The sequence below is a fragment of the Rhinatrema bivittatum genome, chromosome 10 (assembly GCF_901001135.1).
Source record: "Rhinatrema bivittatum chromosome 10, aRhiBiv1.1, whole genome shotgun sequence".
NCBI lineage: Eukaryota > Metazoa > Chordata > Amphibia > Gymnophiona > Rhinatrematidae > Rhinatrema > Rhinatrema bivittatum.
In genome coordinates, this window is record NC_042624.1 from 115,373,009 (window position 1) to 115,949,724 (window position 576,716).

A 576,716-nucleotide genomic window follows, 5' to 3' on the forward strand; every position below is an offset into this window, starting at 1 on the left:
CCTGGCAATGAGGCTTATGCAGGGCAAATATCCCAGACCAGAGGTGTCGTATAATAACAGACCGAGGCTTATATTACCTGCAGCTGAAGGCCAAGTCGAATGTTCTCTCCGCAGGCCACAAGGTTCAACCCAAGGGGGCACCCGTGATCCACTGGAACAACTGCTTGAAAGCGTCGATTTGCGTGCCTTGCACGAAAGCACAAGAACCAGAAGCTCGAACGCCAAACAGGCCTCGTGATTTCCTGGAGGGTGGTGGTTCACATTGGGGGTAACTTTCAAAGGCTTTGTACACAGGAAACCCCCAGCCTTATGTGCATGAACGGCTGTTGAAAAAGCGACCCGGGCTCAGTGCGTGTAAACGTGTGCGCATCACCTGGATTTGCAGGCGTAAGCATGTGCACTCAGGAGAGGTGCCGTGCGGGAGGAGTCAGCACTTACATGCAAGCTTTACGTTTTTTTATAAAGCGGGCACGAAAGCGTACGCCCTCCGAAGAGCGCACGCACGTGAAGGTGCGCACGGCACCGGCTAATTTCTTTCTTTCTTTTTTTTTTAAATAATTTCCGGACCCTTAATGATTCACTTCCATCAAATGCAGCAACACTGAGCATCTTCTATTAAACTGAAACAGACAATACCAACCAATCACTACAATGTTTTACTTCTTGTTAAACTTTTTATCTCTCCTCTAACTCTAATCCCAGTTAGAATAACCCCTGTTTTATTGTAACTTTTTCTTCTACGCACTTGTTATACTTTTGTAATGTATACTCTTACGTTTTAGCTATGTACGTTATAATGTATTGCTCACCCCTTGTTTTATGTAAACCGACATGATACGAACTGCCGTGAATGCCGGTATAGAAAAACACAAATAAATAAATAAATAAATAAATAATTTTTTTATTTATGCAATTTTCAAATGTATTATATACACATCTTATTTCGAGGTATAAGAGGTCCATTATAACATTTCAAAAGGAAAAAACAGAACATCTTAAATTAGATTACAACCAAAATATGGATCTCTTGACATTAAAGGAAATAATGGAGCCAAGATGTATATTCAGGAAATTTAGGATCTCAATGCAAATAAAACAACTTAACTATATAAGTATAAACCGTTACAGGAGACGCTTCCCCCTACTTGGGCTTCATCCCCTTCCATCTAATAAGCCCCTTAGTTGTTCAGGTTCATTAAAGATATATTTATCCTGTTGGTACTTTATAAGACATTTACAGGGGTATCTTAACTGCATCGTAGCCCCTCTATTTTCTACCTCCGATCTCATTAATAGAAATTTTTTCCTGCCCTCCAGAGTGGAGCGGACAATGTCCGGATAAATCCAAACGCTCTGTCCATGGTACTGTGAAGTTCTATTTCTAAAAAAACAAAACTTCATTACAAGATTTCTGTCTCGTACAAAGGCAAAGGTGGCTAATAGTTTGCAATGACATCTCAAGCAAATCAGTAACATTAAGTGACTGCTGTTCTTGAACTTCCTCAGAGTCTCTCAGTGGTAAATTCTTCCTTGAAACAAAGAAGGCTCTTGAGATTACAGGTGTTAATTCTTTAGGGATCTTCAGACAAAAAGTCAAATATTCTTTAAGCATTTCACCCGGTGCCATTCCTTTCATCAATGGAAAATTTACTATTCGTAAATTTAAGTAACGGAGATTGTTCTCTATATTTTCAATCTTTCTTTCAGTGTTAGTCTCAGATTTTATTAAGTTACACTGTATTTTTTCCTCCATTTTCAATATTTTCTCTTAATGTATATTAGTTACTTTTTCAGTATTCAATCGTCTCTTATTCAGATCTAAAGATGCTTGAGTTAGAGTAGTAGTAGCTGATTCAATGGACGTCAAGGCTTTCCACAACATATCCATAGTCACAACTGGGGGTTTAGGCAATGAAAACACATTTTTGGACTGCATTTTTACCGGGTTTTGAAGCGCTGAGTCTTCTCCGATACCCCTTGCCAGTTCGGCCATAGGGGGGTTCTGTGGAGGTGCTCCCTCTCTCCTTTCCACTTCCATCTTCGTCCGCCTGCCTTCCGCTATCTCCGTCGGGCTCACTGGGGGGGGCTGCTCACTCCTCTCCTGCTGCCGAGCAGAAGCTGTTTCTTCCTCCCCTCTTCCCGTCCGACCTTGCGGTGGCGACGGCGTCACGGGCGCCCCTGGGCTGAGCGAGATCCCGTCGGCCATAGCCGAGAGTTCCGAGCTCCTGGAACTCTTTCCTCGCGGCCCTCGCTTCTGGCGTTTTTCGGGGTAGATTCGTAGAAGCTCTCTGTCTTCGTTTGGAAACTTTCTTCCTTAGAGGTAATACTTTCTTTCAGTCGCGCCTTTCTCTTTGTCTGCGGCGTGTCGGTAAATCAATAATACTTCAAAGGTAATCTTGAAAAGAAACGAGCAGGCGATAAGAGAGCTCCTCGCTTGCGTCTCATGGAGCGGCCATCTTGGCTCCTGGAGCGGCCGGCACCAGCTAATTTCTTGAGTACTTTCAAAGCAAAACTGCCCAAGTAAAGTTGGCTTGGAACGTCCTTGGTAAAGACCGCTATGTGCAAAGTGGGATGCACACACAGGCCTCGTCTATGCGGGCTTTATTTCTTTGTAGCGCTCGGGAGTCCCGATACAGAGCTAAATTTCCTAAACCTGATTACGTTGTTATAGATTCGTGGGGCACTCTAATGGTTACCTAGAAAACTTCTAACTGCAGTCGTCCTTTTTTTATTTTTCACTCTGTTCATGCTCTCTTGGAATAGGCTTTATCTTTTCTCTATGGATGAATTCTTTTTTTTATATTTTACAGAATTCTATATTTTTTTAAAATAGATTTTATATTATAATTACACATCATGTTTTTAGGAATCGCTTTTCAGGTCACTTGAGTCAATCATCCTGAATTTTTCCTAAAAAAACCCCCAAAACCTCGCAATCAAATCCCAGACTTTAGGCTTTTATCCCACCTTTTTCTCTAGGGAACTCAAAGCAGCCTACAGCATTTCAGTACAATATACAGTCCCAAAACTACAGCAACAGAAATGAAAAAAAAAAAATATAAACAAATTAAAAAAAAAAAAAGAAAAACCATATAAAAACCAAACCACCCCAAAATGGAACACATTAATTTGGTTTGTGCTGTTTTTTTAACTTAGTTTTTGAGTAGTGCTGCCGATTTAAACTCAGCCGTCACAGGTCCTGTCCTGCCAGTGTCCGGTTTGGAGTGCAAGTTCAGCTCTCAACGCTTCTTTAATGTGCAAAGCAAGATGCCGGCGCGTCGCCTTAGAGCGGGGCTGTGCGCCGTTCGCTCTTAGTTCAACCAACATATGTGCGCCATGAGCCGGTTCTCAAAAAAAATATTTAGGCTCAGCAAGACAGAAAATCAGCTGTTTCCTGGTGTAAATAAATAAACGTTCAACAACGGACTCCGAAAACATGCGAGAAAGTAGTTCCTTCACCTTCTCCGACCTTAAATAAATGAAGTTCATGGAGCCGACTGGGCCTGGGCAAATAAACACTGGCTGCGGGTCATCCTTGCAGATACTGGGCAGGCCGGGCTCTGCTCAGATGTATGTTTGTGTGTCTTGTTATCTGTTTATAAGTGAATTTATAAATGTTTATATGCAGTTGTACATGTGCGAAGGCCGCAGATCAAGAGGGGAGAGCTTAACGAGTTGGTCACCGCTGGAACAAAACTGTAAGCGTGTTGCACTGCAACCTTTTTTTTGGCCTATAGTGTGAAAAGGTACCTGTGCTGTCGGCGGCTCTTCTGGTTTCTCACCGCCTCCTCAAGATCTGCCTGAATGGTGCTGGGGCCCCGATATTTGCACTACAGTTGGGAAGATCAGCTGGGTTTGCCTGGGCGCCGTCTCCTCTACTTCTCATTCTTCTGCTGACGGGAGAAGATTCTGATTTCAGCTGAGCACCAAGACAAGATCTGTAACCTATTCTTTCTGAGATGACTGCGTTACAAGCCCTGTGACTGGAACCATATTTTGACATCTCTTTCTCTCTCTCTCATGCTGTCCCCTTTTCCCATTCCAGTTCCTTCGCCCAACACGATAAAGACATTTATGCATAAAAGTACAGGTCGGTCCTCATTTACCTTTTGCGAAAAACTGGTTTCAAAGGGGAAACACCATCTGTGCATATTTTACCTGCTGTGCTCGTCCCGGTCAGGATTGCTAACTGTCAGTAAATTTACTGACAGTCAGTTAAGAAACCTAAAAAAAAAACCAAACAAAAAACAAAAACGAGATGCCTGTAAAAATAATCTCATGGCAGTAAAATTTCTTGCGCGATGAAGCCTATGTCTCCAGTGTTGTGGGCTCAGCGGCTTATGGTACTTGTGAAGCGGGGACTATGTCATGGTGCATGCATAAGGGGTTGACTCTCCATGCTGTAAGCCCAGCCATGTGTTGCCGCTTGCAGGGTCCAATCTCCTATGGCATCTCTGCGCCTTAATCAGTCAGATTAAAAAGATCTTGACGCTGTCCTTGGGTGCTCTTCTCTCTGCCAGGGACAGTCTCCTCTCATAGATACGGGATCTTCCAAGGGACTGCCTCCCACAGGAGCATACCCAGAATAAACCTGGCTAGACTTTTCTGTCGTTTACACAGTGGTGCCCGGGACACGCTAAAAAGGGCAGTAACAAAACAGCAATGGTAAAATATGTCTGTGAAACTGTTAGGTTGTCAGTGAAAATGTGACAGATTGTCAGCAATAAAACAGAACAATTTCCTGAGTTGGCAATCTTGCTTTCCTTCCTAACAGTTACAAACAATAGGGGTTGGGTTTTTTTTCCGGCTGCAGGCTTTTAAAATTTTCTCTTAAGCTGCTTTGTTGCTTGAGTTTAGCGACCTGCATGCTCACAGGTATCTCGCTGCCAGTGTCAGGATTTATCCCACTTCTCTCCGTGATGTCAGGGTGCTGTCTCCCCTGCAGTGTATCCTCCCTGCTAAGAATGGTCCACATGCACTTCTGTTTGCCATTATAACGTTTCATGGGAGACGGTTATTTTACTGCTCAAGAGAGGGACAGTGATAATTTAATGGCGCGTTTTCAGAGTGATGCCAGAGTCGGTGCACACTCAGATGTCAGGTGCACCCCAAAACTCTTGTGCCAGGAAATGAGAGTAATATGGGGCACACACACAGGGAAAACAGAAAATGACTCCCAAAGCATTCTTGCTGCATGGAAGTTGGAAATGCAACATGAGGGACTCGCCCCTCACAAAAAAAACAGATTGCAGGTAAATTAACAAGATACCCACCTCATATCCTACAAACAGAGGTCCATATTCATCATTATTTGGGTAAATTCAGACTTAGCTGGAGACATGGCAGGATTTCAGAATTCCACCGCCCTGACTGGTCCCTAAGATTAGCCCGATAACTGTTTATCCAGCTAATCGGGGGCAGAGTCAACTCTCCAGCTAAGTTATCTGGATAAATGCCAGTGAGCATCCTAAAGTTGGCCAGGTCAACTTATCTGGCTAACTCTAACATAGCCGAGCATTGCTGAGTATCCTGCCTGAGTTAACCGGATAAGCATAGCTGGCTCTCTTGGCTAACCAGCCAGTATCTGAATGTGAGCCTCAAAAACAAAAAACAAATATTGGTAGCACTTCCCCCTTTAAACGTGGTGTCTGCGGGCAGTTTTGCAGTAGAAAACGAGCTGGAAAATGTTTTCCAAGATCATGTGAGTGTGTAAGTCAAAAGCGACCCGTGGAGGAGTCATCCAAAAGTACATTTCGCGGTCGTCCCTTCTGCCTTAATACCTGGGAGGGGGGATTGCTAAGCAGTATTTACATTTCAGAGGCAGGAGAAGCGAGGGCCGTGTGACCGATTCGGTGAACTTTCAAACGCTATTAAGCAGCCCGGAAGCCGGAGTCGGGGGCGGCGGCAGAGCCTGCCTCGTTACCCTGCGGAAAGCGAATCGAGCATTGCTGAGCTTTCCGCCTTTGAACTCATCCCACTGCCCTTCTGGCAACCGCGGGGAAGGGCACTGCCAGCCTCCAGGGCAGCGACGGGGAAGATAAAAATGTAAACGTAAAAAATAAACTCTTCTCCTGTTACACGCGACCTCCGGAAAACGAAATGTTTGCACCCTGCAGGTTTCCCAAACTAAGTCGTGTTCCCATGGAAGGGTTTGGAGTGATGTTTGTAAGATGGGAAAAGTCACCGCGACTCCAGCGGGAATTAAGTTTTATACTCAACAAAAAGCAGAATTCAGCCGTGGCGGGAAGCTTCTGGTCAGCTGTCCGGCCCGAAGCCCCTGCTCAGGCTCTGGGAGGGTGCAGGGAAGGAAGTCTTTTGCAGGGTGAGTTGCTGGGAAACTGGCGCCCCCCGGTGGCTGTGAGGCTGCAGTGCGGGCACGCGGCCCTGGGACCAGCTTAGACTGCAGACAGGCAGCCCGTGACTCGCCTCACTGGCACCCGAGCGGGAGGGGCCAGGGCCCCTCACATGTGGCAAGGAAATATCCCCCACATGTACTGCCAGCTTTACCCCCACTCATCGCTGCTAATGCCCTGCCACAACTTCTCAGGCCCCCAAAGTGCAGCGGCGGGCAGGCCTGGCTAATAGCGTGGCCACTGACATCCCCAGCGCACAAGATAAGCCTCTTGGTAAATGCCGTAGCAAATATTACCATGCGTGTTACAGGGCTGGTCTTCCTCCTCCCCTAAGAAACTGAGAGGAACCTGAAGGGGGGAGATGGAGAGGGCTGGACAGATGGGGAAGAGGAGAGGGAAATGGGGGGAGGGGGCAGAGGAATTAAAGGGCAGGGAGGATGACGAAGACCCTGGCAGGGCAGGAGGAGATGGTGAGGGGGATGGAGAGGGTACCTGAGGGAGAGGAGGGGGGCATGGAGAAGAACGTGGAAGGAGCAGAAGGGAAGATGAGAGCAAGAGGGTGGGTAGGAGGAGCGTGATGACGAAGCTTCCCCCTTTTCTAGATGATCCCGTGGGAGTCACATAAAACATTGAGCCCCATTTCTTTTTCTGTGTATGGCCGGATTGCGCGTCCTGTTCTCGCTTAAGCAGGTCCAAGGATAATTTCTGAAAGGCATGCTGATTTGCGGCTTCATTTACTCCTTCAATAGGACTCTGCCGAGCAAAGCAGGAGACCTGACCATCCTGCCCGCCAGGGTCGCAGCGGCCCAGAAGCCTGGGGTTTCAACGGCAAGCAAGAAAGGACTCCTTCCGTAACCAACACTACGCAGCCTAAAAGCCCTTTTACAAAGCAGCAGCAGCAGCACCCATCACCTTAAATGGTCCACATTCATATTCTCAACGGCTTCTCGTGTTAAATGGACTGAGTACAACGCAGGAGGGCACAGAACGCTGCTATGCCCGCAGGTCCCAGTGTGAGATGTCCACCACCTCCTGGTCTTGGCTTATAGGAGGGGGGGGGGGGTGTCAATAAATGAGGTGAATTTAAGTTTTAGGCTATTGGCTCTCCCTGCTCCATGGTCCTCCTGCTTCCTCTGCTGAGCATTCATTTATAAAAGCCCCAGAGGGAAACCTCTGAAGTGGCTACAGTTACGGACTCTCCAGCTGTGAAGGAAAAGCCCTACAGTTTGCCGGACCTTCCAAGGACCGCCGCTAGGCTTGCTAACTGGCCAGTAGGGACGTGCGTTTGTTTGAAACAAAATAGGAAATATCAATGACATTTCCTATTTTTGTTTCATGTCGTTTTCAAGACAGGAGGAAAGAAAGAGTGTGATTTCACTGGTTTTTCTTTCTTTCCATTTAATAATAAAAAAAAAGGAAAAATCCAAGGCCTTGGCCTTGGCCGGCCCAAGGTCTGGATGCATCGGCGAGGGCTAGGCCGCCATGCAGTCCAGGTACTGAGACCTAGGCCTGATCTGAGGCCTAGGCCTCAGTGCTGGGTCCAGGCCTCAGGCTGGATGCTGGTGTCAGGCCTAGGCCTCGGTGCAGGTACCAGGCCTCAGGCTGGATGCTGGTGTCAGGCCTAGGCCTCGGTGCAGGTACCAGGCCTCAGGCTGGGTGCTGGTGTCAGGCCTAGGCCTCAGTGCTGGGTCCAGGCCTCAGGCTGGATGCTGGTGTCAGGCCTAGGCCTCAGTGCTGGGTCCAGGCCTCAGGCTGGATGCTGGTGTCAGGCCTAGGCCTCGGTGCAGGTACCAGGCCTCAGGCTGGGTGCTGGCCTCAGGCTGGATGCTGGTGTCAGGCCTAGGCCTCGGTGCAGGTACCAGGCCTCAGGCTGGGTGCTGGGTCCAGGCCTCAGGCTGGATGCTGGTGTCAGGCCTAGGCCTCAGTGCTGGGTCCAGGCCTCAGGCTGGATGCTGGTGTCAGGCCTAGGCCTCGGTGCAGGTACCAGGCCTCAGGCTGGGTGCTGGTGTCAGGCCTAGGCCTCAGTGCTGGGTCCAGGCCTCAGGCTGGATGCTGGTGTCAGGCCTAGGCCTCAGTGCTGGGTCCAGGCCTCAGGCTGGATGCTGGTGTCAGGCCTAGGCCTCGGTGCAGGTACCAGGCCTCAGGCTGGGTGCTGGCCTCAGTGCTGGGTCCAGGCCTCAGGCTGGGTGCTGGTGTCAGGCCTAGGCCTCGGTGCAGGTACCAGGCCTCAGGCTGGATGCTGGTGTCAGGCCTAGGCCTCGGTGCAGGTACCAGGCCTCAGGCTGGGTGCTGGTGTTGAGCCTCGGTGCCAGGATCAGGCTTTGGGCAGGGTCTCCAGCGTCAGGCCTAGGCCTCAAGGAGACCAGGCCAGGGCAGACCCCCATGGATAAGGTAAGTGGGGGCTGGAGAGGTTCCTAGCCCCAGCACTTTGGGGGTGGATGAGCTGGGGGCCTGTGGCGGCCCCGTTTCAGTGATTTGTTTCTGTTTTGGGGTATTTTTTTTTATGTTTATTTCATTTCAAACTATAAAAACAAAATAAACATTAAATGAAACAATATCCAGGTGGGGGGGGGGGGATAGGACCCCCCTAGAAACATTTTTTTCTCTACACATCCCTACTGGCAGATATTCTGACAGCAAAAGCCGGCTGCAGGCAGAAGCCCAAACCTGGTGCTAAACTGCTCTGTCACCACTTGCCTACAATCAGGACCACTGTAGGCAGATGGGAGGCAGGAAGTACCTGCCTATTCACCCGCCCCTTCTAGCCCTGTGGTGCTCTCTACTCCTCCAACCTTCTCCCCCCCCCAATGCGCTGCAGTGACAGGATAGGAGGGGAGGGGCTGCAGCAGCAGCACAGTCTCTGCTCTCTTTCCTGCTACCAGTGGACGAGAGGAGGAGGAGGAGGAGGAGGAGGAGGCTACTACCAGGCAAGGTGTGAATGGTTTGTGGAGGAAGGGAAAATGTGGTGGAGAGAAGTGTGAAGAGGCAGGGGTGGGGGCAGAGCCTGTGAAATTGAGGGGAACATTAAGAGGGGTTGAATACTGGGGAAGGGCATGAGATGAGAAGGGGGGAGTGGTTTTCTCCCCCCCCCTCCCCTTCTAACTGCAGCTGACAGAGCCGAGGAAGGGTCCCTGAATTACCCGCTGTAACTTCTCTCCACTCTCCCTGGCCAGTGGCTGCTTAAGGCCCAGGGAACCTCGCAGAGGTCAAAGTTACCAGCCCAGGGTCCCGTCAGCGGTGCAGACACAAAACTAGTCACATGTCACTAACCCCCACCCCCCCCCCCAAAAAAAGAAGCTGAAAACACAAAAGGCAAATGAGCCCGGGCCTTGGGGCCGCTGTTTATTTGTATTGCGTTTGTACTGCTGCCAGGACCTGACCTGCTCTTCCTGTGTCAGTGGCGGCTGCTGCTGTGCGGCTGAAAAGTCCAAGAAAATGCAACTTGCAGCCAAGAAAAGGCACAACTTAAAAAAAAAAAAAAGAAGAAGAAATGCAAATCCGCTGGAAATAGGTGAAGCTGGGGTGCACAGGAGTGCCGCAGGCTAGGGTTGCCGCCTGGCTTTGTGTCAGCTCATCATTTTTTTGGATTGGCGCTATTAAATGAATATTGTTGTAGAATGTGTTTGTGTTGCCTGTAATCGTTGGTTGTTTTTTTTTTTGTTTCTTTTTTGCGGTTTTGCTGTCTGATTCATTGAAATATGCCTTATCATTAGCCACAGGCTTGTCCAGTCCTGGCTTTACCCTGTGGCATGCATGGACTCAGGACTACAATTGTATGCGCGCCACAGGGTAACAAGCAGGACTGGGCTGGACTGGCGCTTAGTGGCAGCCTGACAGCACCTCTGACCCTGCAGATCCTGACTGGGTTTGGGTTGGGTTTTTTTTTTTTTTTTTGTGGGAGGCAAGGCCTGTGGCGCTACTAGGGACGGGCAGAGGGAGAGAAAGCAGGAGCCATGAGGGCATGGACAGTGGGAGCAGGAGAGGAGGGGGGAAGGACATAGTGACACCCTCCAGCCAGACCCCCATGTGCGTGTGTAAAGATTCCGGGCCCCCTCGGTTCAGGTCCGCTCGCCAGGCTGAAATGTGCCTTTAAGGCCCGGCACGATGCCGAGGGGATGGGAAAGGGGGCGGCGTGGAAGTCTTGTCCCAGGAAGAGCCGCCGGTGGGTCGGGGGAGGGAGGGCAGGAGCAGCGGCTGCGTCCCACACCCCCTCTCTCTCTCCCCCTCTCTCTCTCTCATGCCTGCCTTTGACAACTCCTACTGCGGGCTGGGCTCCCTGCCCCCTCCCCTCCCCTGCACTTGCTAAATGCCTGGGAGAGGCTCCGGAGCCGCGCACAGCTCGCTGCGGGGAGGGACCATGCGATCGGGCGCCGGGCTGCTCTGCTTTCTGGTCCACGTCTTGGTGCCCAGGGCGACGGACACGGGCCAGTGTGGCTCCCCGCGATCGGTGAGAGGCGCTTCCCCCCCCCCCACCACCCCTTCCTCTGCATCTCCCCCTCCCCCCGCAAGCGCGAGCTCTCTGAAGTTTCGGGAGCCGCCGCTCTGCCTCCCCCCCTTCCAGGCGTGCGTTATCCGGAGAAAAAGTTTCAGAGGAGGAGGAGGAGAGCACAAAGTTAAGAAAAGTGCTGTTCCTTCTTCTCTCTGCCTGCCAGAAGTACGGGAAAAAAAAAAAGAAAAGAAAAGCGGTTGCAGAATATTAGGGCAGATTTGCTCATCAGCCCCAAATATTCAGACTACAGCACTGCTTTTCTCTGCTCCGTCATTGCTTGATGGAGCTATGGATCAATGTATAGAATAGATGTCCCTCTTTCCATATTGCACATGTGGGCTGGGGTTTTTTTTGGGCTTTTTTATTTGTAACATGCTGTAAAAGAGTTGAGAACCGCAGAGACTTTTAACTAAAGCTCTTTCTGTCTGTGCAGCAGGCGGACATGAACTCCTTTCTGTGGACTATCAAGCGGGACCCCCCCTGCCTACCTGTTCGGGACCATCCACGTCCCCTACACCAGAGTCTGGGACTTCATCCCAGAGAACTCCAAGAGGGCCTTCCAGGACAGCGCCAGCGTCTACTTCGAGCTGGACCTGACGGACCCTTACACCATCTCCGCCCTGGCCAGCTGCCAGATGCTGCCCCAGGGCAGGAACCTGCAGGACGTGCTGCCCGGCGAGCTGTACCGCCGGCTGAAGAGGCACCTGGACTACGTGAGGGTCATGCTGCCCCACTGGATGACGCCGGACCAGAGGGGCAAGGGGCTGTACGCCGACTACCTCTTCAACGCCATCGCCGGCAACTGGGAGAGGAAGAGGCCCGTGTGGGTGATGCTGATGGTGAACTCCCTGACGGAGATGGACGTCAGGTCCAGGGGGGTGCCGGTGCTGGACCTCTACCTGGCTCGGGAGGCGGAGAGGATGCGGAAGAGGACCGGGGCGGTGGAGAAGGTGGAAGAGCAGTGCCACCCTCTCAATGGGCTCAACTTTTCCCAGGTAAGGGGGCTCGCGGGCTCCTGGGCAGATCAAGCAGATGCAGGCTTTAGAGTCTTTTGTGTAATTAACTATTTAATCGCTGAAGGCAGTGAGCGCCAGTGAAGGTGCCAAGGGTCGTGCCCCCTTCAGCCTCTTGACTATCGTGCTTCATCCTCCCTCCTCCCCTCTGGGTGTGATGACTCCACGGTCCCTCATGCCCCCCTCCCCAACCTCCCCATTCTTCCTTCTGACCTCAGGGCTCCCTCCTCCCTCTGATTCCCCTCGGGCTGCATGGATCCTGCCCCCTCCCCTAATTCTCCCCTCCACCTGAGCCCATGCTTCCTGCTCCCCTCCTCCCTCTCCTTCTGACCGCCTGGCTCCCGCTGTCCTCGTTTGGAGCTCATCGGCTCCCACTTTTCCCGTTTCCATAGTCGTGGCTCCTGATGTCCCTCCCCTGCGACCGCATGGCTCCCACGTCGGCCCAGCCTTTGCCTCTGACATCAAGGCTCCTGCTGTCCACCCCCCCCTATAGCTCGAGACTCCCCACACCAACCTCATGGCTTCTCTCCCCAATCCCGTAGCTCCCAATTTTCTTCCCCACCCAGACCATTTCCCCCAACCTAAGACCCTTATAACCGCTGCTCTCCCCTTCCCAGAATTATGTCATGAAGGGCGGTACTGGACCCCTGACATCAGCAGCGGGCAGTGAGCACTGGGCCTGTGGTGATGTACTCAGAGGCTCCGCCTCTTTTACATGGAAGTCCAGAGTGGGCGGGGCCTGTGAGCAGGAGCCTTGCACTCACTGCCTGCTGCTACCACCCGGAGTGCACTGTCATAGCACTTCAGGACCCGTGAGGTCAGCGGAGTGGGCCGGCAGTAAGGGGAATGGCAGACCATGGCGGAGGTTGAAGGATGGGAGATTCATAATGAGGGAAGGCAGTCCAAGTGGGATCCAAAACCTGCCAGTGCATTTTTTTTTTTTTGGGGGGGGTGGGGTTGAAAAGTATCTGTGGGGGTCTCTCCCTTCCATTTTATAAAAGTGGATGCCATGGCCTTCTACTGTTTTGGTGCTGTTTGCTTGCTCCTTCCCCAGGAGTAGTTTTGCTAACTGAATAGATTGGATGAGGAAGAGGAGGCGGCACTTAAGATAACTGGAATACTGTGTAATTTTGCTGTCACTATTTTTGTGTGCCTGAAAAGTGTTTCTCATTGCACATTAGGGAACTGTGCCACACTCTTGACGGTCACCTATATACCCCTTCTTAACCTTGATTGTTTGACATTACTAGTGCTTTGCAATTGTAAATGAAAACACCTGAATGGAATGACGATTAACCTGAAATTATCTGCTATAAAATCTGCTCCATATTTTCCTAATATGTTGCAAGCCTTTTTCTTTTTAAAGACTGGAAAATATAACCATGCACGTCTGCTTTCTCATATATATTCCTTCTAATTGTACTTAGATATTGTTTAAAGTGCACGTCTCAGCTTTCCTTCAACACCGCGATGACCGTGTAACCTCAGGTGGCTACACTGGCTCCCCGTCTGCTTCTGCCTGCAGTTCAAGCCGGTCTTGTTCACCTGCAAGTGCGTTCAGCCTGCAGCTCCTCATTGCCTATCTTCTCTTCTGCACCCTTCCTCGCAAATTCTGTTCATCGTCGGGTCATTCTTATCTGTGCCCCTGCTCCTCTATTCCAACTCGCGGGTCAACGTTTCCCATCTTCCTGCAGCGTATGCTCGGAATAAACTTCCTGAGTCCATGAGGCATGCTCTGGCCAAATTCACCTTTTTTTTGAGGCTACTTTTTAAATCTTAATCATTTCTCTCTATAAATACAAGTCCTGTAGAGTCTTATGTGTCATGTGTGTTTGTCTTGACTGTCTGTTATGTGTGTCCGTACAGCGCTGTGTACGTCTAGTAGTGCTTTATATGTAAGTAATAGTAGTAGTGTAGCTCAGGGTTTCCCAGATTTGTCCTGATGACCCCCTCCAGCCAGTCAGGATAGCCACAGTGAATTTGCATGTGCTGGGTTTCCAACATATGTAAACCTATCTCATGCATATTCCCGGTAGATATCCTGAAAATCTCGCTGGCCGTGGGGTCAGCAGCACAGGTTTGGCAAGATGTATGCTAGTGCTCGGTTGTGAGGGAGAAACGGAGGAAAAAAGGGAACGTGAAGTTAAGACGAAGGGGACGGATTTTTTTATTTTTTGTAAATTCGTATGCAGTTTTCCATTGGCTGATGAGAATGTATTTTCTTTGAACGGAGCTTACTCCCTGGCTTCAGGTAAAATCAGTACGTTGTAGCCACTGCAAATGCTGCAGCTTAGGAGGGTCCTAAACCTGCTCTGTTGCAGGGAAGGAAAGCCACAGTTTGTGCAGAATGCGGAGCCCAGCGGGGCTGGGCTGGGGCAATGGGAGAAGTAACTTTTAGTCATGAAGCGAAAGTCTGGGGATACGGGACTTTCCCCCGAGACACGAGCGCCCCTCCTCTGTTAGTGAAAGTCTGGGGATACGGGACTTTCCCCCGAGACACGAGCGCCCCTCCTGTGTTAGTGAAAGTCTGGGGATACGGGTCTTTCCCCGAGACCCGAGCGCCCCTCCTGTGTTAGTGAAAGTCTGGGGATACGGTTCTTTCCCCGAGCGCCCCTCCTCTGTTAGTGAAAGTCTGGGGATACGGGTCTTTCCCCCTGAGACCCGAGTGCCCCTCCTCTGTTAGTGAAAGTCTGGGGATACGGGTCTTTCCCCGAGTGCCCCTCCTGTGTTAGTGAAAGTCTGGGGATACGGGTCTTTCCCCCCGAGACCCGAGCGCCCCTTGTATATTAGTGAAAGTCTGGGTATACGGGTCTTTCCCCCGAGACCCGAGCACCCCTCCTGTGTTAGAGAGAGTCTGGGGATACGGGTCCATCCTCTTGTAATTTTGACTGCAGTGGGTTGTTTTTTTTTCCCCCGGAGGATTAGTGCCTGTTCGCCACCAGCCTTCTCCTTCTCCTCTTCTTCTATTTCTGGTTTGAATGCTTACTTTCCCTCTGCCCCAATCCCCCTGGTGGGGGATTATCCTTATTTTGGTATCCACAGGGCACGTTGCATGCTGACAGTGCAGCCGCAGCCTCTGTTCTGAGACGGTGGAGGCAGCTGAAAACGACGATGGACGGAGCTCTGGGTGCACGACAGACGAACGAACGCCAGAAAGCGTAACCGCGTGGGGGGGGGAGGGGTGTTTCGTCTCCTTCGGCTGGCCCGGGAGCACTGCAGAATCGAGGCCCTTTTCATAGCCGTGTTTGCAGACGCTTTGCTCCTTTTCTACACCTCCACGCTTTTTCGGGGGGGGGGGGGGGGTGCACAGCGCTTACCCCTTCTCTCCAAGTTATTGGATCATAAGACGTAACAGCAGATGCACTAAATGTGGACGAGGACCGAGACTGTCCTGATCCTGATGGGACTCTGTAGGGGACGGGGACGGGGGGGGGGGGGGGGGTGGTTTCACTGGAGACTTCTGTGTCGCCTGGAAGAACTTTTACATCAGAAATCTGCACAAAAAGGGAGGCTTCGCATGCAGTTACTGCAGCCACTTTCTAAAGAAACGGATGTGCTAGGAAGGAAAATGATTTTTAATTTATTTTTAATTTTTTTTTTTTAGGGATCTCTGGTGCTTTTGCGATCATTATATACGCAATAGAATGGGGTTTAGGTTTTACTGTATGTTTTCTTATTTAAAGAAACTTTATGACCACCTCACTGACCAAACTACGTTACCCATAGTGGTGTACAATTAAAGAAGCCAAAGCCAACAATATAAATAACCTAAAAAGGCAAACTAGAAAAGTCTCTGATTGTAGAGCCCTACGAGAAAATGATGCCTGCCAGCCTCGCTGCAACCGATGTCGTTTTGTCATCTCTTTGGGTACCGGTTTCAGGGCCGGCCGGTGTTATTTTTAAATAGTCACAGATGGGGCAGGAGCGAGTGGGGGATCGCTCGCTCCTGACCTATTCTCGACGATACCCCCATGGAAGAGGTAAGTGGGAAACTCGGAGGTTCCCAGTCCTGGCTGATTTTTAGGAGGCTGAGAAGGGGGGAGAGATGAAGGGGCCTGGTTACGTGTCCTAGGAGGTCTCGCTCTATTTTTTAAACAAACTAAAAATGCCTCAAAATTCTGTGGTATTTTTTGGAAAGGATATTTTTTGGTTCGTTCCATTCAGAACATTTGGAAAATGGCCTCTTCGTATTGAGTGTGCCATTCGTTTTAAACAAATGCACATTCCTACTGTATGGTGTGGACGTGCTGAACTATTGGAGCATATTCGTTATCCCTAGATAAGAGTCCTCAGCTGGACTGATTATGTCTCGTATGAATGTAACTTCTATCCAATCAAAACCCAAAGAAAAGAACAAGATAACGATCAAAATGTAATTCTACCACTCTTCCAATAGTCATACAGTTCCTTAATATTATGAAGCTGTGGGGTGGATTTTAAAAGCCCTGCTCGCATAAATCCGCCCGGATTAAGAATTTTAATTCTTAATCCGGATTTTATAAGATGCGCGGCTACGCGCGTATCTTATAAAATCCAGCGTACTTTTGTTTGCGCCTGCTGCGCAAACAAAAGTACGCGAACGCGCTTTTTTAAAAAATCTACCCCTATATGAATAATGTAAATTGTACTGAACTGTAATTTTTAAAAAAGGATTTTGTCATTTGCTGTCACTGACAAGAGACTTTTTTGAAAATAGTACCCATAGCAGTTATTGCAAATAAAATAAAATAAATATCTTTGCAAAGCACTGTTAGAGGCAAGAGAAAAGAAACGCGAGTTCAATATTTTGATGCTGCTGTTACAAGCATCTTCTCACTCCAGCTGTTTTCTGTTGCTCTTCTTGGCTGATTCCACTCTGTGCTTTTTTTTTTTTAACCCTCGGACCAGGAGGAATCCCTGAATTTTGGGGCTGCCGGGGCGCCTTCCCTGTCTGATTCATCTCGTCTCTGCTTTCCCTGTATAGTAAGAATACAATCTGAGCTGCTGACATTAAGAAGCATGTGCAGAGAATGTCCTGAACGCTGTAGAAACCTAACGGTGGTTCCTTGCCGGTAGGGAAGAAACAGTTTCAAAGCGTTGCTCCGCAGTGTTTAATTTTCTGTGCTGAAAACGTCCTGGCACCAGGCAAAGAAAGTGGAAGTGCACGTTTTTGTAACCCTGTCACTGCCCGGAGCTCTGACTGCTGCTGGCCACTCGCATTAAATTGACCTACGTGGTCTCCCTAGGCCAGGCTGTCTGCGTTTTCTGAGTGCAGCGTTTTGATCAGCTGCGCTGATAAGTGACAGCCGAAGTGATTAGTCCTACTTGAAGAGTCTTTAAATGATGTGATGAATGGGTGACAGCAGGCGGCTTTGGGTAGGGGCAGGATAGGGAGGTGGGACCAGATTTACTTTCACCCCCCCCCCCCGTTCTCTGTCCAGAAAAAGCTCAGTAAATCTGTCTGTAAGGGAATGCATGTGCGGGGCGGTGACTCCCTCTTAGGGGGGGGGGGATTTTCAGATGTACTTCTAGAGGTAAAACACTGTTTGACGTGTAGACGCGACCATTTATGATTCGGCCCACCTGATATACGAGTCAGCTTGTGCGGGCACCTCATATTCCTGGTAAGTTGTCCAGGGGTTGACTGGAAGTGTTCCTGCGATGCAGTTCTGCTGGAGTTTGGACTCGCATGCATGCTTCTTGATTTTTAAAATGTGTGGGCCTAAATTTTCTGGGGAAACTTGTGCAGGGTGGAATAATTTTCAACGTGGGCCTTCGATCTTAAGTCCGTTGTGAGTATCGGTGTAACTTGTGTACGTTTTTGCCATCTTTCTCATGAAAGCTGTTTGAAAATGTACCCTCTCATAGTATTGACAGTAAACTTCTTAACAGATGGCTGCAAAGGAACAGGGATGCACACAGGCAAAGCATTTTTTTGCTTGGTTCCTTGCTTGCAAGTTATAAAATAGCCTGGCCGCTTGCACGCGTGCCGGATTTTAAGTGGGCACGTGCCAAGTGCACACACAAATGCCGTTTCCACCACGTAAATAGGGAGGATTTTTATTCAATGCTATCTATACTTATATATAACTATCTGATCTTCATTTTCCTTCTCACTCCAAGTTATTGATTTCCTTGTTATATGTAACTGCTTTTTCTGCACTATTGTTCAAATTGTAAAGTTTTATTATTATTGCACCCCTGTTTCATGTGAACCAGCATGATGGGACTATCGTCCTGAATGTTGGTATATAAAAAAACTTAAATAAATAAAATAAATAAATAAAATAAATAAAAAGGGTGCGCGGAGACGCCATTTCCAGTTTTACCAATTCGTCCCCAGTTTGCCCAGTTAAGAGAGAGGTCTTTCAAGCCCCCCCCCCACCCAGTTTAATAACCTTCTCTCCCCCAGGTAGCACCGATGCTTAAAACGCCGCAGGTCTGCCTATTTACCTTTATTTTATAACTTGCGTGGCATCCATAGCGGAAGTAAAGTTACGCAGCAAGGGGGGACTGGGCTCGCGCTGAATTGCGCATCTCGTCTTCATGTCCCACCCCCTTTCTTAAACCTTCCGAGACGTGAATGCTGCGGCATTTACGCGCGTTGCCTGGTGGCGCTTAAAATCCGCTCTGCGCGCGCAAGCACGAGGCATTCGTGTTTCCCCCTAATTAATGTGCGTCGGGCTTTTACAATTCACCTTGAGCAATTTAATTTTATGCTCGTAAAAGATTTACGTGCCCAGACCAGCAATAGCAAACAGAATGGATGCAGGTCCCTACCTAAAGAAATCACGCTTCCGAGGGAAGGTGCAAAACATCGCCTGAGATGGCCCCGATATCTGTTTCATTAATTTCCTTTTTAGTTTTATCTTCAAACACGTTGCCACCAGCCCTCACCCTGGCTCCACCAAAAATGTCCAGTACTAGTACCCTGAAATGTAAACCTTAAAGTCCTCCCTTACCCCTAAGCCATCTTACCCCATCTACAGGGTGTCCAAATGGGCAGGAGTGATCCCTGGGCACCCCTGGAAAGAATTTAAAAATGGCGCTGGCTGACCTCTAGGTCGGCATCATTTGGTCGAAGCTGGTTTTAAGTACCGACCCGTTAGGGCGGTAGTGCCTGCGGATCGCTCCTGACTTATGGATCCTGTAGATGGGTAAAAAGGGTAGTGGAGAAATCTCGGGGGTTTCAGTTTATTGAATTTGGGTGGGGAGCTGACATTGGTCTTTTTTTTTTTTTTGTGGGGTGGAGAACAGAGGGTCAGTGACCCCTGTTTTATTTTATTTTATTTTTTTTGGATGTTTTCTTTTTTTTTTTTTACATTTGTTTTATTTATTTTGTTTCAAATAAAAATAAACAAAATAAACCAGAAACAAATTGAAAAATGACAAAACCTCGAAAATGAAAAACAGAATGAAATGAAAACCAACATAAAAGAACATATCCCTGTCAGCTACAGTGATAAAGTTTCTCATGAAAAAAGAAGTTTACTATAAGAATGGGCTAGGAAGGGCACTATTTATTTAACAAGGTCATGTGTGTTATATATGACACACAGGTATGAGCAGAGAAGGAAGTGATGCCTTATGAAAAAGGGGTAATATCAACTGGTTATCAAGCCAAAGGTCATCTCTAGACTACAGCACGCTTTCCATTCAGGGCTCTAAACTTAGTTTTTACCCAGTTTCTGCATCAAACCTATTAACGTCTTCCTTGGAAGACTGATTGCCATGCACTTGTTAAGGAACATCCTCCACCTACTCGCTTCTGACAGTTGACAGGAAATTCCGTGCTGCCTGCGGGGCGTGAACGACTCTCTGCACCCAAGGGCTGAAACTGATCCTGCTGCCAATTTGCATTTGTGCTAATGAGCCCCTTGGACCTGCTTTCTCTTCTGATCCTTACCCTGGGAAAATCGTCTGTGACAAGAGTTCTGTTTTCTCCTGGAAAGAGTTAATGCTTACATCTGGAAAGCAAAGCCAGTGCATCCCTGGGTCTTTTTCTCCTTTTCAGGGAAATAAGATTCCTGCCTGCAGTATAGAATTATCCCATTGTATACTGTAAAAAAGAGTTACTTTAGCTCAAGAATTCTTGCGGATTTCTACTGTGAAAACAAATTTTAAGTCTGTGCCATGGACAATTAAGGGAAAAGTTTGGTCCCGATACCCTTTGGAATGAGGAATTTGATATTCACCTAAGGAGAATAATAGAATGGAAATACAAACTGAGACTCATAAGGTATTAGGCTGTTGCCTTTTTTGTTTTATTTTTAAATATTTAACTTAAATTTTATTGAGCCAAAGCAAACTTTTTTTTTTTTTTTTTTTTTGCAAACTTGACCAAGGTATTGAGGGTCTGTTTAATTATGACGACTGTTTCTCATTCATTCAGTATGTACAAGTTATCTGCAAACAAGCCTAATAGGAAGACGGGTGCGTCTGAAGGAAATGGTTTCCTGCAGTTCTTTCGGTAGAGCGGGATTACTTTGCCCTGCAGGACCACCAGCTGTGGAAGGATAGACCCCATTCCAGTTGTTCTCCAGGATATATAGTTCAGTTTATTGTGCGCAGGAGTTTGCACTCTTTTTCATTGAATTTTGCATAGCTTGAGCTTTCAGATACTTAAAATCAAATATCCTCTCCTTGATCTTATGGGATAGCATTGTCCCGCATCTTTCTCCCAAGCTCCATTTAGGCCTGTCTCCTCATATTTACAGTCTAAAAATCTTTTGTGTGAAAGCAAAACCCACCAAATTCGTAGTATAAACATCAAAAGTGTCTGTTAATGAGAGTATGGGGTTGACTTAGTCTGTTCTTGATCTCGTTAGAAAGAATAAATGCTTGACTTGAAGGGAGAAAAAATACTTTTAATTCAACTCTACAATGAACCTATCATTATCCAGAGTTTTTTAAAAATACTTGTGAACTGTCTAATCCTCAATGTTCTTGGACCCTACCTCCCACAAGGAAGCCCGTGCGGGATGGGCTATCATGGTGCCTGTAAGCTTGAAATGACTGGGTCCCTGTGCTCACAGCCTTCTACTGATACCATTGCCACTGGAGCCCTGATGTGCCAGGAAGAAGAGGTGGGGAATAGAGGTGGTGAGGACGGCATCAGATGCCCATCGAGGCACATATACAAAGTAGATTGGAGATTTGGGCAGGATTGACAATCACTAGGTTGGCCCAGTAGAAGCTTTGATGCGCCCGGATTTTTGCAGGCCTAGGCACAGGGCTGGTACAGCTATATCGTACTGACTAGAAGATGAGAGCAAATTAACCAACAAGCAGTAGTGATGGGGATTTGGCACATTCTCAGGCGGCTGCAGTAACCAGCGTGGTAAAACAGGCACGTGTATTGAACGTCCGTTTTCCTAACACAGGCACAGCCATGTCTTCTGGGTAACCGATGCATTATGTAAATGAACTGCTGGATTAAAAAGGATGCGCTAGGGAAGAATTTGCATCCCTAGCACTCAAATGTATCGGGTGCCCAAGAGACGTGGCTGTACGCCCACAATTGCAGCAGGTGCTCAATACGAGCATCCGTTTTATCCCGCCTCAGTTGATTTTGCCCAATATAAATACCTGGAACGTGGATATTGTGCATGTATATTGTACGTCCAGAAGTTTTCTCTTTTTTTTAGAACAGGTCGTTACGTTAATCTTAAACACTGCACGCAGTAGATCTAAGTATCGCATCAATACTTAGGAGGAGCCACACAGAACAGTAGTTTTGCATTTCTCATGAGCCCTTGACTCGCAGAATGACTTAACACTAGCTCCAGGGCTGGAGTTAAATTTGCTGGGTGAAAACGTGGGCATTGGGCGCCTGGCAATTTACTGCATCACTGGTATTAGCTAATAGCCTCATCTTCATGAAATTTACATGTGATGAGCGCTATTGGCTATGCAGTCATTTGGGCAAGCGTTTTGGGCACACTAAACCCCTTATTGCATCGGGTGCTAGGCTAGCACGACCAAAATGCACGTCAATGTACGCTAGGCTGGGCGGACTTGATTGCATCGGCCCCTCTGAGATATAATCAGGTGGTGTGGCAAATTTCCTATTATGGGCTGGCTTGGCTCCAGTTCCTAGTCTAGGACAAAAATGAAAAAAGGAGCTAATCTCCTGCAGGCAATCGAGCTTGTACAACAGAGAGCTGGGAGATACAGTGGGTTGTAGTAAGGGCAAGAAAAGGCGATGACCAACATAAAGAGAGCATAAGTAATCGAGCATATCTGAATGACAGCTAAGGTAGAGCAGTAAAACTGGGCAGACAGAGACTCAACTAGTTCTTATCTGTTGCCCTGCCACATAACGCAGTATTGTAGATGGTATTGCTACCACTTATTATTGGATATAATAATCCTTTTACTTGCTTAATGGTGAAGAGGCAGAGGAAGACCCTGCTCTTTCCTGCTGACCTTGGGGTCAATTCCAGCTTCTAGTTTTATAGAGCAGTTTGGGTGCTGGGGATCAACAATGCTTCAGGCCTCCAGTGCAGGGCCTTGGCTTGGCGTGGGAGTTCAGGAAAGCCCACAGATCTTCCTGGCCATGGATGTCTCCTTTTAGCCAGGAGGACAGTAGGATGCCGGCGGATCCAGCTGGGGGCGCATTGGGCCACCCGTCACAGGGATGGTGTCAGCTTCTCAGCGGGCCTGGAGGCAGATCACGCTGGAGTGGTGGTAGCTCTGGCAGGCTGTGGGAGCCTGCCTTCTTCCTTCCTTGGTGAGGTTGATGATGTAGGCAAATGGATTTGGACCCAGCTGGAATCAGAAGGCAGGGTGATGTTTTATTTAGTGGAACCAAACATATGTACCTTAAAAACTGTACAGGTTCCTATTGAGGGGTTGGCCATGTACCTCACTAGACAATATATTCCGTTGTCAAGTCAGCTACTATCTCTAACGTCTAAGGTTTCTGCCTATAAGAGACTGGACACCATAGAAGCTAAAGAGGAAAACAATTCAGCAGGATGAGTGGATTTTTTTTTTGGGCAAGGATATTGTTTGTCTTATAACACTGAAAAGTCGTGGAAAATATGTAAACCTAAGAACTTACACTTATTTAATTTCCCTAAATCTGATACAGTTTGGCTGTTGAGCCATTTAAAAGGTATCTGTTGGAAATTTTTAAAGATTACACCTCCAGTTGTCGGGACTCTCTATCCGTCTCCACCCATGAAAGAGTGCGGAGCTGGAGTCAAGCTTGAAACATCCCAAATTTCACGAGGCACTTTACATCTGACAGCTTTCTTGGAAAGTTCAGGAGGAATTCAAGCCATCCTAGCGCCTTTAATTGTGAACGCTGTACTGGAGCCAGATATTGACTGGATTCTTCAGGGGAGCATTAATTGGGGAGAGTGTTTCCAGATGCTGAGAGAGCCACCCAAAAGAAACGGAAGAAATGATTGCTTTTGCGTCCTAGTGTGTTACATATTGAGGCTGTGTTCTTTTCTTACATTTCGGTGCAAGCCTGTTCTTAAGCATCATAATGTGAAATATGTATTTTTTTTTTCATTCTGCTCGATTAACCTTTTTCCTTAGTGATAAGCTGGGTCTTGAACCCTCTCCAGTGACTGCATTTGGAGGAACCTCGGTGTCGTTGGGTTAATTTATTGTCCCTCCTTATACAGAATTAGGTGACGTGTTAGCTAGAGCTCATTTCCTGAGGGTTTTTTTTTTCCTTGCTGGGGGCATTTTGGTTGAAGCTTGGTTTTTTAATTCTTTGCCTTCTTAAATGATTAACTTTTGTGTGATGTGCTTTTGTTCTTGGTTTTTTTTTAATGTTAATGTTTGCAAAGTTTATTTCGTGTGTGTGTGTGTATATATATTTATATATATATATCACTTTTCATTTTATATTTTTATCCCTTTGCTCAACAAGGTTATTCTTGGAATTATATTCAAATGTATAAATATATAAAACTTTTGTATGTAATCCTTTTCTTGGAAGGAGCTTTTTTCCTTCCCGACACACACAAAGAATTTATAAATTGGGGCTCTCTTCCTTTGCCAACTGTTCCCTCCTGCTGGCGACCCCGGCGGTGAGTCCTTTCCGTGGGGTGGGAGTCGGGGGAGAACCAGTGTTTTCCTTAGTCAGTCAGTCTGTAGCTTGTTGACCGAAATGGTGATGCGATAGTGCTTGGCTGGGACAGATGAAACAGGACCCAGGTCTGGGTGTTCCAATAAAAAAAAGTTTACTGAGTTCTTCAAAGGTAATCAGTGTCCATGTGAAATAAAGAACCTTACAGACGAGTGTCCTTTTCTCTCCGACTCAGATTCCTGGGTGGTTCAGTGCTCCAGACTCTGGGGAGACCCTTTGCTGTGAGGTTGAAACAGCCCTGTGTGCGTTCCAGGGATGAAGATCCCGTAGGAGGGCCTTCTGATTGCTTTAAATGAAAGGAGTGGTGAAAAAATTACCTCCTCTCAACAAAAGAGAATAACAAAATACAGTACTGCAAAAAGCTGTCCTTAAAAACCTGTTCTGGTGGTGCTACTGGCACCGCAGCCCTTCTCTGACTTAGAAGGTAACTGGCCGTGTCCTGGCATCTGGATAAGGGCAAAGTCCATCTCCAAAAAGCCAGGTTGCACTCTGGAGAAAGAAACAGTTCTCAAAAGTAGTAAATAAAGTCTCTCACTGTCAATAGAGGGGTAGCCATGGAGTACACAGAACATACTTATTGAGGGGGTAGGCCTCACTCTGGACCAAGCCTACGAGAGAGGTCCTCCTAAAAAAAAATCCAAACACAAATGCCAGCCCTACTATTGCTCTAGCCCCTACTTCCAGGCAAGGGCCACCCACTGAAGCTGCCTCTAGAGCAGGGGTAGGCAGTTCTGGTCCTTGAGTGCCACAAACCATTCTTTCGGAATATGGATTCCGAAAGAAAAAGAGCACCGAATCCTTATTAGCCACACTAACGGACACCATTATCTTCAATCTCGAAAAAGGCCATCCTTGTCTCCTCGCGCTGCTGGATCTTTCCTCAGCATTCGACACCGTGAACCACCCTAGCCTACTACAACGACTAACAGACATCGGCATCACTGGAGCAGCTCTCAACTGGTTTAAGTCCTTCCTAGAGAACAGAACATACAAAGTTAAGATAAACAACAAGGAATCTCACCCCATCCAAGTCAAGATGGGGGTACCACAAGGATCATCACTCTCCCCCACCCTCTTCAACATTTACCTTCTCCCACTCTGTCATCTACTTACTAACCTCAAGCTCACCCATTTCTTATACGCGGATGACATTCAAATTCTCATCCCTATCACGGAGACCATACAAAAAACCATGGCCTACTGGAAAAAATGCCTATCATCCATCAACGATCTTCTAACCAGCCTCAATCTAGTGCTAAACACCAAAAAAAACGGAAATTCTCATAATAGCACCGGAGCATTCTACCCCGCCAACATCCTGCAACTCTCCAGACACCTCAGGATATTCCACAGCACCTCAAGTCAGAGATCTGGGAGTACTACTAGACAACAGACTCAGCCTCAATAAATTCATAAATAACACTACAAAAGAATGCTTCTTTAAATTACATGTGCTAAAGAAACTAAAGCCCCTTCTACTCTACAGGGATTTCCGCACAGTACTCCAAGCCATCATCCTTACCAAATTAGACTACTGTAATTCACTCCTGCAAGGCCTTCCAGCATACACTACCAAACCACTCCAGATGGTTCTGAATGCTACTGCAAGGATCCTTACCAATGCCAAAAAAAGGGACCATATCACCCCAATCCTCCAGCATCTCCACTGGCTTCCCATCAAATATAGGATTCAGTTCAAGACTTGCACGATGATTCACAAGGCACTACATAACATCTCCCCCCTCAACTTAACTTTCCAGCTTCAACTACAATCTTCTAACAAACCAACCAGAAGGGCATACCAGAATAGAATGATCACCCAATCTGCTAAATCTACCCTGAGGAAACGTGCTCTATCCACAGCAGGCCCGTCTCTCTGGAACTCACTACCACCGGACCTCCGCCTTGAACCGTGCCATACTACTTTCAAAGTGAAACTCAAGACTTGGCTTTTTCATCAAGCTTTCCCAGAGAGCTAAAAGCAAGAAGAACAAACTTTCAGCCTTGTCTTACAGCATTATTGTAATGTTCATATTGTGTCAGTTATATGTTTCAAGTTGTTTTCTAAGTTGTTCTCTAAGTTGATCTTAGCTGTTTCATAATAGATTTTACCTTGATTATTATCCGTTCATTATATTCGATATGTTCCATGTAAACCGCCTCCCCGGTGATAGTTATTTCTGTTAAATGTGAACCGGAGTGATATGTATTGTATACAGGAACTTCCGGTATATAAAAACCAAAAATAAATAAATAAATAAACCACTCTTGTTTTCAGGATATCCCTAACGAATATGCATGAGAGAGATTTTCATGTCCTAGGCCTTCTTGACCCCCTTGCCCGGCCTGAGACTTCCAGGATTCTCCCATGGGGCCAGGCCTCTTGTTCTATTTTCTAGCCCTTTCTTGCCCTTTGGGGCTTCTCTTGCCTCGCTGCCTTTGGTCATTCTGTGTAGTCCTTGTCCTGGTTTGTCATAGTCTGTCTTCTTAGCCCCTGTTCCCTTCCTCCTGTACCACACTTTTGCCTGCATTCTGTTCCTGTGTGCTAGTTACACCCATACCTGCACTCACTTCCAGTATTCTAACTCCACGCTTGACCACACTCTGTTCCCGTGTTCCTGAAGTTCACTCTTACCTCTGTGCAACTTAGTCTGCTCCAGAGACAAAGCCCGGCCTGTTCCTCGCTCCAGAGACTCAGCCCGGCCTGTTCCTCGCTCCAGAGACTCAGCCCGGCCTTTTCCTCGCTCCAGAGAATCAGCCCAGCCTGTTCCTCGCTCCAGAGACTCAGCCCGGCCTTCACCTTATCTTTGAGTTCCTGCACGTCTGCTTTTGTTCCTGTTCCTGCCTCACCGGACCACCCACACTTGCTTCAGTCCTTCCATCTTGCGCCATTCCTGGAGGTGGTGTTCACCTTACCATGCTACCGCCCAGACCCATAACAACAACGAGCAAAAGATGATGTTAGCTCCCTAAAGTTAGTCAAGAATAAAATTGTATTAAATTAGTCCAATAATAAGGTATTACTTTTTATCTCTATTTTTTGTTTTTTTGTTTTTATTTGTTGATCTTTATTTCTGCTCATTCAAATGGATTACCAGAGGTAGGTCTTGCCAGGAAATCTAATCATTTTCTTTGACTGAAACTGTCTGATTCTTTGGCTGAGTGACCAGAGAATTAGATCAGGGTGCAAGCAAGATGTAATGTACTTGAATATCAGCAAAGCCTTTGGCACGGTTCCACATAGGTGACTTATAAGCAAACTGAGTGCCCCAGGCATGGACCCTACAGTGACTGACTGGGTTAGAAACTGCTTGAGTGGAAGGCAACACAGGGTAGTGCGAAAGGAAGTTTACTCCCAAGAAAGGGAAAATTCGCCTTTTTTACCAAAACCTGAATCAGGTTAGACTTCTTGGAAGGTGTGGAAGACTTGAAGAAGGATCTAGTGAATCTTGAGGAATGGTCTAGAGTCCACTAAGATTTAGTGATAGAAAATGCAGGGTTATACATTCAGGGTACAAAACCCAAGGGGAGTGTTACGGTGTGGGGGTGAACTCGTGCACACAACAGGAGCTGAATCTGGAGGTGATCGTATTATCTCAGGTAGGCAAGATAACGGCAGAATCACGAAGGATGATTGGGTGCATAGCGAGAGGATTAGCTAGCAGGAAAAAGGAGGTGACACTGGCTCTGAGTTAGTGCTGTGTACAGTTCCGGGGACCGGTCCTTTTCAAAGTCCAAAGGGCAGCTACTACAATGGTCAGCATTGTTCATCATAAAGTATATGGGGGCAGATTACAAGATCTAAACAAGTACACATTGGGGGGGATATGATAAAGATGTTTAAATACCTCCAAATAATAAATGCACAGGAGGCTCTGGAATGAGGGGGCACAGGATGAGGGGTGAAAGGGGGTGAAGGAAATATTTTTTTACAGAAAGGGTGGTGCATGCATGGGCCTCCCTGAGTTGGTGGTAGAGACAAGGTCAGCATCAGAATTTAAAAAAGCATGGGACAAGCACAGAAGATTTCTGAGGGAGAGGAAGGAGCTATAAAGCTGAATGAGAGATATGTGTGGGCAAATTAGATGGCCTGTACGGTGTTTAAGAACATAAGGAGTTTCCATACTGGGTCAGACTGAGGGTCCATCAAGCTCAGCATCCTTTTTCCAACAGTGGCCAATCCAGGTTACGTGCACCTGGCAAGTACCCAAGCATTAAATAGATCCCATGCTACTAATGCCAGTAATAGCAGTGGCTGTCCCTAAGTCAGCTTGATTAACAGCAGTTTATGGACTTCTCCTCCAGAATCGTATCCAAACCTTTTTGAAACCCAGCTATACTAATTGCCCTAACCACATCCTCCAGCAACGAATTCCAGAGTTAATTGTGCGTTCAGTGTGAAAGAATGTTCTCTGATTTGTTTTAAATGTGCTACCTGCTGAGTTCATGGAGTGCTTCCTAGTCCTTCTGTTATCTGAAAGAGTAAATAACCAATTCACATTTACCCATTCTAGTCCTTTCATGATTTTGTAGACCTCAGCCATCTCTTCTCCAAGCTGAACAGCCCTAATCTCTTTAACCTCTCCTCATAGGGGAACTGTTCCATCATCTTTATCATTTTGGTTACCCTTCTCTGTACCTTCTCCATCGCAACTGTATCTTTTTTGAGATACGGCGACCAGAATTGTACACAGTATTCAAGGTGCAGTCTCACCGTGGAGCGATACAGAGGCATTATGACATTTTCCGTTTTATTCACCATTCCCTTCCTAATAATTCCTAACATTCTGTTTGCTTTTTTAACTGCTGCAGCACACTGAACAGATGATTTTAAAGTATTATCCACTATGACGCCTAGATCCCTTTCCTGGGTGGTAGCTCCTAATATGGAACCTAACATCGTGTAACTACAGCAAGGGTTATTTTTCCCTATATGCATCACCTTGCACTTATCCACATTAAATTTCATCTGCCATTTGGATGCCCAATCTTCCAGTCTCGCAAGTTCTTCCTGCAATTTATCGCAATCCGCTTATGATAAAAAGGCATTTGGAAGAAAACTGGCAGGATGTATTATTAGCCTCATTACACCGTAGAGATGTAGTGCCTCCCTCAGGATACACGTGTATAGTGCTGCCAAGGGAAAGGGGACTGCACAAGAAGACTGAATCCCATCTGCCGTCATGTTTATGCCTTACCATAGCAACCACCCTACTTTTTCACTGTAGAAACGTTTTGTTCTGCTGGTAATTGGGAATGATTTGGCCACGACTGCTGAGAGATACTTGCACTGAGAAAAACGAACGGCCGAGTCACTCAGAAAGAGGCTGCAGACCAGGGAAGCCAGGGTTCAAATCTCGCTGATGCTGCTCGTGACCACCGGTACATCACTGTACCGTCCATTGCCTCGGGTGGGAACTTAGGATCTCATTTACTAAGCTATGGCATTTTCCCCCAGAGTAGAAGAATACTGTGGGGCTTCCAGGGCTGTTGCACTCTGTACCGCAGCTTTGGAAACCGTGCGGTATTTTCCCCAGAAGTAAAAATTCCAAGGGGGGAAAGTACTGCCTGGTAAAAGACCCGAAACCTGCACATTGCTGGCTCCTTTGCTCAGGACCATCCTGGCCTGTAAGACCCTCTCCGGGGGTTTTGTGATACCCCAGCAGCCTCTAGAGGTGACCCTCAGGAGAAAAAAATAATTTTTGTCGGGAGGCGATCGCCTCTACCAACCCCCCCCCCCAACGATCTCCCCCTCCCCCCAGGCATATGTGGTGGTCTAGGAGTGTCCCTCCTAGGCGCTGGGCTTGGTGCCCTCTCTGGCCTGCCGTGATGCTAGATATGCCCCATCCCGTGATAATCCCTATCACGCGATCATGCCAGCGTTATTCAGGATTAACTTAAAACACTGCGCATTATTACTGATTAGGTGTTTTACGTCTGCTGAGCAAGGCTTAGTAAATAGCTCCTTTAGATTGTAAAACCTCTAGGGATAAGGAAATACTTACAATACCTGAATGTAATCTGCTTTGAAGTGTTATGAAAGGCTGAATATAAAAAAAATAGTCTGCTTTGTTACCTTTGCGCTATATTTCTCTCATTCAGAGTTTGTGTCCTTTTTGGATTTTGCTTTCAAAGATACAGAGAAGGACAATGAAATGCTTTTGAGATGACATTTTATAATTTCCCATTGCAAAGTTAATTAGAGCTCATTCCTATAATTTTTTTTTTGTGGTCCAATGAAGTCTCTTCTTGCTGTTCCCATTCCGCTGTCTTTGGAGATCATTATGTGTATTTTCCCCCTTTTCTTACATATGTCCTTATGGATAGGCCACATACACTAGCCACTTTCTGTGGCCTCTCAGAAAAATGCAGCAGCCATTACTGCCGAGCAAGTTGCAAGGTTGAAGTAGACACTAACTCTACAGGCCTCTACACTGTGACATTTGGAGGTATGCAAAATAGAAAAAAAAAATCACATATAGGAATAAATCTTTAAAGCAATGGAAAAAATAGCTTCCCCAAATGATCAGATTATTTTTTTGCAGCATGGAAAAATGTCAAAATATCTTTGTGAAACATAACCAGTAATTTAGTCTTATTTTCCTTCCTACTGTTGACCTAATGTTTGGTCATAGCATAGTAAATGATGGCAGAAAACAACATAAGTGATCCATCTTGTCTTCCCAGCAAGTTTATTTTTATTGCTTTTATTTATTTTTTATATAGTTTTTTTTTCCCCTTAGGGAAGCAACTGCTGCTCTGCGCAGGTTATCTCGTTTACCTCGGGTTCCCAGTTTCCTTCATCTCCATCTTTTAGCCAGTAAGGATCCTCTATGCTTAACCCAGGCTATTTTGAATTCCATTACTGTTCTTCATCGCCCCTTCTAGAAGGCGTCCCATGCATCCAGCCCCCTTTCTGTAAAGAAATATTTCCTGATGTTGGTCCTTTCCCTTTAGAGTTTCATATCATGACCTCTAGTATTACAGCTTTCTTTCCCTTGGAAGAGGCTTGATACCTGTCAGATATTTGTACATGTGCATCACATCACCCCTGTTTCTCCTGTCCTCTAGGGTATACATATTTAGGTCCTTCAGTCTCATATCATACATCTTCTGGTACAGACAGCACACCTTTCTCTGGACCTGGTTATGCCTCTCTCTGCAGCCCCACATCCCTCTGACCTCAGCCACCATCTTATCACTTTGCTTCACCGCCCTTAGATCGTTAGACACTGTCACCCTGAGATCCCTTTCCCTGTCCATGCACATCAGTCTTTCACCCCCCGTCACATACAGCGTCTTTGGATTTCTGCATCTGAAAAGTATGATGGCTCCGCAGTTCCTGGCATTGAATCCCAGCTGCCAAACTTTGTCCAGGCCTGAAACTTTCTTAGATTGCTTCTCATTCTCTCTACTCCTTCAAGTGTGTCCACTCTGTTGTCTTCCAAAAAAAGTCAAACTTTTCCTTCTAACCCTTCCGCAATGTCTCTTACAAAGATATTAAACAGAACTGGCCACAGAACCGATCATTGAGGCCCTCCACTTATCGCTCTTCTCTCCCTAGAGTAGGTTCCATTTACTACCATTCGATGCCTTATATCAGTCAACCAATTTGTAATCCATGCCACTACTTTGATACCCACTCCCAGGCTTTTAAAGATAAGTATATTGCTAATCCCTAACCATTTGTCTCATCAAACCCTGAGACATGGCAGGTCGGATTACTTCATCGATAGAACTACAAGCAGTCCAAGGATGGTTTAATAAAAGAAAAATGGGTGGTCAATGTCAACCTTCTATACTTAAATTGGATCCACTGTAAGCCTTTAAGACCTGAAACCCATCAGAGTTTCAGACAGGCACACTTAGATATCGATGAAACATATGGCATTGTTGTAAATATTCTAGGTGTAAGAAAGTCATTCAAGTGTGCCTACATGACACTGGCATATAGAGTCAGAGAGTAGGAGTCATCAGTTATCAGATACTCCCCAATGGGAGGTGTCTTTAAGGAGGGTGCATTCAGCAGAACTCATAAACCTTTCTCTATCACCTGGTCCTAGGAGTGTGCTGAAGGGTGGGGTGCTTGGATCCAAGATGATCTTAAGATTGCGGAAGACTCAGAAGTGAAGAAGGTGAGAGAGGAGTTAGTTCCAAACTCCTTGCTTTTTCTGAAAGATAACCTTGAATATCTAGGAGACAGAAGATAGGCTTAAGAAGAAAGTCTGCTGAGTTGCTGCCTTACATTGGCGTCGGCAGGAGTTCATGTGTTTGTCTTCAATAGAAGTGTTTCTGCTTGAAAGAACTGTTCTACATCGAAAAATAGAGGTACCAATATGGTGAAGCCCAGGGAGGGGTCTTCCTAGTGCCTTTGCTAGAGAATAGCGTGTGCAGATTTCAGTGACTGTAACAATTAATTCTGTGTTTTGGTCTTTTGATTTCTGTATGGATTGCACCACAGTCAAGTGTACCATTTGCTAGATTATTCATTAGCATCAAGTGCTCCAGTGAAAAGGATTTATTTTGGAACAATACCAAAACTATGTGAACAATTTTTTTGTTATCTACCGGAAGGTGCAGAGAGAACATTCCAGAAGACTAGGATCTTGAAAAACTGTTACTTTTCCCCCATCAGGAAAGAACTCAGGGATATAATTTGGGGCCCTGATTCTTACTAACCGCTGAAATAGGGCTTACATAAGCAAATTAATACATCTTGTGCCTTTTCACATGGGGCTCCTTTAACTTATTTTTAGATTAGCCTCCAGGCATCCCATTCCTTGAATCAGATCAGTAAGCGTTAACCTGGTTGAAGGGAAAATAGTTGCAAGAGGTCACGAGTTTGCCGTCTTGCGTGGAGAAAGGAGCCCGAGTGTCTGGAATGCTCCCTAGATTCATGTACTTAAATTCTCTCTCTCTCACACACACACACGATTCACGTACTTACATTGTCTCTCTCACATACACACGATTCTCGTACTTAAATTCTCTCTCTCTCTCACATACACACGATTCACGTTCTTACATTCTCTCTCTCACACACGATTCACGTTCTTACATTCTCTCTCTCACATACACACGATTCTCGTACTTACATTCTCTCTCTCACATACACACGATTCACGTTCTTACATTCTCTCTCTCACATACACACAATTCTCGTACTTACATTCTCTCTCTCACATACACACGATTCACGTACTTACATTCTCTCTCTCACATACACACGATTCTCGTACTTATATTCTCTCTCTCACATACACACAATTCTCGTACTTAGTCTCTTTCTCTCACACACACACACACACACACACGTTTAAGTGGGCTTGCTTTCAGAGGTTATGCAATGCAAGTGTGGAGCCCAGCGCTAATTAAAAATCAAGCATTTGGCTCCTTATCCACCTGTAGGAAAGCAGCATTCCAGCGATTACATGTTCAGCTGAATACAGCAGAATGGATATCTGATGCGACCTTACTGGCATGCTGTCTCATTTTGACAAAGAATATTTTTTCAGAAGGTATTTCTGTGGTATTGGCTCTTCTGCTAGATCAACAACGGAGAAACTATCAGTTCAGGTTCCAGCATACTATGGTGCTGACCCTGCCAAGAATAAGAGCTGGGTTTAGGTGAGAGGGATTTTTATTAATTTTTGTCCTTAAATGTTTTGGAACGATTTACACAAGGCGTTTGTGAGCGTCTGTCCAGCTGGTACTTTACTAGAGCCATCTGCAAGAATTTGGGTGAGCTGTATGTACAAACCACTGGTTTGCTTTAGATATCTTGTCACCTTTATTTTCGCAATAGTCACGGGGATTTCTTTATCACCAACTAACTCTCTTTCCTGCCGCTCTTCCTAATGTCCTTTCTTAGCGACAGTGTGGATCTAGGGCAGGCATGAAGATGGATATGAAATGCTTGGAGAACAAAAATATCATCATTTTCCTGCTGGAGCACAGGTTTCTTCTGTTTTGTGAAACAATTTTTGAGTGCAGCAGGTTTCTTGCCTTTTATAGTACCATGGCTCGTACCCCTGCCTTAGGGGAACAGTTTTTAATGACTGCGAAAGTTTTTTTTTTTTTTTTGGCTGAAGTGGTCCTGACCCGGGTCATGGGTAATGGCTGGGGGGGGGGTCGGTCACGGCACGTGGCTGGGGGATGTGGCTGACCAGAGACCTTTCAGATGCTGAAAGGGCGGACGAGACCCTCTTTGCAATTTGGAGGATGCTAATCTGCGCGCCGTGGGGGCGGAGCCAGGATCTGACTACTTCCTCAGGTCCTCGCCCCCCCCCCCACTACACGAAAGCTGCTTTGCAGCCCAGTTTACTGTTTTTCTTTTAGCTGTATGAAACGGTCCTGCTTTTGTATTTCTCTAACCTGGACATTTGTGGGTTCGAGGAGCACCTTGGCATGCAAATATTCGTTGTCACAAGGCCTGCTGTTACTTAATTTTGCTTCTCAGGCTTCATGGAGGGAAGACTGCGATCAATATAATATCCTTTTAAGCAGAGGAATTTAATATGCAACTGGCAATGTTATCCTAATAATGCTGATATTTATGTAACGTTACAGATGTAGGAAGGTTTTCGCGTACAAGGGATGCTGGGTCAGCAAATAACTGTGAAAAAGGAGACTCGTTAAACAGAGCTCACTTACTGAAGGGCCTTTGTGTTCTTAGCCTGTATCCGATTTATAGCAGAGAAATAAAAACAGTGAACTTTATTCAATTGATGGATTTTAATTAGCGTGCATAGTTTCAGTATAGTATGTTATGTTACATTATACTTGCAGTATACACCACCTTCCTTAATCAAAAGTTCACCAGACGCTTGTGTTTGGAAATCATTCGTTTCTTTTTCAGCCTTCCTTCCGAGCTCTGGATCTGAAAGTCCTTATTTGTGTGACATTCTGCAGTGGAGAACAGTTTAATAGGATGCATAATATTATCCATCTTGATCGTAGGGCCCTGTCGAGGAAGCTGAGAGTTGATAGAGAAATAAGAAGGGCTTCTATTTTTTAGGTTTTAAGCAATAAACCACCAGGTTTGGAGTAGAGCTGATACGCTAGAAGAATCACACATTACCCAGCATGATAGCGTAGAGAGAGGCTGTCGGTCCTTTGAGTAAGCGCTAATAAAGTTAGTGACAAAATTCTTTTATTATTATTACAAGAAGCGCTCCCAATGTCATTTTTGGCAGTGCTGGGGGCGCGCCAGGGGTGCAGTTTCACCTTGCCCTGAACAAAGTTAGCCGAGTTAGTCTGGTCGAATAAATGCATGTCCTAAAGTTATCCGGATAACTTTGACCCAGATAATTTTCAAAACGCATCAGCTTACTCAGTATGGGTTTGATTGTAAATGACGGCAGAAAAAGTCAATCTTGGCCACCCAGTCTGCCTAGTTATGCTGTCCACAATGCCAAGGATGCATCCCAGCTGCCAGCCACAGAGTGTTACCGCCCTCAAGGTTCCTCCTCATCCAGGACTATCTTTTTTTTTTTTTTTTTTTAAATCTTCATTCTTGTATTCCATTATTTTGGATGGAACAGCATTCAAAATTCCACTTAGTTCCCCTCTAGCATCCATCTTTCTCATGCCTAAGGATCTGTAGTAATCTAAATAGCCAGCAATATCTAGCATGGCCGTTGCCCAAGCATCCAGCCTGCCAGACAAACCTAGCTATGTATCCACTGGGACTAGCAGTTATTACAGAACTTCCAGCCTGCTGTCTGCCTTGGGACTCCTTGTGGTGATGTTTCTCAGGTAACTGATCTCCTCCAGCACCGTTCCTGCAGAGAAGGAGCACCTGGAGGAAGCTCCTATACCAGGAGTCCCATGTAAAAGGCACAAATCTGTGAATTTAAGAAAAAATACATTCCAGCATATCAGGGCTGATATTTTGTTTTTCCAAAAGGTAAAAAAAAAAAAAAAAAAAAAAAGAAACATGGGGCAATTTTGTTGGATTTGAACTGGGTCTGAAAATTCATTTTATCTGTGGCTAAAAAAAGATCCATCTGTGGAAAAAGTCCTACGGAATTTGTCAGCAGATTGGTCCCAGACAGCGTCAAAGTGGGCGACTCCGGAAAGTGTTTGGAGGGTTCTGGTGAGAGGCAGGACGGACAGCGGAGCAGCAAGACGTTTGCTTTTGTTTTCTTTTGCAGTGTTATGTGTACATTTGGTTTCTTTAGTTTTTGGTAATATTTATGTACGGTAGAGCAATGGGTTGGTAGTGGGGATAGTAGAGGAAGGAGCAGCGGGAAGGAGAACAGATGACAATTTTGTCAGGCTAGCCCCACCGTCGCCAGTGCTTGCTGCTGCTGATGTTGAGGAAGTAGAAGTGGCTGCTGGGCGAAATGGACAGGCCCAGCCATTGGCTCTGATAAGAAGGAGGAAGTACCCTGTGCCCTCCACCAGTACTGGAAGGTATTGGGGAGTGGGGCTGTGTCAGGCTGCCAGTTCATAGCAGCAGATAGACCTCTATTGTAGTTTTGCTGCAGAGTGTATGAAGCTGCACCTCATCGCGGGAAGCAGAGCATTGCCTACATCGGATGGAAGATGGGCCAGGAGACCTGAAGTATTGCCAGTCCCAGCGGTGGCATCCCTGAGCCCTGCGCGCAGCAACTGGTAGAGGCAGAGCATGTAGCACTGCTGTCCCCTCCCCACCATGTGTTCAGCATCCTCCTGCACTGTACCTAGTGTTACAGCCAGGATGCTAACAAACGGCAACAAATCTAGGGGGAAGGCTGGGGTGCCTTGTAGTTTGTGTGGCGAGGGAGTCACGAGTGGGTACCTCACACTAACTATGTGGAAAGAACGTGCTTTTGCAACATATCCGCAGATGCCGCTCTGTTTAACAGTGACCGTCTGGTGGTGCCTCCTCCTGATCTCGGTGGTTCTGACCGAGTATCGGAGAGTGGCAGTAACTGGTGCAGCCAGTAACAGCATCAGGAAGGCATGGCTCATAGTGCAGCCTATTGTGTCTGCCAGTGCATACCACGCCACTTCTACACAACTGTAACCGTGAGTTGCACCACACATAAGAACATAAGAAGTGCCATGCTGGGTCAGACTAAGGGTCCATCTAGCCCAGAATCATTTCTTCAACAGTGGCCAATCTGGATTGCTAAGAAGTATTTGGGAAATGCCAAAAGGTTAGATCCATTTCATGTTGTCCACGCCCAGGGATAAGCGGTGGTTTCCCCATGTCTGCCTGGCTAGTAATTGTTTATGGAGTTTTCTTCCTGGAGCGTGTTCAAACCTCTTTTGAACTCCTGTTTTGCTGGATGCCTTGACCACATCCTCCGGCAACAAATTCCACAGTGTAATTGTGTGCTGGCTGAAAAAATACTTTTCTCCAGTTTCTTTTAAATCTAACACCCATTAATACCGGGACTAGGGGAACACTCCCTGAAAATTATCTGAAAGGGAAAATAACCATTCCCTGTTTTATCTGGCTACACCCTCTACTAGTACGTGTACAAGGGGGCGCCACTGGCTTCCTGGATGAACGCTCTCACCGAGCAGCGCATGTGCCATGCAACGTGTACATTACACGTGCGTGACATAGCAAAAGCACCAGACTAAGCAGGGCTCCAGCAGCACTACATGGATGTTCCATGTAGTGCCGCTGGACTTTTCAGCTTGGAGAAGAGACGGCTGAGGGGGGATATGATAGGACTTTTCAGCTTGGAGGGGGGATATGATAGAGGTGTTTAAAATCATGAGAGGTCTAGAACGAGGAGATGTGAATCGGTTATTTACTCTTTCGGATAATAGAAAGACTAGGGGGCACTCCATGAAGTTAGCATGGGGCACATTTAAAACTAATCGGAGAAAGTTCTTTTTTACTCAACGCACAATTAAACTCTGGAATTTGTTGCCAGAGGATGTGGTTAGTGCAGTTAGTATAGCTGTGTTTAAAAAAGGTTTGGATAAGTTCTTGGAGGAGAAGTCCATTAACTGCTATTAATGAATTATACTTAGAGGAACCATTCCATGTAACCATTGCCATTAGCAATGGTTACATGGAATAGATTTAGTGTTTGGGTACTTGCCAGGTTCTTATGGCCTGGATTGGCCACTGTTGGAAACAGGATGCTGGGCTTGATGGACCCTTGGTCTGGCCCAGTATGGCAGGTTCTTATGTTCCCATAAAAGTGCGGCTTCTATGCGCTAAGCTAAGCATACGCAGAGGCAGGCAGCCCGATAGTCTGAACAGGCCACTCTGCCACTAGAAGTACCCGCCAGCAGCTGCTTCTGTGCGCTCATGTTATTGCACGGGGGACACTCCATACCCCGAGCTGACCACAACTTCAGAGGGGAGGTCCCCAAACCCCTACCTCCACCCCCCCCTCCCAGTGGCGTCTTTATAGGGGAGCGACTGGCAGTCCAAATGCCGAAAGGCAGCTGGGGGTTCAATCAGCTGCTCCCCAGATTTCTAGGGGATTCAGTAGACCCTGCATTTCTCAGTTGTAAATATTTATTTTAAGGGCCTGTATCCCGTATCATAATTCTCCTGTGTTTGTCTTTTATATCACTTTTTGTATCTTTGCAAACATTATGTGCAAAACAGAGTTTTGGGTTACAAACTCTGGGAAATGTGTGGAAGGCAAGAATGATAGCAATTTGTAAAACGGGAAAATAAAAGGGGTAGAGTTCTGCCAAAGTTATCAAATTCAACTTGTCCTTGGAAAGATAAGCAAAGCAATATGAGCCCGACGTGAACAGATACCCTAAGGAAAGTGCAGACAAAGTAGCTTTCCTTCTCTAACCATCCACCAAAACTCCTGGCAGCGTACGACTTTACTCTTATGACTTAAAAATACACAGAGATTAAAAGAGGAACATATTCTACCCCGATCCTTTCCTAAATGTTCCTTGTTCTCTGTGTCGTGTATGTGCTAAGCACGCCACAGTACTGAAAGCTCTTTTTCAGTGAAAGGTTTCCTGTGGTGGATAGGGGGCAACTTTCACGTTCATCCGCCCTGAGACGAAGCCCACGGGTACGTTTTTTTACCCGCAGCCTTTGCCCTGATTTTTAAACAGCCACGGATGTTTGTGCGTCCTTTCTATCCATGGCAAATCCTGAAGTGAGAGCCCGTGCACATATTTTGCCTTTTGAAAATTGAAGAACGAGGAGTGAAAAGTAAGCTCAGATTTTGTCTTGGCGAGGCCAATTTGAAAATTGTCTTTTTTTTTTTTTTTTTTTTTGGAAAATGTAAACTTTTCGGCTCTAAACTGAGGACTTAAAGGAGTATTTTTCCTATGCACTTCTCCCCCAAATTCCTCTTCCTTTGCCTCCTCACTTCTTGATATAAATGAAAGTAATTTCAGCTTTCTGAACCAGGATGGGATTGCGGCACCGTGAGCGGTCTTAGGGTAGCCAGAAGAGAGATTCAGGCTGGACTCTGGCAGAAATCTTGTATAAACTTCTTTATTAGTGATAAGAAAACAAACAAAAGCAGCTCTGCTATTCCTCTCAATTCATCAACACAAATGTAGAAATGCAACTTAGGGTTCAGCAGTATTCTCTTTCTCTAGGCTTCCTCCTATTCCCTTTGGCCTCCTGTACCCTCCAGGCTCTGGCTAGTTATACATCTTCCCAGGCACCTCTGCTCAGATCAGGATTCCCTACTGCCTTAGGCTTAAGGTGGACTGGGCCAAATCCCTATAGCTGGGCCTTTAACGTATTCTGGGTTGTTTTATATATATATATATATATATATATATATATATATATATATATACTTCTTCACAAGAACTTCTAACATTGTAGTGCAACTGCTCATTTCTGTTCCTTGCTAATGTCCTGAGTGAATTTCCTTTGAAACTTCACTAGCTCTTTGCTTCTGTTATTTTTCCAGGTGTGTGTGTGGGGGGGGGAGGTGCTACCTGCCTCTCTCAAAATATTTAATCCATCATGAGCACAGTTTTCTTCCCGACCGAGTTAGGACCCTGGGAATGCCTAGATATAGAGCGGCTAAGTAACAGTGGTTGATCTGGCTAGTTAGGGCCTTACTTAGCTATCCAGATTCCTTGGAACAGCGCTGTCAATGAACTCCGCTTTGGCAAAGAGCGGTCTACGTGACCAGCACATGCAAGTAGCCAAGCAGTTTGTCAAAAGTATTCTCTCTATATCGGGGAATGATTTTTTTTTTTTTGTGAATTTTAAATCAGTGAACTGGCTTGCACGTACTTGGTAAACTACTAATTGTGATTACTGTGCCTTGTATCCATTCTTCTGGAATAAGTTGTTAGTAAAGAAGAGGGAATCGATGCTCTTACCATGTACCAAGTCCTAATTATATCTCAGCGTGCTTTTATGTATTTTCGAAATGACATGGTTTGTTTTCTGTTTGAATCTCCTTTATTTGTAGGAGGGCCCAGAGAGCGCCATGTTCAGGGGGCCCAAGCTGAGCCAGTTCTGGACCCCACTGCATGCAAGTAATGTAGTTTATATTTTCCTATTGATTTGCAGTAGCAAAGAAAAGGCTACGTTTCACTGCAAGCAGTGAGATCAAACCAGGACTGGACGTGAAGCCGTGTGGTCACCCTATGTATGGCAAAAAAATAAGGCTACGTCTGTGTGCAGAAATGCTATCTGAAATATCTGGATAAATCTGTTAAGATGGTCACAATTTTATGTTCTGTTTTTATGTCTTATTTATTTATTTTTATTTATTTTAAAACATTTCTGTACCGCTTTCTCCATGGATTGTACAATGCGGTTTACAAATAAAATAACAGACTTAATTCTTATAAAATAAATATTAATAAGCATTAGATAAAGGAAAATTAAAATAACATACATAATAAAACTAACTAAAACATTTCCCTACGAGGAAAGACTAAAGAGGTTAGGACTGTTCAGCCTGGAGAAGAGATGGCTGAGGGGGGATATGATAGAGGTCTTTAAGATCATGAGAGGCCTAGAACGGGTAGATGTGAATCGGTTATTTACTCTCTCGGATAATAGAAGGACTAGGGGGCACTCCATGAAGTTAGCATGTGGCACATTTAAAACTAATCAGAGAAAGTTCTTTTTCACTCAATGCACAATTAAACTCTGGAATTTGTTGCCAGAGGATGTGGTTAGTGCAGTTAGTATAGCTGGGTTTAAAAAAGGATTGGATAAGTTCTTGGAGGAGAAGTCCATTACCTGCTATTAATTAAGTTGACTTAGAAAATAGCCACTGTTATTAATTGCATCAGTAGCATGGGATCTTCTTAGTGTCTGGGTACTTGCCAGGTTCTTATGGCCTGGATTGGCCACTGTTGGAAACAGGATGCTGGGCTTGATGGACCCTTGGTCGGACCCAGTATGGCATGCTCTTATGTTCTTAACATACATCGCCTTCAGTGTTTTTGGAGAGTTGGTTTAAAAACAAAATTGATCAGTAAATAAAGAGCTACTCCCAATGTCTGCCAAGTTCCCGGTGGGTGTATTTTAGCATACACAAATTCTAGGATTTCATTTAATACAATTTATGTCAGATACATTGACTTTTTTAGCCACAATTAGAGGCTGCTCTAACGAGCTTGGAAGTAACCCTGCATGGGTTAACTAGCAAAGTCTGAACAGGAAGGTATGAAGTGTTCCCTTATTTTGGCTTAGTATTAAAATACTTGGAACTGTTCAAATCTGATTATTTTCATAAATCCAACTGAATAAAACAAATCTTTAAAAAGTAATTAAAAATAAAATCCGTCTGCTGTGAACTGACTTGAAACTGATCCCAGTTGCGTGGGTTTATTGTCATTAATGACTGAGCCAGACCTGGATTTGAACCAGGTGATAGGCGTGTGACCCTGCTTGCTTCTGATCCTCGAGGCTATCTCCATGTCTCTTCCAGCAGGGAGTCCTGAGCAGCCGCTCTGTTTAACCCTCCTAGCCGCACGGTGATAGCAAGGGCTCGGCTGCTTGAGAGAGGACGATTCCCATGGGATGGTCTCTGGGTCCTTCGTGATCAGCTGCGAAAAACTCACAGGGGCTTTATTATCTTAACTGAAATTGCCTGCAGGTTTCCCATGGCTGATAACAGTGACCCCCAGGGATTTCTGCAGTCATTTTAACCTGGGTTGCAGTCAGCACTTCAGTGAACTTTGTTTTCAAGCCTTTTCAGTCTGCTTCGGTTGAGCACAGCAACAAAAGGAAATGGCTTTAGGAGCCAATGTACTCAATCTATGTTAAGGCATATTTTAGCCTCTATGTGCAGTAAATCTGCGTTAATGTAAACGTACTCCCGTCCATGCCGAATTAGTCTTAATGCACGTGTATGTTAGAACAATTAACATTAACACGAAGTTATGTGTTAGAAACCATTTGGATTAAAATAGCCTGGTTTTGCAGATGACTTTTCATTGTAACACATTTTGGGGGGGGTGGTCAATATACTAAACCGTGATGAGATTGGTTAACCACAGGGTTGCCTGCTGCAAAGCTTCACGTTAAACTCCCATGTACTTGAGGGCATTAAACCTTGCCTTTTGCGGCAGATAATACCAGTGTGCTCCCATCGTGACATCAGCTGGACAAGAGGGGCAATGACTCCCGCCAGCCCCCATCTGTTACGGGCTGACTTTGGATGGGGTAGGCTAGGGAGGGGAATCTGACAGAGGGCCTGACTCTGCTGCAGGGATGGTGGGGTGGGGATGAGGGGGCTGCTGCCTCCCGAGTGTGTGGAGGGGAGAGGAGCGAAATTGTGGCTTTTGTTAGATCACGGAGGCTAACGCCAGAACTTGCATCGTCAGGGAGGTGTAGTTAAGTTTGCACATTACTGGGGGTTTAACACAAATCAAATTGCTTAACAGGATTTGTGTTCATTTTCATATTAATTAGCTGCTCTGCATGCATTTGAATATGATATAGCGCAATACATTTTTTTTCGCATCAGTCTGCATGGGGATGGTAACTTTCACACCAGCACCCGGGCACATGCACGTGAGCGCGTGCTGGCGCATCTCAAGATACACGGACGCATGTTATAAAATAGCTTGTCCACAAGCACGTGGGCACCGAAGTTTAAGTGGATGCACGCACGGGCACGTAAATCCCGCGTCTGCCGCATAAGTTGGGGAATTTTAAAAGGGGCACGTGTGCACGCCAATGCCGGTTTAACCAATTTGTCCCCCAGTTCACCCAGTTAATAGCCAGGTCCTCCAAACTCCCCTGCCTTGAGAGCCTGCACTCACACAGGTTAACCCCTCAGAAACGGCTCAGTCGTTTCATTTTTCTAACTTATACTTCGTCTCTAGCAGAAGTAAACTTACGTGCCGCCGGACCTGGGCGCAGGCCGCGGCACGTAAGCATTTACGCCCATGACCATGCCCCACCCTTTTTTTTGGGGGGGGTGGGGGGAACTTTTCAGATGATGCACGCAGCGGGTTTTATGCGCATATCTGGGTGCTTTTTAAAATAGGGTTAGCGCCCGACTTGTGTGCTTATCCCCCAGTTGATGCATGCGCTGGGCTTTTAAAATTCACCTTTAAATCTTTATTACATCCCAGACAAACAGAATAATGTGGATTTGTAGAGCATCTTAAACCCGTACAAGCATTACTCTGGTACCTGAACTTTATGAAAACTAATGGTGCAGAGAAAATTGACTTAAAATGTCAAGATTATCACCCAAATTCTGTTAGATAACCTGTAGTAAAGTAAAAAAAAAAAAATATATATATATATATGTACAATTGGCATAAATTATACATTTTACATCACAATACTGCCGATATATATATATATATATATAGAGAGAGAGAGAGAGAGAGATGTTTTTTAGATTTAAGTATTTTTGGGGGAGGAAAACAGTTCCCGCATAGACTTGACCATTTTTCGAAACCGGCATTAACTTGAAGAGGATTTCACTGAGTATAAGAGAACGTATGTTTTGCTTCATCTGCCTTGGTTGTTGGGTCGTCTTACCAAAGCCAAACAATTCCTGCGTGGGCTCTGGGCGGAGTCCGTATGGCAGAGTATAAGGGACTCTTTCTTTTTTTAATTGTTTGTTTGTGTAGGCCAGAGCTCTCCGTCCCAGAGTCAAAGGAATTCCCTTCATCCTTGCTCAGAGAGCCCCTGATAATGGCTGTTGACGGGATGGGCCATTTCTAATCTGCGAGAGGATTACTTCTGCTGCTGCTGCCACTGATGTCCTTGCAGGCAAACGGGCGAGGGCTGATGAAAAATGGTCCTCCCTTCTCAACGGCTCCGCAGCACACGGGAGCAGTGGCAGCTCTGATCATTTTTATGTCTTTTCTCATGATGGGCCAACTTTCAGCCAAGGCGCTTGGGTTAATAAAAAAAAAATAAAACTAAGAGGCAGAAAAGCCAGAAGTTAGTCTATTTGACAGGAATCTTTCTTTGCCCTGTGCTCTCTCTACCCATCTCTGGGTGCTGAGGGTTAGGTGACCGCAGTCCCATGATGGTGCCTGTGACCATTTTTTTTGGCAGGATACTGCAGTGACTTTCCATTGCTTTCTGCAGTCCATAGCCCCCAGTTGTCTCCGGTGGCCCCTCATCCAGGTAATAATCGGACCTAAAATTGCTTACTGAGATGTAACCAGTTCAGCCCCAGTGAGTCATAGGGAAACAAGGTCTCTGCACCAAAACGCCTCAGAAGGCCTCTTGGGCTATAGCACAACTCTCCCCCTACTCCCCACCATTGTGCTTTCAGGAGACAGCCTTCCCCGTCCTCAAAACATAAAACCAAAAAAATTGTCAAAATTCCATACCCTCAGTCTACTTCCAGCTTGGTCTGGGTTTCTGGATCCGGGCAATCCACTTCCATGTCCTCCTCCCCCTCTATGGGGCTGGTTGGCATGTTAATCTCACCAACGTCCCGGTGTGCTCCCTCTTCCACCATCAGGGGCTCACCTGTGTGCGTCCTATCACCCAGGGTCATGCCCTCTCTCCCCATACCCATTGGTTCCTGGGAGACTCTTAAGAGCCTGGGAAATGTAGTTTCCTGCTGTCTCTCCTGGGCCTCTGCTGTCTGGGTTTGCTTCTGGCTCTCCCTTTAGCAATCCAGTTCATGTTTTCTCTACCAGGCTAGCTGGTGTCTCATCACAAGATGCTTTATTTAAAGCATTACGGTAATTCATTTTTCAAATTTTTTTTTACAAAAAAAAAAAAGTACTGCTTGCTTTTACTTTTATTACACATTTACATTTACTGAATCTCAACCACAATCTTAGTAAACATTTTCAAGTGGATCAGCCATGGTATATTCATCCTTATGTATAACAATATCAAACAAATGTGTTTGACAGTATAGCATGCCCATACCATCATCTCCATTGCATTACCAAGAGGTCTGCATTAAATAAAGGTCATCCCTGCGTAGAAAATCTCCCCACCTGAAGCCAAGAGGGCGGGACTTCTAGGAAAGGCAGATTGCAAGCCACTTGAAATGGAATTGTGCCATAATGGCCATGGCGACCATGATGTAGATAATGTACAGTTTTCACGGGTCCCAGGTGACGAATAATCCCGTATAATAGCTTGGTTAGAACGTACTGTCAAAATTGCAAATCCTTGCACCCAAGTTATTTAGACTTGCAATGTTGGCATTAAAAAAGCGTTCCCAAGGAATCCAGTCTTCATGAGAAGCATACAACAGTCATTTCCGGATGAAAAGATTTATCCAGAAACAAGACAGTAATGACCAGAAAAGCAGATTTAATATAATAATCTCATAACATATTTTAAAACTATAAGCTTTGATTCTCTTCCATCCTTCATACATCGTCTTTTACGTGACTTCCTCATTAGTTCACGTTGCTGTGCATGCCTGGCCGCCTTTTTCTCTACAATGTTGTAGAAACCGTTAGCTTTCATGTCAGTTAATCACCAGACAAGGTTTAACAAAATGAACAAAACTAAAACTGCTTACTTTTAAAATCCTTTGTCATTGGGTTTCTAATGTATAGTCAAAATGTACTTAACAGAATCTGAAGTCCCAAAACCAGTTCCTTAAGGATCATTGCATATTATGAGCATCGTCTCTTCCCCCAGTTATTTATTTATAAACAAGTCGCTCAAGGTGGTTTAATTATGTAGCATACATACAGTAATTAAAATACAGTGATCACAAAGAATCAAAGGCAAAACTGGACCAAGGAATCCCAGCACAGAGTTTGTATGTATGTAAGGAATATAAAATGGTAAAGGGAGAAATGCATTTTTATTTTTTAAAGCTTTAAGGGTCGAGAGTGGAATAGAACGGGTGGGTTAAATGTGAAATGGTTGTTACTTTTTTCAAAAAATGCAGACTGGGGCCATTCCATGAAATTACTAAGTAGTACGTTAAAAACTAGAGAAAATCTTTGTTCACGTTTCATTTGATGCACAATTTAAGGCAGTTGGTGTAGCTTGGTTTAGAATAGGTTTGGTCCAGTTCTTAGAGGAAAGGTCTGTAAACGTTTAGTAACCAGATCGACTCAGGAAAAGCCTGGGTGTTAGCAGCATGGAATCGAGATCCTGTTTCAAGCTTACGAATGTGGTTAAAGCTGTATTGGTTGCAAGCATTGTCACCAAGGCTTATAAAAACCTGCAAAGGACGTAAAAACTGTATCCGTTTTGAGCACAGTCACTGAAGACTTGTAAAAACAGGTACGTTTTTTGTTTTTTTTTTAATGCCTTCTTGAATGATTTAGTGCATAGAATTGTTTGGAGCGGTTCAGACAGTGCACTCCTCAGGCAAGATCCCATCATCCACATGTCCTTTTCCTTAATCGTGCTGCGGTGCACAGATTTAACCAAGGGAATTTGAGGCGGGCCGGCTGATCTACGCGCGGCACTACACTGAAGAAGGCTATGGAATTGTTCTGGAGAAGCCTATGTATTAAGGATAACACTTTGTGGTGAATGCGCCACTGGACTGGTAACCACCTCAGGGAGAATCAAGCAGGCGTACCATGGTTATGCATCGCTGTACCACTTAGCAGCCGAGCGGAGGCATTCTGCACAGTCTGCATTGCACGGATGAAATTAGCTGGTAAGACTGAGGTTGACTCATTCCTCCCTCCCCTTCGTTCATGCCCCTCCCCCTACAAACTCTGCATTCTCCTGGTTCCCTCCTTCCACAAACCACTCACTCACCCCAGTTCGTTCCCTCCCTCCCATAAACCCCTTATTTACCTGGTTTCCCCCCCCCCCCCCCAAACCATCCACTCACCCTAGTTCAATCTCTCCCCACCCCTAACTCACATGTACTGTCATTATAGTACTTATAATTAAAGAAGTGCCAGCTCTGGGCCTCGTCCATGTAATATTCTGTTTATGCAACTGCTTTCTTTTATTGCCGGCTCTCTAATGTACCAGCATATTTTTTTTCAACCTAACATTTTCTCTGTAATTCCAGCTGAAAGAAAATATCGCAGGGCTACAACTGTTTTTTGCACCTCCACCTCTCGTATGGAATTTTCTGTAAATGGCAGAATGCGTTTACATTGATGTAAATGCAGGCAAATATTCTCTTTCTTCATCCAAAAGCATTAGTAGTAAAGGCTGATCCAGATATCTTTGTGCAGCTGAGGGCCACCTAGGAATGATTTTCAGTCTGGTCCTCGAGCATCCCCTAGACTGTTGGGTGCAAAGGATCCGAGATTGAGATGTCATAAAAAAAAAAAAAATCTAAACAGCCAGTCAGGTTTTCAGGGTATCCACAGTGAGTATGCATGAGATTAGATTTGTGTGCATTACCTCTATTGATTGCAAATATATCTCATGCATATTCATTTCTGCAGCTGCATCCATCCCATATCCCCCTTCCTGGGAACTCCCTGGATTCAAGGGAATTTGCATCAGTTGAGGGGAGGTCTCCGGAGAAACACTAAAAAGCTCTGCTCCAGCCATCCCCCTTCCTCAGTAAGCCTGCGGGGACCAGGAGGAGAGGTGTTGTGAAAGGGTAGCAGGCGTGTGAGCCCTTTGCGCTGCGGGGTAGTTGACGCAAGCTTGAGTCGAACCCGCGTGGCCTGTGCTAGCAGCTGGTGAACGAACGCGCCCTGTAGCGGGAGAGTCCGGAGATTCACCTCTAGCAGCTGCCTCCCCTTGCAGGTTGAGCCCTTGGGTTGTGGCAGCTGGCAGGACTTAGGTGGGTCCCTAAGAGGGTGAAAAGGAGTCGGGGCAGGCAGCAGACTAACGGAGTCAGAGACAGGTCAAGGTCGGGGCAGGCAGCTAGCAAGAGTGGTCAGGCCCAGGCAAGGGGTCAGATGCAGGTGGCAGGCAATCATGATCGAATTCAAGCAAGAGGTCAAGATCTGGGGAGTCGAGGCAAGGCTGGAGGACAAGGCTAGATTCAGGAGTGCAGGAGAACAGGAGCAAGGAATACACACAAGTAAACATGTACTGCAAGGCAGAAGGACCCATTGCTGAGACACCGGTAAGTCATCTGAGGAGCTGGATGACGACATCTAAGGGCGCCGCAGGGGCCTTTCCCGCTGTGGACCCTTTAAGAGAGGGAGTTGCGCACGCCTTAGGCAGTTCTGGGACAGGAGCAGCATGACAGCGCGTGGGGTTGCGCTCGGCAGCACCGAGGAGATGGCGGCATCCCCGTTGTGAGACAGCATCCTAGGCTGTGTCAGGATGAGTATAGCGGCTCGTGGGGCCATCCTGCGAGCCCCGTTCCTAAGAGGTGTAAGCCTGGGAGGGAGGGAGACAGACAGACAGACAGACAGTCTGTCTGACTCACTCACTCACTCACTGCAACAAGCCCAACTCGCTTGTCTGCCTCTGACTACTGGGCTTTCAGGGATTCTCATCACCGCTGTACCGGCTTCTGCTGTCTGTGCCGCTATCCTTGATTCCATGCCATTCTCGGCGAGTGCTAAACTGTTCATCATTCAAGAACTGTTTTGGTATTAAGAACTGACTTTTCTTCCCTCTCATCCACCATTCTCTGTGACAAACAACTTTTTTTTTTTTTTTCTCTTTGCTGTGTCTCTGCTTTTCACTCGGATTTCTTAACCGGACTGTGCTTAGCAGAGCTGGTTTTAAGTTTGCAGTTGACGACTCTGGGGTGTTGGTTTTTCACAGACAGGATGCTGCACAGCTGCCGGCCTGGAGAGCTTGCGGTTCTTGCTTTGAGCGTCAGGATGTCGGGTGGCTTGCTGACGGACGTGCACAGAGGGTGTTTGGGAAGGTGGGATGTGCATCTGGGGCTCCAGGTTTCATAGCTGCAACCTGGCAGCCCCTGTAACCTGTAAATGGTTTGATTTTTCTGTGTGCAGACGGCGATGAACTACGTGCCTGGTACTGCTACTTGCACGTATGGAAATCAAATGTTTCCCTGAGCTGATATTTCCAATATGGGCCTACTGAAGAAAGCAATTCAAAGCTGAACTTTGAGGCCATGATAGTAGGCAAGCTCACGCAGGACGGGTGACATCCAAGCATATTTCTGAGCAATTGATTTCAGACGTTAAAATAAACACACATGCCCCGAGCTAGGCATCAGTTTCCTCCATTAGGATGTCATAAGAATTAAACTTTCAATAGCTTAAAAGAAGCAGAAATTTAATGAGTGGAAAAAATAAGCGCGCTAGATCTGCTTGAATGGCTGCAGGTGGCAGATGTTGAATCCAGCTGTTCTTCTGTTTATGCACACCCAAGATTTATGGATCTTCTGCATGGTCAGCGCCGTCCCTCCCCGGCCTTCTCTAATTTGCAGTGGGTTGTGTGTCATCCTTGCGCTGTGCGAGCGTAAACAAACCGTGCAGAATGTTTACAGTTCCCATCTTGTATTCATAGAGAGCTAATGTGCATGTCATGCGTGCTGCCGGGGGGGGGGGGGGGACGTGGGTCCCAGGCTCGTGTGCTGTGCCAAGTCTTGGGGACCTTTGGGTAATGTATCTACAGTGCACCCTAATGGGTAATGCAATTCCGATGAACATTTCTGCTCTTCCCAGTGCATTCTGCTCATTTAATGAAAAACGCCAACTGGTAAATGAAATGCTGTTGTTTTTTAAAATTTATCTAGATTTAACTCTCGCCTTTTCACAAGTTACATTCAGGTACAGGAGATATTTCAATGCCATAATCTATGTTTATGAGAAAATAGCTTTGTACCTGAGGTAGTGGATCGTGAAGTGACTTGCCCAAGGAGCACCAGCCGGATTTGATCCCTGACTTCATGGATTCGTAAGCTGCTGCTCTAACCACTAGGCTACTCTTCCACTCCTAATGCTAAGCACCAATCGGTGAAACAAAATATTTCGACAAATGCTGAACAGATCTGTTTGGTATTCTTTTCAAATAAGTGTGGATACATGATGGGATCAATCTTCAGATGGATTCTCTGCAGGCAGATGAGTATTTATCTATGGGGAGAGGTATGTACACTGCTATCAACATGCATACTTTTCCCCATGGGGAAAAGAGGCGACACTGACGCACACCTAAAACCAAGCACAGGCTTTTATATATATAACTTATTTCTGCACGTAAGTGGACACGTGGAATTTTATTGCAGTGTTTTATAAACTGCAGCGGATACTGCGTAGTTCTGCTCCGAAACTACTCGCAAATACTTGTAATGCAATGAAAACATTTGCACTCTTTACCTATTTTATAAACATTCCAGCAAAAAAACATAACACGAATGCCTAAACCCCCTGATTTATAGGCGACGGCATTTATATTTTAAAGCATGTGTGTACACTGTTCAGAAAACACTTGCGTGCATACTTGAAATCACCAATTTGCCAATATCCTCCGCAAGGTTCACACAGTCCGTCTCCAGTTCACCGAGACTCTCTAGCACCTTATCCTGACCTTCCACCCAAGAATTGCAGAGAAGCAAGTCCACGTTCTCCTGTGCGAGTCAGTCAGCAGGTGTAAAATTGTACGAATAAGTTTGATAATTTATACGCGTAAATCTCTTGTAAAATAGCAACTTCTGTGCATAACTCCGGAACCCGTCGTAGACCAACCCATTTTGTGCCAATAAATGTACATATGAAATGACAGTATATCTGTACTTTTCAGGTTTACAAAATAGCAAATATGTGCTTGCATGCTACTTAAGCGCATATTTACTGTTTTGCCCGTGCGGAACTCATTAGAAAATGCGCTCATTAGTGACTAAAAGTAGGCGGCCATTTTATAACGTATGCACCTATACACTCGCGCGTTATAAAGTAGCCTGATCATGCGCACGTGTGCGCGCAGTTTTTAAGTGGACGCGCGCATATGCATGCAAATGCCGCTTCTGCCGCATAAGTGGGAGGATCTTAAAAGCCACAAGCGCTGACGCCATTGTCAGTTTTCCCGGTTCACCCAGTTAAGGGATAGGACTTCCAGATCCCCCTAGTTTAATGGCCTCCCTGACCCTTGAAACCCCGCCGGTCTCTCTATTTGTCTTTAATTTATCAAAATGCGCATCATTCCTAGCAGAAGCAAAGTTTACGCGGCAGGGGGCCCCGGTGCGCGCCGGCGCCGGAAAGTATTTAGGCGCTGATTTGAAGTTGGAATCCGGGAACGCCAATGGCCCCGCCCCTGTTTTGGAACTTTCCGTTTGTGCTTGCAGCGGGAGATGAGCGCATACTCAGGAGGCTTTCAATATCCGCTCGGTGAGCGCTGGCCTGACACATTCGCCCATCCCCCGACTGATGCGCGCGTCAAGCTTTCAGCATTCACCTTAAAGCGCGTGAGTCTGCTTTAACAATTATCCCAGCAAAACCCCGCAGACGGAATTGCGCCTGCTGTTTCAGGCATGTAGTTTTGCCAAAAGAACTTATGCGCCGTGAGGATAACTTTCAAACCTATTCTCGCTACTGGATTTGCGCTCCTAAATGGATGTGGGGAGATTTATCCAAGTGTTTTATAAACTGAAGGGGTTTTCTTTCCCCACAGTTTGTAAAATAACAGTGTATTTCAGCTTTGAAAGTACACGCATATTTGCCGTGCATTGAAAGCGCGTACTTTCTATACCTATCTCATAAACTTACACGCGGAAATAATAGAATATGTATAAGTAAAGCCCTGACTTATAGGCAGAAGTGAGTGTATTTTAAAATATGGATGCGTAATAGAAATCACCAGTTTGCCGATACCTCCACATTTCATCCAGTCTGAGTCCAGTTCACCAAGACCCTGTTAGTACTGCACACTGAACTCCCTCCAATTCACCTGGCTACCCCCCAACTAACAGAGTCTGATGACAATTGCGCTGGTTTATTAGCAGGTGTAAAATTGCATGAATAAGCATGTAAATCTTTTATAAACTAATAATGTCCCTGCGTTACCTCTTGGCCCCAAACTGGAATGCCTGTAGACTGCTCCCTTTTTTGCACAGGTAAATGTGAATGCAAAACCAAAAATATGCGCAGTCTTTTGATGTTTATAAAATAGTAAGTACATGAAAACATGCATATATTCTGATTTTCTCTGTGTAACCCCTTTGAAAATTTACTTTTTTTTTTAATTGAAAAATATACTTTTAAGCCCAAATCTTGCACAGCCCTCACCTCCTGAAGTGCCTCTCCTCTATGCACATGTGCATAAGTCAGGCAGTTTTCTAAAATTATCCTCTTAAGAACCAATGCAATAAAACTAGTGCAAAACAAATTTTAGCATGGTTCTACAAGAAATGTGAAAGGACATTAAAAAGCCATGTAAGGAGCGATGCAACAGTCTTAACATGCTTTCAGTAAAAGCCTGAAATAGCATGCTCACGCTATGATTGTGTGCAGCAATTCTACAACCACCCATAAAGTAGCATCATCACGTTAACTAGTGTGAACACATTATTTAGCAAGATCTCGCTAATTACTGGGTCTCTGGAGGTTCTTTCTCTCTTGGCTCTGCATCCTGGCTTCAGAGCAGTTTATGGAGCTCATAGCAGTTATGGAGCTCATAGCTGAGACAAGATACCAGGCTGGAAACTTGAAGCGAAGAAGCATCACCATCCCGGCAAGGCTCTGAAAATGTCACAGGATCAGTGGGGAAGATACCCAGGCGCTTGGAGGTTCCTCAGGAGGACCCGGAGAATCCTGGCAGCAGGATGCTGCATTATGAATGCTACAGTAAAACCATGCCCACGTCTGGCACCTACTGCTCTTTACATAACCCCAAAACAATCCAGCAGGCAGAGTGTGTTTGAATAAAGACTGCACAAGGCAGGTGCAGGCAGCGAAAATCATATTTGACCGAGAATAACTGCTGAAATCTGCTGTCTTAGAGTGACCCCCCCTGTAGCATCAGTCATATTAAATCTTGGTACCAAACATCAAGCAAGCCATCTTGGACAAGTATGCAAAAATCCAGCACTTCCAACACAAGATTGCAGCTGGAAACATTTGCCGCATTCAGCTCATGGTACAGGAGCAATATCTAGCCACGACTCTGGGCTTCTCCAGAGTCTTCTCCAGGACACAGTATGGGGGGGAGCTGATGAATTACTTGCATTACAAAACCGATGGACTTATCAGGTTACTTTATTCACAGGTCCAAACAGCTTACAGAGACTGACCCCCTCCCTCCCCAAGAACTGCAAATCTCACTGGACTGGTGCCGGGTGACTTCACAACGCTCACAGGGAGCCAGACTCCTCCAGCCCTCCTGGCAACAGTAGCATGATGGAGCCCATACCTCTAGCACCCAGGATGACCAATCCATTCCCACTGTCAGTGCCCAGCCAAGGAAGTCTGCTCAGAGAGAGACCGTTATCTAATTCTTTATTGAATTTATTTCCATTTTTTGTATACCTCTTATCGACTTTTTTCTAAACAGTTAACAATTTGAAACATTCACAGTCACTCATATAAAATACAAACAAAATTAAATAAAAACATCCTCAAAAAATATAATTAAAAGCCTGATTAAGAGAAAAATGACAAATACAATAAACAGAACAAACTTTCTTATCATCTGATAATAAACCATCCTCTGGCAAGAGGATCCAAAGGTCTAATGGTGCTCCGATGATCCATAGTATGTTGATTGCTTGCTGTAAAAGGTTCGCTTTCACCAAACTTACAAAATTTTATTTTCATGCACAAAATATGTGCGGATGTTTTTAAAAGCGATAGGAAACGTATGCGCGTTCAATTCGTTGGTCTACTTCTTTCAGTGCATTGCATGTATTCACGCATAAGCCTAAAGACATACATAGAGATATGCGTATTTTATAAAACACTAGCATAGATCTGCTCGCGGCCATATATTTGCATATATGCTGCCGAGCGCATTTGTTTGAAAGTTATCTTTCTTGGCTATAATGTGACCATTATAGCCAAGATTTTATATAATGGCTATCATGTGACCATTATATAATCTTGGCTATAATGGTCACATTATAGCCAAGATTTTATTACCAATGTAGACATACTGAACCAATTTTGAATAGCCCGTGCAGTTTGTGATGCACTCGGGTGCTGATATCCCACGTATGTTGCTAAAAGTGCTCTCCTGCTTTGCACCTGCTCATTGTGTGGGTGGCTGCCCCATACGTTTGGAAATGGAATGCATGGGAGCCATCTGACTCCCCTGACCCTTTATAAGGCTGCTAAAAGTGCGTGCCTTGTGGAAGCCATCGCCCACTTTTAGTAAAGCAGAGAGAGGGCAATCTCAGCAAAGCCAGCTTACCTGTGTGTGTGTGTGTGTGTGTGTGTGTGTGTGCAGATACTCCCCAGCTGAGCTCAGCGGCTATGTTTGAATCAGTATATTGCAGCATCTGGCTTGACTCAAACTCCACTGCAATAAGAATATTATTTCTGTCCCCCTTCAAGCATGTGTTTTGGGTCAGTGTTTTTTATGTCACCGTTAACAGGTTTACCTGCTGGAAAATAATTAAGCAAAATATTGAGGAATTCAAAGCATGCGAGCATCCAGATAGCAGTGGGAAACATTCTGACGGGCAGATATCCATCAACGGAGAGACACTTGTCCAGATGTTTTGCATTAACCCTTTTGGGAAAGCCTGCTCACTAAAAACATTTGGATTAAAACAAAATCATGTCTCTCCGTATGGGCCTTCCCATCCTCCTTTGTAAAAAGATTGAAGCCAGCACACGGCAGGAGGTAGATTCTCTGCATCTTTGAAGAGTTACAGCCTAAGGAGGAGCTATCTGCGCTCACAGCTGCAGGAAAATGGTGGCTCGTAATGGGCATACTGGAATAGTCTGCTTCCATTCCTCCTAAATGGGAGAAAGCTAGATATATTTTTACTTCCTTGCTTTGCTATTTGTCACAAGCATTTTTATGGTAGAAATGGCAAAAGGTTTCCGTGAAATGTGGTTTTACCCCAGAGTGGAGATAGGGCAGCGTTCGTACAAAACTGGTAGAATTAGCACAAGTTAGAAGCTTGTGAGCGATGACACTAGCCTTCGGGTGTTTGACCTCTATTGTGCCCATTGGCTTTTATTTCATAAATATTCGTACTGTAATCATATGAAATCTTGCAGGCTTGTTGCAGAATCCGTGGGTGACGCCTTGGGGAAAAATAATTCAAAAGCAGCAAAGTTTCTGTAGATGTCTGAAAAGCGACCATTTTGTCGCAGAAATCATCGGAAACGGCAAAACCTCCACCCTTTTGTGTGTGGGGTGAACATTTACGTGCACCTCCAACAGCAAACCTCTTCCAGTGCCGTGCACTCTCCATTTCTGCCTCTCTTCACTGTGATTTAAGGAAAGTGTTGTAGGGAGCAGCTTTCCCATCACACTGGCACTAGTGTCGGCAGGGTCACGATCGGCCAGCTTTCAGGGCCGCTACAGAGCGTCCCTAACATTAACACAAGAAAGGACAGCAAGTAATCCCGAAAGCCAGCCTGTTAAAATATTCATTATCCTAAAAGAGGATCCCTTCTGTGTCTGCATAGGTTTTTCTTTCAGCAGATTTTATGCGTACAGGCAGCAAAGTACAGTTTTTCTGCTTCTGGTTCCTGGACAGGATGAGAAGCGATGCACGTGGCTTCTGATTGATATCCATGCATTTTGCAAGCCCTGCATGTTAATATACATTGTAATTCATAAGCGGCAGATTTTTGGCTCCTTCTTTTTAGGATGCATTGTCACCGTATTTATCCTAGTAATTATTTTTCTAGCATAAATTTTCAGTAATTCACACAACCCGGTCCAAAAATTTCTAAGCAGGACATGCCTAACAGTTTTTCCTTGTAGACAGCAGCCCCGCTGTCTCGTACTGCTGGGCTGAAATGTTGTTTTCACAAGCCTGATGTGGTCTTCCTACATTTTTAATTTGAAAGTGTGGCTTTGTATAGCATGGGGAGGACAGTTTTCATTAGGTTGCCATATAGGTGAATTTTCAAAGGAGTTATGCATTTAAAAGTGACATACCATTATAGCAATTTTATGAAGCTGTTTACCCTTGTTAAGTGCACTTAACGTGGGTAAAACCTATTGACAATTCAATGGCATATGTCGTTGCAATTTTCAAAAACCCACTTACATGAGTAAAGTGCATTTACACATGCAAAACCCAGCTTTAAGCATGCAAATGCTTTTGAAAATCAGGCCCTGGGACGGTAACTTTTAAATAGACGCTCGGGCATACATGCGCGTGAGTTTGTCGTCCCGGGCCCAGAGATGCAGCCATTTTGTAACAAACGTGCATATACGCCCGCTTGTTTTAATATAGCTTGAACGCACGCATATGTGCATAACTCTTTTGAAAATTCATCTGTTAATATCTATTTGCTGGCTAACATGCATGGTGTTACAGAATTACCTACATATTTCTTAGTTTTGTCAGTTCCTTAGGGAGATGTAAAGCAGTGGAGGTAGCCGTGGCTTGGGACAAGTATCTGAGGACAGAGGAGTCTGGCCTTGGCTGTTCTTGTAAAAAAAACCCCTTTTATTTATTGCAAAGCAAAATAAGCGAAAAGGCCTGCTTACCTCAGCAGCGCCTGGAACAAAAATTTAGTAGTTGCTGCACATTAGTAGTTTTAGAGGTGATTTTTAAAAGTCCAATGCGAGCATTAAGCAAGGGATGCGCGAAGAAGTCAGGTTCATGCACGCCGAGCGGATTTTAAAAGCCGCCGAGGTACGCGCGTATCTCCCGGAGCGTGCATATGTCAAAAGCTTTCAAAAAAAGCGTGTGGGCATGGTCTGGGCGCGAATCACAGACATGCGCGTAAATACTGACGCGACCTGGCGTGCACTAGGGCTCCCTGCCGTGTGTCGTTACTTCCGCTGTCAATGCTGTGCAAGTTCACATTTAAAGAAAACTAGGCAGATCTGCAGGGTTTTAAGGGTCGGGTCTAACTGGGGGGGGGGAATGAAGGCTACCAAATCGGGGAGGGGGGGTGTGTGTGTTGGAGGGTGAACTGGGGACAAACTGGTAAAACTGGGAATGGTGTTGGCGCGCGCCACTTTTAAAATCCTCCAGTTTACGCCGTAGAAGTGGGGTTTGCGCGCAGATGTGCATTGCTCATTTAAGAGTAGACTTTAAAAGGGCCGTGCATGCGCCGCTGAACGCGCGTACCTCGCCGTGCACAAAAATATGTTCTGTTTTATAACCTACGTGCGTAGGTTATAAAATACGCTTCACGCACGCATGTCTGCAACTGAACGCACATAACTTTGGCAGGCCACTTTGCCAGTGAACATCGAGAGAGAGAGTCTCTTTATAGGGCTCAGTCTAATTCAGGGTGCGTTTTTGGGGAGACGGTGGCGTTACGGACACATTCAGAGGTATCCATTGTAAAACTGACATCATTAAAGAATTTTTAACCTTCTAAGTGATGAAAAGGAGTTGATTGGTACATTGCAGCCAGCAGAGACTGCGGCGTACAAATCAACTCCTCTTTTTTGAATTTTCATCACTTATAAAGTCCAAAATTCTTTACAGATGTCAATTTCACAATTGCAACACCACCTCCCGAAAACTCACCCCGAATCAAAGTGCCCCCTGTCTGGCTAGAACGTAGCTGGATAAGTTCCCAAATATTCATTTAGCCTGATAACGTCAGTGTTACTTGGCTAAATGCTTCTGAACATGGACCTCGTTGTGTCCACACTAATCCCAAAGTTCATGTTTGCTTCTTGTGGGTCTGTTTGCTCCTGACAAAATGCAGCAGAGGAGAACATAAGGGAGACAAAAAGAAAAGGTCAAAAGACAAAATAATAAAAGCAAGAAACGTGGGATATTAATTTTCTGAGGAATCTGGCTAGAGCTTGTGCTGATTCAGACATCTTTCACCAAGTCCTCCATTTCCTTCACGTCTTGGTCTCCAGCCTTCGTAACCAGCCAAGCAACGGTTGCCAGACATGTGATGAAAAATTAACTGCTTTTGGATCTAGAGTCCTAAGACTGCATGGCAGAGCTGAATCTGTGATTCCCAGTCTAATTCTCCTCTTAGATGCCAAACTAAAGATGAATAAATTTGCTGTATTATTCTAATGAGCTGTAGGAACATACTCATCTAAATTAAGTATCTACATTTGTTCTAAAATGACCAATTTGATTTCAGATGTAGCGAAATGGCATTCTTTTGTCACACTGCGCCATGAAATATTCATTATTGCACTTGGATTTCACTATCCTCATCTTAGACTTTGTTGGATTTTCTAATTCAGATCTTAAAATGGCACAAGTTTCCCTGAAATCTGTCATTAATCATGAAGCCGTACAATGTTTGAATCACAGTGCGCAATGCTGTAGCATTCTCTTTTTTTAAATTTTTCATCCTGCACTAGACTGGACTACTGTAACTCCCTCCTACTCTGCCTCCACCATTAAACCCCTCCAGATTCTGCAAAACTCCATGGCCAGGGTCATAACTAATACCCGCAAAATGGACCATATCACCCCTATCTTAAAGGACCTGCACTGGCTGCCCATCTCCTTCCGCTCACAATACAAAACTCTCTTACCGTCCTTCACTGTTCACTATACAAACACAATCACACCTGGCTAGATGAAATACCACGCTTCCGCTCCACTGACCGCCCCCCAAGAAGTGCCCTAGCAGGCACCCTACACACACCGTCCCTCACCAGAGAAAAAGGGCCTTCTCTATCGCTGGTACCTCCCTCTGGAATTCCCTCCCCACTCCCCTCCCGTCTAGAGCCATCCCTGCACAAATTTAAGAAAGGAGTCAAAACATGGCTCTTCAAGCAGGCCTACCCTGATACAAACCAAACATAGACTGTCCGCCTTTGAAATGTATTTCCATGTTGGTGTTCTCTCCACCCCTCAGTGCTTCCATTCCCAGATCCTTCTCCTCTCCCCTCATCTGCACCCATATCTGCATCCTCTCCTTACATAGTTATGCAATTTTTGCTAGCAGCCTGGATGGTTATGATCTCTACAGATGTATATAGCGATACATAAGATGTACATAGTTCTTTTTTGCTTTCACTACTTTCTGGTACGCACCCTTTGTACCCAGTTCACTATTTGATTTCTACCTCCTTCCTTCGCTCCCTCCTTATCCCTTCCCCTCCCCGTTTTTCTCCCTCTCCAGCCTGCCAACCCTCTTGCCACGTTTTATTGAATTTTCCTCCTTTCAGTTCATTGTAAACCGGCATGATGTGCCTTACGAATGTCGGTAAAGAAAAGCTTATAAAAAAATAAAATAAATAAATAAAAGTAACCTTTATTGTAGACGTGCTTATACCTCTGAAGACTTGGTTGGACTTGGCAAGTCTTGGGGGGGGGGGTCAGGAGGGTGGGGGGTTTAGTTAATTATATTTAAAGGGTTGGAATGGGGACAAAAAAAACATTGGTTGTAGTTAGTTTTTTTATTTTGTTTTTTTTTAATATTCGCTCCATAAGACGCACAGACATTTCCCCCCCACTTTTGGGGGAAAAAAAGTGCATCTTATGGAGCGAAAAATATGGTAAGTGTGTATATAGGTGTGCAGAGATCTACTATAGTGTCTTGCAGATTATAAAATACACATATGTTTCAGTACACGCGAATATCAGCAATGCATTGAAAGTGCATACTTTTTATACCCATTTTATAAACATAACGAACATATGTTTTACGGACGAAAACCCTGATGCATTTGCAAAAGTAGGCATACTTTATAATATGCGTGCACACTTGAAATCACCAGTATACCGATTCCTCCACCAGTTCACCCCATTGTCTCCAGTTGATTGAGACCTTCCTAGTACTTCATCCTGAGCTCCCCCAGTTTACCCAGACCTCCCACCCAATAATAGAAGACAACAGACGAGCCTGCTATGAGTTGCACTAGATAATTAGCAGGTGTAAAACTGTGTGAATAAGTTGCCTAATGTATTCACATAAATCTTATATAAAATAGCAGCTTACATATGTGCCTATTGGCCCCACCCTGGAATGCTTCTAGATCACCCCTTTATTGCACAGATAATTGTGCACATGAAACCAAAAATACGCATGTACTTTTGATGTATATACATTAGTATGTTCATGAGTACAAGCTACTTATGTACGTATATGCTAATTTTACGCACTCAGCTGCGTTGAAAATTAACTTATGTATGTTTAAATAGAGCAGCAGGAGCCATTATTTGATTTGAGATCACTAGACTAGAAATCATGTTTCCATTTGACTCTTGCTTGCGACTGCAATTGCTTCCTATCCTGGTGGGCCTTTCATCATCAGGATGCCTTGGCATTTGAGAATCTGCATAAATCAGTGCTTCATGCTGAGTCTTGCCCCTCACTCACTATAAACCTGCCGAGGGCCACAACGGACTGAGCATCTTTCTTTTACCACACATGCTCTTAATCCACATATTTTCTACTGGAGGGGATCTAAAAGTGTTAATTTAGAATTTTAACAGAGCAGTTTGGGGTTACAAAAATTTTAAGTTGGCTTAAAAAATCTATGTGTAAGCAAAGTTTTAATTGAGTTCTGCTGCCTGTGATGGGCCTCTGCCAGTCATTCAGGCTGGACTGAGCTCAGTCATGTAATAATCTCTTCATCAAGAACCAAGAGTTAGGCCAACACTGCGAGAACATATACTTTTATCAATTTAAAGGGAAGCTCGAAAACCGCTGCTAAAACATAGAAGTCTGCTTGTTAAATATTTTAGGAATATGAGTATATAGCTGTTTTTGATTTATATTAACATTCTAATATTTAACATTGGGCAATCTAATATGGTTGGATTTAGTTTTCTTATGTCCCATATAGCCATATGATTTCTTTCTTAAACTGTTATATACTCCACTCTTTTGATGGAACTTCCTTAAAAAGTAAAGGTGAGGTTAATGAATTGATTCACACTTCTGCTTAAGGAAATTATAATCTAATAACTGTGCATTATATAATTTCTGCACTCTTTGTGGGTAGGCAAAGTGCTGAATTTTCACATGATCAGGGTCATAGGAAGAGTTGAGCTTAAGTGTGGGCAAAGCTTGTGGAGAAGTTGAAGGAATCCATTCAAGCTCCTTTCCCTCTGGGAAAAATTAAGCCTGGCCCACAGCAAAGAAGTCATCTTCTGCCACAATGAAGAGACGGAAGACAGAGGTCCAAGAACAGAACAGTAGGAACTGGAGTGAAACAGCTAGAACAGTGTGGGGAAAAAAAGACAAGACCGAATAAGAACCTAACTAACTTCTTGGGAAAGTGCACGGTGTTCTTCGGTTATCTGCTGTCTATAGTAGACCCTTCTGCTACTGCCGTACCCTTTATCTCTTCATCGTGATGGAGGATGGACAACATCATAGACTAATGGTATTTTTCTTTCCTGAGATAAAGAAAACACATGGGGGAATGGGGACGTTTTGGAGGTTGAACTGAGGGAATGGAAGTTGGGAAAAGAAATGGAGCCAGAGGCAGGTGATATGGAGATGACGTGGTGTGGAAGTAAGGAGTCCGAGACAGAACAGGTTGTTGGAACTGAAGCAGGATGGGTGGATGGATGATGGGGGAAGGCCTGGGATCAGCATTCAGGCTGTGGACGTTTCATGAAGCAGAGATGAAGAGGGGACCAAGAGCTTATATGGGAATGAGGAGTGATGAGAAAGGAAGACAAAATTACAGAGTTAAAGGGAAAAGGTGAGAAAGAAAGAATGAGTCTGACCAAAGAGGAGAAAATGGAGATAAAGTAGAATGTTAGGAGTGTGGAAAGAGAGATTTAATTTGAGTGGGGAAATGATGTGAATGGTTAAGGGTGGGAATATGGAAGAAGAGGCAGGAAGTTGGAGAAGGTATTAGGAATGTACAGGCCAAAGATTTTTGTTTCACTTGGTTTTGGTTTGTTTTGGTGGGGGTTTGTTGTCTTTTTTTGTTAATGTTTTCTTTTTCTCCATGATCGGACTTTTGTGCACATTGTTCCTTAATTGAACACACAAAAAAAAGCACTTTATGCATGCATATGGAAAGTTGGGCTCACAAATTGGCAACTTGTGTGCACAACTTTCCATCTGCACTTACAAAGTGCTTTTTTTTGTATGCAGCTGTGAACTGCATGCACAAAATAAAAAATGAATGCAAATGAAAATTTTCATTCTTTTCAGACACACTGCTGATTCAGTTTGTTTCGTATAGAATAAAGCAAAAATGTTCTGAAAAATACTCCTTTATTAACAGCAATTCAAATAAATTTTAGATGAGTGCTTATTGCTATAATTGAGTATAATGTTGGGGCATGTTATAAATGTGTTTGTTTTCTGAGAGTAGTGACTTAATAAACCAAATTACTAGTCAGTCATCATAACAATTGAATCGAAAAATGTACTTGTTGCATTTCTCCAAGTAGACAGTCTTTTCAAAATAATGATCTGATAGTTCTTTATTCCCTTGATTCAGTACTGTAGCACTGAAGCCATGCCATATCCTTTTCTCTGGAATATTATTAACTTTAACACAAAAACATCTATTTCAGATGAACTTACCCAAATCACGGTGAACCCGGAAGATGTAGTAGGCCAGATTGACAAAATGAAGAGTAGCAAATGATCCAGACCAGATACTATACACCTAGGGGTTCTAAAAGAACTAAAAAATTATATTTCAGATGTATTACTAATAATTTGTAACCTATCATTAAAATTATCCATCGCACCTGAAGACTGAAAGGTGACCAATATAATCCCAATATTTAAAAAGGTCTCCAAGGGTTATCCGGCAAAGTATAGACCGGTAAGTCTGAGTTCAACGCTGGGAAAAATCATGGAAACTATTCTAAAGAACAAAATCGTAGAGCATATAGATAGACATGGCTTAATGGGAGTCAGCCAGCATGGATTTACCCAAGGGAAGTCTTGCCTCACAAATCTCCTACATTTTTTGAAGGGGTGAATAAGCATAGGGATAAAGGTGAACCGGTAGATGTGGTATATTTGGATTTTCAGAAGGCGTTTGACAAAGTCTCTCTTGAGAAGCTTCTAAGAAAACTAAAAAGTCATGGGATAGGAGGCGATGTCCTTTTGTGGTTTGCAACCTGGTTAAAAGACAGGAAACGGAGAGTAGGAATAAATGGTCTGTTTTCACAGTGGAGTGCTTGAACCGGTGCTTTTGACTATATTTATAAATTATCTGGAATGTGGTATGACGAGGGAGGTGATCAAATTTGCAGATGGCACAAAATAATTCCAGTACTTAAATCACAAGTGGATTGTGATAAATTGCAAGAGAACCTTGTGAAGTTTGGGCGCCCAAATAGCTGATGAAATTTAACATGGACAACTGCAAGTTGTTGCATATAGGGAAAAATAATCCTTGCTGTAGTTACACAATGTTAGGTTCCATATTAGGAGCTACCACCCAAGAAAGAGATCTAGGCGTCATAGTGGAAAACACACTGAAATCGTCGGTTCAGTGTGATGCGGCAGTCAAAAAAGCAAACAGAATGTTGGGAATTATTAGGGAAGGGATGGTTAATAAAACGGAAAATGTCATAATGCCTCAGTATCGCTCCATGGTGAGACCGCACCTTGAATACTGTGTACTATTCTGGTCGCCGCATCTCAAAAAAGATATAGTTGCGATGGAGAAGGTACAGAGAAGGGCAACTAAAATGATAAAGGGGATGGAACAGCTCCCCTATGAGGAAAGGCTAAAGTGGTTAGAGCTGTTCAGCTTGGAGAAGAGACGGCTGAGGGGGGATATAATGGAGGTCTACAAAATTATAAAAAGACTAGAACAGGTAAATGTGAATTGGTTATTTACTCTTTCAGATAATAGGACTAGGAGGCACTCCATGAAGTTAGTAAGTAGCAGATTTAAAACAAACTGGAGAAAATTATTTTTTACTCAATGCACAATTAAGCTCTGGAATTCGTTGCCAGAGGATGTGCTTAAGGCAGTTAGATTAGCTGGTTTTACAAAAGGTTTGGACAAGTTTCTGGAAAAGTCCATAAATTGCAATTAGTCAAGTTGTCTTAGGGAATAGCCACTGCTATTATTGGCATTAGTAGCTATTACTGGCATAACTGTTTGGGATCCTGCCATGTACTTGTGACTTGGGTTGGCCACTGTTGGAAACAGGATGCTGGGCTTGATGGACCCTCGATCTGACCCAGTAGGCAACTTCTTATGTTCTTATTTCCAGTTGATACATATACTTCTTTGGAGTGAGTTTCAAAGGGGTTCAATGTGGAAAACTAGCATATATATGTGTAAGTAGCATGTATTTGTGTTATGCTATTTTATAAACATTAAAAGTTCATTTGTATTTTTTATTTCATGTGCACAATTTACCGGCACAAAAAAAATCAGTGGTCTAAAGGCATTCCAGAGCAGGTTCAAGAAGTACATGTGATAGTTGCTCTTTTATAAGAGATGTATGCGTATAAATTATCAAATTTATTAGTACAATATTACACCTGCTAATTAATTAGTGCAAGTGAAATCTGACTTGTTTGTCTGTAATTTTTGGATGGGTGGTCTGATTGAACTTCTGAGAGTTCGGGGTTCAGTGCTTGAGGCTATGGGTGAACTGGTGGAGGTTTGTGATTTCAAATGTATATGCAAGTATTTTCAAAACGGTATACATGCATGTTTATAAAATGCCAGCCTGCACATATGAATCGAGATTATTACATGTGCATTTTACATTTTTTTCACTATTAAATTCTACATGCGTATATTTATAAAATAGGTAGCGAAAGCAAGTGCTTTCTTGCAATGGAAATATTTGCACGTACTGAAACATTTGCGTGTCCTTTCAGAGTAGACTTACGCGGTATTTTTCTAAACCAGGCAGCTCCGGCCACACGGTTTGTAAAGTTCTGGGGTGAAACTCAGCTTGGGCACTTTTAAGTGTGCAAATCCACAACCGCTACCTCAACTTAGAATGCTGCTGCTTTTCAGAGGTGTCTACAGTTGAATAAAATAAATGTAATAATTATGATTTACAGTGTCTCTTAACTTATCTCATTCCATGTGAAAATACAAAAAAAAATAAATTTTTTTCTCGTGGTATGAAGGCAGAAGACCCTTTTATCGCCTGAGTAATCCACACCTTTTCCGCAGCATTTCAGAGAGTGCTTTTCCTTTCCAGTTGCTTGACAACTGTTTGGAAGATAATGCCAATTGCCTTTTGTTGCACATGACAGACTACAGGCAGAAAGGCTTGTTCAAAGAGCAGCCACTATGTCGCTATTAATGGTTTCCTGTATTCCCATGAAAACCCCCTGCAGATATTGCTTTTTTGGCTTGGCCGGTTTTTTTTTTTTTTTTTGGTATACCAGATCAGTTGGACGTAGACTTCGCTGGGGTTACCATGCTATGAATTTTCATGTGCAGCTAGCCAGGATTTCCTCCTTGTTTTTAATCCTCTCCTTGCTAGCCCAGGCCATTTTGAAGGTTTTGGGGCCTGCACGGCACCACCGCCTCGTCACTGGGCTTGGTACCCTTATACATTTTTGACAGGAGGGTAGGGTAAGTAGTAGCAACCCTATTAGATTTTCCACTTCCTCCGTTATTTTAATGTTCCTGTTTTAATAAGCATGAAATCTTGACGCTGAAATATAATTGCAATAACTGCCCTTCCCTTTCAAAACATTTATGCAGAACTGTTATAGAGGAGGCGTTTGTAACCAACCGTCCTAATGGATGAAAAAATGCGATGTCTGAAAAAAAAATCTGTCAGCTTTCTTCTTAGGCCTGCTATCAGCCTCCGTTTTTATGTGTCACTTAATTGTTTCATATTTTATATATTTTAAGTGATAATATTTATCTAGAATTAGATGTAAATAGAAGTATAGTAGGGCCTAATACATACTCCTAAATTGGCCAGTTTAGAATGTATACATACGTAAAGCACCCTGGCAACCCAGCTCTGTGTATAAATTAGGATAATAACTGAAATGCTATGTGCAGTCGGATTGCGATAGCTCTGCACTGATGGCTGATTACTCCAGCAGTCTCAAATTAGTGCATTAACCTGATGGCTGGAGCATAATTCTTAAAACCTTTGGTTCTGTGGATCCTAGGGAAAAACCTGGCATTCACAGTACTTTTATTCCACAGATACCGAATAGGAAAATTCCATTTTGACTAAGGCCCAATGAGTTTTTCCAGTAAGCCCTGATATTGGATGAAACCTCTGAATCTCTTCCCATGTCAGGGCTTAATTTTTTTTTTTTTTTTTAAATATGCAAAATGCACAATTTCCTTTTTGGTCTGAAATGTGCCAGTTACCACAGGTATGAGTTAATTATCCTCTTAATCATGAAAAACTGGGACTGACCTTCACATTTTATTTGTGGTTGGCAAATTACCGCTAGTTTCATGCAAATTCAATTGCTCACCAATTTGTAGAGCATTAAAATTATCAACAGACCGCAGCTGTCAAAAACCAGTTGCCAAAATATGTCAAACATTTACTAATCTTACTCTCTTCAGCTGAAATGGTTTAAATGTTGTGTCCCTCATGGAAAATTAGTCTTAAATCCTCAGGGGCTCACACAAAGTCAAGCCAATATTTTTAGACAAGATAATTGGAAATGTCAGCTCCCATATTGAGGAATGTGGAAGGACTTCTGAAACGTTGGAGTAGCTGTTAAGCTATAAACTTTGTACTATGTGTACGTAAAAACGTATTAAATATACAATGCACTGAAAGCATGTTCTTTTCCTACCTGTATTTAAAACATACACACGTATATTGTATATGGAAAAAACTTGTGATTTTCTTGTGTAAAACCCTGTGCGGAAGTCGGTGTATTTTAAAACATGCGGGCATAATCGATATCACCAGTTTGCCGAAACCTCCACCAGTTCACCCGGTCCTTCTCCGGGTCATCAAGACCCACCGAGTTCTTCACTCTGAATTCTCCCCAGTTCACCCAGACCTCCCTCCCAACCAATAGCAGACAATGGATGAGTCTATCGGTTGCTCAGGATAATTAGTGGGTGCAAAATTACATGAACAGGTTAACAAATGTACGCACGTAAGTCTTTTTCATAACAGCAATTCCCATGCATACTTCTTAACCCTGCTCTGGAACACCCCTAGACTGTGCCTTTATGTGCGCGAGACCAAAAATTTGTGCGCAGTTATGTTTACAAAATAGCATTACGTAGCTGCAAGGTACTTAGGCACATACATGCCAATTTTACGTGCGCGACTCCTTTGAAAATTCACCCCTTGATCTATAGAAGTATTTGTAGTGATACATATATCTGTAAATGTAAAGATATGTAATGTGGATAAGTGCATGAAATTTAATGTGGATAAGTGCAAGGTGATGCATATAGGGAAAAATAACCTATGCTATAGTTATACAATGTTGGGTTCCATATTAGGTGCTACAACCCAAGAAAGAGATCTAGGCGTCATAGTGGATAACACATTGAAATCGTTGGTTCAGTGTGCTGTGGCAGTCAAAAAAGCAAACAGAATGTTGGGAATTATTAGGGAATGGTGAATAAAACGGAAAATATCATAATGCCTCCGTATCGCTCCATGGTGAGACCGCACCTTGAATACTGTGTACAATTCTGGTCGCCGCATCTCAAAAAAGATATAATTGCGACGGAGAAGGTACAGAGAAGGGCTACCAAAATGATAAGGGGAATGGAACAGCTCCCCTATGAGGAAAGACTAAAGAGGTTAGGACTTTTCAGCTTGGAGAAGAGACGGCTAAGGGGGGGATATGATAGAGATGTTTAAAATTATGAGAGGTCTAGAACGGGTAGATGTGAATCGGCTATTTACTCTTTCGGATAATAGAAAGACTAGGGAGCAGTCCATGAAGTTAGCATGGGGCACATTTAAAACTAATCGGAGAAAGTTCTTTTTCACTCAACGCACAATTAAACTCTGGAATTTGTTGCCAGAGAATGTGGTTAGTGCAGTTAGTAAAGCTGTGTTTAAAAAAGGATTGGATAAGTTCTTGGAGGAGAAGTCCATTACCTGCTATTAAGTTCACTTAGAGAATAGCCACTGCCATTAGCAATGGTTACATGGAATAGACTTAGTGTTTGGGTACTTGCCAGGTTCTTATGGCCTGGATTGGCCACTGTTGGAAACAGGATGCTGGGCTTAATGGACCCTTGGTCTGACCCAGTATGGCATGTTCTTATGTACATTGATGGAGAAAATTGAGGACTTACTTCCTCCTGATGTTAAATGGTCCCACTATCCTAAATACACCAGTGCCATCACATAATTCTCTTTGTCTTTTTCTAATGACTAGTGGTCCAAACTTTCTACGCTTTCAAGTGTCAGGAAAGGTGGAATATATGTAAAAATAAAAAATTGACTGTTTAAAGGATAAAACAATCCCAGAAAAGACTTTAAAAACAACATTCACAAAATAGTGCTGAAAGAGTGAAAAAAAAAGAAAAAGCAGTACAGGATGTTTTTCCTACAAGTCACCTTTTCAAAACCTTTTTCTCTTAAGATCAAACTGAAATCTCAGACCCGGAACACAACCAGGCAGGCTTGGACAAATCAGCACAAGCTTCTGGTATGAAAGAACCATCTGGCACTGGACATCTAATGCGACCAGCAACGAGTGATTGTCCTGTGGAAATGTCACAGGTTGCTACTCAAAACTGCTTGAGGCTCCACAGGAATCAGTGGGTGTGATCCTGGGATGTTTTAGTTTCCCATAAGTGGCTGAATGCTTTACGTTTTTGTTTCTCTTCTCACAACATGTCTGAGAGAGAATATAACGGCACCTGCACTACCCTGCATTTCATAGTAACATAATATAGTAATGATGGCAGAAAAGGAGCAAATGGTTCATCCAGCCTTGCTGCTCCGTGCAGGATACCCCCAAGCTTGATAATAACGGTAGTAATATTTACAATCAAACCAAGCAACTGTCAATGCATAACAAATTACTGCTAGCAATATTTTTATTTTAATTTATTTATTTTTATTTAGGCATTTTATATACCATCGTTCCAAAAGAAGATCACAGCGGTTTACAAAATCAGTATTCATATACTTGGTCAACATGCACATTCAGGATCAACATTCAGTTTTAGGTCAACACAACAGCAAATACTTACTTAGGTCATATTCATGGGGGTTTCTGGTGAATCAGCAAATACTTTGAGTGGAGCTCTCTGCCCTTTATAACGGGTCGAACCCGTTCCGTCAGATCAATGGGCAGGGGGTTTTACTCCAGGAATTTCCTGATCCCCAAGAAAACAAGAGGCCTCCATCCTATCCTGGACTGAGGGCTTTGAACAGGTTCCTTGAAAGGTAAAAGTTAAAAATGGTTTCAGCGGGTGCCCTAATCCCTCCCCTAAGGAGAGGGGACTGGCTTTGCTCCCTCGACCTAAAGGACTCCTGCGCCTACATTGCCATCTCTCACAGCCATCGGAAGTACGTCTGATTCGTGGTGGGAGACGACCATTTTCTGTATTGCGTGCTACCCTTCGGCCTAGTGTCCGCACCCCGCATCTTCCCGAAGTGCCTAGTGGTGGGGGCTGCTTCTCTTCAGAGGCGGCGGGTGCAGGTTTTCCCCTACCTGGACGAATGGCTAATGAAAAGCGCCATGGTACGGGGGAAGCTCTGCAGTCGCTTCAGTCCTCCATTAGGGTCTTGGAGGGCCTGGGGGTTTTCTAATCAATCACCTGAAGTCCCACCTGGTCTCGTGTGCATATCTCGGCAGCTCTTAAAATCCGCTCGGTGTGCTCAAGCCCGACATAGTCGCGCGTCCCGTAATTGACGTGTGCGCCAGGCTTTTAAAAAATCACCTTTACGGTCAAGCAGTGCCTAGAGGGGCCCAAAACAGCAACAACAGATCCTGCTATTCCCTTCTGACAACCAAGGTTTTCTCCTTCGTCTAGAATCCAGCGTTTGCTTTGTTTTTTCTCCTACTTCCCTTGCCAGTAAGGGAGGCTGCATCCTTGCAGGGCTGTGTATTCAGCAAGGGCTGGGGAGAGGCTGGTTTTCATTACCCACTTATTTCTTTCTGCAGAGGCACTGACATGTAACTGGCTGTCGCACAGAGCACCGTGCCAGGGCCTCGGAAGCCTTGTGCAGTACTCTGAAAGCGTTCAGTGAGTAAGATATCATCATGTGCACCCTGCCCTGTAAAAGTCAGAGGGGGGGTCCATATTCAGTGGACAAGTTATCCGGCTAAAGCTAGGCAGGTAACTCGTCCCACATGTTCGGGGGGGAGAATCGCCCCCACTGAATGTACTTGCCAAAAGTTATCCGGCTACACGTAGCCATCTTAACTAAAAAATAAAACCTCACCAACTATGTTTGAATATTGCTGGGTTAGATTGTGTAGTTACCTGGCCCTGTGTGGCCGTGTAACCTGCTGCTTAACTGGATATCTTCAAGAATATCTGGTTAAGCAGCGCTGTCGGAATAAACAGAAGAAACAAAACGGTCTGCGTCCCAAATCTTTTCCTTCCCAAACCTGATTGATTAAAGGCTCCCCCCGAACGTCACCTACATTACTGTAAACACTGAGGTCTGAAGGTTGGAGCCCCTCATCCTACCCCCTAATACCCCCAGAAAATCCCTGTTTGCAGTGAGGATCCCTGGTGGCTCTGACTCTGCTTCTGACAGAGGCAGCACCGGAAGCGTAAGCTGCGCTTCTGGCGCTAGAAGTGTCCGTGAAGATATCCAGTTAAGTAGCGAATTATCGGGCCACACAAGGCCGGAATAGCTGTAGACCTGCTCTGAAGCAGGCGTAAAGTTATTCTGCTAATTGAGCTGGATTGCACTGAAAATCAGACACGTCAGTTGGAGAACTTAATTTCTCCCCGGAACGCCTCTTTTTTTTTTTTTTTTTTTTTAATTCGGCTAGATCTTAGCTGAACTGTGACTTATCCAGCTAAAATCTAGCCGCTTAAGTGGCTCAGTATTCAAAACCTTGTCATTTAGACGGTTAACTTGTGAGTTGTCCATCTAATTGGCTTTAAATATTGACCTCCAGATGCCTGTCTTAAATGACTTTTCATAAATCGGAAGTTTTCTTTCATGAAAGTATCATTGAGTGTCCCTGTTGGGCTGTGCAGGTATAGAGAAATGATTGGAAGAATATAATCCAATTCAATATATACACATGCACTAGATGTTAAGTTGCTATTAGAGCATAATTTACACAACCAAAGAAATATAAATATGTTTGAACCCTCTCGGTGGGGAGAGATCTTTTGTTCTTCGGCATTGAGAAAATACCACTTCAAAAGTCTTCAGCAAAATCCCCAAACAGCGAGCAAATGCCTCGAACTGTGAAGTCTTATAAAAACATAAATAAGAAGTAAGTAAGAAAAGCCATGCAAATGGGCAAGGTTTTCTGCCGTTGTCGGGCAGTGGAATCGTTTGACATGGAAGAGTCTGCCTGTTTTTATTTAGTTTAAATTTTGTGAAACACGGGGAAGGCCACAGGGCACTTCCACTCTCTCTACAATGATATCCATAGGTTAAGAAAAAAACAAGACATTTTGCTTTCTTCGGAAAAACCCAAACCTGTTAAAAAGTCAAATTATATGCGTGAGGAGGAATTATTTTTTCAAAGGAGTCGGCGCGCGCGCCCCTTTTTAAAATCCCCCGACGCATGCGGTAGAAGCAGCATGTGCATGCACTCGCCTGTGCCCTCGTAAAATTTGGCGCTATTTTATAACAGGCACGCATATACGCCTACAAGTTATGAAATAGCCACGTCCCTGGATGCAGGCCAGTGAACGCTTGCACAGGTGCAACCCTCGCGCTGGTTTGAAAATTACCGTCCCGCGTGATTCGTCAATTACTTTATTGAAGGGGTTCACTCAAGGTGGTTTACAACAAGTTAGGCTGACTGTGGTTTACAACAAGTTAGGCTGACTGTGTTAGACTCACCAGGGAGGTGGTCCCTACAGTACTACACAATGTGGCACAGCAAATAAGATTGGGGGTCTGGTGGAAGAAAAGATTGGGGGTCTGGTGGAAGAAATGAAAAAGATATTATGGATGTGCACAGTTTGAAGTTTTGTTTTTTTTTGTTTTCATTTTGTTAATTTGTTTTTCTGGGGATTTGTTGTGGCTTTTTTGTTTTCAGGAAATAGTTTGCACTATTAGTAAATAGTCCACACTATTAGCAAATAGTGTACATTATATGGGCCTGATTTTCAAAAGCATTAAGACATTTAAAAATGGGTTTTGCTTGTGAAAATGCACTTTACCCGTGTAAGTGGGCTATTGAATTGTCCATAGGTTTTACCTATGTAAGTGTACTTTACACATGCAAATGGGTTTTGAAAATTGCTACAATAGTAGTTACATTTACATGTGCAAATCCTTTTGAAAATGACCTTTGCTAATAGCGCATATTATTGCTCAAAAATGAAAAATACAGAAAATATTTCATGTTTAAAAAATTTCACTTGAAATGAAACAAAAACACTCATTTGCCCCATTTTACACTTTCAATTCAAATGAATACGATTCCTATAACATATCAAGTTATATTCATATCAAGTATAGAGATCCAAACGAATAAAACACATTGCATATTCATACAAGTTACAGAAGTCTAAACAGATAAAACATGTATCATAAGCTTATATAGATAGATAAATACTTAGCTGTATAAATCTTGAGGGGGACATTCATGCATCTGTAACTGTGTACATTCAGGTCCTTATTCAGCCGCTGGCAGGCTAGGAGAGTTAGCTGGGTACATTTAGGATAACTGCTGGGATATCTGGCAGATACATTTATCTGGCTAACTTTGGGGCTTCTCTTCAGCTCTCCTAAAGTGATCTGTCGATTTTAGCTAGATAATGTTGAAAATCGGGGTAATCTAGCTAACTTGGCACCTGATTCACTACGTTTTTTTTTCCCTTTAGACACAGGATGGAAGAAAAGCTTTCGTAAATCAGGCCCTTAGCCAGATAACGGCACTCCACCCCGGTCCGTACATGCAATAGCCAGATACGTTTATAGCTGGATCACAATGTAAGCAGCCGTGTCGGGGGCAGTCAGACTGCAGAGATTTTTAAGTCCTGGCAATTGTCCAACTAAGTGCATTTCTATATACAAAATGGTGGCGCCCAGACTGGTGCCATTTAGAGTGGAAGAAATTAGAAATGGAGCTGGCCGCGCTCTGCTAGAGCCATTTTTTTTTTTTTTTTGCTTTTTAAAGATCTTTATTAAAGTTTAACCAAATCCCACATAGGGTGTTTGAATAACAGAAAAACACGTCTTGGTACTGAAATAACACTTCTTATCTTTTCCCCCTTCCCACCTCCCCTTACTAGATACACAAGTAAATGTTATAGACGTCTCTAGGTAACTTATCCTGCACCAGGTGGAGAGGTGGAGCCATTTTTAATTGCAACACTTGGGGGGATGCAGGAGCAACTGCGGATCGCTACTGCCCTGTGAAGAACATCAGCCGGGTAAGATTCGGGGGTGGGGAAGCTGAGAGGATGGACCGGGAGTTGTTTTTTTTTGTTGGGAATCCCGGCCGCAGACGGCCACAGCCGGGTCTCCCCTTACCGTCGGGCTTGCCTCCTGCACCGCGGCCTGCTCCGTCCCGGCTCGGGAGGGAGAGGCCGCCGGCATCTTCAGGCGGCTCCGCCCGGGATTTAAAAGGGGCCGCGGCGGGAAACTTCGGCCTGGCCCCAAATCCCACGTCATCACCTGAGGCCTATAGATAGGCTGCCCCAGACCTCCTTGCCTTGCCTTAGCAACAGGTCGCCTCCTGGAGAATCTAGTTGCTTGTTCCTGACTCCGTTCCTGCCTTCCTGCCTGTTCCTGACTCCGTTCCTGCCTTCCTGCTTGTTCCAGTATCCCGCTTGTTCCTGACTCTGTTCCAGTATCCCGCTTGTTCCTGACTCCGTTCCTGCCTTCCTGCTTGTTCCAGTATCCCGCTTGTTCCTGACTCTGTTCCAGTATCCCACTTGTTCCTGACTCTGTTCCAGTATCCCGCTTGTTCCTGACTCCATTCCTGCCTTCCTGTCTGTTCCTGACTCCGTTCTGCCTTCCTGCTTGTTCCAGTATCCCGCTTGTTCCTGACTCCGTTCCAGTATCCCGCTTGTTTCTGACTCTGTTCCTGCCTTCCTGCTTGTTCCAGTATCCCGCTTGTTCCTGACTCTGTTCCAGTATCCCGCTTGTTCCTGACTCCGTTCCTGCCTTCCTGCCTGTTCCTGACTCCGTTCTGCCTTCCTGCTTGTTCCAGTATCCCGCTTGTTCCTGACTCCGTTCCAGTATCCCGCTTGTTTCTGACTCCGTTCCTGCCTTCCTGCTTGTTCCAGTATCCCGCTTGTTCCTGACTCTGTTCCAGTATCCCGCTTGTTCCTGACTCCGTTCCTGCCTTCCTGCCTGTTCCTGACTCCGTTCTGCCTTCCTGCTTGTTCCAGTATCCCGCTTGTTCCTGACTCCGTTCCAGTATCCCGCTTGTTTCTGACTCCGTTCCTGCCTTCCTGCCCGCTCCAGCTCCTTTCCTGCTCCTGAGTTCCAGTTCCCACTTGCTTGCTTCTTCGGTTTGACTTCGGCTTGGTTCCTGGTTTTGTCTGGCTGCTGTCCGTCCTGGCCCTTGGCTTGCTCTCTGGCTTTGTCTGTCTTCAGCCGGCCCTGACCTCTGGCCCGCCTCCTCGCCTTGCACCTCTGCTGCCTGCCTGCCTCGACTCCCTGGACGTCTCCGACTTCTCACGTCTGCAGCCTGCCTCGACTCGAACTGTTCTCTGAACTCCTCTTTGCCAGGAGACCTTCTGAGTCCTGCCGGCCCCGACACCCAAGGGCTCAACCTGCGGGGAACGAGGGCTGGTACTGGTGTGAAGGTCCTGTCTGGTCTCCAGGTCCTGATCCGCCTCCTGGCTACGAGTACCGCTGCAGGCCTTCCTTCAGTGGGTCCACCATACACTCGCCGGCCCACGGGTCCTCGTTCACAACATTTTCTCCTCACTAGCACACTTAAAAAAACCCCCAAAAAACCCAAAAGGAATGAAAATGAATGAAAGTTCATTTGTTTTTATTTCGGTTTTTGAAAATGAATTAAAACAAAAAGAGAAATGTCATTAATATTTGTTCCAAATGAATGGACATCCCCCGCTAGGAGATCAAGAGTTTCACAACGCACAGACTTTTAGCCATACTGAGGGGAGGGAAAATTTCAGACAGCTGTTTGACATGGCTAAATCACTTTGAAAATGGTTTTCCCCCATGATTAAAGAGAGAAATCTCAGTTTGTTCTGAGAAAGTATTTATTGGTATGCATTGATCCAATATGAACAGAAGGATGTAGAAGAGAGAGAATCGTTGGACGACAGCCACAACGTGAAGAAAAGTTCAAAGGCAGGGAAGGCTTTTCCAAGTCATGGATATTAACATCTGGACTTTTGAGCATAGCAGTAGCGCTGGTCATGCTTCCTGCTTGGTAGAGTCAGGGAGGCATTCTTTGGATTGAAAAAAAATAAAATGGCTCTGGATCATTTGGTTATTCTGTATGGAGCTTGCATTTCTTGCTGGAATCTTCGGTGTTTTAAATAGGGACCTTCTTGGAATGATTTAGTGAAATGAGTTATGTTATATTCCTGTCTGAAAGAAGGAATGTGCAGCAAGACAGAAATGCACCACGGCTCACATTTCTCGCACATGGCAAGATCTCCAAGTGAGTAAAAACAACAAGAGTCATGAGATCTGCAGTCTGCTTTCTATGCTTATGAGGGTCCCATAAATCGATTATAGGGTAACATGTAAAAGGATCTGGCAAATTTCCTATGACCCAGCTCAAATCCAGGTTTGAATGTTCAGACTTTTGTTTCCGATTTACCTGCCTTTATCAGAGTAGGTGATAAATAGAGAATGATTGCAAAGCTAGAGGAGGAATGCAGAATTATTTTTTTTTCAGGGAGTTAAGGGTGAACAGACAAAGTTGTAAGTGCAACCTTTTCAGGAGACGAACTTAATACATCTCTGATGAGCTTTCGAGAGTATTTAGTCCGATAAAAAGGCATCGCCTACAGCTTGCTTGTTCACCCTTAATTCCATGTATCCAAGTGCACTAACAAAGCAACCACAATTCTTTTTTTTTTTTTTCAGGGATAAATTCATACAGAATATCCCAAGGTATATGATAACTAACTTTAACTTTAAAGAAAAAGGCCCTATATATATCTTGAAAGGCCGGCCAATCCAAGACCTCGTTATTTATTTGCAAAACGTTTTTGTCCGACATATTATCAATTTCTGTTCATGGCGGATAACAATAAAAAGATTATAATATAAAAAAAAAATATCACCGTACCGTACAATACACATTAATCATAAAATGCATCATTAAAAAAAGTCCTAAACACTTACAGTTTGGCATCTGACAGAAAGCAGGAGGGGAGAGCATTCCATACCGAGAAGATCAGTCTTCCAGTTGTCACCAACATGAAGTTGTCTACCGGACTTTGGCCCTGGACTTTCTTTTATGGGCAATAAAACCCTAATTCTCACAATGTGAAGTAAAACTGTATTCACTTTCGGGTGAAAGTATTTATGCCGCCTCTCTTCCCCTTTCCGCCCAGGGCTACAGGGAGTTTGAAATGGACGAACATATTTCCTTCTGTCGTATCTCTCTCCCCCCCCCCCGACCTCCTCCTTCCTCGTCCCTCTCGTTTCTCGGAGCAGCAGACAATGATTGTGAGCCCCATCAATTCCTGTTGCAGTGGGAGCCCTAGGCTGTGATTCATCTCTGGCCTTCCTTTCACTCTTACATAACTTGCAATCTTCTTACGCCTACCCCATGTCGCCTTGAACTTTGTAACTGTTTTTGCCTTTACCACCCTAACTGGGAGGTTGTTTCATGCATCCACCACCAATTCTGTGAAGAAATATTTTTTTTGTGTTACTCCTGAGTCCTCCCCCCTTTTAGCCTTCTGACAAGACTTGCCGTTACAGAAATTCTTTTCCATGGAAACATGTTTGCTATCCCTACGCTGTTTCTACCTTTGAGGTATTTGAATATCTCTGTGGTATTTCCCTTTACTCACTTCTCTTTTATTCCTTAAATCTCGTCTGAAAGGGCTTTTGGTGCAGAGAATGCATCCTTTTTGGAGTTCCGTGCTGGACTGCCTCCCCCCTGTCTGCAGGCTTTCAGAGAGATGGCCTGCAGCATTAGACCCAATATTCCACCAATTACCAGAACCAGAGGTATTTCTAGGGGTGTGCAGACCAAAAAATGTCATTTTGGTTCATTTCGGCGTGGGATGTTTATTTTTCAGTTCTTTTAACTGTTTATTTAATTTGCCGAAGCAAAAGAAACATTAAACCCCAAACAAAGTCAATCAGATCCTCCTAGCACTCCCACTGCTGCAACTGTGGTCTTCTGGGGCCTCCCTGGACCCCCTTACTCCTCACACTCCTATCAATAAGCTGGGGCCAGGCCCAGCTGCGGCCTCCCAGCCGTCCCCAGACCCTCCTCGCCCTCTGCAAATGAGCCACGGCCAGAGACCTCCCCAGCCCCCGCTTACCTCCTTCTCTGGGGGGGTCTTCCCTGAAGAAAGGGGCAGGAACAATCTCCAGTTTAAATTGGCCTTGGCTGGCCCTGAGACCTGCGCCAAGTTGACGTCAACAGAATGGCACCGTTTTCTTGTTCAGCCATACAAGTACAAGAAAATGGTGCTGGCCAGTCCTGAGACTGGCGCCATTTTATTAACATCAGACATACGGCCATACGATGTGCAAACAACGCGCAAACCACAACATACAAGCATACGGCCGCACAAAAAAATGGGGTCGGTTGCTCCAGGGGCCGGTGCCATTTTGTTGATGTGAACCTGGTGCCAGTTCTAAAGGGATATCAGATAGGCAGGAGTGCCTGGGGATCGCTCCGGCCCGTTTCTTCATGGAACTCCTGCTCCGCCGGCCGGGCTTTAAAATGGTTCCAATCTCAGAGCCGGATGAGGCCTAGCTTTTTATGGCCGTAAAATAAGTAGACCCCAGCTAGCTCTGAAACTGGCGCCATTATTATTATTAAAGGAAATCCGACGGGGCAGGAGCTCCTGAGACCTGCTCCCATCCCTTTCTCCCTCTGAAACTCCGTTATGGGGTAAGGAGGTACTTGCGAGGGCTGGGGGAGCTGCAGGGGGTGAAATTTCATCTTTTTTTTTTTTTTTAATTTAATATTAGTTTTCCTTTGGCAAACAAGCTAAACTGAAATAAACATTAAATATGACATGAATCCCAAAAAAATGAATACCCTGAAATGGAAAAGATGACACAAGATGAAAGAATCCTGCCTGCATATTTCCAGCAATAACTTATTCACTGCACTGTGAGGTGAAACAGCCGATTCCCCCTTCAGAACTCGGCACTGATTGGTTCTTTCCCTGTCTATGAGTTCTGAAGTGGGATTTATCCCCATCACTGAAACTGGATGGGTGGGCAACCAAGCGCTTTGCAGGCTACAATTGATTTTAGTGAGAGAGAGAGATTGGGAACCTGCCAGTTACATCTATTCCTTTCCAAATGATTCTTAATGTTCTGTTTGCCTTTTTGACAGCTGCTGCACGCTGTGGGCCAGAGGAGGGAGATTAGATGCCGCATGCTACAATTTTTTTTTTAAACTTGGGTGGATGGGAGGGGGATTGGGCGCTCCTCGCTACATTAAAACGTGTATATCTTTAGAGGTAAATTTTGAGAGGCGCGCGGGTGTTTGCCGGCGAGCGCACATGTACGATTCGCACGTACATGTGCGCACAATTTCAAATTGACGCGTGCAAATACCGCCTTGCTCATGTAAGTGAGGGGGGTCTTAATGGACGCGCGCTGATGCAATTACCTGTTTTCCCAGTTTGGCCCCAGTTCTCCCCAGTAAAGGAGAGGACTTCCTAACTCCCCCTTGCTAACTTGCCCCCCTTTTACCCTGTTAGGCCCGAGCCTTAAAACCCCGCTGACTAGCCTAGTTTTCATTATTTTGCGACTTACACGCTGCCCATAGCAGAAGTAAAGTTATGCGGTAGGGGACCCTGGTGTGTGCTTGTGCACAAAAGACTTGCCCGCAGACTTCATGTGCAGTTCTGGCCACACCCCGCCCCTTTTGGCAAAAAATATATTTTTTTTGCACATATCGGGAGATACAGCCATACCCGCGCTAGTTTTAAAATCCGCACAGTGCATGCCGCGCCAAGTCATGCACATATCTCCTGGCTTTCGCGCATGTAGGGCTTTTAAAATCGACCAGTTAGTGCGTGGCAAAGTTACTCAGATAAGTTTATCTGAGTTTCTTTCGCATTTATTTTATTTATTTATTTATGTTTTTTATATACCGGTCTTCTTACATTATATGCAAATCAAATTTATATCAGATAGGAATTCTCTGCTTAGACTTTTCTTTCGTTTACGGCTATTTTATGGTCAGAAAATTTGGGTATACCAAGACATTACTAAAATAAATCAAGAACATAGAAAAAAATTTCGTTCCGTGAGATTGGGCAAACTCTCAATGTTTCATTTTATATTTTACATTGAAATTTTTGCTCCTTTGTTTCTTGGTCTCTTTCTCTTGATATTTGGAGGTTTGTAAATTGATTCATGTACCTTTTTGATCTTCTTTATGTAATGTTTTGATGCATATCCCCTTTTTTTCTGGTACAGGTTATTCATGTGTTTATTGTAAAATTCATTTAAATAAAAAAAAATGTCTTAATCGCTCACACACAAGCCCTGAGCAATTTACAAAATATCCAGCATTTTAAGTATGCCTCCTGCAAGCTTTGAAATTTCTGACTTGCTCCTAATTTTTTTCTAACAGATGCTCTTATTTTTTGTCTCCTTTTTTTTTTAATAGTTAAATGCTAATGCAGTAATTTTCCTTAGTATTCACCCTCTTTAGTATTCACCCTCCAGTAATTATGTTAGATTGTGTTAGATTGTGATAAATTGTGATAAATTGCAGGAAGACCTTGTGAGACTGGAAAATTGGGCATCCAAATGGCAGATGAAATTTAATGTGGATAAGTGCAAGGTGATGCATATAGGGAAAAATAACCCTTGCTATAGTTACACAATGTTAGGTTTCATATTAGGTGCTACAACCCAAGAAAGAGATCTAGGTGTCATAGTGGATAACACATTGAAATCGTCAGTTCAGTGTGCTGCGGCAGTCAAAAAAGCAAACAGAATATTGGGAATTATTAGAAAGGGAATGGTGAATAAAATAGAAAATGTCCTAATGCCTCTGTATCGCTCCATGGTGAGACCACACCTTTAATACTGTGTAGAATTCTGGTCGCCACATCTCAAAAAAGATATAATTGCGATGGAGAAGGTACAGAGGAGGGCTACCAAAATGATAAGGGGAATGGAACAGCTCACCTATGAGGAAAGACTAAAGAGGTTAGGACTTTTTAGCTTGGAGAAGAGACGACTGAGGGGGGATATGATAGAGGTGTTTAAAATCATGAAAGGTCTAGAACGAGTAGATGTGAATCGGTTATTTACTGTTTCGGATAATAGAAAGACTAGGGGGCACTCCATGAAGTTAGCATGTGGCACATTTAAAACTAATCGGAGAAAGTTCTTTTTTACTCAATGCACAATTAAACTCTGGAATTTGTTGCCAGAGGATGTGGTTAGTGCAGTTAATATAGCTGTGTTTAAAAAAGGATTGGATAAGTTCTTGGAGGAGAAGTCCATTACCTGGTATTAAGTTCACCTAGAGAATAGCCACTGCCATTAGCAATGGTAACATGGAATAGACTTAGTTTTTGGGTACTTGCCAGGTTCTTATGGCCTGGATTGGCCACTGTTGGAAACAGGATACTGGGCTTTATGGACCCTTGGTCTGACCCAGTATGGCATGTTCTTATGTTCTTAATTATGTTATGATCACCTGCCCTCTCTGAGCAGCTCCCTGAGCTAAGTGGATCCACCACATATCTCTCTTGCAGCAGGTCCTGTGTTTCACTAAGAACTAGATCTAATATCCAGTTCCGTGACCAATTGTTGCACAATTGATGGTATCTCAGAACTTTGTCCCTTGCATATTCTGTTGTGACATTTACCAATCAGTACTTGGATAATTGAACTCTTCCATTACTATTTTGTTTTCCATTTTACCAGCAGGTCTAATCTTTGCTAGCATTTTACAGTCTGTTTCCTTGTCTTGGTTAGATGGGAGGTGACATATCCCCAGTACTATACTATTTCAGTTTACTCTTGCAAGTTCTATCCATGAGGATTCTAGAATGCAGTCCATTTCCTGCAAAACGTATATTCTGTTTAACTCTATGCCACCCATAACATATACCCCTCTACCAATTTTATCTGCCTGTCATGTTGGAAGCCAATAGTAACAGGTGGGAGAGAGAAAAAGGGAAAAAAAATGGATAAAGTGCGTAGCTTGCTGGGCAGACTTGATGAGCCATTTGGTCTTCTTCTGCCGTCATTTCTATGTTTCTATGTTGATATAATTTTGTACCCTGGTATATCAGTGAAATTGTGAGCAGAATGTTTTATATCCCGTCTATACTATACGGTCCTCATTAAAAAGGAGCCGTTAGTATTAGGGTTTTGTAGCCCAAATGTTTTTGTCTTTGTTCTTTTTTTTTTTGAGGAGGAGTTTATTTTTATTTTATTTGTTTTGATGTTCATTTTGATTCATTTCATTCACCGTACCAAAATAAACATAAAACAAAAAAAACCATGAATATTAATGGCTCCTACTGCGATTAATATTCAAGGCCTTAAGATGAAACTGCCCAGGTTACCTGAACGATTGGCTTAACCTCCTATACCCAGTCCAGGCCACTAAGATCCTCCCAGGGAATTTCCCTTAAAAAAACTATCACTCAAACAAGTCAATCCGTCCAACATCTATCAGCAAGCCTTCAAAGAGTCAGTTCCTACCTTTTGCAATTCACTCCTAGAGTAAATAGTTTTGAATTTGGCATATCTCCGTTTCAGCAAGTGGGTGAAACTCTGCCTTTTCTGCCAAGCATCCAAGGAGTGATGTAATTGATGAGACAAGCCACATATGCTCTGCCATGCCCAGCCCAACTTCAGTCCCTGTTCCCTGTTCCCAATCCTAAATCCCTTCCTGAACTATGCTAATGCTTTGAATGCAGGATACAAGTCGTCAATGAGGTTCATATTCAGTACATTTGTCCAGCTAAGTTTGGCACTTGTCTGACCACCCCTGACATGCTATGGGGCACTCATCTTCCTTTTCTCACATTTTTTTCACAGTATTTAGAGGTGAATTTTCAAAAAGATTTATGCATATAAAACCTGGTTTTATGTTCATGAATGGGCTTTTAAAAATTGCCCGAGGGGGTTGTACATGCATAAAAGCAATTTCATGCAGATTTTTTCAAGCACGAGAAAGAGGTGTTCTGGAAGGGCAGGGAACCCATTTATTTTCTTATCTTCTGGACCATGGGTACATGTGCAACCTACTTCCAGCCTTTAGGTGTCACTGTTTAGCAATGGCTGGGACTCCCTCCCCAAGGGCTGTAGACTCTTTCTCTCCAGCAGCCCCAACCCTTGTTGGCCTGAAGAGTGAAATCTGGGCCTGGGAATCAAACCTGTTGCTTCCTCATGACAATGAGCCTCCAGGTCAGCCCCACCGCATTTTTTGAAGCCACTATTTACTGCATTTGTGGTGAAGAGGAAATCCATAATATGCCCTTCTGAATATTGCAACCCATCATTCTGGCTTCCAAAAAGTGAAAGCAGTAGGAAGCAGATTTGCTTCACATCACTGACTGAGAAAAATATATGTGGAAATGATCTGAGATTGGACACTTCTATAGTGCAAGACAAATGAAGATATTGAGTCAGGCAGACAAGAACAACTTGATATCTTATTTCTCTTCTCTTTCTAATCAGAACTCCTAAACTTGTCCAATTTAGAGTCTGGAAACAACTTTATTTATGTTTCTTTATTAGGATTCCTGACCCTCCTTTTTGAAAGAAATTCGCCCAAGGCCAGGTGCAACAACTTAAATAAGCGGATAAAAGCGTAACAGCACAACTTGAAATAAGCTAAAAGCAGGATTGACAAAGATGAAGGTCCATGGAGTCCTGGATCTTACGTATAGTGCATGGGATAAATAAACACTTGCTTGGACATTGTTATATTCATGGACACAGGGTGCAGTAGCTAGACGGTCAACGTTAACACCCATTAAAGGCCCAGCCAAAAAGCCAGGCTTACACCTGCTTCCTAGTGACAGGTACGTCATTCTGGCCAAGCAGTATCCTGCAAGTTCGCAAATGCTTTCCATATATCTCTGAATGCGGTCTTCTGTTTCCGAACACCATGAGTTAGGCCAAATTGTGGAAGAAGTTTTGCCCAGCTGTGAGTAATTTCACTGAGATTCTGTAGGTTGCCTGCAAATATTAACATCACAACGGCTCATCCGTTCTAAATTCTGTTTTTCACCTTTTTATCTCTTGGGTAAAAGTTGATGAAGACCAAACCTCACTAATCACTGGTTAGCAGCACTTAAGTCTGAATTGCTCCTAGAAGTCACAGAAATACTTTATAATTTGCAACATATGATTAAAGAATTCCGACGAGATTTTATCTGTATGGAGCCCAACCAGTGTGCTTTAAGCAGGGGAACACTGACTACTTAGCTCTTAATTCATGCACGTTTCTTCCACCTCAGCAGGGGTATTTTCTTTGCTTTTCCCCGCCACAGTGAAGACCAAGCATGTCTGTATCTCAGTAGATGTTTCGGATATTTTAAGCACCCTTCAGGCTGTTTTGACTGTACGAGTTTTAGAAGTGTACACTTCACGGAGTACAGCGTTGGCTGTAGTTGCTTAAAAATGAAAAAAAGACTAGAAAAGCATGGAGGAATGGTGGTTTCTTTTAGACTTGTTTGCATAGGACCACCAAGAGATTAACTGGAACAGTGTCGCCTTTTATTGCTATCTTTCATGTAATCATTTTCGAGCATCTCATCCTACTGTTTGCTCCAAGACCACCCTAGAGCTTGAACTTCAGACAAAATCTGTGCTAGTACAGGCACCGGGTCGCACATTTATCACAAGAACAGAATGCACAGATACCTTACCTGAAGTTTATAGGAGCATAACTCAGGCAGCAACCTTCAATATAACGGTGCCACGCACTAATGTGGATATCGAATGCATGCGTGTAATCTGCTTCTAATAGAATTAGACAGCGGAGTATTGCTCCTCGGCTATGATCTCTCTTAGAACTAACAGTCAATCACCAAATAGCTCCGACTAAAGGGGCAATTTGGCAGGAAATGTACTTCATAGGCTATCAGCCAAATCCATTCCGGACATGTTTTCCCTTGGGAAATGTACTGCAAATGTATCAAGCAGGATCGTTTATGTACGTAGTTGTATTATTAGAGTTTGATGGTGTTCTTGACATTTGCTTAAATATAAAGCAGAAGGGCTGCTTTCCATCTCACAAGAAGTTATGTGCCTCGACTAAAACTGTCCTTAATATAAACATTTTTAGAGATGCAGGGAGGAGGCTTAGCAGTTTCATGTAGCATGCAATGAGCATCAGTATTTCAAATTAAACAGTTGTACAGGGCTGCGGGTTCGGAAGACCTTCAGATCGTTTGGTGTGAATACTTTGCACCGCCAATTATTAGGGAGCGGTTTATCTTTCAGTTCAGAATATTTGTCAGTGGTCTGGAGCTGGGCCATCCAGCAACAGACTAGACTCTGGTAATCTCTTTCAGATGCGTTGTGGTATCTGTGCATTTGCATTTTGGGCCAGTTAACAATGACTGTGGTCCCTAGAGTCAGAGTAAGCATGGTCCTACTTCAGGAGAATGCTGGGCTGCTCATCTATGTCGCCCTCTGGCTGGTAGGGATGTTACGAACCCTGCCAGACCCAGTCTGCGCATACTAACATGGTAACATTTACTCGGCTGTCTACCCCTCGGATTCTATAAAAAGTGAAATTTTCCTGCCTTTGGAATTGCTTATGCTATTAATCAGTTTTTGGTTAAAGAAAATTGTCCTGATTTTCCAAGCTGAGCTGCTGTGTGTTTAGCTTGATTAATTGAATTAGCATAGAAAGTAGCCCAAAAGAGCAGTTTGTCAGCATGAGCACTTAATGCAGTGATACAGAGGAAACATTAAGAGCACCCAAGTTCACCTCTCCATCTGTATGACTGATGGATAAAGAACCCTGTAGCTTGCAGGTATTTACCCTTTAGGAGGACTACACGTTCTCCCTATAACTTCAAATCGTCACTCTTGTTCTTGAATTCCCTGTTCCATGGACAATTTCCCCTTCACATTTATTTATTTATTTAACAGTGAAGCTTGTCAGATAGTGAATGTTTCTATCATGTCTTCCCCATCCCTTCTTTCCTTCAGCGTATACATTTTCAGCACTGTATGTCTTTTTGCGGGGCCTATGCCATAAAACTCACACTAAAGATAAAATTTACCATATGAGTCAGTAAAACTTTAACATGCATGGGGAAAGCACCACTTAACATTTATACAAAATGCTTTACTGTGTGCACATAGGGACGTATGAGTGCACGTTAATGCCTTGCCACTGGCCCGCACCCAGGGATGTGTCGATTTTCTAACTTGCAGACTCGTATGAGCGCATGTTATAACATTGCCTGAACGCACGCTCATGAGTGCCCTCTTTATATGGTTTTTTTCTTGTAGGGCTTGTATCATTCTCATATCCTTTTCTGGACCACTTCATTGCTCTTAGCGTCCTTAAGATGATTTGATCTCCAATGCCAAGCCCAGTACTCAAGCTGGGAATCTCACTGTTGCCTGCTTTTTTCCCGTTGATGACTGTTAGCCTTCCCAGTTGTTTATCACCTTGACTGGCTTTGCATAGTTTCCAGTTCTTGTCCTAATTGATATGTGCCTAATGGATTGTTGCATCCCAGATTCATGACTTTTTTTTTACTTTTCAGAATCGAAACTCATTTTGCATGTTATGTTCCTTAATTTGCATGTGCAGATTCACCATTTTTTTTTGTTTGTTTTTTTGCTGTGGAGCAAAAAACTGAACTCCAAGCTGCAAGCCCCCAGGTGGCGTAGCATCATCGGAGTATAATTTGGACAGTTCACTAGTAGAATCTAGTGGATGACAGAAGAACTGGAACTTTCCTTTAAGGGGCCAGAATCGAAGATTACTTGTCACAACCAATGGCTAAGGACAATGTTAATACTTGTGAAGGTTTAATACTATTCCTTCTGCTAAAGTGGAAAAGTTGAAAATACTCCAATAGGAGGAATAACCCGTGTTTGATTCACTTTCCAAAGAGCCACTAATTTCCCAGCAAGGCAGATCTTTAAATAGTATTTATGTGAAGTCTTGGGCTTCTCTCATGAAGACTCCATTAACATTTTTTTACCTCCCAGTCGCCAAACTCTACACCAAGGAACATGCAATGGTAGGGGGAGAGGCAACAAATAATTAGTCTGGAGCAGCCCTTACAGTCATCTAAGTTGGAAGGAGTCAGCAAGGCTTCCCTCCTGGTGACGCTTCTTCTAGAGTCGGATAAGGAACTGGTTCTGAGAACTTTTTTTTCTACCATAAACGTAAGGTTTTCCCCGCTTGTATTTATTGGATATTTCCAGATGCCATACCAGGCAAGTCAAGTTTAACCCTATGGCAAAGGGAGTCCTTGCTTCGAAGGAAGTTCTCTTTTCAAGTCTCTTGTCAGTTCCTGGTCTCGTTGCAGGAAACCCAATATATTTTTGTTACCTGGCCACCTAAAGGCTTCCCTGGAAAGTAAGTGTGTTCTGGATTTTGTAGCTTCCATTTAAACATTTCTTTAATCAAGATAAGGGGATAGTGAATTACCTATTGTACCTTATTGTAAACCGATGTGATATCTCTTTTTGAAATGAACATCGGTATATAAAAATCGTAAATAAATAAATAAGGAAAGGTGGGAATTTCGTTTCATTTTGTTCTAGGACATACATAGTGTTACTGGTAGCTGGGATGCCTGTTGTTTCTGTGTTATTACGTTCATATGTTATTACTAGAGATTGGATCCTTGCTATGACTGCAGATTTGTGCTTTAATGTATTGTTCTAGGACATACATAGTGTTACTGGTAGCTGGGATGCCTGTTGTTTCTGTGTTATTATGTTCATATGTTATTACTAGAGATTGGATCCTTGCTATGACTGCAGATTTGTGCTTTAATGTATTGTTCTAGGACATACATAGTGTTACTGGTAGCTGGGATGCCTGTTGTTTCTGTGTTATTACGTTCATATGTTATTACTAGAGATTGGATCCTTGCTCTGATTGCAGATTTGTGCTTTAATGTATTATTTTGTTATTTTATAAAATAAATATTTATGGGATAGGGAACTTGTGATATTATCAAGCACTTTTTTCTCATATAAGAAATTGATTTTCATGTAAGCATTTTTTTTTTCTAAATCATATTAATTGAATGTTAGAAAAATGTATCAGTCATAAAGAACAGTTTTGGTATTACAGTATTACAGACGATGTAAAAATGTTACTTCCTATTACGGACTGTTGCAACCGTCCCTTCCAGACGGCTTCACTCTGCCTACCTTTCTTTCTTTGCATCTCCTCTCGCTATGGATGGACGCCTGGCTGCCGCGGCGTCTGTCTGCCGGCATCCCCGGACTGGCTTGGGCGCTGCCTCCCGCCATGCTCCGCTGGTACCTTAGGGCATGCGCGCCGCGCGGCTCTCACTCTTATTTCCTACTTGGCGCGAACCTGAGGGGCGTCCCCCTGTGATGACGTCACGCTGCCCGGATATTTAAAGCCTACAATGTTTGCTTGCCTTTGAGTTAGCAAGGGCTGATCTTACGAATGGGATTCGCTCTCCTACCCAGCTACTCTGCCTCTCCAATCTTCCATTGGACTCTTAATGCTAACGGGATACCCGCTCCTCGGGGGCCTCACTTGCTTTTCAGGTCGCTATCAGGAAACCGGTACTCGCTCCTCGAGGGCCCATGTTCCCTGACTCGCTGCCTGCTCCTACCTTCTCTTCTGCCTGGAAGGATTCGCTATCTTCAACACCAGTGAGTACTGCCATCTTCACCTCAGAGCTGTTCCCTGGAACCAGGTACTCGCTCCTCGAGGGCCTGCCTCCGATCCAGCCCTAGTGCCATCTCTTACGTGGAACTGCTGTGTGAGTACATCACCTTCAAGCCTCTCAGCTCTCAGGGATCAGGTACTCGCTCCTCGAGGGCCTGCCTCCGTTCCAGCCCTAGTGCCATCTCCTATGTGGAACCGCTGTGTGAGTACATCACCTTCAAGCCTCTCAGCTCTCAGGAAACCGGTACTCGCTCCTCGAGGGCCCATGTTCCCTGACTCGCTGCCTGCTCCTACCTTCTCTTCTGCCTGGAAGGATTCGCTATCTTCAACACCAGTGAGTACTGCCATCTTCACCTCAGAGCTGTTCCCTGGAACCAGGTACTCGCTCCTCGAGGGCCTGCCTCCGATCCAGCCCTAGTGCCATCTCTTACGTGGAACTGCTGTGTGAGTACATCACCTTCAAGCCTCTCAGCTCTCAGGGATCAGGTACTCGCTCCTCGAGGGCCTGCCTCCGTTCCAGCCCTAGTGCCATCTCCTATGTGGAACCGCTGTGTGAGTACATCACCTTCAAGCCTCTCAGCTCTCAGGGATCAGGTACTCGCTCCTCGAGGGTCTGCCTCCGTTCCAGCCCTAGTGCCATCTCCTATGTGGAACCGCTGTGTGAGTACATCACCTTCAAGCCTCTCAGCTCTCAGGGATCAGGTACTCGCTCCTCAAGGGCCTGCCTCCGTTCCAGCCCTAGTGCCATCTCCTACGTGGAACCACTGTGTGAGTACATCACCTTCAAGCCTCTGGTTCTCAGGGATCAGGTACTCGCTCCTCGGGGGCCTGCTCTCCCTATCCTGGGGTTCTCCATACTGGGGCTTGTGCATATCCCACTGTACTCATTATTCTCAGTTCTTTCCACTACAGCACTGCTACCGGAGGAGTCGCTGTTCCAGCGCCTGAGGGATACTAGCCCAGCCGGGCTACTTCTGCTGCTCACCACTGCCACCGCTGGTGGCTTCACATTGTCTAATAAAAGATCAATCTCTCTGTTTGTGTGTCCTCAGCTGAGCCTGACCTGTGGCCCCTCACGGGACTTCCTCCTGTGGGTGTGGTCCGCTGCCACACTGTCCAAGGATCCACCCAAACCTCACTAATTATAACACGAACTCCATTGAAAATACACTTAAACTATGGGAAATCTATTTCACATCGATACAACATCTTCTAACACACATGAGTCTATCCCTAAATCAAACAAAAACAGAAATACTACTAATTTGCAACAAATTGAAGAAAGAACTAACTTGGAAATTAAAACTTTACAGTCGAAAATACCATAGTAAATGAGGTAAGAGATTTAGGAGTAATTCTGGATAGTGGAGTAAACTGGAAGAAATTTAATACTTTAATAAAAGACGGATTTTATAAGCTTCACATATTAAAGAAATTGAAACCCCTTCTACACGCTAATGATTTTAGAATTGTTTTACAAGCAATCATTTTCTCAAAAATAGACTACTGCAACGCTTTGCTACTGGGCCTTCCAGGATCTGCCACCCACCCACTTCAACTACTTCAGAACGCTGCTGCCCGTAATACCAGAAAATATGAGCATATAACTCCGATCTACACTGGCTGCCAATTACTTTTAGAACTCAGTTTAAAACCTTAGTTTTAATCCACAAGATGATATTCAATGAAAAACTCGAATGGTTCAATGCATCGCTACACGTTCATGCTCCACAATGAAATCTGCGTTCTGCAGGCAAGGGATTATTAAAAATACCGTCTCCTAAACTGGCCCATTTAAACTCAGTAAGAGTGAGAGCTCTATCCCTAGCAGGACTGGGGTTATGGAATACACTACCACCCGACTTGAGGCTAGAAGCAAACTCGCAGACATTCAAAAAGAAATTGAAAACATGGCTATTCCAGCAAGCATTTATGTGATGACAATATATATTTTGTTCTGATGATGAAACTATCTTAGTTTAGTTTTATTTGTTTTAAAAATGTTTTTTTATTATGATCTTATGATTTTCTGTTTTCTTTTAGATATTTTATTTACAATGCTTGTTTATTTAATTTTATCACCTTCATTTTATGTATATTTAATCTGTTATTATTTGTATACATGATATAAACCTATATGAAGCTACCACGAATATCGGTATCTAAAAATAAATAAACAGTGACGTCTCGTTTAAGCAATTTTGCCATATCTCTATAATGCAGTATGCAAAGAGTTGCTATGGGATTCCTTAGTTGTTATTCATCTTAACTTTACTTATTGTTTTTGCTAAATATAAGTTCTTAAGATATACATTTCCCTAAATTTTAACGTTTTATTTTTTTTAGGTAGAATCCAAAGCAAGGGAAATACAGGATAGAAGAAAGATTTTAGGTCATTATTTCTTTGATATTTTGATCCTTCATTTCTATCTGTGTGACTATATGTGCCAGCAAGATTTAAGAAAAGTGGTAATAATCATTCCCCATATGGTTCTTTCACAATTACACTGTGAAATATTTAGTATAAATTAAACAGCACAGGTTTTATAGGAAAGAGCAGTTCCTGGATGACATTGTTTATTTTGAGGTTTAATCCTTCTGTTTTGGCAATGGCCGTTAGATTATCATTTACTTCGTGAGGTCGGGCGCAGGGTATTAAAGCTTCCTTCTCTCCCAACCCCATACTATACGGTTCTCGATCTCAGCCAAAAGGCCAAGAAGGGATCATAATTAGCTCAGAGTGCAGAACCTATCTTAAACTGTTCAAGCGTTGGATTGAAGTTGAAACTCCTGAGCCTCTAGTGTTGGGAGTAAGATTTGGGTTGCACACTGTTCCATCACACTAACCTTTCACTAATCATGACTTTCAAACTGCAAATTGTTCTGACTTCTGTTTCCTGACAGGGTATCGGATTTCCCCGTACAGTTGTCATCCTAGCAATGTTTGAACTCCCTTTCACTTCCTTTATTTAATGTTTCTTTACTATGATGTTCCTTCTTGGTAGGTTTGAATGTGTCAAGTCTCGTTAACCTCTTTTGCTTTTGAGGTTGTGTTAAGGTACTTTATCCTATTCAGAGTGGTTAACTACCGTCTAGAAGCTAGCCTGCATCCCAAATTATTATGCAAAAGTCAAATAGATAAAAGAGAATAAAGTAAAAACTGTTTTAAAATATTCTAACACAAGTCAAAAGTAGACACACTTAGGTCGATATTCAAAAAAACATTTAGACGGATAACTAAAAAGTTATCCGTCTAAGTGGCTAGCCATGAATAATCGGCACACTATGCGCCTAAATTCTAGTGTGCCTAGAATTTAGGCACACAAGTCAGAGGCGTTCTGGGGGTGGGTGGGAGGCGTTTCAGGGCAGGCCAGGGTTAATCAATGCGGGTCCTAATGTTAGCTGGTTTGACATAACCGGCTAACTTTAAGGTAGCCGGGGATATTCAGCGGTGCAGCTGTGTCACTGAATGTCCCTTTTAAGTTAGCCAGATAGCTATATCAGGCTAGCTTAACTAGTCACTCTGTGGATGAATATCGACTCCATTGTATCTATTTTACTAGAGGAAGAGCATGTCAAAGAAAGATGATTACGTTCTTTAACTGGATGACCAAAGAATTAAATCAAGCAAAAAGAAGGATGTGGTATACTTGGATTTCAATAAGCTTTTTGATACCGCTACACATAGTCAAATCATAAATAAGCTCATAGCCTAACACGGTAGACTTGCTTAGATGGTTGAGCGGTGTTTTTCATTCTGTCATTTTCCTGTCAGCATTATGGTGGATGCAGACAGTGAGAAGCCCATTTAAAAATCCTTTTGAGGTAAGCGTTATAAAACAATTTCTGTTGATGATGCCATTTTGGCAGTTGTATATGGGATTTTCTGTTTTAGCCTTCAAAATAATTTAGTAGTTGAAATTTGAGTTAATATTTCTTTAATCTTTAGGTGTTTCTGCTGTTCACTGCTTGGAGAAAAGGTCTAGTTTTGCCTCTTTTTAAGGACAGCCATTTATGTCGAGCAATGGAAGTAAGAACCGTTATAATATTTGTGATACTTTGGATTCGGTCAATAAAATATTTGTGTGTAGGCAGTTGTTGTGTTTAGCTGTGCCTGTTCTGATAGTAGGAATATTTGAAGATATCATTTGTATGCCCATGATGATGTATGTTCTCATTGTTTTAACTATAGGAAAATGTAACAAATAGATTGAACAATTATATCTATGTTGTTTGGAATTCTTTGATATATAAATGCTCCATATGTTAGATTAGGCAGTTGTCTCTAACAATATTTAATATTTGAAAGATCTTTTGATTCTCAGTGACAATTCATTGGATTGGATTACTGCAGTAAGTTTTGTTGTAGTTTATTAGTAGGCATTAGTTGAATAAATTTAAACTATAGTTATAGTTTTCTTTTTATAGAAAATTGAAATCTCCAAAAATCACCCTTGAGCCTGGAAAAGATGTATGGAATCTCTTGAGAAATTTAACAGTTGCCAGCGCTCCTCTCTTAACAGCAAACATCTTTGAACCATTTGTTGTTTTTGGGGCATGCCATCGTTGTAAAGATGTGTACACATTTGCTGTAATCTGTTGAAGGATTCTCAGTCATCTGTCATCTTCAGAAATCCCCCCTGAAACAGGGGCCTCTGTTGGGGTTATAAATATATGGTTACTTATCACATGTGTTTATGTAGTGTAGAAAAAGGGTATTTGAAAAACTTTATTTATTTTTTCAAATTCTTTTTATGCACTTAAAAATATCTCAAAAACGAAGGTAATACTTAAACCAATGTTGATAATTCCACTATAACAAGTGGGAAGCATTATTTCTCCATGTCCTGTCTCCGTCTTTGTGTCACTGCAATACTCTAAACTTATGTGGCCCTGTTTCAGATACAAAATTCTTTCTCAGGAAACTGTGATGAATAAACACAAACTTCCAAAACATTCTTTCAAGACTGGATCTCACCTACATGGTGTCACCTTCTTTAATGCCTCAATAAAACATTTCAATGGCGTCCGTTTTAATCTACCCATGTGACTTGGAATGAACCAATGGAAATTGATTCTGCAAACCAGTTTTCAAAATGAAGTCTAATAGAAAGATCTTAATGAATGTCCAATGGGAGGAGACTCATACTAATGAGGACCAATCAAGATCTTCATTCATTCCCACTGGGGATACAGTATTCAATGTAAAAATCCAAAACAACTCACGATAATTCTCCCCCCCCCCCCCATATTGACAACTGGGCTGGTTCAATCACTGTCCACCGGAATTGATCGAAAGTGTGGGAAAAGTCGGTGCAATGTTATACCATTGGTGCGCCCACTTTACTCGTGTGCCTTGCACTGACTTTTCCCACACTTTCAATCATCTCCAGTGGACAGTGATTGAACAAGCCTAGTTGTCAACTGTGTTGCCTCAGGTACAAAATTAGATTGTAAGCCCTGTGGGGATAGGGAAATATCTACAGTACCTGAATATCTACAGTACCTGAATATAATCCACAGTACCTGAATATAATCCACTTTGAAGTGCCAAAAAAAGTGCAAGCTGGATGAAATCTGAAACGCTGAGAAGCAACATGTGCTACTAGTTGTAGCTGGACCTGTTGCTGAGGCATCTGAACGGCCCTTAAATAGGACCAAGTGGTCACGTCATCTAAGGGCGTTGCGGGGGGGTTGCCCGCCATGGACCCTTTAACTCTGAGAGCATCAGCATGTAGAGGAGGCCAGTGGTATCCTGCCATGCCGACGAGAATGGCGGAATGCCTCCTCGCTCATGAAGAAAGCCCAGCTGCGTCGGGGTGAGTCGCGCTCCTCATGGGAGACCCCAATGAGCTGCGAAACGCAACACTCAGTTCATTACCTTGGTTGCCACAGGTGACTGCCAGAGCACCTTCACTGCTGTTGCTCCCAGCTCTCAGGGTAAATCGCATCCAGTGTTCAATGCACACGCTTTCCATCTTACTCAGCCTGGGGCTAAGACAGAGGTTGGAAGGACTGAAAGCAGGCTCAGGAGGGAGAAGATGAGGAGGTGTCGTGTGAAGTGTGTGTGTGGTGCACAAAGCGAGGCCCAGTTATTCATGCCCTGAATGCTGCTGATTAATTAGGTTTTGAATTGTAGATTTGATTACCACACTCCAGGGCTCATGCTGTAGCTAGGAAGACACGGCATACATGATTACACATGGTCTCAGTAAGGATCTCCTATACATTTATGAAATACCACTAATGTCTCTTGTTTCTGTGAGGTGCTGGCCTGGATCTCAGCATGAGGCAACGGTGACTTTTCTGTGGCACACCCGATCAAGTCTGAAGGCACATTGGTTAGGAAACACTGGTCTAAATCATGTCCAAAGATGTATACAGCATCACCACTGTTAGTTTCTACTTACTTTATTTCAAAAACAGAATTATTAAGAAATGTGCTGGGACAGCTGCCATAAGTAGTCGTAGATTTGTGGGCTGGGCTGTTAATGCCTGCTTCTGTGTGGCTCTTCCTATCTGTAGCTCATCACTTCAGATTCTATTCTGGGCCACTTCTTGGCAGCTAATTAGGTAACGGCACATTATCTCTTTATCTCTGCTTTGTGTGTGTGTGTGTGTGTGTGTGTGTATAATGGCACCTCTGTTCCCTGTGACCATAAACATGTCCCAAATCATTCCCAGTAGCTGCTGTGTTTAGAATATATTTATTTGTGGTATGCTGGTCTAGCTGAGTACCAACATCCTTGCATTAGGTAAGATACGAGTACAGAAAGAGAATCTACTCAGTAATTGCTTCCTGCTAAGCTTTTGTTCTTCTCTCACCATCATGAGTAGTTTGCTTCTTTTCCTCCAGTCCCACATCTCTTTGTCAGAGTCTGTCTTGTGTGGTCTTCTAAGATGGTGGCTATATAGCCTAATTAGCTGCATAGGTTTCATCAAACCTCCCATGAACCAAGATATCATTATGACTGAATATTATACTATACACAACCTTAAGATCCCTGAGGAATCGATTTTAAGCACCAAAAGTCCTTTTGGTTGAGACTGGAGGACTTCTGTCCTCTTAGGTTTTGCCTCCTTAAATCTTTCTCTCGTCTCTCCTCTCTTTCTGTTGGTTCCTCAATAGATATTCCTTCCATTCTCCTGTAAGCTTGGGTGCCTTGATGACACCTGATATACTGGCTGGAATAGCTGACACTACTTGCCTTCTCCAAATGGAAATGGAAACAAATTTCAGACACCATGTCCAGGTCTCATTTTAAACTGGAATTTTGACCAGGAGTTGTCTATTCTTTGAGGTAATCCCAGAGGAATGAGGATTTACTCCCTTACAAGTGGGGAATTTCTCTTTTCCAGATGTCACAACAGGACTAAAAAGCTACAATAGATTGCCAAGTGTACAAGCACAGGGTCAACCTGTGTTTCGTAATCTTCATCAGGGGCTGTTCTTAAGGAGTGTCTTGAGTCAGTAAATTTTCCTCAGTATATCAGCGTGTATAAGAGCTTTAACATGCCACAGCCTCGCTGATATACTGAGGAAAATTTACTGACTCAAGACACGCCTTAAGAACAGCCCCTGATGAAGATTACGAAACACAGTCTGTGTAGGGCGGCAAACAGAGCGGAGAAAATTTAACGCTCCAGTATTACCATAAGGATAAGTGTCTTTTCTCACATCCTATGCTTCTTAAAAATTAATATGTGGCTTCACGGACATAAAACGAGTGTTTAACCCCGTGATTGAAATTTCCGAGCAAGTCTGATGTTACACTTCGCAACGTTAAAATTGCATTATCTATAAGTGAACATTCACACAAAACGTTTGCTTACGTTTGTGTTTCATTGCTCGTTTATGAGGGTTATCACTTGAAACATACAAAAGTCTTAGTGGCATTCACTAATATATGTGGTTTTTTTGTTTTCATTCATATATATTTCCCACATCTACAGCCAGTTCATTTATGTTACAAAATAAAAATGATGACATACACCAAATCCAACCAGTTAGAAGAGGCTAAGTGGAAGAGCTGTGAACCACAGTGTAATTAAAGGAGGGAGACACATATGATTCCCCCCTCCACCAAGTTCAGGATCCTCTTCAAAGTCCTCACAATTATCCATAAAGCTAAACACAACCTCACATCCATCGACACCACCATTCAATTCACACCTCACACCTCATCCAGACCCATCAGAAGCGCCTATAAAGACACCCTGTTTGCCCCACAAGCAAAATCAGCCCTAAGAAAGAGGGCCCTCTCGACAGCAGGACCTCATCAATGGAACTCATTACCACCAGACCTCAGACAAGAACAGTGTCCATCTTCCTTCAAAAAAAGACTTAAAACATGGCTATTCAGCCTAGCCTTCCCGGACTCCTAATGCCATTCTTCCCATACTCCAGATTCCAAACTCTATAATCTCCTATTTCTTGCAACCTCTGACTGTTTAATTCCCCCTCTCTTTCTACCGTAATTGGTCACCCATTATTTCCCACCCACTTCTCCAAAGCTTCCCACCGATACATTTTCACGAGAAGTTAATTGATATGATAGGAGATGTACTGCTTACTATATATTAAGTTAAAATTTCATTTCATATTTTTTATGCATTCTTTATTTGGTATTTGGTATTTATTGGTATTTGTTATTTGTTTCTTGTTATATGTAACGCTCCAAAGCGAATTTGGTTGTTATTATGTAAACCGGTGTGATCTGTATTCGTACAGGAACCTTGGTATAGAAAAATTATAAATAAATAAATAAATTATAGTCTAACCTGGCCCCTCCCCTCCCCGCTTGGCCTGCTGCAAGGTTTGAATCCTACTATTGCAAGCAAGGCAACTTAATCCTTCTTCTGCCATCTCCATCCCAGGCAGATCCACGTCAGAGACTGGTCCAGGGAGCCATGTTTTTCAAGGAAGCCCTGGACCCAGCGCCCTCTCCCTTTATCGCAGCGAGATCCATCCAACATAATTTGTTTGAGATTTTTCTCTTCTGCAGAAGTGCAATTCACCTTTATCAAGGGTTATTTCGTTTACAAGACTTACCTTTCCTTAAACGTAACTTTCAAAGTAGTCAGGCTAAAGATTATAAAATTCCAACCTTCCCACCCCCACCCACACACACCACTTTCTCCGATCAAAAGCAGATGCTCCTTAAAAACATTTCAGCCGAGACAAGACGTCTGGGGACAGCGTCTCAACAGGAGAAGAAAATTTATCAGTAAAACATGAAAGTCTGCAGTCAATAATAAACAGATGTTTAAAAATATGGGTGTTGGGGCCTTGCTTCATTTATCTTCCCCAAGAAATCATATTTTTCTTGTGCTCAGAATATAGCAAATAATCTTTCCATGCCAGGATACTCTGATGAAAATTCAAACATCTCACGTAAATCATCATCAGTGTTAGGGAATTTTAAATCATCTCAAAAATTGGGATGCCAACAGAAAATACATTGAGATTGCCTTGGAAACTTTTAAAAAATGAATCTGTGATATGCTCAGCATGAAACTCAGTACTTTGCAGCTTTTTCATTAGCATGTTTTTAAATTTTACTTTTTTGTCTTTTTTTTTTTTTTTTTAAATCAGTACAAAGATTGCCTAACTGGTTCCTTTGAACTAGATTAAAATTCATCAGACATATATGCAGTTATATTGAAAACATCATTATTCTATCTTTGTAAAAATTTTGGGGACAATATTTAAAAGATTTACCTAGCTGTGATCAGGTTTTAGGCAGGTAAATCTACCTGTTTAATATGTGGCCCCTATAACTGGCACTGTGGGTTAATTTGGAAAGAGGGAATGGAACATCTTATCTGTATTGGCGAAATATACAAATCTCTGAAACAGAGGAGATGGATAGAGATTTAATTGCTATGAAAGAGGAGGTGCTATTGTTAGGGGATTTCAGTCTGCCAGCTGTAGTGTCTTTTAGAAGCAGGGACATCCTGGATGCTCTGCAGGGAGAATTGTTCTGTCAACTGGTAAGAAAAGCCGCACGGGAGGAGGGCAATACTAGACCTAGTGATTACCTGATGTTGTAGTAGATGATCATCTGGGATCCACTGATCACCGGATAGTGTCGTTTAGTATTAGAGCACAAGAGATGAAGGCTCATTCAAAGGCAAGGGTCGGAGACTTCAAGAAAACTAATTTTGTTAAACTGGGGGAGCACCTCAAGGAGTCGTTAGCTGGAAGGGGAAATCTAGGGGAAGTAGAAGAGCAGTGGGTGAAACTAAAAGGAGATATAAGGGCAACTAACCTTTTTGTTAGGAAAGTAAATAAAGATGAAAAAGAGGCCACTATTGTTTACTGAAGAAGTAGCTAGAAAGGTAAGGGATCCTACAAGAGATCACAGAAAGTGGAAGACAAGTGATAATATCTGGAAAAGCTAAGAGAAGTTGGGAAAGTTGTCAGGAATGCAAACATTCAAATGGAAGAAAAAATAGCAAATGCAGCAAAGTGGGGAGCGATGGTTTTTTTTAGATATGTTAGTGATAGGAGGAAGTGCAAAAGTGTCATTGTGAAATTCAAAGATGAAGGGGAGGAATATGTAGAGGCTGATGAGGAAAAAGCAAAATTCCTTAGCAAATATTTCTGTTCGATGTTCACTGTGAAAGGGCCTGGAGCAGGACCACATAAACCAAAAAGCAAGTAAGATTAGAAGTGAGGTAAACCTCAATTGATTTTCAGAACAGTGTTTTTCTGAGAAGTTAACGAAACTTACAGTAGACAAGGCAATGGGGCCAGATGGGATACATCTGAGAGTACTATGGGAACTTAGAGATGCCCTGGTAGCTCTGCTGTTTGACCTTTTCAATGCTTCTTTAGAGTCTAGAGTAGTTCCAGAGGACTGGAGACAGGCGGAAGTGATTCCTATTCATAAAAGTGGAAGTAAGGAGGAGGCTGGGGACATATTGACCGGTTTATCTGACCTCTGTGGTGTTCAGATTTTGAAATCGCTGCTAAAACAGAGGATAGTGCAGTTTCTGGGATCCAATGGATTGCAAGATCCGAGGCAGAATGGTTTACTAGTGGTAGATCTTGCCAGACAAATCTGATCAATCTCTTTTATTGGAAGATCAGAGAGTTGGATCAAGGGAGAGTGATAGAAATAGTGTACTTGGATTTCAGTAAGGCCTTTGACACAGGCCTTTTGCACAGGAGACTTTTAAATATTTTCAGGCCAATGCAATACCGTATGCTGCGGCCAGCACACACGATTGGACGCACATTTTGGACGTGCATCCGTAACCCCTGATGCAATACGGGGATTAGCGTACCCAAAACACATGTCCAATCAAGCGCTTGGCTAATAGCACTCATCAAATGTGAATTCCATATAGATGAGGCTATTAGCTAATCCCCATGATTCAAAAAATTTCCCATGCGGCCATCGTGCCCATTGTAACATGGCAAATTTTACACCAGCCTGGGGCTGGCGTAAAGGGTATGCTGCACTCGAGGGCTCACTGGAAAAGAAAAATCCCTGCTTTCTGTGCTTCCACCACTTAGTATCATCGCAATACTAAGTAGGAAGAACCACAGAAAGCAGATTGAGGTAAAAAAACAAAAAGCCTTGGAAAAAAAATTCAGGGTACTCAATATAGACAGACAAGGTATCCGGTTCAGGCCATGTATCTTGTGCCGGTAGCAGGGGAAAATGAATGCTTGTATTGAGTGTCCGTTTTCCCAGCCTGCACTGACTGCCACCACTCTTGTGCGCCCAATGATGAGGCGGCGTTAGGGACGCACAGTTTTCCCTAGTGCCTCTTTTTTAGTGTGACCCCTCATTTAAATAATGCATTGCGCGCCCAGAAGAGGTGGCTGGGTGTGCGTTAGCAGAGCAGGCGTTCAATCATGAGCACCTGTTTTACGCATGTCAATACTGTATTGGCCTGATTGTGCATCCTTAGTATGGATCGAAGAGTGACTGATTGGGTTAGAAACTGGCTGAGTGGGTGGCAACAAAGGATAGTGGTAAATGGAGGTTTTTCTGAGGAGAGAGGCGTTACCAGCAGTGTGCCTCAGGGGATCGGTCCTTAGACCCATTCTTTTCAGCATTTTCATGAGCGACATAAAGGAAGGATTGTTGGATCATTGTCTTTTTGCCGATGATACCAAAGTCTGCAACAGAGTAGACAGCCAAGAAGGTGTGAAAAACATGAGGAGGGATCTAGCGAAGCTTGAAGAATGGTATAAAGTCCGGCAGCTAAGATTTAATGCTAAAAAATGCAGAGTAATGCATTTGAGATAGTGTTTGAGGTGAAATTCTTCTAAGCACAAAAGAAAAGTGGGATCTGGGGGTGATTTATAGCTGATGATCATAAGGTGGATACAGCGATGGCAAAACCCAGAAAGATGTTTGGCTGCATAAGGAGAGGAATGGTCAGCAGAAAAAGTGAGGTATAGTTCCCTACTGAGATCTCATTTGGAATAGTCTGTACAGTGTGTACAGTTCTGGAGACCGCGCCGCTCTTGGAGTGGGTCCAGAGGGTGGCTGCTAAAATGATCAGTGGTCTTCATTCTAAAGTATATGGGGATAGATTCAAATATCTGAACATGTACATCCTAGAGGAAAGGCAAGATAGGGGAGACATGATAGAGACATTTAAATATCTCAAAGATTTCCATGCGTATGAGGCTAACCTCTATTAATGGAAAGTAAACTATAGAATTAAGGGTTATGGGATGAGGGTAAAAGGGGGTAGACGCAGGAATAATCTTATGAAATATTTCTTTATAGAGAAGGTAGAGGATGCATGGAACAGCCTCCCAGTGAAAGTGCTGGAGGCAAAAACGGTGTCTGAATTCAAGAAAGCCTGAGATAAATGCAGGGAATCTCTGATGGAATGATGGGAATTGTAAGGCTAGATAAGTTGGACTTTTTCTGCCATCATGTTGCTATTAAAATGGCAAAGTATGTAAATTTATCCTGAAAAAAAGAGGTTGGTTTGTAAGTTTCCTGAGATAGTCTTTCAAAATGTGTTGGTTAATGTGATATTTAGCACTAATCAGCTAAATTAGTGCAATATTTAGTACCAACCCACAAAATTTAGCTGGGTAACCCCAGATGCACAAACGGCAGGGCTAAATCTACCTGCTTAGATTTTGAATGGGTAGATTTAAGTCAGATATTCAACCAAACAACTAGCCAGGTACATTTAAGGTCAATGAGTAGATTAACCCAGTTATCGGGATTTGAATATCTACCCCCAAATTATCTTCTCTGTATAATAAAGAGGAAAGCTGTCCCAAATTGTCCCTAATTGAGCTCGTCCCCTTCCTCCCTGTGCTTTCCAGGGAGGGGGTGGAGCTCTCTCTCTCTCTCTCTCGCTCTCTCTCTCTCTCTCTCTCTCTATATATATATATATATATCTATATATCTATATATAACAATTTAAATTGCTAATATATGCAAATTTATTAAATTTGCCACAGAAAACCGGGGGCTTGGCTCTCTACTTCCACACTGTACACCCAAGCTCAGTGCGCACGCTCTCCTACCACACATCTCCCTACACTTCACAGTATTTCCCCCTCTTTGGATGGACTTTTACTCCCAATGTTTATATTTCACAAGAGGGTAGACTCAGGATCACCATCAGGAACCATTTCTTCATGTAAAAGGTGGTGGATGCATGGAATCCCCTTCTCCTCCCCTCTGAAGAAGTAGTGAAGACATGAACAGCGCTGGAATTCAAAAATGTGTGGGATAAACATGGAGGATTCCTATTGGCTAAAGGATGGAAATGAAGACCTTTGTTAACCTGTACGGAACAGCAGTCACCAACCTAAAAAAGCAAGCAGGAAAGAAAAAATAACATAAACTTGCGGGGCAGACTGGATGGACCAATTGGGTCTTTTTTTTTTCTGCTGTCATCTACTATGTTAAAGTCGTTTCAAGTGAGGATCCCTGACTTAGTTCCGAACTGAATGGAGCTTGGTTTTTCCATATCAAGTCATTCCTCATTCTCTGGTAAGAGGGAGGAGGTCGGAGCCTGGGGAAATGTAAAGGGGGATATTAAAAGGTCGGTGTATGCCAAGCAGACTTCAATAACCGCCCGAGTAGGCGCGTATCTCCCGCTGCGCACACAAATGAAAAGTTCCAAATAAGGGGCGGGGCATGGGCGTTCCTAGACTTTAACTTCAAATTAGCGCGTAAATACTTGCACGAACAAGTGCGCGCCGGGGTCCCCTGCTGTGTAACTTTACTTCTGCTATGGAGGGCGGGTCGGGAAGAAAATAAAGATAAATAGATGGATTGTCACGGTCTTAAGGGTCAGGGCTGACAGGGGAGAAGGGAGGCCTTTAAACTGGGAGGAGGGGGGGGTTGGAAGTCCTATCCCTTACCTGGGGGAACTGGGAAAACTGGTACCGGCATCAGCGTGTATGTCTATTAAAATCCCCACCTCCCCATTTGCACTCAGTCACGCGCTCACTTGAAATTGCACGCACATGTGCACACAGTCAAGCTATTTATAACATACACGCATATACACGTGTATGTGATAAAATGGCCACGTCATTGGGCGTTGGTCGATGAACATGCGCACCTGTTTAAAAGTTACCGTCTCAAGGGTTTTATGCATTTGCGAATGAACCCTGTGGCTCTCATGGAGATCCTTGTAATTCAGCAACTTCTCTTAATATTTCCCAGTGCAGTGGAAACCTGATTGGCACTGGGAAGTGGGCTACATACTGACCAGATGGGTTCTTCTAAGCAGAGGATGTTGCTAAAACTCCAACTAGTGTCTCCCATTGTCCATCGAGCAGCAGGATAGAGATATATTCCCAAGGAACTCCAAAGTCAGGAGTAACGGGAGCCCAGTAACCTCGTGAACAGGACCCGCTGAGCTAGCTGTGCAACGAGAAAGCTAGAAGTTATCTGAGGTTTTTCTAGAAATTAAACATGGAGCCTCCCCAGGACTTCTGCCAGAATTGAGGCACCAATCCCGTGGTCAGGAAATAAGATGTGGGCAAGCTGGATCTATGATAGCGACTGCCCCTTTATAGACTGCTTTAGAACTCGGACAACTAAGGAGCTCTCTTGTCCCTGCTCTTAATAAGTGGGATAAATTCAAAAGCACTAACTGACTCTAGGTCTTCCTGAATTCCTAATTTGCTTACCTGTAGCAGGTGTTCTCCATGGACAGCAGAATATTGAGCCACACAAGTGGGTGCCATTATCTGATGGTGCCGACATGGAGCGTTTTCTCCCGAGCTTCTGGAAAAATCTAGATCTTCCTATGCAGCTACCGCAGTGCGGGGCCGCCTCAGTCTTATATAGTTGCAAGCTTATAATTTATACTACATTTCATATTTATCTAAAAATTACAGAATGTTGATTGTTGGGCTATACAAGTTTTATTATTGCACCTGAGTCTGACATGGTAGAAGTAGAATTCCTTAATAGATTTTGTAGAAAATGTTTTACTACTATTTAAGAATTGCCAGCAGGATTGGCAAACAGGTCAGATTAGGAGTTTGAGGTACTAAACTGCAATTTTTTTTCTTTGCAAAATGGGGTTCCACACAAAAAATAGTGCCGGATGCCCCAAAACATGCAAAAATGCTAAAATGTAGGTGTTTTGCGCTATTTCTCACACAAAGCCCCCTTTTGCAAAAAAAAAAAAAAATTAAAAAAAATTCATCAATAATGATGCTGTGATGAAAACTTATGCAAAGCAGTTTATCATCTTGTGATTTTGTGAAAGGGGCCTTGCATGGCTGTTTATTTGGGGGAAAGCTGTCTTTCCTGCTGGGCCGGGGGAGTGGGACTTGGCAGAACATGTGACGCACCCCAACCCTCCAGGTGTTCTCAAACCTCAGAGGTCCCCAACTGCCTCACGGGCCAATGAGGTTAAAAAATAAGGGCCAAAGGGAAGCCCTGCCCCCATGCTCCCCAGAGTGCATCAAAATGTCCATTAGGAGCACCCCCTCTTGCCCTCCACCACCTCAAATGAAGGGGTGCTTTCTTGACTTTATTGGAAGATCTAATGCCAACAAGACTAGATCAGGTATCAGGTATGGCTTTGTAGCTTTTGGCTCTCCCTTCCCTCCCTACCTCCTGCTTCTGCATGGCCTCTGGTTAGCTGCTCAGATGTCCCTCTCCAGTGCTTCCTTCAGTCTTCTGTGATCCCCCACTGCACTGTAACCCAATCTGTCGTCTTTCGGTTGTCATTGTTGACACCCATTGCGAGCATTATTTGCTCATGCTGATCAGCATGTAGGGTAAAAGCTGAAAAGTGGCAAAGATCGAGCACGAGCATGCGTTTCCTCCTGGAAGGATTGATATGTGCCGGATTACGAGAGCCGCATGGAGCACTACCGGTACACAGCTCCGTGAGCCAGTTTAAATAGCACTTCCAAGAAATGGACGAGTCAAATCATTCAGCTGCCATTGTCAAAAGAAGATTGTGCTCAGCATTTCCATCAGATTGGAATATAACGATATTTAACTTTACTTGGCTTTGGATTCAGATAATTCATTCTGCCTAGCAGGAAATAGTAACGACTCTAGCAGCAGGGTCGCTGCTGTGTCAGAACTTTTAACAACTCGTGTAAGAACAGGTGTCTTTTTATATTAATATTTATTACCATTTCATGGAAAAACAGCCCTACATTAGTTTTAAACCAAGAAGTACCATGGCAGTTGTTAGATGAAGAACTCAATATGGTTACGGTCAATCAAAAGGCTGGGATCAACACGCACATTAAAGTTGGTGAGTATTCAGAATTTGCAGGAGTCCATCTGCACTTTTCAAATGCTAATCTTTGCTTTTGCATTGAATAGTTTCTCTGTGAACGTTGAGCCTCTGCTGTGCATGCTGACCCCACAGAGGGTCTCAGACTCTGAACCTGCAAACCTCTGCCTCTACTACTGAGCTAGCCTGGCAGGCGTTAATTTTGGCCAGCACAGGAAAGTGTACAGAAAAGCAGAAAAAAATGCTTTTCTGTACAGCCTCCGACTTAATATCATAGTGATATAAAGTCGGAGCCCCAAAGATAAAGAAAAAAAAAAAAAATCGGCACGCGGCCTGGAAAACAGACGCTCAATTTTGCCGGCGTCCGTTTTCCGAACCAGTGGCTGTCAGCGGGTTCGACAACAGACGCCAATAAAATTAAGCGTCGGCTGCGAAACCCGCTGACAGCCACCGCTTCTGTCAAAAAGGAGGTGCCCCCTTTATACCGCGGGCCCTAATTTACATACCTTGGCTTCCTGAATCGCGCACGTCTGGAATGTGGGCGCTCGCTGGCTCTCCTGCGAGGTTTTCTGTATCGGCCCGTATGTTTCTTCTTTCAAACAATGGTCAGATACCCTCCAGGATGATGTGACTTTCCTTGGAAAGAAAGGAGTGCATTTTTGTAAAGAGGCCTTTTCCAGTAAAGCTTAATAACCTTGGTTTTGAAATATTGCTTAATGAGTTCAGTCATGGTTGGAAACCATCTTGGATTGAAAAGCGACATTGTCTCTTAGGGGCTTTTATGGCTCTTCCTACAAACATTTAAATAAATATCAAAATCTGGAACATTATTAAAAGGCAGAAGATAATAGGCTTCCCTCTATTAAACATTCAGCACATGCAAGTCATTTATGAGATCACTAACTCTTGATCTACAGGTACCATTCTTATGATGGAAACATCTGGCTCTTCTATTTCAATTAGTAAATAATCCAGCTGAGCAGTTTCAGAAAGAAATATAGATTTAAAGCATGTTCAGCAGATAAAATTAGAGGGATTGGAAGTGACAGATCCAAGAACAATTTGTACAGTCACACCCTAAAGAATGCATAGAACGATGGAACATCTTTATTGAAGGGTTAGAGGCCTGCAAAATACATTGAATAAACAATTTGGTATGTTGGTAATTGATGAAAAATGACTTAATTTACTTTTTGTCAAAAAAAATCCCAGCTTAAGTGTCTCATTCTGCAGCAGGCATAGTTAATTTTTCAAATCTTGGAATGAAGAAAAGAAACCAAAGAGAACAGCCTAGGGATGTGAATATTTATCTTTCGCGGATTTGCCTCAGGTAAAAAGGAAAATGGCACTGTATCCTGTGAATTAAGTACTGTACATTGTCTGTAGAAGATCTTCAGTGGAGGAACCACTGTGCTTATCCCATGCTTTCCTGAATTCTGAAACTAATTTTTTATGCCTCTCCCTGCCGGTCCTGGGCCAATGGCTGCCATTAGTCAAAATGGCGCCGGCCATCTTTTTGCCCTTGCCATGTGACAGGGGCTGTCCAATGGCACCAGTAGCCCCTGTCACATGGCAAGTGCAGAAGGGTGGCCGGTGCCATTTTGAGTAATGGCAGTCACCTGCCCAGGAATGGGAGATCGTTCCTGCCCCCCCCCCCCCCCCCCGGTTAGACTACTATGAATTTTGGGTGAGTCCTGGGGTCTCCTTCTTTTAATAAATAGGAAGAGTTGGGGGGGGGGGGGGTTCTGGGGTGGTGGTTGTTAGGGGTTTTTTTTGTTTTTTTTTATGATGAAACGGGAATGAAAAAAAACAAAGATTCTGGGATGGACTCGAAATGACCCACCCCCGGAACAAAAATGAAGCAAAAATGTATTTATTTCACAGTACCACCCCTAGAGGTAGGTCCCTGCCCGAGAGGGCTTACAATCTTAGTAGAATAGTAAATGTAACATACTATTGTAGCAATCTTCCAAAACTACTTAACGTGGGTAAGTGCAATTGCGTATGAAAAATCCAATTTAAGTGTGTAAATGCTTTTGAAAATCAGGCGCTGAGTTGGTATCTGAGATGACAGAGGGTTAAATAACTTTCCCAAGGTCACAAGGAGCATCAGTGAGAGAAGCGGGATTTGTATCCTGGCTTCCCTGGTTCTCTGCCTGCTGTTCTAATACGAGGCAGCTCTTCCTCCTCGGCGAGTAAATGGATGGCGGTGAGCAAAGAGGATCCTTATTTGGTAGAAAGTGAGCAAAAAGTTGGAAGTGTGGTCCATTATTTTCCAATACGAAAGAAAATTGGGCAGATCAGATGGACTTTTCAGCCTTCATCTTCCATCACATGTTTCACGACCCATTCTGAAAAAAGGGATAAACCTTTATGATCTGGGAACTCTGACACTTGGCCCCACTTAGCCCTCTCCTCGATCCAGTGAAAATGGGTACAGTGAGGCCCAGTTATTCCGGCCAGGGTTCTGACGCTTTAACAATGGCACTGTTGGCCTGGAGGGTGGCGCCAAAGTGATGTCGCTTCAGCTCCTTCCTCCAGTGTGGCTATAAAACAAAATAGTGCTGGCCGCACTGGAGAAAGGCAACAAAGTGACATCACTTCTGTTGCGTCCGTTGGTCGCAGACGGCTGCGACCGCTCTGCCTTACCTCTTTTTCTCCTCTTTCACTCTCCTTGGGCAAGATGGCTGCCTCCGGTGCCGAGGGTCTCGGCGTTTCCAAACTAGCATGGGCGTCCCAGTCCTCCATGCTAACTCCCGTGGCCTCCTAGGGCGCGAGCGCGCACATCTCTTACGCTCAAATACACGTCATGGCGGGAACCTCGGGGGAGGCCCAATCGCATGACGTCATTACCTCCGGGTATAACAAGCCTCCGCTTCCGCTACCACCTTGAGTTAGCAGAGACTTCGGTTTAGCTACTCTGACCACTCTAAGCTGCACATTTAGACGCCGCTTTCACTCCAAGGGCCTCGCTCCTGTAGAAGCTCTAGACACCCGCTCCTTGGGGGTCTCTCGCTTCCAACTACCCTTCGGGCTCCTCGCTAACTAAGACAGCCGCTCCTCGGGGGTCTTTCTCTCTCTCTCTACATTTCAGGATATCGGAATATCTGGTGCTTGCTCCTCGAGGGCCTATCCTCCTTTATATCCTGCACCACGGACCTTCGTCCCACCATTCTACCATCAGGAAGATGCCTTCATTCCTGTGAGTACCTCTACAGTCCGGTGCTCCAGCTCCACCATCAGCCGCGGCATCTCCCGCATTGCGGGCTCCCGCCTATGGTGAACTTCTAGGTGAGACTGTACTTCTGAGCCTGTTGAACGTACTGGCACCTTCCTGCTTTTACCATCTATCTACACAGTACAATAAAGCCTCTATCCATACTGTGTCTGCTATCTGAGTTCAGCCTATCGCATTGGTTCCCCGTGGGGCCCCTCCCCATGGGCGGAGTCATCTCCATTGCGACCAAGGGTCCACAATGCCCCAAACACAACAACTTCAGCTTGGTCCTCCAGGCGGATGGTGCCATTTTTAAAGTTCCAGGATCCAGGAAGGGGCGTCAGGGCCTTGTTCTTGCCCAGTTTCACGGTGTTTGGGAAGGGGGTAATTAGAGGCCAGGAAGGAGCTTCCTAGGCCTGGCAAACACAAAGGAAGAAGGCATTGGCCTTGGCAACAGGTCCTGGCCCAGGGCTAGGTCTCTGTGCTGGGAAGGCCAATCCAGGGCCGCTGGAGGCCCATGATGTTTTTTGTTTTTTTTAAATGCCACAAATATGAAAATACCCCGCCACAAATGTTGGTATTTTCATGGGCAAGTCTCTGTTTGTTACATTTGGAATGAACAAGAAATGGCCTCATTCATTGCATTTTTGGCATTTGATAAAAACGAATGCACATCCCTAGTATGAAAAAGAGTGAGTCCTTGCCTTAGCTCCAGAGATTGAAATGCAGTTTTTCTAGAAGGGGAAGTCCAGACAACCAGGGGAAACTAACAGCCAAACATCTCCTCTTGTTTTGTAGATTTCCTTAGTTCCCAAACTGAGCATGAAATAGATGTGACTGTCACATACCTGCATGAATGGTGTTACATTTGCTTTTGCTGTAATACAGTCTTGGTTGGAGGCTGGAACTTGAGGGCCTGCAGCATATGTACAGATTTCAAGGGCAATTTACAAAACCTTTTACCCAGCTGAGCTTCTCTGCCTGAAAATTACTTTTCTCTGCCCAGTTTAAAGTATGCTGGTTTACAAATAAAACAAAAAAAGGCATTCCCGGGATGTGAAAATGGGACAGTGCAAAGTAATGGGATTTTCAAAAGTACGCTTGCTGTTTTATGCCCTCCTCTTCCCCACCCCCATAGTAAAATTGACATCACTAAAGAATTATAGCCCTTATAAGTGATGAAGAGTCTAACAAGAGGAGCTTATTTGTACATTGCAGTGCTGGCTGCATTCTACAGATCTACTCCTTTCCATCACTTATAAGGTTAAAAATTCTTTAATGATGTCAATTTTACAATGAATACCTCTGAATGTGTCTGTAACAACAACCCCTGAAAACCAACTCCGATTCAAAGTGCCCCTCTAGAGTGGTACCTGTGGTATATCGAGAGTGTCAGACTGACTCTATACAGAGGCTCTCGCGCTCTCTCTCTCTTCTCCTGTGTCTCATGAGGAGCAGTAGCAAAGTTACACAGGCAACAAGCACACATTGCCTTTGCAAACTTTGTGGCTACGTGTGTCAGTCTTGGACCTGCCCCTTTTTTACTGGCTTCTTAAAATTTGCATTGCTTACGTGCGTATGTGGCTGTTTTTCCGCAAGCAATGCTCTAAGTATTTATTTATTTATTTATTTATTTAAGTATTTTTATATACCGCGGCTCGTTGGCAAACATCACCTCGGTTTACAATGAACATTAAGTGAGCAACAGGCTTTACAATCCAACATATTTAAGAATGGATACAATAGCTGATAACATTCAAATTATAGTATAATAAAAAACCAAACTAGAATTAGCTAGGGCGTATAGTACTGGGGATCAACTTAAAGGAACATTATTAACAGTACAGATAAAAATTACTCTGAGTTGTTAAATCAGGAGTGCATTGTGAGAAATTGCAGGAGGACCTTGCAAGACTGGAAGATTGGGCACCCAAATGGCAGATGAAATTTAATGTGGAAAAGTGCAAGGTGTTGCATATAGGAAAAAATAACCAATGCTATAGTTACACGATGTTAGGTTCCATATTAGGAGCTACCACCCAGGAAAAAGATCTAGGCATCATAGTGGATAATAGTTTAAAATTGTTGGCTCAGTGTGCTGCAGCAGTCAAAAAAGCAATCAGAATGTTAGGAATTATTAGGAAAGGAATGGTTAATAAAACGGAAAATGTCATAATGCCTCTATCGCTCCATGGTGAGACCACACCTTGAATACTGTGTACAATTCTGGTCGCCACATCTCAAAAAAGATATAATTGCGATGGAGAAGGTACAGAGAAGGGCAACTAAAATGATAGAGAGGATTGAACAGCTCCCCTATGAGGAAAGGCTGAAGAGGTTAGGGCTGTTCAGCTTGGAGAAGAGACGGCTGAAGGGGGAATATGATAGAGGTCTTTAAGATCATGAGAGGTCTTGAAGAAGTAGATATGAATAGGTTATTTACACGTTTGGATAATAGAAGGACTAGGAGACATTCCATGAAGTTAGCAAATAGCACATTTAAGACTAATCAGAGAAAATTCTTTTTCACTCAACGCACAATAAAGCTCTGGAATTTGTTGCCAGAGGATGTGGTTAGTGCAGTTAGTGTAGCTGGGTTCAGAAATGGTTTGGATAAGTTCTTCAAGTTTACTTAGGGAATAGCCACTGCTATTAATTGTATCAGTAGCATGGGATCTTCTTAGTGTTTGGGTAATTGCCAGGTTCTTGTGACCTGGTTTTGGCCTCTGTTGGAAACAGGATGCTGGGCTTGATGGACCCTCGGTCTGACCCAGCATGGCAATTTCTTATGTTCTTAGATGAAATTTAACATGGACAAGTGCAATGTGATGCACTTAGGGAAAAGTAACTCACACTGTAGTTATGATATTAGGTTCCATATGAGGAGTCATCACCCAGGAAAAAGATCTGGGCGTCATTGTGGAGAATGCTTTGAAGTCCTCAGCTCAGGGTTTGGCGGAGTCAAAAAAGCAAACAGAATGGAAAACAAAACGGAGAATATCATAATACCGCTGTATCACTCCATGGTGCAACTATTTCTAGAGTACAGTAACTTATCGGTTGCCACATCTCAAAAAAGATATAGTGCAATGAAGAAAAAGGTTCAGAGAAGGGCAACTAAAATGATAAAGGGGATGGAACAGCTCCCCTATGAGAAACGGCTAAAGAGGTTGGATCTGTTCAGCTTGGAGAAGAGACGGCTAAGGGGGGATATGATAGAGGTCTGTATAATCATGAATGGAATGAAACTCGGTTGTTTAATCTTTGATAAAATAAAAAGACTAGGGGACATTCCATGAAGTTAAGTAACCCATTTAAAACAAATCATAGCCAAAATATTTTTTTTAATTTTACTCAACACACAATTAAGGTCTGGAATTCATTGCCAGGGGATGTGATAAAGGCAACTTTACCTACTCAGACCAGTGCAAGATTGATTTAGTAATTGAACGGTTAACCACAGTGATTTTGAGGGTTCCTTTGGTAAGTCTGTTAACCACTAGGACCACAATGGTTTTCAGGCCAATAAATCTTTCTGATGATAAGAAATAGTTCATAGTGGGTCAAATGTTAGAACATACTTTCCATCTAGTTGTGTTTTCAGGATAAACATAAAGATTATTCATGAGGCCAACTTACTATTGATGGGCTTCTGATGTGTACACATTTAGCTCATGCATATTTATTTAGGATATCCCAAAATCTCGACCAGTTACAGAGACCCCAGGAAAGGTTTGGGAAGCCTTGTGTGTTAGATGATCCTTGTCTTTAAAAAGTCCTCTGTGTCATGGCACTCAATGTTTTCATTAATTCCTCCTCCACACACTCAATAAAATCTTTCTTTGTAGCAAGTTTATGACTAACACATTTATTAACTGAAAAATGTTCCTGATAAGCAAAATTAGTTTAAGGTTTCCCAGAAGGCTTTGACTTATATGCACACAAGCCTCTTTGCTGAGAAATTCACAGGCATGCAAAAAATTAGGTTAAGGAAGGCAGAGCCAAAGCCAACTATTTTTCCCCTCTACTCCTTGCCCCCTCCTCGCCCCTGAGTCAACCTAGTTATCTGTTTTGTGATATGAGATAAAATGTTGTGGGTTCCAAATCTGCAGAACCTTTGCAGGCTCCCTGCGTGAGAGATAGGCAGTCTCCTGTCCTCGTGGAGACTAATGCACTCAGGTTTTCAAGATACCTCTAAGAGATTTGCATGCACACTGCTTCAAATGTACTCTAATCTATATCATGCATAGTTATTAGGGGGCGGATTTTCAAAGAGTTGCGCGCGTAACCCCGAAAACCCGCTCCTGCGCGCGCAAGCCCCGGGACGCGCATATGTTCCGGGGCTCGAAAAAAGGGGCGGGCGTGGGCGGGGCATGGGCTTGGCCAGAGGGTTCCGAAGGCCCTCTCAGCTGGGAGATCGCGCGCCGGCACTTGGATGGCGCGCGCAACCTACGCCTGCCTGGTGGCGGGCGCAACTTATTTAACAAAGGTAAGGGGGGGGTTTTAGATTGGGCTGGGGGGCGGGTTAGGTAGGGGAAGGGAGGGGGGCGGAAGGAAAGTTCCCTCCGAGGCCGCTCCGATTTTGGCCTCTGAGGGAACGGGGGAAGCCATCGGGGCACCCCTTGCGCGCGCCGACCCCGGATATTATAACATGCGCGCGCATGTTATAAAATGGGGCATAGATTCGAAACTCTGGCCCTAGGGGGTATCCTGAAAACCGGGGGGGGGGGGGGGGGTTATCCATGAGGACAGGAGGTTCTTTACCTGGCACAGCTGCTCTGTGTTTTTATTGTGATCCGCTTAGCATGGCACAATGACAGTATAGGCAGAATATAAGGGGTAGATATTCGGTGACTTAGCCAGATAACTCTTTATCTGTCTTGAATTTATTTATCTGAATATGTTGAAGCGTTCCTGGGGCAGGCGGGAGGCATTCCGGGGAGGAGTTAGCCGGTGAATCTAACTGCCTAACTCTGGCCGTGCTATAGAGAAGTCTAAAGTTAGCTGGATATTCCTGTCCAGCTAATTTTTAAAGTGTATTCGGATAGGTGTATCCAGCTAACCTAACTAGCCTCTCAGCCGCTGAATATGGACCCCTAACTGTTTTGAATAAATAAATAAAAGCTATTCAGCATTTTTGTGTGTTTGTGCACACATTTCTCAGGGGACTTTTCTTTTGAAAAAGACATAGAAAATTCATTTTGGGGAGGGGGCAACAGATATGCCTGGGTTGGCCAACTCCTGTACTCAATATCTACAAACAAGTCTTGTTGTCAGGATTTGCACATGAATATGCATGAGAGAGATTTGCATGCGTCGTCTCCACTGCATGCGGATCTATCTCATGCATGTTCATTACGAGGATCCTGAAATTCAGGCCTGTTTGAGATTCTTGAGGAGCTGACTACCCCCGAGATATACTCTATCAGTAATGTGCAAGCAGACCAATCTGTAGGCTTTTGTATCCTTTTTTGCTCTAGTCTTGGCGTGATCCCTGTCTGTCGCCTTTAGGAACGTAGACTTAGTTTGTCTCCGGTGAAATCTATCTCTTCTGCCTAAGTACACAAGGACAGGAAACAGTCACTAATAATTCATTTCTATTGTCTTTCTGCACTTTGTTTCTAGACCACATGACAAATTAAGATTTCTACAACATGTTTTTGTCCTGAAATGATGAGTGCACTTTTCTGTATATCATTTCAGAAGCAGATAGCATGTGCGTTGCATATGTCAAGGTTCTTATGGCTCATCGTCTGCCCAGTCATTTTCTTTAGTTTTTGTTTGATGAAAAGGTAATAAGCCAATAAATTTTGTATCTGCAGAACTCACTTTTCATTCCGTTTGTCATTCTATGTGATAGTATTGCGCCCACAGCTGTTGCCAGATGCTGTGCTAAGAGATGACATGCTTTCACCAGCCAATCCGTAGCAAGTTTTTGCAGGCTCTATCTGTCAGAGCTAGCAGCTGTAAAGTAGTTTAAAATAAATAATTTTTAAAATACAGTCAAAGAAACATATTTTTGCTTGTATTTGTTTTTAAGAATAATTCCATTCTGTAAAAATTATAGTTGCAGTGTAGATATTTCTTCTTGTTTTTCTGAGATGTCCTACTTTTCATAGATATTTATTCCATATTAAGATTCCACCACTCTGGATATCACTTTGTAAGATGCTAGAGAGAATGGAAATGAGGATAATGATGGGATTGAAGAAGAAGATTAGAAAACGGCAATGAAAGATGGAGCAGGAGGAAGGATGAGGAGACGTGATGGTTCATGATGGCATGAGTTAGGAGGAAGGATAAGATGCTGTGATGAGATTGATGGTGTATGATGAGATGAGCCAGGAGGAGGCAGGATGAAGTGTGATGAGACGATGGAGGATAAGATGAGACAAGTGGAAGGATGGAGAGGTGTAACAAAATATATAATGGTGTACGCTAACATGACTCCAATGCACTGATTCCTGCTTCATGATGGTGGTGAGCACCCCTGATGCAGCTTCGGGTGACCGGTCAAAACTTTGATTTTCTCTTTCTTCTTCACATCATAAAAGATAAGTTCTTCATTTGTTTGAAAAGTTTGGAAGAATTAAATTTTATTTGCATAAAAATTAACAAACTATGTTTGCCAGAGACTTATGATGAGTGTTTCCCTGCAGTATCTCTGCGGTTGAGGTGTAATTTTTGAGGTCTCTGACAACACTAACAAAAATTTGTATTCATTCTTGATCCTTAATACTGGGTTGTTTTTGTGAATATAATAACATGAGCAGGATAAAGAATAAGGAGGTGTGATGAAATATTAAGAAGTCAGGAAGTAGGAGGGAACGATAAGATGATGTGATGGTGTATGATGAGATGAGACAGGAAGAAGGATAAGGAGATGTGATGAGACATGGGATGAGGCAAGAAGAAGGATGAGGAGGTATGATGAGACGTGTGATGGTATATGCTGAGATGAGGAAGGATGAGGAGGTGTGATGAGATGTGTGATGGTATATGATGAGATGAGGCAGGAGGAAGAATGACAAGGTGTGGTGAGACGTGTATGATGAGATGAGGCAGGAGGAAGGATGAGGAGGTGTGATGAGATGTAATGATGTATGTGATGAGTAGGGATGTGCACATGAAAAATGTCATTTTATTTTATTTTATTTTTTGTTTTTGTTGATTTTTTAAATTTAGTTTCTTATTTGTTCCATTTTGTTTCATTTATTCAAAATGAAATAAATTTATTCAAAATGAAATAAAATTGAAAACAAACAAAAAAAACCCAAAATGAAATAGAAGTCCCAGTCTTCCCCTCCCACTAACGTGCGCATGTTATAAAATCCGGGCTCGGTGCATACAACGGGGTGCACACGCCGAGCCCAAGGGGAGCTCCGATGGCTTTCCCCGTTCCCTCCAAGGCCGCTCCGAAATCGGAGCGGCCTTGGAGGGAACTTTTCTTTCAGTCCCCCCCACCTTCCCCTCCCTTCCCCTATCTAACCCATCCCCCAGCCCTACCTAAATCCATCCCCCCTACCTTATTTTATTTTTTACGCCTACCTCTTGCAGGCGTATCTTGTGCGCGCTGGCCAGCTGCCGGCGCGCAAACCTACGGCACGGCCGCTGTGCCGGAGGACTCAGGCCCGCCCTTTTTTCAAAGCCCTGGGACATACTCACGTCCCGGGGCTTGTGCACGCCGCCGAGCCTATGCAAAATAGGCTTGGCGCGCACATGGGTAGGTTTTCAGGGGTTACGGGCGTATATTACGTGGGTAACCCTTTGAAAATCTACCCCTAAATGAATATCTGGGCACATGTCTGGCTAAATTCTAGCCACCTGACTTAAGTGGCTAAAATTTAACCAGCTATGTTAGGGGCATTCTTACGGCATAATTGGGAGGAGTTGTTAGTGGCTAAATCCAGTATGAAGAGTTAGCCAGATGATTTAGCCGGCTAAGTCTGGTCAGTCCGGAGAGCTGTCCTAAAGTTAGGCAGCTATACTTAGCCTCCTAACTTTAAGAAAGCCACCTATATTTAATAGTGCAGTTTCACTATTGAACATACCTCTAAAGTTAGCAGGATATGTTTATCCAGATAATTTTGCTAGCCGGACTGTATCTGAATATGGACCTTTAAATTAATATGTAACCCTATTCTGTCTTGCTGATAAGCTCTTTTGGTTATTGGTCTGGACTGGCATTAAGTTTTAATGGTGTCATAATTGTCACAGGCCAGTGTCTAAGTGCTGCAGGATGCCCTGACAGTTGTATGGAAGACGCTGCTCAGAGCCAGCCACCGGCAGTAAAACAGCAGCATTCCAGACAGTGTTTACGTCACTCTGGTAGTTTTCAGTATCTTTCCTGAAAACCTAGGATTTCCCCAATAAGATAGTTTTCTCAACAGCTATAGGCCAGCCCAATTTCCTAGGACCATATAGAATCTACTTCCCAACTGTACCTTTTTTGCAGATTCAAAAAAAGTCCATAACCCACAGGCTGAGTGCATCTGAGCCTGACTAAGTCCTTTCTCTTGGCTCCCAATCTGGCTTTGCTCCTCCTCGCCCTCCCCAAAGGCTGTGTGTTCTGCTTAAGAGTCCTGCTCTTTCCTTGCAGTAGCTCTGTAATTAGCCTCAGCTGTGTCTCCCAATTAGAAACACATCTTTCTATGGATGCTACATTGATCCTAATTAATTTTCTGCCAAGGATCTCAAAGCTGCGCTTTCCAGCAGTCCCTGTGCTTTCTCTTCGTTCTGTCTTTACAGTTCCCTAGTGCCAGCACTCGTTTACTTGTTCTTTCTGCCTTGAAGCCATGTTCCCCCCTTCAGAGCTACCTCTTGGGTGAAGCTCCTGCTTCATCACTTAGGGGTAGATTTTCAAAACTTACGTGCAATTTTATAGCATGATCGCACTGGGGCGCATGTTAAAAAATGCCAGGTCGACACACGCAAAAAAGGGGGGGGGGTGTCAATTTTAGCAAATACGCATGGCGACACATTGGGGCCTTCCCCAATTAAGGAGTGGACTGGGAGGGAACTTCCCAACCCCCTAGCCTAACCTCCCTTCCCCAACCCCTATCCTGCCCTCTCCCTATTCCTATTCTAACTACTCCAAATTTTCTTATTTTACCTTTGGCTCCTGCCTTGGAGCAGGAGCAAGTTGCGTGCACCGGCACCCTGCTGGCACACGATCGCCCGGCACAGCAGGAAATGGCCGCTGTGCCGGGTGCCTCTAGCCCCGCCCCTCCCCCCCCCCGGACTGCCCCTTTTTCAAGCCCTGGGACTTACACGCGCCCCAGGGTTTATGCGCATGGCCGGGCCATTTGAAAAATGGCCCGGCCACGCGCGTAAACCCCGGGATTTACGCGTGGCGGGGTTTGAAAATCTACTCCTTTATGTGGCGGTAGGTCTAACTTTGTTTTGGTGTTATTGTTATTTTGATTTTATTATAAGATTGTTTTGCTTAATGTGCATCACCTTAAGCTTCTGTTAGGTAAGAACATAAGAACATGCCATACTGGGTCAGACCAAGGGTCCATCAAGCCCAGCATCCTGTTTCCAAAAGAGGCCAAACCAGGCCACAAGAACCTGGCAAGTACCCAAACACTAAGTCTATCCCATGCTACTGTTGCTACCGTAGTAATAGCAGTGGCTATTTTCTAAGTCAACTTAATTAATAGCAGGTAATGGACTTCTCCTCCAAGAACTTATCCAATCCTTTTTTAAACACAGCTACACTAACTGCACTAACCACATCCTCTGGCAACAAATTCCAGAGTTTAATTGTGCGTTGAGTGAAAAAGAATTTTCTCCGATTAGTCTTAAATGTGCCCCATGCTAACTTCATGGAGTGCCCCCTAGTCTTTCTATTATCTGAAAGAGTAAATAACCGATTCACATCTACCCGTTCTAGACCTCTCATAATTTTAAACATCTCTATCATATCCCCCTCATCCGTCTCTTCTCCATGCTGAACAGACCTAACCTCTTCAGCCTTTCCTCATAGGGGACCTATTCCATTCCCTTTATCATTTTGGTTGCCCTTCTCTGTACCTTCTCTATCACAACTATAACTTTTTTGAGATGCGGCGACCAGAATTGTACACAATATTCGAGGTGCGGTCTCACCATGGAGCGATACAGAGGCATTATGACATTAGGTAATTAGAATTTAATTAATGTATGTTCAGCAAAACAGTTTTGCAATAATAGCAATCTTGCAATAATAACACCAAAACATAGTTATAACTGCCACCACATTATGAGACTGTTAAAACTTAATACCATTCCAGTCCAATAACCAAAACTGCAGAACAGCAGGGCAGAATAGGGATGCATATTAATTTAAAACAAATGAATGTGTATTCTAAACCAAATGAGGCCATTTTTGTTTGGTTAAATGCAAAATGAAGCAAAAATGTTCCCAACCCCCACCCAAAAAAATTGTTGCATTTTTCATTTTGGCAAATAGTGTATTCTAGGACAGTATTCTAGGACAGAAGGCAGAATACTGAACCCTGAAAATGCATTCTAAACTTCTGTCCCAAATATCACTGAGTGAGCTTGAAGAAGTTTGCAAAACTTAATATAACTTCTCTCTGGGCCTAGATCCTTGAAGATGGAGTTCTATAAGAATGAAACAGGGCATTTAAATGCCTCTTCTGTAGTTCAGCCCCATCTGAACTCTCTGGGAGAAGGAAGCCACAGGCAAAAATATTTCACTGACTTAAGACAACGAGTCTGGGGCATTCAGGTTGCGTTGAGTTGAGTCTTGAACACGTGCGTTGCTTTTGGTGAATCACAGTCCAGTGGTTCTGAGCCGTAAACTGCACCTTTTCTCATTCTGGCATGCTCTGGTCTTTCCTTCTGAAAAGGAGGAAGACAATCCAAAGCTAAGAACCTTTACAGGGACACACAGGTAAAGCCGGAAATGGTGACACCTCTGAGCTTTGGGCTTGCTTCAGAATTTCTCTGTAAACATTCCCTCTTACTGGTCTCATGGAGGACCCATTTTGAAGGCATTTTGACGGGTAAAGATGTCGTACTGCACAGAGCAATGGCCTTTTGCAAAGCTGCGCGCCTGATTTGTGGGTAAATGTATGTGCATATACTACCTGTTCGTGCATGCGTTTGTCTGGACTGCCAGAGGTGTTCCTGGGTGTGGAGCTGGGGAGGGCTTTGCACGGACATTCTCTGATTTGAAAAGTATGTGCGCCTGTCTTCCTGAAAATGTTTACAGTCACACCGTATCGGCTGTTATCGTGTGTGGACAGATTTGGTGGGGTAACTTTCAGAGCGGACTTAATGCGTTTTTTGCCGCCTAATTTAGGCAGCCTGTTTTTTAAATTACCCCCCATAATGTCCGTCCCCGTTCTTAGCATGGATTATTAGACTGAGCTCATGGGGGTGAAATATATGCTAGGAGAACAGACTTCGGGACATAGGCCAAGTTATGTTCACTAATTTTGAACGTTCCTTCTTAAGGGAGCCTGTGTTAACGGGGGGAGAGGGGGGTGCAGGGAGAAGCATTCCCTACTCCCACCCTACTAAAGATTAAATGACCCCCCCCCCTTTCATGCTAAGGATGTGGTTGGCTAAAGGCTGCTCAGGTAGCTGTTTAAACACAGATGCTGCCTGTGTCAAGGAGTTTGCGTGCCTGAAAAGCAGAGTCAAATATTGATCTTCTCTTAGGCTAAGAGAGTAAGGCTTGAGCGGGAGAAGGGAATGAGATGTGGGACAGAATGGAGACCAGCAGGGAGGAATCCCGGAGGCTGAAAGAGCTCTTATTTACCCATCAGAGCAGAGGCTTGATGTGCGGCTAATCCCCTCTGGCTGAGGTGGTCACAGAGGTTTAGCTTTAACAGATTTCTAATTAAAAGCGTTTACCCAGCACTAATTATACAGGACTTTCCTCTGGCATGGATGGAGCTCCTTTTGAGAAAAGCTGGTTTCCTTTACCCAGGGGGCTGGCAGAAAGGTGACTCTTCTGCCTGTCCCCTTGTTTTAGTGATACAGCATCGCCCTCCTGCAACCAGGGTCCGGTTTACTTTCTGTGGTGCGTCAGTCCCACTTCACATCGGGGAGAATATGAACGGGTCTTGCTAAAAATAAAGTACTTTTTTTTTTTTTTTTTTTTTTAAATCAAGTGCCACCCTTTATTCTAGCGAGAGAAAGAAAGATGTGCTAATTCCTGAATCCTGGGTCAGACTTAACTTTATCACTGGTTTAAAAGTATTTTTGATTATAAGCAGCCCAAATTTATAGTGTTCTTATATACTCCCTGAGATTATATCTGTCAGCGTCATACGTTTACTCCCTGAAACTTGTCCAGAAACCGTCCCTACCAGCACAGCCAAGGTGCTTTTATTTTTCAAATTAAGATTATGGGGTATAATTTTCGAAAGGATTTACATGGTTAAAACTGGGGTTTACACTTGCAAATGTACTTTACACGTGCAAGTGGGCCTTTGAAAATTGCTCCAATATATGCCATTGAATTGCCCAAAGGATATTAGCGTGCGTAAATGGGCTTTTGAAAATTGCCTCCATTGTATGCTACTGAACTGAAAAAAAAAAAAATGCACTTGAGAAAAGGAGTGCTAGTTTCCCAGGAAGTCGTGTACAGTTCATATTTCTCATGGAGCTATTTATGGGCTACAAGTACATACCAACACAGTCCCCATGGAAAGAGCCCCATTATGAGACCAATAGACGGCTAAATATTCATGCCCATGAAAAAAAAAATGTTTTTCCTTGGATAGTATAGTTAGGTTTCCATTGGAATAAAGTTTGGCACGGATCAGGAATGGAAGTTACTACTTTTAACAGAAGGCATGATGGAATTGGATTCAGACAGACAGACAATGCTGGGTCTGTAGCCTTTTATGGTCCGGGATACTGATATGCAGAAATTAGGGATAATACACAGGACTGCTTCTACGGCCAAGTCCAAAAGCAAGGCATGCTCAAGCAGCAGCATTGCATGACTTATCAGGAAGGCTGCTCACCCTGTAAAAACGATGCTAGCAATAATTTTGTAATGGGTTTGTCAGTTGCTTGGTTTTAGGTTGGAAATTTTGCTGCCCTTAGCATAAGGCTTGGGGATATCCTGCACAGAGCAGCAGTTACCACCATAAGAAGCTTCCTGGGCAGACTGGATGGAGCATTTGGCCGTTTTCTGACGTAACTACTATGTTAATGTTCACCTGTGGTTGAAAGTAACCGAGCAAAGTACTGCTGTATTAGTCTGCCTTTGGATAGGGTTAACAGAAGGCTACAGATCATTAAGACAATTGCAGCCAGTCCTGGCTTTGAATACCCTTCCCATTGCTTCTGTGGACTTGACACATTGTGTTTTTAGGAACCTCGGAGTTTTACAACGAGGAAAAGGATTCCTTTCTACAATGACCTGGCTGGAAACCTGTTACTGGGAAGAGAAAACGTCTCCTGGGGAAAGTGATATTTGATGGAAAATGTGACCCATACTCAGAAATGGAACAATTATCCAGGGCTAAAAACACTTGGGAAGCACTTAAATTTAGTGTGATCTCTCCTTTATAGGAGTGTTTTGACAACTGGAGAATCATTTTATGCCAAGGATAGAGAAGAGAGAAGAGTCAATCTGACCCCACAGAGAGAGAGAGGTTTGAAGAGTTGAGTTTCTCAAGTCATCCAGGTCCTCCTCAGTCCAAAGAATTCCTTTGCCAATCCGGCCTTTGGTTAACAAGAGTGGATCCCCGGTTGGTATCATGCCCAGGGGGAGGAGGAGCTGAGTCACCACACCAGTGCTCACAAATAGCTAACAGCTATGATGGTGCCCACAGGGCACAACGGAAAGAAGAGGAGAAAATTGTAGATTTCAGGACCAGGCAGTAGATCCCAGGTATTGTGGAGAGGAAACCAAATTGGGATAGGAGGACCTCCATCTTTCGGTTTATTCAGAGCAGCTTCACATTCCTTCTAAGAATAATGAAGGGGCTGTGAGGGAGTGTTCACAAAACTTCCTCAGACTTCCTTAAAGGACCTGGCACAGCTGTCTCTCCCGGTCCTCTTTAAGACTGAGACCCACCGGGAATCCTGGGTGAAGGGAGGAGCCCTTCCCCAAATTTTAAGATCTCAGGGCCTAGAAGGGTTGAGCGGGCCCCACCTCATGAGAAGACTTGTTACACTTAAAGTTTCAGAGTGACATAAGTTAAAGACCTGCTTTGTTTAGGATTGGGCCTTGCCTAAAGTCAAGGTGAGCTGCCTACGTTGTTTGTTTTGCACTGAGCTGTGTTAAATGTGAGAAATTTAAACTCCACGGCCTGCTGCCTGTTTTATTTGTTTTGCTGTGTACTTTTTTTTTCAGTTTCACAGTAAATAAACTGAACTTAAGGAACAGCCAGAGTCTGCCTCCTTTTTCCTCTGGCAGTTCCCAAGCTGCTACCACTCGAGTTACCACACAAGGACCTTGAGAGAGAGAGATTAAGGAATTGCAGATTCACAGGAATATTTGAAATTCCTTTATGCATAATATCTGAGAGACTTTTGTCAAATGTCATAGTTTTCATGTTTGAACTATTTCTTCAGTAAAGTTTTAGGTTTAACACCACTACAGCTTCTTTATTGGCACTCAGAAAAAGGGACCACACTTAACGTCCAGGGCATGGAAGTTTATTCTTATCCCCTATGGAGAATTCACCATTCAGGACAAAAAAGAGATTGAGCAGTGCTGATAGAGATTATTTTATTTATTTATTTATACAATAATTTGTGTACCATTGCACAGTAATTCCATCGCCACGGTTCACATAGCATAAATAATATAAAAATTAATACTAAATATTAAAACTAAATTCAAAACATTAAAATGCTACAATTAATATTAAAACCATTATAAATCTTAAAATTATTTCTAAAATTCAAAAGCTAACATTCTACAAAAAAAAAATATTGGACCATATTGAATGTGAGCCCTGTTACTCTTTGAAATTCCCTTGAGTTGTGGATATGCCTAGGAGGAGGACATCTTATCTATATTTGCTTAATTAAAGATGACACAACCGATTAACATAGCTCTTTGTCCCCATACACAAGGCATTTCTCCTCTGGAGTGTTTACTCAGTAATGGAAAAGCTTTTGGCACAGTCACTAGAGCTTGAAGTTTCCCACCCTGAATTTGTGCAGTACTTTGTAATCAGTTTTGCGATTCCTTGATGATCAGTGTGATACACTTGTTTTAGGCTGGCGCTCCATCTGTTCTGAAATTTGCAGGCGTAAACCCTGCTAATGCCAAATTATATTTCAGGCAAATCTCCAGTTCTAGCTGTGATACTCTTAGGTTATTGAACGGTATAGAGAAAACTACCGTGCATCCTATTTGAATTAGAAATCCTGCCTCTGCCCTTCATGGAGGCAACTTCAAAGGTTTCCTTCGAGATGACTTATTTCCGTAGAAATACAATTTTCACTATTAAGCAGGGCACGTCTCATTTTAGTAACATTCTTGTAATGGGTTTCCTCTGGAGAAGTCCAGGTTTTTGTTACCTGGATGAGCAGGATCTCCCAGTGGTGTGGTATCTTGGCAGGGGGGCAGAGGTGCAGTGGGGTGAGTTGACCTTTGTACTTTTATATCCTCATGAGTTTGGTTTTAATATTGGATTTGAGGTTAAGTACTAAACTGGAGGTCAAAATTTTATGACATTTAAATTCTATTAAAGTCTGGTTTGTGTTTTACTGCTCTGGAATGAATCGAAAAAATGGAAATGGTTCCTTTGCCCTTCTCTCCCCTCCCCTTTTATAAGAGTTATTCCACTTTATTTCTTCCTGATACGTTCCTGGAGCTCTGAGAAGCTTCCAGTGCCCAGAAGAGATGAGTTACCCCCAGTCAGATTTATAAAATCATAGTAAAATGAGACGAACCCAAGGAAAGCACTGATCTAGTTATTTGTTTATATTGTTTACTTACAGACGTAAATGTTCTCGATTTCTAAAGTGTTCAGGAAAGCAGAATATTTTTAACAGGTGGGTGAGTGCCCCTCTGGTTCATTTTTTCAGATTTATTATAGCAAAATATACTTCTTCAGTCAATATTGGGTTCCTGAGATTTTTTTCTTCTGTTTTTTTTTTTTATTTCTTCATAGCCTTTTCTAACAACTACCCAGGAAGTTTTTCTTCTTTTATAACCCCCGCCTCATCTAGTGAAGCCACTACAGTGAAGGTCTCCTTCCAAAACCTAGCATGCATAGATCCAGAGAGGATAACATTAAAAGAAATGCATGCGGAGGTGTATATGCATTTATGTGGCCATGCATAGTTCTGCGACACTATTTTATAGCACGTGCGTATCACGTACGTGCAGATTATAAAATGTTTACCCCACAGAATTTGCGTGTAGGAGGGCCAGCACGTGATTACATGCAGTGCATTGAAACCACATATTTCAATGCATTGAATTGCATATACTTTAGCCACCTATTTTTAAAATATACACACATACATTTTACATGCAAAAGTAAAGTACAACTTACTCGCGAGTCGGAATTTACATGCATAAATCGGTGTATTTTAAAACATGACTGACTTCACTGGTTTAATTAATTAGTCCACCAGTTGGCCCAGTCCTTCCCCAGGTCTTCGAGACCCTTCAGCCTGAACTCCCCGCAGTTCCCCTGATCTCCCACCCAGTCAGTATTAATTAATAAGCACCTTTATTGTTACCTATGCCAGGTAAGCAGCAGGTGTAACAATACAAGGGCAAGCTGGGAAATGCATGCACTTAAGGTTCTTTGTTAAAAGACACTTTCACACAGAACTGTTGTTCCCGCCCAGGAACAGCCCTAGACCTCCTCAATATACGCACGTTTTGGATGTTTATAAAATATGGAATACACGAGCGGAGGCTACTTACGTGCATATTTGCTCATTTTTACGCATGCAATGTTTTGAAAATTCACCTATAAGTCTGACAAGTAGATGTCGCTATTGTGCTATGAGTGAGACGTCTCTCCTCCCTTGACGGGGCCTGCGGTGCCACCTCCACGGTATATCCAGTAAGGGTGTGCAGAGACAAACGTTTTGTTTTGGTTTGTTGGTTCATTTCATAGGTCACCTTCATTTATTTGATTCGATTCAAATGAAAAAAAAAATTCATTTATTTGTTCCATTTGTTTGGGTTCTTTTGTTGTTGATTTTCATTGAAGTCAATGGGAGAAGCAATCCCTCGGCCAACCTCAGGATTACTTCCCACGTTGATGTCAATGGAAAATGAAAAACGTGCTGGGTCTAAGCCTGGCCAGTTTTTTGTTTACCATTAAGTCAAAGGGCAGAAGTGATGCCCGGTCACTCCTGCCTAGGTCCCGATGCTTTAAAAATGGCCCTGTCTACTTGGAGGATGTGCTAAAGTGACATCCCTTTGGCGCCTTTCACTGGAACATTTGACACCATTTTGATGTAAGGCCCTACATTTCTATGGTGGTTCAACAAAATGGTGCCGTCCACACCAGAGGAAGGTGAAGTCACTCTGCATCTTCCTCCAGTTGGACGACACCATTTTTAAAGTGCCAGGAGCGACTGGGTGTTGCTTCTGCATTTTTACAAGGAAGATGTGAAATGGCGGTATGAGGGGGCTGGGGAGGGAGCTCCCTGTTCCCAGCAGTTTTAGAGAGGGGAAGAGCCCCAGTCTTGGCCTCGGCCTTGGCACCAGTCCCAGCCTGGGCTTTGGCCTTGCCACTGGGCCTAGGCAGGTTTTTGGATGAGAAGCCCTAGCCAGTGCTGCCAGAGGCTCATTTTTTAAAAAATATGCCACAAATGCGGAGGACCAAACGTTTTCGGGTATTTTCATAAAAGGCTATTTGGGGTTTATTCCATTCAGAATGGCCTCATTTGTTGCATATTTGTCTTTAATGCACATCCCTAATATACAACTCCAGCCAGCCCAGGGAGCAGAAGCTGAGCTTCAAACTGATCTTTTGTCTTCTGCCTGGCAAAACACAGGTCTTGCCACCGAACTACGGGGCCATCCCACAGTCTTTTCTTTAGCAATTTCCTTGCGTATCATCTTAAGGGAGAGGTTGTATTATTAGGGGGGAGAGTCTCACCCCCCATCAAATACGGTGTCCCCTCTTTATAACTAGCCAAGGATAAAATAGTGCTGACATGCTTCCTGGCCCTTTGTTAGGATATTCAGTGGTGCAATGACCGGAGTTAGCTGGCTAAGTCTGTTTATTAGAGTTAGCAGCGTAGCTTATCTGGTTAATGTAACTTGGTCCTGAAATCCCCTTGGAACACCTCCAAGTTATCCAACTAAATTTTATCCGACTGACTACTTAGCTGGAAAACTCAGAGGCGGCCAACCAGTGGGGATTTTAAAATCTCACCAATTTATCTAGCAATGTCCAAACTTATCCGAACAAATGGTGGTGAACATCATCTTCTCCGTGTGAATCTCCTCTAAACAACCACCACCACTGACTGAACTCTTAGGTGATAGTTAAAAAAAATATCATGCACTCTTCCTCTTACCTCTCCAGCAAACAAATTCTATTGTGACATCCTCTCTGTATAGGCAATTACTGCTAGCAAGTACTCCGTCCAGCAGGCATTATTGTTTAATTGTTCTGACGCCAAGCCCAGGTCTTAAAACGAGGGACCATTTCATTAATATCTACATACTGGGTTGTTTTTTTCAGTATTTAAGATGGATCTAGTGAGTGGTATATTGTGTATTTCAAAATGATTGTGCTGTGTTTAAATCACAAGGGCGCACTATATTCTTTTTTTTCCCATTGCAAGAGTTTGTAAATAAATATAAGTATAGGCTTGAAAGCAGACCAGAGAACTCATTTCTCTAAAAGTTGCGAATGTCCGTTCGTGCACTCCTTACTGTGTTGTTTCATTTACTTCCAGTCGGTGTTTAAGTGGGACAGGTTTTTAAATCATTATCCACTTGAACAATATGATATTATGTGCGCTGGCTAGGATGAAAATAAATTATTTTTGGAGACCTTAGACAGCAAAAGGTGAAGCCAAGTGCCTCTAGCATTCAAATGAGAGAAGTTATCCCTTAGCAACCAGATTGCCAAGAAATGTGTTATTGTAAAGACTCTTTCTTCTAGGAAATATAGGTTTTGGCAGTATTTCTGTAAAGGAAATTTATTTGAGCAATAATGCCCACCTGAGGAGGCATTCCCTGGCGCTTGAAGAATTCAACCTACACACAGTGAGGCTGATGGCTTTTAACCCTGCCAGGCTCTGCTGCAAACGGCATTAATGCTTTCAGAAAGCCAAGCTGTTCTTTATTTTTTATTTGGATTTATTACCCACCTCCTTTGAATTTTATGCAGCCAAGACGAAAGAAAAAGACATAAGTCAGCCATTGAAGAATTACACAAACTGTATGGGGGGTAGGAGAGCTGATGTTGGACTTTGACCGACTGAAACGTAGAGCCATGATGCTGAAAGTGCTGCTCTGAGAACTGCCGTGTAGACTTCATCTTTTTTTAAAATCGTTGTTACGTTGCCACCTTTCTTGATATTTCAAAGCAGATTACATTCAGGTTCTGCAGATAGTGCCCTCTCCACGGAGGGCTTGCAGTCTAAAAGAATTCTTAGCTAAAGGTTTTCTCCCATTTTTTTTTTTGTCTCAGGGAAAGACGTTTAGTTCATGGGGCCCAAAGTTTGCACCTAAGGTTTCAGTGGGAACTGACGCCGGCTTCCTTGGTTTGGAGCCTGCTGCTCTAACCTGTAGGCTACTCCTCCAGTCTGCAGTGCTGGCCTGAGCAAAGACCCGGCTAAGGTTTTACCAGGCCAAGAGGCTTTTTTTGTTTTTAAGTTTTCTTTCTTTCTATCATCAGGGTAAGGATGCATGGAACTTGCAAATGAAAGTCTGCAAGAAATTTAATGGGAAATCCACAAGTTCGCCTGTGTGGCCCGAGGAAAATAATTATCAGCATAAACCAGAAAATCCTATGAAATTCTTTGGAACTCGGTGAAATTCTGCTGAGTTAAGTTATCCGCACTGAACGACTTTCTGGATCTGCAGACTATAAGATATTTTAAATAAATGAATGGATTCTGTACTGCAAACACTGGAATTAAGCAGACTTCCTTTGAAGATATATTAAAAGCACTGTTACATATTCCTGTGCATTTTACATAAACGTTTTTTTTTTCTGTGAAACAGTAAATTTGTAAAAAATAAAAAATACCTGGGAGGCGCAAAGGACAATGTTCATCCATTTTGCATTTGACACTGAAAGCAATGTGCAGAACTTTTGCAGTGAGAGTCACTAATAACTCTTTGCAAATTTGGTTGGCATTCATCAGCTTTTCTCTTCATTAGAACACAATCCATATTTTAGAATAAATTTCTATTGTGTTCACAAAACACAATAGAAATTTCTTCACGGGATCGGCGGTGAACTGGGCCTGCGCAGCCGGCGCTGAAAGCCCGTCGGGGTAAGGCCTCTTTTGTTCCGCCTTCCCCAATCGAGCTCCCACGCCGGCCACCAGCTTTCTCCGACCCCGGCCTGACTTACCTCGAGACCGTAAACGCACGCCACGATCCGGCCTGCCTCCTCCTCGATCCGGCCTGCTGCGTCGATCCTCGATCCTGCCTCCTCCGCCTGCCGGGCCGCGAGCCCCCACCCCCACCAGACCCGCCGCACCGAGGACTGCCCCGCCGGGCGCAGGGGTGACGTCATCGAGCCGGGACCTGCAGGAGTTAAAAGGCCCTGCACTACCCGCCGTCGCGCGCCAAAGGAGCGCGACAAAGGGGCCCGCCCCTTTGTGCGCCCCTTAGTGTCGCACCTTAGTGCCGCGCCTAATCCCTACCCCTCCTCAACCACCGGCATCCCCCACATATCATTGTCCCGAAGCAGCTCTGCCCTTTTCTGCTTCACGGCTGCAGCCTCTTTCTCCTCCTTCCTCCTCGCTGCCCACAGTCTTGTACAGCCTGGGGTGAATGAGACAGGGCGAGAGGGAGTCACGCAGCCGGTAAGAGAATTGAAGAGGGAGATCGGGAGAAACCAGGAAATACGCTCCTGCAAGCCTATGTTCCTCTCAGCAATAAACTGATCTACTTGCAACAGGACACTGACACTCGCCACTCGTGCGAACCTTCGCCCTCCAAGACAAAGTAAGAAAAACGTCCACCGGACTGGTCCAACCCAGCTGTCTGAGACTCTACAAACCTACATACTCAACTCCGAAGCACCCACCCTCCTCACATCACCTCTAGCACACAACCTAATATCTGGTCAACGCATCCAGAATGCAGCCAGAACGAAACTGGAACTCATAACTCGTGCTCCATAGCCTCCAACGCCTACCATCCTGGACAATAATACTCTGTGAAACATAACCCTGACTACCGTTGACTACATTGCCTCTCCCCTCCTACCATGCGGTGATACACTGCGACTACCTTCTTTCACATACTCCCTTATACCTCTCCGCACCCCCACCCCCACCCTTAGCCCACACTTAGCCCAAGCAAAACCCCCACCCCGCAGCAATCTTCTGCAACTATACAGAATCTACGCAGAATCCCTTTGCTACTATACAGAAACCCTCAATACTCGGCAAAATGTGTCCACACCTCATTCCCACCATTAAACACTTCCACGCCCCCTACAAATCGATCAAAGATACATTCACAACTCAACAACACCGTTCACTTATACCCATTATGGCCTCCCCCCTCACCCAACTCCTGGGTATGTTGTCCTTCTCCATTCTTCTACTTAATGCACAATCAATTCTAAAAAAAACCACAATACTACACGACATCCTCACCGACGAATCCCCTGACATATGTGCTATCACGGAATCCTGGCTAAAGGAAACTGACGCCGCCTTAGTTAACCAACTCCCTACAGATATATATAGTGTATTCACCATCCCTCGACTCAAAAAGAAAGGAGGTGGACTACTCCTGGCTGCCAAAAAGAAATTCAACCTTACGATCCAAGCTATACCACCCCCTCCCAAACTGGAGATCAGCATTTTTAAATCCAAGTCCCTCCAACTCTGCTTAATATATGCCCCACCTGGCCTTCTGGAAAAAAATCCTTCCACTCTCATAGAACATATTTCTAAACACATAAACAATACCAAGCCTGCAATCATTCTAGGAGACCTGAATCTCCATGTAGATAGCGACCCCCTTTCCCCTTCCTGTGAATCTATCCTAACAGCTATGAATGCGCTTGGTTTCAAGCAAATCGTATCCGACCCTACACACAAGGCTGGGCACACACTCGACCTTATCTTTACCAACACCTTAATCCAAGCTGACCTTCCCAGTTGCACACCTATCCCCTGGTCAGACCATTTCCGTATCGATACCCGATGCACAATCATAGGCACCCCCCCGCCTTCGCTACCCAAAAAAACTATATCATATCGCAAACAAGGCAAGACCGAAGACATCATAGAGGCCCTTTCAAAAGAACTCCCCAACCTAAACCTCACAGACGCTAACACAGCTACCTCTTCATGGTTCCAAATCACCACCAACATAGCAAATAGATTATGCCCCCTCCAAACCAAAGAAATCAATGTAGATAAAAATAATAAAAAAACCATGGTATACTAACGAGCTTAAAACCATGAAAACAGACCTTCGTAAAATCGAGACAACCTGGCGGAGGAATCAACTCCCGGCCACCCTATTACAGTTTCGCGCTCTTCTAAACACCTACCGAAAAGCCACGGAGAAAGCAAAGAAAGATTTCTATGCCGCACGAATTCATCAGTACCAATTTAACCCACAAGCCCTCTTCCAATACGTAGCCAGCTTGATCACATCAACAGACAGAAATAACCCTGACAATGATGACAAGTCAAAATGTGAGAAATTAGCAACATTCTTCCTCACCAAAGTGGAGACCATTATGGCACGCTTTACATCCCAACCCGGCCTTCCCAACGCAGCAACACACAAAAACACTTCAATTGATCACCCTAACCATATCTCCCAATCACAACCACCTACACAAACCTCATACGCCCCCCTCTCAAAATTCGAATGCACCTCCACACTGGAACTTGAAACCACCCTCAAAAAAATCAAACCCGCCTTTCATCCCTCAGATAATCTGCCCACCAAAACACTACTCGCAAATCCATCTTCAATAGCCAAACACATTGCTAACATTCTGAATACATCTATCACATCTGGCCAGGTCCCAACTGAACTTAAGCATGCCATCATAAAACCTATACTCAAAAAGCCAAACTTAGATCCCACAGAGCCAGCCAACTATCGCCCAGTGTCAAACCTCCCATTCCTATCCAAAATACTTGAAAAAATCATTAACAGGCAACTCACAGACTATATTGAAGACCACAATATTCTCTCCCCATCCCAGTTTGGTTTCCGTAAACACCACAGCACAGAAACCTTACTCATCTCCCTTTCAGAAAACATACTTAGAGCTCTTGACAAAGGACAATCACACATACTAGCACTGCTAGATATATCAGCAGCCTTTGACACAGTCAATCACAACACACTTATCAAACGCCTCAAGGAAATTGGCATCTCTGGAACTGCCCTACTCTGGTTTCAATCTTACCTACACGACAGGAGCTATAGTGTAAAAATTGGTCGTAACGAATCCAAACCTGTTAGGCTTTCACAAGGAGTACCCCAAGGCTCGTCCCTCTCGTCAACCCTTTTTAACATCTACCTCCTCCCCCTCTGCCGACTTCTTTCCAAACTGGGTTTCCAGCACTTCATCTATGCTGATGATGTGCAGATTCTCATACCAATTACTGATTCCATCACAAACGCAATGAAGATCTGGAATTCCGCCCTATCGGAAATAAACAATTTACTCACAGATAACTTTCTAGCACTCAACACCAACAAAACAGAGATACTCATCCTTTATCCCCCTAATAACCCCCCCCCTCAACCTCTCTCCCCCCTCGCTTTCCCCCTGCCCTTCCACACAACTGGTCCGCAGCTTAGGCATATGGATAGACAACAATTTTAACCTAAAAAAATTCATCTCTGCTACAATTAAGAGCGGATTTTTCAAACTTCACACCCTGAAAAGAATCAAACCCCTATTACATGCGTCCGATTTCCGAACAGTACTACAGGCCATGATCCTATCCAAGATTGACTACTGTAACGCTATCCTCCTAGGCTTACCAAAAAATACCCTCCAACCACTTCAACTCCTACAAAACGCTGCTGCCCGCATTCTCACCAACACGCACCGTCACGAACACATCACCCCTGTCCTCCAATCCCTACATTGGCTCCCTGTAGCCTCAAGGATAATATATAAAGCCCTCACACTCATACATAAAGCCATTCACAACCAAAACATGCAATGGTTCACTGAACATCTCCAACTCCGCAACCCAACCAGACCAACTAGACAGCAACACAAGGCCAAACTCCCAACACCGTCCCCCAAACTCATGAAACACGCCTCTATTAGAGAACGCTCTTTCATCATGGCAGGAACCTCCCACTGGAATAATATGCCCCCCCCCCCAACCTACGCCTGGAACCATGCCACAAAAAATTCAAACAGAATCTTAAAACATGGCTCTTCAAACGAGCATACCCCGACTAATTGACCACCATCCACATCTACAACTCTACCCCCCTACCTGATCCAAACTTACTAATACACTTCCCGCATCTACCCACCTTCTCTTCTCCCTCCTCCTCCCACTTCCATATTCCCTTCTGCTCACACTACCTCTCCGCCACCCCCCTCCTCCCCTAACCTTTACTATTTCCCATGTTAACATTCCATATTCCCTTCAGCTCACCCTACCTCTCCGCCACCCCCCCCTCCTCCCCAAACCTTTACTGTTGCCCATGTTATCAGTCAACTTTGACTGCCTCCTCCCTTGTATATAGTTAATTTTCAGTCTCTTGTATATAGTTTACAAGCAGATAATAATCTATTGTAAAGCCTGCTACTATATCATTTTATATTGTGAACCGTTATTTATATTCATTGTAAAGCTATTTGCTATGTTATGTTACACTGTGAACCGAGGTGATGTTTTGCTACGTGCCCCGGTATATAAAAATTCTTTAAATAAAATAAAAATAAATAAATAATAAAACAAAATTTAGGGCAAACTCACACATTGTAATATGGTATCTGCCTTTAGACTACAATCTGCTTTTTTTCTTTACTGTTAATTACACTGTCTTCTGGAAATTGGATCTGTTCCTTCTCTCTCTCTGTCATGCTGATTTATCAAGACTTCAAAAAAAAAAAAAATTAAAGCTAGAAAAATTAATTTCAGCTTCTTATTCTGGGTGGTCTTTAATACTAGCCTGGTAATGCACTGTTGATTGCAGCCATTACTATGAAAGTCATCTCTAATTAAAATCAGTCTTTACATATTAATTCTATATTAAGAAGTCATGCTTTTCCAAAGTCTCAGTGGAAGTGTTCACTCTTTGCCAATATTATAATACATAAAAGCAGTTTTCAAAAGCATGCACATAAACTGGAATCTCAAAAGCTACATCCGACATTTAGAGACATTGAAATTGATTAACGTATATAGAGCCACCATAATAGGCCTTCAGACATTCTTAATGGCATCAACAGACCCAAATGGAGCTGAAGTAGGAAAAGTGAGCAAGCATCATCAGTCTCCATGCTTGGGTTTCAGAAGGTGGTGGTGGTGGGGGTAGTGTTACAGAAACATTCTGAGGTGTTCATAGTAATATTGACATCACTAAACATTTGTAGTCATTATAATGGATGAAAAGTGTAACAAGAGGAGTTGATTTGTACAATACAATATCGCATGGGATGCCCTCATTTCCATTAACTCTGCCCAGTCTCCTCCCACTGGAATACTCAGTGTGGAATTTGCATACTCATTTGCGTTGCGTTATTTATCGCGTGTGTTAGGCGTGATAACGCCTTAATGTGCACGTTAAGGCCCTATCATGAAATGATAAATGACCCTGAAGGAGAGATAACTGGCAGAAGCACAGACACTGCTGAAAGTTCAGAAACCCCATGCAGATCAAAATTATGACAGAGCAGTGGCTAAGGGGAGGTGAATCTCAGCCTAAAGATGGGGCACTGATAATTACAATACAGGATAGTGGACTATGGACAAAATGGGTCACAGCCAGCATGGAAAAAAAAAATAGTAAAACAGACAAAAAGCAGATTCTGCAAAACAACTGGAAGCAGTTATGCATCTCATCGTTGGATGACACATGTTGATGTTAGAAGGCCTGTGGACAGAAAGGCTCAACAATTCATTAGAAACCGGGTAAACGCCATAACATCACTAGTGTCACAACCCGACAGAATTGAAGAGAGCGAAGAAGTTGTGATCACCTGGGACATTCCTGTTCCAACCAACAGGAAGATCGATGCTAGAAAAGCAGACCTTGTGGTAAAGTAGAAAAACCTAAGCATGGCATTGGTAACAGAGGTGTCAGTACCCAGTGACTGGTCTGTGAATCATGGGCGAAAGCAAAGATCCTTAAGTTCCAAGGGATGCCATCAGAAACCAAGAAGATGTAGCAGAAAGGTACAGAAATAGTCCCTATTATATTGGGCACCACGGGCCTGATTAAGAAGAATTTCATGGCGCACCTTGATATGTTGCCCATATATATTTATTACCTCCTGTGAACCTCAGAAGAAAGCCCAATGCAAATATTAAGAAGGGCATGAGCAGTAAATTTAAAAGACTGAGATAATTCTCAGTAGTCCCTGGCTTAGGAACGAAGTGCATGCCTGTCAAGGTGTGTATATATATATATATATATATATATATATATATATATATATATATATATATATATATATATATAATAAGCCCATCTAGAGACACTGCCTCAGAGAAGAGGTGTAGGCCAATTCCTGAGGGCAGGGAAGACTATACAAATGGGGATGTGCTGCCATTTCAAAACAACATGAAAATAATGGAATTTGTTATATGAATAACAACAAATAAAGAAAATGAAACAAAACATAAGAAAATGTATTTTATGACGGTCATTTCAGTGTGTGCTAAAACATTTCAACATGTGTTGCTCACAAAATATACATAGTAACATAGCACACAGTAATGACAACAGAAAAGGACCAAATGGTCCATCCAGGGGTGTGACCAAGAGGGACGTGACCAAGATGGCAGCAGCAGCAGGACACGTGTGAGATCGTGGTGGTTGCTTTTCTGAAGAATTTTCCAAAAAAAGGTATTGTTATGCCAGCTAAAAGGAAGGGGAAAGTGAGGGTATACCCCTCTGAGACTTTGCCCTTTCTTACGGAACCTGAAATTTATGTATTTATTTAACTTTTTTTATATACCGATATTCATTAAAAACATCACATCGGTTAACATTAAACAAGAAATGTAGCACAACGGCTTTACAGTGTAACTGATTATGAACTGGGGGAGGGAGAAACAATAAAAGGGAGCTACTTAGGGGAAGACTAAGAGGGGGATGCAAACTTAATTAGGAAAGGAAGGAGATACTCTACAATACAATATTCTTCATTATATTATGTGCATAAATATTCATGCTCTTTAAGTACACCCAATTCATGTCCATACCTGGAAAAACCCCGGCGTCCCAGGATCCCGATGTGCCATGCGGTGGGGGAGAACTGCCTGACCTGACAGAGAGAAGGCGGGGAAAGCTTCGAGGAAGGAATAGGAAGTGATCTCACTTCTGTCCTTAGAGCCGAAGCAGGAGGAAGACCAACGGGGGACAAGCCATGAGATATGGAGCTCCTGGCAGAACAGCAATCTGGGAGTACCTGCTGCGAGTTTAATGGCGAATGGAGGAGAACCATCGCACGTGAGTCGTTCTACCGGAGAGAGTACCGAAGAACCCGGAGCCCAAATCGCAGCAGGTATAAGCCAGCTTGTGGCCCTCCTTACCCGCCCATCTGTAGTGACCTTAGACAACTTATGGGACATTATGGCTGGGTTAGCTCTTGAAATGAGGACATTAAGTGTGAAATTTGATCAAACAACTTTGAAACAACAGCAAGAGTTAGATGGGACTCAACGGGAGGTGCAAAAGATAACAGATAGACTTTTTGAATTGGAAACAAAGGACAAGAAGCCTCAGGAATTCAAAGCGACTGTTGTAAAAGACAAAGGGGACGCTTCCCAGGCGTCTAGAAATACTAGAAAATAACGCCAAAAATATGAACATAAGAATTTTACATTTTCCAAGAGTAATAGGGGAGATTCCCTTTCTTACTCTCAAAAGGTTTTTCATGGAAGGACTGGGTTTTGCAAATGAGGAGCTTCCGGTTATTACTACTTGTTATTTTTTGCCTAGATCCAGAAATGTTAATAGAGAGACCAATGAGTTGTTACAAAATAATTTAACAAGTTTTCTTGAGGACTCAGACATGGCTGTGCTGGGTAAGGGTACGCTCTTGGTCTCTCTAGTTTCCACTTATGAAGTAAATAAAGTAATGAAAATATATTTTAGGAAACTCCCAGTAAAAGTTTTGGATATTTCTATAATGATTTTTCCCGATCTGGCCTTGACTACCCAATTAAGACGAAAGAAATTTCTCACTTTTCGCCAAGAAGTGATGGATTTGGGTTTTACATTCTTGTTGCATTTCCCATACAAGTGCATGGAGGAAAAAAAGAGATGAATGCTATATCTTTTTCTCTCCAGATCAGTTAAAAATATTCATAGATTCAAAAAACCCCAGCACATCAACCCCTGTGTTGTGCTATTAAGAGATACCAGGTATAGCTATGCCAGACCATTTTGTTTCTTCGAAAGGGAAATATTAGGTTAAAACTCCCTTAATTCTGCCTCAAAAAGAATTAGAATAATTGTTGGTTATATATGGTAACTCCTAGTAATAAAGGTGAAGAAGAAGAATTTCTTTTGAAATGTAATGTTTGTGTTATTTTAGATTTTGTTTTTTCTGATTTAAAAAGTTTTCATGGAATTACCTGATGTTTCTGCTACGAACATTTTCTTTGATTTGTAAAATTTAAAAGTTGATAAATAAAGAATTAAAAAACAAATGGTCCATCCAGCCTGCCCATCAAGCTTCCTATCTGCTGCTCCGTGCAGGTTTACGCTGAGCCTTCCTGAAAATTCAGACAGTGCTGACGAGTTTTTCTTATGGACTTGGCCTTAGACGCAGTCACTTATGGCCGCGTATCAGTACCACAGACCGGAAAAGTCGGGGCCCATGTTGGTTGTCATCTAAATCCAATTCCTCTTCCACTCCCCCACCATCACCAATGTTGTAATTGTGTCAAAAGCGTTAAGGGTAGTAATCCCATGCCTTCTGTTAAGGGTGGTAACTGCTGTTCCCTCCATGCAGGTTACCCCCGTGCTCATCAGTTCCCTCAAACCATAAAAGTCAGGGCCCCCCCGTTGGTTGTTGTCTGAATCAAACTCCCTTTTTCCCTCTGCTGTTGCATCAAGGCTTATTGGTTAAGGGCAGTAACCGTCGCACCAGCAAGTTACCCCCATGCACTCTTTTCTTCATTTCCATTCTCTAGTCTTTAGGGATCCACAGTTTTTATCCCATGCCCCTTTGAATTCTTTGTTTTCATCTTCACCGCATCCTTCGGAAGGGCATTCCAGGCCTCCAGCACCCTCTCCGTGAATGTTGGTCCTGAGTCGTCCCCTCTGGAGTTTCATTATATATGCACATATTGCAAGTGCCAAAGTGACACACATGATGTACTGTAAATGTCATAAAACTGAAATGAAATGACGCAGCAACATAAAAGTGTTTTTTCCATTTACACCTTTATATATGAATAGTGAAATTGCTCCATACTGCCTTGCTGATGGGTGGAATTGCACAGGAATGGAAGTTTTCCAAGGGTCTTCAGCAGATAAAATGCTTTACCTACAGAAATGATCCTTTTGTCATGGGGCTTCTCCCCAGTGGGAGCCAGGAAGGAGGCCAGAAGGGTAGCAGCTGAGTCAATGGAGACAGCCCACTACCTGGGACATCTGGGTGAGGTCTTCACTTGAGGGTTCAGGCTGCAGTCAGGGCTTGATGACACAAGGAAATGCCTAAAAGATGACTCGAGCATCTTCAGGAGGCCTTGGCATGACTGGAAATCCGGCATGGCAAAGGAATCCAACTTGGATCAGGAATCTTGGTCAGTTGATCAACGTTCGTATAGAAGACAACCTCAGGAGACTATTGGACTAGCAAGGCGAAGGCTGTTTATATCCACCCTCAATCTTGGCACACACCCAGTGCTGGTCCAGTCGGGAACGTCCAGGGGCATAGCCTGCCCCATCAAGTTAGCTGGATAATTGGTACTGTGGTGTTCAGAAAACTTACATATAATTACATGCATGCAAACTGTATGCACATACTTTTTAAAGCACATAGAGGAGTTTGGGTGGATTTGGGATTTATGCATTTATATTTTAGAACATATAAGATTCAAGTAGGGCTGGAGTCCAGCTGTGGAAAGTCCATACAAATTTCAGTCCTAATTTTCAAATGAACCAGATCAGGCATGCCTTAGTGCAACATAGGCGCACACATGTACACTTACTACAAAGCAGCTGCCCACACAAACATTTGCTCACATACTTTCTTAAACTGAAAATACAGGTGTAAATGATTTCCCCACTCCAACTCCTACCCCCTGGGAACACCTCTTTGCAGTTGTTTAGTTTATTGCTTTCCTGACTGGCCACAAATCCGATACAAAAGATCAATGCAGCTTGCAATAATTAAAAAGCTAATGAGGTAATTTCCAAAGGAGTTACTATCGTAGCAATTTTCAAAAGCTTACTTACTCAAGTAAAGTGCATTTACATGTGTAAAACCCAATTTTAGGCTTGTAAATGCTTTTGAAAATCAGGCCCTAAGTATGTTATACATCAAATTTAAAATAAACCAATATGAGAGTGGAAAACAATTTAGATCACTCAATTTCTTGGCATATCTAAAAACATTCTAAAACCCCCCAAAAAAAGTGTTTTTAATTTAAATAACTACCCCCCCCCCAAACCAGAAAAAAACCCAAAGCAAAACGAAAACAAAAGTAAATCAATATCATCTACCCCCAAAAACCATCCGCTTCCGGGCCTCCCTTGATCCTCCCCTACCCTCTGCCCAGCTCTTGTTGAAAATCTATTTGGGGACAGGCACTCTTGCAAATAGCACTGGCAGAACCAGACCCTGTGCCTTTGTAGATTTTTGCCATACAAAATGGCATTGGCCTGGGTTAAGTCTGCATGGACATTGTGCACACCAAGTTTATTGAGGATTTTCAACGCAGACTCATTCACCTAAGTTCTCTTTGACAGCTCTCAGATAAGTGGTCAGGTACGCACAGAGCTTCAATCACTTAAGTGATACCTGTATAAGCCTCTGCTCAGTTCACGTAACAGGACGAGCAATGCATACTTTTATGCAAACAGAGTCCTGGCATTTATAACAGCCTTTTATGCACATAAAGCCAAGTTTTATGCATGCATATGGCTTTGACGGTTATCTCCGAGAAAAGACACATACTTTTAAATTCCAAAAACATGTCGGAGTATTAGAAGTGCCGTGCGCCAGAACAAAAGAAAATGCAGAAGAATAAGATCAAAGGAAGATGCAAAAATAAAGTCTAGAATTAGGCAATGGCATTCTGCAGCATCTTGTGCATTAATGGAGGACTCTAAAGATGCTGGAGAGCTCTGTAGTCATGCTTTGTTATGTATTGTGGAATCTAAAAGCCCTTGCAAAACTATGTGCTCCTTATGTTTGTTGCTCAGACTGTTAAGTTTTTACTCATGCTTACAAACCAGGGTCTGTTCAAAGGTAACACTTAGCTCCAAAAGGTGCAGCTTAAAAGCCCAGCGCGCATCAATGAGGGGATGCGCACACACGTCGGGCCTGTGCACACCGAACAACCGAATTTTAAAAGCCGCCCAGATGCACGCATACCTTCCGCAGTGCACACATCTCACTCGATTTGAAAAAGGGGCATGGTTTGGGTGGGATGTGGGTGTTTCAGGGCATGACCAAGCGACATGCACATAAACCTTCACGGAAGTCCACTGCCGCATAGGTTTACTTCTGCTATGGAGGAGGTGTAAGTGTTTTTTTTTTTTGTTTTTTTTTTTAAAAACGCTATTTCGGAGGGGTTTAAAGGGTCTGGAGTAACTGGGTGGAAGGCAGGCTATTAAAATGGAGAGGTCCATTTTCAGCCGCTGAATGTACCCGGCCATCTTAAAGTTAGCCGGTTATGTGTAACCAGCAAACTTTAGGACAGCCCTATGGCCTGACCAGAGTTAGCCGCATGGGTTACTGCCCGCCCATGGAGCGCCCCTAACTTATGCGGCTAAATTCTAGCTACTTAAGTCATTATGCGGCTAGAATTTAGCCGCATGTGGCTTTCAACATAGCCAGGTAGCCATTTAGACGGATAACTTTTCAGTTGTCCATCTAAATACCTTTTGAATAAGGACCTTGGGGAGTTTGGTGGACAAACTGGTGAAGCTGGTCATGGCTTGAATGCACGCCCATTTTTAAAATACCCTGATTTACACAGTAGAATTTGCATTTATGTGGCAGGGCGCGCGCAGGCTATATTTGAGCGCACTTGTGCGCGCACCCTATTCTATAACATGCATGTATACGTGTGCGCGAGTTATAAAATGGTTGTATATCTGGGCGCGCACCGACGCACATGCATCAACGTGTGCCTGCGCATCGCCTTGAAAGTTACCGTCTAAACGCCTAAAATTCTCTCGGGGAAACTAACGCGCTTTTTTTTTCCTCTTCATTTATCAGCAAATTATAGATTGTATATTTTATTTACTTGAAATGACCGTCTCTCTCTGTTTTTTTTTTACCGGTTCTAGATGATAAATCAGGGCAAACCTAAACAAAACAGGTGCTGTCAGCTCGTTTTATGTGGTCAGACGTAGCAGGTAATTGCTTGCAGCCTTCGGGGCAGATCTGTAGCATTAGCCCATGAATCTGGTATGTGCGGATGAAAAAATCCAGGGCAGCGTTTGACGTAATTCAAAAGAGAAGCTGTAACATAAATTCAGCGTAGCGTGGAATTATCATTCTCCCTGTTCCAGTTTTAAGTTGTTCTGATAATGTTTTGAGGAATTCTCTGATCAAGTTTTACAGGCAGAATGCAAGCACAGAATTCTTCTCTGGACTTGTAAATGTTTTCTCCTCTGATTCTTTTCCCCTCATTATTTCTGCTACTTCCTCACCCCCCCCACCCTAGAGAGCGTGCCCGGGTGACTCTCCCGCCCAAGGACTTGGAAGACTGGGCCCAGTCTACGACCAGGGGGGTGGGGGGGGGATGGCGGCCATTTCTTCCCTCCCTTCCCAGGCCTGGGGTCTTTCACCTTCGCCCCATGATCTTGCCGGCCCAGCAAGAGAGCAGATATGAACACAGTTCCTGCTGCCCCATGTGAGCCATGGGGCCAGCCATGTTGGGAGCTAAATTGGTCAGAGAATGGGTCACTGGGATTTCTTTACAAGCAGCAGTTTAACAAATGTCATTTGTGAGTTTTCCCCCTTTCTACTAAGTTGTTGCTGCTTATCATAGAAACATAGAAATGACGGCAGAAGAAGACCAAACGGCCCATCCAGTCTGCCCAGCAAGCCTTCGCACTCTTTTTTTTTTTTTTTTTTCTCCTCTCTCATACTTATCTGTTAATTTTGGCCCTTAGTAACCTTTTGGTTCTGTATCCCTTCCACCCCCGTCATAATGCAGAGAGCAGTGTTGGAACTGCATCTAAGTGGATATCTAGCTTAATTTCCCTGCTCTTATTATATCTTAAGCTTATTTAACTAAGTCATACTATTTGGCATTTTGCTTTGTATCTCTATTCTCTTAATATCTCCTTTTTCGCCATTGTTCCCCCTCCCTTTATTTCCTTGGTTGAATCATTATTTAATCATTATTATTACTTGGTTAAACTCTTCATTTGTAATGCACTGTTGCTAACCTCCTGTTTGTTTTAGCACTGCTGCAAATTTCTGTTATCTGTAAACCGATGTAAGCTTACTAAACAAATGTCGGTATATAAAAATTGCAAATAAATAAATACATAAATAAATAATTAGTTAGGGATAGTAACTGCCGCAGTAAGCAAGTTACACCCATGCTTATTTACCCAGTCTATGTAATTCAGTCCTTGTTGGTTGTTGTCTGTATATAGATCCACTTTTCTTCATTCTCCCCTGCCGTTGTAGCAGAGAGCTAACTTGCATTGAAAGTGAAGTATCAGACTTTCTCCCCTGTCGTTGAAGCAGAGAGCTGTGCTGGATAGGCATTGAAAGTGAAGTATTAGGCTTATTTGGTTAGGAGTAGTAACTGCCGTAACCAGCAAGCTACTCCCCGCATTTTTTGTGAATGGAAATCCTTTTTTTTTTTCTCCACATTACCTCTTGCCGTTGAAGCTTAGAGCAATGCTGGAGTCACATTAACTGTGTGTATGTTTATTGAATAAGGGTATTATCTCCAGGTAGTAGCCGTCATTGGTATTATCTCCAGGTAGTAGCCGTCATTCCCGCGAGCCACCCACTCTTCATACACATCCTCTAGATTTTATAGATCCTCAGTGTTTATCCTACGCCCCTTTGAAGTCCTTCACAACTTTTGTTTCTCTATATCCCATGAAAAATGTTACCCTGGCTATATGAAGCAAAGGCTGTGGAATAATTTGGAAATATTTAGGCATGCTTTCCCTTCGTATAATAGGCAATTCATTTTTTAAAATCTGTTTCAAGTGGTACAGCAATTTATCATTCATCTTAAGTTGAATAGGAAATGGAATAATTTATAGTCCCAATACTGTAGCTCTCTCAGCCAGCAGTAGGGCTGATAAATGGAGCTTACGTCTTCCCCCTGTGGTATGCCTTTGGCACCATCAGATGGATTAGTGGGTCCTCTGTTGAAATACCACCTTTGAAGTAAGTTGTAAATGCCACCCATCCCTGAATGAGCAGTTGACCACATATTTAGCTACGTAAGCGCATTAAGTTATTACATGTTTGGAATATTCAGTGAACCGTAGTATGTAGTACGTGGGATAACGAGAAATGAGACCTTTTTGATGAGTATAATGAAAGAAAAATGCCCTGCTAAAAATTCTAAGTGGTTTATTTCCCCAACCAGACAATAGGGGCCCACCTGACGAGATGATTGGATGTTTGTACTTGTGTTGTTTAGTTTTCATTGTTATCCCTAATCTCTTGCTGGTCAGATATCTTGCTCAGATGTCTTTGCTTTACAGTTTGGTTCCATAAACCGGTGCTACTTTTAAGCAGGGTTTGGCCTGCTCCATGTCCCAACTCTTCCCAGAGGGCAGTCCTTCTGTTAGGATGCACTGTATTGTGCAGAGGATATTTAGAGAATAGTTTCATAACTGCTCATTTAGAATTGAAGGTGGCAAGTGGCATTGCCCAAAGTACATGTGGACTTCTCCCACATTTTCAAAGCAGACATACACGTCTAAGTTGCCTTTAAGCATTAGCAGGCCCGTGCATACCTTAATGTGACATCGGCTAGAGATCAGGTGTAAATATCTATAGAAATATTTACACACATGCTCTGCTCCTGGGAATGACTCTTTGCAGGTACGTATTGAAGTACGCATGAAATTGCTTCTTCAAGTACTTTTATGCATACAAACCCCAGGTCAGTTTCCACAAAGCCCATTTACCCATGTAAAAACTTCTGAAAATCTGGCCCATATAATAAGAGGAAAGTTGCCCTGCATTTGAGTCGCCAGTATGTAAATATTGCTTCGCCCACCTGAGGGAGTGAAGCTCTGTTTGCATGGGGGTGGAGCTCTATTTGGAGGGGCTCTGGGTGATTGCAGACATCAGGAGAGAGGCAGGAGCAGCAGAGCCACATCAGATAGGGATGAATGAAAACATTTATTTATTTTTATTTATTTATTTAAGGTTTTTATATACCGGCAATCATGAGCACATATCTTGCTGGTTTACATGGAACGGGAGTGCATTAAATACAACAACTAGAACTGTGGTGATCGAAGGAGCAGTTACAAATAACAAGGGTAGCAGAACTTGGATAAGAAGGAAGAGATAGGAAAGAATAAACGGTTAAACGGTATACAAATAAATTAAATGCTATGTAAAAATGGCATGATTAATGGCTGAATATTTGAAGTCCTTGGTTTGTATCTATAACGTGATATTAGATTGTGTCTGGGAAAGCTTGCTTGAATAACCAAGTCTTAAGTCCTTTCCTAAAAGTTAAGAGGCAGGGTTCCAGTCTGAGATCTGTGGGAATGGAATTCCACAGAGAAGGGCCAGCAGTGGAGGTGGCACGATCTCTTAGAGTGATGTGTTTGGTCATTTTCGCAGGGGGAACTTTGAGGGCGCCTCGGTAGACATTTCTGGTAGGTCTTGTCGAGTTGTATGCTTGGAGGGGGATTTGTAGATCGAGGGAGATGCGTTGATGAATAGTTTTGAAGATGACACAAATGGCTTTGTACATGATACGGAAGTGTACGGGTAGCCAATGTAACTCTTTCAGAATGGGGGATATGTGGTCTCTCTTTCTTGCGCCTGTTAGTAATCGAGCTGCTGAGTTTTGAACCATCTGTAGTGGTTTGGAGTAGGAAGAGGGCAGACCTAGCAATAGGGAATTGCAGTAGTCTAATTTTGCAAAAATGACTGCTTGGATGATCGTTCTGAAGTCTTGGGCATGGAAAAGACGTCTTATCCTCTTCAGAACCTGGAGTTTATAGAAGCAGTCTTTGGTTGTTTTGTTGATATGGGCCTTGAAGTTTAGCCGGTTGTCTATTATCACTCCTAAGTCTCGAACTTGTGTGGTAGGTAGGTTGGTGGGAAGAGTAGTGTTGGAGATGTTGGTTTCCGGAGAAATGAGAAGGATTTCTGTCTTAGAAGAGTTTAAGATGAGGTGTAGGTTGTTTAGTAGTTGTTTGATTTTTAGGTGGCATGATTCCCAGTAGTCAAGAGTTTCAGAGTATGTATCTTTGATGGGGATGATGATTTGGATATCGTCTGCATAAAGGAAGTACTTTAGATTGAGGTTGGTGAGAAGTTGGCAGAGAGGAAGAAGATAGATATTAAATAGGGTCGGAGATAATGAAGAACCTTGAGGGACTCCTATGACAGAGTCAAATCTAGAGGATTCCTTCTTTTGGATTTTAACTTTGTAACCTCTGTTATTGAGAAACGTTTTGAACCAGGATAAACATGCGGCGGCAGCAGCAGGGACGGTGGGTTCCCTGGGCTCCACCAGCGTCAGAAAGTGGCCAAGGTATGAGGGGAGGGGGAAGCAGGAATGGAGAGGCGATGGGCAGAGGGGCCAGTCTCAGAAAGGCTGGTGAGTAGTTCAGTTGGGTAGGTGGGAGGGCAGGGGCAAGGTAATGAGTACCAGAGTGGGAGGGGGGAGGGCTGAGGGATAAGAGACACAAGGAGGGGAGGGGTAAGGGGAGGCAGGAGTGCAGGCACAACTCCCTCCCCTGGCAAGCACACATCTTACACACATACCACCACCACTACTCCCCCAACATGAACACATCTCACACACACCACCAGCACCACCAACCCCCACACTCATACATCTCACACATGCACCCAAGGAAATCACTCCATACAACAAGACAAGTGTGATCAGACCTCCTCCATTATTTTTGTTCAATTCATACTCTTCCCTAGCTACAAGATGTCCTCCCTTCAATACTCACACACAACTACTCTAACCAAGAGGCCTCTCCAGCCAGGGCTGGCAGTGTAGTCATGGGTTAAACCCTAAAACTGTGAAACATGGAGGCCCGTGTGCCGATTCCACAGTGGTGAGGCGGGGTCTGGGTGGGGGCGTGGCCAAGAGATGTGTGCATAATAATTACATCCACTGCCGCGTAACTTTACTGCTGCTATGGAGGAGGTGGAAGTTGTAAAAAAAAAAAACCAAAACCACAAACAAACAGCCATTTTGGAGGGGTTTAAAGGGTCTGGGGAAAGTGGAGGGAGCACCCGGGGGTTTGGAGGACCTAGCTCCACAATGGGCAAACTGGTGAAACTGGTCATGGCATTGATTTGCACCAGTTTTTAAGTACCCTGACTTACATGGTAGTAACGGGATTTACGTGCCTAGGAGCACGCCACTTTAAAATTAGGTGCACGTGTGCACGCGCTCAGGCTGTTTTATAACACGTGCATACGTGTTTGCACTTTATAAAATCGCTGTGTCCCTGGGCATGCGCCGACACACATGCACCAATGTTCGCCCGTGCGTTGCTTTGAAAGTCGCCACCCCTAAGTGCACTTATGCTTGTAAAACCTATGGCCAATATTACAGCAATTTTCAAAAGCCCGCTTACACACGTACAGTACATTTACACATTTAAAACCCAGTTTTAAGCGTGTAAAGCCTTTTGAAAATTACCCCTGCAGGGATAACTTTAAAACAGCTACGTGAGCAGCATATTTGTATGTATATGGCCGCACACAGATCTACGCAGGTATTTTGAAAATTATCCACACCCTTTGCAAATAGCACTCACTATTCAGAAAACAAGCAATGAGCAAAGCTGCCCAGCGAAATGAAATTTGAGTCAAAACCTCCCCCCAAGGAAACAAAACGAAATGATATTTTTGAGCCTGCACATTACTTTTTCCCTAAAAATAAATTTTGCAGACATTAGGGAGTGTAATCGTGTGTGGGCAGGCTTAGTGGGATAAACGGTGTAAGGCATGCATTTCTTTCATGCAGAATGCACGGTGGCTGTTAAAAAAAAAAAAAAATTTCCATCCCCGTGTATTGATGACACCCAGATAATGGGAAGACCCTATTAGCCTGCCAAAGATTGAACGCCTCTGTCCATTTACATTTATGGTAATCCGCCTTGAGAAAAAGTTTGGGAAAAGGTGCCAGTACCAAATGTCCACGAATAAATATATAAATTAGCAAGAAGAAAGCCAGCAAAAGAACTGCACAGCACTGATATCCTTGGACAGTTAACGCCTGTTTAAAAATCCAAGCTCTCAGGAGCTACAGGTCACTTCCCATGGTGGTTTTTCTGCCAGGTCACCAAACTGGAACCTTTTTGTCGCTGACCTGGAACCATTTTAACTTGCTTCCTGTTCCCTGTTGCAGCTGGAATGGAAGACAGGATTTTTAAATTACCACTGGTTCCTTCCTCAGGCAATTCCTTCTTCCGTTAAGTTAAGTTTCAATACCGATTTCCTTAGGGGCTGTCCAACCCAAGGTGGTTTGCAGCACACACAAATAATACAATAAATAGCAATTCATCATAAATATAATACATCAAGAATACAAATACATCAAGAATACAAATATTCATTAATAACTGGGGTCATAGCGTGTACCTACCTCATTTTCACTGAGGCAGGATAGGGGCTACTAACTCAACCATTCAAACAGCAATAAATAAATAAATAAATAACCCCCTATTAATCCCCACAAACCACTCTGCATCCCCAAATAATTAACAAAAATCCCCAGTCCCTAAGTGATTCCCAAAGGAGCATCCCAAAGGGGGTGACCTTTGGGAGCAACCTGCCCAGGATTGACCACCCCCGCAGTGATTCACGACTTTCCATTCATTACTATTCAGGTACAACAGTCGCCTTTAATTATTGTCATTTATATATTCTGCTAATCCAAGTAAGATTTCAGAGGAGCACAGCAGTCTTAAGTTCGTACCTAAGTTAGCAGGGGATAACAGGAGCAATTTTAAAAAGTCTGCGGAATCCGTGTACGTTTCCTGGCAGACTACGCACCAGTTCTCAAAGGAGAAGTAAGCTCATCCCATCCTAGCGAAGAAGTGCCTGCAGAGATTTGCGCCTCTGCAGTTTGAGGAAAATGCCGAACGTTGTACAGGGTTGTATTTCCCGTCCTATTCCCACCCCTGGGAACACCACCATGAATACGGGTAAAAGTATCCACGCTATCTGGCAGGTACGGACCCACAACCAGGATGTGGAATTTTTATTTATTTTTTTAAATAAAATCACTTTTCCCAGGGTAAGTAGATTTTTGCCAGGATAAATAGCCATTTAGCCGCATAAACGGTTTTAAAAAAGTTCCCTCAATGTGACTTGTCCAAGGTCACGAGGGAGTGCCGGGGGGGGGGGGAGCAGGATCTGAACGCTGGTTTTCCTGGTTCTCGGCCCATGGCTCTGTCTTCCAGGCCACTCCTCCTCCCGCTTCCTTTGTGAAACATTAATCCAAACTGCCTGTTTAATAAAGGCTGTTCCTGCCGGTCAGCCGACCCATTAAATGATGAGAGGAATGCACTGCATGCCAAGAGAAGACCACAGATCTGACCCGGGCAGCCTACTGACATGATGTGCACTAAATCTGTTGATGGTGTCTCATGTCCACCTTTCGTTATATGGCAGGCCTGCAGATTAGAAATAAAATGATTCAAAGGAAGCATTTAAAAATGATATTTAATGGGCTGAAAATAAAGCTGGACATCATGCCATATCACTGAGGACATTTCTGATCAAAAAAACCTCTCTCTCTGTCCTATCTGTACAGCAGGCCAGAGGATGCTCTGGGCAAGCCAGCAGTGGATCAAAATCTTCTGATGACCTGGCGTCAGGTTGACAGGTCCCTTCTGTTAGCAGACATCGCTTGAATAAATATCGGTGGTGGTGCTTTATTTCCTTTGTCACAGCCACATGCTTCGTCCTGGGATGTACGATAAACGCCTCCAGCACAGACTCCTTTCATAAACCTCTGACTGGCCCAGAATAATAATAATAAATAATACCCCTGGGGCAGCTGCGGGTTCACTGCAGAACTGATATCTCGTCGACTTTTAATATCGCAGTTTAGTCAAACTTTTTTTTTTTTTTTAGAGAATATAAGGTAATTTGTTCAAATAAAAATATCGCAAAAACTGCGAAACATTATTATTATTATTATTACCCTGGCCGCCAGGGGATGCTGTGTGTGCCGCAGGGTGCAAAGCCGCGGTGGCAGTGGAATGGAGGAAGTAGCCGGACCATTGACTTCTGAGATCGCCACGTGGGGGGGGGGGGGGGGGGAGCAGGCGGGCTGGGCTCTGTTTTCAGACGCTTCTTCTCTGGAAAAAGCCGCACGCTTGGAAGGAGGCGGAGGGACAGGCAGGGCCGCATAGTGGCATGCGGTTAAGATCTTCTTAGGGATTCATGGCGCATTTTTTTACCGTATTCTTTTTTTTTTTTTTTTTGCCAACTCCCCAGTTCCCGATCGCTTTACAATTTGTCTGTGTATGGCAGCCGAGGACGTCATCGTGCCGGCCCATGGAAAACCGGTAAAACACTTTGAACTGGGCTGCACGGGCCCCGGCAGAGGCGGGGGTCCGCGATGTTGATGGCGGCGTCGTCGGGGGCTCAAATGGTTTGAAGACTTTTTTATGGGCCCGGGCTAGCCCTAAGGAAGGCCAGGGCATCATCGGCTCGGGCGGGGCCGCTTCAAAGTACCCGATCCGCCTGCACGAGCAGGAACACCGCAAAAAAAAAAAAAAAGATGCACGCGCTTCCGGCCGTTGCCTTGAGGCGCCACAGATGAGAGCAGCGAGCCACTCTGCACCTGCACTTATTAAAGCCTTTCACGTGGCAGCTTCCCGCAGTGGTAGTGTTAAGACTGAAAATGTGGCAGAGGCATCACCATGGGGAGGAAGGGGTCGAGTTTGTAGGGGGTGAAGAGACGAAAACAGAGATGGTGAGAGGGGAAGGGGAAGAGAGAGAAAGTGGGATAAGTGTTTTGGCCTGGTGGAGTGGAAAGGGAGGGAGAGAGACAGCTGGGGAAGGGGAGAGAGAGAGAGAGAGATGGGGCGCAAGAGAGCTGAGGGCATAACCTAGAAGGAAGAGCAGTGTTTGTACCGGAGGGAGAGGTCTGGGACAGGACAGGGAGCCATCCTAGGGTGTGGAGAAATAGATAGGTAGGTAAAGGGGCAGAGCAGCGAACGAGAGAGATCCAGGGGAAAGAGCCTGTGGAGGGGAGGGAGGGCAAGGCACTGGTAGTGGGGAGAGGTCTGTCGGGGGGAGGAATACTCTTTCAGTATTCCTGGAGGAATTCTGCATACAATTTCAAATTCTGCATCATTTACTATTAACTTTTTTTTCTGCATTATGTTTTTAACTAATTATGACTCAAAGGCCGTTATTATATTGTGTTATTTTTCTTATAAGGAGCGCAAAACTTTAAAATATTCTGCACAGGAAAATTATTTTGTTGCACAGACATCCCTCAAGAGTAAGCCCCAGCGGTAAGAGTACAAGCCAAGCGCGCACACTGCTGCCGCAGCACAGCACAGGCACAGCACAGGCGCAGCACGGGCCACTGGTGGGGGGGGTGAGGGGGATGTGTGTGATGAGGAGAGAAGCCTAATGGCAGAGGGTGAAGTGGAGACAGCGGGCAGAAGGGAAGAGATGTAGGGGGAGGGGGGGGCTGTGGGGCACCGTGTTGAGGGGGAAAGTGAAACGGGGTCGGGCAAGGGACATTGGCACTGGATGCAGGTTGGGTGGCAGAGAAAAGGGGGTGGGGAGCAAGGGGGGAGTAAAAGAAACGATGGGCTGGTAGGCAGGAGGAGAGAGGGAGAAACTGCTGGACACAGTGTAGGGGGCAGAAAGGACTGAACGGAGGCCGTGCCCAGTGCGGGATGGGGACAGGAAGGGAAGAAAGGGGGTAGGGGTGGCAAGCAGAAGGGAAGTATGGGGGAGGGGGTGGGAAGAGACGGGGAAAGCACTGGGCACAGAGTGAGTGAGAAAATGGTTCAGGAGAAAGCGGGAGTGGCAGGAAGGGAGGAAAAACTGCGGGAAGGAGGGGGCGGGCAGGGAGACAGAGGATAGAGGGAGGGGAGAAGGGGTGGCGGGCAGGGAGGCAGAGGATAGTGGGAGGGGAGAAGGGGTGGCGGGCAGGGAGGCAGAGGATAGTGGGAGGGGAGAAGGGGTGGCGGGCAGGGAGGCAGAGGATAGTGGGAGGGGAGAAGGGGGGACGGGCAGGGAGGCAGAGGATAGTGAGAGGAGAGAAGGGGTGGCGGGCAGGGAGGCAGAGGATAGTGGGAGGGGAGAAGGGGTGGCGGGCAGGGAGGCAGAGGATAGTGGGAGGAGAGAAGGGGTGGGGGGCAGGGAGGCAGAGGATAGTGGGAGGAGAGAAGGGGTGGCGGGCAGGGAGGCAGAGGGTAGTGGGAGGAGAGAAGGGGTGGGGGGCAGGGAGGCAGAGGATAGTGGGAGGAGAGAAGGGGTGGGGGGCAGGGAGGCAGAGGATAGTGGGAGGGGAGAAGGGGTGGGGGGCAGGGAGGCAGAGGATAGTGGGAGGAGAGAAGGGGTGGGGGGCAGGGAGGCAGAGGATAGTGGGAGGAGAGAAGGGGTGGGGGGCAGGGAGGCAGAGGATAGTGGGAGGGGAGAAGGGGTGGCGGGCAGGGAGGCAGAGGATAGTGGGAGGGGAGAAGGGGGGACGGGCAGGGAGGCAGAGGATAGTGAGAGGAGAGAAGGGGTGGCGGGCAGGGAGGCAGAAGATAGTGGGAGGGGAGAAGGGGTGGGGGGGCAGGGAGGCAGAGGATAGTGGGAGGGGAGAAGGGGTGGCGGGCAGGGAGGCAGAGGATAGTGGGAGGAGAGAAGGGGTGGGGGGCAGGGAGGCAGAGGATAGTGGGAGGAGAGAAGGGGTGGGGGGCAGGGAGGCAGAGGATAGTGGGAGGAGAGAAGGGGTGGGGGGGCAGGGAGGCAGAGGATAGTGGGAGGAGAGAAGGGGTGGGGGGCAGGGAGGCAGAGGATAGTGGGAGGGGAGAAGGGGTGGCGGGCAGGGAGGCAGAGGGTAGTGGGAGGAGAGAAGGGGTGGGGGGTAGGGAGGCAGAAGATAGTGGGAGGAGAGAAGGGGTGGCGGGCAGGGAGGCAGAGGATAGTGGGAGGGGAGAAGGGGTGGCGGGCAGGGAGGCAGAGGATAGTGGGAGGAGAGAAAGGGTGGCGGGCAGGGAGGCAGAGGATAGTGGGAGGGGAGAAGGGGTGGCGGGCAGGGAGGCAGAGGATAGTGGGAGGGGAGAAGGGGTGGGGGGGCAGGGAGGCAGAGGATAGTGGGAGGAGAGAAGGGGTGGGGGGGCAGGGAGGCAGAGGATAGTGGGAGGGGAGAAGGGGTGGGGGGCAGGGAGGCAGAGGATAGTGGGAGGGGAGAAGGGGTGGCGGGCAGGGAGGCAGAGGATAGTGGGAGGAGAGAAGGGGTGGCGGGCAGGGAGGCAGAGGATAGTGGGAGGGGAGAAGGGGTGGCGGGCAGGGAGGCAGAGGATAGTGGGAGGAGAGAAGGGGTGGCGGGCAGGGAGGCAGAGGATAGTGGGAGGGGAGAAGGGGTGGCGGGCAGGGAGGCAGAGGATAGTGGGAGGGGAGAAGGGGTGGGGGGCAGGGAGGCAGAGGATAGTGGGAGGAGAGAAAGGGTGGCGGGCAGGGAGGCAGAGGATAGTGGGAGGAGAGAAGGGGTGGGGGGCAGGGAGGCAGAGGATAGTGGGAGGGGAGAAGGGGTGGCGGGCAGGGAGGCAGAGGATAGTGGGAGGGGAGAAGGGGTGGCGGGCAGGGAGGCAGAGGATAGTGGGAGGGGAGAAAGGGTGGCGGGCAGGGAGGCAGAGGATATTGGGAGGGGAGAAGGGGTGGCGGGCAGGGAGGCAGAGGATAGTGGGAGGGGAGAAGGGGTGGCGGGCAGGGAGGCAGAGGATAGTGGGAGGGGAGAAGGGTGGCGGGCAGGGAGGCAGAGGATAGTGGGAGGGGAGAAGGGGTGGCGGGCAGGGAGGCAGAGGATGGTGAGAGGAGAGAAGGGGGGGCGGGCAGGGAGGCAGAGGATAGTGGGAGGGGAGAAGGGGGGGGCGGGCAGGGAGGCAGAGGATAGTGGGAGGAGAGAAGGGGGGGGCGGGCAGGGAGGCAGAGGATAGTAGGAGGGCAGAAGAGGGGGTCGGGCAACTTGGGCGTGGGATGCAGAGGGAAGGGGAAGCTGCTGAGCACACCTCTGCGAAAGGTGCATCCTGGTGCTTGGCAGAGGGGAGGTGGGGAGAGACGGGTGCACGAGTGGGTGCATCTGGGGCTGCCGCGTCTCCATTGGTTTTTGAGGTGGGGGGTGGCCGGAGGTTGTGAATTCCCTGCTGTGAATGTCACCACCTAACACTAGCAGGCTGGAGGGCAGAGGATTTCCAGATATTGACAAATGGAAGGGGGGGGAAGGGGGAGAGTGCACGGGTTGGGCTGGCGGTGCTGGTGAAATATTCTCTGTTGAATTATCTCTCAGCAAGCTACAGCTAGCTACGTTATACATCTTTTGTGGTTTGTAAATGCTCTGTCTTTCTCTGCTGTTACATCTGACATATTGTATGCTTTTCAGCTCAGTAAAAGAGATGCGTATTTGGTACCTAATGCTAGTATTATTGCAAATTGAACAGGAAGACACTGATCTTATTCAGGATGAAATTATAGGAAACGTATTTAGTAGCATCTGGTCGGGTTCTTTGATTTTAAGTGCCTCTCTATTTTTGATGAGACGGGCCCCGATTAAGTGACGTGGAAGCTTGGCAGAAACATGAATTTTTCTAAAAAGACATTAGATAGCCCTGTCCATTTTAATCATGGCAGAGAAGGCAAGTTGGCTTTTACCAAATTAGTTTTAACTTCAGGCATTTCTGTATTGCGAAATACGTTTTACCCAGTGAAAAGTTCAGTCTGTTAGCTCCCCAGCTGTTAAAGCGCACCAAGCTTAGGATGAGTGCAGCTCATTTCCACATGTTTTTGTAGTCTGGGTCAAAGGCCGATTCCTCGTCCTAGGCGCGTGCGTTTCATCTCGCTCGCTGGTAGATTGCTTTTTCTTGCTTTTCAGGTTAGAATAGGATGGCGAGGCATCGCTTGGCGATGATGGCACTGCTAAGTTTTTTTTTGTGGCTTCTTCACTGTTCCCAGGGTGTTAAATGATGCTGCTGTTCGTGGGAGCTTGCTAGTTTTCCTTTTAACGATGATAGTGGTTGCCCTATAGATCATGAATTTGTTCAGATCCAGACTAGAATTAAAAGCGTTCAGCATATCGAGGGCATCTTAACCCGTTCTAGAATCAGAAACCTTCAGATGGAAGGGCAGGCAGCAGCAGCAGGGCCTTCTGGTTTCCCCAAGCAGTGCCAGAAGTTTTATCTTGTCTTAACTCCAATCTTGTCTTTTCACCACCAGGGCAGGCTTATGGTTTGTCTGGACAAAATTCACCCTTCTCTTCCCCATCAGCTCCTTCTTTCCCTCCTCAGTCCCAGGGCCCAATCATTCTCACGATTTGGAAGAGACCCTCTTGGTAGTCAGAAATAATCCTCAGACTAGGCTTCTGCGGGGGCTGCTTGCACATACGCGGTACACTTGCAAGAAGCACGCAGGCGTGTTTTCTCAGCAGTGGGACCCGCTGTGGGCGATTCTTTGCCTCTAGTAATAAGAGAAATTAAGATTATAAAACAATTTAGGAAGAATATCTCATGCAGGCCTTTAATGCTGAGCCAAAGTAATCCAACAAATTTCACTTTTCTAGTTAATCTCTAATAGCAAATAATAAGAGCCCTTGTTGTACTTTTGTTTTTGTCACGTGATAAACTGTATTTTATTTGTTTTATGATGATTTTGTTCTTAATAATAGTTGTTGTTTGATTATCGTAATCCACCTGGAGCAATACTTTATAGAATTTGGCTGAATGTAATCATTTTTAATAAATAAATAAGTTAATTTTCGGAGTGCACACATACTTTTGCTGCCACATGAAAACTATATGGGTACAAAGAGGCAGTTTTGAAGGTGCTCTGGAAGATTGCAGAGGAGGGTTCTTGAGGAGCCGGCAGGAGTTTTTGCATTTTGGATAGGCGGGTTATGAGCCATTAAGCAAGCCTGACAAATGTACACCTGTTGGGGTTTAATTTCATGAGGGGCATTTGGTGCAGCCGGAGTGGTGTTTGTGTGCTGGGGGTCTTCTAAGTTGGGGTATCTTTTCCCTTTAAGCACTCATGAAGGAGAGGCATTTGAAAGCATGGGCAGGCACATTAGCAAACCACGCCCAGTGGTGTAGTAATATCACTCTTCAGCAGGACACTATTAACAACTAGGCTAATAAGAGCAAGCGGATGATGAGTCAATGAAGAATTGTGACACCAAGGGTTCAATTTCCAAAGTGCTGCTCAGTGGCAAAAATAACTGGCTAGAATTAGTTGTTTGTTTTTAGCCAAATTTTCAACTGAACCTAACCAGCTTGGTTTTTGGCTGAAAATTCGCCTATATCTAGCCAGGCAAAAGTTGACCGACTAGAGTTAGGATTGCTATCTGGGTGACTGGGGTTGCCTGGCTGAACATAGTTGATCAGTGTTGAAAGTCTCAAGCCTGTCCTGGGAACGCCACAAAAGCTGCCTCTTTTTTTGCCCAGCTCCACCTTTTCTGACTTGATCTGTCTAGACTGCCAGCTGGGAATTGGCTCTGCATATGCCTGAAAGTCCTTGCTGTACAATGCCCATTCCATGGCTGTTACAGTGATATAAGCTGATGTCCTCTCTCTCCATGTCACGGAGAACCTCTGATACAAGTGACATCCCATACGCAACCTCATTAGAATGTAAAAAAGTTATCGAAAAAGTGAATCCTTGATTTCTGGTTCACCCGGAAAAGTGTTGAAGCAGCCTAGTTTGGGTCCTGTCAGGAAAAAAGTGATGCAGTTAGCCTGTGGTAGTATATATATATACAAAAGATTTAGTGTACATAAATAAATAAGCACTTTAAATCTTAAAGGGGATGCTCTAAGAGTTCGCCCCTTCCAGGGCATCCTGTTTTCCAGTGATTGAAGTTTGTTACAGTAACTGGTATTATTAGGAAAGCAAAGTCGTTTATACTTATAAACAACTCTCTGACATTGATTAACTGTGGAGAGCTCTTCCTAGACCCTACAGCAGCTTCTGAGAGCAGAAAATGCAGGCTCACACTTAGGTTACTGAATGTCGGGAGCCTGACTTTAGGCCATGGAAAGATACAAAAGCTAGAATGACCCGAACGGAAAATCAATCATGCGTTGTCCTAAATGGTGGACAAATCTCATTCTGAATGTTTTAAGAAAGGTTGGGTGGAGAACTCTTAGAGAGATAAAAGGAGACATTTTTTTATTCCAAGAGATTTGTGTGTGCGAGTATATCTTTAAAGACAAATTAGTCTGCCTCTTGACCTCACAAGTTCTCTGTTGAAAGCTCTCCCAGATGTCAATCAGTTTTCAGACAAAGTGACCTTGCCCTGTACACTAAATATCCCAAAATGTCTTATATATGTCCTTTTATGGCCCGTATAAAAGAAGCAGTTTGGTCAAACGTGGGATTTGATTCTCATTCCAAGTAGATTTTTGGAGTCATGAATCCTTCGAGGTAAAGCATATGCCTAACTACATTATATGTGTGCATTAATTAAATCCGTTCCCCCCCTGCAGTGTGGCGCACAGGCTCAGAGCAGTGCATGAGGGAGTGCAAGTAACGCAGTCACACTAGATCCCAATGGCATTTAAGGTCAGATTGGCAATCCTTGTCCTAGCACCCGCGCTGATCTGCCGTCTTGGAGCTAACGATGGTAGTTTCTGTACACAGCATGCCCTTCATCCAAGCATGATATCGGTGCGCTTTTGGGGAAAGGGGAAATTGGATTCAGACGGCAGCCAATGAGAGGGCCCTGACTTTTACGGTTTGGGGAACAAATTAAGATGGGGGTAACTTGCTGAGGTGGCTTTTGCTACTCTTAATAGCGGTGGAGCCCTGATCTGCCCTGGAGGTGGTCTCAGATGGTTTCCAAGGCTCCAGGTAGGCCCAAAAATATCCTCCAACCTTTGCCTCTAACTTCCCCCAGAGCCCTGTGCTACAAAACCTCCTGCCATGGCAGGGCTGCCACTGAATGGATCCTCCCCCTGATTATCTTTCTCTAACTGCAGTAACAGGTCTGTGTCCAAGGCTTAATGGTAACCCGGAAAGGTGCTCGAGTTAGTTAGAATCATTGGAAAAGAGAACACATTTTTTTCAAAAAATTGTTTTATATTGCATTTAAAACTGACATGCAGTCTTTTACAACTTTCTTCCAGAAATAAAATGAATGTGTACTTGTCAAGGAGTGTTCTTTAAAAATACTCTCAATAATTGCATGTCCAAGAAATGAAGTACTTATCTTGGTAACCAAAATTTCCGACGTCTAAAGGATTCCATAACCCGACACTGCAGCGTTTTGAATAATATCTTCTTTAACGGTTATTTAGTTGTTATCATGTTGTTTAACCACAGGATTCCCCCAGCTGTGTATAAACCTGATAAAACCCCAAACTTTAGAAAAATTCTTGCTGTTTAAATATGGACTGCCCTGTATTGAGAAATGCACATCACTAGCGAACTGAAAACCACAGTGACATAAATGCACCTGATTCAAACACCGTGGTGAAAGCTATCAAACTGAACATTTCAGCATGATACTGCTGTGTTGCTGACAAACGAATAAGCTTACTCGTATTTCCTAGGTAGGCAATTCAGCACAATCAGATTGTGCTGAATTGCATATCCCATTCTATGCTGGGATATGCTTAGAGCTCCACTTCAGTGCATATGCGGCTGTCAAGCTGCCAGTGAGGCTGACGGCCACCATTTTTAAAGGCCTAAAAGCCGCAGGACTTCTGGTTCTCAGTCAATATGCCGCTATAGAGCAAATAAAAGAGGCGTTCATATTAAAGCACATTTGAAAGGTCAGAGTATATACCAGTCAATTTTATCATTCAATCCTGATGGAGCAACTGTTTTTAAATAAAAAATGGCATTACAATAGGTTGACACGCTGGATAGATTAATTTGTTTTGGTACACTGGACAGACTTGACAAATTGGGATTTTTTAATTTTTAAATTGTAAATGAATTCAGTAAATAATCACCTTGTCTAGTTACAAGAAATATTTAATTGCTGAAAGTGAGTAGCTCTCATTTTTAAATAAAGTTGCACAGTGTCATCTCCTGACCGTGGCATTCATTTTTCCAGATTCTTCTCAAGCTTGCTCAGTTTGGCGTGATCACAGGATTTAGCTTCCCCTTGGTAATTTGCTGATGTTCGTGAATTAACACTAGGTCTATGCGCAGGTCAGACATTATTGCATGCTCGCGTGGATGTCTTGCAGGACATGCACATCTTGTTTGATTATTTATTTAAAGATATTTCTATTCTGCTTAGCATGTAGCTTGCTAAGCAAAGTGCAATGCATATTTTGAACATATTAACATTCTAAAATTACACATTAAAATCCAGAACATATTACACAGGGTTTGGTGAGAGAAGTAATAGTGATCATAATATGATCAAATTTGAATTAATGACTGGAAGGGGGAAGGTAAGCAAATCCATGGCTCTCGTGCTAAACTTTCAAAAGGGAAACTTTGATAAAATGAGAAAAATTGGAAAAAACTGAAAGGAGCAGCTACAAAGGTAAAAAGTGTGCAAGAGGCGTGATCGTTGTTAAAAAAAAAATACTATTCTAGAAGTGCAGTCCAGATGTATTCCACACATTAATAAAGATGGAAAGAAGGCAAAACGATCACCGGCGTGGTTAAAAGGGGAGGTGAAAGAAGCTATTTTAGCCAAAAGATCTTCATTCAAAAATTGGAAGAAGGGTAAGAACATAAGAACCTGCCATACTGGGTCAGACCAAGGATCCATCAAGCCCAGCATCCTGTTTCCAACAGTGGCCAATCCAGACCATAAGAACCTGGCAAGTACCCAAAAACTAAGTCTATTCCATGTTACTGTTGCTAGTAATAGCAGTGGCTATTTTCTAAGTCAACTTAATTAATAGCAGGTAATGGACTTCTCCTCCAAGAATGTATCCAATCCTTTTATAAACACAGCTATACTAACTGCACTAACCACATCCTCTGGCAACAAATTCCAACAGAAGAAAATAGGATAATGCATAAGCGTTGGCAAGTTAAATGTAAGACATTGATAAGACAGGCTAAGAGAGAATTTGAAAAGAAGTTGACCATAGAGGCAAAAACTCACAGTATAAAAACTTTTAAAAATATATCCGAAGTAGAAAGGCCTGTGAGGGAGTCAGTTGGACCATTAGATGATCGAGGGGTTAAAGGGGCACTTAGAGAAGATAAGGCCATCGCGGAAAGATTAAATGATTTCTTTGCTTCAGTGTTTACTGAAGAGTATGTTGGAGAGATACCTATATCGGAGAAGGTTTTCATGGGTGATGATTCAGATGGACTGAACCAAATCACGGTGAACCTAGAAGATGTGGTAGGCCTGATTGACAAACTGGAGAGTAGTAAATTACCTGGACTGGATGGTATACACCCCAGGGTTCTGAAGGAACTAAAAAATGAAATTTCAGACCTATTAGTAAAAATTTGTCACCTATCATTAAAATCATTCATTGTACCTGAAGACTGGAGGGTGGCTAATGTAACCCCAATATTTAAAAAGGGCTCCATAGGTGATCCAGGAAACTACAGACCGGTTAGACTGACTTCAGTGCCAGAAAAAATAGTGGAAAGTGTTCCAAATATCAAAATCACAGAACATATAGAAAGACATGGTTTAATGGAACAAAGTCAGCATGGCTTTACCCAAGGCAAGTCTTGCCTCACAAATCTGCTTCACTTTTTTGAAGGAATTACTAAACATGTAGATAAAGGTGAACCGGTATATGTAGTATATTTGTATTTTCAGAAGGTGTTTGACAAAGTTCCTCATGAGAGGCTTCTAGTAAAAGTAAAAAGTCATGGTATAGATGGCGATGTCCTTTCGTGGCTTACAAACTGGCTGAAAGACAGGAAACAGAGAGTAGGATCAAATGGACAATTTTCTCAGTGGAAGGGAGTGGACAGTGGAGTGCCTCAGGGATCTGTATTGGGACCTTTACTTTTCAATATATTTATAAATGATCTGGAAAGAAATACGACAAGTGAGGTAATCAAAGTTGCAGATGATACAAAATTGTTCAGAGTAGTTAAATCACAAGCAGATTGTGATAAATTGCAGGAAGACCTTGTGAGACTGGAAAATTGGTCATCGAAATGGCAGATGAAATTTAATGTGCACAAGTGCAAGGTGATGCATATAGGGAAAAATAACCCATGCTATAATTACACAATGTTAGGTTCTATATTAGGTGCTACCACTCAAGAAAGAGATCTGGGCGTCATAGTGGATAACACATTGAAATTGTCGGTTCAGTGTGCTGTGGCGTTCAAAAAAGCAAACATTATGTGGGGAATTATTGGAAGGGGATGGTGAATAAAACAGAAAATGTCATAATGCCTCTGTATCGCTCCATGGGGAGACCGCACCTTGAATATTGTGTACAATTCTGGTCGCTGCATCTCAAAAAAGATATAGTTGCGATGGAGAAAGTACAGAGAAGGGCAACCAAAATGATAAAGGGAATGGAACAGCTCCCCTGTGAGGAAAGACTAAAGAGGTTAGGACTTTTCAGCTAGGAGAAGAGACGGCGGAGGGGGGATATGATAGAGATGTTTAAAATCATGAGAGGTCTAGAACGGGTAGATGTGAATCGGTTATTTACTCTTTCAGATAATAGAAAGACTAGGGGGCACTCCATGAAGTTAGCATGGGGCACATTTAAAACTAATCAGAGAAAGTTCTTTTTCACTCAATGCACAATTAAACTCTGGAATTTGTTGCCAGAGGATGTGGTTAGGAGGATGTGGTTAGTGCAGTTAGTGTAGCTGTGTTTAAAAAAGGATTGGATAAGTTCTTGGAGGAGAAGTCCATTACCTGCTATTAATTAAGTTGACTTAGAAAATAGCCACTGCTATTACTAGCAACGGTAACATGGAATAGACTTAGTTTTTGGGTACTTGCCAGGTTCTTATGGCCTGGATTGGCCACTGTTGGAAACAGGATGCTGGGCTTGATGGACCCTTGGTCTGACCCAGTATGGCAGGTTCTTATGTTCTTATAATATAAATCAAGGCCCTCCTTTTTTGCTCGTTATTTTTATTGTGCGTGCATAGGTCCTAACATGCCCGCTGCAGTCTATTGCAAATGCCTTTATCTATTTGTTCTTGGCAATTACCGTATCTGCTCATCAAGAAGATTCAGTGAGTTTTAAGCTCTTCTTTTTGTCATCTTTCATGCAGGCATTTTGCAGAGAAGGTTATCTTCTGAATTTTTCCTGGCTTTTGTCCATTCTTTCATTGGAATCAAAAGATTGATTTACCAGAGTTGTATCCTCATTCTAAATCATCTCTGGAGAAAGATTTATAATTCCTGCATGGCAAGAGATGTTCAAAATGTTATTTGGACAGATAGAGTTATTTTAGAAAAGCAAAAGGGCTATTTGTTTTGTATGGCGCCAGTGAGGAGAAAAAAAAAAAAAAAGCTAAACGAAGTCAAAGCTTCTTTTAGTAAATGGATAAAGAACTTTGAGGTTCATGAAACATTTGCCGTTGCAGGCTGCTGCATTTTTGAGGACTCCATAGACAAGAGCAGTGGCAAAGCTGCAAGTGAAGAGGGTTGCTGTATCTGTTGTAGAAATCTGTAAAGCTGCCGCATCCTTCTGAAACACTGCAGCGTGAATTAGAGGGGACTGGTGGAAGGCGGGTTCTGCAAGCTGCACCCTGACCTCTCCCAATAGTGCAGCATGGCGGAGATGTTGCGGGAGAAGAATATTCCTTATTTGCCTATCCCTTTTGGTTTAATTTCGACCTGGTCTGGACTTCACCCTTCCTTTCCTATGATTCATCAAATGGTTTTCTGCACATTACATTGCCTTGCAATTTTCAGATAACCAGCTTAGCAGCAGTGTTTTTGTACCCACTGTCTTTTAACTATTTCTCAAAGGGAATCTATGCCAGCTTTACACCTGTAATGTCTGAGGGCAGAAAATGCCCTGGAGAACAACATGCGTGCCCGTGAAAATAAAATTTTACACGTGCTATTTCCAAAGCCCGTCCCTCTCAGCCCCCAGGAATGCCGCTCCTTAATCCACTGAAAGTCCACATGCTGTGGAAACCCATGTGTACGTTTAGCCAGATGAGAAGGGCAATTATCAGAGAGGCCAGTTTACTCGGATAAATCAGCATTTACCTGGATAAATGGATTTGAAAATCATCCTGAATATTTTTGAGGTTGGCTGATGTATCTGGGTTTGTTTTTCTTGTACTCTTGATGAATTACCAGTCTGGAGAACAGGAATTTTGAAATGTTGCAAGATTCTGAGGGGTCTTGTTGTCCATTGTAACAGCAGGCGATACTAACCCTGAGAGTCTAGACTAGCTGGAAACTAAGAAAAGGAATTGATAAGTGAGAAAAAAATTATTTTTGCTTAGATTTCAGACCATCATGGGCAGTTTTTATTGCAATAAACCTCTACTAAATTTTCTTTTTTAGCATGAGCTTTTATAAGAATGTAATATGCATGCTAAAATATCACATAATGTGTGATGCAATTATCCTAGAGTTCAGAGATACAATTACATTATGTAAATAAATGCAGATATATTTTTGAAGTCCTGACTAAATGTTGTGAATAGCTGAGTGTACACACATCCTTCTCCTTATTTGTTCTCTCCTTGAAAATTTGTAAGTGCCTGAGGGATTCCCTACATTTACAGTTCCCTTGAGTCTTTTTAGACTGTGTGATTCCCTTTTATGGACCAAGAAAAGCACATTGTAGTATATGGATTTTAGCGACATCACTGGCCCCTTCTGCAGATGATAAGCTCTGAGAGGTTTCAAAAACTCATCTACTGCATCTTTTTGTTGATCCTTTGGAAGGCATCAAAACTTGCAAAAAACGTCAGTTTCAATATGGCTGCTAGAACTCTACACCACGGGTCACTTGAACAATTCAGAATATGAAGGAAAGTTCAAGATTACTGTTTGTCATGGTGAAAACAAATCGTACAACCTTCCGTAGGAAAGCAAGCTATGAAGTAGTTCATAGTGCGTTGACTTCTCTCTTGCTTGATGATTCTCGTAGTTTTTCTTTCTGTACTATTTGTGCGCTTCGGCGGGATGCCTGGCAGCCCTTTACCTTTCAAGCATGACTAATTCTTCTTTAGAACACCACTGCAAAACCCATTAGTTCAAAATGTCAAGCAGCAACTAAGCCCTGGCCTGCAAGGCGCCTTAAGCTATGCTTAGCGATGCTGCTTTTTGAAGTATGCAATAGTATGCGATGCTAGTAGGGGTCAAGTGGAAACTGTGCTTTTGAAGATTCCCGGATGGTATCTCGTGATCTTCTGCGAGTATATTCCTAATGAACACACATTCTTTCTGATCACAGTCCAGGTTTACTTCAGAAGTCACTATGCTTAGGAGACAGATGGAGGGAAATGACTTTCAGGACTTGAATTGCTTGCCTGGTGCTCACAGTAGGAAGACTTCTTTACTCTCGCTCACTGAAAACAAAGTCGGATTTATTTCAGGATGAGGAAGCTTGCACTTAGTAAAATATTTGTTGAAAGCAATGCTGGTCCCCCTCTCGCAGTTGGTTAATTGACATTTTAATTAATTTGAATAGTTAGGGTCAATAATAATAGCAAACATCATACATTTTTGTTCTGGAATTGATAAAAAAAAACAAGGCATCAAAGTTTAGAGCCTTTTGTGTTCTGGGTATGGAATGATATGCTTACCATACATTCATGAAGGCTTAAATTGAACTCTCTTAAGGGGTAATTTTGCAACTGCCCTTATGGGTATAGAGTTTGCAGGTACATTTTACTTTCAGACTTTACATCAGTTTGGAAAGTGAGCCTGTACTTTCTCTTGGAAAATTATCCCATTAAAGCTACCAGCACACACATTATATACACCTGCTAATGCGTGTGCAGAATTTATTCAGGGAAAATTCAGTATATTACAGAGCCCTGTATTCAGCAGTGTGGCGATCAGCGGATACCCAGATAACATTATCCAGATATCCAGCATCATTTATCCAGGTAAAAGTGCTGCTAAATATATACCTGGATTAAAGTTAACTGGATAGTGTTATCTGCATAACGTTAGGCTTGCCCTTCACCCTGACTAGACTTGTCTGGTTATCTTTAATTGAAGAGCACTGAATATCTGTGCTGTATGGCTAAGGTATTCATACCCCTGCTACTAGAATGTTTTGCACCCTGCCTCCTCTTATACAGATAAGTTTTGCTGGGACAAAATTTGAGCCAGAGGAAATTTCCAAAAACAGCAAAGTTGGGTAACTCCTGAAGTTCCTTGGATAAATCATTTTGAATATCATAAGAAATTCCCATGATGGGTCAGACCAAGGGTCCATCAAGCCCAGCATCCTGTTTTCAACAGTGACCAATCCAGGCTGCAACTACCTAGAAGATCCCATGCTACTGATGCAATTAATAGCAGTGGCTATTCTCTAAGTCAACTTAATAGCAGGTAATTGACTTCTCTTCCTGGAACTTATCCAATCCTTTTTTAAACCCAGCTACACTAACTGCACTAACCACATCCTCTCGCAACAAATTCCAGAGCTTAATTGTGCGTTGAATGAAAAAGAACTTTCTACGATTAGTTTTAAATGTGCCACATGCTAACTTCATGGAGTGCCCCCTAGTCCTTCTGTTATCCAAAAGTGTAAATAACCGATTCACATTTACCTGTTCTAGACCTCTCATGATTTTAAACACCTCTATCATATCCCCCCTCAGCCGTCTCTTCTCCAAGCTGAACAGTCCTAACCTCTTTAGTCTTTCCTCATAGGGGAGCTATTCCATCCCCTTTATCATTTTGGTCGCCCTTCTCTGTACCTTCTCCATCGCAACTATATCTTTTTTGAGATGCGACAACCAGAATTGTACACAGTATTCAAGGTGCGGTCTCACCATGGAGCGATACAGAGGCACTATGACATTTTCCATTTTATTAACCATTCCCTTCCTAATAATTCCTAACATTCTGTTTGCTTTTTTGACTGCTGCAGCACACTGAGCCGACAATTTCAATGTGTTATCCACTATGATGCCTAGGTCTTTTTCCTGGGTGGTAGCTCCTAATATGGAACCTAACATCATGTAACTATAGCATGGGTTATTTTTCTCTATATGCATCACCTTGCACTTGTCCACATTAAATTTCATCTGCCATTTGGATGCCCAATTTTCCAGTCCCATAAGGTTTTCCTGCAATTTATCACAATCTGCTTGTGATTTAACTACTCTGAACAATTTGTATCATCTGCAAATTTGATTACCCCACTCGTCTTATTTCTTTCCAGATCATTTATAAATATATTAAAAAGTAAGGGTCCCAATACAGATCCCTGAGGCACTCCACTGCCCACTCCCTTCCACTGAGAAAATTGTCCATTTAATCCTACTCTCTGTTTCCTGTCTTTTAGCCAGTTTGCAATCCATGAAAGGACATCGCCACCTATCCCATGACGTTTTACTTTTCCTAGAAGCCTCTCATGAGGAACTTTGTCAAACGCCTTTTGAAAATCCAAATACACTGCATCTACCGGTTCACCTTTATCCACATGTTTATTAACTCCTTCAAAAAAGTGCAAAAGTGTGCGCGTTATTCAAATACTTGTACCAACCCCACCCACAGAATGCCTCTTCCTACAGTGGGGAAAGGTAGGGACATGCAGTCCCTATTAGTTGTATTCTGGCCCACATATCGGGCAGATGGATATCCAAAAGCCCATTCTTGCGGGCAAAGCACCATGGCATGGCTTTGAAAACTGCTGGAAGACCTAAAATCAAATCCTCTTTCAAGGAAAATATTCCTGTTACAAAGCATCAGCAGTCGTTATGACCGGATTAACTAAAACCTTTTCTGCATTTCATTCTGTGGCTGGCGTTACCTTGCGTGGACGACAGTAGTCAATTATTCTAATGCATTTTTTGGGGAACGTTTCTTTTCCCATTGACTTTGTCTTAAAAGTAGATTATAGATCACCTGCAAAGACAGACAGGGAGGAGAATTATCAAAGGCATTGCCGCAGGTGAAACCCACAGCAATGGCCTTTTACTGATATGGAGGTGACCTTGTGCCTGTAGGTCATCTTTGCCCATGAGTTCATTTGGACCGAGCAGAGGTGTCCCATGGGCTGCACATTGGGGAGGGGCTTCCACCTTACATGCAAACTTTTGGGTTTTAAAAAGGAGGCACACGATGTTTCCCCCCAAATTTTTGTGTATATTTTAGCAGGTGGAACTCGGCTGGGGTAGATTTGGTGGCTAATTTTCAGTGTGGACTTGGCTGCGAAGTCTGCTGTGAAAGCTGACACAGTTTTGTGCACGCGTTTGCCGGCTAGCTTATGCACAATGTTACAAATTATCTCCTTATTAAATGCTCGTGAAAAAGTTAGTGACTGCTGCTAGCATCGCATACTATTGCATACTTCAAAAAGCAGCATCGCTAAGCATAGCTTAAGGCGCCTTGCAGGCCAGGGCTTAGTTGCTGCTTGACATTTTGAACTAATGGGTTTTGCAGTGGTGTTCTAAAGAAGAATTAGTCATGCTTGAAGGGTAAAGGGCTGCCAGGCATCCCATGGAAGCGCATATATAGTACAAAAAACCCCCCAAAACTCCCAGAATCATTTCCGTTTCACCTTGGGATCCTATTATGAATCAGCCACTAATGGCCTCTCTTATACCGCGTTTTAACTTACATCTCGGGAAACCCATCCATAAAATGGGACACGTTGGAAGCATGTATAACAGCTTCATAAATGGAATTCAGCTTTTTTTGTGTTGACTGGACATTGTTATGAAACAAGAAAGATCATCATTCTGTGGCTCGGAAAGCAGCCGCATGCTGGAGTAACGTTGGAAATCATGTGACCTTCAAAACTAGCATATGAGTGTCTCGTATGATGAGCTATGACAGTTTAGTAGCATTTCTGTCTTTAAGGGTTGCTTTGCTCCCTTACCAATAGTTCTGGCCTTGACCAGCTACAGGGGCCAACCCTAAGATTTTTCCCAACCCAGGGTGCTGGGATTGGTCAAGCTCCCCCTGCATAAACTGGGCGGAGCTTGTTTAAGGTGTGGTTAGACGTCTTTCTTTTTGGAACCGAGGCGTTTTGTGGTTCCCCTAATTCAGGCCCCATAGCCTGTAGCAGAGGGTTAGGACTTTGCCTTGCTTCCCAGTTGCCTTCACAGACCTGGAGGAGGGATGGTCCAGTTTGAGAAGAGAAGAAGAGAGGATTTTTTTGTCTTTTAAGAGAGTTGGCTGTTTTCTTGCTCCCAGCTCAGGAGGGCAAACACCCCGGGCTGAGGGGTTGGGAACTACATTTGCCCTCCATCCAGTTAATAGTGGAGACTCTGGTTGCCCAAAGGTGAGAACTGTTTTTCTAGAAGATTTTTCTTTACCATGGGTTTTTTTCCACCACTGCTTCCTTACCTACGTTGAGGAAGAGACTTTTCTATCTTTCCCATCACTGGGAAGGGCTAGGGACTCAGAGAGTTTGTGGCACTTGGGGGTTTTCATACTTTTTTGTATTCTTGTGATTTCTGCGATTTTGGCTTGGAACCTGTTTTTTAAGGTACAGTAAACGTTTATGTTGAGTATCACTCGAAGCTCCTCGCCGGGCTCTTTTCTGAATTCGGGAACAGCCCTCTGAGATCCACGGCAGTGAGTATCACTGGGTGAAGATTTGAGTGGGAGTTTGGGGACTGCTGTGGCGTGGATTCCCACCCATGCACCTAGGGCCTCGGAGGTTTGGTCCTCCTCCTCCTAGCTGGGCGAACCCTGGCACCCCAGCGGCCAACTCTGCACGACTGGGGAGAAAGTGAGAGGTCTGGGACAGTGAGATTGGCCCTGGAGACTGTGTGGCCCCCTAACATTCTGGCTCTGTACCAAAGAAGGGGTTAGATTTGAAAAACTTAATGCGAGTAATTTCCAAACAGCCAAAGTCTGTGCTGAAGTCTGCAGGTAGTTTAACTGCGGGCTTTATTCAGAATTTTCAAAGCGGATTTGTGCGCATAACTCCCTATTAGAAATACAAACATGCATGAAATCGTATTTGACGCGTGCATTAGACGCAAACACCCCGAACTGATTTTCAAACGGGAAGTTTAAAAAATGCGCAGAAGCCCTGTTTTCTGCACATAAATCCTTTTGAAAATTACCCTCAATTTGTTTTCCGTAACTAATAAGTGTCCTGAAGCTTCTTGGCTTTAGAGTCAGGCTCAGACAGCCCCTTTTCTCACAGATCTGGTTTGCCTTAACTTGGCATTCATTTCTGTGATTAAACAACTGAGCACGTTCACTCTGAAGCTCTTTGCATGATGACTTCGTGACCGGGAATTTATCCCATCCCCCTTCCCACAAAACAACCAAATTTTATTCTGACTTCCTTGGATTGGTGCAGAGTCCATTACTGGAGCATTAGCTCAGGGCAGGGTCTTCGCAGTGGGGCCAGTTCAGTCCTCCTGAACGGATTCCAGTCCCCCCCCTTCTTCCGTCACTAAAACAAGTATTTCAGCAGCCTCTCGAGGGGGGGGCGGGAGGGCGGCATCCTCCTTCAGTGCTGTGAGGTATCTTCATTTCCAAAACGGGACCAGGGCAATGAAGGGCTAAAGACTGAATGCAGCCACCTTACCATATCAGGGTGAAAGCCGGAAATGTGCACTCTGCAGGGAGCAAGCTGGGGGTGGTGGTGGGGATTGGTGAATCAGATCAAATATACTTATCACGGATGATGAGGTCTGGCATCAGTGAAAAGAATTCACATAATCACGACTCTTGAAACGTTGTGGGATAAGGGTTTTTGTCCTGTAAACTACAGAAAAATAAATGTGGAAAGCAAAATGCTACATGCGATTGCTACTTTACACTTAACGTAATCCCAGGCACCTTGAAAAGAAGCGGGCATGAATTAATGAAGTCCAAAGTTACGCTCCTTCAAGTAACAGCTTACAATGCCCGTCTTCAGGATGCCTCCCCCTTCCCTCCCCATTTATACTTGGGGAATACTTTTGCCACTGCTGCTTATTGCAATAGAGTTATTCTGATAGTAAAAGATATGATGGCATTCAAGTATAGGGAAAGAGAGTGACTGCCTGCCAGTGAGGGGGGGATTGGAGGATTGAGAGAGAGGGGCCTATGCACTGAAACTCCTGCTAACGGATTTTATTTATTTAATGTATTTATTTGTAATATTTAGGTACTGTTGTCTGAAACAATCACAGCGGTTTACAATGAATAAATAAAAAACATGGGCAAACAATAACATAAAATTCAATTAATGCACAGGCAAAATAGTAAAAAAGCAAACAATAAAATAGTAAAATAATAAAAATGCAATCATAAATATAATTAAAATAAAATGAAGTAAAGAGTAAAAGCATAAAAGAAAAAGAAACATGTCTCATTCAGTGATCCAGATTCAAGAAACATCGTGCAAGCCAAAATAAGAGACAAAACTGCCTTGGTTAAGCATTATTTTCATAAGCTCGTTTGAAAAGCCAGGTCTTCAGTCCTTTTTAAAAACAGGAAAGTCACTTTGCATCCTTAATGCCACGGGCATAGATTTCCACAATTTGGGACCGGCTGTAAAGTATTTTGTGTGGCAGCTAAAGTGGCACTTGATGAACGGACGCAGTACATGATTTAGTGTGCCTGCTAAAAGGTAGACATTTGGTATGGAAGAAATTAAAAATGGTGCCAGCCTTGATCTGGCATCATTTGCTATAGGTTCTGTAGCTAGGGCAGGTAGGACCCAGGCCCTGTTGTAGCAGATGCTAGAGTCTGTGGGTGTGCCAGTGGAATCATGAGCCAGATTGTGAGTGGGTGCACATGTACGCACGTATGCCGGCTCACGACCAGAGACGTGGGCATTTTATAACATATGTGCATCTATGCGACTAGAGATGTGGCCATTTTATAACATACGTGCATCTATGCGACTAGAGATGTGGCCATTATATAACATACGTGCATCTATGCGACTAGAGATGTGGCCATTTTATAACATATGTGCATCTATGCGACTAGAGATGTGGCCATTATATAACATACGTGCATCTATGCGACTAGAGATGTGGCCATTTTATAACATATGTGCATATATGCGACCAGAGATGTGGCCATTTTATAACATATGTGCATCTATGCGACTAGAGATGTGGCCATTTTATAACATACGTGCATCTATGCGACTAGAGATGTGGCCATTATATAACATACGTGCATCTATGCGACTAGAGATGTGGCCATTATATAACATAGCGCATATATGCGACTAGAGATGTGGCCATTTTATAACATACGTGCATCTATGCGACCAGAGATGTGGCCATTATATAACATAGCGCATATATGTGACTAGAGATGTGGCCATTTTATAACATACGTGCATCTATGCGACTAGAGATGTGGCCATTTTATAACATACGTGCATCTATGCGACTAGAGATGTGGCCATTATATAACATAGCGCATATATGTGACTAGAGATGTGGCCATTTTATAACATACGTGCATCTATGCGACTAGAGATGTGGCCATTATATAACATAGCGCATATATGTGACTAGAGATGTGGCCATTTTATAACATACGTGCATCTATGCGACTAGAGATGTGGCCATTATATAACATAGCGCATATATGTGACTAGAGATGTGGCCATTTTATTTATTTATTTATTTATTTTAAGTTTTTTTATACCGATTTTCCTGCATAAAATGCATATCAAACCGGTTTACAATGAAACAGAATGAGCAGGAAGTAAAATTCCTTAGTCTAATACATTTAAACATCAATAATGAAATAATTTTAAACAAAGCAAAAAGCTAAATAACATTAATAAAAGTTAAATTATTAACATAAACATAATTATATTAGAAGGAGCACAAAGGTTAGCATGAAGGGGAGCACACCCGGCACGCGACGCCTGGTGTAATTGTGCCGTTAATCGGGTCGCCGCTGGCTGGTCGTCATGACGTGGGGGGGGGGGGGGGGGCAAGTCTTCACATCGCTGATTTTCTCTTTTAACATCTCAGTTCATTTTTACTATTTTTTTGTGTCTTTTTCTCACAAGATGTAGTTTTCTTTAAGTGCCCGATGGTAGTGGGCTGCCCCTCTGTAACAGCGCCTGGTGGAATCGTGCCGTTAATCGGGTCGCCGCTGGCTGGTCGTCATGACGTCGGGGGGGGGGCGAGTCTTCACATCGCTGATTTTCTCTTTTAACATCTCAGTTCATTTTTACTATTTTTTTGTGTCTTTTTCTCACAAGATGTAGTTTTCTTTAAGTGCCCGATGGTAGTGGGCTGCCCCTCTGTAACAGCGCCTGGTGGAATCGTGCCGTTAACATATGTGCATCTATGCGACTAGAGATGTGGCCATTTTATAACATACATTCATATATGCCACCAGAGATGTGGCCATTATATAACATAGCGCATATATGCGACTAGAGATGTGGCCATTTTATAACATACGTGCATCTATGCGACTAGAGATGTGGCCATTATATAACATAGCGCATATATGTGACTAGAGATGTGGCCATTTTATAACATAGCGCATATATGCGCACATCTTATAAAATTGGCTGTATGTGCGTACTTGTGCGCACAATTTTAAATGGCCACACGCATGTGTGTGCAAATGCCGCATGTATCATGTAAGTAGGGGAATTTTATAAGGGACGTGCACCGACGCCATACATAGTTTTCCCAGTTCGCCCAGTTTAGGGCTAGGACTTCCAGCTCCCCCTAATTTATTATCCTCCTTTTCTCTCTGTTAGCCTTAACCCCTCTGACCAGCCTAGGTTTTTTGTTTTTGTTTTTGTACTTGCACGCCTTCCATAGCAGTAGTACAGTTATGCGGCAGGGGATCCAGGCGCGTGCCTGTGCTCATTTAAGTATTTACATGCACGTCTCTTGGCCTTCCCCCGACACACCCACGCTCCACCCCTCCCCTCCCCTTTTTCTGCCATTTTGACTTGTGCGCATAGCAGGAGATATGCGTGTACATGGGCGCCTTTTAAAATCCGCGCGGCACGTGCCGGCCCAACGTGCGTGCTTTGGCACGCATAGGGCTTTTAAAATTTGCCTGTAAGTGGATATCCTCTGTCGCTTTTAGAGGAGGAGAGTGAGATATCTCAAGCTGCTAGGCAGCGAGGCTATCCCCTGGTAGAGGCTGTAGCAGACTTCCTGGGCCTACGTGAGGGAGAGGAAAGGGCAGAGGTTAGTTTCTGTGTCATTCTAGATAGAGCAGCTTGTTCTAGAACCCCACCCCCAGTGATGCTTGACCTTCCTGAATTCCCGACTGTCATTGGGTGCAGGCATTGTAACAGGACCCCCATAACTCTGGGCTCTGCGTCTATGATGATCCCCCTTGGCACCGCAGACCAGCTAAAAGTTGAGGACCCCCAGAATACAGGGGAAATGTGCAGTTTGGTAGAAATCAGTCCTAATTTGTTGTTGGTAGGCTAATAATGTTGGTGGGAGGGTTAGGGTTGGGATAGAGGGGGGAGCAAGGGAGGGTCACGCCAAATTTATATTTTTCAGAAATGAGGAGGGGGGGAGGGGGAGGCTAGTGCCGGCCAGGCATACCTTCATTTGTAAGTCTCACTTGGAGGGGTTTAGGGGGCTCCACACACTGCTTTGCTTCAGCACGGGGTTATTTTATCTGCCAGCTAAGAAGCAATAAATATTTTGGAAGAGAGTTTCCTGGTATTCGTTTATGTTAGTTCTGGCTGTGAGTGTGTGATGGATGGGTTTCCATTTACATGCCGGCGGTTGCATAAAGTGGTCGCTTTTGCCACTAGAATGCCTACAGCCTCTCCAGTCACACTGGACTGGATTTTAATGAGGCAAATACAAGAGCATTTTAGCCTGATGTATGAAGGCTTGTGGGAGTTCAGAAGCCAGGATCCTCTGCTCAAGGGAGAACGCAGATAACTTCTGAAGACGCCTGTATTCACCTTTCTCGGTGGAGAATTTATTTTTTTTTTAGATCGGTTTGCTGACGTATGATCTGGAAAAGATTTCGTTCGCTTGTAGAAATTAGATTACGATGAATTGCCTGCCACCGCAATTATTTCCATGGATAGCAAACACTATTTTTTTTTTTTTTTTTAAAGAGTGGAAATATTTCCATGTGCGCTCATTAAAGCCGTGCATTTTTTCCTTCAGACCTGTATAAATAGGCCGCTTGTTAAGCATATAGTAGAGAGAATGCTAAAATAAGCCCACAGACAGGAGGATTTTATATAATGTAACAAAAATAATTTAAAACACACATTTATTAAGAAAGACACATCTTAATGTAACCCCACTAAATACATATACAATCACACATTTAAAAACATCAAACATGAATATCATATAGGCAGAGAATATTTATAAATGTAATATAATCATAAACAATATGAATCTTCACATATGTTATATTAAAGTGCTTCTAAATGCAGATTCTCGTAGTTTTCAACTTCGCAGCTCTCCTCCATTAATCACTGCCGTAATGAAATTCACTTGAGTACTACCCGACACTACTCCCGATACTACTCCCGACGAAGATCTCCGTTTCACCTGACAAGCAGGCTTCCTCAGGGGAAACTTCTAATATCCCTGCAACAATCAAACAAAATCATTTACCTCATCCCACATATAACCAATACCTACATATCACTATAACTATAAATCCTTACCATATGCGTCCAACCAAGGGACACACAAAAATTCTTATCCAAGTAACGAATTTCTCCGAAAATCTTTGATACACTTCAATTTCATCAGAGCCTTATATCAGTTCTTCAATTTGGTCACGAAACTGTAAACCACAAACATTATTTTCAATCATCAAAGTTTAAAGAAATGAAAGACAGCATACTACCTGAACAAACGCTACCATCACGTACCTTCAAAAGACGGAAGTGACATCATCACTTCCTTTCTGCAAGGATCTCCATTCTACACAACTAGTGAGATGCCTACTCTATATATAGTCCTCAACCACCTAAACTACCAATTAAAGAACGCTCATCAACAATAATCCGATGCTACAGATACTAGAGGAAACCACACAATCAACCAATCAAAGTAAATCTGTTCCAAACCCCTCTGAATGGGTAACTAACAAATTACAACAAGAAATATACTTCCAACCAATTATTTAATGAAAGCCCCCCATTCAATTGGACCGTTGAGTCCATGTGGACTCACAGTGTCCCAGTTGAAAATGTAACGTTGTTCAACCCGTCTTAGAATTGCTGATAAATCACCCCCAAACTGAAGTTTAATCTTTTTAATAATAAAGAATTTTAATTCTTCTATCGAGTGACTTTTGTCAATCCAGTGTTTAACTAATGGGGCATTCTCAACACATGACCTGATCCTACTCCTGTGTTCCCCAATGCGTAATTTAATAGCTCTAGCAGTTTGCCCGATATAAATAAGCTGACATGGACAAATGATTACATAAATCACGCCATTAGAAGTGCAGGTGAACCTTTCAGGAATCACATAAGGCTGACTCAAATTCGAATGGTAAAACACTTTCAAAGGTAACACATGCTCACAAACGGAACATGATCCACAAACAAATTGACCCCGTTCAGAATCTACTCCACTATCCTGACTCCCACTGAGCTTTAAATTATCCCATAAGTTCTTCCGTTTTTTCAAAGAGAAAATGGGTTCATCAACAAAAATGTTCAATGGAGATAATACATGCCAATATTTTTTAACAATGTCTTTAATTTGAAAAGCCTTCGTTGAATAAGGAATGGTGCACACCATTCGAGAAAGAGGCTCCTTCTGCGAATTAATCAACAAGTTATCCCTGTTCGAAAACAAGGCACGTTTATATGCCTTTTTTAAAACAGAATTTGAGTAACCACGGTTCTTAAATCTGGTATTCAATTTTTCAGATTGTATCTTAAATTCATCGGTGGAGGTACATAAATGCCTGTATCTAAGGAACTGTCCCACTGGTATGTTATTCTTCAACTGCAGCGAATGAAAGCTACGAGAATGCAAGAGCGTGTTTTTATCCGTTGGTTTCCTATATACAGTGGTCATGATCTGAGAATTATGAAAAAATACCTTCATATCTAAAAAAGAAACAACATGTTTATCCATAGTTAATGAAAATTTCAAATTTGGATCACCACAATTAATAACTTGGAAAAAAATTTTCAGATCACATTAAGATGTGTCTTTCTTAATAAATGTGTGTTTTAAATTATTTTTGTTACATTATATAAGGTTCTCCTTATTTATGGGTAATTGCGTGTATTGGGGAACCAATATTTGATTATTTTCCCTCAGTTATTGTACACAGACAGGTGGAGGCAGGCAAAGTTCTATGCATGGGTGATCCCTGCTGAAATGTTTTATGCTGCATTACGAGGTGGTGCTGCTGCTGTGAACCTTTCCAAGGGATGGAAAATTTCCCGAAGAACTCGGAAGCAGGGGATTCAGCGGTTACTTTAGGATGGGTATTTTTCTAACCAGTCTCATCTAGCCAGCTTTAGCCAGGGAGCAACGAATGTCAGCGCTCATCGGCTAAAATGTAACCGTGTCCCGAGTGCCCCCGCCATCTCTTTATCCTGCAAAATTTGTTCAGGTGATGAGTTACCAGGCAAAATGTGGCCGGCCAGAGGGGGCAAATATTGAGATCTCAAGGTTTGTCTGGATAACTCAGTTACCTTCTCGGACCTTTTGAATATCAGCCTCCCTGCAGTCGCTCTGTTTCAGCAGTCTTTATTTTATTTTATTTATTTATGCAATTTTTATATACCGTTACCCGGAACGCAAGGTTCCATCTTTACGGTTTACAATCATTTAAGAACAGAAAAATACAATAAAAATCAATTAAAAAATAAAATAGTGAAATTATTAGAAAAACATAAAATTAGCATTAATATAGATAAGAATATAAAAGAAAAAGCTATTAAAAAAAAACAAAAAAAAAACTGCGGACTTAAATATCAATCTGGGTGTTAGTTCCATAAGCTTGTAAAAAGCACCATGTTTTTAAGTCTTTCTTAAACTTCTTTAGATTAGCCTGCAGTCTTAGTTCTAATGGCAAACTGTTCCAGAGCTTCGGACCCGCAACAGAAATGGCCCTTTCTCTCACTTCACTCAAATGTGCCGATCTGACAGTAGGTATCGTTAATAGTCCTTCACTTGTGCTGGGCTGTGGTGTAGTTGTGATTTCATTAACTAATGAAAACTATCGTCCAAAAAGGAAATACCAACTCAACTATTATTTAAGCAAGAGTGCCACTCACCAGAAATGTGTCAAATATTAGTCAAATTTTTAGTTAGATTTTTAAGTTAAATTCTTTTGCCGCATCATCAAGCCTGACAGGGTGCCCACCTAGCATTCAAAAGGAGGCCGCCCGGTCTTCTAATCATCTGCGGTCACAGTAGTTATTAACTACCGTGACCATATATTCAAAAATGTTTTAAGTAAAAAAGAAAAAAAGACTGTGACCGCAGATGATTAGAAGACCGAGCGGCCTCCTTTTGAATGCTAGGTGGGTACCCTGTCAGGCTTGATGATGCGGCAAAAGAATTTAACTTAAAAATGTAACTAAAAATTTGACTAATATTTGACACATTTCTGGTGAGTGGCACTCTTGGTTAAATAATAGTTGAGTTGGTATTTCCTTTTTGGATGATAGTTTTCACAAGTGGAAATTAAGATAAGCCCTGTTTGTGTGTGTGTATTAACTAATGAAAACCTGGGACATTGAGGCCTATTAAATACGGGCCCTTTTGTAATCTGACACAAATAACCAGTAAATAGTACAAAGCAGCTCTGGATGAACCTGATTAAATTAGATAACATTAATTGCATTTTTTATTTTGTAAATAAATGCACTTATTTCCCATGAAAATACATTTATATTTTTCATAAACAGGAATTTTGTTTTTCCTCAGGAATAAGCATTTTTTTTCCTTGACTCAGGTAGAAAGTATTAAGTAGTAAGATACGTACATCAACATGAAAGTTTTTCAATGAATACAATCAAAATATAGCTTTATGGTGGTGTTGTGCTCTTTCTGTACAAACCTTCTGCAGTCTTTACTATGACATTGCGATTTGCAGTCTGCTAGTCTGGCACAGACCGCACAATGTCCCCATCTTCCCTTGGTGGATCCTGGAATTTTGTAGCCCAGTGCAACCGATGTATTTCTGACCAGCTTAATCCGGTTATCAGGTTTTTTTTTTTAAGTCTTTGTTTGATCAGTCCATCCATCACCTGCTTTGCCCAGCTGAGTAAGGAACAAATGCTATCTTTCCTGAAAGTAATCTGCTATAACGAGATGTTTTCCCTTCCAAACAAAGCCAGCAATTGCGCCAACGTCAATCAGATTGAAAACCATTGCCATTAGCCACCTTTTTTTACCTTTTCAAGTAGTCGTATGTATCAGTCAAGGGCAGGCAGCTGCGATCCTTGAGTGCCTTAAACTGGTCCTGATTTGAAGATAGCCACACTCTGAATATTCATGAGACACATTTATATGCATCATTTCCTTTTGCATGCAAATGTATCTCATGAGTATTCATTGTGATTATTCTGAAAATCCAGCGGACTTGCTGCTCTCAAACTGGAATTGCCTATCCCTCTGCTTTGTGATCCAGATTGTCCATCCCACCTTTGGTTCTGCTGTGGTCCATAATAAGTGGCTTTCTTTTATTATTTTTTCAAATCGAATTTTGTTATCTTCAAATCCAGTGTGTACAAAACAAAACTATTGCAAGATAACATAGTAATATAATAATACAATCTTGAATATTCAAGTTTTGTACTGATAGTGCTCCAATATATTTATGATGATTTAAGTTTGTCCCTCCCTATCCCAATGACGTATGTATGTATGTACTCAAAGAAAAAAAATAAATGGACTCTTAGACTTCAGATTAAAGCACCGTTCTTAAGTTTGTAACTTGTACTCTACGGTAAAATTACTTTACTGGCCTTTTCTTCTTTCCAGCTTGTTGCAAGCTTCCAAGTTCCCGCCCCCTGTTGATTGTAACTTTGACTTATTCCTGCTTTGGTTATCTTTCGTTTACGTAAATTTGTTACTCTAGTTTTTTCCCTCTGTTAAACTGTAAACCGATCCGATATGGTAATCTACTATGAAGGTCGGTATATAAAATTGTTAAATAAATAAAATAAATAAATAAATAAATAAATGTACTAGGCTCAAAGCTTTTTCAGCATTGGTAAACAAAGGGCCTGATTTTAAAAGGCATTTACACACTTAGAACTGGGTTTTACTCCACTAAATGCACATTACCCATGTAAGTGGACTTTTGAAAATTGTTACAATATATGCCATTGGATTGTTCAAAGGATTTTCTCTCGTAATGCCACTTTACGCGAGTAAATGGCTTTTGAACATGGCTATGATAGTACGTCACGTTTACGAGCATAACTCCTTTGAAAATTCACCTGAATGGTTTTGACAAAACAAAATTAATAAAAAAAAAAATATAAATATATATCTATGAAGAGATATAATATCTAAGTTCTCCTTACAATCACAAAACATCAGTCCTTAAGCGACTATAGCCACTCATTTTAAATCTTTGCTTGAGTGGCCTCCCATTTCAGGTACGCTCGCCATTCCATCTCACATTTGTGTATTGAGTGTCTCTTTATGGCAGTTAACTTATTTAAATAATAAATTCGGTCCAGTCTCTGTACCAGGGCAGCTAGAGGTGGAACTGAGAGGAGAGGATTACCTTGCTGGTGGCTGAAAGGAATCAGTAAGTTTTGCTTGGAATTTTTTTTTTTTTTTTTTACATATTGGGGCGAAGTAAACTATTGGGGTATATTCCGTGCCGCTCCCCAGGTGGGGTTCCTGGACTCCGGGGCCTGTAACTCATCCTGAGCATATAAAAGATAAATTCCAGTCCTCACATAATTCAACTCCTAAGTCTCTCTCCCAGGCTCTATGAGTGTTAGAACATAAACCTTCCAAGTACAATTTACCCATTAAAAGATGTTCATTAATCTTTATCAAATTTAGGAAGCAGCAGATTTGCATATAAGCAAATGATTCTTCATTAGGCAAATTCTATTTATCCACCGGAGATTTGAAGCTTAATAAATTCCCTGTTTGCCAAATATGTTCTAATCGCATCATCCCTTTATCTTCCCAACACCTGAAAGAGTTGACTGATATACTCAGTAGAAATGTTTTACTATGAAATATATCGTTAGTATAAAAGTATGCTCTATGTCCTACTAATTGTGCACGCCACTTCATCCATATATTTAAAGTATTTTCTATACTAGGAGAGCTAGTACCTTAATTGGCCTCCATGTTCTTTTAGATTATCAAGGCTTCCCTCTCAGGGGCATTGGTCTCACCCAGTGTTTTTCTAATTTTACCCATTGTTTCTTCTCGCCATTCTTATGCCAATCCACGATAGCACAAAGCCGGCCTAGTACCAGTGATATTTGGCACTCCTAGACCCCCTCTAAGTTTTGGTTGGTACATCACACTTTTATTAATCCTCGGAGGTCTCCGTATTCAGATGTAGTCAAATATTCGTCTTTGCCATAGTTTAAGCATGGTGTTTGGCATTTTTACTGGCAAATAGATATCCCAGTCTGGGTAAAATCTTTATTTTGACTATTTCTATCCTTCCCAACCAGGGAAACTCATAACCCTCCCATTTTTCCAAGCCTTGAAACATATTTGTTATTAAAGGTGGATAATTGAGAGTACATAGACTTTCCAGGTGCTTGCCCAGGTAAACCCCTAGGTATTTTATCTTCTGTGATGCTCCTTTAAAGGGGTATTTCTGTCTTAGGGCACTCTCTGACTCCTGTGGCATAGAGACATTTAGGATTTCTGATTTGTCCCAGTTGATTTTGAAACCGGATACTTTACTGAAATTGTCCATCCTCCATCATGCTCTCCAAGGATTCTTTGGGGTTTGTCATAGTAAATAATATATCATCCGCAAATAGAGTTTATAGGAGTCAGGTCCCACTATAAGTCCAGAAATTCTGATATTTTCCCTTATTCTGATGGCAAAGAGTAACGGTGAGCGTAGATGCCCTTGTGATGTACCTTGCCCAGCAGTAAATGTATTTGAGTATCCCCTGTTCACTTTAATACGCGCTGATGGAAAGGATTACAATGTGTGTAGCCATTGCAGGAAGAACTTCCCAAAGTTCATTTTTTCCATGGTTTTGAATAAAAAGAGCCAATGGACCATATCAAATGCCTTTTCAGCATCTACTGTGAGAAACAGTGTAAGGATGTCTTCTTTTATCACCCACAGACCAAAAAACGGGGAAACCAATATAGCTTAAATAGTAAGGGCTTACTCTAAATTTTTAAAATAAGTGGAAATTCAAATTTTTTGAATTCAGATGTCAGCAAGCCAGACGGCATGTTCAACTGGAATTGAACCTCCTGGTCTTTTCCGTCATCCACCTTGTGTCATTTGTATCTTGTGCTCAAATCAATCAACAGACTTGGGGAAAAGTAAATCAAAATGTTTCAAAATCCTGATGATGAAATTCTAAACGAAGCCCGAAATGGCCAATGTTTTGCTTTAAAAAAGCTTCATCAGGGGTCTTATTAATCAGCAATATCATACTGCGCAACTCATTAGTCGAACCAAACTGATCTCGGCGTTTTACTGAAGCTTATTGTTGACTTTATTTTTAAACCATACTTTATTTTGTTATTAAGTTTTACTGTATGATTATCTGTAGTGTGAATGTTAACGATGTAATCTGTACTGGACTATAATTTTTAGGAAGCTTGAGGAATATAAATTTGTTTAAATAAATAAAATATTTATTTTCTGCTGGATTACATTCAGGTACTGTAGGGCATTTCTCTATCCCCAGAGGGCTCTGTTTGTACCTGCGGCAAAGGAGGATGAAGTGACTTGCCCAAGGTCACAAGGGTGACCTTGGCTTCCATGGGTCACAGCTCACGGTGCTAACCACTAGGCTACTCCTCCACACCATAAGTAAATATACAAATGGGGACTTGCATTTTCATCTTTTTTTTTTCTCCTGGGAGTTTATCCATATTTATTACAACAAAAACTAAAATTATATTTACGTGGAAAACTGAGTCATTGTATACCCTGATCTCTCCTATTTTTTTATTCCCAAGAAAAAATAAAATAAAAATGAAAATGAAGGTCCCTAGTCATAATGATACTGATTAGGTTTTTTTTCAACGAGAGGGTGGTACAGAGATTGTTAGCTTTCTGAAAGCTGACTTTCTACAGAACATCCTTGTTGGCATAATCATTCATTAGAACAGTGGAGCTTCCTGCAAAATTAAGGGATCGAAAGAAAATAGAACTTTCATTGGTGGTTACGACCTGCGAGGTGAATGTCAAAAGATAAGCATGTAAAATAGTGTGCGCGCGACTATACGCTACTTAAAAAACCGCAACGTACGTGTGTATACAGGGGAGCGTGTATCATTTGCACGCGGGTTATAAAATGCAGTAGTAAATTCATGTGCATCCATATATACGCGTTTACGGTTGCATGCGAGCCGTTTTGAAAATTATCCTCCCTGCATCACGTTCCTGTTAGGCTTTTGTAATAATGTCCCAGCCAGGTATTAAATTCAGTATTTTAGACTCTCGTCATTACAGTGGCCCGTGAAGGGGGCTCTTGTTTTAAGTTGGCTTGTTCTTTCTCCTAATCCAACCCGGTGCCGTCATTCTCCTTGTAATTGAGTTTGACAGCCGTGATGATAAATTACAGGATTTTGTGGCTTGTGCCAGATGTAAGCACCATTGCTTTACGAGTAGCTGAAGACCCACTGGTTCGTCAGTGCCTTTCGTTTATCTTATTTATTACAGAATTTCTGAAGCACCTCCGAACTTAAGGGATCTAAAGGATAGATCCAGTGTTTATATATTTAAAAAAAATAAAATAAAAGTTGTGGACTGTGTGTACTGTACACTGCTTCAGAAACCCTCTAACACTAACAAGCACCCTGTGTCAGTTACAGATTTCACTGTTAAATCATTCTTTTTCAGATAATTTTATGTCGTTCTCTGGACAGGTAACCGCATTAAGCAAAGAAGTCATGGAATGCCTCAAACTCATTGCATCCAATTGGTCGATATTGACTGCGATGTCACAAATTGTACCTTGCAGGGTGCATGAACCAATCATATCCCATTTCATATGGTGCTGCTCTAAGCATGCCAGTTCCCAGATGTTTAGGGAGCTGCTTACATATTTGTAACAACACGGTAATAACATTTTTAATTAATAGCAAGTGAGTATGACCAATTCCTGTGTATTCCTCTGGAAAAGCACTCTGGGGGCATGAGAAGATATGAGTATAATTCTTTGACACTTGGTTTGTTGCTAATCATCATGTTTCAAGAGAGTTTTAAAACTAGCATAATGTTTTGTGTAAACATTTGGCTGGCTGCGGTAGCCATGCTGCGGCCGAACTCTCTCACCCCAGGGCACCGTCATCCCCACCAATGCTGCTTCCTCTTCATGGGGACCAGCCTCCTTAAATCCACACAGACACATACGCGCACTCCATATTAGTAGGCCCTGCTGCGGGAAACCGGGCCGTGGTGCCCAGAGACGACTTCACCAGCCCTGGTCATTTAAATCCCAGTGGTGCTTCCAGCTGGTGCCTCAGCAACAGGTCATCCTGCCTTGCCCCAGTACCTGCCCTGATTTTCCTTGCCCCTGTCCTTGTCCTCTCTTCTCCTTGCCCTTGGACTGATCTCTTTGCCTGACCTCTCTGCCTGGATCCTGATTCTGTTTTGAATTCTACCTGCCTCAACCCATAGCCTGGGTATGGATACAGCCACCTGTCTCGACCCCCCCCCCCCCCCCCCACTAGCCTGGATACAGTCGCTGCCGGCCCGGACTCTGCCGTGGACATTTGCTCGAGTCCTGCCGGCCTTAGAAGCCAAGGGCTCAACCTGTGGGGAAAGAGACTGGTGTAGGTGAAGCCTTTGCTCGGTCCCAACCAGCAACGTATTCGCCTGCTTTCGGTGTGGACCCAGCCTGTACTCACGAGCCGGCTGATATCAACCATTCCACAATCTGAGGACTCTCACACCCTAGTCCTTCTGTTTTCTGAGAGAGTAAATAATGGATTTACATTAACCTGTTCAAGTCCCTCTCAGTTGTCTCTTCTCCAAGTGGAACAGCCCTAATCTCGTTAGCCTTTCTCACAGGGCAGTCATTCCATGCCCGTTATCATTTTGATCAGGGATGGGCACTTCCGGTCCTCGAGGGCCACAAACCAGTCTGGTTTTCAGGATATCCCTAATGAATATGCATGAGAGAGATTTGCATGCACTCTGCCTCAGTTGTAGGCAAATCTATGTCATGCATATTCATTAGGATATCCTGAAACCTCGACAGGTTTGTGGCCCTCGAGGACTGGAATTGCCGACCCCAGATTTTGATCGTCCTTCTCTGCAGTCGGCCAGAAAACTGTTGTTTCAGTGGCTAGATGGTAGGGAGAAGATTTAAAATGGGGGACTAGCCAAATATGAAGGTTTAGCTGGGGCAAGGTCCAGTTGAGTTGAAAGACCAAGGAATGGTAGTCTATTGTTCCTTTTTGAGACCAGGGGAGAAACTGTGTAGGCTTCCAGAACTCAAATAGTTCTGCGGCATCGTTCACCTCTAAGTTCCGATCAGGTCTGGAACTCTGTCCTTCTCTACCAGAGGCCATGCTTACGTCTCCCCCTCATGGCTCATTGTCCCGCTCTCAGCCTGGCCTCAGTTCCTGTGCTGCTGCTGCTGCTGCCGCCTGGCTCCGCTGTAATAGTACGAGAAGCTGCGGTCTTGGTAGGGACTTGTGATGCATTTCAAGGAAATGGCAGCACATAAACAATTGGTTCGGGGTGTGGCAGTCATTTCAAAACGACAGGAAAACACAGACGACTCCCTTTGCTTCATTGTTTGTTTTCAAATGAATAAAGCAAAGCTTTTTCATTTTGTGTTATTTTTGTGTTTCAGTGCCCCACTAAACCCATTTATATGGGTCTTTCTGTCTGAGTTGCTGCAATGTCCATTACACCTGAAATTTCCATCAGTTTTCGAAGGGAGCTTACCTGTGTACATTTACCTTGAAACTTTCCCCAGAAAATCTATCCGCACACCTAATAATTTGTAGGGTTTCTTGGGGGGTGGGTTAAGGAGAAAAATATGTACACGGTTTAGAAAATTCAAAGATATGCATGGAAGTGCAAGCCCTCGCCAATCCCACCCTCAGGAATGCCCTCCCACCACTACAGATAAACTTAGGTGCACACAAGCTCCATGTGCATGAGCTTTTCCGCAGGTAGAAATGGCATTTATAATTACCCTCCCTGGGTGCAATAAACCTCTTAACAAGAGTTGAATGGTCTTAGTGCCTGTTTTAAGATCGACCATAATAAGTGCAAAGCCTGTACTCTTTTTTTGGCTTAAACTCATCTCAGTGCAGATTTACACCTGCTGATTTGTGTATCCCAAAGTAGGCGCATAAGTGCAAACTCCTCTCCAACCCCACCCCGGGGTTGCCTCTTCACATTGCGAGTAACGTTACGCACATCGTGATACTGCGCACATAGCCTTACCCACACACAGGACGGGCAATTAACTAAAGCCCTTATCTGCAGATAAAGTGAGCGCCGCTTCACCCAAGGAAATGGCTTTGAAACGTGCCGGCTTAATGGCTTTAGTGCACTCTAAAACTTGAAAAGAACATAAAATAAAAATAAAATTTAACTCCCCCCCCCCCCCCCCAAAAAAAAGAGAAAAAAAAAAGGAAAACAAAATGTCATGAAAGCAAAGGTTTTCACTGTGCACATCCCTACGATTTCTTGCCCCACGTGTGCGTATCTATCCTCAGGGAGGAATGGTCTGGTATTCTCTAGGCATTGAAAGCACGCACTGTTCCTTAGAAGAAGAACGAGGCCAGGACTAGTGACACGTGAGGCAGACTGACCACTTTGCAGCTGCTTATAATCTCCAGCTGTGGGTTTGGATATTTGCCTGTCACAGCTGGTCACAGGAGCTCCTGATGACCGCATGCCACATGGAAGAGAAATTGGAATGGCGGGCAGGCTTTCGTCTCAGAAGATATTCTGCCTGCTTATGCCTTTTCCAAACCGGGCTGCTAGCACCGTGCTGTACTTTCGAAAGTAATTATAAAACTGCATCGGTGAACTCCAGGCCCTCAGTAAAGGCTGACGACATCATTGAGTGCATGGAATCAAACAAGGAGAAATAATATGAGTTGGTCAGCTGTGCTGCGGTCACATGTTCCGTCTAGCTGCAATATGATAAACCAGTCAGAGCTGGACGATCCACATGCATTGATCAAATACATTTTTGTCAGTGTTATAGATAAAGCAAACTGGGATGGTGACGGGGATGTGATGTTTTATTTTGGGCCTTGTTCCAGTGTGGAGTAACGCTTAGCCTTGACCTCTCTTTATGTTGATTTATGCTGTCAATAGTTGGAGCACCTGGTTCTACCTCCTATTATAAGTAGATGTATCGGCCGCATTAATGATATGAGATAATGTGTATTATTAATTGGAATATTAGATCTTCTGTTTAGTAATGGGAAAGATCGGAAGGGGTTGTGATGCCTTATTCTGAGCTTTGTATCAGAGAGGGGTTGGATTTTTCTTCGGTTAAATGTATGTTGTGTATAGTCAGCTGGAACACCTGATGTCTCTTCTGCAACCTGATGGTATTGCCGTTAATATTGGAGACAAAGCTTATTGCCTAAGGATGGGATAGGCTGATATGGGTGCTGATACTTTACTGTGTGTTGGGCCCCAGTAATGGGTCAGTAAAGAGGAGAGATATTGTATGGAACATCACGTGATCTGCATTGAATGCGATTTTCCTAGGACGCTGTGGAATATAAGATATACATTTATTTAATAGTAAAAGGGTGCAAGTGATGCCTGGGACGAAACGTGGTCCCCAGGTACAGAGAACCACTCCCTAGTTATTTATTTATTTTAACCATTCATTATACTTGAAGACAGAGCCTCAACTCTCTACTGAAGCAGGATCCTTGGCTAAGATTTCAGTTTGTATAAATTGACATTATCACGTTGGTATTAGTTTGTCAGGGCTTAACTACCTTGTTGCTGCATATTTCACTGATGAAGTGATGTATACAGTGTGAGGTATGAATGAGTAGTCAGAACACAGAGCACTTTGATGCGGGAAAACCCTGCAGTGCCACTGACTTTCTATGTGACATTAGGCTGAATCTTCCTATCGCACTGTGCTTCAGTCTGATCTTCTAGCAAGGGGGTAACACTTATAATATAATACGATTGTTCTTCTGAGCTTGTCAGGTATTGTCTAAGTACCGAAAGTAAGCTGCCAGACCATTCACCCCCATGTAGTTCCAAAGTATTACAGCTGGAAAGTGCTCGAACTTCCTGAGAGAATAAAACAGAATATCTGCACCCAGTGTAATAGCATTTGGAATATAACTTGAGGTCCATTGTAGCAGTTAGGCAAGGAATTGTCTTTCAGTAGGGTTCATGAACCTACATTAGATAGGCGTTGAAGACATGCAAAGGAACACATAGTCTAGGGTGAAATCCATTTTTGACAGCCATCTGAATGTAACATCCTCGACAGCAGGGAATGTGAACCAGGCCGGATTCCTCTAAAACGTGTCATGATGTAACTTTATCTTCCAAGCTCATCTATCACCAAAAAAGGCTTCTGCTGTTGGCTGTCCTTAATGTGAACTGTGATTGATTACTTACCCTTCTTTTCACAGGATTTGAACATATATTTGTATAGATCTATATGTACATGTATTCTCAGAGTTGTTAACCTTAGAATTTCTGCCATTACATGGTCTTTCAGTGTCAGTGCTAATTGGAATTTTGACTTGTTCCATACCCTCTAGCTGATGCTAACTGAAGAAAGATGAGTCTGAGGAAGCAATGACACGAGTCGACATCTTTATTAGGTTTGAACAGAATTCAGGAGATTTAGGTCCTTATTCATAAAGCACTATTTGCTCTTCCAAGCTTATGGAAAAAAAATCTTTATTGAATAAAGCTGTTAGAGCTCAGTGTATTAAAGGGTTTTCCCCATATTGTATCTATGTGGTAAGCAGCAAATTAATTCGGGGAAAGCTGCATCTATAGCTTTCCCCAGATATTCAGCAGGACTTGTGCGCGCAAGTCTCCCACTGAATATATTCGGATAAAGTTACACATCTCACTTTATCCAGGCAAAATAAGGACTATGATTTTTCTGACGAGACTTGTGCACATAAGTTTAGCCCTGTGTGAGGGAGTATATAAGAAACTCCCTCAGTATACAGTAGAGGATGTGCCCCAGCTCTCTGTAATAGGCCTCCTTAAGTCCCAACCCAACAAGGGATTCTTGGCTAGGGTGGATCACTGCAAGCAGGGATAGGAAGCCAAGGCCTGAGGGATGAGGAGGATCCAGAGAGAGAGAGAGACTGAAGCCTTGAGATAATGAACTGTGAGTTAACCATTGTTTTGTTGAACGGCACAAACCAGCCAAGTTGTTTTGTTTATTATTGTTCAGCAATAAAGATGCTTATAAAGGTTTTTGCCAGAGTCCAGCCTGGCTAGTCCTGACCACTTAGCATCACATGTAATGTCAGAAGTGGGATCCCTTCCCTAAGCAGAGAGCACAGGCCCCCACAGCTGCAGCAGAGGAAAAACAAAACCTACAGAGGTTTTTTTCTTTTCTCTCTTCTCCTAAGACCTCCCAGTTCCACTCACCCTACTAAAGCTACAACAGGCCAAGGGGTCAAGTAACGCATCAGGACCGGACAGGCCGGCGGGGTTTTATTTATTTTTTTCCCTTCTCCTTTCCCCGGAGAGATACCCAGTTTGGAGGTGGCTCAGAAAGCAGGGAAGATGGAACAAGTGATCCAGGTCCTTCCTATAGGGCGGCAGCAGGAATTGCAGAATGTCCTAGAAACGCAAACTCACCAGCAACAGGCACTGCGAGAACAACTTGTACATCAAAACACAGTGCCACCTCAGGAAGCCCAGGCCGTGCAGACCCAGGCAAATCCGTTACCTCACATCCTATTTAAAATGGAGGCAGGCGAGGATCCGGAGGTGGTCCTGAAAACATTTGAGAAGACCTCCCGCTTGTCAGCTTGGCACAAATCCAGTTAGACTACGTACTTGGCTAACTTGCTCACAAGCAGGAGTCAAGTGGCTTTTGAAGCACCCAACCTGGATGGGAGGGCTACGTATGTGGAAGTCAAGGCTGCTATCCCAGAGAGAGATGGGTACATCTTAGAAACATACTGGCAGCAGTTCCAGCGGGGGTTCCTGCAGCCTGAGGGGAGCCTCCCCCCCAAACCTGTTTCATCACCTGAAGGATGCCAGCTGCAAGTGGTTACAACCGGAGACAAAGACTGGCCTTGAAGTAGCCCGACAGGTTCTTCTGGAACAATTCTTAGACAAGATTTATTGGCCCATGCGGAACTGGGTCTGCCAACACACAGGGCTCATGTTGGAAAGTGCTCTAGACGTGGCAGACACCTTCCACCAGGCACGATTAATCCTAATGTGATATGGAGGCCAGAAAGACAACATGCACAAACGTTCTGGTGAGACACAGAGTGTGGAGGTCCCCAGCAGCATCCCTCAGAGGCAGATAGCTCGTCTTGTATATCTAGAACCCAGGCCACAGTCTCTTCCACGTACTTGAACTGTGGTCGGAGAAGTCATTTGTCAAGGGACTGACAATTTAAGAGACCTGGCATTATGGACGTCAACTTAGTGACCCAGCCAATGCTGGAATGTAAAGTGTCTGGGGATAATGGAACAACTCCAATGCAGGAAAAATCATCACCCCAGAAGAGAAAAAGGACCTCAAGGCGTTCAACCCAACCCAGGAATGAAACTGCGGGCAGTTTTTCCTTCTGTGCCCTCTGTGCAGAGAATGGCCATCAGGAGGACCGCTGTTCATTTTGAAAGACCAAAAATAAAGAGCCTTGAGGGAAGCAATTAAAGAGAGAGGCCCACCCAACTGGCATGCTCTTTTTGTAAGGCAGTAGCCACACCAATGAAGAGTGCCTGTGGTCAGAAGACATGGAATGGGATCACAAGCTGGAGGAACAGCACATGTAACAGCAAGGCACAGTGGTGGTCAAAAAAGCAAACAATGTTAGGAATTATTAGGAAGGGAATGGCAAATAAAACGTAAAATGTCATAATGCCTCTGTATCGCTCCATGGTGAGACCATACCTTGAATACTGTGTGCAGTTCTGGTCGCCACATCTCAAAAAAGATATAATTGCGATGGAGAAGGTACAGAGAAGGGCATCCAAAATGATAAAGGGGATAGAACAGCTCCCCTATGAGGAAAGACTAAAGAGGTTAGGGTTGTTCAGTTTGGAGAAGAGATGACTGAGGGGGGGATATGATAGATATTAATTGCATCAGTAGCATGGGATCTTCTTGGTGTTTGGGTAATTGCCAGGTTCTTGTGGCCTGGTTTGGCCTCTCTTGTAAACAGGATGCTGGGCTTGATGGACCTTTGGTCTGACCCAGCCTGGCAATTTCTTATGTTCTTATGTTCTTAAGTCTACAAAATCATGAAATGACTTGAATAGGTAAGTGTGAAATGTTTATTTACCCTTTCACATAATGCAAGGATTATGGGACATTCCATGAAGTTAGCAAGTAACACAGTTAAAACAAATCAGAGAAAATTCTTTTATACTCAACGCACATTTACAGTCTGGAATTCATTGCCAGAGGATGTAATTAAGGCAGCTAGTGTAACTGAGTTTAAAAAAGGTTTGGATAAGTTCCTGGAGGAGAAGTCCTTAAATTTCTATTAATCAATAGGGAATAGCCACTGCTTGCTTTGGTATTAGTAGCATGGGATCTATTTAATGTTTGGGTACTTGCCAGGTAATTGGGACTTGGATTGGCCACTGTTGGACACAGGATACTGGGCTTGATGGACCCTTGGTCTGACCCAGTATAGCATATCTTAAGTTCTTATATTCTTTTGAGAACTTGCTCCAAAAAGAGCACATCAATCACAAGAGAAAAGCGTGCATGGGGATAAACAGGAATAACTAACTTGTCAGGTCCTGCTGATGGCCTCTGCAGGTCAAGCCATTATGGAAGCAGGAGTCCTTCCCGAGCTCTCGTACCCGGGTGTTCCAGGACACGATTGTCCCCAGTTTGCGGTCCTGTGGGGCCAGCTTACAAGGAGTAAGAGGAGAAATTGGGAATTAGCCCAGGTATGGCTTGATACCTGGCCTGACAAGGCCGAGCTGAGGTGGAGGGGAGTATATAAGAAACTCCCTCAGAACTCCTTAAAGGACTGGCAACAGTTATCTGTACCAGTCCTCCTTAAATCCCAACCCAGCAAGGGATCCTGAGGTAGGGTGGATCACTGCAAACAGGGATAAGAGGCCAGGGCCCAGGGATGAGGAGGCCCCAGAGAGAGAGAAGGAAGTCTCCAGATAACAAAGTGTAAGTTACACTTGTTTTGTTGGCCTGCACAGACCAGCCAATAAAGAAGCCTGGGGTCAGTTCCCTGGCTAGGTCTGACCACTGGGCATCACACCCGCCTCCGTAGCTCCTCCAGATAACTTGTGTGTGCAAAGAGAACTGAGCAGGGGTATAATTTCAAAAATGTGGATTTTGTAAGTTGAAAGGAAGCTTTGAACATCAACCTTTGTGTGGAAGAAAGCTTTGTACATGCGACCCACTGTGTTTCTCACAGATTAATATCCTAAATTGGCTGAAGGGCTGCCTGGTTTCTCAGTAAGAAAAAGCACCCAAAACCGAAACGTCCAAAGTCTAATTAGGGCATTCTTCAAGAGCAGAATCGGGGGAGGTGGGGGTGTCTGAGTGATATCTTTTTTTTTTTTAATGAATTTTTACATTTTGGTTGTCTTGGGTTCTATCCTGCTAAGTCTACTTTGACACTCGGACTGTATGGAGCCTGGAGCCCTGCCCAGTGAAAACACCCAACAGTAGATTAAATCAACCTAGCAGTCAGTTTCCGCCTCGTCCTCGGGGTGCATTTAAATTTCAGAATATTGCTCGGTGCAGAGCGAACCATGCAAGCCTCCCGGTACTGGAACTGAAGGTGATGTTTTCGCCTCGTTTATTAAACTTTCGTACACCGCCTGCAAAGCGCGTAAGCCGTTGAGATTTGTTGCCCTGCAGACCTGTTCTCCTTGCTCCCTCTGATTTCACGTTGCTACCGTTCCCAGTTCCTGCAGGCTGCAGTTGATTATATTTAATAACCTTAAGGAGCAGGTTGGTTGCCACAGTTTTGCTTTTCAGACGGTGACACGGGACGACCAAAAGTGGCCAAAGGCCATTTCAAGGCAGGGGTGCCCGAGCGGGGGAGCCCTGCCACGTTAAGAACGGTTAACTCTGTTTCTGGTGCTTTTCCTTCGGGATGCTGCTTTAATTTTGAGAAATCTCACTCACTCGGTAGGTTTGAAATGTGCCAGGCACAGCCCTCCTCTCTCTCTGATGGGCGCAAGCCACCGCTCCACTTTCTTTAATCCGTCGTCGCCCCATTTCTGAGGGTAACTGGAATGCGGTCCCAGATCCTCCTCTGCTACTGATTCATGAGCAGGGTGGCCGTCGCACACACTCAGGTCTTTCTTGCCTGTGCTTTCATCCGCCCTTGCCCACGGTGCTCGGGGCTCATTTCACCCCTTTTAGAAGCATCTTGATTGGACATGTGACAAGGTGGCCATGTGAAATCCAAGGAACCCAACCGGGGCCAGGGCCACCATCCAGGCCCAGTAATGTAGCTGTGGAGCAAAGCACCAGACTCGATTGCTTGATTGGGTCCTTTGTGAGAATGTTCCCGCTGTAGAAACGAGACTCCAGAACAGATTAGTGGAGTCGTTTGGGCAGAGATAAGCTGAGGGCCGCCCTAATGATCACTGAATTAGGTGGGAGCGAGGATTGCATTCAGCCACAGGTATTTTTTTCTGTCCTGCTTCCAGAGGAAGAACTGAGATTCTCCTTTTCTTTCTGGGGTACGACAGAGGAGAAGGGTAGATGGAGAGGGGGGGAAGGGGGGAGAGGAGCCAGCAACGTCCTCAAGTTTATTTGCAACTAAACAACCTGTGCCCAAGGGCTTGAAAGAAGTGAGGCGCTAGAGAGAGAAACCTGAAAGTGTTTTTATTAATATTAAACACCGTAGTGCTGCTTTTGCGTACAATTTTGCATCTGATAAATATATCGATAGAGGGACATAATTAATGATTAACATAGGTCAAACAGGTAGAATAGATAAGGGAGTGCCCTCTCTAAGGATCTTAGTGGTATGAATCCGAGACATGCATGGGATTGATTTATTTATTTACAAATGTATTAACCACTTAGCAGCCTTTCTAAGCAGGATGTCCATACCTGGGAACTTTTGAGTTGTGGTTGCCCTCGATTGCATTTGAACAGCGGGAGATGGTGAGGAGTGGAGGAAGCCATGTTGTGTATTAGCGTTCTCTGTTCCACCCCTTCCCAGCTAAAACATGCACTCTCTCTCTGTCCACCACTCTTCCCCCCCCCTCCAGGCATGGACTCCGGCATCCTTCCTCCCTTCCTGACCCCATCACTCTTTGCTCACGCTTCCCTATAAGTCACAGCTCCTTGACTTGTGCACCCTCCCTCTCCCCTCCGCTACCTCCCAGGTTCTGGAATCACGGCTGCAGACTCGGTTGGGTTTCTTGCAGCCTCTCTCCAGTTTCTCCCCTCATGCTGCCCGCAGTGTATGTGTGCCCCAGGCTTAGCCCTTCTCTTCCTGTTCCCCGCAGGCTTACTGAGGAAGGGGGATGGTTGGAGCAGAGTGTTTGTGTTTCTCGGGAGACCTCCCCTCAACTGATGCAAATTCCCTGAAATCCAGAGAGTTCCCAGGTAGGGGGGATATGGGACGGAGGCAGCAGCAGAAATGGTGTGGTGGGAGAGGATGGAGGGTGTTAGGGAGGATTAATGGAGGGCCCTTCAGGAAGGCTGAAAGGGAAAGGGAGACAAGGCTTAGCATTTTGCAAGGGGAAGTGAGCTCCATAAGGGCACCAGCAAAGGGTAAGGTGAGGAGACAAAGTAAATTGAGAGAATAAGAGGCCTGTGAGCTGGGGAATGAGGACCGAAATGAAAAAATAAATGGGCAGGGAGTGAAAAACCTTGAGAAAGAGGAGGAGCAGCTTGAATTTAACACGTAAGCAGACGAGGAAGCAGTGAAGGAACTCACGGAGTGTGTGTTTGTGGGGTAGGGATAGAATTAAATAACAGTCAGTGAGACTTTTTTTTTTTTTTTAACTGGTTGGACATTCAGATTATTTGTGTAAAAAAGATTGGTCCCTGGTCTAAATTTGAATTTTTGTAGCTTGTGTTATGTTACATTGGACTTACCAAAAGATCTTGTACATGAACTTTTGAGACCATGAGGGTGACATTCTAAACATGAGGCTCAACACCTTTTTGTTGATCCTATAGAGGGCAATTTTGAAAGCTATGTACACAGGCGAATTGGCTGTCTAAAAACTGCCCTCCTTCAGTTTGGTTACAAGTACGCAGAGTCTTCCATAGCATGCACACTTGAGCTGGACTAGGAGACATGTGGTTAGGTCAGTGAAAGAAGACAACATGCTTGGCTTGAATGTTAAATCCATACACGTTATCTTCCATTGACATTTCAGTGACATAGAAAGCAGGTGCAAAGTCATTGGGGTGCGTTGTACCCATGGACAGTTTTCAAAGGGAAAGTACATCCATACTTCCCCTGTGGAAATGAGCTGCAAGGGCTTTACACTCGGGTAGGGAATTGCCCCCTTAGAAGATATCACAACCTACAAAGCTTCCGGTTTTCTCTAGGACCAAGACAGCTCTACGTTGTCTGAATATTAGGCCATGTTTGGTTTATTTTCAATGGATTATATGTAATCTTTTTCTATTTCAATTTAAAAATAAAAGCGTTGAAGGTCTTCAATTAATGCTTTCTGTAAAGAGTTGTGATCACTAGTTAGGGCTGTCCCAAGAACGTTTTGTACACCAGGGTTGAGAGAGCCTGTAGACCCATATCAAATGGCATTGTCAATATGTGTCTGGAAATTTGGAAGAGAAGGTGTTGCTCGAGCTGCCTTGCCATGCTATTTGATTTTGTCAGATGGTTCTAGGAACCCTTAAGTCAAATGAGTCAGTCTGCAATGCTGGTGCACCTACTACTTATTGCATAAGGCAGCTTAGAACTTGCTCCATTTCTGGTTCCCCTCTGGAATTCTTCTCTGAAGGAGCTAAGATTCTGCATTACTTTCTCCACTGCTTTCCAAACTAATATTTTTAGGATCCAGTGAAAACCATGCTTCAAAACAATTCTGGAGTTGCACGTTTAACATTTATGACGCACATTGGTCGTGTTCTGATTTGTCATTGCACCCTTCTCCAAAATGTGCCCTGCAAGCTAGGCAGTATAGCAAGTGCTTAAAAATATTAAGGAGGACAAGGGATGAAGCGGAAGGGAGAAGAGAGGCACGGGAGGTGGCTGAGGAAGAGAAGAGGTGGGAGGTTATGTGCCGTATGCAGAGGCAGATTGCCAGCAGCAACACTAAAAGCAGGACCTTTTGATATTTTATACAGAGAAAAGCACAGGCATTGGGGAAACAAATCCTCCACCCAACCGAACTCTAGACAAAATGAAAATAGAAAAGAATATTGATTTTTTTCCGAAACACGAATGACATGAAAAGTTGTACAATGATGCCATCATGCAATTTGGGGCAGATGCTGTTGTTTCCTCTATACCATAAATACTCTGTGCCAAGGGACAGAAAAGTTCCCTGTGCTCTCATCACCATAAGAGTCAAAAAGGGTTTGGATAATTAAACGAGAAGCTGGGCCAGTCCTCTGACGCTCGAGTAACAGGTAGCACTAAGAGCACAATCAAAGATGCATAATAGGTTGGATATGTCGGTGAGATAAGGAAAACGTCGGTTCAATCTGTTAAGGCATTATTTTGGCTTTATATCATTTATGTAGTGTTTCATGATCCCAGTCATTTGCGTTATGATAGCATGTGCTATAGTTTTGCAACACGTGTACAGTTTTTACAAACCACGCGCTTTACCTACGTTTTGCGACTAGCGCACACCGAAATGCTTTACTGCATGCCAAAATGTTAGCCCATTCTAAAATGACATAAATGATATTTCACTTGATTTTTGTGCTGCTTCGGACGGGAAATGGCACAAAGCGATAGAATGAATTCTGTTGAGGCCTTCGTGTTAGGTTAAAACGACAGCAAATCCCTATGGCTTTGTTTGTCTTGCTGCTTGCGTGTGCATCTACCTGTTTTTGTAACTTTACCTCCACTTTAAATCAGTGCTTGCATTTTATTTTATCTTTTCCATGCAAGAGGAAATGTCAGATCTTACTCTACAAGACATTAAGAAATTAGTTCCTAGGAATTCTTTCATGTTTCCTTCTCAGTGATGAAAGGTTAAACATATGTCATGGCGGGCAGATTGAGAAGTGAATTATTGTGTCTGGCTTGACATAATGAGAGGTGGCGCTTTTCTGCTATATTCCTGAGTCATTAAGCAATGACGTTTTCCAAGGAGCTCTTAAAGCAACAGTACTATCTTGAGATCTTTAAAATATCAACCTGTCTGTTGCTTGTTTTTATTTTTTTTTGCTTGCCTTTCGGATATTATTCATAGTCTTCTTTCTTTCTCTCTCAATACCCTCTGCCGCCACTGTCACCACCAATTTATTTTACTTTTCCTGCCCTCTGGAATAAAGAGTGCACACCTTTCTATTGCGGTCATGACTCGTGCTGCTAAAGCTCTCAAGATTCCAGGCTCCAGTCTTTTTCATGCTGTAATCATGTTTTTTGTTTTGTTTTTTTTATCAATGTGATGCTTGCATGTGATGCTGAATGAAAGGGTCGGTATTCTGTCATTAGTTCAGGTGATGTTTTCTTTTAGGCCTGATTCTGTGATCTTTGCAGCGCTCTTGCCATTCTTCCAAGGATATTAGCTTCTGTCTGCGCCCCCGAGAATAGTGGGAACAGGCCATCTGCAGTACAGGGGCTGTATGTAGAACTGATATTGTCTCAGCAGTGAAGCTTAGAATAACGCAGGTGCTTTTAGCAGTAAATGAGCTGCTTTGGTATGAGAATAACCGACTTTTTGAAAAGGTAGCTATTGGCCAGCCCTGCACAAAATGTTACCCTTATTTTCCTTTTTTTTTTTTACCCAGAGTCAAAATCTCAAGTTTGTCTGTCCCAAGAAAACATGTTACAGAAGTATGTTTAAAAGAGAGACCTGGGTGCAGCACGTCCATGAATTAAAATTAATCGGTTGTTTAGACAAAGGGCTAGTGGCCTGGCTTTCTTTCTCTTATCCTCCTTCCTCTCTTCTAAAATACACAACTCATCCCTGCAGCCTTTGTCTCATTACATAGAACTCATCTCACATTCAGCACTACAAATTCTGCTGGCAAATTAGAGGACCACGTGTGTGACTTCACTTTCCCTAGAAGAAAATAAATCTCTGAGTGAACTTTCCTCATGAAATAGGTATTAGAAATTTGAGATGAGCGGCAGGAAGCTTTAGCAACCAAAGAAACCTGTCTACAACAAAGGTACTCTGTATTGCAGGGGTCTGACTACAAATGCCTTGTGTTATGTAGCACTGTGATCTTTAATCATGCGCTGTGGTACCATTTCCAAAGCCTTCAATTAATTCCTCAAGTAATAAATCTGAACCAGGCTCAGTAGCTTAATGGTTTCTTGGTGAGAAGGATCAAGATAGAGTACTGACAGGTGATGGAATTATACCGTAGAAGCAGCAGCAGGTAATGAGATGTGGACTCGTTGGAACGGAGTGAAACATTGCAAAGTGCTGTATCTGGAGGCACTTTCAGCCAGTTTCCCTGTCTTACAGAACAAATACACAGCTAGGAAGCTGATAGCATTATCAAAAGATGGCTGAAACCTGGCTCTGTACAGTGGTTTTGCAGAAGGGCAGTCTAATTGGCTGAGCCTGAACGCCTTTGTGATGTCATAGTGATTATGTAAGGCCCAGATAAAACGTAAACTAACTCAAAAATTCAGAGAACCCGATGTATCCACCTTTATATTGAGTCACAAAAATGGTATGGACAAGTGGAAAAAATATTACAGAAAAGTAACAAAATCTTTTTGAAACATATGTATATTCAGGTTTTTTTTACTGGTTCTTTTTTTCTGTTTTGTTTTTTATTCCTTCTCGGGCATTCATGTATGTGGTTGGGTTATAATTGTCCTTTACTTTGAAGCTATTATTAATAAAATCATAGCTTGATGTTACCCAGGTAGAGAGTCCATCAAGCTAGGTGGAGAGAACATTATACAAATCTCATCTTGGAGTGAGTTTCCTCACTCCGAGGGTCATCAAATGTTCACAAGAGACCACTGTTCTGTTCGTACATCTAACATTGAATGTCAAAGGGGCCCCTAACCCCCTACACTGATACCTAACCCTCATCTCGAGTTACTAGGTGGGCCTACCATAGGGATACAAATACCTATCTAGGGAGATGACATTATGGCCTCTCTCTCTCCCTCTCCCCCCCCCCCCCAAGGCTAGTTGGATGTTCTGGGAGCCTCAGTTCATCTAAATAGGCCTTGCAGGAGACATCACACAAGGTGATAAAACCTTACTGCACAGTTAGGGCAGCTAACACAATTCAAAAATGTGTTGTTAAAATCAGCATTAAGTCTGTGCAATAGCTCTTCACAGCCAGGCAGACCCAGCCCACTCTTACTTATTTGCATCACACCATACAATATGGTGCTTTCGCATGCATTAACGGGGCTTAGTGCATTTTGATAAATGACTCCAATAAAAGTCCTATACTTTTTATTTATTTTGTAAAGTGTGAATATGCCAAAGATAAAGAAAAGAGACTCAGGAAAGAAGTACCCAAAAACCGGGCCTTGATTCATTAAAGTCTTCTCCCATGCATGCAGAATCGGACTCTAAGAAACAGAGCCAAAGAATAGGAAAGGTGAAATTCTGAAGAATCTCCCTAGTGCGTCTATTTTGAGGAATGTCAAGGAAGTAAAATACGTGCTCGGCAATAGAGAAATCTGATAGGCTGATTCTGATCACGGGGCCATGCCATCACGGTACATGGGAAGAGTAGACAACTTTCTTGATTGCTTTTTTTTCCCCCCCCTGATGGTGTAAAACACCATTGGAACAATCCTGGCCTGCCCAAAATTTCTATTCCAATATTTCTAAACCACCTTTCTCCAGGAGACTCAAAGTGAAACAATACAAGACCAGCAAGTACAATACAAAATTTTGTTTGTAATCCTGGTTGACCCTTGGTGACAGCTCACATTCACATTTTGAGCTCTTGAGGCAGGCCTGGCGACTGTAACAACAGCCTCTCAATCTGCAGAATTCCTAAGCTGTGTAATATCTGGAGGTACATGGCTTGGAGTATTTTTTTTTTCTCATGCTGCAGTGATATTTTGGGCCAGCTTGTGGGATATTGGCCCCGTCCCATGGAAATTTATTCTCCTGTTGACATTCACAAAATAGAGGGCCATGTAGCTAGCTTTCTACAAGACTCAGCCCTGATGGTGGTATGTATGTCATAAATATTAGTATTGTTCTAGTTAAGTTATTCTCTTTGTTTATTTTATTTTTGTTTTTGCACTCTACACCTTCTCTTAATTTTTTGAACCTCAAACTCAATCAGAACATGTCCCAACTGGGTTGCCGATAGCCTTCGGTTGGGTTGGGAATTTCCCTGTTCTCCTCTCTTCCCCTAGCCCTCCTAACCATCCCCACTGCAGACTGCATTTCCCTCTGTAACCTGACGCAGGTGCATTCTTGAACCAGTGACTTGGATTCCCTCCTTCCAGGGAGCTGTGAATTTACTTAAATCCCAAGAACTTTGTGGCGGGTCCCCATTTTCATCCACTCTGCCTGTGTGCCATGTGCTGCTCGTGCGCTCTATGAAGCCCTCAATACAAAGGCCTGAGCATTATCCACATATGCAGTATTCCTTCATAAATGCCCAGATCTGACATTTCTTATTTCTGAGCCACAGCGTGCAGGAGTTATTGATTCTGCTGATAGTTGATTTAACTCAACTAAAAGAAAATGTCCTGAAATACGTTCTTATTAAATTGAGATGTTGACAATTAATTGGAATTCCCTGTATATTTGTCTTGCATAGATTGTATGCGATACTGAGATGGGGCTGCCTCTTGTGCGTTTTTGTACAGCGCTGCGTATGTAGAATAACCTTATAGAAGTGATAAGTCGTGGTAGTAAGTAATAATCTGTGTGTGCATGGTCCATCACCTGCTGGAGCCAGAAAAAGGCCGTTGCAGTGCACCTACTCAGAGCACGCATGGACTTGGGCACGGGAGCTCCAGGAGCCTTAACCCCTTTAACATTACAACCACAAGGGAGGGGGCCGAAAAAGCCAAATATCTTGTATGTGTGCAGGTTTACATTGGGTTACATCTTGAATAACCACCAAAACAGGGCGCAGAACTGTATCCTAACTGATACTCCAAACCTTTTTATTAATCATGGCGGACGCAAAATAGTTAATGATCAGTTCTGCACCAGAAAGAAATCAGTGATTTTTTTTGTTGGGGTGGGGGGGGAGGTTGGGTCAGTACCAAGCCATGGCTTGTTATCTGCTCCTATGTTTCAGAGCAATATGTCTGGGGTTTGGAAACATTTAGAACCAGAGGTAGAAAGGCTTTTTTTTGAGGAATTTTACAGAGGCACAGTTTTTGGGAATGGAAATTCCACTGGATGCAGTCACGGTTTTATTTTTTACTAGTTATGTCCCTGTCACAAAAACTAAATTTGAGTTTGGGTTGCCCTCTCACAGGAATCCACTTTAACAGCTATTTCCTACAACTGATCTTATCAAATGGCAGCCATCATTGACCTTCCCACCCAACCACTTGAGCCGAGACAGTTTCATGAATGCCACGTCTTCCCAAAACGTGCACGCCCTTGTCAAGAGCACCTCCCAAGTACAGTCAGCTTCTGGGATCCATAACCTGAACCCTGCAGCTTTGTAACTGGATCTGACTCTGCGCAGGGGTTTCCAGAAACATTGGAATTCAGGTTTGAAGAGAAGAGATCGAAGGTGAGGGAAGAGAACCAGCAAGGGATTATGAGTTAGGTGAGGGAGGTGGTGGTGCTGATGTCCACAGGGGGTAACTTCAGAATAAAATAGCGTCTTTGAGTAATCCTAGCATGCTATGGCTATTGATTATTTTGTCACACTTATAGAAGTTTCTGTCCCTTTGATGTTCAACCTTCCTTCAGGCTCGGGGTGAATTGCTGCACTCACAATCAATACCTGACAGTTATAGCCGTAACCATAGGAAGTATGGACATCTTGAGAATTCTTGGATTGTACTGTGCCATACTCATCTTCTAAATTAACAACTTTACGCTGTCTACATATCATATTTGGTCTCTTTAAGTCACAATACGTTTCTGCCAGTATTTTCTTTAGCGTGACTTGTAAGCTGCGTCCTGTATCAGCAAGTTCATAGGTACTGCGCCAACACTAGAGAGTTCTTAAAGAGAGATATGGTCAGAGAAGAGGTTGGTGTTTGCCTCCGGTTGAAAGGCACTGATGCGAGGGAAGTTTAAGCAGGCTACACTGTGAAAAATAGAGTTAAAAAAGAGTGTCATCCACCTAAATAAGGGAAAATTGGCAACTTGTGGCTAAGAAAGCAAGATAACAGTTGTCAAAAATAAAAAGTATTTCTAGTACTTTTTTATAGGCAGCCAGCAGGAGCTGATAACAGTGATTGACTTTGTATTCCCCTGAGGCAGTGTGCCATGACCAAACGGAGGAACAAGAGTCTAAGCTGAGAATGAAATCCAGTTGGTGTTACAGATCAATAACTCCTGGACCATAGCACAGCCAAGCTTTCACTTGACCTCATCCTGAAAGTGTTTTACTTCCCAGAAACATATAAGCACTTCCAAACTTCAGAGGGTGGCAGTAACTGACTTCTCAAATGCATTCTTTTCCCTTTCAAAGTTCTTATTAAAGACGCACACTAGTAATTCCAGCAGTTTAACAAATGAACTGCAACTTCTGTGTGCTACACTAATCTGCGCAGAAAATCTTCGGATCCGTGGATAATAATAATAACAGCTGACTGAGAGATAATTACTTGGTGCTTAATGTAGCTAAAACTTTGCTGTTGTAGCAAGGCAGGACAACTCTTTCTGAGTCTGGTACCACCTTGTCTTTTAAGGGAGTTCAATTACAAATTGGCACTGAGGCATGAAATCTTGCGTACCCCACAGCTATTTCAGAACGCGGCAGCACGAATTCCGTCAGGCATTAGCAAAAGAGAGCATATTTCTCCAGTACTTTTGGAGCTTCACTGGTGTTACCTATCAAATGGAGGTCTCAGTTTAAAATGCTTGTGAAATGTTTGTGATTATTTTTAAACTGTTACATATGATAACCCCTATGCACTGGTAAAGAAATTATAGAAATATTCACCAGCGTGAACCTTAAGATCTCAGGATGCCAACTTATTGGTTATACCATCTGTGCGTGAGTGTAAATTGCAAAGCTTGTATGCAGGGACTGTTTCCTGTGTAGCTCTACTATCATGGAATGGTTTACCAGCTGAAAGACGTAAAATTAGATATATTAAATTGTTTAGAAAGGAGGTTAAGAGATTTTATTTTCATGCTGCTTTTAAACCATAATGGATATTTTAAATGTATTTATATTTTACCTGTGTTTTATTTGTATTGCTGTATTTGTTGCTGTTAGCTATTAATGCCATTGTGCATGGTTTTCATGTAATCTTCACCAAACTGTGTACGGACGTAGCAGAATATAAGAAATGCCAAATAAAGAAATCAGTGAGAAATAGGCACGTATGGCGTGACTGTCACGTAGAAGTCAAATTTAATTGCTTTTCAGAGCGACTGCTGCCATGATTCCATATTAAAAATAATAATAATAAATCAGGGTTACGGGACTGATGCCTTCTTAAGAGACATTAATCCCAACGTGACACCCACTGGGTCCCGAAAGTCCCAGGGTAGAAACTGCATGTGTCATAAGGCCTTTGTGTAAGAGAACTGATTGGCTCTCTAACGAGGAAAGGCTTAACAGGTTAGGAGAAAAGATGACAGAGGTCTATAAAATCACGAGTGAGGTGGAATGAGTAAACAAGGAATGATTATTTACCCTTCCAATAGTATTAGAAGTAGGGGATATGCCATGAAGCTAATAAGTTACACTTTTTAAAACAAAACAGTGAAAGTATTTTTTCATGCAGCGCACAATTAAACTGTGGAATTTGTTGCCAGAGGATGAGATGAAAGCAGTTAGCGTAGCAAGGTTAGAAAGGGTCTAGACAAGTTCCTGGAAGAAAAGTCCGGAAACCACTATTAGCCATGAGAACTTGGGAAAGTTACTGCTTTTTGTTATTTATAAGCAAGAAAGATTGGACCTGTATTTATTGGGACCCTGCCGGGTTCTTGTGACCTAGGTTGGCCACTGTTGGAGGCAGGATGTTGGACTTGATGGAGCTTTGGTTTAACCCAGTTTGGCATCTCTTAAGTTCTTAAATATAGCAACATGGCCCAAGTAATTTTCATGAGTCTGCCACTGTGGGGGATTGTGACCCTCTCCAAAAATAGTGTATGGACCCTAATCAGGCTCTAGATCCCTATTTGCATATATTCTCAAGTCAGAAACACCTGGTGCTTAGTTTAGCTATAATCTGTAGTTTGTTAGGTTCTGTAACAAATCTGAACATTTTAGCAGTCTGTACATTTCAGTGGCACTTGGATGGTAAACTGGCTTAAGAGCATCCTTCTGAAGCGGTGAAATGCAGAGTTTCTCGCTTACAAATGAATGCCCGGCACTTTGCAGTTCTCTCCTTCAGCTACCCCCCTCTCGTATGAATGAGCTTTCCCCCTTTAGAAGCGCTGTTTGAGCCGGAGATGAAGATGCATAGGCTCCCCTCCCACCTAAAGCTTGACTAAATCCGCAGCAATGTGCAGACGCTTGTGGTCTTTAACCACCCGAGAGCCCATTCATGTATTCATTGCTAAGCCCTGCCTCGGAGTGCTTTATGACTTTTTGGGGAAATATCTTTTGACAACGGTTGTGTAAGAAAGATGTCCGGGTTGTACACATTACCCGGATTGTGAAAGTTTCTGATGTATTACAAGTTGAATAGTATGTGGTAGTTTAGTTCTGAGAAGTGACTTGCTGTTTTTCATCTGTGAAGTTAATCAAATGCCAAGTTATTTCATTAAAAAAAAAAAGAAAAAAAGAAATAGTACAATTTTTTTTTATGCAGAGAGCAAAAAAAATGCCTACTGGAACTTCTGGAAAGAATCAGAGGGACTGGACGAAAGGAAAGTATTTGGAACAACAAAAAAAAAAAAAAGTCAGCTGAAAAGTCTCCATATTGTATTTGATCAGTAGCCAGAATGTAGGCTTTTGAAATATGCCAAAGTTACAGACGGGCCAGCTGGCTGGGACTTTGGTTTTGTTAGCAAGCAAACACGTCCCTCCTTTGAAAACAGGCCGGGAGCTTTAGATCTGGCACTATAGATTTGCATCATGGAATCTGATGTCATGGAGCAGGTGGAACTGTAGAGCTTTGTAAGAGATATTCCCAGGCCGATAATGATGGGGAGGAAGGCGGCGGGATTTCTGTTACTGAGCCTGAAGCTGCCAGATCCAGGTTGATGCAAGCGGATCAGAATGCCGCAGCCAGAGTGGAGTTGTGTAAATACTCAAAACATAACAGGATGTCTCCAGTGTCAAGATCTCTGCATTGTCTTCCAAGTCAGGCTTGAATACAGTTGATATTTTGGGGCCTCTTTGCCTCAAAGGTAAATTGACATGGTTGACTCTAAAATGCCAATTATGTTCTTCCCAAGTGACATTTGCAGGGTACAATTAAGAAATAAAGCTTTCCCTATAGTTGGGCCTCTCTTTGGAATAAGCTTCCATTGGAAATTCAGTTAGAACAGAATTATTTTACCCTCCAGAAAAGGGTTAAGGTGTGGTCTTTTCCCTGATAAAGGGTTAAGCAGTTGGTTGATGAAAAGAGGCGCGATGTATAGAAATCTGTTACTTATGGTATGCTATTCTTCTCCGGGTCATTTTCTGGTAATTTCTCAGGTATGAGTTTTTATTTTACTGTATTTTATTTCTAATTCTTCATGTGTTTGATATTTAATTGCATTTGTGATTTTGTTTGTTTGAATTATGTATGATGTAGTTTTCAAATTGATTATGTACATCAATTTGGGTGACCTCATTGAGGTCAAGATTGCGGGATGAGTACATTTTGAAGTGTAAAGCATGGTTATAGTTGTACAGATCAGGTGGGACATATTGGGGATGGGAAAAGGAAGTGAATGAATTACCTTATCAAAAAAGATCCAGCAATAAACTCAAACACTTCAGAGCAGGTGGCCACTGAAACATACTGGAGTAAATGGAACTTTTAGAATGGAGTAAGTGGAGGAAAAATACATTTTTGTTAAATAAGAGGTAGTCCTGTTCGTAAAAGGAAAGAGCTGGTAAGTCTACATAAGTCTTAAAGTAGAGAACTGAGACATAGTAGATGTGCTTACATCTTCAGTCATTATCTTGCTTTTGTTTTAACCTTTAGACTGCAATTTTAAAGAAAACTATTGTAGATTTGGAGTTTTCTTAGTTGATGGTCATTTTGGAAAAACAATGGCTTTGAACTCTTTCTGTTTACCTGATCAGTGCTTTTGCATTACATAAATTACATAGAACATGAAAGAAAAAAAATGAACACTTGGTCCTCCCCTGTTGTCTGTCTGCACTTGTTTACTGGACAACCATAGATTACATTACATTACATTTTAAATGTATATGTCGCCTTCCTCTATAAAAAGGAACCAGGGCGGCTAACGGCACATCATCAGAATACATCACGGTGCAAAACCCCAAAAGTGCTGCAACAATGTTAAACTCTTTTTTTCAGCTACGCTGAAGGCTATCAGGGTTTACAGAGATGGCTTCTCTTCAAAAGGGGTTCTAGAGGCTAATTTGTTCAGTATAACGGTGCTGTTTTTAATAAAGCCAGTGTCCACCCCACATACAGGGAGTATAACTTTAAAAGAACTTTGCACACCGCCGAATGTGCCTGTAAGTGGCCATGCAGAGATCTGTTACAGTATTTTATAACCTGTGGGTGTCAGTTTTTAAAATTCACGTGTATCTGCTTCCCATCATATGCATGTACTGTATGTTGATTGCACGCCAACACCTGCAGTGCATAGAAAGCACAGACTTTTTCTACTTATTTTATAAACATATGCTTGCATATTTTACATGCAAAAAAAAAAAATAGGACTCGCTTGTGTGAAACCCTGATTTATATGTGGAAGTCGGTGTATTTTAAGATATGTGCTCTTAATTGAAATCACCAGTTTGCCAACACTGCCATCCGTTCACCCGTTCCTTCTCCAGGTCATCAAAACCCTGCCCGTTCTTCACCCTGAACTGCCTCTAGTTCACCCAGTCCTCCCATCCAACCAATACCAGACAATAGACGAGTCTGATATCAGTTGCGCTAGATCAGTGGTTCTCAACCCTGTCCTGGGGACCCCACAGCCGGTCGGGTTTTCATGATATCCACAATGAATATGCATGAGAGAAAATTTGCATGTTATGGAGGCAGTGCATGCAAATTTTCTCTCATGCATATTCATTGTGGATATCATGAAAACCCGACTGGCTGTGGGGTCCCCAGAACAGGGTTGAGAACCACTGCGCTAGATAATTAGCAAGTGTAAAATTGCACACAAATAGGTTGCTTAATGTAATTGCATAAATCTCTTATAAAATAACAACTTATATACGTACCTCTTGGCCCCCCCAGGTACACCACTAGAGTTCCCCTTATTTGCTAAGTTAAATGTGTGCGTGAAACTGAAAATACACACGTATTTTTGATGTTTATAAAACAGCATGTATGCGAGTACAAGCTATTTACATGCATATATGCTGAATTTATTTAGCAGTATGGTATGGTGTTATAACATTGACAAATGTAAGTGATGTTTAATTCTTTGAGACTCAAATGTTAATTCACTGTGTAACCCAGATGTTACGTTTCACTATCCCAGAACTGATCTTAATCTCATAACCAATTTGCACAACATTTCAGGAATAACAGAAATGCTCAGGAATCAAACCCAACCCCAGACCCACTAGAAACTCCCCATGATTCCATGAGAGTCTTCTCCTCAAAAGGCAATCCCGTCAACTTGAACGAGCATGGAGAGAACACAAAACAGACACTAACTTCCATATCTGCAAAGAGCACTCCAAAAAAAATATAAAGTAGCCATTCAACAAGCTAAAAAAGACCTAATCTCAAAGCACCTAGAATTATCTGTGACGTATGGAAGCTTTCCAAGCCAGAATCCCAAACACCCATTAGCATCACAGAGGAGCACCCAGCAGAAGACGTTACTCCTCCTTTGATACTTCTCCCTCTTCCTCACTTAACTTCCTCCATGGTTGAATCACCACAACTTCCCCGGACAGTGTCCTGCTGTTGGACTTTGGGACCATTACTCCTCAAGAAGTGGAGAAGATCCTCCATCACAAGCCCATTAGACCCAATTTCCACCAGATTCATCTGCAACCTAAAACAGGACCTTGCCCTATAGCTAACCATTATAATAAATGCCATCTTATCTTAAGGATCCTTAACAAGGTCATTTTAAAAATGTATAAGTCCCTTGTGAAACCTCTTTTGGAATACTGTGTAAAGTTCTGGAGACCGCAGCTTGAAAAGGATATAAACTGGATGGAGTCGACCCAAAAGGCAGGTATTAAAATGGTCAGTGGTTGTCATTGTAAAGCATATGGGGACAGACTTAAAGATCTAAGCATGTGTACCATTGAGGAAAGGTGGGATAGGGGAGATATGAAAGAGATGTTAAATATCTCCAAGTTTTCCATGCACAGGAGGGGAGCGTCTTTCAAAATAAAGGAAGCACTAGAAAAAGGAATCATGGGATGAGAGTGAAAGGGGGGTAGACTCAGGAGTAATCTGAGGAAATATTTCTTTACAGAGAAGATAAGGGATATATGAAACAGCCTCCCTGTGGAGGTGGAGGTGGGAGACAAGGGCAATATATGAATTCAGGAAAGCCTGGGATATACACATAAGGCCTCATATTGAAAGATGCCTATTCAAGTAACTTAGCCGGATATGAGTTATCTGCCTATGTTTCAAGGCTATGCCGCTGAATATCCGCGGTCAAGCCGCTACTTAGCCAGCTTGTTGACAGGTATAACTTACCCGCATAACTCACAGTAGCGATATTCAGTAGACTGAGATGGATAAGTTATCAGGCTAAGTAGCACCGCCTAGATCCGCCTACTATCATGCTGGCTAAGAAATAGCAAGATAAGTCCTAGTTATCTGGCTATCGAGCGCTGAATGCGCTTTCAACATCAGGCCCATAGGATCTCTGAGGGGGTGGTAGGGATTGTAAAACGGAATAGTTGTTTGGATGAGCAGACTAGGTAGACTATATGGTCTTTTTCTGCCATCACATTTCTATGTTTCTAATACAGTATGCTGTGAAATATGAAGTCAGTTAACAACCCTGTTTGTGAGCATGCAGTAAGGCACAATGTGTGGTTATTTTGAAAGCCCAATTGACAGAGCAGGCCGGTGCCATTTTGTACAGCAAAAATGGCACTGGCCTTGGTCTACCAGCGCCATTTTTAATAGGCACATTGGCGGGGCAGGAACAACTGGGAATGATCCTGCCCATGAAGATATTTTCAAGGAGCATGTAGATGATAGGTGCAGGGAAGGAGATGAGGTTGGGGGACACAGGAGTGGGGGAATGTTTTGGCTATTTTCCTGACGTTTTTTAAATTTTGTTTTGCTTTGTTTTTTTACATTTAATTTTTTTCATTTTAAATTTCACTTTAAAGAAATTAAATAAAATGAAAAAAGAAACAAAACAACAAACCACAGTTTTTTGAAAAGTCATGTGTATCCCTACCACCTGGTATGCGGATAAACCTTTGTGTCTATGTCATTGTCACCCGGACTGAAAACATTTGTGCAAATGTTTTACCAGATATAACGTCTGCGGGTAGATTTTGATGGGATAATTTCCAAAGCAAACTTATGCTCATTCATCTTGCTTTGAAAATTGGTATCGTTTATATATGTGTCTGCTGTTTTATGCACGATATTTCAAAATTATCCCCTTAGTGTACTAATGAAAATCACTGGGCAAATCTCTACTGCCCTCATATAATATTTAAAATAAAAATGCAATTAAGGACGAACTACTTATCTAGCCCATGCCTCAGTCCATGCACTAAGATCAATATTAAAAATAGTTCTGAGGTTGTCTAACCATTCTTCCGTTTTACCATTATCTGTACCTCATTAATAGAAGGTGAAGGTAATCACGATTGCGTCTTGTTTAAAAAAAAAAAAAAAAAGAATGAGAAAAAGCTCAAGGAAAACTCATTTTGTAGCACTGGTTATGCTAAACACTAGTCAGTGCCTACTGCATTTGTACACCTGAAGGTTCCATGTTAAAATGGGTCCACGTAGTGCTTCAGAGCAGCTTTAAAAGTCAATCATAAAAAGTCCGAAAACCCCATGTATCAAGGAAATGTCCTTAGGTAATCTTCTCTAAGTATTGTTTATGCTGAAGGCTGCAGCTCAGCGCCCTTAGATACTGCCAGTGACCTTCTCTGTGAGGTGTCCGGGACTGGAGGGGTCAGTAGGTCACTCTCAGAGCTAACTTTGTGTGTAATAATGGGGGAAATGATATTGTCTTAAGAGCTGCAGTGGGCTGGAAAAGATAAACCCATGACTAAGATGTCTTTGGCCTGATCCCGGAGGAAACGGGTAGCAGAATCAGAGGAGCACACCAAGAACTGGAACTGGTTTGTTTTTTTTAATGGAAGGTTTAATCCTGTTTTGGAAATGATCATAACATTTTGGTGTCCCCAGCGATGTCGGGGAGGCAGCACCACCACCACCAATCCTCCATACCTTTCAGGTTTTTGGTGTCGGGCAAAGGACCAGAAAGAGACCAACCTCCGCTCATAGTTGAAGACCCACTCTTGATCTTAGCCAAAAAGGACAATTTTAAGTTGTGTAGCAGGAGGGTAACTTTAGTAACTCTTTTTGATGTGTGCCTGCTCTTTAAATTGCCATGTGCTGGATTGGTGTTGTACTGTACGCCAATGCTGCCGCAACTTTAATTCTATAAAGTTAGCAAAAAAAAAAAGGCTGAATCTATTCCCCTTCCCACCCAGCCTGGCTCAAATAACCTTTCCACAGCATGAGGAAAAGATGATGTGAGTTGAATATCTCCAGACATTTTCTCATTATCCTGTTTGAGAATTTTGAGGAACTGAGGGCATTGTGAACCCTTGTTAGGAACTGAGATATGGATGCAACAGTATTTCTAATCCAGTTTGCATTAAAGACGCACACTAGTAATTCCAGCAGTTTAACAAATGAACTGCAACTTCTCTGTGCTACACTAATCTAGCATTAGCTGTCTTGGTTGGAGTGAAAAATATTGTTTGTCAGCAATTTGCGAAAACCATTAATTTTGCTTTTGAAGGAACCTTGACAGAGAGATCTGTTTAACAAGTTTTAGTCTCCTGGGAATGCCCAAAGAATGTTTGAGGTGGGAGCTTGTAACATAACTCAAATAACTTAACGACACTGCCAAGCCCCTTGTAAAAACTTTTAAGAGCAAACATGCTTGGAATATTTGGACCATGGCTACTGATAGCTCCTTAGTGTGGGGTGGTTAAAGTTAAATTTAGAATGAGAGGTGAACATTGCCCAGTAGGCACGATTTGCATTTTCACGTCTGCGGGTGATAAGGCTGCCTTTGATGTAGAGTTTTTGAAACTTAAAGCCTCTTATTCTGTGAAACTTGGCGATATGAAAAAAATAAGTATCCAGATGATCAGCCAGCAATATGGTTTTCATGATTTTTCACAGAATTATACCCGGGTGTGTAAACATTTTGTAATTTTTTTTTTAAATGTAGGTGTAAGAGCTGCAAACAACCCATCATATCTGAAATACAACTAAACATAATAGTAGTTAACAGACATGCATGTAAGCATCATAAACACCGATCTGAACATTTCCTCTTAAGATCACACCAAGGTATTTGAAATTTTAGCAACAAACATATATAGAAATTCATAACGCACGCACATCTTTTATTACTCACGTCCCTCATATTCACTCCCACTTCACACATCCCTGCGGTTCCCAGCGCGCACACATGGACATGCTGATTTTATAATGTGTGCGCCAGTGCGTGCATGTGCGGGTGGCACGCGCAGGTGGGGCCGAATTTTCCGTAAATATACGCGGTGACACAATCAGGCCTGCCCCAGTTCCCTCCCAGTCAGCTCCAAATAAGGAGTGGGCTAGGAGGGAACTTCCCTACCCCCCTGCCTAATCTTCCTTTTCCCCTCTCCTCCCCGACCCCTAACCCCTACCTATCTAGCCGAAAGTTTTTTAGTTTTCTACTTACTGCTCCTCTGGAGCAGAAGCAAGTTACGTGCTCCGGCCGGCCAACGGCGCGTGCGTCCCCGGGACAGCAGCTAATGGCCGCTGTCCTGGCCAGCCTCCATCCTGCCCTGCACCGCCCCCCTGGAGAGGCCCGGCACTTGTGCGCGTGGCGAGGTTTATGTGCCTGGTCGAGCCCGTTTTAAAATGCCTGTGGCGCGTGCAAGGACACGTAAACCACGTATTTTACACGTGCGGGCCTTGGAAAATCCACCCTTAATTAGCACTTCTAGATCAGATTCGCTAATTCACTGAATGAATATACATTTTCTGGTATAGTAGGATTATACTGACTGTTGTACTCCTCGTTGTAAGTCCAGTTTGCATGTCATTTCCTCCTCACATACTAGACCAGTGGTTCTTTTATCCATCAGGGCACACCTGAGAGATGATGCTCACATGCGTGACACACTGAACATATGACCATCATGGGACTAAATATAAACATATCCTCTGCATCTACAGGAGCCCCCCCTGCTTCCTAACAATGGGTGCAGAGCAGAACTAAGATATTTCCCTGTACAGCTCACCATACAAAAAGATATTGTGACTCTGGTGTCATCCTTAATAACAGCATCACAAACTCCCTCTACTACCAGGTGCATTGTAAAATACTACAAACAAACCCCACTCTGTACATCTATCAAACCTGCCACACCTCAGCAGCACTAACTCCAAGAAATGAAACAGAGCTAGCCCTACCCATGAAAAGGCAGCAACTCACCAGCAGTGCAATATCATATTGAGAAAATACAACAAATAAGGCTGATACAAACCTCTAATAAAGTACCTCATCTCAGTCACACACACACAGAGCACAGACAGACCTGCCTTCACCAAAGATAGAATAAGCGACCACAAATTACAAATGTGGAAACAAAACCTAGAATGGAAACCCCAAGACCACCTTCTGCATGCAGTGCAACACTGGAGGACTAGAAACAGAAATATATTTCTTCCTACACTAAGCAAAGTTCAGAGAGAGAAGGAAGGCATATTCTCAAAACTGACATAGTATGGCTCTTGCACCCCGTCACTCCCCTCCATGCCCCATCACCCCTCACTTCTCCCAACTAAAAAGTCATCCCTTCACATGCTCATATCCCTGTCCAACATTCCCGACACCCCCCTACCCCACATCTTCTTCCCCGAGCTCCCTCTCTCCCCTGCTCGGGTCTCTCTTCCCTGCCCTACCCAGCATATAATGGCAAAACAAACAGGCTGGAACAGGGGTGCAAAGCAGGGTGCACACGGACAGGATAGGCCACCGGGAGGCCCAAATAGGACAAAGGTCAGGCAGGGGACAGGCTAGATAAGCCCTGAGAGGCCAAAACAGGACACGGGCAAGACAAGCACCACAGAGACAAACTAGGCCACTAGGAGGCCCAGACAGGACAGGAAGAAGGCAAGAAATACAAGATAAGGTAAGCTAGGCCTTCGGGAGACCTAGGCAGGACAAGAATAAGGCAAGGAGTGCACATAGGCAAAGCTCATCAGGAACCTTTGGCAAGGCAATGTAATAGCAAGGAGCCAGGGCAACTCGATGATGAGGCCCTGAGCTAATAATGAGAGGGTTTTTTTTTAATAGGGCTGGCCTTTCTGCATCATGCAGCCTTCAAAGCCGAGGTTAGAGCGGGATCGAGTGCGGCCCACTGAGGGCCAGCAGCCATAGCATTACAGTGCCTTTCCTGCCCCTTTAAAGTTTATTGTCAGAAGAAAACTGTGTCTTTGATCCCATTCAGTCTTGCATTTAATACATACGTCTGACTCTGACCTTTTCATTTTTACATATTTCACTTGATCTACATAAGCACAATGTAAGAACTTAAATTTCATTTCCTCAAGCTTAACCTGTGTGGGCCCATTAGAGTCACTAATGAAAAACAATAGTTTGACGTGTAAAAAGAGAGGTCGTTTGATCTAACTCGGTGAGCCGAAAAATGCCTTATCCTTTGTAATGCCTCCAATTTGTTGTTATATTTACACTAGCTGAAAAGGCCTGTCAGAAACGCCAGGCTGAGATGCCTCCCTGCCCCGCCCTGCCGACTAGCGATGTGCTTGAAACAAAACAAGAAATATCCACAAAAGTTCCTGTTTTGTGTTTGTGTTTCGTTTCATTTCATTTTCTAAAAAAAAAAAAAAAAAGCACTAGAAGCTCGCTTTTGCCTCCCCTCCCCACTGAAAAATTCTGCATCACCAAAGATTAAAACAAATCTCGCGAGCCTCATCTCCATCCCCTCTACCCCTGCCTCTTACCCCATTCGAGAGACCCGGTGAACCTTAGTCGCTCCTGCCCCACTGGTGCCGTAATTCCAAAACGGCACTGGCTGACCCGGGACCAACACCATTTTGGAGTCCGGCCATATTTCAGAACCGTGCCAGCCTCAGGTTACCCGGGTCCATTTTGGAAGTTGGAACTGGTAGAACCAGGAGCGACCTGAATCCTCTTGCTCCTGAAGAAAAGGGACGTTTAAACTGATACATAATCTTGCAAGGGCAAGCCAGGATATATTTGCTTTCTTTTTAAGTTTCTATTAAAATAAAGCTCAGTTGTGGAATCTTGGACTGGGATCCTCACTTGCAGTTGGACCCAGTGATCTGACAATAGGTTAATACAAATTAGATATAAAAGTATATTATAGTACAAAAGCAGCAGAGGTTGGTTACACTATTTTAGTTGAATACATAAACCTAATTATTAAATGCACCAGATCTCCTATAAAGTCTTTTTGGAGTATTTCATTTGACCTCATTCTTGCTTTCAAAATTAAGAGGGTATTTTCAGACAAATCTGCGTATATATTGTGCACACAGACTATATCAAGTATTTTCAAAATGAAGTAATGTGCACAAGTTCATTTTCAAATTACTCAGGTAATTGACCATGTGCACGCACATATTCACATATATAAATTTGCACCTCTCCTTCATAGGGCATATCTTATGCATGTTCACTAATGTGTACGTTTTGAAATTAATAAAAAGTATGTGGCCACTGTAATTGTTTTCAGTATCACAAATGTCAATTCATTTTTCTTTCACTGTCTGGTATAAACAAACAACATAGCACATGTTTGAACTATAGTATGGCTGGGCTGACATTTTTCATTTTGTTTTATTTAGCATGGGCTGAAATTTTTACTGCGTGCAAAAAACAATGTGCATTAAATGGTTGTAGTGCACACTAAAATGAAATGACACGAACTAAAACAAAAGAAAACACCAAAACGAAATGAAAACGAAAAGCTTTTTTTTGCCTGCACACACATAAATTATGTTCCCTTCACTTCTTTGAGCGCCAATCACCAACATTATTTTTCAAAATCTAAATTGCTGTTTAAAATATACTGCTGCAAAAGTTTGCAAGTGACTTTTGTTACATCAAAAATAATAATATACAGTATCACATATGTTACTGAATTCAATATTTTAAGCTTTCCAGTTTAACAGTGTTGCTCATTTCTTATTCATAAGAAACAGCACATTGAAAATGAAAGTAAAGAACAAAATTGACGCACTCAGTGGTATTATAACCCAAGATTTACAATATATTTAATTAACAGGTTTAAAATTGTTTGTCTGAGATATACTCTAAAGAGGAGAAATAGTTTTTCATTTCTTTTAAATACTTTCTTTGCCATACTTTTTCATGAATTTTTGTATTTGCTCTCTTGTTTGCAACCTAGCATGATGGACTCTCTACCTGGGTAACATCAAGCTAGGTTGAGAGAACAATCTCATCTTTGTGCGAGTTTCCTCACTCCGAAGTACATCAAATCTTCACAAGTGTCCTGTTCTGTTCGTACATCTCACTCTGCATGTAAAAGTGGCCCCCTAACCCCTACACTAATACCTAAACCTCACCTTGACTTACTAGGTAGACCTATAATAGCATAAATAGCTCTTACTATGGTGCCACCCCCCAGAGTCTGTCTCCCTCTCTCCCCCACCCCACATCTCAGGCCCTTCCCCAGCCTAAAAATGCCCAAAACGGAATTTGCAAAAAAATGAGATTGCATAGCTTAACAGAATTGAAAAAGGTGCAGTTGTTTTCAGCGTTAAAACTGTGCAATATCGTGCGTTATGGCTTAGCGAAGCCAGCCCACGTTTGCGGAAATCCCACCCTGACTCCTCCGCAGACCCTCCCCTTTTACAAATTTGTATCATACCATGCATTATGGTGCTTATCGCATGCGAAAATGTCATAACACAAGTTGATAAATGATAGATGCTGTCCTGGGGAAGCGTGGGCCGGCAGCTAGCCGGCGTGCAGAGTTTATTTCTAGTCCAGAGGCGCAGTAAGTATCAAAACAAAAAAAATTGGGGATAGATAGGGTAGGTTTAGGGGTCAGGGAGGAGAGGGGAAGAAGGAGGAAAGATAGGGTTAGGGTTAGAGAAGTTCCCTCCCAGTCTGCTCCTTGAGTGGAGCAACTGGGAGGGAACTGGGACAAAGGCCTATCACATCAGCTCGCATAATTCAAAAATCTCCCTGCCCTGCGAGCGTGAATGGGGCACCCGCCCGCACATGTGCACGCTGATTATAAAATCAGGCATGCATGTGCGCATGGATATCGTATTTTATAACGTGCACCCGGCGGCGCAAGCATGTTATAAAATTGGAGCATTCACGTGTGCATGCCGGGAACCACATGAGCACGGGTTTGGAAATGGACCCCGTGACCTTTTGAAAATTCGCCCCATTGTACTTTCTAATTTGTGCTGATATTTTTCACAGCAAAGGCTATGTGCGCATACTTTTGAATTTTTAGTAGCTCCAAACCCTGCACCAAGAAAGGCTTTACACGTGGACTTTTTTACCTGCATATTGGGCGGGCAGTTTACTTAAAGACCATTTCTGAGGGTAAAGAACTGTTTTACCTGCATGGAAACGGATTTTAAAATCACCCTCTAAGACTTTTACTGAAGAGTCATTTAATATCAGCAATCTCTTTCCGTTATATTTGATAAATGTGTCTGATTTGTTAGATGCAGATATTTGTACTCATTAGCATACTTTTACATGTGGGCAATGACCAGTTTTAGACGTGCATTCCTCTCTTACCACTGTGCCCTCTCCATACGCAGTGGCTCTCTTATAACTCTGAGAATCTAATCTACACTCTCTGTTTTCCTGATCTTCGACTCTGTCAAGTAATGTTATATTTTCCTTGTAACCTTGTGTCTTCAGTCGGCTCCTCTTCAGCAGTTATTCTGGTTTCCATTCAGTATAAGTTTCCGAACTCTCGTGTTTCCCATCCATGGACATCGGGACACTACTGAGGTGCTCTTCTAGTGCAACTACTGACACATATTTTTAAATTTCATTTGCCATTTCTTTGGTAATTACTGCATTAATTTTTCTGCTTCCACCACTAACTTTTCCGTCAGGGTATTTGTTTTTTTCTGTTAAATTCCAATGGGGCTTTCAGGCATCTCTAAATTTTTTGTCATTAAATGGTCCATTTGACTTCATAGATCAGTTCAGATGTAATATTTTTAGCAGTTTTAGTTCTAATTTATTTATTGAACAATTGTATCTGTAAATTTTCTTAATACAATCCAAAAATCAGTAACACAATAGACCACTTAGCATATCTCAGTCTCTAAATGACTTCTCACACATAAGGCATAACCAGAAGTCTAAAACCACATTTTCTTACATGGAGTCATGACCTTGTTTAGCCAATGAATGATCTCAGTGTACTACTGCCAATTGATGGTCAAGTTTCATTATCCTCAGTAAATGATACAGGGGACATATTCAGCAGCATTTAGCAGGATAACTTGTGCGTTATCTCTGGCTGAATGACAGCTTTTGAATATTTTTACCACTTATCCAGCTGAAGCTAGATAATTTAGGGGCATTCCAGGGGTATTCCAGGATAGAGTTAAGTTAGCCAGAAAGTTATTTGGCTAACTCCAGTATTCACAGTTAACCAGATGACTACCAGGAGTCATTCATCAACATGTGTTATGGCATTAACGCACATGATAATGCGTTAACGCATGCGATAATAACAGTAGCGCATGGTGCAAATGCAAATTTTGGGAAGGGGGTGGGATTAGAGAGGAGTGTTAAAAAGTATTGCCCAAATTTTAAAATCCCGGTGCGCATAAAAATGGGGGGAAATGCGCGTGGCCGGGCCATTTTAAAAATGTGCTCGGCGCGCACAAGGCCCAGCCACGCACATATCCCCCGATTTTTATGCGCACCGGGCTTTTAAAATTTGGGCAATACTTTTTAATACACATATGTTCATTCTCTCACACACAGACACTTCCTCTCTTCCATGCTGTCATACACAGAAGCTTTCTCATGCTCTCTCACACACACACATGCTCACACACACAAGATCTCTCGCACTCATGCTCGTATTCTGACTCACGTGTTCACACACACATGAACATTCATCCAATCCCTCTTGTTCACCTTTCTTCTCACGTAATTCTCTTTTCTTCATTCTCAGCCGCTTTGCTTTCCTTTTCCCTCCTCTCACATTCACTTACCTCCTCCCCCTTCTCCCTCTCCCCCTTCTCATTCACCCCATTTACATTCCATTCCCTCTCCCCTCCCTGCCATTCTCTCTCATTCACACCTCCACCTTCCCTTCCCTTCCCTTCCCTTCCACTCCACCCACCGGGTCTCTTCTTTTGTTTTGTTCTGTCCGCCTGGTGTACCCGTGGGCACGTCATACCGCTGTCTTTCTGCCTACGAGGTGTGGAATCTTCGCTTGCGCGTCTTAATTTCAGCTGCTGCCACTGTCTTCTTCTTGTGGGGCCTGGGCTTGGCCTTGCCCTCTCGATTACATCATAAACCCATTCCACCGCTGCCGCTGTCTTCCTGCTTGCGGGGCTGGGAGCTCCGAGTGCTCTTCTTCTAAATTTGCATTTCCTTCCTGCTCGCGGGGCTGGGGATCCCTGCTGGTATATCGCTGTTTTCATCTTGCTCGCAGGGTTGGGAGCCCTGCCAGCACATCAGAAATGGCCCGCCGCCTCCCTAGGTGTGCCCGCCCCGTGCAAATGCATGGTATGCACACCGATTGTGTCAGGCCTGTTCACTGGTGCGGTTGTGCCACTTAATATCCCACCAGAGTTAGATAAATTTGTCTTCCTAACTTTGCAAGCCAGCCAGTGGCTGAATATTACCCCTACAGTTTATATTCTATTGAGTAGGCATATTTTCCCTTGCTAGTCTAGTATGACAACCTGCTTTAAAGTATATTGTACATTGATTATAACTTTGATCTGATTGTATACATATATCGTAAATTAATTAGTTCCTTCTTTTGTCCTCAGGTGCTGTTTGCTTTAAATCAAACTTTGCTGCAACATGAAAGTCTTAGAGCAGGAAGCTTTCAAGCGCCTTATACCACTGAAGACCTCATCAAGCACTATAACTGCGGAGACCTGAACGCTGTGATATTCAATCATGACAGCTCACAGGTATTTTACAAACATTTTACCAAAAGGCATGGTTCTAACGTAGTTTTAACCCTGTTTACCAAGGCTCATGCTATACATATTGATAGTATCGGAGGTGTGATCTGTTCTAAGTTTAACTATGCATGTCGTATCCTGAGGTTAAATCAGATTTTTAACATTCTATGAGTGCATTGATTTTGTTAGGTAATCTGTTAGCACTTCTAAAACAAGTTTTCATATTTGTAAAATATGTATTTGGTGGGATTCGTGTCTGCTTTTTGACAGGAGTCCAGCATGAATGGTTCACTTCTTTAGGACAGTGTCTCCAAATGAATTTGTTTTCCATATACCATGACAAGAATGACTTTCACTCTAAAGGCAGCGTATGTTGGCTACTATCTCAGTCTCTCACATCTACTGCTAGTGCTCTTCTTGATACTTGCATTATGCCAAAGTGAACTTCCTTCTGAAGCTCATAAAGTGTACTGTATACAGGCAACTTATCAAGGGACACTTGGAAGTTCTTTTTAATCAGGCCAGTGGCTCCCTAGACAATTGGGATTATTTCTGTAGCTTACTGCCATAATAAGAATGCTACAATGATCAGATTCTACAAATATCATGCCCTAGGTACCTTTTTCCTTGCATATATTCAATATACCTCCAATGTATCCAATAAATCCACAGCTCTCTACCTCCAAACATCAAAGGATTTACAAATAAGGGGACCTTTTCCCTTCCTGATTGGTTACAATGTTGCTTTTAAGGAAGATGAGAATCAGACATTGGCTTGGTGCAAAGACTCAGTTAATTTTCTTACAAAATCTTTCTAGAAGGTACTTCAGAGGAGCAAACAGCAAGGTTTTTCTTCTGAGTAGTTTATGCAAAGAGCAGCAGGAAACGTGAAGCACACCTTAGATTTGTCCTCCTCTAAATGAATTCTAGCAAACGTCATATGCTGGCAATGCTGGTTAGTGAAGATCTCCATTCATGTTTCAGATGGATGCCGCATGGATGGCATAGGTTCAAAGTTATTTCACGTTGACCCCATCGATATGCCACAGCTTACTCTAAACCAAAAGGCTTTCTTCTAAATATGAAAGTGAAATTCAGTTTCCTTGAATGGTCAGCCTATGGAGGTTCTGGAGTGTCTACCAACTGGGAACAGTTGTGAATGCTAAAGGTGTTTTTTAATATCATGTAAACACTTGGGATGTGCATTCGTTTAAAACAATTATGCCTTTTGAACAAAATTAAGCCATTTGTGGTCCATTTTGTTAAATCTCAAACAAATTGAAAATGCCTCTAAAAATAGCACGTGCAATTTTAAAAAAACAAACACTCCTTCCACTTCTGAAACTAGATTTGGCCAAAAAATGGGCTGAAAAACCAATTTAACAAATATACTGCAGATATTTTGCTTGCACATCTTTATTAAGCTCAAGAAATGTGAGCAAGCTCATCAACTCATTTCACCAACTAGCCATCAGATTGCAATCTGTAAGTGAAAATGAATGACCATCCTCTCCATCAGTGGTGCTCAACCTAGGACGCACTTTGCCAGTGGGATTTTTGGGATATCGACAATGAATATGTATGAGATTATAGCTGCATACAATAGAGTCAGGGCATAGACATCTGTCTCGTACATATCCACGGTGGATATCCTGAAGATCAAATAGGCTAAGTATGACCCAAAGATTGGGTTGCGAACTTCTGCTCTGCATCGCAAATTAATATTTATCCATCCGATGAACGGGTTCCTTTTTAATTGTTTTGATTTTGTCAGTATGCTCTCTTGCTGTTTGGGAGGTATAATCTTTGGCACATCTTGTCAGTCCTATGCAAGGAGGTTCTTGCAATCACAACATGATTCATCTCCCTTTTATCCATTTGGTGTTTTCTTGGTTCTGGCCTCCACGAGTTATCCCATTTTGCCTGGGGAGAAACACAAGATTACCTTTGTTTTCTTTTCCTTCCTTTGGCACACGGGCATGGTTTACTGCCTGATTGAAGAGTCTGGAAAGGAATGTAAATCAACAAAGGCTAATTGGGCACATTTATGGGGTCTTTGCACCTAATTCCTCTCATCATAACGGAAGACATCATAATATTATTAGTTTATATTTGAAAAGGAAGTGAAACACATGGAAGGATAAGTCAGTTCATGAATATACTATAATCCAATTAGTATAGTAGAAAGCTCTTAGTATTTATATCACTTAGCCAACATCAATAAGAAATTAAAATGTAACTGATTTCCTTTAATGTTCCTTAAAGAAGATGTTCAACTTATTGGATGAACTTATTTTATAAACACTGGAAATAATCCTGCGGAATTTCCCTTAATGCACGAGTAAAACTTCCAATATTCTCCGCATGACTTGGGCAAGAAATCCTAAATCCTTAAATACCATATAAATACAAGTACAGCCTACAAAAAAAAATGTATCTGTGGCAGAAAAATGTACAAGATCCATCGTCCTAGGCGAAAATATATTTTTAGACAGAAAAATGTATTTTGATCATATTGAAAACCATTTTTAAACTGTTCAAAAACTGCAACATTTTCTTCACATCATACAAGTTGGAGTTCATACCCTACTTGGCTATTTGCTGTAACAAATCAGAATGCATTTAAAATCCCTATTTTATTGTGAGCCAAAATGTGTCATGACTTGTTTTTGTTCTTCTTCCCTGCATTAAGATTACAGGATTTTGTTCACTAATGAGTTGTCATGCAAGCTATGCGTTTGTGTAATAGCCAAAAATGAGTGGTTATTATGGTCTCCATGTTGTGTTCATTTTCTGAAATAATTGTACAGGCGTAAAACCTATCTTGTAGGAATTATTTTACAATTGACATGTATCTGTAGCCTATTTTGGGGAAGGGAGGGAGAGAATCTCATTCAGATAAACATTCTTTCACTTAATATTGATCATGACGGGCACCACATTAATGGCTTGTAGAAGTCTCCTGAGAGAGGGCAGAATACATGTAATGGCGTCAGGGTTGAGCGCGCCCCACTCTGATCTGCTGACACGTTTTTATTGCAAAGTCGAAGACGTTTTCATGGAATGAAGATGACTTTGAAGGATTTTTTCTGGGGTAAGTGACATTTGCAAGTTAAGGGGGTCATTTACTATGCTGTGATATTGTACAAGGGAGGGGATGAATACTGCGGGAAAACACTACGGGGGAGGGGGCGCGTTCCTGTGGATTTTTTTTCTTTCCAAACAATTCCACAAGAAATAATACTGTGGAGGAAAAAGGGAAAATACGATTGATGGGTGGCCCTTTAAGCCCTGAGGCAACCCCCATCCCATGTGCCAGATCCCTCCTGGGGATGTGGGTGGCGAGGCAGGCCAGCAGGATAAAAAGGCAAAAAAAAAATGTAATTTATTGTTGTTTGGCAATGCCCTGCCCCCTTTTCCCAAACCCTTCCCCTTTCAAACACAGTCAACCCACCCTCAAGCGAACCCTCCTGATCCATAGCCCCTAACTCCCCAGTAGCTATCCCACCCCAGACCCCCTCTTTTACATACAGCAGACTCTCTAGAGGTCCAGTGGACCCCCCACCCTCCTCCTGAAATGGTCAGTGGTCTTCGTTCTAAAGCGTATGGGGATAGACTTAAAGATCTAAAGACGTACACCCTAGAGGAAAGACTAGGTAGGGAAGATAAGGTAGAGAAATTAAAATATCTCAAAGGTTTCCATGCACAGGAGATGAGCCTTTTGCAACAGAAAGGAGACTCTAGAAAGAGGGTTCATGCAATGAGGTTGAAAAGAGGTAGATTCAAGAGTAATCCTAGGAAATATTTCCTTACAGAGAGGGTCATGGATGGGCCTCCCAGTGGAGGTGGTGAAGGCAAAAATAGTATCTGAATTCAGGAAAGCCTGGGATAAATAAATACTGGAGATCTCTAAGGAAGTGATGGGAATTATAATGCTAAATTAATGGACAGAAGGGCAGACTGGCTGGACCATACGTTTTTTTTTTTTTTCTGCCATCATGTTTCTATGTTTTTACACAAAGCAGGCTCCCTGGTGGTCTAGTGGACCCCTGGACCCCCCTTACCTTAAAAAGTCACCCTGGTAATCCAGTTGGGGCCTGGAGCACCTCCTAGGTTCTGGGTATGGGATCCCACTGGTCCCCCAGTGTGACTTTTTAAGGTAAAGGGGGTAAAGGGGTTCCAGGGGATGGGGACGTTGTTACTGGGGGCGTGAGGTGTATGCCTGAGGTGAGAGGTTTAGGAAGGAGGTCGCTTCTGCACAACCAATTCTTTTTTTTTCCCCTTGCTGGGCTGCCTCAACAGAAAGCAGGGCAGTTACTATTGCACCATAAATCTTAATAACTTTGAGAAACCATGGCTGGGATATAGTTATTCTGGGCTGCAACATATTCAGGATGGACAGCGTAAGAAGACAAAGAAGACTGGCACTATAAATAAAAGTAATAATATTAAGAACATAAGAAGTTGCTTCACTGGGTCAGACCAAGGGTCCATCAAGCTCAGCATCCTGTTTCCAACAGTGGCCATTTCAGGATTCAAGTACCTGGCAAGTACCCAAACATTAACTAGACTAACGCCGGTAATAAGCAGTGGCTATTCCCTAAGTCAACAGAACTGCAGGATTTATGAGGTACGGAGGAGGCACTGTGGGTTAATCTGGAGAAAAAAGGGAGTGGAACAGCCATCTATACTGGTATGATATACAGAGTTCCTTTGCAGGCAGAAGAAGAAAATAGAAATGTACTGGAGAATATTCACAAAGTTACTATGAAAGGTGAGCTGGTTTCAGTCTGCCAGATTGATTGGGACCTCCCAGCTGCCGTGTCTTCTAGAAGCAGAGAGAACCTGGATTCTCGGTCGGGAGAACTGTTCCTTCAACTGGAAACAACCTACATAGACGGGGGTAATAGTGGACTCAGTGTTTGCAAAAAGGGACGGTGTTTCTGATGTTATTTATTTATTTATTTATTTAGGGTTTTTATATACCGACATTCTCGATATACATATCGAATCAAGTCGGTTTCCATAGAACAAAACAGTCGCTGGTAAGGCGTTACATTAAACAATAAACAGAGTATTGAACAAAAAACGTACGGCGTTACATTAAACAATAAACAGAGAATTGAACAATAGAACGTAAATCAATAAATATTAAATATTAAATATAAAATAGACTACAAAATTTGTCAAATAACATGAATACATGATACGGTTAACTGCAAATAATTGGTAGGTAAGGTTGAAATGTACTGGTTGGGGTATACAGGTGACTGTGAGCACTGTTGAGGGTATAACTATGGGAAGAGCATGAGCTAGTGAGCTAATGCATCAGGAAAAGGTCTTTCATGTTGTAGTGGATCAGTTTGGTTCAGTGTTGGAGCACGGGCAGCGATGATTTATTCAAAGGCAAGGGTTCTAGACTTCAGGAAAGCCAAGTGTTAAAGGGAAGGAATAGCTCAGGGAGTCGTTATCTGGATTGGAAAATCTAGGGAAAATAGAAGAGCGGCGAGTGTGCGTTCAGCGGGACATTTATCCTGCTGAATATAGGGGACAAGTTACCCAGGCTCGTCCGCTCGCCAGCTTACTGAATATTGCTTACGCAGTCATTGAAAAAGTGAATGTTCGTCTTTTTAAATGAGTTCCAGGCAGCGACCTTACCTGCAGGATCTCAGCAACAGCCCTGGGTCCCTCGTTGTCAGGGTTGTTCTTTATTGTGCGGCGGCGGTAAAATGATGATTAGGGGTAGGGGAGGAGTGTGGGCGGCAGCAGCACAGGGGGAAATAACACCGCCTTTTCCCGTGGCGCTACGGGGGCCATAGTGTGCGGGGCGGCCGGCTGCCCACTATCATCCCTCCGCCCCTTTTCTAGCTGGGGCTCATCGTTCTGCTGTATTTATAGCAGAACGAGGACCTTAGGCCTGTGATAGCACCAAGCCCGGCATCAGAAGGTGGTACCGGATTCCGGCAAACCTTTTTAATACGACCCATAGATTTACAAGCCAGGGGAATGATTTCTTCACCGAGTATTAAAAATATACAGAGCGGCATCAGAACATTTCATAGATCAGTAACTTGAGCCGGAAGCTTGTGGGACCAAACGTCACAGCGACCCACCCAGGTGCTGAATGCCAATAAATTACTGAGCTGGATCCTTGTTTATGTCGGTATAGAAAAGTGTTAAATAAATAAATAAATAAATAAATAAATAAATAAACCAACCTTATGATGGAATCAAAAGCCCCCAGCAAGGTATCCACAAGCAATAAAACAAATCTCTGTAAAACCTCTTTAACTGAACATTTGCAAGAGTTGCTGGGTGTCCTAGGTGTCACGATTGCGCGACAAGGTGCCATAATTGTTAACTTTGCAAGGCAGCAGGGTCTTGAAATAACGTGCCATGGCATAAAACAAACCATTCTTTGTTGCAGCCCTTTTGCAATTATGTTTGCATTTCAAGTGGTCCGTGGTGGCCCAAAAAAATCTATTTTCCAAGAGAGCTGTTGCTGATTTGAGTTTGGTGCCAAAATGCTCACAGTGTTACGAGGGTGCTCTCTGACTCCCGGTGAGCACGGGCCTCTGGAAAGCCGCGTACAGTAAAGCATTCCCCCTGTGTGAAATGCATAGGATTTCTTGGCACCAGATGCATTAGGGGGTTTCTCTGATTTAAAGCTTATGTAGAAAACACTTAGCCCTCAGTGTATTGGGTTTTGTTTTTAATAGGGGTTGGTTGAAACACTGCAAAGCTCAGAAGACATTTGAGACTAAACGATGGCGGCCAGCAACTTGAAAGGGACGTAAATATCAAACTACATTAGTGGCTTTTGGATGGCGGGGGACATATCTGCTAGTCCACGTGATAAAGCTGTCAAGATTGTTTTTGAAAGATTCTGCTCCACTTTAGGCACAGACGTGTAACCCTGTATAGTGCCGCTGCAATTCAGCAAGCACCTGATATGTAGACAAGTCTGATATGAAGATTAAGGTGAACAGTGCGATATACAGACGAAACAAGGACCTTAGCTTTTTATCTTATACAAACGGGGAATGGATGAATATCACCCTGGAAATAGGTTATCTGTTACTGCACCGCACTCTAGTAAAATGGGGGTGGATTTTCAAAAATCCGTTCTGAGGGGAAGATAACCAGATAATTTTACCCAGTTATCTATAACTGGAAATTCAGCCAAGACTGACTGGCTAGTTTGCAGGCCAAATATAGCAGGTCAGAATTGGCTTAAGTGCATTTAGTAGGGATGGTCCAAGAAAACAAAGAGGTAGGCGATCTATGCCCCGCGGGCAGCTCACAGTGCATGGGCTTTTGCACACCTGCAGATAAGTGATGGAAATGGGTCGAGAGAGGTGAATCCGTGCAGAGATTCCTTTTTCAAATCTCTGCATGCACTTTCCTTTCATGCAGACCCACAAAGCGCCCGTGTTGTGCACCCCAGCAAGATCTTCTAAGGCGAATTCTGCAAAGAGATTTCCTGTAAAAATAAATCTGCTGTCTCGCAGCTACAATCTTTGCATGGAAGCTCATTATTGCTCTGTTATAATAATAATAATAATAATAATAATAAAAAATAAGCAGATCCCATGGTTGTTAGTTTGCAGTCCTATGGCTACGTTGTAGTCACGGGACCGCAAGCTTATTTTTTTCAAACTTGTTATTTATACAGTTTTAAATACAGGCTTGAGGAAAAAAATGTTTATGAACACCAGGCAAATTGGCATCCACAAATTGGACGGAAAGTCAAGTCTGAACCCTAAAACAGAAACATTGTGGTACTTTACCAAACCAGAAACTAAAGGGGAGGCTAATTAACTGGAAATGAGGGAAGAGAGAGGGTTTTACATCAGGACTTTTCCTCTGCTCAGCCCTTGCTGAACTGCTTTGTCGTTTAAGACAACTTCAGAGACCTTGGAATACTCAACTAAAGATTTGCATGGAAACCTCAGTAAGAAACGCCTCCCAGCTGTAAACCTCCAAGCCTCATCAGGAGAAACTGCCTCCTTGGGGTGTCTGGCTCTCAGGGGAGCAGGAGTGACCGCATTTTCCACAGGGCCTTGTGAAAGATTTCCCTCTGTCGCCTCCTCCTTTGAAGGGCAGAAGGTGTAACAGGCCTTGGAAACAGTAGGGAACTGCTGACTAGGAGGAGAAGTAATTATCATACCAGGACAGCTTTTAATCTGGCTCTCTAAGTTATCCAACTTGTTCCCAATCTATGTATTATCCTTAACCATAGCAGCCTGTGCCCCCATTCTGATTTTCCAATTTGCTCTCCAGATTTTCTAATACATTTCTAGTATTGGTTTGCTGGAATTCCAAGGCCTCTAGCTATTTCCTCAGTTCAGTAATAGACTTACCCAGTCCTAAAATCACATTCCAGATTTCTTCAAGTGTTTGTTTTTTTTTATGTGCACTTCAAATAACACAAGAATTTCCTGTAAAGTAAATGTGAGATGTACAGGCAATTAAAAAAAAGTAAATAAAGATAAATGAGAAAAAAGGTTAGCTATACATTCTCATCTTAAAAAAAGAAAAGAGGAGGAGGATCAAGAAGAAAAAGGCGTGAATAAACCATGAAAAGTATAAATAAGAATTGAAGAGAGGACAAACACCAGCACATAATACAAAATAATCGACCCTGAAAATGAGTGATTCTAGGCATGCAAAATTAAGAACGTCAGAAGTTGAGATGGTTAAAAAAAACCCATAGTTTAACATTCAAATATCTAACAAGACATTTGCAAGGATATTGCAAGATAAATTGAGCCCTCCTTGATAATACCTTGGAACGCATGGAAAGAAATCTTTTCCTGGGGAGTTAACTCTAGTAACATCAGGATAGATCCATAATTTCTGTCCATAGAATGAAAGCATCCTATTATGAAAGAAAAACCTTAGAACATTATTTCTATTGGACAAAAAGGCAAAAGATACCAACAAAGTTCCTCTTTTTGAAATCTCTGTCTCATGGGAAGATTCAGGTATATCCGTAAGATTGAAAGAGTAATCTTGTGGTGGGTTTCCGATAGGTTCTTCTTCTGGCTGAGGCAAATAATATACCTTTGTTATTATTGGCATTGCAGGAGCTGGAATTTTAAGAACATGAGAAATATAACCTTTGAACAGATCTAAAGGAGGAATCAAATTGATAACAGGAAAATTTAAAATCCTCAGATTATGAAGAATTTTCAGTATTTTCCAGTTTCTTAGAATAAATCTGTTCAGATTAAACCAGGGCTTGTTGAACTTTCTCAACTGAAGCAAGCCGAATGTCCACAGCCTCCAATTTACTCCCATAAGAAGAAATCAGATTTGCGTTTGTCGAAATACGATGATTCGTGTCCAAAGTAACTTTAGTTAAAGAGGAAATTGAGGTTTCGAGAGAAATCAAAATGTTCCATACTACCTCCAATCTGATTTCAGGGAGTTTAACAAGCCCTGATTTCAAGATCAGGACGTTCGAAGCTGCATCTCCTCCACTCAAAATAGTACGTTCACCCAACTCACATGGTAGGGCCGATATCAGGGAAACCGGCTGCCTCAACTCCCCCAATACAGGGCTCTCCACTCCGGTGGTAACCGGAGTCACCTTCACGGTCAATGGAATTAGGTTCCCAACTGCCTCAGCTGCCTCTCGCTCTAATTTCAGATCAACCCGACCCACTTCCATGGAGACTGAAGAAAGGTCCAAAGTCGCAAGTAGGCCACAGAGAGGGGGAGATGGCATATTTAGGCGCTCCTGGGCTTAGAGAGATTTCTTTGGTCAGCGGGGATGGCATTCACTCCACATCAGTCCCCACAACGACCAATGCTCCTAGATTCAAAGTTGGTGCTGCTGGGAAAAAATCCCTCAATCCGGGGCTGATATAAATCAGACTAGGGAGAATTTGGAGCGTTTTCCCTCAGCTTTGCCTTTCGCTTCATATGAGGCATTTTGAAAAAAGGTAAATCCAGAAAATAGGCAATTCGGAGAGGAGAGTTCTCACAGTGTTCCTCACTCCAAGTGTTACCTCAGTAGGTCTTTCCAGTTCAAAAGTGGCAAGCTGACTCTCTTGAACTGTGGGGCTACTCGAGGACACAGACACTTCCTATGCTGCAACCAGCACCTCTTGATGCATGTCCATGGTTGTGCATTCCCCCCAGAGACAGATTCCTGCAGTCTCTTCCTACAAACTTTCTCACTGTAGGGGGTCATCTTGAAGTCATCTCTCAGCGACAGCATCAAAGCCTCAGTACTTCTCCATGCTCTAGCCAGATTAGCCAGGGGTTTCCTCTGCTTTGGGGTCAGAAAGGCCAGTGATAATCCACTGGAGTCCATCAGACATGCACGTACATCAGATGCGACACTGTTGAAGGACCAGGCATGCTTTGCGTTTATCCATAGAGGAAATAGATTTTAATCACTCAAACAGCGAAGGAAATTAGTGCTAGCGAAGAACTCTGTCAGACACGACTTCTCCAATGCCGCCGTCTTGCCTCCTCCCGGAATGGCTTCTTCTTGACCTGCATGCTCATTTTCAAAGCCTGCTTTGAGAACAAGGCCCGTACGTTTGTGTCTGCTATGAAGCAGGCGCAAATATACCCATGGAAAGTACCTGTGAGGTTCTGAAAATGCAAGTCCTATGCGTATTTTCTCTCCCCCCCCCCCCCCCCCAACCTAACCCCACTCTTTCTATACCACAGATAAAAGTCCCCTGCAGTGGGACCAGCATGGGTACTTTCGTCTACAGTAAGGTGGGGGGGGGGGGGGGGAAACATATTCAAAACCACATATTCAAAACCATATTCAAAACCATATTAAAACTAATCGGAGAAAGTTCTTTTTTACTCAACGCACAATTAAACTCTGGAATTTGTTGCCAGAGGATGTGGTTAGTGCAGTTAGTATAGCTGTGTTTAAAAAAGGATTGGATACGTTCTTGGAGGAGAAGTCCATTTCCTGCTATTAAGTTTACTGAGAGAATAGCCACTGCCATTAGCAATGGTAACATGGAATAGACTTAGTTTTTGGGTACTTGCCAGGTTCTTATGGCCTGGATTGGCCACTGTTGGAAACAGGATGCTGGGCTTGATGGACCCTTGGTCTGACCCAGTATGGCTTTTTCTTATGTTCTTATGTTCTTACTGCTTTATCCATGGAAATGGCTTTGAATATTGCCCTCATATTTTTTATTCTAGCTGTAACACTTTGCTCCTGAGATTGGGAGTGTTCTGCTCTTGTTAGCTCTAGGTCCTGTAATTTTGAGTGCATATGTACAGTAACTTTTGGGTCAGGCCCCTAATTCTCACCTTCTCTCCCCAAGGTCCATAATCTAAACTTGGATTTTTCTGGATATAAATTATAGCGTTTCTTCTCTGGGCCAGCTGAATCCAAGTGACAGGCAACTAGGGGCCACAAAATCACCCTCCGCTGCTGCCCCCTTTGGCAGTGCACCTTTCATTGCTCACTCTTGCCTCCATGCCGCGGTGCTCCTCTTGGTCCTCAGTGCTGCTCTCCCTTATGCCTCACATCCTTGCTGGGCAGCCATGGGTCAGGCTGTGTGGCTGTGGCATGTTCATAAGCTATACAGTGTCACATCCCCCCCTTCTAAGCGCTCTTCCAAAGTAAGGGGATGAAGGAAGGACACATTGCCATAGAGACGGTGAGCACATGGCAGTTCATAGTCCCTGCATTCAGGCACCTTCAAGGCCGCCCGGTGCACACTTGAGGAACTGAGGGGCGTTAGCAGTGGTAGAGGCCCAGCAGAAAGCATCGGCAATGGTGGAAGTGGTGTTGACGCCATCACCGGAAGGAAAGGATGCATCAGCAGCAGTGGTACTAGAGGGTGGAAGACCAAAGTTTGATCCATCCATGGCAGTCAGAAAACTTGCACCAACCCTGGTTTCGGAGGATAATTTTTAATAATGGCTCTGTCCTTCACTCCTTTATGGTACTTTTTGGAGCTGAGGTCCGTATGGCCGTAATTCACAAATCTTTAACTCTCCATGTTAGAAAGAGATTGTAAAATTAATTTGTAGCGGAACTGTTTTTGACTCTCAAGCCATAGCAAAATGATGTTAATGCCCCAAAGCAAATTTTGTACTGATACAAACCCTAAAAATAGTATAAATAATGCTATTATGAAAGTATGAGTCCATCTGATCGCGACCTCAGGACATTCCAGTAAAAAAAAGATTCTCAGGGACATAGCGAATGCTGTGAAATGAAATACATTTCAGAAATGCCTCATTATGCGTGATCTATAATGTGTACTGGAACAGCCCCGTGTTGTGGGTTAAGGCAGAGTTGGATTAATAGAGTCAGCAGTGTCGGTGAAGCTCGTATTTCTGTCCTTCTCCTTCTGTTCAGTTGTATCAGTTTCTCATTTTGATGAATTATCATTAGTCATATTCACTCTAAATGTAGCAAATAGGTGAAAGAATACTTTGGGTTGTGTATGCCTTACGTTTCATATTGATTTTCCACATTCTTAAATCTTTATTTCAGCCTCTAATAAGCCATAACAGAATACATTCTGTGCAATGCCAATACATCATGTAGGTAGACGGGGAAACACATCTCTTGATTCTCTTGCCACTGTTTTAGTTGAGAGATTTATTGCCAGAAAGTCAAAGTAAAGCTTAACTGAATGTTTTATGGAAGCAGGACCTGAGCTGCAAATGTTTTGCATTGGTTTTGTAAAAGAAAATGGTATCCTCATTTGGGCTAATAATTGATTTAGGTCAAGGTGGTCATTCACACCAAGATATTAAACAGGTCTCTTAGCAATAATATTTTATTACAGCATGGCTGAAAACTTGGAATTGGTGACTTATTTTTGCCTTTATCACGTGTTGGAATGTGGCCCTATGTAAAAGGTCATCATTCAAAAAGGAGATGATGGACTGGTTCATGGGATAGTGGTGGGGATATTTGCTGGCCAGATTTCATGAGAAGGGAAAGCAATCAGAACCTCATTAAGTGAAGTTGTTTTTCCCAGTAGGCACAGAGCAGAGAAGGATGATTTTCAGCAGTGAAGCTCCTAAGGGCCCACAGATGCAGATATTTCCAGCTGCGTGAAAGTTGCCCTCAAATTTTCAAGTCGCGTCGCTCTGAAAATCTGCCCCTCTCAGTAGGGGTGCTCTGTGCGGACGGATTTTAGTAACCTGCACGCTTTTCACGCAGAACTGTTTCTGCCTCCTGTGCGTAGGGGGGAGCACGTGCCAACCACCGCGCCTTCTCGTGCCGGGAAACCCTGGTGCTCTGGAAGTGGTGGTTGGGGGAGCAGCCTTCTTCCGGTGGCCCGGCTGTTCCTGCCTGTTTCCGTCCGCTGGGACCGGCCTGTGTGGGGCACCTCACTGTGCGTTTCTTCCTTGGTGCGCTTGTACTCGGTGACGAGAAAGCCTTGTGGCGGGAACAGCTGAAATCTCTCCATGCTCTTGTCGTTATCCCTCCCTGGAGGGGAAGCTGATGAACATTAGTGGTTTGCCACGGCACATAAGGAAGGCAATTTTCTGAAGACGTTTACCCGGGTTATTACTACTTTTCTTGTGTAAAACGGCTGTCTGGAAATTGCCCAGACCCTTACCCAGCTAAAAGTATGTGTGGGGGGGATCAACCACGCCTGTGTTTTTACCTGGGGGGAAAATGTAGGCATTCCTGGAGGGGGACCATTTAGGTTGGGGGAGGGAAACTGCCTGCGTAGTTCCAAGGGAAAAGGATACCGGCAGAAGAAGGGAGGAGGGTGCAAGTCTCTGCGGATTCTTTTCCCGGAGCGACTTTCAAAGGGAAGCTGCTGCTGAAAACTGGCGCCAAAACCCGAAGTGCACTTGGACTTTGCGACTGCGTGGGCAGATTTGAAAATCGGGCCCCCTGACAAGATAAATAGTGCTCTGATGAGAGCAATTCTAGGTAAAGCCAAAGACGCTTATCGCTCTTAGCTGTCAAAGAGAATAAAAATAAGTAACAGTCTGTTGGATTTCTTCCTTCGGGAAAATCAAAGCCTTTCTGTAGCAAGCTACCAATGATGTCCCAGGACGCAATGAGAGATGAAGATTTGCACTCTAGCATTTCTTTTGGCTTATAAAATGCTCTTACGTGATTCCTGTGACTGGAATGTGAAGGTTATATTACTTGTACAGCGATCGGGGCAGGATCAGGCTTCTGTCAGCCATAGCAAGGTGAAGCGACATAAGTGAATGCGGTGAATCCGTTTTAACTCATCTATTTCCATGTTCTCTCTCCCTCAGATCTAGGCATTTGACTATTTCTTTACCCAGCAATACATTTCCTATTACTTAGTAACTTAGAATTATGGGGCCTATGTACTCAGACTCACACAAATATTTATTTGTAGCTTGCGTTCACTAAAATATTACATAATGTGTGATGCACTAAATTATTTAGCTTAGCCGGGCCCGAGGCCGACCCCCCCTATATACCACTGCCAGGGAGCTCTCATCCCGGCCCCCATTTAACCCAGATCCAGCTTGTAAAAGGAGAAGAGCAATGCCCAGGTCCCAGTGCTTTAAAAACGGTGCTGTCTACCTGAAGGATGTACCCAAAGTAATACCCTTTGGCGCCGTCGGCACCATTTGGATGCATGGCAGTCCATCAGAATGGTGCTGGCTGTACCCAGGAAGGTGCCGAAGTGACGTCACTTCAGCAGTGTCCTCCAGGCAGATGGTGCCATTTTCAAAGCACTGGAAGTTGGGCAGGAGCAATTGGGTATCACTTCCTCTCTTTTACAAGCCGGATCTGGGAAACAGGATAAGTGGGGGCTAGGAAAGGAGCTCCAGACCCAGGAATAATTTTGGCCCAGGAAGACCCAGCTAGGGCCGTTCGAGGCCTGTTTTTTTTTTTTTTGTTTGTTTGTTTTGTTTACTTTTTCTTGTTTATTGTGTTTTTCAATTTGTCAGAAGAACAAAACTGAAATAAAATTAAACAAACTGAATAAAAATGAATAAAAAAACAAAAAACCCAAAACCCCTAAACATAAAAGTGAACTGAACCAAAATTGTTGGTGATGCACATTCCTACTCTGTGCTGTCTCCACCAGACCACTAAATAGTGTAGAGAGCCTACACACGTTAGTGTAGATGTAGCAAGCTAAACACATGCAGAATGGCATAGTCTGGGAGGGTGAAGCTCTTATGAAAAAGAGCACCGGAGTCGTACAGAAATTATTTATTGAGCTAAAAGAAGCTCTTCTCATCCATGCTGCCGATGCGAGGCGAGACTCAGAATGCCTGCAGTAGGGCTGTTTGGGCAGATGAACCACTTTCCCGAGCGTGCCGTGATTTGGTAGGAATTTGTGGGATGGTCCATTATTAGACCGCAAAATCACTGCGACTTGTATACTGTGAGATGTGTGCGAGTGTTTGAAAACCCACTTGTCATGTCTTAATCCTTTCGTTTGAAAAGATATTTTGTTGTGTCAACAAACGTGGATGTTTGTAGGAAGCTGTAAAGTGTGCGTGTGTGGGAAGATGGTAGAGTTCAGGAGCTTCTGCGTAAACGTTTGCAGTATCATCCCTTGCGCCTGCCTGTGGTCTTTCAGCCCTTTAAATAGAGTCCATGCCAAAAATGAACACCTGGTCCGAGGCAGGTAACTTTAAACCTACTTGGCTGTATTCTGAATCCAGCTAGTTACTTGCAAAAAATAAAATAAATAAATAAATAGCCCCTCTCAAGGTAAGCAAACCTGAACCTGTACCCCACAAAATGCCGTAATTTTAACGGCTGTTGGAGCTTAGCACCAGTTTCTCCCAAACCCCCAAGTCACATCCTAACGTAGCCTGGGGCCCCTCATCTGACCGCAGCATTGCTGCCAGCGCATCAGCAGGCACAGATGGGGCTGGGCTTCGACTCTGCTGCCTCCTGCCTTGCCCTTGAGAGTTTGAGGGGTTCTGAGGGGGGGGGGGGGCAGACCCAGAGCCAAACCTCTGATTTTAATATTTTGTGGAGGGGGTGGGGCCTGGGCCACTATGGACTATATCATCTTTTAATTATTTTGGGGAGGTAATGTATTGGGCCTGCTTAACCGAGAGGATTTTTTTCTTTATGGACTTAACCAACTATATTCAAAATATAGCTAGTTGCGTTGAAAGTTACCTGTCTCACGCACCTGGATGACCTATTTATTCATTTAGAAAATATTTTATCAACCGCCGATCCAGTGGTCATGGTTGGTTCACAATAAAAACATTCATAATTTTCCATTAATACAAAACAAAGACAAAGCAATATTTTCAAATGCAGCTAAACAAATACACTAGGAAATAAATCACATCACAATAATAGCAAAAGCAGATAAGTAAATGTATAAACGAAGCTCAAATGACATTTCCTAAATTAAATTAAATAAAAATAAAATGCAATAAAATCAGTACAATCATAATTAAAAATAACATAGGATAAATTAAATTAAAATAACATAACATAAGTTGAAATAAGATAAAATGAAAATAAGATACCTCAAGTTATCTGTTTGCCCCAAGAGTGTTAGCCTTATACACGCTGGCCATCATGACCAGTCTATCTTGCTAAAATTAGCTGGTCAGCACTGATATTCATTTCTACCTGGTTATGTTAAAGCCCCCCTCCCCTCCCCCCCCATGATGCCTCTTTTTTTATCCAGATTAGCCAGATAATAACTAATCCAACTAAAACTTATCCACTCAACGGGGATGATTTAATCCCTAGGTTTGTCTGGGCATTAGAATGAACATATTAATATCTTTAGGAACCAGTTTAACATGAATCTCCCAAATAACCTGACTAGAGATCATTGAAGGGTGGGAAGAGAGGTGTGTGTGTGTGATGGGGAGGACAAGGATAGGGGGAAGTGTTTGCGTGTATGTGACAGAGAAGGGATTGATGCCAAGTGTGTGTCCTATTGGAGGGGATGCAAGGAAGAGCAGGACCAGAGTACGGTAAGGACGCCTCCCTCCTCTCCTCCCCACCCATTGCAATTCAGATCCTCCCTCCCTTGATCTGGGACTCTAGCCCCCAGATCCTGGAACCTCCCTTCCTTCCTTCCTACCTCTCCCTGCTCCCCAGATCCTGGAACCCACTCCCCAACCCTTCCTACTCCCGCCTCCCAGATTCCTAATCTTTCTCGTCTCCCATCCTCTTCATCCCTAACCCTCTTTTCTTCTTACACTCCCCACTCCAGTTCTGATCCTCCTCCTTTCCTCTTTCCACCCCTGAGGTCTCTTCCTTCTACTGATACTTGACATCACTTTTCTTCACCCAACAAAAATAAAATCAATGATACTAATTATTCTAATAAATATACTGTAAAACTAAATTATTTTTATAATGTAAAGGATGGAAATGCTTGCCAGTTTGCTTCAGAATGTTTACATTTTTGCCACAGGAAACTAGGGGACTGTGCCTTAGACCCTCCAACCCCAGGGGTGGGGAGAGGGGCACCAGAACCCTAAATGCATCTCTGCCCCCCCCCAATAGTAACTACCTCCACCATGCACACACAGTTGATAAATGCCCCCCCCCCCCCCCTCCGCCTGTGCAGGGCGGGAAAGGCGTCCAGCAACCACACGACTATATTATTCAAGAAATGTCTTACAAATGAAATACAAACTTATTTCAGGAACGGTTGAACAATGGAAGCCGTGTGCTTTACTGGCTTCTCTAGCGCTGTAACATAACGTAAATATGTCTGGAAAATACAGCCGATCTCCTTCAGAATGGATTCTTAATTTTGATGACTAATAGATTTAGTGTAATCCTAATTCTGCAGACTTTCTGAGCCGTACATATGGTTGAATATCGAGATATTCTAGCCATAGGTAGTTTTTTCTCAAGCTGCAGAAAGAGATGTTGAAGCAAACAGAAAGACATTTGATTCAGTCACATGGAGATTTCCTCTTTTCCTGCTATTTTTTTTTGCATATCTTCAAATCCCACAGAGTAGATGCCTTTACAAGGAGAAAGCAGTTTTTCCTCATTCAGTGTCTGAGTCATTTTGCTCTGTAGGTTTTGCTATATAAAAATGTTATCAGGGGATCGAGCACTTTATTATGTCACTGAAAATCTAATGTTCTCAATTATTCTAATTGCACCATTGATTTGCCTCTGTGCTGATCTTAAAATAAATATAGTACTGTACCTGGAATGCTTCCAATTACAGCCAAGGAAAAAAAACATTTTAGGAATGCCGAGGCTAAAATAAATAACAATTTAACCCTGAAACTTTTGAAAAGAGTGTTGAATGATAAGCAGCTCTTGATTTGTTCAAGGAATGGAAACTTTATTGAGAGGAAAAGAAAATAAATCTTTGGAACCAGCAGAATTCAGGAAAAGTGCCACTTGCGAAGTTCTTATCACTCAGGACAAAAAGCAGTGCAAAGAGGCTGGAGCTGGAGCACCTCCATTTACCAGAGCTTTTACAGAGAGCTAGGACCATCTCTTGGGAAGTCTCAGAGCTATCGATGGTTTCTGAGAAAATACCCCTAAGGTTAAACTTTGGTTTCTGGCTCTGTGGTATGGCCGAGGCTGGATTAAAAGGGAAGGGGGAGGGTTGGGGGGAGAAAGTCACAGGACAATGAAAGGCTAGCTCACCTATTTTTTCCTTATAAAGTATTTTATATTCCTGGGAGGGACAGGGGCGGAGGTCCACTCTTTAAAATGTTTCCAGGGTCTCCTATCACTTTGATCTGGCCTTACTGTCCATCCCCTCAATCAAAACAGCCAAACTAACCCAAGTAAGGGAAAGAGCGCTCTCCTTAGCAGGTCCTATGCTATGGAACTCCATGCCCGCCGAGATCCGCTTACAAAGAGACATCAAAACCTTCAGAAAACATTTAAAAACATGGTTATTCAAACAGGCATACAACAAAGAGAAAGGAGAGTAGAACACTGGGGAAAAAGAAAAGCGATTGGCAGCACACCCTAAACACACTACCCAAATCAACACGGGTACATATTCTATTTTAATCATTAATCTCAAATATCTAGAATAAGATGACATAGTTTCTCTTTTATTCCCGCTCAAAATAAACAGACATAACATAACACATCCAATTATGAGTTTTTATTACTACTTTGTTACCGTAAAGTCTTGGCACATGTATAATGATAGAATTCATAATCTTTTCTAATATTAATATTTGTGCCTTATTGTAAACCGTTACGATGGTACCTAACTTAGTGACGGTATAGAAAAGTTTTAAATAAATAAATAAAAATAAATAAATATAGCAAGGGGAAATCAGATCAGCGCTTTTATTTTCTGCTCTACTAATGTTCAACTGGGTGTGCTGCTTGCACGGGAAATATAGGGGTAGATTTTCCACTTTGCACACGCATGTGCCGATTGAAAAATCCATAGGCCGCTTGCACATGCATGCCGGATTTTATATACCACGCGCGTATGTGCGGGCAGTGCGTGCAAGGCAAGGGGACTTCTGCAATTTCCGCGCGACGATGCATTCCAGCCTTCCCCAGTTCCCTAACCCCCCCCCTACCTAACCTCCCTTCCCCTTCCCGTCTCCTCCCCAGCCCCTAAGCCCTACCTTTTTATTTTTCTTCCGTTGTTGCACAACTTACCTCGGGTCCCGAGCTGAAGTAAGTTGCGCGTGCCTGCAGCCGGGTCTTCGGGACAGCAAACAATGGCGCTGTTCCGGCCTGCCCCCGCCCCTCCCAGAACATGCCCCGCCCACCCCTTCGAAGAGGCCTGGCACTTAATCGCGTACCGGTGTTTACGCGCGTGGCCGGGCCTCTTCGAAAATTCTTCCGGCGCGAGCGAGGCCCGGCCACGCGCGTGTACGCCGAGATTTATGCGCACAGGCGGTTTAAAGTCTACTCAATAATTTTCAAATAATAGGAGCAAAGAAAAGTAAGTCTTGAGCCATCAGCTGGTGTTAGTTTAGTGATCTTAATTTGTGATCCTTCTGCTTGGCTCCACTTATTATGGGGCCTCAGTGTGGCAGCCAAGCAATGTCTGTGGCTCTGATCAAGATCTAGGGGTCTGATGCCATGATGTGAAGAAAAGAGAGCTTAAGAGAGGAGGAAATACTTCTTTTTTTTTTTACTGAAAGGGCGGAGTATGCCTGGAATAATTCACCAGCAGAGGAGATAGTAAAAGTGTCAGGACTGAAGCATGCTGAATTATTAGCTTTTAGCTCTCATTGTAGTATGTTACTATCTCTGCCTCAGTGAGAGACAGTGAAATGTTAAGCTGATCTAAAAGTTAATCAATCATACTACTGCCATAAGACTAAAACATTATCTTGTGGCACTTTCTGACTTTAATTCCTGGAAAATCAGGAAACCAGCGGTGAGATCTACAGGAGTGTGGTTTGGTGAATTGAATCAATCATCAGTACTCGTTGCATATTTGTGGATTGGCTCACTTGGGCTTCTAAAGGCATGTCTGCCTTTAAAATATTATGTAATAGGGGGAAAGCAGGCCAGGACAACCAACAACTTGGATAGGACAAATCAGCAAAGAAGAGCCTAGAAACAATAAACAAATAGTTGCAAATAAGAAGAGAAACAGAAGGGGTGTTCTTGGGTTGGAACTCTGAAAAGGGGAGGGATGGGCCGTAGCTCAACCCAGGTGGCAGCCACTACCAGAGATGTGGAAAAGGAGCGAGCCAGACAGATGAGGGTGGAGGAGGAGGCGGAAATGGTGGAGAGTTGCAGCTGCTAAAATCAGGCACAATACCTAGAGCAAAGCACTCTATAATCAAAAATAGGTGCTACTCAACCACCAAACAATTCCCTACAATATCAAAGGAGAAAGAGTGGATTCAGTCAGAAGAATAATCACAAAAAGTCGTTGCCTTATGCCCACAATGGGTACACTTTATAATGAGAAGATAACCGCATATTAATGTCAACTTATCGCTGATCCTTGATTGACATGAAGCATTCCATTCCATTATGAGAGGTTAATTCAAGATTTGTAATTCCCTGAAGAAGCCCTTTTGTGAGGGCGAAACGAGGCTCTCGTTGTGAATGAAGGGTAATGTATGTATGTTGTTGTTTTTAGATACAAGTAAGCATTGTGGTCGCATAGTAGAGGTGATGTAACAAGTTTGTTAAAACTATTTGAACAATAAAATGTGGGCATAACATTTTGCCGAGTTCCTCTGAGTTGATTTAGTAGTACAATGGGCTTTAGGCAGAAACAGTTTACTGCGTTTGAATCAATCATTTTCCGTTTTCTCATTAACTTAATCAAAATAATCTCTTAGTCTTCCAATCAAAATAGTAATAGTTGTTAGTACTCCTCTCAATACTGCCCAAACCACCCAAGTGGTTGTGTACTTTACAAAGCTGTCCCCATGTTGTTAGAACCATCTATTTGGCCATGCAGTAGAGACAATCAACAGCGTTGGTGTTTCACACCCATATGCCTGCCTCAGGGGTCTTATGTGAAAAATTGTGTCTGTAAAAAGATGTTGATAAACTATATAACTTATAACCTTGCTATAAAATCAACTTCTTACCTGGACCATAGGTCTCAAGAAAACATCAACAAGGCGACTTCAGCAAATATAACATCATAGTATCATAACTCCTCACTCTTAATGGTCATTTAAATCCTGATGCACCCAATCACATACCGAATAATCTCTTGGCCAATCACCTCGGAGAAAAACTGACCAATCCAATTTTTACTTAACCCTCCCAGATTCACAGATTGTAACATTAAGATCAATGTTGTTCTTTCAGAACAAAATGTGCCGGTGAGTGCACGTTATAAAATTGCTGCGTCCAAGTGCGCGCGTGTGCTTCTTTTAAAACCTACCCCTTCGTTTGCTTTTTGTGTGCACTAAAATAATCTCCCTAAAGGGAAACAGAAACCCTGAAACAAAATGAACCCCCCCCATCAGCAGCTCCAGGAAAACAAAATGAAACACAGAAGCCTGCACTCCCCTAACGTGCAGTCCATATCCTACAGCAGCTGGAAGTCTACAGCTTCTGCATTACCATTGCATTCATAGTTTTTATGGCGTTTCTGCTTGCAATGAAATGTTTCAAGTCGTAGCTTCTGTCCTGTGTTGACCTCCTACTTTCATACAAGTTGTTCAGCAAAAAAGAAAAAAAAAATTGTTTCATACCATAAGCTCTGATCCCTCCTTTATCGCTGTGTTTCTCCTTTTGATCAGGAACTGGATTTTTAAGGCAGCAGAAAAGCTGCAGTTTTGTCAGCTGAATAACCTGACTTTTTATAAAAACATAGAAAATAATTTGATGAAAAAGAAATATGTTTATGTGTATATTTATATATACGTAGAGAGAGATAATATATATACTGTATATATATAGATTATATATATAACTTTTCCATATGTCTATCCAAAAGAATAATGATTTCCAAATCTGACTGAAAATTTAGAGTTTTGGAAACAACGAATGGCTTCAAAGTGAAACCCAACACTTTATTTGCATATGCTGGGAATTTGTCATCCTTTAATTAATAAGTTGATCAAAGCAATACTTTTTGCTATACATATCTAATGCATATTGCCTTTGAAACGTGCCCCAGTGCATGCACTGATTGTTTTGATCGGCACTGGAAGTCCCTCTTTAATCAAAGCTCTCATTCTGGCAGAGAGGAGGAACTATTTGGCAGAGAGGAACTGTCATTGCTCTGAAAGTGCTTTGACAGTGCGCCTTTAATCGGGGCGGAAAACTCAATAGAAAACACACTTGAGGTTCGTGACTTCTCATAGATTTGCTGAAATGTTTTATTATCACAGGATAACCATGGGGGAGTTTGGTTTTCTGCCTCCCTGCAGTGTTTGCAAGCCCTGCAAGCCTGTGGTGCAGGGATATTTCCTCCCCACATATTTTGCAAGGGCAAAATAACATGGGATAAACAACAGGCGTGGATTTCATAATTACATCCCCATGCACAATTCACCTGGCCTGCCTTAACCCCACCCTTGGTGGGGAGGCGGTAATAAGGAGGTAATAAGGGGTATTTTCAGCAGGTAATTTGAAGTTTACTCATGAAAACAAAAGCCCTTCAGTAATTGCCCCCCATTCATTCCAGGTGTTCACAATACATCAGGCTTTGTGGTATTTCGTACAGTACAAAACTTCTTTATGTAGCTTGGTGGCTCTCAGGGGCCTGAGACTGGCTCGAGCTTTCTTTTCTGTAAGAGGGAAACGCATGTTTTAAGGCCCCACGGAGTGGGACGTCACAGTCCAAATCTCCAGCATGTAAAAACCGATCCTCAGTCATTCTTGAACTTTCCAAGGCTTTTCTTTACTTCAAATTAAAGGGAGGGTCACAAATTGCAAACAGAAACCACAGTCTCTATGTATTCCATCCAGTGCAAGAGGCTGAAAATCTTCCATTCAAGTCATTTCTTACAGATGATTAAAAGTTAGCCATCATCAAAATTGTTTGCAGCCTCAGCCCTGAAGGTCTATGCAGACTCAGCAGAAATGTACAGGATTCCTCTACATGCACTGAGCAGTAGCCACCATTTTCTAACCCAAGATGTCAGTCCAACAGGAGGGTTACCCAAGGATCCGTACAACACTCCTGAGTAGGTTCCTTCATCCCAGATATGTACAACTGCTGGATTACCAGAATTTAGAGATGAAGCATCCCAAAAGTCCCATATCCTGGTGATCTTTCCCAGTTCAGACACCACGGATGTTGCGGCTGCACTTATCAAGCTGTCTAGTGAGACGTGCTTTTACAGCTCTTCACTGTCTCTGTTGTCTCCAGCAAACGTCCTGATTCCTCCACTCTCCCCTTCTTAGAGACAACTCACTGGAGATCAGCTTCTGCAGCTTCTTCTCCAGAGGACCTGCCAGCACCCCTTCCTCTATTCCAACCTAGAAGCAGCTTAGGCATCCATGGAAAGCTCCTTGCATACCCTGAATGGCTCCTACCAAAAATACACACTGTTACAGGAGAACCTGGAACTAGACCAGGGGAAGGCAACTCTGGTCCTGTAATGCCAAAGAGAGGCCCGGCTTTCAGGTCATCCACATGCATGAATATGCATGAGGCTTGTTGGCATAGAGTGGTGGCAGTGCATGCAAATACATCTTCATGCGTATTCATCTGAATATCCTAAAAACCAGACCTGTGTAGCACTCCAGGACCGGCATTGCCTACCTCTGAATCAAGTTCCTACCATCTCTCAATTACAGCATGGGCTTAAGGAATATTTTGGGTAGGAGACCCACAGGGACCTTACATTTAGTTGAAACTTTGGCCTCACAGCTCACTAAAAACTGGGAAATTTATTGAAGCAAAGCTAGCATAATGCTCTTACTGAATAAGTGAAAAACAAGATGGTTACTGTAAACACACGGAGCAGCTATCCAGGAAATTACATTAGATGTTCTGGGCTCTCTTTCAAAAGTGGGCAGGCCAAATGCTCTTCTGGCAGTTGATTCTGAGCACACTTGTTTCAAGCATTTGCACTCACATGTTGCTCAATGTTGTGCATGCTGGCTAATTTTGTACACAGCCAGCTCGAATTCCTTATCTGGCCAAGGGAAGTGTGCAAGTCGGGCAGCTTGCAAGGCAGCAGTTGGGTAGAGTCCGCGGTCTCTTTAATCTCATTGGCACTATTTTTTTTACAGGTTTGCACTGTAATTCCTGACAGGTTTGATAAAATTGAGTCTACCGATAGAAGTACAGGGAGGACAACTGGTTAAAAAAAATTCAAAATCAATGAATAGATTAAAAGAATTAGGTAAAGTTTTCTGTATTATTTACGAAGTCCAGTTTAATTTGTGGCGGGAGTACAGTAATAGAGCGAAAGGTTTTGGCTTTACTCTAAAGGTGCTGTTTCCAGGGAAGGAGCAATACAAACACAATGGGGTTACGCGCGTATGTCCCGGGGCTTGAAAAAATGGGTAGGGAGTGGGCGGGGCCGGAGCCTCCAGGCACAGCGACAATTTGCCGCTATGCCCGGGATCGCGGGCGGCTGTCTCGTGCAACCTATGCCTGCCTGGAGACAGGCGCAACTTAAAAATTAAAGGTAAGGGGGGGTTTTAGGTAGGTCTGGGGGGCGGGTTAGGTAGGGGAAAGGAGGGGAAGGTGGAGGGGGGTGGAAGGAAAGTTCCCTCCGAGGCCGCTCCAAGAAGGCTGCGCGGCTCGGCGCACGCAAATTGCACAGTTGTGCACCCCCTTGCGCGTGACGACCCTGGATTTTATAACATGCGCGCGGCTGCGCGCACATGTTATAAAATCTGGCATAGAATTGTGCGCGCCGGGTTACACGCACAAATCCAAGCTCGCGCGTAGTTTTTAAAATCTGGCCCATTGTATTTTCAGGCTTAACAAACAGCTACAGTAAGTTTGTAAGAGAGAGAAAAAAATGAAGGTTGGAAATATTGGACTTGAAAGCATTTTGTTAGAGAACTATTAAACAAAGACAATTCTGATTAAAGAATGTACCTGTGAAATTGTCATAGTGCAATGGCGTTAAAACAAACAATACCTACCCTAAATCTCTGGGTATGGGAAGGCTGATGTTCAGCACTACATAGTTGGATAAGTAGGGACTTATCTGGCTAAGTGGCAGATGCTGAATATCCATCTACATTCATTGGTTGCCATCTAGCTGGACAAGTACTTATCCGGATACGTAGCTCGCCGGATATCTTGTGGGCATTCAGTGGGCCTTTCGAGGTGGTGCTACTTATCTGGTTAACTTATCCAGCTAAGTGGCGATTTGTACAGGGGTATTCAGCAGCATAGCTGTCCTGCTGAATGTCCCATGCAAGTTAGCCAGAAAAGTCTTATGCGGCTAGCTTACCCAAAAGTTTGAACATGGAGGCCTTACTGTTTTTCATTGGCAAGCTCATCTAGGTCAGTGGAAAGGGGTGCCTGTTGTATACATGTGTGTGTGTTTATAAATATATATATATATGTTTATGCAGCTAACTTTAGGGAAAGGTCAACGGCATGACCAGAGTTAGCCGCAAAAGACAAGTGGTTAACTCTGCTCCTCCCCAAAATACATCCTGCCCACGCCTGGAATGCCCCAGATTTATGCTTCTAAATTCTAGCCTTATAACTAGTTAGCCAGCTAAAATTTAGGCACATAAGTCTTTTAATAGGCCAAGTTTGCCATTTAGGCGGATAACTGAAAATGTCGACATCCTCATGTATTAAAGTGAAACTCAACACTAAATTCCTTCTTAAAAACTTAAACAAAAAACCTTATTCAACAGCATATGCAAATAGCATCACTTTAAGGTATATTTAATGCAAACAGGTGATTTTTATAAGGAGTTATGCATGTAAATGTAACATAGCAATATTCAAAAGCTATGTACCTGTACTGTCAATTCCATGGCACATATCAAGGGTAGGCCACTCCAGCCCTCAAGTGCCACAAACAGACCACAATGAATGTACATGAGAGATATTTGCACGCACTGCCTCCATGCACATCTATCTCATGCATATTCATCGTGGATATCCTGGAAAACCAGACCTATTTGTGGCACTCGAGGACTGAAGTTGCCTCCCCCTAGCAGATATTGTACCAATTTTCAGAAGCCCACATACACAGGTAAAGTGTATGGAAAACTCAGTTTTAAGTGGATCAATATATTTAATATATACATCACTGTTATGTGTAGTAGCAATTTAGAAATGAATCAAAGTAGCAGTAGCAATACTTTAGGTTCTCCAAGACTACAGGTTGCTTTATTTAATAAACATTTTAAAAATCGGACAGCTGTTACTACTGGGGACCGATCAAGCCCGGGCCCCTTCCACCCCACCCTCTTATATGGTTCGATTTTCCCCCCCCCCCTCCCCTCCCCTGGTGAGGATACTCGGCGGTCTGACGATCGGGCCCTCCAGGGCGTGGACGGGTGCTATGGAATGGGAGCGGCTCCCCTTCCCTTCCCCCGTGCACATGGGTTGCGTGGCTTCTTCTGGGTTCCATGCCCAGCATGCCACGCGGCTGTGTAATGCAGCCAGTTGCAGCTAGGGATATGATTGGTCGGTTGCTTGGGAAGGAGGGGGGGGGGCCCCAGCCCATCCTTCTCCCCGTTGGATCGTCGTCTCCCTTGCCAGCTACATTGTCTTTCCCTCCCATCCATCCTGTTCAGTTCCTTGCTAGTTCACGTTAGCGTTAGGCACGTGATGCTAGATGTTAGGGCAGATTTAAGTGCAGTTGATCAAGTTGCGTAACTCTGTCGCAGTGGGTGTCTGAGCCTCCGGGGGGGGGGGGGGGGGGGGTAGAATGGGAAGGAGGCAGGTCCTGATGGCCAGTACGTGATCAGCTTAGCTGCCTTCAGCGTAGTGAGCCTGGGCGGTTCCCGGCTGGTGCAATCCACAGCAGGCTTTGGAAAGGTGCTGCCTGGGACAGGAATAGGCTAGTGCTTGCAAAGGCCCGGAGAACGTGCTGCAGAAGTGACCAGGTCAGAGCACGTTGCCTCGACAGCCCTGGAAACCTCACCTGGATCAAGGGCAGGTAAATGGCTCTCCTGTGCAGGCTGGGGGGAGGAGCTTAGAATGCAGGGGCTGAACGCATGGTACTTGTTATCTCTGTTCATAAAGCTGTGGCCACTTTGTATTCCAAATTGTTGTAATGATCTGTGCGTATTCTGTTAGTGACTCTGCTGAATCGCTGGTAGCATTGGGGTGGCTGGGTCCGTGATGCCCCGGTTAATAAATACTGTGTGTGTATATATGTATAATAAAAATAATATACAATCAGCAACAACTAGACCTTCAGATCCCACTCTAAACTATACTCATCCTCAAGACCCATCAGAGAAGCGTATAAAAGTACCCTGCAAGTCCCCCCAACAAAATCCACGCGTCTTATCAACCACCAAAGAACGAGCATTCTCTACAGCGGGTCCGGCCATTTGGAATAACCTGCCCACAGACCTCAGGCTGGAACCCTGCCCTCTAACCTTTCGAAAAAAAACTTAAGACTTGGCTTTTCCTCCAAGCCTTCCCTTAACTTTCAAAACCATCAATACTGTACCAGACCGGACTCCGCCTACCTGACTAGGCGCCCTGCTTGGTTTAGGCGTTATGTTTATGATTTTGTTTTTGGTTCTTTATATAGTTATGCTGGCCTTTCTTTCCGGCTACCTTAGCCCCCCCCCCCCCCCCCCCCCACCCAAGTTCTGCCTCCTCATTATATGTAACTTTGCCTCTTTGTTAAATGGTTTATTAAGCTATACCCCATGTTCCATGTAAACCGATTTGATATGAATTGATTCATGAATGTCGGTATAGAAAAGTGCTAAATAAATAAATAAATAAATATGCCTGTGTGTATGGAGATATCTATAACCTATATTGTTCTCTCTCTATATATTCATAAATACTATGAGAGTAACTCTCAAACCAGCACATGGGTACACGTTTGCGCGTGTGCATCGCCCGCACCGAGGGACACAACTGTTTTATAACTTGTGCGCGTATATGCGCGCGTGTTATAAAATGGCCTGGCCGCATGCACGTGTGCCGAATTTTAAGTGGGCCTGCAAATCCCACTTCTGCTGCATAAATCGGGGGATTTTAAAAGGGGCGTGCGCCCACACCATTCCCAGTTTACGAGTTCGTCCACCATTTCGCCCAGTTAACGGCTCGAATCCTCCAAACCCCCCTGGTTTGCTATCCCAGGTACCCCAGACCCTTGGCTTGATCCTTTTATTTTGTAAATTGCACCTCATTAATAGAAGACGACCTTGGTGCATGCCGGGGCGTGTAAGTATTCATGCGTGCATCTCTTGGCCATGCCCCACCTCTTTTTGGGAACTTTTGAGATGTGCGCGCTGGGCCCCTAATTAATGCGCACACTGGGCTTTTAAAATTCACCTTTATTAGTATAAATATTAATAGTGTGTGTGTATATGTGTGTATATATATATATATATAATATGTCAAAAACAAACAAGCAACATCATATACAAATCCAAAGATGGTCATAGTCATTTGTGTATTAGTATTTGAATAAAGAATTTTTTTGTATATAATGATGTTTTTCTGTTCCTTGGCTTTGTTTGTTTTTGACATTTCTGTAATTTACGGGAACTAGTGTTGATACTATTCTCTGTATATATATGTATATAGTCAAAAATATATATACACACACATAAATACTGCATCCTGTTATATAAATAATGTACATATCTATATTTCTCTGTGAGTATATCTATATGTACATATACAGACAGTATATGTCTATAAATACTATATTTATATACACTGTATATCTATATATCAAGCTTTCTATATATAATGTATCTATATATTTTTTAATCTATATATAAATATTGTATAACTACATATACTGTATATCTATATCTGTATATTTTTATATCTGTATACCTCTATTCAAATATTGCATCTATATATAAATATTGTATATATGTATAGCTCTCTACATATATACATATACACACTGTGTGTGTGTGTCTCTCTCTCTCTCTCTCTCTCTCTATATATATATATATATATATATATATATATATATATATATATTTATGTATATCTTTTCAGCGAGAGAGAGGTTAGACAGGAATAGAATGCCTCTGTAAATCTAGAGAACGGGATATATTGTGTGCATCCTGTAAACACGTCGGCGGGTTCATGAATATCTCAAAAGGAACTCTTGGGAGCAAACCTAAAATAGAAAAATAAAAAGATTAAGACCAGACTGTGGTTAACTGTTTGCTAATTGCCTAGGCCTGTTTTTCCAGTTCTTGATCCCTTGTGTGCTGGTTAGGAAGGGCAGGCAGCCACAGAAGTCACTGAGTAGCTGCTCCCAGCAGACAGGCATGGTATATGTCACAGGCCCGGGAGAGGAACTGAAAACCAAGGAGAAATTAAGATGATTAATGCCACAGGCGTTAGGGCTGGGAGTGGGGTAAGACAACTTCTGTGCGCTGCAGTCGATACATGAATCATTAATCTTTTCTCTTCTAAGTGATGGGGCAGTCGTCTTAAGTGTGCAGGTCATGAAACCTAACAAATTGCAGTATCCTTAAAGGCAAAGTATTGTGTTTCAAATTATGGCTTTTAAACATGGCCCTGTCTTTTCTTCTTTTGGAAATACAAAAAGGGCTTATGAAACCTAATCCCTGCCTCTAATTTAGAATTTGTCTTTAGGCTATCTCTCTCGCTCTCTGTACAGAATCCGACTCCAGTTTTATACGCAGTAGTTAAGGGTGAGCATCATATGTGTTCTTACAAGATTTAAGTAGGATAACTGGAGGTCCTTTTGCAGTGGATGTTAGCCAGACACATGATCCGTGTAATATTTTCCATTGATCAGGCATGGAATATCCCCTTTAAATGGCTTCAGCTTTTTAAAAGTAGACCTGGTGGGTTTCTTGACCACTTAGGAGACAGAGAAAAGAACTTGGATACAACAAACTGTAAACGTGAATTATCTTCGGCCGTTTCTTTGCCATTGTGCTGTGATTATTATACCCAGGGCTCCTATTATTCCATGGCCAGGGGAAGGGCCGCACAATCTGCCCCTTCCCCCGGAAGTTCCTGGGAGCCCGCCCCGATCTGGGGAAGATCAGCTCTACTGCCCCCATGGCTGGCGGCATTTTCAGCTGCCACGCGGCTAGGAAGCAACGTCTTGGCTCTTGTCCTCCTCCAACCCTTCCGTCTATGGCGAGGAGAGAGGAGGAGGAGGCGAAGGCAGCCCCGTCAGACTGCGTCCTCCTCCTCCTCCTCCTCTGCTGGGTGAGACCAATGCTGCTTTCAACCATCGGCCCCTGCCCAGTTGTGATTGACACCTGCAATCAGTCCTAGCCCAACGTGCCGCCATGCAAGCCCCGCCTCTGTGCAGCCTGAGCAGCGTTGCGCTGGAAGAAGGGGGGGGGGGGGGGAGGCTGGCTCTGGGGAGGGAGGTTGTATGAAATGGGGTGGGGGAGATTATGTAAAACAAGAGGGGGAAATAAGGGGGGGGGGTAATGTGAAACAGGAGATGGGGAATAAGGGGGAAAGTTATGTGAAATGGGAGGGGGATGTGTGAAACGGCAGAGGCTAGGCAGATAATTGTGATAGAGAGTTTGGAGGGGTTAAGGGAGCAGGGCTGGGAGATGGGGTGTGTGATGGGAGGGATCACGGGTTGGAATGTGAGGAGGAGCAGAGCTGGGGCAAAGGGGAGAAATACTGCCCTCTCCTCTCTAGAGATCTCAGGGTGGGAGAGGAAGGGAAGGAAATCCCAAGATCCATTGGGTGAAGTGTCCCCCGTCCCCCCTCCCCGATCTGAGGAACTCCTTCCCCTCCTGTTCTCTTCCCTCCTCCCCCATCCCAGATCTTCCCTACCCACCTTCCCTCCCTGATTCCCCCATCCTCTCCTCCTTCTGTGCCTCTCTCCTCCTCCATCCTGTATTGCTCTACCCCTCCCGCCTAACATTCTTTCCTCACTTCCCTCCTCTGAGACCCCTTTCCCCTCTTTTGAGATCTCTCTTCCTAGCCTTAGATCCTGTCCCCTGTTTCCTCCCCTGTCCTAATTGCTAAGAACCCTTTCCCTCTGATAAAGAGCAAAATAAAGGATAAGTGTCTGCATATAACTTGTCCATGCAGACTTTAGCCAACGTTTTCAGAGGAAACTTATGCGCCTAAGTTTGCTTTTAAATTGCTTGGGTAATTCAATGTCCCTTGGTGGCTGCCTTTTGGAGGAGTTTGCAGCGGCTGATATCCCGAATTCTGAGGCTAAATATATTGCTTACACCGGAACTGTGCCTTTTGGGAATCTGGAAGGGGTCGGTTGCTGCCAACCTCCAGACGAATATTGGCAGATCACTTAATGCAAGCTGGGAGGTTTACTATAGCCTTGTTGTGGAAGACTGCTCCTACTTTGGCAGTGTGGAAGCATCAGATGCATGAAATTGCTGTGACTGAACAGCTGACGTACGGTACAAGCTGAAGCACAAGGAGGTGTTGTACGATGAAATATGGAAAGATTACTGGGAGTATCGGGATGCGGCAGTTTTGTAGCCATATTAAGGGGGTAATATCCTTTAGTGTTGTTTTATGTTAATGTGAAGGATGATCGTTCTTTATTGGTGGGGGAGAGGAGTTTGTATTGTCCCAATAGATATCTTTCCTCTTAATGTAACTTTTGGGGTTATGGGTTGTTTGTGCGTATACTCCATTGCTTGTATGCTGTTGAATTGTTTTGTCTTTTATGTCCTTGAGCCTGTGAATACTGTGTTGATTCTTTAAATAGAACAATTAAAACAAATTGTTGGGTAATTGACCCAATGCATGCACAAAGTTATTAGTGCATAGTTTGTGTGGGTTAACCTACGTACATATGAATGGATTTCCAAAAGGGTCCCACATGTAAAACCAGCATATACATGTGTAAGTTATCAAAGCCTGGTGCGTGCAAAAACCAGGGGATACGTGCGTAGCCGAGCTGTGCATGCGCCGAGCGCATTTTAAAACCAGCCAGGCCACGCACGTATCTCCTGATACGCGCCAAAGTGCTGGGCTTCTTAAAAGGGGCAGGGGCTGGCTGGGACATTGGCCATTAAGTCATTAGATCCTTAATTGGAGCGGACTGGGAGGGAGCTGGTGTAGTCCCAATCGCGTCGCCGCATGTTATTTTTGAAAATCCCCCTCCTTGCACGCCCAAAATGCCTCCCACCCGCACATGTGCGCGCCACTATTAAAATAGGGCGCACGTGTGCGTGCGGGAATCGTATTTTATAACATGCGTTATAACATGCCAGAAACCACGTGCGGGCCCTTGAAAATCTACCCCATACTGTATATGTATTTTATAAATATTAAGAGAATCCGTATATTTTTGGTTTCGCATGATTACTACTGTTTTGAAAGAAATATACGTCTATACATTACCAAACTTCTTCGTACACATTTACACATGCTTCTTGACTCACTCGAGTGAAATCTGATTTGATTGTTGTCTGTACTTTGTGGGCGAGGTCTGTGGGATGTGCTGGAGGGGTCAAGGTGTTGTGGAGAAGGACTGAGTAAACTGTTGGCGGCATCAACAAATCTGTGATTCCAAGTGTGCATGCAAGTAAGTATTTTCAAAACTGTATGAGGATAACTTTCAAATATCTGCACCTGGCAGCACATATGTGTGTATGCAGCCATGCACATATTTGCTATAGTATTTATGCACATACAGTATCATATGTGCACGTTTTCTAAAATACGCATAATTCTACCGTGCCGCATACGCACATACACAGGCTTCCGTGCAAACCATATATTATATCAGTGGATTGAATGCGAGTATTTTACCTACCTATTTTAAGTATATCAATGCGTATATTTTACATGTGAAAATAAACTAGGACTTATTTGCATAAGTCCTGATTTACATGTGCAAGTTGGCCAATTTTAAAAACATGCACACATTGAGAAAATGTACAAGTTTACTAATTAGTCCACCAGTTCGCCCAGTCCTTCTCTAGGTCATCAAAACCTTCCTAGTTCTTCAGTCCACCCAGACCTCCCACCCTGTCGGTACTGTAAAATAAACATGTTTAATATCACTTTCAGCCGATAATTATGCGAGTAAGTTGGAAAATGTACGCATATAAGTATCTTTCAAAATAGCAACTTACGTGTGTAACTGTTAGGCATGCTCCAGAATGCCCTTAGACCACTTCTTTTTTACACACATATATGTGCATGCAAAAGTGAACATATACACATTTTTTACTTTTATAAAATATGGAATACGTGCGCATAGGGGACTTACGTGTGTCTGTACTATATTTTATGTGCCAAGTTAAATAAATAAGTTATTACTGGACCATCATACTAAGCACTCCCGGTCAACCAAACTGCATTGCTTTTTAAGTAATCATCGGTCCCAATTGTTCAGTTCTTTTGGATTTTTTTTGCAAATAAAATGTATAAAGAAATTATCTTGCAATAGGTGTTTCTTTCATTATAATCCCAAGAATCCCAACACACGCTGTATTTTGAAGGTTGAGTCTGCATCAGGGGATTGTCATGTTCAAACGCTTTACTAGAAAGAATAAAAATCACCTAAGAATAGAATACTAACGTATAGCACATCACATAAGAACTGCACACACTGATATTTGCTTTTACATCTCTTTGAGGGGTTCGCATCTGACCCTGGAAGTTCTACCTTACTTCTTATGACCCAAAGCTTATATTATGGCCCAACTGCTGTTTTTGTAAAACCTGATGTCATTAGCATCTAGACCAATTTAGAAGGGTAAGTGTTCCAACCAGAAAAAAAGAAATTAATGACATTATCAGTCTCTATATAGATGTAGTTTAAATAAGCAAATTCCATTCAGCATTTAATCCATATGGAGTAATAAAATTCACTGTGTAAATCCAATATTGTTCCCTAAAATGTAATCTAATGTCCATGTTTTGTGGTCGCTTTGAAGGATAGATTTGTTCAATTATCAGCCATCATAGATCTGTAAAATCATGAGATCGATCAACGCAATGGGGGACTATAGGTGCCTGTAATTTCATTGTAGATATACAACTTCTATGTTCAATCAGGCAAGTTTTTATCATCCTAGTGTGTCTGATATATAAAAAACACAAGGGCATTGGATGGCATATGCTACATTTTTTGGGATCTTGGATTTTGCCAGGCTAATAAAGTGGTCATGGCTTTGCACATAGAGCATCCTCCGCAAGTTTTATATCCGCTGGGTTGTCTGCTTCCCATCTCTTCTAGTCCTGGTAATACAGATTTAACCAAAATATCTTTCAAACTTTTTCCTTTTGTATAGGCTGCCATTGGATGGTCTCGGATTAAAGCATGAAGTCCCAGTACATGACAACGTTTGTGCAATATTGAAAATAGTGCTTGAGAATTTTCGGAATAACACATCGTACATAGCAGTCAATTATCAGGAATTATTTTATCTAAAAGCAACCGTTGTCTTTCTGTATTTAGTATCCATTTGTATGGTGGCTTGATGAGACACAGAGGGCAGCCACGTTGTAAAAGCCCCTGATATAATTCTTGAGCCTGTGTACAATATTCCCTCTTGTCAGAACATATTCTCCGTAGGCGCAGAAACTGCCCAATTGGTAAGCTTGAACGCAGCCTATACGGATGAAAGCTATCAAAACGCAATAAATTATTGCGATCTGGTTGGAACACTTACCCTTGTAAATTGGACTTGATACTAATGACATCAGGTTTTACAAAAACAGCAGTTGGGCCATAATATAAGCTTTGGGTCATAAAAAGTAAGGTAGAACTTCCAGAGTCAGATTCGAACCCATCAAAGAGATGTAAAAGCAAATATCAGTGTGTGCAGTTCTTATGTGATGTGCTATACGCAAGTATTCAATTTTTATGTGATTTTTATTCTTTCTAGTAAAGCGTTTGACATGACAATCCCCTTCGAAACATGGTGTGTGTCAGGATTCTTGGGATTATAATGAAAGAAACACCTACTGCAAGATAAGTTGTTTATACATTTTATTTGCAAAAAAATTGAACAATTGGGGCCAATGATTATTTAAAAAACAATGAAATTTGGTTGACTGGGAGTGCTTAATGTGATGGTACAGTAATAACGTATTTATTGTTACATTTATTGGAGTTTATTTACTTGGACATTTTCTGTGAAAGAGTATGTATAAGTGACCAGTTTGTTACCTATATTTTATGTGCACCACGTTTTGAAAATTTACCTTAAAGAAAATGTCAGAATTCAAGAAAGTATGGGACAAGCACAGTGGATCTCGGAGGAAGAGAGGATTATAAAGCTGAGGAAGAAGTGTGGATGGACAGACTAGATGCTCTTAATTTTTATAAGGTCCATATTCAAATGCTACTTAGCAGGATAAGTCAGACATACCCAGCTAAGTAAAGGCTACTGATTACTCAGTGGCCACCATAAGTCACTTATCTGGCTTACTAGTTAGCCAGATAGTCAGTGGACAAGCAGTGGGTGTAACTGGGCCTTGCTACTTATGCAGCTAACTTATCCAGATAGGTAGCGATATTCAGACTTATCCGATTAAGTTAACCAGCCTTGCTCCATAGCAGGTCTCAATTTATCCGGATAAGACTAGATGTGCTGCTGAATATCCCGTATAAGTTGGCCAGATACATTTTAAGCAGCTAACTTAGTTAATCGGCTATGCCTGAATATTGCCTCCTCTGTTTCTATGCTTAATGCAACTGCATTAACAGAACAGGTATTCCAGCCTTAACAATCATTAATACAGTAAAAAGTAAATGAGATGCTAATTTGCAGGAGAATGAGCTAATTTAAATAATAGGCAGACCACATGAATGCTGGTATTAATGCAATGCTGTAACTATTCCTCTGGAGGTGTGTTAAAGATTTTGAGTTAAATGTATGTGGTAACTATGATGTATGTTGTTGCAGCACAGTCAGTGCTTTACATCTTATAGTGAAACACACATAAACATGATGCAATAATATGCATTAAAAACATATATTGCTGTGTGTAGGAAATAGGCACCTTAGGATTATATTATCCTGTCTACATTAAATGTTATCTGCCATTTTCATGCCCTGTTCCCTTGTCCTGTAAGCTGGTCCTACAATTCCTCACAGTTTGCTTATGTTTTAACTACTTTGAATAATTATGTGTTATCTGCAAATTGAATCAGTTCATTCCTTGCTGTTTTTTTTCCAGAACATTAATGAATATTTTAACCCACACTGATCCCAGTACAGATCCCCGGGTTATTTCACAATTCCACTCTCTCTGCTGGGAATCTGACCAGTTAATCCTACCCTTTGTTTGCTATCTTTTAACTAATTACCAGTCCACAATAGGATTATCTCGCAACATTTAATTTCCTCAGGTTTCTCTCATGTGGGATGTTATCCAGTGCTTTCTGAAAATCCTGATACACATCATCCAGCTTGCTCCTATTCACATGCTTACTGTATTTACTCTTTCAAAGAATTCTTATAAATTCTTTCCTTTGCTAAATCCATGCTGGCTCTTCTCATGTTTATCCATATGTCCAGTAATTCTGCTTTTAACAACAGTTTCCACCTTATATCTGGAACTTACATGAGGCTCACTGATCTAAAGTTTCCTGGGTCACCTCTGGAACCCTTTAAAATTTTGACATTGCATTGGCTACCCGTTGGTTATCAAGTAAAGAGACTGATTTTAATGATAGGTTGCATATTACTAGTAGCAGTTCTGCAGTTTCATACTTGTGTTCCATCAGAATTCTTGGATTAATACCATCAGGTCATGGTGACTTGTTTCTATGTAGTTTGTCAGTTTGTTCAAGCTTCTCTTTCAAATTCACAGTGATTTGTTTCAGTTCCTCTAAAACATCACCCTACGAAGCGTACTTTGTAACAATGAATCTGCAAGCTAATTTTCAAAGGGAATCTCTCTGTGGAGTTTTTCTTTGTAAATTTGGGACCAGCAGGTAATAAAGGTACTTTTTAACCGATGTACTTTGCACCTGCTTTACAGGCAAATACAGACCTTCATGAATGCACGCATATACAATTTTCAAGACGTGTATTGCACCTTGTCTCACTGAAGAACTTGCCAGCAGAGCTGAAATGTAGCATTTTTATTTTCCTTCCAGCTTCCAAATTTCATCAACACAACACTTCCTCCACACGAGCAGGTGACGGCTCAGGAGATAGACAGCTACTTTAGGCAGGAGCTGATATACAAGAGGAACGAGAGGATGGCGGGGCGAGTGATGGCCCTGTTGAAGGAGAACAAAGGCAAAAGCTTCTTCTTTGCTTTTGGAGCAGGTACGGCAATGGGTAAACTCTTTATTTAAGTAAAAACGGAAGCCATACAATGTTTTGGGTTGTTTTTTTTCCCCAAATCCATTTACTACTGCTTAGGGCCACATAAAGTAAACGTTTTCTCCAGTTTTATGTCTGTGGGGAAAATGCTTTGTACATAGGCCCCTTAGGCCCAGCTTCATGCTAAATCCCCGTCTCATTCTGTCACACAGATAGATGTGCGCTCACACATACACTTTGCTTTGCCCTTCACCCCCTCAATTGTTCTTTTCCTGGGCCCGTTTCTATCTGCCTGCTACACCTCATCAGCTATTGAAGTTATTCCTTTCGTTTGAAATGAAAGTTTCATACACTTAAAACTGACCACTGATAATTTATACCAAACTCTTAGCAGATAGATAAAGCCTGGTCACTCCATCTATTGTTTCCTCCAATCAGGTAGGTTTTGTAAAGGTTAGAGCCGCTTGCTCCCATATAGTGAAACTTACTTTAGCTATGTCCATTTGCAAATCTAACAATTTTCAGGCTATAGCGATAGGCTTTGATTCAGAAAGAGCCTTTGATAGGGTCTCCTGGCCTTATATGTTTTCAATTCTGAAAAGGTATGGGATAGTGGGAGATTTTTCAAGATATATTGCACTACTGTATCGTTCCCCCATATCCAATATCATAGCTAACAGTCATGTTGGAAAATCTTTGTATCTCCAGAGGAATGAGGCAGGGATGTCCTCTCTCTCCCTATTATATATTCTTTCAATAGATTAAATTTATGGTTTTTAAATTTTCTACATTGCTCTAAGATCTCCCTCTTGGAATAGTTTAGGAAGTTTTATCTAGAATTCCTTAAAGTTTCCAAAGCGGTAACAGTCGATGTCACTAAGATATATTACCTTCTGCTTCACTGTCAACTCCTGATGTTAATAATGTTTCTTTGGATATCTCTGGTTTTCATCAAGACTCAGATTTACCTGTTCAAGATAGGGCAACTCTATTAGTTGTCTATGCTCGAGAACATGATAAGCAACGGATGTTACGTCTATTTTTCGTTAAAGGGAGTCTCTCTTGGGCAAAAGTGCTCACTTTTTCCAGATGTGGTTAAAGAGACTCAGGCTCGGAGAAACCTTTTTTTGATTAAAAAGCAGAGAGAGTACTGGCTTTGGGTGCCACCTTCCAGTTGATGTTCCCCTGTAGATGTGTTATTCCCCTTCAGGGTGCTAATTATATGTTTTTTTGACCCAATCCAACTAGAACGTTTTTTGCAAAATAAACTGCTGAAGCTGGGTTAAATGCTATTGTTCAGAAGCTTTTGTTTAAAGGCTATGTTTATTCCTTGTGACTATTTAATTTTGAATCTCTCCTTCATATGGTCTAAATTTACAGTACGCATTGACTACTTTATTTCTTTGTACTACTATTTTTTTATTTTGCTTGTTGCAATATTGTATATCTTTCTTATTCAAGCTTGTCTTGAATTTAATTATTTGAAAATAATAAACAGAAAGCTGAAAAAAAGAGAGAGACCTGGAAAGGAGGTGTCGGGGTCAATGGTGCTTGAACTGGCAGTGCTAGAGGGGAAAGACAGAAAATCTATACAGGAGTTGCAGAAATGAGAAAAGGCCAGAGGATACTTACCCTCCAGTAGTCAGAGGAAGACTCATCTTCAGAGGTCTCCATTGGTACAGCAGGGGATTCACCATGATCAGGCACAGATACTACCCTCTACTGTCTCAAAGAACCCTGGGATGCTTCCTCTGGAATCTCTGATGACGGGCCCTGTTCTTCCACCACTGCTGATCCTTCTGAGTCTCTTCCTTGTTGTGGACTTTCCTTGATGGAGATGCTGATCTCGTTCCTTTTAGCTGGTGATTGCTGGTCTCATTTCTAGTCCACCTGTCTTCTCTGTCCGGCACACCAACTCACCAGCACATGCCTAGTTCCTGGATCACCTCCCCTCCAAGTAGATTCAACTCTCTCCCTGCATGTGGCCATCCACAGCCTGACCACATCTATATTAACTCGTGAGAGCCCAAAATGAAAAGTAGGAAAGCACTGATGAGATGAAGTACTGGAAAGAGAATGTAGACATAAAATTAGCAGGAACTGGCTAGCAGGGTTGAGGTTGGCATCTTCAGTGAGGAGAGTTCACAGCAAGGAAGAATTCCTACAGGATCAGTAGTGGTGATGAAACAAGGCCAGGTGATCAGAGGTTCAAGAAGAAGTATCCTGGGGCTCTGTTGTGCCAGCAAAATTGGTCTCTTGTCACTCTCCTTAAGTACTTTCACCAATCTGAACATCTCAGTGTTGCATCATAGGGAACTTTTGAAGGAGCATCTACTTCTAGGGCTGCCTGAAAGCAAATATTTCCCAGCTTTTCCTGGCTTCTGTAGATCCTCTGTAATTTCCCTGTCTTTCACCTTTAGAGTTGCCAGTTCAAGAACTGTGAGCCCTGACAGGAGGTTACACTTTGCTTCTCACAAGTTATTGAGCAATTGAACATCTGCTGGTGTCTGCAAGGCAATCAGTGCAAGGAACATAGCCCAGAGCTATCATCAAATACTTAAGCAACAAACAGAAAACAGCCAAGTTTTGTCCTTTTCTGTTCATGGTTAGCATGCTGCTATGAATACTTATGGGCATAGTGTTCTGGGAAAAGCAAGTTATATTTATTTTCACAAGAGAATTCCTTGCCTTTTATGTTGGATGTTAATAATAATCACACATTTTGTCTAAGATCTGCCTCAGCTGGCAGTTACTTACATGCATCCTGGTTGCACAGCATATTCCTTGTCAATGATTTACTCGAGGCATAAACTGACAAAAACATTTCCTCTTTCATCTTGGTTCAGCCTGTCCTGCAGACAAAAGATCTTCCTGTTACCCTTGAGAAGGAGAGTAGTTGCCCGGACTCCCCTATTAATATTAATTATACCATTAATACAAGATAAATTTACACAAAGCACTTTGTGTAAACCTCAGAAGAGCAAGTTGGGAATGCACGCCCAAGACAAGGGGAATAGAAATAGTACTTGTCATGTTTGATGGAGAGCTTTGACTTAAGTGGAAGGCACTTAATCCAGAACAAGGACAAGTCACTGTGAAGAAATGCATGTATAATATTTCTTAAGCCAGCAGCATTGAGTTAAATTGTTAAGTGTCAAAGAAAACGCTTTACACAAAGGTCAATGGTTTAGTTTCCTTATCTTAAACTAAAGGAACTGGTGGAAGAGAGGCTCAGAAAAAATATTAAGAAATACTTCTTTACTGAGAGGATAGTAGACACCTGGAATAATCTACCTGTGGGCCTGCAAGCTCATTTTCGATGGGAAAGTTCATTCTAAGTTTCTCGGGGAACGTGGGTTTACAAGTAACCCCAGATTTTGCAGGTGCCAACTCCCCACTAGGAAGAATGCATGGAGAGGTAAATATATGCAGCCCTCTTCCAGTGATTATCCTGAAAGGTAGGGATCACATTGGGTCCCAGGGCTAAATCCTCTCTCTGTCCTACAGTCCCAGGGTGTGGAGGGGAGGAGGATTTGGATTCTTCTGATGGGAGGGGGGGGGGAAGAATCTTTCTCCAAGACCCATGGTGTTGGGGTGACTTCTAGGGAGGTCCTTTCTCAATGTATGATCAAAGGATTTGAGTGCCAACAAAATCTTCTGGACTTTCAGTATGGGTGCCAAACAAAACTTTACTGCAATAGTTCTTCAAGCAAGTTGTGGCCCTTTGTAAACCAAATCTGGGCACAGACAATTGTTATCACAGTTCTCCAGCTTTCCTTTTCTGTGCAAGTGTCCCTTAGCAGATGGGCCAGGGAAGGACTCGTCTTCCCAGGCATGGAAAAGGAAGACTTTCCAGATGGACAGAAACCTTCTTCCAAAATACTGGCAGACATCAGAGCCTCCACACTGCACGGCTTCCCATTGCACCTCTTCTCGCCATGATGACGACTCCAGTTGGGGGTCTCCCAATGAGTCAAAAGAGCGTTACTTGCAGTACTTTTTCTCCAAATGACTCACGGGATCTTCTGAATGAAAGATCCGGGTAGCAAGGAACAATCAGCTCTACCAGTTCTCCCCACTCTAGGGCAGGCAAGACAGCAGTAAAAATCTTCCCAGATCAAAAAAAACCCCCAAAATCTTTAGACAAATGTCCAGAATTGGAACTTTCATGCGGCAGGTCACCACTGGCCATCAACCACAGATTGGGAGCTGGAGCAGTCCACCCCAAGAGAGGGACATCCCCATAATCTCTTCCCAGGCCAAGAACCAAGGGTCTCTGAAACTCTCCAAATCATCAGAAATCCCAGGAACAGAACACTGGAGATAACCCAACGAGATATTGCTTGTGCAGAAGAGATTTGGTGGATAATTTTCAAAGTGGAGTTGGTGCTTTAAAAGTGGTGTAAATTATGCACATTTTTGCTATTTTCTGATGTGGGCTGTTGAGAATTGGCCTCTATGAACTTATGGGTAAGCAATACTTGGGATACTGTGCTCTAACACTCGCACTAAATTTTTTTTATACACACACCAAAATGAAACCTCTTTAGCGGGCATGTACATGCTAAGCCAAAAATGTTAGCGTATACATGCTACATGTATTTATTTTTTTTAAAGATTTTTAATCCGTTCAATCCTACATTCACGGCAATAAAACCAAACAATTTAAGTGTACATATCTCAAAATTTTCCTTACTAACCAGCCCAAAGTAAAAGGGCCATTTGGGCTGGAGGGGATGAAATTACCCAGAGTAACTGATAAAGGCATCCCTTCCTGTAAACAAGCCCTCCACCCATCAAAGCTGTTCCCGCTTCCCCTCCTTTCATCAGAGGCAGTGCAACATCAAAGATGGACTCCCTATTCAAGGCATCTCCCTTCAAGATCAGACTCCAACCCCTCATCATCATGGAGCCAACGCCCTTCAAAATGATCCTCCTGACCCAGAGAGTCCCATGAGGTCATGAGAGCCTTCTGCCAGCTCTGATGCACTCTTCCAAATGATGCCACCTAAGCACATTGTTTTCCTAACGCACCCTCTCCCTCCCCTTGGGAGCACCTTCTATCAGTGCAGTTACAAGTGCATAGGCTGTGGAAGCCAGCATTTACTTTTAGGTGGGCAGAGGAGGGGAATTTTCAGCCAACTCAATGTAACTGGGTAAATGGCTTTGAAAATTGTCTCTTATGGCTTTGATATTAAAAATTGACTGGCTGTACAAAACAGCTTCATTTAATCGAAGACATTTTTGTGTAACGCCCTTGCGGGGTGGATTCCCGAAATGCAGGGCCATTCAGCAGTCCCCAGGGCCACTCTCTCTCCTGGATCTCCTTTCTCTCTCTGGTACAGTCCAGACCTCTGCAGTAGGGCCATTGGGGTGCTGGGGTCAAGCCTCCAGAACCCAGGGCTTATGGGGTGGGACCCCTAGAACAGTCTCTCATACTCCACAATCACTATCTCAGATGCACTCACTCCTTGTTGTCTCAACTGGTGCGTTCTTGAACTTGAAAGGAGTAGGCTGGACACTTGAAGTGGTGTTCAAACAACATTTTACTTTAACTTAGGGGATTCTTGATCAGATTTAAAAAGTCTCAAAACAAGATGCTTGAAAACTCGGAATGCAATATAGAAAGAAAAACTCCAAATGCCTTAGTCCAGATTCTGAATCAGCGTCCCTTCCTGGTGACAGGAATATTGGATAAAAGCCCTTTGGGTGGATAGGAATTGGTGGTAAAAATTTCCTTTCAACAAAAATAGGAAAAAAACCAACTCTTCCCAATCAGTTCTTTCTTCTGTCCACCCCGCTTAGACTGAGTACAGGACAAAGCAGCCCTCTATCCTATTTTCCTTAGGCAGGGATGACCTCCCTTCTGAGCTGGGAGCAGGTCAAGAAACAAAAAATATCTCTCTCAAAAGGTCAAAACTCCTCTCTCAAGCGTAGGTTCCTTCTTGGTCCGAGAGGGCATTAGTAAGAACACAGGCTATGTAGGGCCCACTGAAAAAAACATGTGTGATTGAATTTGGGAGACAGCTTGTGTGTTTGATTGCATATAAGAGAGAGTGTGTGTGTGATTGCATTTGGGGGTGACAGAGAAAGAGCATGTGTTTGTGATTGCAGGTGGGGGAGTGCGAGACAGATCGCATGTTTGTATATATGTGTGTGTGAGATTGCATGTGGAAGCGAGAGAGCATGTGCTTAATTTCATGTTGGAGAGAGAGCATGTGTGTGCATGATTGCATGTGTGTGATTGCATATGAGAGCAAGCATGTATGTATGATTACATGTAAGAAAGAGAGAGCCCTTGTATATGTGATTGCATGTGAGAGAGAGCACATTTGTGTGTGATTGTGATCACATGAGATTATTTATGAATGTTTTATTGTAAACTGCATAGCAAAGTTGTTAGGCGGTATAGAGATTTTTTAAATAAATAAATAAATAAATGTGACAGGGCGTGTGTGAGAAAGAAAGCATGTGTGTGATTGCATGTGAGAGAGAGCCTGTATGTGCAGACATATCAGAAAGAGCATGTGTGTGTGATTGCAAGTGAAAGAGGGGAGAGTGTGTGTGTGTGATTGCAAGTGAGAGAGGGGAGAGTGTGTGTGTGTGTGATTGCATATAGGAGAAAGAGAGAGCATGTGTGATTGTGTGGGGACAAGACAGAGCGAGAGCATTTCAGTATATATGAGAGAGAGAAAGAGGAGAACGTTTGGGTGCACTCTCCCCCACCCCAACTCATTTATTACAATTTCAGGCTGATTGGAAATCAAAAGTTCCCAGATATGCACAGCAGGGTTTTTTTTTATCCTTAGAAGTTTAAATGTATTTGAGGTATGTGCTGTTTTGAAATATTGTATTGGTGTTTGGAAAATCTTTAAAAATTTGTATGAGTTTTTAATTATTGGATATTATTCTATTCGACAGCTGTTTTGAAATATTTATTCTTTTATTGATATGGTTTTACTATTATGTTTTATTTACTATTAGGATGTTTTATATTTCTTAATTTTGTTGTTTGATGATTTTATGAGGCATGGTAATGTTTCTGTTTTTCAATTGCTGCCCTGCATACTGAGTTTGGCTTGTGGCAGTTTCCAGTTCAGTTTTTGTTTGGTCTCTTTAGTCTGTATTTGGTGAGGTTCTGCATGCGTTGTGCTAGCTGGCGTGTAGTTTCTGTGTAGGGATCTATAGCAGCCTGGCCTGTTCTGTTTTCCTCATAGGGGTAGGAAGGGGGGGGGGAGTTTTTCTCCTTTTTATAATTTTGTTTCTAAGTGAGGAAAAACTTATCAGTTTTGATCATATTTTTACAAAACTCTTGAATATTTTAACTGAAAATGAATGCCAGAATTAATGTTGAAAAGTTATGTGAAAGGAATCTGGCAGATCAGGTGCTGACAGGCTTATGGCACACAAGGACCAGAGATACCTACCCTCGATTTAAATCTTGGCACACCGCTTCAAAAAGGTTATCTAACCCCTACCTTAGAGCTTTCTCCTCCCATTCTGGACCTTTTAGTTCTTTTTTGAGTCTGGGCTTTCATTCCCTTTCCCTGTAAAACGTCTCTCACCTGAATCCCCATTCTGTTTATGTAAAGTGGAATGGGCCAGGTAGCTGATGTGTGTCCTTTAAGGTGATCTGGGGATCTACTCTTTATACTCCTTCACATGGAGATAGACTGAGAGATGGAGAAAAGAATTCAAGAAGTGGGATCCAGGGCTCTGGTTAAAGAAAACTTTCCCGTATGGGTCCAGTGATATAGGCCCTTGGTCCATAAGGATTTAAGATTTTCAAGTTTCTTCTAACAGCAACAAGTAGTCCCTTGGGCAGGGCTTCCCAAACTTGTCCTAATGAACCCCCTCCTCCCCTGAGACCCCCGGTTGGGGGTTTCAGGACTCCCACAGTGAAACGCCATGAAATAAAATTGCATGCATTAGAGACTCGGTGAGGTCCATATTCAGTGAATACCAAGTTACCCGGATAAACGTAAGAATCTGGGAACCTTCAGCCAAGGTACTGAGCGGGCAACAAGTCCCGCTGAGTATGCATGGTTAGGTTTAAAGTTACTTGGTGAGCTGCCCCCCACCACAACCAGACTAACCCGGCTGAACCCAGCTAGGTAGCGCTAGGTTTCAGCCCCATCCATAGACCATCTGTGCATCACTTTTGTTTTATCCCGGTAAAGTTTTACATGGGTAGTGACTTACCCGACTAATGCATCTCTGCTGCAAAGGGCAGGAAATTCAAACCCTTGGGTTTATCCGGCGAAGCCGACAAAGCCACTGAATTCTGACCACAGTACCTGCAGATTTATCTTATTTATTTTTTATTTTATTTATTTATCTGCTTTTATATACCGACATTCGATTGAGATATTGCATCGGTTTACATATAACTGAACAAATAAGGCAAGATCTGCTTATTTTACATTGTAACATGGTAACTTGTGTAAAAGAAAAGAGAGAAACGTTTATAACATTATAACATTGCAACTTGTGAAGATAAGTTATAGATTACGATCTAAATAGAGTCTTGGAGTGGTTAACTTGTGTGGAGACTTTGGTGGAAAGCTTTTAAAACGTGGCTGGGGGGGGAGTGGGGGTGGGAAAGAGCGATGAAATGTGAGGGGGCTGAAGGGTGAGTTTCGGGTAGAGGTGACAGCAGTTAGGGTTTCATTTTCAAGGCAGAGACGAGCCCGAGGTTATCCGTTATGAATGCTCACCACGGATATCCTGAGGTCTGCACTGGCAGTGCAGTCACCAGCACAAGTTTGGGAAGCCCCCAGTTCATGCACGTTTGCGGATCTCTCTTCCTTCCCACCATCCTTTTTTCCCTTAGGTTAAAAGCTAGCTACGGTTTTTTTGGGTTTGTTTTTTTTTCAGGACAGGCTAATCCAATCCCGATTCAACCCCAGTGCACACTATGGAAAATCCCCGGAGGCCCCTTGGCCTGGCTTTGTGCACGTCTGTCTGTACCTATTTAAAAGCTTTAAAGAAAAATTTGTAATCACTAAAGAAACAGGATGCAATTAGCTTACTTCCTTACACACAGATAAAACAGGTCACCAGCTGTAACCCAAAATGTGAGAGCTCTGAGTGACGCAGCAAGAAATCACACCTTATAAGTGATCTTAATATATTGATAAACAGGCTTTAGACAAATCCGTGCTCGGTGTATCAGACTGTTCATGAATAATAATGACTTCATATCAATATGCATCGAATTCCAAGAACTTGCCGTATACCTAATTCATGTAACTAGTACCTGTGCATAAGCTGACGTTTTGCTTACGTTAGCTTTTTGGAATAAACAACTCTAAATATCTCCATCCATGGTTACGCTTGGTGACTAAAGATTATATAACTGAATAATTCCCAGCATGCTGAGGCTACGTCATTTACAGTACTTCTGCCTTCAGCGAGGCCTAAAAGCGCAGTCTCAGTCCTTACGTCAAGCGTGGACTCCTGAAATTTACCACCACACCTACAGGATAGTGCGGGAAGCACCGACACGGGCCAGGGGAAGGAGGGCTAAGCATACGCTGTGACAACGAGAGCTAGGAGAGTCCTTCCAGGCCCGCAGATCCAAGGGGGGCTTGGCGTCCAGTGGCTTCTGCCCATTCATTCCATGAAATCAGGACTTGCCTCTGCCTGCAAAAATACTGTAGCATTGCCTGTGCAGTCTTGTGTTACTACAGCACATGACGGATCGTTGTTTCAAAGGCCAAAGTGGATTTTGCAAGCGAAAGGTGGATGGCTCCTTGCCCCTTATACATAAATGACCCTGTCGGGCCCAGTGCCCCTCAGCCCCAAAGCAGGATCGACACCCTCCCCCCCCCACCACAACCTCTACCTGGTTTCATACAAAAATTGGACCCCCAGTACTTTACCCCCCCCCCCCCCCCCCACCCCGCACTCCCTACCCCGCACTCCCCGCTCCACACCCCTCGTTTCCAGAATCGAGCTCTACCGGGAGCGAGGGCCTCTCACCCCACTCCCGGTGCAGGGTTCATTGCCCGCTAGCCATGTAAATGTATTTTGAAATTGCGTAATGTTAGCTGCGTGCACTTTGAGCCTTTTCAGCTGAGGTTTTTCTGCATTCTCACAAATCACCGGTGGCTACGTTATTCAGGTTGTCACATTAGGAGATATTTGATGCGGTTTCTTTTCATTTTCTTTTTTCATAGTTTGTGGCTCTGTCGCTTGCATTTTATGTTGGTTCCTCCTTTATCTTTGTATTGCGAGGCCTACTTAGTCTGTAGGTTTTCTTTTTTTTTTTTTTCCCTTTTTCTGTTGTTTATAAATCTTTTTGGATGATGGTACACCTCAATGGATGCAACAAGTCTTCTCTTCTGGTGTGAAAAATTTGAAAATATATTAAAAATAAAGTACGTAAAAAACGGATAGAATTCCTGACTGGAAAATCCAGGAAGGATAAAGTTGGGGAAAAGTTCTGTTTAAGCCCCTGAGGGGCTTTGTTTTTGGACTCTTTATTTATGCCTGCAGTACTTGAGAAACAAGGGTCCCAAGAGTTGGGGGAAGAAGGTAGGTGATGCCTTCCCTGACAAGCCGGAAAAAAGTATTCTGCCCCACTGTTTCCATTAAGGCCCGCTTACATGGCGACAGATTCTCTCGATATTTTATGTGTCCGATGGTTGGGCTTACATTACAATTGAAGGGTCACTTTGGGGGAGTGGTGGTGGAGGGGGGACTGAGTTCCAGATCAGTAGGTTTCAGGTTCCAGCGTAGTGGTCGTGTTAGCAAAAAATGGCGCAGCTGCCGGTGGCACCAACCTCTGTGTCATATTGCGACGACCGCGTTCGCGTTGGCTCCTTTTCAATCTCTTTACTTCATGTAAGACAACATCAGCTCCAGACCTCCAGTATGTTAATACACATGCTCGCAAACTGGTCTTTGGGTGACCTGATTGCTGGTCAGGTTACCCAGAGAGAATAATAAACGAGATCAAGTTAGGCGTGTTTTTCCTCCTCGTAAGAGCTTATTTATCGAAATACTCCACTGCTGCCTCCTTTGGATATTTTTTCTTTTCATACACGGCGGAACCAAAGCACGGCTGAAATGGGATGATCTGGGAAGTCCACTAACAGCAGTCAATTCGGTGAGACACACCAGGATCCGTAGATTCTGGACACACGACCCAGACTTAAGAATTTTATACAAGTATGTCCAGAAAACCTGCTGCATGTGAAGCCATTTAGTCTAATTCCGTAATAGTTAACAAAAAGAAATCCTGTTAACATAATTTAAAAGAAAAGCAGGAAAGTTATTCTTTATAAGAAAAATAAGAATTTCCATAACATTGTGTGCAAGTGTAATGTAATTTGCTAGAGGACTTTGCCAGTACAACCATCTCAAATATCCTGCGAGGAAGTCAAAAACTGTTAACCATCCTGTACACAATGGTGCATGCTGACTACTTGATTAGATGTGGACCTATGTAACCTGAGATAATGAGGTTAACTTTAATACTCATCATAAGTATAGTCTCATCCAATCATAAAGCAGGGTTTGTTTTACATAATACCTTGTGACATTTTACGAAACACCATATGCCCTGAAGTTGTGCAGATTAACCTTGGAGTAGTGTAGCCCCTATTCCACCGGCTAGTCCGTCTTGGTGATTCGCTTGGGAATGTCGGGGCTGTGTTTTGACCATTCTTTTCCCGATGGGTCACTTACCTAAGGTTGTTAGGAGGACTTCTGACACCTTTCAATAAAAATAACCACACTGTACATAGTCAGTTCTTTAAAAAAAAAAAAAAAAGAAAATCCTTTAATGGTTATCATGGTGCAGGGAAATTATCTTGCAATGAATAAACTTGGATCTGGTAGCATCCATTCAGGAACTAAAGTCCGGCAATCCCAGGACATTCACAGATATATATAGTGGTCACTGGTGAAACCACAGGTATCCTCTGTACTTTGGGATCCTCTCCTCTAGACCTCCCACACAAACTGCAATTCAGGGCTGGGTCCTCTCTAGGTTCCCTTTCGAGCAATGCTTGTTTCTTGGGTGCAGACCTCTGTAGTCCAGCAGTCCTACACTGGAAACCTCTCTTTCGCTAAAAAGGAACAACTCCTGCAGACTTCTTTCAGACAGGTTTCAGTACTGCCAGTCCTTCTTTTGATGCCAGTAAGAAATCCACTTCTTAGAATTCAGACACTAAGGACATCTCTCACTCGGATGTAGAGCATGGGTGTGAACTCTGCTCTTCCATTGGATTAAGATCCTCCTTGAATCCCCACGAAAATCTCCCAGGTGCTTGAGTCTTGGACTCAAGGACTTGGGAGGAGATGGAGGAAAAAGAACACGAGCCAAAGCAGACTGATGATCTTTGTGAAAAGATGTTTCCCAGTGGGGAGTGTCGGGGAACAGCGTGCACCCAGCGTCCCTGAAGCTTCTGACTCATATTGTAAGGGGCACTTTGGTGAGAACACTTGCAGTAGGTATGCTGAGACCTGAAGTTTGATTAGCTCATGCTCTCTAACAATGGGCTGCAACTTGGCTCTTCCTCGTATGGCGCTCGGGGTCAGCATCATTTTGGCTGGAGTTCCCTTGTTGCAAACTAGGACTATAAACATAAATTTAAATAAGCAAAAGGTTTTCATTTGAACATATTACAACAATACTAACCCTTCCATTTGTTTCAACCTCACCCTTCTGAGCCAGAAGACATTTATTCCCTTGGGTGTTGAGTTTATTCTGAACTTCTTTATTATGTAATAAGTGATAAGTGGTATGGTTTGCCGCTCACTGGATGGCCCCATGTGCAGCTGCACTTACCCTCAGGCTGGGGCGGGCCTTGCCACAGCAGGACATCGCTGAACTGCACATGCGGCAGAACGTTGCCAGGACTGCTGCACCCCCCCCCCCCCCAGACCTTCCTCTAGTTGCGCACGTGCCTGAAGTCAACTTCTTGAAAGGGCTCGTTGCGGGAAAAGCCAGCTGCGCCCTTGGGTGATGACACGATTCTTAGCCCTATAAAAGGGCTCTCTCGACATTCTTTCGTTACCTCAGCAAAAATTGCCTTGTCTTCAGCCTCAGCCACAGTCTTCAGCCTGCCTTCATCCAAGCCTGTCTTCGGCCCGTCTTTAGCCTTGTTTCATTTTCAGCCTAGTTTGCCCTTCAGCTCTGTCCATAGTTACAGATTTCTGGACTTTCTCTTAGTCTGGCCTGTGCAAAAGACTCGTTCGCCCACTGTTGGCGCAGAACTTAGGGCTCTGCCCCCAAGGCTGCATCAGTTGTGTATGACAAAAATGTCATGTAAAAATATCAATAAAAACCGAAAATAATACAGTCCAAAAATCCCGACCTTTAAATAGAGATAGGACAAATAAATATTGTAAAAGCACAATGATTGATAGAAACATACAAATGACGGCAGAGAAGGACCAAATGGGGCATCCAGCCCGCCCAGCAAGCTTAAGGTAGTAACTGCCACTCTGTGCAGGTTATTCCATGACTTCGCCAGATAACCTTAGGACTGCTGGAGAGAACTTTGATAGAGTCGGATGCATTTAGTGGCAGAATCGCAAAAAGCAGGATAAATGTAGCCAGCTAGTGACTGAGAATGGACCTCACAGTTGTAGTTTTAGACCACGGGTGGAGACAGGTTTATTGTAATCACTGAGTAATGGTGGATTGAGACATTTCATGCATTATTCAATTCCTAGGCAAGAAGAGGTCATGAAAAGCAAGGAATGAGTTGATAATAACCAGGCGAGATATGTACTGCAGTCCTTACACCTTCTCAAAGTACTGGCACAAGCTCCTGCAGTAAGAGACGCCTCTTTCCACTTAATTACTTTCAGAGATGGTTCATAAATTAGGAAGAAAAAGCGCATGTGTCTATGGCTTGATTTGTCTGTTTGAGATCTAGTGAGACTTTCTAATTTATGAGCAGGTTAAAAGAGGAACAGAATGAGAATCTTCTGAAAATGACCGCAATTTAAAAAAAACAATTGTATTGTAAGAGATGCTGAAGGGATTTGGACACAGGAAAGTGTGTTTGATTGTGAGAGGTCCATATTGACTAATCTGGCGAGCAGCAAGTTAACTGGTTAAAGCTGACCTGATAACAGTAGTCGGTATATTCAGCGGGACAAGTCTACTGCGGAATATACTTGTTTAATGTTACCTGGATGAAGTTATGCAGATAACGTTGCCACTCACCGGCTTACCGACATACTGTAACAAAACAAGTGGAGGTAGAGGATCAAGTGACCCCCATGCTTGCTCACTAGCATTGAGATACATGGTAGCATGGGCCGCACTGCTCCCCCGTCCCGCCCACCAAGACTCGTATCAGGGAAAAAAAGTCACACCGCCTGGCGACCCAGCTCCCCCTTCCGCAATCATCTACTGAAATCTGAATGGGGACTGGAGCATTCTCTGCCAACTGTCGGTGGAACAAGACCCAGGTAGACCCAGTCTCGAGAGAAAAGCATGAACCACTGATCTCAAGACCTATCCAAGAGCAAGCGTGAGAGCAGAAGAAAACCGGACTGTTACACTCCAGATTTAACTCAGTTTACCTAATCACTACAGACCGATCTGCTACGGCGGAAAGCAACTCATGAGTTCTGAAGCAAACTTTATACACATTTCTAATTACACCGACCATCCAAACCAAGTAATGAGAACGCAGCAGTAAGTGAAGTAAAAACCTTTTCCATCAACAAACCAACAGTACTAATCATTTGTCTGTGTTGATTCCCAAAGCAGCTTATGTGCATCTAATTACATATCTGAGTTAGGCGGAGTAATATTATAGAGCTGGGGCCTTTTTGTTTTGTTTTGTTTTACATGATTATAACACAAAATAGAAGATTTCTGAAGGTACACAATACTGAAACCATCCTTGTAGTTTCTTCCCCCTACATTTTAATTGTATCATATACAGAATGCCAAGTGACTCATTTTCTGGAGGGCAACATTTCACCCCATTTATCTGGGTGAAAGTTGCTCGCCCTTTACTCCGTTCTTGAAGGTCCTGAACTGCAAACCCAGGTATATTTTTCTGGCTTGAATTCTACTGAAGGAGAATATTTATTTTATTCATTGCTTTTGTTATTTTTGAAAAAGGGATATTTGGCATTGCTTGTTTCTTCTGGGGGTATTATTACTGCCTAGGTTTGGAAAGGATTAGTAGAAGGGGAAGGGTTGCTTTGCTGTAGTTTTTTGTTTTGGGTTTTTTTCCTTCTCCCTTTAGATTTAATAGATCAAAGCTTTTGTATGAAGCCTTGGCAGTTGAGAGGAGCTCGTTTTCCATGTTAATTTTATCAGGGCCTGAGCCAAACTCAGAAAGATATGCCATTCTTGGAGAAAGGGAACTACAAACAGAGGTAATTCAATTGCTGATACCTTATTTTGAAGGGGTTTATTTTTCCTTCATTGTTTTAGTTTTGTTGATTTTCATAAAAGGGATATTTTCCATTGTTGTTTTTTTTACGTCTGTCATCTTAAAAGTGATAGGGAGGGGGACGGACATTACACGATGGAGAAACTAATGGAGATTGTACTAAAGGGAAGGACAGTGACATATTTAAATCCTAGTGGGACAGGAAATCTGATCCGTTTCTTTGATTTTGTGACCAGAGAATTAGTTCATGAGTTGTACACTGGACGTGATATACTTATATCCATTTCTTTTGACACTGTCCCACGTAGGAGGTTCGTCAATAAACTGAGCAGGCTGGGAGTGGGCCTCAAGGTGGTGGACTGGATTCGAATCTGGTTGAGTGACAGACGAAACCGAGGGGAGTGGTAAATGGAATTTACTCTGAGGTGAGAAGGGGGTGATGATTACTGGCCCACTTCAGGGGTTTGTACTGGGCTCAGTTCCGTTCACGTGCACAAAGATTTGCAACATAGTCGATGTCCCTAAGAAAGCAGACAGGATGAGAAAGAGATCTAAGAAAATAAGAGAGCGGCCAAATGCTTGGCTGTTAGGATTCTAATCAAAAAAAAAGTGCATGGATCATGCAACGCCATCCATAGCGGAAGTAAAGTACATGGCAGGGAACTCCGGCGCGTGGTTCCCTGCCATGCATAAATTTGCACACATATCTCAAGGTGAAAGCCAGTGACGCCCATGCCCCAGCATTTTTCAGAACTTTTCCTTTGTGCGTGCAGCGGGAGATACATACGTACACGGTCGGCTTATAAAATGCAGTTGGCCTGCGCTGGCCCAACTTGCCCGCATAGATCCAGGTTTTGGCGCCTGCGCCAAGCTTTTTAAAATTCACGTAAAAGGGAGCACTGCCAATTGGCCGGAGTGTTCCTGTCTGCTGGTGTCAAGTTAAAGAAACAGTGTGAGAAGGCGGTGCTCAGATCCAGAGGGGGATGCTAAGTTGCACTGCATAACCAATGGAAAAATGAAGATGATATTGATAATGCCTCTGTATTAGGTTGTTTGTGAGACCGTGCCTAGAATATTGTGTCCAGTTCACGAGGCCGCCTTCTCAAAGGATATAGTCAGGCTGGAAGCAGTCCAGAGAGATGCTAACAAAATGGCGCAGGTTCTGCACCAAAAGCCCGATGTGGCCTAAGGACATTAATAGGTGCACCTAGAATGAGAGGAGAGACAGTGTATAAGATAGAAACATTCAGTGATATAAATAATTCAGCAGGTGCACGCCTTTTTTCAGAGGAAAGAACACAGTGTTGAGATCCAAGGGGTTAGAGTCGGGAGCAATATATCAGAAAAAATACTGCTTCACGAGAAAGGTGGTGGATGCATGGGGTGTCCTCCCCGAAGAGGTGGTGAAGACCAGAAGGAAACCTGTAATAGGCCCAGGGTGATCTTCAGCTGCAAAGATGCGCAGGATCCAGAAATCAGCAGAGGTATTTGGAACTAAGAAGATATGTGCAATACTGGATTAGACCCTAGATGGGCCTTACAAGCCTTATCTGCCATTTGTAATCCTGTTTTTCTTCTATTTTTATTCTGCACAGTAGTTATCAAAAATAGATGCAAAAAAGTGACAAAAAGCCAGGACTGAACGTAACTGAATCATTTGGTAGCACTGCATCACAATGAAAAGATGCACTCAAACTTTGTGCTTGTCAAACATACAAAAGTTATTTAACATTTAGACTGTGAGGGGAAAGATATTTATCCTAGTATATATGTCTAGCAATAATGTTTAAATTATCTTGTCATATGGGAAGGCACTTGCTTTTTAAATATTGTGGCTGTAGTGCACCACTTTCCTTAGAGTTTCTGGTTTATTTTCCACAAAGTGAGACAATGATCCTAAAGACATTGGCTGGTCCCTCTGTGGGACCTCTCTGGTACTGCTGTTTTATCTATAGGATCATCTATCTATGACGGAACAATGCAAACTTCGGAAAATCCTTTTCTCTCAGCAAACCAACAAATTCTGTTTATTTACCATCAGCATGCATTTACTTATGTAGTTACAAAGTCTTTTTTAATAATTTTACAAAGCAAGCTAAGAGAATATATGATCTCAAGAAAGCAGGCAATGAAATTTAAGAAACCAAATTGCACAAATAAAACCCCAATTAATAACAGATCCAAGAAATTAGAGAAGTACAAACGTTATTCAAATCGAGAAAAAAAAAATAGGCAACCTTGGAAGTTAAACATAAATGGAAAAACCAAAAATATTCAGCAGAGGAATAAATCTGTATTAATCTATTGAAAAGACCAGAAAAAGAAACGGAGAAATGTAGTAGAAATGTGCTTTTCATTTGTTGATTGCTTTCATGCAATATTCAAAACAAAATGACAGGAAAAAACAATGTATTTTTGTTTTGATTCATTTTGCCAGCTTAGAACTCACTCTAATGTACATTTGCAGGTAAATTTTAAAAGGAGTGTGCGTGCGTGCGCCCATAAACGCGCGTGTTGGGCGCGCGAGCAAAGATAACGCTTAATTTTATATCATGCGTGCAAGTACACACACATTATTTAAAGTATCCCAGCCTTTTCGCGCGTACTCGCACAAGAGACCGTATGTGGAGAGGGGGGAAAGAGAGACAGACACTCTGATACTCCCTATATCTCCCACTGTAAGAGGGGCACTTTCAACTCAGGGTGGGTTTTTGGGGTGCAGTGTTACAAGGGTCTACAGACCCTTGCGCCCTAGGCAGACCACTCTGCCACCCCAAAACCCTCCCTGAGTTGAAAGAGCCCCTCTTACAGTGGAAGAGACATAGAGTGTCAGATTGTGTGTGTGTGTGTCTGTCTGTCTGTCTCTCTCTCACTCTCTCCCACGTAAGTGTGTATGGGGCCGTTTTTGTGCGAGCATCACTTTTAAAATCTACCTGTTAGAGTTGAACTTTAAATGTCTGGTGTACGCCAGAATCAGGAGATCCGTGCACAAGTCGGGCTCTCGCACACCCGTGGAATTTCACAAGCCGCCCAGATGCGTGTGTATCTCCCGCAGCCCACACAAAAGGAGCAGTGCGTGGTTAGGGGGGAGGGGGACATGGGCGTTTTGGGACGTGGCCAAGAGATGTGTGCGTAAATATTTGCATGCCCTGCCAAGTAAGTTTGCTTCTGCTCTGGAGGAGATGTAAATGTAAAAAAGAAAAAGAGAGAGCCATTTCTCAGTTATTAAAGGGTCCGGGGTGAGTGGGGCAGTATAGACAATCAAACCAGGCGGGTTTGGAAGGATCTAGCTGTTAAATGGACGAACTGGTGGATGGACTGGTAAACTGGCAATGGCGTGGACACGCGCCCCTTCTACAATTTTCCGACTTACACAATAGAAGTGGGAGTTACACACATAGGCATGCACCCACTTAAAATTGGGCGCACGTGTGCACATGGTCAGGCTATTTTATAACATGCGTGCATACATGTGTGCAAGTTATAAAATGACCGCATCCCTGGACGCAGGTTGGTGCACACATGCCAATGTGCGCCCATGCGCCGGTATGAAAGTTACCGTCTCTAAGTGCACTAAGTCAGTTTAGTGCACAGTAAGGGATAATTTTCAAAATGTACATGCATAAAACTGGGTTTTACAAGTTTAAGTGCCTTTGCTCCTATAAGTGGGCTTTTGAAAATTGCTGCAATATATGCCATTGAATTTTCCATAGGTTTTACCTATGTTCGGTTCACTTTACATGCCTAAATGAATTTTGAAAATTGCTATGATAGTAGGTTCCATTTACATAAAATTATCACAAAAAAGGGGATCAGTACGAAAAACTCAGAAAACGTTGCTCTTTTTTTCGTTCCATTTACATACATAACATCTTTGAAAATCATCCCCTAAATTGTTTTCCCACACGTTAAAAGGGATGTGGTTTAGGCATGGTGTGGGCATTCTGGAGAAGAGCCAAGAGACGTGTGCGTACACCTGGACGCACGCCCAGATCTAGCGCCACGAAACTTTACTTCTGCAATTGAGGAGGTGTAAGTCTAAATAAAGTTGTTTCCAGGCATCTCTGAACTATTTGAGGGGCCTGGGTTTACTGGAAGGGGATGAGCTAATTCACCAAGGAGTTTAAGGGGATTTAGCTGTATACATGGCATAGACGCGTACCTGTTATAAAATCCCTCCCCGCTTACTCGGCATAAACCCAACTTTATGCGGCTGTGCCACACCCATTTGTAAAATTCAGCACCAGGGCTATTTTATAACATACGCGCACACAAGCACGCGTGTTATACAATGGCTGCGTATCTGGGCATGTGCCGACGCACACACATATATATATATGTGCCTGCCCGCCCATTTGAAAGTCAGCGTCTATACATTTTAGTGCATGCTAAACCCATTTAACAAACTAAGAAAAAAACAAAAGCAAACGAAATGAAACGAAGTTCTTTCCCTGCACAGAATATGACCGCTCTTCTTTACAACTAGGGATCCTTTGAGCTCAATGCCAGACAGTTCAGTTTGTCATACCTAGAGGCTGCGCCCATGCCGGTGGTGTTTGCTGGGTCCTGACATGACAGCTTGATTGCTGACCATGTACTTTCTCTTGATACAAAGCTCAGCAGAGGTTCCAAATGTAGCTGCCTCATCAGATATTACATTTACCTCATTTCTGTTTACATTTCCTTTCTGTGTATTCTGAATCATATTCTTCATGATCGTTGTTCCTTCTTGCTTTCTTTGGCATCTTCTTGCTCTCTCTATCCAGGCAGAGAGAGATATTTGACTTGACCCCTTCACCCAGTCCATCGAGTGGATTTTACTTCCCAAAGCGTGACCTGAATATTCTCAGCCAGGTCTCGGTTTTTAGGGTACGCGAAATGTGCCAAGCAGCCCAGTTCTTAGACCAAACGTTTTCATGAATAGTCACATCGGTTGAACTGTCAACCACTGACTTTAGAAATCGTTGCACTAAGGCTAAACTGGGTTCATGTTCATAATTGCCATTTTCACGAGCTTGAAACAGTTGACAAACAGAATATTTTAACAGTCAAAGATAGTTTAAATAGCCAAACCCCCAAAACTTTATTTTTCTAAGTGTATTTAAACATCGTAAAATAGTAGTACAGCGAAGGAAAATCAGGCCGCTAAAAAGAAAATTAACATTTGGGCTTTTAACAGGACACATAAAATCAGTGTTTAAGAAAAAACCAGTTCGGCTGTATTTCATTTTTATGTGCAAGTAATTTTAAGGCAGCGCTTATGATAACAAAAAGATAAATTTATGTCCACAGTTAATTTGAAAGATACTTTCCCTAGGATGTTTTGCTTTTTTTATGTCTCTCTTTGCCTTTATTAGCTCAGTTGTAGTCGTTCTTTGAGAACTTGTATTTATCACCTCTGCAGTTCAGACAAAATATTCTTGCAGGATGTTTACTAAGGCTCATATGTTGGTCCTCTTTAGACGTTCTGTAAGCGTAAAAAGGTGATTAGCAGTTCTTAACAGATAAATACTTACTGTGAGTTTAGCAATGGCCTGCTGTCTCAGTAAAATACATTCAAGCACCCTTTGTAAAATATTTTAATGCACTTTACAATTTAGAATAAAGTCTTTTCTAGCAGTGCAGCCTTTATTGCCCTTAAAAGGGGAGATCCAGCAGAAAAGGTGGTGGTCTTATTATTTTTTCATGCTTTGTGCAGCATCGGAAATGGGTCTCTGTTTTTTTTTTTTCTGGCTTTTTCTCACTTGTTTATTATATTTTGATCTGTATTCATCTCCTTCTGAAATTAGATTTGATTTAAGTTCAGGGAGACCTGTGGTGGCCCTGTTCACTCTTGATAGTGGACCTACTTGGCTGAGGTCACACCGGCTTCAGTAGTGTGCGGGTTACCAACCAAACCCTTTCATCATAAGATTGTTATGATCCCGACCTATCCCAGTGCATTCTGCAAACTGCGTTGGGGGTGAGAAAGAAATCAAGCCCGTAATATAATGATGGCATGAGGGTTGGTTGGCAACACTGATAGGGGAACCTTGCACAATATTTGAGGGGGGGGGGGGTTTCAAGCTATTTCCTTTCTCATCAGGTATGTTCCTGTCACCCATGCCTTCAGCCTTTTCCATACTGATGGTTGTACCAAAACAATTACCGTAGTAGTTTTGAGGTCTCTCTTCAGGTGTGCATCCTCCAGTTCCAAACCCTGTAACAGTTTGGGGCTGATGAAACTTGAGCTGGTAACTGTTCTGTCGTCTTCTACGTGAATGAGGAGAGACAGAAGTAAGAATAACATTGGTTTATGGCGGGGTATGTAAAGAGAGAGTACGGCAGTTCCTGCAACGTAGCCAAATCGAAAGGTTAAGTGTGTATATACAGCAAGAGAAATACGAGCGGCTGAATCTGACAAAGCGCACAGCATAGAAGCTCCCTTGTCAATTTCGTAGTTCTTTAGGGTAAAGGCCCATATAAAAAAAAAAAGGCATTTAGGCGTCACTTCGCTGACTTTCCTTTCCTTCGAGGACCGCACAGTTTCTGGGCCACAAATGGAATATGTGCATTATTTCTGGCCCTGCCTCACGTCCCCTGTGCTTTTCCCCAGACAGAGGCCGGACAACTCTCTGCAGCAAGGCCCCCCCCCCCCCTGCAGGAAAGGAGCGGAAAATTGCCCGGATGGCATCCCATGAGAAAATCATTTTTATTCTCTTTCTTCTTCAATTAATGCTAAGGCATAATTTTAGGTGGGAATCAGGGAGGACATCCTAAGGAAACATAATCAGTCATGAAATCTCCTGAAAGTACAACTCCGATATGGTTTTCGGGGCATGACACACGCACACCGATCAGAAAATGATATGGATAGAGAGATTTTGTCAAACAAGGCAGTTGCTAAATCCTCCCTTGTAAGAATGTGGACTTGAGATTTATTCAGTATTGCTTTAATTACTGGAGCATATGAATCATGATGAACGGCTATTGCCAACCTGTGGGCTTTTTCTGATAAGGGTTTGCAAAATGTCGCTAGTAAGTATTGAAATATAGAATGTGATGGCAAATGAGGAAGAAAGCCCATCAGTTTTAGTTTTGGTGCAACTCATAGACCTCTGTGAAAAAGGTTTTATCCTTGTGCTTTACTCTAGCTTTGAGGTATTGGAATGTCTCTATCATATCCTCCCCTGTCTCTTCTTTCCTAGAATATATACATATTTAGGTCCTTGAGTCTCATCTTTTATGAGTTTGGTGTAACCCTGTGCCATTTTGCTGGCATTCTTTGGACCATCTCTATGCGCTCTGATTGTAATCCACCTTTGGGTAGATATTCCAAAAAATCCATTTAAGTGAGTTAGCCAGATAAGACTTAATAGGTAGCTCACATGGGATGTTCAATGGCACATCTATGCCATTGAATATACCCAAATAAGTTGTTAGCCGGATAAGTCTTATCCGCTTTAGACCTGCTATTGAGCAGGTCTAACTTATCCAGCTAATGTAACTGGATATGACTGAATATCAAACTTATCCGGCTAAATTAGCCCACCAATCATCTGGCTAACTACTTAGCAGGATAGGTACTTACCTGGTTAAGTGGTGGCCGCTGAACAGGACCAGATATTCAGCCACCACCACTTAGCCAGATAAGTCCTTACTTATCTAGCTAAGTAGCACTGAATATCCACGTCCTTGTGACTAATGAAAAAAAAGGCAGAATATCAAATGATAATTAATACATAAATATATCCTTTCAGAAGTACAGCTTCCAGAACCGGAAGCAGGATTCTAAGGAGGAAACCTTTTTCAAGTAAATATTAATGTCGGCCATATTTGTTAAATTACTTATGAATGCTATTAGTTGGCAAATTTGTTTAGTTAAAATTAATAAAAGTATTTAGGGAAAAGGCAGGGTTGACAATGATGCTCTAAAGGGGTGCCAACTCTTTTGCAAACCTTAATGTCATTTGCAGAAGGTCAGATGTTTCCCACTAACTGTGCCTCAATATCCCTCACGACGGTACTGAACAGAACTGGGTCCTGGACTGAAGAATTTTGAGGTAGACGTCTAATGACCTTTCTTGCCTCAGAGTGAATTCCATCGGTCTTTGGTCTGTTACTGATCCACCCCCAGATTGCTCAGTCTATTTGTGAGCTTCCTATATGGGACAGCAGGAATGTAAATTAATATGATTGTGTAGCTTTGCTAAGTTTCCGAGATTTCTTATTAGCCGAAAATAGCGTGGATCAGAAGCTGCTACCGTTTGTGTTCATTAAAAATATGCAAAGGGTCCGGCCTTGGCGAACCAACATTTAACGTTTCATCAGATGCCTTTAAAACCTAAATCTGTGTGTCCAGTACATTTTGCTATGCGGTGTAGAGAAAGTCACCTTCAAACTGAAATGTAGGCAAGGGACACAGAGCACCAGGGGAGATTGAGGCTCAGATTTAAGGATCAAGAAGAAAAAAAAGGTTTTATTTAAAAAAAAAAAAAAAAAGCCTAGAAGTCCATGAAATGGTGCATCTCTTGTTCTGGTCTTTAATTTTCTGCAATTTCCAGAAGACAAAAAATAGCCGCAGGGAGAAAGAGAAAAAAAAGAAAAGAAACCCTGCAAACAAAAATTTCTGCAGAAAAGCTCTGCCGGACTTTGCACCCCATCCCTTAAATTCAGCCCCTCTGGGAAGCAGCAGAGCAGGGACTTCTGAGCAAGTTCCTTACACAACCTTTCGTAGCAGAGACGGAAGGCTAAAAAGATAAGACTGGCTTCTAGGTTGTTTGGGGGGGGGGGGGGCGGTGTTATTGTCAGTCCTTAGGTCTGACCATGTCACAGCCCTTAAAGCCTTTACGCTAGACTATTCAAACCCAATTTAGGGAGCATGGCTGAACCTCAATCATGGGGACCGGCACGATTTGCAAACTCCCCACATGTTTTGGCAGACCGTAATTAGTGGTTTATTTGATTACAGTGGAGGAGACTCAGGGTATAAACAGTGGTACATTTCTGCATTAATGATCTTTTCTCTTTCTTGGTTTGACTTGGACCAAATACGAGAGTGCTCTTACTTTCTGTGAATTTACAGTAGAAACCAACTGAGGAAGTGTTATTGTTTGTAAGGTCTTGGGTGGACCCTTGGACACTGTGGCTGCTGACCACGCCCACAGGGGAAGTCCTGTGAGGGGCCACAGGTCAGGCTCAGCTTAGGACACTCCACATAGATCTTTTATTAACAGTATTGAGGAGCCACCAGAGGTGGCAGTAGTGAGCAGAGATGAAGCCCGGCTGGGCTTGTAGTCCCTCAGGGCTCTGGCACAGCGATCCCACAATGGCTGTGCTGTAGTGAAGAGAAACTGAGATAGTGAGTACAAAGAAGTATATGCAGGGTTCTGGTTGAGTACTCACACAGCGGTTTCTCTCGGTAGGAATCACAGGAGCTGGAGTAGAGGCAGGCCCTCGAGGAGCGAGTACCTGGTTCCAGGGAACAGCTCTGAGAGAGAAGTAGATAGTAACTCACTGATGGTGTAGGCAGCGGTATCTTCCAGGCAGAAGTGAAGTCCAGGCAGCGAGTCCGGGAATATGGGCCCTCGAGGAGCGAGTACCGGTTCCAGACAGCAACCTGAAAGAGAAGAGAGAGGCCCCCGAGGAGCGGGTACCCCAAATAGAGTAAGTCCAATAATGGAGAGGCAGAGTAGCTAGGTACGGAGAGCGAATCCCATCCGTAAGGAGTTCACCAGTATGAATACCTGTTGCTAACTCGATTAGCTAGCAATAGTGTAGGCCTTTTGTATCCGGGATGCGTGACGTCATCACAGGGGGACGCCCCTGAGGTTCGCGCCAAAGAAAGTATTTGAAGCAGGGCTGCACGGCGCGTGCGCCTTAAGGCAGCTGGACAGCATGGCAGGAGGCAGCGCCCAAGCCAAACTTGGGACCCCGGAGAGGACAGCAGGCAGACGCCGCGGCAGCCAACGTCCGTCAACCGCAGGAGGAGTCGCCAGAGAGGTAAGGAGGGCAGAGTGGAGACGTCGGGCAGCGACAGTCGTAACAGGAAGGAGACTGGACCAGGAATTTTGTCAGTGAATAATTAATAAATCTCTATTTAATTTCGAAGGCCATGTATTAAGAATCTTGGTGTGCTGAATGAAAATATTTGTTAAGGAAGCATAGGGAAATCTTAGTTTTAAAAGTTTGCCAGTTGCTGACCTCCCTTGTGCCATTTTCTGTCTTTCTACCAGTAATTGTGGTTTCTTATCAAGTAGATGTGAATCTGTATTAAACTGTAAAGCAGTAACTTTCAAAGGGACGTGCGTGCGCGCATTTGCCAGCGCGCACAATGGATGGGCTGATTTTATAACATGTGCGTGTTTATGCGCGTATTTTATAAAATCAGCTACCTGCGTGTACATGTGCGCACGATTTTATATTGACCCGCGCATGAATGCCATCTCGAGCGCACATGGAATTTTAGTGGATGCACGTGGCGACGCATTAGGCCTATTACCCAGTTCCCTCCCAGTTCGCCCCAGTAAAAGAGAGGATTTCCTAACCCCCCCTATCTGACTTACCTCCCTTTTACCCTACTAACACTGACCTTTAAAATTCCACTGACTACCTAATTTTTTTTTTTTTTATTTACCTACCTACATGCAGTCCATAGCAGAAGCAAGTTACGCGTTTGTGGGATCCCGGCGCAGCCAGTGCGCGCGTAGCTGCATGGTGCAGTCACAGCTCGCCCATGCCCTGCCCAGACCACGCTCACATACGCTCCTTTTTCGCCAAACCTTTTTTATCCGCGTACCGGGAGATATGCGCGTGGCCGCAGGCCTTTTAAAATCCGCTCGGCCAGCGCACGTCCGAGTCACACGCTTATCTCCCTGTTTTGCCGAGCGCAGGCCTTTTAAAATCTACCTCAGCGTGAAGAGGCATGGCCCATCGGAAGGCAAGGACCGTGGGCAATTATGTGGTCCATAACCGGTTATTAAACAGTTGATACGCAGTTCCCTGGCTTCTGCTTGGTCAGAAGTCTCCACGGTTTGTCTGCAGCTCGCAGTGCAGTAATGGTAATCAGACCATGGCCACGACTGTTGCATTTTCCGAGCAGCAATTTGCCTTCCATTCTGTGCGACTCCTAACCACTCCCTGCCTGCTCCTCTCCTCCTCCCTCTCTTCTTCCTGTCTTCCTTCCGTAATTGCTGCACTTCTGAAATGCGTCTTCAGCCAAAGCAGAATGGATTCCACAGCTGTCAATTTCTCCTTTTGCTTGCGAGATAGACCCCCCTGCTACTACCGCTTTCCTTTCCCAGGAGCGCCCACATGCGCCGAGATGAGCCGCCATTTTCTTCCATGAAGTGCTCAGGTTTGGTTTAATTACTTTTTGTGGTCATCCAAGGAACTGAAGTCAGCATGACCTCACGAAAAGTTATTCCTTCCCGTTCCCTCAAAAAGGCGATTAGAACAAATTCCAAGATCAGAACGTATGAATTAGAATCTCAATAGCATTTAATACCCAGTACTTATATCTTTATCCTTGTGAAACTCGTACAATTTAACTGTAAAAATGTTTACTGAAGTGGCTTAAATTCTCTGTTGGCAGTATATTCCCCTTTCATAATGGTAATAAGTGGTAAGCCACAAAGAAATAAATAACAATTCACTCTAAGTGCTGTCTCTTCTGAAAAAATGGCCTCTCCCTTTTGCCTTTAAATTTAAAAGAAAGTCATTGTTAGGGGGGAAAAAAAAAGCGACTAAATATTTTGAAGTTGACACACCCATGGTTTAGTTATAAGTCACCAGAAATCTTCTTACACATGGAAGACTTGGCCCCGCTGCGTTACAAGCTTGATTGCTGTCATAGGGGTCCCAAACAGTGTGACGGACAGAGCAGACACGCCAAAGATTTTATTACTTTTAAATCACCCCCTGTTATGCGTTTCTTGGGCCCCCATCCACCTTCTTTGTAGCAGGAAAAGGAGGAGGGGGGGCACGTGTCATCACAGGGCCACGTTGCATTAGAAAATCTTTGTCGAGAGGTTAACAAACAAGAGAATATGTATCGGATGTGCCTGTGAACTTGTTCACCAAAAGGAGAGGTCTTCTCATTCCTACTGGAGGAAAACCAAATCTGTCCTGCCAGATCTCGGCTGATTTTGTAGATTGCAGGCGCAGAAAGGAAACGCTTGGTACAGGTTCAGTCTCTGATTTGTCTTGTTGGCTCTTTAAATTGAAGAAGAACAAGTCAACATGAATTTGATGGTGTTGGAAGATTTTCCTTTCTTCTTTTTCATGTTGACCTAAAACAGAAACGATATGAGGCAGTTTTGAAAGGGAATTCTTTGCAGGGAAAACCGGCGGCTCAGGGAAAACCGGCGTCTACTCACGGAAAAGGTCCTCCTTGAAAATCTCCCCCACCCCCTCTATGCACCCTGTCAACAGTGCGCCCCTAGATAAAAGGGGGTGGCTCTGGTGGCCAGGTTAGAGCTAGAAATGACTTTTACCTCCCGGCACTGGTCCAGCATGGGACTTTCAAAGGGAAAGCCTGCAGGGGGAGTTTCCCTTTGAAAAACAGCAAGCACCGTGGGGAATCTGAAAATTGGCCTCTATACTTGGAAACCTGCTGGATGTTCTGTGGTCAGTTGTCCACATTGTCACTGAAATTCTAGGTCTCACTTGAATATTGCCCCCCTCAGCCCCCATCTTTTCTACCAAAAGATTAATGACAAAAAAATTCCAAATATGAGACCTCTTGAAATCGTGTCGCCAGACAATAGATAATGCAGTACTTTGTGGCCCGGACAAGGGATAAACGTTAATGGCAGGAAGTGCTGTACTATTTTGAACAGACGCAGCTGACATTTTCTGGGCTTTAGTTGGAGCTGCGGCACAAAATGTCCTTAAAAAATGTTGTAGGAGTGAGGAAAGAACAGCACATTGTGGGAATGAATGTAATATAAGCAATTAAATAATGCTTCAGAAAGCAGTCTTAATAGTAAAAAAAAAAAAAGTTCTACTCTTTGTACACTGCAAAGCTTTCCAGAAGTCCATACACCAAGTAGTTATGGCTTAGCACGATGAAAAATGTTATTATTAAGTCATTTTTTGCATCTTATGCAACTGCCCCACATTTCCCCTGGACCTCCAGCAAACGTTAAGTCATCAAGAAAGTCAGAAATAAGTTCCCATCAACTCGTTCTGATTGGTCCCTGGTGTCTGTGATGTCACAGATGTACTTGAGTTGATTTAAAAGTTTTAAAAAAGAATTGCATAGGGTAGAGCTCTAGTAGCTGTATTGATCCTACAGAAATCTGGAGTCTTTCTCTCTATATTCTTTAGTTTTAAAAGCTTTCTTCATGCAGCCCTACAATTGCCTTGACTCTAATCATGTTGGAGATTCAGCTCAGTATGTAAAAGTTATGGTTTCTTTGAAAGCAGCAGTAGTGTCTTAATATTTGTTATAGGTCCCCTTTCTGTTTTTATTCAAATATGTCATGTCTTCCGATTTTATTTTTTATTACATAAAAGGAGTGTACCTTTAACTATGTCAGCATCCTTGCTTTTAAGGCTCTTCCCTTCTCTTTATGCAACATTTAAACTTCAGAAGAATCAGGGTGCAGCAAACAGATATTTATTGTACCCACACACCAGCACTCCTCGTTACGTAGGTTTATAACGCTGGGAATGACTATTTATTTATTTATTTTATTTAAAGTCTCTTCTATACCGATAGCCGTTCGCACATCGTATCGGTTTACATAAAACAAATAACTTTTGGGCAGAGCCCTTACAAGTAACAGACGAATATAATTAACATGAAGTATGGATAATACTGATAAGCATAACAAAAAAAAAAAATTAATAAATGCAACTATAATAAATAACAATGTACAGGATCCAGCGTTCATAAAGCATTCTTAGTCAAAATTCGGAGGAGGAGGTAACAGGAATGAAGTGTTGATATGTTACTCGATTGCTGTTAGGGAATTTTTATATGGGGGGGAGGTGACATGGGGTAAGCTTGCTGGAACAACCAGGTTTTAAGTTTTTTTTTTAACTTGGGAGTGGAGGTCTCCATGTGTATATCATGAGGCAAGGAGTTCCATATGGTGGGGCCAGCAAGGGAAAAAGCTCTGCTTATGGTGGAGGAGAGTTTGATAGATTTGATGGATTGGGTACGTAGGGTTCCTTGTAGGGCTGGGCGGGTAGGTCTATTAGAGGTGCGAGGGAGGAGAGGGGGGTTGATCCAGTTGAGGTTTGAATTTAACAGACTTTTATGGATGAGGGAGAGTGCTTTGTACAGTATTCGTGAGTGTATTGGGAGCCAATGTAGTTCGATAAGTGTGGGAGTAATGTGGTCTCTTTTTTTAGAGTTTGACAGTATACGAGCCGCGGCGTTTTGTAATAGTTGTAGCGGTTTGGTGTGTGTTGCGGGGATGCCAAGGAGGAGGGCATTACAGTAGTCTATTTTAGACAGGATAATAGACTGAAGTACTGTATGGAAATCAGAATAGTGTAGCAGAGGTCTGAGTTTTTTTTATCGTTTGTAGCTTAAAATAGCAGTCCTTTATGATACAGTTAATAAATGGTTTAAAAGTGAGATGATTATCAATGAGGACACCCAAGTTGCGAATGTGTGCGGAGAAAGAAGTAGATGCGTGTGCGAGTGGGATAGCTGGAAGCGGCTGCTTATTAGAAATGATTAATAGTTCAGTTTTGTTGGGATTTAGAGCCAGGTGCATGTCTGTGAGGAGTTGGTTAATGGAGGAAAGGCAGTTTGGAGGGAGTCAGAGAAGGGGAAGATGATTTGCACATCATCTGCATAAATGAAATGCTTGATGTGAAGGTTGGTGAGAAGAGTGGTAAGGGGAAGCATGTATATATTAAAGAGGGTAGAGGAGAGGGAAGAGCCTTGGGGCACACCCTGAGGGAGACTGATAGGTTCAGATTCATTGTTATCAACTAAGACAGTAAAATAGCGATTTTGGAGATAAGATTGTATCCAGGCGAGAGCATTACCAGAGATCCCAATACTTCTGAGGATGTTGAGGAGGACAGAGTGATTGACAGTGTCAAACGCAGCGGAGATGTCTAGCATAGCAATCAGATAAGAGGTTCCGGAGTCGGTTCCTCTGATGAGTGTGTCGGAGAGAGAGAGTAGTAGGGTTTCAGTGCTTAAATGCTTCCTGAAACCATGTTGGGTTGACGGGAGAATGTTGTGTTGTTCAAGGTGAAGGGAAAGGCGAGAGTTAACTAGTTTTTCAAGAACTTTAGCTAGGAGGGGTAGGTTAGAAACAGGTCTGTAATTAGACAAAGTGGCAGGGTCAAGATTGGGTTTTTTGAGTAGCGGTTTCACTACTGCTTGTTTGAGAGAGTTAGGGACTGTGCCATGCTCTAAGGAGCAGTTGAAAATGTTGGATAGCGGTTTGGCGATAACTTTGGGTATAGATAGTAGAAGTTTGGAGGGGATAGTTTCAGAGGGATGTGAGGAGGGTTTCATTTTTCTTAGGATGTTCTCTACTTCCAGGGAGGAAGAAGAGTCAAAAGAGGAGAGAGTAGCTGAAGCGCTGAAAATAGGAAGAATAATATTGTTGTTATTGTGAGAAAAGTGTGCCGTGATGGAGGTAACTTTATCTCTGAAGAAATGTGCTAACTCATTGCTTCGATTCTTGGAGGTGTTTGCTAGTTGTTGCGTGTGAGAGGGAGTGGTAAGGTCAGCAACCATAGAGAAAAGGGCCTTGGGGTTATGTTGCAGACCGTGTATTTTTCTGGCATAGTATTCACGTTTAGTCTGGAGGATGGAGTTTCTGAATTCATGCATGCGTTGGTAATAGTGTAGAGACTATGTAGAGACTATGTAGAGAGAGCTAATAAAAATTGCTTGTATGTACACTTCTATACTAGTGAATCATTTAAACATGTTTTCATGCCACTTCTGCTTCTTTCTAATCATATTAGTACCGAAATCGGTGCTAGTCTTGGTATGAGAGGCATTTCCATCCTATTACAAAAGTGTCTACCCGAGGTGTGAGTAAACTCGTGTGCCTATGTCCTGTTTGCATGTAAGTTTACCTGGATGGAATGGAGCGGAGCGTTCCTGGGGCTGAATGTGAATCTACTTTTTGGATGTTGAAAAGAATGTATGTTAAGTTTTTTAGGGGAAATTGGTGTAGCCATTTCAGCAGGTGTAACTCCTGCAGATAGATTTGATGGGACTTAGGTGCATAAATCCACTTGGTAAATTGGTGTAACTTAAGCACTTATTTGCCAGCTAACATATGTGCAGTGTTACAAAATGATTCCCTTCCAGGGTGATTTTCAAAGGCATTTGCCAAATGACTGGCTATAACCATGCCCACCCAATATGCAGAGAAACTGATGTAGGCATTTCCTGTATGCATGTAAGTTTGCCCAGACTGAGCAGAGGTGTTCTTGGGTGCAGGGTTGTGGGAGAATTTGACCTTACACATATATTTTTGCATTTTCAAAAATGCATTCTTAAAATTTCCAAAACATTTCTTGTGCACGTAATAAGAATGTAAATCCATGTGGGGAATTTTGTTGGGGGAATTTTCTAAGTGGATTTACCTGCATAACTTTGCTTGGAAAATTGGTGTAACCTATGCACAATTTTAATTTCAGATTTCTGCAGTCTGACATATAATTACCCCCAGGTGATGTTATAGTAGGCAGTTTAACAGGCAAGTGTACTCTTCATTGTAAGCACCTTCCCTTGAGACATAGTGGAAAGGCAATTTATCTAAAACACTTGGAGTCATCCTCGTATCAAAAATGGAATTCCGATCTTTAGAAACAATACATGCAGCAAAGCAAGCTTACAAAGGGAATTATGGACCAGGTCAAGCTTATCATTCACCCTTTCATGGTAGATAAAATGAATATTATTTGTAACTAATATATCTACAGTTCAGTGATTGTAATAATGTTATATCTAATGCGTGTAGTGTGCTTTTGACAAATGTACCATAGCAATGCAATATTGATATTCTCATCTATAGCTGATGGCTTGGCCCCTTCTCCATTTCTTCAATGTAAAATATTGTGCATGTGTGAAAGCTTGTGTATATGATCAGTGCAAAGCTTATTTGAATTTTCTTAATAAAATAATCCAGCAGGGTTCTGAAGTGCTCACCTCTGATGCTCCAAAGTTAACACGCGCCTTTGAGTGATCAGAACAAAGCCTGTCAAGCCGAACATTACGACATGGCATTGCTTTCTCCCTGAAACGGTTGACTCACATTCCTGCGTTCTTTTGGTCTGCACAAGAAAAGATCTACTGTTACCTTGCTTTCTGCTCCTTAAGCTGTGGGGCTCACATGTCAAATTTAAGTCCTCAAAGTGTTTTTGTTTTTCTTAATGTCTGTCAGTCATGCCATTTGCCTGGCCTGAAGTTTGCTGTCTTTGCAGTTGGTCAAAGCATGAGCTACGGCAAACAGTGGAGAGTCTGACAGGAGCCTTTATTAATGCAGCGCCAAGATTTGATCTGGCACCTAACCAGAACACAAAGAGGCTTTTTACAGCCTTCAGTATTCCGTTTAATGATTTACAATTAATCTGTATTCATTACCATTTATCTTAAATGGCCAACAATATCAAGAGCAGCGAGAGGGCTTTTAATGTCAAATTGTATCAATCTACAAATATTTTTTAAACTTTTTCTCTGAAAATTGCTTTTTAGTTTACTTCTAATCCAAACCTTTTAAGGAAATAGACTATGGGAAGCAAAGATTTAAAGGAGTAATCAATGTTAAAACCTACAGAAGAGGTTGATGTACTGTCATTTTTATATGAAACAAACCTTGAACATCCAAGAAAGCATGGAAAGATTTAAACTGCAACATAATCTATAATTTGTTTTCTTGAATTTATTGTCCAAATAGGATTCAATGTATCCAAAACATTTTTGACTCCTGAAGAGCAATTGCCATAATATTTGGGAATTATTCATCAATAAATGATCTACAAATGATATTCCTTGTGTACAGGAGGAAAGCTGCCATGGTCAAGGTCAAGTGGACATTTCAAGAGTTTCCATCACTGGGGTACCTAATGATTTTTAAAGCCTTTATACAGGCTTATAGACACGATAGCTGTATTCCTTACAGCATCGTATGAAGGTACACTCAGATTTCTAATCTAATTTGACATCCATATAACAGGTCTTTTTTTGTTTGGATTGGTTACATGTTATACAGATCAGGGTTTGCATAACTAGCGTATGGTCAAGGTTTTACCATTTTTTTTCAATGCTGGCTAAAGTTTTCATTCAAAAGCCACCTTTAATAGGCCAGTGAAGCTTTTCCCAGTGGGGATGGTGAACTGGAAACCTATTTACTAAACCTCATGAAAACTGGACATTAATGCCCAGTTGTAGTTGTTCCTGAGGTAATCACTAAACGGTGGCATTTGAGTTACGCAGTTTAGTAAATTATGCGATAGGTTGTGCCCATGTCTGGGAGTGCATGGACATTATTATTATAAACATTGGGCGGTAGCATAACCCTAATTTACTAACCCCCTCGCATCACCAAATACCCTTCATAAAAATATATCCTTCCCCCTAACATCACCCCCAACAAATGTACATTTGTAAACCTCTTTCCCTGGTTCACAACCCCAACTCCCACCCAAAATGTTGTTAATCACCGCCTCCCCCTACCTGCAGGAGCTTCCCAGGTGGTAATGGGGCAGAACTCCCTGTCATGCCAGCACCGTGGTACAAGCTGGCGCAGGCTGACCTGAGGCTCCCTTTATCCCGCTCCACAGTTGCTGCAACTGCGAAGAAGTGATTAATAAAGTGTGAACCAATATCTATTTCTTATGGAAAAAAAATAAAAGAAAACATTTTTGCACTCGGCCAAAATGCTGGGAATGAAAGACATGTTAAGTATTGGCCGCGAGCCAATCCCACCGAACGCAGAATTGAAGTGGAAATCTCTGGTAGCATGTGTAATTAATTTTAGTGTGCTCGCTCGAGTGTGCTAGCACATGGATATGGCAACCTTTACAATGCGAGTTGCCAAGATGAAAATTTTCCTCTTAATTCACAACAGCCCAAAATGGAATTTATGTTGTGTCAATGTAAGCGTTTACGCAAAAACAAAACCAAACAACCCAGTGGTGATTATCAATACACAAAAACTAGTTAACCACGGGAACAAACAAGGAGACAAGAAGATAGTAATGAGACCCTCGCAGAATAGAGGTGGTCTGTTCCAAAAACACTTTTGACTTTATGTTGGAACGTAAAGCGTTTAACCAGTGCTCATGTAATTTAATCATAGGTCTCCCCATATCATCTGCCATGTAGAAACATTTTTTTAAACAAACTTTTTTAAGCCATGCATTTAAAATATAAAGATGGAGCTCAGTTCAACACTTATCTTACATCAAAAAACTGTAGGTGTAGTCCAAGTGAGGCGGTGAGAGTTGACTTTCATAAGAACACAAAAGGTTCAGTGCCTGACACACCGTATGTTTCGTCTCTTCTTCAGGGGTGATTGCATTAATATAGCAGAAACTCTCAACTTTTATGCTTTCATATGATCCGTAATAAATGTTGTTGCAGATGCGTCAAAAGCATCAAGGCTTATTAGTTAAGAGTAGTAATCCCATGACTTCTGTTAAGGGTAGTAACTTCTGCTCTGTGTAGCTTGCCCCCATGCTTATCAGTTCCCCCAAACCATAAAGTCTTGGCCCTCCTTGTCTGAATCCATCTCCCCATTTCCCCCTGCAGAGAGCAAGTTGCATCAAAAGCATCAATACTTATTGGTTGAGGATAGTAATCACTATACCAGCAAGTTATTCCTATCCATCCTCTACCCTTTAGGGATGTACAATGTTTATCCCATGCCCCTTTGAATTAGTCAGCGATTTCTAAGACCTTATATATCCGGTACTGATGACGTCATCTCAGGGGAATGCCCCTGAGGTTAGCGCCCTTGCTGGTACATCAGTTGGGGCCGCGCGCGCCCTTAAGCCCTTGTGAAATATGGCGGATTGCAGAGTCAAGCCGCTCCGGAGACACCAGAGGAAGACGGCAGAAAGACGCCGCGGCAGCCAACCTTCCACTTGAGCAAGAGGGAGTCGCCAAGGCGGTGAGGAGGGCGGAGTGGAGATGTCGGGCAGCGACGGTCACAACAGCTTTTCATTTCATGGGTGGTACCTGCCATCAGTCACAATAAAAGTGAGGCTGAGGAATGAAGCACTGAAGAGTTCTGCCGTTTAACAGAGGAATATTGAACTTTCCACAACTTGCGAATTGTGTAAATGCCTCTCCTGATAAGTGGAAGCCAAAAGTCATCCCAGATCTGTTAAAATTAAAAAAAAAAAATAATAATAATAATCACAGTAGTAAGTAAATGAAATGTTAAGCTATGGTGCCAATGACCCTATGAGAATAGTAAGTGAGCTACCCTTCCAGAGCAGGACAGCGGCGCATTGATGGAGAGGCTCAGCTTGGTTGCCGCTTATTTTGTGCTTCACCTGGATATAAATGGAGAACTTCTTTGTTCTGTACCATCAGCTTTGTATCTTTCACCAACATTAATTTCAGGTTGTTTGTTTCTTTCTTACTGCTACTTATGGAGGTCTTTGCATGCAAAAGCACTTTTTTCTTTTCTTATTTTAAAGAGCTTTTGATAGTACCGTTACAACAAGATCTGATGACATGCATGTGGGTTGGTTTAAATCTATGATTATAAGGCAGTACAGCTTGTGCCTAGCTCGCTGATGAAATCATCCATTCCTTTATGGGGGAAAAGGAACATTTGTTTCTCTTCAGCTTAGCATCATTAGAAAATGAAACTGACCACCTGGAAGAAAGCAGTTAAACTGAAGGAGCATTGGAAAAGAGCCAGTGCCAGAAGGTTGCTTTCAACCCCCCCCCCCCCCCCCAGTCCCCTTTCAGATCTTCCGATTGACTATTGCTATGTAGCATGCCTAGAAGGAGCAGGCTGGTTAGGTTCCTGGCTTCACTATGATTTTGACCTTGAGTATTTTTCCTTTCCTAACTAACTCTCTCCCCCCCACCACCACCCCTTCACCCTGGGACAGGACAACCCATCTCCTCCCTCTCCATGAAGCCTCAGTTTGTCAAAATCAGCCATGGGTGTAAACCTTGTGTGCAGCTCTTACGGTGTAATGCAGTGCAATAAGTCAACTCTCATGGGAACTGGTGCCTGTGTCTGATGAATACATGGTCAGTGGACTATCTGTCCCTTTAATGTACGCTTGGCCAATTCTGGTCCTCAAGAACCACAAACAGGCCAGCTTTTAAGGATATCCACCATGAACATGCATGAGATAGATTTGCTTGCATTGCCACTATTGTATGCATATTTATCATGGATATCCTGAAACCTGGTTTGTTTGTGGCCCTCAAGGTATTATTTGTTGTGTGTGATTTGTTTTTAAACATCATGGGATTAGAATTTTATTCTGCATTATTTTGATAATTGGATGGGGGGAGGGGTGATGATGGGCATTGAAATTGATTACTAATGTGAAGTGCTTAGAGATTTTATATTTGGAGATATATCAAGTTGAATGAATGAATAAATAAATAAGAAAATAGATTAGAAATAATGATCAGTTGGCCTATTGAGTTTGCCCAGTTGTCTTTCTTTCGGATTCTCTATCACTTTTGGTGGACAGTTCTGCATTTCTTAGGGAGTTTAACAGGGAATTCAGATTTAAAAGTGCATGCATGCATGCAATGGGGTAAATATCCCTTCTAGCTTTAGCCGCGCAAATGTAAACCTAACCGGCAAGCTTTGGAATACGAACTGAGGCTTCATGGAGAGGGAGGAGATGGATTGTCCTGTCCCAGGTTGGGAGAGTTTTGTTAGTTCTGGGCTTTGGAGACCAAGATGGGTGTTTCTTCCTGGATTTGGGAGGTAGGAACTGGAGGTTTGGCAGATCAAGAAGGATATTGATTGCTGGTCTGGAGATACAGGGATAGCCAGCTAGTTTTAATTTAACTGTCCCTGAATTTCAGGGCTAACCAGTTAACTTCTTCACCTGACCTGACTCCACCCCTGGGACTGGCCATATTTTGAGGGGCTAAATACAGGTGCATAGTCAGACTAGGAGGCTGCTTGACAAATGAATTAGTTAATACTTTGATTTAGCTATCTAGCACCATAGTTAGGCAGCTACAAGACATCTGTTTTAAATATTTACCCCATTATGTTCAACAAAAGAAGAAAATAGGATAAAGCATAAACATTGGCAAGTTAAATGTAAGACATTGATAAGACAGGCTAAGAGAGAATTTGAAAAGAAGTTGGCTGTAGAGGCAAAAACTCACAGTAAAAACTTTTTAAAATATATCCGAAGCAGAAAGCCTGTGAGGGAGTCAGTTGGACCGTTAGATGATCGAGGGGTTAAAGGGGCACTTAGAGAAGATAAGGCCATCGCGGAAAGATTAAATGATTTCTTTGCTTCGGTGTTTACTGAAGAGGATGTTGGGGAGGTACCCATAATGGAGAAGGTTTTCATGGGTAATGATTCAGATGGACTGAATCAAATCACGGTGAACCTAGAAGATGTGGTAGGCCTGATTGACAAACTGAAGAGTAGTAAATCACCTGGACCGGATGGTATACACCCCAGAGTTCTGAAGGAACTAAAAAATGAAATTTCAGACCTATTAGTAAAAATTTGTAACTTATCATTAAAATCATCCATTGTACCTGAAGACTGGAGGATAGCAAATGTAACCCCAATATTTAAAAAGGGCTCCAGGGGCGATCCGGGAAACTACAGACCGGTTAGCCTGACTTCAGTGCCAGGAAAAATAGTGGAAAGTGTTCTAAACATCAAAATCACAGAACATATAGAAAGACATGGTTTAATGGAACAAAGTCAGCATGGCTTTACCCAGGGCAAGTCTTGCCTCACAAATCTGCTTCACTTTTTTGAAGGAGTTAATAAACATGTGGATAAAGGTGAACCGGTAGATATAGAATACTTGGATTTTCAGAAGGCGTTTGACAAAGTTCCTCATGAGAGGCTTCTAGGAAAAGTAAAAAGTCATGGGATAGGTGGCGATGTCCTTTCGTGGATTGCAAACTGGCTAAAAGACAGGAAACAGAGAGTAGGATTAAATGGACAATTTTCTCAGTGGAAGGGAGTGGACAGTGGAGTGCCTCAGGGATCTGTATTGGGACCCTTACTGTTCAATATATTTATAAATGATCTGGAAAGAAATACGACGAGTGAGATAATCAAATTTGCAGATGACACAAAATTGTGCAGAGTAGTTAAATCACAAGCAGATTGTGATAAATTGCAGGAAGACCTTGTGAGACTGGAAAATTGGGCATCCAAATGGCAGATGAAATTTAATGTGGATAAGTGCAAGGTGATGCATATAGGGAAAAATAACCCATGCTATAATTACACGATGTTGGGTTCCATATTAGGTGCTACAACCCAAGAAAGAGATCTAGGTGTCATAGTGGATAACACATTGAAATCGTCGGTTCAGTGTGCTGCGGCAGTCAAAAAAGCAAACAGAATGTTGGGAATTATTAGAAAAGGAATGATGAATAAAACGGAAAATGTCATAATGCCTCTGTATCGCTCCATGGTGAGACCGCACCTTGAATACTGTGTACAATTCTGGTCGCCGCATCTCAAAAAAGATATAATTGCGATGGAGAAGGTACAGAGAAGGGCTACCAAAATGATAAGGGGAATGGAACAACTCCCCTATGAGGAAAGACTAAAGAGGTTAGGACTTTTCAGCTTGGAGAAGAGACGACTGAGGGGGGGATATGATAGAGGTGTTTAAAATCATGAGAGGTCTAGAACGGGTAGATGTGAATCTGTTATTTACTCTTTCGGATAGTAGAAGGACTAGGGGACACTCCATGAAGTTAGCATGGGGCACATTTAAAACTAATCGGAGAAAGTTCTTTTTTACTCAACGCACAATTAAACTCTGGAATTTGTTGCCAGAGAATGTGGTTCGTGCAGTTGGTATAGCTGTGTTTAAAAAAGGATTGGATAAGTTCTTGGAGGAGAAGTCCATTACCTGCTATTAAGTTCACTTAGAGAATAGCCACTGCCATTAGCAATGGTTACATGGAATAGACTTAGTTTTTGGGTACTTGCCAGGTTCTTATGGCCTGGATTGGCCACTGTTGGAAACAGGATGCTGGGCTTGATGGACCCTTGGTCTGACCCAGTATGGCATTTTCTTATGTTCTTATGTTCTTAAAAGAGAAACTGTGGAAGGTTAGAAAGATGGAGATGAAATAATTAGTGGTTATCATTAACCTTTACATAGCACCAGCCTTTTAAAACATTCAAATGACAATGTGCAAATATTTGTGGCAAGCCACAGCAGGGTGCAAAGTTCACCACTAAAGAGAATGGCAAATTTGGCATATATTCACAAATTGCCACAAATATTCTGCTGAGTTGTGTTCCATGTGATGCGTGTTGCAGAGGTATGAGTGTAGATGGTGCCACATATGCATAGTTGAAGCCTTGCAGACATACAAAAAAGTTTTGGAGGAATATAAAAGCGAAGAAAGCCTGTATGGCCTGTTCCATCTAGCCTAAAATGTACTTCAACTTTGATTAACCCCTGATGATTACATGATCAGATAAAATTGGCAAACTTGTGGATCCATTTTCTAATGTCTCTTGCAGGCTTTCTGTGTTACCAGAATCCATCAAGGTGATGGTCGACATTCGAAACAATTTCTTAAATAGAGGTGCCAAAAGCTATTGTATCTATGAATCCAGCCTTTTGTTTGTTAAATTCTTGTAGTGTAGGAATATTAAAGGTAATTAAATCAACTATTGCCCCATTTCTGACAAACTTATTAAATTTATCATTACAAGAAGGTCATGTTCCTTTGTGGTTGAAATGTGCATCTGTTAGGCCCTTGTTTAAAAAAGCACCACCTGGATCCATCTGATTTGATGAATTACAGGTTGATCTCTGCACTGTCTTTTGTTTCCAAAATTTTAAAAGGTATGAAACACAGTAACATAGAAATGACGGCAGAAAAAGACCAATCGGCCCATCCAGTCTGCCCAGCAAGCTCCCACACTTATTTTCCCAGACTTATCTGTTTCACCGACCACAAGTTCAGGGCCCTTGTTGGTAACTTTTTGATTCATATTTCTTGCCACCCCCTGCCATTGATGCAGAGAGTAATGTTGGAGTTGCATCAAAGGTAAATCATATGGCTTAATGGTTAAGGGTAGTAACCACCGCATCAAGCAAGTTACCCCGATGCTTGTTTACCCAGCCTGCGCAGACCAATGCCTTGTTGGATGTTGTCTGGTAACTAAATAATTTACTACCTTCCTGGAGGAGCCCCAGGTGTTAGACTGGACCCAGTTTGGGTTTAGAAAAGAGGTAAGCACCAAAATGTTATTGTCTCTAGTTGATGCATTGAGGAAAGGTATGGATGCAGTGAAAAGATGTGATCTGGTTTCCCTTGATAGATCCATGGCTTTCAATACCGTCAACCATCAAATCTTCATGTTTCAACTTAAGAGAATGTGGAAGAGCAGGAGCTGTTTTGCTTGGTTTGATTCCTCCTTATCTGGTCACCACCAACAGACATGGATGGGAAAAAAATGCTCTGTTGGGTATTATCTTGTTACCAGTGTTCTACAGGGGTCAGCACTTTCTGCCACCCAGATTGGCTGGGAAAAAGTTTGGCTAACCTTCCCCAGCAAATCGAAGGAAAATCAGAACATACCATTCAACCTGAACCAGGTTAAGTTTCACTTCGTTTGTTTGACCTATTTATATTCCATTCATCACTGTACTGCAGACCATTGATTGGCAGAGCTAGGAATTCAACACTGTTTAACTTCTTCACTGTAGCCTGCGTATGTAAAAGTGCGGCGAAATACGATACAGCTGAGTGTGGCGGCACAGTCACGGCGGTACTGTATACTGTGTATGCTACTGGAGCTGTTCCAGCAGGTTGGCACTGTGCCGGGATCAGACTGTATATGCAGTGTCCAAACTCTCACATCTGCTGAGATAGAACATGAGAATCCACAGTGGATGCATGCTTTTCTACCCTTCCAAAAAAAAAAAAAATCATTAATGTAAATAAATTATCTGTTCACATGGGTTTTCGCAAGTGAATGGAAACACTTGTATAAGCAGCACTAACATAGTCAATAAAAGGAGCTTTATTGCCAGGCTTGACACGGAGGCATTTTAATGGCCGATTCCCTTTTCTGTTGATAAGGGGTTAATGAATAGACTGCCAAGGTGTTGAGACGCTGGAGCTTCTGATACTCTGAACCTCAAAAGTCTTATGTCTTAATTTACTGATTTACTGTGTTGTCGTATCAAAGCAGGAGTCTGCACACATTGGGCAGTCTTCATCATCTGCCTTACTGGCCCGGGTAATTCAAGGGTAGAATTACTATTGGCTTCTTACAGATACATTTATTGTATCAGGCATCCACTGTCCAGTGTAGTTAAGCATTCTGTTACCATTCCCTGTAAAAGCAAGTGTGGATAGTTGTGACCCCCTCATATTTGCTTTCAAAGCTACGTCCATTGGTGAAACAGTGCTTTGCCCACAGAAATGGGCTTTTAAAAAATTGCCCGCCCGTACGTAGGCAAAAGCACCTACATAAGTTCTCTGTTCATAGACTTTTACCCGCAGTGTGAAGAGGCGTTCTTCTGGGTGGGGTGGTAATTGCATGCATACAATTGCATTTCCAAAAGTATGCTTATAATTTTTCTCAGAAAAACTCCCTGTATGCATTAGCAGTTGGGTATTTTTTTCAGCTTGTCTTTTCCTTGATAGCATGAGATGAGTTATATCAAGTTATATTCAGGTACAGTACATATTTTCCCATCCCCAGAGGACTCTACAGTCTTTGTACCTGAGCTCAGAAGCAGCAATGGAGCCCTGCCTTCCCTGGATCTCAGCCTGCTGGAATTACCACCAGGTTACTCCTGCATCTCTTGGATGATTTTCAAAGGGAAGATGCACACGTACCCTTCCCTTTGAAAATTAGTGTAAAGCCTGCCAGTAAAAGTGCCCATGGACATTGCACAAATGTGGGCAGTTTTTAAACTACCTCCTTCGAGGCCAAAGCAGACCATTCCCTTAGTATTCCCAGTTCTATAAACAAATAGCGTAAAAAATTGGCTTGTTAAACTAGCTGATGAATAAATATAGCCTTTTATTGCTGGTTTCCAGTATTCATTGTTAATCAGCAATGCAGTACAATCTTCTCAGGCTATCGCCTTCTTGAGTTGCCTTGCCTGATTGGCATTTAATTAGGCTCCTTTAGAAAGCAATAGACACTACAGTACTGGGTACAATTTATGGAAAGTGTTTTCCTCTCAGTGCTTGTCAACATCTGAATTAAGGAGGCGAGTATTGATTAAGAAACAACGTTCATGTAACAGTGGCTTTCTCAATGCAATGGTCAACGCAGACAAGATCCAGGAATTGCAAGAGACTGCGTTCCGAACATGTCCTACATTGTAGCAAATCCCTGTCCTTATTAACGTTCAGATGTACGTGATTTGAGTAACTTCTGTATTGTCAATGTCAATGATGCGAGTTTGTTGTGAAGAGCTAATTGGTTTCTGAGTATCTCTGTATTGATAAAGCCCTTAGCTGTGTTTTTTCCTCTGACAAGAACAAAGGGTTATTAAAATGTTTCCATTTGTGCCTTTCAAGATGAAGCCAAGTAAAAATCTGAATAGAAGAAATACCTCAAGTGGTTCTTCTTTAATGACGAGTGCTCTTAGTTCATGATGCTGAAATGCAAGTCAAGCAATATCCGGTGTGCCTATGGCATTGGGCAGCACCTAGTTTCGCCTTATTCTTATAAATGTTATTGTGTTCAAAGACTTCCCTATGTACAGTAGAGCCGTGGCAGGCATGTGCAAAGTTAGAACAGCACCATCTGGTGGTAAGGCGGCAAGAATGTCAACTAGGTGAACTGAGCTGCTACCAGTTGGTAGTAGATACTTTCTGACCAGAAGGTTGTTGATTCTGTTCCTGGCCGGGCCCCATTCTTACACAAAACTACAGCAGGGCTCAAATATAGTAAAGTCAGTGTGTTATCTCTTTGCGCTCTCAAATTGTGAGGGCCTCAGCAACAAGGCAGTGTGAATATTTTGAATGGAATGCTGCCATATTCCCATCCAAACTATATTTTTAAAAAAAATATCAAACAGGAAAGCAAAGTTTGATGCTGAAATTCACCAGGAAAGAAGGATTTGTTCTACCTTGTCCAGTGCAAATCTGCTTGGTCTACCTCAACATGTGGTCCTTTTGTACCATCTCTGAATTTTTTAAAAATGTTTTATTTGTGTTAATGCTTTCTTTGCTCTATTAACATCCCTGTAATTGGTCTGCAATTTTTGGCAAGCTTTAAATTTTTTTTTTTCAAACAGGACTTTAAATATTCAACACCGGTACTCGTCAAGCCCTGAATACTTATGTGAGTGTACTTGCATGATGGCTAATGATCTGATTACTGGAGGGCTTGTTTTTTAGTTTGCTTGTTTTTTAATTGTCAAAGCTGCAGTACTGAATTTTGCAATACAGCATCTCTCATACAATGACATAATAAGAATGCAGTTTTTGCTTTGAAACTTGCCATAGGTACATAGTCTGTGCGGTCACTTGCACCTGCTTCTCCTGGGGGGTAGAACTTTGCTGGAAGAGTACATACAATAATGAGAGAATGCTATCTACCATTCAGGCCGTTATAGTACAGTGCGCTCCGATGGAGCGTACTGTTAACCCGCCATTGGACGCGCGTTTTCGACGCGCTAGCATTACCCATTATTCAGTAAGGGGCCGAAAACGCACGTCCAACCCGCCGAACCTAATAGCGCCCACAACATGCAAATGCATGTTGATGGCCCTATTAGGTATTCCCGCGCGATTCAGAAAACTAAATGTGCAGCCAAGCCGCACATTTTGCTTTCAGAAATTAGCGCCTACCCAAAGGTAGGCGCTAATTTCTTCGGGCACCAGGAAAGTGCACAGAAAAGTAGTAAAAACTGCTTTTCTGTGCACCCTCCGACTTAATATCATGGCGATATTAAGTCGGAGGTCCCGAAAGTTTCGAAAAGTAAAAAAAAAAAAAAAATTTGAAGTCGGCCCGCGGCTGTCGGGTCGAAAACCGGACGCTCAATTTTGCCGGTGTCCTGTTTCCGAGCCCGTGGCTGTCAGCGGGCTCGAGAACCAACGCTGGCAAAATTGAGCATCGGCTGTCAAACCCGCTGACAGCCGCCGCTCTGGTCCAAAAGGAGGCGCTAGGGACGTCCTAGTGTCCCCTAGCGCCTCCTTTTGCCTGTTTTTACCGCCGGGCCTCATTTGAATAGAGAATCGCGCGCACAGGACAGTGGCCTGTGCGTGCGCTGTTCGCCCACTCTCCCGCGGACTTTGCTGTATCGGCTCGAGAGTTAGATTCCTCCCTTGACCCACCTCCCTGAGAACTCCTCATCTGTCTGCAGCTACCTGTGAGCATGTTGTGGCAGAACCCGCAGTTAGCCACATGGAGGGAGGGCAAGACATATTTACTGACATTCGCTTTGAAAATTGTTCTCAGGTATATACACAAAAATATATATATCTATTAGAGAGAGAGAGAGAGAACTTGCATGGGATAGTTCCTGAGTCACAAGTCACAGGATGACGAGTTTCATGTTCAACAGACTTAACAAGGAGTCATTTCAACTAATTTGCTATTGTTTTAATTTAGTTAAACATCTGAATTTCTTTTTCCCTCCCCGCCTCTCTCTCTCTCTCTCTCTTTCATATTACTTTCTGAAACATGACAAAGAGACCATGTCCTAAACATAGTTTTGCAATTACCCTACCAAAGCTGAGGTTGGTAAGAATTCCTCTGCTCTGTGCACTCTTAACGCCATGCATGCAATTGGTTTCTTTGACTATGTACGTGTGTGGCAGATTTAGACGGGACTGTGGGTGGCGTGACAAATGCTTCTTTTGTGACGTTTGGAGTTTTAAGCCACAAGCATGTTTGTGACCACAAGGTTGGTAAATATAGCTCTCATTGTAATGAAGAAATATCAACTGCATGGTTGGCTCTTGATTAGATTAACACTATTGCTTTTAATTCTGGTAGTCTGTTGTTAAAACCTTTGTGAAAGTGCTTGAGGGTCCTTTTTTTTTCTATTTCTGCATTGTTTGAGTGATTCATGTTTCCTTTAAGTTGTTTGTAAAAATATTTCAGGCATGTATTGCACAATTGCTAACTTCAAAATGGTGTTCAAAATCTTTGTTTTCATGCAGTTTATAGAGAATTTCCCCAATTATATTTGAAAGTTAATATTGTTAATTAGAATTTTTATGTCAGCATGCAATAGAATGTTATTACACCATAAGACGGTAACTTTTAAACAGTCTCGCAGGCACACGTGTATGTGCGTATGCCAGCTCATACCAGCGGATGCAGCCATTTTATAGCGTACGCACGTATATGCTCGTATGTTATAAAATCAGCTGTACGCACGTACATGTGTGTGCAATTTTGTATGAATGCGCACTTGTGTGCACAAATGCTGGCTCTGCCATGTAAGTGAGGGGATTTTATTAGATATGTGTGCCGATGCAATTACCAGTTTCCCAAGCCCATGCCCAGTATACCCAGGTAACCCCCCTAATTAACCTTCCTTTTACCCCATTAGGCCCTTCAAACCCCGCTGACTAGCCTTGATTTTCATTCTAAAACTTACACGACGTCCATAGCAGAAGTAAAGTTGTGCACTAGGGGACCCCCAGCATGCGTGGAAATACTTCCACTCATATTCCAAGTGACTTTCCAGGAGCACCCATGTCCTGCCCACGCTCTGCCCCCTTTTACTTTTGGATTTCTGCCTGGATCGGGAGATACCTGCACACTCAGACGCTTCTTAAAATCCGTGCAGCGCTCGCCAGCCCGAGACACGCATATCTCCCGGGCTTTGCCGTGCATAGGGCTTTTAAAATTCACCTTTAACCTTGCAAGCAGCCTCCTCCTGGTTGCATGCATGTCATTCCTGGGTGCTTAAATTATGGATGCAGCTAAAGGATATATTGCATGTTAATGGAGTCATTAAGATTTGTATGATAATTGGATTAATCCAAACCATGCCACTGTAATCTCTCCCACTCTCAGATCCTGGACTGGAAGAAAAGGGGAATCTTATCTCAGCTCATTTACTAAAATATTATGATGAGATTTCTATAGATAAGTGAATGGGTTTATTTAACACATCACTGGATTCTTGTGATCTATACAGAATGAAAAAAATACTAGAGATGGGTATGAATTGCTGTTCTTTTAAAATAATATGAAAACAGCAACAATATTATTTATATCATTTTATGTCATTTCCTATCCAAAATCAAAAAAATAACATCCATTTTAAAAACACAGCGCACGCTAAAACAAATTCGCAAAACAAAAGAACACACACCGGGAAAGAAAATGATAGAAACATCCAAATCTGAAACCAAACTGCATAATAACAAAAAAAAATAAAATTCTTTTTTCATGCACATCATTAGAGTTGGGACAAATCTCGCTTTATTTTTAATCAGAACGTCCTTTGAACCACATTCCACAAACCGTGATTGATGATCCAGAAATCAGGGGGGTACAATTGTTCATGAGGCAGTCCCTTACTCATAGTTTCTGTGATGAAAATCATCCCAACTGCTATGCTGGCTGCTGGCTGACATTTAACAGGTACCTGCTGTCATAGAAGAGAATTCACATTATTTACAGTCCTAAGAAATTATCTAAAAAAAAAAAAAGCAGTTCTCCTTTATCTAACCATGGTTTGAAATGTTTCTAGTTTTAGGATTCATGTTTGAAGACTTGAGTGAGAGGCCAGATCTGATGTTTAAAATCGCAGTTATTCACAGAAAGAATGATGTGCCTGGGATAATAGATTGTATCCGAAGGCCTCAGTGGTTCAGTCACTTAGTGAGATAGGAGGATGCTCGTGTCTGAGAATAATCGGGCGGATGTTGCTACTGACAAGGCATTGTTGCTTATTTAAATTAGGAATTGGAGAATAGGGTTCACTGAGCCAATCAGATCACCTACTTAACTGAAAACCCCATACGCTCTTCCTTTCTGTGCAGGGCATTTAAGCAATTCTAAGAAGTGCCATTCTGGGTCAGGCCAGATGTCCATCAAGCTCAGCGTCCTTGTCGCCGACAGTGGCCCAGTCTGGGTCATTAGGAAGATCCCAGAGCCCATCCACTTCCTTGTTGCTCACTCCCAGGAATAAGCGTTGGGTTCCCCCTTTGTTCACCTGGCTAGTAATTGTTTATGGACTTTTCCAAACCCATTTTCCACCCAGCTACGCTACATGCCTTGACCACATCCTCCAGAAACAAAATGTCACCGCTTGATTGCAGAGTGAGTGAAAAAAGGAAATGCTTTCTCCAATTTGTTTTAAATCTGCCCCTGCTGGTTCTATGGAATGACCCTAGTCCTAGTGCTGTTGAAAAGGGTTAATAACCATCCCCTATTTACCTGTACAAAACTCTGTCATAAACCTTCTCATTCATCTCTTCTTGACGAGAGCTGTAATGGATTTCACAGAGCTTAGGGTAAAAAACAGAGGTTTTTTACCTGGTGGCTGAAGGATGGAAATGAAGGTATAAGAGGTAACCTGCACAGAGCGGCAGTTACTACACTTAACAGAAGAACAAATTAATTAATTAAAAGTATGCTGCAGGTATTTTAATACTTTCTCTTCCTATTCCTAGCCTCTTCTCCTGTTTTTCCCCTTTTCCTCTTCTTATTCTTCCATTCCTCGCTCTCTTCCTTTCCTCGCTCTTCCATTCCTCTTACCTTTCCTCAAACATTATCTTCCTGGATTTCTCCCCCCCCCCCCCAACCATTCCAGGGTTCTCTCCTCCTGCCATCCTTTATCTTCCTCCTCTCCTCCCCTCATCTCTCTCCCTTTTTGCTCTCTTCTTACCTTCTCATCTTTACTCTTTGCCCCCACATACTCTTGATTGCCCCTCTCACACTCACTCTTGCCCCCTCCTTCTCTTGCTCTCTCCTCTCACTGCCCTCACACAGTCAGTCACTCTCATTTCGTCTTTACCCACTGGGCCAGCGTAGTTACTGTGAGGACTGAAGGAGCACGAGGGAAGGGCCCCGAAGCCTTTCCTTAGTACAGCCCTTGCTCCCCTCCTCTCACTGCTGAGTGGCTCCTTATGCTACCCAGAGCCAATCAGAAGGGAGAGATGGGGAAGATTCTCACCGCTGGCTTCCTGCCTGCCTCCCCTGTGTCCTAGTGCTTGCCACATCTTTACCCTCTGCTACAGAAAAAGCTGGGGAGGATGTTTAAGATCCGGAGATCCTGGGTGCTCTCCCAGAGGACCTGGAGTTGGGTCTCTAAACCCTGAGTCTCCAGGTCAAATCTGGAGATTTTCCAGTTATGGAGCTACCTTTTTAGAGGACCAAAAACAGTATTTTTCAGAGATGAGCCTTTCATAGGGCCCTTCAGATGTGGTCTCAACACTAGATCTGCTACAACCGCATCTTTGAAGACTCCTTACGTGGGTCAGGGATGGATTTAGTTAGCCTCCAGCCCTAGGTACTGATTCAGTGCCAGTGCCATGCCACCACTCTACCCTTGACGTACCTCCTGGCGCCCCCAGACCTCAGCTCCAGTGGCAAATCCTCAAAGCGCAGTGAGTGTAACGACTAAACCTGTACTCATAAGGCCTGCTCCCTGCATGGAAGCCAAGAGGGGGCGGGGCCCGTACTCACTGCACTTTTGAGGATTACTGCTAGAGCCGAGGTCCAGGGCGAGGAGGGGGTTAGTGATGGCGGGTGGCAGTAGCGGGAAGGACACCGTCCAAGGACCGGTGCAGGGCGGCTGGAAATTTTGCTGGGCCCCAAATTTTGCTACCCCAGGCAGAGGCCTGGTAGGCCCGTGCCTAAATCTAAAAGAGGCCTCAATTTGCAGAGAACATGTGGTATCAGCGTTTTATGTTCTGCTCTCCTATTATGGAATAAAAATGAAGATATCTTTCCCATGAGACACAAAGCTGGCACAACCTTCATGCATTTCGTTTTCACGTGCATCTCTGTGATCACTGAAATCACGCCTCTTGGCGCTTTGAGAGTCTGTTTACATGTTTAACCTCATCAAATGCAACTAAACCCCCATGAAAGATTCCACTGGGAAATCCCAGAATACCCATATAAATGATTTTTTTTTTTTTGAGTGATCTCAGCCCAAGGAGCTTGGGATTTACTGGATTAGTTGCTGAATGTTTGGGTATTTTGTGAATGTTTGCTCACTGAAGTATAAATAAAGCTGTGATTGTATCTTTTTTTTTTTTTTTTTTTTTTTTTTTTTTACTATTCAGTGAATTTCCAGTGTTTATAATAAAATATTTCAGTTCTAAAGTATGCAATCCTTTTGGGACCATTACAATTATATTTCATTATGAGCTTCTGTTGAAAGCAGAAATTGAGTTCCTTAGCTCAAACAAAATTCAAATTAAATAGAAGCTAAATCCCTAAGGAAATATATAAACTGGAGAGAAATATCTTGAAAGACTCTAAATGTGGACTTTCCAGACTATTTTTTTTTTATCTTACTCCAATCAGAGGATCAAGTTTCTTATTGTGAGCTACAAAAACTTTCTTTTTAGAGTGTATTCAAAATGCTTATTGCCAAACAAGCAGCCTGTAGGGGTAGTCAAGGGGCCTAACATTTCAAGCTGCTGCTAACATTAAAGCAATGGGTTGCTTTTATCAGAGAAGGCTTGGCAATTGTTTCCCCCTAAGGTAATAATTATACAATAGGTTGAAAGCCGGCAGGAAAAAGACAATTGCGCGAGGTAATCTGGTTAAGGGGGCTATTATAAGAATAAAAAAAAAAAAGTCCTTACAGTATATTTTAATTTCATAACTAGAAAAAGAAGGATAATAAAAGTCTTTGGTGAAACATTTGTTGGCCAGAGCAAGCAACTCTGACTTTAACCGCACTGTAAAACAGCCCACGGTCAATATCACTAACAAGTGTAACGTTATCTTTTCAAAGACCAAACTGTGCCTGTTGAGGACTGGATTTGCTGCCCCTGCTGTCACTTCCGTGCCTGCTTTTTAAGGTAACTTGAAGAATTTAATGGCAGGGGTCAGCGTGCTCTCATTTCATCGTTGTTTAATCCCCTCCTCGGCTAAACGTGGTTGAAACCTTGGCAGAAGCTGGGACACCGTTCATTCACCATAAGCTTTTCACTTCTGCCACGAGTATTAAAATAAACGTGGAAGGGAAATTTGGTTTAAATGACTTACTTTACTAGATATAGTCTATCAAAATGGGGATGGAAATGTTCATTTTTTGTTATAAAATGCCTTGGCCGCGCGTGCTGGGGGGGGGGGGGGGGGTGTGTGTGAATTTTTGCAAAGTCCGCATGGCGACACAATTGGGCCTTCCCCAGTTCCCTCCCAGTCCGTTCCAATTAAGAGAGAAGAAGAAGAGCCAGCTGCCCTACAAAATTGCACCACATCCTGAATCCCTCCAAAAGTTCTGCCGCACCACTGCACGATCACCATCCAGCCCAGCTCCCTCTCTTCCAGGCCTGCCGGCACCACAAGCATTTTTCAAAATTCATGAGCTGACTGCAAATAACCATACGGTCGTACATGAAAATGGTGTTGGTTGGCCCTGACACCGGCACCATTCAAAAGGCAGCACTGTCAAGGTCACCGATTCCATCTTTGAAAAGATTCTGGTAGGGCAGGAGTGAGGGGTCAACACTCTTGCCCCTTGCTTGGCTATGGAATCCCACAGAAAAGGGTAAGTTAGGGCTGGGACGGTCTCTTGCCCCTGAATGATTACTTAGGGATGAGTGTGGGGGTTGGAGGGGACCAGGAAAGGGGGCCATGGTCCTAACTAGTGGCAAGTGTAGGAAGACATTTTCAAAAGTACACATGTAACTTTATCCTGAAAATATATCCGCGCAAAACTGAGGTGCAAGTTTGTGTGGGTACTTTTTCTTAAGCAATTTTCAAAGGGAACCTTTTTTTTTTTCCTTTCAAAATAGGTGCAGAGTCGGCAGATTAAAAGTACCTTCTGACTTTGCACTTCTGTGAGCAGTCTAAAATTCCCCTCTAAGTTAATGATATGCACTCTTTGTAAATACTAAAAGGCCTGTGCTAAAGGGGACATGTGCCTGCTTTGCATATCATAATCCCCTGTGCCAACTGGTACAATGCGCAGGTTCCAGTTAGGACATGGAATCGCTTCCCCTCCTCCCGATACAAAAAAAAAAGTCCTGCTGAGGGCACACTGAACCCCTCTTTCGCACAACAAATAGAGAGACCTTTCGCTAAGCTGCAATTCCCCTCTCATGCCTTCCAGAGCAAAGAGTGGGACTCCACCCCACCGTAACCCCCAACCCAAAAAACTGGATTCTGGATAAGCCTCCGCCCACCTCACCTCACTGTCTGTCTTCACTGACAAGGGAATGCAATGCGCTTCCGCCGATCACAGAATGGCGATGCTTAGTGCAGGCCGTGGCGCTGTTAATAATAGCCCACTATATGCATATTCCATGAGAGAGAGCCTTGGTGAAGCGGCTCTTAGATGCTCTTTATCTGCCATCCTATTCCGTGGTCAATGCAGCTCCTTTGGAATCTGCTGTCAACAGGATCCAGGACTTGCATCAAACCCATGCCATCCATTCTGCCCTTCTTAAACAAACTGTCTTAATGACAAATAGTTAGCTCCTGGTCTCTTGGTTAGAAAGAGAGAGCACCATACTTAATCACCAAGACCTGGATATTACTGCTATTGAGCCAGGAAAAGGTTTGATGAAATTCCCTGATTCCGATAGACGTATGCATTTTCCAATATCGGACATGTTGGTGAGGGAGGGGGGGTGGGGGGAGCATTAATTCAGCTAAGTTAGTGTAGAAACTTCTCTTTGCAAGGCAATTCTTAATTCCTGCAAACTCTCAAAAGGGGACGTAATACATTTTTACTGCTCTGCTTTGCAGACTTTTGCTTCTCTGAGGTAAATGGGGCATGGATAAAGCCACAAGCTGGAGGGAAAATGTGTGTTGTTAACCAGAAATTGAAGCATTGGACTCTAGGGCAGCAAGGTGGTTGGAAATCTTTCTTGTGGTTCCAAGCTGTTGATACCATCCCTTGATCCCCAGGCTGCTATAATTGAGCTCTAATGGTTGTTTATCGCCTTGGGAGAAATTAAAATAATAGCGTGTTTAGGTTACGGCATGCTAATTATCCCCAAAGGAGAAAGTATCCTGGTGTTTAAATCTCTCGGTGTGGGAATTATCTGCTCCACAGTCAAACAGAACCCATTTCTAGCTGTGACTACAGCTAGCGACTTCCATTACTTGAGGTATTTACTGCCTGACAGTTTTCGAGGCTGTAAACGCTGCAGCCTCTCATGGCAATATTAAGATTGTTTTTGATAGAGGAATCGTATTAGTTATGGAGGTACCCAATACCAGACTGAAAAGCAGTTCAGGGTCATGGACCAAGTATCACATGACTACAGTCTGATTTCAGTAATTAAACGCAGTTAGGTTTGGGTTTTTTTGGGGGCTATGTAATTTATAAAATTTGCATACCAACGTTGTCGCACAGTTGAATGGTCATTCATTTTAGAGACGATATCATAGCTAGGGGACCTTTCTCTGACAGACTCATAAAGTATATGTGATCCCACCTATTTTGTTTTTTTATCAGCAAATATGAATTGTATTTTACATTTTGTACATGAAAACAGGAGTCACTTATAAGGCTGCATTATATTGAGAAGTCAATGACTGGAACTGATTTAATGTTGAATGATAACAAATTCAACTTATCTAGGGGGCAGTTTTCCAAAACTATGTGGAATTTTGCAAATTCCCTCAGGAACTTTTCCCCCAAGGGCTGTGCAGCAGTGCTAGGGAAAAAGAGATGTGCACCTGATACTTTCCCCTTGAGAAATACCCTGCATTGGTTTGAAAATGCGCACTGCTGCCTTTCCCCGCGCAGCACCCTAACCCTGCCTCTGACACCACCTGTGTTTCCCACAGCTTAAAGGGCATGCATGCACCTTTCCCCACATACAGAGTGGGACATTTTCAGAGAGCCTGTTTACCCGAGTAAATGGTTTTTGAAAATTGTGCACATAATCCTATCAGCCAAACCGGATTCCAGCTGGCATTATAATCGCATGTCTCGGAAACCTGTAAGCAGCCATCTTTGCGGTAGAAGGTCTGCCTCGCAGTTTCGTCATTTGAGCTGTACGACAGCTACCAAAAGAGAGCAATGTCCTTGTTCTTGCTTCCCAGTTAGACTTCGTTAAATCATGCCACAGAGAGGGAATGGGATGCTCTGTAAGGTCACAGAGTCGGTGGATCCCTGTGGAAGGATGGTGGTTAATGGGCTACATGATCATTTAAAAGATCCTTCTGCCCTTGTCATTTTTTTTCTCATGTTGCAAAAGGTGATATTGGGCAGCTCTTCATGGCGGCACACAACATGTTGCAGCCATTTGAATATTGCAGAATCAAGGACACTGTTAAATGAACTTAAATTGCCAAAGACATTTTTTGTTTTTACTTTTTATTGACAGTCTTTCAGATTTAACTTCTCCAGGTCTATAAAGTGACAATAAAAGCACCATTATTACATTAGCAGCTAATAAATTATGAACATAAACTGCACTTTTCTTAAGTTAAATTGCACAGATATTGTTGCAGTAGATCGTTTTGAGCTTCATGCCAGTCTTTTCCGAATTTAATCATGTTTTCACTGACTTTAGGTCAGCTGGGCAGGAAAAGCTCTGTTATCAGGCAATTTCCCATCTGGGACTCTCTGTTAACTGGCATCGGGGGCGTTGGAGGTTTTATTCATCCACACCAGCTAAGTCCTCATTCACCTGCACCGGCTAACACGGATGTGCAAACCTTCTAAGTTCATTTCAATTTGTTTTCATTTAAGGTGGGGTTACATTGTTTGTCTATTATTTTAACTATCTGCATTTGTGAAATATGTTTATGTACATATTATTTAAATTGCCCTGAGCACCAAGTGATTCATACATTTTAATAAAAGTTAAAGTTAGATTTTTTGTTTCTTTTGAATGCTTCTTTTGGCTCGGTTGATTTGATGAATTGAAGTAAACACTCAAAATCCCCAGCCATGCAAGAAAATGGTACCTACTGACCCTGAGACTGGTGCCACTTTTGATGTCATTAGGCATCGGTCTCGGGGCTGAACACCATTTTTGAAGGGTCGCGGTGGGGCAGAAGCGAGCGGACATTGTTCCTGCCCATTTTCCCTACCAAGACCATCACAGAAGGATCAAGTGGGGGCTGGGGAGGTCCCCAACCCCGGCTGATTTCTCCGGGGCTGGAAAGAGGTCAGGGATGCCCCAGCTGGGCTTCATGCTTTGATATCTTCTTGTCAGTATCTTGACGCTTGGGTTTTCATCATGTGTTCTCAAATAATGGGGGTCCTTGGCAAAGGAAACCATTTATATTGTCCCAGTCATAATGGGCAAGGCTATGAAGAACACGATAATGCCTAGAAAGAATAATCGTATGCATACTGAAATTCCTTTAGGTATTCCACCAAATAAGGAATTAGATGATTCCGAGACCCTTGCCATTGTAAATGTGAGGCTTTTTATGACTCAAATTTATGACTTTCCATAGAATGAGTCAATTGATATTGATGTATCATGGAGAAGCAGCTTTCTGCATGTGATATACCTCCTTGGGCTATTATTATTTTGCACAATTAAGAGAGATCATTAGAGGAGGAGAAAGAATAGCCTAATTTGTTGCTTTTCTATTATTGCAGAACAAGTAGAAATGACTCAGTGAATGTCCGTACTAATATTTGGGGACTTTAATGTATAGATGATTCTTTGTCGAGTGTGGCACTCCATTTTTGTAACTTGTTGATGGATCTTGGCTTTTCACAAATGATATCTAGCCCCATGCACTCAGCAAGCCGTTTACTTCATTTGATCTTTATTTCGACAGTGGTACCTTGTGACCTGCAGTGCAAAGATTTAAATATTTTACCAGCTAATGGTCTGATAATTTCCTGATTTCCTTTAAAATAGAATGTTTTTTGACATACTGAGGAGAAGAGATCTTTTAGGAAATGAGAGCTAAAATTAAACTAAATTCTTAGGCTATGATAGAAGCGGTAGGAGATTTAGTAAAGAGATTAAAAGGTCTCTCTGTTGATCAGATTGTTCACATCTGGAATTATAAATTATCTTCTGCCTTTCACAATATCACTCCTCTGAAGATCATCCACTAACCTTGGCCAAAAATATTACCCTGAATTTCTAAAGAACTTCGTGATATGAAAACAGCGTAGAAAGCAAGATTTTATTTGAAGAAGGCCACAGGGCCAAAATGATAACTTCATCGAATCAGTTATCGAGCAAAAATGATAATTACAAAAAAAGAATATGCGCGCAAGTACCCGCTACTCATGTATTCCGTGTTTTTACAAAAGTCCAAAATATGCACATATTTTCACTTTTCCATGCACATATATTGTATGCATGTAAAAAAGGGGCAATGTAGGGTTATTCCTGGGCGGGGCTAACAGTTACGCGAGTAAATTAGTATTTTCAAAGAAGCGCACCTGCATTTTCCAACTTGTATGTTTTCACGCCTGCCAGTTATCTGCTGTAAGTGATATTAAACGTGTTTAATTTCACTCTTGCATGTATAGAACACGTGTAAGTCCTGACTTATGCAGATCTTGCTATATGCGGGTATATTTTTAAAGTAGGCAAGTAAAGTATGCATTTCAATACATTGAAATATGTGGTTTCAATGAATTCGCGCGGTGACCCACATATGCACGCATATTGTGGGGTAACCGTGTATTTTATAATGCATGCATGTGTGATGCACACAAGTTATAAAATACTATGGTAATATTGCATGCAGCCACATACACATGTATATGCTGCAACATGCAGTTGTTTGAAAATTATCCTCTTAGGTCTTCTGTTTCTAATATGGTCTAATATGGTGGGCTGGAATGCCCCTTATGCTCTGGCCCCAATAATATAAGCAAAATGGTGCCAGCCGGCCTTGGTCCAAAAATCAGCTGTACGTGCATAAATGCATCCACAATTTTATATGGGTGCGTGCATGTGCGCGTGAATGCCGGTTCTACTATATAAGGGGTGGGATTGTATTAGGTATGCGCGCCGATGCAATTACCAGTTTCCCCAGTCCATTCCCAGTTCGCCCAGGAAAAGGCTAGAACTTCCTAGCCCCCCTTAGTTAATATGCCTCCGTTTTAGCCATAGCCCTTAAAACCCCGCTAACCAGGCTCTTTTTTTGTTTCATTACTTACACGCCATCCACAGCAGAAGTAACGTTACACGAGAGGGGACCCCGGCGCGCGCTTCATGTTGCAGACCCGGACTGCCTATGTCCCACCCCCTTTTTTTGCCTTTCCAATCTGTGTGCGTACCAGGAGGTACACGCCCTACTCCGCCGCTTCTTAAGATCCACGCCGTGCACCCCGTCTGAGATACTCGTGCATCTTCTGGGTTTGGCACGCGTAGGGCTTTTAGAATTCACCTGTAAGAATTCATCCCAGCAGGAACTGGTAAGAGCCTCTGCTCTTGTTGCTGGACTGACCAAGCAATTTTGGAAATGAAAGGTTGGGGGCGGGTGGGGGCGGGATTTGCCAACAACTGTTTTTGTAAGGTAGGTGATGGGAGGAGATCAGGCCTCTCAGCCCTGCTAATTTATTTTGGATCTTGGATAGGGGTAGGAGGGAGAGGGATTGGGCCATTGGGCCCACACAACATTTGTTGTAGGCCTGGAAGTTGGGGTGGCCTCTTGGCTGGCTAGAGTTTTTAATCTTTTGGCAACATTCGGTAAACCGGCGGGCGATCAATTTAACAGGTTAAACTTTACCTGGGTAACTTTCAAGACTGCTTGCATCCGCCCATGTATGTGTGTGTAGATGGGCTCGCGCAAAATTGCTGCTGTATTTTATAATCGGTGCAGAAAAGTTATAAAATCCGAGTACATATGTGCACAGAAATGCTCACGTATGTCTAAGCCATGTGCTGTGCAAGTTTGGACTTATCAGGCTATGTAAGCCTGCTGTGCTTAGCTGGATACATCGGAATATAGCCAGATAAGTGCCGCTATTTATCTGAATAAGTTCAAATTTGGCTAAGTAGCGGGAAAGGCCCTACTTAGCCGAACGAGTTGGAAATTAGCTACATAAGTGTGCACAACTCAAATACTCGTATATTTGTACTTCCAGTTTTACAAAAATATATGTGTAGATTTTTATTGCATTAATTAGATGCTTTTTACTCCCCGTAAGTTGGCTTTTACATGCATAAGGCAGGGGATTTTATAACATGCACATGGCAATGACATTTCCTTTTTACCATTTAGTCTACCAGCTCACTCAGTCCATCTGCAGCTCGTGAAGACCCTCCTGGCAATTCAGCCTGAAGTCCCCCCATTTCTTCACCCAGAGTCATTTTGTTCGCTTTTAAAACGTTTACGATCACTTAAACCAGATATTGAGCAGGCGTAGATATATGCAAGTAAAAGACGCACTCGCCTCACTTTGGAAGGTTTTAAAATAACAACTTATGTGCATAAATGTTGGCCCCGCCCTGGGATGCCCTTGGGACACCCCTTTCTTACACTTGCAAAGTTACTTGCAGACCCTGATTTACGTGCATAAGTTGTAGTTTTGAATATCGCATGTAGTCGCGTATGTGCTATTTTCTGCACGCAACGGCTCATTTTTACACGCGCAACATTTGAAAATTCACCAGTATATGAGTATATTCAGCAGGAGACTTGTCCTGCCGAATACACCAGCTAAAGTTACCCCATTCAAGTTAACTTGCCACTCACTGGATTCCTCAGAATGGACCTGTAGGAGTTTTTATTTATTAATTTTACTCGTTTTCATTCATTCACATCTCCTGTTGGTTTTGTGAACTTAATTTTTCTCACGCACTCCATGCCTATGTGAAATTCCTGCCAAACAACCTGAAGAACCGCTGATTTCAGCAGCAATGTCTCAGGCCCCAGTGTCTGGCATGAAGGCCACCAGAAAACAATGACATTCAGCCCAGTTCTGAAACCGAACGTTATCCTGATTTGCTGAGAGAAATGACCGCTAAATGGAGACACTGCCTGCGTTCAAGGTAAGTCAAGAAATCCAAATGTTTACAAAGGTGCACGGGAACCAGGTTTCTTTTGCAAAGCTGCCCGAAGGCTCTCGGAAAAATTAATCTGTCACTGTGACAGAGGAAACCTTTGTAGACTCAACTTCCTTCATCTGTGACTCAAGATCCAGGTAACCGCCCAAAAATCAACAGTAGCACCATTGCACTTTGTCCTTGTACAATGAGCAAGATTAATGATGGCTTCCTTATCTTGGGCTTAACAGCCTGAAGTATAAAAAGATTTCTTTCGACCCAACAAGGGGTGTGATGCTAACATTACACAGATACATTGCTATTTCATTTCTTTGCCCTCACTCCATATGTTCCTCTCCCCAACAACCCAGGCTTGTATGTAGGATTTCTCTGAGGATATTTTCTTCTCCTCTGTGTTCTCCAGTAGCAGTTAGCATACTGGTTGGAGTCTTAGCAGGCCAAGATACTTTTGAGATCCTCAAAGGCGGCTTCTTCATATTGGAAGAAGGGACCTGTGCGGTCTCACAGAATCATGTTCTAGAAAATCTTTTTGTTGGCTCTAGAAAAGGCATCGCAGTCTGCTAAGATTCCCTGTACTCTCCAGAACCAAAATGGTCGCTGGAACACTACAGTACTTCAAAGTGCCTGTGATCTTCTGGGCGGGTCTGGAAAAACGAGGCTGTGACACCCCCCCCTCACACACACACACACACCAGAAAAAAAAGTTAGTTATCACCTCACTATAATGTTAACACCTACAGAAAAATGGTGCCACTGTATCTTTAAGCACATGGACGTTTGCTCTTAACCATGCACTCAAGGAGCACCGCCAGATCACTTACTGCAGAAGAAAAACTAAATGGATTGCTAGTGGCATGGAGAATTGCTCTCTGTGGTTTTTATCATATTTTCCTGTAATCTTGCCCATAAAATATAGGCCCGTGATGGTTTAGTACTCAACATTCTGAACTCCTAGAGAGGAAAACAATTGTAACATTATATAATGCTTTCAAACTTAGTCAACAGAGCCACTATTACGCTACACCACAATAGGGATATGTTTTTTAGGAAGTTGCCAAGGATACGTTGAAAGGAAAACAAGTTAAAACTGTCACTGGTGATGGTTGCATTTACCAGCAGTTAAAATTCTGGTGAAAAAAAAGGTGGTTGTTCTGAATATATTAAAAAAAAAAAAAAAAAAAAAAACCCACACTGGAAGGTTTTAAACAACCTCCTTTTGTATTTTTTCACGAAGAGGGTGGTGGATGCCTGGAATGCCCTCCCGGGAAGGGTGGTGATGACAAGGACAGTGGCAGGCTTCAGGAAAGCATGGGATAAACACAGAGGATCCCTGGTGGCAAGAGAACAGGAATGAGGGAGCTGCGCAGCCTTCTCTGAGTGATGTTTGCAGCCCGGGGCAGCGGTGATGTGGTCGCATTGTGCTTCCTGCATGCTCCGGCAGTTGCAACTCTAAAGGGGATACGGTGGGATTGGGGATGAGGTCCATGTGGGAATTTGATCTACTTTGGGTGAATGTGCATGAAATCGCTGCCAGGCAGACTGGATGGGCCTTTTTAATCTTTATCTGCTGTTATTTACTAAGAGGTTCATATTCAGACATAGCTCAGCTAGTGAAGCCGCATTATAGCCAGCTCTCTTAATTAGTTAGCCGGCTAACTATAGCTGCCTAACTTTAGGGTAGCTCTTTGGCCCGACCAGAGTTAGTCGTCTAAATCATTTGGCTAACTCTGAATATTGAGGTTAGCTGGCTAACTCAGCTCCTCCCAGTTACGCCCCTGCAACCACCCCTAAGTTAGCCGTCTAAAGATAACCGGCCAGAATTTAGCCAGAGACATGCCCAAATAACTTCCGAGTTAGCCGGCTAAATGCTTTTGAATATGGACCTCTTAGTTACTCTGCATTGCACTGCTTCCTTTGTCATAGTCGCATCTCCCCACACCCCCATCATGTGTGCTCTTTGGATGACTAATGGGTGTTGGCTAGACAGGTCAAATCTTCATTTTCCACCTCTCTTCCAAGCAATTTGCGGTTTGTGGCTCTGTTTTCTTGAGGGGCACGGTTCTAAAGTTACGTTCGTCTGCTAGCGTTCTAAACACTAAATTCAGCACTTAGCATGCATTAAGAAGACCAGTAAGTAACTGCTGCTTGACGGATTCAGTGGTACAAATGGCTTTAGTTATAATACACAGTGATCTATTTAAGTCTATGGGTACTGTTAATGCTGGGTTCCCCTCCCCACCTTACCTAAAGGGAAGCCTGTGGTAATGTCTTGGTGGCCTGGTCCTTGTGTGAAAGCCTCTGCGGCAAAGTGAAAGCTGCAGAGATGACAGGTGGGCTGATGGCCTAGAACTTCCCCCTGTACAGGCTGCCAGGGCCGTAAAACTCCGCTTCCCTCAGAGGGACATGGAGCTGTACCATCTGAAGAGGCTGACGAGAGGACGCCGCAGCCCAGGTCTGCAGCAGCAGTTTGCCACCCTTATAACTCTGCTGCCCTCTGCGCAGGGCCTCGTAGGCCTCTGTGGAAGCATAGGCCTAATAGTGTGGATAACACTACTTACACCAAGCCCCCTTTAAAACAGTCAAAGCAAATCGGACGTTCTTGTGGGACGCAAGACTTTCATTTACAAGATCATCATGCTGCTTCTCTGAACGAAATATTCACTCCTGGTTTTCAGGCATTTTGATATTGCATAATTACAGGTTATAATTTCGCGCCACATTCTGCATCTTTCACTATCAATTACATTTCTCATTAACAGGATTAGACTCCCTGGTTTGTGGTCACTATTCTGAATAAATGCATCAATAGTGCCAGCGGGCTCTAGGTGGTAATTTATAGCAACCAGTTAAGTTTTATTTAATGGCGTTCAAGCTCCAACTCAACATGTAATTTTCTGAAACATTTAAGACAGATAAAGTGTTCCTAGCAGCCAAAGGAAAGCTCAAAGGTAACATTATCCAACTAACAAACAGATGGAGGATTTACATTTTTTTTTTTTTTTGGCAGCTGAAAGTTGGGATTTTAGCCAGAACATGTCAGTGGGATTTTGAGCGACGATTATTTTCCTAGGGAGGTCCAAAAGAGGCAAGAAAAGCAAAACAGGTTCTGCATCGGGAAGATACATATTGTCATGCATCGATAGGCCACATAACATTTGGGCAATTTTGTCTAAGGGCAGCTATTTTAGGGCTTCATTCTCTCTGTATTCTGTTCAGCTAGGATCTTCTCCCATTTCGTGCCTTGGAGAGAGATCCATAGTGCATTGCAAACGGTCATCAGCTTTCCCAGTGATTCCCAAGTATTTACCAAACCTCCTTTACGGTTGCCAAAATTCACCACTGCCGAGAGCATGAAATGGAGTGATGGGCAACAGGTTTGGATCAAATGTGATCCAGGGGGTCGTGATAGGGTTAAAAAGGAACAAGCCAAAAATTGATTCAGGATAAATATGAGTCATTCATCTCCTAAGTGCATTGTCCATTTTAATCCTATTTGCTGATTCGGGCTTGTATTGGAAATATGCAAATACCCACTTTACCTCCAAAGAATTCAAATGCTTGCATCCTCACCAAACCCAAGCAACTGTAAGCAAATCCAGATGCCCTCAGTCATCAGAAAGAAAGTTAGGGGTCAGGGTCAGACTGAGTCAAAATGAACCCGGACTGGCTGAGGCCGCATGTGCCAGATATTTGCAGGCTTGAAGTTGGATTCAAACGCCATCGGAGGAAGTCTGATCATTTACAAGCATTTTTGTGCAGCTCGATCATATGGAGAGAAACTAAAGCCAAGCGGGAATAAAGATCCTTACCTGTGGCACTGCCTGAAGAATAAAGGAGAGCCCTTACCTCTCTATCAATGTACTAGCGTTGGAGCAAAAATGGCCACAAAGCTTTTCACCCTCAAGGGAGAAAAAAATAGTAGAAAAAATCCTGTTCACATGAGTTTTATTCCAGGTACAATTTAATGGAAGGTTTTTTTTCATGCAGAGGTAATAAAAGATAAATATTTTGGTTTTGTTGCTTTACAGTGCATTATTTCTATTTGCAAATTTTGTAAAACGAGAAAAAGCTACAAAAATGGACAACTTTGCTGGTTTTTCTTTTTTTTGTTTTTTGTTCAAAATCTTTTTCTGTTATAATCTACGAGGAACATTTTTGCATGCATGTGAATATTTCCCAGCATTAACAAAAATATTGGTGACCTGAACAATTCAGCTTGTAGTCCGATCCATATTCCCAAGGAGAAACTTTGGAGTTTGCCAATTTTTCAAGGCATAGTAAAAGGCATGTACTTATATTTAGCAGAAAGAAAAATATCTTTGAATCTGAAGATTTTGCCATCCAGTCCCACTTCAGGCTTGCTATAACAAACACACCCCCTTCATGTATGAGAGCTGTGTCTCTGTGTTTTTGCAGTGCAAATAGTTTCTGAGTGGTCTCCAGCTCTGTCCTGCCAGGTTATTGATATTCAAAGATTTTAATCTACATGTTGGTGTCCAGTTGAGCGAGGGATTTTTCGATGTTATGTACACTATTAATTGTCAGTCCAGTCACCAACGCGCAGGGCAAGTCACACATTAAACTTGCTCATGTGTCATGAGGATTGAACTACTTTCATTACTGATTTGTTAGTTTTAGACATTTTGTGGTCTGACCATTTTTTAATTTTTTAAAAATACAATTGCAGCTCCTGACTGGGAGGGTATGTCTCTAGTTGAGATGACTGAAACATGGCATTCAGCTCTTGCTAAAACATATGATACAGATGTTCCTCGAAGAGAGGTTTCCTGTAATTTTCAATCCAAGAGGACAGATTGGATCTCATGTTTTATGTTAGAAAAGAGAAAGTCTTTAATGAGCGCTGAAAGGCGGTGGAGAAGGATATGGGATAATTCATCCAAAGAGCAGTATAAAGCTCTTTTGACATAGATCATTCTATTTACAAGTCAAGAATGAGTATTATATGCAAAGGTTAGAAAACTCAGTTAACCGACCCTTGGAGTTATTTGCATTGGTTAAAGAGTTTATTTTCTAAAGTAAATAAAAGGGATTATACTTACCTTGGTTGTGAAATTTTAGCCAGTTTTTTTTTTTTTTTAACATCATGAAGGTTCAAAGCCTTCTTAATATGGCTAGTGCTATTCACAGTGATGATTCTGATGGAGATCAAGAACTGGTAAAGTCGTCTAGATTTAGGTCTGGATCCGCTCAAAAATTATATATGGTGATTAGCAAGTTAAATTCAAATCTTTCCCATTGGATTCTTGTCCATTCTATGTTAAAAACATGAAAGACTGTTCATTTGATGTAATCAGAATATTGGTTAACAAATCATTAGATGAGAGCAATGTACCAGACTATCTTAGAAAGGCCACTGTTAGGCCAGTAAGGAAAGATGCTATTATCTCTTCCGAAGACCCTTCTAACTTCTGTCTTATTTCCAATCTGTACACCTTGGCAAAGATTTTTGCAAAGTGTAAGATATTGCAATTAGAAGAGTTCCTTGTTGACAATGATGTGTTAGATGAACAACTGTTCGGTTTTCGTAAAGCACATAGCATGGAACTCCTGATGCTTTCTCTCCTAGGTTCACTGTATTGCTGTTCGGACCATGGTAAGGCAGCCATTTTGGTTCAACTTGATGTGTCAGCTGCGTTCGACACTGTCCGGCATAACCTGTTGATCTTACAGTTGTGTAAAATTGATTTGGGAGGAAAAGTATTGGCATAGTTTATATTGTTGTTCTAGGACAGAAGGCAGCAGGTGTTACTGGAAAGTTCTTGTTCATCTTGGCATACTATTAAGTCTGGAGTTCCTCAAGAGTTGGCTTTGTCTTCAGTTTTATTTAACATATATTTAGCACCAATGGGTATCATTCTTAAAAACATGGGGTTGATATATTATATCTATGCCAATAGGTACAATTGTTCCTCCCTTGCAATGATTATGGTGAGCTCCTTAAAATTTCTCTCCAGTGTTGCATGGCTTGCCATACATGGCCTTTCCCTAACTTTTCAGAAAACAAATCTATTATGGGTTGGCAAGTGAGCTTCTGACCAGGGCTGCACTTCTTTTGCAATAGATAATGTCACTTTGCCATTGGTACATAAGGCAAGAAACCTTGGAGTGATCAATGCTTCTGGCATAGCAATGAAATCTAATGCCCAGAATGTTGTGAAAGTGGCATTTTATAAGTTGAAGTTGCTAAGGCCCTTAAAACGATTGCTTCCTGTTACGTTGTTTAGAACAATCCTTCAGTCACTCATTCTGGGCCATATGGATTATTGTTAACAGTTTGTGGGTGGGCCTTCCAAATAGTTTAACCCATGTGTTACAACTGATTCAACACTCTGCGGCCAGATGGTTAAGTGGGGTAGCAGTGCCACTTAATCAGCATAATACCCCATGTTGTTAGAATTACATTGGCAACCTGTTCAATGGAGAGACCAATTTAAATTGTTAAACTTTTGCGTGCTGAATACGCTTGCTTTGTGGCTCAGAAGCTAAATTCCTACACGCTCCTTACACATTTGCTTGCATTACTGGCTGCTAAGGACTATACGCACCAGCTGACCAGAACGTGAGCATTTTCCCATGCTGCTCCACCACCTTGGAACTTATTGCTAGTTGAGATCAAAAGTGAGCCTGATTTAAAACAGTTTAGGAAGAATATTAAACATTTTATTTTCAAGAGGTTTTATCTGAGTTAGGCTACATATTTTAAAACAATTTTTGTATGATCTTTGCAATGTTTTTATGTATGTTTTATGAATGTTTATCATGAATTTATGTATCATTTATGCATGTTTTGTATCGTAATCCTCACTGGACAATAATTACTGGAAGAGGCGGAATATAAGATGTTATAATAAATAAATATGTGTGTGTGAGAGAGAGAGGATGAAGATTGTGCACCCCATCCCCACTAATCCATGACAGTCTCAGGGTGACTGGAAATCAAAAATTCCCAAGTAAGGAGATCAGGGAATTTTTGGTTTATTGGTTTTAATTGGTTATTGATTTTAATTGTTAGCTGGTGTTTGATAATCTGCTGTTTTGAAATATTTTATTTGGTAAATATTTAAAACATTTTTGGCCAGATTTTAATACCTGCGTGCGGGCGTACATTTGTGCGCGCAACCTGTCGCGTACAGATGTACACCCGATTTTATAACATGTGCATGCAGCCATGCGCATGTTATAAAATCCGGGGTCGGCGCGTGCAAGGGGGTGCACAATAGTGCACCTTGCGCGTGCCGAGCCCTTGGGAAGCCCTGCGGCTTTCCCCATTCCCTCCAAGACCACTCCAAAATCGGAGCTGCCTCGGAGGGAACTTTCCTTCCGCCCCCCCAGCCCTACCTAAAACCCTCCCAACCTTTATTTTATAAGTTGTGCCTGCCGGCCAATTGCCAGCACACAATCCCCCAGCACAGCGGCAAAGGCCGCTGTGCCGGAAGCCTCAACTCCACCCGTGACCCGCCCCCGCCCCATCCCCTGCCCGCCCATTCAGTAAAGCCCCAGGACTTACACGCGTCCCGGAGCTTTGCACGTGCCGCTGGGCCTTTTGAAAATAGGCCCGGCGGCAAGCACGTGTAAATCTGCCCCTGTATATGAGTTTTTAATTATTGGATGTTATTCTGTTCATTAGCTATTTTGAAATATTTATGCTTTTTATTAAAACACAGTAGTTTTACTATTATGATTGATGCTTTATATTTCTTGATTTAATTGTTTGTTTATGAGAAAGGGTGAAATTTCTGTTTTTTCATTGTTGCACTGCATACAGATTCTGGCTTGTTGCGATTTCCAGTTCAGATTTTGACTGATGTGTCTGTTTATACTTTATGGTCTCTGTAGATTGAATTTAATGAGGGTCTGTCGTGTTCTGCAGGTGTGACTGTGGTGAAGCGTAACCCGCTTTCCAGGTTATTGGGCTGGTTGAGGAAACAGGATCACTATAGGGGAAAATAGTTACAAAATCAGACCTATGTCACTGTGCACTCTGCTGGCTCTTTTGGGGTTGGCAGAAACAAAATACAGTTTCAAGGTCATCTATTGAAATACTTGATAACTGCTTTACACACCACATAATCTTTCACCACTAAATAGAGGCACTTGATGACTGCACAGACTCTGGTTTCTCTCTTGGTATGTGCAGTCAGCAAGTACTTCTAACTAGTGATGAAAGATTGTGTGGTATGTAAAGTAACTACTAATTTACGCATGTTAAGTTGGAATATATTAAAACATGAGCACATAATTGAAATTACCAGTTTTCTGATTCCTCCACAAGTTCACCCAGCCCTTCTCAAGGTCCTCAGTACCTTCCCGGTTCTTCAGGCTGAACTCCCCCCAGTTCCCTCAGACCTCCCACCTAGCCAGTAGTACACAATAAATATGTCTGATATCACTTACACCAGATATTAGCAGGGGTTGAGTTGCCCCACCCTGGAATGCCCTAGACCACCCCCTTTTTTTTGCACATATATACCATATGTATGCAAAATGTAAAGTACACGCACATTTTCGATGTTTATAAAATAGTATTTATGCAAGTACAAGCTACTTACACAAGTACATGCACATTTAACTCTTTGAAAATGCACTCATTAGAATCTGTTTTAGTACAACATTACTGAATGAATAGAAGAAATATACCTTATATATATATATAGGCAAATTAACTCAACCCAAAAAGGTTAAGGATTAATTTATAAACTCAAAAGTCTTAGTGTTAAAGCAACTGCAAATGTTTCAATGTCCCAAAAATAGAATATCTGCAGTTGAAGTGAAAGCCGCACTTTTCTTTCCCTTTCTTTTGACAACCCCCAGTTTTAATTTAGTTTATCTGATGTAACAGTTGATATCCATATTCCTTAAGACAATTAACACACAGGCGTTTGTGGGGGAAATCCACCACTCTTCGTTTTTCAGGGTTGGAGGAAATGAACACTGGAAACTTGATTCCAAACGTCTATTCAGATCAAGGCTGCTCATCCCTGCTTTCCTTCAAGGGCACAAGCTCTCCAAGCCACTGCTGAAAACTCTGGCTCTCTCTTCATGCTTGGATAACACCCGCGCTAAGAAAAAGGGGTGTGTTTATGGAAAGTTTAGAATTACCACACCATACAATAACATATCGCTTTGCATCAGTAGTATCAGTAAACCTTACACACCCTGCAATAATTCCTATCTCATGGAGAGAGAGAGAGAGACTATCTTTAAGGCCCTCATAGTAATCAAGTATTTATATCTCTATAGGAGGGGCATCTAATTACTTGAAGTGAGGTGCTGGTGGTGATATAGGATTTAGAGGCCAGTTTTTCATGTAGAGTGAGACGTACGAACAGCATAGTACACCTTGGTGAAGATTTGATATCATTTGGAGTGAGGAAAGTCTCATAAAGATGACATTTCTACTATGTTTTCTCACCCTAGCTTGATGGACTCTATTACAGAGTACCATCAAGCTAGGCCGAGATAACATAGTACAAAATTTCTTCTTTGTGCCCTGCTGTCAAAAAAAAGTAGCTGCAAACAGTCCATGGACACGTTTTTGGACAGTTCATGGCTTTTTTTTATTATTATTTTTACAGTTGGACTCTCTAAATCTATGGTGGGAGCATCAGGACCCATGTTAGGGTTTTGATGCTCTCGTGGTGGATTTAACGTTTTTCTGAAAGATGTAAATTAAATAACATGGCTGGCAAATTTCTAAGTCAGCTGTGTTATTTTGTTTACATAGGATTACCTATACATAAGCTGCTTTGCATGGGTACACAAAATTCATGCATGCAAATGCCATGCAAAGCGGCTCATTGGAATAGGGAAGGGAATCAGCCCAAATGTATTCAAAATATCATGCGATATTTCTATATCATGCAATATCTGCTGTTTAATGCGCATTATAGCCCTAACATGGCTTGATAAATCTCCCTGTAAGGGGCTGATGCAATAAAGTGTGCTCAGCCTAGCGTACAGGTCAACATGCGGTTGGATGCACGTTTTGGACGTGCTATGCTAATTCCCGATGCAATAAGGGGATTAGTGCGTCCAAACTCACACATAGCTAACAGCATTTATCACATGTAAATGCCTTCTAGATGGGAATATTAGCTATTTCCCCGAGTGCAGATGCCCAGCACACACTCGTCAATGAGGCAAACGTAACACTAGCCCCGGAGTTGGTGTTAAGTCAAACAGCGAGTCAATTGCTCGGGAGAAAGTGAAAAAATATTGTCCAGTGTGGTTCCTCCTACTCGGTATCATCGATATACCTAATTCTACTGCTTGCGGTGTAAGAATAAAGTTGGGTAGAGCGCCATTGATACGAGATGCGCATTCACTGGGCTTGAATGATAAAAGTTCAGAGTTTTCTGAACCAGAGGGGAGAATAAAACCAGTCACGTAAGGGGTTCTTCAGGAAATAAATGTAGAGCATTTTAAAATAAATTCGGGCAGTGACCAGGGCTCCGGATGCTCCGCAGAGGCTTGAACGGACGCACGCCCGATGCATTGAGTGCTAGGGACGCACAATTGTTCCCTACCGCATCCCTGTTAACGTGGCCACTAATTTAGAGACTGCATCAGTTGCCCAGGGGCTGTGGATGCGCGTGCGTTGAAAAAACGATCACCCACTTTGGACGCGCATTTTTAAGCGCATGATATTGCATTGGACCCTAAGGTTGTTACTGTTTGAGTCCGACAGTTTGTGTGTTATGGCATGGTGCATTCCTTGTAGATTCCGAAGACATTTTTTGCAGGGTTTTGAATGTTCCTGATGGTGGAGTGAGTTTTTCTTGCTGTAACTGAAGTGACACTCGGAATTTGAATGTTATTTTTCTATGGAAAGTGGTAAGGGGAAATATCATTGTTCTGCTCTGCACCTTTTGATGCTGGGAAGGAGAAGGGAGAGGGAGCTGAGACCAGAGAGAGAGAGAGACTGCTGGGGATATTATAACCCTGCCAAAAAAAATCAGTTCCGGACTACACCACGGTTGGTAACTAAACATTATTCTTATAGGGGTTAAAACAGAATGCCAAGATTTACTTTAACAACTCATTTCCCTTGCTGCATGGTGTGGTGGTCTAATTTCTTACATATGCCAGTCTGCTTCTTCCAACTGGCTTGCGGCACTCAAGGAGCGGAGTTGCCTACTCCAGATTTAAATCTTGGCACACCACTTCAGAAAAGTTGCCGTCCCCTGCTGTGTGCCTCGGAGTGTTTATGCCACTCTTCTTACTGCCTTACTCTTCGTTCTACGCCTTGGGATTTTGATACCTTACCCCTTACTCTACACCATGAGGTTCTGATGCCACACTGCATGCTGCCCTGAACTCTACTCTCTCTGCCTTGGGATGTTGATGCCACTTGTTTTCCTGCTTTAACCCTCATGTTATAGTTGACCACTGTGCTTTCTTCTTTATTCCTCTCAATTTCAGGGGATGTTTTCCCTGTGTATTTATTTTTTTCTAACAAAAGTACCTGCTGAGTGTGTATGAGCCCACACTATTGGGTGTGTATTGCACTGCTAAACCCCCTAAGCTTCCTCCATACCCCTCATTCTAAACCTTGGGATGTTCATGCAACTGCTGATACTGCCTTGGCTCTCTTTTGCTATCTTGGGGTGCATTTGCCACAGTTTTTAGTGCCCCTTTCCCTTCTTTTGGTGCTGCTCTCCCCCTCTCATTGTGCATTTAGGCGTTCGTGACTCTGGGGTTACTCTGCCTCTCTCGCGGTGTCTTGGATTGTTTGTTCCCCTGTTTCTGCCGCTTTGACCTTCTGTCGGTACCTGAGGGTGTTCCTGCCATTTTCGGTGCTGCCTTCTCCCCCTCCTGTGGTGCCTTGAGGTGTTCATGCCATGGTTTGTTGCCACTCCTCTCACGCCACCTTTCTGTGTTGATATTTCTGTTTGCACTTCTTGGCCTCTTTCAGTGACTCAGGCCCTTCATGGCGCTCTAGGTGTCACTTTACCCCGTTCTTGGGGTCTTGGCGTGCTCTTTCCTCTGCTGCATGATGTCTGTCTGCAAGTTTCAATAAAATTTGGATAGAAAACCCACATTTAGAGCCAAAATAGAATGCATTCTTCCCCCACTGATTTTACTGGAAAGCAAATGACCAAATGACACAAAAAAAAGAATAATTTTTTTTTATCCCAAACAGAACAAAGTGAATCAGTGAGCCAAGCAAAGGAGCCAACCTGTAGCTATTGAATTTTGTCATAGAAGGACTCTGATACACCTGGCAATCAGTTTTGGCCACCCCAACATTTTGATAGTTATAAAAACAAAAAATGTTGACTACCAACTTTTAAACTGTTTAGCAGGGAACAGTTTTTCAGACCTGAATTTTCAAAATGACTTGTTAGTTTTTCTTTCCCATCTGTCTCCATAACTGTGTAAAAAAACATTCCTGCAGACAGAAGGGGGGAAGGCATTTTTTTGAACCTATTTATACAGAAATAACAGTGCTTAAAACCTTGCACCCTGTTTCCTATGCGTGCAGTAGCAGGTGTTAGGGAAAGATATCTGAGCTTCAGAGAAAGGGAAACCAGCAGTCACCAGACACGTTTCATGACTCCTCAGTAATTAGAAGCAGATTCCAAATTTGGTGTGATTCAGAGCTCTAAGTGCAGCATCTGGACACTGCCCCTATTGTTCCGTGCATCAGGAAGGAGAAGACTCTTTGATGCTGTGTGCCAGTCCGATCTTATGCATCCCCGGGTCCGGTCTCTTGTGGGCAGACATCAGTCATACACAGATAGGAAAACTTGCTCCCTTTTCTTGGAAGGTTTAGGCTGTTCTGCTCGCCGCTGGTTTCAGAACTCTGCGGTTGGGGGAGTTGGCCTTGAGCTCTTGGCAGCGTCCCCTCATGCCTAATTCCTGGAGTGCTGCAACTACTCCTTATTGCTTTCTCTTGGTATTTCCCGTCAAGTAGGTTTGTGAAAAGAGCTTGAATGCCAAGTTGCGAAGAGTGAAACCTGCCTTCCTTGGAGTCCATGGACATTAGTCCTAAATGATGTAATTGTTGATGAAAGGCAGGACTGGGAAGCAGACATAGCGACGGATATTTGGTATTTTTTGACTTCCAAAAAGCTACAACTTTCAAATGAACTGCTTCATGGTGATGTGATATTCTGCCTTTCCTTATGTCTATTTTCTAGTAAATATTAAAAATAATAATCAGATTCATCTGATGAGACCGTTACAGTTTTCTTTTAATTGCCCTATCTGTAGAATTAAAACATTGGAATACAAAGGATTTTGTGTTATCAGGAAGAGTTTAAAATAACTGGGAATAATAGTTATCTTATTGTACATAGTATGTAATGTATCATATCATAGCACTATATAGCGAATAGCTTTGCAGAATAGTGACCAGTTGCATTTCAGCATGCTAATGAAAAGGAGGAGGTGTGGCCTAGTGGTTAGAGCAATGGGCTGGAAAGCAGGGTTCAAATTCATTTCCCCCGGACTGACTCTCTTTTTGACCTTAAGCAAGTCCCAGAGTCATCTCTTGCCTCTGTTACCCACTTTGATTATAAACTCTTTAAGGCATGGACTTACTGGATCTGTATCCTAACAATGGTATAAGCCATCTTGAGAATCCTTTTGGAAAAATGTGCTGAAAAATCAGTCATTCCATTTCCGTGTAGGTCTTGTATGGGCTCACTCAGGACCCCGTTTGCCCAGGCTTGATCCTAAGGGAATGTAGGGGCCAGGGCAAAGCAGCTTGCCTGGACTCCACCTCCCCTTCCCCTTCCCTCCATTCCTACTTCTTTTTCTTCCCCCTCTCCTCTGACTTTGCATTTTGCTGTCTCTTTTAATGTTTGTATTGTGTATGTGCAGAAACATTTAACAAAAATGAATATTTTAAAACGTTGTTTGATGTAAAGACTTTTAAATATGTGCAGTGGCAGTGAATAGGATAGATTATTGCAAGATCTTATATCAGGACTTGCCTAAGAAAGAGACTGATTTCAGATTCCTCAAAATGACGGCTGGGAAAGAAATGGTGTGACCATTATTGGCTAAGCTACATTGGCTTCTGATTGAAAGCAGAGTGGTTTTTAAAGCCTTATGCCTGGTCTTAAAAACCTATCATTGAGGTGAGCTAATGTATCTAGCAGATTTACTACTAAATTATTCTCCCTCGAGACGGTTACAATCTTCTCAGCAGGTGCTGCTGGTTTTGCCAGGGTCGGCATTAGTAAAATTAACAGTGACCAGGCAGAGAGCCCTCAGCTATTTTTCTTCATATTTGTGGAAATTATTGCCATTGGAACTCCGCATGGAACTCAGTTATTTGTCCTATTGTAAGACATTTAAAAACGTGGCTTTTTTGTGCAGGTGTTTGGGGGATGAAGACTATGATCGTAGAAAGTACGTTTACCCTCTGCGCACAATCAAGCTGTGGTATTTATTGCCAGAGAGACGTGATCAAGGTGATGAGCATAGCGGGGTTTAAAAGAGATTTGGACATTTTCCTGGAGGAAAAGTCCATAACACATTACTAGCCTGGTAGACTAAAGAAAGTTACTGCAATCCCTGGGGGTGAGTAGCAGAAACCTCCACTGGCTACCAATCACCTATCGCTCTCAATACAAAACACTTACTATCATACATAACACGCTATATAAAAATAACTCCCCCTGGATCGAAGATATGCCACACTTCCACCAGGCCAACCGTCCTACCAGAAACTCCCTTGCGGGCACCCTCCACACCCCTTCACTCAAAATTGCTCACCTCACAAACACCAGAGCGAGAGCCTTCTCCATCGCCGGCCCCACCCTTTGGAACTCCCTCCCCACCGAGCTCCGACTAGAACCTTCACTTAATCAATTCAAAAAAGGAATCAAGACCTGGTTATTTAAACAGGCCTATCCCAACGCCTCTCAACCCTAGCATTTGACTTCTCCTCAACACTCATTATTTCCCTCTCCCTAGTACAGTGTCCCCCCGCCCCCCCTACACACCCTCCCTCCCTCACCACCCCATCCATTTTATGGCTTCCTGATATTCAGTCACCACCTCTCCTTCCCATCGCCACCACCTGCCCCCTTGTACAGTTCCTACCCCACCCCGCCTCCCCTATGCGCTTCATCCCCCACCCGCGCTACCCCCCACTCTGTCGCCTCTTGTATATAATTAATTTATGTCCAACCTGGTTAACCACATGTAATCTCATTTAATAACTGTGGCGCCCGTTGGCTCTACAGTAAAGTTGTCACCTTTTAACTTCCTATCCTTCCTCCATCTATCATTGTAATTTCCTTTCTCAGTTGTCTGTAAACCGACATGATGTTTTTTTTTACGAATGCCGGTATATAAAAGTTATAAATAATAATAATAATAATAAAATTAGATCTACTTTATGAGGTCTGCCAGGTGCGTGCGACTTGGATTGGCCATTGTTGGAGACAGCATGCTGGGCTCGATGGATCTTGGTCTGACCCAGCATGGCAATTCTCCTGTTCTTAAGCTGCAGTCTCCATAGGATTTGCTTTGCTTTGAGGTAGGTGATATAACCGTCCTTTATTTACCCATTATACACCGCTCATGATTTGATAAACTTCTGTCATGTTCCCTCTCAGCCGTCTCTTTTCCATGCTGAAAAGCCGAAGCCTGCAAAGCCTCTCATCATAGGAAAGATGTTCCATCCTCTTTATTATTTATGTTGCCTTCCGCTGCACCTTTTCTAGTTTCACTAGGTCTTTCTTCAGGTGGGATGACAGAAATGCACACAATGCTCAAGGTGCGGTCACACCATGGCTTGATACAGAAGCAATAGGATATTTTCCATTTTATTCTCCATTCCTTTTCGAATCATTCCTTAAATTCTATTTGTTTTATTGACCACCACCACACACTGAGCCTAGGATTTCAACACATTGTCCACAAGGACTCCAAGGCTCTTTTCCTGGGTAGTGACTCCCAATACAGAACCCAGTATTTTTACCTATAGTTGGGATTAATTTATCTAGGTGCATCACTTTTCACTTTTCCACATTAATCTGCCATTCATAAGAACATAAGAACTTGCCATGCTGGTTCAGACCAAGAGTCCATCAAGCCCAGCATCCTGTTTCCAACAGTGGTCAATCCAGGTCATCGTTCTTAAGCACAGCTTCTTGTGTGAGTCCTACTGGTAAGAGCAGGCAGGATTAAGTGGACAGTTATCCGGTGTTCCTAGAGAACTGGCGCCTCTCCTGACTCTGAACTGAGAAGCTGAGCAGGTACTGAGATCACAGTTCCTTGCCTTGTTGAGAGAATGTAAGACTTTGTTAAATAAAATCCTTTACCAAGAAACATTGCATTGAAAATGTGTGTAAAATCAGCATAGTAAGGCCATCCTTTCCCCAAAAATCAGAGCTAATGAGCTTCAAATTACAGAAATAGGATGTGCAGGGGGAAAAAATTAATTTTCATTATTCAGTTTGTTTTCGGGAGTTTTTTCCCCACAAATTTTGGTTTGTGAATTGTTTGATTTGTTTCATTCATGTGAAAAAAATGAATCAGACACTTAAAAAAAACCAAAAAAAAACCAAACCCCAAAACAAGCAAAAAATGAAACCAAAGACTTCCTCTCACAGTCTGAAAAATGGGGATCTGCCGGGAAGGACTAGGCTGAAGCTTCAAACTTGCATAAGCCGAGGCCGCAGTAGGCTGCTGCTGCCTTGATCTAGGCCAGATCCCAGACCCAGGCTCGACTCTGTGACCTGATCCAGAGGCCAGGTCTCGATGCCTGTGCCTCGAGCTCGAGCCCAGGCCTGACCCGGAGGCTGGGTCCTGTGCTGGAGCCTTGACCCGGACCCAACCCCGAAGCTGCGACACAACTAGGAGACAAGGTCCTGATGCTGGGGCCTAGGCCAGGTCCCCGGCCCAAGGCCGGGGCCTTGGCCCAGGATGAGGCCAGGGCCTAGGGCCCAGCATCAGGTCTCTGCCTCCGAGTCGGGTCATGGCATCAGGCCTGAGCTCTGGCTTGGGGGCCAGCCGAGGCCCCAGCTTCAGAACCCTGCCTCTGGGTCGGGTTGCAGCATTGAACCTGGGTTTGGGCCCTGGGCTAGGCCGAGGTCCTAGCGTCATGACCCAACCTTCATATTATAGCCAATGGATCGGGTAAGATTTTCTTTTTCATGGGTCTCGGTCAAGGCCCGGCATCAGCCCGTGCCTCCGCTGAGACCTCAGTGTCGCACTCGGGCCTAGCTCGAGGCATCTGCGTCACACTCGGGCGTAGGCTGCAGCACCTGCTTTGGGCCTCAGCCTATGCCCTAGGTGAGGCCTTGGCTTCAGGCCTAGGTCTGGGCCTGATGCATTAGTTTAAGATGAAATGAACGAATAAGGTTTGTTTCATTCAGGTGGTACTGGTTTGATTTGGGGTTCCCCTGAATGAAACAAATTAGCCTTATTCGTCGCAATTTGCACTTTTGTTTTAAATGAATGCACATCCCTACTGCACGTTCGCCCAGGTGTACATGTGCTTTTACTGATTCATCTTTCAGGTCATCTTTGGTTTTGCAAACAATACTATCTTAGTTTTGGAACGGGTTCAGGTTTTTTTTAAATACTCCTCTCTTTATTTGAAAAATCAAGTAAATGAATGCTGAGGCTAGTGCCACTATATATTTTCCTTCTAACTGTTAGCTATATGCTTGAAGAATGTCTAGACAGAATAATCATATTATATTCAGACATTTTTTTTTTCATTTCTCCCACAAATGCTGGAGGTATAAACCTATAAAATCGGATTTTGATGGTCCCACTTAGAGATAGATGAACATGTTGAGATGAAGTGGGAATCCCAGCAAACCTAAGATAGATGAGGGAGGGGGTGGGATTCTATCAAAATAGCACAGGCTACCATTTCCAAGTTATCGTGGATCCATTCCTATCTTAATATTTGACATTTTATTATATCTTATTTTAATGTGAATAATCACATATTCTGCCTTATAGTCAAAGTATTTAATAGTACCCCTGAAAGGTTCAAATCAGTGAATATTTACACATCCTTGAAGTAATCCAAATAAGTTATAGTCAGATTTAAACGGATTCAAAGCTGACTCTGGTTGAATGAATTTGAGACAAATAATACTGAAAGATCTAAATCTGGTTTTGGCTCAGGTTAGCAAAGAGGGTTCATTTGTTCCTGACCTTGTCATGCGCTGTGGCCAAGAATGAAATGTAATGTAGCCGTCGGTGCATAAGGATAGGCAAGCCTCCACGTCTGCACGTGGACTGGCCCTGTGCCCAGGACAGCAAATGTATGGGGGCGGCAGAATTAAAGGGTCATGAAATGTTACGGCAGCATCCTAAAGCCCGCCCTGTTTGGTGATTCCCTTATGCGACCCCACTGAGGGGAAGGGGAGTTTCACAACTCCAGCAGTGTGAACGGGGCCAGGGAGGTTTATGGTGGTATCAACCTGCCTGTCCCCTCTGCAGCTCTCACATTACAGCAATAAATGTGATGCAGGGACGAAGCCACCTGTCCTGGGCCATGTTTGAACTTCTTAGGAAGGAGGGAGGCAGCAGCGCCAACAGTGCCGAGGGGTGGCAAAATCCTGAATAGAGACCTGTAATTTATGGAACCATAAGCAGTGGAGAATTTTTACATTCCATTGTGAAATATTCAAGGTTTATGTTTTACTATATAATTAAGTGTATTAAAATACAAATCAGAATAATTTTCATGCTGGGGATTACTACCTTTGTAACAGTGTTTTCTCCAGTTATTTACAGAGAAGACTGGAAGCATCCAAAGAGTTTTGCCTTGTGCCTCTGAGTTTTGCACTAATTCCATCTGTTTCTGTGCAATTGATGGGTCATTGATGAAGGTCTCTTAAATTCGCCACTTGTCCAATGTTCTTGTTTGTCTGTAGGGATTTGCATGTAAAACATTTTTGTTTGGTTCATTTATTTGTTTCATTTAACTTAATGATATGTTTCATTTGGTTTGGGGCCAAAAAATATATTTCTTTTTTATTTAAAGTCAATGGGGAAGGCAATGCATAGTATTTTTCACTCTGAGATAGAGCTTAGAAATTCCATACTTGGCCATCTCAGCATTGTATCTCAGACAGTGGCCAATCCAGGACACAAATAGCCAGCAGGATCCCAAAGAATAGATGCAATCCTTCTTGCTCATAACCAAGGATAAGCAGTGGATTTCTAATGGATGATAATGATTTATGGACTTTTCCTCCAGGAACAGTTTTATTATTTGAAAAGGTAAATAACTATTCCATGTTCACTCATTCCAACCAACTCAAGATTTATAGACATCTGTCATATTTTCTCTCAGCCGTCTTTTATCCAGGCTAAAGAGCCCTAACCTGTTGAGCCTTTCCTCATAAGGGAGCCATTCTATCCCCTTTATTTTGATCACCCTTCTCTGTACCTTTTATATTTCTGCTATATCTATACAGACAATATTCATGGTGCAATCACATCATGGATAGATATAGAGGCATTATTATATCTATTCTCTGTTTTATTTTCCATTCCTCTCTGTCTCAAATCCAGCAAAGAAATGATTAAATGCAAAATGGTAACTGTTCAAACTTGCATGTTGCTTTCCGTTTCATGTTAAAAAAAGTAAATGAAGAATTCACTGTCAATCCATGCAGGTGCCAGATGGGCTAGGCTAGTTGAAAAAAAACACTTGCCTTTGGTCCTGTTCCTTCCTTGTCGTTTTCCAACCTGGCTCCATTCTGTTTCGCTTTAGTGGCGTGTCTTAAATAGAAAAGAATCCCTGCTTTTTTTTGCTTACCATTTGAATAGTATCCGAAAACGTATGCAAATGAAAATTTTCATTATTTTCCGGGACACTGTCCATTCATTTCATTTTAAATGAAACAAAACCGAAATGCCCTATTTCATTTCAGATTATTCATTTGTTTCAAACAAATAAACATCCCTACTCATCTATCTAGTGATAGGACATCATTAATTCTACACAGAATGTTACTTAAGCCTTTGTCTCCAACTGAAATTTGCTGTGATGGAAACTTATTACGGTACCAGACAAGGTCCTTTCATTTCCCAGGCTCAGTATTGCTCTTGTCTGTTGGCTCAGCGTTTTCATGAAATGTTTTTTAATGTTCTTGAGCTAATTGGCTCCAATGAAAAATGTTTTGTTTCCTGAACAAACTTGGCTGTGAGAAAAAGTTTGCAGGCTGGAAGAAATCTATACAACAGACAGAAAAATTGGGTGGCCAAGATGCATTAAAAGAAAGTTTAATATTTGGATTTTATTTTCAAATTCTTTTTTTCTTTTTATGTATCTTTTCATTTTAATGATATTAACCTTGGGAACGGAGTCAATCTCATTTGCATTTTTCTCTTTATGGTCGCAGTCAAGCCCATCCAAGGTAGTTAGGCGGTTACTACCCCAAACCAAATGTGCCTGATACTTCACTTTCGATGCATATCCAGCATGGCTCTCTGCTTCAACGGCATGGGAGAAAGACTGATACATCACGCATATCCAGCATAGCTCCCTGCTTCAACGGCAGGGGAGAAGAAAAACAACCGATAAGGGCTGTATAACATAGTCTGGGTAAAACAAATAAGCATGGGTGTAGCTTGCTTATTGCGGCGGCTACTACCCCTAACTAATCAAACTAGATATTTCACTTGGATGCAGCTCCATCACTGCTCTCTACATTAAAGTTGTCACCTTTTAACTTCCTATCCTTCCTCCATCTATCATTGTAATTTCCTTTCTCAGTTGTCTGTAAACCGACATGATGTTTTTTTTTTACGAATGCCGGTATATAAAAGTTATAAATAAATAAATAAAATAAATAAATAAAGGTGGGGGTGGAAGGGAAATAGAACAAAGAGCCAAGAGAAACAGATAAGTATGAGAGAGAAAATGTGTGAAGCTTGCTGGGCAGACTGGATGGGCCGTTTGGTCTTCTTCTGCCGTCATTTCTATGTTTCTATGTTTCTAAGAGACTTTATATTCCAGTTACTCACATGTTCCTTTTTTTGTCAGGATCAGTTTTACAGTAGAGATAAATTATCGGCATGTTTTAAGCAAAGTCCTTTTGAACTCTGGAAGCAGGGAAAGTGTGGTTTCCTTGCCTAGTGCTTAGGCCTGGATGTCAGCCCTCTGTCAGTTCCAGTCTTCAGTTTAAGATTGATTCCCTCCCAAGACAGCTCGTTTTCCTGTTGTGGGGGTCCTCCTCTCTTGGCAGCACCTCCACAGTTCTGTACCTCTTATCCCCAAACTGGGAATTCAGTATTAGAATTTCCAATCTTCTGGCTCTAAATCAAGAACTCTTACAATTAATCTGTGCTCCAAGGTGAGAAACGGCTTCATAATTTGTTTTTGTTTTTCATGACAGTTTGATCCAGTCCCAGTGAGAGAAGCAGATTTGGGGGGCTAGGGAGAGGGGGATAGCAAATGCTTTGGCCTCCAGCACCACACTGGGGAGAAGGGCAAAGCTTAGTAATGTCACTAAAGCAGAAATTCAAGGCACCTTGCACTACCTGGGCCTAGTCCTTAGCTTCAACTCTGGGTCTCAGTGTGTTTCAGCCCAGCCCTGGGAGTACACTAGGATACATCTTTTGTTTATTCTTGCTAGTTATTAATTATCCTCAATGCCCGCACCTCCTTCCTATTATGTCTTACTTTACCCAACTGCAATAGGTTGCTAATAATTTTGGCAACAACTTGTCTCCTACTTTATGAGTTAGAATTATGAGGTCAACTTTCAAAGAGTCTGACCACCTAACTTTGGGCGTTAAGATGCTAGATCTGCCCCTTTAAAAACTGGCCAGGGCTGAGTGGCTAAATCGGAGAAGGGAGGAGTTTGAGGGTCTTAGCCACCAAGTGCTGATTTTCTCTGGGGTTAGATGGGAGGTAGTTTTGGGGGCTTAACCAGCTAGTGCTGATTTTCAGTGCTAGGTAACTAAGTTTAGTTGTCTAGTCATGGTGCAAAAATGGTAACCTGGCTGTTCCTGAAAATTCACCTAACCCTAGCCATCTAGCCAGGTAGGTCAGGTGCACAGACGTCACTGAAAATTGGCCCCAAAATGAACAGTGAATTGTTTGGACTACTTCATGCTCTGTATGTACCAGGTGTCTGGCTAATGTTGTACAGTGCAAGTTCAAATGTCCATTGTGGGTGCTGTTGTGCTTGGGGTTTCCTTTGCATGGAGGCAGGTGTCTGTTTGGTTTTGAACAGTTTGGACTCAGCAGCCTAGTGTGATTAGTGTGTGAAGCTCAGTTCTCTTTCCTGAGAGATTGACTAGAGAGAGAGAAAGAGAGCGAGAGAGTAAACTCCAAGTTGTCTTTTGACTTTCTTCTGTTTGGACTTATCCCACCTACCGTGGCCAACACCCACCCACCCCATTTCCTGCTTTTTCTTATATAGAATCTTTAGTAAGGCAGGAAATTCCTTTCTTATTATTCCTTATTATCCCCAATAATTCCAATTATTTAGTCACTTCTTTTGGAGCCCTTTCCCTTTTCATTTTCCTATAGCTCCACTTCTCTTACTCTTACTCTTCATGATACATGCCTTTTTCTGTCTTCTTCCCCAATATAATTATCTCCAAAGTTTGAACCCACTGACCCCTTACTCAACCTTACACATTGTTGGATATTGAGGAATGTTATGTACGAATTAATAAATAATTAAAAATAGAGTGATACTTCTCCATTCATTTTACCTTCTTTATTTCCTCAGCTCTTGAATTTCAAACCCTTTCCCTTCTCATCCAACATTATCACTCTCTATCTCAGATTACTTCATCTTACCTCCACTCCTCTCCTCTGGATTTTTCTCCTCCTCCTCCTCCTCTCAGCAGGACCTATCACACTCGGTCTTTTCTCGGTTATAATGATTGGCTGGCTAAGTGTTTCTGTGTGTATCAAACAAAACTTCATTTTTACATTTAATGGAAACCACCTAGCCTGCAACCTAAAACGAAACATTAGATACAAAGTACACACAACACGGTTTACCTCTGTAGGTGCCAATTATTGTACATTTTGTTGTTCTAGAATTTTAATAAATATTAACCCCAATCCTGGCCCTTCCAAGCCACCTTATGCCACTATATGTACCTGTCACCCCTTCCAACCTTACCCATATTCCTGCTCTGCCTTTCTCATGTTCATTATGGAACGCCTGCTTGGTTTCTAATAAACTCGCTTACGTTAATGAACTATCTATTGATTGTTCTCTGCATCTTCTTGCTCCTCTGTTCCTTCCGATAGCTGTCAACTATGTTAACGCCATGCACAGTCAAGGTATGGAATTGGCAATGGATGTGGTCAAGGCTACTAACAAAGTGGGGCTCAAAAGAGGATTAGACAAGTTACTGAAGGAAAAATCTGTAAATAGTTATTAGCCAGATAGACTTGGGAAAGTCCAGGGCTTATCCCTCGAAGTGAGATCCAAGAAATGGATCAGCCATTGGAAGTATACCAGGTACTTGTGACCTAGACTGGCAACTATCAGAGATAGGATGCTGGATCTTTGTCTGTCCCAGCATGGCACTTCTTATAAGAACCCTTCCTCTTTTTCCACTGATTTTGTCTCCTGGCTTTCCTTCCTCCTTAACCCGTCATCCCCTTCTCTTATTTGATAGCCTCCTCATTGGACCTTCAGGGGGAGAGAGAGAGAGAGATTCTTTATAAGACCTTCATAGTAATCAACTATTTATTTCACTATAGGGGGACAGCTAATAACTCGAGGTGAGGTTTTGGTGGTGGATTTAGCTTTTGGGGCCAGTTTTACATGCACAGTAAGAAGTACGAACAGCACAGTACACCTCAGTGAAGATTTGACATAATTTGTTGTGAGGAAAGTCTCACAAAGATGAGATTTCTACAGTGTTCTCTCGCCCTAGCTTGATAGTACCCTGGTATAGAGCCCATCAAGCTAGGGCGAGAGAACACTGTAGAAATCTCATCTCTTGGCCCTGTTCCGGAATGCCTATACCCCGCCCAGACCCTTTCTGAATCTCCGTAAGATGTGTGTGCAGCCCAAGATACACGCACATCTCAGAGCTTTTAAAATTCGCTGGGCTCACATAAGCCCAACTTATGTTCACGTCCCCCAGTTGATGCATGTGCCAGGTTTTTAAATCTACTTCAATATGAGCACACTACCAAAACCCTTATCCATTCTCTCATCATCTTCTGCTTGGATTTCTGCAATTTGCTCCTCACATGTCTGCCCCGAATCATCTTTCTGCGCTATTCAGAATTCAATTATTTTATTTTATTTATATATTTTGAACTTTTTTATACCAACCTTCTTATACCGACCTTCAATTATGTAGCTTTTTTTCCTCCAGTCTGATTACAGCCATGTTTCCCCTCTTCTCTGGGCTATGCATTGGCTCCCTGTCTGCTTCTGCATTCAGTTCAAATTACTGCTTCTCACCTACAGTTGCATGCTACCTCTCCTCTCTTATCTCTCACTTCATCCCTTCTTGTGACCTCCATCGGGTAAGCTGCTTCTCTCTGTACCTTTCTCCACTGCTACCTCCAGGTTCCATGCTTTCTGTCTTGTGGCACTCTATGCCTGGAACAGCCTCCTGAGTTAGTGTGCCTTGATCCATCTCTAGCTATATTCAAATCCTGGTTAAAAGTCCTTCTCTTTTAGATTGCTTTTAAATCCAAAATCCGTGACTCTTCCTGATATGGACCCTCTCATGAAAAATGTTTTACTGTATTACATATAAAGAGAAGAGTAAAATTACTTGCAATGTGCAATTAATGAAGAGAAGAGGTATGGGGATGGCTTGCAGGAATGACGTCTACTATCTGGTGATTAATACCCTTATTCAATAAACATTCACACGGTTAATGAGACTCCAACATTGCTCTGTGCTTCAATGGCAAGAGGAAATGTGGAAAAGAGGATTTGCATTCAGGCAACAACCAACATTGCTCTATGCTTCAACGGCAAGAGGAAATGTGGAAAAGAGGATTTCATTCAGGCAACAACCAACAAGGTAGCAGAGTCTGGGTAAACAAATAAGCATGGGAGTAGCTTGCTTATTGCGGCGGTTACTACCCTTAACAAATTAAGCCTGATAATTCACTTTGAATGCATATCCAGTGCAGCTCACTGCTTCAACGGCAGGGGGAATGAAGAAATAGGATTTATATCCAGCCAACATCTAACAAGGCATTGATCCGAGCAGTATGAGTATACAAACATCGGGGTAACTTGCTCAATACACGGTTACTACCCTCAAATATTAAGCCTTATACTTCACTTTGATACAGCTCCAACACTGCTCTCTGCATCAATGGCGGGGGTCGAAGGAAATTAAAATAAAAAAGCTCCCAATAAGGCCCTGAACTCAGCAGTTGGAATAATAGATAAGTATGAGAAAATAAGTATGAAAGCTTGCTGGGCAGACTGGATGGGCCTATTGGTCTTATTCTGCCGTCATTTCTATGTTTCTATGTTTATATTAACTTTTTAATACCAAAAATACATATAAATGCATATTACAAATATATTTAATGAAGCATGTTTCACATACATAATATACATTAAACACTTTTTAATCAACTCGCTGGATTAGTATAACCTATACCCTTATGAAAAAGAAAAGAAAAAAACCTGAAGTGAAAAAATGACTGAACAAAAAATTGCCAGTCCCAATTGTCCAGATACTATACAAGAACAAGAACTGCCAATATGGCTGAAATATTGAAATGTCAACTGTCATTGTAGCACTTTGCCTTTTAATTATGATTATTATTGTTATCATTATTTGTATAACTCATAGCAAATGTATGCAGTGCTGTACAGAGACATCTGCAGCAAATTTTCAAAATGTTTATGCATGTAAAATTGGAAGCTACATGCATAAGTATCATGTACACATTCCAGTAGTATTTTCCAAGAGTCTGTAGTATGTGAGTTCTAGCAATATCATAAATAAATGCAAAAGAAAACCAGGATGGTTCCAGATGCATTCCGGGGCAGGGTTCGGACGTTTAATCACAAGTTATTATTTTGCAATTGGTGTATGTGCATTCACTACCGACTGTGACCGTATGCTTTTACAGTTGTAGGTCCCAGAAGTGATTTTTCACTTGTCTTTTGTCTACAGTTTTTGGGATGGGAAGGCTGGGTTAAGCGGTGGGGCTTGAGGGTGCTGGTGGGTCTGCGTGAACCGAACTGGTGATAGCAAGTATGCACACAAATAAGTATTCTTATAAGCATGTTTCCTCATTTAATTCAGGGTAATTAACACAGGCATGTTACAGTCAGTTATTACACGTGTATGTGTGTGTGTGTGTGTGGTATTATAAAATAGGCAAAGTATGTGTTTTTCTGCATTACAAATATACGCACATACTTTCAGGGCAGAAGGAGGAGGTATGTTATAAATCGTGAGGCTCCCACCACACAATCCTGCTGTAACTTTAGACCCACTGACTTAGGCGCATACGTGCTGATGTCACAGACTGTTGGAAATTACTTTCATAATGGGACAGCCCCTGCTCCTTAATCCAGTCAAGATTGAAAGACTTGGAGTTAAGGCAGCATAGCCATGACGGGGAAGACGTGGAGTTAAACTGAGGATTTTGATTAGCATCAGATATGATGTGGAGGGTGGTGCACCTCCAAGGGAAGGCCAAAAGCCTAGTCAGAGGACAACGGAGGATGACTGGGGGAGGTTTAATTGAGGACAGGGATCACTTTCATTGGGCAAAGCCGTGAGAAATCAGGTTGTTGCTTCACAAGGCAATCTATCTAAGAAGCAGAACCTGGGATGGGTGGGTGAGGGGAAGAGTTGGAGGGCCAGTATAAATCTCCTGTGGCCATAACTGACCCTTGACATACACAGGGAACTGTTTGCTTCTTAACCTTGAAATAATGATAGGAACCCCCCACTTCTATAGAGGTAACTTCAGTGGTATCAGTGATGAACGGGTATAGATCAGATTTCATTAGTAGATGGAAAAAGACTTGTCAGTGCTAACTCTTACTGTTGACCTGTTGCAGTAACTTCAGAAATGCAGCGTGCATTACTGAAAGCACTAATGAATAGTTCATATTTCATGGGCCGCGAGCTTTCCTCAGGAAAGGCAACCCAATCCTTATGTAAAATGCCTTGGACAAAAAGCTAGCTTCCAGTGGCATTCACACTTTCTCAGCCAAGGGCAGGGGGCCGGGAGTGAACTGGTACCAGGACAGTTTTAGTTGCGAACGCCATTCTGGCTACAGTGAGTATAAACTTTTGAGCAGGAGAGTCGGCAGCCGTTAATCAGGACTGCAGTGCTAGTCCATGAAAGGTTTAATCTCAGGCATCATCCAGTACATGGAGCCCGCCAGATACAATTTTAAAGTAATACATAGTCCTTATCTGAGTGGATCCCATATAACTGAAAATGTTTTACTAATAAAAAGTAGTTTCATTATGAACATTTGGGTGAGCTACCCTTTTATTCTTTTCCAATTAATCTGGTTAAATCGCATATTTATCAGGGTAAATAGCTTTGGAAATAGTCCTTCTCATGTGCAGCTTTAGCATCCAGTTGGACTTGCAGGTCGCAAGCGAAAAGCTTCTTATAAATATTGATACTGTCTGTGTGAGTGTGTGTGGGTGGGTGGGTGGGGGGGGGGGGGTTCTGTACGTGTGAAGTGAAATACATAAACCAAAGCACTGGGGGGGAGGGCCCTGCTCCCTTTAGACAAAGGGAAGACGTCGGGCAGCAGTGGGCAATGGGGAACATACGTATTCCCGTTATAAAGCACCAGCACCATCGCCCTATCAGATCACTCAACTCACGAGTGTGCCCTCGATGATTTGGGGATGACAGGGGCACGGCGGGCATGCATGGGGGAGAGTAAGGGAGTAGGGAATAGTTTGCCTGGTCTTCAAAATTTCAAACCCCACAGGTCCTGAAATACCTGCAAAGCAAAATGCTTGACTCGCCTCGCTCTCAGCTCAGGGTCCCTCACCCAAACCTGTCTGTGAAAGCTGCTAGGGAGAACTCCCATGAGGCAAGTTAGAAGTTAAAGAAAGCAAAATGAAAGAGAGAAAATGGTGCATATCCCTGCAATGTACCAGACTGGAGTGCAAACAATGCTAGCACATATCACAGGACCCCGCAATCACCCATATGGGTGATGTACGCAAGCCCCTCCTCTAATGTAGCGTATAGTGTCCGGTGCAGAGAAAGTGAAGACGAGTGCTATATTTGGTGAGATAGGTCAGCTATTGAATACCAGAGTCAGTTGACCCAGGCACAAGAACAAGCAAACACCACAAGGAAGACCAGGCCGACATCTCCATGAGGAGCAGTTTTCAGAACCAGACCCCAGTGATCTTATGAAATATAAAACAATCCAGGAATGCAAGACTTTTCCAGTCAGAATGATAAGATACTTTGGAGCTGACAAAAAAAAAACTCAGTAAAGTCCTGGGTTTTCTTTCACATTACGAGCCATAAAATGATACTCCCTGTCACATTCTGACCACCCATCAAGCCCCCTATGCCCCTCCCCCCTTGCTTTCTCCGTCACCCCCTACTATTGGAATGTCTTATGATTCTCTTATCACAGCTGCACTACTTTGCATTTCCTTTTGCTCATTTCAGTTCTGACCTGAAGAAGAGAGAATTAGCTCTCAAAAGCTTCTTGAGAAACCTGATACACGAGTGCAATAAAACGTGATCGCCTGATAGATATTTTCGGGGATGCTTCTTCTCCTAAACGGGTTCATTTGCATGAGGCTTGAGAGGGGGCCCTTTTGGTAGATGGACCCACTTTCTGGAAATCTCTTCCAGCTAACCTCCGATCAGTAGAATGCCATAAGGTATTTAGAAAACATCTGAAAACCATGTTTTGGCCAGCAGGCCTTTGAAGTAGTTGGTTTGCACGGCAGTAGTCTGGTGTTTTTTCTGATCAGTGTGCAATGTATGACATGCTCTTATGTGCTGCGTTCATTTTATATGTGAGGGTCTTTCTGTAATTCGTCACGAAGTGCGGAGTGAGCAAGAAATAAATCATTATTATTATTATTTATTAACTTTTATTTCTGTGGAAAGACAGCAAAGGCATTTTCCCAAGTCTTCTTCATATATGGCGACGGACATACCCCCTCGCCCAATCCATCAACATCCTCCAGAACCCGGGTCTCAAAGATTTAGTTTTGTACTCTCTGCTAGAACAAGGTGATGACCTTGGAGGGGGGGGAGACAGAGGGAGGAATACTTTCAGTTCCTATATTCACTCTTTTCTGTGTGGTTAAAACAGTTTGCGGTCCTGCAAAACTTGTAAAACTGTAGCTAGTGGTTCATATAATTCCCTTGAGAACAGTTCAATCCATTTTTAACCCTGACCGGCTAATGATAGCTCTTAACATTAAATACACATAAATATTCATTAGGAGTTCTGGGTGGCTGAGGTTTGAAATAGCTTTTGTATGCCAAAGCTTGGAACATCTTGAGCTTCTCGCTGTGCCAAACGCAAGGTCCTATTAAACTACCACTAAAACTACAACCGGGCCCTTTGTATTCATTCCAGCTTCATTAGGAAAAAGTGAACGCATAATCTTATTATTTAGAAAACGTAGATATGGTCTGGGATGCAGGTATCTGAATAGTTGTATTTGAGGTGAAATAATCATCAAAAGGAACAGGAGAAAAATCGAAATTAAAAAGAGAGACAAACAATAGGAAACTAAAGGGGGCCAGGTTCCCTTTTTACCTTGCTGGAAAAAAAAAAACTCAGCATTGCCACAATTTAAAAATTGAATTCCCCCCAAGTCCTTCCCATGCTCCTCCACCTCCTACAGTGAAGTCTCCGGTGTCCCGTCACTTCTGCCCTGCCAGGTCCTGATGTGTAAAGGGCACTGCCGGCCGGCCCCGAGGCTGCTGCCGTTTTGTTCCATGGCCCACACAGCTGTACAGAAAGATAGCAGCATCAGCCTCAGGGCCAGCCGGCAACGTCTTCATGCTGAGATCCAGCAGGGCAGGAGCAGCTTGGTATTGCTCCCGGCCCATTTGGTAGATGAAATTCAATGTGCGCCAGTGCAAAGCGATGCACATGGGGAAAAATAATCCCAGCTACAGGTGCTCGGTGCCAGGTTCCATAGTGGGAGTCAGCATCCAGGAAAAGGAGGAAATCCTCAGCTGATTGTTCAGGGTTTTTTGTTTTTCTATACCGGCACATCGGCAAGGCCTTCACAACGATTTACAATTAATTAACAAGGAAATACAATAAAATCAAGAGACAGCTAAAATAATTTAAAAAGATAAAGCACGGAAAAATAAATAAATTAGCTGTCGGGCTAAAATTCTAAATCTAAAATACACCTAACGCATTACAATTCCTAATAACAGATAAGATAAAATAAAATAGATAATGTTTTATGCTAAAAATAAGGATGTCTAAAACATATCTAAAAGAAAAGTTAAGCCTGCAAGTGCATCTTACTCATGTTCCATATAGGCACATTTAAACAGCCATGTTTTTAACTCTGCTTTAAATTTCTTCTTGTCTGCCTGTAATCGCAGTTGTGTTGGTTGCATATTCCATACTTTTGTTCCTGCTATTGATATGACTCAGTCTCTTACTTGGCTGAGTCTGGCTGATTTTATAGTTGGAACTGTCAAAAGACCTTTACTCGCTGATCTTAAATTTTTCTGTGGAATATGTAAACGTATATTTGTGTTTAACCACTCTGTTCTTTCACCATAGATCATGTTATGAATTATGCAAACTATTTTAATTTCTATCCGATGGTGTATTGGAAGCCAATGTAAAGAGATCAGAGTTGGGGTGATATGGTCACATTTTTTTTGGCCTGTCAAAATTCTGGCGGCTGAGTTTTGAAATACCTGTAAGGGTCTGGTTATAGATACTGGTAAACTTAAAAGCAAAGAATTACAGTAGTCAATATTATTAAAAATGAAAGCTTGTAGAACGGATCTAAATTCATGTTTTTCCAAAAAGGGTTTCAGCTTTCTTAACGTTAATAATTTAAAATAACCGTCTTTTCATTTGGTGGAAATGTTTCTTTAAGGTGAGCTCAGTATCTAAAATAACTCCAAGATCTCTTGCAAAAAAGGATGGCGTGATCTTGATATTAATCTCAAGAACCAAGGCAGGCATATCTTTATAGCTACATTTTTGTTCAAATAAAATTATTTCCATTTTTTCCAAATTTAAAATTAATTTCAGATGTTGTAGTAATTGTCTAATAGCAGTTAAATAAACTTTAATAACTTCAAATGTTTGTTCTACTGTGTTTTCAATTGGCACCAGAAATTGAATATAATCTGCATATATAAAAAAATTTAACCTAAGTCCATTAAGGAGATGACATATTGGTAGAACGTAAATATTAAAAAGGGTAGCAGAAAGAGTCAACCCTTGCGGCACTCCTGTTTTAAAAAGAATTTTATCTGAAATAGAATTCTTAATTTTCACTTGAAATGAACGATTATTTAGGAAAGAAGTAAACCATTTTAAAATTGTGTGGTGGTCATGGTAAAAGAAGCAAACAGAATATTAGGGATTATTCAGAAAGGAAGAGAGATTGAAATTGTGAATATCATAATGCTTTTATGCAGATCTCTGGGCAACAAAAATGCTAATGGGGACAGAACCGCTCCCTAATAGACGGGCCGATACAGTAAAGTCCGCGGGAGAGCGGGCGAACGCCCAGGCCACTCTCCTGTGCGTGAGATTCTGTATTTAAATGAGGCCCGGCGGTAAAAACAGGCAAAAGGAGGCGCTAAAGACACTAGCGACGCTGACAGCCATGGGCTCGGAAACCGGACGCCGGCAAAATTGAGCGTCCAGTTTTCGACCCAACAGCCGCCGGCCGACTTCAAATTTTTTTTTTCTTTTTTTCTTTACTTTTAGAAAGTTTCGGGACCTCCGACTTAATATCGCTATGATATTAAGTCGGAGGGTGCACAGAAAAGCAGTTTTTTCTGCTTTGCTGTACACTTTCCCGGCGCCGGCAGGAAATAACCTAATAACCTGACAGGATATCAGACTCAGTGGACCTTTGGTCTGACCTGGTATGACGCATGTTATTTTCTTACCCTTTACTGAATGACATTTTCTCTTCTCCGGCGATGTTGTGCTGCTTCCAAAGTGTTCTCTTTTGATATCCTATTATGGAAAGATATTCACCAGCAGCATAATTTTGACAATAGGTTTTTTGTTTTTTGGGGGTTTTTTTAATCAAAGCTCTTGGTAAATGCATCTTGATCATGCAGGTGTATTATGGGAGGATGTCTAATTAAAACAGATTTGCTTAGTCAGAATCAACTAGAATCAACAAATGCTGGTTTTAAAAGGGAATATTTTTATGGCAGATTTTGACTCCTATAATCAATGCTGTGTAAGATTCAATTTAGAAGAAGAAAGTCAGGATGTTGTAGCCAGGGGTTGTTCTAAAGAGGGCCTAACTTTATGAAATGTACTATAAAATGCAGAACTAAATCGTAGCAGTTTCGGTTGAACTAATTGCTGCTCCTCTGGGCACAACTCAAATTCCAGTTGTTAGTGTCTCAACAAACATTGTTAAAACAATTCTCCTATGCTGCCTCTTTTGGTCATTTAAGCTTAGAAAATAAAATTGCAGCCTTAATGAGTGCATGGGCTGGCTCTCCAGAATAACATACACATCGTATGATTTGCACATGTAAAGGAATAATTAGACATTTTCTTAAGGATATGAGTAACTGCTGCATCTCAGACGCCGGCAGTCCCAGTCATTAAATAACTCACTGTGCAGACTGTTTTGATAAAATAATTCACAGTGCATAAAACAAATGGAAAGTGCATTACCATAAATAATATTGACGTGCTAAGTTTCGTTTATGTATTTCATGGATTGATGGGCTGTGCTAGATAGGAAAGGCCTTATAACGTATACAGGTCCCATAAAAATGAAAAAAAAAATTAGGAATTTTAGAAGCTGGGCTTTTTTGATTCTCTAGGATAATTTCTTCTGCACTCTAAGCTTGTAAATTTGTTGGAGAATATATTCAGCCTGGAATCAGTGCGAATCTATGCGGGTGTTGATACATTTTTGTACAGGTGTTGTGTTTTAATCTCCCCCCCTATCCCCATGCATTGCTGGTACCCCCTAGTGCTCTTACAAAGTTTGACCGCCCCGTCCCACAAACACCAAGACTTTCAAAGATTTTGATCATTCTTGCTGACTTCAGTGGTGTTTACTAGTGTATAAGGTGAAGCCTTGACCACAAAGCTCAAAATGCAGCCAGCCGTGCAGTCATCGGCCAGTCCCTTATATCGACCCCTACCCAATCTCCTGTCCCCACTAGTAAATCACTGACACATTCATGCGAGAGATAGAAATGTCCTTTATATTAAGATGTATGGCCACAGCAAATTTTAAAAGCAAACAAGAATGCATCTTTTTTTTCTTACAGAAGCCTTTAATGAGCATTGGTCATAAAATAGGCCCGGCGCGCGTAAGGCCTGTTACGCGCATAAATCCTCCGAAAATCTGGCCCACGGGGAGCCCGGCGCACGCTGGTTTGCATAAATACTTATGCAGAAACCAATGAATGAAACATGCAGAAACCAATGCAGAAATACTTCTGCATTGGTTTCATTCAGATTTCCTGGAATGCCCCCTCCCCATCCAGACCCCGCCTCGCCCCGTTTATGAAAAAAAAACGTTTTGGTCACAAAGCCTGTTAAAATCTGCGTGGCACACGCTGGGCCGATACACACACACACGTATCTCCTGGCTTTGGCACGCCTAGCGCTTTTAAAATTCGCCCGTATTTGCAAATAGCATGCGCTATTTGAGTTGAATTCTAAAAGCCTGGCGCACACCAAAATCGGGAGATACGCGCACAAGTTGAACTTGCACGCAAAAGCGGACGACAGCAGCCGCAACTTCTTTAGCCTTATAAAGCTTTTGATATCAAACCGGGGATTTTCGTGAAGGAACACCTTAATTCCCTGAGTGACCCCTGAAGAAGGAGGATCCATTCCAAAACATTGCAGTGCCGGGTTGAGAAAAGGGTCTTGAAAATAGCTGTGATTGCTGATACACTCAGAAACTTTTCCCAGAGGCATTTGCATAGGCACAGATACTCAGATAAGTGCTGTGTTTTTTCATATAAGATTTGAAGTTAGCAGTGGACTTTGAGTTTTTAATTGCAAAAGAAAATGTTTTAAAAAAATACATACCTGTCTATAAGGCAGTACAATTTATATTGCATGACCGATGACTATAATTTGAACATATACGAGGGGACTTCAAAACACGGTCAATATGTTTTAGTCCTGTGCTATATGAAGGTCGTTACCCTATGATAAATGAATTCCTGCTGGATCACCTATTGTACTGATTAAGTGGATTCTCACACTTTGGGGTTTCTTATTTATTTTGGTATTTTTACAAGTAAAACAGAGGCACCTAGATTGCCTTTCTTCTCTTTTATGGTAAATGAGCAACCAAGCAATGCCAGTGAAATTAGAGACTGACCAGAGGCAAAGTAGGAAGCAGCAGGGAAAAAGGCATGGAGCAGGACCTGTCAAGGTCAAGCGTTTGTTTTCACCAGTAGATGTGAATCGGTTATTTACGCTTTTGGATAATAGAAGGACCAGGGGGCACTCCATGAAGTTAGCATGGGACACATTTAAAACTAATCGGAGAAAGTTCTTTTTTACCCAACGCACAATTGAACTCTGGAATTTGTTGCCAGAGGATGTGCTTAGTGCAGTTAGTATAGCTGTGTTTAAAAAAGGATTGGATAAGTTCTTGGAGGAGAAGTCCATTACCTGCTATTAATTAAGTTGACTTAGAGAATAGCCACTGCCATTAGCAATGGTTACATGGAATAGACTTAGTTTTTGGGTACTTGCCAGGTTCTTATGGCCTGGATTGGCCACTGTTGGAAACAGGATGCTGGGCTTGATGGACCCTTGGTCTGACCCAGTATGGCATGTTCTTATGTTCTTAGCCTATAGCTGGCACATCTATCAAGTGATGCTGATTTCCTCTCACCGAAAGGTTGGAGTTTGCATTTCCTGGAGGTCTGTCCAAGAGAGAGAAAAAAATGTAAAGAAGAGAAAAGAAGGAAAGAGAAGTAGCTTGTGAAAGGGAAGGGCTGTGTTCTTGTCTTTATTGCTGCAGTGCTTACTGCATCCTTAGAGCTAGGGGCCCTGGAGTTCTGTCTGCCTGTTCACTGAGGGAGGGTAGTGGGAAGAAGCAGTGAACAGCGAGAATGTTTCGGGCTTAGCTCACTGCAGTTCACTGCAGTCTAGAGAGCAGCCAGAGAGCTCTGAGCCCTGAATCAGGTCTGTTTCTTCTTGAAAAGAGTCTGCGGCACACATACACTAATGTGTGTGTGTGTGGGAGAGAGACATTTTTGCACACACTGTGGGAGTTACTGGGTGTCTGTCTTATATAATTTTTAGTCGTAAACTTTATTAAGAAATAGAAAAGGTATGTAAGTTGTGCATTTAGTACAACTAGAACCCCCAGTGGTGGAAAATCTCGCCTATAAATAAGATGCATAGGATGACTTCCTGACCTTGATTTTATCAAAATCAAGTTTGGTCTTTGCAGAAACAATGAAATACGGTCAAGGACGTCTCCCTTGTCACTTTGTTTCACATACAAGCTACCCGATGGTGCAGCTGACGAAACATTGCACCAAGTAGCAGGCTTGACAGGACGAGAGAGAGAGAGAGAAAGTGCTTCTGTTGTAAAGGAGTTTTTTTGAAAGCATTAATGTTGCTGTATCTGGATGTGGCGATTTCCAACCAACATTGCCAGCTGCCGCCGGGCATCTGTGCCCTTTTAGTTTGAACAAATGAAGAGAGCCTCAGGAGTGCTAAACAGAAATGTGGGTGTAATTGCAGTTCTTTTGAAGTTGTGGGAAAATACCAAACCAGATCATTAGTGGACGCACAGCAGAAACCAGAACCGTTTCCATGCAAAACCCACAGATCCATTTTCTGCACAATTAGTCATAAAGGAGACGCATGTAAACAGTGTCAGGAGGTCTCAGTTCTTTACATACTGCGCACAATAAATCGGACATTGTCTATTAAGTGTTGCTGCTATTTAAGCTTCAAGCCGCTTGTAGCTAGAAGCCAACAGTCTTTTATTCTTCTTTCAGTTCTGGCAGTTTCACATTTGGCACCAACTTGACCCTTCCTGCAATTTTGCTAATTACCATTCTAGCTTCCCCCACCCCTCAAAAAAAGTAATGCATTGTATGTAAGATCTTTTCTGGCATTTCTGTGCTTCATGAAAACTATATTAGTTCTCCATAATGGAGGTACCGCTGATCTGTAAAATAAAAAAAGATCACATTATATTTTGTTCACTTATTCAGCACAGCACACACGTGTTGAGATAAGAATAATCATTTTTTTCAGTGCTATGAATAATAATGCTGTATGCAACTGGTTCTCACTGTCGTCGTAAACCTCAGGGTTTCATCTCGGGGGGAAAATGATGGAGGTCTGGACTGAAAGAGGAACAGGCAGGCCTATCCACTGCATCACACCGCTACCAAGGTCAAACAGACATCTGTGAGGTCTCAATAGCTCGTGTTCTGCGCCCTCTTCAGAAAATTCTTTTGCTGGACCCACAAGGGACTCATTTTGACAAAGCGACTTTTATCCCAGGAGGCCTTACCTTAACCACTCTCGGCGCGTAATCGCATGTCTTGCCCATGGCTGTAGCTGATCAACCTCAACTCTTTCATTAAATAATAGGGATGTGTTGTCACTTTCAAACGACATTAAAAAAAAAAAAAACCCCACACAAAAAGGTGAATGTTAAAAGTCCGGCGCGCGCCAAAACAGAGAGATACGCGAAGATGTGGGGCCAGCGCACGCCGAGCGGATTTTAAAAGCCACCTGAGTACGCGCATATCTCCCGCTACGTGCACAAATGAACAGGAGGCGGGGGCATGGTCTGGGCAGGGAACGGGGATTCCCGGATTTCAGCTGAAAATGAGGGTCCCTGGCCACGTAAATTTACTTCTGCTGTGGAGGACGTGGAAGTAATAAAATAGAGATAGGTCAGCGGGGTTTTAAGGGTCGGGGCTAACATGGGGAAGGGAGGCTATTAAATAGGGGGGGAGAGGTTGGAAGTCCTATCCCTTAACTGGGCGAACTGGGAATGAACTGGGGAAATGGCCAATAACTACGTCACGCGTGGCTTTTAATATCCCCCCCGCTTTCGCAGTGGAAGCGGCGTTTGCGCTCACAGGCGCGCGCCCACTTAAAGATTGCGCTCACATGTGCATGCATTCAGCTTATTTTAATACATGCGCGCACATACGCACGTTATGTTATAAAATAGCCACGTCCCCAGCCGCGAGACGGGAAGCGTGCACTCATGTGCGCCCGCGCGCCTCTTTAAAAGTTACCATTATCGTTCCTTGTTTCGTTAGTATCTTTTTCAATCCAAAACAGCACAAAAAAATATTATTTTTCATTTATTTTATTTTAGTGCATGCTAAACCTTGCTAAAATAGCAAAACCTAAAATAATGAGAAACCCCCCCAAAGTACCATGCTAAAATAGCAAAACCTAGAACAATGAGAAAACCCCCCAAAGAACCATGCTAAAATAGCAAAACCTAAAACAATGAGAAACCCCCCAAAGAACCATGCTAAAATAGCAAAACCTAAAACAATGAGAAACCCCCCCAAAGAACCATGCTAAAATAGCAAAACCTAAAACAATGAGAAACCCCCCCAAAGAACCATGCTAAAATAGCAAAACCTAAAACAATGAGAAACCCCCCCAAAGAACCATGCTAAAATAGCAAAACCTAGAACAATGAGAAACCCCCCAAAGAACCATGCTAAAATAGCAAAACCTAGAACAATGAGAAACCCCCCCAAAGAACCATGCTAAAATAGCAAAACCTAAAACAATGAGAAACCCCCCAAAGAACCATGCTAAAATAGCAAAACCTAAAACAATGAGAAACCCCCCCAAAGAACCATGCTAAAATAGCAAAACTAAAAACAATGAGAACCCCCCAAAGAACCATGCTAAAATAGCAAAACTAAAAACAATGAGAACCCCCCAAAGAACCATGCTAAAATAGCAAAACTAAAAACAATGAGAACCCCCCAAAGAACCATGCTAAAATAGCAAAACTAAAAACAATGAGAAACCCCCCAAAGAACCATGCTAAAATAGCAAAACTAAAAACAATGAGAAACCCCCCAAAGAACCATGCTAAAATAGCAAAACTAAAAACAATGAGAACCCCCCAAAGAACCATGCTAAAATAGCAAAACCTAAAACAATGAGAAACCCCCCCAAAGAACCATGCTAAAATAGCAAAACCTAAAACAATGAGAAACCCCCCCCAAAGAACCATGCTAAAATAGCAAAACTAAAAACAATGAGAACCCCCCAAAGAACCATGCTAAAATAGCAAAACTAAAAACAATGAGAAACCCCCCCAAAGAACCATGCTAAAATAGCAAAACTAAAAACAATGAGAAACCCCCCCAAAGAACCATGCTAAAATAGCAAAACTAAAAACAATGAGAACCCCCCAAAGAACCATGCTAAAATAGCAAAACTAAAAACAATGAGAAACCCCCCCAAAGAACCATGCTAAAATAGCAAAACCTAAAACAATGAGAAACCCCCCCAAAGAACCATGCTAAAATAGCAAAACTAAAAACAATGAGAACCCCCCAAAGAACCATGCTAAAATAGCAAAATCTAGAACAATGAGAAACCCCCCCAAAGAACCATGCTAAAATAGCAAAACTAAAAACAATGAGAAAACCCCCAAAGTAAAACAAAACACATTTATTAGAAAATGAATTAAAAAATATAAGCAAACCCATATATTTTTTTTAATATTCACACCCCTATTGAATAGTTTGGGATTTGGGCGTAATCTATTACAGCATTGAATAATGCTGGTCAGCGCTGGGTCAGTGCCTCCGGAACGTGGGATTACAGTGCAGGCTTTGTCTCGCAGCCACTTCTTTTGGTTTTCAGCCGCTGTGCTGCACTAATTTACTAGACAATCCCAGGGCGATTGACATTCTGACACACTCACATACACACTCACACTCACACACACTCTCTCTCTCTCACACACACACAGACACACACACTCTCTCTCTCACACACACACGCACACACAGACACACGCACAGACACACATACACACTCACACTCACACACTCTCTCTTCTCTCACACAGACACACGCACAGACACACATACACACTCACACAGACTCTCTCCCTCACACACACACACACACACACGCACAGACACACATACACACTCACACAGACTCTCTCTCTCTCACACACACACACTCCTTTTGTCTTAGCTTTCACTGTCACAATAAATTAAAATAATTTTAGGGATTTATTTCTTCAGATTTTGGAGACAAAAGGGGAGAATGTGTTCAATTTTATTTTATCATGAAGAATGCTTTCACTTTCTGCAGAAGAAGCATGAATTTGCCTGCAGTCTTTTTTTTATTGAATGAAAAATCCCTTGCCAGAAATATTTATCGCTGAAGTGATTCTAGGCTGCGCAGGGCCGTATATGAAAGTATTTTCAGTTCATTTTGATGAGAGATAGAAATGTGAAATTCAAATAACTGAACGGTAAAAAGAAAAATTCTTAGCGATATTAAATTATGAAAAATAGGCTTTGCAGCTCAACATTGCCACGGGGCTGTCCCCCCTAGTCCTTCCCCTATCCTCAGCCGCCAGGAAAGAAAGAGTGAAAAAAAAAAAAGAACAAAATGCTGAAAGAAACAGCGGTGGTGGGGTTGTGGCGGCCGGGTCAGGCCTCTCTTTCTTGGGGACCCTGAAGTAAGAACGCTGCGCCTTCTTTCCGCATCGATTCTGTGCTCTCTTTGCTCCGGGCACGCTGGGGAAGGGGCGCGGGGAGAGGTGGAGGTAAGGACTTAAGTTATTAGCGCCGAGTTGGACTGCGCACAGCTGTGAGGGAGGTGGCCAGCTTCATCCCCAGGTCAGATCTTCCTACAGCTCTGGACGCCTTTGCTTCCCGCCTGGCCGCACCGTCTGCTTGGAACAGTTTTAAGAACATAAGAACATAAGAACTTGCCATGCTGGGTCAGACCAAGGGTCCATCAAGCCCAGCATCCTGTTTCCAACAGAGGCCAAACCAGGCCACGAGAACCTGGCAAGTACCCAAACACTAAGAAGATCCCATGCTACTGATGCGATTAATAGCAGTGGCTATTCCCTAAGTAACCACAGTTGCTCAAAAAACAGCAGCCCTGCAATGGAAAAGGCCCTAACCTGTATCTGTCAGATGGGCCAAACGAAGTCCTCAATGTGCCGATCAAAGAGCACGAAGCATTGCACATACCCGGGATCAAGCATTGCTACTCAAAAGTGAATAAGTAAGGCAGCCTTGTATTTCATCCTCCAGCAGATCGTACACAGTGCAGTCACTGAAGGACTTATATGATCTTTAATATGTGTACTGGTCAATATACATGTGGCTGAATTTTGACTAGATCTGAAGTGCATGGATGGTAATCCCATATATAGTAAATTACAATAATCCAGCACTGATAGAACCATAATTTGCAGAAGATAGGGAAAGTCGTCCAGATTCAGAAGAGTTTGCAATCTGTGAATCATTCAGAGCTTACAAAATGAAAATCCTACCTTTGTGTTTATCTGTGCCTGCATAGAAAGATCTGAGTCCAAGATAACTCCTAGGTTATGGACTTGATTAACAATAGTAGTTTTGTGGCCTTCAAATTAAAATATGTTGGATGATCCATGGAGCAAACTCTACTCAGAAACATCACTTTCGTCTTCTGGACTTTCGGAGCAGGCTTGTTATGGCACAGCTAACGTCTTTCAATAAAAACAAATTGAGACCTTGTCAAACAGCACCAGCCAGGTGGACATTACCGGCATGAAAGCTGAATGACACTGGCATTCAGTTTGTAATTTAGGGTCAGACCAGATAGCAGTTTACAAAGCGGAGACATATATATGTTAAATAGGGTAGCAGACAGGGCCGACCCCTGAGGAACACCTACAGAGGCTGCAATTTTTGAACTGGAACCCACTGGGCAGGAGTGATTGGCGATCGCTCCTACCCCTTTCTACTTTGCAGACCCCTGGAGAGGAAAAGGAAGGAAGAGAAAAGACGGGAATGAATGAGAGGAGTGGGAGGAGAGTGGTGAATGAGAGAGGTGAGAGTGAAGGGGGGACATAAAGGAAGGTGAGAGTAGTGAGGAAGTGGTGAGAACATAAAGGAAAGAGAGAATGGCAAGTTAGGAGAAGGGGTGAAAGGAAAGGAGGGAGGAGGTGAATGGGAGGGGTGAGAGTGAAGGGAGGGAGGGAGAGATGAGAATGAAAAGGCAGGGAAAGGAAGTAGTGAGTGAGCAGGGGGAAGGGAATGAATGAGGAGAGGAGAGGGGAGTAAAGTGAAAGGAAGAGAGTGAAGGGAATAAAAGAGGAGGGGAAGGGTTGAGTGAGGAGGTGGCGGAAGGGAGAGAAGAAGAGGAGTGACGAGAAGGGAGGGAGGGAGAGAGAGGCCTGTCACTATCACTTCTATAGCGCTACGCGACATACGCAGCGCTGTGGAGAAACAAAGCTGAGGAAGTCTCCTCCCAGTAAATCTTACAATCTAATCAAGAGAAGCTCACAGGGCAAAAGGAGACTTTGTGAATTTCATTTATTTAAAAAAAAAAAAAAAAATGGTTAAACCAATAAGGCTGAAAGCAGGATAAAGACAGGTTAAGATGTAAAAGCAGCGTGACATGACCGAGGCCAGAGCACGACACCCCAACTCAGGAAAACTAATTACCGCCATAAAAGGCTCTCTGCACAGTCCAAATGTACATACGTATTTCTGTTAGTAGCCAAGGAGGTCAAAATGACCCAGGGCTAAGAAATGGTCACACGACAGTTCTGATAGGCCTTAAATTGTGGTAATAAATCAGCTAAGCTGTACATAGAAAGAAAAGAACAACATAAAGCAGTGCCTTAGATATCTTAAGGATTAACTTGGCCATAACCCACTTCAGTTCAGTCATGTCGTCCTTATCCTGTTCATATTTTCCAGAAGATCCTAGACTATTGCATATGGATGGGAGAACCAGTTTGGCATAATTATAGAGCCATCTCTGAGCAGGGGAAGGTTTTTGTAGGGTGTGATTTGGATTTTCTAAATAGCCGTCAACTGTGATCCAACCTTTCTTGGAAGACATCGGAGTTCCTTTGACACAACTTGTGAAAACTCATCACCCCCCCCCCCCCCCCAGCGCAGCTGAATTTTGATGCTTCCCACTCCAACCAGAGCAAGGGTTGGCTCTAGGTTGTTCCACTCACCTGATATCTAAACACTTCAATAAAGTAGCCAATGATTGCAGTTTAAATAGAAAAACTGATTGGACCACAAGAAGCCTTTCTGTCCACTTCACTATATGAAGCAGTGAGTACTCCAGAGCTGCCTCAAATTAAAATCCAAGACAATTCAGCGTAGTACCTGAGAGGAGGGTTTTAAGCAATAAGAACCCAGAAAAGGCAGGCAAATCTGAGCCAACCCAGGAAATTCAGATTATTTTTTTAATTCATTTGTATTAATGTATTTTGCTTCAAATACATCAGAGTAGGATATACAGGGGAAAAAACTTTGTTTTGGTTTGGGTTTTTTTTTTATTTGGGGGATGTCTATTTCAGCTTGGTTAACTTTCCAAACAGAAATAAATATGTCATTAAAAAATAAAGACATGGCCTTCCTGAGCCCTACCCTCACTGCCTTAGTGCCCAGAGCTTGCTTCGGCCCCTACACTCCCCACCCCCACTCCTTGCCAAAAAGATAGGACTAGAACCCCCCCCCCACCCCACCCAGGCTGGGTTGAACCAAGCCAAGCTGGGGTTTCCCTAGGCCCCTTTGCCCTATGACCCCTGCAAATAATCCCCAGCCCCCATTTGCCTCTCAGTGAGGGACTTTAGTGTAGAAAGAGACAGGAGTGAGCCCCAGTCATTCCTGCTCCACCAGCTGTGGCTGCACATTGGCACCAGCCAGCGCCAATATTTTACAAAAAACTAAATGGTAACCGTCTCAGAGTCAGCCAATGCCATTTTGTTGTATGGTCAAATGTTGTACGGTTGTACATCAACATAGTATCAGCCCCAAGACAAGCTGGTTCCATTGGGAAGTTGGAGCTGGCAGGGCAGGAGCAACTGGGAATTGCTTCTGCCCTTTCTACACTGAAGACTCCCATAGAAGGGGTAATTGAGGGTCCAGGCCAGGAGAGGCCACAGGCCTGGACCAGGCTTATTGGCAAGAGGAGTGAGCACCAAGGAAACAGCGGGAGGCAGTGGTCCAGGGAAACCTCTTTTATATATATATTTTTTTTTATTATTTTATTTTTTGCTTCTCAAGCCAAATTAAAAATATCCAAACATTTCTGGATATTTTTGGAAAAGTCTGTTTTTGGTTCGTTTCATTCGGAACGAACAGAACATCAACTTTCTCATTACAAAAAAAATGCATTTGTTTTAAACAAATGCACATCCCTACTACAGATTTTAACATTGATTACAATTGTCAAATCCAGCTTTATTGATCATATCCAAAAAATATAGACTCTTGTGAGCAGTAGTGCCAATCATCACACCCAGAACTTGAGAACAGTGACAGGGCTTGGCAGCCCCGAATCAACGTTCCCACCCCTGGCACAAGAACAGTGATGGGGGCTTGGAAGTCCTAATGTAATACCCTCCACCTGACCCTGACACAAGAAGGACAATGGAAATTCTGCAGTCCCAAATCCCTCTCCTCCACCACCACCATCCCTACCCCTCCATACATACGCCTCTTCAAGGATCAAGGGGCCTGCATGGGTGATATTAATAAAAGCACATCTTCCCAGAACAAAGGTCCCTCTCAGTAAAGAATGAGACGTCATCTAGCAGTGAACTTCAACCAAGAGAACACTTGAGACTCATGAGTTGAAATCCTGCTCTCCTATTTAGACCATGTTAACTTGAACGAGCCTCTTTATCCCACTGGGCTTCAGGTTAAGCCATTGTAAATATGTAGCAATTATAATAGCACTATTCTCTCTCCTCCTTCCCTTTTAAAGCTGACATAAAGATCATCTGATCTAATAGATGACTGTATTCATGCCCCTAAAGAATGAATGCAATTATAAATCTAGATTACTGCTGTGATCACCGAGCCCCGTTCAGTCTTGCAGGTGTGGCCACAGAAAGGTAGCAGACACATTCGCACTGTTTGCATGACTGCAGCAGCTGCTGCCGCTTTTTAACACTTTACACAATAAATGCATTCATCACCATTTTGTGTGCCTTTGATGCTCCTTACAGAAAAAGTAACGGCAAACAGACATGGTCCATGCATTAACAAGCTTTCCTATTGCAACCTTTCCTCAATATTTGTACGTATTTTAAAATAAGGATAAAAGGAAAAGAAATACAATTCAGAAGTGCTTAAATAGTGTTTTAAACATGTTTTAAATGCTTTGTCAGAAGAAGGCAGATTATAGAATGCATAACTTTCTAGATATAGACTTGCCTAGAGTAAATGAGATACGCCAATTTACGTGACATATTATGAGGGTATTTTTCAATAGCGAGCATAACTTAGCAAACACAAGCATAAACATGTGCACCTAAAATTATGCCTGCATTTTACAAACTGTGCAGTGGGAGCTGCACAATTTATAAAATATCACATCTCTCTGTCTTCTTCAGCATGAGCATATTTTTTTTTTCTTCAGGGATTCACACAGATTGTAAAAGAATTCACATATTTTATGAAAGAATGCACGGATATTTTATGCTGAAAACAATTGTAACGTGTGCGTGTAATAATCCTCAGTTTATGCGCCAAGGCAGGATTTTCTATAAAGTTGGCTGATGTATGCGCTTAGCTCGCTTATGAAAATACTTGCTTGTGAGCGTAGTTGCAAGCAGTAGTTTGCCGAGACCCTCCATTGGTTGATCCAGACCGCACACCACTTGACCTTTGACCGCACACCTGTTTATCTATCCATATCCTTCTTCGCCATTTGCCCCCACACTCCCCACCCAAAATCTGCAAACAAAAGAGATATTGGATTTAATTTTCATGACCATATCAACAGCTGTAAAGGCATTCATGAACCTTTATACTCTCCTAATAAAATCCATGAGTATGCAAGTACTTTTTCACCTTGATGCCTTTCCAATGCCCTTGAAATGCCCTCTTTCTCAGTGCATGCTTTTCCACACAGCAGTGGAAATACATGCTTACTTGCTGCCTTCTGAAAGTGTTTTGGCCTGGAAAAAGGCTCTTTACACACATGCATTCCAGTTTTGCACGCACAAGCTCCATATAAGTCTTTGAAAATTCACTCCTATATTAGCATAGTGGCTGTGAGTTTCAACTGCATGAACCAGCCGTAATTTAGAGTAATCTCATTTTGAAATGGCATGGACATGGTTTAAATTAATGCATTGCAATGGAACCACCATATGGAAGCTCAGACTATAAATCACAAGCAGCAAACGACATCTAATGGTAGGAAATATAATCAGTGATGATTACTTGTTGAATGTTGCTGTGAATATTTTTCAGCTTGCTGTATCATCGGGGCGGAGTGGGGTTAACTCTGCCTGCCTTAGTAATGAGTCCTGATAAAACATCACCTGCTTTTGATCTATTTTGATCTGAAGATCTCTCGCTTCCCATCCAACCTCCCCTCCACCACCATCAACAATGTAGAACAAATAACTTTCAGCGGAGGGTCAGCCAGGCGTCCCCAAGCTGCGTCAGGCTGTCATATACTGTAGCGTTCTCAGTCGCTGGATACCCAACAACCTGCTGAGCACTTTCCTACACCGTCACAGCAGCCTTTCTTCCTTAAGAATTAGAGGAGTTTTCCGTTCCAATGAGAGAAGCTTGGAATGGCAAGTTATGTATCTTTTGTTTTGTTTTTTCAAACTAATCTGAATACTAAGATAAGAACGTAATAATCGGACGGAGCTCCTCACAAAAGTTAGGAAATGTAAAAGGTAGCTGATCCTCTGAACATTTTGAAGTTTTCTGAAAAACTTGGGGGGAAGTTTACCTGTTAGATCTGTGTTGCCTTAACTTATAATCTTCTTCTTGCTCTCCTACCCTCTTCCTTCCATTTCACTTACAGGGAAAGGTACCTTCCGCTGCAATAAGCTAACTGCAGCCAGAATCCTGCCAATGCCTCACGCTTCTCTGACAGGGGAAAATCCTGCAGGGGTCTCGGCAGGGTTACGTTTTCCTGGTCCTCTGAAAACTGGAGCTCTGAAGCACTGAGCTCTTCCTTGGACGATTGGAAATAACTTTCTCATTGTTTCTTTCTGTTTTAGGCCACTTCCTTGGCAACAACACGGTAATTGATGTACTGAGGCAAGCAGGATTCGAGGTGGAACACACACCCGCGGGGCAAGCCTTTAAAAAGTAAGCTGACTTACAAATGAGATGCCCCTGAAACATTTCTGTAGCCCTTTTCTTTCTTTCTTGAGTTTTTTTTGTTGCATTTTTTTGCACATTTGTCCGTACTGTCACACGCTGTCCTTTGCATGAATATTGCAGGTAAGGACGTGCGCCGCTGGGGATGGGGGCGGGGGCAGTGGTGGAGGTTCTGTGGGGGATTCAGCTGCACCCCTGGGTCCGTACAACGAAAGGGGGCCTCACTTTCTGATAGCACCGGGGTGGAGTCGGCTTCTGCACGGCTTGCCAGCAGGAAAAAGAGCGGCCGGGTGGGGGGGGGAGGTAGATCCAGCTTCAGATAACTTTATTGGCATGACAATTGTGCATGCGCTGCCAAAGAAATAATGCAGAATGATTAAAAGGAAAAGAAGGGGGAAAACATTACAAACTTGTTAGCAAGTGAAATAAAGGTGCAGGTTAGGGAGAGGGCAGCGTGAGGGACGTGGCTCGGGTTTTCGTGCTGGTCCGCATTATCCCTGGTCAGGTTTCATTTCTGGCCTGGTGGCAGGGCGCCACATGGTTTGCTGTTGTAGCTGCTGTTTCTCCTGTTTCCACCAGGATTATGCAGAGCTTTTCCACGTTCATTCTTTTGTGGGACCTCTTGGGTTTTCTCCGTCAGCGTTGGGGAAATGTGCATCTCTGATTTCTTTGCAATTTCCACAACACGGGAGGGGAATGCATTCCTGTTTCTCCAGTGTTGCTTTGCATGCAAAGATTGCCTGTCTTGGGGGTTCCAGTTTGATTTTTATCTCCACCTTTCTATTTCTAGTCTATCATTTGTCCTGCATTTGGTGACGGCCTGTCTGTTGTTGGTTTTTTTACATTTGTGATTGAAGTGTATTTTCTGTGTAGGGAACTGTAGCGATCCAGTTTTTTTCTGTTTTCCAATGTTTTCCTCCGAATAGGAAGTGCATTGGTGTTTGAGGGCACTTTGCAGTATGTGCCTTACCTTCCTTTTGTATGCCAGGGTTCAGGGTGTTAGTGCTGCTTTGGTATGGCAGCTTTGCTACATAGGTGCTGAGTATGTTTGTTTTTTCCAGGGTTTTGTGTTACTTCACAGGGTTTTGTGTTACTTCACTCCCTCTACTACCAGGTACTCCTGGTAGTAGAGGGAGTTTGGGTCGTTTTTATTCAGGTGACCCCAGAATTTTAATATTCTTTATGCATGTTGAATAGTAAGGGGAAAGGTCCTAATTCTGCTCTGCACCCGTTATTAGGGCTGTTTCTGTGGACACAGAATGTCTGCTTGCAGTTCTGTCACACTCTGAATAGTTTAGGGTTAATGATGGACCGCAGGCCTCACTGTCATAGAAGACGATTGGCTGAATGATGCTATCAAATAATTTTCATAGTAGTCACTGTGGGGGAGGTATTTTTCCAGAGGTTTCTTTATTGCATATAGGGCTCTTAGAGCGTTTTCTCGAGCCAGGTTATGTACACTCTAGGGTTGTTCAGCTTCTTGTTTATTTAGAAAGACTTTGAATTTATGTTGGAGGTTTGTTGGCCTTTTCTGGAAAACCATAATTTTTGTTTTCTCCACGTTTACTTGTAGGGCTCATGATTGGCAGTAGGTCTCTTGCAGGTGTCTTGTAGACCTTCTGCGGTGAGAGACAGAATGATCAAATCACCTGGCTTCAGAATCATTTAGTTTTAGCCCTGGAGCTGAGGATCTCTCTATCACTGTGGGGAAGGTCATTGATGTAGATGTTGAAGATTGTGGGGCTCAGGTAACATCCCTGTCACTCCTGTCTGAAGCTGTTTGTCTTCATCTTATTTATTTTTGCTTCCCAAAAAAAGGAAATGTGTAGCAAAGTCCTTCAGGACTGTTCTTCAAAAAACTTGAAAGTCCAAGAAAAAAAACTTGAAAGTCCAAGACAATGACTTGTTCCACAGCAGTTTAATGAGAACTTCAGAACAGAACCACAATTTCCAACAGCAATAAGTCCCCCGGTACAAACCGTGTTTTGCCCTTAGGCTAACTTTGCTGTCCAGTGTCCGAATATAGACCTCGCTGATGTCCAGATTTCTGTCAAGGGGATATCCTTCACGGGCGATCAAAAGTGCTCTTAAACAGGCCTTCTACGTGAATTGAGATTTACTCTTCGGTCCCCTCCCGCTGTGGCATCTGGGAGAGTTCATCAGGTAGATGCTATCACCAAATGACCCATGGCCATTCTTATTGTTCACTCTGTTCTTCATGAACGCCCCTATTTTGCTGTTCAGCGCTGAAAGAATCTGAAGGTAATACTTTTTGTTTAGATGCTCTCCGGCCGTGTGATTTCATTCACTATTACTACGTTTTTATGACTCTTTAAATCCTTTTGCTTCTGATTTGACATCTTGGGCCTTTTGTTTCTCTTCTGAAGTTCACCTAATCCTTTGGCAGTGCCTTTTGATTGGTCACTTTCAGTCCCGTGATTTCATTCACGAATTTCTTTCTCCCTTTCCTTGATTGGTGGCCCTTATTTTGGCGGGATTATCTTCAGATTTGATTATAGCGGCGCTCCGCAGCAGAGAAAGATATGGAATGTTGAAAACCTTTATTAAGATTGGGCCTTGGTACTGCCAGATGGTGAAACGTTAGCTGACGTCGGCTTGATTTATGAATAAGTTATTCTTCAGGTTACCAGTCCATCTCGAGTAACCTTAACAAGGATCATCAGTAAGAAGCAACATGGGAAGTGGACAGCTGTATATGTGAAGGAGATGGTCGTGTATGACATCATGATTCAGATAAGAACCATATTATGGAGGAATAAATATTAGACTCTTTTGGCTGATATATTCAGCAGTTTTCAAACAACCGAGATATAATAAGTTGCTCTCTTGATCCAGTGTTAAGTGATGAATTGACAAGCATATACACCCTTTTAAAAAAAAAAACATAGAAAAAGAAAAAAACAACTTTTTTTGAATAATAAAATTGAAGAATTAGGTGGTTGGAGGTTTTTCAAGACCTATGATTGAAATAACCTTAAAAATGCCATTTTGTTCTAACTAGAACGGGCATAGAGGTTCTGAGGAGTTTTCCTCCTTGTCATAACATCTTTTTTAATAATTTAATTAAACTAAATACATATTTACATGTGAAGTTTTTTTGTTTTCTGATTTGCTCTCTTTCACCTTCACATTTACCTGTTCATATATTGGAAGTTTTTTTTGAAGAACAGTCCTGAAGTGTTTTGCCACACGCTTCTCTTTCTTGCATCTATTTGTACTTTGCAGCTGATAGATCAATACATGGGATTAATTATAATCTTACGTTTCCCCCCCCCCAGTTCCAGTTTGTAGGAGTTTAAAGTTGAGACAGGGTGCCCATAAGACAGGGTGCCCGAGAGACCCGAAGGCGTTTGCAAAGTCAATAAATCATTGCAAATACTCTGCCTGAGGAGGGGTTGGAAGATAGAGAAACGGTTCTGGATTTTGGAAGGAACCCAGTCTGACTTCCATGTAGGCTTTTGCTGTTAGGAATTTTAGTATTCGCCCATTGAGGACATTACAGAACAGTTTACTAATATTATTATCTGCAGGGGGCGGATTCTTTTCTATTTCCTCCTGTTCTTGTTTGAGGATTGCTGTATTTTGTGATAGGTTATCAGGGCTGGGTATTTTCCCATTTTACAGTCTTTCCCACTGCTGCTCCTTCGTGGCCTTGGTTGGGCAAGCCATGTCACTCTCCATTGCGTCAGGTATAAACTTAGATTGTGAGCCCTCGGATACCTGCAGTATCTGAATGCAGTCCGCACGGAATATTAATCAAATAAACCTTCAGCTCAGAGGCAGCAGGCAGACGGGGCAGCACAATGGGGGTTTTCCATTCCAGTGTCTCAGGCCCCCACCCATGGCAGCCTCTCTCTTTTCTTCTGGTCCTGGCTCTCCGATGGGAGGCGGAAGAAGCACTTCTGAGTTGTTCCCGCTTGCCTGGTTGGCTCATTCTGCTTACAAGGACCCAATTCCCTGTGGGAGGTAGGAGATGGAGCCGAGAGCTGCCTCTCCCTGCAGAGAGAGGAGGGTCAGGGCAAGGGGGAGGGAGAAGAGAGGGCTGAGAGCAGTTGGGGGATGGAGGAAGCTGAGAGCGGAAGGGGAGACAGGTAAAGGGGTTGAGAGAGGTGTGGGGCTGGATGTTTGAGGCAGAGGAGTGGAGGGAAGCGAGAGACCCATGGTGAAAATCATCCTCCCTCAGGGCGACTTTCAAAGCTACTTCCGCAGGTAAAACAGTGCTTGAACCATGGAAAATGGGGACTTTGATAACTGCCCTCCCATAAGCAGGTGAAATTACAAATAAATTGCCATCCACGATGAAAGGGTGTGCTCCAGAGCGTGGAGTTGGCAGGGGCTTGTAAGTCCGTGAATACTTTTAAGTTTCAGAAGTATGCACATAACTTTACCAGGAAGGAGTATTCACATAAAAAGGAGGTGAAAGTTGTGCAGGTGCATTTTCTTAGCAAATTTTCAAAGGATAAATCTTAGGGATATGCACACTAACAAGTGAATTTTTAAAGCCCTACACGCGTCAAAGCTAGGAGATATGCAGAGAAGCTGGGCTGGCGCGTGCTGCGTGGATTTTAAAAGGCACAACTTCATAGATACTTTTATGCACAAAACCTTTTTTGATAAAGGGGCGAGCTGTGGGTGGGGCATGAGCGTTCCTGGATTTTTCAATCAAACCAGGGCGTAAATATTTATGCGCACTAGCAAATGCTGAGGTCACCTATCAGGTAACTTTACTTCTATTACGGATAGCGTGTAAGTCATGAAACAATAACAATTAGGGTGATCAGCGGGGTTTTAAGGGTTGGGGCTAACAGGGTAAAAGGGAGCGTATTTAACTAGGGGGCTAGAAAGTTCTGTCCTTTACCTGAGCGAACTGGGAATGAACTGGGGAAACTGATAATTGCGTTGGCGCCCATATCTACTAAAATTCCCCCACTTAAGCGGTAGAGGCGGCATTTGCGCGCACATGCACACGTCTGTATAAAATTGTGCACACGTGTACACGCATACAGCCTATTTTTTTTTTATCATGCATGCATATACGTGCGTATGTTATAAAATGACTGCGTCCATTGGTGTGAGTCGGTATACGCGCATGCATGTACGCCTGTGCGGCTGTTTAAAATTTACCATCCAAAGAGTGAATTTTCAACGGAGTTACGTGCATAAAAGTAGCTATTTTCAACAGCTCATTCACGTGCAAAAAAATCAGCTTTATGTGCTTAGATCTTTTTCAAAATTATCTCCTAAATTTTTTCATTTTTATTTCATTAAATAATTTTTCAGGGATTTTTATATTTTTCATTTTTTGGTTTTCTGGAGATAGTGTGCACTATATGCTAAAAATTAAATATACACAATTTTTTTTTTTTAATTTTGTGATTCATTTGAAATGATAGAAAAACAGACTCATTCATCCTGCTTTACATTTTTGTTTAAAAAAAAAATACACATCTTTAATAAGTCTTCCTTTTGAAAACTGATACAAAATCTGCAGGTAAAAAAAGCAAGTGTAGACTTAGAACAACTGCAGGTAGTTTGAAAATTGCTCTTTCCAATTATAAATACACACAATCCATTCTTATGATTTATCTTCAGTTTCTATTTCTGTATACTCCCGTAGTTTATCTTTTGTGTTCCTCGAGTGTGATTCTGAATCTAGAAACATTTTTTCCTGAAGGTTGATATACCCTCTGTCCTCTCTGATTTCCCGAGTTAAACTTTGTTTCACAATTCTTTCCTCACTTTGGGTTTAAAATACATACTGCAAAGTTTGAGAACATGAAGTTCAAACGTCTTCACACTGATTGAAATACCCAAAGTAGGCCATGTTTGCCAGCTCCGTAATGTACACATTCAAGTGATGGAACAGGCAGCAGAGCTTTCTGGTGCGTTCCTGTGGTGACAAGTACCATCTCAACAACACTTATTTCTGACATGGTGGAAGTTAACAATCTTTCAGGCAGAAGGAATTGTCAGCCAGTTTTACTTTTAAAATGTACACAGTCCTGAGTGATCTCCAAAGGCTGTCTCTTGGCAAACACATTTTCTTAGGGACATACAATAGATAGGAAAGGCTATGATTTCAAGCTCTTAGTTGTGCAGAATTTTGGGTTTAGTATGGATTCTTTGCAGGTTAGGATAGTTTATTTAGGGCCAACAAAAGAGTGTTGTAAAGATGCTATGCATGGGCATTTGCGATTGCTGGCATTCCTGCTTCAAACATAACTATTCATACAGCTTTGCATCTCAGTTCCACAAGAATAGTGGAGTGCCCCAGGGATCTGGTTCTGGACTACTGCTTTTTAATATATTTATAAACAACCAGGAAATGGGAGCACGTGAGGTGATTAAAACTGAAGTTGAAACAAAATCATTCAAAGTTGTTAAATCACAAGAGGACCTTGCAAAACTGGGAGACTGGATATGCAAATGCAAAATAATATTTAATGTGGACAAGTGCAAAGTGATGAACTTAGGGAAGAGTAACACAAATTATAGCTACACAATGCAAATTTCCATATTAGGAGTCACCATTCAGGAAAAGGATCTAGGTGTCATCGTTGAAAATACGTTGACATCTTCTGCTTACTGTGCAGCAGCAGCAGCCAATAAAGTAAATAGAATGCTAGAGATTATTAGGAAAGGAATGGAGAATAAAACAGAGAATATTATGATGCCTCTGTATCACTCCATGGTGCGACCTCATCTTGAGTACTGTGTGCAGTTCTGGTCACCACATCTCAAAAGAAGATATAGCAGAATTAGAAAAGGTACAGAGAAGGACAACCAAAATGATAAAGGGGATGGAACGATTCCCCTATGAGAAAAGGCTATAAACAGGTTAGGACTCTTCAGCTTGGAGACTAGATGGCTGAGGGGAGATATGATAGAGGTCTATAAAATAATGAGTGGAATGGAACAAGTAAATGCTAATCAGTTTTTTACTCTTTCAAAAAGTACAAAGACCAGGGGACACACAATGAAGTTACTAGATGATACATTTAAAACTAATAAGAGAAAATATTTTTTTACTCAGTGCATGATTAAGCTCTGTAATTCATTTATTTTATTTATTTATTTATTAACTTTTATTTACCGACATTCGTGCAGCACATCATGCCGGTTTACAGAGAACTCAGGTGGGCGATACAATAAAACAGTAAAAAACTATGTACAAAGAATAGAATAAGAGTACAAAATTCAAAATAACAATGTAACCTTCAAAAATGTAACCTTCAAAATAACAATGTAAAATTCAAAGTAACAATGTAAATTCAAAATAACAATGTAACATTGCCAGAGGATGTGGTAAAAGCTATTAGTGTAGCTACGTTTAATAAAAGGTTTGGTCAAGTTCCTGAAGGAAAAGTCTATAAACCATTATTAAGGTAGAGTTTCTTATTCTTCGGATAAGCAGCTTGGAATCTCTCTAACCCTTTAGGATCCTGTCAGGTACTTGTGACCTGGATTGGCCACTGTTGGAAACAGGATACTGGGCTTGATGGACCTTTGCTCTGACCCAGTATTCCAAGTCTTATTTTCTTAAGAAGGGTTCAGTGCATGACAAAGTAAAAAAGGGATATGACATCTTCCTTCTTGGATGAACATTTTTAGAAGAATAAAAAATAAGACTTAATGAGGCCAATATTTAATGGGTCATTTATTGGACAAGTTATCCGGTTAAAGTTAGCCCGCTTCCGCGCTGCTCTAAGAGAGGCTGCTCTGGATAACTACTACAATAATTTAGCTAAGTGGCTGAATGTGCCACATTTGCCATTTTGGCTTTTGAATATTGATCTCAATATACCTAAAGAAGAACGATATACAACTATTATTACCCATTGTAAACACCATTGAAGAAACAATGAAACTAGCCAATATGTATCTTGAAATAATCAGACAACTCCTAAACCAGATGGAACTGGTAATTAACATTGACAAAACCGAGTTCTTACACCTTGAACGAAAAAACACTCACCATATACAACCAACACTCATAACCAAAAAAATTCAAGACATTGAGTTTGCAATAAAAACAAGAAATCTAGGAGTAATAGTTGACCCTGAACTAAACATGAAACAACACATCTCACAGAAAATAAAGGAAGGATACGCAAAACTTATGATCCTGAGGAGACTAAAACCTCTTTTAACAACAAACAATTTTCGCACAGTTCTACAAGCAATGATATTCGCAAGCACAGATTACTGTAACTCCCTGCTATTACGACTACCTCAATCTACAATTCGGCCACTGCAAATACTGCAAAATTCCGCTGCTAGAATTTTGACTGGCAAAAAAAGAAATGACCACATTACAGGAACACTTGCTGAACTTCATTGGCTTCCAATAAAACAAAGAATACAATATAAGGCACTATGTATAATCCATAAACTAATCCATGATGAAAAAGCCGACTGGCTTAACACAGCACTACGCGTCCATGTTCCACAGAGAAACCTGAGATCTGCTAATAAGGCTCTTCTAACCATCCCCTCTGTCAAATCAGCACGTCTCACGCAAGTAAGGGAAAGAGCACTGTCACTGGCGGGTCCCGTACTATGGAACACCAAGCTACTTGAAATAAGACTGCGGAGAAATTTGAAAATTTTCAAAACCAATCTGAAAACCTGGCTTTTTAAAAAAGCATTTTATAAAGATAAAGAGAAGGAGAAAAATAGATGAGGAATAAAGATGCACTAAGTTAGAAGCTGTTATTTTTAACCTACCAATGCATTGTAATGGTAAAACCAAACCTCCTAAATGTTCCCAACAAACAAGCTTAACATACCCACTTAGTTTATAATTATGAATTGTTACCGTACAATGATGGCACATAACCAATTTGTAATCTATACCACCCATATGTTTCATTGTTGTGGCCTTATGTAAACCGTTATGATGGTTATCTAACCCAACGACGGTATAGAAAAGTTTTTAAATAAATAAATAAACTTAAACTCCATTGGTAGACACAATAAGGTCAATCTTCAAAAATTGTTGAACAGCAAAGATAACAGATTATCTTCTGGTGAATTTTCAACTGAATCTAAGCAGCTAGTTTTTGGCTATTTGACCAGTTAGATTTGTCTGCAAGCCATTGACCTAGTTTTAATCACCTAAATTTAGCTGGCTAGTAGAGAAAATCAGTGGTAACTTGCTAAGCTGTTCTCCCCCCCTTCCCCCCCCCCCCAGAGCTGCCCATCTTTTAGCAGGATACAGGTGTGCACCTTGCACATTTAGCTGGTTAAATTTTGTCACTCAGAAGGGGTAATTTTTAGCCAGCAACTTAATGGCTTTTTACAATACTTATTTAAATAGATATTCAAAAGCTTCTCTGTAAATTTTATATAACCCCCATCCTGGCATGCTGTCCTGCACGGGTGGGAACATAAATGCGGGCACAATGCACAGAAAAAAAGTGTAGTTATTTCCGGCATTAAAACCCGTGTTGTTGTGCGTTACCATATTTGACGTTAGGAGCCGCTCATTACCATTAACTCCACCCAAACTCCTCCCACTTGCATAACTAATGTGACATTTGCACATTAGCTAGAGATGTACTTCAGGTAAAAATTTCGTATCGGGCTTCATTTTTGGGGCCCCCCCCCCTCTTGGAATTTCGTTTTTCCCGCGGTTCGGGTTTTTTTTTCGGGGGCCCCGATTTTTGGGTTAGTGCACACTAGGGTTGTGCATCGATTTTTTGACGGATGAAAATATTGTACGATATTTTCTAATCCGTCATGAATCGAGGGTCCCCGAAAATGTCTATTTCATGTTACTGTTGCTAGTAGTAGAAGTGGCTATTTTCTAAGTCAACTTAATTAATAACAAGTAATGGACTTCTTCTCCAAAAACTTATCCAATCCTTTTTTAAACACAGCTATACTAACTGCACTAACCACATCCTCTGGCAACAAATTCCAGAGTTTAATTGTGCGTTGAGAGAAGAAGAACTTTCTCCGATTAGTTTTAAATGTGCCACATGCTAACTTCATGGAGTGCCCCCTAGTCTTTCTACTATCCGAAAGAGTAAATAACCGATTCACATCTACCCGTTCTAGACCTCTCATGATTTTAAACACCTCTATCATATCCCCCCTCAGCCGTCTCTTCTCCAAGCTGAAAAGTCCTAACCTCTTTAGTCTTTCCTCATAGAGGAGCTGTTCCATCCCCTTTATCATTTTGGTTGCCCTTCTCTGTACCTTCTCCAGTGCAACTGTATCTTTTTTTTTTGAGATGCGGCGACCAGAATTGTACACAGTATTCAAGCTGTGGTCTCACCATGGAATGATACAGAGGCATTATGACATTTTCCGTTTTATTCACCATTCCCTTCCTAATAATTCCCAACATTCTGTTTTCCAGTCTCAGAAGGTCTTCCTGCAATTTATCACAATCTGCTTGTGATTTAACTACTCTGAACAATTTTGTATCATCTGCAAATTTGATTACCTCACTCGTCGTATTTCTTTCCAGATCATTTATAAATATATTGAAAAGTAAGGGTCCCAATACAGATCCCTGAGGCACTCCACTGTCCACTCCCTTCCACTGAGAAAATTGTCCATTTAATCCTACTCTCTGTTTCCTGTCTTTTAGCCAGTTTGCAATCCACGAAAGGACATCGCCACCTATCCCATGTCTTTTTACTTTTCCTAGAAGCCTCTCATGAAGAACTTTGTCAAACGCCTTCTGAAAATCCAAGCACACTTCATCTACCGGTTCACCTTTATCTACATGTTTATTAACTCCTTCAAAAAAGTGAAGCAGATTTGTGAGGCAAGACTTGCCTTGGGTAAAGCCATGCTGACTTTGTTCCATTAAACCATGTCTTTCTATATGTTCTGTGATTTTGATGTTTAGAACTCTTTGATTAGTACACATGCATATCCCTTACAAAACAGTACCTATTGTGTGTACTTATGAACCCCTTCCTGGAACGCCTCTAAGCCACCTCTTTCCCCCACCCCCACCCCCCCCCCCCAGTAAAATATACATGTGTCTCCAAAAATATGCACATAGAGGGTTATAAATAGTATACACATGTGTACATGTTACTTACGCATGAAACCCATTTGAAAATTCACTCCCTTATGGCCAAGCAGACTCTGTACTGTTTAAACACAGTTTTGTTTATTCACAAACCTGATGAAGGGATCTTAGCTCTTGAAAGCTAGTCACAGATGTATTAAATGTAGTGATTGGTGTGGAAGTGAGCCATTTGTGCTGCGGTGTTATTGACGCAACTTCATAGGTGGGCCTAAGCCGGCAGCTGGCGAACAGGACAGTCTGGAGCTTCACCTAAGCCAGCGGCCTTCTCCCGCAGGTTGAGGCTTTGGGTTCTGGCAGCTGCCAGGATTTAGGTGGGCCCCTAAGGCGGTCAAGGGAGCAAGAGTTCAAGGGCACGTCAGGGTCAGGAGAGGCAGCAAGCCGGAGACACAGAGACAGGCCGAGAGTCGGGGCAAGCAGCAGGAAAATGTGGTCAGATCCAGGCAGCAGGCAAACAAGGTCAATTCCATGACAACAGGTCAGGTCCAGGCGGCAGGCAAACATAGTTAAGTCCAAGGAAGAGGTCAATATCAGGAGATCAGGCCGGAGTGGACAAAGACACACAAAGGAACTGTACGAGAGAAGGGCAAGGGGGCAAAGTTGGACAAGACAAAGCTGAACAAGCAGGAACAGGAGCACAAGAGCAACAATCACTGCTAATGCTGAGGCGTAGAGGGAAGCATGGCTAAGATTTAAATACGCAGCCATGTGACATCATCAGACGGTGCTCCAGCAGGGCTTTCATGCCACAGGGTCTTCATAGGCCGGCGCACACACAGCTAGAGGCAGCACCAGCAGGAGGAGGAAGGCAGCACGGTGTCACGGCAGGCTGGTGGCAGCCCAGGTGAGTGCTGCAGCTCACGGGGCCCTAACATTAATACAGGGATGCTCCAATCCCTTACAAATGAACTACACTAAGGGACTTGGAGTATTTGTTTTTTAAGACCATCCTTTAAGGTTCCTTCTCCGCAATGTTGGGATTGACCAGTTCTGCCCTATAAATTGGGGTAGAGCATGTGTTGGAGGTGAGATGGTGAGAAGACCCTTTCTAGCACCGATGCCTTCCCACCGCTTAACTCACCATTGAAATGGAGGCTTCAAAAAATGAAAAAGCAAAAGTTTGTCTTTCAGAAATATATTCTTTTAAAAATGATAGTTTACCTTGATAGAAAGCTCTTCCTGATAGCTCCCTGACCTCATTAAGCCATATTGGGCCTATTTTCAAAAGCATCTACACCCATAAAACTGAAAAAGGACTTTCCACGTGTAATTGGACCTTTGAAAATTGCTACACTATATGCAGGATTTACCCTCAAGTGGCTTTTGAAAATTGCTGCGTTCATACGCTTTGAAAATTCACCCGATTGCCTTCATTTCAGGATACCTTATGTGACTTTCAAGCAGTCGGCTCATAGTACATTTAAGAATTTGTGTTTGGCCAGGGAGAACAAAAGCAGAGTTCTGGCAGCCGTCATTTCCTGGAGACCCAACTGTAATCTTTCTAGGTTGTGGAACTTTAGAAAAGATGTAGTGCATGAGCATTCAGGATCGCAAAGGCTCCCATCTTCAGATGAGACTGCAAGGCTGGAAGAAGGAAGCTTTTATATCGAGAGAATTTTGGAGGCTGGAGAAGTAGACAGATGGTTGTGAATGAAATGTTTCAGGGTGAATTTCAATTTTATTGTCATTTGTCTAATTAAGCAACCAGTTAACATGTATCTTTAGTAGAATACTGGATTCATTGTAAACAGTGTTTGAAATAAATATTTCACCGTTTTAATGTGTGCTCCCTGCTGGATAGTGTTTAGCTATTTATTCCATCTCTAATCGAAATGTTGTCTCTTTCAGCTCAAGAATGGATACTGATCCATCTTCAGAAGAATTCTCAACTACAGCTTCATCTGCCATGAATTTTTTTGATCACATGCCGTTCTCTTCCCCTTCTTCAATTCCTTTTCCATCTGACGATGATATTCTGCCTCCTCACCTATTGCTACCAGACAGTATCAGTCAACTGGAAGAGTTTGGTCGTCAAAAGAAATGGCATAAAAAACAGCACAAGCATCATCGCCAGAGGCAGTTCAATGATTTGTGGGTGCGATTAGAAGATAGGTGAGTCTTCGCTTTTTAATGAAGCTGTGGAGACAATACTAGAAACAGTTAAAACTCTATTAAAGGTAGTTAAGCCCATATGAGAGATAGTTAAACCATTTGTATATGTAGAGGATAATTCTGTTGCTGGGTCAATACGTTCTCCTCGCAGATTTTTCACCAGTTTTCAAGGAGAAAATAAGTACGGAATTTGCCTTTGAGAATTATCCCACCCAAACCACCCAAACACATTTGCACCTAATAATGTGTGCATTAAGGCTTTTCAGAAAAAAATTAGGCATATACCTTGGAAAATGCAAAATAGGCAGACATAATTCAAAACCCTGGCCCAGCACATCCCACAAGCATGCCGCTTTAAAGTGCAATTAAAGTGCATAAGTAACGTATGCAGGTACCTTTACCCTTGTATCAGATTTTCTCAGCACTTTGCCACTTTTGAGTTATCCATCTAAATGGCTTTGAATATTGACCTCTAGGAATTTTAGGGCATTCATCAGTTAATGGGTACAATAGTGTGTAATATCTTGAAACCAGTGGATTTTCAGGATCCTTGGGCAAAATGATTTTATAGTGATAAGATAATGCCAAACAAACTTGATTGAATTCTTTGAGGTGACCAGCGTAGTATAACAGGGTTACAGTAGATGTGACATATCTGGATTTCAGTAAAGGTGCTGGCAGATTGAGCCTGGTTTCATTGTTAACGTTTGCCGTGCAAAATGTGTTGAGAATTTTAGCTGAACCAGCGCTCTTGAAAAAAAATGTAAAGCTGGGCACGATCTGGGTGAATTTGAGCTGTGATGGTAGCATTGTTATCAGAGCAATGGTGAATGCTAAGCCGGAAGGACTGAAAAATTAATTTTCATCATTAAGCAGCTCAGTTTTTATTGTTTCCTATATTCATCCCAATTTTTAGGTGCCTAAAAACGACTAATGTAGAAACCTAGATTAGGTATCTAACTGGTAGATTTTAAAAGGGCCGCACGTGCACCCATAAATAAACACACATATCTTATGCGCACCACTTTGCTACAGCTCCCCGTTAGGTGCAGGACTCCAGTGAACATTGGGGGGGGAGTGACTTTTCGGGAGGTGGGTTGGGGTTAGGGGCTGGTATTACAGACACATTCAGAGGTATCCATTGTAAATTTGACATCATTAAAGAATTTTAGACTTTATAAGGGATGAAAAAGAGTTGATTTTTACAAATCAGCTAGTAGAGACTGGAGTGTACAAATCAACTCCTCTTTTTAGAATGTTCATCACTTATAAGGTCGAAAATAGATAGAGGTCTTTAAGATCATGAGAGGTCTTGAACGAGTAGATGTGAATTGGTTATTTACACTTTCGAATAATAGAAGAACTAGGGGGCATTCCATGAAATTAGCAAATAGCTCATTTAAGACTAATCGGAGAAAATTCTTTTTCACTCAATGCACAATAAAGCTCTGGAATTTGTTGCCAGAGGATGTGGTTAGTGCAGTTAGTGTAGCTGGGTTCAAAAAAGGTTTGGATAAGTTCTTGGAGGAGAAGTCCATTAACTGCTATTAATCAAGTTTACTTAGGGAATAGCCACTGCTATTCATTGCATCAGTAGCATGGGATCTTCTTAGTGTTTGGGTAATTGCCAGGTTCTTGTGCCCTGGTTTGGCCTCTGTTGGGAACAGGATGCTGGGCTTGATGGACCCTTGGTCTTGACCCAGCATGGCAATTTCTTATGTTCTTATGTAAAAATACTTCGTAGATCTGCTCGCAGCTATATACACGCGTTTATGCCGCTGCACGCATTTGTTTGAAAGTTATGCTCCCTGAACCTATAGAGCAAACCTGCCATACCATAACAGCCTACCTCATTCAAATAAATAGCAACAGTTGCATCCATTGAAAGGCAGCACTGTAAGTGGGACCTAGAACCCCAATACACCTTGCATTGGAAGAAAAGAAAAGAACAAGCTGGACTATTATAGATTCCTACACAGAAAGTGCAGACTGACAGAATACCTCACCCCAGTCACGTCCACAGAGCACACCAAATACATATCTGACTAAAAATTAGAAAAGTACAGACAAAGTTTAAATGGAAACCCTGAGAAGCCAGACTCTGCATGCAGTAAAAGGAACAGAAATGCATTTCCTCGGACGCCGAGCAAACTACAAAAATATCAGAGATGCACATTCCCGGAGCTGACATAGTTCAGTAACTAAACTGAAAATAAAGAGGGTAAAATGTATCTGCATAAATCTGTAGCTGTTCCAGGGCAGGGTAAAGTTAGCCAGATAAATCCAATATTCAGAGTTATTTAGGCAATCAGAGTTATCCGGATAAGTCGTAAAGTTATCTGGGTACATGGACCTAGGAAACTGAACTGGCTAAGTAAAAGTACGGTTAAGTGAAAAAAATTTAAAAAAAACCCCTCGCCAAGTCGACCGTGCAAAGTCCGCAGCTGCCCATCCTCCAACGTAATTAAAGGAAATATTGAGGCATTTTCCCTGATCTCGCCCCCCCCCCCCCCAAAAAAAATAGTCTAATTAAAAAATCGTGGGCCGTAGCGGCCAAAGGCCTACCCTCCCACCATATGAAAATTACAGGCCCTCCTTTATCCTACACCCCCCTGGAGTCCCCCTCCCCACGCTCAACCTGAAACTCTCCTCCCAGTAAGCTTTTCCTGCTTTCAGCCCTGGTATTCGGAGAGGGCCCAGAGCCAGGCCTGTCATTTCTTTTTTTTTTTTAATTTTAAATTTATCATTTTCAACATTATATCTTACAGATATTTTGCCAGTAACAAAACAAGTCATAAATCAAATCCATGTCAATTTCTCAGACAAGTCACTTTAATAGCACTTTCATATCTGTAGCTTCTAAGTAATCCATGGGAGAGAAATAATTGAGCGGTTATTAAATGACAAATAATTTCCAACTTTTATATCTAGCACGGCGAATGAATAAAGAGGTTATAATCTAACTCGCACTGGTCACACTTCTGGACTAATAGGGTTTAATGGCTCCAAAAACCTTTGCAAGTGCATAGGTTCAAAAAATATATGTTTAGAATGTTGATGTCTTATGCGACATCTACTGGGGTACCTTAGATTAAAGCCGGCTCCTCTGGCTATCACCTCTGGTCGCATAGATAAGGAATTTCTTCCGCCTTTCCTGTATAGGTCTGGATGTATCCGGGAAAATCCAGATTTTCCTGCCATGAAAGAGTTCTGTTCGATTACGCAGAAATCTTCTCATTATCGGCTCTCTGTCTGCATTAAACGTACAAGAAACAAACAAAGTTGTTCTGTTTGTAATTTTCAGTTTCTACAGACGTTTCTGATATTTGAGTTAAATTTAATTCAATATTCGGTTCTTGATCTTCTTCCTTTTTCCTCTCTTTTGATGGTAAATAGTAGATTCTTGAAATAACAGGCAGTCCTTCTTCTGGAAACTTTAGTATTTTTAACCAGGTAAGCCTTAAACATTTCATAAGCAGAAATTTCTCTCAAATATGGAAAGTTAAGAACTCTTAAATTCAGGAGTTTCTTCCGGTTTTCCAAGTTCTCTAGCCTCTTTAAATTCACATCACCAACTCTTAATATCTCAGTCTGTACCTTTTCCACTTTTTTCAGCTCTCATATCTACTTGCTGAATCTTGTTCACTTGAAGATTCATTTCTTTTTCCATATTCTGGAATTTCATATTAGACTCGAGTTATTTTTGTTAAATTTAACATTGCTGTTTCCAGGCTCTTTATGGCATACCAAAGGGTGTCCAAGTTTATGACCTTTGGTTTCTCCATCGGAGTCGGTATATCAGTGAATGTTTTCTTTGCCATAACTTCCCTTCCTGAGGTGCTCCCCCAGACTATCTCCTCGATGGCTTCCATTTCCCACCCCTCGATAATTCAAGTCCAACAGGTAAAGTTACTTTTCCAAATCTTTGGGGACTCACCTCTAATGACGATGCGTCAGGTGGGATAGGAGATGGGGGGGGGGGGATAGCCGGTGCACTGGGGCTCAGGGTGATTTCGTCAACCATCAACACCGCTGCCCGCTCTGCCTCGGAAGTTGTAGCGGCTGCTTCCTCCGGCTGATTCCCTGTTGCGGCGGCAAAGAAAGTCTCAATTCTCGTCTGTTGCCCATCAAATACTGGAGACGAGGTAGCAGTTTCTCTTAGCTTAGCTTTTCGTTTAGAATGAGGCATTCTTTGTCAATAAGGAAACAAATTCTAAGAAACGAGACGAGAGCATCTTGCCGACCTTTTCATGCAGCAGCCATCTTGCTTTTCTCTCAGGCCTGTAATTTTCATGTAGGGGAGTCTCGGGCCGCAGTGGTCCATGATTTTTTTAAATTTTATTTTGGGGGATTGGGGGTGGGAGAATGGAAAGCCATGCGTCTATATTTTTTTTATTTTGGGGAGTGGAATGGTGGCGGATTGGCCCTGCTGCTAGTCTGGCAGGCTTTTTTTTTTTTTTTTACTTACCCAGGTATATATTAAATAACCTGGATAACTTTAACAAATAATATTCAGAGGCCAAGCTAAAATTATCCAGGTGAAGTTATCCTGATAACTTTAGCTGAGTATATTCAGGGGGAGACTTGTTAACGTTATCGGGGTAACTTTACTCAGTTAACTTTGAAACTCTCCAGCCTACTGAATATGAAGCTCAGAATACTTTAATCTGTCTTTGTTTTCTGGGCATGTTATTGATCCTGGCTGTCTCTTCCACTTTCCTCTTGTTCTTTTCTCCTATCTCTTTCTCCAGGGTCTCCATTCCATTTTCTGTTTCCTCTCTCTCTTCCTGTCTTCTTTACTTTCTTCTCTGCTTGTGACCATGATCTTTCCCTGGCATCTCTCTTTTCTGCCTCTATCCACCAGGCTAGATTTTACCCCCCAGTTCTCAATATCCATCTTTTCATCTCCCACACTCTGTTCCCCAGTCCTCCCTTTCCTCTCTCTTCTCAGCCTATTTTCCCCCTCTGTCTATCATGCACTTCCTGGACCCCATTTTCAGCCTTTGTACCCTCCCCAACACCAGCCCTCAACTCCTCCTCTCTGCATCTCATCCCCTCTGTAGTCCCAGCTCCTTTCTCACCCTCTTCATAGACTCATTATTCTCCACTGCTTCTCACCTGCTCTCACACCTTATCTCAGCGCCTCCAAATTCTACCGATTCCTCTTCTCCTCACTGCATCTCACATCCTCATCCCTATCTCATACCCCCCCACCCAATCTTTAAGTACCTAAACTTCCTCAAATCCCCTCCCTTTCAGTAGCCCCTTCTTCTCCCCAATCTGCCCTCATCCAATCTCTGCCCTGCCACCTAATATGGCAGTCCCCACTCTTCTCTACCTATCCCCCACTCTTTGAGACCCTGCTTTCCTGTCCTCTCTCCCTGCCCCACAAAAAAATCTGGGATTCATTGTTCTTCCCACGTCCCAATCCAGTCACGTAGTCCCCGTTCCCCAACTCAGCTTTAATTTTATTCCTGGTCCCTCCTCCCCCCCCCCCCCTTACCTCCCCCTTCTATTACCTCGTCCAGCACTTATAACCCAAGTGTTCTTTCTGCCACTCCAGCACCTCTTCATTAGGTTTGCCACCTGCCTCCAGATTTTCAGAGCAGGCCAATCCAGTCCTGGTATTACCCCGCCGATTGCATGGACTTGTAGTACTCGTTTGTTTAGGAAAATAAATTTGGACTTCAGAGTTACGAGTCCATGCAAGCAGCAAAGGCGAAACCAAGACTGGATCAAATTGGCAACCCTGCTGTTCACTATCTCTTGTGCTACCTGAAGTGTGCGGTGTTGTGCATCTGTGGAGCCCCCATGTGGTTCAAACAGTTGATGGCCGAATCACGAGTTGAGAGGAAGGATGCTTGGGTTAGGATCACCGTGCCGGCTCGGCGAGAGGGGGGGGGGGGGTGGGGACAGGATAGCCAGGAGCAGGAGCTCAGAACTGGGGGAGGCAGAGCGTGATCCCACGTGCCCACTGGGGCTTCCTTATTTCTTGGCCCACTTTCTCCTGGCGCCGTGAGAGCTGCTGGGGCGGAATGCGTGCCTCTGGTTAGGATCTACAGGTAGGAGAAACAGTTGTCAATATTGCTGTCCCTGCTGTGAAAAGCTTCTTTCTTGTTCGGGCATTGCTGACTCGTTCCAATAGAGCGTGATTGTGTTTGGGTTGGGGGGTGGAGTAGATCCAAGAGTGGTCTAACCAGCTGTAATTTACACCCCTGCTGGGTCAGCTTCACTGGCATTGCACAGCGTTGGTCTTTCGTATCCACTGCCGTGTAACCGTGTAGTGACAGAAAGCAGAATGCTGTCAGTCCACCCACAATTTAAATTTCCCTTAAACAGTTCTGAAAAGTAAATTTCAGTAAATGAATCAAAATTGTATCCTTTGCACAGCACCGTGCTGAAATACAGTGCTTTCTTTTTTTTGAGGCCCAGACTTGTAGGATCTAACAGGTCATTTGTGGTTTACTCATTTTACACCCTATGCAGGTTTTAAAAGCTGGAATTTGAATCATTGAATTTGTTTGCTTTAAACATTACGTTAGGCTTCTGGTTAATGCAGTGTGCTGTAACGACTAAGGGGGTCTGTTGGATTTTTGTAAAGATATTCCAGTGCGTAGGCTAATTCTAACTCACTATAAAACACAAGCTCTAATTGATTTATTTTTTTCAAGTTTTCTAAGGAGCGTTAGAGCTCATGAAAGTTGCCAGATTAATAGCAGTATAAACCAATGTCCTCAGTTTATCGAGAGAGCAAATACAGTGCAGCCAGTGGGCTGGGTAAGCTTCCAACCCCATCTGCCCTGCCAGTGTAGCTCAGCCCTCTTATGGTGGGAGTCAGGCTCTAATTATACGAGGATGGTTCAGCCATCAGGCCCATTATCTGCGCCGAGACTGCCAGCGGGGATGGAACTGAACTGAAGCTACCAACACATTTTTTTTTTTACAATTTTGCCACCTGTATGCCATCCTTCTTCTAGAAAGCCTGCTATTTCACCTGTGAATCGTGTGGAAATGCACAGATTTACACAAGAGCAAAACTGGTCAAAAATCCTCTTCCTTCACTGCCGTCTCGAAGAGATTCTCTCATCCTGCAAGATATTTTTGGGACGTGTCAGTGGAAAATCAAGCAGTAATGTGGCTAAAATAAAAGTCTGTACTCAACATAGTGACTGCAAGAATAGAATGCCCGTAAAATGGCATTTACGTGAATAACTTCTGAAAATGAATGGGACTTCTGGAACCAAAGTCCCAATAACTGGCCAATCCCAAAACGAAATAAAATGAACTTCCTATGGCTTCACATCCCTCATACGCATACTTAGTGGTAAGGAATACATCATAAAAAAATGCATTGCAGAACTCACTTTATGGCACCTAACGAAATGCACTGTAATTAATCAGATACGCCCAAAATTGTTTTTATTTTTATTAATTATTATTATTCAATCAATCCCACATTTCAAACCTTTTCTTCAATTAAATCAAAAAGATTTTATATATATAAGGGGAAGGACGTGCCGGAGATTACTTCTGCTCCAGAGGAGCAGTGAGTACCAAAATAAAAAATTTGGGGATAGTTAGGTTAGGTTTAGGGGGTGAGGAGGGGGCAGTAGGGAACTGGGGGAGGCCTGATTACATCTCCGCATGTATTTTTCAAACTTTCCCCCCTTTGCATGTGGAAAAATGGCCACATACACACGTAAGTGGGCCACGTGGGTGTTACACAAATTTTAAATTGCCAGGAAGGGCGTGCGGACATTGATGTACAAGTGCCCAGAAAAAGTAGACCGGATACATGCATTTATGGGCGCACCCACAGCTCTTTTAAAATCTGCCCAAATATGTTTCTCTTAGTTTTTATCCAAAAAGCTTCTTCAACATCTGCTATCAGTTCATTGCACAAAGAAACTTTTTCTCTTTTTCTAGTCCAAAATTCTTCTTAAACCTAATTCCAGTTCATTGCACACCATTCTTATTTAAATGAATGATCCTGTTTCTCTTATAAAAATGTTTTGGTTTCTTCAAACACGGTGCTATTCCATTTTATGAAATCCTATGACACTTAAACACCAATACTTATTTTCTCAAGGTTCTTTATGGACCAAAAACACCAAGTTGGCCATGTTTCGCAACTTCAATTGCTGCTTCAGGGTGTTCTGTTCACAGCACAGGTTAAATAGTGACTATTCTGCTTTCTCTTCCGGCCATTTTGAAAAATCTGAAAAGAACAAAGTCTATTTAAAGACCACCTTTATTTTTGCCCTATCCCATCAGAAGATTCTAAACCCCCAGAACCAATCACATCTTCTCTACATGCCTAGTCCACGTTGATGTCAATATTCCCTCATCAGACTCCTCCAAAACTGACTCTCTACTTTATTTTAAAAAATGATGCCATTCAGCAGATATATTTAAACAAACGGAGTTACTGAGCCCAATCGATGAATTAATTGTTACTCTCATTGTAAAAGACAAAGACCCTGATCTCCTCCTCAGGGAGGAGCTGGAGCAATCTCCAACACGCAACCTTGGATCTCTTCAAAAGAATTATTTTTCTGCATACAATGTTGGGCTAACAGAGCTTCCAACCTTTGACTGGCCAAACAACTCTTATGTTCCGCCAGATGGTTTTTAAACTTGCGTGCTGTTTTACCCACATAAATTAATTTACATAGGCATAAAAGTTCATATATAATAAATGAGCCATCACAATATGAAGAATGTTTCAGTGCATATTTGCGATTGTCAGGTGGCTTGACAAAAAAAGTGGTAACCATCGTATTTGCACAATATCTGTATTTTCCACAGCTTGTGTGACCCCCCCATAATGATGATCCAGTTGTATAGAGCTATCTTTCAACATCAAAAACACGAGCAGATCACAGATTTCTGCCTCAGGTAAAGGCAACTCAAAACCATACAAAGTGACATATATTTTCTTATTCTTTATTACATAGAAAAAGATATTACAACAATCTTTAGATATTTAACATATTACCCACAAAAATATGCATCTAAAAGTTCTCCCTCCATTCATTCATCATACATACTCTTACATACTTCCTACTGTCTTCATAAAAACTGTCTCAATCCTCTCAGATTGAGTTACATACCAAAACTTCCTTCCTTGCAATATATTATGAATTTTAAATACAATTTATTAAATAAGCAGAGAAAATCCCATTTATCATGAATTATCACTCGTTTAGAAAACAACAAATACTTTAGTTCTTCTTTTATTCTCTCTTATTCTCTCAACATGTTTCGCCCACAGGCTTCCTCAGGAGATATTTGAACGAATCTCCTACTGCTCATCTGTTCATATTCATCACATATTTCTGAAAGGATCTCATCTGTACGTCCTCAAAAAGATTTCTCTTAGACGTACATATCAATATACCATTCCACTCACGCTGTTCCGCGTCTTTTCAACAGGTATTTGCCCAGACGCTTGGATTTAAACACTTCTTCCACCGTTCCTTAATGTGTTGCCATATCTTATAAATCTTAACACACCGCCACCTTCATAACGTTCAAACAGACGCCGACATCAAGTGAATCTCTGTGATTCACTTGATGTCGATTCACTTGAATTCACTTGAATCACAGAGATTCACTTGATGTCGGCGTCTGTTTGAACGTTATGAAGGTGGCGGTGTGTTAAGATTTATAAGATATGGCAACACATTAAGGAACGGTGGAAGAAGTGTTTAAATCCAAGCGTCTGGGCAAGTACCTGTTGAAAAGACACGGAACAGCGTGAATGGAATGGTATATTGATATGTACGTCTAAGAGAAATCTTTTTGAGGACGTACAGATGAGATCCTTTCAGAAATATGTGATGAATATGAACAGATGAGCAGTAGGAGATTCGTTCAAATATCTCCTGAGGAAGCCTGTGGGCGAAACATGTTGAGAGAATAAGAGAGAATAAAAGAAGAACTAAAGTATTTGTTGTTTTCTAAACGAGTGATAATTCATGATAAATGGGATTTTCTCTGCTTATTTAATAAATTGTATTTAAAATTCATAATATATTGCAAGGAAGGAAGTTTTGGTATGTAACTCAATCTGAGAGGATTGAGACAGTTTTTATGAAGACAGTAGGAAGTATGTAAGAGTATGTATGATGAATGAATGGAGGGAGAACTTTTAGATGCATATTTTTGTGGGTAATATGTTAAATATCTAAAGATTGTTGTAATATCTTTTTCTATGTAATAAACAATAAGAAAATATATGTCACTTTGTATGGTTTTGAGTTGACAGTTGTGTGATATATAATTTAAGTAGCCAAAATAATCATATCAGGTAAAGGCAAAGCATTCATATAATGATAAGATTTCCCAATGGTGCCTAATTTCAGAACAAATAGATTTTGAAAGAGCTGAAAATCTTAAAGGACAAATAAAATGATTAGAAACTGCCTCCTTTTTCTTTATCGAACATAATACTGCCTCCTAATCTGAATACAAGGCTTGCTCGTAGGCATTTCTAATAATTCTCACTGGATATCCTCATTCAATAAAGCGATCTGCCATTATCTGGGCTTGACTCTCAAACTCATTTATTTGGGAACATAATTGCTGACAGCGATATTGATTGAATAATAATTAATATAAATAAATTAGGTGTATTTGATTAATTACAGTGTGTGGGTTACACCTCTGAGTCAGTTTAACAGTGTGATTTTTCTAACTAAAGTGAGAAATGCTTGTTGTGCAGTAACCAGAAATGAAAAACGCTTATCTTTTGCATATTCATTTATTCTCTGCATATGCTCCAGCGGTTCCAGGAAAAATTCCTTGCCGACATTTTGTTGTCTAGAGCTTTGCCGGGACGTTTACAACATTTGCACCCCTTGTGTTGCAATAACGCTGGAACACGCAGTATTTGAAAAGACCAAGCATGTGATTCCTACATATGTTTCCCTACTAAGAATAAAATACACGTTGTAAACAGACTCCAGAGGAAAGCTTCTTACCAGATGTCCATTCGGTTCTTCCACTTTATAAATATCAGACTGAAATGTATATTATCCATTTGCCAAGCCATCTCAGGCAGATGTTCCAAATGATTTGCCTTGTCATATCTATAAATATGATTAAATTAAATTTATATTCCCCGTTTCCAAAATATTGTCATAAAAATGTAAGGTCTATCACAGTCTTCTCACATAAAAATAACTAATAACCAAAACAGAAGCATATGGATTTTTTTTTTTTTTTTTTTTGCAGTGTCTAAACACTGCTTTTATGATTAACAAGGTAGGTAGAGCTGGTTTATAAAAATATATGTGATAACACGTGAAATATTTAGAACACATAGCAGTCCATTTTCAGCCGCTATGTGGCTCGGCTGGTTAGCTGGATAAACATATCCTCAGCGGCATGGCAGTGCCACTGAATATATCCGGTTACGTCTAACCGGCTTAACTTTAGGACAGCCCTCTGGCCTGACCAGAATTAGCCGCATAGGTTAAGCGGCTAACTCTGATAACATTGAGAGCCGCAATAGCAGGAGAGCAGAGAAGGCCGTGAGTAGAGTTCGCCTGCCAGACCAGCGACAGAGTTGAGCTGCAGTGGCACGGCCCCCTCAGGTGCTGGCTTACGTCAGCGGCAGGCTCCGGTGGCAGCAGAAACTGCAGCTAATGATGGCAAAAGTTAAGAGCAGCCCGCTGCTGGGTTTGAGAGACACGTGTGGCGTCAGGTTGCAGCAGAGGCGTCTTATCCTTTTGCAGCCTGTAGTCTGGCAGGCACAGCTGATGTGAGGGGCCTCTGGGGCCAGTTAAACTGCTGGGAGACCAAGAGTCTGGCCTCGTTTTTGACCATGGAAATGATGGTGGTGAGCAAAATGAAGGGTGTGCCAATTAAGCCACCGGTGGGGCGTGAAATCCTCTCTTGCTTGATAAGCATTTCAGCTAATATTTTTAAATTATTTCTGAGAATGAGGTTAATGGATTGGAACGCAAGCATGTGGATATTTAATTTGTTTTTAAGCAGGGAGCTGGGGATAATAGTCCTGCTTTAGCAATGATTGCTACATCATTATTTCCCCAATGAAGCCAGGTGGCAGGGCCTAAAACATCTATGTTTTACAGGCCCTCACAATGTGTCAGAAGGCCACAAGAGAGGACCAATCTCAGCTCCTGCCTTACATTGGGATCTTAGCCAGAAAGAAATTATTTTACTGTAGGAAGATGTGAGCATCATTTCAACCCCGACATTTCTGGTTCAGGTTTAAATTTAACCTTGTAAGGTGTACAATTAGAACTCGGGCACTGAGCCAGTGAGTCTGAGTCACTCTCTTCCACGTCTGATGAGCGGGAAGCACTGTGGGCATTTCTAGAAAAGTGCAAAGAGTTGGTTTTCAGGAGATCCATGATGAATGCTCAGCAAATATGTCTTGCATACATTTGATCTAAGATCTCAGCTACTTTACATATTTTGGGTATCCTGAAAAACAGACCTGCCTGTGGCTCTTGGGGGTCACACATTGCCTAACAGCTCAAGGATAGAAAGCAAAACAAATGGGGATTTGCAGCTTTAAAAATATCCAATCACATACTGAACTCAGCTGGTGCCCAATCCATCATAAACTGTTTCAGCAGTGGTTTGAATTAAAGCTGCAGCAGCTCACTCTTCCTTATTGCAGTTGTAAGAGATTACACCATTGGGTTTCATCTAGTAATGGATCTTTTCCTGACATTGTACCATACAGGTAAGTTTCAAAAGAGCTATTTGGGCTTTCATTGCCTACCTCTGGGCTTTACACAGACAGAGCTGACCAACAGAAATGTTATCCCTGTGTAGTTGGGTGTAAAGTGTGCGAGCATGTCATATTCGTCTCAGTCTATTGAGTCACGTATATTCGTCTCAGTCTATTCGTCACGTATATTGAGCGACACAGGTCTCCTGAGGACTATACCCACCCAAAATAATCTGGATAATGTCACCTGGATAACTTTCCAGACCTAACTGGCTGTGTTAGGTAGAAAGTAAAATCAGACCACTCCCGGCAGCATCCAGCATGGCTTTCAGAGCAACGCTTGTGGAGCAGGATCCGACAGTAACTCTGGAAGCCCCCATGGGAAGGTGCGATTGTACCCAGTGCTCCCATTGGCCATGATGGCTTTGGGCTTGCTGGTCGGGCGGGAAGGCTGGAGTTTGTGGGCGGGTGGGGTTAGGAGGAGGCCTGGGGTCCGGATCTATTTTGAAAATTCAGTGGGTGGGGTAGGAAGGCTCCTCAGCCAATAGGCATGCTACTGTTTAAAAATCCTTGCAGGTGGGGGTAAGGCTTGAGAGGAAGGGGGGGATTCAGGCTTTGAGTGATTTAGTGGTGTGGGGGCTTGCAAGGATTTTTTATTTATTCTTTCTGCCACTTAACGAGCTGTATTTTGAGTACAGTCGGTTAAGGTGGAGTTATCTGGGTGCGGATATTCGGATTACATTTCACCTGCTCTAGGGCACATCCAGACTTAGCCGAATAATTTATCCAGGTAGCTCTGAATATCGGCGTCATCCAGCTAAGTTAATTCCACCCTGCATCCCTTCCAGCTTATACGCATGCGTTTGTATCCAGGAATCTACCCGAATAAAAGGTACATGGTGCAGAGGCCGTGAATCTAAACCTCGAGATTTGTCCAGGGTAACCCCGTTGAATAGGAACCTCTGTAATTATTAGCCTGAGAGGATCCCCCTAGTACCTCCTTAGTCCTTGTTTCTGGTCAGATATGTGCGGTCCAAGTGTCCTGTAGCGTTAAAGCGTTTTCGTCCTTTCAACGCCGTCACGGGTCAGGTCTCAGGACTAACAGCGGTAGCAGCATCCTTAAGGAAGTACGGCTGGGCCCAGTGTCTGAAGCAGGGCGGCTCTCCGCAGTGATGGTACCGCCCCGCTCTGTGTCATGGGTTTCAAGGATGGAAACCGTTCACTGCTGTTTCGGAGCAGGGTCAGAATCGTGAGCATGCCTTTCGGCTGGCAACGTGTTTTGTGTTAGAGCCTTCTCCAACAGAGCTCTCGGTTCTGCTTCCTGGCAGCCGCACCTGCGGCCCAGCTGGGATTTCGGAGGTAAATCTGTGGGAGACAGATGATGACAGCACCGTATCCGTATCGGTTTTAACAGCCCCTCTGCCCTCCCCGTTCAAAATGCCTCGGCTGTAATGAATGGAGAACAGGTGGTTTGCGAGTTAACAGATGAAGAAAAAAATGGACGGAAGGGGAAGGTGACCTAAGAGATGAATTCAAAGGGGTGGGAAGCATGAAAAAAAAAAAAGGTTCTAGCTAGGAAAAGGAGTTTCAGAATAGCGTTGCTGAATCTTTGGATAAAACAAAGAGACATGAATTGGCTCGCTGCTTAAATGACTCATTGAGTAACAGAATGCCACTGATCCAATATGGCGGGCGCCTGCAGTACACTCAGGAAATGCTGATCCTTCCAATTCTTATGTACTGGAAGCTCCAGTTAGACAACCCTGGAAGCCTTTGGTGACCAGAAGGAAGAAGACTAATTGTTACCAGTACAGGCCATTTTTAGCTGTAAAAAGAAGCAAAGTCGTCATGATGTTGATAAACTTGTCAGTCTCAGAGAGACTTCGTGGGGTGTAGAAAAGTGAGTAAACCACCAACAGTGGAAGAAATACTGTGAAGACTTCATTATCTGCTTTATTGCTTTTTTTTTTTAAATGTAACCCCCTTTTCGGTGGGTGTCCTGAATACAGGGGTACACGGTTGTCTGGGGATCAAAAATTCCCTTTCTTTCTCTCTCCTGAGACCACAGGCCCCAAGTGCTGGGTCCTTTCTAGCAGGGAGATGATAAATCCCCAAGGCAAACCAGGGGAGAATCAGAGTCTGTCTCTTCTCTGCCAGATGTGCTCACTACTGGAATGTCCTTCTTCTGGGGGAACCTTGTAGTCTCAGAAAAAAACACTGGACATGGTGAGGCGTCCCAAAGAAGATTTGAATGCAACCAAAAAATCTTCAATCTGATTAGCAACAAAAAAAAAAAAGAAACCCCAGCAATTGACTTTCTCAACAAAACTTCAAAAGTGCTGCTTTCCTCAGGCCTGCACAGCTGCGTCAGTGTCCCTTCAGGCGGGAAGCACTAGGGAACAACCCAGCACCCCTGACTAACAGAGATTGGGCTCCTAATAGGGACTGGGATCTTCTGTCTCTTTCTCTGGCAGCTCTGGGTTAGAAAGTCCTTAAAAAAACGCAAAAACCCAAATCTTTTCTCCTTCGACCTGGCAGGAACCCATGGCGCAAAAAAAAAAAAAAATTCCTCTGAAACCAAACAAACAAACACTTCTCAAAAATACTCCTCGCTTCTTCTCTAGCAAGACACTGCTCTCCTTCCTTTGTATTGCAGGCTGGGTTCGCAGCACCTTTCAGGTGAGGAGCTCCGATCCTCCCGAGGGAGGAGCAGACTCCAGGCACGAGCAGAACTCTTCACAAAAACAGACCTTCTCAAACCCTCTGCTTGCAGTGCCAGAGACCGCTACCTGACAGGAATCTGCCCCTTCCCCAAACTACTGGGGAAGACCCTTCAGCACGCCCCCAGCCTCTCCAAAGGTCCACTCAGATCTGCAGAAAAACCGTGCGGCTCCTCGTGCTCTGCCTGCTTTTTATACAGGCCGAGGGGTGCGGGGAGGCCCCTGCAGGGCACGACCCCCTAAGCCTAACCTCGGGCCTCTACATTAATAGAGATCGTTATTCTGTTTTCCAGCTCCAGAGAAAGGCAGAGATTCAGCCTCCTCCACCTTCAGGGACCAGATCCATTTGTTTTCGTTTAGCGTACAGTCGTGATGACGCAAAGGGTCAGAGGGGCGGAAAGGAAAGTGAGAGGTGCAGGCAAGCCAGTGCTGTCTCTCTGTCAAGCCGCAGCCCTCTCAGTTAGAACACTTTTAGGGAGATAGACCGCATATTATTGAAGATTTCTAGCCTGTCATTAATTTTGTACGATTTTTGGGGGGGGGGGGTTTTCATAGAATGCCATTTGCGCCAGTCATCCAGAAATGGCATTCAGGGCGACCTCCACAATCCTAGTTTTAGCACTGCTAGCAGGATACGTTTCCAGCCCTTGTTAGCCCACGTCAATGCATGGCAGCAAAGATCAACAAAAGCAATAGGAAGCTGGTCAAGAAACATAGTTGGTCCAGTTATATAAATATATATATATATATATATATATATATATATATATATAAGGTGATCCCTTTTAATTAGAGTAAATACATCTCTTAACCGTCTTTTGGGAGCTGCACGTCCTTCATCAAGTCAAAACTGAATGAGCAGGTGAATGCCCTTAGAGCGGTATGAAATGCACACAGGTAACGGTCTACAGTCTGCAATAAGAGGGTCCATCGCTTTCCTTCCTGCCTTCAGCACAAGGTCTTACTGAGCTATTAAAGTGCCAGGCTATAAAATGCTCAATAACAACTCTGCACTTAGGTTTCCTGGCAATCCTTTCATATGGTTTTCATCAAGCATCCTCTGCACTGCAATGCAGAATCGTCATAGTTAGCCAGGCCTTTTATTTCTAACCAGCCTTTGCAGCATATTTTGGAAAACAAAGAAAAGCATCTTTTCTTTTTACAAGAAACAGAATATAAAATTAACTAAAGGTCAACCAGCTACTATGTGCGAGGCCCCTCTGGGATTAGACGTGTGACTGCAGCTTTTGTCGGCCTTCCCATGTTTTGCGGTTAATTGCTAAGACGTCTCATGGAACTGGGTCTTACCACAAAAAGACCACATTTTCCTAAATGTGTTCTACACATTCATTGAGTGCTCCATGCTCCTGACATGGAAAAAATGCATTAAGACAAAGAAAAACCATTCCTGATACTGCTCTTATTTTATGATCCAATCTATGCACACTTCTTCATAGGAGAAAAGTCAGTTCAACATTAATTTTTCAATTATATAAGCAGAATTGATGGTTCCCCTGTCTTTTGACATTCTGTGTAAGCTGTGATTCATGGGCTGGAATCCTTGGCTCTACCATCTGTCCTTCTGCAATAGATAAAATGAGAATGCATTGTAATCCAGTTAATAGCAGTTATGTTACATTGGGAAAAAGTGGTTTATAAGAACTTTATTATTTATAAAATCCATGAGCCCAGGCATGCAGGTCAGTTGATTTAAAAGAAATCGCATAGCCAATCCAAACACGATATGTAAGTATATATGGATTGATAATAGTTATTAAACTAGATCACAGAAAGAAGGGGGTTTTTTTTCCACCACCCCTCATCAACCCAACGTACCACCACCAGTTCAACCAGACCTTCTACCACGTCACGCTGAACTCCCACCAGTTCATCCAGACCAACTACGCAAAAACTGCAGACAAAAGACATGTCCGATTTCAATTGCAAACGTCAATTAGCAGATGTAAAAGTGTTCAGACAAGTTTGGTATTGTATGCGTGTGTACCGTTTACTTGTGCGCGTACTGTTGAATCCCATTCCGGAATGTTCCTAGACTGACACTTTTTTTTTCTCTTGTTCAGATTTACACGTGATTCTGCAATCACACACATGCACATCAGGTTTATAAAATAGCATATATGTTAATTTTACACATGCAATCCCCCCGCATAATTCCTTGAAATTTGCCTCCATTATTCCTACTTTTCCTGCTTCATAGTCCTATATTTAATCATCATAGAATGCTTGAATAATATTTTTATAACAAGGCTGCAAAGTTTTAACAAATCAGACTTGATTAATTAATATAGGAATTATGAGGGTCTGAAAAAATTTCAGACGAATATACCTGAAATTCCTTGGTGGTCTTGTGGAGGTTCATTGAGGGGCAGGTGGGATCCCCCAGTTGCTCCTGCCCTGCCGGTGCCTTTCTTTCAAATTGGTGCTAGTTGACCTCTGACAGTACTTGCCCCTTCCGGAAGAGGCAAAGGAGAATGAGAGGTCAACCAGCATGACTAGACTTATCCAGATAAGTTATCTGGCTACCTCTGAATATGGGAGTTAGTTGGATAACTTATCTAGCTAGCTTAACTCCATCCAGTATTGCCCCTGAACACATCCTAGTTATCCGGGTACGTTTTATCCAGTACCTAGCTGCATAACTTGAAAGTGGTCCAGCATAGGAATTTCAAAAACCCATGGTTTATCCAGGTAGGTCCTGAACTTAGCCAGACAAACCGATGGAATACTGACCCCATACTTAAGCGAAAAATGCATGGTCACGAAGTCAATACTCTGCTGCATGGAACGTGTGGGACTGCTGGCTTACAAGCCCAAAATACGTATTCTTATAGAGATCAATAAGGTTAGAAATTACTCCTGAAATTTTCGGGACCTTCACAATTTCTGTTATGTGTTAGGGCATGTCATATCTGAATTTTGTCTTCTTTAGACATAGTCCACATGTTGTAAAATGCTTTATTCAGAATTTTACAAATTAAATAAATCTTGTGATTTATTTAATCCCGCGTACTTTTGTTCACGCACCAGGTGCGAACAAGAGTACGCGGGATTTCAATAGATACGCGCGTATCCATTAAAATCCGGGGTCGGCGCGCACAAGGCTGCCCAAAATCGGCAGCCTGTGCGCGCTGAGCCGTGCAGCCTGCCTCCGTTCCCTCCGAGGCCGCTCTGAAATCGGAGCGGCCTCGGAAGGAACTTTCCTTCGCCCTCCCCCCACCTTCCCCTCCCTTCCCCTACCTAACCCACCCCCCCCCCCCGGCCCTATCTAAACCTCCCCCCTACCTCTATCACAAAAGTTACGCCTGCTCGAAGCGTACTCTTGTTTGCGCCTGGTGCAAACAAGAGTACGCGGGATTTTAATAGATACGCGTGTAGCCGTTAAAATCCAGGATCGGCACGCGCAAGGCTGTGCAAAATCAGTAGCCTGCCTCCGTTCCCCCCGCACCTTCCCCTACCTAAACCCCCCCTACCTTTGCTGTACAAGTTACGCCTGCCCGAGGCCGCAACATGCCCCCCACTCCAGGAAAGCCCCGGGACTTACGCACGTCCCGGGGCTTGCGCGCGCCGCCGAGCCTACTCAACATAGGCTCGGCGCACGCAGAGGGAACTTCGGGCAGGTTTTCAGGGGTTACGCGCGTATCCCTTTGAAAATCTGGCTCTTAATCCTTAAGTGCTGAGCTCAGTTAAAATGTAAGTGCATTGGCCTATTTTCCCAAGGATTTGCTCAATTCACTGGTTCTGCAAAGACTGTTTTAGGAACAGGTTAACCTGTTTTCGGTATTTCCAACCACTGAGAACCATAGCTACGCACATTTGCCTCATGCTGTCCTCGTCTCTTCTGTCTCTTTCAGTACGACAACTTTGCCCTCCAGCATCAGGATCATCAACGGCTACATCACAGTTGAGCCTCCCATTTGGTTTCCAAATCAACTGGACCACCGACCTTGGCGTCCATCCAAGAGCTCAGCTCCAAGAACCCTCTCGGTGCCATCTGTGACAAGTTGCATCTCTGTTGCGATAGCATCCTACGTCTCAAGCACGTTAAGGCCATCCTGACCCCTGAGTCTTTCCTGGGTGCAACAAAGGGCACAGAATGCAAAGATAATTTATAAACTCGTGGAGGTGTATATGGGCTACGCCTGGGCTTTGAACTGAGGGAACCAGCAGCAGTTGCTGATTTGTCTCTTCCAGGAGGCACCCTGGCCTATTTTTGAAACTCTAAAGCTTTATTGTAACACTGACTTACCTCTTCTTTTTTAGAAGGATCTTTATTTCCCATAGTGCTATGGGGGTTTGTAAAATATGTCTGTTCATATAAAAAAAAAAAAGTATATTTATTCTTCTATTAAACTTATTTTTGTTGTGCATATTAATAACATCTTTATTATAAAAAAGAATAAATTGTAGTTACAGTGAAATAGCTAAATGAATTTCTGTATGACTTTCTTCAACAGTTTTCTTATTACTTTGTAACCCCTCATTAACCTGTAAACTTCCCTGAAGAGATGTTAAATCCATTGTACATGATAATTTAATAGGGACAATTATCATGCAATCTTGATTTCAGCAAATTTGTTCTTGATCTCTTAACTTGTCAGTTTAAAGGCCAATGAATTGCCGGCTTGATAGTTAAATTGCACTTAGCTGTTGCCAAATGTTTTTCTTTTGTTAGGAAAGGAACAGGATATGTCAGTATAAATGCATCTCTTAATCCGAATGCTGGGAACTTACTCTGTGGAACTTTCATTTTTACCTCAACAATACGAGTTGCTGGTTGCACTATTCCCCAAATTTAAGAGGCACTTTCAGGTAGCCCTCTCAAGTTATCAGCAAAGATAGACTGCTACCCAAGAGTGCATAATGCCAAAGTTCAACACGACACGTTTTCTCAGAAACAGAAGATTACTTTAACGCTGTGGGATAGTTTCTAATTCCTGGGCTTCCTTGCAGATGGTCTGACTGCCTTCTGACCCAGTGGTGAGCAGTCCCAGTCCTCCAGGTCCGCAAAACACGTCTGATTTTCCAGCTATCCACAATGAATATGCAGGAGATACATGTGAGGCAGTGCACCCAAGAACTTCTCACACACGTCTGTTGTGGATATCCTGAAAAGCGGACTGGGTTGCAGATTTTGTTCGTCAAAATTGCCCACCGCTGCTCTTCACCCCTGCTTTGACCTATCAGAAAGCCACCGTCAGAGCTTACGGTTTCCTGGTAGAAGCTGCAGGGTGTTATCTTAGTGCTGGGGGGGAATAACGGTGGTCCTGGCATGCGCCGCACCCCAAGTTACCAAAAATAGGAGCTTTTAGAAAAAAAAAAACCGTTTTCTTGCAATGAAGGTACGGAGCCCTTCATTAATGCACAGAATATGCGCGGAAGGTGGTTCATCCCGTCAAACTGTGTGGGGAGATTTGCTTAAAGTGCCTCCTTGAAACTTTATTGTCCCCTGCCGTAGACTTCAAACTTTCTTGCGCTGGGGACCAGGTCGGCCCACTGGGTGTTGCTCCAAAAGCCCCCACTTGGCTACGCCACCCATTTTTAGAGACTTCAAAAGAGGTTGCCTACCACTCCTTGGTAATGCCTAAGCTCCTCTCCGCCTCCTGCTGTTTTCTTCCAAGTTTCTCTTTTGCAGAATGCGGGAGGCCCTGCTGCTCTAAGCTTTAATCTGCTACTGCTAATGCCACCTGCTTCACCAAAAGTACATCTGATGTTTGAGTTAATCACTCTGGATATGGCGACACAGGGGAATTAAGAGTTTACTGTGAGAACCTTAAGGATGAAAGGACCAAACTATAAATGTACGATGGCACATAGGAGGAAGGGTGGCATTTTACGTCTTGTCAAGCAATAAAAATGCAATATGAAATCTTATGATTCCTTATTTCTTGCTCAGCTGCCAGGGAAAAAGGTTTCTGACCTTTCTTTATTCTTAAAAACAACATTCCTGTTGGTATAATACGGGTTATTAAGCCGGAGAGTATTCTGAGCCTGGGTCAGTTATACTTGACTAATCAGTCAGCTTCGATCCAGTTTCAACCTGACTCCATTTGTTTTTCTTAGCAAAAATCAGGATTTGCTCGGCTCGGCTCATGTTTTAAGCAGGTTCTCATGCATTCAAATCATTTGACATGTTTGCATTAGGAGGATATGCACGGCAGAATACGCATTCGCCTATGGCCACGCAGAGCTTTGCTGTAGTTTTTTTTTTATAACCCGTGTGTATAAAATAGGCTTGGTCTTTACCCCGCAAAGTGCGTGCAATATGTCGGTTCGTGCGCGAATACATGCAATGCATTGAAAGCCTGTACTTGTCCTACCTATTTTAGAATGAAAGGCAGGTATATTTTAAGTGTGAAAGTAAAGTAGGACTTACATATATCGGCATTTACGCGCACAAGTCAGGCCGTTTTAAAACACGGGGACCTCAAGGAAATTACCAGTTTTACCAATCAGTCCACCAGTTCTTTTCCAGTTCATCGAGACCCTCCAGCTTCTTTACCCTGAACTTCTCCCACTTCACCCAGACCGCCTACTCCACCAATAGCACCCAATAAACACCTTTAATAACACTTAGGCCAGATAATTAGTAGGCGTTAAAATACGCAATTAAAGTTGGCAAATGTTTGCTCCTGGACCGCTCTGGCCTGCCCCTTTTTTACGCATGTATACGTGTGTGTGTGTGTGTGTGTGTGTGTGAAAGTGAATATACTGCTCTGTCTTCTGTGTGCAAGTAGAGGCTACTTACACTCATGTACGCCAGTCTTTCCCCGCATAAATGTTTCAAAACTCACCTGATAGAATCTTCAAATGTGAGACATTCAGAATAAAATTCATTGCCTTTGTGAGAGTACTAAGGAAGATAATTTCCCGTGGAGAACCGCGCAACCATTTCACTGGGCTTCTGCTAGATTTCATGACAACCAGTGACACTTCAACTCATTATAATTAGCCAATGCTCAAAAGTATTCCAGTTTTCATAAAATCGTCAGGAAAAGCAAAGAAATAATTGTAGCTTTTTGTCGCTCGAGAATGCAGCCACAGCTTCAGAATCATTTCTGCTTTTGATCACTGATACTGTGAAAATATTGAGGTCCACATTCAGCCGCCGTGCAGCTCTGCTTGTTAGCCCAGCTCTACACAAGCGGCTAACTAGTGCTGTATAGTCAGTGGCACAGCCACCGGCTAACTGTAGGACAGCCCTGAATATGGAGTTAGCTGCTCAATTTATCCAGCCAACTCACCCTCTCCCCGATTCGCCCATTCCCCACCCCTGACTTGTCCGGCTAAAAACTTAGATATTCAGGTATTCAGCAGCACCGCTTAGCGCTTAGGCAGCTAAGTGCTGTTTTAAATATTGATTATATTTTCAGAGTCCAATAAAATAACATTTTGCTGCTAAGTCGTTGGGTTACAAAAAAGAAAAAACTACAATAAATAGGGGCTGTTTCCAAACCACCTGCTTTGTGGCAAAGGGACGGGGTCCTTTTTATGCCTGGTTTTAATGTCGGTTTACAATATGAATTCTGCGCATAGGTTGCCTTTGAAACCTGCTGTGGGGAGAAAGTACCTGCAGGCATTTGCCACCTGCGTTATCTGCAGAAGCCTCTTCCGGGGAGAACAGCATGCATCGATGGAAAAGTGGGCCCGTTCTACAGCCCTGTACCTGTACCTGCAGGCATTTGCACCTGCGTTCTCTGCAGAAGCCTCTTCCTGGGACAACAGCATGCATCGATGGAAAAATGGGCACGTTCTGCAGCCCTGTACCTGCAGGCATTTGCACCTGCGTTCTCTGCAGAAGCCTCTTCCAGGGACAACAGCATGCATCGATGGAAAAGTGGGCATGTTCTGCAGCCCTGTACCTGCAGGCATTTGCACCTGTGTTAACTGCAGAAGCCTCTTCCAGGGAGAACAGCATGCATCGATGGAAAAGTGAGCACGTTCTGCAGCCCTGTACCTGCAGGCATTTGCACCTGCGTTCTCTACAGAAGCCTCTTCCAGGGACAACAGCATGCATCGATGGAAAAGTGAGCACGTTCTGCAGCCCTGTACCTGTACCTGCAGGCATTTGCACCTGTGTTAACTGCAGAAGCCTCTTCCGGGGAGAACAGCATGCATCGATGGAAAAGTGAGCACGTTCTGCAGCCCTGTACCTGTACCTGCAGGCATTTGCACCTGCGTTATCTGCAGAAGCCTCTTCCAGGGAGAACAGCATGCATCGATGGAAAAGTGAGCACGTTCTGCAGCCCTGTACCTGCAGGCATTTGCACCTGTGTTAACTGCAGAAGCCTCTTCCGGGGAGAACAGCATGCATCGATGGAAAAGTGAGCACGTTCTGCAGCCCTGTACCTGTACCTGCAGGCATTTGCACCTGCGTTATCTGCAGAAGCCTCTTCCAGGGAGAACAGCATGCAGTGATGGAAAAGTGGGCCCATTCTGCAGCCCTGTACCTGTACCTGCAGGCATTTGCACCTGCGTTATCTGCAGAAGCCTCTTCCGGGGAGAACAGCATGCATCGATGAAAAAGTGGGCACGTTCTGCAGCCCTGTACACGCTCTTAGCTGCATAAAAGGATGGCGAGTTTTTCAGACCCCCTTTAGTTTACCAAGGTTAAAATGGTATTTAACTGGGTAAATGACTTTAAAATTTGTCTTCAAAATTAGTAATTCCTAAAAGAAAGGCACTCCCAATCTATATAAATAAAAATGTTAAATAGTTTGTACGAAATCGCTAATCTCAGCAACCACTGAATCGATTGCTTTCAAATTTGGACACAAGCTTCACCTCACATACGGCAAGGCTCTTCTACACTTACGTTACATATATGTCACACCGGGGGCTGGTAAAAAAGTTTTAAAATTTGGTTCCACAAAACAGCGACATCTGCTGGACGTAAGCGCAAGCTCTTACACCTTGCACAAACGCTCACACCCCACACACACGTGACCAATGTTTGGGATTCACACACCCTCCGAGCAGACACAAATCCACCCTCCTCACACCCCCCCCCCCCCGCACACATGCCAATTGTACTTACTTCACACACCCTCCCAAAACACACAAAAAACCCACAAAATTCCAGTATGCTACACCGGGAGGCCACTCACATGCCACATGTTTGCAATTCCCACACCCTACGAACTCACACAAAAACACCCTCCTCACACCCCCCACGCACATGACTTTTCTACTTTACTGCCCTCAACCTCCGAACGTACGCAAAACTGCAGAATAGTTCGGGCTGCTCCAGCGGGGGGGGGGGGAGGGCAACACCGCTCCGTGACACATCGCATACACTACGGCCGTCGGCTGCCAGCAATCAAAATGGCGCCCACGGCTCTGTCCCTTACTAGGACACTCTGGAACGCCAATGGCGGCAGTAGCCCATGTGACATAATAAGGGCGAGGGCCCGTCGACGCCATTTTCTGGACTGGCGACCGGCGCACCTTCGCCCTTACTATCTGAGCGAGACGACCGCTCCCATTGCTCCACCCCACTGACAGAGTAAGTTCTAACAGCCCTCGGAGACACTTTCAGTGCTGGCTGCCGAGGGCCCGGCGCCAATACTTCCATGCCGGAACGAACGCCCGCTCCACCCACTACCATTTTTGACAGGTATCGGCGGGCCTGCGGGGGGGGGGGGGGTGTAGGGATGTTCTTGCGTCCATGTTCGGGGGGGAGGGGGACAGGCGGGGGTTATCCCCATTCTCTTTTCTTTCTTTTCCACTTAACCTGGCTCTGCCACTGCAACGCGTGGCCCGGTACAGCTAGTGAATTAATGAAATAACTTATCCCATCCCCAGTGAAACCTAAGTGAAAAGTTTTGTTGTGTTTTTTTTTTAGTGATGCTTAACTTTGTTTTGAGCAAATATCTAAGACTATATTGTGTCATTCTCTTGTGTGCCCATCAGCTGATTAACCCCAAAGAAAATGATCGGTAAGGAACTGGGGATGCTCATCCGTTTGTGCTGCCCTCCTAAAACAAACAGGAGCCTCCAATGCAAAGAAAAAAAGGTGTCGGGCAAGGCAGAGATGAAGGCAAAACCATCACCTGCAGAACATTTCACTGCTACTAACAAATCGTTACAGCTTTTTTTTTTTTTTCTTCTTCATTTAATTCTCCTGTAAATCAAGGTGGGGGAGCTGAAACCTCTCCTCCAGAACATTTGTGTCAAAGCGGATTTATTGTTTTCTAACCTGGTTGTGACCTCTCCAGCTGGGAGCCGTGCATCCAGTGCTGGTGCCCCGGAAGAGCGCAGCGCAGCCCCGGGAGCTCCCAGCACGGCAGCGCGGTGCGCTGGCCCCCTCTGTCGGCCAGGGGAAGGGTTGCAACAGCCCCGAGACATCTCCCGCTGCTCAAGCTTTTGTTTCAGCCCTGCGCGCTGCAATTGGCCACCACCACGTTAGGAAAACTATTTTCTTACCGAATTTGCTTGAGAAATGTCAACTCTGCTTCCAGGTTATTATGTACGCTATTTTTCTATAGATTAGAAGACATCTTCCAGATTTATCATTTCATTTTGTATGCATTTTACAGATGTGCTTACTTTTGAAAATGACACAAACAATATTTGATGTTTTATGTTGTCATATTTCAAATTGACACAAAAAAACCCCCCATGAAATTTAATTTAGTTTTTCTATTTTAGAGCTCATGGGGAGGGTAATTTCCATCAGTCTGCTAAGGCTTATGTACTTGTACTTGGATTTCTTTTTACCTACAAACGTTAGCCAGAATTTTCAGAGGATTTCTGCATATAAAATCGGCTTTGAAAATTTTCAGGTGAGAGCGGAACTGGGGGAGCAGTTGTAAATTTGTGCATGAATATTTATATGCATACTTTTGAAAATCAGAATTGTGTGTGTATAAATCATGTCCCTGTCCCAACTCTGTCCCCAGAACTCTTCTTTGTAGTGCATGCCCTATGTAAAACTGCACCTGAAATCGCATTTGCATGTACTTTTATGGGCACAACCCCCTGGATAATTTTTAAAAGGCCACTTACGTGCATAAAAACCAAAGTTTATATACATGAATCTTTTTTTAAATTACCGCTGAATGATTTTAATGTGCACTAAAACCGCACACTGAAATGGAAAATCCAAAAGAAACAATGAAAGCAAAAGAAAACAAAAAACCCCACCAGGGTGGATACAGGTTGCTGGCTCTAACATTTAAAAAGGAGATAAAGTAGCCTTTGAAATAGAACACGGGGGGGGGGGGGGGGGGAAGCCAACAGTTACTCAGCAGCGCATGGTTTGAAATATAGTAACAAAACAAGGAAATGAGGTGCCTGACAGAGAGGTGCTAATATAGGTGCTAATATAGGCTAATAATACAGGTGCCTTTAGGTAAAGAGCAGATTGAGTTAAAAAATTCAAATTACCCCTGTCTACTGCAAGGAAGGTTGTATATTCAACCAAAAAAAATGCCTTGAAATGTCTGTATGCAAATGCCAGAAGTCAAAGAAGTAAGATGGGAGCATTAGATTGTATAGCACTGAATGAAGAGGTAGATGTAATTGCCATCTCAGGGAGCTAGTGGAAGGAGGATAACCAATGGGAACACTGTGATACCAGGATACAAATTATATTGCAATGATAGGTGGTGGGGGTGGGGGTCCTATATATTAGTAATGGCATAGAATCTCCTGTAGGAGATGGGGAAGAGCATGGCAATAAGGATTATACTACTGTCTGCCAGGCCAGAATGAATAGATGGTCAATGAAATACCAACAGAAATTAAGGAAGCTAACGAATTTGGCAGCACAGTAATAGTGGGAGATTTCAATTATCCTATTAATAAGTGGGTAAATGTTACATCAGGACATGTTAGAGAGGTAAAGTTTCTAGATAAAAGAAATGACTGCTTCATGGAGCAGCTGGTACAAGAACCAACAAAGGGGAGCTATTTTAGAACTAATTCTTAGATGAATGCAGGATTTGGTGCAAGAGATAACGGTAATGGACCTATCTAGCAACAGTCATCATAATGCAATCAAATCTGACTTCATAATTGGAGGGAGGACATTAAGGAAAACTACTACTCTAATATTTAACTTTCAAAAGGGAGACTATGATAAAATGGGGAAAATAGTTTGAAAAGAACTCAAAGGTGCAGCTACAAAGGTAAAGAATTTGCACCAGATATGGATAGTGATTAAAAATACCATCTTGGAAGCCAAGACTTTTTATGCATTAAACATGGTGGAAGGAAGGCCAAATGACTGTCAGCATAAATAAAAGTTGAGACGAAAGAAGCTATTATAGCCAAAAGAACTTCTTTCAAAAAATAGAAAAAGGTTCCACATGAACAAAATAGGAAAAAGTATAAGCACTGGTAAGTCAGAGGCAAAACATTGATAAGGCAGGCAAAAAGATAATTTGAAAAGAAGCTTGCCATAGAGGCAAAACTCATAATAAAAATTTTTTCAAATACATCCGAAGCAGGAAGCCTGTGAAGGAGTTAGACTGTTAGATGATCAGGGAAGACAAGGACTGTTAGATGATCAGGGAAGACAAGGACATAGCAAAAAGTCTAAATGAATTCTTTGCTTCAGTGTTTACAGAGGAGCATGTAGGGGAGATACCTATGCCAGAAACAGAATTTAATGGTGATGACTCAGAGGAACTAAAACAAATCATGGTAAAACCTGCAAGATAAATTGACAAATTAAAGAGTAGCAAATCACCTGGAACAGATGGTATACACACCAGAGTTCTGAAAGAATTCAAAATTGAAATTGCAGACCTATTACTGGTAATTTGTAACCTTTCATTTAAATTGTCTACTATCCTGGAAGATTGGAGAGTGGCCAGTGTAACGCCAATCTTTAAAAAGGACTCCGGGGCTGATCCAGGAAATATAAAAGTATATTTTAAAAGCTTTACGTGCACAGAACTGGCCATTTACACACGGAAGTGGCCTGAGCGGGAGCTACGTGAATTTCAAATAGCAGTGTTCATTGTACAAATCAACTCCTTTTTATCACTTATAAGGTCAAAAAATGAGGTAAATTTTACAATGGATACTGCTGAATTTGTCTGTAACAATATCCCCCTAACCCACCTCCTGAAAACTCACCTCGAATCAAAATGCCCCCTTACAATGGTCCATATATAGAATATCTGACTGAGCCTTATACAGAGTCTCTCTCGCTCTCCCTCCGATGTCCTCCTGTGCTTAACAATGCATGGAGAGTATTTTATAACCTATGCATGCAGGTTATAAAATAGTGCATATTTTTGTGCGTGGTGAGATATGCGTGTTTCTGGGTGCTCATGCAGCCCTTTTAAAATCTACATTATGTAGATTAGTGAGCCTGACGTCAGTTCTAGGAAAAATCATAGAAACTATTGCAAAGAACAAAATTACAGAACATATAGTTAGACATGGTTTAATGGGACACAGCCAACATTATCAAGAGAAGTCTTGCCTCATCAATATGCTACTTTTTTTTAAAGGAGTTAATAAACTTGGATAATGGTGAGCTAGTGGATATAGTGTATTTAGATTTTCAGAAGGCATTTGATAAAATCCCCTCATAAGAAACTGCTGAGAAAATTAAAAAGTCAATGGTATAGGAGGCAATATCCTATTGTGGATTGCAAACTGGTTAAAAGACAGAAAACAGTATAGAACTAAATGTTCAGCTTTTTCAATGGAAGAAGGTAAACAGTAGAGTACCTCAGGGATCTGTACCTCAATCGGTGCTTTTTAATATATTTATAAATGATCTGAAAAAGAGAATAACAAGTGAGGTGATCAAATTTGCAGACAGCATATTATTCTGAGTTTGTATTATTATTATTATCCGCAAGCAAATAGTGTGTGGCACGCTTTTTAACAAAAGAGAGACTGTGAAGTAAAATTTAAGATCCGCACATGTGCGCGCGTTTACCGGCATGTTCACATGGATACACCGATTTTATAACGTGCACGCATATGTGTGCTATGTGCTCACGTGTTATAAAATCGGCTACCCGTGTATACGGAAATGCATGATTTTATATTGACGTGCAATGCCGTCTTCAGCGCGTAAATGGGGGGAATTTTAGTAGGTACACGCGACGACACAATTGGCCTTTTTCCCAGTTCACCCCAGTAAAGGAGAAGACTTTCTAAACCCCCTAGCTAACTTGACTCCCTTTCACCCTATTACCCCCAACCCTTTAAACCCTGCTAACTAGCATATTCTTTTTTTGTTTCATGATTTAACACGCCGTTCATAGCAGAAGTAAAGTTGCACAGTAGGTCCCCTACTGTGCAACTTGCTGGCACGTGCTTGTGTGCGTAAATATTATGCGCTGGATTCATGCTACAGACCCTGCCCGCCCATGCTACAGGCCCACGCCCTGCCCCTTTTTTTCGTCAAACCTTTTTTATCCACGTACTGGGAGGTACGTGCATGGCCGTGGCCCTTATAAAATCCACACGGCCGAGTTACACGTGTATCTCCCGGCTTTGGTGCATGTAGGGCTTTTAAAATTCACCCATGTGTAGGCTATCTGTTCTACTTTTTGTGAATCACCACATGACACTAGTGTTCTGTAATACAGTTCAATACATCATTTTGACAGGAAAAAACCCTAACCACTGCTAGTGCGTGAATAACTGTGTCAAATTCCATCATGATACAGGACACACAAGGTAGACATGATAGTGGCACTAGTAGCAACAATAATGGGAAAGCAGAAGGAAGGTTTTACCTACAAAAGGACATAGGGCACGCACAAGTAACTCTACTGATGATAGCAGTAAGAAGTCCAGGACTCCCTCACTCAAGATAAAGAGGGATTATCTTTAGCAGAGGAAAACCACAAGCAGCATAGGTCAAGAAGAATCTCAAGCTGAAAGAGCAACTGCCTCCTGTTCTCACTCATCTCTGTTCTTATGTTAGAGGCAGAAGAAGGCAGGGTCAGTGGATGGTGGGATCAGCAGTGGAGGGGCAGGAGCCCTAGGAGCAGAGCACCAAAAAGCAGTACATCACTGCTCCCTGAATCCTCCTGAGCAGCATCTGCAGCAAATACTTGAAGAAAGTACTGATTGAGATTAATTTATGTGATGGCTTCTCAGACTCATAGCATACAGAGCTTCTAGTAGTTCAGGAGGTTTTGGGGAGTCTATTAATTAGCATGATGTCCTCTAATGAGAAGCTACAGGAGGCTACAGGAGGCAGAAAGTGCCAGGGTGAAGAGCACACCCCAGGAAGAGCAGCTAGTGAAGAGTGTGAAAGATGCCCTTGGCCTTTTACCTCCGTATACCCTCAAACCCAGAAGCAGCAGCCAAGCATCCAGAGAGGGAGAGGAGATCTCACAAGAAAAATGAGGTGTCAAGGCACTTTAAAATAGGGAGGACCAGTGTTTTGCAGAATGATTTCATTGTTGCAAGGTCATCAGAAGAGGAAAGATACTGGGCCATCTTATAAACAGTGGTGTGCAGCATCGTAAAAAAAAAACACACCCACTAGCTTTGGTTTCAGGGGAGGCCACCAATACTAGCATAGGGATCTTGTCTACTCCACCGGAGCAGCAGGAAAGTCATAAAAAAAGGGGAAGTCAGTCTCTCAAACTGAACTCCCCTGGCCCCTTCATCCAAGCAAGCAGCCCTCAACGCGTGTCATAGCAAAGCCACAATGGAGGAGATGTATTTTGGGGGGGTTTTAAATCACATCATTGCCCCATTGTTGGAGGCAGGCAGTGGTAAGGTAACACAGTGTGATAAGGAAATGATTGACTTAGATGAGCAACCCTTGCAGATCATGGAGAATATGGGATTTAAGTGGCTGCTGCACCTTTTAGCTTTAAATTACAAAATGCCCTATCGTACAGCATTCAGAAACAGGTTATCCCTGCCATGTATACTCAGTGGTAGTGGTATGCTTTCATGCAGGTGCAGCTGGCCAAGGTGAAAAGGGGTAGCATCCATTTCACCTGTGACATCTGGACTAGCTAGAATACGACATTCAGCTATCTTTCCCTGATAAAACACTGGTGGCAGTTGGCCAAGGCAGGAGCAGGCAGCAGCTTTAGTGTGGGTGGATCAGCAGGAGATGAATATCAGCTACATCTTAGGAACAGTAAGGTAAATGATAGAGGGCTGGAAGCTAGGGCAGAGACACAAATGTGGTTCTTGTTTTGTTACAGATAGTGGTACAAAAATGAAAAAGGCAGTGGGGAGGTCCATTGCACCTGCTCATTCATAATGTAGGCGCTAGATGGAATTCCATTTAACTAATGCTGCAAAGGAGAGTAGAGCAATGGACAGCCCTTCATGACCTGGCCCTAGATAGCAAGATAGGTGTGGATTGTTCCCATGGGGGACATAATGCAGATGATATGAATTCTAAAGACCTTCAAGGATGACTTGCAGGATCTCAATTCACAAGTGCCACTATGACTGAGATTGTAGTTGTAGTCAACATCCTGGAAGAGATGGTATAGAGGGTTTCCAGCAGGAACAAGGACTAGCATCCAAGGTGTTGCTATTGACAGACTCCTTACAGGTGCAAAATAGGCTGAAACTTCTCACTGAAAAGATACTTACATGCCAACCACACTGTGTGATGCATGGGTGAAAGGGAGTATCACTCTCTGGCTGAACAGTGCAATTCACTGGAAGGAGACACTGGTGGCTAGGATGCAAGAATAGGAGCACCAGAAGCAGAGTGACAGTGGTATCCCACACAGTAGTGTCAGCATGAGCATCATTTTGTCAATTAACACTTCCCCATTGTTGTCTCCCTATCCCCTATGGACACCACAGAATAGGAGATTATCCTCCCTCAGCAAAGGAAACCCCAACATAAGTTTCATCACCCATTAGCATATTGGGCACACAAGGCTGTAATCTGGCCAGACCTTGACAAGGTGTACTACCTACCTATGTATTATCAATGGCAGGGGATATTGTGAGTCCAAATCATTCATGATATGTGCCAAAGTTGGAAGAAAAATTGGTATTTTTAAAAATAAACCTCTCTGTGTTCATTTCCCCAGACTTTCCATGATAGCGGCAGAAGAACTGAGTGAGTATACAGTTACAGAGAAACAATGCCCACAGTTTTGACCCTCAACACATTACTGGGTTGTTGCCAGTTGCCACTCTGGCCACTACTGACAAGCCTGCTCCTGTTGCCCTGCCTTCTCCTAGGTCAGCTCCTTGCAGTGTTGCTCTGTTACTGTTGCTGCCCAGCTGCTCCTGGTCCTTTCAAGGACTCTAAAAGAACTCTTCCCATTGCAGGTACCATTTTGCCCCTCTCATAGTACCTTGGGGTGCTTAATGTCACTGTGCCTGCTGCCTTATCCCTCGCTCTCTGCTTTAAAGTTGTAATATTTCTGAGCTGTTTGCCATTCCCATTGCTCTCTTTCTTGAGGTTTTAATTCCACTGTGCTGTTTGCCGTGATGCCACTGTGCTCTCTGCCTTACCCATCACTCTGTGTCTTAGGATTGTGATGCCACTGTGCTCACTGCCTTACCTATCACATTATATCTTGGAGATTTGATGCCACTGTGCTTGCTGCCTTACCCCTTACGTTATGCCTTGAAGTTTTTATGCCATTGTACTGTTTGCTATTCCCCTCATTCTATGTCTTGGGGTTTTGATGCCTTTGTGCTGTTTGTCATTCCCGTCACTGTTTCTTGGGGTTTTCATGCCACAATACTCTCTGCTTTACCCATCTCTCTGTGGCTTATGATTTATATGCAACCGTGCTGTTTGCCTTACTCTTCATTTCATGCCTTGGGGTATTCATGCCATCTTTGGTGCTGCCTTGCTTCTTTCTTAGTGTTTTGGGTTCTTCATATCACAGTTGTTGATGCCCTTTGCTCCTCTTAAGAGTCTTGGGCTGTTCTTGCCATTTTTGATGTTACTTTGCTCCTTTCACAGTGCTTTAAAGTGTTGATGTCTTGGTGCCTTGGGTTATTCATTCCATTTTGCCCCACTCTTGGTGTCTTAAATTGCTCTTTCCAGTGCTGCTGTCTGTCTACAGTTTCATTAACATTGAAGAGAAATCCCCAATTATGGAGCCTGAGATAGGTTGTATTGCTTCTTGCATTTACTTTAATGGGAAACAAATGGCACAAATAAATGAAAAAATTGGTATAATTTGAAGCAAATGAACCAAAATAATGAACCAAACTTTTTTCCGCACACATCCCAACCGTTATTCAGACTTGAATGTTTAGATAAACCAGTTGTGGTGTACCTGGTTATAGTCCTCCATGCAAGATATGAAGCTTTAATGTCTGAAGCACCCAACAGAATATGTTTGCATATTTTTTTTCACAAGGACAAGCGCATGTGACTGATAAATGAAAATAAAACTCAGAGCATTGTCCGGCAGCTTCATGTGTATTATTATTTCATGCTTTGCGTTTAAGTTTGTTACGTTAACTGGATTTCAAAGTAAATAGCCACCTCCCTTGGTACGTATTGCACTGAATCGTATTCTAGACGTGTGTTACAGAAACCGTGTGCTCGGGTGCCATGTGAAGTGTTTCAGATCTTGCCAAGATAAATACTTTCATGTCATCCCATTAAAATGTGTTGTAAACACGGATGTCCTTGCTAGCTACTCTTACCTTCAGCTGTCTTTACTTCTGTCATTACGGATGTGCATTTGTTTCAATTCATTTTTAAAACAAAATGAATGAAAATTTGACAATTTTATTCATTTTATTTTATTTTATTTATTTTTTTTTTTTTAAAACCAAAAGATTCCTGGGTTTCGCTCCTCCCTCCCTCCAGCTCACATACTCCCCAGCCCCTCTTACCTGTGGGTGAAGATTTCTTCATGGTGCAGTAGCGTTTCCCATTCGCGGGGCTGCCACGGTTGGAAATGGCGCTGCTCTTAATTGCTGCTGCGCAAAATGGTGTCGAACCGAGCTGCAGTCTGCCGGTGCCATTTCCAAATGCCGTAGGTGCAGTCGGGCAGACATTTTCAGCCGAAGAGCAAGAGGGTCTGGGTGGGAGTGGGGAGAAACGGGGGAGTTGATAAAACAGTTTGAAACATCGAAGCAGGAAAGCCATAAATACAGGATCAGAGGAACAATACAAACAGATTTCTGAATTTTTCTGGCCGGTTTGTGCTCGGTGGCAGAGCTTTATGTTGCATTGCCAACATGGAAACTTCAACAGGGCTATGGAAAACAAAGGAAGTACATGCCTGTGATATATTTATTATTCCTGGGCTGTTTGCTTTGAAGTGAGCAATTGTACTCTCCTGTCTGCACTGGCAACATCTGAGCAATTGGGTTAAATGTGCAGCATTCAGCATAATTTGCTGCATGTCAGTAATGTAGGTTTTGAAAGGGGTGCTGAGAAATGTATACATCTTATCCTTTGCTACCTCATAAAATTTGGAAACTCCCTGTTTTCAGGATGTTGGCTAAGGCTTTGGGTGCAATAGAAGAGTCTTAATTTTATGGGAAAAAATGTCTGAGGTAGAAGAGAAATCAGTGCTTTGTCGACTCCTTTATGCATAGTATGCTTGCAAAATCCAGCAGTGCCTTAACAATTTTCAGATATTTCATATATTTTCAGCATTAACCATTGAGGAATTTCAAACAGGTTTCTCAAGAAAGTAACAACTTTGGATAATTAAGATTATGATTTTAATTTTTAGTGTTTCTGTTTTATTTGTATTTTTGTAATACAAATTTTTTTGCTTGCAATCCATACTGAGCAGTTAACGTTTTAGAAGATTTGGAATATAAAAATGCATAAATAATAAATATTATTAAAATGCACTTATAAGCAGTTATAAAGCACCTTGGGCAAGAATGAGGAAAACCAGTATTATTATTTGGATTACCTTTCCAAATTTCACATGATGTGAAAGTGCACTCAGAGCATATCGTAGAGCAGTGGTTCACAGTCTGATCCATAGGGATCGAGTGGCCAGTCAGGTTAGCGGGGTACCTCTAATGAATATGCATGAGATGGGTTTGCACACAGTGGAGACGGTGCATGTAAATCTATCTCATGCATATTCATTGTGGACAACCGGAAAACCTGACTGGCCAGGCGGCCCCTGGGTTGGAGAACAAATGCCGTAGGCTACTGCCAGCCAGGAATCCAGCCAGCAACCCAAGCAGTCTCTGCTCTACAGCAAACCAGTGGCGGCGAGGCCTGTGCCCCATCGCTTTTGGCTCAGGCTCCGCCCATACCCATGGGGTAATATCTCATTTGAATCAGCCCTTAAAGGGGCTTTAAAAGGAATATCTTGAAGGGACAAGACCATTGCCCTTGGGATAGACATATACAAGTTTGAGACCATTGAAATATTTGTTTACTCTTGGCCGGTAATCATCCCCAGCCCCTTGAAAGTTCAGGACTGCAAGGACTGAGAGGCAGTCTATGTAGATACGATTGTGTGCAAAGGTTTAGGATCCCCTGGTCCAAATGTCGGTAGTTTATTCAGCACTATCCAGCCAAATATTTCCTCCAGGGACTGTACCTTTTAACCAGGTACACGGATGCACATGTGTGTGCGTTCGTCAGCGATGCGGCCATTTTATAACAGATCCACGCATATTATAAAAGAGCCTAGCCGTGCGCACACGTGGGCGCGCGCAAATGCCGCTTCTACTGCGTAAGTGAGGGGGATTTTAAAAGACACGCGCGCCGACGCCATTACCAGTTTGTTCCCAGTTTGCCCGGGTAAGAGATAGGACTTCTAAGCCCCCTCCCTTCTCCCCTCTTAGCTCCTACCCTTAAAATCCCACCAATCTATTTATCTTTATTTTATTACTTGCGCACCATCCATAGAAGTTACGAGGCAGGGGACACCTGGGCAGGTGAGTATTCACCTGCAGATTTCAGTGTGACATCCAGGATCGCTCGTGCGATGCCCGGGACACTTCCACACCCCGCTCCTCTTTTGGAGCTTTTCATTTGTGCGCGCAGCAGCAATTACTCGCGCGTGCAGGCGGCTTTAAAAAGAAAAAAGATCTGCTCGGCCTGCGCCCGCCCGTCTTGTACGCGTCTCTCCCGGTTTTGGCACCCACCAGGATTTTTAAAATTCACCTTTCTGTGCGGCTGCGAAAAAAAACCAAAAAACAAAACCGTGTTCTTTAAATCTTCGCCGCACGGATTCCGCGTGCTTAGATTTACCTGAAGATTCAGCCGCGACTTTGGCCGGTTAACTGCGGCCGAAGAGCGGGACAAAGTTAAGCGATGTCAGATGAACGTGACCGCTCAGCGGCTCTTGGGAAGTCTGTCTCGGTCTTCATGCAGAATGAGGCGAAGCACGCGGTACGAACGAGTCCGGCCGGTGCCGTTCCGCACAGGAGAAAGTAATGAGGACGACAGCCTTGGTCTTCCAGCACCGTTTGAAACAGCGGCAGCAGCGGGGCAGGAGCAGCCAGGGATCGCGTCTGCTCCATGAAGATTTAAATAGATTTTAAACGATTTGTTTGGTTTTTTCCTTTATTTTGTCATTTTGTTGTGGGGGGGGGTGGAGGGGGGGGGTTGTTTCAAATAAACAAAACAGAAAACTAAAACCAAAAAAGTCGGTGCATACCCCTAAGTCTCCACCCCCCCCCTCCCCCGTTCCACTGCCTGCTTTTCTCCTCCTTTTTCCCCATCTCTTCAGTTGTAGGGCCACAGGCACAAATTCAATACGAATTACTAGGCAGGTGCATTCATTGCAGCCAAATGGGTGATCTGAACCATTTCCTTCCAAAAGCCAAAACCTTTTGGGTGTTTTCATTTCAGGAAATTTGTCATCCTGTCAGCAAACAGTAGGGCAGATTTTCAAAGGGGTACGCGCCTACCCCCGAAAACCTGCCCCAAGCTCCCCCTGTGCGTGCGCTCGTCAGAGCGTGCAAGCCCCGAGACGCGCGTAAGTCCCGGAGCTTTCCGGGGGGGGGGGGGGGCGTGTTGGCGTGTTGCGGCGGCGCATCATCCGGGGACAGGGCCATGGGCGTGGTTCCGGCTCGGGGACGTTTTGGGGGCGTGGCCGAGGCCTCCAAAACTGCTCCAGGGTGGGGGAATCGCGCACCGGCAGCCGGCGCGCGCAAGTTACGCCTGCCTCGAGCAGGCGTAACTTTGCCAACAAAGGTAGGGGGGGTTTAGATAGGGCTGGGGGGGGTGGGTTAGGGAAGGGAAGGGAGGGAGGGGAAGGTGCGGGGGGTGGAAGGAAAGATTTTGCTCAGCCTTGCACACGCCGACCCCGGATTTTAAAAGATATGCGCGGCTACACGCGTATCTATTAAAATCCGGCGTACTTTTGTTTGCGCCGGTCGCGAGAACAAAAGTACGCGCGGGTGCAGTTTTTGAAAATCTACCCCAGTGTGCACTGTTTCCCATGAAAAACAATGCGACCCTGCCAGGAACCAGGGCTAAGGCCTGCCCTGCTGGACTGAGCCGAACCCAGCCAGGGCCTGCCTGGGCCCCTCTCTCTCCTTTCCCTTTCAGTAAGCTGGGGCTGAGCCAATGCCCCTTTGACTCCCTTCCTGCCCCTTCAGAAATCTGCCAGGGCCAAGGACCCTGAGTCCCAGGCCCCTGTTTCTCTCTTCTGTCAGGGTCCAGGCACAAGAAGGCGGCAGGTGCAATTTCCACTTGCTCCTGCCCTGCCACAATCCTTTTAAAAATAGTGCTGGCTGGTTCTGAGCCCTGGACCAAGTGGGATATCAAAATGGTACCAGTCTCTGGGTCGGGAAGGTGCTATTTTCTTGTACCATTTTTGTTGGCACCGGTGGCTGTTTTTAAAAGGATTCTGTCAGGGGAAGAGGGTGCGGGGTTTGTTCCTGTCCCTTTCTTGTGCCTGGGCCCCCCAAGGAAGGGGTAAGTGGGGGCTGTGGCAGATTTCCAGGGAGGGGGTTGGGAAGGCCGGGGAAGAGGCTCCAGCTGACCTCAGCTCAGCCCAGTCGGGTAGGCCTGCGCCCTCGCTGATTTCTGTGGGAAGGGGAAGGGAGGTTAAAGGCCTCCCAGGAAAACTCTGGAAACTGGCGGTGGGGCCCAAGGAGGCCCTGCTTTTATTTATCTATTGCTTTGTGGAGTGTTTGTTCTTTTATTTATCTATTGCTTTGGGGTGTGTTTGTTCTTTTATTTATCTATTGCTTTGTGGGGTGTTTGTTCTTTTATTTATCTATTGCTTTGTGGGGTGTTTGTTCTTTTATTTATCTATTGCTTTGTGGGGTGTGTTTGTTTCTTTTATTTATCTATTGCTTTGTGGGGTGTTTGTTCTTTTATTTATCTATTGCTTTGTGTGGGGTGTTTGTTCTTTTATTTATCTATTGCTTTGGGGTGTGTTTGTTCTTTTATTTATCTATTGCTTTGTGGGGTGTTTGTTCTTTTATTTATCTATTGCTTTGGGGTGTGTTTGTTCTTTTATTTATCTATTGCTTTGTGGGGTGTTTGTTCTTTTATTTATCTATTGCTTTGGGGTGTGTTTGTTCTTTTATTTATCTATTGCTTTGTGGTATCTTTGTTCTTTTATTTATCTATTGCTTTGTGGGGTGTTTGTTCTTTTATTTATCTATTGCTTTGGGGTGTGTTTGTTCTTTTATTTATCTATTGCTTTGTGGTATCTTTGTTCTTTTATTTATCTATTGCTTTGTGGGGTGTTTGTTCTTTTATTTATCTATTGCTTTGTGGTATCTTTGTTCTTTTATTTATCTATTGCTTTGTGGGGTGTTTGTTCTTTTATTTATCTATTGCTTTGGGGTGTGTTTGTTCTTTTATTTATCTATTGCTTTGTGGGGTGTTTGTTCTTTTATTTATCTATTGCTTTGGGGTGTGTTTGTTCTTTTATTTATCTATTGCTTTGTGGTATCTTTGTTCTTTTATTTATCTATTGCTTTGTGGAGTGTTTGTTCTTTTATTTATCTATTGCTTTGGGGTGTGTTTGTTCTTTTATTTTTCTATTGCTTTGTGGAGTGTTTGTTCTTTTATTTATCTATTGCTTTGGGGTGTGTTTGTTCTTTTATTTATCTATTGCTTTGTGGGGTGTTTGTTCTTTTATTTATCTATTGCTTTGTGGGGTGTGTTTGTTCTTTTATTTATCTATTGCTTTGTGGAGTGTTTGTTCTTTTATCTATTGCTTTGTGGTATCTTTGTTCTTTTATTTATCTATTGCTTTGTGGGGTGTTTGTTCTTTTATTTATCTATTGCTTTGTGGTGTGTTTGTTCTTTTATTTATCTATTGCTTTGTGGGGTGTGTTTGTTCTTTTATTTATCTATTGCTTTGTGGAGTGTTTGTTCTTTTATCTATTGCTTTGTGGTATCTTTGTTCTTTTATTTATCTATTGCTTTGTGGTATCTTTGTTCTTTTATTTATCTATTGCTTTGTGGGGTGTTTGTTCTTTTATTTATCTATTGCTTTGTGTGGGGTGTTTGTTCTTTTATTTTTCTATTGCTTTGTGGAGTGTTTGTTCTTTTATTTATCTATTGCTTTGGGGTGTGTTTGTTCTTTTATTTATCTATTGCTTTGTGGGGTGTTTGTTCTTTTATTTATCTATTGCTTTGTGGGGTGTTTGTTCTTTTATTTATCTATTGCTTTGTGGTGTGTTTGTTCTTTTATTTATCTATTGCTTTGTGGGGTGTGTTTGTTCTTTTATTTATCTATTGCTTTGTGGAGTGTTTGTTCTTTTATCTATTGCTTTGTGGTATCTTTGTTCTTTTATTTATCTATTGCTTTGTGGGGTGTTTGTTCTTTTATTTATCTATTGCTTTGTGGTGTGTTTGTTCTTTTATTTATCTATTGCTTTGTGGGGTGTGTTTGTTCTTTTATTTATCTATTGCTTTGTGGAGTGTTTGTTCTTTTATCTATTGCTTTGTGGTATCTTTGTTCTTTTATTTATCTATTGCTTTGTGGAGTGTTTGTTCTTTTATTTATCTATTGCTTTGTGGGGTGTTTGTTCTTTTATTTATCTATTGCTTTGTGGGGTGTTTGTTTTTAAAATGTTTAGTTCAGTTTGGCAAGGAAAACAAACCAAAATAAGCTTTAAAACAAAACAAACATAAAGCATGGAGAAAATAACCCCAAAACACTAAAATGAACTGAAACAAAAAATATTGTGCCTGTGCATTCCTACCAATTATTGTACTGGCTGATTTTGTTTAACTTCATTCCTCAGCACAGAAACCTCAAACCATAACTTTTGGCCCTCTGCGGCAGGTAAAGTGGAGCAGAGACTGGACATTTCTAACGAAACAACAGTCCCGGTATCAATCCGCCTCATGGGCAAACGCCATCCAAGATGTGAAACAATGGCCGCCTCATGCCGTCTGCTAATACTCTCCACCCTCCCAGCTGCCCCCATTTAAATGCTCCTTGTGTCCCTGATCTTCCACCTCCTCCAACCAGTGTTTCAACATCCCAACATCCACCTCTCCCCCACCAACTTATAAAGTAATACTCTATCCATGTATAAAGGAAGCCCCCTCCCAGTGTTTACGAGGGAATCCATCCCAACCCAACTTCCTTCTCCTGCCACGCCCTCCTCTCTGATTTCAGGATGTGCGGCCCACGCCCTCCTCGGCAAGGCGAAGCTAATGCCTGCAAGGTCAGGGTTGCTCTGGATTTTGTTTGTTTCGGTGCAGGCAGACCCAAGCTTTCCTCCTGATGGGGATCACCTTTCTGCAGCTGCCTGTAATCGGTGGATTGCATATCGCTTGGTGGAAGGATGAAACGAAGGGATCAAGCAGTGCGCAGGCCGGTGAAACTGTGCAGAGAGTTGCCACTTTTGCTTGTGATCCACACCTGTTACAAGTGAAGCCTGCAGAAAAATCCTTGTGCCAGTCTTTAATCAGGGGTTCTAATCTTTTCTTAATTAGGTGTCAAAGCCCTCCAGAAATCCAGTGGTATTTCAGCCTGACCACATGGATCTCCGCTTAGCGGATAAGGAATCTCATGCTGTTATCTGTTACTCTAGGGGTTCTTATAATGTTCTTCAGAGCCAGGAGGATTTTCACCCTTGCTGTTGCAGAAAATTCACAGACATCATGTTCTTTTATTTTTTATATTTACCTTTAAATAATGTACTTTGCCTAGCCAGTAAGAAAGGTAGCTCTTTTGCTTATGACATATTCTTCAAACTGTAATTACTCTGGGCACAGTGCATGGTTTGAGAAAGAAACAAAAGGCACTCGGCAACCCAGACAGAGCATTAAACCAATTTAAGTGCAAGAAACGCGATGTTTGAAGCTTGAGAAGTGTGCAGTGGCAGTGCATGTCATTTGTGGAGCCCGGAGAGTTAGCACTGTGAATTCCCCTGGCACCAGCAACCTTCCAAATGCCTTGCCAGCCAGTCCGGCAGCTCTGAGCGGAAAGTGCCGCCGGCGAGCTCCCTGGAGTGACATTGATAAACCCACTCTGCAGGTCCTCCTCTGTGAGGCAACATGAGCCTCAACAGGAAACAGAAAGCGGGGAGGGTGGAAGGGAAAGGAATGCATATCCTCTGCCCCAGAACACTTAAATGTGAAGAATGGTGCTCCAGTTGATAAGATATTGGTGTTTTGGCATGATGCGGGACAGCAGGTCACAGGGCTCCTCTGTTCATCTTTTCTTTCCCTCTGTTACCCTCATACTATGAATCCAGCACATTGAAAAAAAGAATATCAAAGTAATCCCTCTGTTTTTCTATTTTGGGTGGATTTCCAAAAGGTTTGGCAGTTATCCAATTAAACCTCTGCTTATATAATTTTTTATTATCCCACTGACCAAGTAAATTAAATTTCCTAACTTCAGAAGGCGGTAGATATTCAAAAGCCATTTAGATGGACAACTTAAAGTTATCCATATAATTGCAAGTTTTGGCATATTCAACCTCTTATCAGGCTAGATTTTAGCTGGATAAGTTATTACTTGGCTAAGAGATGCTTCCTTGGAGTAACTACTTATCCAGCTACCTTACATGGTCATTTATCATTTGGGCCTTAACACTGGTGTTAAGAGAGGAAAGAGAGACTATCTATAAGGCCTTTCTAGTAGTTAGCTATTTATACCTCTATAGGAGGCCCACCTAGTAACTCAAGGTGAGGTTTAGGTATTAGTGTAGGGGTTAGGGGCCACTTTGACATGCAGAGTGACACGTACGAACAGAACAGTGCTCTCTTGTGAACATTTGATGACCCTCGGAGTGAGGAAACTCAGACAACGAGGAGATTTGTACAGTGTTCTCTCAGTTACCCAGTTAGAGAGTCCATCAAGCTAGGTTGAGAGAACATTGTACTAATCTCATCTTTGGTTGAGTTTCCTCACTCCGAAAAACATTAAATCTTCACAAGAGAGCACTGTTCTGTTCGTACGTCTCACTCTGCATGTCAAAGTGGACCCTAACCCCTACACTACTACCTAATCCTCATCTCGAGTTACTAGGTGGGCCTCCTGGTTAACACACTTTGCAGTAATTGTGAAGTGCTAAGATATAGCCTATTTATCACAATGTGCGCTTACCATAAAACATGCCCCTCTTCCTATCGCAACCGCTAATTTGATGAATCTAGCCCTTAGTCAGCTATGTCTGACTAGGGACCTCAAGGTTACTAAATCTAACTGGTCAAACAAGGAGTAACTCAAGAGGCATTTATGGGGGGCAGTAAACAACTTGAGGTAGATTTTTTTGTTCATACTTAAGTTCCTCTTAGCATCCTGTTATCTATAAATGTCATTGTTTTTGCAGTAAGCAGGAGGCAGTGCTACTTCAAGCTTTAATCTGCTACTGCTAATGATACACATTCCATAGAAGATATATCCGGTATTTCAGTTGATCAGTCTAAATGTGGTGGCACAGGGAATTAAGGGATGTGCACAGAAAAACATTTGCACTTTGGTTTATTTCAGCTTGGTTGCCATTTTTTATTCATTTCATTTTTTTCCCCCAAGTTTACGCATTCATTATGCCATTTCACTCATTTCGATTAAAGTCAAGGTGGGAAGCCATGCATTTTATTTTGGACTGTAATACTGGGGGTTTCTATCAAAACCCCAAGGCATGGGGTGCAGAGTACTGAAGATCCTAATGGAAAATGAGGTGCAGAGTAGTTTCACAAAGCATTGGATCCACTTCGTAATGGTATCAGCATAATTGTCATTACCTTGTCTACGTTGTTGGGTCAAGTTTGGGGCACTGTAGGGTGTTCAAAGGCTTGATTCTAAATGGCTATATTTGGGGGCACCCATATACTGGACAAGACCAATAGTCAGAAAGCACTGTAAGGAAATTTGAAAAGAACTTTTGAAGACAACAGGAGCAGAGGCAAAATACCCACAGACATCAAGAAAGGCACAAAGCAGCAGAAGCATTGGCATCAACAATGAAGACCAATTTTTCACCATCTCTGGTTCCAGCCATGAAGGATGTGGACTCAGAATGTCCCTGCCATTGAGAGTACCTGTTCACTAGGTTCACTGATCGGTGGTCAGAAAAGGAAATGCTGGGCAACCTTGATGAGGTCTAGCCTGACTGCAGCTTTGTTTGTCGAGTATGCCAATAAGTCTGTGCCTGTGACCTTGATGGGCTCTCCAAAGTACCACGTGCTGAAATTTATGCAGGGGTCTCCTTGGCTGAGTTGGATACTGGTATCTGCTGCCAATCATAGAAGCTATGTCAGGAAAGTCCATTCTGCAGTAGCTACGGGGGTTTGGCAGACAGAGGTGGAGGAAGGCTTGGTAACTGAAAGGATGCTATTGATCCCGAAAGTACTGCATAGTGAGCCCACTACATTTCCTGCTGCATCCCCACTGCTCTTCTGCCTCTGAAACTCCCAGTCCTGCATCCTAGCCACCAGTTTCTCCTTCCAGTAAGTCAGATTGTTGGACTGGAGGGCGATACTTACCTGTTATCCTGGCCCTTCCCCAATACCCCCAATTCCCCCTGCCTCCCCTGAACCCTCTCACACCATGAAGCCTTTAAAATCTGTTTAAATCTCCTCCACTTGCTCATGCGTCACCTCTGCAATATTTCAAATGGTGCTGGCAGACCGAGGCCAACACCATTATCACTTTCTTCTATACAAAATGGCACCAGGCAGACTCGGGCAGGCCCCGTTTTATACTGAAAGAAAATAAAAAATAGTGCTGGCCAAAGTCTACCTGCGCCATTTGTAATCGCAGCACAGGCAGGGCAGAGGCAACCGGGGATCGCGCCTGCCCTGCAAAGAGCTGGGGCAGATTAGGGGTAGGGCCCAGCAATAATTTTTATTTTTCTCCAACAGGACTGACATTTCTTAAAACCTGCGGGAAAGCGAACACAATTGAATTCATTTTTCTTTCACTGAATTTTAAAAAGGAATTGAAATGAAGCAGGAAATGTTGTGCAAAGATATTTGTACCCATGGTTGGGCATCAATTAGAAACTCTGCGAGGAGTTTCCCTTTGAAAATGAGCTTGCTGTTCCTCGGGTACAAATGAGCGGCTCCGTGCGCCGTTAGCCTGGGAAGGGATTATGGGGGAGTCGCTTTCTGGGGTGGCAAGGTCGGAGAAGATATTGCCTGTCCCAGCATCCAATCCAAGGTTGGTAGCCAGAGGTTGACCACCTACTGCAGGAGAATTTCAGAGAGTGATGAATTTGTTTTGAGGATCTGGAAGGAAGATTTGTCCTGCCACCCTTCCTGCCCTGAAGTAGGGACAATCAGAGGAGCTGTTTGTACCCTGCTGCATGGACTTTTTCATCTGAAAGAACCTGTGTGTCCTCTGGGAAAGAGAGAACTGTGAATGAGAACCTTTTGTTATATTTGGACGCCCCCCATCCAGAGTCTTCACTCTGGGAAGAAAAGTGGGAGCTGTGCTGAGACCGAGATCCTGTTTTTGGAAAGGGCGCGGATACTCCTGTCCATCTGAGAAGCCCTAGAGGGTGAGATCTTTCCCTGGCCCGATTACTGGGAGACCCTTGCACAGATAAAGAAAGCTGGAGAATTGGGATGACAAAGCTGTTTGTGCCAATAACCGATGCATAAGGTGCCACAACTTGCTTTTCAAAAGTTGCTACTGTAAAGTTTCACTTGGACAACTAACTCGAGCGTCCAGAATATTTTGCTGGCACTCACATCCCTCCCACTGAACGTGAGGAGAAAGATCTCCCCAGGAAAACGTAGGCTAGAGTCACCCCTGACACCTTGGACCCTGGAAGAGTGTTTCCTACCCCCCATGAGTGAGAATCAAACCCCGGGGATGTGGGATTGTGAGGGGAAAAAAAAAACAAACAAGGGTACACGGGGACCTCTGGACCTGTGCACCCTCACCTTCTAGCCACAAGCACCGGAAGAAGGGCTACAAAGGTTTTAGCTATCGCTAAGCTCTGCCAGTGCTGCCTCCTCCCACAGCTCTCCCTAGGAAGGTCAGACAAGGTCTGGCTAGGCTGGTCCTTGGGTCGCAGCCTCCGCCATAGCAACAGCTGCAGGAGCACCGGACAGGCAGATACTGCCGGGATCCTCCCCAGCCCTGCCCAGGGGACCAGAGCTGCGTAAACCTGCGCATCCGGAGCCCTAGTGCCACGGGATGAGTGACAGGATTGGAGTGGTGCGGGTCCAGTTGTTGAAACCTCAGTCGGGGGCTGTGTGAAAACCCCCACCTGACTGAGCACTCCATGAATTTAGAGCAGGAATACTAAAATATTTTCTGGCACTTACATCTGTGTGTAATTCCAAACATTAGAGCAAATTTATGGTGCTGTGTGTGTGTGCGCCTGTTTTAAATAGGCTATTTCTACAATAACTCTTTGAGACGTTGGCCAAGCATAACTAGAATAGTGACATTTTTCCAGTTCACTTTCTTGGTAAACAAATCTGCACATTTCATAAGTGGAAGGAGGATTTTTGCCAGCGTTGATAGAAAGCCGCTGCTTTTTTTTTTTTTTTTTCCCTGCGAGTAATTTATTTCCTTTCATCAGTGTGGGAGGCTGGGTAGACAAGAGATGAAGAGAGAAGGCCAGAGGTAGAGGCAGCTCATCCAGGACAGCCAGCTCTCAAGAAATTGCAGTCTGCAGGTTGCTTTGGCTCATTTTCAAAACTATTGTTACAGTATTTCTGACAATCTCGTTCCAGGGAGAAAGACAAACAAGCCCTTTCCACCCAGTATCTTTCAGCCTACCACAGGCTATTGCTGTGTGTTTAATCTACCGTCAATTATCAGTGAATAATGTCTTTTAATTGTATGCTAACATGCTTTTATTGTTTTTTTGATGTGTTTGCTTTTCCAATGTACTTATTGTTTCCTGCCAGAGCATTTTTATGTGACTTGAGTCAGCAATAAGATTCTCCTCCACAATTAGGCTTTATTTACATTGCTCTGCAGGCTCCCTTTGTGCTTACACTCATTAGGCCTGTACCAGGGCAGTCTATGGAAGGGCAGGGTGACGCATCAGACGTCTCCTATTCCAAGCACTGTGGGCCATCTCCTGCAGTGCTAAATTCACATGAATTTTTCAGAAGCAGAATTGTGGGGGTAAATTTATATTTCTGAGTTCTGTAAGGTGGATCACAGATCTGTGCACGCCAAAATGTTTGATTCAGTTCGTCTTTCTGGGGGATTTTTGTTTTGGTTCTTTTCGTTTGGGGCATTTTCCATTCGTTTTGTTTCATTTGTTTTTGTTAAATAGGGTGGGCTCTTTGCCGATAGTGCACCCTGTGAGCAAATAGTGTTTCCTAGCTTCCTGTGGTAAAGATGATGACACAAAACAAAAGGTACTGTATGTGTCGGGGAGGGAGAATCACCATCTCCCCCCTACTCACTCTACCTACCTCCAGACCTTCAGTGGTTCTCCCATAAGTGCTCCTCGCCCAGCTGACTGTATCCAAGACCCTGTTCCAGGTGCCAGAGGCTTCTGCCACCTGCCTCACATGATAAGAAAAAGATGGGTGCTGGGGGGATCCCCTATAGCACTCTATATGCCCCCAGCAGGTGGGAAACTTTGGCAGGTGAGTAACCAGCCCCCATCTCTACATCTTCCTTAGTGCATCCTGCCTTTTCTAAGTCCATCGGGGAGGAGCACAGGATCTTATCCTCTCCCTGCTCAGCTGAATACAGAAACAGTAGCTTTCAAATGGGTGCGCTAGTGCACATATTTGCATGTGTGTTTGAGCGCATTGCTGGATAAACAGCAATTTTATATCCTGCGCGCACATTAGGCCATGATGCACATATGTGTGCCCCTAATTTTATGAGTGCGCACACAGCTGCGTAATGTCAGCTTTGAGCCACTCAAGTGAGTGAATTTTAAAACAAGTGCGTGTCCACTCCATGACCAGTTCGCTCACCAGTTTGCCCAGTCTAGAGCCAGGTCCTCCGAACCCTCCTGATTCTTCAGCCTGCACGGCCCCCCAGTTAATCCGGACCCCTCAAACACTTCAGAGATGACTGGAAATAGTTTTACTAAGACTTACACTCCATCCACAGTAGAAGTAAATTTGCGCCGTAATATACCTGCGCGTGGGCACACGTCTCTCGGCCACGCCCTGGAATCCTCAATCCCTGCCCACAATCCACCCCATTTTTTTCCTTCATCCCGAGATATTTGTGCATCGGTACTCGTGCACACACGTGGGCAGCCTATGAAATTGGGTGGACACGAGCACGTGCTAGTTGCGCTCACATCTCCCGATTTTGGCGCACGTCTGGCTTTTTAAAATTCGCCTTCAAGCGTAGTAGCTTTGACAGCTCCTCTGCTTGGTATTGATTTATTCAGTTCACTCTGGAGTGAAGCAGCCAATCCTCACTCAGGACTCAGTCAAGGACAGTATAGTGAAAAGTTAGCTGAGTACCCTTCCCCACAGACTTTGCACCTACCCACAAAGGGGGGAACGTTGCCTCCTATTATACGTTTGTTTTCAAAGTCTCATAGGGTTCCCTTCATTAGATGGGAGAGGAATTGGGATAGATCTTAAACATGGAGAAAGAAAAGCATTTTTCTCTAATATTAAACACTGTGAGGCGGATTTTCAAAGGGTTACGCGCGTAACCCCGAGAATCCGCTCCTGCGCGTGCCGAGCCTATTTTGCATAGGCCCGGCGACGCACGCAAGACCCGGGACGCACGCATGTCACGGGACTTGAAAAAGGAGGCGGGGAGTGGGCGAGGCGGGTGGTTTGGGGGGCGGGGCCGGAGCCTCCAGGCACAGCGGCCATTTGCCGCTGTGCCTGGGATCGCGGGCCGGCCATCAGCCGGCACGCGTAACCTACGCCTGCCCGGAAGGAGGCGTAATTATCAGATAAAGGTAAGGAGGGTTTTTTAGGTAGGGCTGGGGGGCGGGTTAGGTAGGGGAAGGGAGGGGAAGGTGGGGAAGGGAACAGAGGAAGGCTGCGCGGCTTGGCGTGCACAAGTGTGCACCCCCTTGCGCGTGCCGATGCCGGATTTTATAACATGCGTGCGGCTGCGCGCACATGTTATAAAATCAGGCGTAGATTTGTGCGCATCAGGTTGCGCGCACAAATATACACCCGCGCGTAGGTATGAATATCTAGCCCTTTGTGTCTTCCTCTTAACTGGTTATCTGATTACCATATCTTGTAAGCCTCTCTTCAGTATTCCTTGTCGAAATATAAATATCTGTTTTCATTATCAAAAGTTTCATTCCCTTGTTCTTGCTGTTTTGTACTGTCTCAGTCTCTCTCCATGTCTCCCACTTCTGGATATGCAAAGTGTAAGTTACTGTGAATTGTACAGACATCACAGGCACAAGGTGAACCACTAACTGCAAACAGCAAGAAAGGTTTGTCCCTGTTAATATACATTCCTAGTGATAAATAAACCAAATGAACAAACAGATACATCGTTCTCAGTGGGGAATTTCCACTTTATGTTGTTAGATAGACTTGCTTGACTAGGGTTGGAGGAAGGGGTGATATTATTAATAATCAACGATAAAGGGGCAATTTATCGTTTCGGCAGTAGGAAGAGAAGAGTATGTTCCAGATATGTATCACAGAACCATAAACTTTAAGGATGCAGAGCTTATGAAATTAAAGCATTCTGCACAAAATAAATAAATTGCAGGAGCAAATTGAGTTGGAGGCCCATATTCAAATGGTTTGTCCAGCTAAGTTCAGGACTTAACCAAACAAACTACAGGATCTGAGTTTCCTGCCGTGCTGACTGCTGCAGATTTTTCTGGGTAAGATTTTTATCTGGATAAAACTTACCCAGCTCAGTCAGAGATGTTCCAGGGGTGCTCTGGAGTGGGGATAACTTCTGCTGGATAAGTTTGGTCATACTGGACAGTTATCTGGATAACTGTATCCGGGTCTGTTCAGCAGAATGCATAACCAGCTGTGTTCTCCTGAATATCCCTAAACTGTTATCCGGGTAACTTTCCTGCTTGTTGGCTGTCAGAATACAAACCTCCTTGTTTTCATCGATTTGCCAGTATAGACTGATGTGTGGTAGGGAATATGCAGACAGGGCACGCTTTCTAATTGAAGGGTGGGGCAAAAAACAAGAACCAAAATCCCTAGCAAAGACTGAATCTGCTGCATTCCCAAGAAATAATAATGCCGTTCTCTCTGCACAACGTGATACGTAAGAGTAGCATTGGTCAGTCATGGAATATAACCGGATAAAGATATGGCACAACTAGGCTGATTCTTTTTGGGCCATTCAACAAGAGCATGAACTCGATAAGTGAATTGGAGCAAACAGTGAAATGTAATAAAATGAATCTCATCTCATTTTAATGATATAACATCCATTTTGTGATTCACAGGAGCCACATCTGCCTTTATTGTAGCCTTCTAGGTGGACTCCTGTCCATGCCTAACCCTGAGAAGAGATCACTGCTCGCCACCAGAAGGACAGCCCAGTCACCCTAACTACTTGGGGAATGGGAAACGATTCAGTAAAGCCAGTGGTGAAGACAATGAGGCTCGTCTTGGGCAGAGAGTTACTGCCCCCTCGGGGGTAAAATGCATCTCATCTCTGGGGCTGCGGAAGCCCATGTCCTCGTCCTGCTGGGAAGCTGCTCCAGACAGTGGGGGTGAACTTCCAAAGGACCTGTACAAAGAGAGGCTATAGATTTCAACACACAAGTGCTTTGCTTTTTTTTTTTTTACATGTAAGCATTCATCCTGTTGAAGTTATTTGATTGATTCCTGTTTGGACAAGGATGGATTTGAACCAAATCATGCCCCTGTCCAGTGCAGTGGACTGGAACTATCTTTGGCCTTATCTGGTCACTCTTAATTTCAGGGGTAATCAATCTTTTTTTCCTTCCTTCTCATAGCACTCCTATTAGATCCGTGGGAAAATGACAGGGCTCCTTTTTTCTTGAATAAGTGTCTTTAGCTTTCAGAAGCTTTTGATCTGTTTTCAATTTATGTAGCTGGTGCTGTTTTAATTAGGCTCTTATGTAGGAATGTCTCTTTGCAACCTGATAATTTGATGATGATGATGTTGAAGAGGTGCCACGCCGTGCCAGCGGTAATCTTTGGTAAACCATAATAACAGCATTGGGAATGCAGGGTTAATCATGGAAATTTCACATGCACTAGGATCTGTGACAGTTCCAAAACGCTGTGAGCTTTATTGAGAACTGGAAATTATATATCTGCAGCGATTCCTGTATCTTGAAAAACACAGAAGCATATGGAGATTTGCAGAGGCAACGTGCAGCAGTGGGTGAGTTCACTCACCCAGTGGTTCTCGATTCAACTTGCTCGATTTTCCACTGGCAGGAGGTTAGGGCAGTGCTTCTGAACTCAATCCTGGGGCAAACCCAGCCAGTTGAGTTTTCAGGAGATAGATGTGCATGCACGGCTTCCATTGTATGCAAACCTTTCTCGTGCATGCTCATCTCACTTATCCTGAAACCGCAGCTGGTTGGATGAATCCCACCACCCTAACTTGCTGTCGGTGCAAAATCGAGCAAGCCCTGGTCCAAGTGAAATGAGACTGGTCCATATGATGAAATAAGTAAGCCCTTTTGGCAACCTGCTCCAGAAACAAACAACAGGAGTAATGAAAGTGAGGGCTGGAGGGCATTGGCTGTGATGGTGGGGGAAAGCTTGCGAGTACCTTTCCTTAATTCTCTCTGTTAGTGTGCGCATGTTAGGTGAATCCAAAAGAAAAGTATGCAATGGTGCTATTTGCCTTTGCACAGCAAATTATTATTGTTGCCATAACCAGTTAGTAGAAAGTAGAGCAATTTATAGTAGTTTTTCCTGAACTGTTCTCTAAGTAAAATCATAATATAATAAATTCAGTTACAGTACATACGATTGATTAATTTGAAGCATTCTAGGGTGAAATATAAATTCAGTAAAGCATAAAGTTCTCAAGAGAGTGTCTTTGATTAATATCTACCAACTCGGATGAATGATTAAATTGCCCATTCCTAGGAATACATGGGTACTGAGAGTAGGTGCTCTAAATACAGAGCAAAAAAAACAAAACCCCAGTAATAAAGCCATGGCTGATGCTTCTCATTGGACCATAGAGGGTCTGCATCAAAGCAGAGAAATATGAATGTTCAAAAGGAAAGGTGACAATTGGGAAAAGCCCCCGGAGGTTCATTTGGTCAATGCCATGAGCACTGGCAGCTGCCACAATGAACGTGTGCAGCTCTGTGACGCTTTACACAGGGGCAGCTCAAGGCAATCTCTGCTTGCATTTCTGCATCACTGTCCCCCATAGGCTCCCTCTCTCAAGCACTCGCATTCAAGCTCCCTCACACATGCTCTCTCACCCCACCCCCCTCCCCCAGCACCCTCACACATGCGCTCTCACCCCAAGCACCCTCGCACATGCTCCCCCTCCCCCAAGCACCCTCACACATGCTCTCTCTCACCCCAAGCACCCTCACACATGCTCTCTCTCACCCCAAGCACCCTCACACATACTCTCTCACCCCCTCCCCCCAAGTACCTTCACACATGCTCTCTCACCCCAAGCTCCCTCGCACGTGCTCTCTCTCTCCCCCTCCCCCCAAGTACCCTCGCACATGCTCTCTCTCAACCCAAGCACCCTCGCACATGCTCCCTCTCCCCCCAAGTACCCTCTCACATGCTCTCCACCCCCAAGCACCCTCGCACGTGCTCTCTCTCCCCCCCAAGCACCCTCGCACATGTTCTCTCCCCCCCCCCCAAGCACCCTCGCACATGTTCTCTCTCCCCCCCCCAAGCACCCTCGCACATGCTCTCCACCCCCAAGCACTCTCGCACGTGCTCCCTCTCTCCCCCAAGCACCTTCGCATGTGCTCTCTCTCCCCCCATGCACCCTCGCACATGTTCTCTCTCCCCCAAGCACCCTCGCACATGCTCTCCACCCCCCAAACACTCTCGCACGTGCTCCCTCTCTCCCCCAAGCACTCTCGCACGTGCTCCCTCTCTCCCCCAAGCACCCTCGCACATGCTCTCTCTCCCACCAAGCACCCTCACACATGCTCTCTCTCCCCCCCAAGCACCCTCGCACATGTTCCCTCTCCCCCCCCAAGTACCTTCACACGTGTTCCATCTCACCCCCCAAGCACCCCTGCACGTTCTCCCTCTCCCTCCCAAGTACCCTCGCATGTGCTCTCCACCCCCAAGCACCTTCACACATGCTTGCTCTCCTCCCCTTCACACATGCTCTCTTTCACCCCAAGCATCCTTGCACGTGCTCCCTCTCCCCCCCCCAAGTACCTTCACACATGCTCTCTCACTCACACACATATATATATATCAAAACACATAAAAAATATATAGATAGATAGATAGATATAGGGTAAATAATTTAAATATATATATATATATATATATATATATATATATATAGGGTAAATAACACCACTAAATTATTAATGATTTGAAAGATGCATAATTTTGCAAGCTTTATTACACACTGGCAAAGAATATCATTATCCGAGCAAGGGAAGGTCCAATAAAACAAATCAGAAGGTGGTCCCATGTAGCCAAGGCAAAAAAACAAAGAGACAACCTTATGCCATGGAAAGATTTATTAATTTATTGTAATATAGAGCCAGACTCGGGCCGAGTTTCGCCAATTAAGGCTGCATCAGGGGATGACTTCTGATGGCAACCTCTCAACCGCAATAAGACAGGTCCTCGTATAGCAATACGAGGACCTGTCTTATTGCGGTTGAGAGGTTGCAAAATATTATAGACACATCGGTTTATTTTTGCCTTATTTCTACACAATTTTGAGCGAGATACGCTGCCAGTTCGCGAAGCGAAGAGAGCTATATACAGGATCAAGATTGAAATTTGACTTGATAACATTACTACAAAAGTATATACTTATGTAGTTTCTTTTGCCATCAGAAGTCATCCCCTGATGCAGCCTTAATTGGCGAAACTCGGCCGGAGTCGGGCTCTATATTACAATAAATTAATAAATCTTTCCACGGCATAAGGTTGTCTCTTTGTTTTTTTGCAAAGAATATCTATCAATTGCTTTAGTCAATCATTCCTTATTCACACCGTTTCTAAACTCTCTGTGGTGTTATGTATTTATAACATGTATAAATATCGACATAAAAAATTGTCAAAATGTATACAAAGTGCTTGCAATGAAACAATGACCCACTTGCAATAGAGCTGGACTTCATGAAAGATACTTTGTGAACTGCAAATGAGTCACATGGAAGATATCTTCATTAAAAAGGGGATACGGTTGAATCACAGTCCACAAGAAAGGATATTTTGTAATTGTTTCACAGGACTGTTGTTCTAATGTTGTTTCTGTAGTCTCTGTTTTAATTCTGCTACCGTATATCCTGTATTCTCTCTGTCCGTACAAAGGCCTTTGTTTCGCCATCCAGGCTTCCTCAGGGGAAAATATTGTTCATAACTATTCTTGCGTTGATACCATGGACTGTAGTGAAGAGGACGCGGTCTCTTATTGTTGATTCTACTTTATATGTTAATTTAATAATTCAGGGTCATAAGAACATAAGAAATTGCCATGCTGGGTCAGACCAAGGGTCCATCAAGCCCAGCATCCTGTTTCCAAAAGAGGCCAATCCAGGCTACAAGTACCTGGCGAGTACCCAAACACTAAGAAGATCCCATGCTACTGATGCAATTAATAGCAGTGGCTATTCCCTAAATAAACTTGATTAATAGCCGTTAATGGACTTCTCCTCCAAGAACTTATCCAAACCTTTTTTGAACCCAGCTACATTAACTGCACTAACCACATCCTCTGGCAACAAATTCCACAGCTTTATTGTGCATTTTAAGACGTCAACTGTTGTTAAGTAACAGCTTGCTAAATGCAGCATACTCATCTGTGAATTTCCAATGTCATGTTGGAAACCTTTTCAAGTCTCTTTGCTGGAACTGTATCTGGAGCAGACTTCTATACCTCTTTGCAGTGCACATGTTATGAGGTTAGTGAGATATATATTTCTGAGCAGGGCAATTTTCAATCGGGCCAAGGTGATGGGGTAAATACCTGTTTACCCAAGTGAACGGCTCTGAAAATTAGCTCGAGGGAAGCCAGAGGAACGGTCTTTTCCAAAAGAGCTTGCCTGATGTGCAGGTGATCGGAGGCGCCTGCCTCCCGGGTACGCATGAGTTTACCCAAACTGATAGGAGGCGTTCTCAGGGGAGGGGTTTGCACTTCTGCCAAAACTCTTGGATTTTCAAAAGCATGTGCATATGTTTCCCCAAACAATTTGTTCCCGTGTGATAGCAGGTGTTCTTGTGTGGTGGGGAATTTGCCAGGAAAATCTTCAAAGCAGGCTTAAGACCGCGTTGAAAACCGGTGTAACTTACACGTGTATTTGTCATATAATTTAGGTGGGTTTGCTATAAAAATTTCCTCGGAAGTGCCAAATTTGGATGGTGCGTTGTTATTTTCTTTATGACGTGAGCGCCTGTCCACCTGATCTGGACAAAGACTACCAACTTATTTCACGTGGGCAGCTGATCCTTTGTCGGTGGTAAAGACTCGCAGTGACCACTGAAGTGAGCCGTGTTTGAACAAGTAATGTAGAGGCGAAAGGCTCTGTTACCTTGTGTCAATCCGCTGAGCTATCTGGTCCCCTACTAAGGGGTGATTTTATGTGACCCTTTTTGGTACGGTTGTGAGATGTGCCAAGTGCCAATTCCATAGTTTCATGTATATGACCTCATAAGAAGGAAGGTAACGGTTAAGCCAGCGTGATGGATGCGTGACTCCTGCAAAGAGAACTTAGCTAACCTGAAAATAAAGCAGCAATCCAAGACTCGCGCCAGCAAACGTCCGGGCCAATTCTGTAACGTGCGCTCGGCCGTGCGCACTGTTTAACATGGGTTTGGCCACGTGTTTTCGATGCGTGTCTATTACCCTATATACTGTAAGGGGTTTAGTGCCTCGAAAGCACATGGACAAACCCCCTGAAAGCTAATAACGTTCATCACATGTAAATGCGTGTTGATGAGGCTATTAGTTAGTCACCCGGGATTCTGAAAGTAAAATGTGCCGGCAGGTCTGGTGTTAGGAGAATGGACGCTCAGTTTTACCGTCGTCTGTTTTCCTAACCTCTGTCAGCGGGTTCGGAAACCGACACTCGTAAAATGGCGTGTCAGTTTCCTGAGCCCATTGGCAGAGTCACCTTTCCTGGGCTAAGGAGAGGCACTAGGGGCGCGTGATCGTCCCTAGCACCTCCTTATAGCGTGACCCTCATTTAAATATAGGATCGTGCGCCCAGGAGAGGTGGATAGGCACGCGGTGGGAGAGCGATCGCTCAAAACAGAGCACCTGTTCTCCCACAATCCTTTCCAAATCAACCTGTTCCAGAGCTAGGGAAGTGCCCGATTCTTTGGAGAGATTCATCCTGCAGCTTTTTTCTCATCATTCAAACCAGCTTGGGGAGGGACATTCAGCTCTGTCCAGTAGAGATTTACGCCCATGAATATCTTTTTTGCTTACCTGCACATTTTTCAGAATAGGAGCCAAAATCATTACAGCGCACCACCAGAGAGATGATAGTCTGAGAAAAGACTGAGGAAAGTGCCAATAGTGAGTCTACTAGTGGCTATCAATCACGTGCTGGTCAAAATTATACTTTCAACTTCTTGGCTGAGATGGATATGTGGCTGTTCCTTCCAAAGAACTGAAGAGAATGGTCTGGTTTTTTGCTTTTCTTGGAGCAGCCTGTGTGATTATAATAAGGCTTTCACTTCTCAGCTGTTTACAAAACTTCTCACTGTAATTCAGTTTCATTGAGCTGTTGGATTCTCGTGTTCTGGTTAACATAAAGTACCGTCAAGTAACAAAGATTGTTTATTGGTCAAGGCTCTAATTCTCATTTAATGTAACAAGGGCCACGATGCGATTGTCCTTGTATTGGTTTCAAGCTCACGTTACTGCAGAGTTCGGTGGGTTTAGGTAGAGTACTTTAGCTTGGGGAGGCATAGTGGAGGTTTAAAGGAGGTTTGGACAAGTTCCTAGTGGAAACGTCCATCAAATATTATTAGCTGGGAAGACTAGAGAAAGCTATTGCTGTCCCTGGGAGTGAGTAAATAGAAACAAATCTACTTTGGGATCTGCAGGGGATGTGGGATCAGTCAACTCCCCCCCCCCCCCAAAGGAAATATTTGTCAGGGATGGGGACCTCTCCCAGGCACCCACTTATTCTTTTCCATGAGGTCCTTAGAACGCAAATGGCCGAAGCAATCCTGTCCACCAATGGTAGATTTAAAAATTGTGCCAGCCGCATGGAAAGAGGGGCTAAAGTGACATTACGTCGGCACCTGTCTCAGGTGTGGCCGGTGCCATTGTAAGTAAGTTTAGGGGTGCTGGAATCTGACTGCTACAGGACACGTCCAGTTACCCTCCATGAGCCTAACTTCAGGAAAAAGACAACATGTTCTCCTCAGAAATAGACTTTTATTTATCAATTTTGGCAGGATTTTGAATTAAAAGATAACAATTCTTGTCTCTAACATCCTGACCACTAAGCACCAATTTACACTAAAGAAGGTTCTGTACCATGGGTGGTTTCAAACATGCCATAAACCTTAGCCTGCTTAATATATTAATACTTATGGCTAATTTACTTACCCCTGGTCCCAGCTTCAGGCGATATCCCTCTGTTCACCTCTGAAGCAGACTCTGGCTGGAGGTCTGGAGAATGTGGGCAGGGAAGAAAGCTTGCTTCCTGGGTTTGGTACTGGCAGATCTAGTGGGTGGTCCAGGAAAGAGGCTTGCTTCTGGGTCTGGTACTTGCAGGGCTGTCTGGGGCTTGCTCTTGGCCCCTCTCCATCTCAGACTTCATGTCTGTCTGACCCCCAGCAGGGTGTCTCCTCTCTCCTGGCCCCACCTAGTCTTCTCTCTCCTTGATAACAGAGGAAGCTGGGGTGCTTTGGATTCACTCTCTCCATTTTTTCCTTATTTGCACCCCATCTTATACTTTCCAGCTGATAAATATGCATAAGTTCATGCATAATCACATGGTGGGTGGAGGGTCTTTGCCTCATTGCAGGTCTTCCCCCTCCCCATTTCTTTGGGGAGGGGGGACCCATCACATCTTAGATCGAAGCCAGTGGATCACTTGAACTCAGGGTCTCTGCTCTCCATCAAGCTGTTTGACAGCATCAACATTTTCTCCATCTCAGACTTCACCTCTTCTTCCAAGGGTGGGGGTCCCTCTAACCACTGGACTTGCCTTGGCTGGTCCCTGATTTCAGCTTATGAGCTTTAGTGGCTGCATTGTTCCTCTGCCTTGGTTGTATTTACACAGGCTCTTACAAACAGAACATAAGAAATTGCCATGCTGGGTCAGACCAAGGGTCCATCAAGCCCAGCATCCTGTTTCCAGCAGAGGCCAAACCAGGCCACAAGAACCTGGCAATTACCCAAACACCAAGAAGATCCCATGCTACTGATGCAATTAATAGCAGTGGCTATTCCCTAACAGGCAGATCTTGATAAACATCCTTCAGTGTAAAGTTCTCACCTGGGCAAAATGTCTTCTCTTGAGCTGTGACAGTGTTTTTGGAGCCTGTCAGCATGCTTGTCTGCCTCTTTGGCTATTGTGATTCATATTAGGGGCTTTCAGTGGTAAATAATGGGATATCTCCCTACATCATTATGTGGTATGGCCATAGAACAAAAGGTCAGTGGCCTCACCTGAGACAACAGCTTAAGTGAATTCACTTCTGTGCCTTTCTCCGTGCAGCCAGGCTGAATCGTTCCTGCTCTTTGCATTCTAAAGTCCCCATGGAAAGGGGAACGTGGGGGCTGGGGAGGCCCAGCTGGGCAGGTATGGGTCTCAGGCTTCATTGTTATTTGCCTGGAGCGAGGTTGGAGAGCCCTGGGGGAGGCTCCATCAGGGCCTGGTTCAGTCCAGCCTGGTAGCCCAAGTCTTGTGTCTATTTTCAGGGTGGGAGGGGATTTGGGAGACTTATTTTGGTTTTGGTTTTGGTTTTGTTTTTAACAAACTGAGAATACCCAAAACATTTTGGGAATTTTTGGGAAAGGCCATTGTTTTGCATCATTCCATATGGATCAAATAAAAAATGGCCTCATTTGTCCCAGTTTACCGATTTGGGTAAAACAAGTGCACATTCCTACCGATTGTCAATGCTCATTAGCTAAAATGTAACCATGCTCATGAAATGATTCCTTCACCACCAATTTGCCTCTGGTTAAATATTATCCAGGTACTGAGTTACTTGGATAAAATTTAGCTGGGGAGTCGCAGTTTTCAAGTTTTGCATTTTGTCCAAGTAACTCCAAAAGTTACCAGGACAAAGCTTTTGACGGTTTAGGGCCGCTGGAGTCAAACAGCACACGCACAGGCGATTTTCAGTTGAATATGTTCTGTTTTTCTTCCGCTTGGCCACCCTGCACAAACAGCAGGTGCAACGTATGCAGACTTGTTTAGTGTACGGACTTTGTGGCTGCTAATTTTCAAAGAGAAAAATAGGAGGGGGAGGGGTTTCCCAGCTTGGAAATTTGCATGAAATCCATGCATTAAAAGCACCTCCTTAGTTTGCAGCAACATGGGATATTTGAAAATTGCCCAGCCTGCCTTTTGCTAGCCCGCACAGTAAGCGTTGCGCATGTGCTACGGATGCGACTGTTTCCCGGCTGCACTAAAACATTTAGCACCTCTCATCTTAAGTGCTGTTTTAGCAGACACACAAACTTTTCAGTGCAAGCTTCGGTGTACAGGTCTCAGTGTCGCACAGATCAAATGTCAGAATCTGTGCTCAGTTGAAGCTTTGAGGATGGCGTTAGTGCTGTTTACAAGTTTCATGGCAGGACAGGCACTAGATCTGAGCATAGGCAACTGCTTAGAAGGCCAAATTTTGAAGGCGCCGAGAACCCCTGGGTAAAGAAAAGCGTGATCCCCGCTTGCTTCAGGGCTGCGACAACGCTGCCCCCGGACAGTTGTATTATTTTACGCGATGGCAATTACCGCGGTTGCTGCCATTTCTGAGTTAATGTTGGCACAGTTTCTGTTTCTCTTTCCTGTACGGTTGGTAATGTGGCCGGGAGCCCTTTACTGCAAAAGCAAACGCAATAAGCCCTTGGAGAGCTACGTCTGCCAAGCAAACCTGTCAGGAGATTAGGAAACTTGGGTGGAATTTTTGCTTGAAAAGCCTCAAATGCCGCGTGGATAAAGGCTGAAAGAGTTTCAACGATGCCGAAAGAAAGAGCGAGCAAAGCGGGACATGAAAGAATGAGAAATAAGATTCCTGACTCCTAATGAAAGGGGGAAGTTAGTAATGGAGGCTGCCAAAACCACAGTGACTGCGGCCCCAGTCTGCGGAAATGGAGATCGATTAGAGAGGCTGCAGAATAACGACTTCAGGCGAGGAAGAAACACCCTGCGCTTAATTACTCCACTGGAAAATACGGCATTTAATGCTGGGAGCAGGTCCTGGGATAGGCGAATAAATGGGCATGGCTGACTCTAAACAGACAGACAAACTGAGAACAGGATGACAGATCAGGAGTACAAGATCCATCCAGGGCGTTCAGTTTATTTCTTTAATTATTTGAATAGTCGTATTTGATTCTCGCTTGACATCAAGACACTGAAAATTAGGGGTGCACGGGAGTGAAAATTTTGTTTTGTTATTGGGTGGTTTTATCCACGAATTTCATTTTATTTAATGTTTATTTTGTTTTCTTTAGTTTACAAAATGAAAAATATTGAAAAACAAAATACCTTGAAAACGTATTCAAAAAAAGAAATGAGGATTCCTGAGGCCACTTGTCCCCGCTACTCATCCCTCCCACCCAAAAAAATGCCAGAGCCAGGATCCTCCCCAGTACGAGGGAGATCCACTGATGAGGCCTAGGCTTGTCAGGGTGTGGAGGCTGAATTCCAACGGCAGAGCCTGGGCCTTTGCTTGGGTCTGTACAGGCATCGTGCTAGAGCGTAGGCCGAGGTCCCTGTTTTGGGCCTCGGCCTATTCCCTAGGGAAGGGCCTGGTTCTAGGCCTGACCAAATTCTGTTGGATTTTCTATAGTTTCGTTTTGAGAACGAAATGAAACAAAATAGGAAATTTTGTTGTTCTCTACTGAAAATGAGTTACACTAAAATAGAAAACCAATTAGAATGAATAATCCACAATAATAGTACATAACTAAGATAATTTTTTCAAAATTGTGCGGATGATTGCCAAGTCCGCTGTACTCTTCTCCGCTGGCTTTGCGCCGGTTTACAAAGGGAGGGTTCAGCTGTACCTTCCCTTTGAAAATTGCTTCAGGGAGAAAGGTCCCACAGATAACTTCAGCTGCTTCCTCTGCAGTTATTTTTTCCCCTGAAAAACAGCACAACCAGCCAGATGACGCGGCTCTGACGGCAGGGGAGCAGCGTTCCTGCCTCGGGGGGGGGGGGGGGGGGGGGGGGGGTGGCAGCTTGCGGGCGCGACCTGCAAGCTGCCAGACCTAACACGGTCCTTGCCAAGCACCATCGCAGACAGGGAAGGAGTTGCACAAGAAAGCTTCATGAGCAGATCATACAACTTGGGATGGCTGGTACCAGTTTAGGAAATTCTTTACACATACAGGACCTGTCCCTTAGGGCCTGAAACAGCGGTGTGAGAAGTAATTAATTAACTTTCTTGGATGTGACATTCTTCATGGATCAGGAGTATGTGAATCGTTTAGAAATTTTACACTGGTGAAATTCCGATGCGAGCACGGCCGAGCAGGCTTCACCCTCCTGGAGTCAGAAAACATGCTGACCCCAGCCTTTCCGAAGGAATATTCACTTTATTCGTACTCAAACAGACACAATGCTGAGCCTCCCTGCCTGCCTTTGCAGTATTCAGTTTATACTCCGGGCTGAGGGCTCTCTTTGCTCTGGACAGTGTAACCTGCACTCCCTTCCAGCTTGGTCAGGATTGTTGAACAGTAGCTGCCTCACCTGGAGACGCAGGGGCCTCAAGAACCCAGATGGGTTTGCACTCTTATCCCTGCTCCAGCTGGTCTCGTCCACAGCGCTCTCTCCCTCTGTGGGATTTAAGGTGGACCAGGCCTCTAGCCTGGTCCTGCACATGCAAACAGGGGCAAATGGGGTCACTCCATTGCTTCCGGTTACAAACAGGCAATTCTTTTTTTTTTAGGGCACTAGTACGCACGCAGTACTTCTCAGAAATAGGATAAATTGTGTGGATTAAAATAGTTATGAGGACAGATGATCATGCAGGCAAATTTAGACTCTGAGATAACTGACAAAAAAGACTTTTAACTAAAGGGAGTCTTTTGGAAAGGGAAGATTCAATGAATTAAAAAATACACAGTGGGGCCTTCATCGGTTTGTTTAATAGCAGGGCTTATATTTTTCAAAATGTAGTACCAGAAAATATAAGAGGTAAAGCTAGGTTTGGCCTGACTGAATCTGACAGGAAACCACTTCAAATCCCCTTAGCTGAATAGAAAGGAAATCAGATCTGTAAGCAGGGGCTCAGATATAACCTTAGCTGCAGTCCTGCCAGGGATGTTCATTGCAACGTGGATTCTTGTGCTGCGGTCATATCTATCCAAACACAACATATGGAGTATAAACTGGCTTGATCTGACTCTCCTAAATTTGAACCAACCGCTGGCTTGATTCTGAATCCAATTTATTTATTTTTTTTAATGCAGATGTATAAAGGGTTACCCTCAGAGTGATAGTCACTAGGGGGGTCAGTTGCTACCAGGATCTAGCCAGCTAAGCATGTATTGAGATAACTAAACCCCACTGGGTGCATATATCACCCTGCAGAGCAGCCAAATTTGACGAGCTAGATTCACTAGCCAGCTAAATTGGGTTGGCTAAAAAATAGGCTGCCCCATTCCCACAATGGGTTCTCAACTCAGCCGGACAAAGCTGATTTTGAGCACTAGGTGGCTAAGTTTGGCCTGATAAGTCAGGCCGCATAAATAGGCCTAAAACTAGCTGACCATATTTGGCCACCTAGATTTATGCTGATTTTCAGCAGAAAGCCTAGCTGGTTCTGTGTGGTTGAAAATCAGATTAACTTAGCTGGCCAAATTTTGGTTGACTGCGATGGGTGCTGAGTCTTGTCAAAAATTGATCCCTTTGAGGCCAATATTCAGCCGGTTTGCCTGCATAAGTTCAGGACTTAGCCGGTCAAACCTGAGGTTCTGAATTCCCCTTATTCCTTGCAGTGAATACGTTGTAGCCAGATAACTCATTACCCAGCTAAAACTTACCTGGATAAAAAAAAAATGAAGTGGTGCGGAGGCATTCTGGGAGCAGAGCTTAAACGAAGCCAGGGTGAGCTGATGTTCGTTGCTACTCAGCTACGTTTAGCTGGGTAAGTGTGATTGGGGGAGCAGGTCTGAAGTTATCCGGGTTAGTTGATCTGGATAACGTTAAACTTAACCTGGTTTATTCAGCGGGGCTTGCTTCCCAATGAATATCCTGGGCAAAGTTAAACTTCCCGCTGCCCGCACCACTCAGTGTTCACCTCTTGAGACCCGCTGCCAAAGGTCATGGTTTGGTCTGGTGATGGTGCCACTTAGATTACAAGAAACACTCCGGCCTATACCTTACCGAGGTCAGCAGGGACATCTGAGACACCTTGCATGAAGATATGAATAGACTCCCATTAGAGGCCTGATTGAAAGTCCTTTATGTGCATACAGTACAGGTCCATATGTGTAAATAGTGACTTATAAAACTGTGCACTCAGAAAAGGATGCAGCATAACCTGATTTTGCGCCTACTTTTCTACATCCAAAGGCTCGCATTCTGGGGGGGGCATTGCTGGGATTTGTGCACAGGCTTTTAATTTTAAAAAGTTTATCCATGCAAATTAGCACTCACAGGTCACACTTTGCAAAGAGCAGGTGTAACTCTGTGCAGGTGAGTTTGTGCAAGTTATTTTGGATACTTTTCCAAACGAGCTCATGGGCATAAGCCTTGCGCACCCACAGGTTAAGTCCTGCTGTCTGGAGGGGGTAACTAATATGCAAATGCTTTAAAATGTAATGTATGAGCGCCGGTCTTGAATCCAGCCCCTGCAATGCCTCGCCTCCTTTTATGGAAACGTCCGCGCAGACCCTGGTCACGCGCGCATTTTTACGCGCACTGAGTCCAGGGCCACTCATGGGCGTGAAACCAGATTTATGCACATAAATGGCTTTGAATATCGGGCCCTAGAAGTCCATGGTTCGTATTGAAATATGAGCTGAGCTGCAGCAGACAGAGGCAAGCCAAGCCAGCCTAGAAAATATGGAGTTTGGTGCAAAGCTGGGTGAGACCGGAGCGCTGATTGTATTCATATCCTCATCCCAAAACTAGATCTATATACTGGAGGGCCTGTGTATATAATCAGGATTTGTTTCGAATGAACAGAACTTCATGACCTCTATGCAGCTATCGCTCTCAGCAGTAGAAACCCGAGAACGGAAATATTTATTGTGTTTGCTTCTTGCCTTTTTGATTTGTGGTTGCAAATGTGCATTTCAAAATGTGCGCGGGTGTCTCATATCTGGAGAAGGGGCCGTTGCGGACTCAAAAGCTCCTGTCCATATGTTGGTCCAATAAAAGCTATCAGAACCTGAAAAGGATCCGGTAATCTCTCCAAAACCAGTATTGGCTGCCAGAACTCTGCAGCGTGCACGGACCAGTCTTTGCCACGCATCACCTAGAAGCACATCTCGCGCACTGAAGAAAATCTTTGCTGCCAGTTATGATCCGTTGCCATCTTCTGCCCCTGAGGAGCTAATGCCACATCGATTCGGAAAGAAGCAGTACATTGCATTGCTGTTTTTAATCTTCGGGCTGCCCTTTCCATCCTTAACGCAGTCACTTTTCTAACTTAAGCCGAAAAGCCAGTGGTCTGCAATGAGGGCGTTACCCCATGGGGTGGAATGTGCTGCCCTGGAGACCACAGCACGACCTTAACTTCAGACCTGCGGAAGGTGGCAAATGTGCGGCTGCTGCCTTGTACATTGTTCTGTTCAAATTAAGTTTGTTTGGTTTTTTAATGGGACAAAAAGCTTTTTTTTTTTTTTTCCTGGGAATATCCTGCAGGTTCCAATGCTAACAGTGAAGAACAAATCTGATCTGAAGACTCCATGTGTAAAGTACTGCCTAATACAATGTTAGACAGACAGGCCCAGGTGCTGCCTGGACCCTGAGTCTTTGTTAAGTGGGGGGAGGGGCATCTTATCCAATATTTTTTTGTGCATGAAAATAAAAATAGCAGAAAATGTTCAGATGTTTTTCTGTCTGCTCCACTCAGAATGCACCAAAGATGGCCTCATTCGTGAAAAACAAATGCACATCCCTACTATTATCTCAGGAAGGCAGGGGGAGAAACAGCAAGCTTTGATATCCTCCAGAAAGGAAGCAATATTTGATCTATGAAATGGAAGTTTGAAATTGCCTCACTTGCTCGGCAAAGAAAAACGTAGAGCTGTGGCCTCTCAAACTGTGCTGGGGAAGCAGCACTGCCGGTATATTTTTGAGTAAATAAAAGCCTGAGCACTTGCAGCCACAGCTTGGGAGTTGTCCACAATTACTTCTGGTGCTGGCCCCAGCTGTCAGCGCTGCCACAAAGAGGAACTGGTCCATCCTTTCATTTCAGTGCTTTCAACTGTGGCCCACTACACTTGGGGGTCCTCAGACTCAGTCCTTGAGGGCCACAACCAAGCTGAGTTTTGAGAATGTCCACAATGAATATGCATGAGATCTATTTGCATTTAATGAAGGCGCTGCATGCAAGTACGTCTCATATATATATATGTATGTTTTGGAAATCTTGTCTGGGTTGCAGCACATGAGAACTGAGTTTGAGGCCCCACTACACTACATCATTTAATCAGCCACTTACTAAAGAACCTTACACCATCTGAAATTGACATCCTGGGGCAAACAGCTACACACAGATTCCCCACTGTGCAGCTGCCTAGAGGCCCCCGCAGAGAAAGTGTTACCTCATCCTCCTCTGTCCCAGTGGGGTTTTCTTCCAAGTGCTGCTCAGCTTGAATGAAGGCCTCCTAACATAGTAGCGTATGACGGCAGAAGAGGACAAAAATGGTCCATCCAGTCGGGCCAGCAAGCTTCTTATGGTAGAATCTGCTACGCCGTGCAGGTTATCCCAGGTTCCTCTTAAGGGTAACAACTTCTACTCCGTGCAGGTTTTCGCTGAGCCTTCTTGAAAATTCAGACAGTGCTGACGAGTTTTTCTTATGGACTTCCTGGGGAGGGGTTGGGCAGTGGGCACCTGCTTGTTGGTCTGATCCCTCTCCCCTAAGCCCTCTGAAGTCACTTTTGCAAACATGGGGAGCTAATCTGACACTTTCTTGAGAAGGAGGCACTCCAGGTTAAGGTCCTTGGTGAAATCTCTTTTTGACTATGGATTGGCTACCTCCAGTAAGCTACGTTGGTTGTTTATTCACTACGACCCTCTTCCTCCTGTACTGCAGTTCTTAAGAAGTGGCCTGGCCAGATCAGATTTCTCTTCTTCCACCAGGTAAGCTTTGTCCCACTTTCATCACACAACGCATATTCCAGCCAAGGCGTAAAAAATTGTGCCTTCAGTCCTTTTATTCTCTATCGTTTTAAGGAATTCTAGAAAATGTAATGCTCCCAAAAGACGCTGGATCGACAGTACTGAAAATCAGTTACCCTAATTAATCCACAGAGGAGGTAAAACAAGGAGAGACAGTGATGCTGCTCCATCAAAGTAACTCAGCCCTGCTGCAGAGAGGTCACCTCCGAGAAGGAAAGGGTAATTTGCTACCCGGATCTGTGCAATCTTTGGTCTATCTGCCGAGTCGGCCAACCGCGTAGTCGTTGAGTGCCAAATGAGTGGCAACTCCCGCAAAATCAAAGCCGCGATCTCCGGGCCCACACCAACTCCCCCCGTCCTGGAGAGGGGACCCCCCAGCACCACACTGAGCACGCGATGCAACAACAGGTCTCGGCCTTTTACCGTGGCCGCTTACAACATCTGCTGAGAAAAACTTTGTATTTCTTCTTTTGTATTTTTTTTAGACCATGTGCAAAACATTCTGGGAAAATACAGCTTTATTTTCATATAAGCAAACCCAGAGAGGACAATTCTACTCCTGCCTGAGCTATGTTAATCCTTCCACATCTCCGAAAGGAAGCTACCTTCACCAGCAGGGTTATATTTAATATTATAGCACAGATTATAGCACAGATATTATAGCACAGATTTGTCAATCTGCGAGCACATTCGGGCAAGATCAAAACCTTTTGCTGCCATCTACAGACAGTGAATGAAATTTCAAAGTACAAAGTGTCTAATAAAGGACCGAGAACTGGTTAAAAGACAGAAAACAGAAGGTAGGGCTAAATGGTAAATGTTCCCAGTGCAGAAAGGTGAATAGTGGAGAGCCCCAGGGAACTGTTCTGGGACCACTGCTTTTTTTATATAGTAATAGATGACCTGGAAATGGGAATAACAAGTGAAGTTGTTCCCATTAACTTAAATTATGTTAACCTTCCCTTAAATTATGTTTAAATTATGTTAAACTTAAATTATGTTATGTTTTATTATTCTAACCTGTTCGCTTAGTTAATTTCTTCTATGCTAATTTCTCTGCTTTACCTGGCATTCTCATTATTTTCTTAAGTTAATATATTATTTGTAAAGCACTGCTGCTAATCGCTATGTTTTTTAGCGCTGTTGCAAAATTTTGTTGAATGTGAACCGATGAGATGTTACTAAACAAATGTCGGTATGTAAAAGCCACAAATAAATAAATAAATAAATAAGTGATCAAATTATTCAAAGTCATTAAATAACATGAGGATTGTGAGAAATTGCAAGAATACCTTGCAAAACAGAGAGACTGGGAATGTAAACAGCAAACGAATTTTAATGTGGACAAGTGCAAAGTGATGACTTAAGGACAAATAACTCAAATTACAGCTACACAATGCAAGGTTCCACATTATGAGTCACCACTTACGAAAAGGCTCTAGCGTCATAGTTGAAAATACGTTGAAATCTTCTGCTCAGTGTGCAGCAGCAGCCAAGAAAGCAAATAGAATTCTAGAGATTATTAGGAAAGGAATGGAGAATGAAACAGAGACTATCATAATGCCTCTGTATCACTCCATGGTGCGACCTCATCTTGAGTATTGTGTACAGAGAAGGGCGACCAAAATGATAAAGGGGATTGAACAATTCCCTATGAGGAAAGGCTAAAGAGGTTGGGACTCTTCAGCTTGAAGAAGAGACGGCTGAGGGGAAATATGATAGAGGTCTATAAAACAATGAGTGGAATGCAATGAGTAGACGTTAATCAGTTGTTTACTCTTTTGAAAAGTACAAAGACCATAGGACTTACTTTGAAGTTACTGGGTAATACATTTAAAACTAATAAGAGAAAATATTGTTTTACTCAACGCATAATTAAGCTCTGGAATTCATTGCTAGAGGATGTGGTGAAAGCTAACTGCATTTAAAAAGATTTGGACATCCTGAGCTACTTCCAGTTCACCCAAACCTCCCATCCAACCAATAGCAGATAACAGATGAGTCCAATATCAATTGAGCAAGATAATTAGCAGATGTAAAATTACTCTAAGCTGCCAAATACACTCGCACGGTGTTAGCTCTTTTAGATATCTCCACTACTTTCGAAACCCTTGATCATGAGATCCTTTTGGCACGACTGAAATTAATAGGAATATCTGGTACTATTTTCAGTTGGTTTTCTTCATTTTTGTTTAACAGGACTCAGAAAATTATGCTTGGGAATGTTGATTCAAACTGGAAAGCTGTGATTACTGGAATCCTACCAGGGCTCTTCCCTGTTGACAATGCTTTTTAAAATGTACCTCCTTCCTCTTTGTAAGATCTTCCCTTGCCATGGTCATTGACCTCCCCCCCCCCCCCCCCCCTCTCTCTTTATTACTACATATTAAGGCTGTCATTAAATCCTCTTTCTTTTTTTTTTCAAATTTTGCACGCCATTTTTTGAGTTGCAGGACTTCCGTACTGTCAGGTCCTGATATTGGTTGGGTTGGATTATGGCAATGCATTGAATACCGGGCTCCTGGCAAATGTACCGTGGTCCATTACGATTAGTGCAAAAATGCCCCAGTACGCATTTTGACAGGAACAGGAATGCGTGACCATATAACTTCTGTGTTATCATCGTTACACTGGTTACCCATAAAATGGAGAATTCAATTTAAATTGGCCTCCTTGATCCATAAAATGTTAAATGGGGACACTAATTGCTGGACAATACGGTTTTGTGGGTATGCAAACCTTCCCGATTGGTGAGATGGGGAGGGAAGAATTTGGTTGAAGTTCCTTCTGTAAAGCTGGCGCGTCTGGACATCATGAGGGCGAGAAGCTTTTTCAATTCCTGGGCCATCACTTTGGAACTCATTACCAGAGCAGATTCAGACAATTCAATGTAGCAAATCCTTCACAACAGCTTTGAAAACACATTTATTTAAGCTAGCACTCAACTACAATGAACTCTCCTAGGTATTGAGCTGAAGGACAAGGCCTGGAAGTAGGCTGCATCTGTATTATATGCTTGTTTTTGTGATTTCTTTACTGATATTATGTATGTATTAAACTTCTACTGTTCCTCAAACTTATTGAAAGGAGAGTGGATAATACATTTTAATAAATCTCTTGTAAAACAGAAACTTCTCTGCGTAAAAGTGAATTTTCGTGAACCTGAGATGTGCACGAAATACGCGATCCAACTTGCGCCAAAGCCCCTCTGCCGCATAACTTTACTTCTGCTAAGGATGCGATGTAAGTTATGAAATAAAGATAAATAGGCAGATCTGCAAGGTTTTAAAGGTTGGGGCTGAGGGGAATGAAGACTATTAAACTCTCTCTTAACTGGGCAAACTGGGGACAAAGTGGTAAAACCAGGAATAGTGTGGGTGCGCGCCCCTTATAAAATCCTCCGATTTTCATGGTAGAAGCGGCATTTGCGCACACAGGCACGCATTCACTTAAAGTTTAGCACAGGTGTCGCGAGGCCAGGCTATTTTATAACATGTGCGGAAATGCACGCGTGAGTTATAAAATGGCTGTGTCCCTGGGCAGCCACGGACAGACACGCGCCAATGTCTGTCCGTGCACCATCATAACTCTTAGCCCCACCCTGGAATACCCCTAGCCTGCCCCTTTCTTGTGTGGATAAACGTGCTGCCAAACCAAAAATACACGAGTATCTCTGATGTTTATAAAATAGCACATGTACAAATACAAGATACTTATGCACGCATATGCTAATTTTGCGCACATAACTCCTTTGAAAATCCACCCTATACTGTATACAGCAATTAAAACTGGTATAAACAAATATAAATGACCCACGTCAAGGGACATTAGAATTGCAAAAAGGTTGCTAGCACCTATATATAAGAATTAAAATTCCATATGTATGAATACGAATAGCACACTTACATAGACATTAAAATCAATGAGAATGAGCAGCGATAAGATCGAAACAGAGAAACATAAGCATAAATAAAATGAGGTTTGGTGAATAAGCAATAAAAATGACACAATAATGTCTCCGTGTAGAGAGCCAGGTTTGGGTTACTGACTCGCATCAGGCTTGGCATATGCAGTGGGTCTCAGAACAGGAAGTGTGTGGATTTCACTCACTCGCATCTACCTTCGGAGGCCTGGCAGAAAAGCCAGGCCCTCACGTGTTTCCTGAAATGGAGATAGCCCTGGATAAGGAGGCAGCGCTTCCAGGGTCGAGTTCCAGTGGGAGGAGGCTGCCCCGAAGGAGGCTCGTGGACAGCCATCGGAGCGCTTGGTTTCCTTTGGTGAGGGCTCAACTAGGGAGGCTCCTTGGAAGGACCTTAAAGGTCATAAAAGGAGCATAAAGAAGGGAGTCTGCTCTGAAGGTGACCTGGGCCGTTGCCTCTGAGGACTTTGAAGGTTGGAGGAAGGGTTTAAAATTTGGTGAAGTTTTTACAAGATGGGTGCGACGTCACTTTAAAATGCTCATGGAAAGAGCTTTATTTTTTTTCTCTTTTTTTAGTACTTTTTATTTCTGCTGTGTGATTACTATGGAAGCATTTTGTATATCTTTAAAAGAATCTCAGATTAATTGTTACTGTCGTGCAGTACGGTATAGTTTTATAGCAATAGGTCCTTTCCATACCCTGGGATATTCTGGCATCTGGGTGATGGGAGGCAGAATGGGTGAAATGGTTTGAAAGTCACAAAGTAAGGGTACTGTATGTCATCATTAGGTAAGGGGGTGAAAGGATAATATGGAGCTAATTATAAGAATGTGTAATGACATGAAGCACTGGGCCAGAAACATTAGAATAAAAAGTCACACTCACATCCAGCTATTTATACGGCCCCTTAAATATCAGCCAGGATAGCAGATTTTAAAGCCACTGTATGTTAAAGCATAAACGTTTTTGTCTGTAACAGGATATGAAAGACTGGCCCATGCCCTAGCGGCCATAGATGACTGGCACAAGCTGTAAGAGACCACAAGTCCCTCACTAACTAAATTATCCCCACTTTAAGCCCTAGGCTAGGATTCAATAGTTTGCACACCATCCCTTGCAGGCACCTCCACAGAAGCTTGCCTGGACTGGTCGGTCAGCTCCTATAAAGGAGGCTGTGGGTTTTGGCTTGAGTTTGTAGAGGAGTCATCGTGCATTTGGTTCTCCTTGTTGAGCTTGATCCAGGGGAAGGGTCGGGCCTCTGCCCTGCCCAGCACCTCCCCGGCTCTGGAAGGGATTATTTTTGGAGAGTAAGAGGACTTTTTTGGGAGAGTGTTATTTTTTTCTGAGATTTTTTTTTTTGCTTCTTTTTTTGTGAGGGAGTCTGATCCTGCCCCAGGAGGATTGTCACCGCTGCCTGTTGAAGGTCGGGATAAGGTGCTGTATTTATCCACTGCCCAGGGTACAAGGGGGGATAGCAGTGACCTGACGGAGAAGAAGAGAGAAGCATTTTTGCAGCGAGTTTGTTCTTGTCTTTTGGGGATGAATTGTTTTGCCACCAGTTCCTACCCCACTGAGAAGAGAGGCGTGATTGGAACAGTCGGAACATTTTGTATGGCCTGGATCAAATAAGTCAACGGAAATTTTGTTTTGACCAACAGAAAACTGGTCTCTGTCTCTTTGTCTCTGTGTATCTGCTGCAGCCAGCCCTGGCGGTGGTAATAAATCCAGAGTAGCACGCTCGACTCACTTCCAGTATTACCCCCACCGCACAGGCAGTCTCTATACTCTGGGCAATGATGTTGAACACTATTCTCTCTCCTGTCAATTGTTTCTGAGGAAGAGTCATGTCATATCAGCTGTAAAGTACCATTTTCTCTCGAATGTAAAATCCTTTCAAGGTACTTGTAAATTGTAATGAATAGGTTCCACTCAAGTGTATTAAAAAAGGAATTTTCTTGAAAGAGGTAGAACTGAATGAAGCAGTAAGAGTTGAGGCCAAGGTTTACGTTTAGCAATGCTATCAAAACAATGAAATCACAACCCCATTAGTTCACAGTAAGTAATTTGCAATGCAGTGGGGCATGTGGTCTTTCAGATGGATCGCTCAGTCTATATTAGCATAGAGTTATTTCTCTCTCTTCACCTATTGTGAGCTGATAAGGATGGGGGAATTGAAATGGAAGACTCCAGTCAATGAATCAAATAAACATTTTTCCTTATTGTCCTTCACTAGTAGATTTGCTCTTGTCAGGTTGCTGTGGCTACTGGTATGTTTTAACCGTTGGGCCCTCCTCAGGCTTTCCTAAGGCTTTATCCCTCCCTCGCTTTCTGTACAGAAACCACCATCCAAGTCTCTCTGTTAAAGATGGGCCCATGGGGAGAGCTTGGCGGATATTTTGGGTGCCAACGTTCACACTTCCTTCGGACATTCCCTTTGAAAATTCAGGTCAGCAAAGACCATGGGTAGAAGAGTTACCTGCCAACTCTGGACCTACTTTACTGCAGGTATATCCAAAATCCATCTTTGTGAATAAAGCTCCATGCGAAAAAAAAACTGGGCGTGTTAGGGGCTATCAGGCTGTGCATATTTGCATGTAATGAGCTATTTTAAAAGCGACTTATGCACACGTGTTATCAGCGCTGCGCAAGTAGATTTACTGCAGCTCAGTTATGCACTAAGTTCAAATTCCAGGTTTTTCAACTCCGTGTTTGATGGGCTGGCTTCTCCAGGAAACAGGTGCAGTTTGGGGATGGGATTCAGTGTACCTGGGCCATACTGCGGACAACTGGGACAGATTGGATCATACTGAAGGAAGGGAGTCAGTGGAGGAGAATCTATTTTCAAAAGGACTCTAATAGGCTTATGGATACTCATGGTAAAATCATTGAAGAGGGAGAAAGAACGGAGGAGGAGGAGGTATCCCTTACAGAGAGTATACAAGGTTAGGGCACAGATTTTGGATATGTCAAAGGAGAAAGCCTGGGCAGGTTCAGATTCAACAAGGAAACCATACTGGACCTATGCCAGTATTTAAAGCAAGACCTATGCCTTTCCACTTGCAGGAGCATGCCTCGCCAGTACACATCAAGGTCACTACCGTCCTGGCATTTTTGGCCACCGGCATCTCCCAAACACCTCTAGGGGTCATGGCTGGACTAAACCACTCTAGAAGTACTGACTGCCACTCTAGAAGTACTGACTGCCACTCTAGAAGTACTGAGTAGTTCCTGGCAGCATTGCTCTGGAAAACACACCACTACATATCCTTCCCTCAGAGCAGCCAGCAAAAACAACAAATAATGATTGATTTATACCAAAGTGCATGCTTTCCCTCTATCTTGGGAGCTATTGATTGCACTCAAGAGCACCAGAGGACAATGAGGCCACCTACCCCTACCTGCAAGGGCTTCCACTCCCTCACTATGCAGATGATTTCCACACCAAGGGAATCATCAAGGACACTGTGGCCAGGATTATTTATTTATTTATTTATTTACAGTTTTTATATACCGACACTCGTTAAGAAAACATCACATCGGTCTCCATACAACATGAAATCAGCCAACGGGGCTTTACAGTGTAACTGATAATAGAAATGGGGGGAGGGGGAGGGAAGGAGGGGGGATACAAAATTAGATACATTTATACAAATTATATACAATCAGAGTACAAGAGGGGGGAGGGGGGGTGTGAAGAGGCTAAGGTTGAAGGAGTAGGGGTGGGGGTGAAGGAAGGAGAGGGGGGATCTAGAGGGGAGAGGGAGAAGAGGCATTAAATACAAAAACTGAGGGTCGAGAACCTGGAGGGTGAGGGGGAAGGGGCTGGGAAAGGAGGGCGTGGGTGTAAGGCTGGACTGTGGGCGGAGAAGGGATCATGCGTAGGCGTGTGTGAACAGCCAAGTCTTAAGTTTCTGTCTGAATTTCTTAGGGCAGGTCTCAAGGTGTAGCTGGGTGGGCATTGAGTTCCATAGGGAGGGTCCCGCTAGTGATAGGGCGCGTTGTTTGGTGGCTGTTAGTTGAAAGAGTTTGGGAGAGGGCGTGTGTATGGTTGCTATATATGGCGTTCTGGTAGGTCTGGAGGTGGAACGAATGTGTAAAGTGTCTGTGAACCAGAGCAGGTCTGGATTGTGGATGGCTTTGTGTATGAGGGTAAGAGTCTTAAATTGTATTCTAGAGGTGATGGGGAGCCAGTGGAGTTGTTTGAGAATGGGTGTAATGTGTTCTTTTCTGTGCGTGCAGTCACAATGCCTACATCCTCTCGCAGTCAGGAATTCATGCCCACGTCCAGAAAGGGCACTTATTACTACCACCACATAGCAACTTACCTCTTCCTATCTAGCTGGACTTACAGTATTGGCCCAGGAGGACACTCCAAACTCTGCCCCACTGCCCAATACTAAGGGTATGTAACACTGCTCTTCTTTGCCTTCTTTCTTACAGGTGATAGAGGATAGCCATGCAAATCCTGGCTGTCAGGGCTGGGCAGGCCAGTTGAATTTATTGCCCCAGCAGAAGCAGTACAGAACTCAAGGGTATAGCAGTGCAGGTTCTTCTGCCTAGCCGGCAATCTCCCCCTTGGGTTGAGCCTGCACGTTCTGGAGGCCAACAAGACTTCACCGGCAGGGCACTGGAGCAGGGTTTTAGGCAAGAGCAAGGCAGACTAAGGTCTGGGCAGGAAGAAAACAGGGCAGGCAAGGATACAGGAACAGGGAAACTAAACACAGTGCATGGCAGGACAAGGCAAGAGGCAACACAAGGGAAGGAAACCCAAGCAAGGAAGGTCACTGGAAGGTCTAACCAGCGTAAGAAATAAGGCTAGGACACGAAGGCAAATAAAGGCCACCTGGGGGCCCCCAGGTAAAGCAAGGAATAAGGTTGGAACACGCAGGCAGGTACAAGGTAAAACAAGGACAGGACCAACCTGAAACAGACTGCAGGGCAATACAGGGATCATACCAAAGTTAAAACAGTTAGGCCACCAGGAGACCTAGACAGGCAAGGGCAAGGCGGGGAATATACAGAAAAGTTAGGCCACTGGGAGACCTAGAGAGCACAAGGATGAGACAGGGAATATATAAACAAGCTAGGTTACCGGGAGACCTAGACAGAACAAGAGCAAGACAGACAACACATAGGCAAGATAGGCCATCAGGACACGGGCAGGGCAAGGAATACACGGGCAAGATATGCCACCAGGATGCCTAGAAAGGACAAGGCAGGGCAAGGAAAACATGGGCAAGCTAGGCAGCGGGAGACCTAGACAGGTCAAGAACAAGGCAAGGAACACAAGAACCTTTGGCAAGGTATACACACAGGCAAGGCAAACAGGGACCTTTGGCAAGGCAAGGAGCCAGGGAGACTCGATGATGAGGCCCCAAGCAAGCTGTTAGGTAGGGTTTTATAGGACTGGCCTTGCTGCATCATGAAGCCTTTGAAGCAGAGGCTACAGCGAGTCCAAGTTTGGCTCAGTGAGGGCCCCTGCCAGCAGAGAGGCTGCCTAGCAGCCAGCATTGTTACACTGGTGCATGAGCCCGCTATCTAACCCAGAGAATGCTGCAGATGTTCACTACAACAGAGCCCACCAACAGACCAGGGCAGATCTTCAAGAGAACCCTTGGCTTACGCAGAACAAGTTTCCACTGCCTGGACAGATCTGGGGAAGCCTTCTCTACAACTCAACTACTTTTTCTGGGTGTGCGTGCGTCCCGGCTACTTAAAATTCACGTAGCTCCTCTGCAGCCCACTTACACATGTCTGTGGCCATTTTTGTGCGGGCAAGGCTTTTAAAATCTAACTCTAAGCCAGCTAACTATTTAGCTGGATAAGTAGCCAAGCTGCAGCTGCTGATTCTGGGCAGATATTCAACCACCACCATCACATAGCCAGGTAAGGTGATACTTAATTGGCTAAGTGACAGTGAATAAGGACCTCTTGATGTTTTCCTGTATAAACCATACCCATGGTTGTGGCTTACCTGTACTTACATCTCACACCTATTCAAGAGATAAGAGGAACAAGTAGACTTCAATCTCTAAAGTGTTGTTCCCTTAGAGGTTGGTCATTCAGGGGTGAAAAGTATAGACTGCACACCCAAATAATCAGGTTACATAAGGATGGGGAGGGACATCAGTGGGATGCGCATGAACCTGAGGATGCTGGTGGAAGTCGTGGAGCAACTAGCCCAGGCTTAAGAGGGCTACCCAGCAACTCTTGAGGCAACCGCCACAGGCTCCAGCAACCTAGGCAGTTCAGACCTTATTTATTTTATTTTAAACATTTATATGCCACATCATCTACAATTCTGAGTGGCTTACAATATAAACACGCATAATTATTAACAATAAAAGATCTTAGGAAAATCCAAAATCCTAAGATTCAATCGACGAGACAAATTCTCCAAGAATTCAGGTCTACAAGGTAGCAGGCCACTGTCTCGAATAGGCATAGATTGAATCCCCTGGCTTTTTGCAACATCCTGTTGAACAGCAGTAAGCTGTCGTGAGTTTTCATTTAAAAATATTTTCATTTGGAAACCACAGAATCCACTTTGAGAAAAGATAATCTTTGAAAACGTTTTCCATTAGTTCCCACTGAGATTCTAGTGTAATAATCACCGTTTTGTTTTTTTTATTATTTAGGCATCCAATAAAGATCCTGCGAAGTTGGAACCGCTGACGAGGAGGCAACCTCGAGATTTGAAATCCCCCAACCCTCTTAACCGGTACAACGCCTTCAGAGGGAGAAAGGAAAAGAAGCTAAGCCAGCCGCAGCCAAACCCATCAGACGCCACTGAAGCCAGAAAAGAAGACGCTCCCGCTCGCATGGATGCCGACACCGGTAATTCTGTCGGTGTATTTACAGCCACGGTAGACGAGATGTGGAGGAATGGGTTCTCGGGGGCTGAGAGTCAAGCCTCGTCTCCGGGAAGCCCCTGACGCTCTCTCGCCGGCAATTTCAACAGGGAGCTTGCCCCCCAGCAAAACAGGGTCCCGAGAAGACGCGAAAGATGTGGTCGTCTGCTGACCAGGTAACAATGAGGGCTCGGCAGGGAAAGCATTTTTTTTTTTTTGAGCCATAGCAATACAGGAAAGCTGATATCAGAGGGAAAGGAGGCATCTGCTGACTCGTGGCCATATTGCCCCCTCGAGACCTTATTTTTAATCAGTCGGAAATGAACAGATAGCCTGGAAATTGTTAATTTTAGTGAATGCTTTCCTGCTGCTATTTTATTTGGAGTATTTTTAAGTGATGAGAGGTGGAACGCGAACTCTAGGAAAGGTAATTCATGAGAAGTTTCATGAAAAAGTGCATCTTGTTACTTATCTGAGGGCTGATATTCAAAGGGTGCTGAGCATCTGACCCAAGCACCTCTGTTTTAGGAATCTAAAATTAGCTGACATTGTAGCCAAAATTAGGGACCTCAGTTTTAGGATGAAAATTTGTATAAAACTTAAGGGGCCTTATTATAGGCCTGCTCTTCTCTCAGCTAAACGTAAGTAGATGTAGCCTAGCGCTGTATATCGATGCTGAGGGCCTAATCTTCCTTGACTGCCTTGATCCTAAATTTAGAAGTTTTCAAAGGGACAAAATTCGGGGCCTAACACTGAAAGTTAGGCCCCTAAGCCCTTTGAAAAGTGACCTCTTGATAAGTTATTTCTTGCTCCGATTTCTCCTGCCCATCTCCAGGAGATGGTTTAGCTGTGTTTTCCATTTAATTACACAGTTAAGAAATGGGGCTATTTTTCTGAATTCGGCAGGATGCGGGGGACCACTGGTCAATATTTTTTGTCTTAAGATGACATCTCTATTGTCCAGCCATTCTGACGGTGGGGGAGGGAAAGGGTTTGCGGTACTTATTTATTTATTTATTTACAACTAGCACACTTTGTTTACATTTATTTTTGTAACTTTGGCCTTGATATGGTCGCCTCTGACCATTCCTGTTAGAAATGGCAGTGAACAAGGGCTGAAGCAGATTATCCTTGGGTCGGAGAAACCAGGCACAGAGGCGTCCAAGCCTAGAGGGTTTCCCAATGCCTCCATTTTTTTGTTTTTCACCAGGATGGGCTGATCCAGCCCTGGTTTTGCCCCCATCACATGCAGAGACTTACGGTCCTGCTTTATGGTTTTGCTTTTAGGGAGCTCAATGGGGCAATCGGGAGTACAATTCCCTGCGTGCAATGGGGTTAAAAAAAAAAAAACCAAAAACAAAAAAACAACAAAACAGGACTGGATCAATCTGTCCTGGAAAAAAAAGGAGCCAGTTGGGAAGCATTAGCTATTCCAAAAACAGAGCATTCAGGCGGTAAAAGGTGTAGCTTACCAGCGTTCGTAGCAGTTCATGAGCTCCATGAGCTGATTGAAGACAGAGGCTGCTATTTTATATTCTCCTAAAATCAAGGGAAGAGATTAGAAGCCTAAGTTCACATAAGATACTCCCTCTTCCTGGGGTGTCTGTCCTCCCTTTTTCTAAACACTAGGCAAGTTTTATGGATTTGAAACCTTTGTTCAACAAATAGAATTCAGTGAGAGGCAGCTTAAAGATTACCCCTAGCAGATAATGACCCGGCTACTTGCCCCCTTGCAGCATAGTCAACAGCGGGGGGGGGGGGGGGGGGGGGGGGGTGTGACTTTCCCTTCAGAATCTAACGTCAAAAACGTGTTTAAAAATGCCACAATAAAACAGTGTTTCGTGTTGGTTTTGCTTTTTACAGAAAGATTTATGGAACCCTGGTTTGCAGAGTCACTCCAGGTGCCAAGCCCCGCCCTGGAGAGTGGGATATGCGCAATCTTTATTTTCTGGGTGTGAGGAGCATGTAAAAAGGGCCACCTGCCTATCCCTGCCGAATTGTGCAGGGTGCACAAAACATGCCACTCATTTAGTCTCATTGCAAATAAGGCAGAGCACTGACAGCTCATTAAACTTTGTTTTTGCAGATATTCAATGGTTCCTTGTGTTTGCTGCAGGTTTGTAGAGGACCTTAAAGCGGCACTCAGACTGCCCTGGCACATCCCAGGAACGTTTAGGAATTGCATCTCTTTACCAAAAGGTTTTCATGACCCTGTTCTCATCTGAATTCCCAACTTGTATTCCCCAGCTTTCCTCTAGCTGAGCTCACACAGCGAGTATCTTGGATACTGTAAACACTTTCTGTTTAATCAAACGGTGTGTGTTCATTTCACTGGCAGCGCGCACATGTTATAAAATCGTGCGTAGATTTGTTCATGCCAGGTTGCGCGAACAAATCTATGCTCGCGCGTAGATTTTAAGATCTGGCCCAAAATGTGCAACTTAAAAGAAATCCATTGGCTGAAGGTAGTCTCTGAAATGATTGGCTGGGCTGAATCAGAATGTTTCCCCTTTACTAATCCTAACTGGTGGTGGGCATTTTCAGTTTTTAGAGAGACTTCAGTCTATATATTTAAAGTCATTTTGATGTGGCCCTTGAAGGAGGTGTCTATATGCCGAAACATCGCAATGCGGGGCATAAGACGCCCAGTTGGATAAACCTGCTCAAGCTCACCTGCAGTGCACTGAATGCCACGATGTGAGCTTGCCTGGAGCATGTGTGGGTCGTTGCTGCCTAAGACGAATACACCCAGATGATTCTGCAGGAAAGTTATGGAGGATACTGCATCTCTTGATTAAGAAAGGTCTTCTTCTGAGATCTTTTGAAATTCCGTCATTGCTTACATTTATTTATTTATTTGAAGAGTTTTATATACCGTTATGCGGAAAAGCCATCATAACGGTTTACATAGTGAACAAATTTACATGGAAATTTACATGAGACGAAAGAAACTTCATTTTAATAACTTAGCCATTCCTGAGTGATGATTTATTTGCAATCAGAAAATTGAAAAAATTGCCTGTTATGAACTTGTCACAAATAGTTGGTATTTGATTATAAGTGGTGTGATGATAAGCACGGTTTTTGGCAAATTAGCACATTCTACGATGTAATTTCTCTATAAAGAATAATGCCAGATAAGTGGTAAAAATTCCTTAATTTACTTATGCATTGCTCTTCTGTTTGTTTTTTCCCTTAATATTCACCAGACACACAAACAAATTATAATTCTTTTGTCACTTCAGTAACAATGACACCAACTCCTGCCATCACCAAGCACGTGAAGTAACATTAAACCCTGCAAAATAAGCCATTCAGAGGCTATGCAGCAAGCCTTCCAAATCAATAGAGAAGTAACTTCCAGAACTCAGCATCAACGCTCCCTAGGAGATGGCGATAATGTAAATATTACACCGGGCCCTAGAACAGCACTAGTGTTCTCCTCAGCCAGGAAAAGGAGTGGTCCAGTGGGTAGAGTTAGAAGTCGTGAACCAGTCAAACCACTTTCCACACTGACACGCCCCGTGTGACCTTAAGCAAGTCACTTTATCTCACATTGCTTCAGGATATCCACTTAAGGCTGTAAGCTCTTTGGGGAACTGACTTATTGTACCCGGATTCTAAAAATGCTGTTTAAGCCGCCTTGAGAATTATTTGGAAAGGTAGACTAAAAACTGAAATTTTATATTAGCAACACCCCTGCTATTGGGACAGCAGAACAAGCTGCAGTACCCAGAAACTACTCATTAGCATAATTCTTCATCTTAGTCAGATGCACAGAACATAAAACCCCTCACTAAATAGAGAATAGGTGACTACAAAAAGTGTAAACAGAAATATACTGCTGAGAATGGAATTTTTGTCCATGCCCGTCTCTCCCCTCCCCTCCTGTTCTCTGCAGGAAAGGAGGGAAAGGGGAAACAACAGATTGGGGAAGGGGGCTGATTAGGGAACAGAGTGGCTCTTCTTTATTTTGCTCTGTCCACTCTAGCCTCACCCTCGCCCAGCTTGTTCTCTTCATGACAGGAATGGAGAGGGAAAAGGAACAAGAGGGGCTGAATTAGGGAGCAGAGTGGCTCTTCCTTATTCTGCTCCTTATGCTCCAGGCTTACTCCTCCTCTTCCTCCTGATTCCCATACTCTGCCTGAAAGGAGAGGGTCCGGAGCAGAAAGCATTACTCTCCCCTTCCTGAGAACCCGGGTACTGGCCAAGAGCATCACTGGGTCCACTGACCCCCTGTATCTTGCTGGTTTGCCCTCATCTTATCCGGCTGCAGTCTGCTCTCAAGGATCGGCCTTTGTAGAGTTCTGGTTGGTCCAAATGTCACTCGTAAAATGAATGCCTTGCACAGCTGCACTTGTGCCTAGGCATGGCACTGTCCCCCTCCCCCATGACCTTGGACCCAATGGCGATCCTCAAAGGGCAGTGATCAGTGTGGGACTAAATCTTGCACTCTCTGAATTGCAGCTGAGGGCCAGGGGCATCGTGCACATCTTGCAGTACCAGGAAGACTGCATGCTGACCAAATCATATAGTAACATAATAAATGACATCAGAAAAAGACCCAAGTGCTACATCCAATCTGCAGAGCAAGCTTTGGTTTTTTTTAAATTTCTTTTTGTGTGTTGCCTTGCCAGCCTTGTCTACCGATTGCCTTTTGACAGCGAATGCAAAATACTTAGCCTCCACATATGATGCTTGCTGAGTGACTATGTATGAAGATAAATCAAACTTAGTGCAAGAGTCACACCCACAAGAATCAGTACGCTGTCACCCTGAATCTTTCACTTTTATAGAGAAAACTGGAGGCTGCGTCTAAGTCACCGCACTATAAAAACACCGCATACTGCAAAATGTTGACCGTGTAATGTATTAACTTAGCAGCGTACTGATTGGTACTATTACTTTTTCTTTTACATTATATTCCGGTGTTTGTTTTGCCTTGGTCTTTATTGATTGATTTCAATTTTTATTTTAATTTTATGTAATTATGTTATATTATGATTATTATTTAAGTTACTATGAATGTCTTTTGTAAACCACCTAGAATATAAACAACAGGTAGTATATAAATGTTTAAATAAATAAAACCAGACAATCTCTCAATTTGTATCTTTCCTATAGCTTATCTATAGTGGTAGTCTTATCCTGATGATACATACTGGAACTTCTCACAGATATTACATACTTTCTCCTGCTACTAGCAGATATCACCCTAAACTACAGCTTGGAACAATATCAGCGAGTCAATTTATCAGTATACTTTGCTTTCTCCTGTAAATTATTTCATCTTTTTTCATTCTAAGTTTTGAAGCAAGGAACTTTAGAATCTCTGTCTTCCTTATTTGAGATCCAGTAGAGAAAGGACTGAACAAAGTGGCGACAGCTGAATGTGCTCATAGTTTTGCTTTCACCTAAAAAAAATGAAGAAGTCATGACAAGCAGCTGCCAGCTACGATATGCTAGTTGAAAAAGAGCTGCATCATGATTGACCCTGCTTCTTTCTTGTCCCATCCCCAACCGGCTCTGCCCTGGATGGCTTGGAGGGTACAAAAAATGAACTGCTTCCTTTCCTGCAGAGACTTTAATGGGACCAAACTGAACCAAAAATCAACCCATTTGTAGCATTTTTCCATTTGGATCGAAATAAATGTGCATCCCTAATTATTACTGATGTTTATTGGAAGTCACTTTAAGCAACTCTTTTGATCTGATAAGGTGGGGTAAAATTGCAAAATGGAAAATTAAATACCATTGCTGTTTAGAATGGAACCCGCCGATCTGTGCAGATTACCCCAATGCCTTCTTGGAAGCAGAATTCAGTCACAGCACTGCTGCTGAGGGTTGTAAACACTGCTCCATGCTGGTTACCCAGTGCATCATTACTATTCTCTTTTCCCTAGAGATCCTCTGTGCTTATTCCACACTCTTAAAATTGTTTTCATTTTTGTGTCCATCAGCTCATTGGTGTTACGCCCATCAGTCGCAGATGGCTACGACCGCTGATGCTCACCTCTTTCTTTGCTGCATTGACCCTGTTGGGGGAGAATGGTGACCTCCTCCAGCTACCACCGACCTGCCTGGCATTCCCGGGACGGAGTGGGCGCTGCCGACCGCCATCTTGCCCTCGGAATCTCTTAGACGTGTGCGCGCACAGGCCAGTCTTAAGCATGTCATGGCCGGAACCTCGGGGGTGTTCCCTCCGGATGATGTCATCCTTCCAGGACATTTAAGCCGGCTGGCCCTGTCTACCTACGACTTGGCAACGAGTTCCCTCATTGCTGAATCTGCTTTGCTCACTGCGGACCTTCCCGTTCCAGTTCCTGCACCTTTGGCGTGAATCGCTCTGGCTACTCGCTCCTCGGGGGCCCTTTCCTCATCTCTGGCTATCCGCTCCTCAGAGGACCTTCTGCCTTGGACTGCTGCCTATCCCTATTCCCTGGGGCTTCTCCTGAACATTCGGTACAGTGAGTACCGAACCATCTCTTGTGTGGAATTCTCACCGGTGTACCCCTTACTGCGGGCCACTACCGTACCATCTCTAAGTGAGGAACCCCATCGATGTACCCCATGCTGCGGGCCACTACCGTACCATCTCTAAGTGAGGAACCCCATCGATGTACCCCATGCTGCGGGCCACTACCGTACCATCTCTAAGTGAGGAACCCCATCGATGTACCCCGCGCTGCGGGCCACTACCGTACCATCTCTAAGTGAGGAACCCCATCGATGTACCCCGCGCTGCGGGCCACTACTGTAGCATCTCTAAGTGAGGAACCCCATCGATGTACCCCGCGCTGCGGGCCACTACCGTACCATCTCTAAGTGAGGAACCCCATCGATGTACCCCGCGCTGCGGCCAATACCATATCATTTCTACAGTGGAGCTTCATCGGTGTACCCCGCTCTGCGGACCATTGCCGTATCGTCACTACAGAGGTATTCCTCCTGGGTATACCCCACCGCACTGACTCTCTGACTTTCTCCTGCACTCCCCGCTTCACGGGCAGTGCCTCTCTTCTCTCTAATAAAGACTCTATTCCACAGCTGTGTCTGACGTCCGCTGAGACCTCGCCTCCCGACGCTGAGGCTCATGGGGCTCCTCCCTGTGGACGGTGCCATCTCTCACCTCTGCCCAGGGCCCACGTACCTACAAATCCTAACAATTGGGCAGTCCATTCTATACATTCACCACCATTTTCGTGAAGAAGTATTTTTGGGTGTTGCTTCTGAGTCTACCTCCTGGACCCTCAGCCTGTGATCTTTTAGTCCTAAAGTATTCTTTACTTCAGAAAAGATTTGCTCCTTGTGCCTGATGTATAAATTTGAGGTATTTAAGTGTCTCCATCTCTCCTTTTCCCTAGGCATGCATATTTAAGTCCTTAAGCTCATGTGGTATGGCTTTTGCTGCAGACCCGTCTCCATTTTGGTGGGCTCTCTCTGGATACAGGAAAAGCCTCCAGTAGTATGGGCACGGTGCTTCTGGTGAGGTCTCCCCAACCAACCACCTGTTCAGAACCTTTATCGCCTCCATTTTTCTGCTGCTTATGCCTCTCCTTATGCACCCTGTAGGGTTGAGGCCACGTGGACGGGGCTGCATAGGGATTATTTTTTTTTCTCTGTCTCTTTGGCGGTCTCACATCCGAAAAATATACAGACCAGAGGAGGGGGAAGAAAGAAGACCACGTTCACAGTTAAGTTTCTGAGAATTAAACTGACAAGAACAAAGAGATGGATCGGAAGGAGGAAAGGAAAAAAAAAAAAAAACAAGGCCTCACTGACTCACAGATGCAATAAAGGCGCGTTAGTGTTTGAGATGTTGTTAACATGGAATTACAAGTTCTTTCAGCGACTTTGGTCTAAGAAGGAGATAAGGAAGTAAATCCCTGCACAAAGCCGCATGGCTGTAAGATCTGATTTGGCCACTGGGTGGCAGAAGAGAGTTACTAAAGTCCTCCAAGCCCATTTTCCTGCCCGGATCCCTCTGATAAGACAAGAAAAGGAGGCGTTTAACAGGCGGGTAACTAAAGCCAGGTTCCAAAACCAAGTTTACCTTTCATCCATGGCTTCCTTAAGGTTTTACGTACAACACGATGGGCTCAATTCTTCTTCTTTGACTCTGAAGGGCAGACAGGGGAGCATTAAAGGAATAGGTGAATGTTTGGGGTTTACCTGCAGATGCCACTAATTCGCAGCCTCTAGACGCCAATCTGCCCTGCTTAAAATGCATTTCTCACTTTCCTACTGGAATGAAACCGCTCCGGTCCTCCCACGGAGCCGCCTGCATCCGTCCATCTCTTGTCCCGAGTTATGGGAGCAGAGCGAGGTTTCTGAGAGCCCCCACACAATGGTCATTTCAGTTCTGCAATAAAACAGGCACTAAACTGCTGTAGCGTGCGATATTTAAAAAAGGAGAAAAAACTGAACGGAAACAACAACGATTCGAAACCCAATATTGAGACCCTGGAGTAAGTTAAAAAAAAAAATATGTTTCTTAGCTTGAGGGAGTAACAGAAAGGTAGGACGCAACCTCCCAAAGGCATCGTGGCAGAGCCGAAGGAAGAACCTTTGTCCCGGGAGGGGAAGGAAGAGCGCAACAATGCGGCTCCCGGCAGCGCTAAAGAGCGGAGCCCTGCAGCTTCCTCTCCCCCGGGGAAAGGCGGATCCCCGCCCGCGGCGAGCATTGCCTGCAGAGAACTGGCCCCTGCCGGCTGCGCCCTATCTGCGCCTTCTCTAGACAGGGGTCGGATCGCATTCGTTCATTCAATATTTGGCGCTGTCTTTGCTATTTTTGTCCACTTTATTGCAATGTCCTCTCTGGCTTCTCCTTCCTTGTTTTTAGGGTGCTTTATGGCACAGGTGAAAGGTTAGCAGTATCCCGAAGCTTTTACCTGTTGGAGCTCCATTAGTAAAAAAAAAAACGAAGAAAAGAGAAAAACCCTCAAATTCACAAGCTCTGCTCGGCAGCTGTTTTAAAAGAGGAAGAGGAAAGGGCAGCCCAAAGCCAGGTGCAAGGGAGGGCCATGGGGCAGAGAGAGAGGCCCGCGAGCCTACACCCGCTGCTTCCAGGTAATCTCACCTTTAACGCGCTTTTGGCAAACGGATGAGGGAAGAGTCGGGGAAGCAGAGGCACTAGGGAGGGCACCGTAAGCCAGGAGGGCAGCCTGGGCACGCACTGTACCTCCCTACCAGCTTTAGCGCAAACCCTTAGCCGCGCAGTTCCTTTCCTTACCTCATTCTGCGGGCTTTAATGCTGCAATTGGAAGGCGGGAGCTGTTTTGCGTGATTTTGAATCTCATTAGCTTAGCAGCCGTGGGGTTTGCGCATAAACTCGCTATAGACGGCTAAAGCACACAATTAAAAGGCACCGCTGGCTTGCCAACCCCCACATTGCGGGTGCTGTCGGCATATTGGGTTCCTATTCAGGTTTGGGACTTTCAGTCCGCGGCCTCTCACAGGACGGCTAAGTAGCAAAAGGGAAAAGAAAAGACTGTGTCCTGGAGTGAATTGATTTGAAATGAGTCTCATGGCTGCCACTCGGCTCATAAATAGGTCCTGTGTGTCTGTCACGGCTCCTTATGCGACTCCCAAGAAATAATGGTAAATATCCTTCAGCCTGATCCCAATCAGGTGCAGACTTACAGGAATCCATGAGGCTTTTCCACTCATTTTAGAATGGGAAGTGCCCAACCCTCATCTTCAGGTAGAGACTCTGACTTCCTGTAACCTGCTGAACACACTGGGCCAGATTTTAATACCTACAGTCGGGCGTAGATTTGTGTGTGAGCAACCCGGCGCGCACAAATCTACGCCCGATTTTATAACATGCGCGCACAGCCGCGCGCATGTTATAAAATCCGGGGTCGGTGCGCGCAAAGGGGATGCACACTTGTGCACCTTGCACGTGCCGTGCAAGGTGCACAAGTTCCCTCCAAAGCCGCTCCGAAATCGGAGCGGCTTTGGAGCGAACTTTCCTTCCGCCTCTCCACCTTCCCCTACCTAAACCCCCCCCCCCCCCCCCCCCCCCCCATACCTTTGTTTTGCAAGTTGCGCCTGCCTCTGGGCAGGCATAGGTTGTGTGCACCAGCCGAGTTGTCCTACGAAGGCCTCTAGCCCCACCCCCTCCCCGCCCCTTTTTTCAAGCCCCGGGACATACGCGCATCGCCAGGCTTCTGCAAAATAGGCTCAGCGCGCGTAACCCCAGTTGGATTTACGCGCGTAGGGCTTTTAAAATCTGCTCCACTCTTATCTTAGTTTCCTAAAGGAAAACTGTCTTCCAATGATCACCACAGTGTGTCTACCTGTCCCTACATAAACTTTTTTTTTTTTTTTACCACTCAGCCAATTGCATTCAAATATATTCCGCAGAGAGTCGAGCAGCCCTTGACCTCCAATACCCACTTTTCGTGTGCCCGCAATATCCCCACCACTTGGAAATCTGTTTCCTTTTTCCGAGCTGGTGCTGTTTTGCTGCCCTGTGCAGATGGTGACTTTGTTGCCTCCTGCCCCCCCAGTGGATTCTAACGGGCTCCTGCACTGGGGTTTCAGTAAGGATTCCAGGTGTCCGTCTGTCAGGTAAATCTTGCCCACTTGCAGTTCCTCCTCCCTCTCTGCTGTCCCTTCATTCCCTGTTGGCTTTCTTTCTCTCTCTTTGTTTCCCCATCCCAGGTTTGCTCTTCTTTCTTGTTGCTTTCCAGAAAGCTCTCTCCACATCCCTGAACAGCACTTCACACACCTGCCCTCCCCACTTCCATGATCCATGAAAAGCTCTTCCCCACATTCAGATCTTTTCTACTCTGTCATCCCCTCCCCCAACTCTCTCTTCTCCTCTCCTTCCCTGCCGATCCCCAGTATGATGTGGTTGCCGCACCCCTGATCTCCTCTGCTCTGATTTCCACTGCAGCCTAGTCTACCTCCCTGATCCTCCCCCCCCCCCCCCCCCCCCCCCATCACCACCACCTGCGGAAGGAATAGTGTTTAATAAAGCATCAGCTTCTTGTGCTAAAAGATGCCATCACAGAATGACTTGTGTGAATCCCTGTAGATTTTGTGGTTCACACCATGAGACTGGCCCTGCTTGTCACAGGGTTTATGTCCTTCCTCCTGTTACTATGACCTTCTCCATCTAAATGGCTTTTGAATATCGACTTCTCTATTATCTGAAAGAGAAACCAACCAATTCATATTTACCTGTTCTAGTCTTCTCCTGATTTTGTAGACCTCCATCATATCCCCCCTCAGCTGTCTCTTCTCCAAGCTGAACAGCCCTAACCTCTTCAGCCTTTCCTCATAGGGGAGCTGTTCCATCCCCTTTAAAGTTTTGGTTGCCCTTCTCTGTACCTTCTCCATCGCAATTATATCTTTTTTGAGATGCGGTGACCAGAACTGTACACAGTACTCAAGGTGTGGTCTCACCATGGAGCGATACAGAGGCATTATGACATTTTCCGTTTTATTAACCATTCCCTTCTTAATAATTCCTAACATTTTGTTTGCTTTAGTGACTGCTGCAGCACACTGAGCTGATGAATTCAATGTGCGTGGATCTTTTTCCTGGTTGGTAAGTCCTAACATGAAACCTAACATCGTGTAACTACAGCATGGGTAATTTTTCCCTATAAGTATCATCTTGCATTAGCCCACATTAAATTTCATTTCCCATTTGATGCTGAATCTTCCAGTTTTGCAAGGTCCTCCTGCAATTTATCACAATCCACTTGTGATTTAACTACTCTGAATAATTTTGTGTCATCTTCAAATTTGATTGTATCCCTTTCTAGATCATTTGGAAATATATTAAAAAGCACCGGTCCAATACAGATCCTTGAGGCACTCCAATGTGCCTTTATTTATTCCTTCTCTCTGTTTCCTTTCTTTTAACCAATTTGCAAGCCACAAAATCACATTTTATTTTCTTAGAAGCTTCTCATGAGGGATTTTGTCAGACACCTTCTAAAAATCCAAATTCACTACATCTACCGATTTACCTTTATTCACATGTTTATTAACCTATTTGAAAAAATGTAGCAGATTTGTGAGGCAAGGCTTCCCTTGGCTAAATCCATGCTGGCTGTGTCCCATTAAACAATGTCTATCTATATGTTCTGTGATTTCATTCTTTAGAATAGTTTCCATGATTTTTCCCAGCACTGAAGTCAGGCTCACCGGTCTACAGTTTCCTGAATCATCCCTGGAGCCCTTTTTAAATATCAGGGTTTCAATGGACACCTTCCAGTCTTCAGGTATAATGGATGATTTTAAACATAGGTTACAAAGTACTAGTAATAAATTTGAAATTTCATTTTCAGAACCCTGGGGTATATACCATCTGGTCCCAGCAATTTGCTATTCTTCAGTTTGTCAATCTGGCTCACTGCATCTTCCAGGGTCACTGTGATTTGGTTCAGTTCTGAATCATCAGTCTTGAAAACCATCTCTGGAACATTCTCATTAGTAAACACTGAAACAATTAATTTAGGATTTCCAGCATGGCTTTATCTTCAATAAATACCTCTTTAACCCCTTGATCATCTAAAGCTTTAACTGACTCCCTCGCAGGCTTCCTGGTTCTGGTATATTTTTTAAAGTTTTTATTATTAGTTTTCACCTCTATGGCCAGCTTCTTTTCAAATTATCTATTGGCCCGTCTTATCAGTGTTTTATATTTAACTTGCCAATGCTTATGCTTTTTCCTATTTTCTTCAGATTGATCCTTCTTCCAGTTTTTGAAGGAAGTTCTTTTGGCTACAATAGCCTCTTTCACTTCACATTTTAACCAAGCTGGTAGTTGTTTGGCCTTCTTTCCACCTTTCTTAATGCATGGAATACATCTCGACTGCACTTCTAAGATGGTATTTTTAAACAATGTCCATGTATACTCTTCACCTTTTTAGCTGCTCCTTTCATTTTTTTCTAACTATATTCCTCATCTTATCAAAGTCTCCCTTTTGAAAATTTAATCATAGAGCTGTAGATTTATATCAGGATTAGCGGGATTGGACTCAAGGTACACCATACGGGGAGTGGCACAAGACGGCAAGTCAGGACATGGGCCAGTCTTCCGCCTAGCCAGATCCCTCCCCCTCAGGTTGAGCTCTTGGGATCTGAGGGCCAAAAGGGCTTGGCTGCAGTGGCTGTACATCTTAGTGAGTGCCGGCAAGGACTGGAGCTCGTACTGGAACAGAGGGCAGATATGGGGCTGGATACTGGATATTAGAGATGTGCATTCGTTTTTGCCGAATTGGAAAATTGCAACGAAATTGTCCAATTCGGCATGTTTCAGGGAGCCCGAAAAAAATCAGGATTTTCCTGTTTTTTCGCAAAAATTCGTCTTTCCGATTAGTGCGCACTAACGGGAATCAGTGCGCGCTAACTCCCCGTTAGTGCGCGCTAAGTCCTGTTAGTGCGCACTAACAAAAACTAACAAAAACTAACAAAATCTAACGGTTTTTGTTAGTGCGCGCTAACAGGAGTTAGCGCGCACTAACGGGGAGTTAGCACGCACTAACTGGGAGTTAGCGCGCACTAACTAAAAATCGATTTTTCGCGAAAAAAAAGACCCGAACTGAAAAAAAACGACATTTTCCATGGCGGCCGAAAAACGAAGAACGACACGAACACAAAAAACGATGCACATCTCTACGGATATAGGGGAGGGGCTGGATATTGGATACAGGCACAGGACTGGGACGGAGGTGAAACTGCCACCCCGTCGCTAAGTTGATCCATCTTATCACTGCGGTATAATTTGTAGCCTGGTATATTGGTTATCCTCCTTCCCATTGGTTATCCTCCTTCCACCAGGTCTCTGAGATGCCAATTATATCTACCTCTTCATTCAGTGCTATACATTCTAACTCTCAACTTCTTACTTTTTAGACTTTTGGTATTGGCATACAGGCATTTCAAAATATATTTTTTGTTTGTATTTACAACCTGCTTTTCAGTTGTTAGGGATAATTTGGAATCTTTTAACTCAGGTGATTCTTTACTTATAGGCATGTGGACTACTTTTGCTTTTATTGCAACCTCTCTGTTGGGATGCCCTAACTCTCCTGATTCATTTGTATCCTTCAAGGATACCTCCCTCCGAACCATGCACTGCTCATCGACTGTCAGTTTTCATTCTTGTTCAAAAGCTGCTCTATTCCAGGTTAGTGCCTGTGGTCACCATCTGATTCTATTTCTCGCCTCGTTTCCTATATGGAAAAGCCATCTTTGATGTTTAATGTTCTACTTGTTAGACAAATGGAGATGCACAACACCTGAATGAAAAACAGAAACAGTGGTAGAAACTATCCTGTGCTTGTGACACAGAAATTCACATTATGAAGATGGGTATAAACTTGCCTAAATTTCTATCCTAAAGAATGAGACTAGGCATCATGAAATGTTGACACATGTCCTCGCTTGTTAAATGAGTGTTTACTTTAAGGCACACTGAAGCCTTTTCAGTTTTACAAGCTTGCATTTACCTCAACACGACAGAATGATGGAAAATACGGGGACACGTTCTGACATTACCATGTTTGCAAAAATGTTAGGGAGGAGGGCATAGAACAGATCAGATAAATGGAAGAAATAAAATGTTTGAAGTCCCCTACTTACCTTGATGTTCCCAGTTCCCTTTTCAACCAGTAACCACCGTGACGTAACCTAGCCACATTAAGTAGCTTCCTAGCTGTATATACACTGTATGTAAATTCACCTGTAACGTACTGCTTTCTTGTCTTAATCAACCACACTCCGATCTCTCTTGAGGTGGCTGACTAGCTCAAAAGGCAGAATAGAAACTCTAAATTAATTTAAACCACCCAGCTATATGGATCAAATTTAGGGTCTATTATTTTCCCCCAAAATTATCAGAGAACAAAACCTGCTTCTCCATTCTGCATGCGAGAATGCCAAGCAGGAAGCAAAGCACTAAGTAAACTCGGAGAAGAAGGGCTGACGAAAAAGTGGGGATGTGAGAGTCACTGTCCACATCCGTGCTAAGCACAGCCAGATCACTGCACACGCCCAGGCAGTGATGGGTGCCGTTGGGAGGCTGTCAAAGTACTGCTGAACCTGGCGTGGTCCCACGCGCTCCAGCTTAACCTGCAAGAAAGAAGGTCTTCCATTGGAAAACCTTCCAGCATAGGCAGAGCGTTGGCTGCCATTTTGGGATGCTCTTAAAATTGGCTTGGAACCCCTGCTTTTTTTCTGCAAGAGATTAAAACCACCAAACACCAAAGAGAAAAAAAAATGTAAAAAGCCAACAGCAAACTTCTGCAGTGAATTTTCAAAAGAGTTACGCGCATAAAAGCATATATCATAGTAATTTTCAAAAGCCCATTTACGGGCATAAAACCTTTTAAACATTCAGCCTGATGATGTGAATTTTCTAAGGAATTAGGCACATAAAATTAGCAGTATTCCAAAGCCCATCTATGTGAAGAAAACCTGCTTTTATGTATGTAAATCCTTTTGAAAGGTACCTCAAACTGGTATACAGGTGGATAGGTCTCATGACTGCAATTGCAATTAGAGGTATGATAAGTCAGTCATTTATAAAATCTCTAGCCTGCTGAGATTTGTGGAGCAAGGAAGGGTTTTGTAGACCTTGCATCTTGATATATATTGATGTGAATGGAACAACGCACATATCCTAGCTCCACAGAGGGAGAGCAATTTTATAGCAACCCGCCCAGGTCTACGGCCTGTGAGTACTTTACCAGCAGACCTTAGCCTGAATTTTCAAAACAGACTTTGAAAATCTGCAGGTTTGCCGGGTGCATGCACAGTTACGCCTTCTCCTAAGTAACTTTGTGCATCCAGATTTTACCCCAATGCTTTCAAATATTGCATGTGTGCATGTAAATCCTTTCCCCTCCTCAGCTCTGTCCCCCAAAATGACAACAGTATGTGCAAAATCGTATTTTGTGCACCTCTTCTACCTACAAACAGGGCCCATGTTGTTTGAAAGTGCGATTTATGCACATAAAACACGGTTTTATGCATGTCAAGTACTTTGAAAATCAAGCCCAAAGAGGGTAAATTTTCAAAAGCTTAGTGGAGTCTTTCACACTTAAAAATCAGGCGATATGCCCATAAGCAATTAAGAGGATTTTCCGCCCCTTACAGTTCTGTACGTTAAGTTCATAATGGTGCATGAATATAGCTGCATAAAAAAGAGGTGCTCCAGGGGGTGGTTTGGGGGCTGGTTATAAATGTATTTTCCTAACTTAGATTATTAAGATTTACATGTATGACCTGCATGCCAAAATTGCATGCAATTTTATACCTTCATTTTGAAAAAGGTAAATTTATCCACCTACCAACCTGATATTCAGTCCCAGTTTTTTTGTGGGTAGCTTGTGTTTGGAACTTGAGTTGTTTTGCAGGTGCTGAATACTGCACGCGTAACTTTGTGCTTAGGCACACTACTGAACATTACCTCAATTTGTTTGTGTTGAGGGAGAAATCTGTACCTGACTGTTTTTGTCTTCTGATGAATAAGTGCACATTTTAGAAATTGCTTTGGTTCCACTTTGGTTCTTCGGTTTCCTTGCATTGGAAGTAGGGTGGAGAAATTCGTAAATACAACGCAAAGATGCATCCTGGCCTTATGATGCACTCCCCCAGCGGCCTTGCTAGGGTGCTGCACGACATAAGAGGATGCCGACAAGTCTCCATGCCTTTTGGATGGTGTGAAAGGGAGACGGAAAACAGAGAAAACTGGCAGCCTTCAATGAAACGGACACTCCAGATCCTGGAGCCTCTCTGCCTTGACTTGTATTAATTAATTCCTGCAGAGCTGCCCATCCCGCATCTTTCAGGGAAAGAGTCCACCTTTATAGGCCCAAAATGTTACGATTTTCCCCTCCCTCCCTTGCTGAAGTACATTTCATGGGCATTATTTGAGGATGAATTACCCAGTGTTTATATTAAATTCAGACCCCTCCAAATTTAGGAGGGTTTGATCAAACTCGCATAATCTGAACGATGGTTCCAGTCATTGCAGTCTGAACAGGACACCAAGCTCACTTAAGCTTTCCAGATTCGGCCTTCCTGATCTAGCTATGCCAAAAATGGAATCAATTGCAGCTTAGCTGTGATTCAAACTGCCAGCCCAATATTTCAAACCAGAACCAGCGTGGCTGAGTCTGAAATTCATCTGCTGAGGGAACACTGCTGCGTGTCCCAGGTAGAGTAAGAAGTGGCTTAGCTTGCTGGGTATCTCCTACCTAACTCCTGCCTGCTGGATTGCACACGTCTGAGCCATCCCAACAGCGGATGTAAGCCAGCTCGCATTAAGAAACATTAGGGTCGATTTTAAGGTCCATGTGTGTGCGGTTGCCTGCTGCCTCGCGCATGTTATAAAATACGATATCCGCGTGCACGTGCGCCCGATTTTATAATTGGCACATGCATGTGCCAATTATAAAAAGTCAGTCACTGTTACTGTACAGCTACTGTTACTGTATAGCAAAGTCACTGTTACTGTACAGCTACTGTCACTGTTACTGTACAGCTACTGTTACTGTATAGCAAAGTCACTGTTACTGTACAGCAAAGTCACTGTTACTGTCACTGTTACTGTACAGCTACTGTCACTGTTACTGTACAGCAAAGTCACTGTTACTGTACAGCTACTGTTACTGTATAGCAAAGTCACTGTTACTGTACAGCTACTGTCACTGTTACTGTACAGCAAAGTCACTGTTACTGTACTGTTACTGTACAGCAAAGTCACTGTTACTGTACTGTTACTGTACAGCAAAGTCACTGTTACTGTACTGTTACTGTATAGCAAAGTCACTGTTACTGTACAGCTACTGTCACTGTCACTGTAAGCTACTATCACTGTTGCTGTACTGTTACTGTACAGCAAAGTCACTGTTACTGTACAGCTATTGTTATGGAGTTATATTTTCCGCCTCTAGCGCATTCTTCTCCTCTACCCATTACCCCTGTTTTATTGTAACTTTCCTACAACTTGTTTATGCTTATTTATGTTAAGATTAAAGTTAAAGTTTCTTATCACACTGTTCATTGTAAACTGATTTGATATGATATTTTTCATGAAGTCGGTATAAAAAAAGTTTAAATAAATAAATAAAATAAATGTGCGGGCGGGTGTCATCTAATGCGGGTAAGGGGTGGATTTTTAAAAAAATACGCATGGCAACGCGAGTAGGGCCTTTCCCAGTTCCCTCCCCGTCTGCTCCAATTAAGGGAAAGGCCCTACTCGCATTGCTCCAATTAAGGAGCGGACCGGGATGGAATTTCCCTATACCCCTTCCTACTCTGCCTCCCTTTTCCCCGCTCCTCTCTGACCCCTAAAACCCCTTTCCATACCTTTTTTTTTTTGTTATTTCGGAACTTACTTCATCTGAGTCATCCTCATATGCTCAGAATTTGATGCAAACTGGATTCTAATTGCCTCAGAAGTTCAGTATGAAAATCCAGGGCAGGCTGAGTCTGTCTAAGCTGGCATTATAAATTAACACAGAGGGTCACAATTTTAAATTCTCCCTTATTTGTCTATAGATATATCACACGACAACAGAGAGATAACGCCTTCACAATGTGTATAAACATTTATTGAGCAAAATCTGATGCACTCACCTATATAGACACTCTAAAAACTAAACTAACACACTCATACAACCATTCATCCCCATATTAATTTAAAAACAACTTGCACCTGAATTAGCTGGCATTATAAGCAGGATACAAGCAGCTCACTTGCATTAAAGCACAGAAACAAAGAAACGCAGAAATGTGGCAGCAGAAGAAGTCCATGTTGACTATTAGTCTGCCCATCTGCACCAAATGCTCAGCTCTACACTCTCTACCATCTTCCTCTGTATCTTAAGAACCTCAGACGTTTTGCAGATTGTGACATCTTTTACCGGACCAAATCATCCCAAATTGATGTTGAGCCTGAACGTTTTTAGATCACATAGGTCCCTTCCTCAGGTGTGACCTATGCGCTTGGGAACGCTTACACCGTCTGGGAGTAATTCACCGGCACGTCCAAGAAAAGGCATCACAACCTGCAAAGAGTCCAGTTTATTACAGCACCAGCATGGCTCCTAGACCTTCCGCTCTAAAGACCTTTCAGCGGCTGGCACGCCCGCCTCTGTATAACCTCTCACAAAATCCAGTTTAATGTTTTTTCTTTAGTTCGAGAAGGGCTGTGTGGCTTCAGGTCGAAATCTGTGCTAGAGCACTCGGTGTAGACGCGCGGTCCGTTTTCTTTCAGGCAAAAGCTATCACAGCTGCAGATTGCCCCCTTAGCAATAGGAAACAGTTGTTTAGTTTAAAGAAGGAGCCTCAAAGCAAACAGCTTCTCCTCTTTGTAAAGCCTCTCAGGACAATATTTACTTTCCTGAGCTATCATTTTGCTATGGCTTTGAGACCTTTCTCGGCAAGACCCAGGGTATGGGATGGTGCCCAGTGGTCCTGACCTGTAACTGAGCAAGAAAAAGAGAAGCTGCATATAGATAGGAAAATTACAGGGGAAAATCAATGCTCAGTAAACTCATTAGGGATGCTCTGCTTCTTTAAGTGATAACTCTTCAGTAATTACTTGCATAGGCTACATTATGCCCTTTGCTTTACAAGTTTCATAAATGAAGGTTAAGTTTGCTCAGCCACCCAGGATTTTGCCAGTCATGGCGAAGCATGAAATGTGCAGACCTCCGCGCCGCTCCTGAAGGAAAGGGATGTTGATTTAGGGACTGCAAGGTTAAATGGTGGCGCCCGAGTCCAGCTTCGCCTATCATTAGGGAGCCTGTGGATCCATAATGGAGCGACGTGATGCAAGATTTAGGCAAGATTTACTTAACAGGCTTGGCGTTAAGAGAGTGGCATGTGCTAAATGCAGAGCATCTCACAAATATCAGTGACATGTGCACAAAGCAACGCACAACCACGAGCACCGTGTAATCCAGAGAGGTTTTCTCCATATTGCGATGGATAGGAAGCTTATCTGGCTGGGTAGCTTAATAGCTGAATAAGTACATATAATATATTAAAAACCACATTGTTGAAAATCTTAGAAGAAATCACAAACCTGTAAGTATATTTAGAGAGTGAATTTCAAAAGCACTTCTGTATGTAAAATTATTGGATTTTCTCTCTCATGACCCCACCTTCACGCCTCTCTTGTAGACTATAGAGGTCCATATTTCGTGGGCCGGTTACTTGACAAGTTACCCAGCTAAAGTTAGCCGGATAACTTGTCCTGTACATTCAATGGGATATACTAAGCTAACGCTATCCTGCTACAAGTAACCAGAGAACTTTAAACTTAACCAACTATGTTTGTATATAGCTAGTTAGATTTTGAAGTTATCCGGCCTCATGTTGCCGGATAACTAGCAACTTAACCAGATATCGTCAGTCTGTTTAGAGATGTCTAAACTGGAAAAACAAAACTTATATAAATGGGCCTGTGGCTAATTTCCCTTGTTCCCCTCTCCAAAATATAGATGAGGCTGGATAAAGGGCTGAATTTCTGAAATTTTGCCATTTAGACGGATAACAATGCAGGGTCTGGACCAAAAGTCTTACGAGGTGAGACTTAAGGACCTAAATGTGTAGGTCTCATCTCGTAAGACTTTTGGTCCAGACCCTGCACCAGTTTGGCAGCCCTTCCCTGGACCACCTCCAGGCTGCCTACATCCTTTTGGAAATACAGTCTCCAGAAGTGGAAATTTAGAGGTCCATATTCCAAAGTTATCTGTCCATTTGACAAGTTGGGCACTTATCCAGCTGTTACAATTAGCAGCTCGTGGGATGGCCCCGCAAGCTGCCTCACTCACCTCTGCTGCCGCACCCTTCCAATGTAGCAGGACGCCATCATCGCTCCAGCTTCCAGATGTCCTTCCATAGGCGCGCGTGTGCCCAACAGCCAATCTCTTAAATGGCGCACAGCGGGGAAGGACCCCGTGGTGCCTCCTGATGATATCACGCAGCCTCCACCTTTAAGGGCTCCTCAGACTGCTAGTCTTTGCCTCAGTAACGGGTCTCCTGCAGTCCCTGCAGTGCATGTTGCCAGCATTTCTGTTCCTTGTTTCGTTTTCCAGCCTCATCTTGTCATCCGGTCCACCCTTGTCCAGCTTGTCTTCCTTTGTTCCCGTCCTCAGTGTCTCCTGTGTGTCCATGTCTCCCTTGGCTTGCTGCTCCAGACCTGACCTCTTGTATGGACCAGACTTCAAATTGCCTACTGCTTGGATCTTGACCTTTCACTTGGATCTGACCACAATTGCCCGCCACCTGGACTCTAGCAATGATCTCTGTCCCAAGGCCCTGCCTAAGACCTGGCAGCTGCCAGAACCTAAGGGCTGAACCCAAGGGGGAGGCAGCTGGCACAGGGGAAGCTCCAGTCTGGCCCGTTATCAAGACCATTTGCCCACTACCAATGTAGCCCTCGGGGGTTCGCCCTCGACGCTGCGTCAACTACGCCACAGCACTAGGAACTCCCACAACCCATATCCATTACACCAGCTAATTCTAGCTGGCTACGTTAGGGGTATTGCGGGTGCATAACTGGGAAGAGTTGAGTAAGCTGGCTAAGTTATCCTGCTAACTCTGATATTCAAAGTCAGCCAGCTAAGTCAAGTTGAGCCAAAGAGCTGTTCTAAAGTTAGCCGGCTATCTTTAAGAAAGCCGGCTATATTCAATAGTGCCGCTGTACTAGTATTGCATATACCTCCAAAGTTAGCAGGATACTTTTATCTAGCTAACTTTGCTATCCAGACAGTGACTGAATGTGGACCTCCTAATTCCAGGTGAGGACTCACCAACAATTTGTATAGAAGCACTGTCACCTTCTTGTTCCTGCTGGTTATGCCTCTTCCTATGAACCCCAGTTAATGAGCATTCTTTAACAAAGAGAACCCAAGTACATAGCTTGGGTAAAGGTGATGCTAGACAACGAAGGGTTACTGATACAGACTATTAAAGTTACCGTTCCTTCCTCAAATAGTCTTTAGTGATTCATTAGTCCAATAAAGGGATCTTCTCTATCTAACCCACTGTTGGTTTTCTTTTAACAAATGTTTTATAATTCCATTAACATATTATCAAGGGTAGATATGTTTGTAGATGAGAACAGGAACATGAAAAAGCCATGGCTTCCCCAGACGCAGAAGAGAAGAGCTGCTCTTTACTGTCGAACGAGATTTGTTCATCACTGCCTTACAAATCTCTCTTACCAAAGGTCAGTGGTACTGAATGCCAGCAGATGACCGGCCAGACCCTCGTTAGGATTTAGAATGCAGCATCAGGACGTTTATTGCAATGGGTCACCTTGTGTAAACTAGTGCAAAAAAAACCCCCAAAACTGCTTTGGTTAAATCATTTTACCATTTTATTATTTTTACCGTGTTTGTCACGGATGTCATTAAACCCTAAGCTGTATCTCCCAACATGATACAACAAGCCTCTTGAACTTTTTCACTGCAAGGATTAATCCCTGTTCTGGGGAGGCATGGATGGTCAAGGTGTCGAAGCATGCTTTCAGTCCCCACCGAGCACCGCTCGCTGTGAGCAGTGAATGACACGCAACTGGCACTTTTCCAGGCTGACACTTCCAGCTGCCTTGCCCTCTTCTTTCTCTTCCGGCTGCTTGTCATCCCTCCCTCTCCCATACATTTTCACAATGCGCCTTCATTGGTCACCTGCCAAAGTCTGCCCGCAGATGCCAAACGTGCCAGGGGGAATCCGATTGGAACGCTGTGCAGCTTTAGCATCGGGATGCCCCTCGCCCCCATGCCAGGCGCTGGCTTCTGCCCTCTGCCACCCGCTGGCCCAGTGATGGGCTGAAGGGCCTGAGAAAGGCGATCAAATGTGTGCCACTTGGAAACGGACGTTTGGGCGAAGTGATTTTTTTTTTGGCATGATAGGGTTTTCAAAAAAGCCAGCTTACCAAGGAAGGAAGTACTTTATCTGTGGAAATCAGCTTTCAAAATCATTCCCCTCCTGCTCCCCGACCATAGAAAGCAGGAACGTTTCATTGCCCGGGTGCGAAAATGCTTTGGAGCAGCACCTGGAAGCCAGGATTTCATCCAAGGAGTTACTTTTCCATGCCAGGGAAGCAAAGGCACCCAGGGCATTTCTTCAGTGTCGCAGGCGAAAGTCATCCTGATTATTGCACGCTAACCTGTAAGACACCCTGATTATTGCACGCTAACCTGTAACACATCCTGATTATTGCACGCTAACCTGTAAGACTTCCTGATTATTGCACGCTAACCTGTAAGACACCCTGATTATTGCACGCTAACCTGTAAGACATCCTGATTATTGCACGCTAACCTGTAAGTCATCCTGATTATTGCACGCTAACCTGTAAGACTTCCTGATTATTGCACGCTAACCTGTAAGACACCCTGATTATTGCACGCTAACCTGTAACACATCCTGATTATTGCACGCTAACCTGTAAGACACCCTGATTATTGCACGCTAACCTGTAAGACATCCTGATTATTGCACGCTAACCTGTAAGACTTCCTGATTATTGCACACTAACCTGTAAACGAGTACGATCTTCAATGCAAACGTTGATGTACAGCTAGAGGAAGGCCCCCGTTTCCTGCGGCAGGTTTTTCAAGATTCTGCGGTAAGAACGGGCAAATTCTATGACAGATTTTTCAAAAACCTGTTGCATTATGTACCAAATTTGCAAAATTTGGCATAGAACTGCAATTCTAATAATGTTTCTTTTTTGCTTTAAACAAACAGCTAATTTATTAGATTCTTTATTAGAGGGAAAGGTTGCTAATGATTGGGGCTGGAGAGGAAGATGGAAAAGTGGCCTGGGAATGGGAAGAGGGGAGATTGCAGTGGAGGGAACTGCAGGAGAGATGAAGGGATGGAGAAGGACCGAGGGGGAGAGGATGGGGGATTCAGGGAGAATAAGGAAAAGAAATGAGGAGAGGAGGGGACAGAGGGAAGAGGGATCAGGAGTGGAGATGAGGTGAGGAGAGAGGATCAGGGACGGGAAGGTGGGAAAAAAGGGAGGAGTGAGGATGAGGAGGGAAGATTGGGATGAAGATGAAAGGAAGGAATAGGAATGGGGTGGAGAAAGAGGGAAGCCACAGGCCCCCCCACACACACAATCACATCCCCATCCCCTCTTTCCCTGATCCCCCTTCCAAAGCCCCTCACTCTTTCACTTCCTCTCCCCCACCCAATCCCTTACTCACCCTGGTTCCCTCCTCCCTCCCTTCATAAGCCCCTCATTCACCCTAGTTCACTCCCCCCTCAAACCCCTCATTCAACCCAGTTCAATCCCTCCCCCTCATTTACACCAGTTCTCCCCATCCCCTCAACAAACCCCTCACCCACCCTGGTTCCCCCCCCCCCCCCCCCCAACAAACAACTCATTCACCCCAGTACACTCCCTTCTCCCTCAAACCTCTCATTCTCTCCTCCCTCTTACAAACCCCTCCCTCACCCTGGTTCCCTCCCCCAGCCCTCATGAACCCCTCACCCACCATGGTTCACTCACTCCCTCACCCAATTCATTCTCCCATCAACAAGCCCCTCATTTACCTCCCACCCCCACCCCACAGATCCCTCACATACCCTGATCACTCCCCCTCCCCATGGTTCACTTACTTCCCCCTTCACCTGGTTCACTCATTCACCCCTCCCACCCTGATTACCAGTCTGTTCATTCATTCCCCCCGCCCCTGCGATCCCCAGTTCACACCCCCTCTGCCCCCCCCCCCCTGGTCCCTGCACTCACCAGCTCCTATCATGGCCAAACAGGAGGGGGAAGACCTTAGCTTGCAATGGCTCTGGTGCGACCTCCATCCTCCTCTGCTAGGGCCCGAGCTTTTCGCTTTGAACCACGTGGCTCAAATCCGGCAGAGAAGGAGGGGGGGGGGTTTGCGCCAGAGGGCACTAGAAGGCTGCGATCCTCCTCCAGTTTAGCCACAGTAAGAGCTCATGAGTGAGGGTAGATTGGGCCATCCATTGCCACCGATGTTCCTCTTCTGGGGTGGGTGGGAGAGGGAAAATGCGCTGTTCCACTGCCATCAGTGCTTTTCTTCAGAGACGGTCCCTGGTCTCCCCCCATCCCTGGCCAATTCTGCGGCAAGGGCAGCACCATCGCAGGAGAGCAGGGGCCCTGATTAAAGGTGGCTGCGGCCATGCAACGTGAACAGAAGAAGTTGCCATACTAAGGGTCCATCAAGGCCAGGATCCTGTTTTCAACAGAGGAACAATTCAGGTCTCAAGTACCTGGCAGGATCCCAAATAGCAGATGTCATATTGTTTATGCCCAGAGATAAGCAGTGGTTTTCCTCAAGTCTACCTGGTTAATATCAGTGTATGGACTTTTACTCCAGGAACACAACTACATTTTAAGCACAGCTTTATTAACTGCCTTTGCCACATCCTCCAGCAATGAAGTCCAGAGCTTAATTATGCACTGAGTGAAAAAATATTTTTTTTTCTGATTTGTTTTAAATGGGCTACATAGTAACAGAATGTCCACTAGTATTTTTATTTTTTGAAAATATTAAAAAGAATTGACTTTCATTTACCCATTCCACGCCACTCATGATTTATAGACCTCTATCATATCTCTCCTCTGAGCTGAACAGCCCTAACCTGTTTTGCCTTTCCTCATCGGGAACCATTCCATGCCCTTTGCACTAGACTCGGTCTCACCATGGAGTGATTCGAAGGCATTATGACTTTCTCCATTTTATTTTCCATTCCTTTCTTAATCATTCCTAACATTCTGTTTGCTTTTTTTTTTGACTGCCACTGAGCTGAGGATTTCATCATATTGACCATGGTGACTTCTAGTATGGAACTCGAGTACTATTGATCTTGGCAAATGTATCAGCGACATTGTGCCATAAGCATCGGATAGCACCCACAATCGGTACTTACAGATTGGTCAGGAGAAGGAGGTGAATAATTATACAAAGATATATTGATAGACCAGGCCAGTGTCCTTCTTACCTTTCCATTATAAGCTAGTGAATATAACTCTTTCTTGAGACATTTCAGCTGTTATACTATGTAACTTAAGTCGTAAACCCTGTCTTTTTTTTTTTTTTGGCCAGATTTGTGATTGGCTGGTGAGATTGGGCTCTTTTGTGAATTGCAAGAGTGGAAATGTCATTAATCTGAATGAATCATCCTTTTCTGGCATGATACACTGAAACACAGGGGATATCTCCACCAACCATACTAATCTTATTAATCCACTCCACTCACATTCAGTATAACAAAAGCGTGGAACTGACCGGTTATAATAATCAAGGAAAAACTGTCTGCACTATAAGCCACGTGCAAATTCTACCTCTGCCCTCCATCGTAAGAAGGGACTTTCTGCTAGTAAAAAAAACCAACCAGTTCTGATGTGATAAGAATCGTCTGTCCTCTGACCTTTAGGTGTAAACTTTTCTTTTTAATTTACTCATGTCAAGATAAATAAAATAACATTTCTTTTAAACCTGTCAGAATAAAGTGCTAGCCTTTGAGACCAGCAGCTGGAAATATGAGCTGCCCAGTGATTGGGTAATTCTTACCTGAGTCCAGCTGAGCTGTTACCCTTAAAATAGGAAGAAAACCGGATTTTCAGAGGGAATAAACATTCAGCGGGATAAAATGCCTGTTTGGAATTTGCTCCTGCGATAACTATGAGAAGCCAGTGGGTGTCACTGTTGCTGAGAAAAAGAAAATCCCATACAATGCAAGGACCTTATATAAATAGCTGGAAAGCAGGGTCAAGCAAAGTAAAACTATGATACAGTATCTTTTATCCAAAATGGCCAGGACTAGGGCATTCCAAACAGGTTTATCCAGATAACTGTAGTGCTCTCCTCCCTCCCCCCCCCCACCCACAACACCCCCACAGCCTGACCAGATCCCCCTCTGAGACCTGACCTTACCAGGACAACCCTCCACCCCTAAACCCCCAGGACCCTCCTGCCAGCAGCCTAGCACTTCTCAAACCTACTCTTTCGGGGCTTCTCCCTTCCACACAGTTCACAGTCTCAGCTCGGCTGAACTGTGTGGTGCGGCGCACTGTAGCTGATGTACAGAGCACCCTATTGTTAAAGCAGTTGGACTGAGCCTGCAAACTGCACGGAAGGGAGAGACGCTGAAGGAGCGGGTTTGAGAAGTGGCAGGACGTGAGGTCTGAGCAGGGTGTCGTGTCCCCCCCGCATAGCCCAATCTGGTTGGGCTGTAAGTGGGGTCTGGGCATAGGACGGGCTGTGGGGGCGCTGGAGACAGAAGAAAAAAAGAGAAATTTTATGTATGTCAAATTTGTAAACCGCCTAGACTTGGTGATAGGTGGTACAGAAAAAAAAAAAAGAGAAGATAAATAAAATAAATAAAGGCAAGAGGTCAGCGGTGAAAGGCAAAAGTAGGCTCCAAATTTCTGATAATAGAAGTGTGTCTGGATAATAACGCAACATATCATAGTGGCTACAATTTTTCAGAATGAAACGTGCCTTACTGTATTCAGTGTACAATAAATGTTAAATATCGTGTAAGTTAGAAAAAGGTTTTTTCACTGCTTTTCGCTATATTCTCCCTAATGAAGTAGTTTGGTTGTACTGTTAGCTCACATGGGATCCACACAAATGAAGCTGAACAAACAGGCTGTAGCTGACAACTTTTTTTTACTGGACAAAGCACGTATTTGTGACAAGGTATCAAGGACTGGGCTCCCTTGCTTAGGTCAGGATAGAATGAGCTATTCTTTTCCACAAGCTCGTTCATTTACATCTTCCTGCAGATCTGAGGAAGCCAGCACAGCGCTGGAGAGCTGGTCACAAATGGGAATAACTTTCAAAACTATTTGCAGTAGGGATTCACCCTAGTATTTTATGCACTGTGTGGCGGGAGCTGCTCAGTGTTATAAAATACGGCCTAATTCTGCTCTGAAAGTATATGCGCATGTCTCGATGTACGCGAAGATTTCCAACGACAAGAAAGCATGTGCTTTCTCTACCTATTTTAAAAACATATGTGCGTGTATTTTATGTGCAAAGAAAAAGTATATGATCATGTATGTGTAGAATCCTAATTTATAAGCGGAGGCAGGTATATTTTAAAATATGTGCCTGCATTTGAAATCACCAGTTTGCTGATACATCCTCCAGTTCACCCAGTCTGTCCCCAGTTCACCAAAACTCTCCTAATACTTCACCCTGAACTCTCCGCAGTTCACCTAGACCTCCCATCCAAAAATAGCAGACAACAGACGAGACTGATATCAGTTGTGCTAGATAATTAGCAGGTATAATTCACATAAATCTCTTATAATATAGCAACTTACGCACGTTCCTCTTGGCCCCAGCCTAGAATGCCTCTAGACATTTTTTGTGCAGGTAAATGTGCATGTGAAACAGATAATGCATTTGTAATTTTGACATTTGTAAAATATCATGTACGCAGATTTATAGCTTATTTTAATTGTTGATTTTGTGCTTCGAACGTTATTTTGATTATGTGACCCTATTGTTTTATGTACATTTTCATTGTAAACCATAGTATGAAATTAATGATGTTATGGCATACAAATTTTAATAAACCATAAACCTTACTTACATACATGCATGCACATTTTCTGTGTGTAACCGCTTTGAAAATGTACTCAAAGTGCGTGAAGTTAGTCTAGTAAAAGGATCTCCCTTCAGCTCCTTTGTGGGGCTTTATTTCTACGTATGCAAAAGGCCTAACGCAGCAGCCACAGTGACTTTATTCCCAGTTACTGGAGTGAAATGGAGATTGTTTTCTGAATTTCTCGGAGTGTCTGAGTATGGCGGATCAGACCAGACCTGGATGAGGTCTTCCATATTCCATGTCAGTATCCTATACAGGCAACCCACTTATTTTTACCCAGCTCACTAATGACGGTTTTTTTCAGAATAATTCACTTTTTAAGAAAGTGCAAACTTTTATTTATTCCACAAATATTATTATATAAGGGATATGCTGTGCAGCAAGTTCTTTTGTGATATGCTGTAAAGCAAATTTGAGTGTGCTGTGAAGTAAGGTTCTTCGGGTGTGCTGTGAAGCCCAGTCCCTTTGGAGAAGAAGGGCATATAATTGACAACTTTAACCAGCAGTCTTTACGTTTAAGGCACCCTTGCTTTGAAGGAATTGAGCACTGTATTCAGCAAGCATTGAAATGGAGGTGCCAAGGACATATGGACTTTGAATGCAGTTTTTATCTCTCTCATAACATCTCTTTTTGTGAAAAATTGTTAAGATATTCATTATAATTGAGTAATTTAAAAAACAATTGCTAGGCCTGTTTTGTGGTAAATATGGGCATGTATTTTATTGGGTATGCATGAATGGGGTAAACTATGTAGGAATAGGGTAAAGTTGTGAATGGGGTACATTGGTGTGAATGAGAAATCTAGGGATGTTTTGAATGATTTTATTTGTAGTGTTGAGAGAGTAATGTGCATTGCGTGTTGGAACCCTTATAGGATAATATTTGTGGGATAAATAAAAGCTTGCACTTTCTTAAAAAAAGGTGATTTATTCTGGAAAAACCGTCATTAGTGAGCTAGGTAAAGATAAGTGGGTAGCCTGTATAGGATACTGACACTTACTTGACAACAGGCGTTGGGCGGTTGTTGATCTTCCATATTCCATGCCAGGGTTTTGTCCCACATGTGTACACGGAGCAAAGCAGTTTGGAAACAGCAGGCCCATTTAACGTAACACTGGGTCCTGGCTCACATTTCTTCTCTATCTGTCTAACATATCAAATATTGCAGATGGTTTGAAGATTTTTTTTACAAAGGTAAACACCTCCATCTGCACTAGAAAATAGTTTCTCATATTAAGCCATGTGTTTATACACATACAAAGCCCCCTCTAATTTTCTGTAACCAGACCCTTCCTCTGACTGAATCCGTTGGGTGGTCTGCATGTGAAAACGCAAATGGATTTGCAGCCTCTCCGTTAAAACGCTGGACTGGTCTCAGCACAAATCTCTTTTATAAGAAGGACAAGTCAAAGGTTAAAACAACCTTCTCACTTTCCACCCATTTGTTTTTAATTATTTTGCAATAATTAACAGAATATCCAGTATGAGAGTTTCAACTTTTGAGACTTTTTTTTTGTTTTGGTTATTCATTTTTAATTGTTTGGCCACCCTCATGCAAAATGCCGCATGTTCAGTTTCGCAATTCCCCCTTTTCAACGAAGAAAAAGAAATCCAAGAACCTAGCGTTAGAAAATTAGCCGGTTACATAATCCGATTTTGCGTCATTTGAAAGACAAATAGGCAACCCTTTCCGGGTCTGTTTGCATCCAGGGGAGAGTCGAAATCTCAAAAGTAAATCATAATAATAGGAAGCCAACATGTCACAGGAAACAAGGTTATTTAGTATTCCACTTATTAAAAGAAAGTACTGATTGGATTATTGGATGAAATGAGATCAGGAGAAATGGGAACAAGATGTGAGGCCTCTTCTCTCTCTGCCCTGAGAGAGTTGCTCCTGGGTATCGCACTTTCTCCCCGCAGTTGCATAGGCGAAGCCACAAAGACCTGTGTCAGACGCGCTGGCGACGCGCGTTGGGCTATCAATGGGCGCGCTAGCTACCGCTGGTGTTGGTTACCGGCCGAGCCAGGGCGCGTTAGCTGTCCTGTGCTTTGCCGCACATGATTTAGCTATAGTTAAAAAGTTTAGCCTCCTGCCTTCTCCTCAGGTTATGGCAGACCCGTCTGAGAGTTGAAGCGAAGCTGGAGCCAGGCCATTTTTTAAGGAGGCCACGGGAAAGTCGGTACAATTTCTTGCTTGTGTGCACTGAATGCAGGGGGCCCCAAAAGCGAGGCCCCGAAAGATACCTGAGCCCTTTCTCTTCCTACCAGGTGCAGCGCAGCATCCTCGCATTCCCCAAATGATTTGCACTTCAGACATCGGTGGGTTTCGAGCTAATTCTCCGAGCTGCCCGCAGCGATGACCACGGCACCAGAACAGCAAACCTTAATTTCAGAGCAAAAAGTGTGTGTGCTCAGCTAGCACCATCCTGATTGCATGTGTGTTATGTCTGCATTAAATGAGTTACGGGCTTCTCTGCACTTTCTCGTGCTCTGCGCTCTTAAATAATCCTGCCTTAAAAACAATAAATGCAAAACAACCCTCCTTTTACTTCCAAATGGTATTCCTGCTTTTCCTTACGAGTTTCAGCAGGCCAAACAGCAAAAGAAACCCTGCCAAAGGAGCGCGGCAATACTGCTGCTTTTTAACGCGCTCTCATTGATTGCATCTGGCGGCAGGAAAAAAAAAAAAAAAACAAACCCAGCGCGGATTAACGCCGGAGAACGAAAGCGCGGAAACCAAACGAGCGGCGCGTGTGCCCGGGAGAGGAAGGACTGCAGTTTAATGGCAGGTTTGGGTTTCTCTTTGTTACGCTCTCCTGCTTTTCCCTCCGCACAGGCAGCGTTACAATCACATCCTAGTTTACCTTGACTCCCGCAAACATGTGATGCTTTCCCTTTCATCGTTTAATCAAAGCCGGGCATTTTATTTTTTTATGGAGACTAATGACTTCGGATCACGCTGAACGTCTCAGAGCCACCTCCCCTCCCAGTTATTTCCAAAGAAACAAACAAAAAAGTGTGTGCATGCTTAAAACCTACACGTTATATTGTATAGGGCGTTAGATTGTACGTTATATTGTGTGTGCATGCTTAAAACCTACACGTTATATCGTACTGGGCGTTAGATTGTACGTTATATTGTGTGTGCATGCTTAAAACCTACGCGTTATATCGTACTGGGCGTTAGATTGTACGTTATATTGTGTGTGCATGCTTAAAACCTACTCGTTATATCGTATTGTGCGTTATATTTTGTGTGCATGTTTATAACCTACACGTTATATCGTACTGGGCGTTAGATTGTATGTTATATTGTGTGTGCATGCTTAAAACCTATGCGTTATATTGTACTGTGCGTTATATTGTACGTTATATTTTGTGTGCATGTTTATAACCTACACGTTATATTGTACTGGGCGTTATATTTTGTGTGCATGCTTAAAACCTACACGTTATATTGTCTAATGCTGAACTAATATTTACCCATGGAATGCGCGCTCTTTTTAGTTTGCATTTGGTAGGCTTTTGAACTTCTAACATTTAACGTCCTTTCACGGTACAAACATTGCGCCTGTGCCCCTGTCCGTGCAGAGAAAAAAAAATATCGCGGTTGGAACAATCTTTTCCGTAAACAAAATCGCGCAGAAAAATCTCTTCACAGCAATGTTATGCTTATTATTGTACTTTTATAAATAAGTTAACGACTTTTTGAAGTGCGGTCTAACTAAATAATGATTGTAACCCAGTTTTATCAGTTTAATGCTGGTATGATTACAACAAAAAATAAATCAATTAAAAAAAAGAACAGAATTATTGCTGTGATATTAAGTTATTAGAATGTATTAATGAAAAAGATGATTAAGGGAAGTGTTTGAAATCTTATAACCCCATACACAGGACCTCTCCTTAGAAAGTTTCAACAGGCAGCAAACAGAAGGTTCATTCACAAATTGTTCCCTGTTAATTAGTTCTGATAGGAGCTCAGCTCCCCTACTCCGCGTTATCGCCTCCTTATTTGTGTAAAAATAAGATCTGAAGTCGGGAACGATCTCAGATGCACGCTCTGGACACACTGCTTCGGTATCGCGCTGTAGTATGAAGCTGAAATCATTACCCTGGACTGCGTCTGTTTCCCGATGCCGGCGTACACGGCAGCGCAGCATGCACTAAGCTTCCGACCCCCGAGTTAGCCGCCGTCCGTCGCAGGGATTTGCTCTCCGCTTGCTGGAAGCCTAAGGCACCTCTTCAGCTTTCAAGCTGCCGGGTACATCTGCAGACGAGCGGGGGAAAGAGGCCTGCAGCTCGGACCCACTGACGAGGGGGACCCGGCAGGCTCTCCGCGTGACAAGTCCAGCGGCTGCAGGTCCTGGAGCCTCGCCTGGGGAAAGCCATGGCAGGAGGCTGCCTCTAGGGGGCACCAGGCACCGATCCTTGAGCTGCCGGAACCCCCCGTGCACCCGCCCATGCTGTTTCCTGATCCACGAGCACTGCTTAATAATAACCTTGACTGGGACTTCTGTGGGATAGGACTGGATAAAGTGGGATCAGGAACATGTCAGCAGAAACAGCTTCTGGATTCGGTGCTAGACATCCTTATTTGTATTTCAGTTTTTAATGGGGCGCGTGGGGGGGAACACCGTAAGTATGAGGGCAATGACGCAAAATCGCCTTCGCAGCGCGCAAACTTTCAGGGAGGAAGATAGCGCGGGAGCCTGTGGCTTCCAACTGTGCGTGCTCTGTTTTGCCCCTGCTCAGCTCCCCACATAAGTAGGAGTTTCCCTGGTAGCCGCTCATTTTCAAACGGATAGCACCTGGGGTTGTTTCCCTGTCAAAATTTGCATAAAATAACCCATTAAAAGCATCCGCGTGCTTTACGACCATGCGGATTATTTAAAAAAAAAACAAAAACCTGATCCCACCTTTTTAACATTTGTAAAAACTGCATTTCAGTAAAAAGCAGTGATTGTGCACTGGGCCATTTTGCACGGGATTGCTGCTCTTGTTATTACTTTCTTATCTCCGCTGAGTTAGGCTGTCTTGGTCGGTGCATCTTAATTGCCATAGAAGGCTGCTCTCTGTCTCTGTCATGTGCCTGTTGGCCATTGATGGTGGGGAAGGGGAAACTCTTTTTTTTGCCCTAAGTGTAGCGTGTGTCAACATTTAGTTTGCTTGGGTTCCCTCCTCGCTTGTCTCTTACTTACAAAACTGCCATTTCATGTTTCTTTTTAGTGGCCATAACTGTAAAGGCAAGCCAATTAGTGCTTTCAGTTTATTGTATGGTTAAGGTGCAGCCAGGTAACGTCAAGGTCGCTCAGTTGTTAAAATGCCGCAGTTAAGGAAATTATACTTGGAGGTTGTAAATTGTATTTGCACATGTCATTGTTGAACTGGTTGCCGGTGAAGGCAGAGTAGTGATCTCTTAAACTCCAGTATTTACCTGAGTGAAAGAAGACCTCCTTTCCCAGAAGACAAAGAGAGATGGCAAAGCCCCCAGGCTCCCTCTGACCTTGGGTTTGCAATTCCAGACAAAGCACAAGGCACAAACCATGCTGCCTTCCTCAGCTGGGCTGAGCAGTAAAATGAGCAGCGAAAGGCCGCCTTTTCCCCAAACTGCTCGTCCATTCTTTCCCCCGTGACGCAACTCTTCTTTTCCCGCTTCACTTTCGACACAGGTTTCAGCGCGCAAAACCTGCAAGTCGCACGCCTAAAAGCGGCATTTTGCAAGAGCCAGGGGTACGCGTGCGCCGGCGGTGCCGCGCGGAAATGGTGAACGGAAGAAAAGGGGTAATTCCAGGGCAGGGTTTGTAAATTTGCGGACCAGCTAGTATTTTTTGGAATTGGTGTGCTAAACCTGTACACGTGCTTTTCCACACCTGCTAGGTGGCGGACCTGAAACCACACTCGTGGTTAGTCTGCAGTTTGTGGGTGGGAGGTTAGGGGTTAAGTGGTGGGAGGGTCTAGGCGAACTGGTGGAATTTCTGGGTGAACCGATGACGGCATTGTAGAATTGGTATTCAAAAGTGAACCTATAAGTATTTTCATAAGTGGGCGGAGTACACGTGTTCTTTATAAAACTACCTTTCTCCAAATGCAAACTGTGGTAATCACACGTCACAGTTATTTCATGCATGAAAGATATGCACGTGCTTTTGTAAAATACATATAGGAAGTATGCTGCTCCCTGCATTTAAAAAACACATACACATACTGAAACATACTTTCCGGACAGAAATAACCAGTATTTTATAAACTGTGCACCTTCCACCACACAGTTTTTATTAAATACTAGAATTAATCTTCATGCACCCACTTGTGCATGCAAATGCTGTATCGTGCAAAGGTTTGAAATGTAGGCTTCCTGTGTCATGCCAGTAAAGATAACACCCTGCGTCTGCTGCCTGAGACTCAGGGCACTGGCCAGTACTACCAGCAGAGTCGGCAGGCAGCGCCCTGTGCGCTTATGCAATGGGCCTTGTTCTATGTAGTAGGAATGTTCATTCATTTGAAACAAATGGGTAAAATGCAACAAATAAGCCCGTTTTCATTTCATTTGTGGACCCCTAAAATGAATGGAGGGTGCACATAAATTTATTTCTTACTTAAAAAAAAGCTTATATTCCACTTTCTCCAAAATATTTATTCAGTGTGTATTACAGAAGTATACATCTATAATTCATATATATATCACACTTTCTTATACTTACTACAACAAAAGACAATAATAATCCACATATAAAACATTTTAAATATCAGCTACTTAAAAGCATCTTTAAAAAGTAAAGAATTTATTTTTTTCCTAAAACTCATTTAAGTTTTTAATTCAAGTCAATGGCCCATTGAAAAGTGCTGCAATGAGGCTGGTAACTATAGCAACCAAGCAGGGCCTGTGAGATAGTAGTTTAAATGTAGCCAATTCAGGAGAAGTAGGCAAGCAGACAGGATGGAGGACCAATCAAGGTGAAACTTGTTTTTCAAAACGCCTATAGCTGGCACCAAGTTCAAGTGAGCATGTGCACCAAAACTATTTTCTCTGTTTGTTTTTCACAGGGAAAGGTTGTTTTTTTGGAAGCTTTGTTAGAGTGAAAGAAAATGTTTTGGAAAAGCAGGAAAGAGAATAATTTTGGTGTTGGCAAAGGGCTTTTTTTTATCTTCACTTTTGAAGTCACAGTGTTCTCAGTGTGAGAGAGTGAGAGAGAGACAAAAGTACTGCTTTCTGTCTGTTAATTGGGGTAGGGCAGTGGAGACATAAGAACATAAGATTTGTCATACTGGGTCAATTCAAAGATCCATCAAGCTCAGTATCCTGTTTCCAACAGTGGCCAATCCAGGTCACAAGGTTGATAGATTCCATGCTGGTTATCCCGGGGATAAGCAATGGATTTCCCCAACTCCACTTTAATAATGGTTTTTGGACTTTTCTTCCATGAACTTGTCTAAATCTTTTTTTTAAACTCAGCCATGCTAACTGCTTTCACCACATTCTCCAGCAATGAATTCCAGAGTTTAATTATGCATTGGGTAAAAAAAAATATTTTCTCCTATTTGTCTTAAATGATTTATCTAGTAACTTCATTGAATGACCCCCTAATCTTTGTACTTTATGAAAGAATAAACCAATTTGTGTTTACCTGTTCCACTCCAGTCATTATTTCGTAGATCTCTTATTACTTAGCCTCTTCTCCAAATTGAAGATCACTAACCTCTTTAGCCTTTACTCATAGGGGAATTGTTACATCCCCTTTATCATTTTGGTTGTCCTTCTCTGTATCTTTTCTAATTCTGCTATGTCTTTTTTTAAGATGTGGTGACCAGAACTGCACACAATACTCAAGGTGCAGTTGCACAATGGAGTGATATAGAGGCATTATGATATTCTCTGCTTTATTCTCCATTCCTTTCCTAATAATCCCTAGCATTCTATTTGCTTTCTTGGTTGCTTCCACACACTGAGCAGATGATTTCAAATTCATTATCCAAAATGAAACTAGATCCTTTTCCTGGGTGCTGACTCCCATAGTGGAAACTTGCATGCTATAATTTGGGTTGCTCTTCTCTACATGCATCCCTTTGCTCTTCTCCACATTAAATGTCACCTGCCATTTGGATGCCCAGTTTCCCAGTCTTGCAAGGTCCTCTTGCAATTTCTCACAATCCTCTTGTGATTTAACAGCTTTGAATACGTTTGTATCATCAGCAAATATGATCACTTCTCTTGTTGTTCCCATCTCTAGGTCATGTATGAATATGTTAAAAAGCAGCGGTCCTAGTACAGGTGCTCGAGGCACTTGACTTTTCACCTTTCTTCATAGAGAAATTTGACTATTTAGCCCTACTCTCTGTTTTTCTATCTTTTAACTAGTTTTCAATCCACAGTAGAACATTGCATCCTATCCCATTAATTTCCTCACGAGGGACTTTGTCAAATGCTTTCTGGAACTATGTCAACTGGCTCACCTTTATCCACATGTTTGTTTACAGCCTCAAAAAAAAATGTAGCAGATTTGTGAGGCAAGACTTTCCTTGGCTTTGTCTCATTAAATTATGCTTATTTATATGTTCAGACAGTAAACTGCATTGTCTCTCTGATTCTGGAAAGTGCACTGCTTAATGCTTATAGTGCAGACTGCAGTGAGAGAAGAGTAGCCTTTCCGGTTTCTTTTCTGTCTGACACTTTTTTTGTGTGTGCAAGTGTATATGTGTGTGTGAGAGAGACATTTTTGCACACATTGGGGTAGATTTTAAAAACCCTGCGCGCGTAAATCCTCCCCAATTTACGCGCGCAAGGCACTCGTGCACCGGCGCCCCTATTTTGCATAGGCCGCCGGCGCGCGCAAAGCCCCGGGACGAGCATAAGTCCCAGGGCTTCCTAAAAGGGGTGGGAGGGAGCGTGTCTGGGGGCGGTCCAGGGCGGGTCCAGGGGCGTGGCGACGGTTTGGGAGCGGGCCGGGAGGGCGATCCCGAGTCCCCCGGCACTGCGGCCTGTGCCAGGGGATGCCGGGGCGGCGCACGCAAGTTACGCCTGCTTCAAGCAGTGCCTTAGTTCAGTGCCTTGCTTTGTTGAAGTCTAAATACTTACAGTATCTGAATGTGATCTGCTTGGAAGAGTCTGAAAAGCGGAATATAAAAAAAAAAAAAAATACATATTAACAACTTTTTTTTTTTAAAGGTAGTAATGAATCAACTGGAAGGGTGTCCAAACTTTTGCACATGCTATATTCACTGTTTTATCATTTTCAATGAAATCGGCAAATAAACAGTAACTCAGCATTAAACACTGCAGAAAGATGTCATGTTGAACTTTGTAGTCAAACACACACGGATTCATTCCATTCTTCTTCAAAAGTAGAGGCAGGCATTCATAAATAGCAGTCAAATTTATCTTGCAGGATGATTTATCCTTTCAGAAAAATTGCTAATTTTAATCATAGCCCAGCTCTCTACTAAATTTTTTAGAAAAAATATTTGTGCTGGAAAACAGTTTTATATGGTATCTTTACAACCTCCCACACCATCCCCTGAAAAGTCAGTTTATAAAACTTCATAGCATATCATAATTCAACAATTGTCACTTATCTTTTCACATCAAAAATATGCGAGCCTGATTTCCAATACCCGAAACAATTGTGTTTCAACAAACGTCTTGCCTGCTGTGGGGACTTGGTCTCTTTCACGTTTGATGACTCCAAATTACATTATATACCTGAGAGTGAAATTTTAATTCTGAATCAATCCTAAATCCTAGAACTCGGGCTTCATTTGTCAATGAAAGATCAAAATCCTGTATAATTATCTGAGGCAAAGTAAATGTAGAAGTTGATTTTTTTTAAAATCCAGATCCACTTTTAACTTACTTATCCTTAACCTGTCTATAATAGCTTTTAGCCCAGCATTCAAGTCCTGAATGCCATCCTGACGAGCTGAAACCAGCTTAGGGTATAATTGTATATCAGCAGATATATATATATATATATATCAGTTATAGTTAAGACCAATCTCCTTTAGTAATTTTCCTAATGGCTGCAGATAAAACAGAGGACAACACGGACTCCTGAGGAACACCACAACATTATTCCCAAGAAGAGGAAAAGGTAGACCCTACCTCCATACTTTGTGGGCAACTCTTGAGATAGGAAATAAACCATCTGGGCATTCTGCCTCCCATACCTTCTCATTTTAATTGGTCAAGAAGAATTTGATAATCCACCAAAATTACAAGCCCAGCCTTGATCCGAACTTCTCTTTAAATTATTAATTGATGCCACAAGAGAAATCTAGTTTCTATAATTCTTTTGAAATCCCTACTGATGAAGATCTAGAAAATTATGCTCCACTAATGCCGACGTTTCCTTATAAATTCTAGTGAGACGTCAAGGGAATACATGTAACTTCTTTGACTCAGCTCAGCTTTAGCTTTTTTTCCCTCGGGATAAAAGCGTGTACGAGGGCTCTGCATTCAGAGAAGGAAGTGCCTCTGCGTCCTGGTTCTAGTTCTAGGTAGTTGCCACATCAAGCTGCTTTCACATTTGATATGGAGATTAATTGGATTATTGATCCAGTGTTTATAAGGTCATTTTTGTTTTTCTTATGCTTTATTATTTTCCTTCTTTTTGGGGACTTGAATTTCACAGGTATAGTGTTGGTTTGTTTTTTTTTTCATCTCAAAAAACTTTTTTTTTTTTTTTTACTTCTGTATCCGTGATGTTGACAATCTGTGATGTAGTTTTTCTTTATCAAATGAACTTTTTGGATTTGTTTGAAAACAATAAAAAAAAAAAAAGCCAGAGAAAATCAAGAGCCACTATATAATTTTCACAACAATTTTTCATGCAGAGAAGATCCATAAGAAAGCTATTTCTCTATACTATAAAAAATAAACTCCACTCCTCTTTATGCATATCCAGATATATAGGTTAAATACAGATCCATCTATGGATATTTCTAAAACAGATTGCAAATGATGTATTGTTTCCATTTCTTAAAATAATTCTTTACCCAGTCAAGGCTTCTGGTGTCATCAAAATTGTTAAAAAAAAAAAAAAATGGAGGAGAGAGTCAATAAATAAGGAAGTCCAGCAGTGAATGATGATACAGTCTCACGACTGAGGTCTGGTAATCAAGGAGTAAGTGATTTTCTTTACTGACTTTGTTGCACTGGTCACAGTTTTAAAGATGGAACTTAGAGGTTGAATAGAAAACCTTGACTCTTTTCCTGAAGGTGAGGTAGGAAGTTTCTTGGCATATGGACAATGGAATCTTGTTCCATAGTTTGTGCTTGAAGTGATTAAAAACACAAGGGGACGGACTTTCAAAAGGTTACGCACGCTGGGCCTATAGATCCAGGACGCATGTAAGTCCCGGGGCTTGGAAAAAGGGGTGCGGGCATGGGTGGGGCTGTCTAGGCGTGGGCGGAGTCAGGCTCCCGGCACAGCGTCCATATTGGCTGCTGGGCTTAGGATCGTGTGATGACAGTCGGCCGGCGCATGAAACTTACGTCAGCCCCAGGGCTGACGTAAGTTGTGAAAAACTAAAAACCTGGCTCTTCCGCCAAGCCTTTCCAGACACTTAACGCTGTCCAGATGCTCACATACTCGCGCACTATATATTCAGTACTCACTCACGTCAAGCCATCCCTTTGTTCCTTATTAAGATACTGAGCTTTATTCTATTTAATGTGTTTATAGATACTTTATTGTATATAATTTATACTTTATTGTATACACTGCGCTTTATGGTTCTATTTGTTATTTGTTTCAACACTATGATACTGAGTTCAAACGTTTCTTGTAACTACACTATTCTATGTTCAATTTGTACTTTGTTCTACTGTTTTATGTAAAGCCCCTCCCTTTTTGGGCATCTCACTGTTTTATGTAAACCGGAGTGATTTGTATTTCCTACAAGAACCTCGGTAAATAAAAATAAAAAATAAATAAATAAATAAATAAACAGAAGTCATCAAAGGTAGGGGGAAAGGGTGGGGGAGGGAAGGGAAGGTGGGGTGGAGGGGTAGGGAAGTTCCCTCCGAGGCCGCTCCGATTTTGGAGCACCCCCTTGCGCGTGCCAATCCTGGATTTTCTAACTTGCTCGTGCCTGCGCGTGCAAATTATAAAATCAGGTGTACATGTGCGCGCGCTGGGTAGCGCGCGCACATGTACGCCCACGCGCAACCTATTAAAATCTACCCCAAAGTCTGGTACAGTTTAGTCTAGTGGAAGCCAGAGAGCAAGAAGGGCTATATGGGAAGAACAAAGTTGCGGAGTAGAGAATTGCAATAATCCGTTCAGCTGGTGATTAAAGTGTGTATTATGGTGGCCGGGTTGTGTTGGTTGAAATAGTTGCAGAGCTGACAAATCTGACGTGGGGGCATAAAGCAGGTCTTTGCCACTTTTGTGATGTGTTTTTTTTTTCTATTGCAAGGTTATGGTTGAATCGGACTCCCAGACTTTGCACTGATTCTTTTGGTTGTAAGGGAATGCCAGACAGGGAGAGCAGGGGATAGTAAGAGGCAATCCAAGGATTGAATCTGAGTTTGTAGTTGTGCAGCCACTGGGCTACTGCTGCAAGGTGGTGACTGCGATTTGTAATGGAAGAGGTTTGGTCTGATCCTACTTTAATGCAGAGTTGAATGTCATCAGCAAAGAGGTGGCACTCAGTAGAGATCTGGATGAGGTTGCAGACCGGGGAGGATAGGGGAAAACACTGAGCCCTGAGGCACCCCACAGGTGAGGACTTTGGATGAGAATGATATATTGACCCGGGATGCAGACTGAGTCCTGCAGTCTTAGAACAAATAGAACCATTTAAGAACTGGACCTTCAATACCAATATTTATTTTATTTATTTATTTATCTATCAGCTTTTCTATACCGTCATTAGTAGGCACATCATATCGGTTTACATCAAACAGTAGATGGAAAATGCAATGAACAGGGAGTGGGCGGGGGACAAAATAAAATATTGCAGCAAGGGGCTGCAGCAGGGGGCGGCTATACTGGTGAGCCTGATAAAGAGAACTGGAGAGGTAACAAATTAACTTGGAGAGGCATGAGGTTAGCGGTAAGGAGTATGGAGGTATATAGATCTAATCTGGATATGCCTGGTGGAAAAGCCAGGTCTTTAGCATTTTCTTGAATTCAATGGGGCAGGGCTCGAGGCGGAGGTTTGTAGGTAGAGCATTCCAACGAGTGGGGCCAGCAATAGATAGGGCGCGATCCCTTATTGAGGTGAGGCGAGCATTCTTGAGGGATGGGATAAGAAGGGTACCTTTGAGGTTTGCTCTGGTTACTTAAGCATTATATAAGCAGTTGGTTATTGACAGTGTTAACGGCAAGAAAGAGATGTAGTAGGACTGGAAAGGAGTCACCTCCATGGTTGGCATTCACGTGGATACTTTTAGTTATAGCTAATAGGATGGATTCCGTTCTATGGGCATCTAAAGGAATTCATTATCCATTCTCTCTCTCTCTCAAGTGCATTTATTTATTTACAATTTTATGTAGCCAATCCACAAAGATCTCAGTGGAGAACATCTTAACAAAACAGCACAATAATTAAAAATATATATCAGTTATCTTCCTTCATCAAACAAGGACTTTAAATAGAATAGGCAGAATCAAACAACTTTTTACTTATTTTACATACCGCTTACTCCTACTGCATGATCAATTATCCTCTAATTTCCTAACACTGCACAAGGTTTTCATTTTACTTTTGTAGATAAGAAATATCTTTAATTAAAGTAGGAATAGCTGAGGGGCCTATTTACTAAGAGTTTTCTCCCATTCCGTGTCTATGGGGAAAAACGCTTAGCAAATGACCCCCTGAGTTATTTATATCTAGAGGCTGTGTCATCACTGGCATTCTTGATTCATAATTTTAACTTCAGCTGCTAAACGGTTAATACAGTCAGGCATCGCAGGCATTTGAAAAGAAAGAAAAGCAGGCAGAAGTGAATTCCATACAAATGCACCGCATTGATCAAACACAACTTACGAGTGATTTCAAGCGCGCTTACAGGTGAATTTTCAAAGGAGTTGCCTGCATAAATCTAACAGACTTTCATAGCAATTTTCTAAAGCCATTTACCTTTATAAATTTATGCAGACGATATTCAGATTATCATCCCGGTCAATGATACATTGGACAAAACTTATAAAATTACAGGTATGTACTTGAATATCATCAAACAATTATTAACGCAAATGAAACTTTGCTTAAATATTGATAAAACTGAAATTATCCTCCTTGAAATGAAAATTTCCATTTCTGATCAAAAACTGACAATGCTATATGACAATCTATTAATCATTTTAGGAGACAAAGTGCGTGATCTTGGTGTCTGGATTGACCCTGAGCTCAATTTTAAAAAACTCATTTCTATTAAAATTAAAGACGGATATGGTAAGCTTCTAATGCTTAGACGTCTAAAGCCATTATTACATTCAAACGACTTCAGAACATTTTTTCAGTCCTTAATATTTACCGGCACTGACTATTGCAATTCACTATTTCTTGGCCTTCCACAATCTACCATTCGGCCTCTCCAGATTCTGCAAAATTCAGCTGCTAGGATACTCTCAGGCTGCAGAAGAAAGGATCACATCACTCCAATCTTGAAATCTTTGCACTGGCTACCCATTGAGTACCGAATCCAATATAAAACACTCTGCATCCTGTACAAAGCAATCTACGGTGAGCAAGTAGATTGGATGAACGCTGTCATTCAACTTCACACTCCGCAGCAAAACCTAAGATCCACCAATAAAGGGTTTCTTTCAATACCTTCAGTTTCCTCAGCTAGACTCATCGCAGTCAGAGAGAGAGCCATATTACTTATGGGACCTAAATTATGGAACACTTTACCAGCGGATCTAAGATTGCAAACCGATCTTAAGTTGTTTAAAAAAGCTCTCAAAACCTGGCTATTTGAGCAGGCATACAAAGCAGGCATTGGCTAAAATCTGACTATCTCCTAATGTCACTTACCACAATCTCTTAAAGGCAATTTTACTTAATTTGCACATTTTTACTGATTTTACTGACTGTTCTTATGACCATGATTTGCTTTGCAATTTTTACACTATTTTATAGTGTGCTTGAGTTTGAGGGTATGCGTGACTGTGGAATAGTGTGCATGACTTTGAGGGTGTGCGTGACTCTAGAAGAGCGTGCATGAGTTTATGAGGGTGTGCGTGACTCTGGAACAGCGTGCATGAGTTTTTGAGGGTGTGCGTGACTCTGGAACAGTGTTCATGAGTTTTTGAGGGTGTGCGTGACGCTGGAACAGTGTGCATGAGTTTATGAGGGTGTGTGTGACTCTGGAACAGTGTGCATGAGTTTGAGGGTGTGCGTGACTCTGGAACAGTGTGCATGAGTTTATGAGGGTGTGCGTGACTCTGGAACAGTGTGCATGAGTTTGAGGGTGTGCGTGACTCTGGAACAGTGTGCATGAGTTTGAGGGTGTGCGTGACTCTGGAACAGCGTGCATGAGTTTTTGAGGGTGTGCGTGACTCTGGAACAGTGTGCATGAGTTTATGAGGGTGTGCGTGACTCTGGAACAGTGTGCATGAGTTTGAGGGTGTGCGTGACTCTGGAACAGCATGCATGAGTTTCTGCACATGCATGTGTGTGAAGGGAAGGGGGTAGGTTTAGTAACTACTTCCAAGTGCCATCCTTTTCTAATTAATGTTCCAAGTTTCATATTTTTTGACAGTGTTCTGCAGTAGTATGTAAGACCCATGTGGAATTGCTCAGCACTTACTCTTCAGTGATTTAATATAAATATGAAGCTACTCGTGGGAACCTGTTGCATTACTTTTGTTTGATGAATCTGACTAACATGATTGGAGATCCTGTATCCAAAAGTTAGGGCTACCGGTGCTAAGTAACCAAATATTTCTCTCGCAGCACCTTTAGTTTCAGCAGGAAGTTTAATTCTTCTGCTTGGACATTGTTTGCAAATCGATCTTGTCCCTAATGGGTTGGGTGGCAGGGTTTTGGCAGCCCCCATATTGTACAGTTCTCAATCTCAGCCAAAAGGGCAACAGGGGACAGTCCACGGCACTTGGCTCGAGTGTCCGTTATTACACGCTCAGAGATTCCAGAAGTAATTTGCCTGCACACGCAACACGTCCTGGTAACAGGTTGCAAAGGAGGGCTGGTCCACGATTACGAGAAGCGACTAACGCATTCCAGTTTAAGAAAAAAAGAGAGAGAAAAAATCCCTAAACTAAACTGAGATCAACTTTTAAACAGAGCAAAAAATAAAACAAACTTTAAAAACGAGTCAATGTTCCCCACTGAATTGCCTGGGCAAATCTTCTGCATCTAATTTGCTGGTGGTGGTTCATGGCCCGGGCTTTTCTCTCCTCCCTTCACCCTGGTAATTATGCAGCCTCTCCTGACCCTTCCTTTCTGCCTCTTTTATCCCCTGCTCTGTGTCTCTTCGCATTCACAGACAAGGCTGAGCCGGTGGAGAGTGCAAAGGGGTCCCCTCCATCTGCCACTTTCTATGCGCCCCCACTCAATAAACCAAATAAGGGTTACCCTTTTGGATCACACACCAAGGCCCATCACAAATGAGCCCCCGAAGCTTTGATGCCTGTGTTTGGACACAAGCAATTATCTCTAATTATTGTTTTTCTTTTCAGTTTGCCCAACTTACAGGGCCTTGAAAAGAGGCATAAAGACGAGCTCGGTGGAGTGAATAACACACTCCTGTAAGAACCCCCTCCTCGCTGTATTTTTTTTTTTCTCCTCTTCTTCTTCTTCCATATTGAGAGAAAAATCTTAACAAATGTTTAAAGCACAATATGGGTTTGGATGTTTTTGAAGAAGATTTCTAAGGACACAAGAACATTTGTACAAATAAGGCACAGATGGGAGCGTGGAGGGCGGGTGGGGGGGGGGTCCTGCTCATTTCCACTGCTTCTCTAATGGGGGAGGTGAAATGATTTTCAGCTGGAAAGGAAGTGGAAAGCAGAGATTTAACTCCCCTTCCCACCCCCAGCCCCCCACCCTCCCCAAGTCATTCCCACCACTCATTAATAAAACATTAAAATGCACTTAGTGCTTTCCACTTAGGTACCCCCCCCCCCATAAAGAAGCCCATAAAAGGCACAAAACTGGGTTGAAAATTCATGCATTCACCTTTGCGGAGTGCAGCAGAGCACTTCATGTAATTTTAAAAGGGAATAAACTCATTGGGGCTGTCGGACTTACAAATCAAAATTCTCCGGTGAAAAATATAAGTTGAGGCCACGCAGTTGGTGGCAGTGGAACGTGACTGGCAGCCTGGCCGGTGGCACATGGTCAGTGTAATAAACGCCCCCCCCCCCCCCATACACACACACACCCCCAAACAGGAAAAATGCCCTTCGTGTGAGCATCTTATGGGTGGCGCCGCGTAGCGCCTGCTTTTCCACGCCACCCGCTGGAGTCTGGAAACGAGTAGGGATGTCCTTCCGTCACTGGAACGCTCTGCTCACTCCTTAGCCTTGCCTTACACCTTCCCCCTGGAAATCGCCTCCTACTCTATGTACGCCGGAGCAATGTAAGCGCAGTTCTGTTTCTTGCAAGAGGAAGCATCTATCCAGTGAGAGCCAAATTAGCCAACACGGGTGATTTAGGGGCTTCTGCTGAGAAACAAGATCACTTGTAATATTTTTGTATTTTCTGCTTTCCGGGTCTGTAAGTGGGGTACTTAAGAAGGAACGGGAGTACCCATAATGGCTAAAAAAAACCCCCAAAAACTCCTTCCCACGTCATCGAGCGCATCGCTTGCGAGCATTGTAGGGCGAACAAACGAAAATCTCAACACAACGCACATATACCGGCTGGAAAGAGTGGCTTACAAAAGTATTAACTTAAAATCGATCCATATGTAGCCAAATGGTTTCCAAATGAGAACTTTACAACGTGGGGTTGGAAACATATGTTTTATAGAACGAAAAAAAAAAGGACCTCCATCTGCAGGTTTTATCTCAGATCTTTTGGTTTTCCTGAGCTCCGGGTAAGTCTGCGGTGTGGCATGACCCTTCTGACCGGGGTCGATGCGCTCGCCCTCGGGAGGTGGTCACCACTGCTCCTTGATAATGCCAGACGCAGGGCAAATGTGTGGGGTCCCGGATCTAAACTGCTAATTGAACCGGTTCACAGTTACTACATTACAGCTGATAGCCAAAAATCAACTCCTCTCAGAGAAAACCTACTTCTAGGGTACCCCCTTGAAGACCACACACAAGCAGTGAAAACGGCTTATTGTGTCTTACAGAGAGCGAGAAGAAAAAGATTTAAGCAAAGTGCATGAATGCGGTACCTATAGAAAAAAAATGAAGACCCCGGTTTTGCAAGCAGAGATGAAAAGTTGTTTTTAGGATCTTCTGCAACCAAATGTTTGAGCTTTGAACAGGGCACAAGGACTGAAAACAGAAAGGTAAAATCCCTGCTAGATTGAATATAAATAAAACACACACATACCAGAGGTGGTGGGGCAGGTTCAGTTGCAATCTGAGCAGCCTTTCAGCTGAGAAGAAGGGGTTCAGCTGGGTTTACACAGCCTGCATGCAGAGTTGTCTGGATTAAATCGGTCTGAGCCGACGTAACCGGGCCCAGAATTCAAGCCCATCCCATCGTCGTTTTCATTACTGCCAAAATATTTTTTGTTTATTTCACTTTGTTTATTTATTTATTTTTTTTATCATTGTATTTTTTATTGCTTTGCTTTAGTGTGCACTACATTTTTTTTTTTAGTGCATGCTAAAACCCATTTAGTGAGTCCTAATTTGATTAAGTACATGCTCATTTTTTTTAGTGCCACAGGGACGGTAACTTTCAAACCGGCACGTGTGTGTGCATCATCCTGTGCCCAGGGGTGTGGCCATTCTATAACATGCTCGCATTTTATACCAATTTAAGTGGGTGGGCATGGGCACGTAAATCCTGCTTCTGTTGCGTAAGGTGGGAGGGTGTTAAAAGGGGTAAGCGCCCACGCCATTCCCAGCTTACCATGTGTTCCACCAGTTAACCCAGTTAACAGCTTAGTTCCTCCAAACTACCCTGGTTTGATAGCCTAGGCGGTGATGTCATGTGATCTCTCTCTCTCTCTCTCTCTCCAGAACAAATGACCCCAGCTCCTCGATGAAATACATACCCAAAAAATGGAAAATGCCCTCCAGCTCCGTGCCTCACCCGTGCCACTTCTAGTCTCGTCTGCCCTTTCAAAACTGCCGCCCTCCCAATTTCCAGTGCCCTAGGCCACCGCCTACCCTGCCTAATGCTTCCGCCAGCCCCGCTTACCCCTCCTCCATGGCAGAAGTACAGTTTACATGGCAGGGGACCTGGGTGCTCACTGGGGCGTGCAAGTATTTACGTGCACATCTCTTGGCCAGGCCCAAAATGCCCACTCCCCCTTTTGGAGGCTTTTGAGATGTGTGCACTGCGGCATTTAAGCACGAAGCTAGGCACTGTTTTAAAATGCAGTCGGGGCGCGTGACCCCCCCAACTTCTTCGCTCACCCTCTAACTGCCGCACGTGCCGGGCTTTTAAAATTCACCTTTAATTCAATTAAAAGTTAGTGTGCACTAAAAAAAAAAAAAAAGAAAGAGCGCACACTACGCAAACCAAAGGCAAGGAAGCAGAAGCCCCTAACATCACTTACTTGCCACGTGATTGGTGGAAGTTTACTGCCTAACAGGGGTATGCGCTGCACATTTTTTATATTTTTTGTTTTCTCATTTAATTTTTCTTTTTGTTTTCTTTCAAAAATGTAAAAAAAGAGGAAAAATAAAATAAAACATAGAAACTAATAAACAAACAAAAAAATAAAATAAAAAATGGCATCGTACCTGGGGTGTTCTGCCCCTTTCCCCATCAACAAAAATATTTTTAAAAAATTCCATTTCACTCTCTGCCTCTCCCCTGTCCCTCCAACCCCCTTTGGCCCGTCTTCTGCATATCTTATCCCATCCATCCTCTCCAAAACGTCAGGATTGATCCTCAGTTCCTCCTGCCATGCCACTGCTAGTTTTTTTGTAATGGTATCGGTGAACAGAAAGCGGTGGCATTTTGCTTCATGGCTCATACAGCAGAGTCCTGGCACTGTCCTCGGGTCACCAGTGCCGTTTTGCAAAATAGCAGCGTCTGGGCAGGAGTAACCGGAGATCACTCCTGAGGAGGGGAGCTGGAGGGTTCAAAGGGGTAGGGGAAAGGTGGAGAAAGTCTTGAGATTATTTTGTGGAAAATGAAAAGAATAAAATTTTGGTTTTCTTTCATTTCATTTTCAAAATGAAAGTAAATGAAACAGGAAATGTTGTTGAAATTCCCTGTTTCTTTTGCAACGAAAGCACATCCCTGCTGGCAAACATTGTAGGCTGTAGATAGTACGAGAGCTGCTCAAACAAAACCGTTTTCTGCTAAGATTGCCAGCTGTGGCTGGATGTGGCCCTTGGCATAATGACTCCAAGGACTGGGCTTACTACGGCTCATATGAGGAAGAAAGCATTTATGCACAGTGAGCCCCACAAGAAAATTAATAGCGGAGTGTGTTTGTATGTGTGTGCGTGTGTATGTGTGCGTGTGTGTGTTTGTATGTGTGTGTGCGTGTGTGTATGTGTGTGCGTGTGTATGTGCGTGTGTGCGTGTGTATGTGTTTGTGTGTGCGTGCGTGTGTGTGCGTGTGTATGTGTGCGTGTGTATGTGTGCGTGTGTGTGTTTGTATGTATGTGTGCGTGTGTGTATGTGTGTGCGTATGTATGTGTGTGCGTGTGTATGTGTTTGTGTGTGTGTGCGTGTGTGTGTGTGTGTGTGCGTGTGTATGTGCGTGTGCATGTGTTTTTGTGTGTCTCAAGTTGTGTTCATGCATGCAAAATTCCAAGGAGTTACATAAACAAAACCCCGCTGAGACCTGATCCTGGTCCAGAAAAGGATCAGATGGGTGGGAGAATTATGGCTGAGCAAGGAAGGGGGTATTGCTTACAGATGTTGCCGAACCTGGGGAGGGGGAAAGGCTGCCCAGCGGACCCAGGTGTATTTTCTAAGTGCTTTTGGGGGGCATGGATGGGGCTCACCCTGGCAGGGACTGTTTTTATTTATTTATTTATTTGTAGCTTTTTATATACCGTTGTTTGTTGCTGGCCTTCACAATGTTAACCCATTGGCCGGGGTTATGGGAATTCGGCCACAGGTTCACATGTCACTTTTTTTTTTTTTTTACACAGTTGCCACTTAACTGCTTATTATATTCATTTGAATATAACTGGTGAAGTCTAACATTATCCAGGAACACTTTCCCAGATAACTTTTAGACCTGCTTCTGAGGATGACTAGAGTTAGCAAAAAAACATATTTGGCCGACTCCTAATATCGGAATTAGCCATATAAGTGTTCTGGATAATTTGTCCCCTGCCCCAGAACGCCCATTACTTGTTCAGCAAACTTTTAGCCAGAGAATAACATCCTGTTAAACACTAGCTGGATCAGTACCAGCGATATAGAAAACTCAGCATTTAGACAGATAATTTGGCAGTTATCCAGCTAAATGCATTTCAGTATTGGCCGCCGCATTCTTAAGAATAGCATTTCCTATTTTGACTGCCACCAACATCGGGCTCACTGGATCCCTTTTTTGAAGACTGGCATTACATAGACCAGTGGCCGTCCTCCAGTCTTCAGGCAGAGTGGTTGATTTTTATAATGGGTTACAAATTGTTAGTAACAGGTCTACAGTTTCATATGTGAGTTCTTTTACAACTTTGGGGGGAATACCATCTGGGCCTGGTGACTTGTAAAATTGTATTTAGTCAAGATACTCTTTTATTACTTATTCCATTTTCACAGTTATTTGCTTCCATTCCTTTGTATCATCACCTTCCAAGATTATTACTTGAATGGATATCTACTTATCATTCTCTTCAGCAAAGACTGACACAAAGAACTCATTTAATTTTTTCTGCTATGACCCTTTACTTACTGAGGACCTTGCTCCCCCTACAACCTGGTCATCTAGTCACCTAACTGACTCCTCTTTTGCTTCTTGCTTTTCTTGGACTTGAAAAGTGTTTATAATTTGTTTTTACCTCTATGGTAGTTTTTTTTTCTTGGACTTTTCTCACACATGCTACGGCGGTTACTACCCTAAACAAATTAAGCCTGATACATTTCTTTGAATGCATATACAACGTTGCTCTCTGCTTCTACGGCAGGGAGAAATGTGGAAAAAGAGGATTTACATTCAGATAACAACCAATAAGGACTGAACTTCACAATCAGGTTAAACAAATAAACGTGAGGGTAGCTTTCTTATTATGGCAGTTACTACCCTAAACCAATTAAGCCTGATACATCACTTTGAATGCATATACAGTGTTGCTCTCCACTTCAACGGCAGGGAGAAATGTGGAAAACAGGATTTACATTCAGACAACATCCAACAAGGTACTGATCTGTGCAATCTGGGTAAACAAACAAGCATCGGGGTAACTTGCTTGATGCGGCAGTTACTACCCTTAACCATTAAGCCTTATGCTCACCTTTGATGCAACTCCAACCTTACTCTCTGGCAGGAAATTTGAATCAAACAGTTACCAGCAAGGGCCCTGAACTTGGTGGTCGGTGAAACAGATAAGTGTGGGAAAACAAGTGTGGGAGCTTGCTGGGCAGACTGGATGGGCCGATTGGCCTTTTTCTGCCGTCATTTCTTTGTTTTTATATTCCCCAGGTCCACTCACCAGGGATCTTAACATGGGAATTAACACAGGAGCTACAGAGAAGCAGAGAGAAACCGGGTTCTCTTCGAGGGTTTCTGCTCAGGCAAACGGTAATTAAAACCCACACAACAGAGTTTGATTCTGGACCTACAAATGGGGAAAGTGGCTACATTGTTTGATTATTAAATTTGATGCTGCAGAGTTAGCAAAATCAATGCAGTTTACAGAAAAAGTACATACATAAATCTTCTAAAATACCACAAACATCAATTAAAAAAGAAATACAGCAATAACATTTTAAAACCATTATCAACTAATAAAATTAAAAACCTTATTAAAATATATAAAGCAGAGCTAAAACCACTCGATAGCTGAAAGCTTGAGAGAAGACAGGCCAGCTCAAATCTAATACCAAGTGGAAGTGAATTTCACAATATAATGGAGCTTGACAGATGTTTGGCGGGTAATCTCTAAACGAATCTCAACAGGTGAAGGGAGTCTCAATAAGCCCTGCTGAGAAGAGCACAATGACCTTGAAGCAGAGTAGGTATTATGTTCTTATGTAAGAGCAGTACATTAAAAGGTTGGATAGATAAGTCGGTTGGCCTTTATGCAATGCTCGAAAAGCTAGCTAGAGACACAGAATGATAAAGCGAGTGTGAGAACTAACAGGTAACAAGTGCAAATCCTCCAGCAAAGGAGTTTCATGACCATACTTTCTTTTTAAATTGAAAATCAGTGTAGCTGCTCTATTTTGTAGAATCTGTAGCTGTTTAAATTCAATCTGTGTTAACCCTAAATAAATGGCATTGCAATAATCAATTCTGGATAAAACTAGCACATGAACCAGGGTTCGCAGATAATGAATATAAAAAAAATGGTTTAACAGAATGAATAAAATGCGAAACATAAAAAGACATTTGAACAACTTTAGTAATCGAATGAGACAGAGACCATTTAGAATCCATTTGAACGGCGAGAGATGAAACCACCTTCCTAACAGGCTGATACAGTACAGTGCACTCCGGCGGAGCGCACTGTTAACCCGCGATTGGACGCGCGTTTTCGACGCGCTAGCTTTACCCCTTATTCAGTAAGGGGTAATAGCTCGTCGAAAACGCGCGTCCAACCCCCCTGAACCTAGCCTTTCCAGACCCTAACTGATTCTTAGCATCAACCATAGAAAGACTAATGGATTCTTAGCATCAACCTTAGAAAGACACTTCAGCACACTGTAAATAATTATACCTCTGTCTGTTAAGTTACTATAGCTTGGTTTCTTCTTTCCCCAGTTGAACAGCCTTGTTTTTATTGTAACTGCATTGTCTCTCTTCACTTGTTCAAGGTTCAAAGTTATCACTCCCCCTGTTATTTTGTAAACCAGCATGATGTGATTGTATCATGAATGCCGGTATAGAAAAACTCTAAATAAATAAATAAACAAACAAACAAACAAACATGCAAATGCATGTTGATGGCCCTATTAGTTATTCCCGCACGATTCAGAAAGTAAAATGTGCAACCAAGCCGCACATTTTACTTTCAGGAATTAGCGCCTACCCAAAGGTAGGCGTTAATTTCTCTCGGGACCGGGAAAGTGTACAGAAAAGCAGTAAAAACTGTTTTTCTGTGCACCCTCTGACTTAATATCATGGCGATATTAAGTCGGAGGTCCCAAAAGTTAAAAAAAAAGTTAAATTTGAAATCGGCTCGCGGGTTGAAAACCGGACGCTCAATTTTGCCGGTGTCCGGTTTCCGAACTCGTGGAGGTCAGCGGATTTGAGAACCGACGCCGGCAAAATTGAGCGTCGGCTGCCAAAACCCGCTGACAGCCGCCGCCCCTGTCCAAAAAGAGGCGCTAGGGACGCGCTAGTGTCCCTAGTGCCTCTTTTTGCCGCGGGCCCTCATTTGAATACAGAATCGCGCGCACATGAGAGTGGCCTGTGCGCGCGCCGGGAGAGCGGGCGTTCACCCACTCTCCCGCGACTTTTATTGTATCGTTCCGTTAGAGCAGTGTCTGAGCAGATGAGCAGCTGGGTTCCTGTGATCTTTAGATGGTGCGGTTTAACATAAGAGCAGAGTCAGGGTTAGATCCCAGCAAGTTCAGAGGCCTGGATTTTGTTACCTTAGCAGGGCGCTGGCTGACTTGGAAGCTCATTCATTGTGAAAGGAAGAACCAGAAATCTTTATGTAAGGAAAGTAAATACAAGTAAGAAAATGTAGGCCAGACTGTTTTGTTTTTTTTTTGCAAAAGAGGTGAATGGGCAAGAAGATCAGCGTTCAAAAGGGATAATAATTCTCTGAAAGGGAAGGGTATCTGCTCCACCTAAGAGAAGCAGGGAAGGTGTGAGCGGAGTTAAAAAGGACAATAGGCAGCAATGCAGTAAAAGGAAGAAATGCAATGGTGAGATTTTAAGACTGAGAGGTGACCAGGAGGAATGTGGGGAGGGTAACAAGGGAAAAGCAGGAACACAGAGGAAGGGTTTGGAAAAGGACCACAAACAGTGGGCGGGAGTGGCTATTGCTTCTCTCTTTTTAATTTCACAGAATAGAGAGTGTTGACATGAAGCTCTCCACACTGCACGTGGACAAGGCAATGGGGCCAGCGCTGCTGTCACTTCTGTTCAGTCTCTTTGGAGATATGACTGGTTCTAGAAGAGCGGAGAGCAGATGTTATCTCTCTTCAAACCACGGCAATAGGGGAGGATGGTTGCAACTACAGGCCATGTCGTGTAAGCTGAGTGGTGGGAGAGTGAAGCAGGTTGCATCAAGATTTTACCAGAACGAGATCGTGTCAAACACATTTAGTCTTTAATTGGGTGGCCAGAGAATTAGATCTGGGATATTTGGATTTGGATTTCAGATTTAATTATTCATTTTTCCATATCCAAGCAGTACTTACTGATTTCTTTTTAGCCACCAGCAAGGTGATCCTCTCCGCTCAGTGCCCCCACTGGATTGTGTGTTTTCTATTAAATAGGTAGTCAGAAAGGCAGGTAAAAAACAGAAGTTTGAGTGTTTTATTTCCCAACCCACGTTCATCCTTTAATTTATAGGCAGGTGACACTTTCACACTAAAAAAAAAAAAAAAAAGAATCAGCCTTTTAACTTTAAATTCAGAAATTCCCCACACCTTATCAAGAGCTTAATCATTCCCTTGTAGGTCATTACCAGATATATAGAGGTAGATCTTCCAAAAATACGCGAACAAGAGTACGCGGGATTTCAATAGATACACGCGTAGCCATTAAAATCCTAGATCGGCGCGCGCAAGGCTGCCGATTTTGGGCAGCCTTGCGCGCGCCGAGCCACGCAGCCTGCCTCCGTTCCCTCCAAGGCCGCTCCGAAATTGGAGCGGCCTCGGAGGGAACTTTCTTTCGCCCTCCCATCACCTTCCCCTACCTAACCCACCCCCCCGGTCCTATCTAAACCCCCCCCCTACCTTTATCGATGGATTTACGCCTGCCAGAGGCAGACGTAAATCTGCGCGCACCAGCGGGCTGCTGGCGCGCCAAGACCCGACCCGGGGGCTGTTCTGGAGGGCGCGGCCACGCCCCCGGAACGCCCCTGGGCCGAAACCACGCCCACGGCACCGCCCCCAAAACGTCGTCATGTGCGACACGCCCCTGACACGCCCCTTCATGCAAGCCCCGGGACTTACACGCGTCCTGGGGCTTGCGCGCGCCACCGAGCCTATGCAAAATAGGCTCGGTGCGCGCGGGGGGGGTTTGGGGTAGGTTTTCGGGGGGTCCGCGTGTATCCTCTCCTCCCACACCCCTTTATTTTTTTTATTTCAAAACGTACTTCATCTGAATAGATGAAGTTACGCGCTCCGGCCCGTTACCGGCGCCCACTTCCTAGGGCCAGGGCCTAATGGTCGCTGCCCTGGCCGGCCCCCTCCCTGCCCAGACCCCGCCCCTTTTCCCATAGCCCGGCACTTCTGCACGTATCTGGGATTACGCACGTGCCCGGGCCGTTTCTAAAATGCGCTCGGCTCGCACACGGCCCGGCCACAAGCGTAACCCCTGGATTTTATCGGTGCGGGCCTCTTAAAATTCGGGCTTAAATGAATATGTACCTCATAGGTCCGAATGCACACAACGAAATCAAAGGAAACAAAAAGAAATGGAGAAACAGAGCAGGCGTGTGTGTGAGAAGATCGGGCAGGTTTCCAGTGTATCCCCAATGAACGTGCGTGAAACACTTCTGCACTCATTAGAGACCCATCTCATGCATCCCAAAGACCCATCGGGAAATACTGCACTAAATCATTGACTCATGGCTCTGGTTTGCTCTGTCACTTCAAAGCAACTTTATACTGAATGTTGTTCTCGGGTTTTTTCCCCTGCCCCTTCTCTAGGAATCGGGCTTCAGAGCTGCCTCCGTTGGCGGGGTGGCACCTAACAGCAAGGGGACGTAACCAATCTGCTTCACACAGAAAATATACCTTGCTATTGCCGGCTTTCATGCTGAAAGCGAGCCCGGACTCCAGCGGCATGAAAGGTTGACATTGGTTCAGGTGGAGGGAGGGTTTATTTACATAGATGCGCTCCTTGATGAATGGAGAGGGGGGAGAGACGGAGCAGCACCCAAGCAAGCTGCCAGCCTCCAGCTGTGAGAAGCAGACTCCAGGACCAATCGCTGCTCAACGCTGCTTTCTCAGCATCTGATCCGAATTAAATCTGGGGACCCGACCGGCCGTGGGGAGGAAGGAAGGAGAGTTGGGTGAATTTGCCTGCAGATTTGTGCTTTCTGTAGGCCAGAGATTAAGGAGACCCCCCAACCTATCCTCTTGAAACTTTGGTGGAATTTGTAACCGAACGCACCAATCAAGCCTAGGGGATTGATCACATGGTTTCTAGTTCGGCAAAGCATCAATCCCCAACCTATTCCCACAGAAACCAAAGGTCGCCCAGAGGAAAATGGCCCCCAGTTAGTTATCCGTGCCACTTTTAATGATAGTTTGTATAAAAAGAAACGTGGGGAAGGAGTGGGCAATATACTAAGAATACAGAAACTGGGTACTTTGTACAGCTGTTTTAATGGGTTTGGCATACATCTGTATTAACCACTGGAGACTTTGGCAGCTCCTTCTCGGAATGGGTTTACCAAATCCAGAGGCTGATGCACTAAAATGCGATAACATGGGCTGCTGTCGCACACTAATTAATGCGTGATACCAGCTCGTATTAATGGTATGCAAATGAGTTCAGAGGTAAGTTGCACCTTAATTGCACATCCCTGAGGCGCAGTTAGCTTTCTTGTGATGATGGCTCTGGCATTGACATTCACACATCTAACATATGTTATTTTGCTGTGCAAACAGGAAAAGAGTTGATGTACATAGTTATGCAGCCCGTATGACATAGTGAGGGCAAAGGTAGCGCCGGCGTCATTTTGAATATTGGCAATACGGCCCGCGTGCAGGAGGTCGCTCCCGGACCCCCGCTGGACTTTTGGCAAGTCTTGTGGGGGTCAGGAGGCCCCCCCCCAAGCTGGCCAAAAGTCCCTGGGGGTCCAGCGGGGGTCCGGGGGCGATCTCCTGCACGCGTGACATCGGGAGCCAGGAACCAAAATGGCGCCGGCGCTACCTTTGCCCTGTCACATGATAAGGGCAAAGGGCCACCGGCGCCATTTCTCAACGCAGCCGTGGCCAGAGAGAGAGGGAGATCGCGTCGGGACCCCCCACTGGACCCCAGGTAATTTAAAACATTTTGGGGGGGTTCGGGAGGGTGGGGGATTTCTTTTAAAGGTTCAGGGTGGGTTTTAGGGTTTTTTTGGTGTGCCGGTTTTCTCGCGCCCTATTTAACGATACAATACAAATGCCCCTGACGATAAATCGGGGGCATTTGTATTGTATCGTGCACTCTAATGATTTTGGACGATTTTAAAATTATCTGACGATAATTTTAATCGTTCAAAAACGATTCACATCCCTAGTGCATATATAGAGAGTGTCAGACTGACCCTATGCAGGGTCTCTCTCTGCACAGCACCAGAGTCTCTCTCTCTCTCTCTGCCCAGCACCAGAGTCTCTCTCTCTCTCTCTCTCTCTCTGCACAGCACCAGAGTCTCTCTCTCTCTCTCTGTACAGCACCAGAGACTCTCTCTCTCTCTCTCTCTCTCTCTGTACAGCACCAGAGACTCTCTCTCTCTCTCTCTCTGTACAGCACCAGAGACTCTCTCTCTCTCTCTCTCTCTCTCTCTGCACAGCACCAGAGACTCTCTCTTTCTCTCTCTGCACAGCACCAGAGTCTCTCTCTCTCTGCATAGCACCAGAGTCTCTCTCTTTCTGCATAGCACCAGGGACTCTCTCTCTCTCTGCACAGCACCAGAGTCTCTTTCTCTCTCTCTCTGCACAGCACCAGAGTCTCTCTCTCTCTGCACAGCACCAGAGACTCTTTCTCTCTCTCTCTGCACAGCACCAGAGACTCTTTCTCTCTCTCTCTCTCTCTCTGCACAGCACCAGAGACTCTTTCTCTCTCTGCACAGCACCAGAGTCTCTCTCTCTCTCTCTCTGCACACCACCAGAGTCTCTCTCTCTCTCTCTCTGCACAGCACCAGGGTGTCTCTCTCTCTCTGCACACCACCAGTAGTTTATAAAATAAGGTGAACTTTTGCTCACGCGTTTATGGGTGCATGCGCATTCCTTTTAAAATTTAACCATTGGGTTTAAGTTAAGAGACTTTAAAAGCAGTTTTGAGAGGGGTTATTATTTCTCTACACATTAAAAAAAAAAAGTGAGGATGCAAAAGCAGCAGGGCTTCACATCTCGCACTGTGGCTCTAGAGAGGGAGCACACGCTACTGGTTCAGAGAAAATATCCAAATTATTGACATTGGCTAGAGAGGAATTGAAAACTCTGCAGATGTTCAAGATAGAGAAATCTTTCTGATTGTCTAAACAGATGTTTTATGTGAGAAGGACAAGGATGGCTTTTGGTGCCTAATGGAAAGAGAGAGCAAAGCCAGGCCTTGTGCAAAATAAGAGACAAACCTAATGGGGTCAATATTCAAAATATAGCCGGGTATCTGTGTTAGCCAGATAGATATTTAGCTATGCAGCTAAATATCCCCATATTTGGTGCTACTAGCAGGCTAAATCATATCTGTTTAAGTTTAGATCTGCTATTGAGCACGCCTAACCTAAACAGATAACTTATCCGGCTACGTCTCAGCAGCGCTATTTATCCAGGTAACTTATCCGGCTACGTCTCAGCAGTGCTACTTATCCAGGTAACTTATCCGGCTACGTCTCAGTATCGCTACTTATCCAGGTAACTTATCCGGCTACGTCTCAGTATCGCTACTTATCCAGGTAACTTATCCGGCTACGTCTCAGTAGCGCTACTTATCCAGGTTACTTATCCGGCCATGTCTCAGTAGCGCTACTTATTCAGGTAACTTATCCGGCTTCGTCTCAGTATCGCTACTTATCCAGGTAACTTATCTGGCTACGTCTCAGTATCGCTACTTATCCAGGTAACTTATCCGGCCATGTCTCAGTAGCGCTACTTATCCAGATAACTTATCCGGCTACGTCTCAGTATCGCTACTTATCCAGGTAACTTATCCGGCTACATCTCAGTATCGCTACTTATCTGGATAAGTGACTTATCCCATGATTCAACTTGTGGTATGAATCTATAAACCTGGTCGAGATTGGAGAAGAAGAATCTCCTAGAAATAAGCTTGGCATTACCAGGGAGAGGACTTTCTCACTTTGGAACTCACTTCCTGAGCATTTGCGTTTAGGGTCGTGCAGCAGAACTTATTTTAATCAGCTTTTATAAGGCATCTAAAAGCAGAGAGTACCTTGTTTTTTCTGGCTACTCGTGTTGTGCTTTGTGTGCTGTATTTTTAACACATATGGCTAATCTTATGTATATTCTTTTGTAATCCACCACAAACTACACGGATAAGAAATCGATTTCCAATAAATACATTGCAATTCAGTTTTTGTCTGCTTGTTTCTGTTTATACTTTGTGGTCACTTTATTTGGTGAGGGTCAGTCCATTCCGCATGAGGTGACTGAGGTGAGAGAGTCTGCTGGTAAGAACATAAGAAATGCCATGCCGGGTCAGACCAAGGTCCATCGAGCCCAGCATGTTGTCTCTGACAGTGGCCACCGTGGCTCACAACCACCCATCAAATTCCAATAGTTGATCTATTTCCTATATCTCCCTCACAGGGATAAACGTTGGCTTCCCCAAGTCTCCCTGGACAATAACTGTTTATGGACTTTTCCTTCCGGAACTTCTCCAGTCCTCTTTTGAAACCCCCTGCCTTGACCACGTCCTCCAGTAACAGATTCCATAGTTTGATAGTGCTCTGAGTGCAGGGGCTGGTGCAAGGGGATTAAGCACCCAAGCCACCTTCTGCACCACCACCCCCCCCCCCCGGGTCACACCGACACCCCTCCTGTGCCCAGTCACTGCCCCGACTTCTACCTCCAGGGGCAGCTCAAGGCAATGTTCTGCCTAAGGCAGGGACCACATGCCTCTGCACCCCCCGCAAGACTCACGAAAACTCCTGGTGGTCCAGTGGGGGGCCCGGGAGCGATCTGCCGCTCCCAGGCCATCGGCTGCCACTAACCAAAATGGCGCCGATGGCCTTTAGCCCTTACCATGTGACAGGGGCCGGCAAGTCAGCTTCAGCCAGTGTGATTTCATGTCCTCCTGGGCTGCCATCTTGAGAGCCACTGCTGGCCCGTTGTGTCCATCAGCCCGTGGGAGCTGGCATGGGACGGCGCAGACCGGCATGGTGCTCCCAGTGGTTATGCGCATTGAGGTGGAGAGTAGCCTATGTAGCAACAGGAAAGATTCGGTGCCGGGTCTGGTGCTATGTGCAGGTGCACTGGCTCATACATGCATACTACACCAGCTGCCAACAGACAGACACCTACACCACCAAAGAATATTATATTATATTATATTTTAAATAAATATATATATATAATGTATGTATTTTTAGGTTTTATTTTATTATGTATTATGCATTTTATCTGATTATGTATTTTAGGAGACATTTTATTATTTGCGTTGTGCTTCATTATGTGAATTTAATTATGTGTTTCGACTATATCTTTAATTATTGCATACTGCACTGGGTGGACCTTTGATGGAGCACGAATGTGGTATATGAGCTCAAAATTAGAATGTAATATTGGATGTCATGGCTAATCAACTTCTCCCCCATGCCATGCGATTTTTAGCATTGTTGCAAAATATTCTAAAAATTAATTCTCATGGCATAGGATTTGTAATAAATGTTGATGCTTGTGACGCTCCTTAGATGCCCGGAGCTTCCCAAAACTCTATCCCGGTGAGCCCTGCTGAATGCGGCTCTGGATCCTGCTCTCCTTTCCCAGCGCTCGCAGCGACAGATGGCGCATGTTCGCCCTCCGGCCACTCGCTGCCCCGGCACCGGGCGTGCATCGTGCACTTCCCAGCAGAAGAAGAAGAGCACGACAGTTGTGTTTGTTTCTGCCTTTCCTTCGGAATGCAAAAGATTAGCGCAGGTCACCGCGCCTCAGGCAGCGCCCCGCCATTCGCTTTAAAGAGGAAAAACAGCAGGCCCCCCTTTTCATTTTTTGAGCGTGCAAAGGAGGAGCCCCAGGACGAAGGCCTCCCCGGCAATGTTTTCCTAGGTCCTGAACCTGTTGGCAGGTCAGACAGGAATGCGTTCCGAGAAGGCCCGGGAGGAGGGGGAGGCGGCAGCTGCCTCGGCCGCTCTGTTTGCTTTGACAGGCCGGGGAGTGTCTGACATTGGATCTGTGCATGGGCATTGAGATATGGATTTGTACGGGTTTCCGTGCTTTCGAAGGCGAGCCTCTGGAATAATGCGAGACACGAAGGTGGCGATCGATGCGTGAACGATGACAGGGAACCATCTCAGCCTCTAACACCTTTCCAGCCATTGCTGTAACAAAAGATTATTTTCTAAGTGTTGTTAAAAAAAAAAGCATATTTTCTATTAGTTATTATAGCCTAAGGTAATAAATACAAAATAGAGGTGACAGCAGCAGGTTATTATAATGCTTACCTACTGATGGTAATCACTGGGTGATTGTTTCATGACGTCCCTTTATGCGATACTTAAATATTTTGGCTGTTTTACAGCACTCGTTTTTTGGTTTGGTTATTATAAACACTAATGGAAACAAATAGGAGAAGCAAAAATCAAACTTCCAAAGATAAATCACTGAACCTCAAGGAACCTGTAAACAATATTAACCCATGACCTTAAACACATCACGCTAATAAAAACTATTTCCCGTGCTGGTAGCCGTCACTCTGGCTGTGGGGCTCTTCTGATCCTTTACCGGGCCCACTACTACCACCTCTTTACATAGACCGTGTGGCTTGCACCAGCGAGAGACTGATCTCTTTTTTTTTTTTTTTTTATTATGCAAATAAATTCACATTTTTTAAAAATAAAAATATGTATTTCACTTATCTTCTTTCTTAGGAGCAGCTGTGAGAAGTTGTTGGGCCAAAAGTAAAAAAAAATAAAATAAAGCCATGGATGTGGAGGTTACTATTTACCTGTTCTGAATTTACAGAAAAGCTAAGTCATGATAGCATTAGTGCATCTCTAAGCAATCCGTTTGTTACTGACTCTGCATCTTTACCTGATGTAATCCTGCTGTTCTAAGGGATGATAATATGGGGATCAGAACTCTACCTCCCTGCATGCAGTCTGGGCCTCTGGACATGTAATTCTATAGTTATCCGTAGTGTAATTATAGTAGACAGGTACTGGTGTGGGAAGGGTCATTTGAAATGCAAGTCATCAGATGACCACATTTGGTTTCCTCGACAGGCTGATTCAGGCCTGCTTTTACCCCACTGCAGGCAGGGAGAAACAGTTCATGATTTCCCCCCAAGAAAAGCAGGAGCTACACATCCAGGCGTGCAGTGAGGGCATGCTGGATGGAAAAAACCCTGCAACCAGCTGGTCACCCGATTTCAGGTGCCTATCTGACCTCCCAGTGCTCCATTTCCAGGGAGGATGTAGATAGCAGCACTCTTAGGACTGGACTGAGGCAGAAAACCAGTCAGGACAAGCCTGTAATTTCAGTGCAAACATTAAGGCAGAGGAGGTAACTCTGCTCCTCAAAAGCCATAAAACAGGCCTGGTTTTCAGGATATCCACAATGAATATGCACGAGACAGATTTGCCTACAGTGGAGGCGGTGCATGCAGATCAAACTCATGCATATTCATTGCAGGTGTCCTGAAAACCAGGCCTGTTTGGGAGCTGGCCACCCAGCAATCTCATAGTTTGGGGCCATGTGGTTATGTGAAGCCCATAAATATACAAAATTAAGCAGTGTGACTAGACACCCATTCCCAACTGTTATCACTTGAAAACAACATGGATACAACAACAAAATTTGTTGTTTGATTTTGTGTTATTTTAAAATGGATGTGGGAGTGCACTGATAGCCAGCACGTTTCTTACAAAATAGGGCTGACGCTATCTCCTCCCCCACTATCCGATGTTCTTCTCGCTATCGCATTTTGTATCAGCCAAAGGACCTGATTCACTAAGGGATTTTCCCAAAGATACAAAATGGGAGAAAAGCCTTAATGAATCTGCCCCAAAAGTTTGCGGACTCATTTTTCTGACAAGCTAAATGTAAGTTGTTACAATAGTTGAGTCACAAAGTGCATGCATTACTATTTTGAAATCCGAGTGATTCAAGAAGCAGCGATTCTTCCAACTCAGAAAATGTCAGAAACAAGCCGCAGGTAAAAATCCTTTTTTTTTTTTTTTTTTTGCCTAAATGTGATGATTCGCACTGACCATGGTCCATCAGATTCAAATCTCGGTTGCTTCTACCATCCTTACTTTGCTTGTCTTCAAAACGGAGGTATGATAGCGCTACGGTTACTCCCAGTGCAGTATGTGAAGATGAAAGGAGAGAGAAACAGTGAAAAGAGACAGAAACATATAAAAAACAATACAAGCATTGTGCAATGATATCAAATTATAAAATAATATTTAGCAATAGAATTACATTTATTTATTTATTTATTTTTAGATTTTTATATACCGGTGTTCCTGTATTAAAATACAGATCACATCGGTTTACATTGAAACATAAAAATTACGCCAAGAGGCGGTACATATAACAAGGTTATAGAACTTGGAAAACATGGAAAACAGGTTCGAAAAATAACATTGAGAAAATTGTATAGTCTCTTTGAGAAACCAAATCATAAAATAAGGCGTAATTGTCTAAGATACATGTAGCCCCCAACCCAGGGGTGTGTGGCCTGTAAGGTAAGGAGCCCCTGCTGTATGAATAGATTTGCAAGGGGAACTGCCCCTATAATAAACCAACACCGCACTGCAAAAAAAAAAAAGTTTATTACTGCGGGAAGGCAACTGCATAAAAACTGAGCATAGAGCGCTCGTCACAGGGAGGGGGAGGCTGAAACAAAGCATTAACCCCGCCTGTGCCTGTGGGAGGTTTGTGGGTGCTGTGTGCAGGACTCCTCGCCCTCTTCACTCTGGTGTTTGGGCTCACCCTGTCCGATAAACAGGGTAACTTCAGGAAGCAAAGTAATTCCAAACCAGCAAGCAAAAAGAATTACGAATGGGGAAAGGAAAACAGGATGGCAACAAACCAACCCGTCAATAAGGAACAAGGATATTGCCGCATATACCAAATTAGACTGTGTAACAAATAATACAACGTTAGGCAACGGCAAACAGCTTGTGCAATATAGCAAATAGCCTTGGACTGCTCACGCATGAACTTAGTTTCTAGTTTTATTAGATTTTATATACTATCATATCAGAATGTCCATCACGACGGTTTACAATAACAAGAAATAAAATACAAAAGATTGTCAATAAAAACACAATAGTAAAAGATACAGTGCTAAAATGAAAATAATTAAAATAACACAAGTAAAAAAAAATTTAAAAGAAACAAGTGCAAGATAAAATTAAGTACATTAAATTAATTAAAGGTAGTGCAAATATAGATAGCGTCTTAAAAACAAAAATGGAAAATCCTTAGTTAGAATCTGCGTAAGCACCGCTAAAGAGCCAGGTTTTAAGTTCGGATTTAAATTTTTTTATATCTGTTTGTAGTCTAATTTCTGCTGGCAATGTATTCCAGAGTTTGGGGCCTGCTATCAATACTGCTCGCTCTCGTACCTGACTCAGGTGCGCTGACTTCACTGAGGGAATTGTTAATAGACCCTTGTTTGCCGATCTGAGATTCCTTTGGGGGACGTGTAATCGAAAGGCTGTGTTTAACCATTCGGTTTGTTCACCGTAAATTATTTCGTATATAATGCAGGCTGTTTTATATTGGGAACGATGGTTAATTGGTAGCCAGTGCACTGAGATTAAAATCGTTGTGATATGATCGCACTTTTTGCTTCCTGTCAGAATCCTGGCGGCTGCGTTCTGTAATACCTGTAGAGGTCGGATAGTGGGAGTCCCAGTAGCAGAGCGTCACAGTAATCGATATTGAAAAAAAATCAGCGATTGCAGTACTGTTCTGAAGTCATTTATTTCAAGCAGTGGTTTTAACCTTCGTAGAGTAATGAGTTTGCGGTAGCCTTCCCTCAGTTTAATAGATATATGTTTTTTTAAAAGGAAGGTCTGTCTCTAAAGTTATACCACGATCTCGCACACAGGCTGTCGGTTTTATCTTTATATTATTCTCGAGCACCAGAGGAGGAATCTCTTCATGTCTGCATTCTCTCTAATAATATTACTTCAGTTTTTTTCCATGTCTAATGCCAATTTCATGTGTGAGAGGGGTTGCATATTATATTAAGAGTTTTTTCAAAAGCATCTTAAATCGGGACAAGAAATTGGATGTCGTCCGCATACATGTAAAAACTCAAGGCTAGCCCTGTAAGCAGATGGCATACAGGCAATAGATATACATTAAACAAGGTGGGCAGACCCTTGTGGGACTCCTGTTTCCAGGGAGATCTTATCGGAAGTCACCTTATTAATCTTTACTTGAAAAGATCGATTACTAAGAGAGGACGAAAACCATTTGAGAACGGTGCCCCTAGTTCACTCAGTCAGCTATATGATATGCTATGATCTACTGTGTCGAAGGCTGTGGATAAGTCTAAAAGTACTAGGAAATAACTTTGCCTGCTATCAAAGCCTCTCAACATGGTGTCTACCAGTGCGATCAATAGTATTTCATTATCGAAGTGCTTTCTGAAGCCAAACTTATTTGGAAAAAGGATATTATTAGCTTCGAGGTACAGAGTTGTTTTTATATTACCTTTTCTGTTAGTTTTGCAATCAACGATAGATTAGAGATGGGCCTATAGTTTGTTAGGAGCGTGTGGTCAAGATTTGGGTTTTTTTTGGAATTGGTTTTATTTTTGCACTTTTAAGCACTTCGGGTACCTGCCCTTTGGTTAAGGATAGGTTAATTATTGAAGCGAGAGTCAGGGCGATAACATGGGCAATAATGCCAAAGAGATAGTTAACCAGTCCCTTTTGTTATTGCTATAGCTTAAAATCTGAGTACTCAGGCATTCAGACACCCCAAAAATCCCCAGTCCTGTGCACATAATAGTTGGGGCTCAGCTTGCCTTGTGGACAATGGGTGAGCTCTGCGGCTTGCACGTTGGTTATCTCCCTGGGAGAAACCTCAATCCTTTATTTTGTCGCTATAGCCACCAGGCAAATATCACTCAAATTTCACTCAGCCGAGCGCTGGTCAGGGAGACCTATCTCTAGGCTTCCTGGCACAGCCACTTGTGTTTCAGCAGGCCGTAAACAGAGAGAGAGAGAGTGGTTTCTCGGCCTGGGCTGAGTCACTACAGCATCTTCTTCTTTGGAAGTTTGTTTTACTTATTTCTCTGCAGAAGATTGCATTCCAAGGTTTAGGATTTCCTAGAGATCTCCAGGCCTGTCCCAAGCCCTTCCCTCCTCCTGCTGGTTTCTTGATTTCCAGGACAGAGTTCCTCTTTCTCTCTCTCTCTCTTGAAAGCTGGCTTCCTTCCTGCAGCTTTCTTCTGCAGGCTGCACTGGCTGTCTCCAAACAACCCTCCGTCAGACTCTCTTGCTTCTCTTTCACTCTTCTTAACTGATTTATTTTTTCCAGAGAGCCCCACTCCTTCAAATCCCATCTCCTCAGTCTATTGGCTCCTATAGTCAAGTGCTCTCATACAGTTCGCCACATGGAGCAGGGGAGAAGCCATGCTGTGCTTGTCTCAAACGGTCTCCACCTCAGTAACCACTGACAGCATGTTGTGGATGCTCCTCAGCAGTGACTCTCTTTAGTGTCCTGCCTGCTTCTCCATGCCATACATACTTGAGGTAAAATTTCTTAATGAGACGATAATGGTCACCTCTGCAGGAAGGAAGGTTGAGATAGACATCAGTGTTTTCTCCTCCATGGTTTCTCCAACTTCTCTGAGCTACTTAACTAGCAAGTGAACTGACTTCCCAGAATTTATGGAAAGGTGGGTTACATGGACATCTGCTATAAGGGATTGAAAAGGCCAATTTATAAGAACATAAGACTTGCCATACTGGGTCAGAGCAAAGGTCCATCAAGCCCAGTATCCTGTTTCCAACAATGGCCAATCCAGGTCACGAGTACCTGGCAGGATCCCAGGGGTTAGATAGGTCCCATGCTGCTTATCCCAGGAATTAAGCCCTCGACTTCTGCAACTTTATCTTAATAATGCTGTACTCCTGCCATTTTGAAACAGGCACCTTTCCCATTTCAGACCCCTCGGATGATGCATGTTAAGAGGTGCAGGGGGTCTGGAGATCCAGAGGGAGGATTTGATGGGAGGATGCTTCAAAAAATATATTCTGGCACTAAAAACTGGCCAGGGTGGGTGGCGGGGCAGGGCTGGTGGCCAGGTTTTACTGCGCACCACTGAAAAATAGTATGCGTTAAAAATAAAAGGGAACCAAATGAAAAAATCACCAGTGATGTGAAAATAAATAAAAACCACCCCCCACACCCCCCCACACCCCCCCAACACCTCTGTTTCTGGCTTGGAGTTATTTAAGGACAGTCTAGTACACTCTTTACAATTTCCATGGGATAACCTGCCTCCTATAGCTCAAGCTTTTTCTATATCATCTGAATCTGCCTCTCCACAACAAGTTCTCTTGCTTAGCAAAGAATTGGAAATGGCTACCTCAGCGCCTTCTCCAAACGAGGGGACCATAGTCGCTACCTATGAAGAAACTGTGCTGCTCGCCCTTTTTGGTAACCTTTCAGGGAACTTGATAGGTTGCTGAGTCGGACGTTTTCCAAACGTTTCCCACCAGATACAGGTCAAGGGACGCTCTTTCTGGCTCTGGGTTCAGATGTTGTTAATCTAGGAGCTACCTCTGCTTCACAAAGCCCTGCTAAGTGCTGTGTTGCTATAAGGATAATCGCTGTATTTTCTGGGATCCTTGCTGCCTTTCCGGCACCTTTCTCTCTGAGTGGAATTTGCACTGCTTCATTGGAAGAGATGGATTAGGCCTCTATAATGGGCCAGGTTTATTTTGCCTTTATACCACTGGAAATATGCTTTCTTTGGTGACGGCAGGTAGATCTGGCTCCTAGTCTGCCTGTTCTGGAATTTGTTTTTTTTCTTTGTTCTTTTTTCACAATATTTTATCTAGCGCTTCTGATCCTAGATCCTAGGTAAATTAATTAGGTATATTTGGAGGGTACTGAAAATAGGTGTTTATTAGTGTTTTCTCATTACAAAAAAATACTTCTACAGGAATTTGTGGTTGGGATGGGAGCTGGTGTGTGGCTAGGGGTTAGTAACAAGGGGATGGGGGTGGGTGGCCAGGGTGCGTGAGGGTATATATATGGTTAGGATGTGGCTGGTGTGTTGTGTGTGTACGGCTGAAGGGGGTCCCACCCCTCTACCCCCCCCTTCCTCGTGCCTTTCTCATTTTCACTCGCCCTTCCTCACTTCACTTCCCCCTTCCCACCGTATTCACTCGAATCTTGGGCCAGCAGGGTTTGAGCTGCATACTGGTCCATTCTTCCTATGATACCTCTTCTTGGGCCAGTCCGTTCCTTTCCCGGTGCCTCTTCTTGGCCAGCTAGGGCTTGCACTCCCTGCCGGCCCACTCCTTCCATAGCATCTCTACTTGGGCTGATGGGGCTTGGGCTCTCCATTGGTCTACTTTTTCAATGGTGCATCTTTTTTCTAAGACTGACAGGGCTTGGGTTCCCCAACAGTCCTGCTCCAATGATGTCATGCCACTTTTTGACTTGGCGTGGCTGGATGATGTCTTTAGAGCTCCAGCAAATAGGCCTATTTTCATGGATTTCTGTTAAAATGTGAAAACCAAATTTCCCCATTAGTGTTTATTTCTGGAGGGGGGGGGGGAGGTTGGTTTTATTTAAAATCAGCTGTCCTTATTTCTCCTCCCCCTCATATTTGGGGATCTCTAATTGTATAATGTATTTTATTTTTATTTCTATCATAGCTTCTTTTGGGCCTTATTCATAGAGGACTATTTTTTACTATGCTGTATCCATGGAAAATATTTATTGAATAAGTCACTGAAAATTGTAGAAAGATGCCTCCAGATAGAATGTCTGATTTTCTTTTTAATCCTTCAGTGATGGAGGTTAAACAACCTTCCCTGAGTAATTCATTCTGATACTTAACTACCCCTTCAAAGGTCTTACTTAAATATCCCCTTCTACGACGTCAGCCACCACTTTTTGGCTTATCCTTAGTAGAGATGATGAACAACTTGTAACCCTCATTTTTTGTATTTGAATACTGTTCTCAAGTCATCTCTTCTCTTCATTAAATAAACTCAAAATCTTCAGCCTTTCCTCACAAGTCCTAATCATTCTAGGTTGCTCTTCTCTGGATGGTAAATCTTTTTTTTATACATTCTAGGGTTCATAAAACGGACAATATTCCAGAAAAGCTGGAGAGAGAATTACTTCACCTGTCCTTTATGTGGCACTCCTATTAGCACATCCCACAAGATCAGTTAATATTTCTTTGGAAAATATCTGTTTAATTCCACAAGGAAGACTGTTGAATACAGATGTGGAAAGCATTTGTGAGGAAAAAACTTGAGTCTACGATCGCCAAAACACATAGAACAGACCCTGCAGAATGAGAACATCAATACATCCACTCAGGTTAAAGCATTTGCTACAACCAGTCCTGCAATTTACTCATTATGTATTAAGATACAAAAATATTGGCTTTTATGGATCCCACAGCTCTTCTAAAGGAAGTACTGAACACTTCAAGCTAAAGATATGAACAACAAGATTCAATTTAAGCTTCTCTCTACCACTATTCATAACACACATTTTTCTGATCTTAAGATATAAGAAGATTGACTTCCTCACCCCCACCCTTCCACCACACATGCACAAACACTCCTAAACAATAAACCCAACTACATAGTTGGAAGCCATCATTACAATCATCACAAATGTCAGACACTCGTAGAGAAGCAATGGTTTGACAAAGCCACGGGCAAAGTGAAAGCTCCTATTTTAACCATAATGAAATAATAGGATGAAATGACTCCTTGCATTTGTAAAAGATAAACAGTGAGCCGCCATGCAGTAGTTAGCTGTAGTACTACTTATGCTTTTGAATCTTTCGCTGAGCTCATGCTTTACTTTTGTCCACAGAAGCCCTCGGTTGAACCTTTTATTAAGCTTGCCCGTCCTCGTATTTATGGTCTGATAATGTTATTGCTGCTGTCGGTACTACTCTACCCTTGTCATTATTCACATACCAGATAATCAAATCTGGGCCCTCCCTCTTGATATTCTTTTGAAACTTCACCCAGCAGTACAGTGGCAAGGATATGAGCTACTGATCATTATAGTCATTATCAATTTTTATTTCTCAGTTGCCTTATCAAAAATCACTGAGCTTAGCGCCATGTTGCTTTATGGTGGTAAAGTAATATGACCGTGAAGCAATATAGCCATGAAGCTTGTTTTAAGGCTGTAATGCTTTACAGCCATATTACCTTATGGCCATAGCACAACAAGGCGCCAGTTGGCTCTTAGACTGGTGCCATTTTTAAAGTGGAACTGGCAGGAGAGGAGCGACTGGAGAGATCTCTCCCTCCCCTTGGACCAGCAGTACAGAAAGGGTAAGGGGAAAAGGGAAAAGGAGGATTACAGAGGAGGGGGCTGGGGGAGGTAGTATTTCTTTTGATTGTTTGTTTTTTTCTTTTGTTTTCTTTTTAAATTTAATGTTTATGTTGGTATGGCAAAAAAACCCAACCCCAAACTAAACATTAAACAAACCGAATCCCCAAAACCCCTCCAAAACAACAACAAAAATTAACTAAATGAGCATGTTGCCCCTTCACGTCCCTAATTATTAAAATTGATGTTAAGTCCCTTTCTCTTTTCCAACAACACATGCACACACATTTTATCTGACCTCCATATATGATACTTTTTTTTTATATACACACTCATCATGCTCATGATTAAGTGCTGTCATGTCACAGTTCTTCTTTTTTTATTTTTTGAAAACAGAATAAACCCTTCAGCTGAATTGGAATTGGCCTGTATTGGGCTAAGGCACTGTGAACTTTCACTAGCAGACGCAAAGATTTTCCCATGTCTTTCTGACTCCCTTAGCCCACTCATGGTGGCGACAGTCCTCATCCAGGGGCTTACCCACTGGGGCATCTTCCAGAATCCTGCAATCATGAGCCCTACGTCTAGTCGCTAGGTGTCACCACTGCATGATGACTGGGATGCCCTTCCTACCAAGGGAATGTGAACACTGCCTCTACAGCTTCCCCCAGCCCTGACCGGCCCAGAAAACAGAGCCTTGGTTGGCAAATTGAATCCAAGTTCTCAACAGGGCAGTGCATGGCATTGCCACCAGAGCCACTAGTCCAGCCTCCCACTGGTTTTTCTTTATAGGCCAGCATTTTGGAATTTTCAGTTTATTTCCTATACTAAAGCAGCATAAATTACTTAAAATGCAAATTTATATTAAGTCTGCTCATACGTGTTTTCACAATACACACATCACATCACCTATCCCTACTTGTCTGTGCACCTACTCCTGACCAAGGTTCACATAGTAAACTTTTGAATTGCCGAGGGTTCTGGAATTGTCCATTATATCCTATTTCTACACAGACAAATGCTGGAACCTTCTGTATTTGACATAATTGTGGGTGAGTCTCATGGAAAACCATTTGTAATGTCACTTCTGGTGTAATTTCCCTTTGATATCTTTTCCGTCAGTTTCTCTATCTCACTTTACTTTCAAAACTCAGCTTTGTCTCTTTTGAAATGTAATTGCTTATTATATTTCTCCTCTCCTAACGTTATTGTGGATGCCGTTTGCTCTGTTATTCTATAACCTGCAAATCATTTGCAACCATGTTTTGGTTCATAAACAAAGCCCCAAGAAACAGGTGGCCTATCTTTAGGGACACCAAGAGGCCTTGGGTTTTACCTACTTCCTGTCCACTTCTGGGGGATCAATGCCCCCTATTCTAATCACTTGCCCCATATGGCACTTCCCTCACCCTTAGAAAATGAAAGTCATTTTTTTTTCTGTAATTTTAGTTGGTTTACAAGACAGCTATAATATTTATGTCTCATTTTTATACTTCCTTCTAATTTCTGGCTATAAAATCATAACAGTTTATTCATTTCTCCCCAGTAGACTCTGAGGAGATAGGATGTAATTAAAAGCAATATTTTACTCTTCAGTCATAAGGCTGCTCCTGGCAAGTTTTCTGTGATTTCATTCATTACTGTTAGTTCTGGCTCCCCCAATTTTCTCTGCCATATACAAGTTTTTAACATCTTATTATGCTGAATGCCCCACTGATCCAGTCAATCGCTGGTCACTCTGCACATACTGCATTGGAAAATCTCTCTGTTTCTTATAGATACCGACATGCTGCCTGCTGTAGTAGGGAACTGCAGCCTTACCCTGCTGAGATACGGTTATACTGTAACCCTCTGAGAGTGAGATTACAGTTTCTCCTCTGCCAGAGCACAGGAAGTAAATCAAGGCTTGGCCATTCACGCAGGCCTTCTCATGGTCTTCCTCCCTCCCTGAATGACTACCAGTTCTCTTGATCATGGGGGCCATCTTTTCAACCCCAAGTCTTATTTAATAACTCTGTACCTTTGGTGCCTGCCTTATGCTTAGTCCATCTGTGCCCATACCTGTCTCTCCCTTCTCCCTAACATATCCTGGTGATCCACTTCATGCTTATGTCCCCTCTTTATGATCAGTACTCCTATGATGGTTGTAAATTGTAATGCAAGTATAATTGTAATTAATTTTAATCATACTCTGCCTTGAATCTTTATTGGGGAAAAAGACAGAATATCAAATGTTTTTAAAAAAAAGGAAAGAAAAAAAATCTAGAGCTTTTTTCCTAATCCTTTCTTTAACTCATGAACTTTTAAGCAAGGAACTCCAAAACCTCTGCCTTCTCTCTCTGATACCCAGCAGAGGAATGTCTGAAAACAAAATGGTCCCTGGCTGCTCAAAGCATTCTTAGTTTCACTTTTACCTGAAAAAATGATGAAGCCAATGCATGCAGCTAGGTAGAGAGTGCATCAAACTAGGATCGAGAGTACAAGGAACAAATCTCATCTTTCTGTACCTTTCCTCACTCCAAATCACATCAAATATTCACTGATGTGGACTCGGGTACCATCAAGCCCGGCCGAAATAGCATAGTAGAAATCTCACCTTTGTGAGACTTTCCTCACTCCAAATTACTTCAGATCTTCCCAGAGATGTGCTGTGCTGTTCGTACGTCTCACTCTGCGTGTAAAACTGGCCCCTAAACCCTAAACCACCACCATCAGCTCACTTGGAGCTATTAGTTGGCCCTCCTATAGTCATATAAATAGTTGAATACCATGAAGGCTTCCCCAGAGGCGCTCTCTCTCCCCCCCCCTAAAAAAAACCCCAATTTGTCGCAAATTGCGTTATGGCCATTTCGGGCATATTGCACAGCTTAATACCAGTAAAAAAGATGTAGTTAAGACGTGCGATAGTGCCCCTCATTTTCATTAATCCTGCCCAGACCCCTCCCTAATGCCGCCCCTTCCAAAAATGTTCAATTGTGCCATGCAATAACAACATATAACGCATGCGATAATTGTACTAACACGTTATCGCGTTCGTTAGCGCCATAACACATTTTGATGAATGACCCTATGAGTTATGCACATTTTGGGCATATTTCTGATTATGTCACATTTGTATTTTAGATTATAAATAACCTACAGACAATTATGAATGTTATTTTGCAAGCTATGTTGAAGCTCTTTTTCTTGTTTTTATTTTTATATAGTTCAGGGTTATCTCATCTCCTGGGCAACCAGAGATATGGTAGCAAGGGCATGCGCCACTAATTATTCTCCTTGTTGGGTTTGCCATTATCCTACCTCCATGTGCTTAAGTTAGTACAAAACGTGGCCACCCTTGTTGCCTGCAGGGTTCACTGCTATGAGCCTACCTGCTCTTGTTTGGCCAGGCTGAATGGTTGCCCGTCTATGGAGAGTTAATAATCTGTCTGGTTTTCAGGTTATCCAGGCTGAGGGCCCTGGATGCCTTAAGCCTGTTTTATTTATTTATTAAAAACACTTATTAACCGCAAAATAGAGTATCTGTTCTAAGCAGCATACATAAGCAGTAAAATGAACTGTATGTCCTTCTTTGCGTGCTGCAATCCTGGATAAAAATATTCTGTGTGTCCTTTCAGTATCTGCATTCCATTTGGTCGACACCCAGGCTAGGGCTTTTTCAGTTGCAGGGCCCAGTGGTGCTTTTTCTGCCGGGTCTTGCCTTTTTAAATCTGCTTTCTCTTCTTCATTGAGAAAAAGTGAAAGATAAAGGCTCCCCCTGGCCCAAATCCGATATTTTTTTCTTTGGAAAATTACCACTGCTGGGCCCTATGCACGTCTGAACGTGCTCCCATTGGAGCTGCACCAAGAATTTGATTATTTGGCCATTCAGAAGAAGCTTAAGTCCTACCTTTTTGCCTAGCGTTCCCAAGAGAGGGTTCTGAAGTCGTTTCATACTTGCTGGCATGTTATTCACCTTTTTAGCTGTATCGCAGGTGTGTTTTCTTTTGTCACTGTTATTTTAACTCTCTTAGATATTGTTGAATTGTTTTGATATTTTTATTGTAACCTGCTGGGAGCAAGATCTTTAGGACTGGTTGGAGATAAGTGCCCACTAAATAAATACATGAATATCAGTTCAAATAAATAAATAAACAACGCTTGGAAAAGAGATCAGATTATATGTGGCACTTAGTAATGCCAATACAATCCTACTCATGCTCCACCGTGGTATTCTGATCATTAACTTTGTGCTTTAATCAAGCTCTATTCATTCTGTTTGATTCATAGCAAATGCAGCTTGATAATACAGGAACTGACCACTGAGAGATTTAGCAGTTTGCACTACAGATAAGACAGTCCTTTTGCAGTATTGCCAATGGAAACATAATTTGTGCTCATCTGTTTTGCATGTTTTGACACACAATGTAATTCTTTCCATACAAAAAAAAAATGTGTCCCTTGCAAGAAGCAACTGTAATAGGTCTAACCTAATTTCTGACGGAAGAGCTTAGGAGTACATTTTCAAAGGGGTTTCACATGTAAAAATAGCACACACATGTATAAGCAGCATGTACTTGTGGATATGCTAATTTATAAATGTCGAGAGTATGTGCGTATTTTCCATTTTGCACTTACATTTTACTGGAGGAAAACAGGAGTATTCCAGGACGTGGTTCGGAAGTACGCAGCATGGTAGTTGCAATTTTTTAAGATAGGCATATGCATTACCGAACATATTCACACACTTTTCCACCTGCTAATTGACTCACACGAGTGAACTCGGACATATCTGACTGCTGTTTTTGGGTGGGAGGTTTCAGGGTGAAGTCATAGAGGGTCTAATTGAACTGGAGACAGACTGGGTGAACTTATGGAGGCATTAGTGAACTGGTGATTTCAAATGCACACGCAAGCAAGTGCTTTGAAAATGATATATGTGCATATGTGTATACTGTCTCCATATATAAATCAGGGTTATTACACGTACATGTAATATTTGTATATGCACTTAGAGGTAGATTTTTAAAGAAGCGTGCGCGAGGTACATTTGTGCACGCTACCCAGTGCGCACAAAGGTACACCCGATTTTATAACATGTGCACACTGCCACGCGCCTGAAATAAAATCTGGGGTCAGGGTGCACAAGGGGTGTGCCCTGACCCCGCGCGTATATTACGCGCGTAACCCTTTGAAAATCTATTCCTTAGAATATATGAGCATAAGTTTATAAAATAGGCAGCGTAAGTAAGCATTGTCTTGCACTGGAAATATTCGGGTCTAATGAAACATAATGCAAGCACTTTCAGAGCAGAACTGCGCTGTTTTTTTATAAAAAGGATGCAACTCCCGCCTCACAGTTTATAAAATGTTAGGATTAATTTCTGCATGTCCATTTACAGGTGAAAATGATGTACCATGAATCGTTTTGAAAGTTAGGCTTTCAATGGTGCAGGGTAAGCTTGCAAACTTGTATGTTCAAAATATTGTTTTACTTAGCTGTACTGTGAATTTAAATTTGGAGAGAACAATTATTCTCCTGGGATGTTCCATTTGTATGGCGCTTATATGTGCAGAGTGTGAGACAAAGGTTGATTGTAGTTTTTTCCATGTGCTTTTCATATGATACCAGCATCATTGTGTTCTCCTGAAAACTAAACCAGTCCTTTTCCTCCAGAAATAACTTATAGCTTATTCTGGTGGAGTTCCCTTTCTCAAAAAGCAGAATACTGGTAAGGTAGTCCACTAACTGCTATTTTTCTCAAGACATAAAAAAATCATAAATTTTAATCTTCAAAGGTCGATAACCATCAAACCCTGTTAATTCCTAACAAATTATCTAATCCAGATGTTGTACAATTAGTGTAAACATTGGATCCAATAGAATCATAAAATAAATAAGCATGGAATGGCTTAGGTTTCAAATCGCATCTCACCTAGTGCGGGACCTTTGCAGCAGTCCATCTTTAAAAACAGGAAAATGTAAATATGGTAAATACATAGCACGTGTTTGCAACCGGATCAGCTTTCAGAGTTCGTCTTCACGGAGAAGCCCACACACATCTGCCTCCAGGGGGAACTTCATTTCAGCTAAAAATGCTAATCACTGTAATCTCCTCTGTTTCTGCTCTGAAATTAGGAGCCTGCCCTGTGCAAAGTGAGGCAGGATCAATGCATTTATCAGAAAAGAGTGCTCACATTACCATGCAAATAATTTTAAGATTACGAAAAATAATGTGGCAAGCTTTAATCGTAAAGCGGTGGGGAGGAATAGCCAGCTGCTTGCATTATATTGATCACGGTAAGACCGCATAATTACATCATTGCTTTAAAAAAATATTATCTCACCTGATCCCATGTCCCCTAAATCCTGTGGCCTAACACCATTTTCAGCTTGTTCTTAACCTTAGTTGAATAAAAGCTATCACAATCACAAAAAATTTAGAGGCTCATGTTCAAAGGGGTTTTAAATCTCCCATCAGACTGACTACCACTAAGCTAACTGGTTAAGGGATTAGCCAGATAAAATTTATTCAGATAAATTGGGGATTTCCAGGGGGGGGGGGGGCGGGGGCAGACTAAAATTATCCAGACAAGTTAGAAAGATAACATTGTATTCAGCATTATCCAGCTAAGTTATACGGATAAGTTTAGCACTGCCGCAGAGAGAGAGCAGGCCTAAAGTTAGCTGTTTAGCCATACAATTTGACCCTTAACTGGCTGCATCCATCCTGTGCTCAGATCCTTCTCCTATAATCAGCTGATCGCTGGTTTTTGCCCGGCTATCAGATGGCTGCCCCTTCCAGTATTTCATGGGGGATCCATTACAGGCACCAGGTTTCTGCAACGTTTCCTGACAGCAACCTTAAATTACGGAAAATATTGCGCATCTACCATGGTGCTCTATCGGGAAAAGGAACCGTTTCCCTTTCGACAACTCTGCGATCTTTTTAGTCCGTGTCCATGAAGAAAGCAGAATGCTGTCACTTTCCTGCTGGAATGCTTAACACTGCTCTGCACTGATAGATCCGGTTCCACCCTTGGTATTGTGATTAACGTTTATTTTTATATTATGCGGCTTTATGAAATAAAGAACGGATGGAAAAGATAATTTAAAACCATCTTCGGGTTCAACATGCTGTAGCTTTAAAAAAAAAAAAAAAAAATCTGCTAGTTCTTTTCAGATTGCAAATGAATACATTTGCACTTATCTGTTACCGACAATGGTCCTTATGCAACTTTTTCATGTTCTAATATCATGATCAAAAGGGGAGCAAACACAAAGAACTGTGCTGTACCATCCCATAAATAAGACCAACCAGATGCTAAACATCAAAGATTAAATGGTGTGATTAGAACAAGCTATTTGCTAGACAATTACTCTGTGACCTTCCTCCCTGCTCAAAAATGATCATCAGTCTTCTTAATCATCCATACTTGTTAAACTTCAATAAGAGTTCAGCATTTTTGGTGCATGCAGCAGAACGAGGTGATTAAGCAGGAGCTGAATTTCTACTGTGGACATGCAGGCAAAATATTTTTGATTTGATTTGCTTCTTTCATTTTTGGCCCATTTTTTTTTTTAGCTGAATTTCATTGGGGGGTTGGGGGGGGGATGTATTTTGTGGACAGTACATTGAAATCCTCTGCTTGGCGAGCGGCGGTGATCAAAAAAGCAAAAAAAAATGTTAGGAATTATTAGGAAAGGAATGAAAAAGAGAATATCATAATGCCTCTGGATCACTCCATGGTGTGATTGGGCCCAAAATTTAGGAATAAGGCAACACAGGCAGTTGTCTAGGGCGCCAATATCCAGGCCAAAGGGAAGCCAGCTTCTGCCAGCTACAGTGCATTGTGCCAACACGGCTTCAAAGGGGCTCCCATCACTATGGCACTGCCTATGGGCCCTCGGGATGTCTGTACCTAAAGGGCTGTGTGCAGTTCTAGTCTCTGCATCTCAAAAAAGAGAGAGCAGAACTAGAAAAGGTACAGAGAAGGGTGACCAAGATGATCAAGGGGATGGAATGGCTCCCCAGTGGCGAAAGGCGAAGAGGTTAGGGCTCTTCAGCCTGGAGAAGAATAGGCTAAAGGAAGGTCTACAGAACTATGAGTGAAGTGGAGTGTGTAAATGTGAATCAGTTGTTTACTCTTTCAAAATATACAAAGACTAGGGGACACTCCAAGATGATACTAAATAACCTTTATGGATATTCCCAGTAACCAACTGACCTAAGAGCCTAACTTTCAAACCTATTCACGGTACAGCAATTGTGCATGGAAGTGGACATGCAGAGATTTATCCCAGTATTTGATAAAACTGCGGAAGACAGACAAGTCCAAGTCCACTTGTTCCGATCAATTAGCAGATGTAAAAGTATACAAATAATTTTGGTAATGCATGCATGTAGTATACCTCTTACAGCAGTGGCAATGAAGCAAAACAAAATAACATCTTTTCCCATGCTCAGCCCTAACACATGGAGTCCAGAATGAATGACCCCCAACCGATGACTTGAGGATACACTTCAGTTCGGACAGAGTTAACATTGTTCCTTTCGTGCTGGAAATCCAAGTGTCCTGTGGAGTGTGCTCCTCGAATTTACAAGAGGAGAAGCTGCACAGAGCAGGATGAGAACAGGAAGCCGATCCTTGCTGAGTGGGAATTGGCAAGTACAGGTTGGAAGAGTAAAACCACAGTTAGCCTTCCCATTTTCTTGAAACAACACCATGATTGTATTTTCAGCGGAGCTAATTGGTACCATGCTCCGTTTGTATGTGCTTATCCCAGATGTCTCTGTAGACATATAGACATGTAAACCTGAAAGAGATCTGTAAAGTTGAAATACTTCCCAATTGATGTTTTATTAAATGTGCTAATAATTTCTTTTTGTTGCAAATATAAATATTGTGAAAGCATGGCATTCCTTGCAAGCAGAAGTTTAAAATCATAAAGAGCCTCATTTACTAAGCGTTTTCCCCATAGACAAAGAATGGGAAAGAAATCTTTAGCAAATCAGTCCCAAAGAAGGTTATGAAATATAAGATATTCATATCTACCTCTTGCACCAACCAGTTTAAGATAAAGCTAAATGACAACAGGAAGGGGCATGGATAATCAGGTCGTCTGTTCCCTCTGAAGAACGGTACTACTATTGTGTCTTGGCCGACTGAAGGGCTGTGCATAACAGCAGCAGCAGGAAACATGGCAATGGCTAAGGATGAGATGTTGAGTGAAGGAGAAGCAGCAAATGATAGGGTAATCCAAGTGAATTAATACCAAAGACAACATGAACAGAATGTTACCCAGGACCAGATTTATATGTCACGTGCCCTTAAGCAGCGGATGTTCAGCACCTTACATAAGAAAATAAGATATGTCATAGTGGATCAGACCAAGGGTCCATCAAGCCCTGTATCCTGTATCCAATAATGGTCAGTCCAAGTCACAAGTACCTGGCAAGTATCCAAACATTAAATAGATCCCATGCTACTAATGCTGGCAACAAGCAGTGGCTATTCCCTATTGATTAATAGCAGATTATGGACTTATCCTCCAGGAACTTAACCAATTTTTTTTAAACCCAGCTACACTAGCTCCCTTAACCTCATCCTTTGGCAATGAATTCCAGAGCTTAATTGTGCATTGAGTGAAAAATAATTTTCTCTGATTTGTTCTAAATGTGCAACTTCCTAACTTTATGGAGTGTCCCCTAGTCCTTCTATTATCCGAAAGAGTAAATAACCATTTCACATTTACCCATTCAAGTCCTTTCATGATTTTGTAGAAATCATATCTCCTCTCAGCCGTATCTTTTCCAAGCTGAAAAGCCCTAACCTGTTTAGCCTTTCCTCATAGTGGAGCCATTCCATGTTCTTGATCATTTTGGTCACCCTTCTCTATACTTTCTCCAGTACAACTATATCTGTTTTGAGATGCGGCGACCAGAGTTTTACATTGTATTCAAGATGCAGTCTAAGCATTAACATTCTGTTTACTTTTTTGACCACCACAGCATACTGAGCTGACGATTTCAATGTAATATCGACTATGACGCCAAGAACCTTTTTCTGGGTGGTAAGTCCTAAAATGGAACCTATTAGTGTGAATCGTGTCCTCGATCGTCTTAACGATCGATTTCGGCTGGGAGGGGGAGGGAATCGTATTGTTGCCGTTTGGGGGGGTAAAATATCGTGAAAAATCGTGAAAAATCGTTAAAAATCGAAAAATCAAAAAACCGGCACATTAAAACCCCCTAAAACCCACCCCCGACCCTTTAAATTAAATCCCCCACCCTCCCGAACCCCCCCCAAATAACTTAAATAACCTGCGGGTCCAGCGGCGGTCCGGAACGGCAGCGGTCCGGAACGGGCTCCTGCTCTGAATCTTGTCGTCTTCAGCCGGCGCCATTTTCCAAAATGGCGCCGAAAAATGGCGGCGGCCATAGACGAAAAAGATTGGACGGCAGGAGGTCCTTCCGGACCCCCGCTGGATTTTTGGCAAGTCTCGTGGGGGTCAGGAGGCCCCCCACAAGCTGGCCAAAAGTTCCTGGAGGTCCAGCGGGGGTCAGGGAGCGATTTCCCGCCGCGAATCGTTTTCGTACGGAAAATGGCGCCGGCAGGAGATCGACTGCAGGAGGTCGTTCAGCGAGGGTTCCGGCGCCTCGCTGAACGACCTCCTGCAGTCGATCTCCTGCCGGCGCCATTTTCCGTACGAAAACGATTCGCGGCGGGAAATCGCTCCCTGACCCCCGCTGGACCTCCAGGAACTTTTGGCCAGCTTGTGGGGGGCCTCCTGACCCCCACGAGACTTGCCAAAAGTCCAGCGGGGGTCCGGAAGGACCTCCTGCCATCCAATCTTTTTCGTCTATGGCCGCCGCCATTTTTCGGCACCATTTTGGAAAATGGCGCCGGCTGAAGACGACAAGATTCAGAGCAGGAGCCCGTTCCGGACCGCTGCCGTTCCGGACCGCCGCTGGACCCGCAGGTTATTTAAGTTATTTGGGGGGGGGTTCGGGAGGGTGGGGGATTTAATTTAAAGGGTCGGGGGTGGGTTTTAGGGGGTTTTAGTGTGCCGGCTCACGATTCTAACGATTTATAACGATAAATCGTTAGAATCTGTATTGTATTGTGTTCCATAACGGTTTAAGACGATATTAAAATTATCGGACGATAATTTTAATCGTCCTAAAACGATTCACATCCCTATGTGTAGCTACAACATGGGTTATTTTTCTCTATATGCATCACCTTGGAATTGTCCGCATTGTATTTCATATGCCAATATTCCAGTCTCACAAAGTCCTCCTACAATTTATCACAATCCGCTTGTGATTTAGCTACTCTGAATAACTTTGTCAGCTGCAAATTTGATCACCTCACTTCTTGTACCTCTTTCCAGAACATTTATAAATATATTAGAAACATGGGTCCCAGTACAGATCCCTGAGGCACTCCACTGTTTATCTTTTTCTACTGTGAAACCAGACCATTTAATCCTATTCTGTTTCCTGTCTTTTAACCAGTTTGCAATACACAAAATGACATCTCCTATCCCATGACATTTTAAGTTTTTTTTTAGAAGCCTTTCATGAGGAACTTTGTCAAACGCCTTCTGAAAATCCAAATTCACTACATCTACAGGTTCGGCTTTATCCACATGTTTATTCACCCTTTCAAAAAAATGTAGCAGATCTGTGAGGCAGGACTTCCCTTGGGTAAATCCATACTGGCTATGAACCATTAAATCATGTCTATCTATATGTTCTGTGATTTTATTTTCCTGATTATATTATAGGATTATCAAGGCTGAGCGATACTGAATTTTTATCTTTTGTCCTTTACTATTTTACTTCTTAATTATTTATTGTGATTATTGTATTTATATTGCTTTACAGTTTATCTTTTTATTTTTATTATTTATATGATTGTGAACCGTTGTGATGGCCTGTGCTATATGATGGTATAGAAATGTATACAAATAAATAAATATAATAGTTTCCACAGTTTTTCCCAGCACTGAAGTCAGACTTACCATCTAGTTTCCCAGCTCACCTCTGAAGTCCTGTTTATGTATTGGGGTTACATTGGCCACCTTCCAGTCTTCAGGTACAACTGAATATTTTAATTATAGGTTAGGTTACAAATTACTTGTAATAGGACTGAAATTTTATTTTTGAGTTATTTCAGAACTCTGAAATGTATACTATCCAGTCCAGGTAATTTGCTACTCTTCGGTTAATCTGGCCTACTGCATCTTCCAGGTTCCCTGAGATTTGGGTTAGTTCATCTGAATTGTCATACTTGAAAACCATCTCCAGAACAGGTATCTCCCCAACATCCCCCTCAGTCAACACCAAAGCAAAGAATTAATTTAGTCTTTCAGCTATTGCCTTTCCTTCCCTAACTGCCCCTTTAACCCCTCAATAATCTATCGGTTCAGATGACTCCCTTGCAGGCTTCTTGCTTTGGATATATTTTAAAAGGTTTTTATTATTACTTTTTGCCTCATCAGCCAACTTCTTTTCAAATTCTCTTTTAGCCTGTCTTACAAATGTTTTACATTTAACTTGCAAATGTTTATGCTTTTTCCTATTTTCTTCAGATGGATGCTTCTTCCAATTTTTGAAGGGAGATCTTTGGCTAAAATAGCCTCTTTTACCTCACCTTTAAACCATTCTGGCAATCATTTGGCCTTCCTTTTACCTTTCTTAATGCTTGAAATATATCTGGACTGTGCTTCTAAGATGGTAATTTTTAACAATGCCTGTTGTACACTCTTAACCTTTGTAGCTGCACCTTTCAGTTTTCACTAAATATTTTTCTCATTTTATCAAACTTTCTCTTTTGAAAGTTTAGTGCTAGAACCGTGGATTTAGTTATTGTCCCCCTTCCAGTCATTAATTCAAATTTGATCATGTTATGAACACTCTTGCCAAGCGGCCTACCACCGTTTAATTCTTAGTGGAGCGCAGGATGTGGTGAAAGATTTGATATAATAGCTCCCTCTCTCATCGGTTCCTGAACCAGTTACTCCATAAAGCTGTCATTTATTCCATCCAGGAACTTTATCCCTCTATCATGCCATGATATTACATTTATCCAGCCAATATTGGGGTAATTAAAAACTAAACACAAAGATTCTCTTAATGGAAAATCCCATGATTGAAATGAACTTATATATAAAGACGTGGTATTTGATAATTTTGAACAATCACAACGCTATGTAAATCTTTTTATCAATTTTTACAATGTATATTTAAGGACCATCATACCACCCCCAGTGCTCACAAGTCATACTTGCACTTTCTGCACTTTCACAGGGTCATGTTTAATCAATTGGTCCGAATGACATCAATGCTCAATTTTTTTCATTTTTTACTGTATAATAAAAAGGCAACTTTCCTTATTTCCAGGTTATCGGGGTTGCTTATCCCGGGGCTGTCGGAGGCACTTGTCCAACGCGCGCGTTTCGCCAAGGCTGCTTCAGAGACATCCGATTCAGGCTCTCCAGATCCAGCAATTCCCCTGCTTAACGGGGTATCTAAACAGCATTTATTTCATGCAGAATGCTGCGGGTCCATAAATTTTTCGGACACCGACGCCGTCTCCCTGCTCAGAAAATTTCAGCAGTCTGAAATTTTCTGAGCAGGGAGACGGCGTCGGTGTCCGAAAAATTTATGGACCCGCAGCATTCTGCATGAAATAAATGCTGTTTAGATACCCCGTTAAGCAGGGGAATTGCTGGATCTGGAGAGCCTGAATCGGATGTCTCTGAAGCAGCCTTGGCGAAACGCGCGCGTTGGACAAGTGCCTCCGACAGCCCCGGGATAAGCAACCCCGATAACCTGGAAATAAGGAAAGTTGCCTTTTTATTATACAGTAAAAAATGAAAAAAATTGAGCATTGATGTCATTCGGACCAATTGATTAAACATGACCCTGTGAAAGTGCAGAAAGTGCAAGTATGACTTGTGAGCACTGGGGGTGGTATGATGGTCCTTAAATATACATTGTAAAAATTGATAAAAAGATTTACATAGCGTTGTGATTGTTCAAAATTATCAAATACCACGTCTTTATATATAAGGTAATTAAAAACTCCCATTATTACTGCACTGCCAAATTGGTTAGTTTCCCTAATTTCTCATAGCATTTCATTGTCCGTTTCATCGTTTTGACCAGGTGGATGGTAGTATACTCCTATTACTATACTCTTCCCCATCATACATGGGATTTCTACCCATAAAGATTCTATTGTGCATTTATTCTCTTGCAGGATCCTTATCCTGTTCGACTGTATGCCTTCCCGGACATAAAGTGCCACTCCCCCATCTAGTTGCTCCTCCCTGTCATTGCAATATAATTTGTACTATCTCATTGGTTACCCTCCTTCCACCATGTCTCTGAGCTGCCAATTAAGTCTATCTCACCATTCACCGCTATACACTCTAACTCTCCCATCTTATTTCTTAGACTTCTAGAACTGGCACACAGACATTTCAAAGTGTGTGTTTTTTTGTTTGTATTAACAGCCTGCTTTTCAGTTGACAGGAATAATTTGGAATTTTTAGATCAGGTGATTCTTTATTTATAAGCACATGGACTACTTTTGCTTTTATTGGAACCTCTCTATTGAGATGCCCTAACTCTCCTGCTTCAATAGTATCCTTCAAAGATACCTCCCTCCGAACAATGTGCTGCTGAGTGACTGACGGCTTTCCTCTTTGTTCTAGTTTAAAAGCTACTCTATCTCTTTTAAAGGTTAGCGCCCGCAGCCTGGTTCCACCCTGGTTAAGGTGGAGCCCAACCCTTTGGAAAAGACTCACCCTTTCCCAAAAGATTCCTCAGTTCCTTACAAAACTGAATCCCTCTTTCTTGCACCATTGTCTCATCCAAGCATTGAGATTCTGGAGCTCTGCCTTCCTCTGGGGACCTGTGCATGGAACAGAGAGAATTTCAGAGAATGCTACCCTGGTGGTTCTGGATTTCAGCTTTCTACCTAAGAGCCTATATTTGGTAATCTCCCTCCCACATTTTCCTATGTTGTTGGAGCTCATGTGTACCATGACTGCCAGGTTCTCCCCAGCACTGTCTAAAATCTTATCTAGGTGATGCCTGAAGTCTGACATCTTCACACCAGGCAGGCATGTTACCAGGTGATCCTCATGCCCACCAGCCACCCAGCTATGACGGTCAACTTTCTTGGGCAGTAGCCCTGGGAGACAAATCCTCACTGTGAGAGGACAATCTATCACCTGGGGAGCAGGTCCTTGCCACAGAATCACTTCCTGCTGCACCAGGTTGATGCTTTCTGAGTAGGAGAGCTTCATCCTCCAAGGCAGCACCAGGGCTGCCAGATTGGAGTTGAGATTTGGTTACTATGTCCCTGAAGGTCTCATCTATAAACCTCTGTCTGCCTCAACTCCTCCAGGTCTGCCACTCTAGCTTCTAGAGATCAGACTTGTTCTTTGAGAGCCAGGAGCTCTTTGCACTGGGTGCACACATACAACCTCTCACTGGCGGGTAAAAAAATCACTCGTGACTTTCGATGAAGAAGACTTGAAGGCCCCCCTCTTGCTGCTGATTTGCTGCCTTCCTCTTAATTTTGTTGAGTTCTTAGTTAAGTTGAGGTTGCTAAGGAAGTAGGAATGTATAAATAAGAGTCTTTTAAATGTATTGGTATGTTCACTATTAATCTGGTAGTTACCTGCAGTGGGATAATTAAACTCTTGATAAGGCCAGGGGCATAGCCTTTTGGATAAAAGACTAATTTTTAATGTAAAAGTATCCCCTGCCTATAAGTCAAAAGATGAGCTAGGGGTGGTTGGGAGAGAGGGAAAGAGAAACACTCATAAATGCTTTTTCCTACATTTTGATTAGCTATACAAAGACTAGGGGACCCTCAATGATGTTACTTACTTACTTACTTACTTACTTACTTACTTACTTATTTATTTATTTAGGATTTTTATATACCGACCTTCTCAATACAAGTATCAAATCAGGTCGGTTTCCATAGAACAAAACTGTCACGGTTAAGGCGTTACAATAAACAGAGTTTCTGAACATAAGAACATAAATAAATATTACATAGACAACAATAACTCATCAAAATAATGTGAATAAATATAGGGAATGGCTAAAAAAGGGGTAGTGTAACTTGGGATATACAGTTAACAGAAAACTGTGTTGATGGGCAAAAACATGAGTAATGCATGAGTTCAAAGAACTAATGCATCAACAAAAGAGTATTTTCAAAACAAGTGGGCTGTCCAGATCAGGCGTGATTATTAACCTTTATAGATTTTCCTAGTAATTGGTTGCCCTAAGAGCCTAACTTCTGAACCTATTTGCGGTACACATTTGCACGTGTAAGTGATCATGCAGATATTTATCCTAGTATTTTGTAAGTAGCACATTTATAACAAATCAGAGAAAATATTTTTTATTCAGTGCATAATTAAGCTCTGGAATTCATTGCTGGAGGATGTGATAAAGGCAGTTAGCAGGAATGTGTTTAAAAAAAAAGATTTAGAAACTTTCCTGGAGGGAAAGTCCATAAACTGTTATTAATTGAATAGACTTGGGGAAAGCCAATGCTTATTTCTGTGCATAAGCAGCATAGAATCAATTTACTAGTTGGGATCCTGCCAGGTTCTTGTGTCCTGAATTGGCCATTGTTGGAAACAGGATACTGGGCTTGATGTACCCTTGGTATGAGCCAGTAACATAGTTATGTTCTTATGTTCATTTGTACACTTTAAACAAATATATCTATATTACCTTGGGCCCTTTAAGACGAGAAGGAAAATTATGAAAACTGACAGACCTTTAATAAAAGCCAATACTGTTTAGTACTGGTGGAGTGGGACATTATATATAATGGGGCAGATTTTTAAAGGAGCGCGCATGGGGTACATTTGTGCACGCTACCCGACGCGCACAAATGTACATCCGATTTTATAACATGGTTTCGGGGGCGGTCCGAGGGCGGTCTGGGGATGGTCCCAAGTCCTCCGGCACAGTGGCCATGCCGGGGGATGGCGCGCTGGCAGCCAGCCAGCCCGAGCAAGTTATGCCTGCCTCAGGCAGGCGTAACTTAGAGAACAAAGGTAAGGGGGGGGGATTTAGATAGGGCTGGGGGGTAGGTTAGATAGGGAAAGGTGGGGGGGAGCGAAAGGAAAGTTCCCTCCGAGGCTGCTCCGATTTTGGAGCGGCCTCGGAGGGAGTGGGGAAAGCCATCGGGCCTCCCCTAGGGCTCGGCACACGCTGCCCCTAGGGCGGCAGCGCGCACATGTTATAAAACTGGGCGTACATTTGGGTGCGCCGGGTAGCGCACACAAACGTATCCCACACGTGCTTCTTTAAAAATCTGCCCCTAAGTTGTGCGTGTCTGCACCGGCTGACAGCCGGTGCGCCATCCCTCGGCACAGCCGCTGTGCTGGAGGACTTGGGACCGCCCCCAGACCACCGCCCTGCCCCCTTCCCGCCCCTTTTTCAAAGCCCCGGGACATACGCACATCCCGGGGCTCAGCGCACGCAAGGGGGGTTTTAAAGGGTTACGCGCATAATATGGCAGCCAGTAATATACGCGCGTAACCCTTTGAAAATCTACCCCTAAATGTGTTGGTCCTGGAGAATACTTTTTGTTAACAAAACTTTGCAAATCTTTCACATTCAAGATCCCCAGTTTCACCAGATGAGACTTCAGATCGAGTCAATTGGCAGACCAAATGAAACAGTTCATAAGGGGGATTTAAAGAATTTTGTAACCGGGTGGCATAAAACTTCTTGCATGCAGTCTTAGAAAGATTCTTGTAAGTAAGACTCTTACAGAAGGAATAAGTGGAGACCAGGGAGGCTCCACCTTATTTGTGAGGGTGAGGGTGGGGGGTGGGGGGAGAAGGAAAGCCAAAAGCTGAGGTCAGTGAGAAAAGAGGATGGAAAATTACCAAGGGATCTAAAGAAAGGTAGTGGGATGAACAGGGAGAGTAGAACTAAAAAAAAAAAAAAAGATTGGGATTGAGGAGAAAGAGATTACTGAGGAAGGGGGAGAGGTGGCAGGAATGCATATCAACTTTCTCTCTTCCATTTCTCACCCCCGTCTCCTGCCAAAGCACACTTTCTCTCTCTCTTCCACTCCCTCCCCCGGTTTTTCCCATTTGGGGATGACACCAGCCTTCTGCCGCTTCCCCTTTCCCGGACATTAACACTCGCCTCTCCTCACATAAATCACTCACAGCTTCATGGCTTAGGGTTCAGGGTGTCTCCTTCCTCCTTCTCCAGTTTGCCGCCATCAGCTGAGGCCTAAGTCCTAGGATCGCAGGCTGAACTGTGTCTGTTCCAACTCCTCCCCTCCTTTTTCTCTTCAGATGCTGCCTGCTGACACAGGAATGGAGGAGGTGAGGCCAGAGTGGACACCTTGGAGCCAAAAACAATTGCCCTGCTCCCTTCTCCAGCCCCTCCCGTCCTGTTTCTTCCCAAATGCTTTCTGTAGTAATATGTCTGAAACTGGCAACCAAAATGGCTTTGGAGTAGTCTGCACGGAGTGGCAGTTATGAACCAAACAGCAGCGGCAAGACTACATCAGGATTCCCAGGATGGTACTGGGCTATGGGGATTTGCCGAGGCAAGACTTTCATTTCAGTTTCTTCGGTTTTTTGTTTTTTTTTTTTACATATCGGGGTGGGGGCTGGGATTTAATGTTTATTTCAGTGCGGTTCATCTTCCAACTAAAATAAACGTTAAATTAAAACAAAAACCCCCAAAACAGGAATGCCTCCATCCCGCGGCCCCTGCCTCCTTAACCCTTTTTTGTAGTGCTACTGAAAGAGGCAGGAGAGATCCCTAGTCGGGCCCTCTTTAAAAATGGTGCTGGTCGGTGCCATATTGTTTTACAGCCACAAAGCAATACGGTCATAAAACAAGCAGGCACAAGGCACTTCAAGTGACTGCATGACTGGATCAAACTGAATTCCATCGTGCTACAGGGATTAAAAAATGGACACTCTAGCACCAACAACAACAACAACGATAAAGGCAGAGGAAAAGCTTTGCCACTTCTAGAAAGGGACCTACTAGGGCAAGCTCAAATATTTATAGTAGCACTACAGGTTCTGAGAAGACTAGGACCCCCACCGCCCAGCTGAAGAGAGAAGCTTTTAGTAGGAGGAAACTACATGCAGGGCTGAGCAAGAAGAAGCTGAAGCTGGAAAAGCACACGCAGCCTGTTATCACTGTTAGATGTATTCCTACAGTGCATGGGGGCAGGAGAAGGAGGTCGCTGGTTGGTGGCATTGGCAATGGAGAGGAAAGGGCAATTATTAGCCAGGTAGACTTGAGGAAAGCCACTACTTATCCCCGGGAATGGCCAACAAGACATGGATCTATTCTTTGAGATCTGCCGGGTACTTCCAATTGACCCGAATTGGTCACTACCACATACAGGATGCTGGACTCAAGTGACCCTTGGTTTGAACTAGCATAGCACTTCTTATGTTTTTATAGTCTTATGCATCTCATTGTCCAACAATGAAAAAAATTCCATCCCAATTCCTTATAGCGGCTTTTATATTTGTTAGATGCCTCCTTTCAAACAATAGATTTTAATAGGCCTCACTGTGTTTTCCATTGTGTTAAAATAAATTCTACAGTTTAACTTATCATTTTTCTGGGAATTGTTTTTTAAAAACAAATTTAAAAAAAATATTTTTGTCAGCTTGCATTTTGTTTGGCACCAGGGAGCTTATTATAGGCTTATATTAACATTGCTCTAAGACTCCAACATTGCTCTAAGCTTCAACGGCAAGAGGAAATGTGGAAAAAAGGATTTGCATTCACAAAAAAGCGGGGAGTAGCTGGCTTGTTACGGCGGTTGCTACCCCAAACCAAATAAGCCTGATACTACACTTTCAATGCATATCCAGCATAGCTCTCTGCTTCAACGGCAGGTGAGAGAGACTAATACTTCACGCATTTCCAGCATAGCTCTCTGCTTCAATGGCAGGGGAGAAAGACTGATACTTCACTTTCAATGCATATCCAGCATAACTCTCTGCTTCAACGGCAGGGGGAATGAAGAAAAGTATATATATATACAGACAACAACCAACAAGGACTGAATTACATAGTCTGGATAAACAAATAAGCATGGGTGTGGCTTGCTTATTGCAGTGCTTACTACCCCTAACTAATTAAGCTAGATATTTCACTTAGATGCAGTTCCAACACTGCTCTCTACATTAATGCTGGGGGTGGAAGGGAAATAGAACCAAAAGGTTACTAAGAACCAAGAGTAACAGAAAAGTATGAGAAAAAAAAACCAAAACCAAAAGTGTGAAGCTTGCTGGGCAGTCTGGATGGGCCGTCTGGTCTTCTTCTGCCGTCATTTCTATGTTTCTATAATAACCGTTCCATTGTAATATATACAGCTACAGATATTTAATTCCTTATTTACTTTTTATTTAATTTATATTTAGCACAGAACCTTTACAACTCTCAGGTTATTTGAAAGACAAACAGTTTGTTAATGCTGAACATTTGGGATTGTTTTTTAATTGGAAACATTTTGCACGGATGACCTCATTAATAAAACCTTAACTCCAGAATCATTCTGTCCATAATTTTTGTTTTCTCTCTGTAGTCAAAACGTTTTTATTAGATTGAAAACTTTCACTGTTTTCTTTATCCGTAGCAATATAATGTTCTGCAATAAAAAAAAAAAAATAGTCATTCTGAAGTCTGGCAAAATAATATACTTTTTTTTTTTTTTTTTTGTGGATGTCTGTATATGTTGCCAATTAGTTTAGCTGTAAATACAGACCTCCATCCATCACTAGTCTCTGGGTGGTTATAACAGAGATCTAATTTGTTTCAGATGCCTCCGCTTTTGGAGCTATTCGCTGACACTTGTTGACCTTCTGGGAAGAACAAAGGAGAAGCCCCTGAGACCCTTATCTGTTATGTATTAATAAGGCTTGTGAAGGGTACCTCTTACAGTGTAAGAGGGTACCCTTGCAAGCAGCAGCGCACAGCAAAGAAAGCCACATAAAGTCGCCCATAATACCAGAGCTTACAGATTTTAATAAGATAAGATTATTACAGCAAAATTACAGGGTTTTTTTGTTTTTTTTTCCCTCCTGCTCCTTCTGGCTACGGTGCCATGAGACTTCATTTGGAGCTATCCGTGTATTTTTTATCCCATTTTGTATAACCCTTTTGCAACTCACTTAGCCCAGTCGTTGTGGCATCCCTCAGCTGGGGGGCCATACCCCGGGACTGCCTCCAGACTCCTGCACTCGCGAGCTCATAGGCCAGCCACTCGGTGTCACTGCTGGGTAACATTTGGGACTCCCTTTCTCCAGGAGCTGTGAACGCTGCCACTGCAATATTCCTACCCTTGGCAGTCCTGGGAAATGGAGGACCTGACCCAAGAGTGGAGGAGGAGCCTAGTAGTTAGAGTGGCAGGCTGCAAACCATGTAAGCCAGGGTTTGTTTTGTTTTTTTTGCATTGTAAAAAGTGTAGAATTCAATAAAGATATAATTAATAAGATTTATGCCAGTACATCAGGGAACGTATTCGTGCACTTTTACACTTGCTAACCAACTAGCACAATTAATGTCAGACTCGTCTGCAGTCTGCTCTTTTTGGGTGCGAAGCCTGGATAAACCGGGGGATGTTCAGGGTGAAGTAGCAGGAGGGCCTCCGTGAACTGGTGGGGGTATCGGGGAACAGGTGAATCGATTTGAAATGCACACGCGTATTTTAAAATATACCTACCTCTGCATGCATTTCAGGGTTTTACGCATACGAGTTATATTTTTTCGCATGTAAAATATACATATGCATATTTATAAAATAGATGGGGAAAGTATGCGCTTTTAATGCATTACAAATATTCATGCATGACCAAATATACGCGCTCGTGTTGGGGAACGGATATACCCGTATTTTATAATCTGCGCAGACCAGATACACAACCAGATTATAAAGTACTGCAGTACATCACCATGCACCCCTATATGAGCTTCTACGGGACTGCACAGAGATCTTTTAAATTCCAGAACGAGAACCACTGCATGACAGATCAAAATGACCTTGCAAGCTGTGAAAGAGAGCACTCTGGCAGAGAGAGACCGAGCGACGAGAGTGCTTTATCATCAAGCTACTAAGGTGTACCACACCCATTCAAACTTAATGCTTTACTGAGCCTCACTAAAAGTCATCCTATGCACGTAAGTGACTGATTTTTAACGAGGCTTACACGATAGAGAGAAAAGAAGTGCATTAATGACCTGCGATGTTGCATGGTAACGCTGAGGCACACTTTTTAGTAAATCAACCCCATCAATAACAGGAAAGCTTTGAGAGAAGGGGTGGGGAAGAGACAAACAGCATCCAAATTCAAGAAACCAAGCAACAAGCACCGAGGGATCCTTTTGCGGTGGGGAAGCGAGGGGGCGAGGAATGAACTCAAGCAGGGCCTGACCTCTTCCAAAGGGAAGGGTGAATGTGCAGAGTAGATGGGCCTTGAGGGCCTAATCTGCCCTTCTGTTCTTTCTCCCACCTCCTTCCGCTTCCTTTGCTCGTTGCTGCGGGTTGAAGTGAAGAAAGCCATGGGACTTGCTTGAAGAAGGCCGAGTCAGGGGGGGATGGAAAAACCTCGCCCCCTTGGAACCTCCCTGCTTTCTCGGAATTTCTTGAATGCCTCAAAGAAGCCAAAATAAACTCATAAAAGAGGTTGCAGAAAAAGGTCATAGACCCACATAGCAAGTGTTAAGCAGTAAGAAATGAAAACAGGGTTGGTATTTTAACATTTCTTGATTGCTTTGGGATATTCTGTTGGAGGAAGGAGGGTGGTTATTGCAAATCTGGCTTTCTTTTCCGACTTCTTTGACCATGCACATGGTGGACACATTTGACTTGAGGCTAACACTGTAGGTTAAACAAGCCCCTCTAATTTCATTCTGCTGACGTCACGGGGAGGTTGCTGAATTACCTGGCTATTTGTCAATAGGTCGGCTTCACTGAAACAAAGCAAGGCAGAGAGAAATTTGGCGGAGGGTCATTTTACATCTTTTCAGGGGTATTTGTATTCTCATTGTTTTTATTGTTATCTGCCATGAACAAGACATTTTTGTAAATAAATACAGTATTTTGATCAATAATAATCCCTTTAAAAACAAACAAAAGCATGCACAGTCTAACCTGAAAAGAATGACAAAAAAAAGCCTCATTATGGGACTGATTATTTCTGCTATTGGCACAGCGGCTCCACACCACGATCACAAACTGCCCATGTGACTCTTCTGGTCTGACCATTCCTGGGTGCTCTGCTCATCAAAAAGACAGGAAGGGAGGGTCCCATCTGCTTAAAACTTTACAGATGCCCCCTCCTCACTCCACCTGCAAAATGTCTCATGCCAAACCCCAAAGCATCAGCAAACATACATTCGCTAACAGAAGAGGCTTTTCCAGAGGAACTTCTAGCAGTATATTCTTAGCAGCTGCACCAGTAGCTCCCTTCTGTCACCCATTACCCTGTCAACATTTTATTTTCCTTGGAAAAACATCTAGCATCGTGTAAATCTCTTTCCTGAAAAAGAATCTACCACAGGTGCTTTAGAGTTCATCCTCGGGATAGGAGGAGGTTGAACCTCCCAGAGAAAGTCAACACACACCACTGCTGACTCTTTGATTTGCTTGGCTTTGAAAGCCCTCATGTACTGGAAGCTCTTTATGAGTGCGGGCTAACCAACATGCCTTGGCTGTTCCGTTGTCTTTTCTTAATTCTTGACCCTTCTCACTCTGATCCATGACTATAGCTGGTTGCAAACTATTTAATGCAAATATTGCATTTGAGACTCACTTGTAGCTTGCACATAAATTACATTTTGCCATACACACTTTTATGATAAAATGCACTAAAGCTTAGCATGCAGAAAAAAAATAGGGCCGAATTTTAAAACCGGAGCTTGCACTAAAAGGCCCAATATGTTGAGTGTGCGGGTTTTAAAAGCTACTAATTCTGAGCGCATGTGTGTGTGCAAAAGCTAAAAAAAAAAAATAAAAAAATGGGGCGGGACATGGGTGTTCCGAGGGGAGACAACAGCTCTGCACGCCAATCCATATTTTAAAAGCGAGGGCTGCAACATGTGGCAAGCTGTTAGCCGCGTAGATTTACTGCTGCTCCTGGTGAGGTGTCAGTCTAACATGACAGGGTGAGAGGGCCGGGTCAACGGAAGAACCAGAGGGGTCTGGATGACCTTGAGATGGACCTGGCAAACTGGTGGACTGCACGGTAAAACTGGGAATGTTCCCCATTTGTGCAAGTTTTAGAATCCACTTACCCACGCACGTTACAGCCGACGTGGTCCTAGGGAAAATGCACGAAGTGCGTCTGCTCGGGTAACGGCTTAAAATGACGAGCAGATTTACACACGGCAGGCATATTTTAAAACATACACGGGCAACTGCGCGCATGATTTAAAATTCCAGCGTATGTCCGCTCACCCGTGTGCTTATTTTAAAGTTACCGTCAGTGCGTGCTCTTCACAAAGGACCTAGCATGTGCATTCAACTAGGCTCAGAAGACATTGTTTATATATTCTTAGTCCACAGTTTACTGTCATTAGCAGGTGCGTGCTAAACTGAGCACTCACTTGCATGTAAATTAAGGAACATCGTTTACAAATAGGCTTGAGCAGGTGAGTAGAAAAACCATAGCATGCGTACTATTTTCCACATGGCCACTAATGGTCTCTGGGTGCAAGCTGGGGCCATTTTATAACATACGTGCATATATGCACGCATGGCATGAAATAGGCTGTACACATGTACATGTGCGTACAATTTTATATGGACACATGCATGTGCGTACAAACGCCGCCTCTACTACGTAAGTGGGGGTATTTTATAGACTCACTCGCCAATGCCCCAGTAAAGGAGAGGACTTCCTAAGCCCCCTGCCCCCGCTAAATAGCCTCCCTTTTACCCTGTTAGCCCCCGCTGACTAGCCTAGAATTTTTTATTTTACAGCTTACACACCGTGCATAGCAGAAGTGAAGTTATGCGGTAGGGGACCCCGGCGCGCGCCAGTGCGTGTTATGTATTTATGCCTTGGATCCAATGAGAAATCTTGGAATGCCCATGCCCCGCCCACTCCTTGCTCCTTTTTGGGGAAAAATATTTGTGCGCATACCGGGAGATTCGCGTGTATACATGCACTTTTTAAAATCCGTGACTCGTGCGCTGGCCCGACTTCTCCGTGTTTCTCCCGCTTTGGCAAGCGTAGGGCTTTTAAGATTCACCTTTATGTGGATCTCTGAGGCAAAGGAGATAAATGACAATTTGGGATTGGAACCCAGATCCTTATTATTAGTATTATTATTATTTTTTTTTAATTATCTCTTTCTTCAATTTTTTAAACAATTACATAAAGCATTATTCACACGCCTTATTTTTCAGGAGGGAGTATGCATTAATCATCATCATAAAGAAAAACAAAGAAAAATATAATTAAAGAAGAAAAAAGGAAATTTTCCTAATTTAACAACTTATTTATCCATAAGCAAAACTCCTATCCTGTGCACCATGAAATATGGGGGGACAAACAGAAAAGGAGCAATACTATCCAATTTTCTATTCTGCAATTTAACCAATTTGTGAAATGAAGGAAGTAACCGGGTTGTAATTATAAACCTGTTTCACTGACTGACCCTAGCCTAGATTCATTTCTGGAATTCAGAAATACGTCCAGCTGATCGGGCTCCATAAAAAACATATCTGTTATTTTCAATTGTTAATACACATTTGCATGGAAACGTAATCAATATTTGAGCTCCTAATGTACGAGCCCTCGAACAGAGAGAGAGAAACTTTTTCCTGCGTAATTGCGTTGATCTTATAATGTCTGGGAAAAATCCAGACTTTTTCACCTAAGTAGAGCTTGTTTCTGTTACTGAAGAAACATTTGAGAACTTTATCCCTTTCCGCTGAAACCAAAAATGTAACTAACAGTGCACCTCTTCCCTCTACTTGTTCTTCCTGTGAAGTCTCTAAGAATCCAGTCAGGTCCTCAAGCGGCAACAGCGACATAGAACGCCCATCTCGACCTCCACCATTCCCAGCCGCTCCATCACCTCTCTGCACACGCTCAGGTAGAAAATAAGCATTCATTATCGTGGGCAGCTCACCTCTTGAAAACATCAATGTTTCTCGGAAATACTTAACAAGCTGTTCCTTAGGTGATATTAACTTGCACTTTGGAAAATTCATCATTCTCGGATTGTTATATCTGAGATTGTTTTCCAATCTTTCTAGCCTCTTCTCTGTCTTAGAGTCCCCTTGAATCAAATCAGTCTGGATACCTCTTATCTGGTTAATTTGAGAATCCATATCTTGAATTTTGGCTGATTTTGCCAGAACCACCGGGTTTATCAAACTAAGTTGATCTTGAAAACCTGTTACATTAGATGTTAAAGAACTATTGCTTTTTCCAACACTGAAACAGCGTTCCATAAAACATCAAGAGTCACTATATCAGGCTTTGTTACCAATGTTACTTGTGAAATATTTACCGCTGGCTTCTGCAGTGATATCCCCAACTCGGATAGGTCCGTCAGGCTCCTTCCTTGGGCGGTGGTAGCTGGCAGCGAACTGCCTACACCACTTAACATCCCAATATTAGCTTCTCGCAGGGCAGATAGATTTTTCATGCCCTGGGTTTGCCCCGTCGCTCCGGCAGCTAGGCCTCCCTCGCACGCTTGCTTCCCCTGTAGCAACTTCGGCTCCGGGGATTCAGCAGGCCCAAACTCTCCGACATGGGCAGGGGGAGAAGGCGTATCCGGTGCTCCAAGGCTAAGAGAGAGTTCGTCGAGCAGTAGCGAAGCTTGCTCTGCCTCGCTCACCGCATCCGACTCTCCTGGACTCGTCCCAGTGGCTGTGTAGAATTCACGGATCGGCCTCTGTATCTGGGCTGGCTTCAGTGTGCGGCATATCGAAAATAAGAGGAAATAGCCTGAAAATAATCGACGACGATCGGGAGCTCCTTCCAGCGCGTCCTTCCTTCACAGCGCCATATTGTTCCCCCCTCCCCTCCCCCAGGTCCTTATTCTAACTACTAGGGTCCCTCGCTCTCTCATCATAGATAATCCTAACTTACCGTGAATTACACTAGAGCACCAGCTAGGTTTCAACAAAAGGTTCTGACTCCCATTGGCACATGCATGCACATCCCCCCACTTTATAAAATCGGGTGGGCACACGTATGTGCTAGATGCACGCCCCCCTCTATGTGTGTAAAAGTACACACATGGGGGAGGAGGCAAGATGGCGGCGTAAGTGGCATTTTACTGCTGTATTCTTTTTTCGGACGTGTTCCTTTTTTGCCAGAGGATGGCTCCCAGAAGGAAAGAGAACAAGTAAGGTGGATCCTTCTGAGACCCAGTCCTCATTTCTTCTGCGACAGACTTTTGAATGCATCTCTGTCCAGACCCCTGGAAAGATAAGTTCAACAGTTCCTGTAGTGGGGACTTGGGGAGATTGGGGAGTAAGTTAATCTCTAATTTGTGTGTTTGATAAAAAGAAAAGAAAGGTAGGTAGTTCGAAGTGTGTCTCTTTCCCTCCCAGCCACACACCTAAGCAGATTCTTTGATCTGTAGACTCTTATCCCATTTAACATAAGAAACATAAGAACATGCCATGCTGGGTCAGACCAAGGGTCCATCAAGCCCAGCATCCTGTTTCCAACAGTGGCCAATCCAGGCCATAAGAACCTGGCAATTACCCAAACACCAAGAAGATCCCTTGTTACTGATGCAATTAATAGCAGTGGCTATTCCCTAAGTAAACTTGATTAATAGCAGTTAATGGACTTCTCCTCCAAGAACTTATCCAAACCTTTTTTGAACCCAGCTACACTAACTGCACTAACCACATCCTCTGGCAACAAATTCCAGAGCTTTATTGTGCGTTGAGTGAAAAAGAATTTTCTCCGATTAGTCTTAAATGTGTTACTTGCTAACTTCATGGAGTGCCCCCTAGTCCTTCTATTATTCGAAAGTGAAAATAACCGAGTCACATCTACTCGTTCAAGACCTCTCATGATCTTAAAGACCTCTATCATATCCCCCCTCAACCGTCTCTTCTCCAAGCTGAACAGCCCTAACCTCTTAATTTAAAATGAATAAAGATAAAAAAAAATCTCCTGCTGCCCATACCTGGGATATTTTGAATTCCAGATGCCCTGAGATTGTCGTGCATTAGCAGAGGGAGAGGAGAGGAGAGGGGTTGTTACTCATAAAAACTTTATTCTCTCTCTCATACATGCACACATACACAGTCATGCCCTGTCTCTCATACATGCACACATGAATATGCTCTCTCACTTCCCCTCCCCCAGTAGCACAAGGCCAACAGCAACAGCCTTGTCCTTCAGCCCCCTCAGCCCATGGTGCTCCTCATCTTTCTTCAGGCCTGCGGGGTTGACACTTCTCTGCCTCCTGTGCAGCTTCCTACAGCCGAGCAGGAACTGGAGCCGATGTTACAGCTTCCTGAGTGGGCGGGACCACTCTGGTTGGCTGCTGCTGTTGCTTGCAGCGCGGTCCTGGCCAGTACCGCGTCTTCTTGTGGTGGGGACGCGCTCTTTTTCTTCCTGACCTCGTTGGCATCGGCATGTTCTCTCCCTCTTCCCGCACCATAATTATTAGATTTGTATATTCTGCTTTTTGGCACTTCAGTGTGGATTACATTCAGGTACTGTAGTTATTTCTCTGTGCCCAGAGGGCTCACAATCTAAGGGGTAGATTTTAAAATTTTGCGCAAGCGCGTACTTTTGTTCGCGCACCAGGCGAGAACAAAAGTACGCTGGATTTTATAAGATACGTGCGTAGCCGCGCGTATCTTATAAAATCCCGGGTCGGCGCGTGCAGCCTGTTCCCTCCAAGGCCACTCTGAAATCGGAGCGGCCTCGGAGGGAACTTTCTTTCCACCCCCCTGCACCTTCCCCTCCCTTCCCCTACCTAACACACCCCCCCCGGCCCTATCTAAACCCCCCCCCCCCCCCTACCTTTTGTTGGCAGATTTACGCCTGCTGAAAGCAGACGTAAATCTGCACGGGCCAGCGGGCTGCTGGCGCGCCATCACCCGACCCGGGGGCTGGTCCGGAGGCCTTGACCATGCCCCCGGTCTCGCCCGAACCGCCCCTGACCCCGGACACGCCCCTTTTAAGAAGCCCCGGGACTTATGCGTGTCCCGGGGCTGTGCGTGTAAATCCGGCCGGATTTACGCGCGCAGGGCATTTAAAATCTGGCCCTAAGTTTGTACCTGAGGCAATGGAGGGTAAAGTGTCTTGCCCAAGTTCACAAGGGGCAGCAGTGGGATCTGAAACTTGGTATCCCTGGATTAAAGCCAGCTGCTCTAACCACTAAGCTACTCCTGCATGGTATGGCCCTGTGCCAGGGCGGGAAGAGGGAGAGACATTGCCGATGCTGCCCTCCAACCTGTGGCACCCTAGGCAGTTGCCTTCTCCGTCACATGCAGCTCTTTTGGATGACCGCACCCCAGATGCACTTCTTAGCATTGAGTCCCAGCTGCCAAATCTTTGACCACTCTTCAAGCTTTCTTTAATCACTTTTCATTCTTTCTGCTCCTTCAAGCATGTCCACTCTGTTATATATCTCAGTTGCAGATCTTAGGGGACAGCATTAATTTTACGGTTTTAAAAAAAAACCCCCAAATATATATATCACATTGTGGTAACTTGGGCGATAGCAGCTTGGGAAACAGCCAGGAAGAATAAGGAGACAGACTCTGGCAGTTTCCTTTATGTGCAATTTACAGTGCAAAGTAAATCAAAAGAAAAATGCAGCTCACCTTAAGTTCAGGCAGTACACACATCAAACACAGGAGGTTTTAGCTTAGGTTGGCTTCCTTCCTGCTCCCTGGGGCCTCTCTAACTCTTTTAGACCCTGAGTTCTTGTACACTGGTGAAGGGCTTCCTTGTAAGTCTGGATCTGAAGGAAGACTGGGAGAGACAGTTGTGCCCAATCCCTTAAAGTGTTCGGAGGGAGTTTCCTATAGACTCCCTCACACACACACATCTGAATTAGAATCCGGATTAGAATCAGAAGGTGCATTGTTATTCTGGATTGATCCAGGGCTCTGGATTAGAATCAGAAGGTGCATTGTTATTCTGGATTGATCCAGGGCTCCGCACCTCGTCTGAACCATTTCATTCAGCCCTACTCATACAATCCTTTAAACCTCTGCTGATAATTTTTATAGTTTGTCACAAAAATAAAACAAGAAAAAGACAGGAGTAGTTGATTAATACGGGACTAATAGTGGTGTCACAGTCACATAATTAGCTAAAAAGCCCAGACCTCAAGGGGAAGCATCTCAAATGGAGGGGTTTTTTTTTGAGTGGTTCTATTTCAAATTTGCATATTTTAGTATATATAAATATTTTTACTAAATTGTTGTATTCATGCAAATGGTACTAGACTAATGGCTGAAGTGCCTTTTGTGCTACATTAGTCCTAAGTGTAATAATTTAATCAGATTCCAACACTTATCTACATCAATATTTTATTCCACTGATGATTTCTTGCCTCTCTCTCTCTTCCAGTTTTTCCAATTAGTTTGGTTATCAATTTGTCTCTATATATTTTCTGTCTTCAGAGGCAGTCTCAGATGGAGTCAGAGGAGAATTTACGGAAATGTGTAGTAGTTCCATCCATTTAAAAAGAAAAAACCCCAGACAAAACAAAAATGGTCTGACTATATATGTACAACAGCCTTAAGACACTATTATCGGTTTTAACAGATGCTTCCTGTCCAACTATTTTGACTTCTGGAACTTAAATGTCAAAAGAAGATTTGGGAGATCCATTTACTAAAGAAGGAACCATAAAGCAGAGGTCAGACTGTCACGCTCGACGTATGTAGTGTTTCCAAACACTATTTATTCCTACAAACTTAACCTCGACCAGGTGAAAAATTCCTGCAGAAAAATAGATTAATATTAATTACAAAGGCAATTTTGCAAGTTTAAAAAGTGTCATGGTTGACAATTTACTTAACATTATGGAGGGACATGATCAGATTCCACATGCATATATCTCAATTATAGTACTTTTGGGGCCAGAACAATGACTTAACATAGTAAGCTTGCGGCCAGATACCACTAGTGTATTCTGCTGTCAGCACTGAAGCCAGAAAGCTTGAAAGGCAAGGAAATACCAGGGGTACTATTTTTGTGATTTATCTGTTCTAAAGGTTTCCCTTCAGTCTCTAAATATTGTAGGTCAGTGTAAGGTCAAGTTATGAGGAATGCATGTAATATGAAGTGTGGCTATGATATTTGATGTGAGCACCATGAGACCTCAGTTCTTATTTTTCCTGAAATCCTTCTGGATTAATTAGGGCAAACACATGATGGAGGACTCAACTATGCAGACTTTGGAGGCGTGCAAAAAATTATGCACAGAAATATGTGGGTGGTCCTGATACCGTCTGCCATTCCAAGTTCAAACGTACGGTTGCTGAAGAGAAAGGGGGAAGGGCATTTTGGGGATTTCTGCGTACGTTACACCAGGTTTGACTGCTCGCACCTCAGACAGTCGTACCAGACAATCTTGCCACCCTTCCGTTTAATGGGACAGCGCATCAAAACCATCCTGCTCTACCAGGTCAGCTGACTTTGCAGTCTCACCCTTGGGTGCCATTTACTGCTCGGTATAGATCGGCCTATACCTTTCCTTACCAACCCAGGCCCTCTCTACTCTGCTTACCATTTAGAGGTCCCAAGTAATTTTCTGGACATTGGCTATGATGAGGATTCGACTGACACAATAAATAGTTTAACCATAAACATTCCCATTTGTTCTAATGTTTATTTATCTGTTTATTTATTTGCGGTAACTTAATTTCAACCTATAACTAGTACAGCTGTCGTCGGTGGATTACAACATCATAAATACAATTAAAAAACCCAATCAGTTAAAACAGTTACATAATCAATTACAACATGCAAGCTCCCCTAAAAAATGTGACTTTCAAAGCTTTCTAAAACCTTTGTGCTTTTGAATTTTCCATAGCTCTGTTCATCCTAACCCTCTTTCTAGGAGGTAATGGCAGGATCTCTTAAACTGCCTTAGGTCCCAACTGAGCCACAGCTTCCATTCTACTTCGGAAATAATGTAAATAATGCCATCTTTAGTTGAGCCAATCAAAGTACTCATATTCAGGGGAACAATATATACCCTGTTTGAAAAAGAGGAATTCTGAAGATTAGATAAAAAGATGTGATCTGAAATGAAACCGTGCAAGAGTTGATGGGAAGCAGAACCCCCCCCCTCATAGAAGACCTGGTGAAACGAAATTAGATTTGCCAGTCATGTACGGAGAGGTTCTGGTGGCAAATTAGCAGGGCATGAGAGAAGAAAGCACAAAGCAGTCAAGAGGTGGCAATATAAGCGACACAAAGAGGAAAGCTGGGCAAAGAGAGAACCAGCAGACCAATAGTTCCAACTAGGGATCTGCATTTGGATTCATCCGAAAGGGAAAACGTGATGCGTGAACTGATTTTCAGTTTGGCTCAGTCCCTGAGCAATTCTGAATCCTTTGCAGCTTAGCTGATTGGGGATGGGACATTGCAAGAGCAGGACCAATCATATTTCATCACTTTTTTCAAAAAGCCCATCCCAGCTGGCAGCTGCATGGATTGACTTCATCATTTTTCTCTTTTAGGTAAAAGAGAAACTAAGAAGACTTGGAGCAGTGACCAACGAAACCCCTCCCAGCCCAGCCCCCGAGAAAAACATCCCTGGGGATCTAATGGGATCCCTCGCACCTACTTACCCCCCTCCCCCGCACCCTTGAACAGCTGAAAGTTAAAATAAAAGTCACCCTGCACTACCCCCACAACTAAGGAAAAGTCCTGCCTCCTTGCAGTACCCCAGTGTCCCGCTTTCCCTGAAAACGTCTCCCAGCCCTGGTCTCCCTAGCTGTGTAGTGGAAGCAGAAGCATCTCCCACTATGTCCTACCCACTGGCTTCATTTTCAAAATATGAAACAGAACATCCCAGGAAATACAAAAGAGCTCACCTTACCAAAAGAGACCTTCATAAACTGGGAACTTCAACATTCGCTAAAGTGCTGTTCCATATAAACTCGGAACGCTTAGCATGAGTGAAAACATTCTTTTATTTCATAATCATTGGGCTCCACAAAGTCCCAATTTTTTTTAAATTTTTTACCAAACTTTTCTCAGTGATTTATGTTTTATCTTCATGTATAAGTCTAAAATGCATTCATTAAACAGAGGTGTGCACTTATCTTTGAAACCAGCAGTAGAAATATTAAATACTGAATGGTTGATGGGAACTTTAAAAATTAGTCCGTAAAAAGGCTATCACGCAGCACCTTTCGATTTTTCATTGAACATTAAAAGAAAACATTCATTCAAAAGTGCACAGATAATTAAACTTTACAATGCTTCAATAAAAACTTATTTTTTGAGCAGCTGTTTACACTTACTGAAAAAATAGGACACCCATTCATTATATTTCCCATCACATTGACATCGTATATGCGTGAAGTCACACAAACTTCTGCTTTTTAAACTTAACACACACCGGTCTAACATGAAGGACACAACAGTAGACCAATTAGGAACCTTGGCTCCTCCCCCATATACATGGATGTCAGAAGGTCCCTATGCATAAGGCTGAGTCTTAAAGTATTTCACTATACGATGAAGCCTAGTATGATGGTCATATATTCTAGTCAACATTATTAGTAGTCATAATTCATGTGTCTTATATATCAACGTCTTATTTCAGGATTGAGTTGGCTCTTAATGATATAGTGAACGTAACTCCAACGATCCTAACACCAACAGGTCTGCCTACGAGCAATTTGTTAGTGATTGATTCAAAGTGAATATCCATCGTTCTTTGAAATTCAGTTGGGCAGAGATATCCCCTCCTCTCTGTCCAATCTATGACGGTCTAAGATAGTTCTTCAAATCTGCGTTGAAACTGCATACAGTGTTTAACAATTGGAGCCTCCTCCCTCTTCATATTTAGACAGCTTCTATGTTCACATATCCTTATCTTGAACGCTTGAGAAGTTCTGCCAAAATAAATTAAAGGGCAGCTACACATGATCGGCTACGCCACATTAGAGGAATTACAATCAGTTAGAGTAGTTCTCTCAAAGAAGGAATGAGAGATAGGATGTTTCCAAGATATTTCAACCTTTGTATTTGAGCAGATGTCACAGTTATTGCAAGTGTAATGTCCTGCATTAGGTTTTTCAGATATAACAATAGCTGCAGATAGTACATCTGCTCTTGCTAATATGTAAAGGAGTAGGCTAGTGGTTAGAGCAGTGGGCTATGACCCAGGGAAATCAGCATTCAAATCTCATTGTTGCTCCTTGTGACCTTGCACAAGTCATTTTACCCTCCATTGCCTCAGGTACAAAATTAGATTGTAAGCCCTGTAGGGATAGGGAAATACCTATAGTACCTGCATATAATCCGCTTTAATGTACACTTTGAAGTCTGAAAAGCAGAATATAAAAATCTAAATAAATAACATATTCTTAATATTTTCCCCTACTATAGGCTATTAGAGGCAGTTCTGTAAAAACCAAATGGAGAGAGAAAACATTCAAATGTTTTATAATACTAGAGGCCACCAGAGCAGACTTATTCGAATGTGGCACTGCCCACATCTCATCAGCACAGGGACATTTTGTAACCCATTGTCCTAAGAGACCAGAAACCTCCATAAGTAGAAATCTAATTGGGAGAGCAATTTTTCACCATTCCGTGTCCTCCCCACAATTAATGATACCGGTGTCCCTCATCTTCGGAAAACACTTAGTTCAAACTGGAGCCTTAGTAGATTCCGGAGCTGGGGAAAATTTTATTCAGGAATCGCTGTTACGTCAGTGTGGATGCCCTACTACCATTTGACCACTCCTTGGGGTTTTTCTTCCATCTAAGGGGAACCCTTACATGGTTGCGTGATTACGACCACCTCGCCTATCACTATGCAGATTACCAAGAAACCTCAGTTCTATATGCTATTTAAAGCATCCAGCCCTCTTGTACTTGGATTACCCTGGCTCAGACTCCACCAACCATCCATTGACTGGAGCACCTTTCAGATCACCCAATGGGGTCCATGCTTCCAGGATCATTGTGCTGCCTCGTTTGTATCTCCGGATGATTTGCTCCAGACCACCTCACCTGAAGTACCAGATATGCCACTTCCATATACATCCTGTTCCAGCTTATGTTCTGAGACTTGACCAAAGACCCTAGCATCTTGCAATCCTGCTGACCACTCAAAACCTCTGAAGTCCATCATTGTGGAGGTAGAGCCACTGCTAAGATTGCAGGGGCTGTCCTCATTCAACATGATGATCTTGGGACTTAGAAGTCACGTCTTTGTCCCTTCAAAGGATTCTTGTCTGTAGAACAGGATCAATCACCAATTCAGTCCAGAGACCAAAGAATCCCTAGATGTCATTGCTGAAACCCCCCCCCCCCCCCCCCCCCCCCCCCCCGAGTTCCCAGATGGTAAAGATGTACCTTGATGTCTCTCCAGAAACTGAAGATAAGAGGCTTGGGGTGAGGGCTTAGAGGAGGGGGTACTGTTATGTTATGCCACTCATAGGACGGCCTTGCAAGCGGTTACACTTACCTTCAGGCCGGCAGGACGCCACCAAGATCATCGCTCCCGGACCTTCCTCTAGGTGCACGTGAGCCCGAAGTCAGTTTCTTTAAAGGGCACATGGTAGGGAAAACCCATGTTGCTCTTGGATGACATATTGACTCTTCGCCTTATAAAGGGCTCTTCCGATGTTCCTTTGTTGCTTCAGCAAAGTTCATCTGTCTTGTCTTCAACTACGGCCGCAACCTTGTCTTCAGCTTCAGTCTGCTCCATCTTCAGCCCCAGCCACAACTTTCTGTCTGTCTTCGTCTTCAGCCTCAGTCACAATCTTCAGCCTGCCTTCATCCCAGCTGTCTTCAGCCCTTCATCGGCCTTGTTTCATCTTCAGCTTAGCCTGCTCTTCGGCTCTGCCCATAGTTACTGATTTCTCGACTGTTTCATAGTCTGGCACGTGCAAAGACTCATTTGCCCGTTGTCGGTGCAGACCTTAGGGCCCTGCCCCAGTGGTTGCGTCAATTGTGCTATGGCAAGAGGGGCTCATATTTATGTCACTTTCAACAGCTACAAACTGCTGTTCCGCTGATACTCGTTACCTGATAGAATTATTAGCCAAGATGTATCTCTCCACTCAGGATAGATTTTGGCATAATTTTGGGGGAAGTGGAGCATTATATATTTTAGTAGAAGATAGTTGCATGCCACTTTGATGTTAGTGCAGATAGTGTAGCTGGGTAGCTGGGTTCAAAAAAGGTTTGGATAAGTTCTTGGAGGAGAAGTCCATTAACTGCTATTAATCAAGTTTACTTAGGGAATAGCCACTGCTATTAATTGCATCAGTAGCAAAGGATCTTCTTGGTGTTTGGGTATTTGCCAGGTTCTTGTGGCCTGGATTGGCCTCTGTTGGAAACAGGATGCTGGGCTTGATGGACCCTTGGTCTGACCCAGCATGGCAATTTCTTATGTTCTTATTTTGTGGTATAGTAAATAATAAACTAAACTAAAAAGTTTTCTTTTTCTATTCATGGTGGATGTGCTCAGCTACCCATATATACTGGTCTGAAACTATCTCACAAATCATCCACATTTCGGGGATTCAGCTGCCCTTAGATACCCAAGAGCCCAGTTTTGAAACATTTTTACATGGTCCCATAAACGTGTATAGGGGTCCATGGAGAATTGCACTAGTATTTTATAACCTGCATGGATGAATTCATGCATCTTTTATAATAAGTAAAGCTCAAAATTTCACATGTACTCAGGAACCTTAGTACATGCGTACATTTTCATGCACACATGCGTGCATTTCCAAAATGGCTTTCTCGGCAAGACAGCCTAGCTTCACCACCAGGCATGGCCAGGCTGGTCTTCCTGATGGAGAGAAACGAGAATGTACTGGCCCCCCCATCTGGAGTCTGCAGAGACAAAACTGTACATGAGGCGGGCTTTGCAGGCTGTGCGAGAGTATTCAACCATGGAGCCTCCTACCCACGAGACATAAGTGCCTCAATGGAACTAAGTGGGGAAAAAAGAAAAAAAAGAAAAAAAAAAGTGCAGGCAACCAGGGTGGATGTGCAAAATTTAAAAAAAAACTTGTGGTGCAGGCTTTTACACTCTGCATGCAGTTTTGCAAAGAAGCCTTGGAAAAGATTGCACTTGTAAAGGTGCATCCTCACACATGAACACACTGGGGCTGGGTGCAGCACATCAGCACAGCCCTGCAAGGAGCTTCAGAGGACAGCACCAAGGCCCTTATTAGGGATGTGCAGACAAAAAGTTTATGTTCATAAGTCCATAAGTCGAAAGGGGGGGGTCAATTTCGGTCAATATGGACATATGTAGAATTCCATAAGTTGAGTCTATGTCCATACGTGCACCGATTCCCTAAATAAAAATTTAAACCCCTCACCCTCCTTAATCCCCCCCCAAGACTTACCAAAACTCCCTGGTGGTCCAGCGGAGAGTCAGGACGCCATTCCTGTATTCCTTTGCGAGGAGCACGTGACGTCTGCGTCACGTCATTCCCCACGCGTTCGCTCCGGGACCCTCGTTGGACCCAACCGGAACTTTTGGCCAGCTTGGGGGGGCCTCCTGACCCCCCCCAAGCTGGCCAAAAGTTCCGGTGTCAACATAGTCTGTCTATTTTTGCTGCTTTCATCAGAGGCCTTACTCAGCAATACCCTGTCTCAGCCAATAGCAGGAAGTAGTGCACTCACAGGCCAACTAGAGAAAGAAGTAGGGTGTTAAAAGCTACTTGAAATTCTCTGAAAATACCAGAGAATCTCTATGCCTGCCTTTAAACAAGGACCTTTGCCTTGGGGCACCATCATGACCATTGAGGCACACTCCAACACATACCGCCCTGCCAATGGGCCTATCTCAAAGATATGAGCGCTAGATGGGCACCTTGCTATAAAGGACTCCTGTGCAGAAACCGACATGTCTGAGGGAACCAACGGATGGCCTTGCAGCCCTCTCTAGCAGATGGTATCCCATGGCCGGGATCACATCCCAGCTCCCATGAATGGAATGCGTTCTAACAGTCTGCATGATGCTGCATATCACACCCCGGGGCACACCAGCTGACAGCTTACCAAGCACTTTTTTCTCTTTTAGGAACAGCTGGCCCCCTTCTGTTGATGCAAAAGCAGTGCCAGCTGCATGTAGCCAGCAGCCGCCACCACCACTACCACCTGCAACGGCACAGCAGCTGCCCCCTCCCCTCAACTTGTGGCTCCAGGCCTTGGGAAGATCAACCTTCCCTTTCCTCTCTCCAACCTCGTAGGGCCTCCTTCCCTTTTCCCCACAGGATCTCAGGACACAGGTCCCGATGGTGCCAAGCTATTGCTGGGCGAGGGAAGGGAGCATCAATCAGGGCTGCTTTCTCCTGATTCAGGCCTGCACCCAATGGCTATAGATCCAGGCCCTGCAGCTGGAACATTTGCACCCAAGCTCAGAGGCCCAAGTTGTGACAGCTAAGGAGGTTCGCCTTTCAGAGGATTGGGGACAAGTAGGGCAAGGAAGCTGGTGGCTGTGTGGATTATCTCGTGCAGGCTCAAGAGGGCTACGTGGCCACTCGTCAGCTGGTGGGCATGAGGTGACCACCACAGCCCCCAGCCCCCTAATCCTATCAGGACTTGTCCTCCTGAGGTTCCGAAGGCCATTTTAGTTATATAAATAGTTATGTCCCTAGATTTTCCCACCCGAAGCCCCCTTTTCATTTTAGAATTTGTACAAGTTTTTTAATTAGCAGCTGCTTACAGTGTCATCTGTACAAGGGGCTCACAGTGCACTTAGTGACATGCCTTCTCCATCGATGGCCCTGCATGGTGGAATGCCCAGTCCATGGAGCTATAATTGCAAACTGACTATGTCAAATTTAGGAAACAATTAAAGGCACTCATTTTTTTCAGGAGCTTTTTGATAGTTTCTTAAGTGCTGCTTGTGTCTGATTATTGAGTATACATTTTATATTATTTTATCCATGATGATGTTATGTTTTTGTTTTCTTAAAAGAATGTTTATGTTTTGTTTGCAAGCTACTTATCACAGGAATTCCGGTCTAGGTGGATTATAAATAGACTAAATAAAAGTTTTATAATTGCTACTTTTTCTGTGTGTCTTCTTTGGCAGGTTGAGTAGCAGGGCCTAGCCCCTTTCAGCACAGCCCACTTCACTCACTCTCACACTGGCCAGCACGTAACTAGGCATGTAGTCCTTTCCTCTCATCTCTATTATCCACTCTTCTACCCTTTCGGCTGCCTCAATTCTGTTCTAGTTTATTTAGCTCTCACCACTCCAGATGTAGCTCTCCTAAATGTCCTTGCTGTAACATGCACAACACAACAGAGGTCTTACCTCCTCTTACTGTACAGATGTGAGTGAGGCCAAGCTACAAACTATAGCCTATAGAGAGGAAACGTCTTGTCTGCTTCACCTCTACTAACATCACACAAAGAGGTGGAATTTAGTGGCTCTTTCACCAACAGGAACCTTTTAGCAGAGAAGAAGTGACATTGAAATGTGCAGGTAGCAGCTCCTTTCTACAGAAGCTGCCTGCATCAAGCTCTAATCAACCATCTCTCTCTCCCCTCTAAGCTGGTGGTGATGGTGAAAGGAATACGGCACCAGTTCAGTCTTACCCCAAGGTGATGATGGCCTACCTGGAGTTCATCTGGTGGCAGATGTGACAAGATACCAAATTCTTATTTTCTCTCTGCATACATTGGTTCTCGTCTCAGGAAAGGACCAGCTACCCCTGACATGGGCATTTTCTTTCAGCAACAGATCCCTGCAGGACTTACCAATGCAAACATCTCTGGATGAGCCACATGCCAACAGAGGTCAGCCTGCCCGTACATCAGTCACCCCTGGGGCCCTGTCTTCTATTAGACATGTACGCAAAAGAAGTAAGTAGTTGAAGGCTTTCTTATTAAAGCTGCCAGCTGTGAGCTATCAGGGACTCCTCCATGTTACCATTACCTCGTCCCCTCACCCATCTGCACCCCTTATAATGGAGAAGGACCCACACAAAGCAACACTTCAGAGTGTGAGGTAAATCACCTGAAGCAAGGTCAGAGCTATCAGTTTCCTCAGCTGCTTCCCATCCAGACATTATTAACATTAAATGGGATATGTAGGGTACAACTAGCAAAGGAGCCCCTCTGGAAACAAACACTCTGAAGTCTTCTGTTACACAGAGCCCATACAGTAACAAAGAAGAGTGTTGTGTGGTGACTGAAAGGCCTCACTAACTCTTTTATTAAATAGCAGCTATAAAGGGGAAGAGCTAAGGCCATTAAAAGCCAGGAAAAGGCTTCAGATAATTAGATAATCATCCACACATGCCTTGTATTTCTTACACCCAAGCTTTAGCTTATTGGCCAACTCTACACACACATAAAAATAATCACATACACTGCTCTACAAAAAGGCACTGTATGCATCCTGCTCTAAATTATATTATTTTATTAAAGTAGATGCATACTTTTTATTTGCATAAATCCTGTCCCCTTGAGCTCCTAATTACATCGACTTTACGAGCAAATGTGGGTGTATAAGGGCAGGTCTCGTAGGCTTGTAAGTGCACTGTGCCTGAAGGAACGGTACCCCCGCTTATGAAGCCTAACCACCAGCCAGGACTTTCTTTTCAGGGAGGTCATGACGGTCCCGGTTATCCTGAATGGGAAGTTCAGGAAACTGGGATCCCACAGAAAGGAGCAGACCTGGAAGGAAATCCACAATAGACCAAATGCTGTCTTCCACAATAACAGAAGTATGAAAGACCTCAGTCGCAAATGGTGAGAACGCAGAGGCAAAATTAAGGAGAAACAGGTAAGAATGAGGGCAGAAGTGACCCGCCAACCAGGTTATCTTCCCTCAAGGAGAGTGGACAGTCTTCAGCAGCGTATCAGAGGCTGCAGTGAGAGGAGTTAATGAGCTGGACACCTCATGCTTTCAAGGGTGACAAGGTGAGCCATCTTTGTAAGAAAGGCATATACATTTCTTGCATATAGACCTACTCTATCATTTATAACTATACATGTGTATACACATATTTACAGATAGTCTATGATCCAAAAACCTGATATGGCCTGCATTCATGGGCAGCACCTTTCTGCCAGCTTGTAGGCTAATTAAAAAAATGCACAATGGAAGCATTGACACTCTAGGGCATGCTAGACAAGAAGACTTTTCAGTAGCTGGTGGTTGTAGAGTGGGGCCCATGTAGCTGTTCTCCCTGCCCTGTAAGAAAGGTCCAGTGCATGAGAAGAGAGAAGGCCAGATAGAAAGAGTCAGTAGGGTCAGTTTGTGTAATTTATCTTCTTCCAAGGGATGACACATAACATGACCCAGACAGGCCAGTACCCAGTGGCATTGGAAGGCCAAGGCAGCTGCCAGTCCAGAGGAAGAGAGCGAGTCTGAAGAGGAGAAGTATGCAGATTCTGTGGTGGAACTAGATGAGCCCAAGAGGGATGCAGCAATGGATGAGGAGCCCTTCCCCACCGATAGCAATGAACATACTCTCAGATTCTTATGACAAGATGTTGAGGAGGTGGAAGGCAGAGAAATGGAAGAAGCCAGCTTTTCTCTGAGAGTTGATGAAGAGGTGTCTTGTAGGGATGTGAATCGTTTTCCATATCGTCTTAACGATAGAAATCGTGTGGCAGGGCAAGAAAATCGTCTTAGGCACGATTTTTTAGTTAAAAAATCGTTAAAAATCGTTTTTTCCGATTAGTGCGCACTAACTCGAGTTAGTGCGCACTAACTGGGAGTTAGTGCGCACTAACTGAAAATGATACAATTTGACACTTTTCAGGTCAGTTAAGGTCAGTTTAGGAATGAATATGTATTCCTATTGGCTGCCCTCTTATTTATTCATGTTACCAAGTTTCCTACTGACAGTATATGGGGGATGGGAAATGGAAACAGTTGGTAGCTTGACAAAACAAGTAATGTGATCAGTCAATGTGACTAGAACTTGTGCCCTAACCCTGATACCAGGGGTATTGTGATCTTCCTGCACACAGTGCCCTATCCCTATTAATACCAGGAGTGTTGTGATCTTCCTGCACACAGTGCCCTATCCCTAATACCAGGGGTGTTGTGATCTTCCTGCACACAGTGCCCTATTCCTGATACTGGGGGTGTTGTGATCTTCCTGCACACAGTGCCCTATTCCTGATACCGGGGGTGTTGTGATCTTCTTGCACACATCCCGATATCAGGGATAGGGCACTGCATGCAGGAAGATCACAACACTCCTGGTATTAATAGGGATAGGGCACTGCATGCAGGAAGATCACAACACTCCTGGTATTAATAGGGATAGGGCACTGCATGCAGGAAGATCACAACACCGCTGGTATCAGGGATAGGGCACTGTGTGCAGGAAGATCACAATACCCCGGAGGAGTGAGGGTCAGGCAGCTCCCCCCTGTCTGTGAAGCCAGCCTCTCACTAGTAATGCAGGGAGGGAGCTGTCTCAGACTTCACCATCCTCCCCCCCCCCTTACCCACACACCATTCACTAGCTGGGACATGGGGGAAGTCAGGAGTGAGGGTCAGGCAGCTCCCCCCTGTCTGTGAAGCCAGCCTCTCACTAGTAATGCAGGGAGGGAGCTGTCTCAGACTTCACCATCCACCCCCCCCCCCTCACCCACACACCATTCACTAGCTGGGACATGGGGGAAGTCAGGAGTGAGGGACAGGCAGCTCCCCCCTGTCTGTGAAGCCAGCCTCTCACTAGTAATGCAGGGAGGGAGCTGTCTCAGACTTCACCATCCTCCCCCCCCCCTCACCCACACACCATTCACTAGCTGGGACATGGGGGAAGTCAGGAGTGAGGGTCAGGCAGCTCCCCCCTGTCTGTGAAGCCAGCCTCTCACTAGTAATGCAGGGAGGGAGCTGTCTCAGACTTCACCATCCTCCCCCCCCCCCCCCCACCCACACACCATTCACTAGCTGGGACATGGGGGAAGTCAGGAGTGAGGGTCAGGCAGCTCCCCCCTGTCTGTGAAGCCAGCCTCTCACTAGAAATGCAGGGAGGGAGCTGTCTCAGACTTCACCATCCCCCCCCCCCCCCCTCACCCACACACCATTCACTAGCTGGGACATGGGGGAAGTCAGGAGTGAGGGTCAGGCAGCTCCCCCCTGTCTGCGAAGCCAGCCTCTCACTAGTAATGCAGGGAGGGAGCTGTCTCAGACTTCACCATCCTCCCCCCCCCTCACCCACACACCATTCACTAGCTGGGACATGGGGGAAGTCAGGAGTGAGGGTCAGGCAGCTCCCCCCTGTCTGTGAAGCCAGCCTCTCACTAGTAATGCAGGGAGGGAGCTGTCTCAGACTTCACCATCCTCCCCCCCCCCCCCCTCACCCACACACCATTCACTAGCTGGGACATGGGGGAAGTCAGGAGTGAGGGTCAGGCAGCTCCCCCCTGTCTGTGAAGCCAGCCTCTCACTAGTAATGCAGGGAGGGAGCTGTCTCAGACTGGTATCAGGGTTAGGGCACTGTGTGCAGGAAGATCACAACACTCCTGGTATTTAATAGGGATAGGGCACTGTAAGAGATGACTGTAGTAGATTGAATAAAGATCTGATGTTTCTGCTCTCCTCACACCAAACAAAAACAACACACAAGCAGAGAAGCCCTTCTTACAAAGCTGAGCTAGTGAGTTAAGTAGGAGGAAAAGTAAACATACTGGTGCCAGTGTGGCTACTTAAAAAATACACTTACCAACAATCAATTACATATATTTGAACTGTGTACAGTTCCAGCCAGGACCACCTTTCTAAAATGCACAGTGATTGGCAAATTCAACATGCACTAGCATTTCAGGTGCCTGCTAACAAAAATAATAAACAAACAAGTTCTAGTCACGTGAGTGCTGATCATTACATTACTTTTTTTGTCAAGCTTCCAACTGTTTCCATTTCACATCCCCCCAACCATATTGGTAACATCAATAGATAAGAGCACAGCCAGCCAATAGGAATACATACATACATATTCATTCCTAAGTGACCTTTACTGACCTGGGAAGTGTGAACACTTTGTTTCATTTTCTGTTGGTGTTCGTTAGTTTCCAGTTCCATTTCCCATCCCCCCAACCATCACCTCAGTGGTAACCTTGGTAATATCAATAGATAAGAGGGCAGCCAGCCAATAGGAACACATATTCATTCCTAACTGACCTTCAGTGACCTGGAAAGTGTTTATTTGTATCATTTTCAGTTAGTGCGCACTAAATCGAGTTAGTGCGCACTAACTCCCCGTTAGTGCGCACTAACTCGAGTTAGTGCGCACTAACACGATTTAACGATTTTTAACGATAAATCGTTAGAATTTCTATTGTATCGTGTTCTATAACGATTTAAGACGATATAAACATTATCGGACGATAATTTTAATCGTTGAAAAACGATTCACATCCCTAGTGTCTTGCACTCCAGCCTAGAGCCGCATGCTGCTCCAAAATGATAGTATGACAGACCTGCATGTCGGCATAAGGCAGGACATACCGGGTCTCAACGCAGTGGTGCAGGAAGAGCTGTAGGGTGTAAGATAGGAGATGCAGGGTGTTGGCTGAATGCGGTGAGAGGAATTGCAGTCCATCTCTTCTGTCTGCAGGGAGATGCTTCAGCGGATGTCTCCATACCAGCTGCAGCTATCATGGACTGCTACCTGGCGGTCACGGGGTTCCTGGATGCTGCCACTCCCTGCATTTGCACCTCTAACACCACCATGCTTTGCTCCTCCACCACCTATAGTCCACCAGCCAGGTAAGAGGGTCCTCTGCATGTTCAAAACCACCTACCATGCTGCCTTATCCTCCTATGGCTCCACCATCTTGGGGTAAGACTGCTTAATAATTCAAGAAATGTCTCTTCATTTCTCGGAATGCCCCAAGACCTACTTTACAAGTTGGCTGACAGACACGTTTCTGGTTGGAGATTGGCTAATTTTGAATGCAGGATGTAGGTTTAAATACTCAGTACAACAAAATGGAGGATCCAGTCAGGAAGCGCTGAGTTGAGAGAGCAGAACACAAGCGTGTGACAAGACGTAAAGGAATGTATGTAAGAACATTTTAATCAGTGTCCATAACAATTGAACGATCAAGTGAATAAAAGTAAGTGATTATGAGCATGTATAGGCTTGAATAAATCAGTTAAGGTGACAGTACATTTGGATGAAGGTCCTTAATATTTGAATTGATATATTTAATATATTTGTTATAAGACGGTGTTAAAATAGAAATAAAGAAAGTATAGGGTCAGTTTCATTTTTTTCTATTCCTCTGGAATTGGGACTTGTAGTGATTGAATTGATGTGAGATGATTTGGAGAACAGAAGAAAAAAATGAGAGCCTTTTCATCCGCTCATGGGAATAAAGACCAACTGAGCTGCTTGCAGTTTCCCTAACTGATCTGTAAATCGAGAGAAATATTTTGCTGGTCTTCTGTAATGGCTTGTTTTCTGCTGCTGCTGTCACTAGTATAAGTGGGTGTACTAACTCTCCTCCTGTAAATAAATCAGAGCTTGCTGGAGGCCCCACCTCGTCCATCCGTCTGAAATAATTGTCTAGGAGTTGATTCCTCCAGAGTGGTGTCCACTATAGAATTAAAGTGAAATCTGGAGTCTGTGCCAAAATGGAGCTGTGACATCGAAGTCTGTGTGCATTTCCCCCCGTGAGGCTGTCACCCTCGCCAAATCACTACTCCATCTGTTTGACTGCAGGCTAACGTGAACCCAGAACCTGTGTGTGCAGGTCTAATGCTGATGTAAAGGTCATCCTCCAGACCAGACAGGTCGCGTTCTCTAGAAACGGCCCTTCAGAAAACCGTGAGACAGGTACATGGGTAACAGCACGTGAGTGCACGCTGTGGCCACGCACTTTCTATGTGCACAAGGGGGATGCATTCCACTGGGGGTGGAGCCTGGGCAAGGTTGGGACTTCCGTGTGGATTCATTGATTTTAAAAGTATGCATAAATTCTCTTAGCAAAACCATGCTTGGCAAATAACAGGTGTGATTGTGTGCGCGTGGTGCCTCCGGGATAATTTTCAAAGCGAACTAACTTTTATAGGCGGCGTAAAAGGAATTGTAAATAAATAAATAAATTAGTGCGTTTGGTTTGAAAATTAGCGTTGACCTAAGCGCATAACATCCTGCAGATTTATTGGGCTTGTTTATAAAATTGCTCCCATACAGATAAAGAAGTAAAAAAAAAAGTAGCCCCCGTTTTTCAGATGCGAGATACCATTCCGGCGCTGTACGTTTTCATTTTCTGCACCAACTGATCAGATTTCCGTTCAGAGGTTGCCACTTAATAGGCTGTGTTGTGGCGTGGCTTTCCCTGCCTTACAGTTAGGGTCTCGCGTGCACGCCGTCATCCAATTTGCCAGCGTAGGCCTTGCCTGCTTTGTTTTGCACATCTGCCTCTTCTCTAATGACACTCCAGGTTTAGCCACGGTTCACTTTTATAGTACTTCACGTCAAGATCCATTGTAATTTTTAGCCTTAGAACATATGTATTGCCCATCGCCTGATAATAATCTACTTTTGATGTCTCCAGCCTTGATGGTATCATGATGAGCCACTCAGAAATTAAAAGACCCTCCGCAGAGGCACACCAGAAACCAAATTTTTTAGATCATATTAACTGCTGACGAACTAATGAAGCACTCATAACATAAAAGTGAGAGACTGAAAAGAATAAGAAAGGAAGGGAACATAAAGAGCACGTATAAAATGATAAGTATTAAATTGACTCCCAAGAATGCATGTTGTATATCCCAAACTGAAGAGGAGAAGAAGAACAATGGGGACCAAGCCTGTATGTATAAGAATCATTATTTGTTACCCTGTTTTTTTCTCCTCATACATTTCAATTAAATGAATGTATTTAAGATTAAGAACCTTGGACTCAAAGTCACTGGATTGGCTAAATAGCCCCTGATGGTCTCTCAGCACCTGGGCAATTTATTTGCAACCGCTGGGTAGGGAGATGAGTTCAGACATGAAAACCCTCAAATCTTGTACACCTTTATCTTGTGTTTTTGAAAGCTGTGAGTTTTCCTATAGCCTTTATTGATCATTTGGTTTTAGTGTAAAACTGGTCAATTTTGTTTTACCATCCCAGTGCCTCTCAACTCAAAAAGTTCATGAGGTATATTAGAATGCATCAATAATAATAATAATATTTATATTATACTTTTATTATATACAGTACTATATATTTTTTATTTATTTTTTTTATTTATTGCTTTAATTCCTCCACCTCCTGCTCTTTGTATACTCCTCCTTGTTCGCCCTCCCTGTTCATTGTAATTTCTACCTTTAAAGTTACATTGTAAACCGGTATGATGTATGCATACTAATACCGGTATATAAAAGTTTTTAAATAAATAAATAAATAAAAAATAAATATATGATGAAGCTCACGGCTGCAAAATCTGAGGAAGTGACCTTGGCATAAGAACATAAGAAATTGCCATGCTGGGTCAGACCAAGGGTTCATCAAGCCCAGCATCTTGTTTCCAACAGAGGCCAAACCAGGCCACAAGAACCTGGCAATTACCCAAACACTAAGAAGATCCCATGCTACTGATGCAATAAATAGCAGTGGCTATTCCCTAAGTAAACTTCATTAATAGCAGTTAATGGACTTCTCCTCCAAGAACTTATCCAAACGTTTTCTGAACCCAGCGGCACTAACTGCACTAACCACATCCTCTGGCAACAAATTCCAGAGCTTTATTGTGCGTTGAGTGAAAAAGAATTTTCTCCGATTAGTCTTAAATGTGCTACTGGCTAACTTCATGGAGTGCCCCCTAATCCTTCTATTATTCGAAGGTGAAAATAACCGAGTCACATCTACTCGTTCTAGACCTCTCATGATCTTAAAGACCTCTATCATATCCCCCCTCAGCCGTCTCTTCTCCAAGCTGAACAGCCCTGGCCCCTAACCTCTTCAGCCTTTCCTCATAGGGGAGCTGTAATGAAAGTTCGCATCTTTAAAAATTAATTAGCCAAAATGTTGTCTCCAAAGGCAGATATTATAATGTCCAGTGCATTGTTAAATTAGAAGTTAGCACTTTGAAACATTTATGCACCTAATCAGTATAACTACATTTTTTCAACAATAGTAGCTAAACTAGCATTAATAAATAATTATATGATTGTGGGAGGAGACTGTAATATAGGTGGTAATTTTAAAAGCCTTTTATCAGATAAAACAGTGCAAATGGGCTTCTAGAAAATTAATACTCACTCTACATGTGGGTAAATGTATGTGGAGATACTTTTACATACAATGGGGGAGGCATTTCCGGGGACAGTGTTTTCAACATTCAAAAGTATGTGCATAGATTTTGCTAAAAAATGAACCCACAGAAATTAGCAGGTAACTTTCCTTTTTCATAGGTAACTTTCAAAGTGAGAGCATGTGCAAATGTTCACTTTGAATATTAGTGCAAATTCCACTGATAAATAGTACTTGCAGATGCAGCCAGTCTTAAAATTGGCAGCATAGTGGTTGACTCCTTCAAAGACTGTAAACTAGCAAGAAGTCCAAAAAAGAACTATCTAAAAATACTGGGATTAACTTTTTCTTTGAAAGAAACTGAATTTTATTGACACATGGAGTGTATTTCACTCTGATGCTGATTTTACATTTTATTAGGGATGTGCGTTCATTTCAAATGAAATAGGAAATGTTGACTACATTTCCTAGTTCGTTTCATATCATTTTCAGAATGGAACAAAAGAAAACCAATGAGATTTCATCTGTTTTACCTTCATTTCATTTTGAGAAAAAGGAACAATGCAAGACCTCTAGGCTTGGCTAAGCGGTGAGGCTTAGTCCCAATGCTGGGGCCTGGCCTAAGGCTAGATACTGGCGCCAAGGCGTAAGCCCAGTATCGAGAGTTGGACTGAGACATAGTCCCAATGCTGAGGACTAGCCTGATTTTGGAGCCTGGTTCAAGGCTTGTTCCTTGGACTGAGGCCTAGGACTAAGCCCAATGCTGGGGCATAGCCCAAAGCCTAGTTTTGGTGCAGAGGCCTAGGCCTAATGCCAGGACCCAGCTCGAGGCCTATTCTCAGTGCCAAAGCATAGGGCTACACCTAGGCCTGACATTGGGACCCCACACCATTCCCTGTGCCATTGGGACCCCCACACCATTCCCTGTGCCAAAGCCAAGGCCTAGACTTATGGGCAAGTTCTTGGGCCTGTCAGAGCCCGGCCCAAGACCTTGCCCACCACCAAAGCCTAGACCAGGCCACCAACATTTCTCTGATTCTTAAAAAAAATGACAAGGATGCACTGCAGTGAAGTCACCTCAGCTCTGGTCTTGGGCCTGGGCCTAGGCCTAGGCCTTGGCAAAGGGATGGTTTTGGGCCAGAACCCAGAGTTGGGCCTAGTCCTTGGCACTGGGGCTGGCCCTCAGACCAGGCCATGGCATCTGGCCTAGGCCTCAGTACCAGGACTGAACCTTGGGCCTGGCCCCAGCATCAGGCCTAAGCCTAGGTCTCAGTGCCGGGACTGGGCTTGAGGCCTGGCCCTGGCTTGAAGCCTAGGCGTAGACCTTGGTGCCAGGACCCAACATTGGTCCTGTGCCTGGCGTTAGGCCTAGGCCTTGGCACCAGGGCCAGACCTTGGCTTAGGTCTAAGCTTCAGCACTAGGACCAGACATTGGGTCAGGTCCCTGTATTGGACCTAGGCGTAGGCCTAGAATTTGGCATCAGTACCAGGCCTCAGGCTGGGCACCAGCAACAGGTCTAGGAATCAAAAAAAGGACCAGGCCATGGCAGACCCCTATGGATCAGTATTTGTGGGCTGGAGAGGTTCCTGGCCCTGGCACTTTGGGGGTGGGTGGGATGGAGGTCAGGGCAACCTAGGATGGCCCATTGTTTTTTCTATTTTGGGCTTTTTAAAAATGTTTATTTCATTTCTACAAACTACAGATACAAGATAAACATTAAATAAAACAATACCTTGAAGGGGAGACCCCATGAAACAACATTTTTTCCCCTGCACATCCCTTCATTTTATTCTGAGGTGTAGAACGTGTACACAAGAACAGATATTTTCATTTCAGAGTCTATATTTATATTTATTAAAATTGAGGTAACTTCACTTTGAGATCGTTCCCCGGTATTCGTACAGTTGGAATTAGTATAATGAGGAATAGGCAGATCTACATAAAAATTAATTTAGTAGCTTTTATAGCCCTGTCAGAATGATAACATAGACAAGGAAATGGGGACGGGAGGAAATGAATCGTACTGGTTTTTGAAACTTTGCAAAAATAGTCATAAAAGGCCATAGAAATGCTGAGATCCTTAAACTAACCAGTCTGCACCATGAGGCAAAGCAAAAATACGCAATTCTTAGAGGAATAGAAAAGAAATCAAAAGTAAGTGCGGAAATAGTTACCGCCACTCCAGCTGTGCTCTTCCTCACACCCCCCCCCCACCCCCCCCCCCGGACCGCCCTTTTCAAGTTTGTGGCCAATCGCTTTCACTCGTTCTTTTACCCTGCGCAACTGCCCGGGCGAGTTTTGGAAAGCTCGTTACGTGCATGAGTGCTTTTGGAGTGAGCTGTTACATAAAAAGCAACAACTAATTTACAGATTCACAAGTATCACCTGCATAGATGGGGTTAATAAAACTGGAAAGTTGCCTGCACAATGCAGTAGGAATGACACTCACAGCTAACAGAGAATTTCATTACATCTTCGGAAGAGATTGCACGGGTTTTTTGTAAATTACGATGAAAACTTGTGTTCAGAAGGGATGTACTTTCATCGGAAGCTACTGAAATGTGTTCTCATGTCCTTTTTATTCCTAATAGCACAGCCAGCCCTACTCCCCCCATCTCCCAACCTGTTAGAAAATAAAAAAGCACCCCCTCCCCCTGTGCTCGTGTTATATTCAGCAAGCAAGGCCTTGCAACTTGAGAATGGTTTTGGAATTCTGCTTTGGGGCACGGCCGGCCTGGAAGGCCGCGCTGGCAGCAGGATCAGAGCCCGCTTTTCTTGGCAGGCCTGGGTTAACCTTTGGCAATTGACTTTGCTGGCACCTGAACTTTATTTCCCTGTTAGATTATCTAATAAAGCTGCACCCATATTATCCAACTCAGAAGGTGTCGTACATTGGTACATTTCTGCCATCTGGAGGGGTAGGGAGGGGTGGCGGGGTGGGAAGGCAGAGAGACACAACTGCCCTGGTTACCAAATTTTCGTTTCCAGGCAATTTGCAAGCAAAACACTAGTTTACCGTTTTAAAATTGAAAAATTTGGAAGAGTTTAGAAAGATTTTTTTATAACACCAGGATGACAACAAACCAAATTTCAATTTAGTATAAGTTAAGAAGAGAGAATTATGATGAAAGTGAAATGTGCAGGCTTAAGAAATAATGGTTGGAGGACCCAAGACAGGAAACAAATCAACAAGGCAGTATCATGCGACAAACTCTGGACACTGTTGAGAATCATAGAAATGTACTGTGCTCATGGCGACCCTAGGCTTTTTGGGGGGTTTCCTGGATGGGGTGGGAGAATTTGGGTTGGAGATGTGGATGGGAGAGTGCAATATTCTCAGTAGTGGTTGACCCTTGGTGCTGTGGTGGGGTTGGCAGAACCTGACAAGGGAACCCACTAGGCCCCCCGCATGCAGCTGGCAAACACACCCTGTAGTGGGACAGTCGGGAGCTTTGCCTATACCAGCCGCCTCCCCCACAAGTTGAGCCCTTGGGTTCTGTCAGAGTGAGTAGGTTTGATCAAGCCTGCTGATTGTTGTTTTTTTTTATGTAACTATCCGGTTAAGGTTATCCAGGTTCATGCTCCTGAATAACTGTAAACCTAATCGGTTATATTCAAATATAGCTGGCTAGATTTAAAAGTTATCCTGGTACCTGGATAACAGCTGAATATATTCATCAAGAGGCTTGTCCTACTGAATATGCATTAGGGATGTGCAGAGGCACATTTTTTTATTTTGGTTCCTTCAATCATTTCATTAGTTTCAAATGGAAGAATTTTTCATTTATTCGTTTCCTTTGTTTCCTTTTAAAGTCAATGGGAAAAGCAATGCAGCCTATTTTGATAATCAACATTGGGATTTTTTAATCAATTCTAATGAAATTTGTGGTTAGACAATATCAGGAGGGGAGGAGAACAACAAGACTGTGACAAAGTGGCACCAAAAGTGACAAACTTTCCTAAGACACTGTAAAGGGGCAAAAGGGCACCAGCAGTGGCAGGAGCTTTCCAAGGCACTGTCGGAGGAACAAAGCAACATCAAGAGTGTCAAAAACACCACAAGACTTCAAAAAAGGGCACTGATAGCAAAGACATGAAGCCCCGCAGAGAGCATGAAAGGAGCAAAGTGGCACCAAGGATGTCAGGGACATCCTAAGGCACCGTGTATGGGGAACAAAGCAGAAAAGATGCAGAAAAAAAACCCCAGGTACTGATAAAGGGAAAAAGCAGCACAAAGAGTGGCATGGAGAACCCCAGTGCACCTTAAGAGGTGCAAAGCAGACACTCACAGCAGCAAGAAATTCCCAAAGTGTAGCATGAGGGGTATAGCAGCAAGGCAGAGTGGCAGCAAGACCCCCCAAGGCGTAGCATGAGGGATATAGCAGCAAGGCGGAGTGGCAGAAAGACCCCCCAAGGCGTAGCATGAGGGGTATAGCAGCAAGGCGGAGTGGCAGAAAGACCCCCCAAGGCGTAGCATGAGGGGTATAGCAGCAAGGCGGAGTGGCAGCAAGACCCCCAAGGCGTAGCATGAGGGGTATAGCAGCAAGGCGGAGTGGCAGAAAGACCCCCCAAGGCGTAGCATGAGGGGTATAGCAGCAAGGCGGAGTGGCAGCAAGACCCCCCAAAGCGTAGCATGAGGGGTATAGCAGCAAGGCGGAGTGGCAGCAAGACCCCCCAAAGCGTAGCATGAGGGTATAGCAGCAAGGCGGAGTGGCAGAAAGACCCCCCAAGGCGTAGCATGAGGGGTATAGCAGCAAGGCAGAGTGGCAGCAAGACCCCCCAAGGCGTAGCATGAAGGGTATAGCAGCAAAGCGGAGTGGCAGAAAGACCCCCCAAGGCGTAGCATGAGGGGTATAGCAGCAAGGCGGAGTGGCAGAAAGACCCCCCAAGGCGTAGCATGAGGGGTATAGCAGCAAGGCGGAGTGGCAGAAAGACCCCCCAAGGCGTAGCATGAGGGGTATAGCAGCAAGGCAGAGTGGCAGCAAGACCCCCAAGGCGTAGCATGAGGGGTATAGCAGCAAGGCGGAGTGGCAGAAAGACCCCCCAAGGCGTAGCATGAGGGGTATAGCAGCAAGGCGGAGTGGCAGAAAGACCCCCCAAGGCGTAGCATGAGGGGTATAGCAGCAAGGCGGAGTGGCAGAAAGACCCCCCAAGGCGTAGCATGAGTGGTATAGCAGCAAGGCGGAGTGGCAGCAAGACCCCCAAGGCGTAGCATGAGGGGTATAGCAGCAAGGCAGAGTGGCAGCAAGACCCCAAGGCGTAGCATGAGGGGTATAGCAGCAAGGCGGAGTGGCAGAAAGACCCCCCAAGGTGTAGCATGAGGGGTATAGCAGCAAGGCGGAGTGGCAGAAAGACCCCCCAAGGCGTAGCATGAGGGGTATAGCAGCAAGGCGGAGTGGCAGCAAGACCCCCCAAGGCGTAGCATGAGGGTATAGCAGCAAGGCGGAGTGGCAGAAAGACCCCCCCAAGGCGTAGCATGAGGGTATAGCAGCAAGGCGGAGTGGCAGCAAGACCCCCCAAGGCGTAGCATGAGAGGTATAGCAGCAAGGCGGAGTGGCAGAAAGACCCCCCAAGGCGTAGCATGAGGGGTATAGCAGCAAGGCGGAGTGGCAGAAAGACCCCCCAAGGCGTAGCATGAGGGTATAGCAGCAAGGCGGAGTGGCAGCAAGACCCCCCAAGGCGTAGCATGAGAGGTATAGCAGCAAGGCGGAGTGCCAGAAAGACCCCCCAAGGCGTAGCATGAGGGGTATAGCAGCAAGGCGGAGTGGCAGAAAGACCCCCCAAAGCGTAGCATGAGGGGTATAGCAGCAAGGCGGAGTGGCAGAAAGACCCCCCAAGGCGTAGCATGAGGGGTATAGCAGCAAGGCGGAGTGGCAGAAAGACCCCCCAAGGCGTAGCATGAGGGGTATAGCAGCAAGGCGGAGTGGCAGCAAGACCCCCCAAAGCGTAGCATGAGGGTATAGCAGCAAGGCGGAGTGGCAGAAAGACCCCCCAAGGCGTAGCATGAGGGGTATAGCAGCAAGGCGGAGTGGCAGCAAGACCCCCCAAGGCGTAGCATGAGGGGTATAGCAGCAAGGCGGAGTGGCAGCAAGACCCCCCAAAGCGTAGCATGAGGGTATAGCAGCAAGGCGGAGTGGCAGCAAGACCCCCAAGGCGAAGCATGAGGGGTATAGCAGCAAGGCGGAGTGGCAGCAAGACCCCCAAGGCGAAGCATGAGGGGTATAGCAGCAAGGCGGAGTGGCAGCAAGACCCCCGAGGCGTAGCATGAGGGGTATAGCAGCAAGGCGGAGTGGCAGCAAGACCCCCGAGGCGTAGCATGAGGGGTATAGCAGCAAGGCAGAGTGGCAGCAAGACCCCCAAGGTGTTGCATGAGAGGTATAGCAGCAAGGCAGAGTGGCAGCAAGACCCCCAAGGTGTTGCATGAGGGGTATAGCAGCAAGGCAGAGTGGCAGCAAGACCCCCCAAGGCGTAGCATGAGGGGTATAGCAGCAAGGGAGAGTGGCAGCAAGACCCCCCAAGGCGTAGCATGAGGGGTATAGCAGCAAGGCGGAGTGGCAGCAAGACCCCCCAAGGCGTAGCATGAGGGGTATAGCAGCAAGGCAGAGTGGCAGCAAGACCCCCAAGGTGTTGCATGAGGGGTATAGCAGCAAGGCAGAGTGGCAGCAAGACCCCCCAAGGCGTAGCATGAGGGGTATAGCAGC

General features: G+C 43.4%; 1 protein-coding gene across 1 annotated transcript; it reads left to right on the forward strand.

The window, feature by feature from the left end:
- The first annotated feature begins 10,549 nt into the window (after positions 1–10,549).
- TRABD2B (TraB domain containing 2B) lies at positions 10,550–395,408 on the forward strand. Its single transcript, XM_029618552.1, is given in 8 exon segments — positions 10,550–10,800; positions 11,276–11,317; positions 11,319–11,837; positions 218,011–218,157; positions 255,679–255,853; positions 360,807–360,897; positions 373,829–374,092; positions 393,394–395,408. Coding segments are annotated over 8 exon segments (1,584 nt in total). The 5' UTR covers positions 10,550–10,659; the 3' UTR covers positions 393,599–395,408.
- The last annotated feature ends 181,308 nt before the right edge of the window (positions 395,409–576,716 follow it).